The sequence below is a fragment of the Typopeltis vanoorti genome, chromosome 5, assembly GCF_054136105.1.
Source record: "Typopeltis vanoorti isolate ZY-2024b chromosome 5, IOZ_Tvanoo_1.0, whole genome shotgun sequence".
Lineage (NCBI taxonomy): Eukaryota > Metazoa > Arthropoda > Arachnida > Uropygi > Thelyphonidae > Typopeltis > Typopeltis vanoorti.
The window spans coordinates 82192468-82769183 of record NC_143553.1 but is presented as its reverse complement, the minus strand read 5'-3'; the positions used below and the strand labels follow the sequence as shown (position 1 = coordinate 82769183).

Below are 576716 nucleotides of genomic sequence, written 5' to 3'. Positions count from 1 at the left end.
AGTTAACAAGAGAACTGACATCTGCAGTATAGTTGAAAGGGGAGCTTGTTAGGAAGAGGTTATGTATTCTAGTAGGAAGAGTGGATCTGTGATAGGCCAAAATGTTCACACTAATGGTGAACATTTTGGCATCTTTGCCCCTGCTTGATCGGTGAAACTGGAAAAGGAAAGCCAATTTGAGTTGTGGAAGTCCCAAAGAAGGATGACCTTGGGTATTAGGGTATTTCGACTGTAGAAAGGTGAGCTTTAGAGAGAGAGAGGTCAGAGTGGTTAATGGAGTTTGGAGAGTGATAGAGAAGGCATATAAGAAGGGCAGGTTAGTTTTTTTTTTTTTTTTGAGACAAATCTGATCAAACAAGGGGAAAGGGGGTAATTTGAGGTTTTGCAATCTCTGGCACAGTATGTCAGTTCCAATGAATGCACAAATGCCACTCTTGTGGCAAAAAGATCTGTGTAATATGTAGTTTAGTCAGTTGAGGTGAACAGTGGTTGCCAGTTGGGCGTTTTGATAGAATAGTAATGCTGGTTTAAATGATGTAGGTGGTGCATGTCATTTATATTGCTTTTAGGTCATCCTAATGGCTTCTACACTCATTCACTTCCACCAACAAGTTGGTGGAAATGAATGGGTGTAGAAGCTTCTTTTTTTTTTTTTTTGGGTAAGAATTAATCTTGGCAGGTTGTTTGAGGATTTTATTGAATATTAATATGTTCATGCATCCATGTCTTGCATATCAGGCTAGAACTCACTTGACCATGTCCTACATCAGGGTGCATTTTTAAGTTTATAATATAAAATAATATATGTGGCATGCCCGTTTCAATATTTTCAGAATTTGTAAATGTCTTGATATGGAAAATCTCAAATGTAATTCTGATTTACATATTTGCTTTATACAAATCAATTGGTTTCTGCACCCAATGAACATGTGCAATCACTTATTTTCAGCAGATGAAAATTTGAAATGGGCTGTTAGAACATCATATTTAGATACTGTATTTAGCACTACAATAAAACTTTTTTGCTTGCATTCATGCAGTATAGCGTCTGTAGGAGGGATGGTAGTTTTCACTATACAAGGTCCTTTTCATTTCTCTCTAATTATATTAATTACCATCACAAAATAGAGTACAGATGTAATTATATATATATATACCAGTGATGTCCACAACATCAATCACATTTGATGAGGCATATTTTCACCAAGAATATATTCACACATTCCTCTTAAGACAGCAATTACCAAGAATGTACTTTGTTAAAACTGTGTGGTAGAATCCAAAGCAAGATGCTACTTTAATTCTAATAACATAAGTATGCCTATTCTTAGTAATAATTTGAGGGAAAAAAAAAATTGTTCAGATCCAGGCTTTGTGGCAGAATTACAGTCATGTTCGCTGGACAATGCTTGTGGGAAGGACAATTGCATTGTCATGCATGAAATAATCTTAATCGGCTTCTGGAAATGTATTCCCAACTTAATACTGGTTGTTATTCTTCTCGTGATAATTAGTAGTGATACATAACAAATATCACTTAATTACGGACATTCGTTTTCTGTTATCTAGGCGTAGGATACCATATAGCAAATGTTTCATCCAATCCAATCTTCTTCTGCAGATTCTCCCACTTAAGTGGGGTCACTGTTGATAATGAGTCTCCTCCACACCTTCCTGTCTTGGGCTGTCACCACATCCAAGTTCATCTTCAAGTCCTCTTCTACCAGCTCCCTCCATCTCTTCTTTGGCTGCCCACACTTCTGCCTTCCTTGCACATCCATCTGCATGACCCTTCTTCCCACATATTCGTCCTCCCTCCTCATCATATGACCAAACCATCTCAACCTTGCCTCCTGTATTTTCACTCCTAAGTTCGTAACTTTCACTGTTCCCCTTGACATAGTCATTTCTCAGACGATCCTTTCTGGTCACACCGCACATCCACCTAAGCATTCTCATCTCTGCTACTTCCATCCTGCTGATGTTATTTTTCCTCAGGGCCACAGTTTCTATAGCATATGTCATAGCTGGCCTCACTACTGTCCTATAGATTTTGCCTTTCAGATTGATTGGCACCCTCTTATCGCATAACACTCTAGCCATCTCCCTCCAGTTCCTCCAACCCGCTTGTATCCTGCATCCCACTTCCTTCTCAGCTCCTCCATCTTCTTCCACTGTTGAACCTAAGTATCTAAAGTCTCTCACCTTCCTGATGACATTTCCTTCCAACTCCAGATCTGTCTCCTGTCCGCCACCCACTGTGCAACACATATACTCTGTCTTACTTCTGCTCGGTCTCATACCTCTCTCTTCCAGTACTTTTCTCCATCTTTCCAGTTTGGTTCCCGCTTCTTCTCTTGAATCTGCACACAGCAAGATGTCATCTGCATACAACATTGTCCAAGGCGCATCTTCTCTCACCTCCTCTATTACCACCTCCATCACAATATTAAACAGAAATGGACTTAATGCTGACCCTTGATGCAAGCCAACTGTTACTTGAAAACTTTCTGTCTGTCCCAGACAGGTCCGAACACTTGTCTTCACATTTCTGTACATTTCCCGCAACAACCTGACATATTTCTCCGGCACCTTCTTCTCCCTTAGACACCTCCAGACTTCTTGCCTTGGCACTCTATCATCTGCTTTCTCCAGATCAATAAATGCCAGATGTAGCTCCCTTTGTTTCTCTCGATACTTTTCCATCATCTGCTGTAACCCAAAGATAGCATCTGTTGTTGATCTACCAGGCATGAAGCCAAATTGTTCCTTTGCAATCTCCACCTCCTTCCTCAATCTACCATCAAGAACCCTTTCTAGGATTTTCATTGTGTGGGACATCAACTTTATTCCTCTGTAATTTTTACAGTCTTGTGCATCCCCTATACCCTTGTAGATGGGGACAAGAGTACTCTCCCTCCATTCCTCGGGTATATTTTCCTGTTGGCAAACTTTCATGAACAGGTCCCACAGCAGGTCAATTCCCTCTTCCCCCAGTGCCTTCCATGCCTCCACTGGAATTCTGTCGGGGCCCACCGATTTTCCATTCCTCATCCTCTTCATGGCCTCCGTCACTTCCACTCTACTGATGTTCTGCACCATCCCCCCTCAGAAGGCTGCCCAGTCCAGTCCTTGAATTTTCCTCATTCAAAAGTCCCTCAAAGTATATTTTCCATCTGTTTCTTATATCAACATCCCTCCATAATACTCTTCCTTCAGCGTCTTTGATCTGCCTCACATGTAAGATGCCCTTTGCTGCTTTATTTCTACATTTCGCTAGTTGGAAATCCAATAAGGAAACTTTTTTCTACAATACATTTTCAATTCATAATTCATTTGTTCCTTTTGTTCATTAAACTTAAGGTCAAATTTACTGTATTTTTAGCCTATAATGTACAACATTTCAACAGTATTTTCATGTCAGTTGGTATGATTATTGCTCACTTCAATAGTTCAAAACTAAATTAGGAATTTGATAAATTAGCACGTTGACTGCTGACCACTAAATAACTTGTAGTTGGCAGTCCATATTAGGATGCCAACTATGGGTTATCTCATGTTGCTATCACAACATAACATATTGGCACTGGCAGCAAGTTTACACATTAGGTCAATGGCAGTCAACATGTTAGAGTTGGAGTCAGACATTTGATAAATTAAAGGAGCCAGAGATGGAGGTGCAAAATTTTCTTCTGGCTCCACAGTGCTGTCCAAAATATGTAAAATATTTTTAGGAGTTTTTAGTAAAGATGGCAAATTAAATATGGAAATAAAGACAACAGAAAAGCAAAGCTGGTATGGTGGAGAGTCAGTTAAATATTTATAGAGTAGATTCCAGTCAATTGGGACTAGAACATTTTAGCCTTTAAGCAGCTACCCCAGTTATGTGAAGTTTCATGTTAATTAGTTAAGGGTATAAAAAGACAAATTAATATTTCACTGAGCAACAAATTATTTATTCAAATGAATAAAAATAGCAAAATGTGTGTTTAAATTTCTTAATGGAGCTAAACCATTTAACTTTCCTAACAGCATCACTTACGATTCTTAGGGGTGGGGGGGGGGGTTGATGAATCATTTACAAGCTGTGGTTTAGTGTAGTATGCCCTTTACTCTGCTTATGCCAATAAACCTTAAACCACCCAACCATTTACAAGTAACCTTAGAAGGGTAATCTCAAGTGCTGAAGTCTCCTGTTCCAAATAAGCAAAGAAAACTGACAATGTTCTTGATTTGGTTTTGTTCTTTATGATTTGTCATAAATAAACCAATAGCCAAATTAACCAGATTCTAGTGCATTCAACTGGGAATATAAATATTTAGGGTGTATGGAGAGGTAGCACCTTAGTATCGATGTCAGCCACTGATCTCAGGATCAGGATATTGGGCTCTGTCCTCACATACACTCAACTCTCACTTATGGCTCCAAGAAATTCGCAGTGCACACCAGCGGCCACACTTCAGTAAACCGCCTTCACTGCAGGCTAAAATAAGTGAGGGTATCAGCAATATAGAATGCTGTAAATAGGGAATGTCAACCTTTATGTGCATGAAATCTGGAATGGCAAAGATGTGCAGCACATCGAGGGCACACTTTTGACATCTAAGGGGCTTGTGGCCAGCCATCATGAAAGAGATTGGAGCTTCACCACGTATTTATCCGTTGTCAACCATGAAACACACCATGTCACAATATGAAGCTAGAAATGTGGTTGAGATCTTATAGCTACAGGGAAGAAGAGCTTGAAACTGGGAATTGTGAGACAAGAACTATTAAAAAGGTAGTGTATGAAGAGGATATCCCAAACCCTATAGGGAGGATATTCTCAAATGTCTTGTTTGAAAACCAGGAACAATCTTGAAAATAGTAACATGGAACATCAGAACACAATGAGGTGGGAAAATTAGACAATTTAAGTAAAAAGAAAAAATCACACTATAATCTACTCTGGCAGTAACTTACACCTTAACGGAGTAGCGCTTGTCCTAAGTAATAGAATTGCAAAATCTGTACATGGATATTGGCCCATAAATGACAGAATCATAACAGCCAAAATAACTGCACAACCATTCATCTCGGTATATTATCCAAGCATATGCACCAACCCAAAACCACCCAGATGAAGAGTTGGAACAATTTTATGAAGACATCCAAACTGCAATCTCTAGTGCTAAGTCAGATGATATTATTATAATGATGGGCAATCTAAATGCAAAAGTGGCCTCAGAAAAAATCTCATTTTGCATGGGAAACCAAGGGCTTGGAATCAGAAATGAAAGAGGTGAAAGATTAATTCAATTCTGTGAAACCAATGACTTGATAATTGCCAACACACTAAACATCCTCCCAGAAGACTACACCCTCTGTCCAAAAAGAAACCGAAGTTTTCGAAAATAGAAGAAATTAGTGGCGTCACCTGTTATATCTTTTTGTTTCGAAAGCGGCAACCTTCATTAGTGTTGTGCCAACTGTTTGTGACATTTGTTTCATTAGAAGACGAGTTATAGTGCCAAGAGTGACAGTATCTTTTGACGAACGGTCGGAAAGCGAGTTTCAAACAAAGAGCTGAGATTGACTTTTGTGTTAAACCTGATAAACGTTTTGCCAAAATGCATCAAATGATTCAAAAAGCATACAGTGATGAATGCTTATCCCGTACTCAAGTTTACGAGTGGTTGAACGATTTCAAAGTGGTCGTGAGACGCTTGAGAACGACGAAAAGCCGGTCCGTCCAAAATCTGGACTGAGCGAAGTTAACATCCAAAAAGCACGTGATTTCATCAAAGAAAACCCGAAATCGTCCGTGAGATTGATTGAAGATGAATTGGGGATTCCAAAATCAACTGTGCACAACATTTTGAGCGAAAGTTTGGGCCTTCGTAAATTGAATTTGCGATTTGTTGCCTACAAGTTGACCGAAGACCAAAAAATGTATTATCGAATTGAACACTGCAAGGACCTCATTAAAACCTCTCGTAACTTCCTTGAAACGATCGTTACTGGTGACGAAACATGATGGTTTGAGTATCAGCCCGAAACAAAGCGTTTGAGTATGAGCGCGAAACAAAGCGCCAGAGAGGAGACCACCAGCAGAGAGGCATCAAAAAAAAAGTCGCTTGGAGAAGTCAAAAGTAAAGACAATACTGATTTGTTTCTACGATTCAAATTCGTTCCGCCTGGCCAAACGGTCAATGGTGAGTTTTATCTCGAAGCTTTGAAGCGATTAATAGCTAGAATTCGTCGCGTACGGCATGAATATCATGATGCAGGCAGCTGGTCACTTTTGCACGATAATGTACCATCTCATCGTTCGAACATTGTGAGACAGTTTTTAAGGAAAAACCAACTTTGTGTGTTGGATCACTCTCCGTGTTCACCTGATTTAACACCCTGTGACTTCTTTCTCTTCCCCCGACTTCATTTGCCGATGAAAGGAAAGCGATACGACATCATTGAAAACGCTCAAGCGGCAGTAACCACAACCCTCAACAGTATCCCAAAAACCGATATAAAAACTAATTTAACGAATTAATTGACCGAGCCAAACGCTGCATCAAAGCTGAAGGAGAGTATATTGATTGAAATAAATGATTTGATAATTATAATAGGCGTGTGTTTTATTTTCTATCAAAAGTTGTTTCTTTTTGGACAGAGGGTGTATATACAGGGAAAAGCCCTGGGGACATCTATAGGAAACCAAATTGACTATATAATATGATAATAAGCAAAATATTCCAAAATGTGATGACATGAACAAAAACATATCCTGGAGCAGACATAGGGTCGGACCACAATCCACTGATTGCAAAAATAAAACGTAAGATACCAAGCCAACCATTCATAAGAGAAACTTATAATTCAGACTCACTTAACCAAGACGTTAAAGACTGCTTTATAAAAGAATTCACAAAATCCCTTAACAAGTCTGACACCACAACTCACATAAAAAATAGTACACCAATTGATGAAATTAACATGAACTGGCAAACATTCAAGAATAGCATCAACAAAGCAGCCAAAAATACACTCCACAATTAAAAAGGATTAAACCTTGGATAAATGAAAAAATATTAAAGTTAATGGAACAAAAAAAAAAAAGTTAAAGAACAAACTTGAATATAAAAGCATGAATAAAGAAATAAAAAAGAATGCAGGAAAACCAAGAAGAATGGATTAAGAATAAATGTAGACATAGAAAACCTTGATAAAGACACAGAAGCAGAGAAATGACTAGCAGGACAAATACAGTAAATCATGCAAGTATCATCAGACTCAAGAGACCATATTCTAACGGATAAAAAAGAAATAATGGAAAAATGGATTGAATACACAAGGAAGTTATACGAGCAACAACAACAAAAAAGAATATTCCCGAACAGACTGATTTAAAATGACCACCCATTTTACTTTGTGAAGTTGAAAATTCAGTCAGAAAAATAAAATCACATAAAGCTGCAGGAATAGATAATATCTCAGCAGAATGGTTGAGGGCTCTAGATGGAGGAGGACTGAAATTTCTAACAAAATTATGCAATAAGATATACAAGACTGGATTTCTACCCAAAGATATCAATCACTCAATTTTCGTTCCAATTCCCAAAAAAACAAAAGCTACAAGAAGTGAAGAGTTCAGGATAATTAGCCTCAGTCAAGTATCCAAAGTCTTCCTAAACGTTATTCTTGAAAGAAATAAAAGAAAAATAAACAGAAATAAATGGTACACAAAGTGGCTTCAATGAAAATGTAGGTACAAAAGAAGACATTTTCAAAGTCATAACCATCATAGAAAGATATCTAGAAAAACAAAAAGATGTGTACCTCTGCTTCATAGATTACAAAAAGGCATTCTGAAATGTTCAACATGACCAATTAATTGAAATCCTTTCAAAAATATGCATGTACGGAAAAGATATTAAGCTAATAACTAATCTTTACTGGGCACAGACTGCATCTTTGAAAATAAAGAGACCTCAGAAGAATTCCCAGTACAGAAAGGTGTGAGAAGGCTGTCTTGTCTCCGATTCTCTTTAACCTGTACACAGAATAAATATTTAATAAAATTAATAACTTTAAAAGAATCACGGTAGGGAGAAGAAATATTAACCTAAGATATGCAGATGACACGGTTCTTCTAGTTGAAAACAAATATGACCTCAAGACTCATCTACAAGAGTCTTCTCTTATAGATGAGACACTCAAGTACAGCAACGGTATGGCCTCAGTTTCAACTTCAAGAGGAAAACGAAATACAAAAATATGCATCAATATATAAAAGGAAATAAATTAAAAAGTAGAGACAGAGACATTCTCCAATCGGAGTGTGAAAAAACTGGAGGCGTATGAAACGTGGATGCTGCAAAGAATTATGAGGATATAATGGAAAGAAAAAAAACATGAAGAGGTACTAAAGATGGTAGGTGTAAACAGGAGACTGATAAAAGGAATAAAAGAGAAAATCCAGCTATTTCTGACATATCATGAGATATAACTGCCTACAAAAGACACTTCTCGAAGGAACTGTTGATGGAAAGAGAAGACAAAGACTGGAGTGAATGATAAATATAAGACTGGACCTATCTCTTACATGAGGAATGCAGCAGAGAGGTGCAGAATAGGACATGGTAGTCAATCTCCTGGAGGGAGAAGACACCTGACAGGATAAATATATTTGATTTATTAAGAAATAAGAGAGAAATTAGCCAAAAACACTAAACTAATAGTCAGTGGAGTCTTAACAAGTTTGAACGCCCTGGACTCAAAAAAAAAAAAAAAAAAAAAAAAAAAAAAATGGAGCCTTAATCCCATTGGATTGAGCAATAATTAAATACATAATTATATGTATTATTTAATACATATATGGATCAATAGTACCCCTTCAGAACATATATCTTCTCAACAAGCAAACAACATTGTTTTATGCAAGTAAAAAAAAGCTGCATGCCTACCTATCGTTAAACTGACTATTTTCGTCCTCCATCTTGAGTTTTCTAGATTTTGAACTCTCATTTAACACAGGGTTTTGTTTTTAAAAAAAAGAAAACTGTAAAGATGCAATTTTTGAAACAAAAAATTATCAAATTCCTGCCATGTACCCACAAGGGGTGTACAGGATATGATAGTACTACATGAAAAATTTACATCATTACTAACTTTCTATCTACAATTTTCCACCAAATCATTGTGTTACTTGTCAAGACTCCAACATCGCATGATCATATATTTCTATCATCTAAGGCGCTTTTTACCGTATGAATCCACCTATATCTTGGTCTTCCTCTGGGTCGTTTTCCTGCCAAAGAAAAATTGTTTTGCCAATCTTTCCTCACCCATTCTGTTGTGACCATGCCACCTGAGATTAGCTCTGCTAATACATCCATACACTCCAGGATGCTGACAATGTCAAGTTCTTTCTTAATATCCTCGTTTTTAATATATTGCCATTGATGCCATCTGTTCACACCTGTAATCTTTCTCAGGACTCTCATATCTGCAGTCTCTAGTCTCTGGTCAAGTGTTTTACTTCTGACCCAGCTCTGTAAGTTATTATTAGTAGTAGTATGGGCAACTCCAATGAGTCCTTACTCATCGAGGGAGGCCCTTACATCATTTAAAGAACAACTATTCAACATTCAAACAGTATCTATCATACTTCGCCTTAAACTCATTTACAGTCATGTCACCCACAACAGACTCTAGCAGCTTATTCCACTCATTCACCACTCTACAAGTAAAAAACCTAGCTCTAACACCCTTGCTAACCACACTCTTGCCCAGCTTCCATAGATGTCCCCTAGTCCCACCACCAATCCTCTTCTCAAAAATATCTTCTGAATGAATCTTATGGAAACCCTTCAGTAATTTAAATGTCTCAATCATATTACCTCTTTTTTGCCTATCAACCAATTTCTGCAACCCACAAATCTTCAACCTGATCTCATAAGGTGTATTCCATAGACCTTATATCATCTTGGTCACTTGTCTCTGGATCCTCTCCACCTCTTCCCCATCAAGAAGAAACCTTGGTGCCCAAATTTGGGCACAGTAGTCTAGATGGTCTTATCAATGCTCGATACAGAGGAATAATAACGTGTTTGTCTCTGCTGGTCAAAGTATTTTTCAGGAACCAAGTGATTTGATGAGCTGATTTAGTCACTTTTGCTATGTGCCCCCTAAACTTCAACTCCCTATCGACCAACACTCCCAAATCCCTCGCATCTTCAATCTCCCGGAGTACAGTCTCAATGTGATATACTGCTGCTAATCTTTTCACCCCAAAATGCATAACCTTACATTTTGCCTCATTAAATTGCCTTCCATTCTCCTTAGCCCAGCCCTCCAAATTATGCAGCAAAATTTTGACATCCTGTGCATTCACTATTGTTCTACCCAACTTTGCATCATCAGCAAACAAATGAACAGTTCCTCTCAGATCCTTTCCTATATTGTTAATGAACAAATTAAACAGTAGTGGTCCAAGAACAGATCCCTGTGGCACACTAGTAACAGGCCATATTTGGACTTCACTCCTGAATAAACCGCTCTCTAATCTCTCTCTCCATCAACCACCCTCCTATCCATCTCACCAACCCTATACCTATATGCTGCAGTTTACTGATTAGAATTCCATGTGGTATCCTGTCAAAGGTGTTATCAAGGTCCAGTAGGATCACTGTAAACCCATTACCCTTATCAAGTTCATGCGTCACTGTTATAAAACGTGAGCAAGTTACTGAGGCATGATCTACTCTTCACAAAACCATGCTATCTCCCATTTTCATCTATCCATTCCTGTATTCTCCTCTCTACTATTTTCTCCAAGATCTTGAATTCAATTCAAGGTCTTGGACGATTCCTGATCGTCGGTAATTTACACCAGCAGTCTTGGAACTAATTTCTCCACTTTCCACCCCCTCGGGAGTAACCTAGACCCGAATTAAACAAAATGGTCAAGTGCACTGATAATTGTTTAGCCGCTTCACGTACGATACAAGCTGGTATACCATCCAATCCCACAATGTATTGTATATTGTATTGACATTTTGGTTTTGTAATGGACTATTCACCTCCACTTTATTCATCACAATTCACATAAACTAATGGTTTCTTCATTCCTCCAATGTCACCACCTGGATGATATACTCTTCCAAAGTGCTCGCTCAGTAATTCTACTATATCAACTGATTTGGTTACCTCCCTACCATATATACACATTTTTCTTTTACATGCAACATATCGAAAAAAACTGTTTGGGATTCTCTTTAGCCTGCATGGCTAATGTTCTTTCATAATCCGCTTTTGCTTTTCTTACCACTCGTTACCCTTCTGGCCTGCACTTTATACCATTCATGTGTCTGCAAGTCACCTTTCTCCTTAAATTCCCTCCACAGTTCTTTTATTGCAGCTCAAGCTTAATGGTGTTATTCATTCATTTAACCCCTACTTGATCGACTATTCTGACTTTAGGTATAGTCAGCCATTGTCTCCTGCAAACACTCCTTAACCAGCTCCCATACACTATTAACATCCAGCCCTTGCAGTTTTATTTACATTTACATACCATGGCACTGAACCAACCACTCCTAAGCTTGTCATATCATACTTACCAGCCTGGTAATTCTACGTGTACCGTCTTATCTTAATTGAAAAGCCACCTCCCAAATCAAGACCCTATGATCACTCTCACCAATTGGTGGCAACGTGGTCATATTCATTACAGCCAAATTCTCAGATACAATTACTAGGTCAAGCACTCTGACCCTAGTATTTTCCATTACATGCTGTCACAGATAGTTATCCCTTAATAACTGCATAAAATCCAATTCCTTCCACCCAGTGTCCGCTCCTCCTTCTAATCAATGTTACCATAGTTGAAATCGCACATAATTACCTTCCTTCCACTCATTGCTTATGCATACTATATCTATTCCATCACCTAGTCTATAGCAGCACCCAATTGTATATTTTGTTCCGCTAGCCTTAAATGTGCTCTTTTCTCCTGCAATGCAACTTCTGTTCTCCTTGGCTGCAGTTCAGCTATCATCAATAACACTCCTCCCCTTATTTCATCGTCCTTCCAGAACACTATACCCCTCACATTCAATCCCACTATCCATATCTTCTGTCAGCCATGTTTCACTACTGCCAATAACCTATGGCATGGTTAAAACGGGTTTGCAGTGTTAACCTCAATCGACCTCCTACCATACCAGCTTTGTTGATTCCGTTGTCTATTTCCATATTTAATTTATCCTCACTAAAAATCGTGTCTAAGTAGCTGAAATGTTTTACTTGTTCCACAGGTTCTCCATTCATAACAGTTGACATTTTCATTTTCACGATTCTGCCTATTTTCATCGTCTTTTTATTGCTGATCTTCGTAACATGTTACATCAGTTATTCAACTTAGTCAGGGAATCTTGCACACTTGTAGATTTATTTAGATAGAAGTATAACTTTGCATAAAGCAAAGAGCTAACATTAACATCTTCTAATTTTGATATCAACAAAAAAATCACAACTTTTTTGTTGATACCGTTATAAATTTATCTAATCTGCTTAGGTTTTGAAAGAACTTGTATCAATAAGTTTATTCAAGAATAATGCAACTACTTTCATATATCAGTAAAGTACGACTGCTCGTGCGTCAAGGCGAATGCCACAATTGTAGGAGCTATCGTTGCGAGCAAATACGTCACTTCTTAATGCGTGCTGATAACACATTGTGCCTTTTGCTGAAATTTTTACAGCTCAGCTAAATAAAGTGCAACGTTTTGGCAGATTAGTTGGAGGGTCGCATGTGACCCATCACTGGTTTAGAGGAAATGGAGAAACGTCTTTCCATTTGGATTGATAAAGAAACCAAACGTAAAATTGGTAGAGCCTTGCTACTAATGGCTCAGCAAAAGTTAGAGCGCGGTTAGTAGTTGGAAGGGAATCAATCGTTCGATGCTGTTGGCACTCTCCCTCGATGAGTCTTTGGACTCCCTGAAGATGTCACATAATAATAATAACATGCCATTAAGTCAGGCAATAATCATGGAAAAGGCCAGATGTATTTTTAATCATATTCAAAAACAAATAAGATACGAGCGAAAACTATAGCACAGGTTGATTCGACAGATTAAAAAATCTAGAATTTCAGAAAAGCCAGAACCTTCGACAGTGCAAAAATACTTTTTATTTTTTGTGCTGTCATGTATATTCTGCAAGTTAATATAAAAATAACTTAAAATTAAAGTAAAACTTGTTTATTCTTGGTCAGGTTTTCCGCTATTCCTGTGTGTTAAAATGACCCTGTTTAAGGCTGTTTCGTTAAGTGCCTTGTTTTCTAGGAATGCATCTCAAGTGTTAATTGGGATATTACTATAAAAGATTAATTTGGAGGAATATTGTGGATATGAAATTAGTAATAATGTAAACTTATGTATGCTGTCTTAGAATCTTGTATAGCACTTATACATAAGGAAACTGACAATGACAGATATAATTTCTGATAGCATTTTTAATATGGTTCTGATATTGATGCTGCTTCTTCCCATCAGTTCTTATATCTGTGATTTCCAGTCTGATTTGTTCATTTCTAACCCAGCTCTCAATACATAAATTTTCTCTTGTTTATCATAAAAATTTATTCAACTGGTTTCTAACCCATCCCAGAGTTACAGCATTATTTACATTCACTAAAAATTATACCTAAATAGCTAACCTATTTTACATGCCTACTAAGAATGTGTTTTCATGTTTTCTTTGGTGCTTTGTTTTCCTGTATTTTCAGTTTATTACAAAATTTTTTCTATACATAAGATTTTTATTCTACTTCCATTAAAACCACAAAATAGATATAAGGAATACCTGAACTTACAAGAATCATATTTTGCTTAAAAAGACACTTAAGAATCTTAGACAATACTGAGCTAAATGTAGCGTGTTTTTCTTCTGGACAGGGTTTGAGTGATTATGCATAAACAGTAGATTTAAAGAAAGAAAACTTCAAATTAAATATTCAAAAACAAAGTAAATTACTTTATCAAACATAAAACCTGCATTAATAAAGGCTTTCCATTTACAATATATGAGAATGAGTTTTAAAAAAGGATAATTTGATTATTCATTCTCAAGTCTGTTCACAAAAAAATACTAGAATTTTTTTATTTCAAAATCATTTTAATACATTAAAAAAAAAAAAGGTATAAAATTAATTGATTTGGAACACAAAAACATTTCTTGGACAAGTTAAATGATAACAACAAACTACTTTTTATTATATACATATCCTTCCTCATTCTGTCTCTTGAACATTAAATTCAGTATTTTCCAAAAAAAAAAAAAAAAGTTATACGAAATCTAATCAAAAAGCTAAGATATCATGCTTGGCTTTGAAATTAATTTGGATCAACGGTTTAATTTATGCGTTTGTAAACTCCATCCCCTAATGCACACCTTTATAACTAATGCTTTAATGGCAAGTAACAAAACAGAGAAAAACACGACGACTCAAACCACAAATTAAAGCCGAGTCTGTCACATGTACGTGAAAACCTGTTCCAAACACTAAGTGTTCTTTGATGAGATGCCCCATCTTCGCTGCACATGAAGCATCATCTTCATGTGTAGCAGGAAATGTTGCATGCCATTAAAAATAAACTCAATGTGGACATCTTCCAAGTTGAATGCCACAGCTCCCGGATTCAGTTTCCAGTTTGAGTCGTCGTGTTTCTCTCTGTTTTGCATTCTCCATTTTCTATGCTAAAATTACTGTGGAACTATATGAAAGATGTACATAATCCAGGATTGCATCACAAAGTAGTCCTCTGCAAGAATTTTTAAAAAATTATTTAAGATTTTGGAATATATCAAGTTAGTTGCATGTACATGAAAATTGTTGGTCAAAACACCAAGTGTTCTCTGATGAGATGCCTCATCTTTGCTACATGCCATTAAAGTTACTCAACATGGAACATCTTCCAACTTGCATACTACAGATACCAGATTCTAGTTTGAGTCATGCCTCTCTCTCCGCAGTCTTCATTTTCTATGCTAGTTACTGTATGAAAGCCAAATGTGGTCCAGGATTGCATCACAATGTATTGTCCTCTGCAAGAATTAAAATGAACATGAAGATTATTTAACATTGGAATATACATACACACATATATATAAAAATGCAATTTTCTTCATTTAGACCAGTGTTTCTCAATGTGGGGCATATGCCCCACAGGGAGGCAATTAAAAAATGTACATATTTATATTATACTTTTTCAGAATTTGGCTGACTATTAAGCCAGAGGGGAGGAGCATCAAAATCTTTGAGACGTTGAGGTGGAGCATGATCGAAAAATCGTTGAGAAACACTGATTTAGACATACACATGCAAGGTGTTTATATAAAATACATTAAAAGAACTCATTAAAAAGTTACTTCCACCTGTATTAACTATCAGCGCATCCTTTTTTTTTTATCCCTCATAAGGTTACCATGTAGTCCAGAAGTTCTAAGTCTCCCATGTCTCTGAACTTATTAGTAATAATACATCAACTGCAGTCTAGATAGCTGAGTAGTAACCTACCTGAAATTAAAGATGTATAGAAATTATATTCTTAATCCTTTATCCAAGTATAAAAAAACTTTCAAGACATACTTTGTTTAACCAACACACTGCAGGTGCGAATCTCGTATGGATATGGGTGTTTGCAGTACTCTTTAGGTGGGAGGCAAATGTCACTGCCTAGTGTGACACTATCTTGCCATTTACTGATGGCCTGAAGTGTCTTGAAAAGTTGGTTGGTCTCTAAAGTAGAGTTATGTAAAAAAAAAAAAAAAAGACAACATTAGCCCACTCATGGTGCCATGCACTATATTTACTAAAATAAAAAGCTAAAAGGATTCAGTTCAGTGATGCAAAATTACATAAGTAGATATATTAGATCCAGCATTATTTCTGCTAAGTGGTTCAAGGATACATTGTGTTGGTCAGTGAATTTAGTGTTCACGTATAATTGGCGACTTTTGTCCATTTATTTGTGATTTTCCCTTAGAAAATCAGTGTTTTATAGTATATTAATGAAGATTTTAGTGTTTCATAACATATTTTCATTAAGATATTAAGTATAAGTTTAAAATGGCACCAAAAACACAAGAAATGTAATGCTAAGAACAGTGAACAAGAAGGTTAGCCTTGCTAACGAGGTTACTGGAGATACGGAGGTTATTGAAAATGAATTCCTCCAAAATAACAAAATTCAAGATCAGAACGATAGTGTATCAGTATAGATGGACAAGAAATCAGAATGGACTGCTTTGTGTGCATTAAACAATTGCAGGTGGACAGACTGAGCATGACACTTCTGTAGTTGACAAAGTGAGAGGTTGCAGGATAGAGTACAAACCTGCCATGGAGGGATAGTTATGTTTAGTGTAGGCAATGTTCTCAACAGCTTGCATAGTCTCTTTAGCAGACACACACACACAGACCAAAAGGATGCATGACAGTCTGACGTGTGTGATATTGAGCTTCCCAATGCCAAGAAAAGAGACTAGTCCACTAGGATGATCTGGAAGACACTTCAGGGCATAATTAAGAGAAACTGTTTCTGTCTAAGTGATAGAGCAGTTTGTTTGCTTTGACAAAGATTTTGAGTAGTGATGTGTGAAAGGCACCAGTAGTTATCTGCATATCCTGATAACAGATCAGATCCAACCATTGCAGGTTATTCTGCCTTCAGAACTATAGACTTGAGACCCATACTCCAGCTTTGAACATATTATAGCACAATAAAGACAAAGTAATGAAGATTGATCTGCACTCCATTCAGTAGAGAATAGAGTGGGAAGACGATTCAGTGCACTCTCACTTTTTTAGTTGCAAATGTGCGCAAAGTTTTCTGTCAAAGATTAGTCCCAATAGTCCCAAGAACTTTGCTTCTATTGCTACTGGAATAACAGTTCATCCCATTCTTAATTCAGGATCTGGATAAAAAGTATGTTTTTGACAGAAGTGTGTAACAGACATTTTTTTCTGCTGAAAACCGGAACCCACAGATAAACATGATCAACTGCTTGCTAAAGTTGTCTTTTAATTACCCTCATGTTACGAGAGTGACAGTAAATTTTGAAACCATCAAGATATAAAGCACTGTCTACAGTGGGAGGAAGTTGTTTAGTGATCAAATTAATTTGATATAGTTCGCTCACAGATTAGGGATCCTTTGACACTTCTGCGCATGTCACAAAAAGGAGAATCAATCAGTCTTCTGGGACGAGTTGTTTATTATTACACATTGGAAAATTTATTTCTGTTTTATGATCACTGTAGTTAACTATTTTGCTTGTATAACAGTTGGAAAATTTTACCTATAAAGCACGTGATTTCATGTGTTGGCGACCAATTCGTACGTCCTTCATTTCTTTCTTCCCTTCAGCATGAATCGACTATTCTTGGCAAGTTTCCAAGTGAAGATCTCCAAAGTGTGGGCATACTATACCAAAAAAGTGGTAAACTTAAGACAGAGCCTTGGGGAACACCCTGTTCTTGATGTGGCTGAGATAGCATACTCCCCACTGACTTAGAAAGTTCACCTGGACAGAAAATGTTTAATAAATACAGGAAGATGTCCTCTGACACCTATGTTATAGGTCTTTTGATGTGCCATATCTCCAGGCTGTGTCATAAGTTTTTTCCATGTCAAAGAAAACCAGATGTTCTTGCTTTAGGAATGCATCTCTTACACAAGTTTCTAAATGAACCAAATGGTTTAAAGTTGAATGATGTCTATGAAAGCCACATTGTGTACTTGAGAGAAGATCACTGCTTTCTGAATACCAGAAGTTGGGCATTCAGCATTTTCTCTAATACCTTACAAAGACAGCTGGTCAGAGCAACAGGTCAATAATTTCCTTGTGCTGGATCGATTCTTGGTTTTGGGATAGCAATGAAAACTAACTTATGCCAAGAATCCAGAAATTCTTCCTCTGCAAGTATTCTATTATACATTAAGAGAAGGAGATCTATAGAAGATGATGGTAGATGTTTCATCATTTCATAACAAATGTCAGACACTACTGCACTAGGGTAAGACAGCAAGAGCTCTTTTTGCAACAAATGGCTGATTGTATAGCTCAAGCCCATTGGTAGAAAAATTTAGCCTTTGTTTCTCTTGCTGCTCTTTCACTATTGAAAATTCAGGAGGTGCTATTTGTTCACTCTTCCTTCTTTCTCAGAAATCTCATCTGTAGTATCCAGTCTTCAAGTGTTATTTCTCATTTTCTGGTGAAAATGAGATTTTCACTAAAAATTGTGCCTAAGTAGCTGAAATGTTTTACTTGTTCTACACAAAAAAGTAAAACATTTCAGCTACATTGCATCCTGAACATGTTCTCCATTCAGGATGCATTTGATATTTTCTGCCCATTTTCATTCTTTTTTATTGCTGATCTTTCATACCAAATTTATTACAGCAGTTATTCAATTCAATCAGGGAACCTTGCCGATTGTACTGTATTTATTTAGAAGTATAAAATCATTTGCATAAAACAACTAAGATTAATATCTCTAATTTGACATCAGGTTTAATACTACTTTCCTTCATAATGAGATTCATATAGATGAATAACAGAGGGGATAATGTACATCCTTGTTTCACATGTGATTTAACATTAAACTATCTTCCTGTATCTCCTTCAGTTCTAACTGCTGACTTACCACTTTAATAAATATTGCTCGATATAATGCCCTATTTATAAGACTTTAGTATCTTGAAGAGCGCTCCTCTTGGCACTATCATATGCCTTTTCCAGATCTATGAAACAAATACAAATCCTTGTTACATTCAAGATTTCTCCATTATCTTAAAGTGAAAATCTGATCCTGCATTTGTTCTGAATCTAGCTTGTTCTTTACCAAGCTTTCCTTTCACAATCCTTCTTAGCCCTTTCTCAAGTACAGGGTGTTCGGGATAAATTTGACATATTTATAATTAATTATATTTTTCCGTAAGTTACATGTATTAACACACACTTCTCTTCATTTAAAAGTTTGGACCCTTCTTCATTCATATACAAGATGTCAGAAAGGATGGATAGCTGGAACCCACCTGAATCATGGAAGAGAATAACTTGTATCATGATGATTTGTGCCCGCCATCAAAATAAGGATATTACGACTGCTGCCCAATGCTCCCTGAATACAGTAAAAACAATCAGGCATGAACTAGAGACTTGCAATGGTGACTACGAGGATGTAGCAAGAAGAAAGATCCCTAGCAGACGATCTGATTGTGTTCGTACAGCAGAATTCCTCGCAAATCTGCAGGAACAGGTGTTGAAGAACCCTGGCATTGGAATTCGGGCTTTGTTCGTGGAGTTGCTAACTGTAGTCAAGCCCTGGATAACAAGGGTAGCCAATGGTAGGCCGTATGTATGGCAGCAGGATTCGGCCCCTTGCCACACCTCTGGGAAAAGTCAAAAATGGTTGTCTGAAAATTTCTACGACTTCACCAGTCCAAATGTTTGGCCTCCAAACTCCCCAGACCTTAACCCCATGGATTATTTTGTATGGGGCGCAGTTGAAAAAGACACCAATCGCACTTCCAGTAATACAAAAGCCCAGTTAATGGATAAAATTAAAACAGTTTTTGCGGCCCTTCCCAGGGAGACTGTAGCATCAGCTTGTTCGAGGTTCCGAAGCAGAATTGAAGCTGTGATCGATGCTAATGGTGGTTATTTTGAGTAAATCTTGTTGATAGTATTGTAATTAACTCTGCCTGTAATGTTTTTTTGTCAATTCATTAAATTTAATAGATACAAAGAAGATTTTCTTTTTCCTTACGAAACTGTCAAATTTATCCCGAACACCCTGTATATCCCTTCCTATTTCAAATCCTCTGTATACTCCTGTGTCCTGAACTAGTGGGAAAATGTCACTACTAATAATAACATAGTCAATGAGACTTTTCTTATTTCTTGCATAAATCGTACCAGGAAAGATTTATTCAAGAAATAAGAAAAAAAATGAAAATGGGCAGAAAATTTCTGCAAGAAACAGAGGGAATTATCTAATTCTCACATTCAATTTTATCTCCCTTTTATAAATAGACATTACAGGAGCTCTATTCTAATCATCCAGAATTTGACTATCTGTCCAGGGCTTCTCAATTATGCAATGCAGCCATTGTAAAACTTTTATACCTCTGTACTTGAACATTTCCTGATTGCATGTCTGCTGAGTGTTTTCTACCAGCATGTTATCACTGCTTGTTTCATTTAGCAATTTTTAAATAATTACTAAATACATCAAGGATATCTTTATCCTTAGTTTTCATGTCTCCTTTATCATCTCTGCTTCCTTTTAGAGTATTCTTTCCTCCATTTCTAAGCTTTGGCAAAATATTCTGGAGGCTATTGCAATCGTCCTGATATTCATGTTTTTACCAAAGTTGTCTCATAATTTCTGTTTAGTTGATTTTCCACAGTGCTTTCTTACATTTGTCTCTGTATTCTCTAAGAGCGCAAACAGACTTATTTGCCAAGAACTTTCAATATGCATTTTTCTTTTCCTTCACTGCCTCTAACTTTCTGAGTCCACCATGGAATTCTGATTTTGCTATTCTTGCAGACAACCCTCACCCCGTGCCTCAGGCTGAATCAATGTTTTCTTTAGGGGTTTGCCACTGAAGCTGTTTCTGTTTACAAACTCATTTTTTCTTGAATATTTGTGTATTCTAGTCTATAGTTCATCTTTGAAACCTGCTCAACTTTGATTCATTTTAAAACTACCTTGCACAATTTTTTTTTGTTCTGCTCAAAACTAATGGTGATCCCTTCCTATTTCAAATCCTCTATATACTCTTGTGTCCTGAACCAGTGGAAAAATGTCACTTTTAATAATAACATACTCGATGAGACTTTTCTTATTTCTTGCATCTTCCTCTGTGAATTTGTGCACTCAAAATATTTTCCTTCTTCCTTAGTGGAACCTTGTGGCAACCAAAAGGTACCAAATAAGTCTCACTGCCCAATCCCACATTCTAGATGATATTGCTTGCAATTAAAAGAAGATTGCTTCAAGATTCGTTTAGCTATATCTCTAATATTACAGTTACACGGCACATACTGTAAAGTATATGCTGTGCGAGACCTCTCAATGGTGATAATTGATGATGAGCACTTCTTATCCATGTTTCTTCAACTCAATTGGATAATTCACAGTTTCACATCCTCAGTTTAATGGACATATATATAGTCTATGCTGATGGGGAGGTTAAGGGCATCACTCACACTGCATAAAGAAAGGGAGGTATAATCTAAACTTTATGTCAAACATGACATTCACCTCTTCAGGCCTCCAATAAGCAGGTGGTGTTTCATTAAGCAATGAATGATAACTACCATGTCTAGTTGGCATTTCCTCCAACTAGGAAGTTATCCTTTTGTAAGAATGCTCATTGGTAATGCCAGAACCTCTTTTGTGGAAAAAAGCCACACCACGAGACATTGGGATTGATAATTGACAGTGAGAGGCTGTTTGCTATACAATTTTATCCTTTGTGCTGTTTAAATTTCACGAAAAAAAGATTTTTTCTGCAATTTCTTTTACCTTATTTCTGAGATATGAAAAGTTGGTATTAATCTAGGAAATGGACTGCCCTGCAGGAAGTAAAAAAAAAATCAATATCATTTAGTGATATTGATTTTCTTCCCGATTGATCTCACCAGAAAGTGGCTTTGTTGGCTGGTTTCCATTATCTTTATTGATGTGTTTATGTTATTTATCTTTACAATTGTTTATGTGTAGGCATGTTTATTTATTTTTAATCTACTCTTTATATTGGTATCTGTTAATAGTGTTGTATATTGTTTTTTTATTCTTGTGTGTAAGGTTTTACTTTTCTTCTCTAATGCAAGTTTTTTGGTCTGTTTTAGCTGAGATTGGGATTCTATGTCAAATACCTTATTAAAGTTATTACTGTGGTCTTATGTGTTCTTTTAATAATGATACTATGCCACAGGTACCTCTAAAAATAAGAATAGAAGCTGTGTTGGCTTCTTGGTATCCCTGTTTCTGATGGTAGCTTTTTAGTGTTGGCGTGGCTATATCCATTTCTGGTGAGGTGATATGTTGGCTTCTCTGACTTTAAAAGATCAAATTACCTCTTGGGAAGGGGGGGGAGAGCATACAGCAAAGAGGCATTTGGTAATGTGTGCGTGTGTGTGTGTGTGCTTATGTTTCTCAGTATCTTCACTTCTAAATGGATTTAGGTGGTGGTTTTTTCCCCACTGAAAATGCTAGGTTGTTATTGTTTTTTGATCATACTTGTGTTTTTTAAAAAACTTTTGGAAGTGTTTTTTTTTTTTTTTTTTTGAATGATGGTTATATTAGATTTCCTATAGAACACTACAAGGTAATGGTTTCTAGTTGAGCAATAACTGCTAAATTTTCAAAAAGGAGGAATGTATAGTAGTAAAGAAATATTAATGGCAATATTATGACTACTGGTGTCAAGTGTCATCATTACCAACAGTATTAAATGTCAAAAGAGGCGGGGGGGTGTAATAGAAGAATCTACAGAATGCATTACAATCAATTTTAGTCCAGAATAATGCACTGATGTTTTTATTACTGGAAGCTATACCACTGAAGTGCCATTGAATTAAGAATTCAATGTTGTTGGACACCCATCTGGCCCTGATAATGGCCACCACAAGCTTGCAAAAATGTTTCATAGGTATAGCAACCAATTCATCCTCCACGTTGTTTATTTTTTAACGGTATATATTAGAACCCACAAAAATAAGTAAATAATTAATTTATTAACTTATTGCTGATATTTCGCTGGTGTTATAACCAGCATCTTCAGAGCACAAAAACACAGTTTGTCACAATATGCGAGACTATAACAACATAGTGTAATCAACGGACTAGTTAAACAAAATTGTAGCAGCAACACAAAGACTAGAGTCCTGATTTTGGCACCCTCTATCTGAAAAAAAAAAAAAAAAAATCAGCTATCAACATAAGACGAGTCCTAAACAGAGAAAAAAAACTGTACTAGTTTTTTCTTAAGATGACTGTCTCCCAGATTTTAGGCAAATTTATACAGCTATATTTATTGAGATTTGGAGTGTTTCAGGGCTTCTATTGCCTCTAAGAACAATCTCTCAGACTTGTAAGAGCTTCTGTGCAGTACTTTTGTGTTCTTCCAGTTGATCCTGTGTGCAGGGGTATCCAGAATATGGACTGCTAGACCCAACTTGCCATAGTGATAATGCCAGATGTATCTTTTGTGTTCGTTGATGCGGATGTTCATAGTTCTTCCTGTTTCACCGTAGTACTTAATTACATGAGCAGGATACTTCGTAGACTCCTGGATGTAATAAAGGGGGAATGCTGTCCTTGGGTGAGCAGATAAGGGTTGCTAATTTGCTCCATGGTCTGAATATGGTGCATAGTTCATGTTTATTAAGAATTCTTTTTCGGATGTGCCTTTAATATATAGGATGGTGACGTTTGTAGTTCTCTGTGGTGGATAGTGGGAGGGGTTTCTTAGGAGCGTTTAGTATTTTGTTTATCTTATGGGGATTATAGCCATTGGCCAAGAAGGTGTGGTGTAAGTGAAGCAGTTCAGCAGCAAGAGTATTGTCATTAGAACAGATTGCTCTTGCTCTGTGGGTTAGTGTTTTTAAGATGCTATATTGTTGAGAAGGGCGATGGTGCGATTGTGTAAATATCACCCTGTATGTGTGGGTTTTCTAAAAACTGAAAATGATAAGGAACCATCTGAAAGACGTGTGGATAAGTGTATCCAGGAAGGGCAGACAGTTATTAGCTTCCAGTTCCATTGTAAAGTGGATTTTTGGATGTTGGCTATTTAAATGCGCTAAGAATGTTTTCAATGTCTCTGGACCATGTGGCCAAATAGCAAGCACATCGTCAACATAGCGTAGCCAAAGTATTGGTTTGAGAGTGGCTGTATCGATTGCTAGTTTTTCCAGGTGTTCTATGTAAAAGTTGGCTAGGGGGAGGAGGAAGCCCCATGGCTGTCCCATCTGTTTGTATATTTCCCTATCCATGCGAAATATCCTGCATGTATCGTGAATTTGAATAGTTCAAATATCAGGTGGGAGAAGCGTGACTTCAGTAGATTGAGGGTTTCTATTAGTGGTACATTTATGAATAGCGAGGTGATATCAAAGCTTACCATTAAGTCTGAGCTTTTTAGGGTATGGTGTTGTAAGATGCTCTTTAGGTGGGCTGAATTTTTGACAAAAGAGGGAGAATTGTTTGTGAGGGTGGCTAGTAGCTTAGCTAAATGTCTAGTCAGTTTGTATGTGGGACTATTTATACTGTCCACAATTGGGCATAAGGGTGTACCTTGTTTGTGAATTTTTGGTGTTCCATAAATTCTAGGTGTTTCAACATGGAAAGGATTGAATTTATTTACTGTCTTTGGGCCAGGAAGCGACTTTTTTCAATTTAAATGCCTTATTCTTTTGTGTTGGTGGGATTGCGATCTATAATTTTGTATGTTGACTGATCTTGTAACAAAATGTGTGCATTTTGTTTTCATATTCTGTTGTGTCCATCACCACGGTTGCATTCCCTTTGTCTGCTTTTGTTACGATAATCTGGTTATTATTTTGTAGCTCTTTTACAGCAATGATTTCCTTATGCGAGATATTATTTTTGGGAGGCTTAGACTTGATTAGGATGTTGGCCACATCCTAAGCTTATGTGATAGCTGCATTTTTTTTTTTCCCCAGATAGAGGGTGCCAAAATCAGGACTCTAGTCTTTGTGTTGCTGCTACAATTTTGTTTAACTAGTTCGTTGATCACACCATGTTGTTATAGTCTCGCATATTGTGACAAACTGTTTTTGTGCGCTGAAGATGCTGGTTATAACATCAGTGAAATATCAGCAATAAGTTAATAAATTAATTATTTACTTATTTTTCTGTGTTCTAATATACACTGTTAAAAAATAAACAACATGTACGACGAACACATAAGTCTGTCCACATGTTCATCCTCCAGTTGTCAACAATTCGCTTGAGTTATAGTCACCATAGCGCAACTGGAAGAATAGTGGAACATTGCACCCTTCGATTGGAAAAGACCTGGTTTCAATTCTCGTAGTGAAAAGGGGAATCCTTATATGGCTTTTTCAGTTGAAGGGAAGTTAGCTGATCTCATACAGTGGTAGCAGGGTTTTCTTTCTCCCATAAACTCAGGTTTTTCATCCTGAGTAGACAAATTGGCCTTCAGACACACAATTTACAGACATAAAATAATGTTGTTGGAGATAATGGGCAATAGATGGCAGTAGTGTCGTAGTTGGAGAATTTAGTAGTGGAGAGGATGAGATGTATTTAGCGAAATTGAGCAGTGTGCCCTCCCACAATGAGTCCTTGGACTCCCTGGAAGTGTCACGTAATAAGTTTGATGGTGACGATACACAGGGCTGAGCACTGCTTGACTGTAACCCAAAGATTTAATAGAATTTAAATCAGGGCTTCTAGATGGCCACTTCATTATTTCAAAGTCAATAGAATGCTCCTGGAACCAGTAGCCTACCTGGACCTGTGAGATGAACAGTTGTCTTGCTGGTAGATGCCATCTCCATTGGGATGCATGATGGACATAAATGGGTGTAAATGGTCAGCCATGAGTTCCATGTATACTGAAAGAATCATTAGAACACATACCCATTGAAGAAACCCTAGGTCATCACTGGGCTACCACCATCTTATACAGTTCCAACCTAATATGCAGGCAACCTGACCAGGTTGCCTGGGTAAAAGAACAGTGGCTCCTGAAGTTGAGATGGTGAAGTGAATGTTGCACAGGCCTTGCACTAACTTTCTGGCTAAAAGGGAGACCTTGTTCAGATAGGAAGGCGATTTGAAATTAAGTTTGGCTCCTATTAGTCCATACGATGCAAGTCAGTTGGCACTTCAGTGATAAAGTAATATTAATTAAGGGGTAACATACTATTTGCCAAAAGGTAATTTAACAAAAAAAAAAAATTATGTTAAAGGAGAAAAGACACAGGAATATTAATAGTACGTATTATAGTAATGTAATTCTGAGTACTGAAAATTATAAGTATTAAGTAACTAATATGGAGAAAAATATGATTTGTATATTGATTTAGGTTCTGTGAGATATCTGGAGTAATTGTGATATAAAATTTCATGAAATCTGCTGGAAGAAATTAGGCTACCTACAAAGGCTACCCAGCCACTGTTTCACGATCACTGTTTCATGTCAGTGTTCATTTGGTGAAATACAAGAAAGGCAGTGTTAGCATTCATATGGATGGGTTTTGCTTTGAAAGAGAAAGCAATTTATTTTCCTAATCTTATTAAGAATTATTCTAGTCTTATAGGTCTTAATCTTATTCTGTTATATTATGCTGGACTTTCCCCCGTTTTGTTACTTGGGTGTCTCATTTACTTTATCTATTTTGATGTCTTGAAGTTGTTCAACCATCCCTTCTTAGAATTAATATGGGCAAAATCTGTATTACTAACTTTATGACTTATGAGCATAATCTCCTTTCGAAAGACCTCGCATTTTGAATAATTCAGGGATAACTTTTCTTCATCCAGTCTAGAAATAATACGGTTTTTCTATGGGATATTAAATCCTTAGAGCATACTAATAATTTGTCCTGGTAACAATTTACTCTCTTTCACTTACTATGTCTGAAAGGACACTAATAAAGAGGAAGGAATGTATTTCTTCCCAAGTGTCTGATTTGAATTATTATATTTGCTCTTGAATGTCTTCTTTTAGTGCTTTTTACTGGTTTATTTTATGATGTTTGTTAGAAGATTTTTTTCATTGAAATTTTCAGTTATATTTATCTGCATTGAGATTTTCGTCTAAGTGCGTGTCATGTGGTCCTAGTGCAAAAAATCTCTCACCAGACTGATGCCAGCTTGTATTACAGTTGTTATCAGAAGATAAATTTTAATCCTCTGCGCATCATAGGGATGGCATTACGAGGTTTTCTGAAGGGCTCTGAAAGCCATTTTTGAAGTGTCCTCTAAGGTCACATCAATGACCAATGGCATGCCCTACAGGTGGATTGCAATCTCTGGGATGACAATAGAGAATAACAGCTTAGTTCAGGTTTGTACTGCATTAGGCATTTCCATCAGCCCAGCCACTGTTTCACGATCAGAGAAGGAAACTTTTAACATTTCCCTTTGTATCAGAAGTATAAATCATTCTCTCTCTTGAATAGTTAACCAACAAGCCAAAAATATAAATGTTTTATTTAAGAAATTGCCTGACTGTTTGTAACTTTTATTTTATTTTTGTTTGTCAATCTAACTGTTTGACTTTTTTTCTTTTGAGTATGAATTGTCTCAAAACGTGCACCCAGAATGCACGGCAAAGATTTGTAGTAGAAGTAGGTGGTTTTTCTGCCTAATTTTTGATCACTACATACTCTACAGTCACAATTTCCAGTTTTTGAATAGTGTGTGAAGCTGTCCATCCATCCTACTTTTATCTAAAATTCTATACAAATCAGTGGACGTACACTTCATGGAGTTGACACTTGTGTTCCTCCAAATCACCCACAAATTACAGTATCAATTTTTTTTCAAAATATACTTGATCGAACATTCTCATTTGGAAAATGAGAGTCTGTACAAATGATAGGCATTGCTGACTGACACATCCAGCAACCAGAAAAATAATTTTCTCCACCACTTTGAAGTTTTCTGCTCAAAAGGTATAAGAATAGTGATATCCATCCCTTCCATGCATGTGTCACATTCACAAACAGCAAATGGTTTTTCAATTTCACAGTCAATCCATTTCCCATCAATTTTGTTTCTTTAAGTAACTATCTGTTTTGTGTTGTAATAAGTGCTCAGTGTGCAAACTAATTATCTTTTTCCCAAGCTATCACTAACAATTTAGTAGTCTTCATGGAAGTTATTTTACCTTCTTTATTTTCTTCACATTTTTCAATTCCATCTGCTCAGAAAGCCCCTTTTCTTGTTGTCATGACAGTTGCAGCTAAATTAATACTGAAATTATATAGTTGGAATGCCAAATGCAAACTGGTGTAGTATCTTGTCTGTAAAAAAATTTTTGAAACCTCATCATAAAATTCCTGACATGTACCAGAAGGGGTATACAGGATATGATAGTACTTCATGAAAAATTTACCTCATTGCTAACTTCCTATCTACAATTTTCCTCCAAATCAGTCACAGTTACTTGTCAAGACTCCAACATCATTATCAGATCTATATTTCTATCGTCTAAGTCACTTTGTACCATATCAATCCACCTATATCTTGGTCTTCCTTTGGGTGTAGTTTTCCTTCTGACCTGGCAGAGAACACTTGTTTTGCAAATCTTTCCTCACCAATTCTGTTCAACTGACCATACCACCTGAGATCAGCTCTGCTAATGCATTCCTGGATGCTGACAATGTCAAGTTCTTTCCTAATATCCTCGTTTTTAATACGATATTGCCATTGATGCCTCTAATCTTTCTTAGGACTCTCATATCTGCAGTCTCAAGTCTTTGGTCAAGTGTTTTACTTCTGATCTAGCTCTCAGATCCTTAAGTTAAAACTGGTTTAACACTATCTTGTATACAGCTAATTTAGTGTTCCAACTAATTTCTCTCTTATTCCGTATGAATTTATTCACTTGACTTCCTACAATACCAGCTTTGTTGATTCTGTTGCCTATTTCTATATTTAATTTACCATCTTCACTAAAAATCTTGCCTAAGTAGCTGAAATGTTGTACTTGTTCCACAAGTTCCCCATTCATAACACAGTTGACATTTTCAACAATTCTACCTATTTTCATTGTCTTTGTCTTTTTATTGCTGAACTTCATACCATATCTATTACAACAGTTATTCAATTTAGTCAGGGAATCTTGCAAACTTGTAGCGGATTTATTTAGAAGTATAACATCGTCTGCATAAAGCAAAGAGCTGACATTAACATCTCCAATTCTGATATCATGTTTAATACCACTTTCCTTTATAATGTGATCCATATAGATAATGAATAACAGAGGGGATAATGTACATCCTTGTCACACCAGATTTAACATTAACTATCTTCCTCTACTTCCTTCAATTCTAACTGCTGACTTGCAATTCAAATAAAGACTAAGTATTGCTTGAAATAATGCCCCATTGACACCATATAACTGTAGTGTATTCAATAGCTCCTCTCTTGGCACCTTGTCGTATGCCTTTTCCAGATCGACAAAACTTAAATACAGATCTTTGTTATATTCTCATGCTTTCTCAACTAATTGTCATAAAGTGAAGATCTGATCCTGACAGCCTCTATTTAGCCTGAATCCAGCTTGTTCTTCACCAAGCTTTTCTTCCACAATTCTTCAACCGTTTCTCAAGTATACTTGCATATATCTTACCAGAACACTCAATAGGGATATACCTCTATAATTCTCACATTCAGTTTTATTTCCCTTTTTATATATGATATATATTATATATACATACACATATATACTATGAAAGCTCTACTCCAATCATTGGGAATTCGTCCCTCTGTCCAGGCATTCTGAACTATGCAGTGCAGCCACTGTAAGACTTTTATACCACTATACTTCAGCATTTCTGGTCGAATATCATCTACTCCTGCTGCCTTTCAACATTTCAAGCCTTTGATGGCTTTTTCTACTTCAAGTATGGATATGTATTCATGACTGCATGCCTGGTCAGTGTTTTTTTTTTTTTTTTTTTTTTTTTTTTTTTTAATCACTATGCTGTCATCATTGTTTGTTTCATTTAGCAAATTTTCAAAGTAATTACTCCATACTTGAAGGATATCTTTTTCTCCCATTTTCATGTCACCTTTATCATCTCTAACTTCTTTTACAGCACTCTTTCCTCCATTTCTAAGCTTCTTCAACAATCTCCAGAATATCTTGCCACATTCTTGATATTTATTTTCTATGTTCTTGCTAAAGTCCTCCCATAACTTTTCTTTAGCTTTCTTACATTTGTCTCTGTATTCTCTAAGAGCACAAGCCAACTTATTTGCCAGGAACTTTTGATATGCTTTCTTCTTTTCCTTCATTGCCTCTAACTTCCTGTGTCCACCATGGAGTTCTGATTTTTCTATCCTTGCAGACAACCTCCCCACATGCCTCTCTGGCTGAATCAATCAGTTTTCTTCAAGGTTTGCCACTGAATCTCCAAGGTTTGGTTCTTGTTCTCAAACACTTTCATTTTTCTTCAATAATCTTTGTGTATTTTAGTCTACAGTTCACATCTGAGAGCTGCTCAACTTTTATTCGCTTTAAAACTTTCTTACATGTCATTCTTTTCAATATGAAATTCAAATTTTATCCTGCTCAAGACTAAATAGTGATCGCTTCCAATTTCAAATCCTCTGTACACTCTGGTGTCCTGCACCAGGGAGAAAACATCACTATCAACAATAACATAGTCAATGAGACTTTTCTTATTCCTTGCCTCTTCTCTCCATGTGAATTTGTACACATTTTTATGTTGAAAAATGGTTAGTAATAACCAGTCCATGTCCTGAGCAGAAATCCAACAGGTATTTGCCATTATTATTAGCTTTGCTTGTTATTATTCAGGCCTCCATGGAGTCAAAAGACTCATCGTGGGAGGTCCTTCCTAAGAAACACAAAGTCTATCAAGACTCATCGAGGGGAGGTCCCCCCCCCAAGAAACAAAGTCTATCATACCACTCCTTAAACTCATTGACCGTTATCGCCCTCACCACTCCATCAGGCAATGCATTCCACAGCTCAACCACCCTCCACGCAAAGAAACCACTCCTCACCCTCTTGCTCACAGTTTCCTTTCGTAACTTCCCGGGATGGCCTCTTTTCATCACTCCTTCCCGCTGTTCAACCAAGCGAAATAACTCGCTAGTGTGAACCCTGTAACCACCTCTCAACAGTTTAAAAGTCTCAATCATATCACCTCTCATATCCACCAAACTCTGCAGTCCTCAGCCGATCCTCATAACTATCCTTGTACAGTCCTGAAACCATCTTTGTATCCTTTCCACAGTTAATTTATCTCCTTCAAATCCTGGGGACCAAATCTGAGAACAATAGTCCAAGTGTGGTCTGATCAGACTTATCCAACGGAATGATCGCCCTCTTATCTCTGCAGGTCAGTGTCCTTCTTATAATTGCAGCAATCCTCTGTGTTACCTTCACCACCTTTGCAATATGTCCCCTAAACTTCAGGTTTCTATCAATCATCAACCTCAGATCTCTTGTCTCCCCTACTTCCTCCAGTATAAATCCTCCCATAGAGTATGCAGCATCCCATCGATGTTTCCCAAACCTCAAGACCTTACACTTTGCTGCATTAAACCGACATCCCCATTCATTTGCGCATCTATCTACTTATTCAAATCCTCTTGCAGGGTTACCATATCTACACTATTACTAATAATCCTTCTCAGCTTCACATCATCCACAAACAACTGAATATCCCCTTGCAATGTCATTGATATAAAGGTTACCAAATTTTTCCCAAAACATTTTTGTATGTCTGACAATCACTTCCTACTCTGCTATTTAGATCCCCAACAAGGACCAACTTTTCCTTTTTCATTGTGTCAGTAGCTTTCTCTAGAGCCTCAAAAAATTCCTCCATTTCTACCTTAGTAAAGCCTTCTGTGGAATCATAGGCGCAAATAAGTCTCATTGTCCAGTTGCCCATTCTGATATTTGCCCACATCACTCTACTTGACACTGCCTGCCATTCAAGAAGATGAGCCTCTTATTTTGTGTTGCTATGGCTGCTACTCCTTTTCCTCGATTGTCATTGCCTAAATATAGCATTTTGTATTTATTGCTTTCTGAGCAATAACACAAAATCTCACCAGTTTGTCTTTTTTTGTTTCAGTCACCCATATTATGTCAATCTGTTACTTATCTAATTCCTCAACTAGCTCCATTTCTGTGCCATTCAGGCTTCTTATGTTGATAGTATCGATCTTTAATTCTGGTGATGTTGAATTGGGGTGCGCTTTCAGATTTGTTCCAGTAGCTGACTTTTTGCTGTTCGCCCTAGTTCCCTGGCAAAAACAACGGGAGCCTTGTTTAACCAGGCGACGCCCCAGTTGGCATGAAATTTTGTCATGTTGTACCATCATTTTGTATATTGGTTTAAGCCAATAAGAATACAATTTGGTCAGCTAAATCCCAAATTGCCAGTCCATCCTCGTTAGTTCAGTATCCAGGTAGATACGCAAAAGGGTGTACCACGAGAAGGTGGATTGAACATTAGGTCAGAAGCCCTGGTCGGTTCTCCGCATTCCTTTAAAGGCTATGTGGAGGTCTCCTCTCAGTTATACAGCTTTGACGCTTAAGCACCCCCCCCCCATTTTTGAAACCTTTCTTCTAAATAATGTATTAATTTTTTTTATTCTGCTAGTGTTGCTCGAAACCAAATTACCGTATATTATCGCGTATAATGCGAAAGCTTTATGGTCTGAAGTTAGGGGTTCGCATTATATGCAAATCTTAAAAAATATAACATCTTATTAGACAAATGCCTATGCAACCAAATCTACTTGACCCACTCGCATTCTGTAACCAATCGCGCATCATATCTGCACATAAAGCCAGTAATGTAAGTAGTGCTAACCTCCAGCCAAGGGGGCAGGATATTAGCACAGTTATATCGGTTTAATTACACTTCATTTTAAATATTTGTTAAACAAACCTAGCCTGAAAATGAGTCAACAGAAACGTAAAACGTTCATCTTTTGAAGCAGGATTTAAATTGCGTGTCATGCAGTTTGCAGAAGAATATAATAACAGTGTTGCTATGTGAGAATTTGGTGTAGCAGAGAGTAATATTAGACTTAGGCTTAAGCAAAAAGTCTGGAGAAAATCCCCAAAACGAAACATGCCCGTCGTGGAGATATAGCATCCTTTCCAGAACTCGAAGAAGAGCTAAATGAATGGATTTTGGTGCAACAATTGCATTATAGTAACATGCAATTCATTTGAGCTCTTCAACTTAAGAATGGTAAATTCAAAGAGACACCGGGTATTTCATCTTTTCTTGCTTCACCTGGGTGGTGAAACAGATTTATGGAACGCAAAGCATTAACATTACGACACCGAACAAAAATTGCTCAGAAGTTACCAAAGCAGCTTGAAGAAAAAGTAGTCCTTCCATAAATTTATCATAAAATTATGGAAGCGTCACGGATATGAACTTTCCCAAATAGGCAATATGGATGAGATGCCCACGTACTTTGATATGCCTGGGAATGGAACAGTAAACTCAGTTGGTGAAAAGAGTGTCCTCATAAAAACACGTATTTTATCGTTGTTCCAGCATGCATGGCAGACTGAACCAAATTAAAGCCGACAGTGATATTTAAAAGGAAGACAATTCCGAAGCATATGAAATTTCCACCAGGTGTCTTTGTTTGCGCCAATCAGAAAGGTTGGATGGATGAAGAAGGTGTACAATTGTGGCTGGATCAAGTATGGAACATACGTCCAGCCAGCTTGTTACGTGAACAAAGCATGCTAGTCTGGGATATGTTCCGGGCACATTTAAACGGAGGCAAGCAAAAAGAAAGCACGCGAGCTACGTACAGACCTAGCAGTTGTACCGAGTGGTCTAACTTCCATTTTGCAGCAGCTTGATTAAGCCATTTAAAGATCACTTATGTGAAAAATGGAGAGAATGGATGTCATCTGGTTTGGTGAAGATGACAAAGGGTGGGAATTTTCAGAAGCCCGAGATCACCCTAGTCACCAGTTGGATTAAAAATGAAGAATTTAAAGGATTTTGACATTTTGTTTTAAAATAAATATTTCTTTCTTTATTTCGTATTGTTTTATTTATAATGTTAGGAAACAAGATTAACAGATAGCATTATATGTAGACATGGCATTTTAAGGTTAGTTTTCAAACAAACTTTCTAGTTCGCTTTATACGCGAAAATATACAGTAACTGGTTTACCATTATCTGGTATATCAAAACAAGTTTCCAAAAAAAAATTTGAAGAAACCTCTTTATTGAATACTTTGTTGAAAAAAAGGCTGACGGTCCAATCAGTTTGAACTAAAATAATCCTGGATTTTAAGTTTCAGGTTTAAGGCCATATTAATTAACACACTGTAAAATGCCTTTAATTTTGTGCTAGTGACAATATTCCAAGACATCCAAATACTTTGTTTTGCAAAAAAGCATATTTCTTTTTTACTTTATCATCCTCATACCTGTTGGTTTCCTCCACAATGCAGGCAATCAAATCATCAGAAAAAAAAAAAGTTATGTTCCCGTGAAGATGGCAATGTGACATTGCCGAAATATAGGAGGTATTTATTAAAGTTTCTTTTAATTAATATTCCAGTAAACGTTGTAAATTCCTTAAATAATTTAAGAGTTGTGTGTTACCAACGTATAAGCCTACCTAAAAGAATGAAGAACAATAAAGTTTTTGACACTCGGCATTTTTTTTTTTCTCTTTTGAGATATCAAACTTGGAAAATTAACTTTTTTTAGATGTTATTGTCATGAAATCCTAAGGAATGGGGAGTCTTCCTCCACTCAGAAGTTGTCACACAGATTAATGTTAAAATTTGTTATAATATTAGTTATGCATGTTTATAAGGATGGGAATTTAGAGGTAAATACAAATTTTTATAACTGCATTTATCTCTAAATGCCTATCTACTGGTGTGTGCAATTAGTTCAGAATTCCCCCCCCCTTTTCCAACTTCTTATTTTCCTTAAGACAAAAAAAAAAAAAAAAAAAAAAAAAAAAAAAAAAAAAAAAAAAAAAAAAAAAAAAACAGGACTGGGGTTATGTAATATTCTATAGTCATGAAAAAGTAAGATGATAAAAAAAGTTCTTACATAAATATATTGAGCTCACCATTATTTTTCAGTGATATAACCCATACAAAAATTTAGGTACATGTAGTGGGGGACTGTATTCACCATGACGGTATCATGAATATTTCTCAGATGAAGTGATCTTATGCAGCAAATTTCAGCCTTTCAACACCTTATCATAAAACTTCTCACGCTCCATGACACAATTTTGTCTTATAGCTAACATAGCCCTCATTGTCTCAACACTTAATCTAGATATCTCCTTTGACCACATACTGTTCATAACAGAAAATATTGAGTTTATTCTTTGTCTTCATAAAAGACAAAATAAAGCTACAACATTAAAAGTATTGAAAGTCTAGCTGTTTTTTGCTCATTTCAGAAAAAATCTGTACCCATCTATCAGATACAGATATCTTTTCTGTATTCCATGTATCCAACTGCCTCACAATTATAGATTTTATGAGGGTCCACTGATCGAATACATGAGTTTCTTCTGTTTCTGTCCGTATGAGTTACTTGTTCAGACTGTCCTGTATTTCTTTCCATTCAGGTGTCTTCCTTAGTAGCATCCATTTGAGCTTCCTGATGTTTCCTAAACTGTACTTCCACTTGTTAACATATTCTAAGCTAGCTCCACAGAAATTTTCAACTACCTCAAAAAACTTAGCCTCATTAATTTCTACTGAATCTACTAACATTTTCAGTTGTTTTTTGACATCAGTAGTTACTGTTCGACCACAGATCCTCAGCTAGCAATGAGCCAAGAAGTCGATTCATGTTGAAGGGGAGACAGGAATAAGGTGATGTACAAATTTGTTTCCAACACCCGAAATCACATGCTTTACATGTAAAAGTTTCCAACTGTTGTACAAGCAAAATAGTTACCACTTTAAAAGCTAGAATATTCATAAAAGAAAAGCTAATTTTGATATATATAATTAACACTCATCCAACGAAATGCATTGATTACCCTATTATCAGAATGGATTCACCTTCTGATATGCACAGAAGTATTTGGGGGGGGAGGGTCTTATCTGTGGTCACACAGCACATACACTTCACTTTTAATTGTTTAGATGATTTTCAATGTTCATAGCTGCTTCTGTAGCTGAAATTCTTGCAAATAACACGACAAATTCAAACAGGGATCTTCAAACAATTTTCGCAACATAACAGAGCAATTTTCTTGAGAAAGAAAAACGAATAAAGCCCATCAAACATGCTTAAAATTCTGTCAATTGATGGACTCAAGGACAAAAATCTTTTATTTCCATGCTCTAACAATTTATCATCATAATTGTTTCCTGCAAAGTCACAAAAGTTTTTAGTTCTTTAACTATGATTGTGGATATATTAAATTTATATACTTTCACTGCAAAGCATTCAAAATCAATTGGCAGCCAGTCAACAGCACACTGGAGACAATTGTGTATAATGTGTGCCTCGCAACTAATACCGATAATCTGCCTCTTCAGTTCAGTTTCAAGTTTTTGCCAAGTCTTTTGCAACTATCAAAATTGATGTTAGTGTTATCCGCACACAAAGTAACAATTTTGTTTTGTAAGGCAAATACTATGTTGAAGGAAGTGACCTTACTTCCTTCAATGTAATACACTGTAGATTAGATGTTTCACCAGGTAAGAAAATAAAGTCTATAATTGTCTTGAACATCCCCAATTTGGCAAACAGTACCACACAACAACTGGAAAAAGTTTGATCTTTTTTTTTTGATGCATCTAAACTGACTAATGCTTCATTTTATTGAAATCCTCTATCACTTCGTCCAACATGCATGGTGATAAAACGTTGGTAATTATTGCTTCTGATTTGGTACGTGCTGAAGAAAATTTTGGTTCATAAATTTTATTTATCAATGTCAACATGCAATTATTTGCACAAAAACTTTGTCTGCAATGCATAGTATGATAAGCAACAAGAGCTTCACTAGCTGCAATTTTATCGCTTTCACATCCTACCATAAATGAGTTGATGGTTTTAACCGAAGCCAGTCTTCTCTGCAGCATCCTTGTTTCTGGCTACGTAGATGTTGGTTGATGTCACTTCTGCCTCCACAAGCAACAGAAAAATGGACATTACAATGTTGGCATACCACTTTTGTTCCATCACCACAAAACTTGTCCAGTTTAATAAATCTGAATTCTTTCTGGAGATCGTCATTAAAACTGTTTTCACGTCTTTGACATTGCAAGGATAGACTTAAAGCTTTAACAAATAAAAAACTTTAAACTTTTAAAAATATATGAACATGTATTTTAAAAAAAAAAAAAAAAATTCTCTGAATAAATGACTAGATATCGATATTTAGTATCGAACAATGGGATTCCATGGTTATACAAATTACTAGTATCCAAGATAGATATGCGATTATAGGTTATGAATAATAATTTATGACTGAGCAATATTAAAAGTATATTTAGTTTTTATTAAGACGACGGAAGTACCGTTTTTTTTTTTCATATTTCCCGCCCTTCAAAGTACGTATGGTCAGCCTAGTTTTACATGAAGCCAAAGAGCAAATTTGAACCTTTGCATTGTGCGACGCCTGCGGAGCGAAGGAAGATGCCGCCCCACATAAGATTTCATGGCGGATAAACACTTAAAAGAGTGCAATTTTCAAAGATCAGCACCTTTATAAAAAAATAAATAAATAAATAATGCTGAATGACAAAACCTTTTTATAGATCTTTCATAAAATTACAGTAATTAACTGCTTGATATATTTTTTTTTTTAAATATCAGGGGGAAAACGGTATGCACCGACAACCACGTGGCTAACAAGTACCACAATGGAATTCTTGCGTATTGCAACCATCCCTTTCTTTGTGCTTTACACACAAAGGCGGCAGTGCTTTGGAACCGTTACCGAACATGGTTTGCGCTTGCTACCTTTCAGATGTACTATTATACACAAATAAGCACATATGAATTTCTTGAAACCGAACAGGGTTCTTATTAAGTTTGAATCATTCCTCTTTAAATACCAAACGTAGCATATCAGACAATTTCTTACCTTTCAATGATAACAGCGGAATTAATATAAATTGGAGCCCGTTATTTGTTTTTGAATGAATCCATTTCCAAAATCGGACTCTTTCCCTTCCAACGGGCGGTTCGTTAACATGGCAGTCTACGGGAGACCGGAGCGGACGCATTTTTATGTGAGAGGTACCCCGTGTTCGTTCGCAATTGGATGAGACGTCACCAGAGGGGTGGATGAAACCAGAAGTTACGCCTGGTTGCCGTGATGTGCAGTAGTATAGGAACTTGCAGCAGACCGTTGGTTTGGTTAGGTTACATTCCAGCGAGATGCTTTCCTAACCTAACCGAATCAAATGTAATTTTTCTACTCAACTATAATCGATGGTTAGGTTAGGTGAGGAGGAGGAGGAAAGCATCTCGCTGGAACGTAACCTAACCAAACCAACGGTTTGCCGCAAGTTCCTGTACTACTGCACATCACGGCGACGTCAACCTGGCGTAACTTCTGGTTTCATCCCCCCTTCTGGTGACGTCTCATCCGATTGCGAACGAACACGGGGTACCTCTCACATAAAAATGCGTCCGCTCCGGTCTCCCGTAGACTGCCGTGTTAACGAACCGCCCGTTGGAAGGGAAGAAATACGATTTTGGAAATGGATTCATTTAAAAACAATTGCGCTGTTATCATTGAAAGGTAAGAAATTGTCTGATATGCTACATTTGGTATTTAAAGAGGAATGATTCAAACTTAATAAGAACCCCCAACAGCTGGTTATAACTGCAGAAAAGTAGCCTTCATAGCCACAAACTGATAATGAAGAAACATTTTCCAACTCAACTTTCATTAATGCAAAGGCCAGTAACACCATTAAACAAGTTCTAAAAGCTTATTCGCAACACACACACAAATATTACAAAATGTCAGTAAGACACGAAAGTTACTTATGGTTTTGATATTGATTTATCATAAAACATCATTAGTTCATATTATATTACCATCTGTTTGGACGCTGTGTGTGCGTCCAAACAAATTCCCGTATCTCATACCGTTTTCAAGGGGGAGGGATCTCCTGCTGGTCTATATAGAACAATTAACCGAGTACAAAAAAAAAAAAAAATTAAGAAATACACATACCTAAAACGACATCTCTTAATTTCACGAACTCCTGACAACGCAACCACACAACGAATAATATACCACGAAACCACCGCATGGAAAAACAGTAGCGCCCTCAGTGTGAAAAACACTATAATAATTATGGATATTATTTCTGGGAAAACTCCCATGTTACTCCTCTTAACAAACTATTATATTTACGGCTATTTTGCCTGCTTCTGTTTAGGAGTGCCCCTGTTTAAATATCTTTGGCTTTTTTTACTCACTGATTCTTAGGGCATTGTAGATGTATATTTACCAATAAATATATGTTGCATAAAGGAAGAGAAATTTACACATACCTTTTTTTGGATGTTGTGGCTTTTCTTCTTTCTGCGATGTCCAAACTACTGTGTGTGTGTGGTGGGGGGGAGGGTAGGCAATGTGGGAGAATTAAATAGAATTAAAGATAATAAATCCCTCATTATTTTAAAGCCGGATACGAAACTCGGAGATCGAAATCTAAGAGTTTCATGCCGAAGAACTCGGCGAGTCCAAGCGTAAGTCATCACTTGGGTAGTACAACACTAGGCAACTCGTGTCAAAGGTTGAGCAAGATCCGTCACTATCCTTAAAATTTTCTCATAATGTAAAACGCTAATGTACATGAGGGATTTATTATCCCCTTAACTTAATTTACGACACCGGAAAAATAGCCTCTTGGCTCTTAATCCTAGTAATAATAATATATGGGTACACCGGTCTGGCAATTCGTTAGTAGGGGTATATGTAAGTTCGGCTCACTTAAACCTTGGTATTCCAGGTTTAAGTGAGCCTAACTTACTTACATACGAACGAACCTACTCACTGATGAGATCTCAATAAAGGTCGAAACCAGTCTGAGTAGTGACCTTTCCTCAAAATGTAAAACAGTAATACATCTCCTAGGAGCTGCGTTTTACATAATGAGAAAATATTAAGGAAAGTGACGGACTTGCTCCACCTTTGACACGAGTTGCCATAGTGTTGTACTACCCAAGTGATGACTTACGCTTGGACTCGCCGATAGTTCTTCCGCATGAAACTCTTACATTTCGATCTCCGAGTTTCGTATCCGGCTTTAAAATAATGAGGGATTTATTATCCCCTTAACTTAATTTACGCCGCCGGAAAAATAGCCTCTTGGCTCTTTATCAATGTATCATCTGTTTGGAAACATCTCAAAAGCCAATACAATAGCAACGCGCATACTAAACGTGCGTTTCTAGTGTTGCCTAGAAATAAACACCTCTGGCCTGTGCCCCTCAAAAGCTAACCTGACATTTCAATCAGGTCAGTGAAACTAATATATCATCCTTCCGAAAACTTCGCTTTTGCTAAGTTTACATAAGGTATTCGGAAGATTTTTTTGTAAACTTCGGAAAAGCTACACATCGCATTTTCATTCATACTTGCACAAAAAAATAAAAAAATAAATAGACGTGCAAACGAATTACCTCGCATATTACTTGCAATTTAAAGTATACTTTAAATGCAATTTTACGCATATTACCGCTCTTTGATAACAGTAGGGGTAAAAAACGAAGTTAAAAATATCATTCCACAATGTTTATTTTATTTAAAATTAGACGTGTTTTCATATCTTGTTACTTCATTCACATTTGACCCCAAGTGAGGTCACTTAGAAAGATGAATATAATGTTCAGGATTCCAACTGGCTCACTTTTCAAGCACCATTGACCATGTTGAATGAGATGCAGAAGACTTCTGTAAACAGTAACCTAACAGAATTCATATATCTACCTAGTCGAATTCCTGCTAACCCTCTTCACTCTCTAAGAGTATTGGGAGAGCAAAGTTCCAGTGAAAAGAGAACTATTTAAAAAGGAATAAATAAAAGGAATACACTGGTTAATATACATGTACAATATAGAGGTCATCTCAGCAGCACATATCAAAATCTTGTCCAAGTTTTCACTCTCACACAAAACACAATTCTAGCCACTCTCAACCATGTGACCTTTGGCACTGCTAAGGTAGCAAGAAAAATTATGTGTGAATTTCTTCTCTTCTTTCTATGGTTTGACGATTTCTTCCACTGTTTTGAAACAAAGCACTGAGAAAGTCCATCCATGATTAGTACACCCATAGAAAGTGTGTTAAAGCATTTGAAGGGAAAAAATTCAGCTTATCACAGGTAGCTTTCATGAAAACCCCCAGCTTCATACTCAACCTATGCTGAAGCACACAATAAATGGCAAATCGTCATCAACACCAAGAGGCTATTCATGGAAATTGACAATGAAAGTGGTCAATTAAAGTGTGAGAGCTACAGTTTTCTCTCAAAGAACGGTTTATGATGAGAATGGTTTGCCTTTACAGGTGTTCAGTACAGATAGTGTGAATGTCGAGCAGATGTGACAGCTGTTGGAGTGATATGCAGCCTCTGTCGAAGGGTCCCTTCATTTCTTTTCTAATCTGTGATACAATAATGCTTTTTTTTTCGGTGGGAGTAGGGCTATTTATCCCTAACTAACTTTCGAAGACAAGTAGGAGAAGAACATGCCTACCAGTGAATTTCAATTTCATTCGTGGAGAACGGCATGGCAGACATTGTCGCGAATTTTGGATCCCTAGCTTTGACACTTGACACTATTGTCTGAACGTGAGTTCTCCGGTCCCGGTCCTTTTTCTTGAATTTATGGGATGAAAACTCGAGTTTATATGAATCAAGAATGCTTTTCACACATACTTGCGTAGTGATTTGAATAAGCTGGCACTATGGACATTATATCGGCTAACTTTGAAATCGGTCAAAGAAACGCTTAGGAAAAATATTCCGCTCTGTAATCCGTGACTAGAATCGAGATTATGACCGCTTTTCTTTGGACAGCTTAGTGATATGAATGCAAGCAATGTTTCCAAAGCCCTTCATCTCATCTTATAACAATAATAATAATAATAATAATAATAATAATAATAATAATAATAATAATAATAATAATAATTTGTTAATGCCTTTTATTTCTAAAATACCTAGGCGACACCGTTTCATCCCCATCTAACTTTTGAAGACTAAGGGGGGCATCAGGGGCTTTCTTTTCTGAAGGTTGAGATAGCTGATCTTTGACACAGATTGGAAGGGTGTTTTTCTCCTTTTTTCGTAAAGAAACTTCTCTTTTTACCCATAGAAATCTGAATACTTTACTACAGAATATATTCATTACAATATACTACTTAAGATTAGGAACTCACAAAAATTGCCTGCCATATTCTAATGTTCCTTTTTCCTCAAAGCATCATTCTAGAGATCTCACTAATCTTGCGACTGGTGAGCAGTGGCTAGCCAATTTCTGATAAGTTAGGTCTGAGAAGTGCTGATAACTTCCTTGGTGGAATAAAAAGATTTTAGTGTATTTATTTATTATTTGTGCTTTATTTTTCATTTCGAATTAACATGTGGAACTTCTGGAATTAACATTTGACAACGAAACTTTTGAAAATATTGTCAAATGCTAATTTATCTAAGTAGCCATCGTGTCTTCATTTCTTCTTTCTCCTTTATTCAGTCACCATAATTCAGTCTATAATAATCATATCATTTGGCTAGAAATTTCTGCGTTCTGATCTCGTCTGAGACGCGAAGACCGACCATATATATGGACTTTTCGAGTGAACATAAGTTGACCCGACTCATACGGGGGTGGCATGGTTTATCCTCCCAGACACTCGAATTTTTCTTCTTTTGAAATTAATAAATCAGCCATGAGAATTCACAATTAATAGCTATATTATCCACGCCACAATACCTTAGTTGCTTCTTCTCTAATTCAAAACAAAAACAAACAGACCGGAAGATAGAAGCAATTAACAGACATAATACTCAAGCTAAATAAACTTAATTGTTTCGACTATAACTCAAAAACACAATACAAAATCACCATCTCCTTCATTCGTAGTAAATTACTCTCCAACTCGATCGATTATTGAGGCCTCCTTCCCTTACAAAATTCAGGCATGCCATTAATTTCAATAATTGTATTGTTGTTTTTCATACTTGGCAGTGTATTGTTTTGCTACGGGGTGTTATTGTAACTTCTATAGCTAGTTCATTTAGCATGGTATTATATTCGTTGAGATTGAATTGTTAAGAGTGTTCATGAAATTAAGAGATGGGTATTTTTAAAAAACAGAGATAACGATTGCACATTTCTTTCTTGTTTTGTTTAAATAGAAGTAAAAAAAAAAAGTAAAAGTGCTTCTGGCAGCCTAGTGTAATGAAAACAAGGTTTACTCCAAGACGACCATGCACGATAGCAGTAGTTAACCTACATGTTGTAATGAATGAATCTACTTTCTTAAGAAAAAAATAACAAACATATTTTTGAATGCCCTTAAATATTTAACGATAAACCATTAATTCAATAATTTTCGAGCATTGGATATACTGTAAGTATATGATCTCCTAAAGATTATACCATCATTACCAGGAAAACTTTCCATTGCCTAGAGACATCACCAGCCTGAATTACGGCTTTGTTACGGTGCAGAAAATAAATAAACGTTAGGCAAAAAAGCCCCTGTTGACCCACTGATGATTTTAAAGGCATTAGGGAGTACGCTCTACAATTTCAGTCTTCCCAAACCCAACTCGTATTACTATCTGATATAGAGTAAGCACTACAGTAAGTTTTTCTTGAATTGTGACGTTAAAAATTTCGTGTTTCAGAGGAAAAATCCTATTAGCTTCTGCCAAGGAACATTTAACGTCGTGAACCTATTCAAAACAGCCATGTAAAATTTCGTCTACAATCAAACCTTTAGTAGTAATTTCAGTGGCAAACCTGCATTGTGGAACCAGAAACTTCCTATAAATTACACAGGCACCTTTGCTTCAACAGTATATCATTTTAAAAAAATTTACAGACATGGAAACATATCAGATATCTTTCAAGGTAGACTACTTCAAACATTAAATGGCATAATCTTTATGGCATAAGCAGATCGAAGATATTTTCTTTGTAACCCATACTTGATAATTTTATCAAACATCGGTAGATGCTGTAATGCTCACTCTGAACCTTGGTGTTGTGTAACACAAATTCTAAACCAATAGTCCTATTTTAGGCTTTTTTTTTGATTCGACACTCAAAGGATCAATCACTCCCAATGATGAGTTATTGGGACACATGGGACTTGCCTCCTGGGATCTACGTGTGAAAAAAAAATGAAATAATTAAATACAAATTTATTGATGTAATTATTTGTCTCCAAGCTTTGCCATTCCCCCAGAAACAAGGTCTGCGGACGCCCATGAATACATCCATTTCATTAAAGGTCTATTCTTCCAGGAAGTTTACACTTTTACTGTTTCACGAATTCTACCTTCCATTCTTTTATAGGTCCAAAGTATGTCAGCATTCTTTTATCAATGCTCTTATGGTCTGAAAGTCCTACTGATACGTTTTAGAGCCAATCAGTTTGTCCACCTTCATTTTCCCATCAGACTTATTTAGGTTCCAAGTTTCACATACATAACTATCTACTGAAAAACAGCTTCATGCAAAATCTTCAAATTTATTTCCATAGTAACAGCTTTTATCCTTCCAGACTCTAGACAGATCTCTGAGAATTATTCTAGCTGTTTCTCTCTTCTAACACAGCACCTCTTCATATTGATAAGGAATCCCTGGTATATGTATTTGCTAACGTATTTCTACATTAAGGAAAACGTGTTTCTTTTGCCATTCTCTGTCGATATTTCCTTCAAAAATCTTTGACTTAATAGATTTAGACACTATTTCAGACAATAAAATATCCTTTTTTGGTTAGGGACCACGAGATAGCAGCACTTTTTTCATATTCCCTTCATACATGGAAGCTGGGCAAGACTGTGGTTAGCAAGGGTGTTAAACAGAGCTAGGTTTTTTACTTGTGAATGAGTGGAATAAGCTGCCAGTCTGTTGTGGTGCTATGACTGTGAATGAGTTCAAGGCGAGGTATGATAGATACTGTATAAATGTCGAATAGTTGTTCTTGACATGATGTTAGGGCCTCCATTGAGGAGTCTGTCGACTCCTTGGAGTTGCCTGGAATCTCTGATTAGCTACTGTTAGAGATTGAACTGCCCACTCAGTCTCCAAACGTTAGTGCTAGCACGGTCTCGCCTACTCCCTATAGGGGAATAAAAGGTGATAGCTGGCATTATACTAATAATTTTCAAACAGTACACAACTGAGAAAAGAAAAAACCTCAAAGCTTTTGTGTTGTGTTGTGTATAATACTTTTAACTCTACAAATTATAAACTCCCACTGCATTTTTCCCCATTCAGTATTTTGACTTGGGAAATTCATGGATGTTCCATTCAGAAAATAGGACGTGCTGAATCACAGTGCAAGAAATTATGACCGGCTGAGGAATATAGTAGGATTTGTGCTGTGGTATCGTCTTCTATAAGGATAGAAGACGATACCCCCCCTCTCTCTCTCTCTCTCTCTCCCAAAATCATGCTATACTTTAATTATGAAAGAATAACTCTGCTGAATGTAGATGTTATGCGTGTGGAGATGCTGAAGAGATTGTTCAACTAATGAGTGTCCATTATGTTAAAATCTACCTATCTACCTGGTGTTTTTAACATTAAGCTTACTGCTATCTCTTCATTGGATGAAGAAACTCAGGTATATGAGGACCAGGTGCTGCTAGAGTTGTTGCAAAAACTGAAAATAATTCAGCAATAGGGACGATGGGATATCAACATGAATGATAAAAGAATGTTCAGGTAACCTGGCTGTTCTTTTCACCAGGCTATATAATTTAAGTCTCAGAACAGGGAAGATTCCAAAGGAGTGGAAAGAATGTACGATAATCTCATTGCAAGGCGGTGGTGTAAAGACTGATGTGCCAGACTATTTACCCGTATTCATCTCTGGAGTGGTTGTGAAATTTTGGAAAGGTTTGTAAGAGCACATGTAGAAAAATGGGTTTATATAATATATACTTTGCAGTGTACAGAACGGGTTTACAAATGGAAGGTTATGTGCTCATATTTTATAATATTGTTACTGTTAAATTAAACAAAGCTAATGGGTGCACATGATACTTTTAGCCTTTGCTAGGGCTTTTGTCTGGATTGGATACATTTTAACGTGGAAGATTGTTGCATAAATTGGAGAATATAGGATCGAATTATAAAATCTCAGCATGGATAAAAGGATGGTTGACTGACAGACGTGAAAAACAAAATATGAGGGATGAAAGTCTGGAAGATTTAAATGACTAATAGTGTACCACAAGGATCGGTCCATTGTTATTCGGTCTTTATATTAATGACAATGAGAAGGATTTTACAGGTAATATACAGCTATTTGATGATGACGATGCAACGATAAGCAGGATAATCAAACATTGCGACTCATTTGAATAGGCTGGAATGTTGGGCATGTGAATACAGCTGTCATTTAGTAAATTTAAAACAATGAACTTTGGTTTAATGAAGTATTCAATGTTATATTGTATTTGGGAAGAAACTAATTTAGCTAGTGGTTTTAGAATTTCAGTACAGATGAAGTTTAAAAGCAATACAGCAAAGATTGCAAATACAGCTCAGAGAATATTAGCAGTGCTGAAAAGAACTTTAACATGTCAGGATAAAGAAGTAATTTTGCTTCTGTACAAGGCTTGATATAATCTCAATTGGACCCGTGTGGAAAATTCTGGTCTCCTGGTTTCCATGGTGATATTAATACGGTTCAAAGAGTGCAAAGGAGAGTATTAAAGATGATATTGAGACTGTAGAATACAGATTGAGAATTTGTAGGCTGCAGACTCTAGTAAACATGAGAAAGAGAGGGATGATATGAGTTCCGTTTACTAACTTCTGAAACGGCAACACAGGACACTTATAGATAGAATTTTTCATTTTATGGAGGATGGGAAGAGAACGAGTAGGCATCCATGGAAGTTGAGAATGCATTCAATGAAGAAAAAATGAGACCTATAATTTTCTCTCATGGTATGGTGTGTGATTGGAATGGATTGCCTCTAGAGATTGTGAGTGCAGCCAGTGTCAATGAATTCAAGAAAAGGTATGACAGCTAGTGTAGGTAATATGAGGCCTCCTTATTCTTTGAAGAAGCAGCATTCTGTATGTGTTGTTCAGACGTATTTAGTTTTAGTGAATATTCGAGGTATATTGCTAATCATTATTGGTGGTATATTTTGATTTTTCACTGTATAGTTGAGCGAGTATCATCAATTGTGAATATTATTAGGAGGTATTGTTTCACAAGAGTTCTACATCGCATAGATACGAGAAAAATGGCAACCAAGACATCCATATTCAATAATTTCAATATGCACGATTTATTGCGATATGCTGACTGTGTTTAATGTATTCATTGCTGAAAGAGTTTCGTGAGCGAGTGCAAGATCTCCGAGTTGTGTCGACGCTGGAGATTGAACTAACTAATATTAATGATGTAAGGAGGGATAGTGAAAGGGTTATAGAAAATGTAGTTGAAAGAGTGAATGATAGTGTACGCAATATGAATGAAAGGGTGAAAGAAGTGGCTGAAAGTAGTGTGGATGATAAGGTGACATTCAAGAGAAAAACAGTACGCCTATGACGTGAACTCGAGCCACAGAATAAACAACTCACGCGTAGTACAGCAGAAGTAGAATGAAACAAAAAGTGAATGGGGAAAAGTATAAAAGTGCGAAAAAATTGAACTGGTTAAATTAGGCTGACCATATTTCCTTGAGACAATAACGGGACATTTGGATTGCAAAAACGGGACTACATTTAAGTAATATCTTATTCATGAAAAAGTAAGACGATAAAAAAAAGATTTATTACATAAACACATTATTTTTGCCAATTTGTTTGCTACCACCAAAATTGGTGTTCGTGTTATCTGCACACAGAGCAACAGTATTGTTATTTTTTCCCTTCCTGCCTTCAACATAGCAAACCCATAGGTCGGATGTTTCACCAGGTAAGGAAATAAAGTCTAGAAATTTGTCTCGACCACCACAATTTGGCAAAAAGTACTGCACAATTATTGGAAAAAGTTTGATGTCTTTTTTTGTTTGATGCATCGAAACTGACTGTATAGTTTTTTGTTTTATTCAAATTCCCTGTTACTTCGTCCAATATGCATGGTGATAAAATATTGGTAATTATTGCTTCTGATATGGAAAGTGCTGAAGAAAATTTAGGTTCATAAATTTTATTTATCAATGTAAACAAGCCGTCATTTGAGCGAAAACGTTGGCCGTAACGCACAGTATGATAAGCAACGAAAGCTTCACTTGCTGCGATTTTATCGCTTTCACTATCACCATCACGTCTCACCATGAACGAGCTGATGTTTCTAACTGAAACCAGTCTTTTCAGCATCCTTATGTTTCTGGCTACGTAGATGTCGGTTGATGTCGCTTCTGGCTCCACGAGCAACGGAAAAAATTGACATTATAATGTTGGCATACACTTTTGTTCAATAACTACACAGCTTGTCTAGTTAAATAAGTTTGAATTCTTTCTGGAGACCGTCATTTAAACTGCAATTTCGCCTCTTTGACATTGCAAGAATAGCCTTAAAGCTTTAAAAAAAAAGACTTAAAACTTTTAAAAAAATATGAAATTTAAACCACGGCATTGAATAATAAAGCAACCGATTAGCATACAGGCAAAACAAAAACTAACACTACATCAGAACAGACGCTTCGTCTGAGAAATCACAAGTGTATTTGTATTTTTAATACATGTATTTTTTTTTCTCTGAATAAATCACCACAGATATCAATATTTAGTATCGCACAATGCGACTCCATGGTTATACAAATTACTGGTATCTGTGATATTGATTGACCAATATTAAAGTATTGTATATTTAGAGTTTTTATTAAAAACGGGACAAAATTGACATTTTTATTAAAACGACGGGACTGCCGCGAAATATGAAAAAACACGTTACTGTCCCGTTCAAAACCGTACGTATGGTCAGCCGAGGTTAAAAGGAGAAAGTATTGTATGGAGATTCTATGATAAGGGTGTATATAACGAGAAGGTGACATAGGAATGTTTCCCGGGTGTGAAGATCAAGGATGTTAGTGAAACTGCGGAAGGGAGAGTTGATTGTTTTGCAGAAAAAAATAATTTGAAAGGTTTGAATCAGAGGATATGGAAAATGAGAAAGTAAATATTGCAAGTCTGCTGACCTCAGTATGATAGGACAGAACTGAAAAGGGCCATACTTGTTAATGAGTCAAAGAAAAGATTGCATCAGAGGAATGGTATGGAAAATAGGACTTGTATATGCCTGGTGGATTACATATGAATGGTTTGGGAATTTGATGTTTCGAGATAGATGTTTTCAGTGAAAGGTAAGAAGTACAAAAATAAAAGGAACTAGAGATATTTTGGGGAATGCAATAAACATGCGTCTAGACCAGGGTTCGGCAAACTTTTGAGACGGAAGAGCCAAACCTGCCCCTTACAACAATATAAAAATTATTCGAGGGACAAAAATATATTTTTACAAATGAGGAAAATTTAAAGTAATATTATAGTAAATTTATAGTAATATATAACAAGTTAGTTGATTTTTTATATAAAAAGTTATAATATTAATTCTATATTTATTAAATGAACAAAAAATCACACAAAAAATTTATCTCATTGGTTTTAATCAGTGTTAGCAATGAGCTTACATTTCCTTGCAAAGTTTCTGTATGTCCGGTTTGTAACTTGTCGTTTTTAATTTAAGGCATGATTCCAAGTTGGCATCAGTAATTTGGCTTCGCAATTTAGATTTAATAAAATTCATGTTAGAAAACGATTGCTCACATAAATATGTAGACCTGATGATACTGAGAACACCAAATGCAAATTTTTTCAACACATGATATGAGTCTGGAAGACTATTCGAAGTATTGAAAATCATTGAGTCTGCCTTCTGTAGTTCTTTTATAGCAGTCTGCTTGCACTGTGAAATCAGACTGCATTTTTCTTTTTCCAGTTCTTCTATTTCAGTACCAAGACGTACAAATTTGAGCTCCATAAGTTTTTGCTTGTCAAGTCCAGCAATTATATTTCAAAATTAGCCATATTAATATCAAACGGAGAAAAATTTAATTCCTTCACATTGGTATTAAGAGGATTTGTAATAAAAGCTAGAGTCGTTTTATTATTTTTGAATTCCTGAAACCTTTGAAGAAATGATTCTCTCATGTTTAAAACTGCTGTATTGAAATATCTTTGTTAATGAGGGAACTGTTTTCTCAGCGATATTGGGACAAGTTTGGGAAATGAACTAAAGTTCCCCTCTCTAAATCTTCAGCGAACAGAATCAATTTCTTTTCAAACGAAATAACTTCCTCTAGTATTGAAAAAGCAGTATTTCCCTTGCCTTGTAATTTACGACTGAGATGATTCAGTTGTGATGTGACGTCCACCATAAAGTACAATTTTTACGACCACTGATCTTCTGTGGTTGCAAGCCACTGAAGATCAGTGGTTGCAAAATTTCTGGGTATTGAACATCCTTGTTGTGGAGGAATAGTTTGATTTCATTTATGCAAGATGCAAAACGCTTTAACATGTCGCCTCTTTAAAGCCATCGAACCTTGTTGTACTGGAGAAGATCTGGATACTCGCTCTCCATTTCACTTAGCAACTCTTTAAATTGTCGATGGTTAAGTCCCCTTGCTATAATGGTGTTGGTAATCTTAATTACCAATTCCATAATTTGACCAATTTCTTCTGTGAATGTTTGTGCACAAAGTGCTTCCTGGTGGAGTATACAATAGAAAGTAATCACTTTATGATTAACCACCTTACCCATCATTATAGACCAAATACGCATCCTCATACGTTTCGTATCCATCATATATTTCAATGTAATATCAATAGTATTACAATTTTAATATGCACTTCGCATCCATGATAAACTTGACGTCCATAGACGTCTTGGCCGGTAGTGTGGTTAATTTTTCCTTTTAAAATTGAAACAATACCCTTTTTCGCTTCCGTCGTACTTTTTGCACCATCGGTTTCAATTGACACAATTTTATTGAGTGGGATATGATTTTTTTCCCATGCATTCAAGGACGACATTTGCTATGTCCTCTCCACGCGTTTGGCCCTTGAGTGGCAATAATTCCAGAAGTTCTTCTCTCGGACCCTCAGATACAAACCGCACAAAAAGGGAAACTTGGGCTCTGTCCTTGATGTCGCAAGACTCATCTACCGCAATTGATAAAACTGAAGCTAATTTAACGTCTTCGACTTGTTGTTCGACTCGTTACAATGTCCTCAACATTTGAGGACATTGTAACTGTCTTATCTGCTACTCTTTTGGCAGATAACGGTATGTTTTTAATTTTATTTAAAATCTCTACTTTGTTTTTGAAATCCCGAAAACGTTCTTCAGATGCATTAACAAAAACAACATTTTATGTATTCACCATTTGTGAATGGTTTTCCTCTCTTAGTGATCTCCTGACTCACTACGAAGCTTGCAATATTAACATCATTGGCAGACTCTCTCCAATAATTAAATACAGAACTTGATTTTTCAACATTTTTCTGAAGTTCTTCTACTGCTCTCTTTCTCGTGTCACCGACAGGATATTTTCTGGTAAATGTGGCATGTTTTGTGGTGAAATGTCTCTCCAAATTTGACTTTTTGTTGTGCGCCAGTTCTTCTTGGCAAATAAGACAGGTTGGAAGGCCATCTCAAGTTCGAGATAAACGCGAAAGATTCAGTCCATTCAGTTTTGAAGTCACAATGCTCATCTGTTGTATTTCTTAGTTTCTTCTTCGTAGCCATGTTGAAAAGTACCCTAAATAATATATTTTATTTAACACGTTATACAAATACATTATATAAAAAGAAAAAAAAAGGACTAAATGATTATTCAAAATAATAAATGAAAATAATTCGAAAATATAACAAAAATAAATATCACCAGTAATACATATTATTGTAACAGTCGCACGTGAAATACAACACGACGTGGTAAATCACTACCGTCAACGTATCTAAACATAATAAAACCGTGTTTAATTATAATTAGTCTGTGTTTATATATATATATATATATATATATGAAAAAATGATCATTAACTCGGTTAACATACATATTTTTATGAAGAACTGAATGACTAGAACTGAGATTTAAATAAAAAGGTTTTAATATAAAAACACTACTAGTTTCTGCCTGTAACAGTCTTCATCAGGTGACATTATAAACTAAAAGAAAGAAAAAAGAAAAAACATTAAACACTGAAGGTTAACAGACTATGAACAACATAGAGAGTCTCTATACATAATTAGCATGAAAACGTTGTAGTTATTTAAAATTATTCTTTTGTTTGTTGCATTTTTGGGAGAGTGCATGCTTGCAGCATCACGTGAACGCCAGTACATGATTACAGCTGAATGACTATCTGGGAGGTTGTAGCTCAAGTTATTATTTAGATGAACAGGATTGAAGATGATTTCTCTAGATTCCACGATTTTTCTCTCTAGTTCATCATTGCAACGGGAGATGTTAGTAGATTTTTTCCCAGCAGACTTTGTGACTTTCGTTTTCATCATTAGGTATAGCCGAGAAAGGATATGACTTCATAATGCACTGGCTCGCTGTCTCTTGTAAGTAATGTCCCTCATGTCCCTGGGTCGCGGTCAGTCCCAAGGGGGTGGAAAGAGGGGAAAATAGTTCCACTGCATAAAGGTGGTTCCAAGGCTGCTGTTGAAAATTACCGGCCAATCAGCATAACAGGAATCATTATCAAGGTCTTGGAGAAAATAGTCAAGAGGAAAATACAAGATTAGATAGAAGAAAATGGGATACTGTATGGGGTGGGAAATGGGGGTGGAAAGAGGGGAAAATAGTTCCGCTGCATAAAGGTGGTTCAAAGGCTGCTGTTGAAAATTACCGGCCAATCAGCATAACAGGAATCATTATCAAGGACTTGGAGAAAATAGTCAAGAGGAAAATACAAGATTGGATAGAAGAAAATGGGATACTGTATTGGGGACAGCATGGTTTTGTGAAGGGTAGGTCATGCCTCAGTAACTTGCTCACGTATTATAACACAGTGACGGCTGAACTGGATAAGGGTAATGGGTTTACAGTGATTCTACTGGACCTTGCTAAGGCCATTGACAGAATACCACATGGAATTCTAATCAGTAAATTGCAGCATATGGGGATGGATATAGGGTTGGTGAGATGGATAGGAGGGTGGATGACAGAGAGATATCAGAGAGCGGTTTATTCAGGAGTAGAATCCACAAGACGACCTGTGACTAGTGGTGTGCCACAAGGATCTGTTCTTGGACCACTGCTGTTTAATTTGTTCATTAATGATATAGGAAAGGATCTGAGAGAAACAGTTCATTTGTTTTGCCGATGATGCAAAGTTGGGTAGGGCAATAGTGAATGCAGATGACGTCAAAATTTTGCAAGATGATTTGGATAGATTGGAGGTCTGGGCTAGGGTGAATGGATGTCAATCTAATGTGGCAAAATGTAAGGTTATACATTTTGGGGTGAAAAAGTTAGCAGCAGATTACTACATTGGTGGAACTGTACTCCAGGAAATTGATGAGGCACGAAATTTAGGAGTGTTGGTGGATAAGGAGTTGAAGTTTAGGGGGCACATTGCAAAAGTAGCCAAATCAGCTCATCAAATCACTTGGTTGCTAAAGAATACGTTGACAAGCAGAGACAAGCAGGTTATTGTTCCTCTGTATCGAGCCTTGATAAGACCCCATCTCGACTGCTGTGCCCAGATTTGGTCACCTAGGTTTCTTCTTGATGGGGAGGGGGTGGAGAGGATCCAGAGGCGAGTGACCAAGATGATATCAGATCTGTGGAATGAACCTTATGAGAACAGGTTGAGGATTTGTGGGTTGCAAAAATTGGTTGATAGGTGGAGGAGGGGAGATATGATTGAGACATTCAAATTACTGAAGGGTTTCTATAAAATTAATTCAGAAGATATTTTTGAGAACAGGGCTAGTTGTGGGAGGACTAGGGGACATCCATGGAAACTGGGCAAAAGTGTGGTTAGTAAGGGTGTTAGAGCTGGGTTCTTTACTTATAGAGTGGTGAATGAGTGGAATGCACTCCCAGAGTCTGTGATGGATGCTGTGACAGTGAATGAGTTTAAGGAGAGGTATGAGAAATACTGTATGAATGTACAATAGTTGTGATGAATATGATTTGGGGCCTCCTTCGATGAATCTGACTCACTGGAGTTGCCCGTAATAATAATAATAATAATAATAATAATAATAATAATAATAATAATAATAATAATAATGTGTTCTTCCATACCCAATTTGACAGATTTGTCTGACTGCCCAAAATAAGGAATATCACAATCACACAATATTTTATATACACCAGGGTATTTGAGTTGATGATGAAAAGGTTTTGGGTGGCTTATTAAGAAACGGATCTTTGGAAGTGGAGTGAACAAGGTTCTGATATTGTATTTTCTTAAAACTTTTGCTAATTTATGTGAAACTGTACTTATGTAAGGAGTAGATATATTGCCTTTGAATCTATTTGTTTCTTCTGAGTGATGTCTAGGAGGGTTAAGATGGAATTTTTCAATGAATCTCTTGGAATAACCATGAACTTCGAAAGAAGTTTTTAGATGGTTTATTTCTGTAAGAAGTTCATTTGGGTCATCCAGAAGAGAACGGACTCTATGTCCCAAGGTGGAAATTATTCCAGGCTTATGAGGAGAGAAATGATGGGACTGACTATGCAGATATCTGTTGGTATGTGTGTGGGCTTTCTATATATCGATATTTTGAGTTTACCAGAAGAGCGAGTCAGTTTGACATCAAGAAAAGTCAACGAATTATCCGTTTCAAGCTCGGCAGTAAACTTAAAACTTTGATGTCGGCTATTGAGATATTCGAGGAAACCATATAGGATTCATGTCCTTCGCTCCAAATAATGAAGACATCATCTACAAAGCGTTTCCAAACTTTAGGTGTTAAAATAAAGAAGAGAGAACCTTGGTTTCAAAATCCTCTAAGTAAATATTTGCGAGTACAGGGGATAAAGGATTACCCATAGCCAGTCCATGATTTTGTTTGTATATATTATCTTGAAATTTGAAGTAACTGGACCTGATGCAATGTGTAAGCAAGGCTAATATTTTTTACAGATAACTTGTCCTTAAATAATGTTAGGACTTCATCTGTTGGGACATTAGTGAACAAAGAAGTAATGTCCAAGCTCGCCATGATGTCATCTTCAATAACTGTAACATCCTTGATGTATGTAACAAATTCTGTAGTGTTCTTGATAAAACAACAACTGAATTATCCCGAAACGTTCGCTTATCTCTATGCTGTCTCCATCCGTTAATTCCTCGCATATATGGTGTTCCTAAAATCCATAAAGAGAACACCCCATTACGCCCAATTGTAGAAGGTATCAATTCTCCGACGTATAATCTTTCAAAATATCTTGCCAAATACCTAAAACGTTTTTCAGGCAAGTCACCATCCTTTACCAAGAACACTACAGAATTTGTTACATAGATCAAGGATATTACAGCTAATGAAGATGACATCAAGGCTAGCTTGGACATAACTTCTTTATTCACTAATGTCCCAACAGATGAAGTCCTAACATTACTCAAGGAAAAGTTATCCAAAAAAAATGTTAGCCTTGCTTACACATTGCATCAGGTCTGGTTACTTCAAATTTCAAGATAATATATACAAACAAAATCATGGACTGGCTATGGGTAAGCCTTTATCCCCTGTACTCGCAAATATCTACTTGGAGGATTTCGAAACCAAGGCTATATCATCCTTTATTTTAACACCTAAAGTTTGGAAACGCTATGTAGATGATGTCTTCATTATTTGGAGCCATGGACATGAATCCGTTATGGTTTTCTTCGAACATCTCAATAGCCGACAACAAAGTTTTAAGTTTACTGCCGAGCTTGAAACGGATAATTCGTTGACTTTTCTTGATGTCAAACTGACTCGCTCTTCTAGTAAACTCTAAATATCGATATATAGAAAGCCCACACATACCAACAGATATCTGCATAGTCAGTCCCATCATTTCCCTCCTGATAAGCCTGGAATAATTTCCACCTTGGGACATAGAGCCCGTTTTCTTCTGGATGACCCAAATGAACTTCTTACAGAAATAAACCATCTAAAAACTTCTTTCGAAGTTAATGGATATTCCAAGAGAATCATTGAAAAATTCCTTCTTAACCCCTCCTAGACATCACTCAGAAGAAACATATAGATTCAAAGGCAATATATCTATTCCTTACATAAGTACAGTTTCACATAAATTGGTAAAAGTTCTAAGAAAATACAATATCAGGACCTTGTTCACTCCACTTCCAAAGATCCGTTTCTTAATAAGCCACCCAAAACCTTGTCATCACCAACTCAAATACCCTGGTGTATATAAAATATTGTGTGATTGTGATATTCCTTATTTTGGGCAGTCAGAGAAATCTGTTGAATTGCGTATGGAAGAACACATGATGGATATTACTTACAAGAGAGGGCGAGCCAGTACATTATCAAGTCATATCCTTTTCTCGGCTAATCTTAATGATGAAAATGAAAGTCACAAAGTCTGCTGGGGAAAAATCTACTAACATCTTCGGTTGCAATGATGAACTAGAGAGAAAAATCGTGGAATCTAGAGAAATCATCTTCAATCCTGTTCATTTAAATAATAACTTGAGCTACAACCTCCCAGATAGTCATTCAGCTGTAATCGTGTACTAGCGTTCACGTAAGGCTGCAAACACGCACTCTCCCAACAATGCAACAAACGAAAGAACATGAATAGTTGTATTTAAATACAACTACAACGTTTTCATGCTAATTATGTATACAGACTCTCTATGTTGTTCATAGTCTTTTAACCTTCAGTGTTTAATGTTTTTTCTTTTTTCTTTCTTTTATTTTATAATGTCACCTGATGAAGGCTGTTACAGGCAGAAACTAGTAGTGTGTTTATAGTAAAACCTTTTTACTTAAATCTCGGTTCTAGTCATTTAATTCTTCATATATATATATATATATATAATAGCTGATAATTTATGTATATAAATATTTCAACGTATCTAAATATAATAAAACCGTGTTTTATTATATTTAATATATATATATATATATATATATATATATATATATATATATATATATATATATATATATATATATATATATATATATATATATATATATATATATATATATATATATATTTAAAATAATTGCCTTTATATCAAAATCAACTAATGCCTTTTATTCCCTAATAGGGAGTAGGCGAGGCCTTTAAACCCTATCTAGCTTTCTGGAGACTGAGTGGGCAGTTCAATCTCCACAGGCAGCCAATCAGAGATAGCTGGCCCATGTCTATCACTAATTATAGCAGCCGCCGATGAAGAGGCTGGCAAACAAATGCTGCCATCTCTTGGTACCTAACCCTAACAAGATATATCATTGTCTGAAATAATGTGGGTACTACGGTCGATTTCTTGAGTTTACGGGATGAAAAACCCGAGTTTTCGGGAGGAAAAACCCGCTTGCCTGTACCAGAGATCGACTAACTCGGGAACCAGTCGAAGATAGGCTTAGAAAAAGTTCCTCCAGTCAGCGGCTAGACTAGAACTTAGGTGTAACTTCAAGCGGCCAAGCGCAGAGGATGCAAGCACCACTTCCACTGAGCTACACAGGCCTATTGCCTTTATAATAATAATATATATATATATTTAAAATAATTGCCTTTATAATAATATATATATATTTAAAATAGTTACCTTTATAATAATAATAATAATAATAATAATAATAATAATTGCCTTTATAATAATATATATATATTTAAAATAGTTACCTTTATAATAATAATAATAATAATAATAATAATAATAATTGCCTTTATAATAATATATATATATTTAAAATAGTTACCTTTATAATAATAATAATAATTGCCAGGTTGCCTTTATTCCTTTAATGCAGTTTCTGAATGCACCCAGCCAAAAGAGAATACTAAGTTGCAGAAATAACAAATCGACACGGACTCTACTTTCACATTTCGCCACTGCCAACGTTGCCTTGCCCAGTAGAGGGCGCACGTGCGCTCATTTATTATTAGAAACTTTGTTGCTCTGCAAATACCCTCAGATGTCGAGGTACCCTAAAACCTAATCCTAATTAGTCACTTTGTTTTGCTAACCTGCCAACCATGTGCTCTATCCCCTCCACTCCCTCTGTATATCCCCTCCACGATCGCGTTCCCTCCCTGACATCGCGCATCTTAGTGCCACGAAGTTTTGTGAGACCTATAAAATAAATGAAATCACCATTATGTGAATAAAATCCTTTACAAATTTTATAAATGAAACTATGATAATTTTATTTTCATTTTCAATTTTACTTCAGAGCCACATGTACGTACCCAAAGACCCGCATGTGGCTCGCGAGTCGCAGTTTGTCGAGCTCTGTTCTAGACATATCTGAGATAAAAGAGAATGAGTGCAGAAATAGCCACCTTTGGGAAAAATCAGTGCGAGTGCAGAAATGATCATAAACAGCTGGATAGTTTTGAATTCCTCAGGTTTTGAATCTGAATGGGTTGATAATGATCTTATGCAAGGGCGACTGTGGGCCCAAGGGAATGATGAAATGAAGGTACATTAATGCCAAAATTATCAGAAACAAAGGAGAGAAGTTTCGGCATTGGTTAGCTTTACTTGACCAAAAATATTATCGTCATCAGCGACACTTGGTAGACAGCGAATGATATACATACTTATAGAATGTAAGCGATATTCTATTTTCAGAAAAGATAGAAGGAATAGGGGGGAATGAGGGGCATTATAAATCACAACTGAAACACTTTAATCCATAAAAATAGAAGTTAAGAAGGATTTTATATCTGAAACGGTTCCTTTGAGGCTATCTAAGGGTGCAGATGAGGATGTGCATGGTATGTATTAGCATATTAGCACAATAAGTGCAGGCCAAGCAATTATCATGGGAGACAGATTTCAACTATGAGGGCATAGGTTAAAGAAGAAAAGAGCACATTGCAAGACGAAAATAGATTTATGCAGTTACTAAGGGATAATTACCAAAAACAGCATGTGAGGGAAGGGACCGGGATATGAGAGTGTTGGATCTGGTAATATCATCTGAATTTCTATCCCTAACTCTAATAGCAGTTCTATTTCCGATCCGGGAAAATTACCAGTCATATTCTGGGAAGTTGCTGAACAAGTGGAATTCTTAGCCAAGAAAGGGATTGTGTGGACTACAAAGCTGGAGATGATGACAAACTTATATGGAAGCTGGGAGCAGTGCCATATCATCAGAAGCTAAAAGGCATGAATATTAGGAGTGCACTGGAAGAGTTGAGAGATTGTTTTTGAGGGGCAGTATTGCACTGAATATTCTGAGTCAGGAGGATAAACCAAGTACGGATTATTGGACGAGTAGCGATATAAAACATGTGCTGAAAAAAAAAAAAAACGCTTATGGATGGAATATAAACAAAAAGTTGATCAGTATGCTATACAAATAGCAATATAAAGAGCAGGCAAGAAGGGAGAGTAGCTGGTAAGTAAGTAAGGCCAAATTAGATTATAAGAGAAAATGAGCTAAGCAGGCCAATGTAAATCCAATTTTTTTTTCTTTGTAGCAAGTAAGAGAAAGGAAGAATGACTATGAAAGGATAATTTTACTCAGTGCTGACGGTAGGAAAGTGATAGAAGCAGAATAAATATTTGAACTACTATGCGATCAATTTGCAAAGGTGTATCATCCAGGTGGAGATTTTGCAGTTACTGATGTGAGAATTCAGGAAGATGAACTGGAGGTGCTCATCATGCTGGAAACTATCCATGTGAATACAGTACTGGACTTTTCGGCCTTCTGCTACGAGAATGTGCAGAACTGGCAGTGCCCGTGACAAAGTTATGTAATCTGTCTCAGTTATGGCAAAAGTTCATCAAGTGAAAAAAGGCAAGATAGTTTTATTAGATGAAGGTGGCTTAAAGACAGAAGTAGCAAATTAGAGATTAATCAATGTCTATGAAGTATAATCTAAAGTATTGGAAATATTGGTTAAATGTAAAATTCAGGAATGAGTGGAGAGTAATATTTACCATTTGAGAGCATAGCTTTGTAAAAGTTAGATCCTGCCTTAGTAATTTATTCATATTTTTATAATCCAGTGACAAACGAAATTAGATCACGGAATTGGTTACACCATGCATATAGTATTGGATTTTGCAAAAACATTTAACAATATACCGCATGGAAAACTATTACATAAGTTGGTACATATTGGAGTGGAGATGAGTCGATGGCATGGACGGAGAGTTGCTGACTGACAACAGACAGACAGACAAACATCAGAGGGTGATGTATGATGGATTGGAATCAAGGCGAATGAGAGTGACAAGTGGAGTGCCCAGTGCTCCGTACTAGGCCTACTCCTCTATAATTTGGATAGTAATGATACTGGGAATGATTTAAGGAGGTGGAGATATTCGGCTGTTTGCTGATGATGCAAAGCTGTGGAGGGCAATAGTTGATAAAGGTGATGTAGATATCCTATAGCATGATTTAAATAAATTGGTAATGTGGGCAAACGACACTCGTTGTCAATCAATTTAATGTTGCAAAATGTAAGTTAATACACTTCGGAATGAAAATATTATATACTTTGTATCATATATATGGTACTGGATTACAGGAAATTGATGATATAGGTGTATGGGGTAATTGTGGATAGAGATTTGAAGTCAGAGAATATATTGCAAGGGTTGGCAAAATAGCTCACAGGATTACTTGGATGTTGGACAACACATTGACAAGTAAAGATACGGAGGTTAATATCGCTCTTTATAAGGCTACGATTAGGCCTGTTCTTTGGGATTCTAAAGGGGCCAACCCTGGAAGTTTTCTATGTGTTTAGTAAGGGAGGTCAGACTAGATTTTTTTACTTGGAGAGTGGCGAAGGAATTGAAGAGATGGGCATAGGTACTTGTGAGGGCCTTGATGGTGAATTAGTTTAAGGAGATATATGATAGGGCATTTTATGAATGGTTAATGTGAGTCTTCCCGATCAGTCTTTTCTCTCCATGGAAATATCCCATATTATTATTATTATTATTATTATTATTATTATTATTATTATTATTATTATTCATACACAGTCAAAACAAGATATCATTTAAACAATTTGACTAGTGATACAGAACAATTCAAATTCTACCCAAGAATCTAAGAATAGTCTGTCAGGTAGCTTCGTAAAATATGGACTGTTCGAAGGAATGCAGTTTTTTGTAGATCATATGAGGTCACTTCGTTGATGTTTAATTGCTGTAAATATTTGTATAGCTTCTTTGAAATTGCACCAAGTGCACCGATAATTATTAGGATAACTTTGGTGTGTTTAAGCCACAGCCGGCCAACTTCGATTGCCAGATATCGATATTTAGTAATTTTTTCCAGTTCTTTGTTTTTAATGTTGCTATCACTGGGTACTGCGATATCGATAATCCAAACCTATCGATATTCGGTAATTGTGATGTGAGGTCTATTGTGTTCCAAATGCCGAATAGTTTGTATTCTAAAGTCCCAGAGAATTTTTGCTGTTTCGTTTTCCAATACGGTCTCTATTTTATGCTGCCACCAGTTATTAGAAGTAGGAAAGCCATATATTTTACATACATGCCAATCAATTGTTTTGGCCACTTGATCATGGCGATATTTATAGTCAGTTTGAGCTATCTTGCTGCAGGCACTGATTAGATGTTCTACAGTCTCATCTTTCTGATCGTATGAACTGCATTTATTGTTATTATTGATGTTCAAAATTTTTACTTTGATTGCATTAGTTTTTAATGCGTTCTTGAGCTGCTAGAATAATTCCTTGTTTCTTTTTTTAATATATACATTGTAGCCATTGCCACATCTTGTTCATGTCATTTTTTCCCTCAGTAACTTGAAGATATTGACCACGCAAGAGTTTATTTTTCCAGCTCACATATCGGTTATTTTACTGTTCCTGATCTTTTTAGAAGGCCCTCTCATGTAATTCCTTGAAGCATTTACTCAGTACTATTCTCGATGTAGCTTTTAAAAAATAATTTCCTCTTCCACAATCTTTCTCACTTGCAGCATACCTCGCCCACCTATTCTCCTTGGTAGGTTGTCAGCATCACTTCGTGGATGTAATGAATGATGCACAGTCATTAATTTTCTAGTTTTGCGGTCCAATTTGTCCAGGTCTTTTTTTGTCCAATCTATCCAATCTACGTGGGCTGTTCAATAAGTAATAAGACTAATTTTACTGTGGCGAAACCACTCATCACAATATTAATATCTGTGGAATAAAGAAATGTTGATGTCTGTATTAACAAAAGAGGTTGGTAGATGGCGTATACGGGCTTATGTGCCAGAGTGTCACGTGACTAAACGCAAGTGCTCATCGGCGCGCCTACAAGGCGCGACCAGTCTTCGAAATGGAAGCGTCCTTGGAACAGCGTTATGCGATTAAATTTTGTGTGCGTTTGCAAAAATCGGCATCGGACACTTAACATGATACGCGAAGCTTTCGACGATGAAGCAATGTCGAGGGCAAGTGTTTTTCGCTGGCATAAAACTTTTAAGGAAGGAAGGCAAAATGTGGAAGATCTTGAACGGGAGGGAAGATTTTCAACGTCCAGCACAGAGACAATGATCAACACAGCAGCGATTATCATCAAGCACGTCAAAAGGAAGCGTCCTTTGCTGAAAAATTGCTTCTTATTGCACTACGATAATGCAAGGCCACATGTTGCTGGTTGTGTAGTGGACGTTTTGCAGAAGAACAACACAGATATCCTACCACACCCTCCATACAGTCCTGATCTCGCACCGTGCGATTTCTGGCTGTTTCCTCAGCTCAAGAAACCACTAAGAGACCGCCATTTCGGAAAGCAACAAAGCATGTGTAAAAGCTGCAGAGGCGGTTTTGAAAGAACTCTCAAAAAACGGACTCTCACATGTGTTTAAGAAGTGGATGCAACGTTGGGACAAATGCATCGAGTCTCACGGTAGTTACTTCGAAAAAGACCATGTAAATGATGATGATTAAAGGTCATCTGTTTTCTGTATAAATATAGTCTTATTATTTATTGAACAGCCTACGTCTTATGCCAGCTGTGTATCGGATCACTGGTATAGCTCAAGAATTCATTGCTCTAATTGTGTTTAATCCATTTAGTTTTGCATTCAGAATATTTCTAGCTCTTTCGGTGTATTTTGCTGTTACCTTTTGTTTAACTTCCGAGTGGAGAATTTCAGTGGCTTCTAATATTCCTAGGTATTCATAGTGTTTATGAGCTGAAATTGCTTTTATATATTTCTCTTGATCAAAGTTAAAATTGCTAGTGTCATTAATTTTCCCTCGTTTAATAGATACTATTGCGCACTTATCTAAACCAAGGTGCATTTTGATGTCCTGATTGGAAATACGAACTGTGTCCAGTAAAGAGTCTATTTGTTGTGCCGATTTTTCATATAACTTCAAGTCATCCATATACAACAGACGGGAAATTTTAATATTATATTTAGGAATTTCATATCCAAGTTTTGTTTTCTTCAAAATCATAGACAAATGTATCAAAGAAACGTTGAAGAGCAATGGTGACAAGGAATCCCATTGGAAAATTCTACGTTTAATGCTGATATCTCCGAATCGTCCATTATTGACTATTAAGGTTGTTTTCCATGATTTCATAACAACAGCCAGAAACGAACGTATGTTTTTGCTTATTCCAAATATTTGTAGTGATTTTAGAGTTCAGGAGTGTGGATGGAATCGGATGCTTTCTTATAGCCTATCCATGCTATGTTTAAGTTAGTTTATTGTCTTTTTGAATTTCTGAAAATCATTTTCAGAACGCCACAATTTCAAACGCCACATCCACTGAGCCTGTGTAGCTCAGTGGATGTGGCGTTTGCATACCACAGCGCTTGGCCGCACGAAGGAAGACTTGGTTTCGAGTCTAGTCAGCGACTAGAGGAAATTTTTCTAAGCCTTTTTTCGACCGGTTCCCGAGTTAGTCGATCTCTGGCACGGGCAAGCGGGTTTTTCCTCCCGATAACTCGGGTTTTTCGTCCCGTAAACTCCAGAAAATCGACCGTAGAACCCACATTATTTCAGACATTAAATATATTGTGTTAGGGTTAGGGACCACGAGATGGCGGCACATTTGAGCCGTCTCTCTTCACTGCGTACCGCTTAATTAGTGATAGCCTTGGGCCTTCTATCTCTGATTGGTACCAGTGGAGATTGAACTGCCCACTCAGGCTCCAAAAGTTAGATATGGCTAAATGGCCTCGCTTACTCCCGTATACGGGAATAAAAAAAAAGGCGTTAGCTGATTTTTTGATTTTTTTTTTTGGATTTGGTGTTTTTTTCTTCTAGATTTTTGAAAATTGCTATTTTGTTTAATCGGATAAATCTGACTATGATTGCAGTAAACAGTTTAAGCATAGTTGGTAGGCATGTTATTGGACGATAGTTACTTGGGTGCGCACCTTTGTCCTTATCTTTCATGAAGAGGAAAGTGGGCCCAGATATCATCCATTCTTTCTACTGTGCCTGACTGCAACAAATAATTTAATTGTTCTGCAATTCGATCATGTAGACTGGTTAGATGCTTTAACCAAAATCCATATAGTTCATCTTTGCTAGGTGCACACCAGTTTTTCAATTTTCTAGCTTGTGCACTGACCATTTTGTTTAGTGATAATGACATTTTGCATTTGTTTTTGTGTCATTTCTGATTCTATTTACTGAATCTATGAGGCATCTTTATTATGTTCAATAGGATTATATGTTTCTTCTTTTTCTTGCGAATGATTATTCGCATTTGTATTTCTCTGGAGAGACTGAAATAATTGACCTTGGGTTCAGTCGAAATTTTTATGTTTTGTATATATTGATTTATTATTGCTTCATATCTTTTAATTTTCTCTGTGGTAGCTATAATTCTTAGTTTTAGCTCTTCGGTAACTTCAGCAATTGTTTTATTGGTCATATTATACGTGTTAATCAGTTTGTTTTTGATGTTATTATTTTTCAACCGTCCTTCTTTAACCACACTGCCGGCCAAGACGTCAAAATTATCATGGATGTGAAGTGCATATTAAAATTGTAATACCATTGATATTAGATTGAAATATATGCTGGATACGAAGCGTATGAGGATGCATCTTTGATCCATAATGGCCGGTAGATGGTTAAACCTCTTTACGTTGCTCAGATCAACTCGACGTTTGTAGACTTTTCGTTCCAACCGGATTTTCCATGGTGCAGATTGCTACATCCTCGGCTTTTGCTATTGTGGTTTGCAACTAAGCTTCACTGTAATTATATAGGCTGTGCTATATAGGATCTGATTTGTTTCCTTTATACCATTGGTTGTGATAGTTTTTATCACAGCATTTGCATCTAAGAAGAGTTGTTTTAGAGATTTATGTGAAGCGCTTAATGGTAGTAGTCTTACACGGTCATTTTTGGAGGTCATACATTCCAATATACCTGACTTCATTTTACACTGTACCTCTGTCAAAACAATCTGAGGTATGTCATCAGCTTGATGCTCACTGAGTTGAATTCCACAGTTAGATATAGCGACCTCCTGATGATTTGCTGTTACTGGAGTTATTGGTTTCTTATGTAACTCTTGCAGCTCAATTTCAGTAAATATTTTTTTACAGAAAATGAAATTCTTTCGGTCCAGTGGTCTTTGTTGTTATTGTAGATTCTGGGAACTTTTGTTTCCAAATTAAATGTATATGCTTTATAAAATCCCGTTTTTCTAGTGTTGATCTATAAAAACATTTCATAACTTCTGTTTTCTTCTGCAGTCCATTTTTTTTAAGTTTGACTTCTTCCTGTTGCTTTTCAGCTTCCTGCCCTGATTACTCAGCAAGGAGAGCCGAGTCTTGTAGCCCACGTCAGTTGATGCCTAGGATCCCCAACATCTGATGCAGATCTCGATGATCCGGGCATCGACTGATCTGGTATGGATTTCTTCTTGCTTTTAACCATTAAGATGGAGGATGGAACACTGTTAGTCTGGCTCCTCAGTTGAGACCTGTCTGACAGGGTGGCCCTGCTGGTATGCTACCGCCAGCATAGTTCTCAATATCATTGAAGCATGCAAGCCCCATAGCCACAACAAGGCCGTGTTCCATGGGGGATTATTATTATTACAGGCAAATCCAAGATTAGAGTCATCGAGAGAGGCCCTAAAAATCTTGTCAAGAATTATTCAGCATTCACACAGTATCTATCATACTTTGCTTATAACTCATTCACAGTTATGGTACCTGCAACAGACTCTGGCAAATTATTCCACTCATTCACCACTCTCCAAGTAAAAAATCTAGTTCTAACACCCTTGCTAACTATACTCTTGTTCAGTTTCCATGGATGGGGACCCTAGTTCTCCCACCATCATATCTGCTCTGAAAAATTTCCTCTGAATTTATCTTGTAAAAAACCTTCAGTGATTTGAATGTCTCAATCATATCACCCCTTTTCTGCCTATCAACCAATTTCTGTAATCCACAGATCTTTAACCTATTCTCACATCTTGGTCAGTTGACTCGCTGCCATCTTGGTCACTCGCCCCTGGATTCTCTCTACCTCCTCCCCATCACGAAGAAACTCTGTAGCCCAGTAGTCACGATGGAGTCTTTTCAAGGCTCAATAAAGAGGAACAATAACCTGCTTGTCTCTGCTCATCAAAGTATTCTTCAGTAACCAAGTGACCTGACAAGCTGATTTAGTCACTTTTGCCATGTGTCCCCTAAACTTAAAATCCCTATCCACCAACACTCTCAAGTCTCTGGCTTCGTCAATTTTCTGGAGTACGGTTCCACCAATGTGGTATACTGTTGATAACCTTACACTTTGCCACATTAAACTGACATCCATTCTCCTTAGCCAGGGCTGACAATCTATCCAAATCATCTTGCAAAATTTTGACATCATGTGTATTCACTATTGCTCTATCCAACTTGGCATCAATGGCAAATAACTGAACAAGCCCTCTCAGATATTTTCCCATATCATTAATGAACAAATTAAATAGCAGTCGTCCAAGAACAAAACCCTGTGGTACACCACAAGTCACAGGCCTTCTTTCGGACTCTACTCCTGAATAAACTACTCTTTGATATCTCTCCATCAACCACCCACCTATCCATCTCACCAACCCTATATCCATTTCCATATGTTGTAGTTTGTGGATTAGAATTCCATGTGGTATCCTATCAAATGCCTTAGCGAGGTCCAGCAGTATCACTGTAAACCCATTACCCTTATCCAGTTCAGCCATCACCTTGTTAAAAAACTTCAGGAAGTTACTGAGGCATGATCTACCCTTCACAAAGCCATGCTGCTCCCCCTTCAGTATTTCATTTTCATCAATCCATTCCTGTATTTTGCTCCTGATCAACTTCACCAATAACTTGACAACGACTCCTGATATGATGATCAGTCGGTAATTTGCAACAGTCCTTGAGCCTCCTTTATGAAATTCCATGTGGTATTAACACTGCCTTGGAACTAACCCAGAGCTGAAAAACTTTAATTACACAATATGGTCAAGGGCAGTGACAATTCCTTTGCCGCTTCACATAAGACTCGAGCTGGTATACCATTCAATCCCACAGATGTATTCATATTAAGTTTCTGTAATATGCTATTCACCTCCATTGTATAATAATAATAATAATAATAATAATAATAATAATAATAATAATAATAATGGCAATATTATCACGAATAGCAGTGTTGATATGAAATAAATACAGTACAACCACAACATAATTATGAAAATTACAAAGTATACATTTATTCCATAAAATGTCTTATGGACTATATTTATTATAATGTAATTATAAAGCGCAATTATTATGAATACATATAGTGGTAGAATCATGCATAAAATATAAACTAACCTTAATGGAATTTTTGTTACGTGTAACGGTTGAGTCGAAAAAAAAAGCTTAGCACATTACTGAGTGGATAGTAATGGCCTTTAGTTTCAGCACAGTGAGTGGCGCTGCGATCAGTCATTTTTGACGACCTTGTCTACAAAGTTTGTCCTTTCGGTCAAATGGTTATCTGTGCGGAACTTCTCCAGTGGTACCAGCATGAGGAAGATGCTTTCCTGTCACGCATAGTCACATATGATGAAAAATGAGTTCATCATTACGACTTCAAACGAATAGATAATCGATGGAAAGGCATTATCTCAATTTAAGAGTTGAATAAGAAATTCAATGGACAACTTTCTCAGGGATAAGTCATGACAATGGTGTTTTGGGACAATGATGTAATCCTGATTATAGAATTTTTTGGAGCGAGAGAGGTACCACAATAAATATGGAATTATACTTAGAGATGTTGAAGAAATAGAAAAAAACGTATTCGCAGAGTGCAGTCCATCAGAAACTCCCACTCCATGACAACGCCTGGGGTCACACTTAGCACACAAGGGATGGAATTGCAACATTTAGCTTGACTGATCGTAGCCATTCCGCTAATAGACATAATCTAGCTCCCTGTGATTATCATCCATTTGCTCTATGAAGAATGCATTTAGATGACTCCCATTATGCGTTCAAGGAGTTAAAACGAGCTGTTCTTAAAGGGTGCCAATATCGAAATAAAGATATATGCGCGGTCAGCATACTGCTTCTCACTCTGCTATGGCAAAGTGCATAGAGAATGACGGACTGTTAAATATATGAGAGAATGTTCGCAAAGAAAATGGAGGATTGAGCTGTGTAAAAGCCATTGCTCAATTATTATTACATTATTAAGAGAGACCTCAGGGAGTCAGAGACTCATCGAGGGAGGCCACATACTACACACACCAGCTATCATACTTATTCTTGAATTCATTCACACTGCTTGCACTCACAACATCCAATGGCAATCCATTCCAATCATGCACCACCCTCTGAGAGAAAAATCTAGCCCTCACCCCTTCTTGGCGGCTTTTCATTCTCAGCTTCCAAGGATGCCCTCTCGTCCTTTTCCCCACCCTACATAAATTGAAAAATTCCATCAATTGAAATCCTGTATGACTCTTTCAGAAGTTTGTAAGTCTCAATCATATCACCACTCTTTCTCCTGTTTGCAGACAGCAAACAGGAGAAAGTTTTTCATAATTATTCCAGAATCCTGATATCATTTTAACTCTCCTTTGTACTCTCTCTCTCTCTCTCAAATATATCAGAATTACAACGGAAACCAGACCCGCGCACAATAGTCCTAGTGAGGTCTTATCAAGGCTTTGTAAAGAGACAAAATAACATCCTTATCTTTACATGTCAACGTTCGTTTCAGCATTGCAATTATCTTTTGAGTTGTATTTGCAATCTTTTCCACATGGCCCCTAAACTTCAACTTCCTATCTATTAATACTCCAAGATCCCTAGCCTCATCAGTTTCTTATAGCCTAATTTCACCAATATAATACGACACTGGATATCTAATCATGGCAAAATGAATGACATTACATTTACACTCATTAAACTGACACCCATTTTCCCATGCCCACAATTCCAGCCTATTCGAATCATTCTGCAAAGACTGCATATAAGCAGCATTCCTGATTACCCTACCTATCTTTGCATCATCAGCCAATAACTGTATGTCGCCTGTCAAATCCTTCCCAATATCATTAATATACATATGAATAACAGTGGACCAAGAACTGATCCTTGTGGTAAATCACTTGTTACCTTAAAACTTGCAGACTCAGATCTCCCGTAGACCACTTTTTGATATCTATCAGTCAGCCATCCTCTTATCCATGCTAATATTTTATAACCCAAAGCAATTTTCTCCAATTTATGCAGCAGTTTGCCATGCTGTATTGTCAAAAGCCTTAACAAAACCCAAAAGTGTCATGGTGTATCCATTCCCTTTGTCTAGTTCAATGGTAACATTGTCATAGAATGTAAGCAAGTTGCTAAAACATGACCTTCCCTTAGTAAACCCATGCTGTTCATTGCAAAGTAGAGATTCACTGTCAACCCATTTCTGAATGTGAGCCCTAGCCAATTTTTCAAAAATCTACACCACCACTCCTGAGATACTAATTGGTCGATAGTTGTATACATCGGTCTTTGCACCACCCTTGTGCAATGGGATTACTATACATTCCTTCCATTCCTCTGGAATCTTTACATTCCTTCCATTCCTCTGGAATCTTTCCTGTTCTGAGACTCATTAAACATCCTGGTCAAAGGAATTGCCAGTTCAGCTGAACACTATTTTAGCATATTTGATTCTTTATGCTGATATTTGATTAGTCCCAATTGCTGAATTCTCATTCCGTTTGTGCAACAGCTCTAATACCTCGACCTCACACACCTGCGTTTCTTCATCTAGTGAAGAGGTAACAGTGAACTCAATGTTGCATTCACCAGGTTGATAGATTTTAACAAAATGGGCACTTATTAACTGAACAACCTCTTTTGCATCTGTAACCCTCACGCCATCTGGATTTAGAAGTTATTTTCATTAAAAAAAATCAGCTAACGCCTTTTATTCCCTAATAGGGAGTAGGCGAGGCCTTTATACCCTTTCTAGCTTTTGGAGACTGAGTGGGCAGTTCATTCTCCATCAGTAGCCAATCAGAAATAGCTGGCCTATGTTTATCAGTAATTATAGGCGGCTACTGATGAAGAGACTAGCAAACAAGTGCTGCCATCTCTTGGTGCCTAACAGGATATGTTACTGTCTGAAATAATGTGGGTTCTACAGATGATTTTCTTGAGTTTACGGGATGAAAAATCCGATTGTCCGTGCCAGAGATCGACCTCGGGAACCGGTCGAAGATAGGCTTAGAAAAAGTTCCTCTAGTCAGCGACTAGACTTGAACCTAGGTCTAACTTCTAGCGGCCAGGTGCAGAGGACGCAAGCGCCACTTCCACTGAGCCTGTTTGTCCTTTCATATTCATTCTTTCTTTTACTTGCAGCATATCGATAGAATTCTTGTGGGTTGTGTTTAGCACGCAGAGCCAGTTTTTTTTTTCATAATCAGACTGCTTTCTGTACAACAGTTGTGACTATTCTAGCCTTCTGTTTATAACATTCATAACGGACGTCATACTTATACAAAATGTGGTATTCCTTCCACATCGTCCTTTTCTTATGAATCTCTTTCTTAATAAGATTACACATCCATTTGACTCCTACTGTATTTATTCTTTGACCTGTCAGGACACATTCTGATATTGCATCATTTAAGTATTGTTTAAATGCTTCCCATGCACTGTCGATATTCTTTCCATCCAGCAATCGACCACATTCCACTGAACGTATACTCCTCAGTTGGTCATAATTTCCTGTTTTGTAGTTCAGCATGTAACCTTTTCTGAATGGAACATTCATAAACTTAGTCACTTCTCAAGTGAGTACTACATCACAGTCACCAACTGGAGGCAGAATAGTTACATCTTTAAATGAAACGCCCTCTGACACATTAATTAAATCTAACACTCTTTGACCTCGAGTTCCTTCTGTTACATGCTGCTTGAGCAAGTTGTCTCGCAACAGCTCAATAAATGCATTTTCATTCTTCTCATGAGATTCTACTGCTACCCGATCAATATTTGGATAATTAGTCTCCCATTATGATTATCTTTTAGCGCTCACATTTTCTATTTGGTGATGCATTTCTTCATCACCAGCAACCGATCCACCAAGTCTGTAACAACACCCCACTATGTGATTTATCTTGATAGATTCCACCTCACACCAGATGGCTTCAAACTCACTGCCACATGAAATATTGTTAGCATTATTACTACATTCATAGGTCTCAACTCTAACTGGATTTAAGTCATCCAATATCATTAACAGCACGCTCCCTCCTCTCCTATCATCTCTATCCTTCCTAAAAATAATGTACCCATGACACTCGATACCAGTTAGTTTCTGATTCTGATAGCCAGGTCTCACCAATTCCTACAATCTGTGGTCGTAACATATTGACTAAGGTAACAAACTCTACCCCTTCGTGTTTGGTACTTTTAGCATTCGTATACAGACATAATAATCTACTTGCATGTTCTTTTGTATACTTTTTTTTGCAGTCTGCCACACAGTTGGACAACTTGCAGATCTCTATTCTTCTCTAATGCCTTACACATGTAGACATCTTTGCACACATATGATGGGTCCGAACCGGACGAACACAAACCCGAAATCATTCTCGCCTCATCAACATTTCCATGACAAAGCCCATTCCCGTGATTAACACAATTATATACCATTGTCGCTCTTACACTCACCTCATTCCTCCCTTTATATTTAGTTTCCCTGACTCACAGTGTTAGGTCTCATATGAGTTATTAGTTTTTCCAGACTCCTGATACAAAACGTATTCAGGTGTTGGCCATCCCTTATACAAATCCAATCTTTCCTTAAACTCACTCTACACATCTAAAAACTCGCATCCATTCCTTCTACATAGCCTACGCATCGAATTGTTTTGCCATCATAGCCCTTTTTAATTCATTTTTATCATAGGAGGTAAAATACTAACGATTTTCACTTTCTCACTCTTCACGCTCGCCTCTTCCAGCAACCCTTTCATGTCCTTTCTCATACTGAACTTATCGCCAGTTAAATCGTTCGTACCTACAACTACCATTTCGTTTACTTTTCTTTTCTGTTTTTAAATTACTTTTCTTCCTATGCTCATTTAAACGTCTCAACTCTTTGCAATTCCCCGTTGTCTCTCTAATGATCTGCTTCAACTTCGCTATTTTGGCGGTTAATTCATTTTCGTTAACCTCCTCCATGTGCACATTAATCTCGTTGGCAGGGCTAACCTTTTTGTTCTCACCTGCGGTGCTTATTTTAGCATTACCTTTCGTGCCCTTTTTTGGCGCCATTTTAAACATACTAAATATTAAAATATCTTAAAAATATATGATAAAATAGTAAATACACTATAAAACACTAACAATGGCGGCTGGTGACAATAGAAACAGGTGGGACCAGGGACCAAAAATAACTTATTTTTTTTATATTTATATACTGTGTTGTATTATTGATTTATAGTTATTATTTCTATTACAATAATGTTTAGTCAGAATCCACTGAGCTATTAATTTTTTAAAATTGTTAGGACGTAACATAATACGGGCTCAACGTATTAATAACACGAAAACTCGAAAGATTTGCAGTTGCGGGCATAGCTCAAGGGACTAGAGAAAAAAAAAAAAAAAAAAAAAAAAGAAGAAGAAGCTCAACGGACTAGAGCAATGAACCAGAAATCCAAAGACGGTGGTTCGACTTCAGCTGGCCGCCTTGCAAAATGTTTTCATTTTTCAAGTGTCAAAACAAAAAAGTTATTATTTCTATTATTTATTTTAAAAATCAATGTCGAAACTTCCGAGAAATAACGAGAAACGTTTTTCCAATAAACTATCGATTTTGTTCATAGTTAAAATGTATTGTTTATGGACGTAATAAAAATTTAAAAACTTTAAAATAAATTATAACAAAAACGACAGCAATAAATAAACACACTAAAAACAATAAAATAGATCAACAACGAGAATAAATGATAAGACAATGAAAGAATCACCCGCTATTTACGTACAAACGCAGTGACTGGGCCAGACTAAACTGGCCCCAAGATAAGCGTTGCGCCAGGTAAACAAACACGATCGCTAGTGCACGTGCTTCACAATCAAAGAATCGCGTGCTATGTACGTACGTGAAAATACAGACCAGAGTACCATACTAAGTCGCATTATAGAATATTGCCACAAAATAATACAGTAATTTTTTTATTAAACAATGAAACGTGTTGGAAATAGATTTAAATTAAACATATTTGGTCGTTTGAAAGTTAAGCATAAAAAAACTTATTGTTTAATACTGACCATATACAAATATTTTAACATTATAATGTGATTACTAGCTAGCTGTAGTTCAGATGGATTTAGAGAGAGGATGAGGTTTTTCCATGAACTATTAAGAATAGTACCCTGCTTTCTGTTGAGGTTTCCACCAGTTTTTGACATTACTGCGGCTTCCTTGAATAAACGATGTCTATAATCGTTGTTTAAATATGGCATGGAGCTATTTTGCCACTCTATCGCGTGGTTAGACGTACAGAAATGATGTGCTAAGCCGGAAGAAATACTTCTGTTGTGGTTTACATCACCAACGTGCTCTCTCTGTCTGATCTCCAAACTCCGTGAAGTTTGTCCGATGTAGGCGAGACCACAGGAGCAAGGAATGTAATATACTCCTGGACATTTGTAAAATGGCACCTTGTCTTTTGGTGATCCTAAAAAATGTTTGATGCTGGTGGTTGGTTTGAAGATCACTCTGATGTTGTGGACAATTAGTATTCTGGCTATTTGATAAGAAATTGACTTGATGAAGGGAATCACTACAGTAGAAACTCGGAGTTTGTCACCGTATAGATATTTTTTGATGATGTTCGGAGGGTATTCATTTTGTGATAATGTTTTGGTTATTAGTGAGAATATTCAAATTTCAATGAACTTTACAAGAAAAAATATCGGACACAGAACAACCTCCCGGACGACAAAGCGATTTTCAATTTGTCGAATCATAGTCTGACAAAAAATGAATCTTACATTCTCAAAAAAGCCTTTAACTTTGCAATTACACCAAAGCACATTCCTAAAATGGATTTTATGTGTGGAATTGAAAAAGGCTTATATCCACTACCGCAAATTGCAGCCAGCGCTATTAGATTCAAAAGTACCATAATCCTAGCCAAAGCTAAACAACCCTATTCTCAACATGTCTCCTTATTATTATTATTATTATTATTATGTGAAACCTCCAGGGAGTCCAAAGACTCATCGAGGAAGAGTGTGCCAACAGCATCGAACGATTGAGCGCCTTCCAACTACTAACCGCGCTCAAACTTGCTTAACTTTTTGCGAACAGGGGCTCTACCAATCGACCAACCTTTGCTGGCAATGATAGAAAGGCAATCCTTAACTTAAAGAAAAACAAAGATATCATCATTACCAAGGCTGATAAGGGAAATTCAACAGTCATCCTAAACTCTAAAGACTATTATGATAAGTTAAATGTATTACTATCAGACAACTCTACCTATAAGATCCTAGACAAAGATCCCACCATAAAAAATCACAATGGAACAAACCAACTAATCCGTAATTGCAACATTTGGCCAGAAGAGGTGAAGAGAAGAATAAAATCCTCACATCACATTACTCCCGGACTATACGGGACGCCTAAAATACATTAAAAGGATATACTGCTCCGTCCAGTCGTTGATGGGAGATCATCCCCAACTTACCTTTTGGCTAAGCATCTTCTAAACTTATTAAATAACAAAATAAGATAAACAGAATCCTAAATCAAGAATAGTCAGCATTTTTTAAATTAATTAAGATTGAGCCAACAGACATACTAGTCAGTCTGGATATTGTGTGCCTCTTCACCTACCAGTAGAATAGGTAATAAACATTATTCAACACCTCTTTCCTCTAGACATCACACAGATGTTTAAACACTGCCTTCAGTCTAATTTCTTCAAGGTAATAACACCATATACCAACAATTAGAAGGCCTAGCAATGGGAAGTCCGCTATCACCATCTTGTGCAGACCTTTTCATGAAAAAACTTGAAAAAGAAATTCTCTCAACAATCTCCCCTAGACCATCTATATGGTGGCGATATGGTGGCGATATTTTCATTATATGGCAAGATAGCTTAGAAAACCTAAAATCGTTTGTGAATAAAATCAACTCCATACATAACAAGATAAAATTCACTCTTGAAGTTGAAAACAACAACCATCTGCATTTTCTAGGCATCTATAAAAATACAATCAAATAGTGTCAATTTATCTATTTACAGAAAGCCAACAGACACTGGAAGACACCTTCATTATTCTTCTAACCATCACAAGACACACAAACTAAGCATTATCCATATGTTGAAAAATAGAGCACGTAAGTTTGTATCAGAAGAGGAGGATACACAGACTGAAATCTCACTAATAGCAAAACATTATCACAAAATGGATACCCTCCGAACATCATCAAAAAATATCTATACGGTGACAACCCCCAGACAAGAAGAACCAAACTCCCAGCACATTTCTACTGTAGTGATTCCCTTCATCAAGTAAATTTCTTATCAAATAGCCAGAATACTAAAGCAAACAACATCAGAGTGATCTTCAAACCAATCACCAGCATCAAAAATATTTTAGGATCACCAAAAGACAAGGTGCCATTTTACAAATATCCAGGAGTATATTACATTCCTTGCTCCTGTGGTCTCGCCTACATCGGACAAACTTCACGGAGTTTGGAGATCAGACAGAGAGAGCACGTTGGTGATGTAAACCACAACAGAAGTATTTCTTCCGGCTTAGCACATCATTTCTGTATGTCTAACCACACGATAGAGTGGCAAAATAGCTCCATGCCATATTTAGACGACGATTATAGACATCGTTTATTCAAGGAAACCGCAGTAGTGTTAAAAACTGGCGGAAACCTCAACAGAAAGCAGGGTACTATTCTTAACAGTTCATGGAAAACCTCATCCTCTCTCTAAATCCATCTGATCTACAGCTAGCTAGTAATCACATTATGCGTTGACAACAAACACACATACGTGATAATGATTAAGAACAATAAGTCCACGCAGTCTGTCACGCGAACGTGCAACCTTAGCTACTGAAGTGTTTACAACGTTTTTAATGTTCCTTTCAATTTGCATTTACTAGTATTTTTTATATTTTTCCGTCAACGCTTTGAAAAAGCTAGACAGTTTGTTAGCGAAACTGGTAGGCAAAGAATGTTAAAATATTTGTATATGGTCAGTATTAAACAATAAGTTTTTTTATGCTTAAGAAACATATTTTTTACTACAATTATTGGGCTAGTTATACAAATATAGGTGGGGCCCGAGCTCAGCTCCTATTGACGAGCCGCCCCTGAACACTAAAATCTACACTAGTATACTACAAAACATCTATTTTCTAAGGGAAAACACAATAAAAATAGACAAAAATCACCAACTTTACAGGAGCACTAAATTCATCGACCAACCACTATGTATCCTCGAATCAAAATAAAATATATTTTTTTTTTATTAAAAAAAATTTTGAAGCCATTACTTTCGTAATGACGCCTACATATAAAATGATAATTCGTAAGATATTCCACACGTGCTTCATTGTTTATTTGGTAAGTAACGTCCATCGTAGCCAAGATCTGTGATTTTCAAGTCTTTTATGTAGATAGACCTAGTTGGTTTAGGATAAGGCCTTGATTTTTTTTTCCACTTTGTTGGAACATCGTATCAATTCAATGGCTTCTTTAAACTTACGAATATAGCTATTAAATTAAATATACGGCATTTTTGTAAGTTCCCAGCTTATTTGGTGTGTTTTGTTTGTACTGTGATAAGTGAGGTCTGATTTGTGTGATATTTTCTTTTCAATGTTCTTAACATATTCTTTCAGGCGAATTGCTTCAGGACTTGCCGTTTGCCCGACATAATATGAGAACAGTGGTGTAGCTATAGTTTGCCGCCCCCTCTCAATATACACACCAAAAATACTACAAAAAAAAGTAAAAACGATGTATGGGGGAAATAAATTAAAACACTATGTTTATTTTTGAAGTAAAACTTTAATTTCAACATTCTAAAATGTTATTTTTCTTGCTTTTCTGTTAGCAAAATCGTCGATGACATTGGCGAAGTCTATTTTATAGTAATGTAGGTAATTCTTAATCAATTTATTTAGAAAAACTCCTCTCACAACTAGCAATAGCAATTGCGAGGAAAACTACAGTAGTGTTATAATATTGGGAAATGAGTTCTCGAGAATGTATTTTAGAATTAACTGTAAAAATTCAAAACGGTTTAAAGTACCCGGGATGGGCATCCCCCTCCCCCTCAGCTACGCCTCTGTATGTGCACATGCGAAAATTGTATATATACTTGGCTTCTTGAGAATCAGGTGATTGTCAAGAAGGTTGCGTCAATCAGGTGGAATCAGGTGATTGACGACACTAATTGTTGCACTGTGCTTCACCTAAGCATTGTACAAATTTGTTATATTATATTATATTATATTTTTATTTTTTGATGGGTCTGTGAAGGCAATTTTGATGTCACATCATTGCAACATACTTGCTGTTTTATCTGTGGTAGTCTTGATGTACGGTAAAATGATTCACTCTTGTAATTTTTTTAATGTTTCCGGAATAATTTGTAGAGTTATACCGAATCTATTTAACATGAATAACAATAATCACAAAGTATTCATGTCTGGTATTAGATCTCATATCCAATAAGTGATATGAAACTTAGTCCTTTACTCTATGCAGATGACGTAAATAACTCTGCTATAAATCTTCTAGAGTTCCGAGACAGATTAGAGACATATTAAGTAATAGATATCACAAATTTCGTGTGAAAAGAAAGACTAAATGACACCAATAAATAAAATAAAATAGTCAGCCTAAACGAACAGTTTTAGGTGTAATTGTAAGTTAGGAATAGGAAAATAAAATATGGAAATAAAAAAAAAATATATATATAGTATATATTAATAGGATTAGTAGTCTGGCATGATAAATACCAAATTAACAATGCACAGTGATCATTAACTTATGGATATGAGATTTGAGTTGGGGGAATAAGTTAATCTAAGATGGAAGACCACATTTATAATATTCAGTTATAAATCTGGAAAGAGAAATTAAAATTAATATTAAATCAGCAGTGAAGAACGAGTAAGCAGTTTCATCTAAGATAGCATGGTCACTTAAATAGAACGAAAGTGAAAGTTATCAATATATATATTTTTTAAAGCAGTAACGGCTAGAAAAATCTAAAGGAACACAAAGGTGCAGGCAACTTGTGATATCATAAAATAATTCTACACACCGCATAATCATGAAAGAAGGAGAAATGAATAATGAAACTGTATCATTTAATGGATCCCTTACTGAAAAACTTTGTTCTCAATTTCAGTTACTGACATAACTGGTAAATCAAGAGTATCCGAGAAAATGAATATAATAAAATAATAAAGCACAGTCATTTGTAAAGCGTCTACCACAGAAAATAACTTTAATAATCAATACAAAAACGTGGAAGAACAATAATAGAAATTTCAAATACAAATAGAAATGGAAATATTTTTGGATATGCAGTTACGAAAATTGTTGGGGTGAACATTATTGCGAATCATTTAAAAATAAATAAATAAACATTGTCATTCCCTCCTTTCTTCCTAATTAACGCTCAAACATAGACCCCGCACTTTATCAAGCGGCAGAAATCCAATCCGATGGAAAGGAAGGTTAATTCCTCATTCCCGTAGTGGTCTACACGTGTTCTGGCTAGTTTGCCTGTTTTGAGGAACGGGGAAAAAAAATCCTCTACTACAGTATGAGACTGGTTAGCTCATCATTTGATTAAAAACACCTGATAAAGGCTTATCACATTATAGACGAGATTCGAACGAGAGTATTTCCAACCACAGGAGTCGTCTAAATCAACTAAGCTACGAATATTGTTCAAAAGGATCCAGAGAATAGTGTCAATTTAATGTTGAGCAAATCCAGATTTTATTTAACTTGAATTAAATTAAAACTGAAATTAAATTCAATTAAAATTGAATACGGCTCTGGTGTTATCAGCTATGTTTTTCAACTCATCTTCCTGTTTGACCAAAATAAGACAAGTTGCATTACACGAAGACGGGACTTAATAAACCAAGCAACAGTAAAAGAGAGGAGGGGGGGGGGGTGTTTTTAAGACAAGGTAACAGTTAGGAATTTAGTTGGCGAGTTTAAAGGCGGCAGTGAATTGAAATGTCATTAGAATCTTTGCTATAAGTTGAGAAATACCTTTTTGTTTCTACAAAATAGAAATTCTATGATTTCTTCCACACTTTCAGGATTGAAAGAAAAATTGTCAACGATTTCTGGATAAATTTTAGGTTATAATAATCGTTTAAAAGAGTTATTTGCTTGATACTTTATGTAAAGTTTCTATAAAATTAAATTAAAATAATTTAATAATAATTAAAATAAATAAAATAATTAAAATAAAAAAATAATAATAATTAAAATTTTCTCATTTTATTTTATAAAATAAAATGAGAAAATAAACGCGATTGCAGTTGTATTCACTGAAGAGCACAACAACCATATGTAAGTACGTTAAACCTCTACTTAGAATGCTATATAATTCTTATTATATTTGTAAGCAAAATCATAAGCAAACTTCTGAATTACAACTGAGCTTAGTAGCATTGAAAAAAGAACAAAAGATGACATAAAAATTTTATTATGTCATCTTTAATCAAAATTTTTAAAAAAGTTTAAAAAAAAATTTTTTTTTTAAAACTTGGTTTTCGGAATGGTTAAGTGGGAGAAGAATTTCATCACCAGAGGTAAGACACCGCCCTGTTTATTGAACGCCTGAAGTGGCTTGAAAAAGTTCCGCATTTTTTTTTTTTTTTTGTTTCTAGAATAATATTTCTGGATTATAACATTAATAAAAATACAACAAAATCCTTAATCTACCCATGGTACTAATTTTTTACAATTAATACCGTGGGTGGATTAAAGTATGCATAAATACATGTCTTAGAAAAGCATGAGGAATATAATCAACAAACAAAAAATTAAATATATACTTATCGGGAAAAAACTGAGCAACAAGCTTTAGAAATAATAAAACTGATTGGAAACTAGAACTAAATCCAACAGAAATGGGGGAGGGGGGGGAAGATCCCCTGGAGAAGAACGGTGAAAAGCAAACGACAAAGCTATTTAAGAGTTGGAAAGAAATAAGAACAGGTTGCAAAAATAAATAAAACCATACTTTACGTGTCCTGCCGCTTTATGTGTTGCAATAAAATAAGTAAGAGCACATATTGCTATACGCACAAGTTACTGAAATAAAAAGCAGTTTTGCTCTTATTTTTATCCTCATGCGTTTTCAACTTACCTAAAGATCCTATAATAGGCTTCATAATTATTTTAACTTTTTTTTTTTTTCATTATTGGCAGAACATTACTCGTCATTTTCGCACTGAATTTTGTTTGTCATACTGTAGTATATTGCTGAACTGAGAAGGCACGACAAAGAGAATGCAGTTGAAATTAATGTTTGCGAACTGCATATTTAGAAATTAAGTCAAAGAAATGAAGATCATATTAATAGGCATGAATCAATAATTACACACGAAATGTACACAAATTTTAACGCTTATCTGAATACAAACTAAATACTCTTGAATTATTCTGCACCTAAGCTCCTACATAATCGATACATCCTTGATGAGCGGATTTTGAGACCGATTTTTGCAGAGTTTTTAAAACATGGGATATGTATTTAAATAAAATGGCTTATTCCTACCTTGAGATTGTATGCTTCTGATTGGTATCTTGCGTTTCGTAGCAAGAAAAATAATAAGAAATTTATTCCATTTAGTATCCACTGATGATCACCATTGATAAATTACGTGTCATATCTATCACAGACTTATTGAACACCTGAAACTGTAGAATATATTATATTATATTATATTATATTATATTATATTATATTATATTATATTATATTATAGAGTTCTTCAGATAAAACTTTGATTTTTCATTCTCATCATCATAATTTGCAAAACTCGGGTCTCTCTCTCTCTCTCTCTAGCTCTGAACATGAGATGAAATAAATATTTTTGTAGGATATACCTCGAAAATAAGCTGAAATAAATATCTTTGTAGGATATATCTTGAAAAGCAGACCAAAACTAAATCTAATCTTGGTTTTGGTTTTGATTTTCGATAGGCATCTGATTGACAGCAGTCAGTTAGCTCCTCCCCCTTCCTACTCCGAAAGAATTCATGTGTATTCTGTAGTAAAATTTATATCAGCACATCCGAACACCGACGACATAAACTGGATGTAGGATAAAACTAAACATCAAAGGAAGTTTATTCTTTATATCTGAAACAAACTTATCACTATGAGCTTTTAGTAAATATATTGAAAGCTGATATATTTTCTATTTTCATACTGTGCAGGAAATAAATTAGTAAAATAATAGTTGAAACAACTGAAATGAACAATTAACATAGTAAACAAAACAGGGGGGAAAAAACGTCATCGATTATATAGTAATCTGTAATACCAGTCGATAGATGGCGCAGTCGATTTATGCTGTTCAACTTTTACTCAACTCTCAGTGAAGTATTCATTGACAACATAATCCGCACTTTATTTTATTGATTTCTGTTGCTTTTAATTAATATAGTTGTATGAAGTAAAACCATGTTTAAAAAATAGATGAGAGGAATAAAGAGAGGAACATCTACTACTCTCGTGCAGAAAACCTGCATTTATGGTTATGTCAATTCTGATCATTTCCGGCGAACTGTACTGCAATGTTATTAGCGAGTATTACGCGACATTGGCTCGTTGGTACCACTACTGCTACTACTAATAATAATACTAATAAATAAAATAATACAATACTAAAACACTCTGTTAGTATTCTCTCTTTCCCTAGAATGCAAAGAATCTTTATAAGGGCAGGTTTCCCCCCCCCTTTGAGATATTCAGTTTTTTAATAGTAAAACAGGCAAAACTGCTGAGCAACATACTCACTTAACAGACATAATACACTGGCCTCATTGCCTTAGTTGGTTGTGCCATAATTTCAACCGAAGTAAACTCCAAACCACTAATGTAGAGTTGTAGAAGCAAAGAGCGTATGATATTTTATGTGGTTTTTCTACGAATCGTGAAAATATTCTGAAAATGACTTATATTGAAACTTTTCATTTACAGCCATTCAAAAACAACAAATCGTCAGTTGGATGTTATAAGAAGACTAATTATATGGATTTATAAGTAGTCTGTCTTATCTTATGGTGTACCTGAACACTTTTTCTACACATGCTGGCAACTGGATTAGAAATCTTGATGCAGATGTACGTAAACGTCACTTAGGCAGCATATGTGCAAATTACTTGGTCATTTGTTGCCTTAAACAGTTGCCTAGAAGAACGCCACCACGTGTTCTTCTAGGCAACTGTTCAAGAATGCTGCTCGTCAGTAATCATCAACAGTGTTGATCACAATGGCAAAAAAAAAAAAAAAAAGGACCTTTTCGGTGTTTGATAAAGGGCTTATTGTGGGTGCCTTGTCTGGCTGGAGCCACGATTTTGGAAACAGTAGAGCTGACCGGTTTCTCAAAATGTAAGATATCCTGAGTATTAATCAGTGCAAAAATAACCCACATTGTCTAAGAACCGTAACCGTGGACCTAAGACAGTCTGTCAGGAAAGAGATCGCCGTCGTCTGAAAAGCCTTGCACGGACAAACAGAACTTCCTGTGTGCAGCAATTGAGCGAAGCATTTAATGAAGGCTGTTCCTAACCCATATTTCACCGAACTATGCACAGGGAATTGAAGAGGTTCAGTATTGGCAGTCGCATGCCTATACTGAAACCACTGATTTTTGCGAAGTTTCTAATTCAGTAGTCAGTATATGTAGTTGCATCGTTAGACTGCCACACTTTCCACTCTTTTAGCTTATTCCATTTCACGGTGAATGGTTCTTTTCTTCATCCCTACTATGACAAATGATCAAGGGCTCTGTATTCGCCCACGCTCTTCCTCCTTTACATAAATCACTTCGCATTAATCACAAATTCTGTCCATATTTTTGCTAATGATAGCAAACTCCATTTATGTTCTTCATTTGAGTTTAGCTGACAAGAGGAAGAGAGGGGATATGTTAGAAACTTTTAAGTTACTAAAGAGATTCTATAAGACTGACACAGAAGAAAATTTTCAAATACATGGAGAGTGGGGGGAAAACAAGGGATCACACTTGGAGGTTGTCTAAGAGTGTAGTTAGTATAAGGGTATGTGGACCAGGTTCTTTACTTGGAGAGTGGTGAATGAGTCGAATAGATTGCCACAGGTGGTTGTGAACTCCCAACAGTGAATAAGTTTAAGGAGAGATATGACAGGTATTCATTAATGAATGGAGTGGGTCTCCGCGATGAGTCCTTTGCCTCCATGGAGCGCCCATATAAATAATAATAATAATATGACCGACTGTGTGCAGCTTGTAAACTTCGAGACAGTCCATAATAAATATCTGAAATACATCTTACATTCCTCAATGGAGTAAGGATAATCTTTTCAACTTCAATATTATCAAAATACAATTTCATAATTTCAAAATCACAATTTAATAATATCAAGATATTTAGACAAGATCAGATTTCTAATCTTGTCTAGAGATGAAAAATACCAGAAGTTACTATTTACATTCATTTGCAATCAGGGCCGGCCATCTCGGGGGAGAAAGGGTGCAATGCACCCGGGCTCCACGATCAGTGGGCACAGTCGGTACGCATTTGCGGAATCGTATTTTTTATTTTATTTTATTTTTATTTCTTCTTCTAATTTTGCTTATAACTAATGGAATTTCATCGACAGGATTTTAGGGGCCCCCGGTAATAATAATATCTCTGTGTTTCTCTATTATATTAGGGTTTTTGCAAAATCCTTTTGATGCGTTTATGCGGTGTATAAAAATTAACAAACATGATTTCGTTTTTATGCTAAAATGCCTGATTTATCATTCGTTTTTTCCTAATCTGTTACACATTTATATCATTTGGCTCGTTATCGAAACCGTTGAAAAAATATTTATTATATTCTTTATATATGGTTAGTCTAGAGCAGGGGTGGACAACCCTTAACATGCCTGCCAAACGTGGCACGCCAATAACTTTTTTCCGGCACGCAACCCAGATGTACGTAATCTTAAAAATCATCTTAAAAAATAATTAAATAAAAAAATACATTTCAAACATCTTCGCTGACACATATTTTAACTTAATATAATAGTTTTATTAAGTACAGCTATACCAAATAAAAATGCAATAATTAATTAAACTCTACCAACTGTTTCATAATAATAAGTAATAAGAAAATTAGAAACAAACATCCTATTTCCAAGCCATCGATATATCACCGCGATATGAATGCTTATCACATTCTTTTAATTTGATAATTTGTGATGCTGCTTTTAGTAGTATATATTGTAAAAAAATTTCGGAATATTGCGACGTTTATACTGCGTATTTTCTGCATCTACAAAAAGGTGGGAAATTATACAAAAGCATTTAAATATTACGCTTAAATCATTATCTGATACTCGATGGGAAGCCAAAATAGACGCAGTCAAAGCAGTGTATACACAGTTTGAACAACCTTATAATGCCTTAGAAGAATTTATTGGTACAATTAACGATAACACAGCGGTATCCGAAGCTAAAAGTCTACTAGATTCATTACAAGAAATGCCATTTATTTCAAGCTTATCGGTGTGGTTTACAATATTGTCAAAAATTAATAGTATCAACAAACTATTTCAAGCAAAAACAATTATTCTTGACTCTGCTTTTAATTTAGTGAATAAAATTAAAAATGAAATCCAAAATTTAAGATCAAAATTTAACAAATTTTTAGACGACGCAAAAATGGTAGCACGAAACTTGAATATTTAAGACTTCCCTGAAAAAATAATTCGAAAAAGAAAAAGATTATTTTCCGAACTAGCAGAAGATGAAGTTTTACTAAACCCGGTAGAGGAATTTAGATGTCACTTTTTCAACGTCGTGATTGATACTGTTATTGTACAAATAGATAAGAGATTTAAAAATATACCCAATGTTATTTCTTATTTTAAATTAATCACTGATATAAAAACATTAGAAAAAAACGAACTAGAAAACCGCTCAAGGGATTTTGTAAAATATTATAGTAAAGATGTAAATGAAGACTTAATCCAGGAAATTGATTTGTTACGAGAATTGATCTTGCACCAAAAAAAATGTAAATAACGCGCAAGACATATTGCAATATATATTAAATAATAGTTATAATGAACTATTTCCAAATGTGCTAACTGTATTGAAAATTTTCTTTATGTTTCTTTACTATAGCAAGTGCAGAGCGTTTTTTATGTTCTTAAATTATTTTTTTATTACTTTAAACAATAATTAATTGTAAATAGTTTTTGTGCGCTAGTTGGTGAGCCAGGTTACTTTTGTTTGTGTAACCGGGTGCAAGAAACCAAAAGGTAGGTTTCTTGCACCCGGGCCCCTTTATAGAGAAGGTCGGCCCTGTTTGCAATAGCTTCAAACATAACAAACCAAATTGTTTTCTTACTCTTTCACTCCATCTACCTCTGTTCTTTAGAAATACCTCTTCACTCCATTTTCCTGAAAGGCAAGAAACACTTCGATGGTTTCTTCGTTGTTCATAATAACTGCCTATACACAGGATATTGTTATGTATAGAAAAAATACACTGCTTGGAAAGAAGTTAACGAACAACCCCCAAGGTAAATCGTGTGCCATGTAACCAGTCACCTATTTGTAGCCGGTATAAATTGGAGGAATGTGATTTTCCGATGTCAGTGTAACCGTATCCGGGTGAAACTTCTGCGAGAAGGGGAACTGACGGAGTTTGAAAGAGACGTTCGCGATCTCGGCGAATGAGGAGAGATAAAGACCGCACACACATTATATGTGTGTATATTATAAACGGCTTAACTCATTCCCTTTCTATAATAAAAGGCGTTAGCAGATTGCAGATTTATTTTAGACATTCTGTGATTATTCCATTTATCAACCTTTTGAGAAGATCGATACTGTTGGAATACAAGCATGTTATTGCAAAATCTACGCACTATATATATATACAACCCACCGAGTTCCGGGCTGGTAAGCCGGTAAGACAAAAAACGTAACATAAAAACGTTTCAAATTTCAGCTTATCTTTATATATATATATATATATATATATATATATATATATTTTTTTTTTTTTTTTTTTTTTTTCTAGATCATCTCAATACCATGTTTTTCTCTCTCTCCTTAGTTTTTTTTTTTTTTTTACTCCTCTCTCAAGATAAATAAAAAAAAAAAAATTGGAAACGAAGACGTTATCTTCATCTAAAAATACCTCCTCTTTAATTAACTCGCCTCGCAGGCGGACTAAAACTTACGGGAAATCAAATATGAAACGAGCCGACAAAGGTAGCAACGAATGCCAACTAGCTAAATGCTTTAAGAGCATAGCAACGCCCGAACATTTACAGTGCTGCCGGTGTTTTCCAAGTCATCAAAGACATCTTTGAAGCGACATCTATATGTATAAGATATCACGTGTTTCTTGGGTGATTCAGTAGTGAAAATTAACCCTACTTTTATCCTTCTCCCTCCTGCTCTTTCTGTTTTTCAAAACGTGGCAGAAATATAAACCACTCCTATCGACGGTCTCTGGAATCACAACTATATACGGACAGGTTAGAGGGGTGGAAATGAGAACGAGGTTAACACCCGGAAACAGCGGAGTATCGCTTACTCTAGGCGGGTTCCTTTTTAACGTATTTCAGAACGAAATCACACCTGCACCTTAGTTCTGTCAGTGTTGGCTTTCACTCGTGTACGCGTTGAGGGTTATTTGAGCATCGACTTGGAACCCCACACACACCTGAACGTTAGACCAGTTACAAGTAGCAGACGTTGCTATTCTTTGTTTGACAGCTAAGTTGTTCGAAATAACCACCATACACCTTTTCACTCCACCCATGCCAACCTATGTCTACAGCAAAGATTATGTTAAACGTGATTTTTACGTGGCATAAGTGTTTGGACTAAATAAAGAAAAATATAATTTCTTAATCCAATTGCTTCGAAAAGAAGAACAAGAGATCCATAAAAAGCTGAAATATATATTAATGACAAAGGATATTAATAAGTAAAATATGAATACAACAATACAAACAAATTTTAGTTTAGTAGCTCTTCCAAATTTGACTTGGAAGAGAATCTTGGGTACGTTTTGAGTTTGCACCAAACACAATATCTATAATTAAATATTTAAAATTAATTAGAATGGGGAAAGAATTTTAAACTGAAACTAAAAATATCATTGCGGAAATTGAATTTAAAAAATAGGTGCGTGACCTTGAAAAAAAATTAAATTAAAAGACAACTTTTATTAATGACAAGTCTTCAAGTTCTAATATCGCATTGGCAGCGATCAACAGCTTTTTTTTTATAATGCCGTTTCTTGTAAATATTTTTGTACATTTCAAACTGTTTTCTTCGTTTGTTCTCAGTTCATTAATATATACAGTATAATAACAATTCGTGCTTCAAACCTTCGTATGTAGCAACAGTTGCAATAATGCGACTCAAGTTACAAGGATTCTATAAAAGAGTGTCGCTGTTTAAAATATAGATTTTTTTCCCCGAAACAAAACTGTTGGTAGGTTTTAGCATAATCTAATTTAATCATATTCTAATAGTTTCCTAATTTTATATAAGGAAATTGTCAGCGGTTTAATTAGGAAAAATTTGATTACAAGATACCCAGGTGTTTTCCAACCAAAGGGCACTACAGAAAAGTTGGAATCCATATGGCAAGATCAAGTTAGAGGTTGGATGTATGTCGAGCTACAGATGGAGCTCATATAAAGAAAATAAATAAATAAAATCCTCCTTTACATAATAATTATTAATAGTGAACTTAAAATTTGTTTTTATGTTTTATTGTAGAGCCACATCGAACACACCCACTAAATATTGGCTTGTTTGGCCTAGTGGTTCGCTCTTCAGCTAAGAAGTTGCAGGTTTGAATCCTGTCGAAGGCATGAATGTTTGTGATTATTTTTAGGCGGGAGATGAATTTCACCAGCCGGTGTGAGACCACCTCTCCCGCTTATTGGAGACCTAAAGTGTCTTGAAAACGTCCCATGTTTGGTCTTTAGAACAGGGTTTCTGGACTAAAAATAAATTTAAAAAAATACAAAACAATATAAACATTGATGAAAAAAATAGAAAAAAAAATCTTTATCCCCTCTCGCGGAACTAATGTACTGTATGTTTACACAAAAACCATTCGTGGGTGGGAGAACAAAATACGAACTTAATTTTTGAGAAAGCTGTGTTACTCAGGGTTAAAAAAAAATGAAAATAATGCGCTTTCTCCAATTTTAATAACATCCAGTTTTGCTAACAATGAAGAAACAGTTAATCAATAACTGAACTTTAGCTTACATGAAACAGTTATAACTTCGTAATGCTCAGAAGCGAATGACCTAGCGGGCTACTGGAAATTTCCGATGGGCCGAATATCATCAGCCATAATGCTTTTTTTATTATTATTATTTTATTTTTAATAACTCATTCAAGTGTCATTTTTATTCAGAAAATACGATCACGTGTGCAAATGCAGAGAAATACAATTACGAAAATGTAATGAATGTGCTTGGGTAGCGTAACTTTGATTGTCCAGGACAACCAGTGACGTCATATTCTCTACCATTTAGATTTGTGCAACTGCAATTCAACGCTCATTTGATTACTTTGTAACGAGATGTATTTGTGACTGCTAAATAATAGTAATAGCTATTTTATATGCTACTGTTATAAATTATATAGTGTTATTATTCAATAGCATAATGAATAATAATACCTATTATGGCCTGTTCTGGTTACAGAAGCCATCGGTATTTGCAATAATTATTGAAACAAAGAAGAACTTAAAATGAACCATGGAAACTGAGAACTTTCATACAATAATATAGCAGAGGTGAGTGGCCACCAAGAGGCACAGGTAGGTAGCATAATTTGGCTTCATAAATCTGTTCCAAAACAGATTAATACAAATTTTAGAATAAAATTACAATTTTGAATAAAACGCTATATATATCTCGTGTATATATATATGTCATCACATTCAGCTCACCAACAAGACGCTTTGCGGATGAGACATCAAGTGTTATGAGATAAATCGGAACTATTGTATTACACCGTTGCTATGACACAATGGAGAGAAAAATCTGGGAGTCTTTAGAAATGGGATTAGATCCTAAACATCTAAATATCAACCCAAGTATCAACTTTTCTGCATTGTTTAGTACGCACATTTAAATATTAATGAAATATTGTTTAGTACGCACATTTAAATATTAATGAACAATACAACACACAATTAGAAATATATTAAAAAAACATCAGTCTCTTCTATAACTACATAATGGTTGTCACCTTTATTAGTTTTTACTGTTTTCTACTAGTTTGTATGTTTACACCTGAAGAAATCTTGCGCAATTAGGATGAAACGTCGTGTTGTTAATTAAAATAAATATTATCTTATTCCGGTGTTCTGCCTTATAAATTCTTAGTTACATACTCACGAACCAGCAAAGTCTACATGCTTAAATGCGACGGATTTACTTTGTTATGTGACATAATTATTGAAAATCTTTGGAAAAAAGGAGTAAAACAAGTGTGGATTTTAAATTTCTTGAGAATTTTAGAAATTTTGTGTGAAAGGGAGCTGTATATGGTAGAGAGATATAAAGTCTTTTACTTTAGTAATATCTTCAGTACGGTGCAGGTGGATTAAAAGTATCTTGGGAACAGTCTATTTAGGATAACCGTTTTTCTGCAATGTTGTAAGAAATCGTAGTTCTTTGGTGATCTATTCTTCACTGAGGAGGGCGCGAGTACATTTACATAATAGATATGATGTCAAGCTTTTGGGGCCGATAATGATGACATAGCGTATGAAGGTATTTGTTTGGGTATTTCATTAATTAAAAAAAAAAAACGACATAAAATTGATTAAATTTTGTTCTAGGTGTTTATCAGAACTTTTCATTCCCCCCCTCCCCTGTATATTTCACCTGGTAGCTCGGGTTTCTCATCCCGTGTATAGGCAAATAGGCCATGGGAACACACTCGATTTACAAACCAAAAATACTGATGTTGGTAGTGTGCACTTGATGGGGGTTGATGGTAGTAGTGTCGTTGTGTTGTAATTGGAAAATTAAGTAGTAAGATAGACGGCGAGATGTATGTAGCGGAGTAGAGTAGAGTGTCCTCAGGCGATGACTCCTTGGAATCCTTGAAGGTATCACGTTGTATTAATAATAATAATAATAATAATAATAATATGAAGATAATGAAATACAGATACGATTGAATTCTGAACTACAATTTCGGAGAGAAAAAAACCGAGGAGTTAGACTGGGATGTCTCCTGTCTGAAACTTTATTTAATACTCATTTAAATGAAATAACGATATAATGGTATAGAAAGAAAAAAGTCACAAAGTATTGATCTATCCTCTGATATGAATTTCGACACACTCCTTTTTAGCTGATGACAACAGATTCTGAAGATAAACAGAAATCTATTTTCAATCTAAAAGAAATAGTCGAAGATTTCGGAATGAAAATCTCAAAGAAAAAAAAAAAGACTTTTAAAGGTCCTTGAAGATCTAACTAAAAATAAAATAATTTAGGATGTATGATTTCATATGAAGATGAAAAGCACATAAACTTGAAAATTACAAAACACCTAAAAATACCTAAGGTGAATGGAAAGTTAAAAATAGCAGGTGCAATGAATTTTGTGCTTAAACCTAGCGTGGTACGAAAATAAACTGCATTAAAAGTATAATTGCTTTACCAACTCTGCAATATGTTTTGTCCAGATTTCATATTGCATATGAAATCTGGACAAAAAAACTATAAAACGATAAATAAACAATAAGCAAAAAGATTAATAGCAGTTGATATGAAATTTATGAGGAGAAAACCACAAAATATACCCTGTTTGATTATAAAAGAGCGAAAAAGATTTGATAAAATAAATAACGAGGATATATTCTTAATGAATTAGGAACAAAAGGCATTTTTAAAAATTCATTATAATACGTATACTATTAAAAATAAGGTATACAGCATCATATTAATGTCATGTGAAAAATACAGTAATATAAGTAATGAGGTTGTTTTCAATGCGTAAGAAAACATTTGTTTTTAAAAAAAATGATAATATAAAACAGTGGGTTTGCGGACAGATCTCATCTCCAGGCCATTCCACTGACTGACGACGTCTTTTAGTTGGAAAGACTTGTCTTAGAATCCCTATGACGCGAAGATGATGTACAAGGTCTTTTTCTGAAGATGACTCAGCAAATCTCATATAATCGAAGTGGTAGTGACAGTTTATCTCCTGGAAACTCGGTTTTCATCTCGCATGATAGACAACCTGCTAGAAAAACACACGCAAGTGACAGATTTAGCAGACTATTCAGTGATGGACCATCGCCGACATGACTGTGGCGACTTGATTTTGCTAGTTGGATTGTAATTATAGACTGAAGTACCACTCCCAAGCGACCAGTGGCCTGGTCTGAGGGAGGATATATTTTTGACTGTAGAGGCGTATGTCACGGGGCCGGTTTGCGGGATGAAAAACTGGTGGAAAAAAAGATAAACTGGTGGAAAAAACCCTACTTCCCGCTCCCAAGACCGGCTAACTTGGCTATGCCTGAGGAAGATCCTCAAAATTCCTCACGTCTTCGACGGGAATCGAACCTGGAACACTCCTTTCCCAGGCATATGGTTGCGAAGAGCAAAGCCACTAAGCTAATTGCTAATATTTTATTAACCATGAAGCATCTACGTACAATCCAAATAAATATATATACATTTGTACATAGAATGCTTATTCTAATTGGCATTTTGATTTACATTTCTTGATCTTAATAATATATATTATGTACAATTTATACCTATTACTATTTTACATAATATAATATATATAATATTTTATAATATAATATATAATATATTTTACAATACGTCTTCTGTGCATATGACTATTTTACTTATAATACATATAATTATTCTTTCGGAGACACTTCTTTATAGCCCTTTGTTATGTTTGACTTGACACTTTTATATTTGGCTGTGAACATTTTGGATTGTACATTATACATATACAGTTTGGAATATACAGATATAGTTTGGATTATACATTATTAATTTATCATGAAGTGTTAAGCGCTATTTACATATACCATGTTTATACATACACATGTAGTTACTTTACATATCATAAATGTTCTTAACATATAATTAATAAAACTTGTTTTTGCATATCATTACATGATTTATTGCTTCATTATTATCTTTTTCAGATTGCAAATGTCTATATACATGTGTAGTATTTGTTTTAACATAGAAAGAGAGGGTTACATTTTGGCAGATATTTGAGTTACCTACCGGATGCAAAATGTCATCAGGTTCTTCCACTATATAAACTGTCATTGACATTTTTTGATACATAAAACTAAACTACTACCTCTATAATTGACAAATATTATGCACAGAATTACAACTAATTATAGCATAAAGCAATTAATGTACAAGTGGTTATACAGCTTAATGAAGAAGTTTACAATATGCTTTTCTTTCGCTTATGTATATTTTATCGTGTATATGTTTTTTTTTTTTTTTTAATTTATGGTGGGTCCTTTATTTCTATGATTTGCAGTTGTTCTTCGAATTCTGAGATGAGACCTATTTGTCGCCATTGGTGTTTTGTTATTTTGTTTCTGTTTATGGTATCTGTGATTGTTCCTTTTAGTATGTTGTTTATTTTCCTGAGTATGTCTGGTCCTGTTTCCCTTCCGTAAATTTTGTCGCATCTGTATGTCCAAATCGAGTACATGGTTGTTATAATAATGATTGCTTTAGTTGTGCTAATTTTCCCTTCGTGTAACCAGTATAATGTGTGTTCTGTAAAGGGTTGTTTGTGTTTTATGAATGTTTGAACCGTGTTCCATATTCGGGAGGTGTGAGGGCAGTACATCATTAAGTGGCAAAGTGTTTCTGGTTGGGGGAAAAAATGACATCTGGCGGGGCCTTGAAGAGGGATCCCTTTCGCTGTGCACCACATTTTGGTGGGCAAACAAGCGTGGTGTACTTTGTAGTAGAAGGTTTTTAATTTGGGGTTTATGGGCAGATTGAAAGCTTTTTTAAGTGCCTTTGATGGTCTTAATGTCCCTCTTTCAATCTCCCGGCCACTAAGCTAATTGCGTGGACTGGTTCTTTTACGATAATAAAAATTTAAATTATTTGAAATTTCTTAAATAAATTTTGATAGAACAGTCACACGTTGGTTCGCTAAATATAAGGAACCGGAGTGTTGACTAGGCAGGATAATCGTTAAAAACCAGAATATTAAAAACATTCTCAAAAGTTAAAGCAAATTTTGATAAAGCCACTTCACTTGAATCGTTGAATATAATGATACAGGAATTATAGAATTCTCACCAACCCGAATCGCTAATAAAATTAAAATGAATTTTGATTCAAGGTTAAAATTTATTTGAACTAAAGTTTAAAAAATTCTTGCATTTTACAAGTTACTAAATTCTTAGTAACTTGTAAAAACTCTTTTAATAATTTTTATAAGTGGAACTATCATTTAGGAAAATAAAAGAAACTCAATGATGTTTGAGATTGAGAAAATAAGAAAAGAATTCAGAAATAATTAGAACATTTAATATAAGTATTCAAAAAATAACACCTTTACAGAATAACAGAAAATAAATTAAATTACATAAATATACTTGAAATTTTTTAAATTAAATTTTAGAGTTTTTGATTTCATATTCACAAAATTAGAAATAATGGTCGTAACGTCTAATTCCGCACATATATCATTTTCAATAGCTATTAATGCCAAACTAACAAACCTTTTTTTGTGACATACTTGTTCTTAAGTGGGTTTTAATCAATTTCAACTTGGAAAAGGAATGTTCACCGCTTGCTACACTAACAGGTAAGATTAATAGTATTCTTAAAGCAATTGAAAAGTTAGAGAAAGATAAATTATTGGACACAATAAAATTAAGAATATCGAACGGGTTTTGAATATTTAAATTATCCTTCCGAAAAATATCCCGGAAAGCACATAACTCGTCATATAAATCTATTGCATTTACGTCTTTGTTGTCGCCGTCCTTCAAGAGAATCTCTAAATCGTCACAATTTTTTCGTAAATCTTCGTTATTAATTTGTAGTAATCTATACAAGAAATTGAAATTATCATAATATGTTTTTAGTTATTCAAAACGTTCTATTAACGAACGCATTGCAACGTCTAGAATTATATATAAAACACATTCACTCTAAATTTATCTTCTGGCGATTGTGGCGTTTCGTCATGATACTCATAGTCAAATTGTCGTGTCTTCTTTCGTCGTCAAACTTCCGTACCAGTTTTAAATTCTTGTTCTCCATTCACCTCTTCACTCAGTTCTTTTGCCGTTTTTAGAACTTCTTTAAAATTTGCATCTGATCGATACACTTGTAAGAATATTTTTTTTAAGTTTTCGATAGATTCTAAAACAAGTGTAATGTTCATATTTTTGTCTTGAAGCATTTTACTCACAGGATTTATTCTGTTAAGTAAATCATGCCAAGTTATAAGAGAGCAAATAAATCTGTAGCAAATAAAAAAATTCCTTCATTTTAGCACATAATGTTTGTGCTTCATGCTGAGTTTCTTTATTAATATTTTCATTATTTAAAATTTCAAAGAGTGCATCGTAAATTTCTCCTAACTGATATCGTTGAGGGCGGATTGCATTAATTTTACTTTCCCATCGCGTTTCTGATGGCTGTTTCAATGTTAAATTTTTCACGAACTTTAAAAGGATTGCCCAACGTTTGTGAGAGAATGAAAAGAAATTGTATATTTCTTGAATAATTGCAAAGAAACTAATTGTATCTCCATTCACTTTGGTTGCATCGTTAATGATTAAATTTAGAGTATAAGCAGCACATGGCACGTAAAAAGCTCGAGGATGTTTGTTCAAAAGCAAATTTTGGACCCCATATTTTTTCCCTTTCATATTTGCCCCATTGTCATATCCTTGACCTCGCATGTTTTCAATGGGAATGTTCCATTTTTCCAGTTGTTCCATTATTGTTGCACTTAAACCACGTCCTGTGGAATCTGATATATCTGCAAAACCTAAAAAAATTTTCCTGATCTTGACAATTCCATTGTCACAGGAAACAAAGCGAAAAATAATGGTCATTTGTTCTGTTTTACTTGTATCAGGTGTGCAGTCTAAAATTATGGAATAATATTTAGATTTTCGAATTGATAATAAAATTGTATCCCTGACTGTGTTACTTAAAGTTTCCAATAGTTCATTTTGACTGTCTTTACTCAAATAGTGTACTCTATTGTTTTCGTTGGAGGGCCCTTTCAACATGATTTTCCATAACGGGATCAAGCTTCGCAAACAGTTCGAGTAATTTAAAAAAAAATTGCCGTTATTCCTTTCATATAATTTATCAGATGATCTGCGAAAAGCTAAATTTTGGCTACCAAGGAATTTTATAATTTCAATGAAGCATTCTAAAACACTCGTCCAATGTTTCTTTTCCATTTCATACATGCTTTGAGTCTGGCAATCAATAGTAGTTTTGTTTTTTAAATTTTTATCAAGTTCCTTCCATTTTAAGAAATTTTTCATGTGAGTTAAACTAATCTCATGTCTATGCAAAGTTGTACTTACATTTCTGCAATCGTCATAACCTTCTACAAGACTACTTGATTCAGATGGTGCGAAAAGTTTGCAACAAAAGCAAAAAACAGAATTTAAAGTTTCAGAATAAACGAGCCATGTTCTTGACACGAGCTTCCCGTTTTGCATTTTCTATTATAATACGTATCGCCAAATTTACGACCATATGTATCTCTGAGATATGTTATATTTTTCTTTTGAACAGGCCCCATTTCAATTAAAACAACTCGTCATTTTTCATCAAAATTTCCCCATTCACCTGGATCTTCTAAATTTACAGAGACTAACAGTGTGTTAGTTTCGTGGTCAACTACAACTAAATCTTCTCTCCTAACTGTTTTTCACTTAAATCATGCGTCTTGTTATCTTGTTCAATAGTTGCAATAGTACCTTCATGCAATCTGGATGATGTGCACGGTTCTTCAACTCTGATTTCTGATGTATAGAGTTGGTTACAATCTGCATCAGAATATTTTAACAAATTTATTAAGAGCCCCAGTGTGTTTCTTAATATCTGCTTCTTTCGCAACATGACGCTTACGATTTTGTGCACCGATTAACTTTTTAAAAATTTTTGATTCCATTTCTATTTTATATCCACAAGAAATGATTACGCAACACGACACAGAGACGAAATAATAGTCCGCGCTGCACTACTGTCAGTAGCCTACTGAGATGCGTACCATATGACTGGTTAACTAGCAACAAACGTTTTGTACGAAAATTCGTTTCTGGGCATAAAAACCGTTCACCGTTTCACTTTAGATAGACTGCAGTAGACACAACATTATGCAGGCAAGCATTTAGCCTGCACTCGCTGCAAAATTGTATACAGCTGGCTGATCAAAGAGGCGGCAATATACAATTTTTTAAAGTTTTTATTCGGTGTATCCGGCCTTATTTATTTTAATATTGATCATTGTAAGAATTTTTTGTTTTTATGATAAAAATTTTGTTTCTTAAAAATGAACTTATGAACTGTGCTCCGGCGGCGGTGCCCGCATGCTCTGAATGCCCGCTTTCCAAGGTAAAAAACTTACCACACACACACACACACACACACACACACACACACACACACACACACACACACACACACATATATATATATATATATATAATATTCATTAAAGCTTGATTTGCTTCCTCAGTCTTAAGAAAAGGCTGGTTATATTCCACTAATTCGAGCCCTACCCAAGGGCCTATGAATTGTGGAAATACTTTCTGAAAATGAAAGCTGTGCCGAACAAAATGGCCTTTTGCAGCTGCCCAATTTTTAATCCATCTAACTCGAGCGCTTCTAAATGTTTTTTCAATGTTTTAGGGATGGCGCCAAAAGCACCTATTATTATGGGAACAACTTTTGTTTTCTTTTGCCAGATGCGTTCAACTTCGAGTTGCAAATCGCGATATTTTGTAATTTTTTCGTTTTCTTTGTCGTCAATCCGACTATCTCCTGGTAATGATATTTCTATAAACTTAACACCCTTGTTTTCACTTTTTTCGACCACTGTGATATCGGGTGTATTACATTCCAAGCTTTTGTCAGTCTGGATTTTGAAATCGCAGAGTATTTTAGCTTTTTCAATCTCGACCACTTTCTGGTGAACCTTATGCTTCTAATAGTTTTTAGATACTTCAAACCCATACTTTTTTACATAAATGCCAGTGGATTATCTTAGCTACGTTATCACGCCTTTTACGGTACTCAATTTGTGCGATTTTGCTGCATCCACTTATAACGTGGTCTACCGTTTCTTTCTTTCCTTTGCACAATCTACATTTACTGTCTTCTTGAATTTTTTGTATTTTTGCCTTCATAACTTTGGTTTTAATGGCCTGTTCTTGTGCAAAAAAATTACCGATTCTGTTTTTCTTTCTTTAGTGCTCCATTTCTCAACCATTGCCAGGTCAAGTTGCTGTCAGCGCTATCCTCTATGCTGTGAAGGTATTTTCCATGCAATGCCTTATTTTTCCATCTTTCATTTCTCACTTTTACTTGGTTGGTTTTGTATTCCAATTTGGTCTCCATGGGTTTAAATAAACCCTCTTTCCTTATCTCAATTAGAAATTTTTCCATGGTTTGCTGCAGATAATCATTTAAATTTCGTTTTTCTTCTTCAATAATTTGCTTCACTTGTAATAATCCTCTACCTCCTTTTTTGCGTGATAGATATAGCCTATCAATGTCACTACAAGGATTGAGGGCATGGTGCATTGTCATTAATTTTCGAGTTTTTCGGTCTAAATCTTCCATCCCATTCAACAATGCCTGCTGAATACCTCAGAACAGGTATGGCCCAGGTATTAATTAATTTTATCAAATTTCCAGCAATAAGCATTGACTTAAGGAGTTTTCTTAATCGTCTTATGTATTCTGCTCTAGTTCTTTCTTTGATCTTATTGTGCAGAATTTGTGACGCTTCTAAAATTCCCAAATATTTTTAGCTGTCTTTGAATTTTATTGACTTGATTATTTCACCATTGAGCAGCTTGATTTCGTTCAGATCTTCAAACTTTCGTCTTGTTATTCCAGCAATTGCACATTTGTCTAAGCCAAAATCCATTGATCTATCTTGACTGAATATGTGCACAGTGTTAAGCAACGATCTGAGTTCATTCTCTGATTCTGCATACAACTTCAGATCGTCCATGTATAAAAGGTGAGATATCTTTGCACTCTTTTGTGCAGTTTGATAACCATGAGCAGTTTTATTTAAAATTCTAGTTAAGAGGATCAATGACAATATAAACAATAGAGGAGATAATGAGTCTTTTTGAAAAATGCCCTTTTGATGTTTATCTCTCCAATTTCTTCTCTATTTAGACCCAACGTTGTTTTCCAGTTTTTCATGCTGGATTGCAAAACGTTTTGCACGTTTTCGCTAATACCGAATAGTTCTGTGCATTTTAAAATCCAACTATGAGGCACCGAATCAAACGCTTTTTTGTAATCTATCCAAGCCATATGAAGGTTGGTTTTTCTACGTTTGCAATTTTAAAGAATCATTTTATCAATCAGCAATTGTTCTTTTGTGCCTCTTGAGTTTTTTGCTGTTACCTTTTTGTTCAATTGGGAAATTGGGAAAAGAGAATTTGCTTTAAGATAGCTGTGTATTTTATCAGCTAGTATGCCTGTGAGTAGCTTAAAAGTTGTTGGCAGGCAGTTTATTGGTCGGAAGTTTTCTGGGTTTGGACGTTTTTCTTCATCCTTTGTGATCAAAACGTTTTCCCTGCTGTGAGCCACTCTTCTTTGCCTTTTCCTTCTAAAACATCATAAAATTGGTTAGCAAGTCTTTCGTGTAAGCCTGTTAGATATTTCAACCAGTAGCCATGTAATTCATCCTTCCTGGGTGTTGACCAATTTTTTATTTTTTTAGCTTGCTTTTGAACCATTTCAGTTGTTATTTTCAGTTGGTCCATTTTTCGTTCTTCAGATTCGTTCGTAATTTGTTCAATCCACTTTGCGTTGTTATTGTGCCTCTTAGGGTTGTCCCATAGGTTTTTCCAAAACTTAAGTGTATTTTCTTTGTCTCTGGTATTTATATTTATATTTTCTTTAAGGTTATCATTCCTGCAGCAATCAATTTTCTTATAAAACTGGTGCTGATTTGCGCGAAACATCGAATTTTGCTTGTACCGTTCAATGCGTGCACTGTATCTTCTTCTTATTTTAGCTGCAGCTGCAACTATTTTTTGCTTCACTTCCTCTAATACTTCATCAATAGGTTGTGTTCTAGTATTATATCTCTTTATGAGGTTATTTCGGATTTTTGTGTTTTTCAGCTTCTTTTCCTTAAGGTTTTTCAAATTGCTCAAGTCTGCTTTGAGTTTAAGAATTTTATTCTCCAGTCGATGCTTCCATTTTGGTTCCTGAGCCTTACTGCTTTTGAGTTCACTAATCTTATATCCTAATTCAGATGTTACGACGTAGGCTATTGAGTACATAAGTTGATTCGTTTCCCCAATAGTTCCAGTAGGAATATCCCTTGCGCTTTATTGGCCTCTTGTAGGAGTTCCTTCAGTTTATGTTGAGGTACTTGTCTCAATACTGGAAGCCTAACTCGTTCCTGGTTGCTGTTCATTTGCTCGATTATTTTTCTTGCGAGTTCTTGTTCCTTATCTGATAGCTTCCTTTCAACTGTTTGTATCTTTTCAAAATTTTCAGCATTCTGCACGTTGGAATCTGGTTCTGCTCCATTCATATACTTGGTCACTTCAGTGGTCAGTACGGTTTCCTTTTACAGCTTGAGGTTTCAGTGCTTCCAGCTCAAGTTCACTAAATACCTTGCGTTTGATAATGAAGCTGCGTTGCTGCATCAGCCTTTCGAATGAAATTTCAGAATTTGGGTGTTGTTCAAGTCAAAGTTGGAACATTCGTTTCTGAAATCCCTTAACTGACAGTTTTGAATTGTAGAAGCACTGCATTACTTGTCGATTTTCAGCCATGCTCTACTTTTTCCTAGTAATTACTTTCGAGTTCTGTGGATCTTGCTCCTGTAGCCCAATTGTCACTGGCTGTTCAGGAAGCCTAACATCCAGTGCGGTCCTTGGTAACCCGCGCGACGACCGATGCGGTATAGAGTTCTGATTTGTCTTCACCATTTTTAACTGGGGGTGGGCAGGTGCATGAGATAAAAAAAATATAGGTAAATAGGACAGACTCACCCCTAGCCCTCGAATACTCTAATAGCATTGGGAGGAAGGAGCAAGGTGAAAAGAAATGCAGAGGGAAAGAAGAGTAGGGACCAGTCTACAGATAATATAACAGGCGTATACAGGTGTATATTACATGAAGTAAGGCGTGGTCCAGCTTCAGGTGCCTCGGGTTCGCCATGCCCTTACTCACTAGAGTGAGCCCTTGAGGATTATACATATCACATATATATACATGATATGTATAATATAATATAATATATATATATATTGTTATTAGGATTGACTCGGGATGTATACATTTATAAAATTAATATTTAACTGACTAGAACCAGAGAAAGTATAACACAAAAAACTTTAATAAATCACGACTAGTTTCATCGGTGTCGCGACTTCAGGTGAGTAAGAAATAACACAAAACTTATATATATATATTCTCCCAGAATCCGAAGATGAACAGACAGAGCAATATCTATTTATAGCATTACATTGGTTTCTAGAGAGAATTTTCTCCTTGTAAACTATTCCCTACCGACTCACGGTGTTAGCTGGTCTCATGAGGTGGGGGGGGGGTAATAGGATTACTCCTCCTGTAAAACTTTATTATTATTATTATTGTTATTATTATTATTATTATTAACGCGTTCATTGCCAAGCTGAAAATTGGAATTTCGTGTGGTGGCCAATTTTTTTTATTTTTTTATTTAGTTAGCGACGTCTATGCGATAAGGCGTGATCGGCCGTTCGGTGAGAACTCGCAACATTATATCGCGTGATTGGCAATGAACGTGTTAAAAGAACATTAAAACACGAACTCTGGAAAATATATCAACAAAGTTAATATACCATTAACACCAATATACACATCACAAGTCACCAGCATCCAATGCCTACATCCCATACATAAACAGTAACAACAACATAAATAGTGAAGGCTAAATCCCACTCTCTTCATAAAAGCTAACCCAAGCTTCGAAGTAGGTGGAATTAAAATCGCCTCACACATCTACACGTAATCCTTATAATCAAAGAATGCAGATTATGTAACAAAACAGTCAGTAAAGTGTATAACAATAATGAAGATACCGATATTTAAAAAAAAAAGTGTGTATATGTAAATAGGCTGTATAATAATAAGCTATGATATTGATATTGAAAAAAAATTATGTACATTTATATTTAAAAAAAATCACTGTACTCTATATTTGTATTGAACTGAAAATGTAATAGTATACTTTATTGTATATAAGTAAATACTCTGTATGATGATAAATAAAATGTTATTACAGTTAAAATATATATATATAAATTATTATTATTGCTATAATATATGAATATAATTTATCTGAGATATTATCAATTAATTATTATTATTATTATTATTATTATTATCCATTATTCAAAAATTCCGTGTAATCTTCACTGTTAATATTAGAAGAATGGGTGCTGTAACTATATCTATATTTACAATACGTGTAAATATATGATGCAAAAAAGTATTATTATCAAAATTTTAATTGAAATGCAATGTAGAAAATGAATCACATATGCAGCTTAGTGCTGAATTTGGTAAAAATTACAAGTAGGAATGTCACTAAAGATGATTATTGTAATTGTGTAAATATTTTAGAAATCAATAAAACAATATGTATGCATGTAAATAAATAAATAAATTATTATTATTATCCCGCAAAACAGGAAAACTTATGCCAATCCCACACATGCCACTGATGTGTTATAGGTCGGCGCTTCGGTATATATTTTCTTATTCGGATTTCTTTAAAATTAATATTTGTATTTTCTTTAGCAAAAATGGGTAAATTTCCCGGCATTAAGGTTAACATGAAATTTGTTCCATGAATGAATTAAACAATCTTAAAATTCATGAAAAGCGAATTAATCTTGGATTTTTTAAAATTATTTAAAAATTATATTGACTTTTTTCATAAATTAAAGAATTAAAAATGTAAATTAAATAATTTAAATATGTAAAATTTGAGTTTTGTAGCATATTGTTAATAATTGTTAAAATATTATCTAAATTATTATTATGAAATTTATGCATGCATTGTTTTACGATTTTATAAATAGCCAACGAATGGGAAAAGAGTTAGCGAGGGGAAAATATCTAGCACTCCGGCACTTTTATTTATTACTACATCGTCGAACCTCACATATTAAGTGTGTGTTATATTTGTTCGGTGCCTGTTCTCAGACCGATTTGCCTGCTTTGGAAAGAAAGACTCCTTCTTTCTCCCTATGTGCCCGCATAACAAACCTTTAGTTGCAAAAAATCATCATCTGTTTTTTCTTGAAGGGAGCACGTTTCATTGTTCTTCCGGCTCGAAACGCTTATTCTATTACTTATTTTTCTAATCTGCACTGAGCAGTAGCGCACTCAGGATTTAATCTTGGGGGGGGGGCGATTAAGTACACGATTTGAGAATACACAGAGCATCTGTAATAATCGCTAATTCATAAGTATACTATAGAAATAGAAGCGACACAATATAGATTTTAAAAAAAAAATTAATTAGGAAAAGATTTTTGGAAAATTTGTTGTGTTTTTTTCCATTTTCTTTGGGCCGCTGGCATCGAGTTTTTTTTTTTTTTTTTTTTCATTTTCTATTTATTTCTACTTTTCTCGTAGAAATTTTTTATTTGATAATTTTGTATTTATTTCATGGAATAATAGTTTGTCATAAAATTTCGAATTTGGCATTTTTTTTCTGTATAATTTGGATGCTGTGTTTTAATTCCATCTTTCCACTGTTTACCTCTTTTATAACATTAATTTAAATTGATCAAATTCGTAATATTTATCCCACTTTTACACGCTAGTTGTGTATAATATGCGACGTGACCTTGAGTTAAAAAAAAAAAAAACAAGTTTTGTCACATGACATCCGAAACCAATGGAAGCCAACACATAGGCAAAGTGCACTCGCGTTCATAGGAGTAAGTTGGGTGCATAGACATGGGTGTTTATTGATTGGCGTATAGTTATTATTGAAGTGCAGAAATTCTTAAAAATTTAATGTCATTCATTTGTTAATATGTGATGACTAACAATGGATTTGAAATATCTGCGAGAAAGGTGGAGAAGGTGCAATTCATGAACCAGAAGCTAAGGAAGCTGCTTCTTTCAGTAAACCCATCGTAATAACATGGCGTCACCCACTGCTATGTTGACAACGATGTGGGTTGCTTTTGCAACATTTCTTTCTGGAAATTCTCTTAGGAATATGTTGTGTCCAATGAGGTGTTCTTGCTTAGGATCTTTCGTCGATTGTAGTGAAAGAGGTTTAAGTGAAATTCCACAAGATTTACCTGTTTGGGTCGAAATATTGTAAGTATAAGCGCTTTAAGTTTATCAACATATATCAAGTTATGTAAATGCTGAAAGGTTATTTGTTTATATTTTATTTCGTTTTATGCTGCTTACGATGTTGATCTCAAAAGTGACATATTTTGAAGTTGTCCTTTGAAAAAGAAAAAAAGTTAATTTGAATAATTTCTTGTTTTGTTAGGCCCTTGTAATACGGATATATTTACTATTGAAAATATATGAAGAAATCCAGAATTTCGTTATATTGATATATACCAGAAAATCAATAGTACTGAATTCTTTTGCACAGAAGAGGCATGAAAGTATCTTCATGAAATATCATGAAAATGTGATATTCATTTTCAGTAATGTTATTGGTGGGTATTGAGAGATATATAAACAGTTATGCCACATGCTTGTAGATTATTATTACATATGGGCACTTCCATGGAGTCCATAGATTCATCGCGGGAGGCCGTTTCAAAAACATCACCTATCAATACCTACCAAATTTTGTCTTTAAATCAAAGTACACACAACTGAGGCAATTGATGTGAAGTCGTTAGCCCCTATATACAACAACTCAGTTGTGAAGATACTTCATGCACAAACTTTTTTTGCTTACACTTGGATAATGGATTAAACCAAGAATATAATTTCTTGTATTATTAATATTATTTTCTTGTAATCTCTTCCACACGTTCACCGTTCTCCAAGCAAAAAATCTAGTCCTCACTCCCTTGTCAATCACACACTCTTACTCAGTTTTCATGGATGACCTCTAGTTTTTGTCACATTATTCATGTACTGAATTATTTCCTCCACATTAATCCCATAAACTCCCCTAAGCAACTTAAATGTCTCTATCATATCCTCCTTTATCTGTTGATCAACAACTTCTTAGCATGTATTTCTTTAAATCGATCAACCAGATCAAGTATGTATTCCTTTAAATTTGCTGAACAAGGCTATAAACAACAAAACCAAAGGAAGCTTCTTGTTAATAACAAGAAATATGTTTCATGAATGAATTAAATGTCTTAAAATTCATAAAACGTTTTTTAATGGTTTCATTCATAATTGTAAAATAATAAACCTCACAGCCTTAGTTATATTAGGTCAGTATATTATTATTATTATTACAGTAACCTCCATGTAGTCAATAGGCTATCTTGGGAGACCCACTCAACCACCAACATGCCTATCATATTGAACCCTTGAAATATTTATGCTCCCTGCATTTACAACACACACACTGGTAATGCATTCCACTTCCCCACGTAAAGAATCTATTTCTCACACTTATCATATCTTTTACACAACTTCAGGGATGGCTTCTCATTCTGCCCATCTTACCATCCACTCCCTTTTTATAATTCAAAAATTAAAGATGGCAAGAAATTATATTCTTGGTTTAATCCTTTATCCAAGTGTAAGCAAACAAAGTATGTGCGTGGAGTATCTTCATAATTGGGCTAATGACTTTACACCAATTGCCTTAGTATCCTATTATGCAAAGCACTCTCTTTCGGATATGTATGATACTATGCATTATGGGAAGGGCCACTACCCACACCACTTTAAATCTGTCTAAGGTCTCATCAGTAGAAGCTAGACCCAGAAGAGATCCCAAGGTTGAAATAATGCAAAGGCCATATATTTCCATATTATTGCATTATGGAATGCTTTGTTTGCTTACACTTGGATAAAGGATTAAACCAAGAATATAATTTTTTGGCATCTTTAATTTATAGTATAGCCAAGTGAAAAAACATTCAGCAACTTTTTATAATTCCTTCTGTATTAATTAATCTAGTAAAAGCCTTTAATCAACTTCAATGTCTCTATCATATCACCCCTTTTTTATATTTCTTAATTGTGTGTGTTTTTCTGGCTCTCTTGCCTATTTTGCAGGAAGAAAAACCTAAATTTCCAGGAAGTGGAATGCCTACATTAACAGCCTTTCGTGTGGTATCCTATCAAATACCTTAGAAAAATCCAACATTATTTGCAAAGCCCTTATGAAGGTTTTCTTCATCTTAGACAGAATTGCAACTTAGAGCTTTTTAGCCATCAGTCTTTGTTAATGCTGGCTGAGCTATAAAAGCTTTGAGTGAGTGTGTGTGTGTATATGTGGGGGGGGGGGGGGGGGAGAAGCATGTTACTACTTGCTTATCAGGGATGCTTAGACTATGAATATGATGATACATTGAATTCTCGTGCAGAGGGGAGAGAGCTCAAGGCTTGTGGAACTTAATAAGCATTGAGCTTATACTTTTGAGAGGTGGGAATGTGTTGCAATTCTGAAGGAAAGAGCTGTAATATTATGGCTGGTTACATAAGGATATAAAGTATTATTAATGGGAATCTGGATATGAGAGATATTGAGAGTTGGAAGCTCTACATGCCTAAAGGGAAGTACTGTACATTATTGGTACTAAAGCAATGGTTGTGACGTCAAGTCTCTATATACAAGTATCCTAGTTGTGAAGGTACTTCACATGCAAATTTAGTATTGCTTAGTATTCCATAATGCAATGCACATATCCTTATGGACATGTATAGTGCTATGCATTATGGGAATGGCCACTACCCAGATCAGTTTTGACCTTTGTTGAGGTCTCATCAGTGGGAGCTAGAGCTAGATGTCATTAGCTTCTATATATAAGTATCCCAGTCATGAAGTGACTTCACGTGGAAACTTTGTTTGCTTACACTTGGATAAAGGATGAAATTAAGAATATAATTTCTTGGTATCTTTAATTTATAGTATAACGAAGTGGAAAAACTTTCAATTATTTCATCCTCTTTCTACTCCTTTGAGACTTCCCCATTTCAACTCTTATTGAACATCTAGGCCAAGGGCATAGTTGTCTCTTTTGCGCATTCCCTAAAAATATATGGTGATATGTTATTCAATCCCATAGTTTTATTAATATTTAGTCCACTCAGTATGGTTCATTCACTTCTCATCTCATTTTCCTCCATTTTGGGTGTTGCTGCATTATGCACACCAGAGTGAAATACACTGACAAAGTGCTTAATTATTCCAGTACATATTTTAATTATTCCAGTACATATTAGGTATTTTAACCTCATTCACTTCTACATACTGGGAGTCTTCAAGTTCAATACTGAAACTTCATTGCCCAAGGTAGACCTCTAGTTTCAATCTTTTTGCCTTTCTATACTATCTCCTTCCTACAGTCCATTTTTCTAGAATTAAATATCCATTTGGTATCACTTTCTTTTTTACTTGCATGCACATTTGTCTGAAAGTTTTGTGATCATATATCCTTTACATTTCCAAGCTATAACATCCTAGTAGATATATTATTACTATTATCTGAGACCTCCAGGGAGTCAAGGACTCATCGAGAGAGGCTATAAATCATCCAAACCAGCTATCATACCTTCCCTTAAATTCATTCACACTAGATGCACTCACTTCCCCTAAAGGCAAATTATTCAAAAGTTTATAGACCACTATCATATCATATCACCCCTCTTTCTCCTATTACCAGTCTGCAATCCACCTACTCACAATCTGTCCTCATAATCTAAATCCCATAATCCGGATATAATCTTTGTAACTCTTCTTTGCACCCTTTCCGCAGCTTCTTTATCCCACTGGAACCGAGAAGATCAAATCTGTGCACACTAATCCAAATGTAGTCTTATCAAGGACTTATAAAGAGGCAAAATGACTTCCTTATCCTTAGATGTCAAGGTTCACTACAACATCGCAATTATCCTCTGAGTTGTATTTGCGACTTTCGCTATGTGACCTTTGAACTTTATATTGCTATCCACCAATATGCCAGGATCCCCTGCCTCTTCAGTTTCTTGTAGTATAACCCCACTAATATAATATACAGCTGGAACTCTAATCACACCATAGTGCATAACTTTACACTTACTAACATTAAACTGACAGCCATTTTTGTTTGCCCAAATGTCAAATCATTTTGTAATTGCTGAATATCAGTATCATACCTGATTTCCATGCCTATCTTCGCATCATCAGCAAACAACAATTGCACATCTGATGTCAGATCCTGCCTGATGTCATTAATGTATAGATTGAACAATAATGGCCGAAGGATCACCACTGATCACTTAAGGTGATCACCTTATTATGGTATACAGTGGGTGTGAAGGTTCACACCCACTGTATACCACTTTTTGATATCCGTCTATCAACTATCTCCTGATTCAAGTCAAGAGTTTATATTCCAATTCCATATTCTATAGTTTATGCAACAGCCTTTCGTGTGGTATCCTATCAAATGCCTTAGAAAAATCCAACATTACTGTAGTGTATCCATTCCCTTTATCCAACTTGGCAGTAACATTGTTATAAAATATGAGCAAATTGCTAAAACATGACTTTCTTTAGTAAACTCATGTTGTTCCTTGCAGAGTATAGCATGTTTTTCTACCCATTTCTGTATGCGAGTGCTTGCCAACTTCTCTAAAATCTTCATTCCCACAGACACATCAGTTTTTGTACCATCCTTGTACAATAGAACCATCATACATTTCTTCCATTCCTAAGTTGAGACTCAAGTTATACAAACATGTGAGAGGCATGGCTAATTTGGCTGAACATTCCTTTAGCAAATGGACTAATATTCCATCTATCCCTATAGACAAATTCTTATCCAGGTTATGCAACAGCTCTTCAACCTTGTTTTCATGAACCTCTAACTCTTCATTTAATGTAACAGTAGCACTGTGCACCATGTTACATGCACATGGTTGATATATCTTAGCAGAGTGAGTACTCATTACCTGAACAATCTCATTAGCTTCCGACACTCGAGTACCATCTGTATTCAATAAAGTTATTCTTACACATTCATTCTTTCTTCTGCTTGCAGCCTAACGATAAAATTCTTTTGGATTGCTTTTAGCTTTCATGGCCAATTTCTTTTCATACTCCGATTTAGTTTTCTTCACAATACTCGTTACTTTTCTGGTCTGATCGTTATATATTTCATAACTCTTCTCACTCTTATTCTCACGATATTCTTTCCACATCATCTTCTTGTGGATCTCTTGCTTACCCCATTAACTGCTACGGTTGAGTTAATTGGAGTGCGGAAAAAAAAAGCGACCTTGTTACGATTATATATGGACTTTTTCAATCGAAGGCGAGTTAGCCGATCTCATACGGAGGTAGCAGGATTTTTTCTCCCAGAAACTTGGGTTTTTCAGTCCTGCATCCAGACAAATCAGCCTTTTAGAACACACACAATTTACCGACAAAAAATACTAGTTGTGGTGGAGGGTGGTGGATGGCATTAATGTGGATGATTGGTAGTAGAGGTTCGGGTGGAGACTGAGAGTTGTACAGTAGGTGTCCTCTCGCGATGAGTCTTCGGACTCTTTGGAGGTGTCATGAATAATAATAATATGCAGCACGATGCGTAAACCACGTGACTGCGGGGATTTCCGGGATATCATAATATGGCTTCTACCAGTAAATATCCATGTTATCTTACTGATGATCAAATTGATGAATTGTTAACAACAAATGAGTCGGGAGAAGAATTGTCTGAGTTAAGTGAATTGTGTACTTCAGATGAAGAAGATCCTGGTGATTCTACATAAATTAATTTGTGTAATTTGCATAATCAAGTGGACACCCCTTAATTATGCAAATTTTATAAAACACTATTATTGCCATTTTTGCGAGTGAACAAGTGTATATCAAAAAGTCCGGACAGCATCATGCATTCTTGAGAATGCATGATGCTGTCCGGACTTTTTACTTCAGTAAGAATTTTAATTGATTTTATTTATAAATTTTTGGTAAAATTAATTCAGCACATGGAACAATGTCAATAGAATATAAAGTCAGCAGTTAAAGGGTTAATAAAGTTGCACATTCATTTCACTCCCAACCTATTTATTCTTCAAACACTAGGGATAATTCAGATACTGCCTCATTTAAGCACTTTTTTCAAAGATTCCCATGCATTGCTGACATTTTTCCCATTCAATAACTGATACCATGGGACCAAAGATAGTATTCTCCTAAGTTGATCATAAATTCCAGCTTGGTAGTCCAGCATGTCACCTGTTTTAATCAGAGCATCAATACAGTTAGATATTCCCAAGAAAGTACAGCATGATCACTGTCACCAATTGGTAAAATAGCCATATTCTTGACAGGGACCCCCTTTCTGATGCAACGAGCAAATCATACTCTTTGACCTCGAGTTCCTTCTTTCATATGCTGCTTGAGAAAGTTGTCTTGCAACAATTCAATAAATTCCTCTTCTTTCTTATCATGAGATTTCTCTTCTACCCAATCAATGTTAGGAAAATTAAAGTCACCCATAATGATCATTTGTTTGGTATTCATAAGGCTAAATTGGTGATACATTTCTTCGTCACCTGCAACTGAGCCGCCAAGTCTGTAGCAACACTCCACCATATATTTCATTTTGTTAACTTCCACTTTACACCAGATAGACTCAAACTCACTGCTACATGGGACATTGTTACTATCATTGTTTTCTTGTGTTTCTACCCTAACTGGACTTAAGTCATGTGATATCATTAGTAGCACTCCTCCTCCTTTCCTATCTCTGCTGTCATTCCTAAAAATAGTATACCCATTACACTTGATCCCACTTACCACATCTGATTCTGATAGTCAGGTTTGACTAATGCCAACAATCTTAGGCCACATTGTATTCAATAAAGCAACGAACTCAACCCCCTTTGTTTCTAATGCTCTTGGCATTTGTGAATAGACATAATAAATTACCACATAGCCTATTCTTATAATTAGATATGCAATCTATTTGGTCTTGTTCTAGAATTCTCTCTTTTCCCTCCCTAGACATACTTAAAAAAAGGTCAGAACTCAAAGCATATTTTTCCACCCCTTCGTCACATACATAACCATGCTTGAAAATATTCATATCTTTATCACGTTTGCATGCCGTCCATACCACATTCACAAACATTGTTCCCATTCCTCCCTTGATGATCTAGTTTCCCTGACTCTCTGAATTAGGGCTCATACCAAGAAGTAATTTCTCCAGGCTTCTGATGCCAAATGAATTCAAGTACAGGCCATCCTTCTTATACAAGTCTTTTCTGCCATCAAACACACCCCACACATCGAAAAACTCGTCCATATCTTCTACACAGCCTGCGCATGAAATCATTTGCTATCATCGCCCCTCCTTAACTCAGTACTATCATATTTGGGTAGTAATCCTACAATTTTTACTCTCTCACATTTCTTTCTCGCTTCTTCCAACAGACCTTTCATATCTAATATTGCATGTTAAAGATTGTAAAACAAAATTTGAACTGCAGCCAGTTAGGAATGTTAAGAATTTATTCGAAAGAGGGTTTATAGATATGTAGAAAAGAATCTAATCAACCATTGCCAGTTCCTTGAGAATGATTTTGAATTTACTATCTAGAATTAACAAAGAATTTAATAAGCATTTTGCTAGTGTGTGTGTTAATGCTGTTAACACACACACTAGCAAAGTTGAAAGTTAAAGTTGAAATACTGCTTGAGAGGCAAGATTACCTAATAACATGATTACAAGAAGAGGAAACCATTGATATCTTATTAATTGTTATGGCTATTTTTGTTTAGGAGTACCCCTTTTTTTATAATGTCATTGGCTTTGTATAAATTTTTAGGTCATTACCGATGTTTTAAAGACAGATACATGAAGAATATATGAGAAGAATAATTTTGGACATACCTTTTGTAGGATGTTATGCCAGCCTGGTTGGCTGAGTGGTTAGCGTATCTGCTCTCCAGCCAAAAGGCTGCAGGTTTGAATCCTGCTGTGGGCATAGATGTTTGTGATTTCTGTGAAAATACTAGGGGGAGGGGGACAGTAGATGGCGTTGGTGTAGATGATGTGGTTGGTGGATGAGGTTGAGTGGTGGAGATGGAGAGTTGTAGAGTAGGTATCCTCCCTCGATGAGTCTTTGGACTCCCTGGAGGTGTCGAATAATAATAATATAATATTCCTGGTTGTCTTCTTATTGAGTAGCATCAGGTGTATGGTGATATACATTTGTATTACTACTGAATTACGACTGAAATGAGGGGAGGGTTGTTTTTCTTTTGAACATGTGGAGATAAGATGTCAGAGAATTGCGGGTGAGGCAAGAGGTATGTGAATTTCAACTGGGTTTAAGGGTGGCCTGAGAATTCTTTGGAAAGAAGGTTTGTGATTGTCTGTGAAAATACTAGGGGGGGTGATGGACAGTAGATGGCGTTGGTGTAGATGATGCGGTTGAGTGGTGGAGATGGAGAGTTGTAGAGTAGGTATCCTCCCTCGATGAGTCTTTGGACTCCCTGGAGGTGTCGAATAATAAAATAATAATAATATAATATTCCTGGTTGTCTTCTTATTGAGTAGCATCAAGCGTATGGCGATATACATTTGTATTACTACTGAATTACAACTGAAATGAGGGGAGGGTTGTTTTTCATTTGAACATGTGGAGATAAGATGTCAGAGAATTGCAGGTGAGGCAAGAGGTATGTGAATTTCAACTGGGTTTTAAGGGTGGGCTGAGAATTCTTTGGGAAGAAGGTGAAAGATAGAAATTTTTGGGGAAAGGAGAAGGATAGAATATGATGGAACAAGATTAGGGGTGGGAGTAACAGGGTGTGAGCTATTTTAGCAGTGTGTCATCTTCGAAGCTCATGGGAAAAGTGGAAGCTATGTCATGTCGGCTTGGTGTTTTTGTCTTGGGTGTATCTGTGTTGTTTTCTATTGGTTGGAGTTGTGACTTAATTTTTATGTTTTGGAGCTTCCAACTCTTGGAGATTATATAGGGTTGTGAACATTATTGAGTTTTTGTCACATTTTATAGGTATAATTTCCGATATTTAATCATTGTTTCATTTTCCTGTATGCCTATTATTATGGCTTTGTTGATTTATGGGATATGCTTCTGTTCAAGAGCGTGGACTGCTATTCCTGTTTTTCCTGTATTTTGTATTCTGTTTTTCTTTTGGTTATTACATTTCTTATTGTTTAAATGTTCCGGAATTGGTATGTTGCAGTCACATAAGTGTTCCTGTAGTCTTGCCCATAAAGACCTGATATAGATGTCCCCAGAACTTCAGACATCGTATATATACGCTACTCACAGAAGACCACACCATATGATCATGAACAAAATTAGCACCCAGTGATATAAACCTGATAAAACTAATAATCTCAGCTAACTTCTTTAAATTTAACAATAACATCTATATCCAAATTTTCTTACTCCCTATGGGCCAAAATATTTGCAGACAACTAGCTGAATTATTTATATCACATATAGAATCACACCTACTCATTCACTTTCCCCCCCCATCAACTTTTATGGTCGATATGTGGACAATATTCTATGCATTGGAGAATCAACATGCATCACCACTTTACAATTACAAGCATCCCTTAACGACTCCAGCAACAGACTAAAATTCACTATAGAAACAGAACATGAAAAATCCATACATTTCCTAAACCTGACATTAATTAGAACAAATAACAAAATAGCCAAAAAATATTCCACAAACCCACACATATTGGAAATTACCTCCTCTTTAACTCATACCATCCTTATTCTATCAAAAAATCAGTCTTCCTCAATTTATAAATGCATACAAGTTTTTGACTATACATAATTATCTCAACTGAGAAATAAAGAAATTAATGCAGATTTTTAAAAACCAAACACAACACAGCTAAGAAATTATGCCAACAAAACAGCAAAAACCCACTAAAACAATCCAACAACCAAAACAAGCTTCCCAACACAAAAAAACCTTCAAACTGCCATACATCCAAAACACATACAAAGCCTACAAATACATTTTTAAACACACCAAAATATTTCTAAAACCTGCAAAATCTCACACATACTAGAACACCACAATGTAGTTTATAAATTTCCTTGCCAACAAGACTGTGATGACACCTACACAGGTTTCTTGATCAGATCTTTATGGAACAAGACACTACAAGAACATTTCTGTAACTGAAACATTCCAATTCCAGAACATTTAATCATTAAGAAACGTAATAACCAAAAGAAATACAAAATACTGGAAAAACAGGAATAGCAGTCCACACTCTTGAATAGAAGCATACTCCACAAATTGACAAAGCCATAATAATAGACATACAGGAAAACGAAACAATACTTAGAATATCAGAAAATGATAGCCATAAAATGTGACAGAAATTCGATAAACGTTCACCACCCCTATATAATTTCCGAGAGTTGGAAACTCCAAAACGTTAAAATTAGGTTACGACTCTGACCAATAGAAAACAACACAGATACACCCAAGGCAAAACACCAAGCCGACATGACATAGCCTCCACTTTTCCTACTAGCTCCGAAGACGACACACTGTTACTCCCATCCCTAATCTTGTTCCATTATATTCTATCCTTCTCCTTTTCCCAAAAATTTCTATCTTTCACCTTCTTCTCAAAGAATTCTCACCCCTCCTCTAAAACCTGGATTTTGAAATTCACATACCTTTTGCCTCACCTGCAATTCTTCCACATCAATCTCCATATTTCCATCCCCCCATTTCACTAATACAAATGTATATCACAATATGCCAGATTCTGCTCAATAAGAAGACAACCAGGAATATCCTACAAAAGGTATGTCCAAAATTATTCTTTCCATATATTCTTCATGTATCTGTCTTTAAAACAACATCAGTAATGCCCTAAAATTGAGTAAAAAGCCAATGACATTATAAAAAAAAGGATACTCCTAAACAAAAATAGGCAGAAATAGCCATAAAAATTAATATTTATTTAGAGGAGTAACATGGAAATTTTTCCAGAAATAATATCATTGATATCTTAAATAATTTTGTAAGATTTGAGTTATGGATGACATAGTTCCTTTGATAAGCAGTTGTATATGGTTAATGAATCTGCTTTTGATCACCTTCAGTGAATTGCTCAGATAGGAATATTACCTTCTAATTGGAAGTTCATAGGAGTTATTCCAATTCATAACAAGGTACTCATCACAGAGGGGAATAATTGTACAGCAGATTTTTAGTGTGATAGATAAAGGAATGGAAAAATTAATTCGGATCCAGGATATCCTTAAAACAAATTTGTTTTAAGGATAACATCATGATTATGTTGAAGAAAATTATGAAGATGTCACAAGGGAAATATATGACTATGTATAATCATCTATTTATGATTACCTATAATTATCTATTTCTCCCCATGTGATTTATTTGACTGTGATATGATTATTTGGATTTAAGAAAGCTTTCAGTAGTGTTCTAATAACTTGCCAATAAAATATACAAAATGGGTGATGATGGGGTTGTAAAGGTTACAGCTAGATGACAGGAAGTAGTGATATGAGCCTTTAGATATGAGTACCAATGATACTTCTAAAGGGTACCAGTGATATTTGAGCTCTTGTTGTTTATTATAATCATATCCTCAACTTTAACCATCGAAAAGTTGACAGGAAGCAGGGTTTAAAATTTAATGTGAACAAATGCAAGTACAGGCAGACCCTGACTTGCATAAGAGTTAATGTTCCACAAACTTTGCATAACTTAAATTTTATGCAAGTTGGATTTAATCTCTTCACCCATTAATCCCATCCTCTTGCTTACTTGGTTACAATAAGTGTATGCAGTAATAAATTAACATGTTTTAAAGGTTATATCTGTTAGTTACAATCATAAAATTCACACACAAATTGGATTTCAATGTTCCTGACTCCCTGGTAGTTTCTTATAATAATAATAGCCCATCTTCTTGCTTTACTTGGTTACAGTAAGTGTATGCAGTAATAAATTAACATGTTTTAAAGGTTATTTCTGTTAGTTACAATCATAAAATTCACACACAAATTGGATTTCAATGTGTTCCTGACTCCCTGGTAGTTTCTTATAATAATAATAGCTTTTTAGTGGATTACTATTTTTATGAGTAACATCAGCATATTTTTGAACCCAATATTTGCATCGGTGCCATAACAAGCATGTATTGTTTGTTATGGTGTAGATGCAAAATAGAACAATTGTGGACAAATCATGTGGAATTTTGTTTGCTGTAGTGTTTACAAGATGTATTTGTTGCAAATGGTGAAAGACTTAAGGGTGTGAGTGTGAGTGAAGTGTTTTAATAGTGAGTACCAGAAGCACAGGAAGAATAAGAGACATGACATTGGAGACTTGAAAAACAACAACAACAAAAAGCAAAGGTTAATGTTGCTGAGGTTGTTTGTTAGTAAAGTAGTGGAAGCAAGTAAGAGTGCATGGAGTATAAGTGATCAAGAATGAAATAGTTGAAAATGAATAGAATTACCAGATGGAAATGGTAGAGTATTTATACAGTCTTTCACAGGACAAAATGCAAGATAGGAATAGAATGAGATAAAAATGGTTGAAAGTATAAAAGAGTGAAAGAGAGCAGGTATAGAGATCCCATAATAAGAGGAGTGCTTGAGGAGAGTGTAATAGAATAGTGTCTCTCTGGAACAAAAATTAAGGTTGTAGAGAGAGAAAGTGAAAGGGTTGAATGTTTTGACTGGTAATGTGATATGGCAGATGACAAATGTGGTATGTAAGATGATATAAAGGAGTTGCTGATACAAGTGAATAAAAAGAATGAGAGTAAAGATTGCAAATCTGCAACCATGGTATAATGGAGTGAACAGAAGGGTCCTAATTGTGGATGAATCAATTTGTAGGTTGTACAGGAGGTATGATGTCGATTTTATGGAGGTGTGGAGTGAGTTTGTTGGACAGAAGGACATGTATAAGGCAGATAGTTTGCATTTGATGGATTTGGAATTAGGTGTTTTGTTTAACATGGCCAAGTGCACTATCATGCATTTTGGAATGAAGAGATCGCAAGCTGTGGTATTGTATTGATGGAACCAAAATGCAGGAAAACATTAACATGACTTATAACTATTATTTTTCAGGGAATACATATACCGAAATATTGAGGTCAGAGATTTTGGGGTGATTGTGGATAGGGAGGTGAAGTTTAGAGGACATATTGCAAAGGTGGCCAAAACAGTATATCACATTATGTGGCTGTTGAAGAACACACTAACAAGCAAGTATAAGGAGGTTATTATTTCCCTTTATAAGGCATTAATAAGACCACATATAGACTGCTGCATGCAAATCTGGTTGCTTGGATTCTGTGCAGATGAAGTAGTGGAGATGATCTAGAGGTAACTGACCAAGATTGTGGCAGGTTTTTGGAATGTTACTTACAAGAATAGATTGAAGGTCTGTGAACTTCAAAATCTTACTGATAGTTGAATAAGAAGAGACATGATAAAGCATATAACTTATTAAAGGGATCTTATAGGCTTGACACCAAGCACTTCATTACATGACAAGGAGGCAGAGAACAAGGGGTTGCCTCTGGAAATGTTATGAGTATGGTTAGCAAGGGTTAGGACCAGATTTTTTGCTTAGAGGATGGTGAATGGTTGGAATAGGATGCTAGTGCTATCATTGGATGAATTGGAGAAGTATGATAGGTATTGTGTGAACAATGGTTAGAGTAGTTCTCCATTATTGTTCCTCCATTACTAAGATGTCCTTGTGGAATTGTTCATCCTGCTTGTCACTTACTGCATCAGGGGAAAAAGAAGTCTTTAAGTGTGAATGAATATAGTGAATCTTTAATGACATCATGGTGACTATTTTGTGGTACTTTATGTAAGTTGATCAAATAATTGTTTAGATTTGGTTTTGTTACCCTAAAAACCTTTTGAAAAATTTTCAGCCTTCTTAGCTACAAAACATGACTGTTTTGAAATTCTTCATTCTTTATCCTTTAATACTTTTCTGATTAAAAAGTATTAAAGGATAATACTTTTATCCTTTAATACTTTTTAATCAGAAAAGTATTAAAAAAGAAAAGTCTAACTGATATATAGACCTTAAGTTTGGTTTCTGAAATTTTCAGAAATCATGCATTTAGGTGCTAGAGTGCAAGTTAATTTTCATCTGTTTCTTTAACCAAGTTTTTTATGAAACTCAGTGTGCAGTGGTAGTAGAAATGCTTTAGGTCAATTGAGGGACTTTGTTTTCTCTCTTTCCCCCCCCCCCTTGTTTAAAATATATTTTGGGAGGACCATGTTACTTGACATAATGCTCTGTTGTTGCCCTGCTATCCAACATGCACGAAATGTAATTCTCATTGTACATTTTAAATAACTACAGTGTGTAGTTATTTAAAAACACTACAGATATTCCACTGGGTAGTTCTGGTACCTTATTACTTTGATTGACTTGGACATATTTTCAAAAGTGTACTTCACCCTTGGAAGAAAGTTGTTACTATGAGCTGAGGAAAAGATTTATTGTTTCATAACTAGCAGTACTGTATAACTTGTTAGATATAGTTTTTAATGATAGTTTTAACTAAGATGCAGTTTTTGTAGCATTTATTGTTATGTTTTTATAGAACAAATTGTGCATCTACCTATTTGAATATCCTCTTCACTCTCTCCAAATACTCTGGATCTCTTTTTTTACAAGAATTTCTCCTTCCAGATACACAGTGAAGGTCACCTCTCCTCTCTGCAACTCAGACACAATCTTGTACAAGTCTTCTTTCTCACGGAATGTCCTTTTTCCAACCACTCCTGACCTCACATCCTCTGACACTACATAGGTGCCAATTAGATAACCTCCAGAATTTCTACTCCTCTTTTCCTTGGTCTGACTATTGCAGAAGCAATAGTCAGACCAAGGAAAAGTACTCATCCAACCCTAATATCTGCTGCAAATACTGACCTGGTCGGCCTAGTGGTTAGCATATCCACTTTTCAATCAAGAGGCTATGGGCTCGAATCCTGCCAAGGTCATGGATTGTTTGTGATTGTCCTACTAACTGTTTACCATATGTACTACTGTAACCTGTGTCCTGGCACAGTATGACCTTTAATGTCTCTGTGCCATAAAAATCCAATTAAATCTGCTGCAAACAAGTCACAGAAATTATCATCAAAATCCTCATTCACTTTCCAAGCCCTGGTTCAACAGAAAGTGTATCAAAGTAGGCGAAGACAAAAATCAACTTACCGCATGTGGTTCACCTTAAGAACTTCAATTTTATACTCTGCCTATGGCACAGCATGCAACATATGCAAATCAGTCATCAGGGCCAGCCTGGTTGGCTGAGTGATTAGTATATCTGCTCTCTAACGAAGAGGCTGCAGGCTTGAATACCGCCAAGGGCAGATTCTGAAAATATGTTTGCAATTGTCCTACTAACCAATTATCATATGTACTACTACGACCTGTTTCCTGGTGCAGTATGACCTTTGAAGTCTTTGCGCCATAAAAAATCAAATAAAAAAAATCCCTTGCTAAGGCCATTGGATGCAACTACTTCTCACCTGCACTTTCATCTTTCTCATCCTGATGGCACAATGTTACTTTACCCAAAGATAAAGCTGATCTCCTGACATCAAAAAACATAAAAATAAGTGCTAGCTGCCTCATATCCTGTTTCAAAAAAGGGAGATAGTCTACCATCAAACTACTGACCAATTGCTGTGTCCTCTCCAAGATAATGGAGAAAGTCATCAATAGCCAACACCTCGACTGCTGAGAGATCCACTACTTAATCAGTGACCACCAATATAGTCTGCCACTCAAGATCCACAGCTGACCTCATAGCTTACATCATGCACCACTGAGCATGGAAAGGTTTGGAGAAACTTGTGCTGATCCTTTTGACATTTCCATGGCTTTCGACTACGTCTTGCATCATGGCCTGCTTAACAAATTACCATCCTTTGGTCTTCCTGCCACCCTCTGTAATTTGGTAGCCAGCTTTCATCCTAGAAGTTCTCTGTAAATCATGCTCACTGTCGGTGCCAGGTTATTTTGCACCCTAGGCAAAGTTTACAAGTGTGCCCCTTATTTCTTAAACTAAAATGTTTCTAATTGACATTAAACAAAATAATATTGTCTTTCAGGTTAAATTAATAGGACTTTTTTATTTTCTTTTTTAATTAATTTGAAAATTCTCTGTTATAATTCATTTACAAAAAAAAGTTATAAAATACCGAAATTTAATATTTTAAAATGTTAACGTTTTAAAATATTTATCTTAACTGAATTTTAAATAGCGGTAAGTTCAAATCATTTAGGTAAGGAACAAAAAAGAACCAAGAGTTAAATAGTAAAATAGTGTGATGTGTGACTGATAAGGAAAAAGAATCGATACCTAAATCATATATCACTATTTAATTGTGATATTTTAGTAAAGTATGAATAAAGCATAGCTTGAAGTTTTCTGTCCCTTCATGGCTTGCACCCTAGGAAGTTGCCTAGTTTGCCTAAATGGTAGCGTTGGCCCTGGGCATGCTAGAAGGCTCTCTCTCTTCGAGCTTCACCACCAATCCTGAGGTGCCTCAAGGCTCTACCTATCACCTACTCTTTCTCCTGTATATAAATGACATACAATAACAACTAATCCCATTACCAGTTTTGCAGATGATAGTACTCTCCACTTATCATTTGACAAACCATGCAGTACTCTGACATCCCAGGCTAAAAGATCGTCTACAACTAGTGCTTAAACATTGATTCACTTGCTATCCTTAAATGGAGCAATGCCACCAAAACACAGTCTTGCCTTTTTTCTATCGAAAGAGATCTCAGTTCACCTACCCTTATCCTCAGTAATAACTCTCAGTTCACCTACCCTTATCCTCAGTAATAACTACTGGGTAAACTAACATTTACTCAGTAGCTTCTGGCATAAATACGTGATATTAGTAGCTTCCTCACATCCATAAGATGCTGTTTAACTCTTAACTACATACGCTGTCCAAAAAGAAACTGAACTTTTGAAGAAAATAAAACACAGGTCAATTATAATTATTCAAATCATTTATTTCAATCAATATACTCTCCCTCAACTTCGATACAGCGTTTGGCACGATTCAATTAATTCGTTAAATTAGTTTGTTATATCAGTTTTTGGGATACTGTTGTGGCTACTGCTGCTCGAATGTTTTCAATGGTGTCGTATCGCTTTTCTTTCAGCGGCAAATGAAGTCGGGGGAAGAGAAAGAAGTCGCAGGGTGCTAAATCAAGTGAATACGGCGAGTGATCCAACACACAAACTTGGTTTTTGCTCAAAAACTGTCTCACAATGTTCGAACGATAAGATGGTGCGTTATCGTGACCAGCTGCTTGCATCACGATATTGCACCAGAAAGAAGTCGCAGGGTGCTAAATCAAGTGAATAGCGAGTGATCCAACACACAAACTTGGTTTTTGCTCAAAAACTGTCTCACAATGTTCGAACGATAAGATGGTGCATTATTGTGACCAGGACCAGCTGCTTGCATCACGATATTCATGCCGTACGCGACGAATTCTCGCTATCAATCGCTTCAAAACTTAGAGATAAAACTCACCATTGACCGTTTGGCCAGGCGGAACGAATTCGTTTGTGGATTTGGAATCGTAGAAACAAATCAGCAGTCTTTATTTTTGACTTCTCCAAGTGACCTTTTTCGGATGCCTCTCTTCTGGTGGTCTCCACTCAGCACTCTGTTTCGGGCTCATACTCAAAACTTTTTTGAGTATGAGCCCGTTTCTAGGAAGTGTGAGTCCTTACGAGCAGTTTTAATGAGGTCCTTGCAGTGTTCAATTCGATACATTTTTTGGTCGTCGGTCAACTTGTGGGGAACAAATTGCGAATTCAATTTACAAAGGCCCAAACTCTCGGTCAAATGTTGTGCACAGTTGATTTTGGTATCCCCAATTCATCTTCAATCAGTCTCACGAACGATTTCGGGTTTTCTTTGATGAAATCACGCACTTTTTTGGATGTTAATTTCGCTCAGTCCAGTTTTTGGACCGCCCGGCTTTTTGTCGTCCTCAAGCGTCTCACGACCACTTTGAAATCATTTAAACCGCTCGTAAATTTGAGTACGGGATAAGCATTCATCATCGTATGCTTTTTTGAAGCATTTGATGCGTTTCGGTAAAACTTTTACCAAGTTTAACACAAAAGTCAATCGCAGCTCTTTTTTGAAACTCATTTTCCGACCGTTCGTCAAAACACACTGTCACTCTTGGTACTATAACTCGGCTTCTAATGAAACAAATGCCATAAACAGTTAACACAATACTAATGAAGGTTGCCGCTTTTGACAACAAAAAAAGATACAACAGGTGGCGCCACTAGTTTCATCTAATTTCGAAAAAGTTCGGTTTCTTTTTGGACAGAGGGTGTATATCTAGTAACGATAACTTCCTATATGCAGTGGTAGAAGAAGGGTCATCATTACCACAATATTTTGCAGTGATGGTAGAGTAGATGCTGGAAGATCTAAAGAGTGAAGTACTTACTCATTCGTTAGATTTTGTTTAGGTTTTATGGCGAATACAATATCAGATAGAAATTTTTCATAGAAATTACTATTCTTTAGTTAAACAGAAAAAAAAAAAAAATTGTCACATTGTTTGATCGGCATCCCATAAGCCATAGCATGGCATTTTCCCTAAATACATTGAGTCAGATTAATATATCAAGAAGTGCATCAGTGATAAGTAATCCACTAAATTTAGTTCTCCATTTTGTACTCAAAGGTGAAGAAACTATGTAGTGCTTACCGCTCGAGTGATGTGTTGTTGCGTAACACTTATAAACGATCTCGCAATGACAAGCAGTCCGTGCTTGTTTCCCAGTTTCCTGAGTGATACATGATAATAATTAATTTATTTATTTATTTATTATTAATTAATTATAATTAATAAATAAATAAAATAAAATTAATTAATTTATTTATTTATTAATCAATAAAGTGGTATATAAATAAATCAAACATCCGCAGTAAGAATGTTCAAACTAAGGTGATCAGATTTTTACACACCGGGACAAAACGGCGATACAGGAAATTATGATGATCGCTGTGCGATACAGGAAATTTTGTTCCCAAATATCGCATATCCTTTTGTGTTCATTTTCAGATTTTATTTCTGAAATAAACTGAATTCCGTTTTTAGTTTAAGTCCTTGTTAAATTTGCTTCTTTTTTTTTCTTCTGCATGGCGAAAATGTATAAAAATGTAATTTATCCCGATTAATTAATTCAATAAAAAACGTAATTACGGTATTATTCAGTCTGATTTTTGTTATTGGTTCTTAGACCATCGGTTTTGCGCATAAGCTTGGGCAAACGGCGCTTTTCCAAGTAAATAAAACGTTTGTGACTTGTGAAGGAGTGACATGTAAATATTACTGTTTCCCTGTTTATTATTTATTTCTTGTGTTTGATATAATTTCATTATTGTATAATTTATTCGAGAATACCTTGCTTTTTTTTTATTCTTGTAAAAGTCACTTAAAAATTATTTCACTTCCATTAAAAAAAACGTTTCAATTATAGAGTTGACAGGTTATAAATTTTAACTTTTTAATTCTTGGCGATTTGGTTGGCCCAGTTGTAAGCGTACCCACTCTCTCCAGTCAGGCTGCGGGTTCGAATCTTGCCGCGGGCATGGTTATTTGTGATTTTCTGTAGATGGGAGACTACCGCTCATTTGCTGGATACTGGAAGTGTCTTGAACCAATTTTGTGTTTGGTCTCTACAGCATGGGTTATGCAATATAATAATAATAAAGCTCTTAACCCATCCACGATACTAATGTAGTGTAGGTTTACATTTTGTGGGCAGAAGTCACAAAGGAAATAGAGCAGTGCTAATTGTTGCATTTTCTGCTGTTACCCTTCTTAGGGACAAGAGCCAATGTTTGAACCTTTAACCAGTCAGAGGTTTACCCTATTCCTTCAAATCGGCAATTATTTATTGTTCTTTATTGTTCTTATTGTCTTCTCTACTTTCTGCTCCAAATACTAGTCTCCTTTGGTTGTTGCAGCAGTTACTCCATGCACCATTCTGATTTTAATATTTTAAATCGCTCCTCCTTTTTGAAAAAAAAAAAAAAATTATATATACACACACACACACACACACTCGGGTCTCTTTTTATGCGGATTTGAAGTTATGCGGTGCCGCCCACAGATACGAGACCTTTCAACACTTCTGCGCATGTCAACAGAAGGAGAATCCATTCCGATAATAGGGTAATCCAACGTTTTCCAAACTTTTCCTACAATGGAAACACTTTACAAATTCTGAAATTTTCATGGAAAACCTTGGTTATTTTGTAATATATTCATTAATAATTAATTGTTAATTTAGATGATTTATTATTAATTAATTGATTAATAATTAATTAAATTTGACCCAATGGATCAAAAAAGCACCAAAGAAATTTCTTTTCTTTGGAAATGAAAATTGCAATTTTAGATCGCTTAACAAAAGAAGCGAGATCTGCGGTGATTGGTAAACATTTTAATTTAGGCGAATCTATTATAAGAGCAATTAAAAAGAATGAAGTCGCAATAAGAAAGTCGTCATTTCTTGCACAAAACTAAGTGCCAACTTATCATCGTACTCATCGTACAATGCTTTATTAGAAAACACGGAACGAACGCTCGTAATTTGGATTGAAGAATTAACTCAAAGAAGAATTCCTATAAGTGATTATTTAATTAAGCAAAAAGCTCTTCGGTTTTTATGAACAGATGAAGCAATTGGAGCTGTCTACTTCCGCTTCTCAGACTGATAAAAAATTTTGGGCTAGCAAAGGATGGTAAAACGGGTTTTTAAAAAGGAATGCACTTCATAACGTGAAGATTACAGGCGAGGTTGCAGTAGCAGATGAACACGCAGCCAAAAATTTTCAAGAGAAGTTAGCCAAAATTATTGAAGATGGCGGATATTGTCCCGATCAAGTGTTTAACGCTGACGAAACAGGATTGTTTTGGAAGAAAATGGCTAGTCGAACTTACATTGCAAAGTCTGAGGAAAAAGCAAGCCAAGATCGAGTAACGTTGTTACTTTGTAGCAATGCATCAGGAGATCGAATGTTGAAACCCCTCCTAGTAAATCGATTTCTAAGATCACATGCTCTAAAAGGCAAAGATCTAAAACAGCTACCTGTACATTGGATGGCTAATACAAAGGCCTGGGTAACAACTGCTGTATTTACCGAATGGTTCAATAATTGCTTTGTACCAGAAGTGGAAACGTACATGAAGCAAAAAAGCTCTCGATTTTAAAGTTTTATTAGTTGTTGACAATGCACCAAGTCATCCGCATTTAGAACATCGAAATGTGCAGGTAGTGTTTTTTCCACCCGATACAACAAGCATTATTCAGCCATTAGATCAAGGCATAATTGCTACTTTTAAAAAATATTACATTAAGCACACTTTTAAATTTATATTGGATAAACTAGAAAATGAATCATTAAGAGTAACTGACGTTTAAAAAAAAATTCTATTTTGGACTGCTTAAATCATGTTGCATCTGCTATCGCTGAAATAAGACCACAAATTTTAAATGCTTGCTGGAAAGCAGCTTGGCCTGGGTGTATTGCAAACAGTGCGACCGTGCAAACATCTACATTATCAGATGAAATCATTACATTGGCACATGAAATTGGTGGAGAAGGTTTTGATACATTTAGCCAGAACGGATGTAGACGAATTGCTTGGATAATACCTTAAGTGACGATGATATTATTGGATATCGATTAACTTTAGATATCGTCGAGGATCCAGAAAACGATAGCGAAGCGGAAGAAAAACCTGTCCCCCCCCCTCACTGCAAATTATAATTCGAGGAGGTCTTGAACTGTGAAATAAATTGGAAAATCATTTTCTTGTTAATGACACAAATTCTGAACGAGCCTTTAAATTCCAACGTGAGCTGAAGAATTGTATGTCTGGATATCGCGAGCTGTATAAAAAATTAGTGAAATCATCATCGCCAAGTTTAATCACTGATTACATTGTCAGTCAGAAGAAAAAACTCAGCACAGAACGAGGGTGAAGCTAATTCTCTTTGTGAAGAACCATTGCCTTTACCATACAGATCTCATGCGCTGACTATCTCTTCTGGTGATGAAAGTGATTTTGCACCAGTTCGTGCCGAATATTGTCTAATAGCGATGATAATTCTGATAACAAAATGTTAAAAAAAAAAAGCTACTTTTCAATAAAATTAAATGAATAAAGCTTTAAAACAAACTCTTTCATAAACTTTTTATGCGATTTTAGGTTTATTTTAATTCATTGCTTCGGTTTTATGCGGTTTTAGAAAATTATGGAACATATCCCTGATTTTTCAACGTAAGTTTTGGTCTTTTTTTGTGCGATTTTTTATATGCGGTTTTCTGTGGAAGAACGTACTACCGCATAAAAAGAGACCCGACTATATATATGTATATATGTATGCATATATATAATAGACCGATGGAAAATCATTTTCTTGTTAATGTTAACTTTTTTTTTTTTTAAATATTATTGGAGATTTGAAGTGTCACGTGTGGTCTTAGAACGGAACTCTCGGACGATTAATTCTTAGCATAAGAATTAATTATTCTTATGCTAAGAATAAGAATCCATTTGCACTACCAACTTTTTATTGGTGGAAATGACAAAAAAAAAAAAACATTGATAATTTTATAGGAATTTTTGAATTATTTCATTGAAGGTCGATAAGCTTTTTTTGCAATTCCGTTAACTACTAGTAGTATCCACATTCCTTTTTTTTTTTTTTTTTGCCTTTTTTAAAATTATTTTCCGATGACTGTTTATGGTTTGATGATGCTTCATATTTTCCTTCATTGTCCATTTCACGTAACTCAGTCGATAACGACGATCTTATGGTTGGAAGACTTGGGTTCAAATCCTATTTTGGACGCGAATAACATTTATAAATAAAAGCTTTTTCATCTGAAGGTGAGTTAGCCGGTTTCATTCCGCATGACAGGCAAGCCGACAAACTCATGCCATTAAGACAAAATAACTAGCTTCGTGGTCTTATTTTTTCCGATGTAATTCCGGTCGAGTAAATCATATCTAATCCACTGTTTATTTTATATATTTGTTAGTTTATTTTGTGATTCCCTGTACTTTGCCTGCATTAGTAATTCCTTTTAAAACTGTTTTATAATTATATTTGAGATTGTTCGAGTTTGTTTGAATTGTTAGAGAATTATTCTTTAATGTTTATTTGTAATTTCAGTCTGTCATGTTGTAACAATTTTGTTGTTGTCCCAACGTATAGGTTCTGATTATTATGTCGTGGTTAAGTATCAACATCAGTAAACCATTTGGTTACTGCAAAATTAGTACTGATATTTGTATTTAATGAGTATAGTGAATTGTGTGTAGCTAATGTGTTAACCTATTGCGTGATCCATATGGTCCTTAATAGGAGAACCATATGGATTTTTTTACCAATTTTTCATTGCAATCGGTGTTGGTGCAAGTCATATATAGCACTTGATTGACTGAAGCAGAATAGACATTCATTTCGTTGAATATCAAATTGATAGATAAGCAACTGGTACTCGTTTTTTCCATGTGTTTTACCTACATAATTGAATATTGCCTTCTTGCCTGTAATATTTTGTGACCTTATCATTTATCACCTGTTTTATCATTTCTATTTTTATTTACATACTGTTAATATCTCGATATTGTTTATCTTTATTGAAACTTATCTTAGTTATATCTTATCACGCAATATTCCTTTATATCTTTTATGGTTCTTTATATCATTTAATTATATATATATTTTTTTAATCTCTTATCATATAAAATGTTTCTTTAACTTATTATTCGTTTCCTATTATTTCCCTCTTTTATTGTTCTACCTTAAGTATAATTATTTTTCTTGCCTGGGATCTCCAGATATTTATTTGATTGAAGACTGCGCCTCTGAAATTCCCTATAGGCAAAAGAAAGTTTTTATACCCTAGTAGATCAATGAATCACTTATATCCTATTTTAGCCAAGGGTTTTTTGCAGTCATGGCAAAATTTACTCATAAATCACTACTAATCATTGGGGTTCCGCGATCAGGTCCGAAATAGTCATTTTTTTGGATCAGTGCATTGCAAAAAGATTGAATCAGACAACTATTTTTATCAATCAATAACAAGTTTAATTTCTGATCACATAATTATACATATCACTTGAAATCACAAGATTCATTTATGAAGGGTAATTCTTAGTCTTTCTCAATCACTCAACTTGGTTTCTATTGAATTCTCTCACGCTTACTTAGACCTTCAACAAGCATACTCTATATTAAATATCAGCAAGTTATACCTATAACATGAAATCGTTAGTTGCGCTTGACATTCCCAATTTAGTATCTATCAAAATACAACATACATGTATACAATTTTATCTCTCAGAATCTCATTCCCTTCAAATACTTAATCACAATCTAGGCAAACATATTTATCCACTCCACCTCATTGAGTTTCAAACATTCCAATGGTATGATATCAAGAAAATACTCTATCATAAGATTCAATCATAAGTACACATATAATCAATCAAAGAAATTTCAGTAGCTCAATATTTTCTCCCAGGGAAATTAACTGCGCTCATGCTTCACTCATTTTGCGATTACACACGTTTACGAGAAATATTAACACTCTAAATACTATCTCCTTAAACTAGACAATTTAGCAGTTCGATAGGGAATTCTTTCTTAATTCACAAACAATAAATGAATGTAGACTCACATGGGTCTCTTCCTATCTTGCATGTCTTCCGTCCTTCTGGTTCCTTATTCTGGCGCTTGAGTGGGGTTTCTCTCCTCCGTTCCGTGTTTTGGAATTCTCCTCGAAGTGACATCGGGGCACCGATGAATAGTCGTAGCAGCATGCGGGATATATATAGGGTAGGTGTACCGGCGTCTTGAACTGCGTGGCGAAGGATTTCTGCATAGGTCTGGTCGCACTTATTCGACTATAGAACCTTTATGGCAAGATTTCTCCTTAACTATCGCCTCCGGATATCTTTGGCTGTGACTGGAACGACATCGGTGGATGGGTCTCTCCACCCTCCCCTCCGGAACTTACACCTCTTGGATCCTCAATCTCTCTCGTGGATGGTTCACTCAGGATGAAGAAAAGGAAGCCCTTCACATCTCCAAACCAACCCTTTTATACACCCGAGTCCCTGCACCTTTGATTAAGTTTTTGGGACCCCTAGCGTCCCCGTGCGAGTCTTACTAGTAGTTTGGAGAACCCTGTATAATGTTTCTCGAAAATTCGCCGACAATCTTACTTCCTCCCTTTACTGCCTTAATCTTGCCTACAGGTCTTTCTTTTTGATTCGCGCCACGCCCTTTCAATATTGACCTTGAAGGTCACCTGCGAAGGGTCTTGTAAACAATTTTCAAAAGACATGCCGAATTTCGGGTGATGCTCTTGGTTTCAATACTTCTATATCCCTTCTTAAACAATGAGCGAGTTAATTCCCTTTGGGCTTATTTTGCTCTTTATACAGGTGGCTTTACATAGAGAACTAAAATATACATTTGTACAAGAAAATTCAGGTGAATTCCTACTGTAAAAAGTCGATGTTTTTAGATAATTTATTTTAGCAACATCGAAATTTTACAATAGGTGTCCATTCTCGGAGAATACTCTCCCTACATGTTTTGACTAATTCATCCAGCGACTCTTTCCACATTAAAGCAAGTGCTTCTTTCACATGTTGAAGAAAGTATTTCCGAGAAACTGTAAAATTCTTTCCTTTTATCTTCCTTCGAGTATGTATCCTCATAGTTAAAATTGCCTGTAATGATACTCAATATTCACGCGTAGTCAGCGGCCCTTGGCAAATTTCTAGTTAAGCACCTTTTATAGTGTGACAATTTCGATAATTGATAAAATATGCTATCACTGGAGCCTTTGGTAACCTCCCCAATCCTAAAGCGTTTCTACACCTCTGCATTTAGTGGCTGTTGGGAATTTGCTGATACGTTTCACATTTTCTTCCCCTGTGCCATCTCGTCTGTAACAACACCTTACCATACTGTATATATTTTGTCATGTTAATCTCTAACTTACGCTGAAAATCCTCTGTACTATTGTTATCATTTCATTGCTTTTGCTGGACTTAATTATTCTGCTATCATCAGTAATACTCCTCCCTCCTTTCGTTTATTTCTATCCTCTTGAAAAATAAAATGCACTTTCTATTCGTCCTTCCCTAGACTTACAGGTAATCCATTGACAGTGACTTGCAGTGTAGCGTTCATCCTCTCACAGTTGCCGGTGGTGTAAGAATCGTGCGGTCATCAGTTTCATGCGATCACCGAAAACGTTTGTGATAACTTCCATTACGCTACAGAAGAAAGACGTTAGATTCGATTCCAGTTGCCTAGAGCAGTGGTTCACAAACTTTTTCAGACTGTGGCACACTTCATCATCATCACGAACCATGGGCTCAATGTATGTTCTTCCACCTTTCTTTGTCCAGTGCACAGTGTCACAGTTTTTGTACACCCATTCCACACCAGTCTTTTATATCGTCTATCCATTCTCTGTATGGTCTACCTCTTCTGTTTAAACCATCCAAAATACCAAACATAAATGTCTTTGTCTTCCGGTCCTCACTCATTCTACAGATGTGTCCAAATAATTGCAGCTTCCATTTTATAATCTGCATTAGATTCTGTTTTGGTTGTATCTTCTGATAGAGCTCTTCATTTGGTGATTTTCTCTACCCATCCTATTCTTAGAATCTTCCTGTAACAAGTTCTTTCAAATGCAAAAATTCCTTTTCTTGATTCCTTATTTATTACCCACGTTTCAGATCCGTACAGTACAGTACACCGCTGAAGATGCATGTTTCCAATACTCTTAGTTTTTTTTGCAGACTGATCACTTTACTTTTCCAGATGTTATCCATGGCCTTCAGATTTGTTCTTCCCTTTGCAATCCTGATCTTTATTTCTTTTTTACAATACAAGTCATATGTCAGTTTACTTCCCAAATATGTGAATTGTTCTACATTTTCTATATCAGTTCCATCCACTTGTATCTTTTGTTTCATGTTTTTCTCACCAAATACCATTGTCAATGCATATTTCTATTGCGGCACAACTTGTTCTTAATGCTGGACGCTCATGTAATTAACCGCAAATTTATAAATTGAAGATGTCAAGAAATTATATTCTGGGTTTAATCCTTTATGCAAGTGTAAGCTAACAAAGTTTGCTCATGAAAGTTTACACTTGGATAAAAGATTAAACTATGAATGCAGTTTATTGGTATCTTTAATTTATAGTTTAACCAAATGGGGAAAAAAAAACTTTCAAGCGCAAATTTTTAGTATTCTAAGTAAAATTTCAATACTGACTGTTCAAATTCCATTACAATATACACTGGTGTCCAAAACCTAAGGACGAACACTATTTTTGAAGATTACAACCGAAAATTCAGATGAATTAGCTTGTGGCAATTTGTGTAACTGATGATTTCGCACTGGGGAGAATTATTGTAACGCTTGAAGAAGGCCACAGAATTACTGATATTGTCAGAGAGTTTTGAATCTCACATAGCGTTGTATCTAGGCCCTGGACAACGTTTCAAACCAATCGAAATGTGTTCTAGACGTTTGCTACGAAGTTGCCCTCGTTCTATAATGAAGACATTTTTTCGTTATAACAGCAAAACATAATCGACCCACCGCGGCAGATCAACTTGCAAATTGGCTCCATTCAAGCACAGATACGCTCGACAAACTTTGGCAAGACATCTGCGACAAGTAGACCTATACGCCCGAAGGCCTGTAGTCTGCGTCCCTTTATCTACAGCTCATCGCGGAGCACATTTTCAGTTGTGTTGTATCCATAAAATTGGACAAGACACCAATGGGCAAATGTACTCTTCACAGATGAGAGTGTTTTAGCCTTTCCTCCGATTCTAGACGACATTTGATATGGTGTGAAAGTGATACTGCTTACCATCGCGAGAAAGTTCTTGAAAGGGATAGAATGGTGCGGAGAGGCATTATGCTTAATGGACTCACCGAGCTACAAGTTCTTTAAAAGGGACTATGGCTGGTGAACGATATTGCAACGAAGTTGTTCAACGTTATGTTCGATTGTTCCGTGGTGCTGTAGGCAAATAATTAATTTTTATGGGTGATAATGCCACACCACATCGTACAGGAGCGGTGGAGATACTTGTGGAGACCGAGATTAAAAATGATGTAAAAAATAATTAAAAGTACTAAAACATAAAATTGATAAAAAATAGGCTAAAAAATGAAAGGGATCACGTGGTAGCGCTCAACAGAATAAAGGCAAAATTCTTAGTCCACCCACAGTACAAAATGTACTATAGGTTTGCCAATAACCTTTAGTGCGTGGGAGCAGTATATAAAAAAAGAAAAGTCAGCCTTTCAATTCATGAGATGAAATTAATGAATAGGGATTAACAAGATTACATTTAGTTTGATGTAGAGAGAAGACTATTCTGAGAGTGGGAAGAAGTTTCTTGAAGACGGGATTTTGCATGATAAATCTACAAGTAACCACGCAATTTTCCGTATCTGTATTAGTTTTTAAACAAAGATCCAAGAGTATGCATCATTGCAGACAAAAAGATAAATGGCAGAGTTATATGAAAATTATGATTCGAGACATCTGAAGTACCCTTGAGCTGGAACAATATGACCTTGCAGTTTACTTGACCTTTCCAAATCATTTGATTGCATAGACAGTGCTGTGCTCATAGACAAGATCAAATACTATGACCTAAGGGAAAAATTAACAACTGGCTCGATACTGTTTTCCTGTATGTAAGATAACTATCTAACATACAGGAAAACAGTAGTGCAGTAGGACCGATATCACAGCAGCAGCAGCATGCCTATCTGAAGGTATCCTCCAGGAATCTCTGCTCGGTCCTTAACTAGTCCCACTATATAATAACGACAGACAAAGTGCTACACGAGCAACTTTGCTAAAAATATGAAAGTACTAGTTGCGTAAACGAATGATGTTCTATAACACGGATCATCGCCATTCTGCTATTTAATTTGTAGCCTATATGTACGACAAGCGCACACCGCCAACACTTCTCAGTTAAGCTTACCAGCTCGTGTGTACCAGCACACGCACTGCGAGATGTCGAAGGTTAATCGTTGCGGCGGTAGCTCGGGTAAAATAGTTAAAACACGAACAAAATAATATATGTGTGTTCGATGCTTGGATTAGCTTATCAGACACGTATATAAATTTGAAAATATTTGCATTTGGACTTCTCAATTTTTGGTTTTGACGTATTTCTATGAGCAGATATTTTTGAACATTTACTATATTAAAACTAGATCAAGAAACCATCTGAACAATGCTAGTCTCTCAGAATGTTTAAAGATGGAAATTACGCATACCTGCCTGTTGTTGAGACACTTGCTCTAGAAGTTTAGTAGCAAAAATCACATCAGTTTGTACGCAATTGGGTGTTTGTCACGTTTTTTTCAGTATTAGTAAATAACAATTAAAAAAAATTAATAAAACGCTTTCGGAGTCTATTCAATTTCTTATTAAAAAAACCCGAGCTGGCAGCTTTAATCGAGGTGCGGTTCTATGAATTTTTTAAAATAATTAGATCAAAAATTATTCTTAAATCAAAAAACCAAAAAAACTGACCACCACCTTGTGTACACTCTACGGCTTCAGAAACCAGATGCTACCATCAACGCTGGTAGTCCTAAGCAGCTATACCGCGTGAAATGGGAGATATTGGAAAAATGAGGCTGTGAGGAACAATTTTGCAGATGACATTTCCTCCAGGTTCAAAGAAATTCCCAAGCATACTGCAGATGTTGAGGAGGAGTGGAAGCTGTTCAGAACAGCTGTCACTGCCTCTGCAGTCTCATGCTGTGGCAGAAAGTGGCTCGGCGTGGCAACGGGCAGTGAGAAAAGGACACCTTGGTGGAACCAAGAAGTCCAAAAAACTGTCCGGGCAAAAAAGGAGTCCTACCTAACATGGCTTAGAGTCAGGTCACCTGAGATGCATTTGCGTTATGCTGAGGCACGAAAAGCTGCTGCTGAGGCAGTAAAGACAGCAAAGCAGAAGGCTTGGGAATCCTTTCGAGAAAGATTAGACTCATCCTATGCAAATGCAAACAAAGTATTCTGGCAGACCATCCGCCGCCTTCGAGGGAGGAAATCGTGCACAGCAAGGGGCAATTAAGACCTCTGATGGTACACTTTTAACAACCGAGAAGGATATCCTCCACAGATGGAGGGAATACTTTGAGAGCCTTCTTAACCCGGGTGGCCCAGCAGTTGTGGACATCCAAGAGGTGCAGATCGGGGCAATGATTAGTCTCACAGTAGAAGAGGTCCATTTAGCAATAAAATTGCTAAAATTGCGCAAGGCTGCTGGCGATGATGAAATTCGGCCCGAAATGCTAAAAGCCTTAAATCGAGACGGTGTTCTCTGGCTGACTCGAGTGTGTCAGGCTGCTTGGATATCTGGGCGAGCACCAAAGCAATGGCAGACAAGCATAATAATACCAGTCTTTAAGAAAGGAGACCAGAAGGATTGCAGTAACTATCGTGGCATCTCCCTGCCTGGGAAAGTGTATGCTAAGTGCTTGGAAAGACGGTGCGGGAGCATAGTTTAGTCAAAGTTCCAGGAAGAACAATGTGGCTTTCGTCCTGTAGAAGCACAACTGACCAAATCTTCACTTTAAGGCAAGTCTTTGAGAAATCTTGGGAAGGAATATGCCAAGAATGTCTACACATGTTTTGTGGACTTGGAGAAGGCATGTGACCGGGTTCCTCAGGATAAGCTTTGGCAAGTAGTACAGGAGTATGGAGTGGATGGCGAACTATTAGCTGCCATCAAGTCCCTATATGAATGCCCAGAGTTTTGTGTCAGGGTAAACAGCACAAAGTCTGAACCTTTCACAGTCTCCGTTGGCCTCTGCCAAGGGTGTGTTCTGTCACCCCTCCTTTTCATAATATTTATGGACTGGATTGATAGGCACAGCTGAGGCAGTGAGTGTGTCAGAATTGGAAGATGTAGCATTTGACGTCTGCTTTTTGCAGATGACCTAGTTCTGCTTAGCTCTTCCACAGATGACCTCCAGTGGACCCTGGATAGGTTTGTAGCTGTTTGTGCAGATGCCAGAATGAAGATCAGTGTGGCCAAAACTGAAACATTTGTGGTCTCAAGACAATCATCCCAGTGCACTCTAAATGTAAGTGGAGTCCCAATGAGGCAGGTGGAAAAGTTTAAATACCTTGGGTCCATATTCACGAATGATGGAAAATGGGACATAGAGCTAGATACTCGAATTGGCCTAGCAAGCTCAATATTGCGGGAGCTTGGCCGTTCGGTAGTATTGAAGCGAGAGTTAAGCCAGAAGGCAAAGCTGGCTGTCTTCACTACAGTCTATGTCCCCATCCTCATCTATGGTCATGAGAGTTGGGTAATGACCGAAAGAATGCGGACACGAATGCAAGCGGCTGAAATGAGGTTCCTTTGGGGGGTTGCGGGACTGACAAGACTCGACAGAGTCAGAAGCTCTGCAATCCGGGAAACCCTCAATACTCAACCGCTGCTTCTCCGTGTTGAGAGATCACAGTTACGTTGGTACGGGCACCTGGTCAGAATGCCACAATAGAGGCTCCCTCAGCACACCCTCTTTTGCCAAGCCAGAGGGTGGGATGCCACGTGGAAGACCAAGGACTCGCTGGATCGATTATATCCAAAACCTTGGGTGGACACGTTTGGGAATCCCACCACCTGAGCTTGGTGGCAGAGGATCGTGACCATTGGAAGTTCTTCTTGCAGCTCTTGCTTCCACAACCCAATTAGGAAAGGTGGGCCTTGAAGATGTATGTATGTATCAAAAAAGCCCCCCCCCCCCAAATGATCTACGAGATTATTGGCTAAATTATAAAAAGATAGTCTTAAATCCGAAAAAAACTAAATTCAGTTAATGATATTCAAATATAAGACTAAAGTAATCCATTCGAAGTAACTAAATATAAAAAGAAACGTACAAGCAGATAAGACATATGCAGAGAAATTTAGTCTCTGACATCTGGATATCCCCATTTCCACGAAAACTATCATGAAACTATCATAAATTACCCAAACGCATTTTGTCTGTCAAAAACGTTTCCTAGGATTTGAAATTAAACTCTACAGAATTTAATGAAAGACAGGTCGAATTAAACATAAACTACAAATACAGATTCAGCTACATGTCAGTGCTTCCCAAACTTCTGGATGTCAGGGCCCCCTTTACAAAAATTAAAATATTTCACGGCCCCCCCTAGAAAAAAAAATCGTAATAGATATATTATTATAATATTTATTGTATATATATTCAATACAAAACATACACAGCGAATATTGCAAAAATCAAATGCATGTATTATTTTTTGCCTCTTACCGTTTGCGGGCTGTTCTGGTAAAATATGAAATACTGTCCTTTTTTTTTTTTTTGAGTCTATTTCTGCTTCTTCTGATTGTTCGCGGGAATTTTTTTTAATTTTTTATCAGCCACTTCTCCATCTTAGGGTTAAATTTTTTTAACGTAGAATAGGTCAAATAATATCACCACTTACCGATACTGGCACACCACAGACTGATAACAGGAAATTAGTGAATATTACCTGAATAAGGGAATCCCCGGACCAGGAACATTTTTCTCTTTTGTGACTTTTCTCCCTTTACGGTAATTAAGCCTTACGCGAAACAGACAGCAAAGGCAGGTTATTAAAACGTGCATATATTAACAAAGGTGCGGTATTAACAAAAGATCGCGCAACCGAAAGATAAAAGCATAGCTGACAATTGAGTTGAAATGCTAACTCTCTTCAACCGAATTCCATATGTGAAACTGCCATAACATTCATTATATATATATATATATATATATATATATATATATATATATATATATATATATATATTACTTAGTTTTAACACTTTTACGAATTTTAACACGTTCGGTTGAATTTTATTGTTGCCTTGGGAAATCGAACTCACACACATCTAATTAATAACAATAGTTTTTAGTTAGATACTGTGTTTGCCCATGCAACATATGGTTTTGTTTCAGTCTATACAGCATAGTTTCTGTATGAGGGGAAATGTGATTCATTAATTAGTGTGTTTTTATCCCTGTTGTCTCTAATTGCACTATTTGTGAGAAATATATTACACAGACTCCTCATACCTTATTCACTGGCATAATAAAAGTACTTGTTTTTATTGCCTCTGCAGTATAGTGGTTGTTAGGGAGGGGTGTTGTTTACCACTGGAAGCGAGTTACTGTCTCCCCACATGAACTTGTTTAAGCTTTTTTTCATATGTGAAGTATATGCGAAACTTTCATTGGTAACCGAAAACTAGCTCGGATGACAGTGATAATATAAAACGAGTTTTGATATGTATATAAAGTCAATATCAACAGTCCCTGATTACGAACGCGTGATGAAAGGGACAGGGAGATTTGAAGCTTCCCTGGAGAGCATTCGAAGTAAATACAATTAACCACTGCTTTGAAATTAAACATATGAATAAACAATATTTACTAATATTCATTAAGCGCCGAAATACGCAGGAAGCAAAGTTTGTGAACCAACACCAATGTGCGAATTTTTCCATTAAAATATAAAAAATAACAAAAAAGAAATAATAAAAGTTAAATACGTTTCTTTTAAAATAAAAAAAAATCTACTTAGTCTTAAAACATTTTAAATTTGTTTTCATTATTTCACGGCCCCCCTGAACAAAACCTACGGCCCCCAAGGGGGCCGCGGCCCACAGTTTGGGAAGCGCTGACATATGTGAAAGGAGTTTTAATCTAGCGTCCTATTCCTGTTTGTTTCTTAATAATGGTCTTATACATACACATCATTAAAAGCAAAACAATAAAGTAAAAATTCTTAAATTTTTAAAAAATATTTTCTGTGAAAAAATTTTACAGAAAAGCAATTGAGCAGAAATGTCAAATGTATTGGAGCAAAACTATGAGATGATGAAATACAGTACTTAATCGAGATATACCAGCACCACCTTTATTAGTTTCAAAGTATACCACAAAAATATTTAGTGATTAAGTCATGAGATTACCTGTTTATTTAGTTATGATCTATTTGTGAATAAACAATTTCCATAATCCGAAGGAACAGTATACGAGGGTAGTCTGAAATGTTCTCGCCTAACAATGAAAAAACGAATTTATAATTTCAAAATTATTTTTATTTTTCAACATAATCTCCCTTAACCCGGCTTTAGTAAGGTGGGGTGTCACAAACCCAGTGGCGTAGCTAGAGCCGTTACCGCCCGGGGCGATCCCTGAGTTTGCCGCCCCTCTCAATACACACCATAAATACATTACTACAAAAAGTCAAAACGACGTATAGGGAAATAAATTAAAACACTATGTTTATTTTTTAAGTAAAACAAAATTTCAACATTCTAAAATGTTATTTTTCATGCTTTTCTGTTAGCAAAATCGTCGATTATATTGGCGAAGTCTATTTCATAGTCATCATCATCATACGTATCAAGGATTTAGGCCTAGTATGGCCTGTTCCGGCCTTAGAAGTCATCGTTGAATCGTTTAAGAGATTTCTATTTCATAGTAATGTAGGTAATTCTTAATCAGATTTTATTTTTAAAAAACTCCTCTCACAGCAATTGTGAGGAAAATTCGCAGTAGTATAACACCACCAATATTTGGAAATTTAATTCTCGAGACTGTATTTTAGAATTAACTGCAAAAGTTCAAAAAGGTTCAAAGTGCCGCCCGGGGCGGACCTCCCCCTCCCCCAGCCGCCTTGCTACGCCACTGCACAGACCCAAAAGATTTTAAATTGACTACAGTATGACTTTTTAACAAAGCTTGGCAGTGAGTCATGCCTCAGTATAGCTTCCCTTCCCGTAATCCGCTACTCGACGCCATAGACGACAGGCTGTTGCGCGCAAGCAAGTTTAGTGTGCTAGGGTCCACCAGATCCCACCTTACCAAAAGTGTGACATATATATTTACTTCCGAAACGTAAGTTGTTTTCATGTATATTCTACTAAAATATTATCGTTACTGCTGTCTTTTATATTTTTACATACCAACTATAAGCAAATACGTTTTCGTAAAATTTAGAGGATATTTTGAGAATAATATCTTTTTTTTACCAGATGAGTTACGAGCAGGAAGAACAGAAGTTACATCAACTTATAGATGACGCTTTGACAGACGAGGAGCCATTTAGCGGAGATGGTGAAATTGATTTATAATTAGTCAGTAACCATGAGTCTGATACAGAACAAGACTGTGAGGAAGAATCCACCAATATTGATTAAAAAGATATGGATTTCTGTAATACACTACATTATTTGGGTGGGTCTGTGGGACCCCACTTTACTACTTTTGTTACATTTTCCCACCTCACCAGCGCCAGGTTAAGACTAATACATTTATTCCAGCGCCATTATCTCGTCCCTGTTGTGGTTCTCAGTAAGAGCCGCAAAATACCCCTCTACAGCTGCAATCACCTCTTGATTCGAAGAAAAGCTTTAGCTTTGGGAAAAGATAGAAGTCAGAGGGAGCCAAATCTGGGGAATAGGGTGGATATTCCAACAATTCATAGTGCAGATCCCTTAATTTTCCCATTGCCAAAACACCTTTGTGGGCAGGTGCATTGTCCTGATGAAAGATGATTTTTTTCTTCTGCACAACGGGGTCTTTTCTCACGCACGAATTTTTTCCTCTAGCCTGGTTAAAAGATCGGAATAATATTCTCCGGTTATTGTTTTACCCTTTTCAAGATAATTAATAAACAAAATGCCGTTGGCATCCCAAAACATCAATGCCATGACCTTTCCTGCTGATTGAACCGATTTTGGCGCTGAAACAGCTGGCTTCTGTTTTGATTCTGTTTGGATTCTGGTGTATAATGGTGAATCCAAGTCTCATCCATCGTAATAAATCAACGCACAAAATCAGTTTTATTCTTGTTAAAACGCTCCAAGCACTGTACAGAGCTTTTCATGCCAGTCCGTTTTTGATCTGCTATGAGCAAGCGCGGCACCCCTCTTGTGCAAAGCGTTTTCATTTGCAATTCTTCATGCAAAATATATCCTACACGTTCTTTTGAAATGCCTAGTCGCACTTTGACTCGCCGGTCATCCAATACCATATCATGCATTTGATCAATGATTTCTGGTAGTGTTACACTTTTTTTGGACGTCCTTCATGTGGATCATCTTCAAGGCTGGTACGGCCACGTTTAAACTCAGCAGCCCATTTCTTAATTGTCGAAAACGAAGGAGAAGAGTGCCCATAAACTTTTATGAACTTCGAATGCATTTCTTTTGGCGTTAAACCTTCGTTTACAAAAAATTTTATAACCGCACGATACTCAGTTTTATCCAGTTTAAGGGATACATACAACACTTTTGCTTCAGACAGCTGTATAAAACAAACTACTTAATCGAATCACTTGCAATTTCACATGGATGCTTATGACAGATGTGCGAACTTAGGGGAAAAAAAAAATCTTGCCATCTATGGCAATATATTTTTTTTTTTTGCCATCTATGGTCGAGGCCGAGAACTTTTCAGACCACCCTCGTATTATAGCCGGTATATCAGGCGCTCTGATTTCACCTTATGTACAAAGCTGTGAAGACGTTTACAAATTGGATTATTATTAGAACTTTTGCCATAAGGTTAAAAATTATTTTATCGCCCAAAGAGAAAACTGTAAATGTCTTTTATCTTGAATATTAAGTTGATTAAAATGTAAATTTATTGAAGTGTAAAGTGAAATGGAATAAACATTCATTCATCCATCCATTAGTTCAGTTTGATGACGATTAGGTTTTTTTTTTTTTTTCTTCCTTCTTTGCATAGCAATTGAACCGAAGTTCTGTATAAGTAATGCAATTTGATCCTGAAGTGGTGCCATATGCATGCTCACTTTTCCATGGGTAACCAATCCATAGGTAACAAACTTTCTATAGTATCCCTTTATCAAAATTGCAGACTGGCTTGTGTATCGTTAGTTGGTAGTTTGCGCCAAAGCAACTAAGGCTTATAATGTATGTTTCATGTCTTTAAATTATTTTATTCCCTGGTTGGTTGATTGACGCGTTTTGTGGCAATTTTTTTAAAAGAGATTTGGGAGAGAGAGGATTGGATTTAATCGAAAAGTCCTTATATAAATATTCCTCTAGTATTTTGATTAATGGAACTCAGATCTTTCCGAAGTGCATCGCAATTGCTGACTTTTGCGGAGACGATCTTATGTAGAAAGAGCTGTGCCAAAAGAATATGGTCCTTTCCCATAGTGTTCTTTACTCGAACTTTAACCTGTATGTTAATGATATCGCGCATATTTTACGGGGAAATCTTCAGATGTTTGTAGATAAATACACAAACACGATAAACAAAAAAGATAAACATATACTCCATAATATTTAACAAACACATTTTAGAACGTTAAAGAACAACGCTGATTTAGTGGCTCTTCAGAACAGTTTGAGTAGGCTGACTGAATGGTTAGTGTTGGGACAAGGCGACTGTGTGTCATATTGGCTCTGGGAGTCAAGGAATCTTGGAATAATTGATGGTAGATAAGGAGTTGAAGTGTAGAAATAAAGACACCACAAAGAAGTGTTGCAATAAAAGAATTGAAAATGGTGATAAGAAAGTGAGGAGTCGCACAATATAAGGCCGTGTGTAAAAATAAGCGCTAGCGAAAAATTCAGAGACCAAGTAATAGTAACAACATCGTAATAACTGAGGAATGTTAGCAGTGACAATAGGTTGAGAAAATGAATAGGAAGGGTGATATGATCCGGACTTCTTTAGAGGAACTAGCCGATTAGATACCGAGATATTTTTCACAGATTTGAAAAGATGAGAAGAAGATGTTATATTCCAATATCCTTGGATATTGGAATATGATGAGTAAGGCGTAGCTTTTTTGAATGGAGAGCGATTGGCGAATGGAATGCATTGCCATATTGAGGTGTTGTGTGCACCGATGTTTATCAGTTGAACGTTAACGAGGTGTTCCCGTAACAAATATTGCCCGTTATTTCTTAGTTTCCTCAAAGGGTGTGTATTTGACTCCGGTGGTATTTTTTAATAGTGATAATAACTATTTGAAATTGTTATAATTCTTGACCACAGAGATTAATGAATAACTAACTCTTATTTAGAAGTATTGGTCAAGTGTTAATAAACTATTTAATCACCAACTAGTTTCGCCGGCTATTGCTGTCGGCATCTTCCAAAAACTTAGCATTATTCATATGCTAAAGAAAAGAGCTATACAGTTTATTTACTACGGACCAAAATGATCTACAAGAAGAATTGACTACAATATCCAACGACCTATCCTTAAATGGCTAGCTACCCTAGAAGACTCGTCAACAATATTCTCTTCTTTGACATACCACAAAGACAACGTGATGTCACCCAACATATCACCACTATAACTATTCCATATCGTTGGTACCATTTCCAAAAAACTGGCTCTCCTCCTAAAACCACACAATATTAGAGTGACCTTCAAGCCAGTTGAAACTATTCAGAAATTTCTAAGATCACCGAAAGACTTCCATCCTTTCTACAAGTATGCTGGAGTTTACAACATCCCTTGTTCCTGTGGTCTTAGTTACATTGGTCAGACGTCTGGAAGCTTCGAAATGAGACAAAGGGAACTGTTATGTAAGAAATAACAGACAAGATATATCTGGCTTTTCTTCCCACTTCTCTGCAACCAACCACATTATTGAATGCAATAAAAGTTATATGCGTTATATAGAAGAAAACTACGGTTCCAGAATCTCCAAAGAAGCAGCTACAGTCGCCCGTTCCACAAAAAAACCTCAACAGGAATCAAGGTTTTTATCCTACCTGATATGTGGAAGACCTTAATCAGATCACTAAACACGCATGAAATGAACTTCTGCGCCAACTACAAAATGTGTCTCAGCAAGTAAATCATGTATCCGCGACACGTGTATTGTTTCACGCTCAGTGCTATTTTGTTATCGAATTAGAATTGTCAGTTAACACCTAGCTTGTAATTTACTTTGCCTACCTTATTTGTACCCTGAAGATGCCGACAGCAATAGCCGGCGAAACTAGTTGGTTATTAAATAGTTTATTAACACTTGACCAATACTTCTAAATAAGAGTTAGTTATTCATTAATAATAACTATTAATCCTGAAGCTTTATATTATTTTTAGCATGTTTTGATTATTGTCAAAGGTTGGTTTTCAAGGGATGTGCATAAACTGCTGCAATTGGCACTGTTCATTAAATAAACAGCTTAAGCCAGTACACATTCCTCAAATATCGCAAACCATTTTTTTTTATTATAAATACAACGATGATTAAAATGAAAAAAAAAAAAATGAATTAGCAGATTTAAAGCTCTATCTGAAATTATACTTCATGTTTTGAGAACTTTTTTGTTTTATATCTGAAATGGAACTTATTTGTAAAAGATATCTCACAGATATCTTTTGGAAATGAGTCAAAGCGAAAAAACACACACAAATCTAGAAATTCTACAGTTTTCTAAACGAATGACTAGTGAAACTGTTGTGTGTGTGCACGTGCTGCTCATTACACTGACAAGATAAATATATACTCCATAATATTTAACAAACACATTTTAGGTCACTTTAACATTTGGACTGCAGAGAAAGAGATCAGCGAACGCCGCACCCTTCTGACCCAGTAGACTGGTCACTTAGTAGTATCGTACGTCTCCGTAAATGGGCTTATCTCAAATAGGACCCTTTACATATGTGTTTAGCTGGTTTCTTGCTTGTTCAAATAAGGTAAATGGGTATAGCTGACATCAAATTTATGTAGGTATCGTCATAACCTTTTGTCCTTAATTAAATCTATCAAAAATTATATACAATAAATAATTCTAATTTTTAGTGGAACTTGTGGCATAGTAATTAAATAATAAAGTAACACGTAAAAACCACAGTGATATCTTTAATTAGTAAAAAGACAGATATTTCGTACTAAAATTAATAGTACATCTTCAGTGTCTGTAATACGAATGGAATACAGGCAAAACGTTCGGTGGATCACCTATCAAAATACAATTGTTACCGCGTGTAATTTGCTTTTGAAAAACGAAGTCGCAACTTCAAAACGTAGTTTGTTGGCATCTTCGCTAGGAAGTCCTGACAGATTGCGTTCTATATTATGTAAGAAATCTACAAATAAATGGACTGTAAACATTTCCAATCGCCCATTATCCACCGCTGAAACCAGTGCTTTAGCAAAGGGCCTTGATTTTGCTGTTATTCCTTCACGCATTCCTTATCTTGATTTCTTACATAATATAGAGCGCAATCTGTCAGGACTTCCTAGCGAAGATGCCAACAAACTACGTTTTGAAGTTGCGACTTCGTTATTCAAAAGCAAATTACCTCCATGCAATTTATCAAATGCTGAAATTAAAGGTCTAACGTCTTTAAGAAAAGATAATACAATATCCATTTCTAAGGCCGATAAAGGAAAAGCTATTGTAATTATGAATAAGACTATGAGACAAACGTATCCAGCCTATTAGAAGACACCACGACCTACCAAGAGATCACACGTAATCCTACTAATTCACAAATTAAACAGCTAAATAAATTACTTGATGAGGTTATTAGTTGGGATCATAACTACGTGGATAAAATACGCACCTACTTTGGAAGAACTCCTCGTCTTTATGGACTCTCAAAAATCCATAAAGAAGGCTGTCCTGTACGACCTATTGTAAATTGCATTGACTCTCCAACTTATCAGATTGCAAGAGTATTATCTCTTTCCTTAAGTGCTCTCACTGGTCATTCCAGATCCTATATAAAGAACTCAACAGATTTTCTTGAAAATAATCAAGGATATAAAAATTACAGATTCTGAAATATTAGTCAGTTTTGACATCATTTCTCTGTTCACCAATATCCCATTAACCGACACGGTCAATTCTTTATATGAAGATTACCCCCCCCCCCCCCCCCCCAATATCGCAAGGATATTCGATATGTCATCCACGCAGGTTATTTCAGTTGGAAAAACAAAATCTACAAACAAATTGAAGGTACTGCCATGGATACTGCTCTGTCTCCACCTCTTGCAAACTACTATTTGAAACAATTCGAAGATACTATGTTCTCATCCATTCATCCTCAACCATCTGTTTGGTACCGTTACGTCGATGATGTTTTTGCTGTTTGGCCACACACTGAAGATGAACTTTCCACTTTTCTGCAACAGATAAATAACCTTCACCCACGCATCCAATTCACTATGAAAAAAGAAAACTCTGGTACTTTACCATTTTTGGACATCCTCCTTACTGGAACGTCTACCTTATCTACAAGCGTCTTTCGAAAACCCACATTTACTGGCAGATACATTCACAAAAAGTCTGCGCATCACGTCTCAAAAATTTGGCATTCTTAAATCTCTAATTCGTAGAGCACATAAAGTTTGCTCTTCCCCAATAATCTTTCAACAAGAACTTTCCATCATTAAAAAATTAATGGAATCAAATGATTACAACTCCAATCAAATCCAACAGTCCGCAGAGTTCCTATTTCATACATTCCAGGAATCTCAGAACCTATAGGTAGAATCCTAAAAAAGTATCAATTGATTCCAACATATATTCCTATCAACAAAATTTCTTCTTTATTACCTTCTACAAAGGATAAACTGTCTTTATCTTTGGCTGGCGTTTATCAAATACCTTGCGAATGCGATGTCTCTTATTTTGGATAAACTGGCCGTTCTTTGGAAAAAAGAACATCAATGTTATATTGATTATAACAAACGTCTGAATTCTGGTCTGGCGCGGTACAGTATTGACTCTACTCATAGTGTCCAGTGGGATAAAGCAGTTCTCCTCAATAGATGCAGATTCCAATATGCTTATTCAAAGAAAGTTGTGAAACTATCTTACACCGACCGAATTTAAATAGAAATGACTGTATGTCTCTCCCAAAGATCTGGGAGACTTTTATCTTATGTAAAAAAACCATTTACTTAATAGATTAAATCTGTTATTTCTATTATTTCCTAGCACGCGGTAACAATTGTATTTTAATAGGTGATCCACCGAACGTTTTGCTTGTATTCCATTCCTATTACAGACACTGAAGCTGTACTATTAATTTTAGTACGAAATATCTATGTCATTTTACTAATTAAAGTTATCACTGTGGTTTTTACGTGTTACTTTATTATTTATATACAATAAAGTATATGTAGATAGTCGTTGTCTCCATCGAATTGGGGCTTTAATCCGTAGGTTTTTTTTTGCAAAAGAAAAAAAAATCGCCTTTTCTATATGTTTACACAATAGTTTAAATTACCTTTTGAGTGCTAGCTGCGCTGTTACAATTCAAGGATCTTCTTTCCCCTAACAATAAATCGATCATCTCGGAAACGTTCTGAAAAGTAGGAAAGATTCTCCAAGTTTGAGATATCCCTCTTATTTTGTTCTTTTATTGGGAGAGATAACTCATTTACAAGTTCTGATATCCAAAACGTGTTCCGAAGAACAATCAATCTCTTCGCTATTCTTCCGCAAATATTTCCTTTTCTATGCAGAAGTGTACAGCATATTCTGCGAAATTATTTGTTCCTTTATAGAAATAACACTGACGAAACAATTTTAAACGCCTTTAACTAAATACATAAACGCCTACCTGTTTTGTTTCCCCCCCCCATACGTAAGCATGTTGTTATTAACCGGGCATATCCATAGAATCCCGGAAGCCCAAAGTAACCATTATTCACACAATGTCTATCATGCTTCTCCATACATTTAATGACAGTGCACTCATCATTACTCCAGAAGTCACTCATTAATCGGCCAAGCAAAAAAAAAAAAAAAAAATCCAATCCAGTTCCCACACTGCTAACCGCATGTTTACTCAGCTTCCAAAGGTAATCCCCTCGTTCTTGTCATGAATAATAATAATAATAAAAAAAATTCTTACAGGTAACTTATGTGTTTCAATCTCACATTTCTTCTATTCAATCAATATACCAATTTTTTATAACCCACAAACTTTTGTTCTCCTACGATGCATTACTTAGACACACGCCTCTGAATTTTCTCCATTCCTCAATTCCAATAGCCTCTGGTGACCAAATCTGAGAACATTAGTCCTGATGTGTTAGTATCAAATGCTTATAGATGGATAATATCTTCCTTGTCTGTTTGGCGCAGTATATATTTTTAACATGTGGGCAAAACAGGCATTAATTTAGCATTTATGATCTTTACATTTTGAAGCAAAATAAACAAAACTGAACCACAAAGGCACTGATGCAAGACCTATAGGCACATCAATTTTGTCCGAGTGCGCCTAAGAAGGAAGAAATTTAACATGTTTTTGAATAGTTGAATGTTGTAGTCCTTGAGAAAGACAATGAATGAAGCTGTTCCAGAGAATCATGGTAGATGAAATGAAGAAGTTGGTTTGATAAGTTTGGAGTTGGATGTAAAATGGATGTAGACAGTAGCTGCTCTTGTTCTTACAGTTTTGGACAGTGGAGGAATGATACTAGCCAGTTCAGCAAAGCATTGACTATGAAAGTATCCATAGAATAGGCGGAAACTGAACCTGTGTGTGACAGAGAGAGACACGAGTGATTCTCTGAAAGAGGGCTCATCTAATTGCCTTCTTCTGAATAGCATAATCAAACAATGACTAATATATAGTGTTAGCCGTTGTATAGGTGAAAATTAGTATCTTGCAGAGGAAAATACATTGAGGTTTTTGGCGGCTGCAGAAGTAATGGCCGAGATGTGTTTGTACCACTGGTTGGACTTTTGACATGAGTGTTATCGAAAATAAGGACAAGTGACTTGAATCTTTCTTGTGTAAATTTATACATGGCTGCGTTTTGATAGTTGAAGTTCACGGTCCTCCCCCCTCCATTGAAGAATAATTAGATCGAACTTTTAAGGCATTTGTTATGGAGTATTTCAAGGCTTCTAATGGACTGCAAGGCTTGTCGATGGGTCATCAGCATAGCTGTGGATAGGATTTGAAGTAAATGCGAGTACATAATTTATATCCAAGAGGAAGAGAGTGAGTGAAAGTAGTACAGAGTCCTTGGGAGAGTTTTGTATTGGTGGAGAAATGTGTGTGGAGAGGAAACCATTTACCATCACGTGTTGTGAGCAACCAGAGAGAAACTTGGCGAACCATTTGCGGAAGGTTGTAGGAAGACAATGGGATGATAGTTTGCTGAGCAGACTTGTTATGCCATACCCTATCATATACGTCAGAAATGTCGAGAGCGACCATGTGAGTTTCTCCAAATTTTTTCATGAGTTGTGTCCAGTAGTGGATGATGGAAGGTCTCAGAGTGAATATCGGTATTGTTTCTCTTCAGTTAGCTAGTGTGCAGAATTTGGATATTGATGACCTCCATAGTTGTGAGAATGGAAGTAAGAGCAATTGGATGTTAATTTGTTGACTGACTTATCACATTTCTTTGGAATGAGGCTTGTTTCCATGCTGTGGCAGTGGAGTAGGAAAGATTAAAGAGGCGATATGGAATATATGCTAATTCCGGAGCACAAGTTTTAACACAATAGATCCAAGATATTCAGGATTGTTCTGGCTTCTTTCTTGTAAACTAGAGGTGCCATGCAGTGAGTAGTTTTTGCTTGTGTGTGGTGTGTCCCGGGAGGGGGTACTTTGCCATGATCATCACTGTAGAAATTGGAAAAGAATGATGCCAGCAGATCAGCCTTATTTTACGTGATACAATGGTGACAGAAGTTGTGGTCCATGGCCTCGGCGATTGATCGGAAGTATCAAGCCATTCATATGCTGAATGTTTTTTTTTTTTCATGGACTGCTTGAGCACTTGTTGGAGAACTAATGCTTGACTATTGATCTGGAATTTTGGGTAGAGCGAGGGATGAAAGTTTTTATTTCGGTTAGAATTAACTCTGTTATTTGGTCTGAGCAGGTGTTTGGATCGGAAGAACCGAAGCGGTAGTCCATGACGAGAGAAGTCACAGAGGTCATCCCATTTGGCACCCTTATAAAGCCAGAGGACACGAGACTGGGAATAGCTAAGTATAGGTTGTTTTAAAGTTCAGGAAACTCGAATCTAAGTTACCATGACAAAGGATGAGAAGAAATGGAGAGAGCGTGTATTATCAGATCTCCGTTGACTGCGTCTAGGCGATGAACCAGAATGCACTTAAACACACGAATAAGGCTTTGTCTAATTTTGTCACAAAGTACGGAGTGATTGAAATACATTTCAGATTAATTAGGATCCTAAATAATACATACAGTTCGATATTGAGTCGAATGAACATATATTAGCTTGCATTCTAAATAGGAAATTTTATTCCCGTCCAGCCAATGCGCAGTTAAACATTGTATAATTTCGAAATTTTCTACCAGATTTTTCGCGTGGAATGGCGGCTTGACAACGAAAATTGAGATGACCAGACACTATTATTTATTTTTTACATAATCCGGAAATCCTGTTTTAGAATATCAAACATGAAACTTCTTCGGCTAACTTCAGTTCTCTAAGTAGGGCGGAGCTCTCACCCCGCAGAATGAAATTCATCTCCCACATTTTGTAAACATCCATACCAGGGATGAGATTCTAACTTAGGACTTATTGTATGGAAAGCGGAAAGGCTCTACACCTGGCCAACCAAGCTGGAGTTTATGATTTAATTGCTTATTCTTTTATTTCTTGGTATTTGCTTTAAAAAAAAAAAATCTCCCGCAAAAAAAAATATATATATATATATATATATATATATATATATATATATATAAAATAAAGTCCCAGTCTCCCCCCCCCCTCGGATATGCATATCTTTTTATGTGATTCTCGCTCACGAAAGGTTGTAAACCTATAATTCATTAGTACCGTCAGTGCACTAAGGATTGTTTAAATTTTTTATTAATATTTATAATTTTTTGTTTTTATTTATTTATTTATTTACATAGTCTGCGAAACCTTGCTAGAGACCAAACATGGAAAACTTTTTAAAGCACTCCATGCTTCTATTAAGCAGGGTTGTGGTCTCACACTGATTGATGAAATTCATCTGTTTTTTAGAAACCCTTCTGACTGAATATGATTCACATAAAATAAATTTTGGTTCATTATGAACTGTCCTCCGTCTTCTGTACCTCTCTTAAAAATGCGTAGTCTTAGATGTTTTATCTTAAGAATACTAAATATGATTGACTTTTGAACGTAATACGGCTATGCACATAAAATATATTATTTGTTTGTTCAAAAACTATCTCTGCTGCCATTTTAAAAAGATTTATTCAAATCCATGTATTATTTATTCCCTTCATACGTTCAAACCCTAGCCAGGTTTACGGAGACACAACAGCTGGTTAAGAATGATAAAAATAGCTTCATTCCAAACGATGCCCTGCTACCTGCTGTAAACGAGGAAAGCTTCGCTTGAATGGTGTCAGTCCTCAGATTAGCTAGATATGCGGAGGCACCCTTCTTTCTCAGCGCGTGTGTGTAATCTGTTGTGGCGGTTTCGGTTGAGGGGAAAACAAATGAAACCAGTATTTTCCTACTTAAGATTTTGTAGGTGCGTTTGTTAGACGAAGGGATTAAAGGCTGGTTTTAATAATTGTTGGTCTAATATATAGTTTTACTAGCAAAACTACCTGACGTTGCTCAGATGATTAACTCATGTTTTTTTATCATATATTATTATTTATTTATTTTTCATCCTTTTTAAGAATTAATTATTTTTTCACATTCCAGGCACCAGATTTCAACCAAGAGTTAATACTGTTATTAAAAACTATCCACCTCGGTCATATGTCTAATTTTCATATGTTAAATATGAAGTATTTTTCCTTGAGAATTTTTAAAATGTGATAATTGTATAAACGATATCATTGTAATGAATTTTCTCCCTCGCTTATTATCCTTCGGTCGAAAAAAAATGGCAAAAATGATTATCATTTTTGTCAATTAATAAAATAATATAATATTATTATAATAACGTCGGGATGTTTTATTATAATAAAACATCCCGACGGTGAACGATTTTCGACGTAATTTGCACTACCAATAGTGCAAATTTGAAAGGTCTAATTTATAAACCATGCGATTTTCAGTAATTATGGCCTGGTTGGCCGAGCGAATAGTGTCTTTGTTCTCTAAACAGCAGATGTTAATTCAGATCTTACTGCGACAAGGATGTTGATAAAAATTTTGATTTGATTTGATTTTTTTTATATAGCGCAAAGACATCAGAAGTTATACTGCGCCAGGACGCAGCACTACATATAGTAATTGGTTAGTACAGTGGTCGCCAAAGTGGTCGATATCGACCCCCAGGGATCGATACAACACTGTTAGGGGTCTATAGAAAAATATAAGACATCATTGTACGGGTAATATTTAATTCGGTTAACTTGGATTACCTCCATCGTGAATGACAACGCAATTAAGAGTGAATCGTGGAAGCAGTGACGTGAATAGGACCTGTAAGATGGAGCAAGGTCATGAGAATAGTTACTGAGGCCAATCAAGTAGGCCAAAATGACGTATTTACCAATAAACGGATGGTGGTGTTCCTCCCCGACCGGAGCGAGATTGCAACACGTGCGCGGTTCTTATTTAATTATAATTACACGTATTCGATCCCAGTCTCATTTTTGCGCATCGACATACAAGTGAGCGTTAATGTTCTAAAATTCATCAACATACATATTATAATTCAATCGTTATTCATTCACGAACTAAACTTCTCTATGTTGAAGAGTTGAGCAGGGCTGCTAGTAATACCAGTAGTTTATTAATATCACTAGTAATACCAGCGATATTACTAGTGATAGTAATAGTAGTGGTAATAGTAATATAATAATATATACTATGTTATTATACATACAATAAACACTGTAACTATAAAATAAACAATCTAAAAACTCACATAAGCGTCTTTTTTGCTTGTCCTATTATAATTACGTAATAGTAAAATAGAGGGGATCGATAAAAAGTCAAGAAACTCTTGAAGGGGTCGACAGTCAAAAAAGTTTGGCGACCCCTGGGTTAGTAGGACAATCACAAGCATGCATGCTCTTGGCTGGAGAGCAGATACGCTAACCACTCGACCATCTGTAGATGATAATCTCACACCAGAATACGAAACTCATCTAATTTATATGAGATCTGAAGTGACTCTTGTTAATGATTAAAGAAAAAGACATCCCATTTCCTCTGCACCAGCAACCACTATATTTAAAAATAAATAAATAAAAGGCATATCAGATAGTAGGCGCATCCCTTTCAGGTATTTCTGATCCATATGGAATTCAATAGGATATTTGAAATATAAGACCAGGAAATAATCTTAGTTCTTTACTCTCAATATTTGTATAACAGTTTCTCAATTCACTAGACCGTGGAATGGAATTCTCTCCCAAGTCTTTCTGATTTGGAAAATTCTCCTGTGTGTTCAGTTGAAGTGCAGGAAAGAAACGGATATTTATACCGATGAGCCGTTGGTAAAAGCCATTTTTCTTATGGGGTAACGAGGATGCCCTTTGGAAAGACCTGGATTCGAATCCCTTCTAAGGTGGGAGGAACCTTTATAAAGGTTTTCAATTGAAGATGAGTTAGCCGGTCTCAAGGTTGGATTGCATGTTTTTTTTTTTCTTTTTTTCTGGAAACTTGGGTTTTTCATTCTACCAGTATCAAACAAGAAAACTGACCAGAAGAACGCACACAGTTGACAATTATAATAGGCTTGGCCTCATAGCATTATTTTTTTAGTTGCTTCCCGTAATTCAAAAACCGTAATTTAATACACTCCAACTGTTGTGTCCCAATTTGTGATTTTTATTCTATCTAGTAATTTCCTCTTATCTATGTTCTACTATTATCTACGCACGAGATATCACCAAAATTTTTACTAATACTTAAGTTATTTCTCCCCTTAGTACCCCTAATATTTGTATTTATACTGCGCCTTTTGGGATATTTAGTTTGAGATATTATATACAAAAACAAGGAGAAAGAACTAAAATATGTCTGAAAGTGAAACAGTGTTGCAGTCGTGACACTTTATCTCGTTTCTTAACACATTAATTTCCCGCTTGATTAGGTTCGTAATTTTTCAAGTGGTGCATTGGACAGCAATTTCAGACAACTCTTTTATCATTGAACAAAGGTTTATTAAATTCCTTAACATGGTACAATTCAATTTTTGTGATTACTCAATTTAATGCTAAACTAAATACTTACAAACTAACATTAGCTTATTACAAGTAATTAGGCTATGATCCTATAATGAGTATTAATCATGCCGCCATAACAATTCAACACACAAATTCACTTGACATGGACAAATAAGATTAATTCACACTATTTAACTATTCAAACTTAAGTAGATTAACTAAACCTTTTACTGCACTAACACACAACTATGACATTTTAACTTTCCTATACATTACAATAGACAATCAAAATTCTCAGGACACTTAATTATTCATATAACATTAACACTAGTCAGCTTACTTTTAATATATTCTGTCAGATACTAAAGTCCTAGTATAATTTTTCCTTGGTCACTTCAACAGTTCCGTATCAGAATAATGATACCTATTACAGACAAATTTTAGTTAACATTAGATATATTTTACAGTACCTTTCTTTCTTGAGTTTTTCATATGGGCCTTTACCTTTTTCTGATTGAACTAGCTTGGTATAACCTCTCCGATAATCTGTTTCTCCTACGTTCCTTTTGGAATCGAACTTTGCTTACGCGGTCTTAACCTCTCGTAACTTAGGACACACTTTGAATCATCTATGTAACGGCTGTACAACTCGCGACGTGGATATCGATATCTTTACAGCTTTCCCTTTTTCGGGTAGTTGTCACTGAAGTTGAAACACAAAGAATATGTTTCCTTTTCTTTGACTCTATGGCATTCTTCGCTTCTTACATAGGAAATCCGGAATCGAAATCCCGCTCACTTTTGTTTCCATGTTGTGACGACGGAGATATAACCTCAATCTCCACTCAGGAAAACCGCGTGAAACCTATGCCACGGAGCTCGTAGAGAACTTCTCAGGAACAGAACCAAAACAAAAACCAAAAAGCCTTGGGGGGGGGGTCCAACCCTTTTATACCTGCTCTCCTAACGGCACCCTCTTTAACCTCTTTTCTCCGCCCCCTACTTATTTTTACTTCACTGATCAATTAGGGTGGCGTTTTTTTTTGCCAAACGTCCTTTGGTCGGCGAGCCAAACGATGTCTCAATCCGGGAATCGGCCCTGAGCGATAGTCTGTTGTTTTTCTTCCGCTAGCCTCTAACTTAATCCCCTTTCCAAAATTTTTCTATGAATTCACTTAATATTTTAATCTCTAGCCTCTCACATACCATCTCTTATGACTAATCCTTTTCTGTCTTATTTAGTTAAATTTTCTCTTTTATATCCTATTACAACATTAATATATTCTTTCTTTTTGTTAGTTAGTTCAACAAACACCTTTATATTTTATATATTTTATTGGATGCAAGGATATTTCTTTTTCTTTTAAATAATTCATCTATTATTATTATTATTTTTTTTTTTGCAGGGTTTTTAATTTATTTATTCTTCATGTTATACCATGATAGCTGAGAATTCTACATTCTTAAGATATCAGGTGTAACACAACCTAGTACTGTGTTCACTGCCATAGATACAGATTCAAATTTCGCGTAAGATATGAATGTTTTGTTAGTGAAAGTCTACTCTGAACGAAGAACCTTCGTAGCTCAGTTTGTTTCGACGGAGCCCTTTGGTTGGAAAGGCATAGTTTCGAATCCCGTCTTTGTCGCGAGGAACCTTTATCAGGTCTTTTCAAAGGTAAATTAGTTGGTCTCATACGGAGGGGTGTTTTCCTCCCGGAAACTGGTTTTTCGTTCCTGAAAACAGGCAACACATACATCTACAGATATAAGGTACTAATTGTGAGATTGAAGAGCTTAATGGCCTCACCTTCTTATCTTTCTCTTGCACATTATGGATCTCAGGTAGAAATCCATAATAGTCTACCTCCTGGATGGAGATAACACTTGACAGGACTCTGAACGAGTTTCTATAGCTAGGTGGAGTGATTCTTACAGGCTTGAAAGAAGAAAAAAAAATCGTATTTATTACTATTTAATGCACTGTCTTACCAAAAAAAAAAAAAAATCACCGAACGTCTAAATATAAACCAAACAACTTTATTGATAGAAAGCAGTAACGAATTTTTCCGACTTTGGCTGTAATACGTCTAGGAAGACTTTTTTTTTTTTTTTTACTAATTTCTGGTAGATATTTTCAAGTTGATATTCAAATTGATATTTTGTTCTCCTTTCCTTTAAATTATTAGTAAGATCTGCTGATAAAGAGGCCATCTTGTTCATGGACTCCTTTTACGTTCCAGTTTATATCATAAAGTCTGAGAAAACCTTTATAAGGTTTCTCAGACTTGGTGAGATAAACTGGATTTTTAGTTGAATTTTTTATTATTTCCTACAAAGATACAAACCGATCGGAGACCCTGTCAATAAATGGGCCTCTGTCTTAGTTGCTTTGGTCGTAATACACGTACAACTAAACAAAACCAGTTATTTCACAGAGGTTCTTCTGGTTTACGAAGAGCCTCTGCAACTCAGTTTTAATCTTTTTTTTTGGGTTGGAAAGACGAGTTCTAATTCCACCAAGACCCGAAGAACCTTTATAAGGGCTTTTCATAAGAAATTGAGTTAACCAGTCTTTTAGGTTTTTCATCCTTCAAAACAGGCAAATTAGCTAGAACACTCATAATTCTGAATAACGCGTAATAACATTAGTTCATGTCGAAGTTTTATGCTGGCCTCTACAATGTTTCTGATGTTATTCTTTTTAAACCCTGCCTTTACAATCATTATTTTGTGATGAAACTTTATTTTAAAATGTATATAAACGAGTGATTATTATTGACCTGGAAAGCTCCTTATATAGATGCAGTATAGCAGATTTGACACGAGCAGTCGATAGGCCACACTAGTCATACGCAGCGGAGTTCTAATTCTTATAAGCAAAATACCATAATGTGATAAGAGCCCCCGTAGCTCAGTCTGTGTAGACGAAGCCCTTCGGTCGGGAAGATCTGGGCTCGATTCCGGTCCGTGACGTGAGGAACCTTTATCTGATCTCTTTTGGTCTTGGGTTTTTCGTCCCTCAGAACAGGCAAACCGGCCGTGAACACACACGGATCTACATTCAAAAATACATAGTTAAAATCCCTCAGTGGAGGGCTCAGCCGTTCCTAAGGGACGGATGAGAAAAATTGAGAGACTCCTACACTAGAAAAAACCATGTGATACCATTCACTAGCTTTCACAGTGGTATCAAACCATGCAAGAGAGAGACTGAGACTGCCACTCGTACTTAATGCACATTTCCACCCTTCGAGTGTCTAACTGCCATACAGCTGACACTTCAGTCGCCATTTACGACGAAGACGATTTTCTTATTGACCATCAAAGAGCCTGCACAATATACAGAGCAGGCCGGTGCGAGAGTATCTGACGCCCCTGGACAAAGAAAATTTAGGGGCCCCCTATACAATATCTCTATGCAGTAATTAGTGCGTCATTTTTTTCGATACCCAAATTTACATCTTAAAAATAAATGTTACAGATTTTAAAAATTTTCAATCTACACATTTTTATGGCTATTTTAAAAAATTACTCACTAGAATGAAATAATTTAGTTACCGATTTAAAACATTTTACAAAGTTATTTTTAATGGCATACTACACTACTTCCAATGTACACTATGTATACCAGGGTTTCCCAAACTGTGTTCCGCGAGAAGTTCGTGGAATTTGTCATTTTAGTTTTCTAAGCATTTTTTATGAATAAATATTTTATAGTGGAAATATTCTGAAATATTTTATAGTGGAAATATTCTGAGGAGAATAATATTCGAGAATATGTCGAAAAGCTCGGACCCAGAACGCCTAATAACATTTGTGTATCTTAATTTTCACACATCGAAACCTTTCAACATTTGGGAAAGGGAATACCGCTGTTTATGATCGGTCATAAAAATTGCCTGCAAGCGGATTATAACAATCGGCGGCGTATAATATTTTTCGTACAAGCGAAGTTTTTAAGCAGCAATGCAGAGGCCGACCCTGATGAAGAGAGAAGTAGTAAAATTTGCAGAAGAGGCAATAGGGCCACACCCGTCGGTTGTATGAAAAAAAGAAACAAAATGCCAACCAAACTACGTTAGCTCAATTCTTTTTTAAGAAGTAGAATAATAAAATTTATATTCTGAATATGTCTTATAGTCTTTCAGCTTCATGGTTTCCTCTAACTAGTCCCTGAGACATACCTTAATTCTTTTATAAAAAAATTAAGGGTCAAAAAAGAAATCTGAGGAACGAATTATACTTTTTCCCATAGGTCATTATATTCGATTAGTGCGTTTTCGATTAATGCTCCTGTTTTAAAGAACGCATTAGGCGCACTAATCGAGGGATTGCTGTATATATATTTTGTCATACTCACACACGTACACCTACACATGTGGATATTTATAAAAATAATATCATTATGAACATTTATATATATAAATGTTTATGTATAAAATTTATTAATCAAAACCAATACATTTGAATACATATGTGATTACTTCTGATATCTGTATAGCAAGAAAAATATTACATCTTTAAATACAAAAATTATGAAAAATTAATCTTTCGGGCGTTTGCTTTGGCAAAGTTTTGAATTAATTCATCTATATTGATTGTAGATGCAATTTCATGCTCTATAGATATTATTGCTAGACCAACAAGTCGTTCCTGAGCCATCGTAGAGCGAGTGTAAGTTTTTGTAAGTTTTAATTTCGAGAAACTCCTTTCTGAACTTGCTACCAATACTGGCAATGTCGAAAAAATTCTCAGAGCAATAAACACATTTGGAACACTATTTTCTAAATTATTTTTGCATATGTATGACAGGACATCTAATGAAGTATTTTCTGGAATTCGCCTTGCTATTATTTGTAATTCACTACATAAATCTATTCCGTCAATATCTCTTGAATTATCATGCGTTAAATAATTTTCCAATATCAAACATTTTTCAAGCAGTTCTGCTGAAGTAATTTTTTGAAATTCATATATATTTAAAAGACAACTAAACTTTTTGTTAATTGTAGACATGTGCTTGAATTTTTCATCAAAAGACGTAATTGCGGTATCAATAATTGAAAAATAAAAATCTAGCTTAAATTTTTGTTTAAAATCTGTTGAATTCATCCTCTGCTTCATACACAAATTTTTTTTTTTTTTTTTTTTTCTAAGTCTAACTGTTGTTCAAAATTAGGCGTTACACCTAAGACCTCAGCGATTTTTTCGGCATCTGTTAACATCTTTTCAAATTCGTCCTCATTTCGGATTTTCATTAAGAAATTCTTTGTATCATTAATACAATTTATGGCACCATTTATATCAAGGCTTGTATTCTGAAGTTGTTTACTTGTAAAGTTTATTTCGAAAAGTATATTATACCACATTACTAAGGATGCGATAAATTTGAACTTCCTTAAAGTTTTAAGAAGACTACTTGCGTCTAATTTCATGGTATTTCCGCTTAATCCACATAAACTATCATCTTGAGATATTTCTTGCAGTGCTTCGCAAACATCAGACAAATTATATCTTAGGGGCTTTAATGAGTCAATTCGACTCTCCCATCGTGTATCACAGACTGGTTTTAGTGTAAAATTACTTGTGTCTTGAGGTATTCCCATCGACGAGTCGAACTGGAAAAAAATACATATAGACGATGTACCGCGTCAAAAAATGCTGTGATATCTAAAGTATTAGTAGTGCAATTCACTACTAAATTTAATGAATGTGAACTACAGGGTACATACATTGCTCTCGGGTTATTATGCAGCGACGAATTTTTGAAATTCGTCGCTGCACACCTTTTACATCACCTTTCATATTACTGACGTTATCGTATCCTTGACCTCGTAAATCTTGTATTGGTAATGAAACTTTGTCTAGAGTTCCTAGTATTTCATTTGATAAAAATTCTCCAGTGGTATTTTTTATTTCTATAAATCCCAAAAAGTGTTCTTTTATAGAAACCGTGCTATTACTAGTGTCTACGAATCGAAGTACTATGCCCGTTTGTTCCGTGTGACCAATGTGGGACGTACAGTCAATAATTGTGGAAAAATATTTTGTGGAAACAACAGATTCTATTTTCTTTTTTATCGCATTGACGAAGATGTTTATTATTTCATTTTGAATATCTTTTCCAAGATAATGCACATATATCTTTATCTTTTATTCTTCGAAGATGTTCATTCATTATTGGATCAAGCTTGGCTAGAAATTCGACAAATTTCAAAAAATTTCGGTTTCCATGCGAAAACAATGTCTCATTTATTCCTCGAAATGATAAATTTTGAATAGCTAACGTCTGAACTAAAGCAAAGAGTCGTTCTAATACTTGCACCAAATGTTTCTCCTCTTTTCTAATAACTAGCAAGTTCTCTTCATCAATGGTTTTCTTTTCTTTTATTCGAATTTCTAATTCTTTCCACTTATGGTAATTTTTAACGTGTCTTTGACTTTTTTCATGCGCAGCTAAAATGGAAGAAGCATTTTTCCAGTCCCTCAATCCAGAATTTGCAAGGTTAATTCGCCATTGATCAAATAATAAACAGCAGAAGCAAAATGCAGAATCCGTGGATTTTGAATACAGTAACCACATTGCATTTTGTCTCGCCTTAAATAGTCTTCGAGTATAATGAGTCATTGAAAATCTTTTATTATTGTTATCTTTCGGAAAATCAAAATTATGAATGTTCAGGTCCGTGTTCAACTAATAGTTGACATAATTGATTGATATTGGAAAATTTTACAGGACACCAAGTTGCTGGATCATTCTAATTTAAATTTGTAAAATCAAATCCTTTTATTATTGGATCTGTAGAACAACCAGCTTCAGAATCAACAACACTCATATGATCTGTAGATTTCTCCTTTGATGTTTTAATCCAATTTTTGGCATCTGTTAAATTCTCCAATTCATTAATCGAAACTATAGACGAATTATCTTGAAGATTTTCTTCTTGTATGCGATTACGATCTTCTCGGCAAAGATATTTTAAAAATGCACCTTCTTGTTTTTTCAAACTTTCTTCCTTTTCCGCTTTGCGTTTGCGATATTGAAAATCCGATTTCTTTTTATCCATTTTCAAAATCCAGTAACTGAAATATTTATAAATAAAAATAAACTTAATTATAAAAAATATGTACTTTAAACTATTCAGTAATTTACAAATAAATTTTTATACATTTACTTAATGAAGTATTTATCAGTTATATATACCTTATAAGTTATAACTATATAACTTATCTATCATATATTTATAATCTAATAATTCAACAATATCGTTTTCTATGGACATAATTGACAAATTTCTCAAATGCATCTGACTTAACGAATTGTGTAAATATTTTTAACGCGTTTAAGTACAGAAAATGAGCGTTCACCGCTAGATTACAAACAGGCGTGTCCAGGGCAGCATTTATACTTGTGGAGACTCGAGGCGCAACATCATTATGAGGCCTTAAAAATAAGCTTTATCGCACAATTATTAAGATTTATTCAACTCCAGATTTGATTTTTTTAAGTTGCAGTAATAAGCATAATAATTCCAGTTTTAGTTAAAACGTATAAGCAATCAATAGTAACGATAACTTGCTATGCTCGCTGACATCCACTTTTTTGCTCGCCATTTTACCCTAAAATAACTAGAATCTTGATGCACAAAAAATGAACTGAAAAATCAATTTAATTTATAAATAATAATAAACTTGAAAATCATATGCTCTGTTTATGCGATATAGAAACTGCTCTTACCCACTAATTAATACAAATAACAGCAGCACCCAAAAATCCACCTGTTGTCTCAGAAACGTGTTTCAAAATGATCGCACGTTCAATACTCAGCGATATGTTGTTTCCTAACAGGATTCTGGGAAATCACAGGTTGAAATATTCTTAAGAACGTTATGGATTACGCTGACCATATATTTAATCTCTGGATTAAACTGCTAAGTCAGTGATTGATCAACACAAGTAAAACATTTAGTAAGAGAAAATTTTCAGAGGAGGAGTTTGGAATTTAGTAATATTGATAAGAATAATAGTCCAGGTAGTTCAGAAGCGAAAACCATCTGCGACAAAATGAAACTAGTTTATTTAATTTAAAAAGAAACACACAAATACAACCAATATATTAAATATATCTTTATAAAGTTCATAATTAAAAGGACTACTACCAATAATAATAGATTTCTACAGATGTGTCTCATCTTGTTTTGGTATTATCAAAATTATCAAGTTATTCTGAAGCATTATGAATTTTGCTATTTTATTATTATGCCGCTAATATTTCTTCAAATGCGGCACTTTTTACAACAAAACTGGCTAAGTTATGTTGAATATATCTATTTGCAAATATACTCAAAATCTCTTTGACCTAATAAAAATGTAGATGCTGATCATTGTATCTGTTAAAATACAATTATCCCCCTTCCCCCCTTTAACGGATTATTGTCTTTATGTGCACTGTATTACTTGGAATTTCTTTACTGTCCTTGCTGCACAATTTATTTATTGTGTCTCTTCCCAAATAAAAACGAATTTCACATGTGCGAAAATAAATAATCAAAACATTTGTTTACATTGGAAATATTATGTCAAATATTTATATTTTTTAAATAACATTTATTGAAATAAATATGACATTTTGCTTTCTTTCCTTGCAAAATAAAATTATATGGGTCGCACATTTCAATTTTAGGAACGATTTTTTTTTTTTTTTAAATGAACAACAAACGATGTTAAACTGCATTACTCGGGGTTTCCGATTGTGAGTCTTTTTAATATCAAAATTTATATCCAAGTATTTTATCAGAGATTCTTCTCCTTTGTCTTAAAACTGCAACAGTACAATTACTTTGGAAAAATAACGAATTCAAACAAAAAGAAAGTGCACATATGTTATCTAGCAGTTTTTTTTTTTTTTTTGTGTGTGTGTGTGTGTGAGAAAATAATTTTGGGAGGAGGAGAGTTAGCTATTAAAGGAGAATTAATTCTGTTATGAAAATTTTGGAAATAAAATTTCATTTTGACGCATGCACCTACACATGTTTCGAAGGATAAAGTGTAGGGAAAATATCGCTACTTCAAAACTGCCGCATAATACCGAAAATATGTACATAACAGTTGACTTCATAACTGTCGTTTATTTCGATTTGTAGGGAGAGATTGGGGAAAACCAAGAAAGTTGAAATGCAAAAACCTACAGATTACGTTTATAAAAATTATGTATTACGAATTAAGCGCGAACCTTGGCGCAATCTATGAACTAACCTTCGAAATAAGCTTATGAATAAAAAGGAAAACTTAATTTGGAACAGAGGGAGGCTGTATTCATTTTTAGATTCGGATTTTCATGAATTTATAAAATAATTGTTTGACAAAAATAATTATCTTCAATCAAGTTCTGGGAGAATTTTAAAATGTATTGGTGATTAAAATAATTAGCCAAAAAATTGATAGTGACATTGATCTTCCATAGTGATACAATATGAAGTGAAGAAAGTATGAAAGGATTTCTTATTTTGCGCTGGCATTAAAAACTAATTATACGATAAAAACAAGCAGCAAAATGAATATAACTTATAGGTATTTAGTCTGATATAACTTAGATTCCGGTTACCGAGCAAACGGCAAGCAACTGCTTTTCTTTCTGTAGGCAACTGATCATAGCTACTGTTGGATTCTGATTATGTAGAGATTAAAGTAATTATTATTCGCTTCAGAATCCAACATGATCTTCCATCACAAAGACTAGACTTGTAAATATTATTTAATGTAAACAACTTATTTTTCAAATTAATATTCATATAACTACTTTAATTTTATCTAATATTTAATTAATTATTCAAAGATATATGTATTAATAATGAAAAGACTGTTAAATATTATTAATCTGTTTTAATTATTACTATGTTAATATTATAAGAACTTGTATTTGATAATTTAACTGCGCATTATTTGAAATGTAAATATTCTCTATTTATTCCTGTTTGTAAAGTTTAACGTTATGTAATAGCTCAATTTTATTATATTTTGTTTTGTTGTCATGGAAACGTATATAAGTGAGCGAGCACGTTTTGGAACACCACGTGAGGTTTATTGAAAAGAGTTAGAAAGAAATCAGGAGAAGAATTTAGGCGGGAAGAATGGATATAAAAAGAGAAGAACGCTGAAATTATTTTTTGGAGGGAGTGTGGAGTGGAGGTGAATGTTTTTGATGAGAGCGGACATGTTACTTTAGACTGAGCCTGATTACATTGCATACAAAGTTTCTCAGTAATCTCACATTGCACTGGTGCTAACACAGTGTGATTCCTACTGTCTCCCCCTCTGCACGAAAAGTGCAACAGGTCAAATGGCCGGCAGGCCCCACCCGCAACGAGGACCAGTGGTGGTTTTATAGGGAGGTAGGTTTTTAACTGTGGCCAAGTGAGATATTGATACTCCTTTTCTCAAACTAGTAGGTTCTAAGAAGACTTTGCTAGTAGACTAACTCAGTCTACAGGACATTTGCTGGCAGGCTTCAAGCCCTGCGGGATCATATATTGCTAGTAGTCCTTCTAGGTCTACAGGATACTTTGCTGGCAGGTCCCCGGCCCTGCGGGATTATTATACTGCTTTTAACCCATCTCTGCTGGCAGGAAATCGCCACTTTGAGATGGACAACATCAAAGATCACATCCAGTTCCTTAACAAGGAGCAGTTTCTAGAAGTGCTCAAACTTATAATAAGCAAATTAGAAACTGACTGGCCAGGATTTATAAAAGAGTACATTCACTCTAATGATGGAGAGGAGGAGGAGAATGAGATCTCACAAGAGGATCTCATTGCTGCTCTGTCACCAAAATCCCCCTGTCAAAACATCTCTCAAGGGGAGCACTCTTACAAAAGAAAAAGAATCATAGAAGACCAGATGGATGAAGACACATGTACATTAGAAGTCCCAAAGAACACCGAAAAGGTTCCACCAGTAATACTAAGGGACAAGGACAAATGGACCACTGCCACAACAGCCCTTAGGGAACACAAAATTGCATATTCCTGGGCAAAAAATCAAGATGAAGGAGTCAAAATCCAACCAGCCTCAGTCACTGACTACAGACAGCTGACAAGACTAATGGATAACAAAAGTCTCCCATATCATACTTTTGCTTTACCTAGTGAGAAAAATCTCAAGGTTGTGCTTCGCGGAGTGACCGAGGGTGTCACCTGTGAAGAAGCCACCACTGACCTTATGAGTTGGAACCTAACACCAGTGAAAGTGAGCAGGATGCTTAGGACAGATAAACGGCCAATGCCACTGATACTTGTAGAAATTGATAAGACACAAAAAGAGATCTATGAACTAATAACGATATGTGGCCTCAGAATTTCTACTGAACCACTAAGGAAGAGGTCAACAACTGGGCAGTGCCATAGGTGCCAAAGGTTTGGCCATGCCCAAAAACTTTGCAAGGCAAATTACAGGTGTTTAAAATGTGGCGAGAGCCACCAGACAGTCATGTGTACAAAACCAAGATCCACTCCAGCTAAATGCACCAGTTGTGGAGGACCTCACCCTGCAAACTACAAGGGATGCATTACACACCCAAATAACTGAGGGTTACAAAAAACTACCCTTCCAACACAATTTAGCGATGCTCAAGACAGCTGTGACAGTCACACCCCAGCCCAAACTATCTCTAGCCCAACAACTCAAGAAAGGAAACAAATGCCTAAAACTTATGCAGAGGCAGTATGAACAAAGGCTACTCCATCTCATGATCATATAGGCTCAAATCTAACATCAGTACTAACTGCCTCACTAGCTATCATGCTACAAGAATTCAGTACGACGAATCCTTCGCCGTCCTCCACGAAAAGATTCCTACAAGGCACCCACTCAATTCTGACAGCCCTCAACAATGAATAGAAGAAAATTCCATCCCAACTCTCTCATGATCACGGCATGGAATGCCAACGGACTCAGCAATAAAACTCTAGAACTACAAGAGTTCTCTTACAGGCATAATCCTGACAATACTGGTAAACGAAACACATCTCAGACCAGCTAATAATCCCAAATTACGGAACTATGCTATGTACAAAACAGATAGACTAACCGGAAGCGGAGGAGGAACAGCTATATACATTAAAAACTACCTAAGCCACAATGTTCTGACCAAGAACCTAGAGATAACAGGAATTGAAGTTAATACCAACAATGCTGGCAATATTAAAACTATGCTGTATATAATCCACCCAGCATTCCATTGCTGTTATCTGACTTGGACTCCATTCTCAGCTTCACTGACTACATTATGGCTGGTGATTTGAATGCCAAACATACAGCTTGGCATAGCTCCACAGTCAACGATAAAGGTCGAATTCTAAATAATTACTCAATGCAAAATTCTATTGTTGTAACCGGACCCACAGAACCCACCCATCACAGCTCAACTCGTAGTTCAGATGTACTTGACATAGTTGTCCTCAAAAACATCAGATACCAATATCAGCTGGAAACAATAAATGAACTTTCATCAGATCATAACCCTATTCTGCTTCAACTTGGTAATACAAAAGAACAATTCTCCCCCTCCCCACTCTTTCATATCTTGGGACAAACTCTCCAGAATCCTACCTGATCACATTGGCCCAGTCCCTACTATTCACACTAAAGAGGAGATAGAAATGGCTGCAAACAATCTTACCAGTCAAACCAAAAATGCAATAAAGTCAATTACCGAAACTACAGTCTTTCACCCTAGTGGACGGATCCCGAGGAGATTATGGATTTGATTAGACTGAAAAACAAGGCCAGAAAGAGGTATCATAACACAAGAGCCCCTCAAGATAAAGCAAACTTGAATCAATTAAACAGATATGTACGTGAAGCCCTCCAAAAGCATCGAAACCAAGAATGGGAATCTAAGCTAACAAAATTAAACCCTGAGGACAACTCCATATGGAAGTTTCTGAGAACCTTCCGCACCAAAAGACAACTTTTACCCCCAATTCAAACCTCGAATAGTATAGCTCAAACTGATGGTGAAAAGGCGGAGGCTCTGGCTGACAGCTTGGAAAGTCAATGCAACCCCTCATATGAAAATTTGAAGATCAATCTCATCTACAAGATTCACTGCCGAGTTAGGCAGGCCATAACACAACAAAAAGATGACCTAGAACCTCTCACACCTACTTCTGCAACAGAAGTTAAAAACATTATAACCCACCTGAACAACAATAAAGCTCCAGACTCAGATGGAATTAAAAACAAAATAATTAAACTACTCCCCAGGAAAGCAATTGTACATTTAGTCAACATAATTAATGCCATCCTCAGACTCCAGTATTTCCCTTTAACATGGAAAATAGCAGATGTCACACCAATCAAAAAGATGGGAAAAAACGCTCAACTCCCCAAAAACTATAGACCTATCAGTCTTCTGTCTAACCTTGGAAAGATCACAGAAAAAGTAATCCTCGCAAGACTTCAATTACAAACGGATAAACTAGATATAATCCCAAATGAGCAATTTGGATTTAGTAAAAACCACTCCACCGTTCAGCAGATTCACAGGCTGATCGAATACATTTCCGAAGGCTTCAACCGGAACCTTCATACAGCTGCAGTCTTTTTAGATGCCGCAAAGGCTTTTGATAAGGTGTGGCATCAAGGTCTTCTCTACAAACTCATCACATTCAATATGCCTATTAATCTAGTTAAAATAATTCACTCATACCTCAAAGACAGATACATGCAAGTCAAAATAAATGAAACTGTATCAACCAGACGCAAGGTTCTGGCGGGAGTGCCGCAGGGCTCACTCTTGGCCCCCCTTGCTGTTTTCTATCTATATTGCTGATATCCCTCAAAACCCAAGCTCAACAATCACTGCATTATATGCTGATGACACTGCATTATTAGCTAGATCTCTCAGCCCCAAACTAGCTATTAAGAAACTTCAAAGCAGCATTCACACGCTGGAAAGATGGTTTATGGACTGGAGAATTCAAACCAATCCACAGAAGAGCTTAGCCATACTGTTCACTAGAAAAAAGCCTCAAATCAAGGAAGATATACATTTACTAGGTGTTAAAGTCCCATGGCAGAATACAGTCAAATATCTTGGAGTAATTCTGGATAAAAAACTACAATTCACCAACCATATAGAACACAAGTTAAAAGACATCCAAAGCAATAGCGCAGCTCTACCCCATGACCAACAGAAAAAGTAAATTCGATGCTCAGAACAAACTGCTCATATACAAGATGGTAATACGCCCAGTCATAACTTATGCATCTCCTGCTTGGAGTCATACTTCTAAAACAAATATTCAAAAGCTGCAGAGAATACAAAACAAATGTCTGGGAATGAGTTTGGATGCTCCGTGGTTCATCAGAAACTCCCAAATTCACAGAGACGTCAGCATTCTCTACATCACATCTCTTCTTCAATAAGACAATTAATCATCCGAACCCACTGATCAAACAAACATCAGACTATAATGAAGCAGATTTCTGCAAGTACAAGAGACCCAAGTCAATTCTATGCTCAGCTGAACACAGTTAATCTCACTGCCCTTTCAGGGCGAGCTTAAAGCTCAGTAATTCTCCACCCAAAGAACTTTCCTTTTCAGATGGAGGGGAATATGAAAAGCATTTATGCTTCACCCATCAAGTCAGTACCGTTATGCGTTATGCGTAATTATTTTTTTATTAGAGATTTATAAGAGAGAGATTGGCATTAGGTTGGAATCGGAGCAGGGGAGTCACAGTGCGATAATAGCGAGTCGGCAAGTCACTCAAGCAGCTAAATAAAGTCTACTAGTCGAGAGGCGGTTAGCTAATAAGTTGTAGAATAACAATTATAGCTACGGAAGACAGCTGAGTGACTACTAAATAGACTGGCAATACTTGAGTTGAGATTTAATTTCAGGACCGTCCTGTCAAGGACACACAGAATCTTGAAAAAAAGCACGGAGTTACTAGAGTAGTAGAGGCTGTAAAGTTGAAGTTTACCGTTAGCTGTGTTTAGAATTATAGTGCCTAGAGAATTATTTGAATGCAGGAGGAATGAACAACTGTGCATATAAAACCTCAAGTTAAGGAATTATTGTGTGTTGCCTTATTTCATGAGTGATCAGTAGTACTTTATGCAACAACGTTTGTTTATGTGTATAGTGACCGATGATTAATTCAGTTATTGCTTAGAAGAGTTATTTAATGAGTGTCGTATACTGTTTAAAGTGTTTACAGTTATAAAAAATGTTTGTGTGTAAGTTTATGAAGAAAAAAGATTATCGGTAAGATTATTCCAACCATTAATAATATTCCTATACAGAGAAGTGTGAGAGTTTCATCCTAGAATTTCCTTATACTAACAGTAACTATTGAGGAAGTTAGCTAAAGTGTAAATTTAAAAGTGTTTGTTTGTGAAGAGGTATTACTGTAATTTTTGTTGTATTTGGAACTTAAGGAACTGTGAGAAGACTGTATTATAGAGATAATAGATTTACCATTGTATGAGTTGAATGAATGAATTTACCTGAGGAGTTAAAATGTATGTGATATCTTAATTACTGATTTGAACTTAAGTGTAAAATTTGTGATTCTAAAATTAAATGTTTGTTTTTGTTAATCAAAAGTTGTATTTTGCCTGAATCTCTTTTACTGAACCATTCATAAAACATTCGAACCAAAGCGGGTAAATTGAGTAAGTTAAATATACTCGGCCAGTATATATAATAACAACATATAAAGGAAGGGTAGTTGGGAGTTGGTTTATCTTCAATTCTTGAACTAATTCAGATATAAAGTGGCGCAGTCTTTAAATATAAATTTTCTTTATATTTGAATTAGAAATCAACTTACAACTTATCAATTAGTTAAGAACATCGTAATAGTAATCATGTCGGATCCAAAATATAGATTAAGAAGAAGTAGGATCCAACACTACTAATACGCCAAGTAACCTAGTTAAGTGTTCTTTTCAGCGTGAAGGATTATTGCCCCTTCTAATGCACATGACTGTTAAACTATACTTCTTATCCATGCTCTTTCAGCAGGTGGACAGAATATTATCCACGTTTGCTGGACGTGTATGTACGTACAGCAAAGAAATGGTATGCTTACATACATGAATTTTATGGAATACAGGAGTTCCTGTTAGTTTTATATAGTTTTATATGTAGCAAAATCTGGCGGCCCGAAGTCTTGACGCCCATAGGCGATTGCCTATGTTCGCCTAATGATATAATCGGCCCTGATACAGAGTATATTGTGCAGGCTCTTTTTTCCCCCCGTAAACTAGTTTTTCATCCCGTAAAGCAGACACGCTGGCCAGAACATTCGCAATTAAACACAGGCCTCATAGTCTTAGTGGCCTATGACTTAGGCCACTTATTTCGGTCGCAATCTCAAATAACCAATGCTATCTGTTACGTTACAACGTGTCAATCCTGTTGGATTAGCTCATACGAGTCTGCAATTTCGCCCATCCACGCGTGCCTTTACAGTTTTCATTATCGGGAGGTGGTTTTAGTTATTGTGAGCCGTAAGCAATGAAGAAGACATGCCATTTCTGAGATAGAGATATTTGGCAACCAGCTGAAGGTGAATTAGTCGATCTCATACGGAGGAAGGAGGTTTTTTTTTTTTTTTTTTCCTCCTTCCGGAAGCTCGGGTTTTTCTTCCCGCAACCAGGCAAATTGGCTATGAGAACACACAATTTACAGAACAAAAAAAATACTATTCGTGGGTTGGGGTGGGTAGTAGATGGTGATGTGTGTTGATGGTAGTGGAGTAGGGGAGACGGTGAGTTGTATAATGAAGTAATGTGCCCGCCCACGATGAGTCCTTGGAGGTGTCACTTAATAATAAGTCATGTCTTCTTTGAACGCAGTCGTAACAATTCTAGTTGGGTTGTTCGAAACTCCCGCAAAAGTGAGAAATCGTTCGGAGAACACACAGTTGACAGATATAGGCCTCATAGTCTTAGTTACTTGATAATTTTTACCATTATCCTCAACTACATGTCTTTTTAAAATCCACGAGATGGTGACCTTTTTCTTTTTTGACTGCGACTTTGAACGCTCAAGAACTATTATTACTTTTTTAGTATATTTTAGTATTTTTTTGTAGGACTATTATTACTTTTTTGTTGTTCTTTTACTTCATATTTTATTTTTATTTTTACTTCCACTGACTAGTCACTCGCAGTTTTCTTTTGTTTATGATATATATTTAAAAAATTAAAGCATTTTAAAATTTCAGGTATAGTTCTATTTCAATCTATTCACCCCTTTCCTTTCTCCCCCCCCCCCCCCCGCCCCCAAAAAAAACACTTCACATGAAAGTAGTAAAAAAAAAAATTCTAAAATCATCGATAAAAATTTAATCGGCAAGCGCCACCTTGTAAGTTTTGAGTATTTTCAGCAGCATGCCGATTTTTAAGTTATTCGACCTGATGTGATTTTAGGTGAGCAAAGTTAGAGACGTTTCTTGGGAACTGACTCTAGGTTTTTTTTTTTTTTTTTTACTTCAGAATTTTTAAAAAATTGAAAACAAAAAATTTGTACTTCATGAAATATAAACTTTTCTTGCTAATGTGGTCATTTTTATTTTTAATATAATCACAATTACAAGCTGCAATATTGAAGATTTCAAAAACCAAAACAACAACAAAAACGTTTTTTGTATATTGATGACTACGTCTCAAGCATGCATGCGCTTGCTTTGCTGTGCCTAGAACCGGCCCTGGCTGCAACTAAAATCTTAATTTTTGTTTGTATTTGACATTTTTCGAAGCTCTTACTGATGCATACAGGTCATATTACTCATTTTAAGGTGTATTAACTTCGTATTCTTTTTTTATGTAAAGTGTTTTTTTAAGAGGGGGTTAAGGTTTATTTTTCACATAATATTTGAATATTTTACAGCACTTGGTGTATATTTTCCTAGCTTTTCCAGGAATGTTCTGCTTCTAACATTTATCACGCTACAGCCATTTTCATTAGTAGTTTATTATTTGGTTGGACAGTTTACTAGACAGGCTAGGTCAGAGGGCGTGTAAGTAAAGAAAGTGACCCCAGCTCTGAAAGCATGCCAGCCTCTGGAGGACAGGACTTTTCCAAATTTCAAGACTTTGCATTTTGGGAATACACACACACACACACACACACACACACACACACACACACACACTGCTTGGAAAGAAGTAATCAGTGGAAACCATAGTGTGAGGATAAAACACCTTAATGAGATGTAGGACTTCCTTTCGCAACAATGACTGCAGCAATCCACAAGTATGATAACGATCAACGGGAATTTTGAACCATTCTTCCTGTAGGCATGTAATGAGCTTCTGGACTTGTGGGGGAGGACGTCCCTTGACCTCACCCGACGCTCCAGCTCATCCCACAGATGTTCAGTAGAGCTGAGATCAGTTCTTTGTGGAGGCCAGTTAAGTGTGGTGACGTTCATGTCCACAAACCACATAGTTGCAGCAGCAGCAGCCTTATGACACGGTGCAGTGTATTGCTGAAAGAGACAATGGTTAGTTCCGTAGATCCGCCACAAAGTAAGAAGGATTGCATTGTCCACAATGTTCAGATACCTCCCAGAGTTCATTGCTTGTGGCACCACAAACAGAGGTCCGAGGCCAAATCATGAAAAAGAGCACCATACCATCACACCGTCACTTATGAATTTCATAGTTGGGGTTTTGCACCATTGAAGACGAGCTGCATGTTGGTTAGGTTATGTTCCTACCATGGAAACTCATATTGTTAGCCTCGGTTCTGAATGTTTTTGTGCAGATTTGTGTTCCAGTCGATGCTCAGAACTCTGCATTCAACGTGTCGTCCGACAAATGGCGGTTTTACATATTATTATTCATAGTACCCTACGGTTACATTCGATGAGTATGAGAGGTCATCCACTGCTGGTAGCACTTACGGTTGACTCCCTGCGCTTCCATCTTAGTATGGTATCACTGATTGTTTTGTCAAAAGTTTGCCGAACAGATAGGGCTGCAACATTGCATCCTATCACATCACAACTCCTCTTTCAAACTCCGTGAGTTTCCTTCTCGCAGCCATTTCACCCGGACATAGTTGCACTGACTTGAGAGCATCATATTCATCCAATTTTACTGGCTACAAACATGCGACTCCTTACGTGGCACGATGCACCTTGTCTATGCGAGTATCTGTTGGCTTCTTTCTAAGCAGAGTGCACGTGCACACACACGTTCATAGAAACCGCATCACCTGCTGTAACCATGTTTTTTTGGTAATTAAATTCGAATGCCTATTTGAAAAGGGATAATAACAATAATTGTCAGAAATAATGAAGAAGGTAATATAACATTTCTGTTTTTGATTAATATTTGACTCTTTTTAAGTACAAGAAGTGACATAATTAGGAAATGATAAATTTGCAAATATTTGAAAATGGAGTGCACAGTGATATTTTCACTGGTAAAACCAGTATCAAATATACTGTATAGTGTAGCCTTACTGTCTATAACGACAGAATGAAAAAAATTGAGTTTCACATACTGAAAAAAACATGAAACTTGCCAAACCAGCGAGTCAACTCATGATGAATTGGTCTCATAATCTGATTTGTTTCTGCTCTAATTCGAAGCAAAGAACTATTTCTGCCAAGGAAATATAAGTGAAGTGAATCAAAAGAATCGCTTTGCTTTCTCTCGGTTTGAAAGACGGTTCGAATCTCGTCTAATATGTAAAGAAAATGTTTTTTCTTCTTTTTTTTTTTCATTGAAGGCGACTTAAGCTGGTTTCATATGGAAATGCAGAATTCCTCTCCTTGATATTCCAGTTTTTCAACAAAAACATTCAATTGCACTGGTTTCATGGCTTTGGTTGCTTCCAGCATAACATTCAGATGTTGTTGGAGTATTAAAATGCTAGTACAAACTTTGTTGACGTTTAGATCTGGGAAATATGTATAACTGTATCCTGGTTTATTTTTAACATCTTTGCCTGAAATTTGACTTAGAGAGCTTCAACTTCTTGAATGTTGAATAGCGTATACGGTATGCTGAAGGATTGTGAGTTGATAATCTTGGTAGATTAGAAGGGACTATGACAGAAACATAAGTGGATGAGTTTTTTCATAGCATAAATGAGTAAAGACGATGGGGACATCTCTGGAATTTAAGCAAGAATTGTTGACACCGTTTTTTCAAAGTGGTGACCACTTTCGGAAAAGCAAGAGAGTGGAATGCCCATTGCAATCACTGTTTTCTCTTAAGTTGTGTGCACAAAATTTCTGATTTCAGAATTTCTAATTACAGTCAATAATTTTGGAACGTACTATAAAAATGGATTATATGATAAATCATACTTGTCAGGTATTTATAAAATTACTGACGTCACTCACGCTGACGTCAGTAATTTTTCAGAGATATATTTGTTTAAGTGGCTATTGTCTAGACATTATACTCACTTTGACTCATTCAAACGGTGATGGATTTTTGTAACTATGCGGATTTAAACGAATTAATTTGGCGCTCGCAATTTTACGGGTTATAGCTAAACGAAGAAAGGGCAACATTGATATGAGAAATTGATTCTGAGACCGGACACTTGCGCACAAAATGTTTATGGGCACATGGGCTGGAAAAAATTAAGGGAACATGGATTAAAATCCATGTTCAACATGCGCAACATCATTTCATTGCTTTCACACAAATTCTTTTTCTCTCTTTTCCCAGTTTTGCTTATGGTTTCGGTAGAAAGTTGCTTTTCAGTACGTTACAGAAGTAGAATGGTTGTGATGGGAAAAATTCCTCTTGGTTTTCTCTCTCTAGTATGGACTGAGTGTCATATATCCTCTGTTCTGTAATCAGTGTGCTCAAGAGATTGGATCTTCCGTTCTCTTCCTCCATATTGGCAACTTCTCATTCACTGTATTATGATTACGTATAAATTGCGTGTAGTGGTCTTTCAAAAGATATCAGACTCGATTTACTGCTTTTTTTTTGTGATGCTTTTGAAGATACATAGCATCTTAACATCTGACGGATTTTGTGGGCACCTTGTAAAAAAAAAAAAAAAAAAAAAAAGTTGAATAGAAATCGTATATGAATATCTAATATCTCTCGAGGTTCACATATTTGAAAGGTTAGAATCCTTCAAAATCATTACTGCTAAATAAATACTTTTCTTAAAGAATGCATTTAGACCACTCTATGACTTATTGGTATGGTTGGAGTATGCAGAACTGTTTCATGCATTTTCATTTCAAAATTGAAACCGAGAGATGTGTTTAAATTACCTGTGTGCTTATATTAGTGTCACAATGCTGGAGCAAGGGGGGGGGATAGGAATTTGATGATGCTATTAATCGTAATTATTTTGTAATGTAGATTACATTTTCTTGTAATGTGAACGTTAGATTATTCAAGACCACGATCTTTTCTCGAACCGACCCGTTTGATCAGAAGCATTTCTGATTTTGATCATAAATGCTTCTTCACATGGTTGATCCATTGTGTATTTGGCCTTTTGTAGGAGACCCCACATTTATCTCAACTATGTTGAGTTCTTTCTGGTGTCAGAGTAGCGTGAAGCCAGCCAATCCGTCCACTCCATTTGAACAGCTCAAAACCTAATACAACTTCCTGAACAACTGCTTGCAATTGATCTTGATATATGGGAAGCCGACAAAACTGATCACCCGACAAGCCCTTATTGGGAAAATTCGGTACTCAAAGGGAGAATCGTTGGTTTGCAAGATTAACAATGTCGAAATGTTCTGCACGAATTGACACCAGAAAGAACTCAACATAGCCGAGTATCAGTTGACACTTTCTGGTCAATTTGTGCTCAGAGAACTATGTTGAGTTCTGTGTCAATTCATGCAGAACATTTGGACTTTGTTTATCATACCAAGATGATGAGTACCGAATTATATTCCCTATAAGTATAAGGGCTTGTCTGATGATTAGCTTTGTCAGCTTCCCGCATATTGGAATCGATTGCAAGTGGTCGTCCAGGAGATTGTATTAGATTTTGAACTATTCAAATGCAGTGGCTCGGCTGACTTCACACTATCCTGACCATTTGCTCTGTAAATGTTTCAAGACTGTTCGGCTGCTATGCCCAACTTCGAACTTGGAAAGTGAAAGTTCTCGAATTAAATTTACAGCTTTGACTACTCATAGGATTCTTATAATTTAGTTTACAAGACATCACACAGAACAATTACAGTTAGGAATAAAGAAAAAAAAATCTGCCTTCACTATATGTGTGTGTGCTCCGAGTTTAATTGCACACTACTGGTTGGAATGCGTTTGCAGTTTTGTGCTGAATTCACGCGCTTTGACTATTTGATCTGTTTGTATTTTTGTTCCATTAGAAACCAAAAAAAGCACATATAGATCAAATATACAAGGTGTACCAAAAGTTAGGCCCCATAGACAATTTATTATATAAATTATATTAAATGTTCTATTTGGTTGCCATGTCCCTCATTTCCTCCTAAATACTTCTTTACTCGTTTCACGCATGGTCTTTAAGGTCTTTAAACATTCCTAAGTACAGTAACATTTTCTCTGATCTTCGTAAATTCTAATGTGATGGTCTCCTTTAGATCGTCTATTGTTCTGGGTCGATTGACATAAGCCACTGATTTGAGGCTCATTGAATAGCCACTGGGTGACTTCGGTGGCCATTCAGTAGGTCAGGGAAATGTTTCTTGCAAAAAATTACGGACGTTAATTGAAAAATGTAGCGGAGCCCCATCTTGCTAAAACAACAGAGCTGTTCGTTCTGCGAACGGGATCTCATCCGATTCGGGCATCAGAAATGTTTGCTGCAAATGAAGGAAGGTTTCCCGTTCGCAGAACGAACAGCTCTGTTGTTTCAGCAAGATGGGGCTCCGCTACATTTTTCAATTAACGTCCGTAATTTTTTGCAAGAAACATTTCCCTGGCCTACTGAATGGCCACAGAAGTCAGGCTATTCAATGAGCCTCAAGTTACAGTGTTGGGAAAGAAATATGGATCAATTTATCCCCCTCCCACATAACATCCCATACCATAATTCTTAAATCATATTGCATCCGTTCTGATGTTTCTGCATCATTTGAACGTCTTGGTCGACCACTGTACTGCCTCCCGTCTCACTGCATCCTGTTTCTTTGAAACGTAAAAAAATAATTTACCAACAGTTCTCTGATCATTTGGAGACTTGTCAGGATGCTTGGAATTAAACCCTAAAACGTGAACGTTGTGTGACAGTATATTTGGCATACATAAGAACAATCTTTATTCTTTCGTTAATTTGGGTTCCATGGCACAACAATCTGAAAAAAATTAAAAAAAAATCACAGGAGATGGAAAGAACTGAGTGTGAATGTGTCTAAATCTACGATGTTGAGACGACTTCACAAATTGGGTTTTAAATCATGTTCTTAAAATGAAGCCGCTTATGTGACTTTCAAGCAGAAGGCAGTTAGAGTGCGATGGTGTAAGAAGGCTGTTGTGAGATCAAGAGGACTGGAAAAAGGTACTTTTTAGCGATGAAAGTATCTTTTGTGTGTCTCATGGTCGTCAAGGGATACATGTTTGTCGTCTTAAGCAAGAAACATTTGATATAGAATGCACGAAACGTTGGTGAAATTTGCAACCTCTGTCATGGTACAGGCTTGTATGGCTGCAGAGGATCCTGGTAGGCTGTGTATTGTGTACAAAAGAGTCAATTCCAAAGTGTACCAAGAAATTCTTGAGCACTTTATGTTACCGGCTTCGGAAGATTTATGTGATGGTGATTTCCTTTTTCAGCAAGATTCATCTTGTCACGCTTTCAAGACCGCTACTAGATGGCTCAAAGAAAGGCAAATCAATGTAATTCCTTGGCCGGCGCACACTCACCAGATTTAAACCCCATTGAGAATTTGTGGGAAATTATGAAAAACATCTTCAAGAAGTTGCCCCAATAGGAAAAAATGAACCTATTTCTAGTCTGCAGACCACATGGGCATGTTTTGATATAAAAAAAATATAAAAAAAAGACTCTGAACCAATAGTAAATAATATGCCCAACTGTTTACAAACGGTCATAAAAGCTAAGGAGGATACAACAGTACTAATTATCATGTTGTTTCTCTTTGACTGTAATTTTTGTGCATTTATTTTTGCAATATTCTAATATTTTGAACCACGTTAAAAATTATTCTAATTTTGTGAATGTTTTCAAATAACAGTTCTCTTATAATTTTTATTACATTTTTATGTGTTTTACATGGTAATATAATCTACAAAGTACATAATTTAGATGATGCCAATTCATATCTGGTAATAATTATTTTCTATGCAATTAAATTAGAATTGCAAATCATTCAACACATTTTCTTTAGATTATTCTATTTTTTTGATTCGGAGGTGTATTAGAATATGTACTAATTCTTAGTTCTCTATCTTGTTAAGAAGATCCCAAGTCAAACATCTGGATTGAATATGTTAGGACTCACCTTTATAGTGCCCCAGAAGTTTACATAGACTATTGGTGAAAACGAAGTGTAAACTTTAGGAGGAAATCACTGTATGCTATCCAGCTGTCAGATTAATTAATGGTGTAATTGTCTCATTGCTTCTTGGGTGGTAAGAGAAACATCGGCCGAGTCATCTAGAAAATCGATAGATTTTGTAGAAGGTGGTTTTGCAGTGAATTAGTTAAGAATAGAGATCTGCAAGTTGTTTAGCATGCTTATGTCTGTACACAAATGTTGTTAGGAGCAAAAGGGATAGAGTTTTGCTGGCTTGGTGAATATGCTGTGACCTTAGATTGTAGGCAATAGCGAGACCTGGCTCTCAGAGATAGAGTATACTGCTTATGAAATCAGATGATGCGAATTCATATTGGGTAGGAAGCTGTCATTGTAATATTAGTAACAATTGGCTATGTAGCTGTAAGTTTGAAGTTTTCTGGTGTGAGTTGGAGTCTAACAAGATCAAATACATGGTAGGATACTAATATTGTTTACAGACCCTGATATAATGGATTAATTGCGGGTAATGATTAAATGCATCTCTAAATTAATCTGATTTGGCAGAGGTGAAATTTCATGATAAAAATGAAGCCGAATTTACTGAGCTGTTGCGAGGCATCTTCCTCAAGCAGCATGTGACAGAAGGAATTCGAAGCTAGTGTGTTAGACCTTATAATACTATCAGAGGGGGATTTCGTTTAAAGATATTTGTTCCTGGTTAGTGACAGCAATCATGCTGTTACAGCATAATCGTTGACGGGGACCGAACAGCGATTGCTGACGTCGGAAGGGGGCTAAGTATAAGGATGTTCCATTCAGAAAAGGTTACATACTGAATGCAAACTATAAAGCATGAAATTATGACCAACTGAAGAGTATGGTATCGATTGCTGAATGGAAAAGATATCTCTAGTGCATAGAAGCGTTAAAAAAATACTTAAATAATATATAATATATCCCTAGATTTCGAAGAATAAATATGATAGGAATGAAATTAATGTGTAGTCTTATTTAGCAAGAAATTCTCAAGAAAAAAAATTAATGTGAAAAGAATACCGTCTATAAGGATCATACGAAAATTATAAGACAAGAGTTACAAGAATTGTATGGAGAAAATAGGTCTGAGTGTTAAAAAACTGCCTCTGCACTAAAGACAACCGAAAACAATTCTATCGTTATGTTTCAATTAAAAGAATAAAAAAAAAATCACTACAGGATGTGGTGGCAAATATGGAAGAGATTGTTCAACCAATTACATTCCATTTTGCTAAGAGCAATCAGCAAAGTGTATGCAATATGGAGATTAGTGCTATCTTTACACTGGATGAAGAAATTCAATAGGAGGTTCTAGGAATAATAATTCGGAACAGGGGCTGATAGGATATCAGCTCCGATGCTACAAGAGTGTTCAGATGAACTTCTTGCGCCTTTGACGACTTATAATTTGTCTCTGTAGTGGGGGAATAAGGATTTTTGGAAAGATGTAAGAACTCGCATACAGAAATGGATTAACGGAGAATCTGTTTTGCAATTAGCAGTATGGATTTATTTAGGGTAGATCATGTTTGAGTAACGTGCTCACATCTTATAGTAATGGTACAGTTGAGTTAGACATGGGGAATAGATTACACCATGATACTTTTTGGATTTTGCAAAGGCCTGTATGGAGAGCTATTACATAAATCAGAGTGAGATTGGACTATAAACTGATTGCTTGGATAAGAGATTGCTGACTGACTTATCAAAAAGTGATGTATTGAGAGAAGGAGGAATCATGGAGGATATCCATGGAAGTTGAGAATTAATGCAGTCATGATAGGGATGAAAGGGTTAGAAAGTTGGATAGAGAGAGAGAGGGGGAAAAAGATGAAAATAGAATACAAGATGTACAAGAATGGATAGAATACGAAATGATGAAATCAGGAAGGAATTACAAATGCGAGCAATAAATGATAAAATAAAATAACAACAAACGAATTGGAGAAAACATATACAAAGAATGGAGGCGGGAAGGCTACCAAAAGAAGTAACAAAGTATAAACCGAAGAGAAAAAGAGACATAGGACGACCTAGAAAGACACCGAAAATATACTCCTTAGGATGTCGAAACAAGCTTTTAGCCTATATCTTGAAAGAAGAAGAAGAAAGATATAACGGCTAGATTTTTTCTCTCACTGAGCAGTGCGTGATTGGAACAGCTTGCCTTTGGTGATAAAAAGTGCAGTGTGTTAATGATATGGCCTCCTTCGATGAGTCCCCGACTTCCTGTAGGTCTCTGGTAATAAGTGCTCCGCTTTTGAAATAGCATATCTGGGATAGATAATGTCAGTTCAGGTGAAAATAGTTGGGTTAAGTGGATGAATTCGATGTGGAAGAGGATTTCAATAATGAGCATTCGTTTCTTGACTATATGTTAGATGCAGATTTTGAATTTAAGTACTAGCATTAAAATCTGTGGCAAGAGAGAGATGGGAATATTTCATGCAGGTTAGATCACCAGAATGTTACTAGGGTGTATGCCTAGATGCAGAGGGTAAGTGATTTAAATCAATTCATGTGTATGGAATATGACAAAAATGCTGAGGTGACGATGTTGGTGGAAACAAATAATTTGAAAGTGGGGTTATTTAAAAGACTACAGATTAATTTTGTGTACTTTATATTAACTGCTATGAGGCGAGAGTTATTTTTAATAGTTAAACAGATAAGAAGATATTTATAAATATAATGGCCAGATTTAATAGCGAGTAGTCTATGGTTAGAGCATTAACAGTTAATCTGATTCTAAGTAAGTTATGCGTTGCACAAGATCTTGGTCTCATTCATTTATGGGATCAGTTTGTTAATAATCGGAAATGGTTTGGTGGCGATGGTATCCACCTAAATCCTGGTAGATCCGTCAAGTAAAGCCATAAAACCCGTACCATTTTTAAAAGACTTGGAAACAACACCTAAGCAAATTTAAGTGACTGGATGCAGATGTGAAGGGTATTTCACGTAGTATCATGATCTTAATATACTAATGCATGAAGCATAAAGAATACGCTTACATGGTTTTCATTATTAACCGGAGAAATTAAATCTGCATACTGTGTGGATTTCTGAGTCTTGGCTTTATATCGAAGTGTCAGTTATAATCTCAGAAAAAACCAAACAGGTGAAAGGGGTGTCTGCTTTAATAATCTGGTAAGAGCAGATGACAGTAAATTCTGACATTCTACTCACATTTTATAACAGGGACAGCAGAATTGGATAAGGCAAATGGCTACACCATGTTGGACTTTGCAGAAGCATTTGACAGAATACCACATGAAAAATATTACAAAAGTTGGAACAAATGGGAATGGATATGAAGCTAGTAGCATGAATGGAGGGGAGGGGGAAGGCTGACAGATAGAGAGTAGAATGGAGTGGGATCTGTGAGAAGGGTAGCTGGTGGAGTGCCTCAAGGTTCTCTACTAGGGCCATTACTGTTCAGTTTGTGTATTAGTGGTATAGGAAATGATTTAACAGGGATATTCAATTGTTTGTTGATGATGCAAAAATGGGCAAGGCAATAGTTTATAAAGGTGATTTAGCATTTAGGATGATTTAAATAGATTGGTGGTGTGGATGATGGATAATGGTTGTCAGTTTAATGTTGTATAATGTAAGGTAATGCACTTCAGAATGAAAAGATTACATACGGTATATTATTACATTGATAGTACTGGATTGAAGGAAATTAATGAGGCTACAGATCTGGGCAATAATGGTGGACAGAGAATTGAAGTTTAGATGGCATATTGCAAGTGTAGGTAAAATAGCTCAAAGGATTAGTGTTTTTCAACAAGTAATCCTTTGAGTTATTTTGCCAACTTTTAAGGAAAAATGGAAAAGCTTTTAAGGAAATGATAAGGGAAAAGAGAGAGAGAACCAGGTGTTACTCCTGAAAGTTGTGTAGGAAGTGTGGTTAGTAAGAGTATGTGAACTAGATTTTTTGCTTTGAGAGTGAGGAATGATTTGGAATGGATTGCCTGATGCATTTGGGAGTACCCTGATCATGAACGGGTTTAAGAAGAGTCAGAAGTATTGTGTGAATAACAGTTAGCGTGGGTCTCCAGTGATGAGTCTTCTCACCTGTATAATAATAATATGCTAACTGAGAGCAAAGGTTGCTTTAGTTACTTGTAACTAAATGTGATAATAATTTAGTACTGCCTTCCATATTGCTTTTTTGTATTTATACCTTGTGTGTTGTTTCTTGGAAACATTAAAAATACATAAAATCCTCTTTGTAGAAACAATAGGAATTTTAGGCTTTCTAGTTGTATTTTTTATTTTTAAGAATTATAAGGATATCTGTTATGCTATCTATATTCCTTGCAAAAAAATAAGGGGGGGGTGAAACTAATTTCTTTGCTTCATGCTTTTGAGTTGCTTTTTTCCTATTAGTTATATAAAATTTTATTGGAGCTATGATCACAGAGCAGATTTTTAGTACCCAGCTACTAAAGCAAGCAAACTTTTACCCTAGTATGCTGTATTTTTACCCCAATACTAGTATGCTGAAAATTGTATAAATTTCCAACACAAATGCAGGAAAACCTCACTTAATGCATGCTAAGCGAAATTGCATTAATTTCACATTGCATTATTAAGCGAATACAATAAACAATAGGAATAATTATAATTCATCCATCAGTTAGTATAAATTAAAAAAAAATAAGCTATATTAGAAGACAAAATCATCAAAGTTAATAAAAATCAACTGCTTAAATTTTTATTTAATGTCTGAACATTTGATTGAGTTACTTTTTTTACAAAAAAAATTAAGTAAAGATGTTTGAATAGTGCTTGACTTTTCATCTTGTCATGCAGTTTGCGATAGCTGGCGATCGCTTTATCAAGATTTCAGTGGACTTTGAAGCTTCGTTACATATCAGGATCAGCATCAAACAAAATTTCCTTAGCGTGCTCAATGTGATTGAAAACTAGCTCAAGTTCTTTTGCAGTTAACTTCTCAGTCGTAACATTCTCTTCTTGTTTGCACTCCTTATCTTCTATGCACGCTGTTCTTCTAGTTGAAGGAGATTATTCTCGCTTAACTGAATGGGAATCGAGCAAGTTTTTTACATCTTCGTTATCCAGTTCATTAAATCCAAGTTATTTTCCGGTTGTGCTGATTTCTTCCATAATGTTATCAGCTGAGTTATTAAAGCCAATGAAATTTCTCATAATGTAAAAAATTCATGTTAACTGATTAATCACTTGCTTAAAGCAGAAAATATTATCATTTCACTCAGTCACGCTAGCTGATTATCACACATATCGAATTTGCGTCAAGCAAGGTTTTCCTGTATAACAATTTTTTAACGTATAATAAACTTTTCTTTCATTCTTTCTTTTGAACAGAGATTTACAAAAAAATAACATCACTGGCATTAGTGAAATGGCTTTCAGTGGATTAACTAAGCTGCAGAAACTGTAAGTTTTTATTTTATTTTATATTTATTATTTTATTTTTTAGTAAGCTAAGAAGAAAATAACTAGAAAGGCTTCAAATTGTTAGTGAAAGATATTAAAAGCGAGGATGATAACTGTTCCTCATTATTTCATAGCATTATTGGCAACTGTTTAAAAGTTTTGAAAGTGATAGAGAGCTTATAAGAATACAACCTTTACAACTGGCAGCACAAATTGCTCTCTGTTGAACTACTACTTTATAGATTTTTTTTCCCTTTCTTTCAGGGTTACACAGTGATCAGCAGTCATTATGAATAATTATCGAGACACACTACTGTGTTAAAGAACTTGATTATATTAAAATAAAATTTGACATTTTGATCTTTATATCTAAGTCATCCTCAGGAAACACACAAACTCACAAATATCTTGAGCTAGTATATATACATGTATTCCTAAGGATGACCTTAATATAAAGGCTGAAAATCAAAATTTTAGCCTTTATATCAAATACTGAGAATAATAATAAGCCTTTATACTGAGAATAATTGCACACTGTAGTTTGCAATTATTCTCAGTTAAATTTTTTTTAAAATTACACTGGTAGAACTACATCAGCGGTCACTAACTTCCTATATTCCTGTTATTTAAAATTTATCTTTGTTGTCTGAGAGTATATCATTATCCAATTAAATTTCTTTTCTTCTGGATTATATGCGAGTTATTTTTGCTAAAAAATTGGTCGATTTCTTATTTTTTTCAGGTGCTATGTGACTGTAGGTGAGCCATCCAAATTCTTTTGATTTTTAAGCCCTCATTTTCATTGAGATTTGATTGATTAATAATTTCACAGGCTTCGTTGAATTTACATTTGCACGCTTTGGTCCGATGTAAGAACTGAGTGCCTTTCCAATCGATTTGATTGCATGTTTGAAGCACAGTCAGAAAGACTTGCTTTTCCGTAATTTTATTTATTTATTTATGCTTATGGCTACATGAAACTGGCAAGTGAAAAGTACAATCACAATTTCCAGAAACAAATGATGAAAATCTTAACATATAAAAGTTCATTACATAAAAGGCACAACCTGTTTTCTAAGTCTTTCTTTTTTGATTACAATAAAACAAAAGTAACTTATCAGAATCAAGCCAGGGGCAATTATCGTCCTGCATGTCACCAAGTATGACAACACTTCACAACATAAATGTAGCTGTATCCGAGGTTTAATTAGAGAGCAGTTGTGTCTTGTGCGAGAAACTTAATCCATTAGAGGAGGCCCATTTCACATTGCATTATTATCTTCTAACATGAGGAGGAATTCTGCTGATACTATGACGATGGGCTATGAGAGTGACTACGAGAATAACGTCTTCATGGTGAGATGGGACCGTGATCTTCTGTTTCCTCCATAACCACCGCCACGACCATATCAACTACAGGTCAAGGTCCAGTCTGTAAAGCCAATCCAAGGCCTCATCCATCACCTTTGGATGTCCTGTAGGCCACCACCGTGAAATTGGCACCTTGGGCAGTCGTACATAATATGAGTAATTGTCCGAGCCACAGGCAAACAATCACAACAAAGGTGATCTAACAGCCTCCATTTATGTAGAAGGTAGCCACATCTGCCCTGATTAGTTCTGATCCTGTTTATTGATGACCAGATCTTCCTAGGAAGAGCAAAACCAGGCTGTGGATCACAGGGATCTTTTACGAGAAAGCCGTTTGTTGGGAGATTGTTAGACCAGTGTTCTCTCCAATGTCAGATACTGATGGCAGCGCAGCTGAAGAGAGTTCGTCCATGGCACGGGAAGGCTGTCTCAATCCCCCCGTAATGAAGGAGCTAGATGTTGTTATATTTTAATGTGTGTGTGTGAGAGAGCTTTATCTGCTCCACATATGTTATTCCCCACCTATATTTAAAGACAGCTGTGGAGTATAGATAACAATAGATTTAATTTAATTTTTTTTGTTGGTTAGAATGTTCCAGATTTATATCATATCTGTGATAGTGCATTGACTTCAGGACCAATATGTTGTATTCTAAAGAATGATGCTCAGTTTTTAAAAAATTTAAATATTTACTTTAAGCATATATTTATATACAATTAATAATACATACAAGGAATATTTAAATGGCCATTTTAAAAATAACATAAGTGGGCTCAATTTTCTTTTGTACTCTATTCAACACTGAGAGACAAAACAAAATATTTCTACAATAACAAACTGAAAATAGTATTCAGTTAAACGTTATGTAGTCTCACTTGGCTATATAGAACTTTCCTGTAATTTGTCATTATTTAATGCATCAATTCATTTAAATATAAATAAAATAAATAATAAAATAAAGATAAAATAATAATAATAATAAAATAAAGATAAAATAATAATAATAATAAAATAAAGATAAAATAATAATAATAATAAAATAAAGATAAAATAATAATAATAATAATATTGTTTTTGTTTACATATTATCTGCTTTTAATTTTAACAAAATCACACCTCTTGCGAATACAATTTATAGGCCTCATGTGCAAAGTCTTTAACTAATTTCAGAGGATTGGTTATCTTCATTAACAGTATATAAGTTAGAAGATGTAGGTTCTTTGTTATCTTTTGAATCTTCATACACACATTTATGATACTCTGATATTAACTCTTCTAAAGTACAACTATTTTCATGACTTGAATTGTCATGTTGCTTATTTTTATTATCTATTTTCTCCTTGGAGAACTTAGGTTTAGACTTATGTACGTAACTAGATGATGTTTTTGGAATTTTATTTTCCACTTGGTTAGACTATAATAAATTTAGTTTAATCCTTTATCCAAGTGTAAGCAAACAAAGTTTGTGCCTGAAATATCTTCAGGACGGAGGCAACTCATAGTGAAGGAAGAGAAGGAGTGATGAAGCCAAGCTCTCATCACTCATTGTCTCAATATCTCCCATAATGCAAAGCACATCTCCTTGCAGACATGTATAATGCTATGCATTAAGGGAAGGGCCACTACCCAGACCGGTTTCAAACTTTATTAAGGTCTCGTCAGTGGGAACCAGGCCCAGAAGTGGTGATACTAAGGTAGAAGCAATGGAGAGGTCATATTTACTTATATGAGTTGCCAAAAGATGTACCACCTTATTATTAAATTACTCTGGATTTAGAGAAAGATGTTGGAAGTTTATTTTCCACTTGGTTAGCCTATAATAAATTTAGTTTAATCCTTTATCCAAGTGTAAGCAAACAAAGTTTGCACCTGAAGTATCTTCAGGACTGAGGGAACTCGTAGTAAAGGTGGACCAGGCTCTCATCACTCCTTGTCTCAGTATCTCCCATAATGCAAAGCACATCTACATGTCCGCAAGGAGATTATTTTATTTTATTGAATTCTTTATATCTTGTATTTTAAAATTTACAACAGATAACTTTTCTAATATCCTATAAGGATCTAAAGCCTTTTTTCCTAATTTACCACCCTTTCTAAGGCTAACTTATTATCTAAAAGTACTAAATTACCAGGACTAAGATTCTTATATTTCTGAATCTATTTATAAATGCTTGTGTTTTATGGGAACTAACTTTACTAGTTTCTGCTATAAGCTCATCAACAAATGAATTTCTTTCTACTATATCTTCAAGATATTCACCAATATCCAAGAAACCTGATTAATATGTGTAAATCTCATTTGGAAAGTTAGGATCAAAATCATATGGTGCAAAAGCAGGTTTTTCTTTAATAGCAGAATAAACTACTGTCCTACAAGCAAATAAAGCTTGTGGAAAGTAAGAATCCCAATTTGACAATTTACCATTAGGTAGTTTAGAAAGTGTGTATGTTTTAAAGTCCTTTCACACATTCCATTACTTTGAGGCTGAGACTTCAGCAGTGTATTTGAATGGTGTTATGAAAAGTGCTTTTCCCCCTCCCCGCCTAAATTATATTGTGTATGTAGATTTGTATAATAGTGCTTTTGTGTGATAGCCAGACTGGATATAATCATTGTACTGTGATATTGTGGTTCTAATAGTGTTTGCTTCGGTTTTTATCTTGATTAATGTGAACGTGTTTGTTAACGTACAAAAAAAAAAAAAAAGAAGGCAAAGAAGTACAACCCAGTGGCAAAGAAGGTCTCAACTCTGAGAATCAAGTTTTTTCCTGGACTTTTCACAGTGGACAAGATGCAACAATTGTTTTATATGCATTCAAAAACATTATTAGAGATTTATGGAGTGTTAGATGGAATGATGAAAAGGAACATATTATAATATGTGAGAAGTGCGATGAAAGGCTAGGACATTCCAAAAATGAGCATGGTGTTACCGAAAATAATCAGGAAATGGATGGGAATGTTTGTGACGGTGTTAATAGAAGTGATGTGGAAGAGCTTAGGTGGAGTTAGATGGATGAACAGTCAAATCAAGCAAGCAGTGTTACAAAAGAAGTTGTTGTGGAGAAAGTACAAGACAGTTTGCAGTGAATGTATGAAGAATATAAAGTGCACCCCCAGAAATGTGATAGAATATGAGAGGGGGCTGTCCAGTCAGGTCAAAGCTAATCCAAGGGAATTTTTCTGTTATGGCAGGTTGATGCTGGTGGGTTGATGCTTGTACTAAAAGAGTTAGCCATGCTCTTGCTCTGGTTATTTAACGAGAGTCTTGCAGTGGGCAAGGTTTCTAAGGTGTGGAAAGAAAGCAAAATAATACCTCTCCACAAGCATGGTTCGAGAACAGAAGTTTCTAATTATAGGCTGGTCTGTATATATGCACTTGTGATCACAGTGTTGAAAAAAAATTGATTAAAAATAGAATACAGTATTGGATTGATGAACAAGATTCTCTATGATGGTTGGCATAGGTTTGTGAAGGACAGGTCTTGTTTTAGCAATCTGCTTATGTTTTATGATAAGGTGATGGGAGAATCATATACAGTGATATTCCTGGACTTTGATTCCTGAAATAACTGCACATCATATTGCATTCAATAGATTACCACATGATAAGTTGGTGCTCAAGCTGCAGAGGATAGGAATAGATAGTATATTGGTTAAATGGATCAGAGATTGGCTCTCTGAATGATACTAGCAAGTTGTGTATGATGGAGCTGTGTCTCAGAAAAGGAAGGTGACCAGTGGCGTGCCTCAAGGTTCTGTTCTTGGGTTCCTACTGTTTCTTATTTGTTAATGTTTCATGTGGATTTACTGGGGATCTTCAAATGTTTGTCGATGATGCAAAGTTAGGTAGAATTATCAGGAATAGTGCTGATGTTAATTCTCTACAGGAAGATTTGAATAGACTTGAGTGGAGTTGCAATTTTAATGTTAATAAATGCAAGGAGTTATTTATACTTTGGGATACAGAGATATAAGGCTACATATTGTATTGGTGGAGCTGTACTTTAGGAAGTGGATGAGATTCAAGATCTTGGAGTGATGGTGGACAGTGGATTGAAGTTTTGAGAGCATATCACGTGTGTTGCAAAGACTGCACATCATATTGCTTCTATGATAAAAAGTACATTGATATTAAGGGATAAGGAGGTGGTGATGCCTCTATATAAGGGATTGGTCAGACTACATAAGGACTATTGTGCTCAGATTTGGTCACCTAGTTTTCATTGATCTGGAAATACTAGAGATGGGGTCCAAAGATGAATAACCAAAGTGATATCAGGACTCAGGAGTGTTGGTTATGAAGAGCAATTGAGAGAATGTGGATTACAGAGGTTAGTGGATAAGAAGAAAAGATGTATCATAGAGACCTTCAAGTTAGTTAAGAGATTCTATCAGATTAATACAGAAGAATTTATAAAAAGAGTGGATGTTAAGATGGGAAGAACAAGAGGCTATCCCTGGAAGTTGTATAGAGATGTGGTGAAGAAGGGAGTGAGGAATAGATTTTTTTATCTGGAGAGTTGTTAGTGAGTGCATTGTAAGTGCAGGTAGTGTAAATAACTTCAGAGCTCATTATGATAGACATGTTGCTGGTTGAATGGGCCACCCACAATCAGTCTGTTGACTCCATGGAGGTTACCAAATAATTATAATAATAACTTACATAATTGCAACATTAGTTCTGCTGTAAAGTTTGCTCCTTGATCAGATAAGCATTTGAGGTGTACCATACCTTGAGATTATCATCTTTAAAAATTTATTAGCTATAGTTTTAGCAGTCTGATCTTTTGTAAGTACTGCTTCTGGAAAGCGTGATAGCATATCAATGGCTACAAGCATATACTTATTTCCTTTCTTTGTTGTGGTTAAGGGTCCAAATATATCAGTAGCTACAGCTTGAAATGGTCTAACTGGAATTGGAAAGGCTTGTAGAGGTGTTTTACTGCTAAAGATAGACCTAGTTTGGCATAAATGAAAGGATTTCACATATGTATTAATATAATTTCTCATACTTTTCCAGAAATACCTGTCCTTAATTCTGTGCCAGGTTCTCTCAAATCCTTGATGACTAGCTAGTTCAGAATCATGAAAAGTATAGAGAATCCAAGATTTCATGATAACTGGAGCTAAAATTTTTACTTTTATTTTACCCTCATCCATTTGCTTTGATAGAAGCAAACCATGCTCATCTAAATAGAGCATTTAAAGGAAAGAAAATTCTTGAGGAATAGATTCACCTTTTTGAACTTTTTTGTATACATTTTTCAAAATGGGATCTTCTTTCCGAGCTTCAACTATAAGAGATTTTTCCCAGTTTTGACAGTTGGGTGATTTACCCTTAATCTTATTCAATTCATCTATCTTGTTAATTTGAAATTCCTCGTAGTAGGAATTATTCCTGTTTTACTAACTTTGTAACCTGAATTGTCAATCTCCTTTAAAAAGAACTGACATTTTGCGCACTTGAAGGGTAAATTAGATTCATCTAATCTAGAAAGAATTTTCATTACGATATTTTCTATGAGATGTTAGGTCCTTTGAGTATATAAGCAAATCATCTTGAAAACAAATAACTCCTTTATCTAACATGTTTGATAGAACAGAATTCATTAGTGACTGAAAAGACATGACTGAGTTTCTAGCTCCTTGAGGAAGATGACATAATTGGTACTTCTGCCATCTTGTTGTGAAGGCAAAATATATTCTATCTTCCTTCTATAAAGGAATCTGGTGCTTCTAAACCAATTAATAATTCTTCAATTTTATATAGAGAAAAATCAATGGGCTTTGTGACTTCATTGATTTCTCTCAGATCTGAAACAATCACAAACTTCCATTAGGTTTTTCTATCATAATAAAAGGACTTTTTTATTTTGAGTTAGACTTTTCTATTATTCTTGCCTTTTCATACTCTTGTAGCAACAGTTGAAAATGCTCTGTGTAATTCACTGGAGTTTAATATTGTTTTACTTAGGTGTCTGAGTAGTAAGTTGTAGAGAATGCTCAACTGCATTAGTACAAACACTTACCTTCAGACAGATCTTCAGTGAAACATTAGAAAATAACTGAAAAGCAGACTCAAAGAATGTATTAATTGGCTTCTTTTCATTGGCTGTAGTTGTTGCCAATTTTATTTCATTTTCGATTTGTTGTGACGTTGTTTTCTTCATGTTGTGTTCGAATCCGCCATCTTGTTACAAGTCACTTTCATAAAATAAAACACAACTAATTGTAAATTGATCACTAATCCAAGGGTAGAGAAATTTCTATTATACTGCGCCACTCTATCCTTAGATAAGTCTATATGAAATAGTAGGATCAATTCAAAGTTAGTTAGCAGTCTTTTCATTCATTCAGGCCGAAGTATTTATTTTCTTTCTGGGATTCCCGCTAGATTCGAATTTTTGTGAACGGTGCAGTAAAAAGAAATTCAGGCAAATACAATAGTTAGATTAACAAATGAAGCATTTAATATAGGTCATATAACACATACATAAATTTTACTTATAATTTTTAATAGTAGAAACAAGTCAAACATTAAGTCAAGTTAATCACATTAGCACAATCTTCCAAGTCTTCACATGCACTTTCTCAGCTTCTGGGTTACAAAGTTTCTACACTTAAATAAATATAATAGAACATCCAATCACACATTTCTCAGTCATGCTATAAGTTCAAAATATCACAGGCACTAATAGCTGAAAATATCTTTCAAACAATTCTTATCTCCAACTCTCAATCACAAAGAGTTTCCACAGTTAAAGTTAGATTAAGCATAGCGTAATTAACACACAATTCTTCAAGCAATGAAATAATACACTATGATAGACCTTACCGGAAATAGTTCCTAGTACATCAATTATGTTGTGAGCAAACTTTTGGAATTTATTTATCTTACTTAAAAAAAACACATCCACAAGACTTATCCACAGTTATACTTAAAGCACTATCATTCGCACTTCAGAATTCTAGACATCAATTACAGGGTACTTCAACTATCCGTGTTACCACTCATAAACTAATTAAAACACTGTGAGGTTCTTTTTAGGGCAAATCGGAAATAAGCCGCAATTCTAGACCAGCTGGGTTTATTCAGAATTCTTCCTTAAACGTCCAGCTTTTTATTTTATCCGATTGTAGCATTAATTTCCCTTCTATTATTACTGCTGATTTCACTTTCAGCTAACTATGAAATTCGTTTCGTCCTTGCTCACCTATAAAATTTATCCACTTAACTCCTAACCTTAAGAACCTTTTATTTACTTCTACTTCTCTAGTTTATCCCCTTGCTTCCTTTCACTTCCAAGTTTCTGTCCCAACTCTTTTACCTCCTATATATTTTCTCTTCTTTATTTAGCCCACGCTCTGTTCCACTCGCGCTCGTTTATTTCACGCCTCTCTATGACAACAGATAAACGTAAACATTCTCGCCAATGTTACATTAGATTAATACTACATTGAGTTAAGCTTTCACAAAATAGGAATAATTAGAATATTTGCTTTTCAATAAATGCGTAGTTAAATTGCAAATATAAGTTCTTATAATATTGACATAACAATAAATAAAATAGCTTAATAATATTTAATACAGAATCTTATTATCATTAACACATTCCTTTGATTAAATAATTAAATATTTGATATAATTAAGGTAGTTATATGATATCAAATTATAATTTATGTTATTTACATTAAATAATATTTACAAATATAGCTCTTGTGATGGAAAATCATGTTGGATTCTGAATCAAATAACATTTATTCTAATTTCTACATAACCAGAATCCAACAGTAGTAAGTTGTAGAGAATGCTCAACTGCATTAGTACAAACCTTCAGACAGATCTTCAGTGAAACATTAGAAAATAACTGAAAAGCAGACTCAAAGAATGTATTAATTGGCTTCTTTTCATTGGCTGTAGTTGTTGCCAATTTTATTTCATTTTCTACTAGGATTTCTTTTATTTTCACTAAATCTTCTTTTTCATCCATGTTTATTGCTTCAGTTTCAAGCAATTCATCTTGTCTAGCTTCAGAAACTTCAAAGGTTACATTTAACTCTTTCATCTTGTAATTATATTGCTTATTAAGACTGCATTCCAATCCAAAAAGAGAAGTTGTGCCATTTGAGAAATTACAAGGAAACTGATATCTCTTCAGGAAATCCAGGTGACAAGAATAACTTGTATATTTGGATTAGAAGGCTCTGGAAGAACAATTAATTCATGAGAAATGTTCAGAGGAAAACATGGAATGTGAAGAAATACATCTATCTTTTTAGAAGTAGAAATTTCAGTTTATCTTATAATATCATTAGGAATCAAGTATGTAACTTTATTAAAGAGTAACCACGAAATAAGACAAACATGTGGTCCTGTATATAATAAAATTTCAATAAAATCCTGTCAGAGGTTTATCATTACTGATAAATGACATTCTAGAAATATCAGCTTGATGATTTGAATTACACTAACTACCTGGATATTGAATGAACCTGAATGGGATGGCAATTTAGGATTTAGCCTACCAACTTTATTCTTATTGGCTTAAAGCACAATGTAAAATGATGGTACAAAATGACATAATTTCATGCTGATTGGAGCGTCATCCATTACAAGGCCCCTGTTGTTTTTTCCAGGGAACCAGGGTGAACAGCCAAAAGTCAGCTACTGAAAGACATCCCAACTCAACATCACCAGAGTTCAAGATCGGTGCTATCAATATAAGAAGCTTGAATAGCAAAGAAGTGGAACTAGCAGAAGAATTGGATAAGTACCAGATCAATAATAGAGGTGACTGAAACAAAAAAGACAAACTGGTGAGATCTTTCTAAGCAATAAATACAAAATGTTATATTCACACAATAGCAATCAGGGAAAAGGAGTAGCTATAATATTCAACACTAAATATGAGGCTAATCTCCTTGAATGAAAGGCAATATCAAGTAGAGCAAATACCAGAATGGGAAACTGTACAATGAGACTTATTTGTGCCTTTGGTCTTACAGAAGGTTCTACTAAGGTAGAAGTGGAAGAAATTTTTGAGGCTTTAGAGAAAGCAACTGACACAGTGAAAAAGGAAAAGTTGGTCCTTGCTGGGGACAAATAGCAGAGTAGGAAATGATTTTCAGACATACAGAAATATTTTGAGAAAATTTGGAGAAAAGAGCAAAGCTAATAATAATGGTAAATACCTGTGATTTCTGCTCAGCTCAGGACTGGTTATTACTAACACAATGTTCCAACATAAAAATGTGCACAAATTCACATGGAGAGAAGAGGCAAGGAATAAGAAAAGTCTCATTGACTATGTTATTGTTGATAGTGATGTTTTCTCCCTGGTGCAGGACACTAGAGTTTACAGAGGATTTGAAATTGGAGGTGATCACCATGTAGTTTTGAGCAGGATAAAATTGAATTTCATATTGAAAAGAATGACATATAAGAAAGTTTTAAAGCGAATAAAAGTTGAGCAGCTCTCACATGTGAACTGTAGACTAAAATACACAAAGATTATTGAAGAAAAAATGAAAGCGTTTGATAACAAGAACCAAACCTTGAAGATTCAGTGGCAAACCTTGAAGAAAACTCTGATTGATTCAGCCAGAGAGGCATGTGGTGAGGTTGTCTGCAAGGATAGAAATATCAGAACTCCTTGGTGGACACAGGGAGCTAAGAGAGAGTGAAGAAAAAGAAGAAAGCATATTGAAAGTTCTTGGCGAATAAGTCAGCTTGTGCTCTTCGAGAATACAGAGACAAATGTAGGAAAGCTAAACACTGCGTAAAACTAGCTAAATAAAAGTCATGAGAAGACTTGGGTAAGAACATAGAAAATAAATATCAGGAAGGCAGCAAAATATTCTGGAGGCTGTTGAAAAATCTCAGAAATGGAGGAAAGAGTACTGTAAAAGGAATTAGAGATGATAAAGGTGACCCAAAAACTGGAGAAAAAAAAGATATCCTTGGATGTATGGAGTAATTACTTCAAAAAATTGCTAAATGAAACAAGCAGTGACAGCACAGTGGTAAAAAAATACTGAACAGGCATGCAATCAAGAATACAATCAAGAATAGTGGAAAGAGTACTGTAAAAGGAATTAGAGATGATAAAGGTGACCCGAAAACTGGAGGAAAAAAAGATATCCTTGGATGTATGGAGTAATTACTTCAAAAACTTGCTAAATGAAACAAGCAGTGACAGCACAGTAAAAAAAATACTGAACAGGCATGCAATCAAGAATACATATCCAAATTTGAAGTAGAAAAAGCCATAAAAACCTGAAATATTGAAAGGTAGCAAGAGTAGATAATATTCAACCAGAAATGCTCAAGTATGGGAGTATGAAAACCTTGCAGTGGCTGCACTGCATAGTCCAGAATGCCTGGACAGAGGGACAAATTCAAGATGATTGGAGTAGAGCTCTCAAAGTACCCATATATGAAAAGGGAAATAAAAATGCATGTGAGAATTACAGGTATTTCCCTACTGAATGTTCCAGTAAGATTTATACAAGTATACTTGAGAAACGGTTGAGAAGGATTGTGGAAGCTTGGTGAAAAACAAGCTGGATTCAAGCCAAATAGAGGCTGCCAGGATCAGATTTTCACTTAATGACAAATAGTTGAGAAATCATGAGAATATAACAAAGATCTGTATCTAAGTTTTGTAGTCCTGCAAAAGGCGTGTGACAAGGTGCCAACAGAAAAGCTATTCAACATACAGTTATATCTGTCAATGGGACATTATATTATACCAATACTTAGTCTTTATTTAAGTTGTAAGTCAGCAGTTAGAATTGAAGGAAGTATAGCAAGATGGTTTCATGTTAAATCTGGTGTCAGACAAGGATGTATAGTAAAACCTCAATATAATGGACTAATTTGGGTGAGGGGGGTATCCGTTAATTCCAAAAATCTGTTATATAATAAAGTAGATTTTCTGAATGTATCGGCCGGCACACATTAAAACTGCCATAGAAAGTCATGCCACGCAATAACAGAACCAATTACAGTGCGATTGGTGTGATCACGTGCTAATCATTTGGCAAACATGTTTTATGAGCGGTGACTCATTTATGTCGGCTAAATTACTACAGTGTTTTTCCAACATATGATGGCCTATTCGCCAAAATTTGTTAAAAAAATAACAGAAAATTAATAACAAAAATAACTTGTTAATTTAATTATAAGCAAATCTTGGTTAAAAGCATTTTAAAATTAATAGGGTGTTAGTAATAATATTTTTGGTTTACAGATCAAGTGTTGATCAATTTTATTAACTTATTTAATAACTGTAAAAGTTTTTTACAGTTATTCTTGTCAGTTTTATAGTTACACCTAATTGTGAGATTGTTTCAGCCTATATGTAAGTGTCCTGAAGATGCCAACAGTTAAAATTTGGGGAAACTAGTTGGTTAAGTTAATAAAATTGATCAACACTTGATCTGTAAACCAAAAATATTATTACTAATTCTCAGGATCAAGAAAATAAACCTTCATTATAATAGGGTGTTAATTTTCACATGTGACATACGGACCAGAAATTTTGTCCTTTAAATCCGAGATCTGTGAAATCAAGGGTTTACTGTACATTATCTCCTCTGTTATTCATTATCTATATGGATCACATTATGAAGGAAAGCAGTATTAAACCTGATATCAAAATTGGAGATGTTGATCTTAGCTCTTTATTTTATGCAGATGATATACTTTTAAATAAATCCACTACAAGTCTGCAAGATTCTCTGATTGTAATAACTTGTAATAAATTTGGTATGAAAATCAGTAATAACAAGACAATTAAAATACACAGAAGCATTGAAAATATCAACTGCATCATCAATGGAAAACCTATAGAAAAAGTAAAACATTTCAGCTATTTAGGCACAATTTTTAGTGAAGATGTTAAATTAAATATGGAAATAGACAACAGAATCAAGTAGGCCAGTGTGGAAGTCAACTGAATCAATTTATATGGAACGAGAGAAATTAGTCAAAACATAAATTATCTGTATAAAAGACGGTGTTCAAACCAGTTTTAACTTATGGATCTGAGAGCTGGGTTAGAAGTAAAAACACTTGACCAAAGACTGGAGACTGCAGTTATGAGAGTCCTGAGAAAGATTAGGGGCATGAACAGATGGCATCAATGGTAATATCGTATTAAAAACAAGGATATTAGGAAAGAACTTGACATTGTTAGCATCCAGGAATGTGTTAGCAGTGCTAATCTCAGGTGGTATGTTCATTTAAACTGTAATTTAAACAGAATGAGAGAGGAAAGATTAGCAAAACAAGTGTTCTCTGCCAGGTTGGCAGGAAAAAGACCCAGCAGAAGACCAAGATATAGGGGGATATTGATACAGTAAAAAGTGCCTTAGAAGACAAAAAATATAAGATACCATGATGTTGACGGATAACAGATTGATTTGGTGGAGAATTGTTGATAAGAAGTTAGTACTGATGTAAGTTTTTCATGTAGTACTATTATAATATCCTGTACACCCCTTGAGAGTATTTGAGGAATTTGATGATGATGAGAAATTATGTTCTTGGTTTAATCCTTTATCCAAGTGGTAGCAAACAAAGTTTGAATGTGAAGTAACTTTACAACTGGGCAACTCATATATAGATGCTAATGATTTCAATTTGGGCTTAAACTTGTGCTTTAAGTCACAAACTAAATGAAACATCACTTGCCTTAGTATCCCATAATGGAAAGCAGATATTCTTACAGACATCTTTAACGATATGCATTATGGGAGGGGCCACTAGCCAGACCGGTTTCAATCTTTATTGTGGTCTCCTTAGTGGAAGCCAGATCCAAAAGTATATGAAGGTTGAAATAATGCAGAAGTCATATTTCAACAGGGATCTGATTGAAAGGAGGCATTTGGAGAACAGAGACACAAGGACTGAAAAAGATAAAAGATTACATAGATAAGTGAGAAAAGCCATCAAACAGACAAGGAAAAATTTTATTTTAATAAGTGTGAAGAGATAGAATTCCAAATGAGGTACAATTATAAAAGGATGTTTCATTTAGTTTGTGACTTAAAGCACAAGTTTAAGCCCAAATTGAATGTCATCAAAGACAGGAACAGAGCAGTACCAACAGAAGAACTGGAAATTAAAAACAGATTGAAAGATACTGTAAGGAACTGTAGAGCTGAGAGGATAAAGAAAATTTGGAGGTATCCTCTTACCAAGAAGTTGAAGCAGAGATGCCTGAGGAATAAGCAGGTTTTAGGAAAGGAAAGGGTACCAGAATTCATAATCTTTACCTTAGACAGATCATATGAGTTGGAAAGGTACAATTATAAAAGGATGTTTCATTTAGTTTGTGACTTAAAGCACAAGTATAAGTCCAAATTGAATGTCATCAAAGACAGGAACAGAGCAGTACCAACAGAAGAACTGGAAATTAAAAACAGATTGAAAGATACTGTAAGGAACTGTAGAGCTGAGAGGATAAAGAAAATTTGGAGGTATCCTCTTACCAAGAAGTTGAAGCAGAGATGCCTGAGGAATAAGCAGGTTTTAGGAAAGGAAAGGGTACCAGAATTCATAATCTTTACCTTAGACAGATCATATGAGTTGGATTTGTGCAAATAGAAAGACAAAAACAGAAAATTTGAATATATATACAAAAACTACTTCAAGTGTCATCTCCTAAAAGGAGGTTGGCAACCATGTCACGGAATTTTTTTCTTTCTTTTGCTACTCTGGAACGTTTATGGTACTTCAAGCCAGTCCAGTCCTTAATGTCTTCAAACCACATTCTCCTGGGTCTACCTCTCCCTTTTTTCCATCCAGTTTCCTTTCTAATAATAATTTCTGAATGCCTTCTTGTCTAGTTAGATGTTCAAAATATATAAGGTTTCGTTCTTTAATTATTTTCATTAATGTTCTTTTCATTTTTGCTTTTTTTAAAACATCTTCATTTTTCATTTTCTCTCCATGGTATTTTCAACATTCTTCTGGTGGTCCACATTTCGAAAGCTTCTAATTTTTTTCTCTGCTTCTTTATTTAGAGTCCAAGTTTCACTGTTGTAGAGAGGGCTTGACCAGATATAGCATTTTATTAATCTTTTTCTTGTGTCTATATTAATGTCTGGATGTTAGAACAGTTTTCATATCAATAAAGGCTTTTCTTGCTATCTCTATTCTTCTTTTTATTTCTTTAAGGGAATTTCCTCTGTCTGTAAACATTTGTTCCAAATATATAAAAGACTGAACCTGTTGAATTTTCTTTTGTTTTAACAAAAGAAAATGTGCATGATTATATCTTTTGATATAATCATGCACTTTGTTTTCTTTAGGTTAATAATTAATCCCATGTCTAAGCTTCTGTTGTAAATTTCTGTGACTAAGTTTTGAAGATCAGCTATAAGGACTGTGTCATCTGCATACCCGAAGTTGTTGTATATATATTCAAATTTTCTGTTTTTGTCTTTCTATTTGCACAAATCCAACATGTAGAGTATATCCAATATTGAGAGGGGTGTAAAAGTCCGGGGTAGAAACAGTATATGTTCCTACCCCTGACTTTTACACCCCTTCAGTTCTGAAATATGTTTAAAAACTTGCTCACTATATATATTATACAGTAAGGGTGATAAGACACATCCTTGTTTTTCTCCTTTTTTGATTTCAAAGTTGTCAGAATATGCATCTTTATATCTTAGAGAGGGCTACACAGTGTGTAGTGTTTTCAGAGAGCTCCCGAAAGCTAAGTATAATTTTGAGTGAAAATTGGAATATTGGTTTAAATCATAACTTAATATTGTCTAATTTTGGTAGCTTGTTGTGTCTGTGTGATTTTGGTGTGAATCCCGTTTTATTTAATTTAGTATTTTAACGATACATTTCATAGAATAGCACATGGCGGCAATGCAACGTAAGATAATGGCATTCAAAAATACGATGCCTTTGTTAAAAAACTGTAATGTGAGGAAGTTTGACCAATGTGATGTGTGTGTGCGTGTGATGTATGCATTCCCAAATGAGGCTGGAGTTTGGATGGAAAGTGATAGTGGTGGGAGAATGTACAGAAAGTGTAAGCAAAGTGAGGAATTGAAGTATATGTCAGGTCGTGAGATAGTTATGGTTGAAGAAAGCCAGAATGCGAGTGAAAATAGTGGCTTGATAGGGAATTGCGATGTTGTACAAGATGGCAATGAGAGCGGTGATCAAAGAGAGAGTGAAAGCAACTATACAGAGAGAGAAAATGGTTTAAATGATGAAAAAAAATGAGGAATTATTTGTAGGGAGTGAGATCGCTAGGTTGCGTGCAGTGATACAAAATGCGCAGCGGCAATTAGAGCACCTGCAAAACTCTTTCCAGAGTGCCTCGGCCAATGGAAATAAACAAGTGTTTGAAAGGAAAAATAAGCATAAAAGTGGGAGAGTTTCTGAAATGAAGGAAAGAGTGTTGTATAGCGACTCGTTATTAAGAGGAATGATAGATGGGAGTTTAACTAAATCATACTTACCGCGTGCAAAGTTTAAGGATGTGAGAGTATTAGAGTGCAAAAACAGAGGGTGAAAGAATTGATAGTTGTGGCAGGTACGAATGAATTGAAAGGAGATACATTTTTTATGTGAGGGAACTTGAAAGTATTGTTAAAGGTAGCAAAAGAAAAGAGTGATAGAGTTAGGATGGTGAGTCTGTTGCTGCGGTATGACAGAGAGGAGTTTAGAAGGAGGGCAATAATCGCAAATGACTTTATGCGCAGGTTATGCAGACAGTGTGGTGTGGAGTTCGTGGACGTGTGGAATGAGTTTGATGGGCGAAAGTATTTATACAAGATGGATGGCCTGCATTTGAATGGATTTGGTGTGCGGAGACTGGAAAAAGTATTGTCGAATGAAGTGAAAATGGATGTGCAGAACCAGGGAAACTAGAACTACTAAGGAGGTGGAGAAGTGGATATGCGGACATCAGGGAGACAGTTGAGTGTAAGAATGGATATAATGTACCCGAGCCAGTACTAAAGACAAGAAATCGGAATGGGATAGTTAGAATAATGCATCAAGATAGGGGTGGAACAAAGGGACCTCTGCATTTCATGTATACTAATGAGAGGAGTATTAGGAACAAGAAAGAAGAATTTTTGGCCTTGATTGGCTCTTCCTGGCCACAGGTTATTGGCATTAGTGAAACATGGCTGACAGAAGATGATATAGTTAGTGGGATAGAATGTGTAGGTTATAGTGTGTTTAGGAGGGACAGAGAGAATAAAATAGGGGGAGAAGTGTTATTGATGATAGTGATGAACTGCTGCCAAGGAGAATTGAAGTTGTATCGCAGGATAGTGAAAAGACTCATTTGAGGCTATTTGGTGTGAGATTGAGACTGGCAGAACAAAATATACAGTTGGGTGCTGCTATAGACCAGGTAATGGGATAGATGGTGGAGATAGTATGCATAAACAAATTGATGAAATGAGTGGAAGGAGGGTAATTATTATTATGGGGGATTTCAACTATGGTAACATTGATTGGAAGGAGGAGAGGACACATGGAGAGGAAGGAAATGGATTTTGTTCAATTATTAAGGGATAACTATCTCAGACAGCATGTAATTGAAAATACTAGGGGGGTGTGAGAGTGCTTGACCTTGTAATAGCATCTGATAATTTGACTGTAATGAATATCACCATGTTGCCACCTATTGGTGAGAGTGATCATAAGGTCTTAACCTGGGAGGTGGCTAAAGGTGTGGAATTTTCGATTAAGACAGAGTATATGTGGAATTTCCGTGCTGGCAAGTATGAAAGCTTAGGAGATTGCTTGGATCAGTGTCATGGCATGTACAACTGCAAGGGCTGGATGTCGATAGAGCATGGGAAGTGGTCATGGAGCATTTACAGGAAGTTATGGCTGATTGTATACCTAGGGTCCGAATAGTAAAACAAGTAGGGGTTAAATGGATGAATAACACCATTAAGTTTGAGCTGCAAAAGAAGAAACAACTGTGGAGGGAATTTAAAGAGAAAGGTGACCTGCAGGCACACGAACGGTATGAAGTGCAGGCCAGAAGGGTAACGAGTGTGGTATAAAAGCAAAAGCGGATTATGAAAGGAAACTAGTATGCAAGCTAAAGAGAATCCCAAACAGTTCTTTCAATATGCTGCAAGCAAAAAAAAAAAAAAAAAAAACTGTACACAGCAGAATGATTTTAAGGAATGACGATGGTAACGAGGTTACTGAATCAGTCGATATAGTGAAATTACTGAGGGAGCACTTTGCAAGTGTATATCATCCAGGTGGTGACATTGCAGAAATGAATGAACCAAAGATTATATGGGAATTGTGGTGAATGAGGTGGAGGTGAATAGTCTATTACAGAACCTTAATGTGAATACATCTGTGGGATTCGATGGTATACTGGCATGGGTCTTATGTGAAGCGGCTAAATAATTATCAGTGCCTTTGACCATGTTGTTTAATCTGAGTCTCGGGTCTGGTTTTGTCCCGAAGGTGTGGAAAGAGGGGAAAATAGTTCCACTACATAAAGCAGGATCCAAGACTACTGTTGCAAATTACCGACCGATCAGCATATCAGGAGTCGTTGTCAAGGTCTTGAAGAAAGTAGTCAAGGGAAAAATACAGGAATGGATTGATGAAAATGAGATACTGTATGGGGGACAACATGGCTTTGTGAAGGGTAGATCATGCCTCAGTAACTTGCTCATGTTTTATAACAAGGTGAAACTTGGAGAAAGTAGTCAAGGGAAAAATACAGAAATGGATTGATGAAAATGAGATACTGTACGGGGAACAGCATGGCTTTGTGAAGGGTAGATCATGCCTCAGTAACTTGCTCAAGTTTTATAACAAGGTGACGGCTGAACTGGATAAGGGTAATGGGTTTTCAGTGATACTGCTGGACCTGGTTAAGGCATTTGATAGGATACCACATGGAATTCTAATCCGTAAACTACAACATATGGGAATGGATATAGGGTTAGTGAGATGGATAGGTGGGTGGTTGGTGGAGAGATATCAGAGAGTAGTTTATTCAGGAGTAGAGTCCGAAAGACGGCCTGTGACTAGTGGTGTGCCGCAGGGTTCTGTTCTTGGACCACTGCTGTTTAATTTGTTCATTAACGATATAGGGAAGGATCTAAGAGGAACAGTTCATTTGTTCACTGATGATGCAAAGTTGGGTAGGGCAATAGTGAATGCAGAAGATGTCAAAATCTTGCAGGACGACTTGGATAGATTGGAGGACTGGGCTAAGGAGAATGAATATCAATTTAATGTGATAAAATGTAAGGTTATGCATTTTGGAGTGAAAAGATTAGCAGCAGTATACCACATTGGTGGAACTGTACTCCAGGAGATTGATGAGGCCAGGGACTTGGGAAGTGTTGGTGGAAAGGGAGATGAAGTTTAGGGGGCACATTGCGAAAGTGGCTAAATCAGCTCATTGACTCACTTGGTTGTTGAAAAATACTTTGACGAGCAGAGACAAGCAAGTTATTGTTTCTCTGTACCGAGCCCTTGATAAGACCTCATCTCGACTACTGTGCCCAGATTTGGTCACCTAGGTTTCTTCTTGATGGGGAGGAGGTGGAGAGGATCCAGAGGCCAGTGACCAAGATGATAGCAGGTCTATGGAATGAACCTTATGAGGAAGTTGAAGATTTGTGGGTTGGAGAAATTAGTTAATAGGTGGAAAATGGGAGATATGATTGAGACATACAAATTGCTAAAGGGTTTCTATAGGATTAATTCAGAGGATATTTTTGAGATCAGGACTGGTGGTGGGAGAACTAGGGGACACCTATTGAAGCTGGGAAAGAGTGTGGTTAGCAAGGGTGTTAGAGCTGGGTTCTTTACTTTTAGAGTGGTAAATGAGTGGAATAAGCTGCCAGAGTCTGTTGTGGGTGCTATGACGGTGAGTGAGATCAAGACAAGGTATGATAGATACTGTGAGAATGTCATATAGTTGTGTGGACATGATGTTTAGGGCCTCCCTCGATGAGTCTAAGGACACCCTGGAGTCGCCTGTAATAATAATAATCTTATTGAGGCTATTTGATTCCAGTATACATTTGTAATTATATGTAGATTTTTTCCTTTTAACCCGTTATTCTGTAGGATAATATTAATAGGATATATATTAATTTCTTGTGATCTATTGAATCAAATGCTTTGGTGTAATCAATAAAACAAAGATATATATGCTTTTCTGGTTATCAAGGCTTCTTTCACATAATGTTTTCAAATTGAAAATTCCTTCTCTTGTACCTTTGTCTTTTTGGAAACCTGATTGAGTGTCTTCTATTTCTACTGACAAGGTGCTTTTTATTCTTTCTAGGATTATACTAAAAATCGCAAATTTAAGTTCAGATTGTCTCTAATCCATTGGACTGCATCTGGGGTAGTCTGGAACAGGTCCGTCAATGTGCCCTTAAAACTCCACAGTGGGCAGTCCTGGATATGATTGACGGTCTGTTGATCAGCACCACAGTCACATGTTGGAGATTGACAGAAGCCCCACTTGTACATCATGGTAGCACATCTGGCATGGCCTGTCCTCAGGCGGTTGAGTGTGCTCCATTGTCGTTTGGGCGGATCAAAGCCAGGGACCTCTGTTGTGGGGTGTGTAATGAGGTGTCCATTTTTTATTGTTGAAGTAAGCCAGTAATTCTTCCATTCAGAATTTTTTGAATTGGGTTCAGTTTTCAAAAGAATATGTATCTGGTTATTGAGTTTTCCAGATTGGGTTGTGGGACTTTAAGCAAATAGGTGGTAGATTTTGGAGGTCCTCATGGACCTCCAAAATCTACCACCTATTTGCTTAAAGTTGCTATTTTCCATACATTTTACATTCTCTCTGTTAGCCGCAGCTTTCCTCCTTATGTATCACATAGTTTGAATTTGGCACTTGGAAATGCTATATCTGTGACAAATAAGAAATTGCATTGGCATAATCGAAAAGGTACACAATTTCTTCAATACTCCTAAAAGACAGGATGTCCTTGTTGTTTATAATATTATAATATTAATATCTTTTAAGATTTATAATATCTTTATTTAGCTTGCAAAAAAAAATTTGCGTGCACCTTACCATTGTCTAAAATAATGCAAAAACCTGACAGTGACCTCTTAATTGCCCTAAATTTTGTTGATGATGTTGTGGCTCAATTAAATACCGTTCGTGAAACACCAGATTCTTCCTTTAAAGATATTTATGATGAAGCATGTATAAAAACCAATAATTTTAATATTGACATTAAAAAGCCAAATACTTAACATCAAAACAAATATTAAGGTCCAATGTTCCAGCCGATTCTGTAGAAGAATATTTCAGGAGAACTATTTCATTCCATTTTGAAAATTTTGAGTCAACTTCATGAACGTTTCACTCAGCACTGCAACATTTTGAAATATATTTTTTCTCTTCTACCAGATGGAAAAGATGCTCCAACAGCCAGTGCAATGGATGATTTTCGTCAATTGTGTGAATTTTATGCTGGTGATTTGCCTTATATAAATCTAGCAATAGCACCATGCAAAAATACCATTGATGCAGTTTCAGAGTGTGACAAAATGATATATCCTGACATCTATAACTTATTAAAAATATTTGCAACACTTCCGGTAACAACATGCATTAGTGAAAGGTCATTTTCTAACTTATGCCTTTTAAGAACCCATTTAAGATCTACCATGACACAATCACGATTGAACGGACTGGCTTTGCTATTTGACAGGGTATGTACGTATGTATGTATGTATGTATATATATATATATGTATATATATACATATATACATACACACACAGGGTGTCCCAAAATTCATGCAAGAAGTAATTTTGATAGAAAACACAGGTTTTTAATTAAAAATTGTAATTTCTTATTGATTCATAAAGTATACAGTATAGGGTTATGCATGGAATAGCATATCGGGTAAATGGCCTCCACAGCTTTGCTGGCACATACGCACTCTTGTCGAAATTTTCCATGACCGTTTTGCATAAATGTGGCTGAATTTCATTGATGCAGCACTCGATTTCCTCCAAGGCGTGGGTGGTCATGGGCTTGTTGGTATAAACCTTAGACTTCAAAAAAACCCAAAGAAAAAAGTCCAACGGCGTTAAGTCACATGATCTGGGTGGCCAATTCTGATCACCAAAACTGGAAATTACACGACCAGGAAATGACTCATGCAGTAATTGAATTGTTTCTCGGGCTGTATGGCATGTGGCACCGTCTTGTTGAAACCATATGTCGTCCACATCCATATCTTGCAATTTAGGCACAAAAAACTGGATTATCATGTCGCGATAGCGAGCACCATTAACTGTTATTGCCTTACCAGCCGCATTTTCGAAGAGGAATGGACCGAAGATGCCTCCAGCCCAAAATCTGCACCAAACATTGACGCGTTGTGGATGCATTTGTTTCTCAACAATCACTCGTGGATTTTCTGAACCCCAAATGCGACAATTTTGTCGATTAATGAAGCCATCAAGATGAAAATGAGCCTCATCGCTGAAGATGATTTTGTTCGAACAACGCATTTTCAACAATGAAAATGCGTTGTTCTTTTGTGTAGCGCTCCATTTTTAATAACCCTGAACTGTCAGCTGTGACGCTGTCTTTTTTTTCTCGTTGGCAACACTTTACTGCACAAATGGCACTAAATTTAAATCTTGCATGAATTTTGGGACACCCTGTATATATATATATACATACACACAGAGAGAGATTAATGTAACCACGACTGAAATAATTCAAGAGCTTTGTAAAAAGAAAACTGAATTTTATTCTTTAAATAAATTTTTGTAATTTACGTCAAGGAAAGGAGTGACCATACAGCATCTGATGATGTCTACTGAGCTGGTGGGTGGATAATAACACAGAAACTAGGTGTTTCTGTGTTATTAGCATTCCACGCTACCACCACTCTGATATACTTTAGGGTGATCGCATGAGTCTTCATGTATGTATTGCCCATGTGGGCAGATTTATGGTAAACTGGGAAGAATAGACAGCCTGAGGGGAATACGTGTAACAAGGGTATCCAGAAAGGGAAACATATTATTATTTTTTATTTCAGTGGTGAATTGAATGTGTCTGTATTCTTTCACGTTTAGCAGCCAAGGAACCAAATGGTGAATTTGTCATAAACATACCTTAGCCAAACTTTGGGGTTTTAAGTTTGCCTAATCTAGAGCTCATTCTGTGAAATGATCCATATGAAATTTGATTGAGGTGAGAAAGTGGGGATACCATGGTCATACCTCCTTTTTTGTAGGTTGAAGCAGTTTTACCGCATGAAATAAATAGACCAAAGGACATGTTCAGATAGGGTCATGATGTTCGGAGGAAATTCGTCTTACAAGACAAATTTTTCTTGTAAAACAAATTTCCAAAATATGTTGACTTATTGACAACATATTCACCATTTGGCCTCATAGATGTCGAAGTTAAATAGTTTCCTTGGCCACCTAAACAAAAATCACAGATGCATTCCATTTACCATTGATATTGAAAACAATAACACACTTCCTTTTCTGGATATACTTGTTACATGTCTTCCTTCAGGCTGATTCTTCACTGTTTAACATAAATCTACCACACATATCCACACATATGGGCAATACATAAACAGACACTCATACCACCACCACCACCCTACACAGAAACCAGGTGTTATTAACACCCTCAGTTTATTTATTCAAAAACTTAACAGTTCTTGAATACAGATGTTAATAACTGAAAAAGGAATTTGAAATAATAAGCAAAATATTTGTAAAAAATGGCTCCGACAAGAAAACAATTCATAGAATCCTTCACAGAAATCCTTCACAATGAAAACTAAAAAAAGATTACAGTAAGACCATAGCTAAATGACATTAAACCTTTTATCAGAATTGAGATATCAACCTTAACTCTCTGCTTTATTCAGGTGATGTACTGCTGAACAAGTCCATTGCAAGTGTCAAGGATTCTTCATCTAAACTGAATATCTGAAAGAATAGGCAACACAGCAGAAATACAACGTTAAAGTTACTTTTAAACTACCAATGAAAATAAAAAGTACACTCAGCTCTTCTAAAGGTCCCTTTCCTTAACTTGCTCACTCAGGTATATATCAGATCTGTAACCCACACTGGAAGCAGGTTCTGTAATCCCAAAACAACAAAGAACACAAATAACACATCTAGTTCCTTATGAAAAAAAGTGGGTCTTTCTGACTATGCTTCAGAAATTGGATGGCTCACCTACAAGCAACATAGCATCTGGAAAAAGAAGTATAAATCTACTAATTTTTCATCAAAAATAACCCACATATTGGAAACCATAAGAAAAGAAATTTAATTGGATAATGACAGACTTCAGACAACAAAGCGAAATATAAAATAACAGGACTGTAGGAAGTTAGTGACTGCTGATGTATTGTAGTTTAAAAAAACATAGCTAGTGTAATTATGTTTTTTAATTTTTTTACATGTTTTTTTTTCAACCGAGGTCAGGCTATGGTTGATGATTGATCAAAGCAGTTATTCTCAACCCACCGTAGTGTGTGCCAATGTAAGTGAAATGAATCGGTATTTAAATCATAAATATTGAAGAAAAGAGCCAGAATGACTTCAATTTAATATTGAAAATTGTTAAAAGCATGACAAATGTCCATGCAGAGAACTGACTAGAGCTTCTCACCTGCATGTGGTGCATACCTTTTAGTAGATATACACTGGGTACTGAATGAAAGAAAGATCGGCTGGCAGATTAGGGCTTAGCTGATCAAACTGTATTCTGTATTGGATTAATCTACTTTTGAACATGATGGAAGAGCATGGAATTTCATCCTAGTGGGACGTCTTCTGGTTAAACAAGTGCCCCCATCCCTCTTCCCAAATTTTGTCAGGGAACTTGAGAGAACAGTGAAAAGTCAGCTACTGGAAAAAAATTTTCAGCAGAATTGAAGATTTCTGAAATAGAAAATTTAGAAAATAGAAGATTTCTGAAATAGAAAGACAAAATTTATAATTTAGCAGGATCTCAAAAATGAAATGAAGTCTATCTCTAGTTAGACTTCATTTCTGCTGATATTTCATATGTTGATAATGCCTAAATTATAAATTTTCTATGTTACATTCAGGAAATAATGATCAAGGAAAGGAAGCAGTAGTGATAGCATTCAACACCAAACATGAAACTTAATGAAACTTATTTGCGACTATGGTCCCACAGAAGCTTCTCCTAAGAAAGAAGCAGAGGAATATTTCAAATCATTAGTAAAGGTAGCTGACATAAAGAAATAGAAAAGATGGTCATTGTTAGAGATCTAAACAGCAGGATAGTAAATGAATCCCAGTCATGTGCAAATGTTTTTGGAAAATTTGAGGAAAAGGGAAAAGCCAATAATAATCATAAGTACCTGCTGGATTACTGTTTGGGACATGGACTATTCATTACTAACACCATGCAACATAAAGATGCACAGAATTCATATAGGGTGAAGATACAAGAGGTAAGAATAGCTTCAATGACTGTGTTATTGTTGATAGCAATATCTTCATGCTAGTTAAGGATACACAAGTGTACAGAGGATTTGAAATTCAAAGTGATCATTATTTAGTTGTAAGTTAGAGAAAAAATGAATACTGCATTGAAAAGAACAATAAGAAAGTTTTAAAAAGAATTAGTTGAGTAGCTTTCACAGGATAACTGTATTAACTATGTTCAAGAAAAAATGAAAGAATTTGAACAAAAGAACCAAATCTCACACTTTCATTTACACTGAAAAAAGCATTGATAATTTTCTATTCCAAGGCATAGAAAAAGAACAACTTCATAGTTGGATGTAAAAAGATAACGAAGGTGTCTTTGGAAAGGAAGGAAAGGCATGTCGAGTGTTTCTAGCAAGTGAGATGACATATGCCTTCAGAGAATACAGAGAAAAACGTAAAAAAAGCTAAACTATGTTTACAAGTAGCTAAACAAAAGTTACGGAAAGACTGGTAACAGTATAGAACAGTGGTTCTTAACTGGTGTTCCCCAGAACACTTGTGTTCCACAAACTGGTTACAAGTGTTCCGCCAGTGAAAGATGTCACAGTTTCTGACAGTTCTGAGTGTAATTAGCTACTATGATTTTAAACTGAAGACTGCTATGTGTGTTGACTTCTAAACAAATAGAATATTGTTTATAGGTCATGTGTTTGCAGGAGGGGCAGGGAGGAGCATCTCTTTTACAGTCATTCAGTGATGTGTATTTGGTTTTTGTAACATTGCAATAGCATACAGTCCATTTCAATGGATATTTAGTTTGTAGGTTGTCTAATATCGTAGTAGCATTCAATGGATAAATTTATTATTAAACGAAAACGTTATTATGAGGCAAATATTAATGGTGGGGCTTCTGTATGAGACTTCAAATACGTCTCATACAGAAGACAGCATTATACATAGTAAAATAAGAAAAATTAATATACAATATTCGAACGAATATTTAAGTTGCGGTTTTACATGGACCAGTGAGGAAGAATGTCCTATTCCCCAGTGTCTTATGGACAGGGGAAACTATCCAATAGCGCAATGGTTCCTGCTAAGTTGAAACGGCACTTTACTGTAAAGCACACCAATCTTGCTTCAAAAATTAAAGATTATTTCAAGAGATTGTTGGACATGCAAGTTAAACAAGTCAAATATTTTGAAAAGACTTAAAATTTCTGATAAGGTAGCTGAATTAATTGCTATAAAATTAAAACCACATACTATAGCATGAAATAAGTCTCTTATTTTACTAGTGTTTTGTTAAATAGTAAACATTATGTTTAGTGACGAAGCAAAAAAGGAAATTATGAAAATTCTTCATTTGGATGATACAATAAAAAATAAAATTAAAGATATGTCAGATGATATTAAGAAAACAGTTACCAATAACCTTTCCAAACAACATTTTGCTTTACAAATTGACGAGTCCACTGATTAGCAGTAAAGCTCATATACTAGGATTCGTTTGTTTTATTAATGAAAACAAAATTGTGAATCAATTTCTATGAAGCAGAGAACTTAAAGAACGTACAACAGGACAAGATATTTAACTATTATGTCATATTTGGAAAAATTTTAAAATTTCATGGGAGCTGAGTGTAGGAATTTGTACGGACGGTGCTCCATCAATGGTAGGCTCTGTTAAAGGATTTGTTACCCTTGCAAAGAAAATAAACCCAAATATTATATCTATGCACTTTCTTTTTTACACAGAGAATCCCTAGTTTCAAAAACATTATCGACAATATAAAACCTGCTAGACTACGTTGTAAATGGTAAATTACATGAAGTCAAGACCTTTAAAAGTACCCCTTTTTAAAAAACTTTGCATATCTATGGAAGCCAAGTACGAATCTTTGCTTTTGTACACTGAAATAAGATGGTTATCCAGGAGTAAAGGTGCTATTCCGAATTTTAGAACTTAAGAATGAATTATTGGCCTTTTTTCAAAATGAAGGTACAAGATGCTTTTGTAAAATGTCTTCAAAATGATATCTGTGCTAAATTGGCCTATTTACCCAATATTTTTAATTACGTAAATAGCTTTAATACAAGTATCCAAGAGAAATATGAAAATATTTTGACAAATTGTCAGCTTTTCAGAAAATGATATTTATAGAATTAATATTTATATCATTTATAGATATAAATGATATTTATAGAAGATAAATATCATTAAGGTGGTAAAATGTTCTGAAGGCTATTGAAAAAGTTTAGAAATGGAAGAATGAGTACAGTAAAAGGAATCAGAGATAATAAAGGCGACATGAAAACTGAAACTATTCTAAATATGAAAAATATCTTTAATTATTAATAAGAAAATATTCAAGAGGAATGCAATCAGGAGTACATGTCAATACTTGAAGTAGAAAAAAGATGTCAGAAGCTTGAAATGTGAAAGAGCCAGCTGGAGTAGATTAAATTTGATTCAGAAATGCTCCAATATGGAGATATAAGTTTTACAGTGGCTAAAATTTATATCTTACTTGGAACCTTCTCCACTTAGGCATGAAGTTGAGAGAGCAGTTAAGCAGCTCAACAGCAATAAGGCCCCAGGTGCAGATGAAATCCCAGCAGAGTTAATTAAGGCCACAGGGGACGGAGGGATAAGAGTGTTTCATAGATTGATTACAAGGATATGGGTGACAGGATCATGGCCTAGAGACTGGAAGCAGTCAGTTTTCATACCACTACATAAGAAAGGTGATATGAAGGCATGCAACATTTATAGAACTATTAGTTTGATATCTCATGCAAGCAAAATTTTATTGAAGATCATGCTAAATAGGATTGGGGCCAAAGTGGAGGCAGAGATGCTTGAGGAACAAGCTGGTTTTAGGAAAGGTAAGGGCACCAGAGATAAGATCCTTTGCCTTAGGCAGATCATAGAAAAATATAAAGAATTCAGACTCCCTCTAGTAATGTGTTTCTTATACTACTCTAAAGCTTTTGACTGTATTGAACATGTGAAACTGTGGGAAGTAATGAAAAGAATGGGTTTTCCTCAACATACTATCAGGTTGATAGCCAACTTGTATAAGGAGCAACAAGCCACGGTAAGAACAGGTGTTGGATTGACTGACTGGCTTCAAGTCAGAAAAGGAGTTAGGCAAGGATGTTTACTTTCCCCTCACTTGTTTAGTATATATGCGGAGGACATCATGCGTGAAACATTGGATGAGCTCAGGACAGGAATTAGGATAGGAGGTAGATCAGTAATCTGAGGTATGCTGATGATACAGTGCTCCTTTGTAATGACATGGAAGAACTAGGACTAATTCTTGACAAAGCTAACAAGATCAGTAATAACAGAGGATTTCAACTCAATCCTAGCAAGACAAAGATTATGGTTCTCAAAGGAAATACAAACAGAGAAGGTCTTGAGAAACAAGCGTACCTTAATGGAGAAAGAATTGAGGAAGTCAGCAAGTTTGAGTACCTGGGATCCATTATTAATGTGAAGAATTGCTGTTCAGAAGACGTCAGAAAAAGGTTAGGAATGGCTGAAACAACAGTCAGAGACTTGTCAAAAAAACTTGGAAGGATGAATCTATCTCCATGGAAACAAAGTTGAGGATTTTGGATGCAGTTGTTTTTCCAACAGCGACTTATGGATGTGAGACTTGGAACCTAAAGAAGTCAGATAAGAAACAGATATCTGCTTTTGAGATGTGGTGTTACAGAAGGCTGTTGAGGATATCATATACTGAAAGGCGTACAAATGAATGGGTGTTAGAAAATATCAGCAGAACTTTAAGGCTTCTTAAGCATATTGACAGAAGAAAGTTAAAATATTTTGGACACATAGAAAGGATGAAAGGGGGACTTCTCAGAACAGTAATAGAAGGTAAAGTTCCTGGAAAAAGAGGCAGGGGTAGACCATCAATGAGATGGATGGACGGTGTGTGTGTGTGTGTGTGTGTGGAGTGACTAATCTTCAGAGAGTTAAGGCCGCCAGAAAAACAAACAACAGGACTACATGGCGAGGCCTGGTGTGGCACATCGCCGAGCATCGGAGTGACCATACGACATCTGTAGATGCCCAGTGAAGATAGTAGTAGTAGTGGCTACACTGCATAATATGTGAGGCCTGGTCAGAAAGACTAATTCCAGATTATTGGAGTATAGTTTCATAGTTGCCATCTGTAAAAAGGGCAATAAATATAAATGAATAAATATGTGGGAATTAGTGGAATTTCTCTACTAAGTGTTCCAGATAAGATTTACACAAACATACTGAAAAGAGGCTAAGAAAAATTGTGGAAGAAAAACTTAAAAGTTGGGTTCAGGCCAGACAGAAGTTATTATTAACCTCCATGGAGTCAGAGACTCATTGTGGAATTGAAGTTGTTTGAATCATATTTTACTTTATGACAAATAGTTGAGAAATTGTGGGAATATAACAGGTATTTGTATTTAAGTTTTGTAGACCCAGAAAATACATATGATGTGTAAAGAGAAAGGATGGTTGGAATTCTATAGTTATATTGGGTAAATGGAACATTATACAGAGTAATACATAGTCTATATTTAAGTTATAAGTAAGCAGGTGGAATTGAAAGAAGTACAGGAAGGTGGTTTGAAGGAAAATCAGGTGTGAGACAAGGATACATTCTATCTCTTGTTCATAATCTATATATATGTCATTATAAAAGAAAGTGACATTAAGCCTGATATTAGAATTGGAGATATCAACCTTAACTCTTTGCTTTATTCAGGTGATGTGCTGCTAAACAGATCCATTGCAAGTGTCAAGGATTCTTCACCTAAACCGTATAAGAGCTCTAACTAATCTAGCATGAAAATTAGCAATACAGATCATGCCATAGTTGTGCTGGCACAAGAAATACACCTTGTGTCAGCCACAACTATGGTCAGTCAAGTCTAGCTGACCATGCCCTGGATATTTTGCACAGTATCAGATGGGGGAAAAAAAACTATTACGCTTCATCAAACTTCAAAGACTTTTTTTTTAGAATCAGAAGCAGATTAAAAAAAAAAAAAGCCTAATCTAATTAAATACGGTTGTGTTTAAACTTCTGAAGATTTGGGAAACTAATTCTTAGAACTCATTCCCAACAGTTAAGGTTAGCCAACAGCACCTATAGTGAGCATTCTTCACAGGACTTCAGGCTTAAAATAGTCTAATTTCTTTCACTATATCTTCAACAATATTGTTATTTTAATACTGTATTCTTGATGATGTCTCCATGATAAAATATTTGAATTATTAAACATGTTATTTAATTATTTCTCTGTGGAATATTCCATTAAATTTGATTATGAGTGTAAATCAGTACATTATTTAAGCCTAAATACTCATTTAGCAGTTAAACATTTCTATTTGTCAATTGCTTATATTCTGCAGCTGGTTTATCTGTCTTACTTGACAAAAATCTGTAGTTTCTATGAGGAAAAACTTTGCCACTTATATCTGAGACTAACTTGCATTCAGTTGTAAAGCTCTTGTAATGGTTCTTGTGGCTTCATTGATGGCATTCAAATCCAGGTTTTTATAGCTAAAGAGCATTGTTGTTAATGACTGAATTGCAGTGTGGTGGGCTTTAATATTGACATACAGCTGTGATGATGGCTTGTATGGTATGCAGTATTAGGCAGAAAACAAAGTTGATGATGGTTGACATATTTCTTTTCATCTTTTGTTTCATATAAAATGATCCTGACTAATTGAAAAAATGAGACCACAGTTTGTTTATGAAACTAGTAACATTACACTTCAAGAAATGAAACGTGAAATTAAATAAACTCACTCAATGTTTTCTGTAAAGATTAATGAAAAAATAACAATTAATCAGACATCACCTATTTTTTACCATGATAGATAGAATCATTTGTCATGCTATGCCACAGCATCTATTCAAAAGTGTTATCTTATCTTTGTGAATCCACATCAAAGGATTTTTAATAGAATAGAAACTATGCTGTTAAAATGAGTCAATGTTTTAGATTTATCATATCCACCATTGCATTCTAGAATTTTTTTCTTTTCTTTTTTAAATGTCTGTTGTTTATGTCATGTAAAAAGTTTATTTTTTCACTTGGTTAGAGTATAATAAAATTAGTTTAATCCCTTTATCCAAGTGTGAGCAAACAAAGTTTGCACCTGAAGTATCTTCAGGACTAGGGTAAAGTGATACAACACCAGGGCAACTCGTTGCAAAGGTGGAGAAAGCTACCAACACTCCTAACTCCTATAATGCAAAACACATCTCCTTGCGGATATGTCTAATGTTATGCATTAAAGGAAGGGCCACTATCCAGACTAGTTTCGACCTTTATTGAGGTCTCTTCAGTGGGAGCCAGGCCCTAGTGGAAATACCAGGCAGAAGCATTAGCAGGTCATCTCCACCTATAGGAGTTGCCAAATGGTGTGCCACCCTTTTTTAATAAATTACTCTGGATTTAGAGAAAGATGTGAAAAAATAAACTTTCAACATCTTTCTCTAAATCCAGAGTAATTTATTAAAAAAGGGTGGCACACCATTTGGCAACTCCTATAGGTGGAGATGACCTGCTAATGCTTCTGCCTGGTATTTCCACTAGGGCCTGGCTCCCACTGAAGAGACCTCAATAAAGGTCGAAACTAGTCTGGGTAGTGGCCCTTCCTTTAATGCATAACATTAGACATATCCGCAAGGAGATGTGTTTTGCATTATAGGAGTTAGGAGTGTTGGTAGCTTTCTCCACCTTTGCAACGAGTTGCCCTGGTGTTGTATCACTTTACCCTAGTCCTGAAGATACTTCAGGTGCAAACTTTGTTTGCTCACACTTGGATAAAGGGATTAAACTAATTTTATTATATGTCATGTAAGTTTAAAAAACTCGAAAAAATTCCATGATGGAAATGCAACTGGCCAGTTTTTTGAAAATGTGAAACATTTCTGTTCAGTAACAAGAATAAATCAAGATCTCATACTAAATTTAAAGTCATTCTTTAAATACATTAGAGTGGATGTGAATTGTATTGTATGCCTTGTATGGTAACAATGGTTTATGAATAATTTTAATTTTTAAAACTATTCATAAACAGTTATTAATATGAACAATTATTAATAGTTCACAAAATATTAATTATATTTTGTGAACTATTAATGCAGGCAATATTGCGAATTATATAACTTCATAGCCTGAAGTTATATATTCGCAATATTGCCTGCTGGACAACTTTCAGAAGATATAAAAAAATTATTTTGTCAGAAATTTTATATATTACTGTTCTTTATTTTAAAGGCATTCAAATGAAAAAATTCCAATTACTGAATAATTTTAAATTCTCCTTCTAGAGATCTGAGTGATAATCAGCTGAGGACAATTAATAGTTCTTCATTTTCACCATTAATATCTCTTAGAGAATTGTAAGTACTGTTTTTTTTTTTTTTTATTTTTTATTTTTTTTTTAATTTTTTTTTTTATGTGACTCCTGCTCATGAAATGTTGTAAGTCTATGGTACATTACCACTGTGAGTGGGCTAATGATTTTTTCTATTTTTTAAAAATTAATTTTCTATGTTTTTGCATTTTTATTGACTTTTTTTTTACATAGTCCAGAAACTGTGATCTAGAAACAGACCTGGAACTTTTTTAAGCCATTTCATACCTCCAGTAAGTAATGCTGTAGCTTCACCTGGGTGATGAAATTCATCTACCACCTAAAGACAACCACAAACATCCATGCCCATGATGGGATTTGAGTCCAGTGATTGGAAATTACTTCCATAATAATAATCTGTGGTACTTACAGGTCCTTAAAATGTATGAACTGCCAAGTGTCCTTTGGCTTTTGTAACCATAATTTTTAGCAAGTAGTAGTTGTAGTGAGGTAGTTAGTCTTTTGTCTAAATGTATATTTTTGTGTGTGTGTTTTCCCAATTGGATTTGTCTACTTATAGTATGAAGACCCTGAGTTTTTGAAAGGGGAAAAGCCTACCACCTGCATATGCAATCAGCTAACTCACCTTAAATTGAAAAACCCTCATAAAGGTTCTTCATGTCTCCTAGATGGGATTTGAACTGTGGTCTTTCTGACCCAAGAACTTGGTTGAAATTGACTAAATAATACTTGAAGAAATTATATTCTTATTTAATCCTTTACCCAAGGATAAGCAAACAAAGTTTTCATGCAAGATATCTTCAAACTATACAGAGACTATTGACACTTCACATCTGTTGTTTCAATATCCCATAATACATAGTACACTATGTATTATGGGATATTGTATGCACTAAGTATGAGAGTCATGGCATAACAACATATACATCCTTTTGGATGTATATGTTGTTATGCCATGACTCTCCCTATACTGCATAGCATTATGAGTTGTACTCATCCAAAAGGGATATGTCAGATATTTCTGACCAAAGGACTTTGTTGAACTTGACTAAATTATACTTGACAAGCAATTATATTCTTATATAAGCAAATGAACATAAGGATATCTTAGATATCTGGAGTAATTATTTTGAAAGACTGTTAAGCAAACTAAGCAGTGACAGAACCATACTAGAAAATTTTCCAGATGCATGCAAAGAGGAATCCATATCAATACTTGAGGTAGAAAAAGGCGTCAGAAACTTGAAATGTGGAAAGGCAGCTTGAGTAGATGATATTTGTCCAAAAATGCTAAGTATGGAGGTATAAAAGTTTTGCAGTTGCCACACTGCATAATTCAGAGGACCTGGTTAGAAGGGTGAATTCCTAATGATTGGAATAGAGCTCTCATAGTACCCATCTATAAAAAAAGGAAATAAAACTGAATGTGAGAATTACACAGGAATTTCTCTAATAAGTGTTCCAGGTAAGATATGTGCAAGCATACTTGAAAAGAAGTTGAGAAGGATTGTGGAAGAGAAACTTGGAGAAGAACAAGCTGGGTTCTGGCCAAATAGAGGTTGTCAAGATCAGATTTTCACTTTCAGACAAATAGGTGAGAAGTCATGGGAATACGACAAGGATCTGTACTTAAGTTTTGTAGATCTGGAAAAGGCATATGACAAGGTGCCCAGAGAAATGCTTTCCAAAACTCTACATTTATATGGAGTGAATGGAACATTATACAGAGCAATACATAGTCTATATTTAAGTTGTCAATCAGCAATTAGAATTGAACGAAATACAGGAAGATGGTTTGATGTAAAATCAGAGGTAAGACAAGGATGCACATTATTTCCATTCTTATTTATTGTCTATACGGATCACATTATGAAAGAAAGTGGTATCAAGCCTGATATTAGAATTGGAGGTGTGAAACTTAGCTCTTTGCTAAACACATCTAGTACAAGTCTCCAGAATTCATTAACTAAATTGAATAACAACTGAAACAAATTTGGTATGAAAATCAACAATAAAAAGACCAAAATCTGTGAAAATAGGCAGGAGCATAGAAAACTTCAGCTGCATTCTGAATGGAGATCCTATAGAACAAGTAAAATATTTCAGCTATTTAGACACAGTTTTTAGTGAAGATGGCAGGTTAAAAATAGACAACAGAATAAGCAAGGCTAGTATGCTGGGAAGCCAGTTGAATAAATTTATATGGAATAAGAGAGAAATTAGCCAAAACACCAAACTAGCTGTATACAAGACAGTGTTTAAACCATTCTTCTAGAAAGGCTTATACGTTGGCAACACATGACTATTAAATTATTTAAGGAATTTACAACGTATACTGGAATATTAATTAAAAGAAACTTTAATAAATACTTCCTATATTTCAGCAATGTCACATTGGCATCTTCATGGGAACATACAAATATGGCACGTGCACGTAGGTTATATAGCCGGCTAGGGGCCATTAGGACTTTAGGAACAACAGTAGTTTCTTATCTTCTGCCTCATTTGCTTTTTGTAGTGCCTGCATGCACATGCCATATTTGTATGTTCCCATGAAGATGGCAATGTGACATTGCCGAAATATAGGAAGTATTTATTAAAGTTTCTTTTAATTAATATTCCAGTATACGTTGTAAATTCCTTGAATAATTTAATAGTCAGTGTTTAAACCAGTTTTAAGTTATGGATCTGAGAGTTGGGTTAGAAATAAAGCATTTGATCAAAGACTAGAGACCACAGATATGAGGGTTCTGAAGGTAATGAGGGAAGTGAACTGATGGTATCAATGGCAGAATCATATTAAAAATGAAGATATTAGAAATGAACTTGACATTATTAGCATTCAAGAATGTGTCAGCAGAACTAATGTAAGGTGATATGGCCACTTAAATAGAATGAGTGAAGAAAGGTTAGCATAACAAGTGTTTGATGCCAAGATGGTAGGAAAGAGACCCAGAGGAAGACCATGGTCTATGTCAGTGTTTCTCAAACTTCAGATATCTGCATACCCCTTCTTAAATTTTCATTATTACCAAGTACCCCCTAATTATTTAATTAAAAAATAAATTAATTAATTAAAAACAAATTAATTTAAAATATTAATTAAAAATTAAATATCTTTTATTTGAATTTATATGTTCATGTAAACAAAAAATATGATTTATTTTTAATAGAACAAAATTTGGAATAGGTTCCTCTTCGTTTCCTGTCCATGAAAATCCACATTTCAAGTAATTCATATCATACTTACGAAGTGTTTTCATCCTCTTCCTAGTTGGTTCTCTAGAGATGTCAGACGACACACTTTTATCAATTTCATTTGATCCAGATGCAATATCAACATTTTCTTGTTGCTTATAGCTACTTGTATTTGCTATATCGCTCTCTTTTGGGGTTTTTATAAATCCAATCTTTAACCAATGATCCACACATAAGAATTTGAAAAAAAAAAAAAAAAAAAAAAAAAAAAAATACTGTATTTACTTGAATATAACTTTGACTTTTTTCCCAAAATTAAAGCTAAAAAATCGTTGCGAGATATGTGTGGGGATTTTTGGAAACTAAAGTTCTCAGAAAAAAACTGAAAATGGTGCGACTTACCAAGAAATTCTTACTCGCTATCACTACTTTTGGCATCGAGAACAGTTTCTTTGTGTGCATCGTCAAAGTCATCTACCCAAATAGTGTCATCTTCTTTCCCATTATTTCAAGCAAAAATTACCAGTAATTTACAAGACTTGAGATATGTAGAGCAGTGAAGAACTGCATATGATTGGTGTGGTATAACAAAAGATCGTGTGAACCAAAGACAAATTAGCATTTGAGTTGAAATGCTAATTCCCTTCAACCGAATTCCATATCTGAAACACATTCACTATATATTTCTTAGTTTTAACACGTTAACGACGGGGTGGTGTCAAGCAAAACCATATGTTCCACCAGCAACATATGGTTTTGCTTGGTCTATACAGCAGTTTCTGTTGGAGGTGTGTGTGTGTGGGGGGGGGGGATGTGATTCATTAGTTAGTGCCGTTTTTATCCCAGTTGTCTCTAATTGCACTGTTTGTTGAAAAATATAATGACTGCTTTAATTATGCATAGCAGAAAATTACCACGTACTCCTCTAAGGACCTTTCGCGTGCACTGCGAGGGTGCGTGTACCACACGTTGAGAAATACTGGTCTATGTGGATTGATTCATTCAGAAGTGCCTTAGAAGCATGAAAGTACGACACATTAGATATGACAATATTGGAGTGCTCACAAATAATAGATTGATTTGGAGGAAAATTGTTGATAGGAGATTAATAATAATAACAATGTAAACTTAATCATATGGTATGTCATAGTAACCTGTACCCCTTGTTGGGTACATATCAGGAAATTGATGATGTTATAAGAAAACAAAGTTTTCATGTGAGATATCTTCACAACTATACAGAGACTGTTGACACTTCACATCTGTTGCTTCAGTATCCCATAATACATGGTACACTCCCTTTTGGATGTATGTGTTGCTTTGCCATGACCCTTCCTATACTGCATATCCTTATACACATTCAAAAGGGGTATGCTATGCATTTTGGGATATTGAGGCAATCAATGTGAAGTCAGTGACCTCTATATACAAGTAACCTGGTTATTAACATACTTCATGTGCAAACTTGGATAAAGGATTAAATGTTAATTTAATTTCTTGTCATGTAAAATCTAAGGATTCTCCTTCTCCTCTCAAAACTTGATATTTTTTCAAGCTGTATGGAGCTCTTTAGTAAGCAAGATGATAGTTGCACACTGGATAATGAAATCATCTGTCATTTAGAGAGATAGACATATACTAACATGCACAGTGGGATTTGAATCCCACTGTGCATGTTAGCATTCTTGTTAATGTAATCTTGTTAATGTTTGTATTCTTGTCACAGTAATCTTGTTAATGTTTGTTAATGTTGGTAGTCTCCCAACTGGGCTGGCAGATGATGAACAGAACTTTTTATTTTATTTTATTTATATTGTTTTAAATGTAACTCCTACCACAAAAGTTTGTAAGCACCTGTAACAAGTTAGTACTGCAACTGGATAAGAATTTCCTCCATTTTTATTAATTATATATATATATATATATATATATATTGTTGTTATTTGGCCAAAACCAAAACACAACCAATTGCATTTTCCAGGTGTTTATAAAGTTGTGTGCGACTGTGTTCGACCTTATTTTGGTCAGACAGATAAGTCTATTTCACTACGTCTTGAGGAACATAGACGTGACATCTCCTACAGAAGAACCCGAGTGAGTGCCCTTTCTAGTCATGTTCTTTTCTCCGCAAACTCTAACCTAGAAGAACGTCAACACCAAATTGATTGGGACCGCACGACCAATTTATATATATATGCAATGATGAATTTGAAAGACGCATTGTAGAATCAAAAGAAATAGTTCTGGACCCTTCACACATGAACAACAATCTGAGCTACAGTTTGCCTGATTCCCATATCGCAGTAATCCAGTACTGGTGCTCTAAAATCAGCTGTCACTCACATTCAACTCGTGCTAACAATAGCACGTGGGACACCCATGAAACTAGTCGTGATTCATTAAAGTTTTTTTGTGTTATACTTCTCGGGTTCTAGTCAGTATAAATATTAATTTTCTAAGTATATATGTGTGTGTGTGTGTGTGTGTGCGCGCGCGTGCGCGCGTGTATTTATTTTTTATATAGTTCAGAAATCCTGCTTTAGAGACCAAACATGGAACTTTTTTTCAATCCACTTCAGACCTGCTTTGTAGGGCAGTGGTATCACACTGAGTGAAGAAATTCATCTCCCATTTATAAACATCCATGCCCATGGTGAGATTTGAACCTGTAGCCTGTTGATTGGAGAGTGGATACACTAACCACTCAGTCAACCAGGCTGGTAAACTTGATTTCATTATAATAATATAACCATACAGTTTTTAATAATATGTATATTATTATCAGTTTTCAAGTCCAGAATATGTTTTCTTGATAGCAGTGGTAGTTTGCTATCTACTAGTAAACAATAAGCAATGTTTGAAGAAGTCCATTTTGAAATATCATTGTTGGTTTAGCTATCAATCCAAAAATATTACTGCTCACACTATTCACTTCATGAATTCATCATATAGACTTGAGTAATCTTTTTAAAAAAATTACTACCCTCATTCAAAATCACTTATGATTTTGGATGACTGTAATAAATTTTTAATGCAAATAACACTGAAGTGTATACTTCTGTTTATATTATGGTTAGTTGGTGGAAATCTGAGGGAGAGAAATTATATAAGCACCATGCCATTTCATGGTTTGATTTATGGTCTCTTTCCCACCCTAATCCAGATTCTTGTTTTCATTTCTCCCTTCATCACTTACATCAGGTTTCCCATATTGTAATTGATAATTCAAATACTTTTTAGGTGAACATCAACACCAGTCTAGGTCATCCTATTCCTTACTATTGCTAACTAACACTGTGCGTTCATGCCACCATGTATGACTTTTATGCACACTTATGTTTTTTTTTTTTTTTAGTGTATATGTTCTCAAGTTGGTTTGTCTGTTTGTGGGATGGAGAACTTATAATAAATAAATAATAAATATATATATTATTTATCTGTAATAATAATAAAAACTCGGCCATCTCCGCCAGACAATTCATCGCAGAGACTTTTCATCATAGGAAAATTAATCGCAAGGAAAATTCTTTGTAAGGAAATTCGAAATCCTATTGTCATTCCCATATATGAAAAAATAAATAAATAAAAGAAATAGCTTATGTATTATTTATTATTTCAGTCATATTTAGCGTTCTGAAATTTTTTATTCCGTATAAAGTTATTAATATTCTTTCTTACTTAGATATTACAGGTTTTGCTGATGGAATATTAATATTTATAAAACTGGAATAGGGTAGTTTAGGGAGAAAGGGCACCATATTTAGGAATATTTATTCTGTGAACTGTTCATTATTTTTTCTGCACTCTTAGACGCCCATCAAGTTACCTTGCTCTAGAGACCAGACATGGAAACCACCCAAGCCACTTCAGGCTTCCAATATGCAGTGCTGTGGTCTCACATAAGATGACGAAATTCATCTCTCACCTAAAAACAATTACAAACATCTATGCCCATTGCGAGTTTCGAATCAGTTGTTAATGAAACATGATGTTTTTGATTACAGTTTATTTTTGAATGGTTCACAAGCGAAGAAATTAATCACGTATTTCACTTTGGGAGCAATCATCTGTAAAATTTGATGCAGTAGGATTTTTCCTCTTTTTGCATCGACTTTTACAGAGGTCGCAACTCGTAAACAAGCTAAACAAATTTTTGTATTAACGTTGTAAATATTATAAAAACTTATGTATTTAACTCCAAGAAATTATCATACAAGTTTGTGCAAAACAGTAAATGTTTAAATTGTAAGATTCAAGGGCAAAGCCTTAGAAATCGACGCAGTATTGATGTAGGAATTATATACAATGTAAGTGATGTTAAATGTGCTCGGAGTCAGCCAGATACCAGATTCAAGAACAGTGATAAAAGGCAGTTTAGTTCTGAAGAGTTCCGCTTTTTGAAAACAGGATTATGTGGGTGTATCCCATGAGAACTAAAAGTGAACATTAATGTGAAGGTCAAGACCATTTGCGTGGGAATGTTCGGAGACCTCGACCCTCAGTTCAGGGACCCGAGAAATCGTATAAAGGAAACCAATCTAAGAACAGGAAAAAAAAAAAAAAAAAAAAGAGAGGAGAAGAGAAAACTTCAGATCAGTCCGTTCGACATGTGTCGTCGGCCCATTGAAGCTGCGTTGGCCAGTAGGACAGTCTGCTAAGTGCCTCAAACGTCGGACCCCTTCGGCCGAGTTGATAACACCGGTAAAAATGTGCTTCAAGCCCTGGGAGTCATCCACGTGAGACGACGGTGACGACAAAATCTTTGCATGGACGTCAAAACCTGAAACGGAAGGGAAGCCAAAGGAAACCTACATAGAAACTAGGAATGGGTATATAGAAACGTTAAAGAAGATATGCAAGTACAATTTGTTGTGATTGAAGTGAATTGTGTTCTGATTGCTTAATTAAGATATATGAAATTGACTGAGAGTCCACAGGATATTTATTGTGCTTAATATAGTTCATAGTTCAGGACTGGAAAGTTAATCTAAGAATAAATTGTTCACAAATATAGTTGGAAATACATTTTGGAAAATTATTGGACAACTACCATGTTTGAGTAAAACTTTAGTTTAATATAAACTAAGATCCACTTTCGACATTTCGACCTTTATATCAAGGTCATCTTCTGGAGCGTATGCACTATATACAGAAAACAAGCTACACTGCAATCTACATAGTTTGTTAAAGTTACTGACCAACAGTTACAACAATTATTGGTCTGCCCTCTGGAAAAAAAAAAAAATATATATATATATATATATATGAATAAATAAAATAAAATAAGAAATGAAAAATAAAAATATACATCAATGCTAGAGTCCTATTATTAATATTATCTACTGGTTGTAAAATTACATTGGGAGCAACAACAAATCTATGTATGTGTATATATATATATTAAACCATGATCATACATATACATTCCAACCCAGAGCCGGCGCCTAGTATTTTTCTTCTGTGTGCGATTAATGTTCGCCACCTTTCCAAAAAAGTTTTTTTTGAATAAAGTGTGAATAAAACCAACAGGAAATGAAAAACAAATGAAAACCGCTTTACAGTATAATGTTACCTACGGATTAGTCCTGCTTATACAAATTTTTTTTACATGGAACTCAACAGTTAATCATAAGTTGATTTATGATACGTCAAAAAATAAAGAACTATTTTAGGTATATTTTCGTAAATTTTAATAAAAAATTACAGTGATATAATCGGGTCCAGGATACAATTTTCAGAATTTATTTATTCGTTTCCGGGAAGATCTGAAGGGGGGCCCCGAACGGAAGACGATGTACATTCATAATTATATGTACCATTCGTTATTCGTTTAAATTCTTATCTCATATTTTTTGACATCTTTTAGGCGCCTTTTCTTCTGCGGCAGCTGTGTATATTGCACACTTCACACATGCCACTAGCCGGGCCTGTTCCAACCAGTTGGTATTGAATGGTTTCCAATACTGGCTGAAGGTTGCCTAGAGTCCTGACGTATGCTGGATACTGCATATTAGGTGGGCTGAATGTGTGCCATCCAGATTCTTGGAATTTTCCTCCATTATTGTTGATATTTACGTAGTTTATCAGAATTTCGCAGGCTTCCTTAAATTTTCTTTCATACCAGGTTTTTGTATGGTGTAAAGAGCGGGTACGTTTCCAGTCGATTTGGTGTAAGGTTTTGAGAGCGTGATCTGAGAAGCCTGCTTCACCAAAATGGTTATATTTAATGTGTCTTATGTGTTCTTTCTTACGTATAGGGATTGTATGTCCTGTTTCACCGATGTACGGTAAGTTACAGGTGCAGTGGATGCAATAAACTCCAGGATGCGCTAATGGGAGGAGAGAATCCTTAGAGGAGTTGAATATGTTTTTAAGTTTAGTAGGGGGTTTAAAGGTGGCATTGAGACTATAATGGTGCAGGATTCTGTTGATTTTTTTCCGATAACCCTTTAATGTATGGGATGGCTATGATTTTATTGTAGTCTAGATTCTTTTTTGTTGATGTTTTATGAAGTATTTTATTGATAGTATTTTTGTTATAGCCATTATTTATGAATGTGTCACTGATGATTTTTAGTTCCTGTTTCAGAGCTTGCTGGTTGGAGCAAATTGTTATAGCTCTGTTTTTAAGGGTGTTAACGACTCCATATTTTTGTGATGGGTGGTGGTATGAATTAGCACGTATGTATTGGCCAGTATGTGTCAGTTTGCGGTAGACTGTGAAAGATAGACTGCCTGAAGGAAGACGTGTGACCAGTGTATCTAGGAATGGGAGCAAGTCCTGATTTTCAATTTCAATGGTAAATTGTATGCGTTCATGTTGTTTGTTCAGGTGGCTAAGGAATGTGTTTAGTGTTTGTCGCCCATGCGGCAAGATAACGAACACATCGTCAACGTATCTAAGCCACGCTGTAGGTTTTAGAGTGGCGGAATCAAGAGTACTTTGTTCAAAAGTTTCCGTATAGAAGTTAGCGATTGGGGTGGGGGATAGTGGCAAGCCCATGGCTGTTCCTTCTGTTTGTAGGTAAAATTTATTTTGCCACACGAAGCAACTGGACCGTAGTATGTAGGCAAAGAGGGCCGTAATGTCGGGTGAAAATTTGTTCCATAGTAGAAGGATTGTGTCATTGATTGGACATTTGTGAAAAGGGAGAAACATCAAACTGACTAATAAGTCATCTTTGTCGAGTGTTATGTTTTTAATTTTGTTTAAAAACATAACACTCTACAAAGATGACAGTTATGTAGTAGGGGGAATAACCTACCGACTCCTTGAGTGTTGATGCTAATTTCTTGGCAAAGTGGTAATTAGAGCTATCTATTCCTTCCACAATAGGTCGAAGCAGCACATTTTGTTTGTGTACTTTCAGGACACTATATATTCTGGGAGAGTGGGCGTAGTGGGGTATAAGTTTTTTTAACCATGTCTGATGGCCATGAAGTGACGGACTTAGTAGTTTCTCTGTTTTATTCTTTATCCTGCTTGTTGGGTTATAGTTTACCAGCCGATAAGTGCTGTTATCAGATACTAGTTGATTCATCTGATGGATGGATGTTGACCTGTCAGGGACAACAGTGGCATTGCCTTTATCCGATTTCGTTATAAAATGATGTCTTGGTTGGCTTTTGATGACTTTATTCCTGCTAGTTCCGTTTTTTTGTAAGATTGTTATGTATGGTTTTCTTATTGTTTAGAACATTGCTGGTTTCTAATCGTATTTTATCAGCTATATTGTTGGGTAGGGACCTAATTCCTCTTTCTATGTAGTAAATAAAATCCAATTTATTAACCTTTTTAGGTGCTATTGCGTAGTTAAGACCTTTTTCAAGTAGCGCAAGTTGGCTGCTATTTCAAGTGTGGCTTGATAAGTTGATCACATGGTTCTTGCTTGCAGGTGGTTGGTTGCTCCTTGTCTCCCTTGTTTGTTGTTCAGCTGTTTACCGGGGAGGAGATCTCCTGATTGGTTGAATTCATATGGCAGCCATGTTTCGCCATTGTTTCAAAATGTGAAATTTGGCCTTGAGTTTTTCTTTATTATTTTCCATGTTATATTTGGCCAAATTGTCAGTAATTCATTCAAGTACTTGTAGAATATCTGGATTTATATAGCTTGATAGTTCAATGCTAAACACATTCCTTAGTCACCTGAACAAACAACATGAACACATACAATTTACCATCGAAATTGAAAATCAGAACTCGCTCCCATTCCTAGATACACTGGTCACACGTCTTCCTTCAGGCAGTCTATCCTTCATGGTCTACTGCAAACTGACACACACTGGCCAATACATACATGTTAATTCATACCACCACCCATCACAAAAATATGGAGTCTTTAACACCCTTAAAAACAGAGCTATAACAATTTGCTCCAACCAGCAAGCTCTGAAACAGGAACTAAAAATCATCAGCGACACATTCATAAATAATGGCTATAACAAAAATACTATCAATAAAATACTTCATAAAACATCAACAAAAAAGAATCTAGACTACAATAAAATCATAGCCATCCCATACATTAAAGGGTTATCGGAAAAAATCAACAGAATCCTACACCATTATAGTCTCAATGTCACCTTTAAACCACCTACTAAACTTAAAAACATATTCAACTCCTCTAAGGATTCTCTCCTCCCATTAGCACATCCTGGAGTTTATTGCATCCACTGCACCTGTGACTTACCATACATTGGTGAAACAGGACGTACAATCCCTATACGTAAGAAAGGACACATTAAATATAACCATTTTGGTGAAGCAGGCTTCTCAGATCACGCTCTCAACACCTTACACCAAATTGACTGGAAAAGTACCCGCTCTTTGCACCATACAAAAACCTGGTATGAAAGAAATTTTAAGGAAGCCTGCGAAATTCTGATCACCCAAATATCAACAATAATGGTGGCATGAAAATTCCAAGAGTCTGGATGGCACACATTCAGCCCACCTAATACGCAGTATCCAGCATACGTCAGGACTCTAGGCAACTTCAGCCAGTATTGGAAACCATTCCATACCAACTGGTTGGAATGTATATGTATGATCATGGTGTTAATATATATATATATATATATATATATATACATAAACTGGCTGTTGCTCCCAATTTAATTTTACAACCAGTAGATAATATTAATAATAGGACTCTAGCGTTGATGTATATTTTTATTTTTCATTTATTTTATTTTATTTATATATATATATTTTTTTTTCACCAGAGGGCAGGCCAATAATTGTTGTAACAGTTGGTCAATAACTTTAACAAGCCATGTAGATTATAGTGTAGCTTGTTTTCTGTATATAGTGCATATGCTCCAGAAGATGACCTTGATATAAAGGTGAAATGTCGAAAGTGAATTTTAGTTTATATTAAACTAAAGTTTTACTCAAACACGGTAGTTGTCTCCATAATTTTCCAAAATGTATTTGGATCATCGTGTAAGCCTAAAAGAAAGGATAGTTGGAAATGCTTGTTATAAATTATAGAGCATGATAATCCTAGAAATGAGAACGGCTGATAGTTTTCTTTGAGTGTCTATATATTATGTTGCATGACTCTGTACATATTTAATTGCTGAAATTTTATGATTACAGTAGAGAAGAGAGAACTCCTTTTTATTGTATGATATAGTATGATTACAGTTTAGTTTAAATAAACATGTTTATTTTGTTTACAAAGTGTGCCACCTGATCTTTATGCAATGCACTGTTTCCAAAAAAAATACTGGACCTGTGTGTGAAGGAATTAAATATTAGCAGCGACTGTTTAATTAAGCTTTAGGATAGTTTCAGAATATACTCTACTAGAAGTGTAAATTATATCTAATACCGTAAGGAGAATACCGGTGGCACAGTCGATAAAATCTAAATAAATTTCCAGAGTTTTCCTGGTATCAAAAAAAATATTAATCCGCAGAGTAGAGTTAATAAAGGATATAGAAGGATAAAGTAATAATAGATAGAGTAGAAATAATAATATAATAGAGAACCATTAGTAGAGAAGATATATTACAAGATACATTACTAGAAAATTATCACAAGGAAGCAGTAGAAGCTGAAAAGATCACACATCTATCTCTATCTATCTATCTATATATCTATATATATACCGGGTAATTATAAAATAACGTCAAGTATTCAGAGCACTCTAGCGAGTAATGTATTGGATGAAACACACCAATATTCGGTAGACGTACACAGTGGAACATGGGGATTCGATTTAAAAAATAGTACCAAATTTTTTCGTACAAATTTGAAAAAAAAAATAGTACCAAAAGTCGCAGACAGGGAAAATTTTGCCGCTTCCAAATTAAGTTTAGTTGGTGTGACTAATGAATGACTATATGGCAAATGAGAGACAGCACACATCAATTTCATGACGTTTATTGTTAATTACAAATGAGGTTCAATATGACCACCATTCTGATGTTCCAGGTGCATGTGGTGCACGACATTTTCCACAGTGGCTCGCAACATATCAGAATTGATTTGTCTCACGTGTAATGTTATTCGATCTTTCAAAGTTGGAATATTGGGTACATGTCCTTGATACACAATGCTTTTAAGAAATCCCCACAGCCAAAAGTCGATTGAGATCAGGTGATCTCGGTGGCCATGGCATTTGAAATACACGAGTAATGATTCTTCTGTCAGAGAAATGTTGTCGCAAAACATGCTGTACCTGAAGTCCGATGTGGGGTGGTGCACCATCCTGCATGAAGATGGTCGAATCGAGACATCCTCTTTGCTGCAGTTGTGGAACCACAAAGTTCTGTAGCATATTGGCATACCTGTTAGCATTGACGAAACAGGTCACTGGTCCATTTTGGCGATTTTCCTCGTAAAAGTATGGACCGATGAATAAAAGATGCCATAAATCTGCACCACACTGTGACTTTGGGTGAGTGGATAGGCATCTGCAGACACATGTGTGGATTAGTTGCAGCCCAAATGCGACAGTTGCGTGTGTTAATATCGCCGTTCAAATAAAAGTGCGCTTTGTCACTCCATAAAATCTGCCACGGCCATGCATCATCCACTTCCATGCGCGCTAAGAATTTAAAAGATAAGTCGATTCGTGTGGTCGCATCACCAAGGTGCAATTCTTGAACATGACTGATATTATAGGGGTAAAACTTCAACATCTGATGTAGGATTTTCCACACCGTTGTGTATGCGATACCCGTTTGCTGGGATATTGCTCATGCACTGCTGGTATCCTGCACATTCGTCATCTCCTGTTCCACAATAGCAGTTGCAACTTGTTCAACTTGTTGGTGATTGATTGGTTTGCGTCCCCTGCCTACCTGCACTGCTAGAGTTCCAGTAGTTTCAAATCGCGAATCAGTTTTTGCAAGTTTGTTACGCTAATCATTCCTTTTCGTAAATTTTTCATACCCCGAAAATCATGAAGACAAGCACTGGCATTATTGTTCCGCTGATAATAAAGTTTGACTAACAAAGCACGCTCACGTAAGGTAAGAGGCATCGAAAAGCAGTTCGTCTATGAATGATAAGAAATCTCAGAGGCTTTCCTTTTATTGCATGATCGCTTACAAGAAATGCGATAATGCAAATTAATGCATTTTACTCAGTAAACAGCTCCAAAATTTCCCCTGTTGGCGACTTTTGGTACTATTTTTTGTCTCGTTAAATCGAATCCCCATGTTCCACTGTGTACATCTGCCGAATATTGGTGTGTTTCGTCCAATACATTACTCGCTAGAGGGCTCTGAACACGTTATTTTATAATCACCCGGTATATATATCAAATGGACAAACTTATAATGAAATAGACTTCATCCTCTCCAACAGAAGATATATAATAAATAATACCGAAGTGCTTAATAGATTTAACACAGGAAGTGACCACAGACTAGTAAGGGCAAAAGTATGGATCAACAAAAAATTGGAATGGAATAAGCTCATAAGAAAAAAGTCCAATTTAGTGAATCTACGAAATCTCTACCACAATAGAAGCTGTTATAAGAGAATCACTCAAAAATGAACTAAAAAAGTTAAACACAGCTACTACCATCAATGATGCTAATGAAATATTAACAAAATCTATCTTGAATTGTGCACTAGAAATAGGAGGTATAAAAAGGCACCAAGGACAGGAAAAACTAAGACAGGAAACCTTAGATCTGATGAAGAAAAGAAGAGATATGAAAAGAGATTTGAATGACACCAATAAAATAGAATATACGGAAATTTGTAAAACTATACGTAAAAGGATGAAATATGAACTTAGATCGTATAATACTAGGAAAATTAAAGAAACAATAGAAAACAATAGTAATATGAAGGTCCTAAGACGAACATTATCAGTTGGAACAAAGAAATAGCTGCTGTAAGAGGAAAAAATGATAAACTGATAAAAAATAGAGATGCAATAATCAAAAGAATTAAGGAATTTTATATTGAACTCTATGAAGACAAAGACCGGGACATCCGAGAATCCTCTATGAATAACTCGGGTGAGGAAGAACATGATGCCCCTGAGATCTTATAAGGTGAAGTGGAAATGGCACTGCAGGAAATGAAGAATAGAAAGGCCCCAGGAGAAGATGGAATTGTGGTAGACTTCTTAAAACTGGGAGGAAGCCCTGTTATCAAACAGTTGAGTAAACTCTTCAATAAATGCTTAAAACAGAGAAAAATTCCAAAAAATTGGAACAATTCACTTCTAATATTAATTTCTAAAAAGGGCAATAAGGAAGAAATTAAAAACTACAGACCTATAAGTCTACTCCCCATCATATATAAAGTTTTCACAAAAATTATAAATAATAGAATAAAATCTAAACTAGAGGGAATGCAATCCTGTGAGCAAGCTGGAATTAGGAAGAATTACAATACTTTGGACCATATTTGCAAATTAAGACAGCTCATTGAAAAATCAATTGAATACAATAAACCCTTATGTCTGGCCTATATAGACTATGAAAAAGCATTTGATTCAGTTAAAGCATCTGCAACACTAAACGCACTTGTAACCCAGGGAACTGAGAAACCATATATTGAAACACTAAAACATATTTACAATAATGCAACTTCTGTAATTAAATTATATAAAAAGAGTGAAAAGTTCCCAATGCAAAAAGGCATCCGGCAAAGTGACACCAAATCTCCCAAATTATTTATAACTGCACTAGAGGAGGTCTTTAGAAGTCTTGACTGGGAAACAAAAGGAATAAACATAAATGGAGAAAGGCTGCATCATCTGAAATTTGCAGATGATATTGTCCTAATAGCAAATAATCTTGAAGATCTGGAAGAAAGGCTAAATCAGCTAAATGAAGCCTCCAGAGTAATTGGATTAAAAACAATTAGAAAAAAAACAAATGAATAAATACATAAACCATAGAACTATCAAAGTTGAAAACCATGAAATAGAACAAGTTACTTCATATGTATATTTGGGCCAATTGTTATCCTTTGAGGAGTGCCAAAGAAAAGAGATTGAATGAAGAATTCACCTTGGATGGATGGCTTATGGGAAAATGAGAGACATACTCAGAAGAGACATCCCTGAGTCTAAAAAGGAAAGCTTTCGACCAGTGTACGCTTCCTGTCCTAACGTATGGAGGAGAAACATGGACTTTAACAGAAGCCCTAAACAAAAAGCTGAGAACAACACAACATCACATGGAAAGAAGTATGCTAAAAATAACATTAAGAGATAGGAAGACAAATATCTGGATAAGATCTCGAACAGGTGTCATGGATATTGTAAAATACATTAAACAGGCTAAATGGAGATGGGCTGGCCATATTGCCGATGCAGTGATGGGAGATGAACTAGAAAAACAACAGAGTGAAGACCAATGGATGGAGCAAGATAAAGAGGAAGACCCAGAAGAAGGTGGAGAGATGAACTGGAACAAATTGCAGGAGTGAGATGGATTGGAGAGGCAGAAAACAGAGTGATCTGGAAAATCATGGGGGAGATCTTCGTCCAGCAGTGGACAAAACCAGAAGGTTGAAGAAGAAGATGTATATCATCCCCCTATATATCATATATATATTACAGTAATCCCTCGACTTATGTCCAGGTTCCATTCCATCCGGCAGGACATAAGTCGATACATTAAATCAACAGAGTTATAGGGGTTAGGGACTTTACCGTAATAAGTATACTGTCATTTTAATTTTTTAAACTTATAAAATTGTACTGTGCATTGCTGTCACTATAAAACAGGATATCACCCAATAATCGCCCAAATCTTCCTCGACAATCACATATCTTCATCACCTTCCCTATGTGAAGGACCAGGTGGCTGTGGCTATTCTGGTGTAACCTTTGTTTTGTTTTGATGAAAATGTCCCATGTGCTTTGCTTATTCCTCTTCTTCTTTTTTTCATAAATTTGTTTATAGAAAGCAAATGCATCATGTACTTTCATTTCTACTAATAAGTAGTGTTCAACATTCTGGTAATTGTCTTCAGTCATTTTGAGAACTTCGCTAACTAGCATTTCTGCAAGACCCTTCACTGTAAATTGTTTAACTACCTCTTCTCGTTTCTCTTTTCCCCTCTTCCTTTTCTCGTTCTTCCCCTTCTGCAACACGTTTTTCCTCCAGTTCAACAAATTCTTCGTTGGTCAACTCTTCAGGAGCACTTTCTATGAGTTGAAGTATGCTGTCATCATTTGCTTAGAGATTCAGATTGTTTGCTAGGTCCACTATTTCTTCATTCAATTTACTAAGGTCTTCATTTTTTTTTTCAAAACTTCCAAAATCGTGCACAAACCTTTTGAATGTCTTTTCCATATGCCATTATACATTGAGAGGTCACTTCATCCCAAACCACAGCAATATTTTTAGTGGAATGATAAATATTGAATGCTTTCCAGAATTGCATAATAGTTTCTTCCCTTCCTTCACTGGCAGAAATGACTTGTGAGATAATAAGCCTTAAACACTTCAAGAATTCCCCGATCCATGGTTGGATCAATGAAGTAGTGTTTGGAGAGAGAAACATGACCATGAACTTGGCGAAGATCATAGATATAAGACGGATGACCTGGAGCATTATCTAGAATTAAAATTTTAAATTCTACATTTTCTTTCACACAATAGCTTTCCGTTTGACTCGCATAACAGTTAAGACATCCTCAAACAATTTTTGAGCCATCCACGACTTCTTATTGCTTCGATAATGAACTAGAAGAGTATGCTTCCTAATGTTTTTGAAGGCTCATGGGTTCTCACTGTGCCATATCACAAATGCTTTCATTTTATATCCAGCCACATTACTCCCTAACAGAATCGTAATATGGTCTTTAAGAGCTTTGAAACCAGGCATAGATTTTAGCTTTTGGTGGATGAATGTCCGCTCAGACATTGTTTCAAAACAAGGGAGGTCTCATCCATATTAAATATTTGCTGTGGCAAATAATTTTCCTCCTCAATAATTTTATCCAATTTTTCCAGGCAGCCTTCTCATCAGCACTTGCAGATTCACTATACATTTTCACATTATGAGTTCATGAGATTTAAGCAGCAAAACGCTGTTGAAATCTCATGAACTAACCAGAAGAAGCGTTGAATTCATAGTCGTAATCAGGTCCTGCTTTCTCCTTCAACGTGTTGAAGAGACTTAGTGCCTTAGCAGTTATGGTCATAGTCCTACGGGGTATGTGCTTTTGGTTAAGATCCTTTATCCATGTTGCAAGTAGCTTTTCCATATCACCGATAGGACCTTTTCATTGCTTTTTCACTATTATCGATTTAATGGAAGCAGATCCTTTCACAGCCACTACGATTTTATCCTTATTTTTCAAAATTGTCATCACTTTAGAATGAGACCATCCGAAGTCGTGCAATCATATTGACTGGCTTACCAGCTTCATGTTGCTTTATAACTTGCAACTTCATTTCAAGATCAATTGCTTGCCTCTTTTCCTGTGATTCTTCACTGAGTTTTTTGATTGGGTGTGTAGGGGCCATGTTGCGCAAAATATCACAAAATATTTAACAATAAATACACAAATAACCTATTTCTCAAACACAAAATCAACAGAGGAACTGTTGAAGACATGTGCAGACTGCTGAGGGAGGTTGCCGCTGAATGCATTGTTGCCACTGTGCATGATGCATTGTTGCTAAATAGAAACCTTTTTTACTTTACGCTTGCTTGCGTCTTGTTCGAAAGTATAGTCGAAAATGTTATTTATTCCTTTATGGCTGTGTATAGATAGATATATTTTTAGTAAAGAGGGCTAAATATAACATTTTAAATTTCTTAGTGTCATAAAATATTACTATTGGAGGAAAAGGTAAAGACTAGTAACGCAGCCACAGATGGTAATTTAGCTTATGCTGATTTACATAATCATGATAGGATTTATGTAATTTTATTATACTTTAATATAATTACTCAAAATTGCACCTATGATCTTAAACTAGCTCTGTAAACGATAGCAGCATACAAGTTGTCTTTACTATGCAGGATTGTGCATTCTGCATGTGTATTCAATAACTGATGAGTGTCTAACTGTGCAGAAGAGAAAAGCGAATGGTTTGCAGAATAAATATTCTTAAATAATGTGCTCTTTCTCCCTAAACTGCCCTATTCCAGTTTTGTAAATATTAATATTCCATCAGCAGAACCTGTAGTATCTAAGTAAGAAACAATATTTACAACTTTTTAAGATGAAACAGAGATTAGAAAACTCACCGATCAATAAAATATTACTTTCAATGTATAAAAATAAAAATATTATGAAAATCTAATTAAAATCTAAATAAATAATACATAAAAAAACTATATTTTGTGAAATTTATCTTGCACTGCATTTACTTTTCATATATCGGTATCAATGCAATATCGTTTCAGTTTTCTAGTTAATAACATTTTCAGTGAATTTTTAATATTTGTTAACTCTTAATATTTGTTATGCAAACAGTCCTGGTTACCTATGATCAGATATTTACATGAGGCAACAGGTTGTTTTCGATTTATGACCAAAGCAACTAAGGTTACAAGGCGAATGTATTATGCGTAAATTTCGTGTGTTCTTTTTTTTTTTTTTTGGCAGTTTGCTTGTTTTGTGGAATGAAATTCCTGATTTTCTGAGAGGGAAAAATCCTGCCACCTCCATGTGAGACCTGCTAGCCCACCTTCAAAGCAGTATTCATTGACTGCAATTGATGCTTATGAAAATGTGTGAAAGCCATGTTCTCATTCATATGTATTTTCACAAGCACTTTCACTGCTACAGTTAACTGTATGCATATATATGCTCCCCCCCCCTGCTCACTTGATGAACTTGATGTGTGTGTATATGTATGTATGCATTTGTGTGTGTGGGGGCGGGGTAAGAGGGAGTGTTTTCCTAATATACATGCTAACTTCTTGACAAAAAAAGTAATGTCTTACATAGCATCTGTATGTTTTTGTGTACCAACCATTAATTATCTTTTTAATATCAAGATATCTGGGATAGATAGTATGTATTCAAATACTTATTGAGTAACCTTCAAATGTTTCTTATTAAGAAATGTGGAAATAACCATGTTTTATTAGTCAAAATTGTTCTACCAATATGTTTCTGTTAGGAATTTTAACCTTAACTCCATTACTGAAAGTATATGCAATAAAAATAACAAGCTGCTGTATATGTATATTTACATTTATTTCCTCCTTACACACACACAAACAAACACAAATAACATACCATTATGAGTAGAAAAATAGGAAAATATTGTTTTACAATTATATATATATATTGAGGAATAAATCTGCTTATTTTCACACTTTTTCTATTTTCTCACTATGAAATCGATGTACCATTTAATCCTGAAGGACTGACTGTTAATAAGAAACATTTGAAGGTTACTCAATAAGTATTTGAATACATACTATCTATCCCAATTATCTTGATATTAAAAAGGTGATCATTCTTTTATTGTAAATACTGTATTCTATTGTTGTATACTGTATTCTTTTTTATTCTTTTGCTGTATTATTTACTGTATTCTTTTATTGTAAATACTACAGACTTATAAATTTTAACAGTGCATAACTTTTCATTTTAATTATTTCCAGAAATCTTAAGCACAATCATCTCACTGAATTGCCTCACCTTGGTTTTCAGTCTTCTCTCATCATTTTGTCAGTGTGAGTAGAGCATATTTTTAAAATTTAGCATTATCTCTTTTAATATTACATTAGTTATAAGTTAATGTTGGAATTATGCTTGTATATAACACAAAATAGGTTAATCTCTGCATAAACTGTTCTGTGGGTCTCTTGAGCAGTGAATGAAATGTTATCACCAATTGTATGGTGCATGTGTATAGTGGATTTATCACTCCTGAAGGATAAGTAACTTTTTCATATTTTAGTTGATAATATTAGGTTAACTTACTGTAGTTTTTATTTTAAACGAGCGTGTGATTGAATGGGCTGTTTAGTTTGTAAGTAAACTTTGTATTTTTTATTTTTTTATTATTTTTTTATTTTTTATTTTTTTAAAATATTATATTACATTTGGTATGGCACCAATGTGTGCTAAAGCACTGGTGGCAAAGACCATGTCTTTGCCACCAGTCTTTGAATTTGCAATTTTGTTCATTGCAGTGTGAAATGTATTTGTCAAGAAAAGTCAAGGATATGTGGAAAGAAATTGAAACTAGAGAGAGAGTGTGAGTACCCATTAGGTGATGAGAATAAAGCAAATGTTAATAGAGTGGACAGTACCGATGGTAGGATGGAAAATGATGTTATTAATGTTGAATGTGCAGCTATGAAAATAGAGGAGAATGAAATGATCATTGATAAAGAAATAGTGTACTTGAATGTTATCCTTCACACAAAAATTGCAGAAGGGACTAGGGATTAGTAGGGCTGAAAAGAGAAGGAAGCAGGTGGTCCGAAGTAATAATAAAGACTGAGCGAACAAACAAGAAAAACAAGTTGAGGAGAAAATTATATATGGAAACTCAGTGATCAGGGGTATGACAAAACCATGTTTCCCAAGCAAAAATTAATTTTTTGTTTGGGGAACACGTCATCCAGATGCAAAAAAGGTAAATCAAAGGAAATGATTGTCTTGGTTGGCACAAATGATTTCAGAGGCGAGAAGTATTATATGAGAGAGGATGTAAAGGAGTTGTTAGAAGAGGCAAAACTGAAGAGCGAGAAGATGAAGATTGTAAGTCTTCTACCATGCTATGATAGAGGCAAACTGCAGAGGATGGCATTGCTAGCTAATGAGTCTATAATAGGTTGTGCCGAAGGAATGATGTAGGATTTGTGGATCTGTGGTGTGTGTGTGTTTTTGAAGGGAAGAAGGATTTGTATGATGCTGATGGACTTCATCTAAATGGTTTGGTGTTAGGTGTCTAGAAAGAGCTTTGGTCATCGAGCATGCTGAACCAAAAATTCAGGAAAACTTAAGCAATTAGGGTGGAAGAAGGTGAGTTTGGGTGAAGGCCATGATGTGAGTGAGTATGAGAATGACCAAGTGCAGAATCTAGTCTTTCAAGCAAAAATATTGAATAGGGTAGTCCAATTCAGGAAGTAAAGGTGATGGGGGACCTAAAAGGATGCTGCAGTTTCTGTATACAAATGACACAAGTATCAGGAATGAGGAGTTTTTGGCATTGGATGCAACAGCATATGATGTAGCTACAGGTATAGAATGTGAAGGATTAGTATTTTCAGGAAAAATAGAGAAGAGAGGATGGGGGAAATGGGTACTGCTGCTGATCATAGCAGATGAATTGCAGCCAAAAAGAATAAGAGCTAGGTGGGAGAGTGGCTGTTCATTTGAAGCAGTCTGGTGAGAGATCAAAGCCAGCAAGACCACGGATGATCTGGAAGACATGAATCAACAAATTAGTACAATGAGTGTAGGTCAAGTGATTATTACGGGGGACTTCAACTATGGAGATATAGACTGGAAGGAACATCAAATAGCAGGAAGGAAATGGAATTTATACACCTACTCAGAGATAATTACTTGGGGCACATGTGATGGAGGGAGACTAGGAGGGTGAGAGTATTGAACCTGGTGATAGGGTCAGAAGAGCTATCCATAACCAACATGGCCACATTGCCTCCAGTTGGCAAAAAGTGATAATTTCTCCTTGACTTGGGAGATTGTAAAACATGAGAAATATTCTTTCAAGAAAAAGTATATGTGGAACTACAAGGCAGGTGATTATGATAAGCTTAGGAAAAAGCTTAAATCTGTGCCATGGCATAAGACACTGCAGGGTAAGAATGCAAGTATGGCATGCAGAACTTTTATACCTCGATACTTAAGCATTTCTGGTCATATATCATCTACTCCAGCTACCTTTCCACATTTCAAGTTTTTGATGGCTTTTTCTACCTCAAGTATTAATATGTACTCCTCTTTGCATTCCTCTTGAAAATTTTCTAGTATATTTCTGTCACTGCTTGGTTCGTAAAGCAGTCATTCAAAGTAATTACTCCGGACATGTAGGATATCCTTATCTTCAGTTTTCGTGCCACCTTTATCATCTTTGATTCCTTTTACAGTACACTTTCCTCCATTTCTAAGTTTTTTCAGTAGCTTCTAGAATATTTTGCCACTTTCCTGATATTTATATTCCGTACTCTTACCCAAGTCTTCCCATGAATTTTGTTTAGCTACTTTTACACATAGCTTAGCTCACTTACATTTTTCTCTGTATTCTTTTAGGGCATCTGCTGACTTATTTGCTGGGACCTTTTGATAGATATGATTTCTTCTTTTTTTAGGACTACTTCTTTAACTTCTTTTGTCCATGGTGTTCTTATTTTTTTATCCTTGCAGAGAACTTCACCACATATCTAAATCAATCAATGTCTTCTTCAGAGTTTGCTAATGTTTGTATAATCAAATCTACAATTTATCTGTAAAAGCTGCTCAACTTTAATTCTTTTTAAAACTTTCTTACGTACTGCTCTTTTCAATGTGATATCCATTGAAAATTTTTTATCCTGCTTAGTACTAAGTAACAGTCACCTCCAACTTGAAATTCTCTGTACACTCTTGAGCCAGCTTGATGATCACTATCAACAATAATATAGTCAGTGAGGCTTTTTATATTTCTTGTGTTTTCTCTCCGTGTGAACTTGTGCGCATCTTTATGTTAAAACTTGGTGTTGGTAATGACACTATATAGATATATGTGTATATTGATTTATCTTAATTAATTTTGTGTTCATTAATATAAATTGGAAAATTTACCACCACAAAAAGGAAATTGAACTTTTTATATATATATATACACACACACACACACATACCTGGAAAGTTTGACATGACAACTTAAATTTTGAACTGTTTGAAAGGTTTGTGTATTTGTTTCAGTTCTAAGTGGCAGTGACTTTTTTTTCTTTTCTTTTTTTTTTTTTTCTTTGAAAAATAATGAAATTTATATTGTGCATTAAATGTTTTTTTTCCCTATGGAACAGTTTGCATAAACTTTAGAAATGCAGATATGAAGTGTGTACTTTGCAGTAACAGGGAGCTTTCTTTTAATGGCTTCATAGGCTAAGAATTTAATTTTGTGTGTCATGTAATTCCAAGTCTTTGATGTTTAAAGAGTGTAAGGTTGTTGGAGAGTTTTAAGAATCACATCAGTGCAGTTGTTGACAGAACTGCTAATTCTTTTTGACTATAAATTTTCATATAATTTATTTAAAAAATATGGATGCATCTCCCTCTCCCTTCCCCCAGAAAAAAAAGCACTATGTTCACTGTCTAATTGTTCATATCATTTTAGCCAACAGAATGAAGTTTCTTTGATTAATTCTTCAGCTCTAGAATATTTTCCTAATCTTCAGACTTTGGATCTCAGCTATAATCAACTAGTCAGTATTCCTGTTGGGATTTTTGATAATTCTACAAAGTTGCAACATTTGTAAGTACCCTGTTTCCTTTTCCTTTCTCTTGCTCTCATCGATTATTATTTTTCCTCATATTCATGTTGTGTATATCATGAATACGAAAATTCAATATTACTTTATTATTATTACGTGACACCTCCAAGGACTCATTATGGAAGGGCATTCCAATCCACTACACACATCTACCATCTCCACTACTACTTAATTCTCCTACTGCACACAGCTACCATCAATGTCATCTACTGCCCATCACCATCAACAGTGTTTTTTGTCTGAAAATTGTGTGTGTGTGTGTGTGTGTTCTGAAAGCCAATTTGCCTGTATGTGGGATGAGTGGAATGCATTGCCAGAAGGCATTCTGAATTCCGTGTAACTTCAAAGTTCATTATGATAGACGTGTTGCTGGTTGAGTGGGCTTCCCACGATGAGTCTATTGACTCCATTGAGGTTATCCCCCCCCCCCCAAAATACAAATTGATCACAGTAATAAACTTGAATGAAAGTACAGATATTTTGTACCGAAAATAACAGTATATCATTAGTGTTTAGAAACAGCAAGCAAATCAGAGAATAGGAATTATTCTTTGATTTGCATCGATTTACCAATTAAAAATGGTGTTGCAATCTAGAAAATAATATTAATAAATATTAAAACTATTTTTGATGTTTACATAAAATGAGAATTTCCCAGACTTTTGGGGAAGAGAGAGACAGTTGTTCCGATTCAGGTTAAGCCAATGTAAAATGGCTTTACAATTTTCTTTGAAAAGGCATTCATATTTGTAACTGTTTTATGGAGAAGACAAGCTTCATCCCACCAGATACTGTGTTTAGTGTTAATACTATGCCGTGCCAGATCAGACTTTGAGCTTTCACATTATCATTGTAGTATTGATGTTCATTAATTCATTTTTCCACAGAATGGACTGTGCCAATGACCAAGGTAAAATATTGGTCTAATTTCAAATCTAGGTCTGATAATTAACTAAATAAAGTTAGTTAATTATTAGACCTAGATATGTTTTCTACTCTAAACAAAACATAAGCAATGTAGCATTTCATACCAGATTCACAGTGTTAAAGTTACAGAGGAAGCTGAAAGCACTGAATTTTCAGAGCATTTCAAATGTATTGTGGATGAGGTTGAATATTCTGATGTATTCTCTTGGGCTAAAATAGATGGAAAAGTAACTTGAGGAGAAGAGAATTTTTATGGGTTTTGAATATATCTCATTGACTGATTATATAAGTGTCATTTACAACACTTTCATTTATGCAGGTACTTCCAGGAACTGCAGTATAAACCAGAGTTCCCTTTTGCAATGTAAATTTATATGATATGATTTTCTTAAATACAGGAGTAAACACAACTTCCAAGAGTGACCCCTTGTTATCTCTACTCGTTATGTATTGAACATTTTTTTCTTCTGTGTTAATCCCTTGAGTAACTTACAAGTTTCTGTCATGTCCCCTCTCTCTTCCACCTGTACCCTAAATTCTGCAACCCAAACACCTTCAATACCATAGAAGTTTTTTAATTTGTGATGATGTTTACTTTTTTCATATAGAATAGATATATATCAGCTTAGATCTACAACTGTTTATAAGATTTATATATTTTATCCTTTTGCTTTTGTTTCAATTAGATATCTCTGTAAATTTTCAGATCTCTCAGCAGCAACCACTTGGTTAATCTTGAAAGGGGATTATTTGATGGACTGAACTCTCTGGAAACTCTTAAACTTAATAAGAATAAAATAACTAAAATTCCAAATGGCCTGTTTCATCTCCTGAAAGGTTTAAAACATTTGTAAGTTAGATTTTTCAATGTCTTTAAAGTTTCTTAAAATAATAATAATTTTAATAATATTTTAATAATAATAATAATTACTATTTATTATATGGGGATCACCATGGAGTCAAAAGACTCATCATGAGAGATCCACACTAACCATTATTCACTCAGTATCATACCATTCCTTAAATTCATTCACTATCAGGGCCCCCCACAACTGCCTCTGGTAATCCATTCCACCCATTTACCACTCTCCAAGCAAAAAATCTAGTTTGCACATCCTTGCTAACCACACTCTTATACGACTTCCAAGAGTGTGACCCCTTGTTATCTCTACTCGTTATGTAGTTATGTATTGCACATTTTTTTTCTTCTGTGTCAATCCCTTTAGTAACTTATAAGTTTCTGTTTCTTTTCTTTTAGTGTTACACGGTGATCAGCATGCATTTTCGAAATTATGGATTCTACTGTGTTAGAATAACTTTTTATTATCCCGATGTTTCGATCTTCATATCAAGATCATCATCTGGAGCATACATAAATATACAAGACAAGCTGCGTTACATTTCAAACTGTAAGCTAGAGAAACAATGATTTGATCATATGCCAGTGGTTATGCCACTAGTTTTTTTCCTAGTGGGAAAAAAAAAAAAATTAATTATTATATCAAGCTAATTTCATTTTTGGTTACATGAATAAATATTCTTGCTTACAGATGGTTTTCCTTCCAGTAACACTGATGTCCTATTTCTATTATTACAATTGTTATTTTTGATTTAAAAAAAAAAAAAAAAATTACAGTAAAACTATAACCATTCCCTACATTAAAGGGACATCAGACAAAATAAACAGAGTACTACAAAAATACAACCTCAAAGCCACCTTTAAACCTCCTGCAAAATTAAAAAGCTTACTCAGTTCATTCAAAGACCCTCTCCCTCCGCTGGCCCACCCTGGAGTATACCGTATTTACTGCACCTGCAACATACCATACATAGGAGAAAGAGGACGCACAATTCCGATCAGACAAAAAGAACATAAACGACACATCAAATATAATAATTATGGTGAAGCTGGCCTTTCTGATCATGCTCTGAACACTTTACGTAGAATTGACTGGAAAAGCACCAGTTGTCTACATCACACTAAAACATGGTATGAACGTAAATTTAAGGAAACTTGTGAGATCATTATCAACCACCCCAATCTAAACAATAATGATGGTCTAAAAATCCCATACATATGGAAGGCGTATATTTGTCCCACGAATCTTTCCTCTCTAAGAACAACTATAAACAGGACTCTAGAAATTCCAGGATCCTAAATCCATAATAACAACTTTAATACTGAAAAATAGAACATCACTGTTAAAATCTATAAGAAAGTTTGTTCATGTTGTAATTTATAATTTTTTTTTTTTTTAAATCAAAAATAACAATTGTAATAATAGAAATAGGACATCAGTGTTACTGGAAGGAAAACCATCTGTAAGCAAGAATATTTATTCATGTAACCAAAAATTAAATTAGCTTGATGTAATAATATTTTTTTTTCTTCTTTTTTTCCACTAGAGGTCATGCCAGTAAGTAGCATGTGATCAAATCATTGATTGTCGCTTACAGTTTGGAATGTAATGCAGCTTGTCTTGTATATTTATGTATGCTCCAGATGATCTTGATATGAAGATCGAAACGTCGTGATAATAAAAAGAGTTATTCTAACACGCTCGTAGAATCCATAATTTCAAAAATGTATAATTTTCTGTCATGTCCTCTCTCTACCACCTGTACACTAAATTCTGCGACCCAAACACCTTCAGTCTATTCTCATATGTAGCATTCCACAACCTGTCACCAGCTTGGTCACTCATCTCTGAGACTTCTCTCCACTACCTCCTGATCCCCCAAGAAATCTAGGTGACCAAATCTGTCCACAACAGTCAAAATTCAGTCAAACTGTAGCTTTATAAAGAGGGATAATAACTTGTTCTTCAACATCCAAGAAATCATTTAAGTTATTTTGCCAACTTTTCCAATACTTTTGTAGGATATCTGTATTAAAATTCGTATATCCCACAAATTAAAAATAAAAATTGAATGTAAAGCTAAGAAATTAGCAATGCACTATTATTTTGTCAAGTTGTCAGTTAAAAGGTTCGTTACTAACTTACACTCTTTGATATGTTGTGAACAAGATATTTTGAGATACTATTCAGATATGAAATCGATTTATTTAATTAGATATCAGGGGTTAATTATAATTTTGTATGAGCTATAAAGTGTTGAAATGTTGAAATATTAAGATATGATTCATTATGTTGTCACTGACAAGGGAAGCGAAGGTTACCACTGTATTATTGGAAGTAATTAATCAAACTTATATCAGTGCATAAATATATCATCATCATCATCATCATCAAATTCCTGCTATGTACCCTCAGGGGGTGTACAGGATATGATAGTACTACACGAAAAATTTACATCATTATTAATTTCCTATCTACAATTTTCCTCCAAATCAGTCTGTTACTTGTCAAGACTCCAACATTATCAGATCTTATATTTCTATCATCTAAGGCACTTTGGACCGTATCAATCCACCTATATCTTGGTCTTCCTCTGGGTCGTTTTGCTGCCAACCTGGCAGAGAACACTCGTTTTGCTAATCTTTCCTCGCCCATTCTGTTTAAGTGACCATACCACCTGAGATTAGCTCTGCTAACACATTCCTGGATGCTGACAATGTCAAGTTCTTTCCTAATATCCTCGTTTTTAATATGATATTGCCATTGATGCCATCTGTTCACGCCTATAATCTTTCTCAGGACTCTCATATCTGTGGTCTCTAGTCTTTGGTCAAGTGTTTTACTTCTGACCCAGCTCTCAGATCCATAAGTTAAAACTGGTTTGAACACTGTCTTGCAGCTAATTTAGTGTTCTGACTAATTTCTCTCTTATTCCATATGAATTTATTCAACGGACTTCCCACCATACCAGCTTTGTTGATTCTGTTGTCTATTTCTATATTTAATTTACCATCTTCAGTAAAAATTGTGCCTAAATAGCTGAAATGTTTTACTTGTTCCACAGGTTCTCCATTCACAACACAGTTGACATTTTCAATGATTCTGCCTATTTTCATTGTCTTTGTCTTTTTATTGCTGACCTTCATACCATATCTATTACAACAGCTATTCAATTTAGTCAGAGAATCTTGCAGACTTGTAGCAGATTTATTTAGAAGTATAACATCCGCATAAAGCAAAGAGCTGACATTAACATCTCCAATTTTGATATCATGTTTAATACCACATTCCTTCATAATGCAATCCATATAGATAATGAATAACAGAGGGGATAATGTACATCCCTGTCTCACACCAGATTTAACATTAAACCATCTTCCTGTACTTCCTTCAATTCTAACTGCTGACTTACAACTCAAATAAAGACTAAGTATTGCTTGATATAATGCCCCATTAACACCATCTAACTGCAGCGTATTGAATAGCTTCTCTCTTGGCACCTTGTCATATGCCTTTTCCAAATCGACAAAACTTAAATACAGATCTTTGTTATATTCCCATGCTTTCTCGACTATTTGTCGTAAAGTGAAGATCTGATCCTGAACAGCCTCTATTTGGCCTGAATCCAGCTTGTTCTTCACCAAGCTTTTCTTCCGCAATTCTTCTCAACCGTTTCTCAAGTATACTTGCATAGATCTTGCCAGGAACACTCAGTAGGGAAATACCTCTGTAATTCTCACATGCAGTTTTATTTCCCTTTTTATATATGGGTACTATGAGAGCTCTACTCCAATCATCAGGAATTCGTCCCTCTGTCCAGGCCTTCTGAACTATGCAGTGGAGCCACTGTAACACTTTTATACCACCATACTTCAGCATTTCTGGTCGAATATCATCTACTCCTGCTGCCTTTCCACATTTCAAGCCTTTGATGGCTTTTTCTACTTCAAGTATGGATATGTATTCCTGACTGCATGCCTGGTCAGTGTTTTTTAGCACTGTGCCGTCATCACTGCTTGTTTCATTTAGAAGTTTTTCGAATTAATTACTCCATAGTTCAAGGATATCTTTTTCTCCTGTTTTCATGTCACCTTTATCATCTCTAACTCCTTTTACAGCACACTTTCCTCCATTCCTAAGCTTCTTCAACAACCTCCAGAATATTTTGCCACCTTCTTGATATTTATTTTCTATATTCTTGCCAAAGTCCTCCCATGACTTTTGTTTAGCTAGTTTTACACACTGTTTAGCATTCTTGCATTTGTCTCTATATTCTCTAAGAGCACAAGCTGACTTATTTGACAGGAACTTTTGATATGCTTTCTTCTTTTCCTTCACTGCCTCTTTAACTTCCTGTGTCCACCAGGGAGTTCTGATTTTTTCATCCTTACAGACAACCTCACCACATGCCTCTCTGGCAGAATCAATCAATGTTTTCTTCAGAGTTTGCCACTGAATCTCCAAGGTTTGATTCCTGTTCTCAAACTCTTTCATTTTTTCTTCAATAACCTTTGTGTATTTTAGTCTACAGTTCACATCTGAGAGCTGCTCGACTTTTATTCGCTTTAAAACTTTCTTACATGTTATTCTTTTCAATATGAAATTCAATTTTATCTTGCTCAAGACTAGATAGTGATCACTTCCAATTTCAAATCCTCTGTACACTCTGGTGTCCTGCAAACATCACTATCAACAATAACATAGTCAATGAGACTTTTCTTATTCTTAGCCTCTTCTCTCCATGTGAATTTGTGCACATTTTTATGTTGGAACATGGTGTTAGTAATAACCAGTCCATGTCCTGAGCAGAAATCCAACAGATATTTGCCATTATTATTAGCTATACCATACATATTTCCACTACTTTCATTTTATAATTGAATAAACTTTCCTGCAGTATGAAAAGAACTTTGTCATTGTTTTGAGTACCGCACTCAAAACAATTCATTCGAAACAATTTGATTCAGAGGTGTATTTACACCTCCAGATCAAATAAATTAAAATAATCAAAGAAAATGTGTTGATTGCTTTGCAATTCTAATTTATTGCATAGAAAATAATTCTTACCAAATATGAATTAGCATAATCTAAATTTACATACTTTGTAGATTATACGTAAACACATAAAAATGTAATATATAAATTATAAGAAAACTGTTATTTGATAATTAACAAAATTAGAATAATTTTTAATGTGGTTCAAAATATTAGAATAATGCAAAAATAAATGCACAAAAATTAGAGTCAAAGGGCAACATGAAAATTAGTACTTTTGCATCCCCCTTAACTTTTAGCACCGATTGTAAACGGTTAAGCATATTATTTACCACTGGTTCACAGTCTCTTCTCTTTTTTTTTTTTAAATGAAAACATGCTCATGTGGTCTGCAGACTATAAACAAGTTCATTTTTGCCTCTTGGGGGAAACTTCTTGAAGATGTTTCTTCATATTTCCCCACAAATTCTCAGTGGGGTTAAAATCTGGTGAGTTTGCCTGGCCAAGGAATTACATTGATTTGCCTTTCTTTGAGCCATCTAGTAGCGGTCTTGAAAGCGTGACAAGATGAATCTTGCTGAAAAAGGAAATCACCATCACATAAATCTTCTGATGCCGGTATTTTTGGTATATTCAATTCCAAAGTGTACCAAGAATTTCTTGGTACACTTTGGAATTGACTCTTTTGTACACAATACACAGCTTACCAGGATCCTCTGCAGCCATACAAGCCTATACCATGACAGAGGTTGCAAATTTCACCAAACGTTTCATGAATTCTATATCAAATGCTTTTTGCTTAAGATGCCAAACACGTATTCCTTGATGACCATGGGACACACAAAACATACTTTCATCAAGTACCTTTTTCCAGTCTCTTGACCCCAGAACAGTATTTGCTGACACATCACATCTAGCTGCCTTTTGTTTGGAAGTCATAAGTGGCTTTGTCTTGGGCACATGTTATTTAAAACCCAATTTGTGAAGTCGTCTCATTTTTGTAGATTTAGACACATTCACACCTAGTTCTTTCCATCTCCTGTGAAAATGCCTTACACTTTGGAAGTGATTTTCTTCAAAGTATTCTCTAATCTCCTCTCATCTCTTGATGTAGTTATTACCTTTGGAACTGCTATTGCAGTAATTATTTTGAAAACTTTGGTTATTAGAATACTGTCTCAATACTCAACTCACGTTTGATGATAACATTTGAATTCCTTAGCTATAAACTGGCAACTTTGGCAAGAACATAGAAAATAAATATCAAGAAGGTGGTAAGATATTCTGGAGGTTGTTGAAAGACAATGAAAATAGGTAGAATTGTTGAAAATGTCAACTGTGTTGTGAACAGGGAACCTGTGGAACAAGTAAAACATTTCAGCTTCTTAGGCACGATTTATACTGAAGATGGTAAATTAAATATGGAAATAGACAACAGAATCAACAAAGCTGGTATGGTAGGAAGTGAATTGAATAAATTCGTATGGAATAAGAGAGAAATTTGTCGGAACACTAAATTAGACATTTAGACATTATACAGGACAGTGTTCAAACCAGTTTTAACTTATGGATCTGAGAGCTGGATCAGAAGTAAAACACTTGACCAAGGACTAGAGACCGCAGATATAAGAGTCCTGAGAAAGATTAGAGGCATGAACAGATGGCATCAATGGCAATATCATATTAAAAACGAGGATATTAGGAAAGAACTTGACATTGTCAGCATCCAAGAATGCGTTAGCAGAGCTAATCTCAGATGGTATGGTCACTTAAACATAATGGGCGAGGAAATATTAGCAAAACGTGTTCTCGGCCAGGTTGGCAGGAAAACGACCCAGAGGAAGACCAAGATATAGTGGATTGATTCGGTACAAAGTGCTGTAGACGATAGAAATATAAGATCTGATAATGTTGGAGTCTTGACAAGTAACAGACTGATTTGGAGGAAAATTGTAGATAGGAAGTTGGTAATGTTGTAAATTTTTCGTGTAGTACTATCATATCCTGTACACCCCTTGAGGGTACATGTCAGGAATTTGATGATGATGATGAGCTATAAACTGTCGAGTTTGGACTTCTTTGTGTAGAGATACTATACAAAACTTCTTAGCTTCCGATATGTCACTTGTTCGACTCATTCAAATAATTACCTGAAATCCACCTGCAAATGATTCCTTACACATGACTCAGTTCTGCAGCTACTGAAATATATGCTAATCCTTTGCTCTCCTCAAAACTAATCAGAAAAATTTGGAATGTTCTAATATTTTGAACCAATTTAAAAATTATTCTAATTTTATGAATGTTTTCTTATAATTTATATTACATTTTTATGTGTTTACATGGTTATATAATCTACAAAGTATGTAGATTTAGATGATGCCAATTCATATTTGGTGATAGCTCCTGACCAGATAAGTGATATTTTGAGTAAAAATTGATGAATTTGCATAGTACTGTTTACTTTTAGTATTTTAACGTGTCTGGGTGATTTTTGTGTGTTTTTCGAGTATTTTAATAAGTCAATTGATAGATATGATTATCTGTGCACATGGCTCCCATAAAGAGGAATACAAAGATGGTGTCCAGGTCGCCATATTTGTCTGAAAATCTTAACTTAAAATACTTGATTCATTGTACCGTTTACAAAATGTATGCATTACGGAGAGCGGTTGGAGTCTGGTTAAACAACGATAGTGGAGTGAATGTGTGCAATAAGTGTAAAGAATGTGAAGATTTAAAGAGTGTTTCAGGTCGTGTGAGTAATATTGTTGTCGAAAGTGAGAATCTAGATAACAGCGATATTCGAGGTATGAATAATGATATTTGCAAGGTAGTACCTGATAGCTGTGAGAGTGGCGTTGAAAGAGAGAATGAAGTCAAGCATACAGAACGATTGAATGAATCATCGGAGAATAAAAATGACGACACTGACGCAATGAGTGAAATAGCACTATTACGCGAAGTGATACATAGAGTAAATCAGCAGCTGGAGCGTTGGCAAAAATCTTTAACAAGCATACCAACTAATAATCAGCAAAAGTGTGATAGATAAAATAAGGGTATGAAAGTGAGTGTAAACAAAATGGAAGAGCATGTGTTGTATGGGGATTCCTTAGTAAGAGGTGTGTTAGTTGAGAGTTTAACAAAATTGTACCAACCCAGTGCGAACGTAAAGAATGTAAGCAAGTCCATTAGAATGCAAAAACAGCAAGGGAAGGAATTGATAGTGGTTGCAGGTACAAATGATTTGAAAGGAAACAAAAAGGCTATGAGTGAGGATGTGAAGGAATTGCTTGAGGTAGCAAAAGAAAAGAATGAGAGAGTTAGGATGGTGAGTCTGTTGCCACGGTATGACAGTGAAGAGTATAGAAGGAGAGCCATAATTGCCAATGACTTTATGCGTGAATTATGTTTGATGTGTGGTGTGGAATTTGTGGATGTGTGGAATGAGTTCGATGGGCGAAAGGAGTTATATAAAATGGATGGTTTTACATTTGAATGAATTTGGTGTACGGAGACTTGAAAATGTGTTGTCGAATGTAGTGGAAGTGAATGTACAGAACCAGGGAAGCTAGAGTTATTAAGGGGGGGGGGAGTATATATGCAGATTTTAGGGAGACAGTTGAGTGTGTGAATGTGTGTAATATGCCCAAGCGAGTACGAAAGACCACGAATCAGAATCGGATAGTTAGTATAAGGCATCAAAATAGGGATGGGACAAATCGGCTTCTGCAATTCATGTATACAAATGCCAGAAGTATTAGGAACGAGAGGGAAGAATTTTTGACCTTGGTTGGCACTTCCAGACCACAGGTTATTGGCATTAGTGACACATGGCTGACAGAAGATGACACAGCTAGTGGGATTGAATGTGAGGGGGTATGGTGTGTTCAGGAGAGACGGGGAGAATAAAATGGGGGGAGGTGTGTTATTGATGATAGTGGATGAGCTACAGCCAAGGAGAATAGAAGTGGAACTGCAGGATAGAGAAAAGAGCACATTTGAGGCTATTTGGTGTGAGATTGAAACTAGCAGAACAAAATATATTGTTGGGTGCTGCTATAGACCAAGTGATGGAATAGATGGTGGAGATAGTATGCATAAGCAAATAGAAGAAATGAGTGGAAGGAGGGTAATTATTATGGGAGATTTCAACTATGGTAACATTGATTGGAAGGAGGAGAGGACACATTGGAGGAAGGAGTTGCATTTTATGCGGTTATTAAGGGATAACTATCTGCGTCAGCATGTAATGGAAAATACTAGGGGTCAGAGAGTGCTTGACCTAGTTATTGCATCTGAGAATTTGGCTGTAACGAATATGACCACGTTGCCACCAATTGGTGAGAGTGATCCTGGAGTCTTGACTTGGGAGGTGGCTAAAGGTGTGGAATTTACAATTAAGACAGGGTACATGTGGAATTATCGGGCTGGTAAGTATGACAAGCTTAGGAGATTGATTGGTACAGTGCCATGGCATGTACAACTGCAAGGGCTAGAAGTTGACAGTGCATGGGAGGCAGTTAAAAAGTGTTTGCATGAAGCAATGGCTGACTGTATACCTAGAGTCTGAATAATAAATCAAGTAGGAGTTAAATGGATGAATAACACCATTAAGCTTGAGCTGCAAAAAAAGAAACAACTATGGAGGGAATTTAAGGAGAAAGGTGACCTGCAGGCACATGACCGGTATAAAGCGCAGGTCAGAAGGGTAATGAGTGTGGTAAGAAAAGCAAAAAAGGATTACGAAAGAACATTGGCCATGCAGGCTAAAGAGTATCCTAAACAGTTTTTTTGATATGTTATAAGTAAAAGAAAAAATGTATATGGCAGAATGATTTTAAAGAATGCCGATGGTAGGGAGGTAACCGAATCAGTTGATATATTTGAATTATTAAGCGAGCACTTTGCAAGAGTATATCATCCAGGTGGTGACATTGCAGAAATGAATGAACCATTAGATTATATGGGAATTGTGGTAAATGAAGTGGAGATGAGTAGTCTATTGCAAAACCTCAATGTCAATACATCTGTAGGATTGGATGGTTTACTAGCTCGCGTTGTACGTGAAGCGGCTAAAGAATTGTCAGTACTCTTGACCATTTTGTTTAATATGAGTCTTGGGTCTGGGTTAGTCCTGAGAGGGTGGAAAGAGGGGAAAATAGTTCCTCTGCATAAAGGAGGTTCCAAGACTACTATTGTAAATTACTGACCGATTAGCATATCAGGAATCGTTGTCAAGGTCTTGCAGAAACCAGTCAAGAGAAGAATACAGGATTGGATAGATGAAAATGGGATACTGTATGGGGGACAACGTGGTTTTGTGAAGGGTAGATCATGCCTCAGTAATTTGCTCACGTTTTATAACACACAGTAACGGCTGAACTGGATAAGGGTAATGGGTTTACAGCGATTCTACTGGACCTTGCCTTTGACAAGATACCACATGGAACTCTAATCAGTAAACTGGAGCAGATGGGAATGATTTAGGGTTGGTGAGATGGATAGGAGGAGGGTGGTTGAAGGAGAGATACCAGAGAGTGGTTTATTCAGGAGTGGAGTCCAAAAGACAGCTTGTGACTAGTGGTGTGCCGCAGGGTTCTGTTCTTGGACCACTACTTTTCAATTTGTTCATTAACAATATAGGAAAGTATCTGAGAGGAAGTGTTCACTTGTTTGCTGATGATGCAAAGTTAGGTAGAGCAATTATGAGTTCACAGGATGTCAAAATTTTGCAGGATGATTTGGATAGTTTAGGGACTGGGCTAGGGAAAATGGATGTCAATTTAATCTGGCAAAGTGTAAGGTTATGCATTTTGGAGTGAAAAGATTAGCAGCAGTATATCACATTGGTGGTACCGTACTCCAGGAGATTGATGAGGCCAGGGATTTGGGAGTGTTGGTGGATAGAGAGTTGAAGTTTACGGGCACATTGCAAAAGTGGCTAAATCAGCTCATCAAATCACTTGGTTACTGAAAAATACTTTAACAAGCAGAGACAAACAAGTTATTGTTCCTCTATATCGAGCCCTGATAAGACCCCATCTGGACCACTGTGCCCAGATTTGGGCGCCAGGGTTTCTTCTTGATGGGGAGGAGGTGGAGAGGATCCAGAGACGAGTGACCAAAATGGTGGCAGGTCTATGGAATGAACCTTATGAGAACAGATTGAAGATTTGTGGTTTGCAAAAATTGGTTGATATGCAGGAAAGGGGTGATGTGATTGAGACATTCAATTTACTGAAAGGTTTCTATAAGATCAATCCAGAAGATATTTTTGAGAATAGGACTGGTGGTGGGAGGACTAGGGGCCATACATGGAAGCTGGGCAAGAATGTGATTAACCAGGGTGTTAGAGCTAGTTTTTTTACTTGGAGCGTGGTAAATGAGTGGAATAAGCTGCCAGAGTCTGTTGTGGGTGCTATGACTGCAAATGAGTTCAAGGTGAGGTATGATAGATACTGTGTGAATGTCGAATAGTTGTTCTTGACATGATGTTAGGGCCTCCCTCGATGAGTCTGTCGACTCCTTGGAGTTGCCCAAAATAATAATAATAATAATAATTATTATTATTATTATTTTCTATGCACTAAATTAGAATTGCAAATCATTCAACGCATTTTCTTTGATTATTCTAATTTTTTGATTCAGAGATGTAGTAATGGCTGCATATAATTACTGACTGAGTAGAAGTTACTTTGCTGTACATCCAGATGGTCGAAAGTAGGAAAGGAACACAGCCAGAAGAGAATTGTAGAGTTTCTGTGTCTTCAATATATGAAGAATGAACAGAAATTAGATGAAGAGTTAGAAATTGAAGACTGAGAGAGGATATCTTTAAAAAGGGGAAATAGGTGAAGTTTTTAGTAGTCACTGATCCATATAGGATTTAAATCAGTTAAAAGTGAAAGGAGCTTTATTGCTCCTTTCACTTTTAACTCTCCCATTTCTAAATTAACTCTCTAGTTTTTTTAGAAATGGGCTTGGTAAAGTTTGTGTTAATTAGCATTTTCAGTTTGAAGATATATATCTGCATAGTCAGTCCCATCACTTCCCTTCTCATAAGCTTGGAATAATTTCCACCTTGGGACATAGAGCCCATTCTCTTCTGGATGACCCATATGAACTTACTTCTTACAGAAATAAACCATCTCAAAACTTCTTTCAAAGTTAATGGATATTCCAAGAGAATCATTGAAAGATTCCTTCTTAATCCTCCTAGACATCATTCAGAAGAAACAAATAGATTCAAAGGCAATATATCTATTCCTTTCATAAGTACAATTTCACATAAATTAGCAAAAGTTCTAAGAAAATACAATATCAGAACCTTGTTCACTCCACTTCCAAAGATCCGTTTCTTAATAAGCCACCCAAAACCTTGTCATCATCAACTCAAATACCCTGGTGTATATAAAATATTGTGTGATTGTGATATTCCTTATTTTTGGCAGACAGACAAATCTGTGGAATTGTGTATGGAAGAACACATGAGGGACATTACTTACAAGAGACAGCGAGCCAGTGCATTATCAAATCATATCCTTTTCTTGGCTAATCCTAATGATGAAAACCAAAGTCACAAAGTCTGCTGGGAAAAATCTACTGACATCTTCCTTTGCAATGATGAACTAGAGAGAAAAATCGTGGAATCTAGGAAAATCATCTTCAATCCTGTTCATCTAAATAATAACTTGAGCTACAACCTCCAAGATAGTCATTCAGCTGTAATCATGTACTGGTGTTCACGAGATGCTACTAGCACGTACTTTCCCAACAATACAAATGAAAGAACAGCTTTAAGTACAACCACAACGATTTAATGTCAATTATGTATAGTGACTCTCTATGATGTTCATAGTTTATTTAAGCTTCAGTGTTTTTTCTTTTATAATGTCACCTGATGAAGGCTGTTACAAGCCGAAACTAATATAAATTTTAATATAAAAACACGACTTCTAGTCGTGTTTTTATATTAAAACCTTTTTACTTAAATCTCGGTTCTAGTCATTCAATTCTTTTTAAAAAAAAAAAAAAAAAAAAAAAATGGTTTTAGTTATTTTTTCAGAATTTTTGATATAAAGAGTTAATTCATTTCAAAGTACTAAAACAGTTGATAAAGCTATAGTAGTTTATTTAATGGAGTTTGGTGGTACTTTCATATAGAAAGTGAAGTTATAGAAGTGTCTTGGATGAAGACGAGATGTTTTAAGATGCAAAAAGAATTTGACTGACTTGTGTTGCTCTTATACAGTATGGCACAAAAAAACAAAACCGTACTGAATAACTACAACGATATATGTTATGGAGTAAATGGGTTTATCAACAAACAAAATATATGTTCGCACATGATGAAATGTACATCTACAACTATTGGTGGAATCTCAGTCAAATAAAGCATTAGCAATGGTAGATTATGTTCTCAAAATGGGCACCTTATCTTTCAAGACAGGTTTTGTTGCTTATGCAAAGGTTCTCATCTTGGAGAACAAGGATTGGGACATCTGCTGGACATATAGTGTAATTTTGTCCCTTAGTTCAAGGTTTGAAGGCAGGTCATTGTGCAATGTCTATTCCTTCAACATACTCGAAACGAAGGCATCAATGATATGAGATCAGGAGAACATAATAGGTACAGGAATTCTGTGAACCCTAAATGAGGTTCCTGGGGAAGTGTTCTGGTAAATAGGCTCAGGTCACTATTGCTTGGGGGCATGCTTACAGAAGCGACGAACAAACTGCTCACAAACATGTTGTAGGCTTGGACACTGTTTGCTCTACCAACTCCGTATGTATGAAAATAATTCTCAACAATAAATGTCTTTTCTTTCGACATCAACACTATTGCTACAGCTAAATGTAATGGCATAGACTCTACACATGCTCTTCTATTAATGTACATGCAGTTGAACAGATATCTTATAGCACATGTACTGAAGAGGATGTCGAAGTTCACTACTTTTTTTTGCACCATACCATATAAGAAGAAATAGTTTTGTGTAAGCTTTACTCCTATGTTAGCTCAGGAGGGAATAAAAGTTTCTGTAAGAAGCAAGAAACAGAAATTCCAGAAGTTTATTGTCCGTAAAGGGGTAACAACTTTTAGATTAGATTGTGTGATTGAAAAGAAGTTGTGATCTATACTTGCATTTGAGTAGTTGATTTGATGTTGTGTGTGTGTGTGTGTGTGTGTGTGTGTGTGTGTGTGTATATATATATATATTTTGTAAATTAAAAGCCGGCCTAGTTGGCCAAGTAGTCATCATATCTACTCTCCAGCCAAAAGGCTGTGGCTTTGAATCCCGCTGTGGGAATGGATGTTTGTGATTGTCTGTAAAAATACTAGCGATGATGGGCAGTAGATGGCGTTGATGTAGATGATGGTAGTTGCGGTTCATTGTAGTTGGTGGATTAAGTGGTGGAGACAGAGTTGTAGAGTAGGTGCTCTCTCTCTCTCCAGTGGTGGCTCGTACATAAGCACTGCAATACTGCAGCACCCCAAAGGAAAAAACGAAAAAATTAAATTTTGTTTGTGTTTATAAATAATAACAATGCTTACAACATTATATAAATGCAATACGTATGTTAAAGGTTACAGCTTATGTTTTGACATGGATTGAATAGTTAATAATTGGAATTGTTTAACGCTTTAGATTACGAAACAAATGCACTGCGATCTAACGCAGTGTCGAAATTATCACATTCAGCCAATTGCAGCTAGACTCGCCGATATTCATTTGCGCTTCTCATTGCACGTTACAAGTGATTCCGACACTGCTCGTTTGGGCAATGTATCATATGCTTGTGCGCGTTATTTCTGTGAGATATGAAACCTTTATTATTGGTATGTGTTCGTGGTGAGGGTGAACTATTTTTTGTAAATCTTATTTTATTTTGTTAAAATAACATATAATTATATATTTATTATAGATACAAGGCTGAATTATGACGAGTGTCACTGTTGAAAATATGAAAAGAATTATATTTTTTCAGTTATCGTTACAACACGAAACAAATGTACTGCAATCTAACGCAGTGTGAGAATTATCGTGCCAGTTGCAGCTAGACTCGCCGCTATTCGTTTGCGCTTCTCATTACATGTTACAAGTGATCCGACACTGGTTGTTTGGGCATTGTATCGTATGCTGGCACGCGTTATTTCTGTGAGATGCGAAACTTTTATTATTGGTGTTTGTTCATGGTGAGGGTGAAATATTTTTAATAAAGCAATTTTTTAATATGTAAATTTATTTATTAATAAATTGGTTAATGATTAGGAAAAAAAAGAATTTTTTTTCCTAATCAGTTTATTTTGTATATGCAGCATCCCTGCTTAAAATTTTCACTGGCCGCCACTGCCTCCCTCGATAAGTCTTTGTACTCCCTGGAGGTGTTACGTGATAATAATAATAATATTAAAGAATTTAATTTTAGTTATGTGGTGTGTGAAAACTCAATCTTGTAATGGCTTTTGAGTTAATGGATTCACTTAGAAGATGAAGAATTTAGAATATATTTGATATCCTGGAATATGAAACTGTATGTGCAAGGTTAATTTGTAGTTTAGTTTCAGGTGTTTTCTTTTGTATTTTGAAGTAAGAGTGGAGAGAGTAATTTACACTGGTACATAAATAAGATTGCATGCACTATTTAAAAAGAAAATGCTTTAATCATTACTCAGAGATATTAGTTAGTCTGTAATTTGCTTCTCCTGTCTTGGAGCCACCTTTATGTAATAGAACTCTTTTTTTTTTTTTTTTTTTTTTTTTTAATCACTTCCTTTGAACCTCACCAGAGCTGAAACTTAAGACTTAAACAACTTTCAGAAGCACTACCAGTTCTTGTTCTTTCTTGTAGCATGGACTGAATTCAATAACTGCAAAGTCTCTAACTGGATTTCATGCCCTTGCAAAATCACTTAGCAGATCAACTATTTCTTCTGCATTTGTCACTTTCCTACCATTGGCACCGAGTAAAATTATCCTACCATAATCATTCTTTCTCTTCCTTGCTATGTAGCAAGGTCTTCATCCTCTTGAAATTCTGGTGACTAGATCAAGACAGTATTATTCAGATGTGGTCTCATCTGAACTTTATACAAGAGGAACACCACTTTTTTTTTAACCTCTGATGATCAACATGCTCCTCTGTATTGCAGCAGTCCTGTAGGTTACTTTACCATCTTCATGATATGTCTACTAAAATTCAAATTTTATCAACTGTCACCAAACCTTTGTGTCCCCTACCTCCTGTAGCATAGTTCTATTGATAGAATATGCATTTGCCCATTCATTTGCCCACCTGTCTGGCTTATTCAAATCTTTCTGAAGGTCCACTACATTAGCAACATTTCTAATAACCCTCCCAAACTTTGCATTATCTGCAGACAAGTAAATATCTTTCTCAAATTCAGTAACAATATCATTAACCTAATGGGTAAACAGTAAAAGTTCAGTTACTGAGCCTAGTCAAACCCTACCTTGTGACCTTCCTTTTCCTTGATACTACTCTCTGATATCTGTCAAACAGCCAATTCCAGTCTGATTTGCTAACCTGGTATCTAAACCCATATGATACAATTAAATATCAACTTATCATGTGGCACCATCAAATGCCTTTGCAAACTTTAAAAAAAATGGCAGTATATACATTTCTATCGTTATCTGATTCAGCAATCTGAAGGCTAAATTCTGTAATCAAACATCCTCATTAACATGCAGTGCTTGACCCTCTTAGATAATGTTTGTCCTCATCTGCAGATTTTGTATACAATCACTAATTTCTCCAGAATCTTAACTACAAATGAAATAAAACTCATAGTTTGGCACCTCTATTCAGTCATCACCCTTATGCATGGTATACTATCATAGATATCCTCCATTCTTTGGGCACTTCTTTAATAGCCACCCTCTCATTGCAAACAATGAAATCAATAGAACTCTCACTTCCTTAGCACATTCTCTTAAAACATGGCAAAATCTCATCCAGTTCTACTGCTGTCTTATTTATTTTATTTATTTATTTTTTTTCAATGTTGAACCCATACATGAGAAGTTGGTTGATCAACCTATAGTTACATTAGTACTGTATATGGGAGTGTGTTGGGAAAGTAGGAACTTGTTTACATTTAATTTAAAAGACTGTATATTGTATTCCTTGGGAAACACAACAGGGGAAGACTGCTCCACAATACAGCAGTTGTAGGGACGAAGGAAGAGGGAAAAAAACTTGTTCTGTGTGTTTCAAGGTGCACTGAGAAGGGATGTTGAGCAGCAGCTGCATGTGCTCCAACTAGTTTAGTACTAAATGGGGAAATTATTGATGCTATTTCATATGAACTTTTCCCATGGAAAGATTTATAGAATATACATATTGCTGAAATCAAACGTCTTTGCGTAAGTGTGTGTGTGGGGGGGGTGAGTTAGCAAAAGATGGGTCATTAATAAGCCTAATTGCTCTCTTCTATATTGAGTCAAGCATTTTGAGGGAACTTTTTTTAGGGGCTCCACTCGATATATGAGAGCAGTATTCAATAGCTGCGCAGATTTGTGATTTATATAAGATTAACAGCTGTTCATGGGTGAAGTAACATCTTAGGCAAAAGAGAAATAATCCTAATTTTTTTGAAGCTGTGGATGAAATAGTTGTTACATCAGGAGAGGCTTGAGGTCAGGGTAATTGCAAGAAGAGAAATTTCAAATTGTCTGGAAATTTGGGTATTGTCAGAAATAATACTGGGAAAGAATACTTCTTTATTATGAGAAGTAAGACAGAACTGAGTTTTATTAGCATTGAAATTGACGAGGTTATTGGAACCCCATTGGAGGATGGCTTGGAGATCAGAATTGAGGATGATTGGTGTTGATAGGTTGAGGTGAGTTGTGTAGAGTAAGGTTTATCAAATGAAAGGGAAGAGTGCAATGAGCTATCATCTGCAAAACTGTAGATTGGGTTGGAGGTCAACTGAAGTAGGTCATTGATATATAGCAGGAAGACAGTTGATAAGAGGACAAAACCTTGTAGAACCCTGGCATTAGTTGAATGGTGAGAGGATAAGGAACCATCCATCATCACACATAGTGTGCATCCAGACAGAAAGCTGGCAATCCGACTACAGAAGTCCTGATACAGACCAAACGATGGTAGTTTGCTTAGAAAGCTTTTGTGCCAGATGGACAAAAGCTTTGGAGATATCAAATGCAACCACTTCTCCATGGCATTTGTCCAGAGATGGGTGACATACATGAGCATATCTGTTGATTGGCATTCGTTTATTAGGCAGGTGCTTTCAAGGTAGTATAGGAGTTGGGAATTGATGATTTTTTTCATTACTTTAGACAAGACAGATGAGTGAGATGAGTGGTAGTTGGATGGCAGTCATTTGTTGCCCTTCTTTGGAATGGGTTGAATATGGACTAATTTCCAGGCTGTGGGATAGATACCAGTGGAGTAAGAGAGTATATACAGGTGACATAGGATAGGAGTCAGTTCTGGTGCAGAAACTTTCAGGACAATTGGAGGAATGCAATCAGGGCCAGGTGACTTTCTAATTTGGACAGTATTTTTCTGATCTCTTTCTGGCAGATGAATATAGGGGGCATTGTATGTTGAACATCTGGATTGATTTGGGGTCATTTGCCATTGTCAGTTATGCATGCACGCATTGGAAGCAATATCTGAAGCCAGGAGATTGGCTTTTTCTTTGGATGATGATGCAGTAGAGCCATCTGGGTATGATAGGGGTGGCAATAGTGTTGGGCAGAAGTTACGGCCAATTGCTTTGGCAAGAGACCAAAAGGCCCTGCTGACGTTTGGACAGGCTGCTAGTTTCCTGCCTTTTGCTCTTTCGAACTCTGTTTTGGATGCATTGATTGTTTCTTTGCATCTATTTTGGGCTTCAATATAAGTTCTAAAGGAGAATGGAGTTCTTGATTTGAGTCAGTTATGGTATGTTCGGTTTACATTTGTACAGCCTTGGCACGTCAACCAGGATTTAGTTAGGGAATGGCAGTTAGAGTAGTGTGTGGAAATGTATGTTTCCATTCCAGTGAGGATTACTTTGGTGATAAATTCGGTGCATATGTTTAGGATGGAAGGCCAGAAGCAATAGTCCAAGTCATGGAGGCTGTCCCACTTGGCACTGTTATAATGCCAAACTACTCCTGTATGGGAGTGGCAGTGTAAGCATTGTTGCATGGGGAAGGAGATGAGCACTAGATTGTGGTCAGAATTACCTAGGAGGACCCACTACATTCACTGTGCATTTGGAAGGGTCATTGGTGAGGAAGAGATCCTCACCAATTTGGGGAGTGGTTCCGGTCATCTGGTATTCTGGTTGGCATCTGAATAAGTTGTGTAAGGTCATTAGCGATGGCAAAATGTTTCAGCATCTCTGCCTGCATGATCTGTACAACTGGAGGAGGAAAGCCAGTTGCTGTTGTGGACATCAAAATTCCCTAGAAGGATGATTTCGCTGTTGGGAAAGTGGGACTGGAGAAAATGATTTTTAAGGAGAGGAAATTAAAAAGCTCAGTGTAGTTGGTTGCATTAGGGGAGCGATAGAGACAGCAAATGAATGAGTGAGGAAGGGATATTTTCAATGAAAGAAGTTCAAAGTTGGGTGATTCTAAGTTGGATGCTCTCTGGCAAGGTTGAGATGAATAGTGTTGAGGGAGGTGAGATTTGAGTTTCTGTCAGAAAGATTAGGTGGGGTGTTTGGTAGACTGAAGGTGGTAGTGAACACAGATGTTGGTGAAGTGGATATGCAAGGTTCGGTGAGGCTTATATTTGATGGCAAGGGTCCTGTATATTTCCTATGTAGTGCCTGCATACTAGTTTCCATGGTGGCTACTAGTTGCATCATTTGATTTTTGTACTAATTTAACTTGTTTGTAGTCAGTGATCCAACTGATGTCTGCATTCTGGCATTTTTCTTCAAGTTCTCTTCGAAGATGGTGTCCTTGTTCCCTCTCGGCAAATGTTAGGTCTGGTGGAGCATGCATGTGCGATTGGAGACAAGTGTGTGTGTGTGTGTTTGAAGTTGTCGTTGATTGCTGTTATTAATTTAGATTTGCTTAGTATTTGAAATAAATTCTCCTTGTGTACTTCTAAACTTTCAATCTTCCCCACACCTTTTGGAATAAAATCTTCTATTCCAGGATGAAATACCAATGGAGTGATCATTAAACAACTATTATGTTCATCTGCATTTGTCATTTGATCCCTATTTCCCTTTACCAAGGTCATTCATCCACAATCATTTCTCCTTTTTCTGGCTCCATAACAAAAGAATTCCCTATTTTGGATTTCAGTACTAGTCTCTTCTCATATTCCAGTTTTGTCTTCCTTACTATACTAGTCACCTGGCTTGAGGCTTATGTTCCTTATGCAACTGTTCTCTGCCTTTCTTTATACTTTTTTTTCGTAACTTTTTTTTTATCTGCAGTTCCTTTTAATTTTATTAGTCATCATGTTATCTTTTTCACTTGAGGTATGCGATTTGCCATTACTGCTGAATCCAGCTAAGGTTGGTCGATTGGTAGAGCATCTGCCACTAATGGCTCACAAAAAGTTAAGCAAGTTGAGTGCAGTTAGTAGTTGGAAGGGGTTCAATCGTTTGATGCTGTTGGCACACTCTCTCTCGATGAGTCTTTGGACTCCCTGGAGGTGTCACATTAATAATAATAATAAATATTTTTTCCCTAATTTAGTTTCCATTCATTGCTGATATCTCTCCTTTCCAATTTTTCCATATATGAAATGCCCAAAGTTGATTTCTAAGCTTATAATTACTTACCTTGCAATTCCATCAATTCATTTCTCCTTGACACTTCTGCTTCAAATCTGATTTGGAGGAACTTTTCCTAGGCCTTTTTTCCCAAATCTTGGAAGCCATTTTCTTTTCCTGTTTATTGTTTAAAATTGCTTTTCTGTCCAGGAAGCAAGAATGAGTAGCGAGTTTGTTATCACCCATTCCTTATGTTTATTTATTTCCTTTTTGGCTGTTTTAGTTTGTGGTATTTAGTGAAATCAGTTAGTTACTGGTCTACAGGTGGTGCATTTGGGAAAAGCTTGGCACAGTACAATATTTGGAATTTGGATGTTAAATCTATTGTTAGACAAGGATGCACTTTATCTCCACTTTTACTAACCATCTTTGTTTATCATTGGAATTTTATTGATTAGTTCCTTAAATGTAACAGTTAATATTTAAAATAACTTTTCTTATATGGAATTGCTTCAAGTTGAAACTGTAATAGTAATGTCAATATGCATTATGTTAATTACAGGTATTAGAAATATATTTTCATTCACATATATTTGTGAATTTCTAAAGTAGTGAAATGTATTTTGAACATTTCATTAAATGTTCATAACTACAAAGAAGAGATGTAATAGTGAGCATATTGCTAATTACCCCATCCTCCATATGTGAGGGCACACACATAATTTATTACTGAGCATGCCATACAAATGAGATCACTCTTCTTGAATAAATATTTGGTTTCAATTAACCTAGTTGTGGAATCCAGTATTTAAAAGAAAAAGAAAGGAATAAAATATATCTGCTTTAGGAAATGGAAAGATTTTGTGATGTGTATGTACATGTGTGTTATTAGAACTCGCATCATTGTAAAATATTTCTATTTTTCTTTTTTGTCTTAGTGCAGGGGAATAACTTCTATTCTAGATGCTTATTTTATTTAAAAGAATGAAGTCTAAGAAATAATTTTTTTTTTTAATACAACCATCGAGATTTTAAAATAACGTATAGGTAGTACAGAAATTATATTTTAAAGAAAAAACAATATTTTAACATGCTCTACTAACAAAGATAATGGGAAAGGATTATTTTTATAATTCTAATATGAAATGAAGTAACATTGTTTTGAATGTAGAAAACTGCTGAACATATAAAGTCCTGCAAAGTGTTGTTTCTTTTTAACAATTTTTTTAAGAATAACTAAGTTGTAAAGAAAACAAGAAATCTTGTTTTCTATATATTCATATAGAAATTCTATATTTCTATATTCAAAGAATAAAAAAAAAAATTGACCTTTTATAAGTGGCTGAATGTGGAGTTTTGTTAATCATACAAAATTAGGACAATTCACAGTTATTGTGCAAATAGAATGTACTGTTATAAAAATTCATGTTTTTTCCCATTATATAATTTACATTATAAAAGCTCAAAGCTAATAATAATGTAAATGCCTTCTGGATTTCTGTCCAGAACATGGATTAGTTATTACTAACACCATTCCAACATAAAAAAATGTGCACAAATTCACACAGACAGAAGATGCAAGAAATAAGAAAATCTCATTAATTTTGTTACAGTTGATAGCGATGTTTTCCCACTGGTTCAGGACACAAGAGTATGCAGAGGATTTGAAATGGGAAGTGATCACTTCAATTTTAAGCCTGATACAATTGAATTTCATATTGAAAAGAAGAGTGTGTAAGAAAGTTTTAAAACAAATTAAGGTTGAGCAGATTTCAGAAGTGAACTATACATTGAAATACACAAACATCATTAATGAAAAAAATGAAAGAGTTTGAAAACCAGAACCAAACCTTGGAGACTCAGTGCAAATCCTAAAGAAAACATTGATTGATTCAGCCAGAGAGGCATGTGGTGAAGTTGTCTGTAAGGATAGAAAAATCAGAACTCCCAGGTTGATTCAGGAAGTTAAAGAGGCAGTGAAGGAAAAGAAGAAAGCATATTGAAATTCCTGGAAAGTAAGTCAGCTTGTGCTCTAAGAGAATACAAAGAAAGTGAAGCACTGCATAAAACGCAAAATAAAAGTCATTAGAAGACTTTGGTAACAACATAGAACTGTTGTTAGCAAATATCAGGAAGGTGGCAAAATATTCTGGTGGCTATTGAAAAAGCTTAAAAATGGAGGAAAAAGTACTGTAAAAGGAATCAGAGATGATAAAGATGTTGTGAAAATCGAAGATAAAGATGTTGTGAAAATCGAAGATAAAGATATTCTAGATGTGTGGAGTCATTACTTTGCAATACTGCTAAATGAAATAAGCTGTGTCAGCATGATGATAGAAAACTTCTAACAGAAATGCAGTCAGGAATATATATCCATGTTTATATGTTTGCATTTCATTTTTTGTAACCCTGATTCACCCCTTTTGTTCTTACTTTGTGAAATGTTGTAAATGGTCAACTGCCACTACTATTGACTACCATAATTTATTATTTCTACTATATCTCATGTTCTCACACTCTATAGTTTAACAAATTTATTTGTTTTCTGACTGCGCCAGTTAGACCATGTATTGAGTGCGAAATTATAAGATTTTTCAAACTAAAGACAAAGCAGATATTGTTTTTATTCTTTCCTGCTTATGTTAATCTTTACTCTTAATTAGTCATGGCTTGATTATTGATCACTTAAACTTAATCTAATGCAGGTTCGAAATTTTCAGGATAGCACATTGACAGAATCAGTCTGGCATGTTGTTCACAAACCATTTAATTAAATCAAAAGGATTATTTACACAGTCTATTTCTCTGTTAATTCTGTTACAATTCTCTGTTAATTTCAATGCTTCCCTTGAAGTTAAATCACAATCTAGAGTATCCTGCTAGTCATACATACACAAACTGAAAGTAAAGCATACCTTGAATAAGATTAATTCAGTATTAATTTTCATTATCTAGTACAGTACAGTACACTAGATACAGTATGCTAGAAAAGTGTTCCTTTTGTTCTCGATCTCCCACCAAATTTCTTCTTACTCCAAGTCTTCGATTATTCTAAGCCCTCTAGGACCCTTAACATGGTGGCAATGTGCAGCGCTTTCCTAGTGGGACATCCTGACGATTGACAATACTTCTAATGCCGGTGGATCCAAGTAGGAGAAGATTGAGAACCTTAATACCTACGATGCTTCTCTTTTCAATTACTGACTACAGATCTCGTGTGGTGGCCGACCAGGTAAGAGAAGATTGAGAAACCTAAGACTTGCAATGCTTCTTTTGATTACCAACAACGGACCTCATGTGGTGACAGACTTATGTAAGAAAAGATTAAGAAACCTGAGACAAAATCCTTCTCAACAATTCAGCTTATAAAGGCCTGTACTTATGCTGTATGCATGCACTCATCTCTTGAAACTTTCGTATTTGGTCATGTGTTGATATCCAGACATGATTATGTCATGCTTTGCGTGTCTTTTAAAATTGCCATAAATGGATATGGGTTAGCATCATTATATAATGATGTCATGTGCCACATTATTTTAACAAAGACCTATGATTGAGTTATTACAAAATACAAAATTATTACACACATAAAATTGACATTTCTTTAAGTGCAGTTTCCTTAGAAAAGCATGTAAAACTGAACATGATAAGTTACTTATGATGAGAGATTTTAGATCCATACTTGAAGTAGAAAAATTCATCAAAATCCTGAAAAGTGGAAAGGCAACTGGAGTAGATGAAATTTGTCCAGAAATGCTCAAATCTGGAGGTATAAAAGTTTAACAGTGGCTGCATCATATAATTCAGAAGGTGGTTAAATTCTAGATGATTGGAGCAGAGCTCTCCATCTATAAAAAGGGAAATAAAACACTGCGAGAATTGCTGAGGTGTTTCCCTGCTGAGTATTCCTGGTAAGATTTATGCCATTTATGTCTGGTAAGATTTCTTACCGTTTCTCAAGTATACTTGAGAAACAGCTAAGAAAAATTATGGAAGGGAAGCTTGGTGAAGAGCAAGTTGGATTCAGGCCAAATAAAGGTTGTGAGGATCACATTTTCACTTTAAGACAAATAGTTGAGAAATTTTGGAAATATAACAAGGATTTGAATTTAAGTTTTGTTGATCTGGGAAACGCATATGACAGGGTGCCAAGAGGAATGCTTTTCAAAATGTTAGTTATATAGTGTTAATGAGACATTATATCCAGCAATACATAATCTTTGTTTCAGCTGTAAGTCACCAATTAGACTTGAAGGAGGTACAGGGAGATGGATCACATTATGAAAGAATTGGTATTAACACATATCAAAATTGGTGATGTTAATCTTAGCTCTTTACTTTATCAGGTGGTGTTATACTCCTGAATAAATTTTGTACAGGTGTGTAAAATTCCCTCACTAAATTGAATAACTGTTGTAATAAATTGGGTATGAAAATCAGCAATAAAAAAGACAAAGACAATGAAAATTGACAGAAACATTGAAAACATCAACTACTCTGAATGGTGGACCTATAGAACAAGTAAAACATTTCAGCTAATTAGGCACAATTTTTAGTGAAGATGTAAATTAAATATGGAAATAGACAACATAATTAGTAAAGTTGGTATGGTAGGAAATCAGCTGAATAATTTATATGGAATAAGAAACAAATTAGTCAAAACAGTAAATTAGCTGTATACATAACTGTGTTCAAACCAATTTTTACTTATGGATGTGAGAGCTGGGTGTTAGAAATAAAACACTTGATCAGAAACTGGAGACTTCTGATATGAGACTGATGGCATCGATAGCAGTATCACATTAAAAATGAGGATATTAGGAAAGAACTTTCTATTGCTAGCATTCAGGTGTGTGTTTGTAGAGCTAATCTCAGATGGTATGGTTGGTTAAACAGAATGAGAGAGGAAAGATTAGCAAAACAAGTGTTCTTTGTCAGAGGAAAGATCCAGAGGAAGACCATGATGTAGATGAATTTATAGTGTAAAAAGTGCCTTAAAAGACAGAAATATAAGATCTGATAATATTTGAATCTTGACAGATAACAGATTAATTTGGAGGAAAATTGGTCAAAGTTTGTAATGGTATAAATTTTTCATGCAGTAGTATCATAATACCAAGTTATGCAACTCTGTTAATGATATGAATGTACATTATTGTGTAGGTGATTATGAAGAAAGATTTATACTTCTTAAGTATGTTGTAGGATATCTGTATTAAAATTCAGATATCCCAAAATTAAAAATGAATTGAATTAAATAAAGTAAGAAGCTAATATTGTGGTATTATTTTGTAAACTTATTAAATGTTTGCTTCTTTTTTGTATGTCACGAGCATGGAATTTTGAGATGTCATTATTTCTATTTTTGGTTGAAGTCTTGCTTACATATTATTATTATTATTATTCCTGATACCTCCAAGGAGTCCGAAGACTCATCGCAGGAGGACACCTACAACTGTCCAACCACTACACCGAACCTCTACTACGAATCATCTCCATCAACGCCATCTACCGCCCACCTCCAACACCACCACAACTAGTGTTTTTTGTCTGTAAATTGTGTGTGTGTTCTGAAGGGCCGATTTGTCTGTATGCGGGATGAAAAACCCGAGTTTCCGGGAGAAAAAACCCTGCTACCTCCGTATGAGATCGGCTAACTCACCTTCGATTGAAATCGTCCAGATAAAGATTCCTCCCATCGCGATGAGAATCGAACTTAGGCCTATTCCAATTGAAGGGCGCAATGTATCATCGTTCCTCCAATTGCACTACGGAGGCTCTATATAAAATAAATAAATATATAAATTTATAAAATAAATTTATTTAGATTAGATATTAGAGCATAATTTTAATTTTGTACAAACTGTCAGATGCTGAAATCTTGGTGCCGTTTGTATCACTTACAAGAGAAAACAGAGTGGCTACTGCAATTCATGTTGCAGGAATCATTAAGTGAACTTACCTCAATAGCAAAACATTGTGAACCAGAGAAATGTTATTTAAGTTAAGGGATATTATATCCCATATTGTTTCTTATTCGGCTAAGAAACAATATGGGATATAATATCCCTTAACTTAAATTAGTTCATGTCGCCGAATTGAAGCCTTTGGTTCTTCATATAATTAGTAATTTATTAGGACACCTTCTTGGCAATTCTCATAAAAGGGATGCAAGTTCTGTTCGCTACAAACTTGGTATTAACTAGGTCTACCTACTCACTGATGAGACCTCAAAAAAGGTTGAAACTGGTCTGGGTAGTGACCTTCTCTGATAATGTTGAACAATAATACAGCTCCTAGGAGCTAAGTTCACATTATGGGTAAATATCAAGAATAGTGATCGGAACTTGCTCCACCCTTTCTATGAGTTGCCTCAGCTTGCACTACCTAAGGAATCAGGTGCTGCACTATCCAGGTATTTGCTTACGCTTGGAATCGCTGAACTTTATATAGTTTCTATATTCGGCATGAAACTCTTTGAATTTCTTATTCAGCTAAGAAACAATATGGGATATAATATCCCTTAACTTAAATAAGTTCATGTCGTCGAATTGAAGCCTTTGGCTCTTCATATAATTAGAGAAATGTTATAATTCCTGCTGCTTCCATTTGCAATGTTAAAATTAAATAACTTTCTACACTCTCAAATGGAACTTTATTGCTATTTTAGTAGAAAGACAGTAGTGTTAGCAGAATGATAGGACAATAATTAATATTTAATATTTATTAACTTATTAGCTGATATTTTGTTGGTATCATATTCAACATCTTCAGAGCACAAGAACAGCATGTCACAAGTACACAAAACGGCAACAGTTTGGTATAACGGGACTAGTTTAAAAAAAAGAAAAAATTGTAATGGTCAACCCAAGGAACTAAAGTCCTAAATGGTCGGTCACGTTGATACATTTTTAGTGCATTTAAATAGCAACACCCTAAAATCCACTCATAATGGAACAGCAAGCTAATGATTGTGCGGTCTGTGGGGGGGGCGAAGAAAGTGGAAATCAAAGGAAAAACTACTTTATTGAAACAAAATCATTTAATGAACCTATTTATTGACACAAACATAAAATACACACTGGAAATAAAATAATAAAATGTATAAAATCCACTGTATTGAATAAACTAGTTAGGCTTATGGGAACATATCAATATTGCAAAATATACTGAGCAACTAATTAAAACTGAACAATAACAGTTAATCTAAACATTAATGGCTTCTTAGGCCTGTGTTGCAGAGCAAAGCTTTTCATATGATGGTGATCATTGGAAATTGACACTCTTAGTTCTCTTTCTATATTTAGGTTTTAAAGCAGCCACTGCAGAAAACCTGATTTCGCAAAGATAAGATATTGGAAATGGCAATAGTGCATGAAAAGCTCTTGACTTCAGTGCAGAAAATTCATCATCAACACTGGCTCAAAATTCAAGCAGCGATTTAGATGTAAATTGTCTTTTGATTTCGCTGCTTGTCGCGAAGTCTATAAATTGCTCTTCTGCTTTCAATTGAGAAACCTTCAGGGGTAATTTGAAATGGGTTTCTAACTCACTCGTAAATTGCCATTATGTTGTTGTTGGTTATAAAATAGTTTCTAAAATTCTTTCAACATTGTTAAACGATTTTCATTAGTTGCAAATAAAACTTTGTGTTGCTCTTCTGCCTTGTAGGTTTTGATAAATTCATCCACATTTGCAAACATTTCTAATTTTTGTTGCTTTACCTTTTTGTTCCATACTTCATTTTATATAAAAAGCATTAACTCTGTCACTCATAAGATATGTGAATTTTTTCATTGGAGTTACAGGTTTAATATATTTAGTTTCTCGAATATGTCCACCAAGTAACTCAATTTCATCACAAATAAGTTGTCTCTAAACTTCTCTGCTTCTTCTTGATTTTCCTCTTCCAAGAAGATTGTTATTTTGTCTCTTAATTCGTAAACATATTGTATCCATGGGAATAACCATCTTGTCTCACAGTAAAATAGTAATGCTGAATGTTCTGCTCCAGCCATGTCTTTACAAAGTTCAGAAAACAGTCTTCATTTTAAATGTCTAATTTTTATATAATTCACCATTGTTATAACTGTTGTTAACACAATGTTTAGACCAGGACTCATTTCCTTTGCAGCAAGAGCTTCTCTATGAATCATGCAATGTGTCCAAATACATTGCGGGGATTTTTCCATCACAATGGCTTGTAAACTTTTAAACCATTCAGACATAACTCAAGCACCATCGGTGCAAATTTCAACACAATTTTACACTGTATGTTTGCATTGCATATAAAATCATCCAATATTTTGAACAATTCAGATGCTATAGCTCTTTTTTCTATTGGTTTACAAAACAATAACTCTTCAACTGCTCATAATCCATTGCAAAATCAAACATAAGCAATTAAATGACAACCCTTGTTGTTATCTGTTACTACATAAAGTTGAATTGAGAATAATTGGTCACAAAGCTTCAACAAAAGTTGTTGCAGCATATCTTCACATATCAATATCTACAATATCAATCGCATTTGGCAAAATTAGGTGCAAAAAGCCTTAATAGTGTTGAGGGTTTTTGCACCTAGCTATTTTATATGCAATTTTGTAAGAAGCTAGTAAAGTTTTTTTCATTTACAGGCGAAGCTTTTTTTAATGCTAGATTTTTGCTTTTCAAAACATTTCAATTTGGCAGCAACGACCTCTGAAGATTTGTTAGTGTACTCTTTATGAAGTGTTTCCAAATGTCTTTTAAGTTTATTCTGTTTCATGCTATCAGCCGCCAAAATTTTTGAACAAATAACACAGTGGTCTTTCTTCATCATTTACTTCAGTCTTTGTAAAACCAAAATTTAAATATTCTGCTGCATTTCTTTATTTGACTTTTGGAGTGATATTCTGTGAACCCTGAATTTGTTGAAGTTGACACTTCGCAGTCATCAGACGCCTGCTTACGTCCAATTAAAAATTTATCCATTTTTCTACACTAGAAAAGATTGTTTTTCTACTGTGTATCACAGTCGTTGTGAATATGAGTAAAATAATGCTGACCATCGACTTCTTACTGTTGGTCACTGCTGTTGTCTTGCCATTTCAAACCTTATTTATACTCACAGAAACATTCTAGAACATTTGAGACTTCCTGTGATGAAATCGCAAATGTTTCCGAAAGGGCGATATGGTTCAACGGTCTGTGTAGTGATGCCAGATCTATACAATTCTTGAAAGATTTTGACATATTTAAATTTGTATGAATATTTAAAAATTTTAATTAATTCCTTTTTTTTTTTTGATCTGTTAACTTTTATGGATTTTGTCAGTGTCTCAACACAAGAATTGCAAGAGGGGGGGGGCACCACAAAACTAATATTAAAAAATGGGGCACACATTGAAAGAAGGTTGAGAAACACTGAGATACACTAATCACGTGGCTTCCTGATGGCTCATTATCTTTTTCTGTTTATAGAAAATCCACACATACAGGGAAATATTTGCACAAACATTCATGCCATCATCCAGCTCAACAATATGGTATCCTAAAAACACTTACTCACAGAGCTAGAGCTATATCTGTTCCAATTCTCTTGCCACTGAACTTACTTCCATCACACTTTCTTAGTTAATGGCTATAATCCCCACAGAATAGGAAAAATAATAAATGCTCCCCCCCCCCATTGCCTATTACACAAGACTACAGATATCTAGAGTGCTAAATAAATGTCAGCTATGCACAATATTTAAACCATTTGTCAAATTGGTAACTCTTGTCTGTTCACCTAAGGGCAAACTCTCTTCTTTATTACATCCAGGAGCATACGAAGTGCCCCGTTCTTGTGACCTAGTTTACTATGGACAGACATGAAGAATTGTCGACATTCACCTTAGAGCACATAAAAAATCCATTTGGCACTATCGTTATGGCAAGTTTCAGCCTAGCAGACCCTGCCTTGGATACCCCTTCACATAGGATCAAATGGAAGAAAACAAAAGTGCTACACAAACAACATAAGTTAGAGAGATTGGTTTTGGAATCAGCAGCAGCTTTAAAACATACTCCAAACCTCAACAAGTATGGCTGTATCAATTTACCAAAAATATGGGAGACAATCATTTTAAGAACTGATTAATACTTGTTTTCTTTCTCTTTATCCAACAATAGATGTGCCAATTAGGACTTTAGTTCCTTGGACTGTTGCAATTTTTCAAAACCTAGTCGCACTGTAACACCAAATTGTTGTTTTGTGTACTATGACAAACTGTTCTTGTGTTCTGAAGTTGGATATAATGCCAGCGAAATATCAGCTATTAAGTTTATAAATATTAAATATTAGTTATTTTCTTATTATTCTGTATTATGAATCAGTATCATTAAATAAACTAGCATTTATTCCATTTAACACACAACACTAATAACTGTAATGGCAGCTCACATTTGACTGAAGAGGAAGTCACACTGCTACATTCCCAAATACAAAATTTAAAAGAAATTAACAAATATATCTAAGTTTTCAGTGACATATGTTTGGAAGGAGAACACAGCAAGCAGAGAATTGTGAAGTTTCTGTGTCTTTGATAAATGAAGACCAAGCAAAAAATTAGAAGAAAAGTCAGGCAGTGGAAGACTGAGAGGGGAAATCCTTTTAAAAAGAGATAAGCGAGAAGTTTATTTTAATCATTAATCCAGTGATTAATCAGTGAAAACTGAAGGAAACTTTATTGCTCTCTAGTTCTTATAGGAATCGATCCAGTAAAGTTTATCCCGTTTTGTTTATATTTTTAGTCTGAAAAGTGATTTGAAACTGCTGATATGGTTTTTAGTAGTTTCTTCAATGAAACATTTCTTCCGTTTCTTCGGTGTTAAGATTTTCATGTAGAAAATAAATTCTGAAGTGAATGAAACCGTTTATATGGTCTTGAGTAATTTATTCAGCCGAGTTTGCTGTGACTTTCATATTTAAAGTAAACTAAATTATTATTATTATTATGTAACACCTCCAGGAAGTTTAAAGACTCATCGAGGGAGATGAGTTATTTCAGTGTTTGGATGTATAGTCAATATATGCTTTCTTTAGTATTCTATAATTCAGGATACAAAAGGAATTTTTGTTTTATGTTGCAGTCATAGGAAATTGTTTCTGTTATTTTTCTTCCCATATGAATTCAAGAAAGAGTGAAAGTTCTATGGGAGGCAGGAAGCTCAAGTTTCAGATATTTTTTCCATAAAAATAACTTAGCTTATATAATTGAAAGCGGCAGTGCAAAAAAGTGATTCATGTTGTGATCTGAAATATATATATTGAATATATATTTAATATATATATATATATTAAATAATATTGAATTCATGCTGTATATATTTGTGTTCTTTTTGTAAATTAAATATTTCTCTTGTGATTATAAAGGTGTTAGATGTGTGCTAGAGTTAAATGGTTAATGGGTTTATGTAAGAAAAGTTTTATGTATGATATCCTGGGATCTGAATCAATATACAAGATTGATTTTGATTTGTAGTATACTTCAGATATTTTCCTTTTATTTTGAAATTAAGAGTTAAACTACTCGGAGTTGAAGGAGTAACCCCCCGCACACAATATGCAAGGATATCTGCATAAATGAGGCATTACGTTGTGAACAGATAAATAACTGTTAGTTATCCAACTGGATCATGCAGACTCAAGGAATTGGATACATAAAACTCTGGGGACTTATTCATGCGTGTACATTAATGCAAGGAGGGAGTGTTGGGAACAGAGGGGTGGAGTTAAGTTTCTTTCTTTGGTGAATATTGTTGTGTCCCAATTTAAGATTATTAGGCTTTCAACTATCGTTACATGTGAAACTCTACTTGTCTTTGTCCAAATCTTATTTATATACGAGATATCACCCAAATACAAATCTTCAAGCTTCTCCTCCCCTTAGTGTCCCTAAATATTTATTTTATTTATACTGCACCTTTCAGGACATTTAGTTTAAGATATAAAATTCAAAAACAAGGAGCAATTACCAAAATATGTCTGAGTGCGAAACTAATATGCAGTCGTAACCTTTATCTCATAACTTGTTACGAGATAAAGGTTACGACTGCATATTAGTTTCGAACCACGCGATTAGGTTCGTAAGTTGTTACAAGTGGTGCATTGAGTGGCAATCTCAGACAACTGTATTTTCAATGAACAAAAGTTTATTGAACTATTAAACATGGTACAATTAATTCTTTATCAAATAAAACTCAAATCAATACTAAGAATACATAATACAAATTTTCCCTAGCTAAACACAAGTATTAGGTTAAGCCCTACATGAGAATTGTGATCATATCGCCATAACAGATTCTATACACACAAACATGTATAATCCTAGAACTAGTTGATCCTTTGTCTAACCCCTTACTGGTTTCATTACGCTATAATTCTGTATTTTCTAGGACATATATAATCAGTTACTCTAATTTTCTCACTAAGACAATAGGAATTAAAATTATCCTTTCGCTGAGCTAATACACACTTTTGACCTTTATAACTCTCTAATTAAAATACAATGTACATGCATAAATTTCTAGGCACATGAATATGTATTAATTAATAGTAACACCAAGTGTGAGCAAACAAAGTTTGCGCCTGAAAGTATCTTCAGGACTGGGGTAAGGTGATACAACACCAGGCAACACGTTGCAAAGGTTGAGCAAGCTAACATCACTCCTCTCTCAGTATCTCCCATAATGCAAAACACATCTACTTGCGGATATGTATAATGTTATGCATTAAGGGAAGGGCCAGTACCCAGACTAGTTTCTACCTTTATTGAGGTCTCTTCAGTGGGAGCCAGGCCCAAGTGGAGATTCCAGGCAGAAGCTTTATCAGAGTCATCTCTACTTATAGGAGTTGCCAAACGGTGTGCCACCTTTTTATTAAATTACTCTGGATTTATAGAAAGATGTTGAAAGTTTATTTTTCACTTGGTTACATGTGTTTTGCATTATGGGAGATACTGAGAGAGGAGTGATGTTGGCTTGCTCCACCTTTGCAATGAGTTGCCCGGTGTTGTACCACCTTACCCCAGTCCTGAAGATACTTTCAGGCGCAAACTTTGTTTGCTCACACTTGGATAAAGGATTAAACTAAATTTATTATAGTCTAACCAAGTGAAAAATAAACTTTCACCATCTTTCTCTAAATCCAGAGTAATTTAATAAAAAGGTGGCACACCGTTTGGCAACTCCTATAAGTGGAGATGACCTTGCTAAAGCTTCTGCCTGGTATCTCCACTTGGGCCTGGCTCCCACTGAAGAGACCTCAATAAAGGTCGAAACTAGTCTGGGTAGTGGCCCTTCCCTTAATGCATAACATTATACATATCTGCAAGGAGATGTGTTTTGCATTATGGGAGATACTGAGAGAGGAGTGATGTTAGCTTGCTCCACCTTTGCAACGAGTTGCCCGGTGTTGTACCACCTTACCCCAGTCCTGAAGATACTTTCAGGCACAAACTTTGTTTGCTCACGCTTGGATAAAGGATTAAACTAAATTTATTATAGTCTAACCAAGTGAAAAATAAACTTTCAACATCTACTAAAGTCCTAGTATAATTCTCATTAATCCTTTCTACTGTTCAGTAATTGAACAATGACTACAGTTACATATGATTTGAATTGACACGAGATTTTACAGTACCTTTTGACGGGTCTTTTACACTGGTCTACCTTTTTCCGATATTTTACCTTCGTAGGACGAACTCTTCTATAACTTATCACTCCTAAGTTCTTTTAGCACTAAGGTGGGCTTTCACAATCTTTACCTTACATTCTTCAATCAAGGACATACATAGGATCATCTATTCTGTGGCTGTGAAATTCACCACGTGGGCACTGACTTCTTTATAGAATTTTCTTTCTCTCATTATGATCACTGGACGATGAAACACACTGACATTATCTACTCTCTTTTTAAATAAACGGTGTCCCTCATTTCTTACAATAGGAACACGGAATCAAAATCCCGCACACTTTGTTTCCTTATTGTGTCGGATGGAGAAAACTCCTAACCCGTCACTTAGGAAAACCACGTGAGACCTATACGAAGACTCTTGAAGAAAACTTTGAGGGAAAAAAAAAAGCCTCGTGGGGGGGGGTTCCTAACCCTTTTATACGATGACCCCCCCTACCGGCACCTTCTTCAATTTCTTTTCTTTCCCCCCTTACTGGAGTCGATTTCACTGACCAGTTAGAGTGGTGTTTTTCTTACAAAACATCATGCGGTCCTTGTGCACATGACTGACACTTGACGAAGTCTCAATTCGGGAATTATGACCTTGAGCTTTGGTTTTTGTTTAAGCTAACCTCTATGTCATCTATACTAAATTAATCCCCTTTCCAAAATTTTCTAAGAATTAACTCGAATCTTTAATCTCTTATTTCAAGTGTCAAAACTAGCTTCTCACATACAAAGTCCTATGACTAATCTTCTTTGCTTTACTTAACCTTATTTTATCATATCACAACTGTAATAAAATTCCCTTCCTTTTTTTACTTAGTTCAACAAACAATTTTAGCTATATTTTTCACTTGGATGCAAGCCTGTTTTTCTTTTCTTTTATTTTTTTTATTCATTACTTTCAAAGGCTCTTAACGATATCTGCTTTGGAACAAGCTTGCTTACTTAGTTATCTATACAGGGTTTTTATTTCTTCTCTTGTTACACCATGATAACTGAAATTTTCACATCCTTAAGTTATCAGGGTATAACAAAGGTCCTCCCTTTTAATAATTTTATTTATTTATTTTTTTTGTTGTCAAACCTTTTCGGTTCTCCCCTCGCCTTTTAATGCGAATTCTCTCTAATATAGAAGTAGCCTCTTTTACATTTAAGTTTCCACATTTCCTAGGATTTCTTCAATAAGCAGAAACTTGCTGCTTATTGAAGAAATACCTGGTGAATTGTATGCACTGAGTTCTGCTATGCGCTTTATCCTGACTGTATCTCCCTCCTTTAGGTTTCTTTCTTATACTTCCCCCTTTAATGCCCCTTGTTGGCTCAAAATCGGTGGGGGCTTCTCTGATGGCGGTATTTAGGGCGGTTCTGCATGCATTCGTCAGACGTCCATTTATCTTTAAGGCATGCATCTTTAAGGAATAAACTCCTTTCCTGTGGTCTACCTTACCATTTTGTCGTGACCTAAGGTTATACCGTGTTTGTTCTAGTATTCTGTCTTCACTCTGATCCTTATAGACCCTATTCCCCGTTTTTGTGGGCATTTGCTTGCTTGTTACGCTTTGCCCCATACATTGTTCAAACTGATTGAACCTGGAGAACTCCCGATCTGAGACTGGAATTTCCCTCTCTCCTTGACAATCAGTGCCATTCCCTCTTCTTGTGGAGGCATTCATATTGTGGCTTCCTCCTTGACGAGGACTGTTACCTCCTTTAGTAGTCCTTCTCCTTCTGCATACCATCTCCATCGAATCTCCTAGGCATACTAACTTATTAGACCTCGTCCTATAAAGTTTTAATCTATCAGAGTGTACTACCCAGGATTTTCCTTGTTTAGATTTCTCTCTTATTTTAAATGTCACTGGGGACAATTTTTTTTGAATTTCATATGGTCCGGCCGTGCTCCTTCCAAACTGCTCCCCTTTTTTATTAACGGAATTCTGTTCTAACAAGACCAGATCGCCAGGATTCAGATCCTTGTATCTCCTCAATTTGTTGGCATAATTTCTTCCCTTTGTGAGCAAGCTTCACTGGATTTGTACACCATCTCATATGCAATTCTATTATTGGTGATCAGGCTATTGAGATAATCATCAATGTCTGGAAATCCTGAATTTACATGGGAGTTCCTGAAATCAGCAGGGAAGGTTGGCTCAAAACGTGGGGGGCTTCTCTGATGGCGGTTCTGCATGCGAATAATGTGTGATAAGGATGATAAAGAGTAGTGAACAATTTCTTTACTCTTAACAACTTACACAGCTGTAACATGACTTCAGCTGTGAAGTTGGAGCGTTTGTCAGAGAGAAGTGTCTGGGGTGTCCCATATCTAGAAATAATCAGCTTGAAAAATTTATAAGATACTGTTCAGGCAGATTGGTCCTTAATTGCTACAGCCTCAGGATATCGTGAGAACATGTCTATGACCACTAGAATGTACCTATTCCCTTTCTTGGTGAGAGGTGGGGGGGGGCACGATATCCATGGCTACAGCCTGAAAAGGATTCACGGGGTTAGGGAAAGACTGGAGGGGAGCTTTGCCCACAATGCTGGACTTCTGTTGACACAAATGACAAGAAGTTACATACGATTCTACATCTCCCTTCATCCCCTTTCATATATAACGATCACGAACTCTGTTCCACATTCTATGCACCCCTTGGTGACCTGCTAAGTCAGAGTCATGAAAGGTGAATAGTACCCATGGGATAATTTTCTCTGGAACTACGATTTTGTCCTTCCTTCTCCCTGTGACGCTTTGTTTGGACAATAAGAAACCATTCGGATCAATGTATAGTGTATGATTGAAAGAATCTTTAATATGGGACTTCTCTCCTCTTAAAACTTTCTCATAAATCTTCCCCCATACTGTATCCCTCCTTTGCTCTTCGATTATACGAGATTTTTCCCATACTTGTTGTTTTAAAGAATTGATTCCCTTCTTGCCTATCCCCCTTTCTAGGAAAAATCAACTCTTCACTAGGACTGACATCACTATCGTGTACAACATCCAGAGATCTGGACAGATAGTCAGCGACCAAGCTTGCTGAGCCAGGGATGTATTTTACTTCCAAATCAAATTCTTGCATCTCCATTGCCCACCTAATGATTCTCTGATTTTTGTCCTTCATTGAGGATATAAATGACAATGGTTTGTGATCAGAGCGCAAGATGAGATGTTGTCCTAACAACATATACCTGAACTTTCTTAATGCATAAACAATAGCAAGGGCTTCCTTTTCAATTATCGAATAATTTATCTCAGAGGAGGAGGAAAGCTTCCTACTGATAAAGGCGATTGGCTTAAACCCCCTTTTCTCTTTCTGCTCTACAATAGAGGCGATTGTGTCGTTGGAAGCATCAGCGATAAAGATAGAGATAAAAATTCCTACCCAGCTTGGGATACGTCAGGACAGGCGACTTAGTTAGAGCCAGATTTAAGCGTTGATGTGCTATCTGTTGTTCGTTTTCCCACTTGAATTTTCTTCCCTTTGTGAGTCTAACTATAGGTTCCATCAGCTTGGAGCATTCGGGAATGAACTGACCGTAGAAGTTGATCATGCCCAAATACCTCCTAACCTGCCTTACAGTTGTAAGAGTTCTTGCCTTTAATATGGCAGTGACATTTTCCTCTGTGGGTGTTATACCGTGTTCATTTACCACATGGCCTAAATATGCCACTTCCTTGAGGAAAAATTGGCATTTAGAACACTTCAGAGATAACTGAGCTCTGCTAAGTCTTTCCATGACCTCTATTAGTAGTCTGTTATGCTCCTTGACACAAGACGAGTAAACCAGAAGATCATCCTGGAAACAGATAACCCCTTCTCCCAACATATCAGATAGCACAGTTCATCAGGCTCTGAAAACTCATGGCTGAGTTCCTGGCCCCCTGAGGGAGTCGACACAGCTGATACTTCTGCCATCTTGTGGTGAAGGCAAAGTATTTTCTGTCCTCCTCCCTCAAAGGAATCTGGAAATAGCCAGAGTTCAGATCTAGTTTGGAGAAGTATTTAGCTCCTTCCAGGCCAATCAACAGGTCCTCAATCTTGCACACGGGAAAATCTATGGGTTTAGTGACCTTATTGATTTCTCTTAGGTCCAGTACAAATCTTAACCACCATTAGGCTTTTCTACTAAGATAAATGGGCTATTCCATCTAGAATTTGACTTTTCAATAATTCCAGCTTTCTCATATTCCAGGAGTAATTTCTTGAGTGTGTCCATATGCTTTAGTGGGGTCTGATATTGTCTCACATATATGGGCACATCAGAATTGATTTTAACAGCATGTTGAATTAGGTTAGTACACGAAAGCGAGCTGATCTCCTCTGTGAATACTTTCAGATACTTGTGGAATACAGACTTAAAGAACTCTATCATGTGAATCCTTTCCTGCTCAGAACTTAGGTTCTTAATGGTATCTTGGATCAGTTTATTCCTCCACATACTGGATTCCTTTTCCCAATCCTTCAATTCAACTTTCAAGGCTTTGCTCTTCCCTACATGGTCTTGCATTCTGAACTGTGGCCTACACTCTTTTCCACACAGGGACAGTGTTTCACTTGCAAAATCACATATAAAGTCATTTTTCTAAAAAAATCAATACCCAGTATGACTTGGTTGCTAGTGTGTGCAACCTCGGGTAAGACTAGCATCTCATGCGTGATATTGATAGGGAAACAAGGTATGGAAATCCTTGCCTTCACTCTCAAGATTGAGGAAAGCTCAACTTTCGCAATTCCCATGATCCTAATGGGTTGACTTAGTTTAGTAAAACTATTAAAGGCTACATCCTGAAATGCCTCAACCAAATTTTCTGGGATTACCGATATGTGAGTCCCAGTATCAAACTCAGGGTATACTCTCAATCAAACCTTCTACCAATGGCAGGGGCAATTCCCCTTTCACCTCTGCTAAAGAAACAGTTTGCATTCTTACCCCCCTTCTTCCTTCACTGAATCATCTCTCTCAGTTGAATCACCTGCAATCACAACTAAACTTCTCTCATTCTTACTTGATCCAAAATGCCCCAAGCTCTTTAATTCAACTATTTCTGAGATGAAACCCTCCTTTTCATTATTATATTGCCGTATCCCCATTGCCTCTTCCTCCCATGTCATCATGCATTGTTTGTCCAAAATTGATTTTGAGGAAAAGTTATCAGGGTGTAACAATATGTTGGGTTTCAGGTTGTTGGATGAACAATGATAGGAGAGCAGGTGTGTGCATGCTGCTAATGCATAGTACAATAATTTTGTAGTCCAATACTAGTGAATATCGGTGAATATGTTGGGTTTTCTGGCTGTAGACCAAGTAGGATGGACAAAGATAGATGTGCGTGCATGTTGCTGATATATAGTTCAATACTATTTGTAGTTCAATATTAGTATTGGACTACAGATTAACTCTCCTACCTGCCGTACGTGCATAATCTCATGTCTGTCTGTATGTTACAACCCCTTATCAGCTTGTTTGCCTCCTTTCCTTCATCTGTTTCTCAAACAAGCTGATAAGCGGTTATATTGAAAGTCAGTAACCTTCAGTATAACTGGCCTGTGGAACTCAAGTAATCCTATCTGAGCACAGTAGTCCATCACATTGGAGCCATGCAGTGGCTTTGATAAGGCCACATTAGAAGTGCAGTTACTAGTAGCATCTTGTAAAGAAATACTCTTTCACAGTGGTTCCCAAACTTTTTAGATTCTCGGTGCCCTTGCTGAATCCAGGTTTTCCCAAGGCGCCCTATGTCAAATTCTAACAAGTACACTTTGCAAAATAGCGAATAATTTTATTTAATTAAAGGATTAGATAAAAATAAATAAAACACATATTTAAGATCACAAAAAAAAGTAATTGAACAAATTCAACTAATTATCATTAGTGGGATGGATGAGCCTGTTGATCACCGCACATTTTCTCAAATCTTGGAATCAAACTGGACCCAGCCACCCTCATTTCCTTCTCCACATTGATTTTCGCACGATATTGTTTTTATCACAGCGACCGCCAAAAATCCAGCTTTGCACAAATAAGAAGTCGCAAATGGAAATAAAATTCTCTGAGCTTTTTCACTCAGAAGGGGATATTCATCTTTTACTGATATCCAAAATTCAGTTAATTCTGTGCTGCTAAATTTTGTTTTCAACATATTGTTGCAAGACAACTCAATAAGATTCTCTTCTACTGCAGCAGTAAATTCAGATGGAGAATTTAATGGATCTTGGCATTAAATGGATCTTGAATCCATGCAAATTTATCAATAATATCATTTTGAAAATATTTCTCAAACCAGGTGATAAGTTGTGATAAGTGTTCTTCAAAAATGGATTTCATACCTCAAGAGAAATAAACTCCATCGGAGGTCAAAAACTGTTGCAACAAGGGGAAACATTCTTTGCCTCAGTCTTCATTAATTTTTCTTTTCCATAGTTTTAGTTTTTTTATAAAAGCTATAAATTTTCTCAATCGACTTTAAAAGGTGCATGTTGCATCCCTGCAAGGAGAGATTCAGAGCATTCATTTTTTCAAAAATATCACATAAGTATGCTAGTTTTGTCAAAAAAATCTTCATTCACAAAATTTTCGGTATACTTGTGGTCTTCCTCTTTAAAAAAAATATAAATTTTCTGTCGCAGTTCAAACACATGAGACAAAACATTAACCACGAGAGAGCCATCGTCAAGTGCTGTAGTACAACAGACGTGTGCTCGGATCCCATATCCTCACATAGGTTTTTGAAAAACCTTGCCTTCAACAGCCGAGTTTTTATAAAGTTTACTACATTCACTACATATTCTAAGAACTGATTCAACGTAGGACTCAGATATTTTGATGCGAGTGCTTCCCTGTGAATAACGCAATGGGTCCACAGTGCATCAGGGGCTTTGCTTCGAATAAGTGCCTGCAATCCTCCATAACAACCGGACATAGAACAAGCACCATCATTACAGACACCAACGCACTTAGTCCACTTCAAATTATTTTTGGATATAAAAGTATCAAGAATCTTGAACAAGTCTTGAGCCCCTTAGTACCAGCAGTGATACTTTTACAAAAGAGGTCTTCTACAATGTTATTACCATCTATAAACCGTACATAGCAAATCAAGTGAGCATCATTATTATTATCTGTGGTCTCATCCAGCTGCAACCCAAATTCCTTCCCTTTTATTTTTGTAATTAATTGATCATTGCGGTCCTCCACTATGTGCTGTGTTTTGTGACTGATGGTGTTATTGGACAACGGCACTTTTGAAAGCAGCTTCCCAGCAGATGACTCACCGATCTTAATGTTCACCATATTTACAGCAGCCTGTAGAATAAGTTCTTCTGCAATGGTATGATCTTATATTTTGCGATTCTATGTGTCACCTTGTAAGATGCTAGCAAAGCATTGCTTAGTATTGATGCCTGCTTATAAAAACTACCTTTTTTGTTGATTTAACTCTTAACTTTCTGGTAAAATAGTCACGAGATGTATTAACCATGCTGGGATGATTGGTTTCTAAATGGCGTTTCAACTTACTTGGTAGCATGCACTCCGGTGCCAAAACTGTCATACACACTGCGGCCTCCCTTAACCATTGACTTCTGTCGACGTAAAACCAAAGTCGTCCAAATAACTGTCATCATATTTTTGATATTTACTCTTCTTCACACTCTTGCCATTATTTGATGGTATGCCCTCTTTATTTTCTCTCTCACAAAGCTTATTATTGTTTAGTAAAAACTGATCCATTTTTAAAAATACATAGGAGAAGAAATACTTCAAAAACTTCACTTGACTAAATCACAACAATATTCAATTGATACAATCTCTGAAAACTAATTCAACACTAAGACCGCGCGAAACTGACAGCTATTTATATACAAACACAAAGTACCAAGAAAGTTCGAGAAACTACTAAAACAATCGAGAAACTTAATTATTGTGGTGCGCCATCTAGTAACCATTTGTAGAGGCTTTTGCAAATGGTTATTACTAAGTGAGTTACTAGTTTGTACCAGGTCTGCTAGATGTCGCGTCCTATCACATTGAATTGAAAATGGAAATAAAATTATGAAAATTTTGCAATTGTGGCGCCCCTGTGAGGAAGCTGTGCTCCCCAGGGTGCCGCACCACACACACAGTCATTAATATTGGTCCGTAGAATATCTGTTCAAATCAGCTTGCAAGTGGTTCTGTATCATATGTCACTTTCATTCTCCACAACTTAGCATCATTAGCTGGATGATTAATATTCTATTTTTGACAAAACTCATGTGATAAATATAACTAACACTGGGTTTTATTTGTCATAAGATTTGATATGACTAGTGACTGACTAGTTTCACCATGTGAACTAGTGGCTTCATCTGGGTTTGGAGGAACATACAAATATAAATGAACAACAAGCTTTGATTATGAATTAGTATGAATCGATACATCACTATAAAAAATACCAAATGCGTAGGAACTGTTACAAGTACAATAGAAATACATGGAGCGTGGATGCTAGCACAATGTCAGTCATTATTCAGCAGGTGTGTCTCGTAGTTAGCAGAGAAATTAAACTCTGATGTGTTTAGAGATCTAATAATAAATTAAACAACAGTGGCTCATGCACAGATCCCTGTGATACTCACTGCTCATTCTCCTTTTGTTAAACCACTTCCATACATTACTCTGATACTTACATGCAGTCACTCCTATCCACATGACTGCTATTGTGGTATATGATGAATCTTTGGAAGCTGTAGAGGCGTGGAAGTTAATATCACATTAATACTGATGTGATATTAACATTAGGTATTAATACTAATGTAATATATAGCATTAATACTTATCACAAGCTTCTTTTGCATACTGATCCCTTTGAGTTTGTATAACAATTCTACTGCAGGATCTTTACAGATGCCTTTGTAAAATCCAGAAGTAAGGTGGTATATCTTTTCTCTGATTCAACTTTGTAGTCTCTCTCTCTATTATAAACCATGTGCAGATTACTAAAAGAAGACCTTCCTTTGACAAAAGTAATGTTTTCCTTTGTAAGACAATCATAGTGCTATCATCCAGCTCTATATGTGTGTCATAACCAGCTCTCCAGTGACTACTCCACATTGGTCAGTAATTGGTTGCATCAATTACTGACTGGTAATTGGTTGCACCAATTACCACTCAGTAAATTAGAGGTATTAATACCTCTAATTTATCCACCTCTGGCTCTTCATCCAGTTTCCCCCTCAGCATTGAGCAAGAGAGAGAGAGAGAACTAACGGGTCTGCTTTTTGTATTTCTAGTAGCATTTCTAGCTCTTTCTAGTACTGACACTTTTTTACTATTCACATTTACCAAGGTTATTCTTCCACAGTCATCTTCCTTTTACTTACTCTGATGTGTTTAGAGATCAGACAATTGCAAATTGCATTTGGCCTGTTCAGCTAACTTCTTTTCATTTTTTGGATTTTACATTCTTTACTCTGGCTATCATTCTCTTATACTACTAATCAATCTGGTTATCATTCTTCTCCCAATATTGGACATATAGAATTAAGAAAATCATTTCAATTTATTTTCTCATGAAATGATTTTCTTAATTCTATAAGTGCAGTCAGACAACTTTATTCAGGATCTATGCCTAACTGCATCCCCATAAAAGTTAACAGATCAATATTTGAGCAGTTGGCTTGTAGATATTCTTGAGATCTTATTCGTTTGTTATAGCAGGTTCCTGGAATGAAAAGGAATGCCATCTACTATAGTCAGCAAAACTGAGTTTTATTTTTAATCAGTCAAAGGTAATCATTGATGTACACAAGGAAGAGATTGAGTAAAGGAATGAAACTATGAATAGGAGATGTTGAAAGGATAAAAAGCATTGTCTCTCACATATTAGCAAGAAAGGAAACTTAGGGTTATAAGATGAGAATTTGCTCAAGAGATCTTTGTATTATACACAGTCAAATGCCTTGGAAATCTTGAGGACAACACTTCAGTCTCTTCAAATTTTTCTATAGCATTTGTCTAGAGATGTAATTTTAAGTGAGAGAGAGAGATCTCTATCTATATGATACTTGTAATCAGTGATTAATGTTTTTTATTCCTAAAACTCATGGACATTTTATGTGTATAGTTTTAAATTCTAAATTCTGTGGAAAAGATCCACACCAGCACGCCTTGTTGACTTACTGCTGTCAAAAATAAATAATAATAATAATAAAAAAAAAAGCATCTCTTTACCGAATGGATTAAAGAAGAGAAATAATAAAATTTCACGAACCAAGTGATTACTTTGCTACTGCATTAATTTTAAATATAGAAGTAGTCCTTTAATCTTTAATAATTTTTTTTAATATCTCCCACAGAGAACTAAATTCCAATCGTCTTCGTCAGATTGATGGACTTGGCTTTCAAGGGCTTGAATCATTAGTAGTACTGAAACTCCGCCATAATGGTATAAGTCAACTCTCAGATGGTTCCTTTTGGGGACCACATCATAGCTTAAAAAAATTGTAAGTGGTGTTACATTTAATGTACCAAATATGCATTTGAATTATAAGTTTTCAAAGAAATTCTTCATTGTAGTAAGCTCTCAGAGTGAGATAATTTATCTTTCTTGTCTGTATTTTCAAGCCAGAAATTTCTCTTGTTAGACATTAATTTTGCTGCTGTAGAAATATATCAGTTTACTTAAAAAAATAGTTAATCCAAATGAGTTAAATCCAGTGATTAAAATTTATTTATATAATTATAACATATGGATAAAATAGTTGGGTTTAACAGTCATTAGTATTACGTAAAAGTAGTACAAATTAAAGATACCAAGAAATTATATTCTTGGTTTAATCCTTTATCCAAGTGTAAACAAACAAGTTTGCACCTGAACTATTTTCAGGACCGGGGCAACTTGTATAAAGAAGCTAATGACTTCACATCACTTACTTTAGTATCCTATAATACAAAGCACATTTTGCAGACATGCATAATGCTATGCCATTATGAGAAGGGTCACTACCTAGACCAGTTTCAATCTTTATTGAGTTCTCATCATGGGAGTCAGATCCAGAGGTGAAACTAAGGTTGAAGTAATGCAGAAGTCATATTTTCATATATGAGTAGCCAAAAGGTGTCACATCTTATTATTATTATTAAAATTTTCTGGATTAGAGACAGTTGTAAGTTTTTCCACTTGGTTATACTATAAATTAAAGATACCAAGTAATTATATTCTTGGTTTAATCCTTTATCCAAGTGTAAGCAAAAACTCTCCTTCAGTATTAAGGAAATCGAAATGTCAGAGAAATATATTTTTCATAAGTGAACCCTCAGTTAGTGTGTAAAAGTAATTGCAAAGATGCAAAGAGAGCCAAAAGGCTTCATTTCATTACATCTCCGAAATGAAGCCTTTTGGCTCTTTCTTTAGTAATTGATGATGTAACAGTGATGTAGCACATCACTTGTGTTCACTGTGATGTATTCGTTCCATTAAACCAGTGGTTCTTAACACATTCACTGCCAACTAAGAGTATACTCGTAGTTGGTATATGAGCCTCACAAGCCAACTAAGAATATACTCATATGATGCTTACTGCCAGCAACAAGATTACTTGTACTGACCTTGAAGAAGTGAAAGTGTTTGGTGTGCGGAGCGAGCAGCGAAACTGTGTATACTTGTAGTTGGTATATCAGCCTCACAAACCAACTACGAATATACTCGTATGTTGATTACCGCTGGCAACAATATTACTCGTACTGACCTTGAAGAAGTGAAATTGCTCGGCATGCAGTAACAAATTATGGCCGAGGAGCATGGCTGCGAACGTGTTAACTGGTGTTCTGCGAACTGGTTACAAGTGTTCTTCCGCCGGTGAAAGTGTCACATGACAGTCTGAGTGTAACTGGCTACTCTGATCTCTATTTCTTTGGAAAAACTGCATATCAAAAAATAATACAGTAGATATGTTTCCTTTGCTCCATAATAAAAATGTCGAGGGAATTATTTCCGTTATAACAGAACATTTAACAATATTGGAAGAAAAGATTTCAAGTTACTTTCCTTCCTTAAATGCACACAATTATGATTGGATACGAAATCCATTTAGCACAGTTAATAGATCGAGTTGTGAATTTTCATTACAAGAAGAACAATTAATTACCTTGTCAACAGATCGCACTCTAAAAATGAAATTCTCTGAAATAACTTGAGGAATTTTGGATTTTTGCCCAAGCCAAATACCTAGTTCTCACCACAAGGGCACTGAAAATTTTGTTACAATTGTCAACATCATATTAGTGTGAGCTCGGTTTCTCAATATTAATCAATATAAAAACTAAAAGACGTGAAAGACTTACTAATATAGAAAAAGAAATGAAAGTAGCTATATCACATATTAGACCTAATATTGCTGAAATCTGCAAAAGCCGACAAGCCCAAGTCTCGCATTAAATAAAAGGCAAATCCATGCATATTTTTATTGTTAGTTTTATGACCGTAATGCTTTTGGGTCATATTTTTTCTTATAATCAAAAGTGTTGTGGGACTTCGAAAAGGTTAAGAACCACTGCATTAAACCTAATAATGAGTTTAAACCAGCACATAAACTTCGATTTTCAGGTGTGCTGATCGATGTAATTAATGATTTCCAGGCATCATTTAAAGTGACTCACTGGTTTCATATACTCATTCTTGAAGGATCCTGGAAGATGTGAATGATTGCAGTGGATTTCTTGAGACAGTGTGAAAAGGGTAATGTCTGCCAAGGGGCAATATCCCATCCTCCAAGAATATGTGGTAGATGAATGATGCACAAGCCCAGATTTTTCTTCTCTTCTGTATTATTCCACATTGCTGAGATGTTCATGTTTTCTCGTTTCTAAACGTCTGTTGTCAGATCAGTGTAAGTTTAGACCACAAGAACATGGAATTCAATAAATGTTTGTAATCCAGATGTTTGTAAAAGAGGGTTGCCATCTTAAGAAGGTCTAAGGAAGCTATGGACAGTTTGGATAAATCTGTAGGCTATCCTGATATTATGACTCTTGAGTGAGGCAGTGATCTTGAAAGCCCACCCATTACTGGATGTTATCTTCATTCTTCATCTCTTTGCCATACCTCCCAAAAATTAGATATAATTAATTCATGCTCTAAAACAATAAGCGCTCTGAAAAAAAAAGAAGAAGAAAAAAAAGAGCAAAGGAAAGATATGCTAAAAGAACTTCAGTCAATTTCTTCTCTGTTAGTTTGTCCTTAATGAATATTCAAAGAACACCATCAAGAGGATGCTATTTTCTGTACTTATCCCCACCAAAATCCAACAATTCAGTATATATTTTTTTCTATTTCTATCCTATTGGTTTATCTGAGTATTGTTTTAATTTGCAGTCCTTTCTTAATATATCATCCTGAAGCCACTGGCCCTTAGTGCATGCACAAAAATAGTTGGTGCATAACCTACTTGTACATAATGCTGACAACTATTAAAAACAGATATTTTATCACTGAGCTTGTCCTGTAGTCAAAATTTCATTTTAAACATATAGATAAAATGAATCTATAGAATTGTGTGTGTATATGAAACACCAGAATAAGTTGATAGCATTTATTTTAATTGACAACATGGTTTAAACATCCTAATTGCACAGGATTTCTTCAGGTGCGAACATACAATCAAATAAACTAGTAGAGAAATAGTAAGGACTAACAAAAGTAACAACTGTTATGCAGTTATAGACGAGACTGATGCTATTTTAAAATATTTCTAAATTTTCTAATATTTTCTAATATAATAATTTCTAATTGTTCAGAACGTTGTGTGTAATAAATGTTATTATATTCCAGCGTTCTGCCTTATAAATTTTTAGTCATATACTCATGAACCAGCAAAGTCTACATACTTCATTATTATCATCATAATGCTGATTTCAGGTATAGACCATATTGGTCTGTTCCAGTCTCATTATCATCCACTATCCTTTTTTGAGGTCTACCCTGCCTTCTCTTTCCAATTGGCTTATATTTTAGTATTTGTTTAGGATATCGGGCGTTGGCCATTTGGTTTACATGTTTTATTCATTTTTGTTTATAATTGTTTAATTTTTCTTCTATTGATTTTGTTTTTAGTTCTTTTAAAATGTCTTCATTCCTATTTTGGTCTAATAATGTGTATTTTGCAGTTCTTCTCATAAATCTCATTTCACTTTTTTATTCTTTGTTTATCTTGTTTGTTTATTGCCCAAATTTCACTGCAATATAATAATGTGGACAATGCTAAAGTATTGCATATTTTCAAGTGTGTTTCTTGTACTATATTTGGATTGCGTGTTCTATTTATATCAGGCCTATAATATGTAAAAATGTTGAAGTTTTTAATTTTGTCTTTTTTTCCTTCATATGATATTTCACATCCAAGATAACAAAGTATTTATCTGTTCTATTATTTTATTATTAATAACTATTTTACTTCTAACTGGAGTTTGTCCACAAAATGCCATTGTTTTAGTTTTATCTATGGAAATTTTCATTCCAAACTGTTCTACTGTAACGTTTAAATTATATATTGCTCTTTGTAAATCATCTTCCTTATCTCATATTATTGCCTGATCATCTGCAAATAATAGCATATTTATTTTGTTATTCCAGGAAATTTCTTTATACTAATCACTTTATATATACATAGATATATAGATAGAAAAAAGTAGTGTCTTGTGCCATTTAGGTTGGTTGTGATGTTGGGTGGCTAATGCAACCTGTGCTACAAAATTCACATCAATTTGACCGTATGATTTCCTTTTTTATTGATGTATGAAAGTTTTAAGAGTTCATAGTGCATCAGAACTCATCTTAATTTGTCCAATACAATTAATTGTTGGATAACTTTCAATACTTTAATTTATCAATTAATATAATTTTAAATATGGAAAGCATAAAGGTGAAATTAACAATAGCTATGTTTTACACTTGGCATTTATGTGAGAAGCACAAAGGGTTATGTTTCATGGTGAGATTAGATTATCATTGGCAAATACCATAGTGATACACAGATAATATGAATTTTGATGCAATTTTTTAAATACAGCCACATAATATGCACAGAAATCAGAAAAAGTAATCACTTGGAGAATTATTATTTTTCCAGAGTGAACCAAAGAGAGGGTGAAATAACTCATTTTATTTAGTTATTTATGCACAAGTCCCAACCTCCTTTGACTATAATCATACAATCTGCAAAAGCTCTTCAGAAAATGGGACATTCAGTAGATCGGTAACTCTGTTTCCCATTGTAAATATGGACAAAAAGTTATAAATTATTTATAGAAAATTATATATTAAAAACGTGTATATATATATCAGTGTCCTGAACATGTCAGTACACACTTCACGCACATAAAACAGATGAAACTAAGAAAACAAAAACAGCAACCGATGAAAAATGACAACATTCAGGTGGATTTGTTGACACAGTAACCAATCATTGCCACTGATTTCTGGGTACTATTGTCTCAGTGCATGCCCTGCCTCACCTTCTAGGTGGTTTAAAACCACTGGAACCCTAAGAATTTGACCTGTGATGCCATATATATGTTCAAAGGGCTCAAAGGTATCCGTATTTGTAACCTCACAATTGGGCTATTAACACGAATGCGATACGATGTTTACATGTCGAAAAGTGTCCTCTTCTTGAAGCATTAGTATATTGTGTTTAATTTTAGGAATCATGTGAAGCCAGGAAACAATTAAGAGAGGAATTTGACAGGAATAAATGTAAAAATATAATATTGATAAATTGTTGTGGTAAATTTAAATTGATAAATGACTTCTTTCTCTTCCCCCGACTTCATTTGCTGATGAAAGGAAAGTGATACGACACCATTGAAAACGTTTAAGCTGCAGTAACCGCGACCCTCAACAGTATCTCCAAAACCGATATAAAAATCTCATTTAACGAATTAATTGACGGTGCCAAACGCTGTATTGAAGCTGAAGGAGAGTATATTGATGAAAATAAATTATTTGAATAATTATAATTGGCATGTGTTTTATTTTCTATCAAAAGTTCGGTTTCTTTTTGGACGGAGGATGTATGAGGAGAGGGAAAGATATTTGTTTTTGTGAAATATAAATAACCAATAATAAACAGTGGCTATATATGTTGGTAGTTCAATAAATAGCTGTGGTGAGAGGATTTATTGAATGAGCTAATAATGATCAGGTGATTCTTCTAGGCATGGCAAGAATTTGTTGATTGATGGAGCAGCAGATCATTTTCTACAATTTGTTAGACTTGTGTTATGTGTTAGTTATATGGATTTATTTCTATATTTTATGTATGTTCACTTTGTTTTCTAAGAATTTTCTTTTATTCACTAATGATCATTATACGCTTATTTCTGATCACTATCAGAATTATCCATGTTTTTGCAAATTCTATCTTCATCACATGAATTTTTTTTCTGTTTTGTCAGTAACTCTTTCTATCCTATCAATAATAGATATCTTGCACATGATGGTATTTTGTTGGAGATCAACAGATGCATTTATCTTCTTATAATACATAGGATTCATTTTTATTCAGGAATAGAAGAATAAATAGGTTGGGAGTGAAATAGATGTGCAATCTTATTAAGCAAGAGATTCACAAGAAGATGATGATGTGGAAAACATATTATGAGAATAAGAGTGAGAGGAGTTATGAAACATAAAATGCATACCAGAAAAGTAACAAGTATTATGCAGAAAGCTAAATCAGAGTATGAAAAGAAATTGGCTATGCAGGCTAAAGGCAATCCAAAAGAATTTTATTGTTATACCCAAGCAAAATAAAGAATGAATATAGAAAAATAAGTTTACTGAATGCAGATAGTATTCTTGTTTCAGAAGCTAATGAGATTGTTCAATAAATGAGGGTTCACTTTGCTAAGATATAACAATCAGGTGTATGTTACTGATACATTGGATGAAGAGTTAGAGTTACATGAAAATGAGGTTGTAGAGCTGTTGCAAAACCTGGATAAGAATTTTTCAATTGGGACAGAAGGAATATCAGCACGTTTGCTAATGGAATATTCAACCAAATTAGCTATGCCTTTCACATGTTTGTATAACTTGTCTCAGCTCAGGAATGGAATTAATGTATGATAGTTCCATTGTACAAGGGTGTTGCAAAAACGATGTGTCTAACCACCAGTCTATCAATGTCTCTGGTGTTGTAGTGAAGATTTTAGAGAAGTTGGTAAGAACTCACATACAGAAAAGCTAAACAAGCTATACTCTGCAAGAAGCAACATGAGTTTACTAAGGAAAGATCATGTTTTAGCAGTTTGCTCATATTTTATAACAATGTTACTGCAAAATTGAATAAAGGTAATGGATACAATATGATAATGTTTAATTTTGCTAAGGCATTTAATAGGATATCACATGAAAGGTTGTTGCATAAACTGGAGAATATGGGATTGGAATATAAACTCTTGACTTGGATCAGTGGATAGTTAACAGACAGATATCGAAAAGTGGTACACAGCAGGTGTGAATCTACCAGGTTTAAGGTGACCAGTGGTGTACCTCAGAGTTCAGTGCATGGGCCATTATTGATCAATCTATACATTAATGACATTAAGAAGGGTCTAACAAGAGATGTGCAATTGTTTGCCGATGATGCAAAGATAGGTAGGATAATCAGAGATGCTATTGATATAGGGACACTTACAAAATAATTTGAAGAAGCTGGAAATTTGGATAAACAAAAATGGCTGCCAGTTTAATGTTAGTAAGTGAAAAGTTATGCACTCTGGCATGTTAGCAGGGTTATTCTACAAGAAACTGATGAAGCTAACGATCTTGGCATAATGGTGAATAGGAATTTGAAGTTCAAAGGTTACATTGCAGAAGTTGCAAATACAACTCAGAGGATAATTATGATGTTGAACTGAACCTTGACATGTACGGATAAGGAAGTCATTTTGCCTCTTTATAAATCCTTGATAAGACTGCACTTGGATTAATGTGCACAAATTTTATCTTTCGGGTTCCACTGGAATAAAAAACTGTGGAAAGGGTGCACAGAAGAGTTACAAAGATTATATCTGGATTATGGGATTTAGATTATGAGGACAGATTACGAATATGGGATTACAAACTCTGGTTAACAGAATATAGAGTGATGATATGATAGAGGTCTCTAAACTTTGGAATTAGTGTTATTATAGAATATCGTTTGATGAAATTTTTATTTATATGGAAGGTGGGGAGAGAATACCAGGGCATCCATGGAAGTTAATTTGTTCACAGTCAAGAAAGGGGTAAGAGCTAGATTTTTCTCCCAGAGAGCATTGAGTGAGTGGAATAATTTGTCCTTAGGGGTAGTGAGTGCATCTAGTGTGAATGAATTTAAAGGAAGGTATGACAGCTTGTTTAGGTGGTTTATAGCCTCTTGATTCCTTGACTTCCTGGAGATCTCAGATGTAGATGCAAGAAAAACAAGTAATTTTTTTTGTATACTAAATGCATAACAGATACCTTAACAGTTGATAATACTATATTTAACAACAATTAATGTAATTAGACAACTGCTATGTAAATTACCTTACATAATGAAACACACCTATTCTTCCTGCATGCATGCAGGCAAAACAGTTTTATTATAGCACCAAACAGTACTAACTAAACACATTGTCTTAACATCCTCTTTTAAATTTTCAGTTGCAGAAAATATGTGATGACACTTGTTTATAATGGGGTGCAGAAAGCAAATGATTTATGTAAAGCAAATTTTTTTAAACAAATAAAGATCTCTGTGTGTGTGTGTGTGTGTGTGTGTGTGTGTGTGTGTGTGTGTGTGTGTGTGTGTGTGTGTGTGTGTGTGTGTGTGTGTGTATGTGTGTGTGTGTGTGTGTGTACACGAGGGGAGGGGCTGGAAAGTTTTGATAAACACCTAGAACAGAAATTATATTAAAGCAACTGATATAACCACAAGAAAGAACATACTAGTAGCAGAATGATGAAGGTAACTTATGTCTTATATTCTTATATCCTTGTATGTTCTTTCTTGTGGTTATATCAGTTGCAATACTTTTATTTTTGTTCTAGGTGTTTATCAAAACTTTCTAACCCCTTCTCATATATATATATATACACACACACACCTAAACCTCTTTTTATGCGAATTTTTTTACGCGAATTGGGATATCAAAAATAATTTTTTTTTTTTTTTATGTGATTTTTATTCACTTTTACGCGACCAACCCAAAGTCAAAGTTAGGAAAAAATATGTAATTCAAGAAAATTCTGAGAATTTTGTAGAATTGAATTCTCGTTTCAATTAAGAAAATTCTAAATTCTAGAAAATTCTGAGAATTTTGTAGAATTGCATTCTTGTTTCAATTAAGGAAATTCTAAATTCTTACGAATTTCATTTATTGGGAATTCCCCGAATTACATAACTGACTGCGCATAAAAAAGCAGTTCTTTGCAGTTTAAATTTGGTGTTTGAGTAGACAATATTTTTTAATTTGCATTTTTTAAGTGAAATCAAAATAAAAATCGCGTTATAAAATTAATAATTTTGCCAAGAAATAATAAACGGTAAGCTATATGTAATTTTCAAACTTTCATTTCATTAACTGAAGATTTTAATCCAGCCCTCACATGATGTTGCTGATAATCAAAAAAAAAAAGGAAAGCCGTTTCCTTGGATATAAAAATTCAAATTTTAGATCGTCTTCAAACTGGGGTAGGTGCGACGGCTGTGGGTAAGCATTTTGGAGTCCGTGAATCAACTGTCAGATCTATAAAGAAAAATGAAGAGGCTATTAGAAAAGCGGTATGTTCTGGTACAAAATCAAGTGTGAAATTATCATCATCATATACAAGAGATGTTGTTCTAGAAAAGGCCGAAAAAGCTTTAGTGATGTGGATAGAAGATAATGTACAAAAAAGAATGCCAGTTGACGAAATTCCATCAAGCAATCAGCATTGAGATTTTATGAACAGATTAAAAAACTGCAGCCAGATACTTCATCTCAATCAAGGAAAAAATATGAATTTCATGCAAGCAATGGCTGGCTGGCTAAGTTTATTAAAAGACATGCTCTTCATAATATAAAAATTAAAGGTGAAACGGCTTCTGCTGATGAAACAGCTGCTAAAGCATTTCCACAAAAACTTGCTAAAATAATTGAAGATGGAGGTTACACTCATGAACAAGTTTGGAATATGGATGAAACTGGTCATTTCTAGAAAAAAATACCAAACAGAACTTGCATATCAAAAATGCAAAAAACTGTTGGTTGGTTCAAAGCAGCAATAGATCGCAAAACACTCCTATTTTGTTCGAACATTTTAGATCAGATGTTAAAATCACTGCTCATAAATCTATCATTAAGACCACGGCCAATGACAGGCGTAGATTTTTAAAAATTGCCATATCATTGGATGGCCAACAGAAAAGCTTGGGTGATCATTTTCACTGAGTGATTCCACAAACATTTTGTGCCAGAAGTTAGATGCCTATTTGAATGACAAGGTTCTTGAATTTAAAGTGCTTTTGATTCTTGATAATGCATCCGGTCATCCTGCCATAGAACACCCAAATGTGCAATTTTTTTTTCTGCCGCCCAATACCACATCATTGCTACAACCTCTAGATCAGGGTATAATTGTGAATGATAAATGCACGTAAACACAAGAAAGATATTTAATTAACCAAATATTTCGGTCTGGAAATAGCAGACCATCTTCAGTGGTATTACAAGAACAGTTTTAAAAAATACAAGCTAGAATACTAACAATAGATCGTTAAAAATAGAACAAGTCATGTGATGTTTGGTTAATTTCTAGAAAAATTTGGTTAATTAAATATCTTTCTTGTGTTTACGTGCATTTATCATTCAGTCTTATGTCACAAGTATCCTTAAAACAGCAGGTATAATTGTGACTTTTAAAACATATTATGTCAGATGAACATTTCAGTATGTTTTGAACAAGCTAAATGATGATGAAACACTGTCCGTTATGGATGTGTGGAAAAAATTTTCAGTTATGGATTGTATTGATCAGGTTCGATTATCGTTATCTGAATTGAGACCAGAAACTATGAATGCATGCTGGAAAGCTATTTGGCTTGCATGTGTTAAAGAGAATGCTCCTGTTCCCTTCAATCATACTGCAGAATTCCCCAATATAATAAGTTTGGCATGTGAAATTGGCGGAGAAGGATTTGATGATCTTACGTCGGCAGATATCGAAGAATTGTTAATTGATAAACCTCTTAGCGAAGACGAAATAGTGGAGATTGTTTCTGAGACTCCTGAAAGCGAAGAAGTTAATGATAATGATCAAGATAATCCTACTTTTACTGCTGATATTTAATTTAATTAAATTTTTTTAAATTTAATTAAATTAAATTAAATTTAATTAAATTTAATTAAAGAAGGTCTTAAACTGGCCAGTAATTTAGGCAATTATTTTGCCCGACATGATCAAAATGAAGAACGTGCTGGGAAGTTTTCATGTGAGCTTAAGTTGTTAATGTCTTCATACAGAGAATTATATCGCGACTTATCTAAAGCATCAACACAGCAAATAATAACTGAATTCATGCCTAAAACTACTGAAACAACCAGTGGTACTTTTGTTCAAGACATGACAAGAAGAATTCCACAAGTTTAGGTGGAAGTCGATGACTATAATACCATTATTACAGTCTCGTGAAAACGAAAGCTTTCGCATTTATTGGCAGAAACTGATAGCGAATAACATAATTTTTTTTATAGAATCCTTAGCAAACAACTGAAATGAATATGTTTTTTTTTTTTTTTTTAAATTATTAAAATTCATTATATGTATGTGTGTTCTCCATGAAATGTAAATAAAAATCTTATTATCCTAACGAATTTAATGTTTGTTTTTTTCATTATTTTGCTTATATTTCAGGTTTGGAACCAATCTTCACTTTTCTATGGAGTCAATAGTTCTTTTCCACGAATTTTACTTACGCGTAATTTTTAGGAACGTATCTATCATGTAAAAAGAGGTTTAGGTGTATATATATATATATATATATATATATATATATATATATAAAAAAAAAAGAAATAACTTGAAATCAGTTCAAACTGCATTTGAGATTTTCTGTGTCATTACGTGAAAATGTACCTGTCTGATGAATGTGTGTGTGCATGCATGATGATGTTTTGTTGTGGTATCTAAAAATGATACTTGCTTTTTTATTATTCTTGTAATTTTAAAAAGATTATTATTATTATTTATTTTTTTTATTTGATGAACATTAACTCTAGAATTTCTCCAGTATGGAAGATGCAAAAAAGATGGGGAGATAAGGAAAAGTTTGCAATTTTATTTGGAATTAAACCATCTTTTAGTCATTTTTTGCTATGATGTCCCATCATAATGATGCATGCACAGTATCTGTATTAACCAAACTTTGTTAGCTGAAGACTCATTGTGGGAGGTCCACACTAGCCATGATCTCTCCTTAAATACATCTACCAACAAAGTACTCACAACAAATTTGCATCTAATTCACCATTTTTCAAGGGAGAAATTGTTTTGATCATCTTACACTTATTTAGGCTAATGTGTTGGTACATGTTAATAAAGAACTTTAATGTTTTATTAACAACATGGTAGTAAAAACACCAATGTTTCGATTTAGTATTTTGCCTAACAGTAACTGAAGCATTTTCAAGTATAAAGATGTAATTTGATAAAAACATAGAATGTTAAGTAAGCATTCAAATATTTTAACTCTGCCTTATGAGCACAATCAAAGTTAGTGGGGTTTTTGGTTGATTTAAAACATCTAGGATACTGCACTTCTGCATTAATATAAAAAAAAAAGGCACTTTTGACTTACCCAGAAGTGTAGTTAAAATATTTAAATGCTAGCTTTGATATTCTGTGTTCTTATTCAGATGACTGTATCGTGTTATCTTTATCCTTGAAAATGCATCATTAACTGTTAGGTGAAATATTGGTTTAAAACATTCAGTTCATTAATTCTGTTGTTAATAAAACATGAAGAATTCCTTATTAGCATCCTGGTACCCTTCTTTTGACAATCAGACCATCAGTATGCAATCTACAATTTAAGTCTCTCAGTACATTATTTTATTTAATACCTTTTTAGAATAGGATTTACTTATTAGCATTTGATTTGAATAATTGATTTGCTAATGTATTTACTTTCCTTCCTCTTCTCTTAAGATCTTTAATTTTTTTTTCTTTTCTTTTTTTTTTGAATCATTTGCATATTTATTGTGTAGCTACTTTTTTGTTTAGCTAAACTGAATAAAAATAGATTTTTTTCACTTGGTTATAAATTAAATTAAAATTGCCAAGAAATGATACACTTGTTTAATCCTTTATCCAAATATACACAAATAAATTTGCACATGAAATTTTTTTTGACTAGGCTACTTGTATCTAGAGTCTAAGGACTTCACATTAATTGCCTTAATATTCCAAAATATGCAAATATGATATGCAAAAATTAGAAAAAAAAAGAAAATATGCAAAACACATATCCTTGTGGGTATGTATAATGCAACACATTATGAAAAGGACAACTACCAAGGCCACTTGCGACCTACATTGGGATGAAAAAGTAAAGGGTGTTCACCGTAGTCCTTAGAGTAGTTAGTATAGGGGTGCAAGAGAGTCTGATAGTATTAGGAGAAAGAAAACATGGATAGTATCATAGATGAAGTAAAAAAGCTTAAGCTCTTTTTATATCATTATATATAGCCAAAGGCTATCAGTTTTTTCTTTTTCACCAGTCTCATGCAGATGAACAACCAAATGACCAATTGTAAGTAAAGCACAAAGATGACTAATACCCAGTGGTTAGCCTTATCTGAAAAAAAAAAGAAAATATGCAAAACACATATCCTTGTGGGTATGTTTATACATACCCACAAGGATATGTGTAACACATTATGGAAAGGTGACTAATGACAAAGATGACTAATACCCAGTGGGCCTTATCTGAGTTAACTGCCTAAGTTGGCCTTCTCTGCCTGGGATTGCTCTCCAGTCATCCCTGCAATTGACCACACTGAACTAAGAGGATGGAACTGTTTAAAAAACCTCTCATAGTAAAAATAGACAGAATTTTATCTTCCCCTGGTGAATATTGCATAATGTGGGTGGTCTACACCACCTAGCCAAAAATTTGATATCTCCTAGAATGCTTCTTTCTAAATACAAAACATCTGAACAATAAAATTTCCACAATATAATATTGTAAAGCATTTGTGTGTCATATTGCTTTTTAAATCCATGTTTCTTCCTAACCTTCCATAAATGTTATTTTAATTCATTGATTATAAAAACGAAAATTCTCTTCCCATTGCTGACAGGCGGTGGGTATTGTAAAAAAAAGACCTGTTCTGTTGTAAGTAATGGAATGTCCAACACATTACATAATCTTTTCCAGATACGTAGGGCAAGAGAACAGCTGCACAATGCATGTTCTACTATTTCCAATTAGTAACATATGTTTCAGATTTGATCTCTGATGCTACAGTACCTCTATTTGATAGTATTGACTGGAAGGCAGCTATATGCAGTTCTCCATGTTTCCTTGGAACTTCAATAAGTTATGGGGGGGGGGGGGGGAGTGTTGTTGTCAGTACCCAACTGTGGGAGTTTGTGGCAAAAGAGGTTAAACATTTATTTATACCAAATTTTATTCTTTATGGATATAATGTCAATGCCAATGGTGTAGCAATCTTAGAGTTAAGCACAGAATGTTTATGGTGCATGGCTTCTACTGATGTGGCCTTTACTGGGACCTTTTGGTGGATGTCTTGTCCTGGGAGATAATTGGTTTTGGCTGGTTAGCAGCTTGTGGAGGTTGATGTTTGGCTTTAGTGGTGGATTTTTGCTTGACATTGGGTGCAAGATAAAACCTGCAGAAACCATTGGGTTTCTGCAGGTTTTATCTTGTACAACCACTACTGAGATTAATGGACGGTAATTTTGGTATGCGATCCTTTGGGTTATTCATTTAGGTTAGTGATCTGAAAGATCTCCTAATCTTAGGAGAAGACCCATTACTTATACAAAGGTCAAAAGCAGTGGGTGATGGCCCTTCGGATAATGAGCATTAACACCTGAAAGGATGTGTGCTTTGTATCATGGAATACTAAGGCAATTAACGTGAAGTCATTAGCCTCTATATACCAAGGTTGAAGTAATGTGGAAGTCATATATATCCTATATACAAATAGTGAAGGGTGTGACAACTGATTAATAAAATAATCTGGATTAGAGCTATTTGTAGATTTTTTTTTTTTCCCCACTTGGTTATAAGTTAAATTAAAAATGCCAAGAAATTACATTCAATCCTTTATCCTAGTTGTAAAAAAACTTCATGTGCAAACCTTCTTTGCTTACACTTCGATAAAAGATTAAACAAGAATATAATTTCTTGGCATTTTTGGTTTAAATTATAACCAAGCAAAAAAAACTTTCTACAACTAGTTCTAATTCCGAGTATTTTAATAATAAGATGTTACACCTTTTCACTACTTGTATATTGGAAACATATGATTTCTGCATTGCTTCAACCTTGTATTTCTTCTGAGTCTGGCTCTCACTGATGTGGTTTTCCATGGACATCGGTTCTGTTGAAAGGTCTCAATCTTTGCATGAAACTTTACGTGCAAACTTTGCTTATATTTGAATAAAGGATTAAAAATGCTGGGAATATAATTTCATCATCATCATCAAATTCCTGATATAAACCCTCTAGGGGTATACAGGATATGATAATACTACATGATTACATCATTACTAACTTCCTATCTACAATTTTACTCCGAAACAGTCTGTTACCTGTCAAGACTGCAACATTATCAGATCTTATATTTTTATCTTCTAAGGCACTTTTAACTGTATCAATCCACCTATATCTTGGTCTTCCTCTGGGCCTTTTTTCCTCTTGTTTTGCTCATCTTTCCTCTCCCATTCTGTTTAAGTGACCATACCACCTGAGATTAGCTCTTCTGATGCATTCCTGGATGCTGACAATGTCAAGTTCGTTCCTAATATCCTCATTTTTAATATGATATTGCCATCTGTTCATGCCCTAATCTTTCTAAGGACTCATATTTGCGGTCACTAGTCTTTGGTCAAGTGTTTTACTTCTAACCCAGCGCTCTCAGATCCATAAGTTAAAATTGGCTTGAATACTGTCTTGTATACAGCTAATTTCTCTCTTATTCCATATAAATTTATTCAGTTGACTTCCTACCATACCAGCTTTGTTGATTCTGTTGTCTATTTCCATATTTAATTTACCATCTTCACTAAAAATCGTGCCTAAGCAGCTGAAATGTTTTACTTGTTCTATAGGTTCTCCATTCACAATGCAGTTGATATTTTCACTGTTTCTGCCTATTTTCATTGTCTTTGTCTTTTTAATGCTGACCTTCATACCATATTTTTACAACAGTTATTCACGTTAGTCAGGGAATCTTCCAGACTTGTATCAGATTTATTTAGAAGTATAACATCATCTGCATAAAGCAAAGAGCTGAGATTAACATCTCCAATTTTGATATCAGTTTAATACCACTTTCATTCATAATGTGATCCATATAGATAATGAATAACAGATGGGTACATTCTTGTCTGACATCAGATTTAACATTAAACCACCTTCCTGTACTTCAATTCTTACTGCTGACTTACAACTCAAAGAAAGACTAAGTATTGCTTGATATAATGCCCCATTGACACCATATAACTGTAGCATTTCGAACAGCTTCTCTCTTGGCACCTTATCATATGCCTTTTCCAGATCTACAAAACTTAAATACAGATCTTTGTTATATTCCCATGATTTCTCAACTATTTGTCGTGAAGTGAAAATCTGATTCTGACAGATTCTATTTTGCCGGAATCCAACTTATTCTTCACCAAGCTTCTCTTCCATAATCCTTCTCAATCGTTTCTCAAGTATACTTGCATATATCTTACCAGGAACACTCAGTAATGAAATACCTCTGTAATTCTCACATTCAGTTTTATTTCCCTTTTTATATATGGATAATATGAGAGCTCAACTCCAATCATCTGGAATTCGTCCTTCTGTCCAGGCCTTCTGAACTATGCAGTGTAGCCACTGTAAGACTTTTATACCTCCATACTTCAGCATTTCTGGTCGAATATCATCTACTCCTGCTGCCTTTCCATATTTCAGGCTTTTGATGGCTTTTTCTACCTATAGTATGGATATGTATTCCTGACTGCATGCTTGGTCAGTGTTTTTTACCACTGTGCTGTCATCACTGCTTGTTTCAGTTAGCAATTTTTCGAAGTAATTACTCCATAGTTCAAGGATATCTTTTTCTCCTGTTTTCATGTCACCTTTATCATCTCTAATTCCTTTTACAGCACTCTTTTCTCCATTTCTGAGCTTCTTCAACAGCCTCCAGAATATCTTGTCACCTTCTTGATATTTATTTTCTATGTTCTTACCAAAATCCTCCCATGACTTTTGTTTACCTAGTTTTACACAGTGTTTAGCTTTCTTACATTTGTCTCTGTATTCTCTATATGCACAAGCTGACTTATTTGCCAGAAATTTGTGATATGCTTTCTTCTTTTCTTTCACTGCCTCTTTAACTTCTTGTTAAAGGAGTTCTGATTTTTCTATCCTTACAGACAACCTCACCACATGCCTCTCTGGCTGAATCAATCAGTGTTTTCTTCAGGTCTGGCCACTGAATCTCCAAGGTTTGGTTGCTGTTCTCAAACTCTTTCATTTTTTTTTTTCAATCATGTTTGTGTATTTTAGTGTACAGTTCACATCTCTGAGCTGCTCAACTTTTATTTGTTTTAAAACTTTCTTGCATGTTCTTCTATTCAATATGAAATTCAGTTTTATCCTGCGCAAGACTAAATGGTGATCACTTCCAATTTCAAATCCTCTGTACACTCTGGTGTCCTGCACCAGGGAGAAAACATCACTGTCGACAATAACATAGTCAATGAGACTTTTCTTATTCCTTGCCTCTTCTCTCCATGTGAATTTGTGCACATTTTTATGTTGGAACATTGTGTTAGTAATAACCAGTCCTGAGCAGAAATCCAACAGGTATTTACCATTATTATTAGCTTTGCTCTTTTCTCCAGATTTTCCCAATATATTTTTGTATGTCTGACAATCATTTCCTACTCTGCTATTTAGATCCCCAACAAGGACCAATTTTTCCTTTTTTCATTGTGTCTGTTGCTTTCTCTGAATCCACAAAAATTCCTTCTACTTTAGTAGAACCTTCTGTGGGACCATAGGCATAAATAAGTCTCATTGTCCAGTTCCCCATTCTCATATTTGCCCACATCACTCCACTTGAGACTGCCTGCCATTCAAGAAGATTTACGTTGTATTTAGTGTTGAATACTATGGCTACTCCTTGTTTTCCTTGATTGTCATTGCCTGAATATTATATTTTGTATTTGTTGCTCAGAAATATCTCGCCAATTTTTGTTTCAGTCACCCCTATTATGTCGATCTGGTACTTATCCAATTCCTCAGCTAGCTCCATTTCTTTGCCATTCAGGCTTCTTATGTTGATAGTACCAATCTTTAACTCTGGTGATATTGAGTTGGGATGGGTTTTAGGATTTGTTCCAGTTGCTGACTTTTTGCTGTTTGCCCTTGTTCCCTGGCAAAATCAAAGGGGGCTTTGTTTAACTGGGTGACCCCCAGCCAGCATTAAATTCTGTCATGCTGTACCATCATTTTTTATTTTGGTTTAAGCCAATAAGAATACAATTTGGTCAGCTAAATCCCGAATTGCCAGCCCATCCTTGTTCGTTCAGTATCCAGGTAGATACCTAGCATGGTGCACCACGAAAAGGTGAGTATTAGACATTAGGTCAGAAGCCCTGATCTGTTCTCTGCATTCATTTAAAGGCTATGTGGAGGTCTCCCAGTTATATAACTTTGATCTTTAAGCACTTTTTGGCATTTTAATTTAATGAATAAAATAACTATTTTTATTTGATTTTAATGATTCTTTATCAATTTGACTTGTGCTATGTCAGATATTTACATAACTTTATATAATGTAAAATAACATTGAGTACATTCATTCAACAAATGTACAGTACCGAACAGATTAATCCAAACACTCACATTTTAAAGAAAAATTTTAATTTTCCAAGAAAATAATTACAAAAATTAAACTCCAACTTTACCTAATAATTTATATGTGCTCTGCTGTTTCTAAGAAGTTCATTAATTTGCTTAGCCATGGACTCTTCCAATGTAGAACACATTTTTCTTATTTATGCATCTCAAAACCATACTTTTAGAATGGATTGTATTAAGTTATCCTTTGTATCAATATTTCATTTTCCAGATCTATTTTGCACTATGGCCTACAAATTTTCTATTGGGTTAACATCAGGAGAGTTACCTGGCCACTGAAGCAATTGGATTAGTGATTTTTGAGGAACTCTTTCACTTTTTTTTTGAAGTTTGGCATAGAGCAAGATCCTGTTGGGAGATGAGTTCTGTGTCTTTCTGGATCTGTAGGACAATTCTTTTTTCCAATATTTTTATGTATTGGTCACTTTACATAATACTGTCAACAGGTACAAGTGATTCTGGACCATTCATGTAAAGCAACCCCAGAACGTCTTTTTAGCTCTGTGTTTAGGAACTTGTTGAAAGTAGGCGGGAGCAGTCTTCTCGGCCACTAATTTGAAAACATAGTTTACTTACTCTTCTTAGACAAAGAAATGGCTCTCATCCGAGAATATGACCTACTTACACTTCTCAACAGTCCAATCTTTGTATGCTTTTTCCCACTGGAGCCTGCATAGCCTTTGTCAACATTTGTTTCTTTTTTTGGTCTGTGGACAGTCCTCCCTGCTTCCAATAATCTTCAACAGACTATCATGTCAGAAACATTAATTCAACTAGCTGCAAAGTGTCTATTTAAGTCTTCAGCAGACAATCTTGGATTCATTTTGCTTTTATTAACTAGTAAATGATCTTCAGTAAGTGAGGTTTCCTTTTTTACCCATATTTTTCTTTTCTGTCAAGAACAAAATTGCATCAACAGTACTCAAACCAACACCACACTCATTGGATCTAACAGATATGCTTAGGTGTTGATGGTTATTCATGACTTATTTTTCACGGTATTAATAACACCACACACACTTTTATCACAAAGAGGTTTTATTAACGCTTATATTTTGCTGATTTTCAACTTAGCATCATCAGAGCACAACACTTGTATACGCCACAGTAAGTGAGTGAAACAATATAATTGCAGAAGACAAAAGATCTAAAGTCCTATTTTTTTTGGCGCCCTCTAACGAAAAAAAAAAAAAGCAGCTATCCAGGAGTTTTTCTTAGGATAACCGTCTCCCAAATTTTTGGCAAATTAATGCAACCATATTTGTTACGGTTGGGAGAATTCTTCAAAGCCATTGCTGACTCAAAAAATAATCTTTCAGATCTATAACGACTCCTAAATAGCACATTCGTTTTCCTCCATCTAATCCTGTGTGAAGGAGTGTCCAAAGAGTGGTCTGCCAGTCCTGACTTGCCATAGTAATAGTAGCGAATGTATCTTTCATGATCTTCCTGTTTGCCCATAGTAGGCCAAGTCACAGTCACAAGGAACTTCATACACTCCTGGGTGTGCTAAAGGGGATCAGAGTTGCCAGCTTGATATGAGGTTTGGAAGTGGTGCGAAGGCCATGTTTCAACAATACTTTGGCTATCTTTTCCGATGTACCTCTGAATATAGGGAATAGAAATGGTCATGTTGTATTCTTGTGTATAGGGGAGGGCAGAGTAATGGGCCTATGTAGTATTTTATCTATTTTGTAGGGATTGTAGCCATTGGCTAAGAACGTATGGTGCAGGTATTGGAGTTCAGTGGTCAGGGCTGTATTGTTAGAACAAATGGCTCTGGCTCTGTGTGTAAGTGTTTTTAAAATGCCGTACTGTTGGACTGGATGATGATGTGATTGTTTATGTAGGTATCTTCCTGTGTGTGTGTGTGTGTGTGTGTGTGTGTGTGTGTGTGTGTGTGTGTGTGTGTGTGTGTGTGTGTAGGCTTTCTGTAAATAGAAAAAGATAGTGATCCATCTGAAAGGCAGTTGACTAATGTGTCAAGAAATGGTAAACAGTTATTTGATTCTTTTTTACTGTGAAGTGAATTTTGGGGTGTTGGCTGTTTAGGTAGGTGACAAAAGCATCCAAGTGTCTTGTCCATGGGGTCAGATGGCAAACACATCATCTACATAGCGTAACCACACTTGTTGCTTGTATGTAGCTGTGGTACATACTTTGTGTTCAAAGTGTTCCAGGTAAAAATTTGCTAACGGGGGAGAGAGGGGGGGAACCCATAGCAGTACCATTAATCTGTTTGTAGAATTTTCCTCCCCATGTAAAGTAACCTGCATTCATGGTAAATTGAAATAATTCAAAAATATCTGGGGAAAATTTAGACTTGATTAAATTAAGAGTGTCTATAAGTGGTACATTGGTAACTAAGGAGGTGACATCGAAACTAACCGTTATGTCTGAATCTTTTAGGATTAGATTTTTAACCAGTGTTTTGAAATGGATTGAATTTTTTACAAAAGTAGAGGAGTTGCCAGTAAGGGGGGGTAAGTGACTTACAAGGGACTGCAAGCCGATAAAGGAAATGCAGCAGTTATCATGAATAAAGAAGAGTATAACAGAAAAATGCAAGGTCTCATATGTGACAGTTCCATATATCAAATTATACATTGAGATCCTACGATGTATCAAAAGAAAAAAGTCTGAAAATTACTGAAAAAAGTGACATCATGGCCCAAAGAAATCATCAGGAAAATAAAACCAATTCATGTTAAACCACCCCGTATTTATGGATTAGCAAAAATCCACAAAACTAATATCCCCCTACTCCCCATAGTTGATAGCATAGATAGTCCCACATATAAGCTGGCCTGGCATTTAGCCAAGTCGCTTGCCCCCCTTACTGGCAACTCCTCTACTTTTGTAAAAAATTCAATCCATTTCAAAACACTAGTTAAAAATCTAATCCTAAAAGATTGACATAATGGTTAGTTTCGATGTCACCTCCTTATTTACCAATGTACCACTTATAGACACTCTTGATATAATCAAGTCTAAATTTCCCCCAGATATTTTTGAATTATTTCAAATTACCATGAATGCAGGTTACTTTACATGAGGAGGAAAATTCTACAAACAGATTAATGGTACTGCTATGGGTTCCCCCCTCTCTCCCCGTTAGCAAATTTTTACATGGAACACTTTGAACATAAAGTACTTACCACAGCTACATACAAGCCACAAGTGTGGTTACGCTATATAGATGATGTGTTTGCCATCTGGCCCCGTGGACAAGACACTTTGGATGCTTTTGTCACCTACCTAACAGCCAACACCCCAAAATTCACTTCACAGTAGAAAAAGAATCAAATAAGTGTTTACCATTTCTTGACACATTAGTCACCCACTTTTCAGATGGATCATTATCTTTTTCTATTTACAGAAAACCTACACACACAGGAAGATACCTACATAAACAATCACATCATCATCATCCAGTCCAACAGTATGGCATTTTAAAAACACTTACACACAGAGCCATTTGTTCTAACGATACAGCTCTGACCACAGAACTTCAATATCTGTGCCATACGTTCTTAGCCAACAGCTACAATCCCTACAAAATAGATAAAATACTATATAGGCCCATTACTCTGCCCTCCTCTAATACACAAGAATACAACATGACCATGATCTTGGTGGACTGAGTGACCTTGGCTTTTCTCGGCAGTGCTTCACCTGGTTTGTGCCACTCTGTGGATTTCATTTGGAAAGAGGATCATAGTTTCATTCCTGGTGAGTGACAATGGATTCCAGCACTTCTTTCTGATTCCCTTGGTATAATTCTAAAATCTTGTGGGAACAGGTCACACGATGCTCCTTCTGAATTGAAGAGAGAAGTCAGATTACCCACCTTGCACTGATCTTTGTCATATGAAGCTTCTTGTGAATGGTGTGAAAGATGGTTGTAGAAGGTCCCAACCTTGCTGAGATTTCTTTGAGCTTCAGCCATCTCTCTGAGCAGTTCCTCCTCAACAAGAGCGACATTTTCCACAGGCCAACCATTATATGGATCATGTTTGATGCTCTCTCTCTCTCTCTCTTCTTAGGCAAAATTATTGAGCCCATTCCTTTCCATTGTAATATGAAGGAGAGGCTTTCCCATAAACACCATTCAATCGCTGTTTGATAGAACTTGGAGAAAGCCTTTCTTTGATGAAAAACTTTATCACAGTGTAATACTCAGTTTTTAACATTACAGCCACTTAGCATGCCATGTTAGTCAGACAATGCCTCCAACTGAATGACACAGGTAGAGAGTTGAAACTGGTACACTAAGCTCGCCATAGATTGTGCTATCTGTCATGCTCAGCATTTTAAAATTTTTCACGAATTTGTATGTGAGGCCAGAAACTTTTGGAACCTACCTCATACTTGTATATGATAAAGTGAATGGAGGGAATCTCTGCAAGAAAGGTTATCAGTTAAGTAGACTGCTTCTTCTGGAGAGCATCAAGCAATCTGAGAGAGGGTTTTTGGTGTGCCAATCCAAAATCTAAAGACACTATTCTGATGTTGGCAGATCTGGGATTTTTATAGTTAGAAGTTACACAGGGGAGAAGCAATGTTTTGAATGGAAGAGGACAAAATTTTCCTAGAGACTTGAGGAGGATATGAATTTTATGTGTTTGTGTTAGCAAAGGCTAGTACTTAAGTCCAAGCAGGGAAAGCTGATTCTGACTAAAGATCTTATATGACCAGGAGGAGGAAGTGAAGTAATGTCTTTCTTAAAGAAACAAGACCTTACTGTGTTTTATTTACATCAAAGTTCAGTAGATTTCATTTCACTATACAATTAGGAAATCACTCTTTAACACTCTAAGACATTTGAGTACTGCATGATTTGTCAAGCGAAGGAGAATGGAATGTAGCCTTCATATCCTTTGCATAGTTTTTCTGTTCTCAGCAAAACTGTAGATAAGATTTGTTGGTCAGTGAGAGAAGGTTGTTAATGTACAGGAAGAAAAATGTGGTCAAAAGCACATAATTCTTGGATATCCCAACATTGATAGCAGTCCAAAGAGAGGAAATGGTCCATCATGACATGCAGTTACTGATCAGAAAGTAAACTGGCAGTCATAAAGGATTAATGAAGCTACCTTCCTAAATCTTTATAACTGGACTGCCAAAAAATGGTAGCAAGGAGGCCTCTGTGATAGACCTGTTTGAATGCCTTGGAAATACCAAGAGAGTTTAATGAAATTCCTCAGATCTTGCTCCACATGCAGCTTGTATCAAAATGGGTAAGACTGGATATATGTTGTGGAATGAGGATACTAGAATCTATATTGGTGATTACTAATTAATTAGTAGCCCACTAGGTGGTGAAGAAGTTGACTGTTGATGACATTTTCCATTGTTGTTGAAAAGACTGAAAGCAGTGTGACAATTTGTTGGTTGACTTTTATCTTATTTTTAAAGATTGGTGGTTATATGCTTGCTTTCATGCTGTTGGATGGGGACATTGATTGGAGGAAGGAAAGGGGGGGTGGGACATAATAAGATGGAAGTGGGATTTATACAGTTGCTAAGGGATCATCATCAACACAAAATATGGGTATAGACCATATTGGTCTGTTCCGGTCTCATTATCCATCCAATATCCTTTTTTGAGGTCTACCCTGCCTTCTCTTTTCAGTTGGCTTATATTTTAGTATTTGTTTAGGATATCAGGCGTTGGCCATTTGGTTTACATGTTCTATCCATTTTTGTTATAATTGTTTAGTTTTTCTTCTATTGATTTTATTTTTAGTTCTTTTAAAATGTCTTCGTTCCTTTTTTGATCTAATAATGTGTATTTTGCAGTTCTTCTCATAATCTTATTTCACTTGTTTTTATTCTTTGTTTATCTTGTTTGTTTATTGCCCAAATTTCACTGCAATATAATAATGTGGGCACTGCTAAAGTATTGTATATTTTCAAGCCTTTTTCTTTTTGTACTATATTTGGGTTGAGTGTTTTATTTATCAGGCCTATAATTTGTAAAAATTTTGAAGTTTTTAATTTTTTTTTAGTCTTTTTCTCCTTCATATGATATTTCACATCCAAGATAACTGAAAGTATTTATCTGTTCTATTATTTTATTATTAATAACTATTTTGCTTCTAACTGGAGTTTGTCCACAAAATGCCATTGTTTTAGTTTTATCTATGGAAATTTTCATTCCAAACTTTTCTACTATAATGTTTAAATTATATATTGCTCTTTGTCAATTGTTTTCCTTATCTGATATTATTACCTGATCATCTGCAAATAATAGCGTATTTATTTTGTTATTCTGGGAAATTTCTATACCTTGATTGTTTAAGTTGTTCCACTGTATGAATATTTCATTAATGTAAATATTGAAAAGTGTTGGAGACAGAGGGCATCCCTGTCTTACTCTTTGGTTTATAGATTGTTTTTCAGACAACTTTTCATTTATTTTTATTTTATTTCATTATCTTTATATATATTCAATATTGCATGTAGTAAACTATTAGGTATATTTATTCTTTGTAATATATCAAACATTATTTATCTTTTTATTTTGTCAAATGCTTTTTCATAATCTATAAACAAAAGATGAGTTTCCAAATTAAATTCTCTTCTTTTTTCTATAAGTAGTTTTTACATTCATTGTAGAGCATCCTTTTCTAAATCCATTTTGACATTCTAATAATATTTTTTCACTGTATATTTTTAGTTTTACATTAAGTATTCTGCTATATATTTTGTAGCATGAATTCAATAAACTAATACCTCTGTAGTTATCAGGTTTTGTTTTATCCCCTTTGTATATATTTTCTTTAAAAATTTTAGTAATCTTTGATGAAATTTTGTTCCAGCAAATTTATACAGTTTGGCCTTTATCCCATCTTCTCCTGCTGATTTGCCATTTTTTATTTTATTTAGGTTGTCCTTTAATTCTTTCATTGTTATCATATCATTTAAGGTATTTTGTAAGTTTCTGCTGTAATTATTTTCGATGCCAGTATTATCCGTCCAAAGATCTGCCTCTATTCGGCTAGAAGAACACCAATCTTATATTGAATACTTTAAACCTGAAAAGTCTGGACTTGCAGAACATGCTGTCTTCACTAGACATAGAGTTCATTGGAGAAAGACAAGAGTTCTTCACAAAAGTCAGTTCCTCATGGAACACCTTTATAAAGAAACATGTGAAACTCTACTTCATTCTCCTAACTTAAACAGATCCGACGGCTTACGTCTATCCCCTTTATGGGAGATAGTACTTTACAAATCAGCTAATCTTTCCTAACTTTTTATCGTATTGATTTTTTTTTTTTTTTTTTTTTTTTTTTTAGGAAATTTATTGACCTTTTTAGTTATCTTACACCAGCTACTTAGGTGGTGCTTTTTGGAATTGTCAGTTATTGCTTAATTTGAGCTTAATATGTACTGAAGATGCCTGTGACACACAGGCGAAAATTATACTATTAAATAATCTTTGTACATGAATTTTTTCTGTTATTAATTTTGTATCTAATATAATTGTAATATTAGTATTGTTTTCTGAACAGGTTGAAGTTATTGGGCAGGGAAACTAATATTGAAAAGGTTGAGTGTAAGAGAGAGAAACTTTAGCACTGATTGTGTATTTATTGATCCTTATAGGCAGAATAAATTGCAGAAGAGAGGGAAAAAAAATCGGCATAGGACTACGGTAGTTAGTGACTTATATATCAGTTCTAAAGCCGGTACAAGATCTAGAGGGAATCTGCAGTTTTTGTATACCAATGCTAGAAGCATTAGAAATAAGAGAGAAGAATTTTTGGCATTAGTCAGTGAAATCTCACCAAAAGTTGTAGGCATTAGTGAAACTTGGCTGTCAGCAGAAGATGTGGTCACTGGAATTGAATGTGATGGGTACAGTATTTTCAGGGAGGATAGAGAAGATAGAACAGGAGGAGGAGTACTGTTGATGATAGCTGATGTGTTGCAGCCAAAGAAAGTAGTATATCATGATGATAGACATGTGAATGAGAGTTCATTTGAGGCAGTCTGGTGCGAAATAGTGACCAACGCAACCAAATATACAGTTGGATGCTGCTATAGGCCAGGGAGTACAGGGGGAGATATTGAATTCATGCATCAGCAACTTAGTGCAATGAGTGAAGGCTTAGTGATTATTATGGGGGATTTTAATTATGGTGATATCAATTGGAAGGAGGAAATATCATGTAGCAAAAAGGAAATGGAGTTCATACATCTGCTACGAGATAATTACTTGAAACAGCACGTAACTGAAGGGACACGTGGTGTGAGAGTGTTGGACCTGGTTATTGGTTCAGAGGTTATATGCTTAAGTAAGGTGACCTCGTTACCTCCAGTTGGTGAAAGCGATCATGTGGTATTGACTTGGGAGGTTGCAAAATCTGTGGATTTTTCTATTAAGAAGGGGTATGTACGAAACTACAGGTTAGGCAATTATAACAAGCTTCGGAGTGAGCTTGCAGCCATCCCATGGCAGAACATATTGCAAGGGAAAGATGTTAGCAGTGCTTGGGATAAAATCAGCGGGTATCTGAGGAAAGCAATATCAGATTGTGTCCCCATGGTCAGGAGGTCAAACAAGGCAGGCATTAGATGGATGAGCAGTAGTATCAAGCTTGAACTACAAAAAAAGAAAATGTTATGGAGAATTTACAAGGAGAAGGGCGATCAGGACACCCATGAGCAGTACAAGGCTCAAGCTAGGAAGGTTACCAGCATAGTAAGAAAAGCTAAATCAGATTATGAGAAGACCTTAGCCAAAGAGATCAAGGGTAATCCCAAAGAGTTCTTCCGCTATGTGGCAAGTAAGAGGAAGAATGACTTCGGAAGGATAACCTTAGTGGGTGCTGATGGTATTGAGGTGACAAAATCAGATGTAATAGTCGAGTTACTGAGTGATCACTTCTCAAAAGTCTATCACCCAAGTGAGGATATCTCTATACCTATAGCAATACCTAATGTGAGAATTGAAGCTAAAGAATCAGAGGTATTAAATATATTGCGAAACTTAAATGCAAACACTGCGGTAGGCTTAGATGGAATATCAGCTCGGGTGTTGCGTGAATGTGCAAATGAATTGTCAACCCCTCCTACCTGGATATTTAATTTAAGTTTGAACTCTGGTATGGTCCCTAGGGAGTGGAAGTTAGGCAAAGTGGTTCCTTTGCATAAGGGTGGCTCTAAAACTGCAGTATTGAATTACAGACCAATCACCATCTCAGGAGTAGTGGTAAAAGTATTGGAAAAGTTGGTTAAAGACAAAATTCAAGAATGGGTGGATCAGGATATGATACTCTATAGAGGCCAACATGGTTTTGTTAAAGGTAGATCCTGCCTTAGCAATCTATTAACTATCCATAATAGAATAACATCAGAGTTGGACAAAGGAACTGGCTACACAGTGGTACTTCTGGATTTTGCTAAGGCTTTTGACAGGATACCCCATAGAACACTGTTACGCAAATTGGAGCAGATGGGAATGGATATTAAATTGGTGATATGGATAGGAGAATGGCTCAGGGAGAGATACCATAAGGTGGTGTATGGAGGAGCCGAGTCCAGAATGAGGCAGGTGACCAGTGGTGTGCCTCAGGGCTCTGTGCTTGGGCCAATGTTGTTTAATTTGTATATAAATGATATAGGAAACGGCTTAAAGGGAGATATTCAGTTGTTTGCTGATGATGCAAAGTTGTGTAGTGCAATAAAAAATCAAGCTGATGTTGAAAGTTTGCAGGAGGATTTAAATAAGCTGGTAAAATGGGCAAAAGAAAATGGATGTCAGTTCAATGTGGAAAAGTGTAAAGTCTTGCATTTTGGGATTAAAAGATTACCAGCTGTGTACTACATCGATGGAAAGGTACTCCAAGAGATTGATGAGGCTAGGGACTTAGGGGTATTGGTAGATAAGGAGATGAAGTTCAGAGGACACATTGCTAAGGTGTCCAAGATTGCACATAGGATTACTTGGTTGTTGAGGAACACACTGACATCCAGAGATAAAGAGGTTATTATTCCCCTTTATAAAGCATTGATACTTCCACATTTGGATTACTGTGCTCAGGTCTGGTCACCTGGATTCCTTGGAGATGAGGAGGCTGTGGAGAGGGTTCAGAGAAGAGTGACCAAGTTGGTGAGTGATATAAAAAATGCTCCCTACATTGATAGATTGAGAGCTTGTGGATTGCAGAGATTGGTTGATAGGCGAAGAAGAGGGGATATGATAGAAACATTCAAATTACTAAAAGGTTTTTATAGGATTGATGCAGGGGAAATGTTTCAGCTGTGTGATAGTGATGGAAGAACAAGAGGTCATCTCTGGAAATTAAAGAAGAGTGTGGTTAACAAAGGTGTCAGAACAAGGTTTTTTGCCTGGAGGGTGGTGAATGAGTGGAATTCATTGCCTGACTTTGTTGTGAGCTCTTCATCTGTAAATGAATTCAAGAAGAGATATGACAGATATTGTTTTGCTAGCTTGGGTCTCCCGCGATGAGTCTACTGACTCCATGGAGATACCCGTAATAATAATAATAATAATAATAATAATAATAATATCAATCTGTAAAGTAATTCAAGAATTCTTTTACATCTATTTCACAATTTATATTTGCAGTTTCTTTTATATCTGCATTCATATGTTTTAGTATTTTGTACAACTGGGTCTTTATTTGTATATGTCATTTTCTAGATATGATGCAAATTTTTCCCAGCTTTCTCTGTGTCTATTTCTGGTTTCTCTTTTGGCTATTGCTCGTCTTTTTTATATTCAATTTCATCTTCTTGTTTTTTGCTACTTAACCATCTTTTAAAAGCCTGCTTTTTATTTTCAATTATTGTTTTCATTTCATTGTCCCATATATGTACATTTTTATTTTTATGATATTTTTGCATGTTCCTAGACTTTCATATGCTGCTGATGCGATAATTTCTTTTATATTATTCCATTCTTTCTCGATGTCTTCATTTTCTTGTATTTTTTCTAAGTAGTTATTAATCCTCTGTTGGTATAAATTTCTTACTTGAATCATTTAGTAGTCTTACTTTGTAATTAGATTTTGTTTCTCTAGTTTGTTTATTTTGTTGTATTTTTTTTTTTGTAGCCAGTTTGGTGGAAATCTTAGTTTTGCCTGTACTAAATAGTCATCTGTGTCAATTTCTAGCCCTCTTCTAACTTTAACATCTAGGAAGAGGTTTGCTGCTTTTTCATTTGCTATAAAGTAGTCTATTATTGATTTTTGTCCTATTGCACACCAGGTATATTTATGTATATTTTTATGTTTGTAAAATGTATTCATTATTTTTAAATTATTATATATTGTATAATCATTGAGTCACTTTCCATTTTTGTTTACTGTTGGTTCTCCAAATTTTTGTATATTATGTTAATTTTTTTCATTCCTATTCTGGCATTAAGATCTCCAGCTATAATTATATGGTCTGTTTTATTTAATTTTTCATATATTCCTTTTAACTCTTTGTAAAAGTAATCATTTTCTTTTTCTTTTCCTTCTTCAGGGAAGAAGGAAAAGAAAAAACTCCAAACTCCAAAAACTCCAAACAACTGTTAAATTTTCTTCATTTAATTTTAATCACACTTCTAATATTCTTTCATTCCAGTATGTATAATGAGTTATTTTTGCTTTAATTGATTTATGGATCCAAATCATTACACCAGCTTTTGCATGTATTTTTTGTCCACTCCACTATATATGATATTGTAGTTAGCTGTTTCTTTTGTTCCTTTAAGTTTCTTTTTTGTTTCTGTAAGAACTGCAGTTTCTATATTTTTGTCATTTCAAATTTTATCTAATTCTTCTTTATGTGCTATGCTTCTAATGTTCTATGTAACATGTTTCACCATGTTTTTCTTTTTCCAAAGTTTCTTAACCTTTTCCAGTTTGCGGTTGTTTCCCATGTTTTCTGTTCAGTTTTGGATTTCATTGAGACTTGAAAGTAATATATGTTTCCCTATGTCAAGTGACTAGCATGACGATAGGTATCCTAGTGGTGGGGGCTGCCGCCTTAAGACAACTAGACCTGCCTTTTTACAGTAGATAGTGGAAACTACAGTTTGAGAGGAAAGAGTCACCCCCTTGCCCTCGAATTGCTCTAACAGCACTGGAGGGGGGGGGGAGTAAGAAGTAAGAGAGAGAGGAGGGAAAGAAGAGTAGAAGACCAGTCTCCAGATATTGATATACCAAGTGTATATTGTATGAAGTAAGATCAGGTCTAACTTGGGTATCTCGGGTTTGCCATGCCTCTACTCACCAATGTGAGCCCCTGAGATAACTGCTAAGGGATAATTACATGAAACATCATGTTATAGAGAGGACAAGGGATTTGAGGGTTGGATCTGATAATAGCATCAGAAGATGTATCCATAATCAAAGTAGACACTCAGCCTCCAACTGGGAAGAGTGACCATGCAGTTTTGTTCTGAGAAGTTGCCAAACATGTAGAGTTCTGTGTCAAGAAGGGGTTTATGTTAGTTATAAGGCTGGTGATTATTAGAGACTCGGGAGTCATCTTGCCACAGTGCGATGGCTTGAAAAGCTACAAGGAAAGAATCTCAATAATGCATGGCAAGTGGTCAGAGATTGAAGGCAGCAGTATCAGACTGCATACCCAAGGTCAAGAGAATAAACCAAGTTGGAATTAAGTTGATGAGTAAGATATAAAGCAAGAGCTGTTCTCTTGTAATAAAAACAAAATAGCAATTGAAGGAAATGTAAAGAAAAAGTGATCAGCATACTCAGGGCTGTTGCCAGATTAGATCGTGCCCTGAGGCAAACAATTAAATATCATCCCTGATAGATTATAAGACAAAAATATAAGAAAATCTCCAATTGTTGTTTTGTTTTTATTACAAGAGAAACATTAATGCAAAATGATTACATAATAATATTAATTAAATGTTTGCTCTATGGGGATATTGCTCAAAAACTGTATAAGTTCTAAATTTAAATTATAAGCTATGTCCGCCTCTATCGATATAGTTCCTTGACCAACCAATCTTTCTTGGGTCATTGTTGTTTGCAAATAATTTTTAATCAGTTTAAGCTTGGAAAAACTTCTTTCCGCACTTGCTATGCTAACAGGGATTATTAGCGTAGCGATGGCGCCTACTGCAATATGGCTGAACAGGCACCTTTATTAAGCTGCGCCGTGAGGCAGGCTGCCTCTATGCTACACCCTGTCGACGATACTGAGCATATTCATGAGTAGTAGAAAGCGCAAGTAAGAAGAGTGACTAGTATGGTAAAGAAGGCCAAATCAGACACTATGAGAGAGAGAGAGAGAATTAGTCAAGCAGGCCAAAGTAAATCCCAAAAGAGTTTTTTCATTATGTAAGAGGAAAAATGGCTATGGTACAATGACTTTAAACAATGCTCATGGTAGGAAAGTTACTGACCCAAAAGAAATAGTTGAGTTGCTGAGTGATCATTTTGCAAAGGTGTATCATCCAGTGATTTTAGAGTTGTTGATATTACAAATGTTACAGAGATGTATATCAACATTGAGGTAGATGAACAGGAGGTGTTCAGCATATTAAAAAATATGAATGTAAACATATCAATGGGACTGGATGGTATATCATTCCATGTACTACATGAATGTGCAAGAGCACTGGCAGGGTTCCAGGGGAGTGGAAAGAGGGTAAGATAGTACCACTGTACACTCTAGCTAGCATACCATTTTGTGATGATTGTTCTTCTCCTGAGCTCTCTTCTCTCATACCTTGGCAACACACACAGTTCTCTCTCTTAGGCTGTTTCACTTCACCTTCACTATTTCTAGCAACACTTGCAAATCATGCACTACCTCATTCACACTTGCTTGCAAGTCATTTGTTCCAAACAGTACACCTCCTGAATTTCCTCTCCTCTCCATAGCCTTAGTTACTCTTGCTATTGTTGCTCCTCTCAGACATACTTTTGACGCCTAGTACACCTTCAACTACCTGTCTCTTTTCTATATGTTCTATCTCAATCCACACACACACACACACACCTCAATTCATTCCTCAACCTTACCAATCCTTTTCTAATTGTACTCTTCACAATCTTCACTTGTGTTTATATCTTTCATTCTTCATTCATTCATTCCATTATCTTTTGTGCATTCCTGTCTTACTACACTCTGCCATGTCATTCGCCACATTTGGTGAAAATGTGGCGAATGACATGGCAGAGTGTAGTAAGACAGGAAGGCACAAAAGATAATGGAATGAATGAATGAAGAATGAAAGATGTGACAAATGACATGGCAGAGTGTAGTAAGACAGGAAGGCACAAAAGATAATGGAATGAATGAATTTACATTCACTACTCCTGACTTTTGCCACACTTGCACCACTTACATCATTCATCTTATCTCATTCACTTTTTCATAACTTTCTTACTACTCATTTGTTGCAATTTTATAGTATCTCTCTACTATTAGATGAGCACTCATACTTCTCATCGCATTCTCACTATGTTACCTTCAGTCACCGAAACATTACCGCCAATCAACTCTGCATTCAAATCATACTTTGCACAGACCTTCCTGCCATCTGTCTTAAAATTCCATAATTTATCAACATAATCCAACAAATTGATGTAGCATACCTCACATTTCAAGAAACTACTAAAATTAAAATTTGTACAGCTAAAGCTGCTGCATCTTGCTTTTGATGCTGGTTGGTATACTTTGCTAACCAGCATCAAAAGCAAGATGCAGCAGCTTTAGCTGTACAAGAATTTTAATTTTTGTACACGTTACTCTAAAGCAGATAATTCACAACTCATTTCTTTCTTAGTTAAATTTGTTCAGCTTAACAAAAGGTTCTCACTACTTCAGTTATGTATGAATTAGAGATTCATCTTATACAATTCTTTGTCTAATAGAATTGTTTAATGATTTTATAAACAAACTCAAAAAAATAAGCTCAACACTATAAACACTGCAAGCACACAAATATCCAAATTAATTAGTCAAAAAAAACTTATCTGAACAGAGCCTTCTTTCACAAGTGTTATGAATGTTTTCTATCCTTATATTTTACCCCCCCCTTTTTTTTTTTAACCTTATTTGGCTCCCAGGGATATTTCCTTTTTAGAAACTGGAAAATTTATATTTTAACTGTGCCAGCCAGTTTCCTATAACAAGAATATATTTCAAGTTCAGGGAAATATTCCTAGGTCTACCTTAATGTCGAATTTACACACGAGTATATAGATCTTGATACCTTGCAGTCGTGACCTAAGATCTAATTTCAAACATATATTTATGTAAACTCCTTCCCGCTATTGGTTCTATTTTCATAAGTGGTAGCTTGACACCTTGAAATCAGGCATGACTCAGGTTTAAGTAACAAAACATGTCTATTGATACTAAGAGACAAGTACATTGAATTATGCATCAAATTATTAAGACTTCTAAGTTCTTAGCTAAATGAATATCTTATGCTGAGCTAGACAAACAGTTCAATACTAATCAAACTCTCTTACATAAGCTGACATGCTAAATCATATAATACCAATGGAAAACAAAACAGTGTCACATTCAAATTAAATCCTTTCATCCACGTTACTCTAAAGCAGATAATTTACAACGCGTTTCTTTCTTAGTTAAATTTGTTCAACTTAACAAAAGGTTCTCACTACTTCAGTTATGTACGAATTAGAGATTCATCCTATACAATTCTTTGTCTAATAGAATTGGCTGTATTAATTACTTTATCCTATCAAAGTTCTCTAAAATATCCTCATTTGCTTTATCAAGACACAAATTCTATCTTCTAATAATTCCAAGACATAAAACAAAAGATCTCTACGTTACCAAGTCCTTCCGAAGGTCTATTAACTACCACGTGTTGCTCGGGTCATCCTTCGTCTTGGCTATCTCTGGGTCAGGTCTCGTAACTAAGTTGTTCCTCTCACTGCTACCGGATACAATCTGGTTATGGCTGGAACTACGGGCTTTCTCCGCTCCCTCGGGTGGGTCATCCAGCGGCTGGCACGATTCTGCATGAGCTATTGATTCTCGTACGGCTCTCCACGGAATACTTCTCAGCGCAATCAGAAATACGGCCCTCTGTCTGACGACATAGCACCCTGGCTCTTCCTATCTCCGATCACTCGTTGAGAGTCTTCGATATCCCGGAAGAAGACAAAAAAAATGCTTGCAACTTGGTGCGTATTGCCTTATATATTCCTTTTCAGCGCCCTCTTTCTCTGTATTCTTTTCCGCATGATCCTTAACTTACATCGCCCTTAGGTTTATCCTTTGCTTTCCCTCTTGCTACTAGGTGTTGTTTTCGAGGAAAGTGCGCTTACGTCAGCTTCCTTATAAGCTGCAGCCTTTGGCGTTACGGTAGGCACGTGCGGCCCAGACGTTACCTTTGATCTGTTAGTCATTGCCTGTCTGGCAACTTATGATATTTTGGTAGCTTGATAAGACATAAAATATGCTAATATTTCCTTTACATATAATGCTAATCTGACATAATTCCTGATCTTAGCTTTCCGTCTGACAAGAAATATTTCCAATATGTTACATACTGATATACACTTTTACATACAACAAACTAGGTGTTTCTCACCTTCTGCTGGTAAGCAGGTGTTATGCATTTTTTTAAATTCTTTTGTTAAACTTTCATGTTAGATTCCTGAATGAATAACTTGTCAAGAAGTTCTCCATTCAGGGTCTAACACAAGCCTACTAGCAAACCATCACCTGGTGTTTCACGTAGTTATGATCGGAGACTGACAAGTTGAAGTTGTTGATGATGATGTTATAGTTCGCCCACCGTTTGTAGGTCTCTGCTTGGCATCTTGCCAAGAATAGTCGATTCATGCTGAAGGGGAGAAAGAAATGAAGGACATACGAATTGGTTGCCAACACGCGAAATCACGTGCTTTATAGGTAAAATTTTCCAACTGTTATGCAAGCAACATAATTAACTACAATAATCATAAAAGAGAAGTTAATTTTCCGACGTGTAATAATAAACAACTCATCCCACAATACGGACTGATTTCCCTATTACTGGAATGGATTCTCCTTTTTCTGACATGCGCAGAAGTATCAAAGGATCTCTAATCAGTGGGCGCAAACTATATTACTAAAGCAGATATTTCAACAATTCTTCCAGGCTAATCTTTGAATCTAAAGAATGGCAGCCAGTTTGAATTATGAACAACATTGAGGTGTCTTTAAGAAAGATCATTTCACTGTTGGAGTAATTAGACTGAAAATAAATCTTCAGAGAAAAATAGTGAAAGAATCAAAATGGTTATTGGAATTAGGAGAGTGGTAAAAGCAGTTTGGGCATGTAGTGTTTGGGTGAAAGATTTGTGAACATAGTTCCCATGTAGGAAGTGTTCAGTCTTTTTGATGATGGCCATGACAGTGACCCTTATGTACTGCTATGCTCTGACTCTTGTTAAGCATGATCTGGCAGAGTGAATGGTTGCTGGATGGCATACTGATTTGCAAATCCTCTGATGTGGTACCATTAGGTTCTGTCTATTATGCTATATAGAGCTAGCTTGTAGAACCACTGCATTGCTATACCCTTGGATGGCAGAGATAACTGGCTCTCTATTTAAATATGGTATGTTGAGTATGTCATGAAGGATATCGTATCATCTGCATTGTAAAGAGATGGGGAAGACTTGGTATGTATGTATGTTAATGATGTTAATGTATGTATGTTGATGATGCCATCAGATGTATGCTTCCTTTGATCTTTCATCAGATGACATCAGAATACTCCTTATTAGTCTGAATACTAGTAAGTCTTCTCTGCTCCAGATGTGTTTCTGCTCAAAATTTGTATTTTTCTCAAAATCAGACTAACACCTAATTGTGTCATATTTGTCTGTTTGACCTAGCACCAGGAAAACAAGCCTGTATTTGGCCCATTCTTAAAATAAAAGGGAAATAAAATTCCATTACTCTGACCTCCAACCTCCCAAAATCAGTGGAGAAGCTCACGAACAGCCAACTTCTTAACACTTTGAAATCCTCTTAATTAATTAGTGATCAGAAATTGAGATTCTGCCATTCTTATTTCACAAATCTTCTAACCAACCTTACCACATTTCAATGTAATCCATGGAGAAGCTCAAGTGGTCACTATTGACATTTCTGAAGCATTCATTGGGTCTAGCATAGAGGCATCCTTTCCAATCTCCTATCTTATGGTTCAATCTTTTGTAATTTGCCAATTTTTTACTTTCTGGTTATTTACTATAATAAATTTAGTTTAATCCTTTATTCAAGTGTGAGCAAACAAATTTTGCACCTGAAAATATCTTCAGGACTGGGGTAAGGTAGTACAACATCGGGCAACTCTTTTCAAAGGTGGAGCAAGCTTACATCACTCCTATCTCGGTATCTCCCATAATGCAAAACACATCTCCTTGCGGATATGTATAATGTTATGCATTAAGGGAAGGGCTGCTACCCAGTTATTGTTATGGGTAGTGGCCCTTCCCTTAATGCATAGCATTATACATATCCGCAAGGAGATGTGTTTTGCATTATGGGAGATACTGAGATAGGAGTGATGTAAGCTTGCTCCACCTTTGAAACGAGTTGCCCGATGTTGTACTACCTTACCCCAGTCCTGAAGATACTTTCAGGTGCAAAATTTGTTTGCTCAGACTTGGATAAAGGATTAAACTAAATTTATTATAGTCTAACCAAGTGAAAAATAAACTTTCAACATGGTCATTTACTGTGTTAGGTGAATAGTTTGTTTCTTTCCTTCAGATTTCTCTATGAATGTTGATTCACCCCAGGTATGCGCTTTTGTTCACACTCTTTCTCTTATACATTAACAGCTTTCCCTCATGACCACACATCCTGTTTATAGTTTTGCTGATGACAGCATATCCCATTTCTCTTCTTCTTCATTTTGACAACAACCAATCAGTACCCAACTGATTTGTTTCAAAATTTCTAGTATCTTCAGCAGGGATCTTCATACTGTTCTTGGGGAATGAAAATAATCTAGCAAGCTTCAAGTCAACAAAGCAGTCTTGTTTCTTGAAGGAAAGATCCCACTTCACTCTCCCCTGTGACTTTGAATAATATTCAGATCTCCAGTCAGGATCAGATTTCCCTTCTTGGGCTGACTTAACTACTAGCCTTTACTGGCACAAAACAAATTTTATCCATGGCTTCCTTAATCTCCAAAAAACTTGGTGCTCTCTTCAATTCAAAACAACACTTTTCACCTGCACAACTTTTAACTGTATAAATCCCGAATCCAACCTCAGAATATTACTTTTAGATTTGGGATTGCTGCACCAGAAGTTCTCTCTTAGAATGCTTGATGCTATCCAGAATGTGGTAAGTTTAATTGATATCTGTCATATAGATTCCCTCCAGTCACTTTATTATTATTATCCTAAGACCTATGGAGTCAAAGACTCATCTAGGAATATATCATTAACATTCTGGAAATAACTATTGCGTTAGAGTAAAAACTTTAGTTTAATATAAACCAAAATAAACACTCAACATTTCGACCTTCACATTAAGGTCGTCATCTGAAATATACACACATATACAAAGAAACAAGCTGCACTACAATCTACATGGTATGCTAAAGTTACTGATCAACTGTTAAACTGTATCTGCCTGACCTCTGGTGAAAAAAAAAAAAAACCTTACTACATCAAAGCTAGACTCCTGTTATTGTTATTATCTATTAGGTTACAAAATTAAATTAAGCTGGAGAGTAACATGTTCACACAAAAAATTACTTATATAAGTATACATATAAATTACAACAAACCAGTATGGATAGTGGCCAATAGAAGCTGAAAAATTGCTTAGAGTCCTAAGGTTGCTGGAAAACTAAGTGGGTTGAATATGTGCCATCCAAATTTTTGGGATTTTTATACCACCATTATTGTTAAGATTAGGTTGGTTAATCAAAATTTCTCTAGAAATTCATCTAGGAAGTCCTTTTGTCATACATCTAGGAAGTCATTTTGCTCATTATACCATGCCTTAAACTCAAATTCTCTGCAGACACCACCCATCCAGTCAAGGCATTCCAATCAACTGTGCATGCAAAAAACCTGCTTCTCACTCCCCTGCTCACACCCTCCTTATATTGCTTCCAGGGATGACTCTGGTTCTCCCCTGATCTCCAACCATTTTCTGTAAAACCTCTTCAACATTGATCCTATAACAATCCCTTACTAACTTGTAGGTCTCAATCATATTACCCCTCTTCCTCCTATCCACTAGACTCTGTAAATTGCATCTTCTCAACCTTTTCTCATATTCGACATTCCAGAGATCAGAAACTATCTTAGTCAGTTGTCTCTGGACCCTTTTCAACATCTCTTTGTCCTTTTGAAAACCATGTGACTAAATCTGTTCACAGTAGTCCATGTGCAGCCTAAATCAGAGCCTTATGCAATGGAAGAAGAATCTGCTTATTTCTACAAGTCAGTGTCCTTAACATTCCAGAGATCAGAAACTATCTTAGTCAGTTGTCTCTGGACCCTTTTCAACATCTCTTTGTCCTTTTGAAAACCATGTGACTAAATCTGTTCACAGTAGTCCATGTGCAGCCTAAATCAGAGCCTTATGCAATGGAAGAAGAATCTGCTTATTTCTACAAGTCAGTGTCCTTAACATCATTCCCAGAATTTGTTATGTTGTCCTCACAATTTTGGCAATGTGTACTTTAAATTTCAGATCCTTATCCACTATCATCCCCTCCACCCCCCAGCAATATATCCCCACCAAGCATAAATTCTACATCCCATCTTTGTTTCCCAAATTTTAAAACATTACATTTTGCAATATTGAACTTGCATCCCCATTTCTGTGCCATTCACCCAATATATTCAAGTCTTCTTGTAAGGCCACAACATCTTCTCTACTCTTCATAGTTCATCCCAACTTTGCATCATCTGCAAACAACTGGATATCCTCATCCAAATCTTCATCAATATCATTAACATACAGATTAAACAGCAATGGCCCTAAAACAGACCATGAGGCACTCCACACTATTTACATTCAAGAATGTAAATAGTGACTTTCCTCTTCTGGGATATAGTCCCCCCCCCCCCCAATACACAATTTGCAGATTCCTATCAGATATCTAGTCTCTGATCCTATGCACTAATCTAATATCAAACCCCATCCACTCTAGTTTAGTTAAGCTGTCACCTTAGTAAGTAAATTACTAAAATATGACCTCCCTTTAGTAAATTCATTCTGTCCATCAAAGATAATACCATTGTTGTCAACCCAATTCTGGATCCTAGTTCTCACCAGCTTCTCCAACACCTTAACACAACATCTGACACACATAGGTAGGCCTATAAATTGATACTTGAGCTCTATCACCTCCCTTATGAAGTGGCACAATCTTGCCCTCCTTCCACTCTTCTTTGGAACTCAACCTAGTGCAAGGATCATATTGAAAAAATATGTCAAGGCAGATGCCAACTCCCTGCCACATTCCTTCAAATTATGTGGTGATAAATTATCAAGTCCTACAGCCTTATTAACATTAGGTTTGCTCAATTCCCCATATACCTCTTGCTCACTTACAGTCAGTCTCCCCTCCTCATCATCAACTGCTCTCAAACTCTCCATGATGTCACATTGACAAGAATGTAAATTGTATAGTGGAACTGCTCATTAAATATCTCCACTATATCTTCTGCAGCAGTTGTTCTTATACCATTTTCTCCAGTTACTGTTATCCTTCCATAATCATTAATTTTTTTTGCTGGCTACATATTGAAAGAACTCCCTAGAATTCTTTTTGGCTTCATTAACTAACTGCTGTTCATACTTCACTTTTGCTGGACACTTTCTGCAAAATGGCAATTACCATTTCTCCACTTTTCTCTAAACATGTAAAAAGCATCAGAAGCTGCTGGTCACCATCCATGCACGTTTCAGCTTCAAGTGTATTGAATCAACTTATTCAACTCTTTCATTCCATTTACCTCTGTTCTTTGGATTAGCCTTTTCCCATATAATTTTCTGTAAGGACTATGACTTCAGCTGCTCATGGTTCCTTCTTTCTCTTTGATCACTTGCCTGCATGTTACACCCTTGGGCTTAAATGTCTTGTGCCTTCCTATGTATGAGGTTATATATAAAGGTAACAGAAAATTCATCATAATATACTTTTATTGGAAGTTTCATTAGATCAAAAGATTTAAAAACATATCAGAATCTTCATTATAATGACATTAGAAATAAAGAACAAAATGGACTAATTTTTTGATATTATTTAATATAGAAAATTTTTTTGAAATTTTAAGATAAAGATATGAATGTTAAATGCAAATGTAAATACATATCTATTATTTTTAATGAAATTACAATGCATACAAAATATTAATTATAATGACTTTAATTAATACTTCAGATATTTTGGCAAAGTCAAATCGAGTGCTGTGTGCGCATATCTAACACTGGGTAAATGAGACTGAAGAAAGGTAACCGAAGTCTGGTAAGTGTAGAATCCTAAATGGCACCTCCTAGTGGGCAAAATTGAGACTAGGCCATTTAGGATTCTAAACCCAACTTTAGTCACCTTTCTTCAGCCTTATCTACCCACTGTTACCCTGCATACACATATCATTGTTCTGTGATCCCTGATGGTGGCAATTTGACTTTGCGAAAATACTGAAAGTATTATAAGTTATTATAATTAATATTTAGTATATGTTGTAATGTCCTGAAAAATAATAGTTATGGATAGCCAATGTATAATCCTTTCTACCAGAGGTAAATAGATATATAATTGACTTAACAGTTGAATAGATCTGGTATTGTGTAATTTTGCTTTTTATAATTTTGTGTTTATTGCCAATTTATTTTTGGTATATCAGTTGTAAGTTGCCTTCTTTCTGACTCCCCTCCCCTCTCTTTTATTTAGACAGTTGGATTATAATAACATTACTAATATTACTAAAGGTTGGCTCTATGGATTGAAAAATCTACAGCGCTTGTAAGTATTTCTTTCATATGAATTAACTTGTGTGTGTGTCAGTGGTGTCGTGTGCCTGTTTCAGTTGGGTGTACTCAGTGGTGAGCTATGGAAATTTTAACAAAGGGCTCGCATCGTTGAGCCAAAAAAAGCCGCATTTCACACAAAAACATTTATTAATACAGCTTGTGTACAAATGCCAATCAAAAAGTATGAGGAGACAATCAACCTGTAAAGGCTATCATTTTTAAACAATTATTTCATGATCTAAACATGAAATATTTGTACACAATCATCTGTATTAATTTATCTTACATAAGAAAAACATTTTTTAACTATCAAAATATAATAAGAATAAAATCTTTTATAATCGCACATATGAAATAATCCGCATTTTTTATAAACAAAATAAATTTAGTTTGTTTGCGATAGAAGTTTTTATGACAAACAATCTATAAATAATAAATAAATATTATCTAAACACAATAATATCGAAATACATTATATTTCTCTTTTGTTTTTATACTTCGAGTGATAATGAACGGTACCAATCAAGGGCCATTATTTTATAGTCTTATTTATTTATATACGATTACCAAAAGTGAATTCTTATTTGTAAGATGGTAGTAACAGTAACTATAATATTTTATTTAATAAAATCACTTTGTTAGGTTACTGTATGAGTTTTTTGCTTAATATATTTCAAAAAATTATGTTTTGTTTTGTTTTTTCCTGAAAAAATAAAAAGTAAACAAGAAGAACAAGGGGCTCGCAAATTTGAGAAAAATTTAACAAAGGGCTCGGGCAAGCCCCCTTATAGCTCACCACTGGGTGTACTGTTTGTGTGTGTACTGTTATGCAACCCATGCTACAAAATTCACATCAATTTGACCATATGATTATTGATGTATGAGAGTTTTAAGAGTGCATAATGCATTAGCACTCATCTTAATTGGTCCAATGCATTAATTGTAGGATAAATTTAAATACTTTAATTTATGAATTAATTGTATTCTCTTTGGAGAATAATAAACAAGTCCAACAAAAAAAAGTTTTGGTTGCACTTCACAGCCAGTTAACCATTATGCTGTATTGTATTGTGAAATAAAGACAGGGCTCATGTACTCAGTTTATGCATCTTTGTGCTTGCTCAGTAAATTTGGGAAAAGGAGAATGAGGCTTACCTCTGACTACAGCAAAAGTTCTGGCAGAAAATAGGACATTCAATAGATCATCAACACTGTTTCCCAATGTAAACATGGGCAAAAAATTTATAAATTATTTATAGAAAAGTATATATTAAAAACGTGTCTATATATCAATGTCCTAAACACATCAGTTCACACTTCACACATGCGAAACAGATGAAACTCAGAAAACAAAAACAGCAACTCATGACAAATGACAACGTTCAGTTGGATTGGTTGACACAATAACCAATCACAGCCACTGATTTCTGGGTTCTGTTGTCTCAGCCCACATCCCGCCTTGCCTTCTGAGTGGCTTAAAACCAATAGAACACTAAGAATTTGACCAGCTGTGTCATCATCTGTATGTCTGTTCAAAGGTGTCTGTATTTGTGACCCACACACAAGCTATTAATACAAATGTGATACAATGTTTATGCATCAAAGGTGTCCTCTTCAATGAAGCATTTGTATATTGTGTTTGATTTTAAGAATCAAGTGAAGCCAGGAAACAATTAGGAGAGGAATTTGACAAGAATAAATGTAAAACTATATTGGGTTGGCAAATAAGTTAGTACAAGTTTATACCTGTCGCTATTGTTGCGCTACCGCACAACGCTTTTGCGCAGTTGAAAGGCGACATTTCAGATAACCTTTCAGTGAATTTTCGTTCGGCCTACTTCAGTTGCGTGTGTGTAATGTATTTTTAGAAATGGAAGGAAATAATGTACATTATTTATATAATAATAAACATTATTTATATATAAAGGTACCAGCATATTTTGGTTTTTTTATTTCCAAAAAAGGTAAACGAGCTGCGGAGGCCCATAAAAAAATATGCAGCGTATATGGGGATAGTGCTTTAACAGAACACGTATGCCAAATTCTGTTCTGGAGATTTCAACGTCAGTGATGCATCTCACGCCGGTCGCCTGACCGAGGTTGATTCGAGTGTGGTGAAGGATATCGTCAACAAAAATCCATCACAAATAGTGCAGGAGATTGTTGCAGTACTGAACATATCCCATACAAGCAGTGAAAACCATTTGCACAAGCTGGGATATGTTTCAAAACTCGATGTTTAGGTGCCACACGAATTGACTGAGGCCAATATGACTGCTCGCATATCCATATGTGATTCGCTGCGACGGCGCCAAGAAAATGACCCATTTTTGAAGCGGATGATTACGGGAGATGAAAAATGGGCTGTGTACGATAACGTGGTAAAAGATCATGGGGTAACACGAGCAAACCGCCGCAAACAACCTCGAAAGCAGGATTGCATCCAAAGAAGATCATGCTCTCTCTGTGGTGGGATTATAAAGGTGTTGTCCACTACGAGGTGTTACTGTCAGGCAGAACGATTGATTCAAATGTCTATTGCTCACAGTTAACGTGACTGGCCCGTGCAATTAGCACAAAACGTCCTGAATTGGAAAGGAGTTGTCTTTCACCATGACAATGCCAGACCCCACACATTGTGAACAACCCGGAGTAAATTGTTACTTCTTAGCTGGGATGTTTTTCTGCATCCTCCGTATTCACTGGACCTGGCACCTTCCGATTACCACTTATTCCGATCGTTGCAGAATTCTCTGAATGGGAAAACCTTCGCTAATGAGGAGGCTGTCAAAAGACACCTGGATCAGTTTTTCGCCAGTAAACCTCAGAAGTGTTATGAATGCGACATAATGAAGTTGATGAACAGATGGCAAGAGGTCATTGACTGATAAAGAGGATCAATATATAACTGACTAGTATGTATTATATATGTTAAAAAAATGTGTTTCATTCCACTCTGAAAAACCGAACAAACTTATTTACCACCCAATAATATTGGTAAATTGTTCTGTGGGTGTGCACCACACTCCTAGCAAACCTGGAATATATGCTCCTGATATATATATACACACGTATTTTAATACAAGTGAGCAGTTCACCTGTTTGTTATAATATAAGGGTTATTCAAAATGAAGGAGCAGATTGTACTTGCTTATGAATTTTTTATTTCCAGCAATATAAACATGAGTTATATATCACCTGAGAGGAAAACTGTCAGATATTCAGGTACTCTGTGTGCACCTCCTGTAATATGACACTCATCGAAACATAGTCCATTTCTTGCCATATCCTGTGACTGGTTGACATTTATTGAATTCACTTCTGCTACAATTCGATGCTGAAGTTCTTGCAATGTGGTGGGTACTGGCGGCACGTAAACAGTATCTTTAACGAATCCCTAAAGATAATCATTGCAAGTGGTCAGGTCTGGGAAATATGGGGGGGGCAGTTGCACAGCACAAGATCATATGTCCCACTTTGACCCATCTAGCGGTTAGGAAGAGTTGCGTCAAGATAATTATGGACATTACAATGAAAGTGAGGTGGCGCTCCATCTTGCATGAAAATGAAGTCAGCAGAGTCATCTTCGAGTTGAGGGAACAGCCAGATTTGTAACATATCAACGTATGACATCCCAGTTACTGTTGATTTGGCAAAGAAAGAAGGCCCATGAATTTTCCTGCAAGAAATGCCACAAAATACATTCACTTTTGGTGGGTTTCTTTCGTGTTCAATGTTTGTACGTGAAAAATGTTCTTTCTCCCATATTCTGATTTTATGGTGATTCATTTCACTGCTTAAGTGAGCAAATTGATTCATTGGGAAAAATGAGTTGTGCTGCAAAGACATCATCTGCCATGTCAACCAACATTTTAAGCAAAAGTCTAACCTTTTTTCTTTGTCCCTTGAATGTAGTGCCTGCACTAAATGCAACTTGTAGCCTTTCACATGCAGTTGTTTCCTTAGAACATGATATACTGTTGTTTGAGGAATTCCTGATGCTTGTGTGACTTGTAAATTTTCTTGGGTTGCATATGAATGTTTGTTGAATTCTTTCATCTTTAACTTTGGAAATACATGGATGAACCAGACTTTCCCTTCACAGATGTTTCCCTCTTAAGAATTTTTTTGTACCATGAGTAAATCTGCTTATGACAAGGCAATTCTTTCTTGAATTGAGTGCAGAATTTATGTTGAACCTTAATTATGGAATTACACTTTGCAAATTTGATAACGTAAAATGCTGTTTCCTGTAAAGATGAAATTTTTGTTAACTGAGCAAGCTACTGAAGGATTTTTTTGTTTCAAGTACTTACAGCACTTAGAGTACTTAGATTGATAAATGAATAATTTAAGTGGATATGATTTACTTTGATTAATTTTTTCAACCGAAAGTTCACCTGTATGGAATCACACTATAGCAGTTCTTGTAATTTCTAAGAGGAAGAATAGAAGGCACACTGAAGACACCAACACGAATAAATAAGTCAGTCTTCTATGCATTTTCATTCCCCAAAGGGAGTCGACAGTCCTGCTTAGTATAACCAAAAACTTAGACAAGTAGTATAACTGCTAGAGCATACTGATATTAGGATCAACATCCCATATAAAACTTCATATAGACTACATTATTGTATTAATCAGATTTGAATTTTCAGTTGTTTTTACAAGAACTGTCATGATATCTGTGACCAAATTGCATTATTCAAAAAACTATCTCTTGATGGTGCAAAAAAATCTGTGTAATCGAGTTACATCATATTTATGATGTCTGCCCAATTTTAGCTTATCTCTTGAGGTATGTAATTTAGTTTTGCCTAACTTTGTTGCACAAATGATGCTATTGAAACCCAAAATTGAAGTAGGTAATACATTTTAATATAGAGCCAATTCATTAATATAATATCCAATTTCAGTAAATTGGTTGTTCTAAATTATTATCAGTTTGAATAATTTTGTCAGTAAAAAAGCCAGCATTTTGTGTCTATCATAATTCCTAAATTTTTATTCCAGGTAGAGTGAGTTAATGCAATATATAATTTCAAAATTTTTTGCTGCTTTGTAACTGTGCAGCTCTGACTGAAAAACAAAAATTGGAATGCCATGACAAATTATTACAAAGATTTCAAATACCAAAATGAAGTATGATCCATTCAATAAGAATCTCAGGATAACCAAAATAATTTTTAGAATTGATTGGGATGCCTTTCTCCAAAAAAGAAAAGCAATTCATGTGACTGATTGTAGCATCATTCACTGCATTGGAACCACTACTACTATTCACTTAGTGATGTGCAAATCTTTCTGCCCATGATCTCTCTCTCTCTCTCTCTCTCTCTCACACACATACATACACAAAATTCTGCTGTAACTTTTCTGGCTGTTCTCTTGTATTTTTATTTATTTATTTATTTTTTAACTTGGCATTGTAAATTTTTATTTATGTATATCTTAAAATTTGTAGGTCACTTTCTCATAATAAGATTACAGAAATAGAATATGATGGATGGGAATTTTGTAAAAATCTTTTGGAACTGTAAGTATACCATCTTTTCATAATTTCAAAGTATAAAATTATTCTTTGACACTGTATTGACTGTTCATTATGCAGATTTCTTAACTTCATAATTTATCTCTTTATTCTCTTTTATTTCCCCAATAGTATTAATTTGTATGCTTTTTTATGGTTTATATTATCAGAATTCAGCACTAATTGCATTGCAGCAAAAATATCTACATTATTTAATTTTCTTTTGCCAATGAAGATCAAAAGCTATACTTCTTTTTTTAATGTTATTAACACCTACATAAGGTTATAAACCTATGTAGGTGCTAATGTAGGTGCTACTGTGTGTGAGAGTTAAGGATTTTTAATAATTTTTTAAAATGTTATTTATTTTTTATGAAAACATTTATATATTTCCATATTATTTATTTTTTTACATAATCCAGAAAGCCTACTATAGAGAACAAACAAAGCTTTAAGTCACTTCAGGTCTCTAATAAGGGTTGGAGGCGGTGGGGGGGGGCACCGGTCTCACACCAAACAATGGGCTTTGAAGCTGCAGGTTGTTGGTTGGAAAGCAGTCATGTTAACCACGTGGCCAACCAAGCTACTAGATTATGTTTCATTAAGTGATCATACTGATCATAAGAAACAAATATTAAGGACTTATCTGAGCATTGGTATAGCATTTGCTGACCAGTTTCAACAGTGTCAGATAATTGAAAGATCTCTATTAGTGTAATAGAAAAGTCTTGTTTTATTGCATTAATAAATGTAATATTTTTTGATTGCTTGTACTGGGTTAAAATATAAATGAAAAATATAAATTGTTTTATATTTAAAAAAAATATAAATGAAAACAATAACATGATTTCTTGTTAAGTTAAAATGTACTGTAACAAGTTTTTCCAGTCTGTTTGTGAACTATTATTATAACTCTTAAAATGTAGAGTATAGTTAAAAAAAAAATAGTTATATACCATTTTTCTGTGTATATGACATATACTATTTCTTTTATTATCAAATTAGCCCTCGATATGGCTCTCAATAAGTTGAATGTTGTAACTGGAATCGAGAGCAAAGGATATAGTATTATTAGGAATGATAGAAGAGAGAGGAGAGGAGGGTGAATGCTGCTAATGACATTGAGTAGTAGAGTAGAGTAGTAGCAGAGTAGTTGCTCTCCCTCGATGAGTCTTTGGACTGCCTGGAGGTGTCACATAATAATAATAATATCCAATTACTTGAGTCTAGTTAGGATAGAAACACATGAAAGCAATGATAGTAATAATGTCTTCTGTAGTACCAAGTTTAAGGCTGTGTGGTGTGAAATGGAGGCTAACAGGACTAAATACATGGCAGGATGTTACTACACACCTGGAGGTTCAGTTGCTGGGATGAAGAAATGCACTGCCAAATTCCCCTGATGAGTACTAAACAAGTAATTATTATATGCAACTTAAATTATCCAAATATTGATTGGCTAGGCCAGAAAAAACTCATGATAAGAACAAAGGAGAATTTATTGAGCTGCTGTGTGACAACTTTCTCAAGCAGCATGTGAAAGAAGCAAAAGGACAGAGTGTTAGATTTGATATAATCTAATCAAGACTATAATCAAGACAGGTTATTTGCTGAACTATAAATTTTGAAAGCATGGCAACCTCAGTTGTTGAATGGGAAGGATATCAGCACTGCATGGGAAGCTTTGAAAAGATACTTAAATGATGCGGTATCTGAATGTGTCCTAGAGTTTGAAGAACAAATAGAATGGGAGCGACATAGATGTTCAATCTCATTAAACAAGAGATCTGAAAGAAGATGATGATGTGGAAGGAATATCATGAGAATAAGAGTGATAGGAGTAATGAATTACTGTACATAAAGTTCTGTTAATGAGCTCTCAGTAAAGATGGAAACCAGTCTAGGAGGCTGCTAATAGATTAGTAATGCACAATGTATAGCCTCTCCCATCCAAATGTCACCCCCACCTCTATGCGGAGAAAACAAACAGGGTTCCGACAACTATGTTGGTAAGTCATCAGAGAAATGCCATTCTTAGTACTGTTCTGGAGTCCAAGGTAACAAACCTTACCACCAGGCTTACTTCATTTTGGCAATTCATTTAGTAATCATTGTGAGGGAAATCATATTACTCAAAAATATGCACAGAAATTTCATCAGACAGCCCTAGAGACAAAGTCCTAGGAGTGGATAATGGTTATTAAAAAGAGATAAATGGATGGATCAATTACCATCTGGAATGTTCACACAAAGAAGAATAGATACAGAACTAAAGAAGGCAAGAGTAAGAGTGAATTTGGCAATAATAACTCAAAAAAATTTAAGAGGAACAAAGAATCAGAACATTACATACAGACATATTGTGGGATTGGAAGAGAGAGTGAGAGAGAAAGATCAACGGATAAAGAAAAATTTGAAAGAAAATATAAGGAATTATAACCTTGGGGTGAAAGATTATTAAAAATAAGAATAAAAACAAAAAAGTGGCCATCTAAAAGTTATAGGAACATATGCTCTTAGGTGAGAATGAAAAAAGTGATGAATTTTATAAGTTTTTACAAGATACATTAGATTAAATAAACCCAGATGTAATGAATCTGTAATTTGTGGAAAAACTTGTATTAATGAAAATGGGAAAAGAAAATAATTTTGCATCTTACAACAAATAATGAATACTTTTTTAAACATAAAAATGCTCATGAATTTACCTGGTAACTTTAGATCAAAAATCAATAATTGACTACTTGATAACTAATAAACTAGAGAAATTAATAAATGATGTTAAAACGATATCGACTCAAATCATCATTTAGTGATTGAAAGTATTAAATACCACCAAATTGGGTAAAAAAACAAAATCAATTGATAATGAACATGTATATAAAATAAATCTATTATTTCAAACAAACAAACAAAAAAATATTTATATATATATATCAAGAAAATGTAAATTAATACTTAAAAGAACAGGATGGAAAAAAGAAATTGAAGAAAAATGGAAAAACTGACACTAATTATATATAAAGCAGCAGAAAAAACAGTCTTAATAAAAAGAGAAAAGAAGGCAAGAACTCTGAATATGGAATGATTTCATCATTCCATATTCAGAATTCTTGTAATCGAGAACATAATTGAAGATTTAAAAAAAAAAAAAAACGGTGTACACCAAATAATTTACCTGAAGAAAGCTAGAAGACAAATTATAATATAAGAAAAAAGAGCAATAGCAAGAAGAGAAACAAGAAACTTCACAGAAAAAGTTGGGATAATTATGAAAGTAAATCAGAAAAACAAATGTAATAAACCACAATCCCAAATCTAAGAAGCAATGAAGTTCTTCCAGAAAGAACAATAGTTATTGTGGGGGAAGAGAGAGAGGGAGAGAGAAATGATCAAACAATGGATTATTTTATAAACTGCGGCAAGAAAATAAACAGTTAGAATTATCATTTAAAAGTCCTTGAGAAAATGTAACCGATAATATTCTCCCAAATAACATATCAGAAGAAAATAAGGCTTTAAAATTTAATTTTCAATTAAAAACAGAAAATCGAGGTCAAACAATGTTAGATTTGTTCATAATGTCAGAAGAGGTCTCTATTTAGAATGACTGTTTTACCACCAGTGGATGACAATGATCATGCCATGCTTTCTGGAGACGTATCTAATTATATTGATGTTCCCATTAGAACAGGTTACATGCTGAACTGCAAAACTGGAAATTATGATCAACTTAGGAGAATGCTATCAGTTACTGAATGGAAAAAATGTCAGCAATGCATGGGAATCTGAAAAAAGTGCTTAAATGAAGTGGTATCTGAATGTATCTCTAATGTTCAAAGGATAAATAGATTGAGAGTGAAATGGATGTCAATCTTATTAAGCAAGAGATTCACAAGATGATGATGACATGGAAATAATATCATGAGAATAAGAGTGAGAGGAGTTATGAAATATATAAAGCACAGTTCAGAAAACTAATGAGTATTGTGCAGAAAATTAAATCGGAGTATGGAAAGAAATTGGCTAGGCAGGCTTGAGGCAAACCAAACGAATTTTATCTTTATGCTGCAAGCAAAAGAAAGAATAAATGTAGAAGAATAAGTTTACCGAATGTAGATCGTACTTTTGTGTTAGAAGCAAATGAAATTGTTCAATTAATGAGGGCTCACTTTGCTAAGATATATCAATTAGGTGTATATAACATGGTGTACAGTGCTACTAATACATTGGATGAGGAGTTAGAGGTGCATGAAAATGAGGTTGAAGAGCTGTTGCATAATCTATTTTTTTTCTTGGCATTTTTAATTTATAGAAAAACATTCGACATCTATCTCTAATCTGGAGTATTTTAGTAATAAGGTGTGACACCTTTTGGCTACTTGTATATGGAAATATGACTCCTGCATTACTTCAACTTTGGTATCGCTTCTGGCTCTGGCTCCCACTGATTGAGACCTCAACAAAGGTTGAAACCAGTCTGGGTAGTGACCCTTCCCATAATGCATAGCATTATACATGTCTGTAAGGATATTTGCTTTGCATTATGGGATACTAAGGCAAGTGATGTGAAGTCATTAGACTATATATGAGTTGCCCTGTCATGAAGTTACTTCACATGCAAACTTTGTTTGCTTACACTTGGATAAAGGATTAAACAATGAATATAATTTCTTGGCATCTTTAATTTATTTGTTGCATAACCCGGATAAGAATTTGTCAGTAGGGACAGATGGAATATCAACATCTTTGCTTAAAGGAATGTTAACCAAATTGGATATGCCTTTCAGGTGTTTATATAACTTGAGTCTCAGCTTAGGAATGATACCACAGAAATGGAAAGAATGATTAGATATATGAAGAGCCAAAGGCTTCAGAAAGAATGATAATTTCATTGTACAAGGGTGGTGCAAAAACTGATATGTCTAACTACTGCCCTATCAGTATCTTTGGCGGTAATGAAGATTTTCGAGAAGTTGACAAGCTACACTTTGCAAGGAGCAGCATATTGCTAAATTGCTAAAACAACCATTATTTACTAAATGATGGTCATGTTTTAGCAATTTGCTCATACTTTATAACAATGTTATGACCCAGTTGGATGAAAGGAATGGATACACTATGATAATGTTGCATTTTGCTAAGGAATTTTGTAGGATACCACACAAAAGGCTGTTGCATAAACTGGGGAATATGGGATTGTAATATAAACTGTTGACTTGTATCAGTGGATGGTTGACAGACAGATACCAAAAATTGGTATAGAGTAGGTGTGAATCTATCAGGCTTAAGGTGACCAGTGGTGTACTTCAGGGTTCAGTGCTTAGCCTACTGTTGATCAATCTAGACATTAATGACATTAGGAAGGGTCTAACAGGAGATGTGCAATTGTTTGGCAGTGATGCAAAGATAGGCAGGATAATCAGAGATGCTACTGATATCGAGCACTTACAAAATGATTTGAAGAAGCTGGAAATTTGGACAAACAAAAATGGCTACCAGTTTAATGTTATTAAGAGTAAAGTAATGCACTTTGTCATGATGAGATTTCTAGCGCATGTTAGCAAGGTTATTCTACGAGAAACTTATGACGCTAAGGATCTTGGCATAATGGTGGATAGGAATTTGAAGTTCAATGATTACATTGCAATTGCAAATACAACTCAGAGGATGATTGTGATGTTGAAGTGAACCTTGACATGTAAGGAAAAGGAAGTTATTTTGTCTCTTTATAAGACTGCACCTGGATTATTGTGTGCAGATTTGGTCCCCCAGTTTCCAGCAGGATAAAGAAATTGTAGAAAGGTTGCAAAGAAGAGTTGCAAATATTATAATCTGGATTATCAGAATTAGATTATGAGGACAGATTGCGAGTATGTGGATGATAGACTGGTGATGAAATTTTTCTTTATACGGAAGGTGGAGAGAGAGCACATGGCATTCATTGAAGTTTGTTTGCAGTGAAGAAAGGGATAAGAGCCAGATTTTTCTCTTGCAGAGCAGTGAGTGAGTGGAATACATTGCCTTTAGGGATAGTGAGTGCATCTAGTGTGAATGAATTTAAAGGAATGTATTGACGGATGGTTTGGGTGATTTATAGCCTCTCTTGATGTGTCCTTGAGTCCCTGAAGGTCTCAGATAATAATAATAATAAAATCAGTCACCAAGAGAAGATAAAATCATAATAGAACTTATAAAATATACAAGAAATAAATTTAACCAAACATATTTTACATTAAATAAAATATGTAACATAAAATACTAATTGTAATAAGAATAGCTGTGAAAACCTGAGGAATAAGTTTAGTAAACACAGGTTATAAGATATATATTCCAAAATTCCAAAGAATAGAATGAATCTTATTCTTGAAAAAAAATAAAAATAAAATAATAAATAAAATAAATTAATATATATATATATATATAAAGTGGGGAAGTTACAACCTGTAACTTCCCCACTGCTTAGGTAATGTACTTGTAAGAATGAATGTATGAAGGTGAAAGACAATCACAAACATCCATGTTCTAGGCGAGATTTGAACCTGCAGCCTCTTGTTTGGAAAGTGGACACGCTAACCACTCAGCCAACCAGTCCAGCAGAATTTGCACACACACACAATTTTGACAGCATTGGTAAACTTGGATATTCTAAATAAACCACTTATCTATACATTTATTAAAATCATTCTACTGCTTATATGAGAAAAGTAATAAGCATAAATTAAAAATACCAAGAAATTATATACTTGGTTTAATCTTTTATCCAAGTGTGAGCAAACAAACTTTTCACCCAAAGTATTTTCCGGGCTGGAACAACTCGTATATAGAAGTTGAAGACTTCACTTCACATCACCTGCCTTAGTATCGCATAATGCAAAATGCATATCCTTATGGGTATGTATAATGGTGTCAATAATATTATTATTAAATTTAATAATAACCTTATTATTAAATTACTCTGGATTGAAGAAAGTTGTTGGAAGTTTTTTCATTTGGTTATACTATAAATTAAAGATACCAAGAAATTATATACTTGGCTTAATCCTTTATCCAAGTGTAAGTAAACAAAGTTTGTGCCTGAAGTATTTTCAGGACTGGGGCAACTCGTATATAGAAGCCGAAGACTGGTCTGGGTAGTGACCCTTCCCATAATGCATAGCATTATACATACCCATAAGGATATGTGCTTTGCATTATGGGATACTAAGGAAAGTGATGTGAAGTCTTCATCTTCTGTATACGAGTTGCCTCAGTCCATAAAATACTTCAGGCGCAAACTTTGTTTGCTTACACTTGGATAAAGGATTAAACAAGTATATAATTTCTTGGTATCTTTAATTTATAGTATAACCAAGTGAAAAAACTTCCAATAATAAGCAAAAAAGAGGCAAGAACAGATTTTAATTAACATTTGAATAACAGAACTTGGATGCCTCCTTTTTTACAGTATTATTTGGAATGTATGAATCAAAGAATGTTGAATAACCAACAAAAATGAATCTAAATAGAAAACAAGTTTATTTTAAATAGGTTACATATTTGCAGCTGACCAAGTAATATTTGGAGTAACTGAAGAAGTCTACAGTGAAGCTGTAGACTTCTTCAGTTACTCCAAATTTTAATTAATAATTAATTTAATTAATTACTATAAATTTTAATTAATAATAGAGCAATATATGTCGATTTACCCAGGGGGGGAAAATGAAAACTACCGCATTCAAAGGAAAAATGCATATTAGAACTAAAATCTAAAATAGTTATAGACAGCAAAATAATTAAACGTCAATAAGATTAATTAATTGGCCTATAAATTATATTGTAACTTATTACAATGAAGATTTAGACATTTCTGGTAAAATTAACAACCTCTCAAATAAGTGGAATAATAATTCACTGTCCTACACACATTGTTTCCTTTGCAAGAAAATGTATTTCCGAATGAGTTTTTCATGATTTCAAATATGTTTTTAAAATTTTTCTGTTATGGAGAAAAACGATAGGCTCTATATGAGCTATTGTTGCCTATTGTGACAGAATTACATTTTGCTGTTATTGCATCAACCGTGTTTTGTTAACAAGAGTTGACGCTGTACATGTGTAACCAGTGGTGAGCTATAAGGGGCTCGTGTGAGCCCTTTGTTAAATTTTTCTCAAATTTGCAAGCCCCTTGTTCTTCTTGTTTGATAATTTTGTAGAACTAGAAAATACCACTGCGGCATGTATACATGCTACTATAATTGCTACTTTAAATTCATATGGATTTTCTGATAACTATTTAAAAAATCATCTCATTGCATTTTGTTCTGATGGAGCTAGTGTAATGTTAGGAAACAAATCAGGTGTTGCAATCAAACTTCTAGAAAGATTTCCCAACATTGTGATTTGGCATTGTGTAGCTCATCGTTTGCAATTAGCATTAGACAATTCGATAAAAAAACATTAAAGAAATAAATCATTTTGAAATATTTATGGATAAACTATATGCTTTTTATCATCCATCACGAAAAAATCAACGAATACAATTGCAAAAGGACTTGGTATCGATATTTTGAAGATCGGCAGTGTGTTTGGACCACGATGGACAGCTTGCAGTTTGCGAACGGCTCTTGCTGTGTGGAGAAATTACCCAGCTTTATGGAAGTATTTTGCATTAAACGATTAATATAAGGGTTTTTAAACCCACTTCTCAATTTGGAATTTTTAAAAGATCTAGCATTAATGATTGATATCCTACAGGAATTAACATATCTGTCAGAAACTCTACAAAGTCACAATGTAAGTATATTTTTTTTTTTTTTTTTGCTGGATGATGTGAGCCCTTTGTTAAAATTTCCATAGCTCACCACTGCGTGTAACTATTGCATAAAATGATGCAACACAATACATTGTTTCCACATTAGCCTATACAGCAATACCTCGATTAATGCGCCTAATGCTTGCTTTAAAACAGGTGCATTTATCGAAAACACACTAATCGAATATAATAACCTATGGAAAAAAGTATAATTAGTTCCTCAGATTTCTTTTTTGACTCTTAATTTTTTTTATAAAAGAATTAAGGTGCATCTCAGGGCCTAGTTAAAGGAAAACCATGAAGCTGAAGAACAATAAAACATATTCATAATATAAATTTATTATTCTGCTTCTCAACAAAGAATTAAGTTAACGTAGTTTGGCAGGCATTCTGTTTCTTTTTTTCATACAGCTGACGGTATGGCCTTATTGCCACTTCTGCAAATTTTACTGTTTTTTTCTCTTCACCAGGGTCAGTCTCTCAGCATTGTTGCTTAAAAACTTTGATTGTATGAAAACTATTTTCAAATTGTTTCTGTGAAACCTCTTTGGGCTTGTCAGTGATTAAATTTTCATATTCTTCAGGATCTTCCTGCTGTGTATCTAAATTTAGTAGGTCGGAATCACCCAATTTCTCAGAATGAGATTTAATTAATTAGATTAATTTGAAAAGCCTCTAAAATCATTTGCACATTGTGGAAGAATGTGCTTCCAAACGGCTCGCATATTGCTAACAGTAATTTCATTCGACTTTATAATAAGGCTGAGATTTCTCTGATTTGGCTAGAAAAGTCTTGGAAGGCATTTTGCTTCCGAAAAAAGGCCAGTTCTATCAACATTAAATATTTGTTGATCACAATAGTCCCCTTCTTATACAATTTTCTTCAAAATCTCTCGATATCTCCTTATCTGCACTTGCAGCTTTGCCTGTGATTAGAGCATTATGTAGGCTATTTCTCTTTTTGAAACGCTCAAATCACCCACCACTAACATGGAATTCTTCTTTTCCATCATTGATAGCCCTTTCTTTCCAGGTTACAAAGAGACGATGCTTTCAATTTAATGAGGCCAATGTTTAGCGGGATGATCTGTTTTTGGTTGCAATCTTTGATCCATGTAAAAAGAAGTCTTTCTAATTCAATCATTATAATACTTTGATTTCGAGTGCATGCATGATGAACTTGAAGCAGCCTTACCTTTCTCTGTATTCAGCAGTTGATTCACCCATTTTTGTGTTCTTGTCCTATCTTTGCTCTGGACTCGCCTTGTTCATTTTCTTTATTATTTCAACTTTTTCTTCCAGTCAGATTACTTTTCAAATCATTTTCACACTTCTATTTTTTGCTCACTAATTCTTTTACTCATGATTAAAGGTTAGGAAAATAATTTAAAATAAAAAAGTAAGGAAAATAATTGCACGAGATATGATCAGCAAAATGCTATGTAAAGCAGATAACATAAATTTTGGCGGTAAATTTGGAACATAATGTACATGGAAATAGTGTAGTATGCCATTAAAAATAACTTTGTAAAATGTTTCAAATCGGGAACTAAATTATTTCATCCTGGCGAGTGATTTTTTAAAATAGTTAACCATAAAAAATGTATAGATTGAAAATTTTTAAAATTGGAAACATTTCTTTTTAAGATGTATATAGGCACACTAATCGAATTTGGGTATCGAAAAAAATGACGCGCTAATCGAAGGATTGCTGTACAGTCCATTCAGTGTGTGATTCTCAGATATAGCTTGTGTCAATTCTCTGTGTGTCAGAAAAATGCCTTGTGTGTCAATTCTCCTAATTTGTTTTGCTATGTGTGTGAGAGGGGATATAATAGAAACTTATAAGTTACTAAAGGGATTCTATAAGATTGACACAAAATTTTTTTTTAAATACATGGTGATTAGCAGGAAAACAAGGGAGGTTACACCTGGAAGTTGTCTAAGAGTGTGGTTACTAAAGGTGTGTGCAGACTAGTTTCGTTACTTGCAGAGTGGTGAATGATTGGAATGGATTGCCAAGGGTGGTTTTGAGCATCCCAACAGTGAATAAGTTTAAGGAAATGTATTATCTGTATTGTGTTAATGGATAGTGTGAGTCTCCTGCAATGAGACTTTTGACTCCATGGAGTACCATATAAAAGGCAGTAATAATAAATAAAACATTAACACCATCAGTAGATGCAAAACTACATATACACATGAAGAGAACAACATGTTATACAAAGCTAGATAAATAAATGAAGACGTATTGAAAGAACTAAGCCAAATGCTAATAATGGAAACAATAGAAAAGTACAGAACTAAATGGAAAGAACATCTAGAATGAATGAAATGCAAGAGAAAGATGATGAATTACAAACCAGAGGGTTGAAGAAGCAGATGCAGACTGATGGAAATGCTGAGCCAAGACTGAAGCTGCCTGGCCTGGATTTGTGAAAGAAAGAAGACCAACCTAGGATGTTGCTTTTATTTAAGCATCCCATATCATTGTCAGCTGCTTTCTCAGTATGCTGAGAGCTTTTTGAAATTATTTTCCTCTGACAAATTTTGTTTGCTTACACTAAAGTAAAATATGGATGAAAATAAGTATGTAATATCTTGTCCATAAAATATTGTCCACTGCAAAACTTGCAGAAAATGTCATTACATGCTGCTGCTGCTGTCATTAAGCTACATGGATGGTCTGAAAAGTTCTCGGCCTAACAATAAAAAAACAAATTTATAATTTCAAAATTATTTTTATTTTTCAACATAATCTCCCTTAAGACTAATACATTTATTCCAGCGATGCTCCAGTACCATTATCTCATCCCATGGTAGTTCTCAGTAAGATCTGCAAATACTCCTCTACAGCTGCAATCACCTCTTGATTCGAAGAAAAACACTGACCAGCGAGGAAGATTTTTAGTTTTGGGAAGAGATAGAAGTCAGAAGGAGCCAAATCTGGGGAATAGGGTGGATGTTTCAACAGTTCATAGTGCAGATTCCTTAATTTTCCCATTGGCAAAACACCTTTGTGGGCAGGTGCATTGTCCTGATGAAAGATGATTTTTTTCTTCTGCAAACTGGGTCTTTTCTCACGAATTTTTTCATTTAGTCTGGTTGAAAGATGGGAATAATATTCCCCGGTTATTGTTTTACCCTTTTCAAGATAATTAATAAACAAAATTTCTTTAGCATCCCAAAACACCGATGCCATGACCTTGTCTTCTTTGGTGCTGAACAGATGACTTCTGTCCACTGTTTTGACTGTTTGGATTCTGATGTGTAATGGTGAATCCAAGTCTCATCCATAGTAATAAACCGACACACAAAATCAGTTTTATTCTTGTTAAACGCTCCAAGCACTGTTCAGAGATTTTCATGCGAGTGCGTTTTTGATCTCCTGTGAGCAAGCGTGATTTTGACACCCATCTTGCGCAAAGCTTTTTCATTTGCAATTCTTCATGCAAAATTTATCTTACACATTCTTTTGAAATGCCTATAGTCTCACAATTTCATGCACTTCGATTTGCTGGTCATCCGATACCATATCGTGTGGTGATCAATGATTTCTAGTGTTGTTACATTTTTTGGACGTCCTTCACGTGGATCATCTTCAAGGCTGGTGTGGCCACGTTTAAACTTGGCAGTCCATTTCTTAATTGTCGAAAACGAAAGAGAAGAGTGCCCATAAACTTTTATGAATTTCTTTTGGTGTTAAACCTTCTTTTACAAAGAATTTTATAACCGCACAATACTCAATTTTATCCCTTTCAAGGGATACAGACAACACTTACTTCATACAGCTGTATAAAACAAACTACTTGATAGAATGACTGGCAATTTCACATGAATGCTTATGACAGATGTACCAACTTAGAAAACAAAAAACAAATCTTGCCGATAGTGTTGCCATTTATGGTCGAGGCTGAGAACTTTTTAGACCACCCACGTAATTCGCTCATTCAAACTTAATTAAGTTTTCCACTCTATATTGTTAATTTGCTATATTTCATCTAAAAAAAAGAATAATGTACAAAAGAACAAATCATCCAATAAAATTAACACATTGAACATTGTGCATTTAATATAATTTCTTTTAGGTATTATTTCTGGAAAAATTCCCATGTTACTCCTCTAAGAAAATATTATTTTTATTGCTATTTAGCATATTTTTGTTTAGGAGTGCCTCTTTTTATAATGTCGTTAGCTTTTTACTCAAATTTTAGGGCATTACTAATGTTTTATATAGACAGATATATAAAGAATATATAGGATATACAAAAGTATGTACGAATTATTCCTACTATTCTATTGACAGCAGTTATCCATAGAACATATTCAAGCATTGTTCAAAAAATGTCCAAACATTTGCTATAAGGACTTTATTCCACATTTTACAACATTTTAAGCATTGTCTCCTTCAAAGTAGTCCCCTCTACTGGCAATACACAATTTTTGAACATTCCTCATACATCACTATCAGTAAATGTGTTTTGATATTAATATTGAATCCTGTCTAGAATGCAAAGAACCAGTATCAAGGCCTTTTAAGTGAAGATGAGTTAGATGACCTTGTATGGTGGTAGTCCCTCAAAAACTCAGGTTTTTCATCCTGCAAAAAAAATTAAACTGGCCAAAAGAATACACAATTTACAGACATAGCAGACAATATAGTTAGAAATAACCAACCTATCCTAAGCAGTAACTGGGTTTCTAAGAAGCCAGGTTGTGACAAGCAATTGAGCCTAACATGAAAGCGAAAACAGGATGGGAATGGAAATATCATATCATTTGACTTTAAAATCTATATCACTGCTCTTTAGATAGAGAAAGCAAGACTGTCTCTTGAAGGAAGCTGAACATATGGTAGGGAAGTGACGCATATTAACACTATTCAGCAAATTTCCAAAAAGACTGGAACTGCTCTTTAGATAGAGAAAGCAAGACTGTCTCTTGAAGGAAGCTGAACACTTGGTAGGGAAGTGACGTATATTAACACTATTCAGCAAATTTCCAAAAAGACTGGAAATTTGCTGAAATCACTGTCTGAAAAGACAAATATGTGAGCAATTTGTGAGAAATGAACACAAACAATATAACATGGTATGTACAGTATGTTCCAATATTGTAGCAAGGAAAATGCTTGGACTGTTAAAAAAAAGTATGCAAATGATCCAAGACAGTTAAAAAGTGTGTTTTAGAATCATAACACTATACAGGCATTCTTGTTTGGTGTTGTCATTCATTATATACTGTTTTTGCATTTATGCATTACAGGCAGTTTATTTATGTTATTTGTAGCACATAATTTTGTACAATGTTGAAACATTTTTCAACTAAAAATCCTATGATTTAAACCAAATCTTGATTCACTCATTGCATGTTTGTAAATTGTATTAAATTTTGTGATTTTACTGAATTACTGAAGGTGATTAGCTAATTGCATATAAAGGTGACAGGTTCCTCTCTAGAAGGAGGTTTTTCATCCCACAAGACAGACAAACTGGCTGAAGAAAAGAATATTCAGAGTTACTAGACAGGAATGTACTAGCCACGTATCATTACTTCTGCTATAATTCTTACTAAATGGAATGATATGTTTTGCTGGGAGTGCCACTTCCCTTACAATCAAGTTGATTGGCCCTGTTGGTCCACGAGTCCTTATTCAGTATATTCGGACCACCCACCATATATATATATACAGGAATACCTTGTATAGTGCGGTTTTGAACAACGTGGGTTTTGGTCTAACGCGGTTTTTATTATTACACTTATCATTATTACACTAACATTGTCAACACTGACCGGCGACTCCTGGGCACTGCAAGTGACAGTCGAGAGCCACATTTATGCAGTAGTTATTCGAGTTGGCTCTCACATAGACACGTTCTTTCCCGTGGCATTTTATTATTTATGTTAATATTAGTATTTAATATTTTTTTATTATTTAAATATGAGTGAAAAGAGACAAAACAAAGAAGGCACTGTTGGAGTAACAAAAAAATGCAAGTGGTTGACATTAGAGAAGAAACTTGAAGTTACAAAATGTCACGAGAATGGCGCTTCGTTTGCTAAAATAGCACATGAGAATTCAATGAATGAGTCATCTGTATGAACAATTATTCAGAGCAAAGAAAAGATTAAACAACATGGAATGAGCACCGCTTTTTATATGTCAAAAGTGATCACGAGAAATCGATCTTCTACAATGGAAAATATGGAATGCTTTCTAATGATCTGGATTGAAGATTGTAATCAGAAAAAGATTCCTTTGAGTCAAATGATAATCCAGGCAAAAGCAACAAGTCTATATGACAAAATAAAAGAAAATGAAAGCGAAAATGAAGGAGGTACAACCAGTGAAACCTTTATAGCAAGTCGTGGGGGGGGGTTCTACAATTTCAAATAGTGTATGGGACTCCATAGCGCAAGTGCTGACACTAAAACTGCAGAATTATTTCCCAATGAATTGAAGGAGCTTATTGAGAAGGAAGGCTACATAGATGATCAAATTTTTAACACTGACGAGACTGGCTTGTTCTGGAAAAGAATGCCATTGCACCCATTTCTAGCAGAGAAGGAAAAAACATAAGCTGGGTATAAAGTGCCAAAAGACCAATTGACACTTTTACTAGGAGGTAATGCATCAGGTGATTTAAAATTGAAGCTACTGTTAGTGTACAGAGTGGAAAACCCAAGAGCTCTTAAAGGCTTTACAAAGAACATTTACCTGTTCATTCCCATTCGAATAAAAAAGCGTGGGTGACTCGTTCAATTTTCGAAGACTAGTTTAAAACTTGTTTTTGCCCTGAAGTTAAAAGCTATTGTAAAAAGAATGATATTCCTTTCAAAATTTTGCTTTTATTAGACAATGCAGGCCATCCAACTCTATTGACTGACTTAGATGAAAGTGTCAAGATTAATTTTTTCCCTCCAAACACAACATCAATTCTGCAGCTGATAGATCAAGGCGTTATCTCCACTTTCAAGGCATACTATTTAAGACGAACTTTTGCTCAAGCTATTAAAACTGCAGCAGAAGAAGATTCTTGGACTTTGAGTGAATTTTGGAAGAAATTTAACATAAAAGATGCCATTCAAAATATTTATGAATCTTGGCAAGAGGTGACTCAAAGCAACATGAGAGCCGTATGGCATAATATCTTGCTGCATTGTTCAAAGGACTTTGTTGCTTTTGCAACACAGAAAGAGGAAATCTCAACAGAAATTGTGCAGATGGGCAAAGATCTTGGTTTTACAAGTTTAGATTGTAACAATGTGAACAAATGTATTGATTCTCATTCAGATGATCTGGATGAGGAAACCCTTTTGGAGTTGGAACAACAACGAGCCTATGAAGCAGAAGAAGACGAAGATGTCCCCACTGATGTCATGGTTGAAGAATTTTCCTTTGCCGACCTTTCAACTTTTGTGAGAAAAATCGACGAGGCTTCCGACTTTCTCATAAATGCCGACCCGAATTTGGAAAGAAGCATCAAAGCGAGACAAAGTCTCAATAATTCCATCAAATGCTACAGAGATCTAGTACTTGAAGAGACAAAGAAGAAAGGATGGTTCAACAAACACTAAAAGACTACTTTAGTAAAAAAGTAAATTACTGTATGCTAAAATTGAAGCAATATTTGTTTTGTTTTCTACAACTTTTATATCAATTTAAAAGGATTTTATTTGTTATTTCGTTAATAAAAATAACAATTTTTTTTCATTTAAAATTTTTTTTATTATCCTAAATTTTTGTAATAAACAAATTAAATTGAAAACCTTTATAAATAGACTTTATAAATTAAAATTTGGAAAACAAGGATGGGATGCAGAATTTATGCTTGGTGAGAATATATTGTTGGAGGTAGAGGAAATAAGAGATCTGGGGGTGATAGTGGATAAGGATCTAAAATTTAGGGGACAGACACATCGCCAAAATTGTGAAGACAACACAAAGGCTTCTGAGAATGATGCGGAGGACACTGACGTGTAGAAGTAGGGAGATTCTTGTTCCGTTGTATAAGGCTTTGATTTGGCCACACATGGACTATTGTGCCCAGATTTGGTCACCGGGTTTTCAGAAGGATGAAGAGATGTTGGAAAGGGTCCAAAGGAGACTGACTAAGGTATTTTGTGACCTCTGGAATGTCGAGTATGAGGAAAGATTGAGAAGATGTAATTTGCTGAATCTGGTGGACAGGAGGAAGAGGGGAGATATGATAGAGACCTACAAGTTGGTAAGGGATTGTTATAGGATCAATGCTGGAGAAGTTTTACAGAGAATAGTGGGAGATCGGGGGAGAACCAGAGGTCATCCCTGGAAACTGTATAAAGAGGGTGTGAGTAGGGGAGTGAGAGGCAGGTTTTTTTTGTGCAGAATTGTGAACGATTGGAATGCCTTGCCTGAGAATGTGGTGTCTACAAAGAGTTTGAATGTGTTTAAAACACGGTATGATGAGCTGTGTACGTGTGTGATAAAAGGACCTCCCAGATGAGTCTTTGACTCCATGAGGTCTTGGGGTGGCAATAATAATAGACCTCGAACAACGCGGTTTTGCACAGCGCGGGCGCTTCTTGGAACCAATTAACTGCACTATACAAGGTATTCCTGTATATATATATATATATACACGCACGCACATTGTTTGGCTTCCCTATCTGCCACCCAGGGGACATGCTCTCTAGGGGTTACAGGGTCCCCCGAGAGGGGACCCTGTAGTTATTGACTGTAGTTATTGATATCATCTATAAATAAAATTTTTTTAAAATCGTTTTTATTTATATTTATAAAATAAATATGATATGGCAGGAATTCCGTTTTCTGTTTCCCTCCTTTCTTCACCATGTGGAAGTTATTTGACATATCCATAAAGGGTATGTCAAATAACTTAGACAATCAAATACAGTCAATAACTACAGGGTTCCCCAAGAGGGGACCCTGTAGTTATTGATATCATCTATAAATAAAATTTTTTTTAAATCATTTTTATTTATATTTATAAAATAAATATGATATGGCAGGAATTCTGTTTTCTGTTTCCCTCCTTTCTTCACCATGTGGTCTAAGTTATTTGACATACCCTTTATGGGTATGTCAAATATTTAGAAACCCAGACTTCCTCATTTCGGGACATACAGCTGTAAAAAATGGTGGTGCTACAGGTTGGCTGCTAGATAGTACATAGGCCTGAACCTGTCAGTAGCGAGTCTTGAAGGCTTACTGATCAGATGGTATGTAATCCCACTGCCACATACTCTATCAGCTGGTGCCTGGAGAGGGGTGTGGGAAAGTTTGAGTAATGGTAGGCACTGTCAGTCATGATATGGTATGGAGGTTGATTGCTTACTATATGGATGTCATGTCTGAGTATCTCCTCTTGCTACATATCCTTGCTCTCTCCTTTCATTAAATTCATCATTAATAATGAAACATTCAACAGACAGTGATAATGTTACAATTAAAGTGAACCTCTCTCAAAACAATCCGATATCCTAATCGACCACTCTCCAAGCAAAAAATCTAGTTCTAACACCCTTGCTAACTACACTCTTACTCATTTCCATGGATGGCTTCTAGTTCTTCCACTACCAAACCTCTTCTGAAAAATTTCCTCTATATTAATCTTGTAAAAGCCCTTCAGTAATTTGTATGTCTCAATCATGTCATCCCTTTTCTGCCTGTCAACCAATTTCTGTAATCCACAAATCTTCAACCTGTCCTCATAAGGCTCATTCTATAGGTGCTACCATCTCGGTCACTCGCCTCTGAATCACTGTGGTATACAGCTGGTAATCTTTTCACCCCAAAATGCATAACCTTACACTTTGCCACATTAAACCAACATCCATTCTCCTTTGCTCAGACTGTCAGTCTATCCAAATCATCCTGCAAAATTTTAACATCATTTATGTTAGCTATTGCTCTACCCAGTTTTACAACATCAGAAGACAACTGATGTTGCAAAACTGGTAAGGAAAGGATCTGACTTCCTCTCAGATCCTTTCCTATATCATTAATGTACAAATTAAATAGTAGCAGCCCAAGAACAGAGCCCTGTAGTATGCCACTTGTCATAGACTTTCTTCTGAACTATACTTGAATAAACTACTCTGTGATATCTCTCTATCAGCCAAACTCTTATCCACTTCACCAACTTTATATCCATCCCCAAACGCTGCATTTTATTGATTAGAATTCCATGCAGTATTATTCTGTCAAAATCTTTTACAAATTCCAGCAGAATCACTGTAAACCCATTACCTTTATCCAACTTAGCTGTCAGTGTATTATAAAATGTGAGCAAGCATATTACTGAAGCATGACCTTCCTTTCACAAAACCATGTCCCCCCTCCCATGCAGTATCTCATTTCCATCTATTCATTCCTGTATTTTGCCCTTGAAACCACTGATGAGTCAGTAATTTGCTATATATGATTGTTATATTTATTAATAATCCACCAAATTAGTTTGATTTATATTAAATTTTATTTTAATTAAAATATTTTGATATAGTAAACAGGTGTTTATTCAGCATCCCTGCTTCATTTTATGTGTCTGTATGGTGTGCATGTGCGCACGCACATGCACACCATACAACTTAGCTGTCAGTGTATTATAAAACGTGAGCAAGCAAATTACTGAGGCATGACCTTCCTTTCACAAAACACGCACACACATGGGAGAGGGAGAGATTTTTCTCCTTGTCAAGTAGTTTGCTATGAAATAGGGCTTACCTGTAAAAAAAAAAAAAAAAAAAAGTATAGATAGTGTCAAAATTTCATTTTTTTTTTATTTTAGGGATCTTTCCTATAACTATTTGCAGACTATTACATCAAAAGCATTTGGAAAACTTCATTCTTTGAGATATCTTTATTTAGAACACAACTATTTGACTTCCATTGATGAAGGTGCTTTTCGTCCCTTGTCATCATTACAATTTCTGTAAGTATGCTTTTTATCAAAAAATAGTACAAAAACACTTCCTATTAGTATTTTTTTTTGTTTGTTAGATTGTACTCTGAACTCTGTAAATTTTTTATATTTAATCATTCTTGGGTATTCCTATTTCAGTGTTTTATGTTCTCAGCCATGCCTTGTGCTTTTTTTTTTAAAGAAGGATTTAAAAAAAAAATATATTATTAATTGATTAAGTCTGGTATAAATTCTATGACCGGAGTGTTGAAAAGTTCTAATAAGCACCTGAAACAGAAATAATATTAAAGCAACTGATATAACATATAACCACAAGAAAAAACATATCATAAAACCCTTTAACCCCCATGTTTCATTAAATTTTAATTATTTGTTCTTTTTCTTTTAGGATATATAAGAAGACATAAATTAATTTTTGTTCTAAGTGTTTATCAGAACTTTTTAGCCCCCCATACATAGTAATCGTTTTTTTTTATTGAATTTAAAACGTCTAATAATGTTGCATATACTATAAAACAATTTATTAGGAGACTAAAATAAAAATTATGATGACTAAGTTAAGCAACAAGAAAATTAACAGTAATCAAGAATATTTGAAGTAGACTAACAGTAATGAGTATGTGCAATTCATGGTTTATTATTAAAGCTTACCAATGTGATTAGAAGAGTGTCTGAGATCTGCTTATGCTAGATTTTTGATGACCGACGATCAAATCTAATGTAGAATCATACCTTGTTTCTTATTATACTGATGTGGATTTTTTAACATTCCAACAATGCTTCGAATGTTCATTGTTAGTCTATTTTAAATATTTTGTGTTGCTGTTAATTTGCATATTACTTAACTCAGTCCTTCTAATTTATTCCACTCTTCTGTCTGGTATATAATATATAATAGAATAAAATATAAGAGGAAAGACATTATACTGTACTATAATGCATGCAAAATTATTAGAGGATTTAAACTCAATAAAAAAATTAATCAGCAAAAGTTTCCATGTAGAATTTATACTGGACTTAAATATTTCGATGTTCCCCATTCACAGAAATCTCTGAAGCAATTATTATTAGTGTTTAGTAATTATTATAGTAATAATTATTAATTTTTTTTTGTAAGTATAGAACATTAATTAGGTTTTTATAAAGCCAAGTAATTATTATTAAAATTTGTTTTCAAAAGTGTATTGTGTGGTACAAACACATTATTGAAATAATGTAGCCAAGTAGGCTACAAAGAATATTAACAAATATTTTCAACCAAAGATAAATTATTCCTGTAATTTCTCTTTCCCCATCAAATACACATAACACAAGGTTAGCATAAAAATTCCCTGTCAGTATCCTGTCCCTTTCAGAAGTTTGTAGGTCTTTATCATAGCAGACTATGGAGATAGATGAATATTATAGGAAATCCAAGTTGTTTGGCCATAATAGACAATTTGATCTAATTCACAAATAGGAAATGAGATGATTATAATTTTCAGATTATCAGATTATACACAGAGTCTGTGTAGCTCAGTGGATGTGGCGTTTGCACACCAACATGATTGACCGCACGAAGAAAGACTTAGTTTTGAGTCTAGTTGGTGACTAGAGGAAGTTTTGCCAGTCTAGCTGGCCAAGTGGTTAGCGGATCCACTCTCCAGCCAAAGGGCTGCAGGTTCGAATCCCGCCACGGGCATGGATGTTTGTGATTGTCTGTGGAAATAGTAGTAGTGGTGGTGGTGGTCGGCGGTAGATGGCGGTGGTGTAGTTGCGATCAGTTGGTGGATTGAGTGGTGGTGATAGAGCAGGTGCCCTCCCTCAATGAGTCTTTGGACTCCCTGGAGGTGTCAAATAATAATAATTATTATTATTATTATTATTACCCAGAGACCTCCAGGGAGGGAGACCATATATCACACATTAGCTTTCCCCACTGTCATACCTGAATTTTTTGAATTCATTCACACTACCTGCACCTCCAAAAACAAGTCATTCCAACCATGTATTACTCACAAGAAAAAAATTTACTCTCATCCCTTTCTGCATTGATTATCAGCTTTCATGGATGTCTTCTCATCCTTTCCCCACTATCCATACAATGAAAAATTCCATACTGTATGACTTTCAATGTTTATCATATCATGTCTGCAGTTCACAAATTATCAGTCTGTCCTCATAATCTACATTTCACAATCTAGCCATCATTTTTAATAATCTCCTTTGCTCTGCACTCAGAAGGTTGCATCAATGCCTTCTAAAGAAACAAATTAACTTCCTTCTCCTTACTTGTCAATGTTTATTTTAGCATTGCAGTTATTCTCAGAGTTGTATTTGCAATCTTTACTATATGGTCCCTGAAATTCCACTTCCTTTCTACTGGAAAAAACTAATGAGTTTTTTCCAGCATAATCCTGCTAATATAATATGCCACTGGATATCTCAACACACCAAAAGTGCATAACTTTACAAATACTAACATTGAATTGACATTTTATTTTCACTTGCCATTTTCACATGCCATCATCTGCCAAATCATTTCCAGTGTCATTAACATAATGTTGAATAATAGTGGACCAAGGAGTGAATACTGTATATATACAGGCACAAGAATATATTAAATAAACTTTTGACCGATACTTCAATCTGAGGCTAATAGATCCTCTTCAGTGTTAAGTCATTTCAAACAAGGTAGAATACTAACAATAGGTTTTTAAAAAAAATATGTGCAGTGTGATGCCATAATAAGGTTTAAAGAACGAGATGTAGGTAAGATGTAGTAAAATGATATACGGATCACACACACACACACACAAACAAACAAAACATTGATAGCAAAGAATGAGACTCCCAGATTTTTGGCAAGGAGAGACAGCTATTCCAATTTAAATTGGGATGATGTAATAAGACTTCACCACTCTTTGAATAAACATTTGAGTTTGAAGCAGCATTAGTGAAGAAGACAGGTTTTTGACCAGAAGATTATGTAATCATTTTTTTTTATATAAATCTCCCATGCCCAAATTGTCTTAAATCTATAGTAAGTTAGAACCTTTGATAGATTAAAGGTTAAATATTTCACATTTAATCTTTAATATTTCATAAATACTTCTGATATCATGATGATTTGTCTCACTAGGTAATAAAATTCATCCTTCAAATCTTAAAGAAAAAAACATTTGCAGCCATCTCTGCTTGCTCAAGTTCAAACCCATAGCCGTTGGTTGGAGAGTGTATATACTTTTTTCCAGTTGTAATTTCTCTATCATTTAACCTGGCTGGTAGAGAAATTGTAACTGGGAATATATATATATATATATATATATATATATATATATATATATATATATATATATATATATTGGGGTGAATATTCTGGGTGTGCGGTGCTCATCCACGAAATATCAGTATCACCCATATTATATTTTTGTATTTATTCCCGTTAAAGACTTCCCCAATTGTTTGCAGACTTCGCACGATTCTTAAAATTGAACACAATATACTGTACTAATGCTTCATTGTCCTCTTCAGGAGGGTAATAAAGCATTAGTGCTTCATGAAGAAGGCACTTTTCGCTGTATTAACATTGCGTCATATTCGCATTAATGGTCTGGGTGTGCTTTCAAAATGCATACACCTTTGAGCCCTTCGAAAAGATGTAAAGAGGGTGCAGCGGGTCAAATTCTTAGCTTTCTAATATTTTTAAACTGCTGAGAAGGTGGCGTGGGTCAGCTAAAATTTTGAGCTCACTCAGCACCTAGCATCTGTGATTGGTTATTGTCAACCAATCCAATTGAATGTTGTCACTTGTCATGAGTTGAACGATTACTATATCCGATGGCTGTATTACAAACAGCTGTTAACACATGTTTTCTGCAACTGAAAATTTTAAAGTGAATGTTAGGAGAAAAAACCTGAATGTTTCTCTTGCTATGCAGTATAGCATCTGTTGAGGTTGCAAAGTTTTTTAATGGTATAGAAACTTTTTATTCTAGTCTTTGGAAACAACAGACAGTAAAAAAATATCTATTCCTGAATAAAAATGAATATTCTGTATATTATAAGATGTTGATCTACAACAAAATACTAGTATATGCGAGATTGATAAGACAGAAGAACCATTGATACTAAAACAAGCAAACAAACAAAAAAAAAAAAAACTGATGAGTGTAGGATTCTTGAAAGTGTGGATAATTCCGATAATGATTGGATGTTATGTATACCGAGTCTCAGAAAACAAAAGAAATTTCGTGGAAAATAGAGTGAAATATACACAAACCAGAGAAATGTACATAACATGGACAACAAATTTTACGAGATGATTTGCTGCTCCATCAAATGATATTTATTCCTGCCATTCTCTGTCTCCTTGGAAGTTTTTTTTTTTAATTATGTCATCATAAATTCACTTATTTCATGTCTAAACTTTATGGGACACATATCACAAATGTTAATTATTAATAATTCATTTACCATTAATGAAAGTATGTCTGCTCGCACTTATTCTTTCTTTTCTTTTCCTATTCCAACATGTCTTATAAACGATGGTTCACATATTTCATCATAAAAAATTCTTAGAGTATTTCAAATATACCAACCAACCATAGCATTCTCCTTCAATGTTGTTTTCTAATAAATCTTGAAACAAACAAATTGTTTCCCCAACTCTACGCAGAAGTATTCAAAGTTATCCTGCAGTTAATTGCATTGGACCAATTAAGATGAGCGCTGATGCACTATGCACTCTCAAAACTTTCATGCATCGATAAAAATGCAATCATATGGTCATGGGTGTCTGCAGAGAGAGGAGGGCAAACGGGGAACTGTCCCTCTGGCTCGAGTAAAAAATTCCACAAATCATAATCGTAAAAGTGATTGAGATACGTAACCTTAAACCCTCGACCATGGAAAGTTTTGTCTGTCTTAAAATTTTATTGAGTTGGCCTGTTTTGGCCCACAGCAGGGTAGCCATAGAATACGTGTTTTATTGCAGCAATAAAACACACGTTCCTGTTTTTTGGTTCATCTTTTTCTGATTTGTGAACAGCAAGACCAGTTCGTTTGCCCTCTGTGTCAAGTGAGTCACTGAGTGAAGTGTAAATTGTAAATTTATAGTGAAACAAATTTAAAGAGAAAAATACATTTTTAAAAGGTAAGTGTATGTAATTTAATATTATTTGACTTGTTAGTTTATGATTTTTTGCTTTATTTTAATTAATTAATTGCAATTAATTAATTATTTTTTAAAAATCAACTAATCTTAAATAATTTAATTTAGGATTTTGGGATTACTTAATTAGTTGATTTTTAATAAAATATGCCAGTCAATTTTTTTATATATATCTGAAATTGTGCTAAAAAATTGTATTAATTCTGAATACTTTTTTTTCCCAAGAATTAAAGATCATTAAAATCAATCTAAAATGAAAATAATGTACTGTATTTATAGTTTACTTCGATAAATAATTACATAAAAAATGCTAAAGGCGTTTATTGATGTAATTATTTGTCTCCAAGCTTTGCCCCCCCCCCACCCCCACCCGGAAAATTTTCTGCAGATGCATGCCCATGCATATGGTCAAATGGACGTGAAATTTGTAGCACGTGTTCCATAACCCACATGACAGCACACCCAACCGAAATGGGAACACAACACCACTGATATATATATATATATATTGGGAGGCCTGTGTAGGTCAGTGGAAGTGGTGCTTGTGCCCTCTGTGCTTAGTCACTTGAAGTCAGACTTAAGTTCAAGTCTAGTCGCTGACTGGAGGAACCTTTTCTACGCCTTTCTTCGACCTATTCATGAGTTAGTTGATCTCTTGCACGGGCAAGCAGGTTTTTCGTCCCAGAAAGTTGTTTTTTTTTGCTGGCCTGGTTGGTCAAGAGTGGTTAGCGTATCCGCTCTCCAGCCAAAAGGCTGTGGGTTTGAATCCCGCCGTGGGCATGGATGTTTGTGATTGTCTGTGAAAATACTAGTGGTGGTAGTCGGTGGTAGATGGCATTGGTGTAGATGATGAAGGTAGTTGCGGTTAGTATTGTGATAAAATAAGAGTCATGAAATTCATGACTCTTAGTCGAGTCATGAATTTCATTTAAAAAAAAATGATTTATAATGCATACAGAAAAAAATTATTGATGAAAAAAAGAAAAGAAAAACACCTGAACTGTACTATTGTTTGGAATATGGAATATTGATTTCTTAAAATTAATATTGGATGTTTACAATGTGAAAAGAATATGCATGTGCAAAGGAAAATGAGGCCAAAAAATATCATTTCCTTCTTGCATTTAGTGAAGTAAAAGTAACAGCAAACCAAAGTTTATACTGTGAAATGGAAAGTATTTTGCATGGTGTACAAATGATAGTTATCACTGGCAACTCGTTAAATTTGTCAACTTAATTTATTTCTAAAAATTAAATGTAGTTTAATGTGTAGTTGACAAAAGTTTATAAATTATAAAATATATAAAAGCTTATAAAGTACTTTCCTTAACCAAATATGAACAAACGACATCTTGTATTTAAAAAAGAAAAAAAAATTGGTATTAGTTGCATATAAGTCTGAGACAAAATATAGGTATCTTCACCAGTCAATTTTAACATGGATGTTAATCAATGATCGTCACAAAGAAAAAGTGAGACAAAACTGTTTTTTTCCACAAATGCTCATTTTTCCCCCTGCAAGTTCATGTTTTTTTATATTTTTCTTTATTTTTTATGTTTATTTCCTTCATGTTGACTGCTAATAAAGATACTTTATATTGATCATCATTCTTTATTTCTCCATCCTTCCATATTTTTTATAACTTCTCTTTGATATTAGGTAAAAATAGGGCTGTCAATGAAATGTATGGTATTTTCACTAATCAGTTTTTGTGAAATTGGCATACATCATTGAATCATCAGTGTACATTTCTACAATCAGAAAAAGAAAAAGTGAGGTACTTTTTTTTTTTTATTATTATAATATACAAACCATTGTCAGCCATGAAATATATTGATGGATGGTTTGCATTTGAATGGATTTGGTGTGCAGAGACTGGAAAAAAGTGTTGCTGAATGAAGTGAAAGTGGATGTGCAGAATCAGGGAAACTAGAGCTATTGGGGGGGGGGGTGGATATGCAGGCATCAGTGAAGCAGTTAAGTGTAAGAATGTGTATAATATGCCTGAGCTAATACGAAGGACAAGTCAGAATGGGATAGTTAGTATAAGGCATCAAGATAGGGGTGGGACTAACAGGCTTCTGCACTTCATGTATACTAATGCCAGGAGTATTAGGAACAAGAAGGAAGAATTTTTGACCTTGGTTGGCTCTTCCTGGCCACAGGTTATTGGCATTAGTGAGACATGGCTGACAGAAGATGATATAGCTAGTAGGATAGAATGTGAAGGGTATAGTGTGTTCAGGAGGGATAGAGAGAAAAGAATGGGGGAAGGAGTGTTATTGATGATAGCTGATGAACTGCAGCCAAGGAGAATTGAAGTTGAACTGCAGGATAGTGAAGAGAGCACATTTGAGGCTATTTGGTGTGAGATTGAGACTAGTGGAACAAAATATACAGTTGGGTGCTGCTATAGACCAGGTGATGGAATAGATGGTGGAGATATTATGCATAAACAAATCGATGAAATGAGTGGAAGGAGGGTAATTATTACGGGGGATTTCAACTATGGTAACATTGATTGGAAGGATTAGAGGACACATGGAGAGGAAGGAATTGGATTTTATGCAGTTATTAAGGGATAACTACCTGAGACAGCACATAATGGAATATACTAGGGGCGAGAGTGCTTGACCTAGTAATTGCATCTGAGAACTTGACTGTAATGAATATGACCACGTTGCCACCTATTGGTGAGAGTGATCATTAAGGTCTTGACCTGGGAGGTGGCTAAATGTGTGGAATTTTCAATTAAGAAAGGGTACATGTGGAATTACCGGGCTGGTAAGTATGACAAGCATAGGAGATTGTTTTACATGCCATGGCATGTAAAACTGCAGGGGCTGGAGGTTGATAGTGCATGGGAAGTGGTAAAGGAGCGTTTGAAGGAGGTAATGGCTAACTGTATACTAGAGTCTGGATAGTAAATCAAGTAGGGATTAAATGGATGAATAACACCATTAAGCTTGAGCTGCAAAAAAAGAAACAACTGTGGAGGGAATTTAAGGAGAAAGGTGACCTGCAGGCACACAAACAGTATAAAGCACACAGGCCAGAAGGGTAACAAGTGTTGTAAGAAAAGCAAAAGCGGATTATTAAAGGAAATTAGCCACTCAAGCTAAACAGAATCCCAGTTTTTTTGATATGCTGCAAGTAAAAGAAAAAATGTATACGGCAGAATGATTTTAAGGAATGCCAATGGTAGGGAGGTAACTGAATTAGTCGATATAGTGGAAATTTTTTTTTTTTTTTTAAATAACGACACCTGTGGCGAGATCATAATTAAAAGAAACACATGTATCAACCACAGTCAAAATTATTTACTTGTAAATATTTCAACCTAAGTATCTTAGGACATCATCAGTACAGTAGTTTAAACAATAATAGGAATAACATACAGTTAGGGCGCATGATTACAATAGAATCTCATTAAACGTGCATAACGTAATAACTAATATTTAAGGAATTGACAGCGTATACTGGAAATATAGATTAAATAAACTTTAATATACACTTTCCGATATTTCGGCGAACGTTACGTTGCCATCTTCTTGGGAACTTACTAAAAAGACACGTGCACACAAGTACTAATACAACAAATGAGACTGAGGCTAGGACGCTAGCGTTTTCCTAAAGTCCTGATGGTGCCCCCTGGTGGGCTATATTGGTAGTTCTTGGCCTATGGGCTGAAGTTCTTTTGATAAAAGTTTCCCAAATTTGGGGCAGTTTCATGCATCCAAATTTGTTGAGGTTTGGCATGTTCCTAAGGGCCGAGGCTGATTCCATGAATAGTCTTTCATACTTGAACTTGCTGCGGTGTATTACTGTGGCTTTCTTCCATCTTATTCTGTGGCGAGTATCCAGAGCGTGGTCTGCAAGCCCAGAGTGGCTGTACTGGTGAAATCGGATGTAATCCTTGTGTTCTGAGATTCTGATATTTGCTGTCCTGCCTGTTTGGCCAAAGTAGGACAGTTTACAGCTGCAAGGGACCTGGTATACACCAGGTAGGTCTAGGGGAAGTGGTTGGTCTTTGGTGGAGCGGATAAGGGATGCCAGTTTTCTATGTGGTCTGTAACAAGTGGTCAAGTCATGTTTTTTTAAGATTTTATTGATTTTTTCTGAGGTGCCTCTGATGTAGGGAATAGTGATGGATTTAGAGTAATCTTTTTTGTGAAGGGAAGGAGGTGGTGGGTTGTGGATAACTGGGTTAAGTATTTTTTGGATTTTTTGGAGGGGGTAGCCGTTGGCTGAGAAAGTGTCACGGATGTGATTTAGTTCAGTGGTTAGGGCTTGATTATTAGAACAGATTATTTTTGCCCTGTTGAATAATGTTTTAATAACTCCATATTGTTGTGAGGGGGGGTGGTGGGATTGTTGGTGAATGTATCTGCCTGTATGGGTGGGTTTTCTATAAACTGAGAAAACCAAGGTTCCATCAGGTTGGCGGGTGACTAGTGTGTCTAGGAACGGGAGGTTATTGTTTTCCTCTTTTTCCAGGGTGAATTTGATTCTAGGGTGTTGGTTGTTCAAGTGTGTTAGGAAGGAGAGGAGTGAATCCAGGCCATGTGGCCAAATAGCGAAAACATCATCAACATAGCGAAGCCATATGGTAGGTTTTTGTGGGGCTGAGTTTAAGGCTTTCTCTTCAAACATCTCCATGAAGAAGTTGGCCAAGGGTGGGGAAAGTGGTGAACCCATGGCTGTCCCCTCTATCTGTTTGTAGAATTTGTGCATAACGTGTTACAGAAGTAAAAAAAAAAAAAAAAAAAAAAACTAATAATAATTATTTTACACAATTTTGTATGACAATTTCCCATACTTTAGGAATAGTAAGAATCGTTGCGGCTTAAATTTGGTCTGTGTAGTAGGGCTTCAGAACTTCAGAACTTTATATAAATGTTCATGTTTATATAAAGATCTATGTAAAAGTTTAGACTTTTCCCAATGAATCCTATGGCTTGGATTTTCAATTCAAGAAGAGTTGAATAACAACTCTTCTTGAATTGTTATTCAACATCAAGTGGTCTTGATGTTCCAAGATGCGTTTCTGAGCAGACCTACCTGTCTGTCCAAAGAAAGACGATTTGCATGAGCATGGAATCTCATAATCTTCTTCTTTTTTTTTTTTTACTTCTGTAACACGTTACACACGTTTAATGAGATTCTATTGTAATCATGCGCCCTAACTGTATGTTATTCCTACCATTGTTTAACACGTTCATTGCCAATCACGCGTTATCACGTGGACGTCGCTATCAAGTAAAAAAAATTTGGCCACCACACGAAATTCCAATTTTCAGCTTGGCAATGAACGTGTTAAATTACTGTACTCATGATGTCCTAAGATACTTAGGATAAAATATTTACAAGTAAATAATTTTCACTGTGGTTAATACATGTGTTTCTTTTAATTGTAGTGGAATTACTGAGCAAGCACTTTGCAAGAGTATATCATCCAGGTGGTGATATTGTAGGAATGAAGGAACAAATAGCTTATACAGGAATTGAGGTGAATGAAATGGAAGTGAATAGTATATTACAAAACCTTAATGTGAATACATCTATGGGATTGGATGGTATACCAGCTCAGGTCTTACGTGAAGCGGCAAAAGAATTGTCAATGCCCTTAACCATTTTGTTTAATTTGAGTCTCGGGTCTGGGTTAGTCCTGAGGGGGTGGAAAGAGGGGAAATAGTATCACTGCATAAAGGAGGTTCCAAGACTGCTGTTGCAAATTACCGACCGATCATCATATCAGGAGTCGTTGTCAAGGTTTTGGAGAAAGTAGTCAAGAAAAAAATTACAGGAATGGATAGATGATAATGGGATACTGTATGGGGGACAGCATGGTTTTGTGAAGGGTAGATCATGCCTCAGTAACTTGCTCACATTTTATAACACTGACGGGTGAACTGGATAAGGTTAATGAGTTTACAGTGATACTGCTGAACCTTGCTAAGGCCTTTGACAGGATACCACATGGAATTCTAATCAGTAAACTGCAGCATATGAGGATGGATAGGAGGATGGTTGATGGAGAGATATCAGAGAGTAGTTTATTCAGGAGTAGAGTCCAAAAGACGGCCTGTGACTAGTGGTGTGCCACAGGGTTCTGTTCTTGGACCACTACTATTTAATTTGTTCACTAATGATATAGGAAAGGATCTGAGAGGAACTGTTCATTTGTTTGCTGATGATGCAAAGTTGGGTAGAGCAATAGTGAATGCACATGATGTCAAAATTTTGCAGGATGATTTGGATAGATTGGAGGACTGGGCTAAGGAGAATGGATGTCAATTTAATGTGGCAAATGTAAGGTTATGCATTTTGGGGTGAAAAGATTAACAGCAGTATACCACATAGGTGGAACTGTACTCTAGGAGATTGACGAGGCCAGGGATTTGCGAGTGTTGGTGGATAGGGAGTTCAAGTTTAGGGGATGCATTGCAAAAGTGGCTAAATCAGCTCTTCAAATCACTTGGTTACTGAAGAATACTTTGATGAGCAGAGACAAGCAAGTTATTGTTCATCTGTATCGAGCCTCGATGAGACCCCATCTTGACTACTGTGCCCAGATTTGTGTGCCAGGGTTTCTTCTTGATGTGGAGGAGGTGGAGAGGCGAGTGACCAAGATGATGTCAGGTCTATGGAATGAATCTTATGAGAACAGGTTGAAGATTTGTGGGTTGCAGAAATTGGTTGATAGGCAGAAAAGAGGTGATATGATTGAGACATTCAAATTACTGAAGGGTTTCTATAAGATTAATTCAGAGGATATTTTTCAGAACAGGTCTGGTGGTGGGAGGACTAGGCGGGCCATCCATGGAAACTGGGCAACAGTGTGGGACTGTTGAGCAAAGGTGTTAGAACTAGGTTTTTTACTTGGAGAGTGGTGAATGAGTTGCCAGAGTCTGTTGTGGGTGCCATGACTGTAAATGAGTTCAAGGCAAAGTATAATAGATACTGTGTGGAAGCTGAATAGTTGTTCTTGACATGATGTTTAGGGCCTCCCTTGATAAGTCTAAGGACTCCTTGGAGTTGCCCGTAATAATAATATTTATTCTTTAATAAACTTTTGTTGGCTGCACAAATCAAATTGGTTTTAATTTGTAGAAATAAATTGACAAACACAGCTACTTAGCAGCAATAACTGTTATTTGCATTTTGTAAATTGACTTGCTGTTACTTTACAAAATGCAAGAAGATGGAAGCAGTGTGGTTTTTGTATAACAGTTTCTTTATATATGCACATTTTCATTTGATGTTGTAAACATTATGTATCAATTTTAAGACGTTAATATTTCAAATGAGTATAATTCAGGTTCATCTTTTCTCTCTCTCTCCTTCCATTATTCTTTTTATTTTGCTGAATGCATTATTTATTCTTATTAATCGAACCATGCTCACTGATGCAAGATGAACATTTAAAAAACTTGGAGGAGAAAAGCAAATACTAATCTAGAAATTATCGTAATATTATTTGCCTACTTTGTATCAAATGATATTTATTTATCAAATAATACTTATCCTTTTTTGAAATAAGTTCTGAAATCTTTTAAGGGCCTTTTGCTTTACCGCATTGAAAAAAAATACTGTTTTATAAGGTATGATTATTATACACATACCTAACCTCAAATTTTGACAATGTGCAAATTTCATTTTGTTTTTCTGCAATTGGTTACAGTTTTATAGAACTTGATTAACTTTCATAGTACGGAATTACAAAGTACTGCAATCATTAAGTTAGTTACACATTTCAGCAAAACATTATATATCCGTGTTATATACTAACTAAGAATATCAGCATGTTTTTTGTATATATATATATATATATATATAAAAACACTGCAGAACCATTAATTATTAATGGTATAGTAGCCAGTTTCGTATTTCTCTATACATTCTTACTATTTTCCTAATCAGTGCAAGAAAATAGTAAAATGTTTTCAATATTTTATATTATTATTTTCAATATTCAATATTTTATATAATGTAGTCTAAAAGGTTGCAAACTTCATTACTCTTAGAGAACACATTTAATTGTCAGTAAGTAACATTTTTAGAATAATAAAATTTAATAACACAAAGTATTGTTACATCTCTGATGTCATAATTTCTATATATGGAACCTTTACTGTTGTCATGTTATAATTATAGAAATCACAAATGTGGGAAACTACAAGTGTGTTTACAGAATACGCAGTTCTGCTTATGGAGAAGCAGCTGGAAAAATGCATTATCACATGCTTCAAATATTTTTGTGATTACATAAATGCTGTAAGGAAAGGAAATCAAACTTGCAGAAGAATTGAAAAATGTACCACATAGACATAATTGTGTTACTGAGACAAAGAAGAAAAAAAAGGTGAAATATTACTAAATAAGTATAGGATGTTATTATCAACCAATAATGATCAAAGAAAGGAAGGAGTAGCGATAGCATTCAACACCAAACATAAAGATAAACTTTTTGATTGGTGGGCAAACTTCAAAATGAGGCAATGGACAATGAAACTTATTTGTGCCTATAGTCCCACAGAAGATTCTTCTAAAGATGAAGTTGAGGAATTTTTTGAGTCATTAGAACAGGCAGCTGACAAAGAAGATGGAAAAAGTGGTCCTTGTTGGTGATCTGAACAGCAGAGTAGGAAATTAATCCCACCAGGTATATAGGAACATATTGGGAAAATTTAAAGAAAAGGGCAAAGCTAATAATAATGGTAAGTATTTACAGGACTTCTGCTCAGGACCCAGACTAGTTATTACTAACACCATGTTTCCACATAAAGATGTGCACAAGTTCACATGGAGAGAAGACACAAGAAATAAGAAAATCCTCATTCACTACATTATTGTTGATAGTCATATAAAATTGGTTCAGGATACAAGAGTATACAGAGGATTTGAAATTGGAATTGACTATTACTAAGTACTAAGCAGGGTGAAAATGGATATTGCATTGAAAAGAACAGTATGTAAGAAAGTGTTAAAAATAATTGAAGTTGAGCAGCTTTTACAGGTAAATTGTAGGCTCAACTATACAAACATTATTAAAGAAAAAAATGAAACAAATTGATAACAAGACCCAAACCCTAGAGTCTCAGTGGCGAACTCTGAAGAAGACATTGACCGATTCAGCTAGGAAGTCATACAGTAAAGTTGTCTGTAAGGATAAAGAAATAAGAACACCATGGGGTGTTCAAGTTTAGTTCATAGGAAATAAGTTGGCAGATTTCCTAAAAGAATACAGAAAAAATGTAAGAGAGCTAAGTTGTGTGTAAAAGTAGTTAGAGTATAAAAAATAAATATCAGGAAGGTAGCAAAATATTCTGGAGGCTTTTGAAGAAGCTTAGAAATGGAGGAAAGAATACTGTAAGGAATCAAAGATGATAAAGATGTCATGAAAACTGAAGATAAGGATATCCTAGGTGTCTGGAGTAATTACTTTCAAAAACTGTTAAATGAACCAAGCAATGACAGAACCATAGTAGAAAATTTTCAAGAGGAATGCAAAGAGGAGCATATATCAATACTTGAGGTAGAAAAAGCTGTCAAAAACTTATAATGTGGAAAAGCAACTGGAGTGGATGATATCTGACCAGAAATGCTTAAGTATGACGGTATAAAAGTTTTTGCAGTGGTTACACTGCATAATTCAGAGGGCTTAATCAGAAGGTCGAATTCCTGATGATTGGAATATAGCTTTCATAGTACCCATCTAAAAAATGGATTAAGTTGAATGTGAGAATTACAGAGGAATTTCTCTAAGTGTTCCAGGTAAGATTTATAGAAGCATGATTGAAAAGAGGTTGAGAAAGATTGTGGAAGAGAAACTTGGAGAAGAACAAGCTGGGTTCATGCTAAATAGAGGTTGTCGGGATCAGATTTTCACTTTATGACAAATAGTTTAGAAATCATGGGAATATGGCAAGGATCTGTACTAAAGTTTTGTAGATCTGGAAAAGGCATTCGACAAGGTGCTCAGAGAAAAGCTTTTCAGAACCCTTCAATTATATGTGGTGAATGGGACATTATACAAAGCAGTACATAGTCAATATTTATAAGTCAGCAGTTATAATTTAAGGAAATACAGGAAGAGGACTTGATGTAAAATCATGGGTAAGACAAGGATGCACGGTATCTCCACTCTTATTCATCATCTGTATGGATCACATTATGAAAGAAAGTGGCATCAGGCCTGATGTTAGAATTGGAGATATCAAACTTAGCTCTTTTCTTTATGCAGATGATGTTGTAATCTTAAACACATCTAGTGACAATATATGGCAGTTTATTTAATAAATAATACTTTTACCTTTGGTTTTCATGTATATATTATATAAAACACATCTGGTGCAAGTCTCTAGGTTTCTCTGACTAAATTGAATAACAGCTGTAACAAATTTGGCATGAAAATCATCAATTAAAATATTAAAACCATGAAAAAAGGCAGTATCATAGAAAACTTCAGCTGTATTCTGAATGGAAATGCTATAGAACAAATAAAATATATCAGCTATTTATCCAGAGTTGTGCTGTCCATTACATGAATTTTTTATCCACATGAAAGCACTCTCTTTTTCTTCCTTTCTGCTGGCTCACTCTTGATCTCTCTCCGAACATCCTCTTTGTCTGAGCTGTCAATAATTCTGCACCCTCTTCAACATGGCAAAAATGGGTATTAGTTCTCTTCTAAGGAGGCATTCTGACAATCAGTATCAGATTTCTCATGTGATGGACCCAAGGAATGAACAGGACTTGAAGAACCTCAGGATGCAAGACTCTCCTCTTTCGATGACTGACCGCGGACTTCAAGTTGCGGTCTGTGTATGTGCACATCTCTTGAAACTTACATATATGGTAATGGATCGACATCTGGACATGATGACATCACACTTCATGCCTCTTTCAAAATTGCCATATATGGATGTATTTACATCATTACAGTGACATCACATTAGTTTAACAAAGTTTTGCATTTAAATTATTACATACAAAACGATTTATAGTAATAATGCAGCCAGTGACATTTCTTATGTGTATCGTCTGAGATTTTACATTGGTATCGTTCAGAGAGCCAATCTCTGATCCATCTAACCAACATACTATCTATTCCCGTCTTCTGCAGCTTGTACAACTTATCATGAGGTAATATATCAAACACATTTGCAAAGTCCAAGAATATCACTGTATATAATTCTCCTTTATTTAACACTCTTGTTACCCTATCATAAAATGCAAGTAAATTGCTAAATCAGGACCTACCCTTTACAAATTCATGTTGATTATCATAAAGAATGCTATGTCCATCAACCCAATCCTGTATTCTATTCCTAACCAATCTCTCCAGTACCTTGACCATAACCGCAGTTATACAGACTGGTCTATAATTGGAAACTTTTGTCCTAGAACCATGCTTGTGGAGTTTACCTTCTTTCCACTCCTTAGGAACTCTACCCACTACAAGACTTTCATTAAATAACCAAGTCAAGGACATAGTCAAGTTCGGGTGCACATTTCTTAAGAATACCTGGTGATATGTCATCCATTCCCACAGCCTTATTGACATCTAACCCAACCAACACCTGATACACCTCTGATTCTTTCACTTCCAGTTCTCCTAATACTTGCTTCCCTTTTATATATTGTACCCCCATCATTAAATGATATTATTTTTAGGCCTGGCCCCAGGTGGGATCCTTTAGGGCAGGAATTTGGGAGCATTTTAGTTTGATCACTTGTGTTTGATAGCAGCTGTAGTTTCCCATAATGGGTACTAACAGGGTGCAGGAACGAGAACCTAGCTGCTGTGCACCCCTAATTTCCTTTTTTCATATTTAATTATTATTCCCTGTATTCACTACCAAATTTAAGCTGTTCTCATTTGTAATGTATCCTAATTTGTTACTTAAATATAAAGAGCCAATAGGCTTCATTTCAGCGATATAAACATTATTTTAAATTAAGGGATATTAAATTCCACATTGTTTTAAAACCGAATAAGAAACTCAAAGATTGGAATCAGAGAGTTTCATTCCGAATATAGTATAATTAACTATAAAAGTATCGGCGACTACTAGCGTGAGCTAATGCAAGTAGTCCAAGTACGTAGTACAAACTCGGGCAACTCGCAGCAAAGGTGGTAAAGTTCTGATCTCTATTCTTGGTATTTTCCATAATGTAAAACACATTTCCTAGGAAATGTGTTTCCTGGTCTGGGTAGTGACCTCCCACCATAATGTAATAACAGCATACATTTTCTAGGAAATGTGTTTTACATTATGGAAAATACCAAGACTAGTGATCAGAACTTTACCACCTTTGCTGCGAGTTGCCCGAGTTTGTACCACGTACTTGGACTACTTGTATTAGCTCACGCTAGTAGTCGCCGATACTTTTATAATTTATTATACTATATTCGGCATGAAAATCTCTGATTCCTAATTTGTTGTAAATAATGTTGTACCACTTGTGTTTGGATACGAAATAAAATAAACCCCATCATTTACACCAGCATGATATATGCTGATAAAGTGCTCATTCAGTAATTCCGCTATACGTCCTTTGCAACTGATATTCTGCTGCCATGACTATCCACCAGTGTCAACCTGCTATAATTATTCTTTCTGTCGCTTGCATACAGCAGAAAAATTCCCCTGAGTTAACCTTGGTCTGACCAGCCACTCTCCTCTCATACAACACCTTTTCTTTCTTTACATATAATAAATTTAGTTTAATCCTTTATCCAAGTGTGAGCAAACAAAGTTTGCACCAGAAAATATCGTCAGGACTGAAGCAAGGTGGTGCATCTGTTGGCAACTCGTAGCAAAGGTGAACCAAGTTCTCATCACTCCTTGTCTCAGCATCTCCCACCATGCAAAGCACATTTCCTTGCGGATATGTATAATGCTATGCATTAAGGGAAGGGCCACTACCTAGACCGGTTTCGACCTTTATTGAGGTCTCGTGAGTGGGAGGCAGACCCAGAAGTGGTGACACTAAGGCAGAATTTTCTTTCTTTACCATGCTTGTCATCTTTCTAGCCTGCACTTTATGCTCCTCTTCATGGATCTGATCACCACCGACTGTCTTGTACCTCCTCCTCCATAGCATTTTCTTTTCCAACACAGATTCCTTGATTTTACTGTTCATCCATTTCACTCCTACTCTATTTACTTGCTTAACCCTTGGTATGCAGTTATACATTGCTTTTATCAGATACTGCCTTGTGAGTTTCTATACATTGTCAGTATCTTTTTCACTCAACTGATTTACCCAACATACTGATGCTGACTGACTACAGATTTTTCTTTAATCACCCACTTTATACTTCCACATATATCCATTTTTGGCAGTAACCTTTTTTAATATCTGTAATATATTTAATTTTATATAATATATCATATTATCACACTTGACCATAGTCTAACTTACCAAAAACATGGAAAAAACTAAGTTAAAGATATCTGCTAGGAATAACATCATAAACAAGCTTACAGGCACAATTTGGGGTTGTAATGCCCTGACTCTTAGAACAGCAGCCCTCTAGTCTTTCCTTTTGCAGAATATTGCTTGCCAGTTTGGAGCCAAAGTCGCACAACTTTTGTAGACATACAGCTTAACATAACAATGAGAATCACTTTTGGTACCTTACAATATCTACTCCTCTCTCATGGTTACCTGTTCTTTCCCACATTATTCCTCCATGCTTCAGAAGAGATGAAGCTATCATCAAAGAAATAAAGAAAATCAGAAATAACTTATCTTCCTATTCAACAAGATATCTCTTTGTCTTCAGCATGCGGATTTGCCTCCTGATCTCCCATATGGCTTGAATAATTACCAGATGATGGTCCCAAGGACCAGTGGAGAAAATTCTGAAATGAACTACAAAAATGTACCTGTTCACACATCCAACCATTGAACCACCAGGATTTAATCTACTTCGACACCTCTGGAGTTGGTTAAGCAGATTTAGGTCTGGATAAGGCCACTGTTTCCACTTACTACATCTGTGGGGAATTTCATAGTCACCCCTTTTGCATATATAGTGCTCTGCAGACTATGCATCACATCACTGATGACTACCCATATTCTTCTTTCCTGGAGACCTCAGGAATTTGCATTTACTCCCAGACAATGCCATTGGCTGGTTAACTGAACTGTCAGTCTGTATACAGTTTTGCTCAATAATTTCTTGTATTTTCCCCTATATGCTAAATATATCTGTATTTAAAATTAGAGCTATATTGTAAGGAAATACATATTTCTTGTTTTCAATAGCAGCACTATTGAGAAAAGTAACACTCTGAGATGTAGCTATGAAGCCAAGTTAACAGTAAGCCAATATATTTTTTGTCCTCGTTTCATCCCCCCTCCCCCCCCAAACACTTATTATTAAGAGTAGAGAACATCACTACATGGTGAATTTCTGTGGAAATACTAATGATGGTGGTGGTGGTGTAGTTGCGGTTAGTTGATTGAGTGGTGGAGATAGAGTTGTAGAGTAAGCCATCCCTCGATGAGTCTTTGGACTCTCTCTGGAGGTGTTAAGTAGTAATAATAATAATAATAATCACTGAGATTACTCATTAATCTGAAGTCATTGGCCTCTATATACAATAACCTAGTCGTGAAGATAGATGCTGCACATGCAACACCTTTGATACACTTGGATAAAGGATTAAATTATCATCATTATTATTTGAGACCTCCAGGGAGTCAAGGACTCATTGAGGGAGGCTATAAATCACCCAAACCAGCTGTCATACCTTCCCTTAAATTCATTTATGCTCGATGCACTCACTACCCCTAAGGGCAAACTAATCCACTCACTCACTACTCTCTGGTACAGTTGGAGTGAAAGTATACTAGGGAGAATAACCTAGCTCTTACCCCTTTCTTGACTTCAAATAAATCTAACTTCAATGGATGCCTCCATGTTCTCTCCCAACCATCACATAACGAAAAATTTCATCAGATGATATCCTGTAACACCCATTCAAAAGTTTATAGACCTCTGTCATGTCACCCCCCCCCCCCCCCTCTTTCTAATGTTAACCAGAGTCTGTAATCCACATACCCACAATCTGTCCTCATAATTAAATCCTGTAATCTGGATATAATCTTTGTAACTCTTCTTTGCATCCTTTCTGCAGCTTCTTTATCCCCTTGGAACCTGGGAAACCAAATCTTATAATCTTTATAAGTCTTATCAAAGCCTTATAAAGAGGCACAGTGACCTTCCTTATCGTTACATGTCAAGGTTCACTTCAACATCACAAAATTCCTATCCACCAATACGCCAAGATCTCTTGCCTCCTCAGTATCTTGTAGCATAATCCCACTAATATAATATGCCACTGGAACTCTGATCATGCCAAAGTGCATAACTTTACACTTACCAACATTAAACTGATAGCCATTTTCATTTGCCCAAATTTCCAGCTTCTTCAAATCATTTTGTAAGTGCTTGATATCAGTAGCGCCTCTGATTATCCTGCCTATCTTTGCATCATTGCCAAACAATTGCACATCTCATGTTAGACCCTTTCTAATGTCATTAATGTCTAGATTGATCAAAAGCACACCACTGGTCACTTTAAACCTGGTAGATCCACACCTGCAGTATACCAATTTTTGATATCTGTCTGTCAATCATCTGCTGTTCCAAGTCAAGAGTTTATATTCCAATCCCATATTCTTCAGTTTATGCAACAGCCTTTCATGTGGTATCCTATCAAATGCCTTAGAAAAATCCAACATTATCTTAGTGTATCCATTTCCTTTATCCAACTCGGCTGTAACATTGTTATAAAATATAAGCAAATTGCTAAAGCATGACCTTTCTTTAGTAAACCCATGCTGTTCCTTGCAGAGTCTTGCTTTTTTGTCTACTCATTTCTGTATGTGAGTTCTTCTCCAACTTCTCTAAAATCTTCACTGCCACACCAGAGATACTGATGGGTCGGTAGTTAGCCACATCAGCTTATTCACCACCATTGACACATTGTACAATGGAACTATCATACATTCCTTCCATTCCTGTGGTGTTATTCCTGAGCTGAATATAATTTCTTATAAATATAATTTAAATCTTGTAAATAGAATTAAACAAGAATATAATTTCTTGGCATTGTTAATTTAATTTATAACTGAGTGAAAAAACTTTCAGCTACTAGTTTGATCACAAATGAGTTCAAGTGTGGATTACAGCTTAAAATAAATTGCAGCTTTGTTTAAAATGCCATCTTATTTACTTTAAAATACTGCAGTAGAACAAAATTTGTTCTTTGTTGTTTTTTTTTAAACAATAAGAAATTTTCAGAATTTATTTTTATTTTTTTAAAATATTTTTGAAAACCTAGCTTGATTTAAAAATTAATGTAATCACTTATTAGAGAATCATATTTTCATGAACACAAAAACTATTTTCAAACCAAAACTTAAATGTACCACTCTAAAAACAAAATAGTATTACATTTCACATCTAAAATGTAAATGAAATAAAAAATATTTCACATCTATCTTTATTCCTTTAATCTCATTGCAGTATAGTTTAAGTTTAATTGTATTATAGGGATGGCAATTAAAAACAAATCTTGCTAACAAAAAAATTAAATAGTTGTAATCATCAGTTTGCCCTTAAACAGCCTACATGTGCAAAACACATGAATCACAACTGATATCAGATATATAATGCTTCTGGTGACTGAAATTTGTAATTTGGTTACTCATGGTACTTAGTTAATTGAAGTTCAGATAATACAGAGTTCATTGTATCTCCTACAGTTGGAGTGAAAGCTTATAGATCCTCATGGCAGGGTGTGGGGGGGGTAAATTCACATTTGATGCCCATAGACACCATATGGTCACTCCTGTACCTTATTGGGGTTTTGGGAGTGAAGTCTTCTGCTAGAATAAGTGTAAAGTTGCAAATTCCCTTTCCACTCAGAGTTTGTGGGACAAGCACAAACATCCATGCCCATGGTGGGATTCGAACCCGTAGCCTCTTGGCTGGAGAGCACACATGCTAACCACTTGGCCAACCAGACCAGCATCATAGAGCAAAGCTACCTAATTACAGTATCCCACAAAATAAAATCCAAGTCAAAATTGGTTCTGTGAAAGAATCCTGACATTATTATTATTTGCCGTCTTGCACTTTCTCTCCAGAAAAAGGATATGACAAATTTTTCAAAAATTTTCCATCTCAAGTTTATTTGTTCAAACTATAACATATCTAATTTATTTAAACAAAAATATCCTATATCTAATGAACACATCATATTCACAATATTGTTTATTCCATGCCAAGCCAGTTGCTTTCATAAACAGCAAATATGAGTTGTGAACATAGTTATAATTACTCATTGCTTCCCAAAGATGCTATGAAATCAAAATTAGTTGTGCATATTTCAGATTCAAAACTATTCTGTTTGTCTAGGATTTGGCACGTGAAAAGATTTTTCACTTGGTTACAATGTATACTAGACAAGAAATTATGTTGTTTTAGTCCTATAATCCTGTAATCCTATTTAATCCCAGGCATAACATAAGCACGTAGTATCTTCATGACTAGTCTTCTTATATAGAGGGCTACTGACAATATGACTTGTGTATTGATTTTACCTTGGATCTGACTCTTACTGATAATGTTAATTGTCAGTAAATCTGACTCTTACTTTCTGTTAATGTTTTTTACATTACGAGATACTGAGGGAAGTGATGCAAAATCAGTAGCCCTATGTAAAAGTAGACCAGTTGTGAGGATACATCATGCTTATGCTTGGGTATAGGATTAAAACAAAAATATAATTTCTTGTCAAGTATAGTATAGGTTTGACAGAGTTTTAATCTTAGACAGAAACATCTCTCATGGGTAAGTGAAATGATAGAAGAAAAATTAGGACCAAATGCATTCTGTACATAATTCTTTCTTTCTCTTTTATTATTATTATTACATGACACTTCCAGGGAGTCCAAACACTCATCGAGAGAGGACGCCTACTCTACATCTCTTTGTCTCCACCACTCAGATCCACTAACCACAACTATGCCAACGCCATCTACCGCTCGCCACCACTACTACTTTTCCCACAGACAATCACAAATATCAATCACAGACAATCATGCCCACGGCGGGATTCAAACCCACAGCCTTTTGGCTGAAGAGCGGATACGCTCACCACTTGGCTGGCTGGTTGGCCTCTTCTTTTTACTTGAAACATAATGGATTGACCTTTTAAAATACCTCTGTTTTCTATTATGTAACATTTCTGTGTAGTAACAGTGACTTAGCAAAAAAAGCTGAATTTTGTTTCTTTGTTGGTCTTCTTTTTTTTTTTTTTTACTTTCACATTGAAATAGTTGTCTATTTTAAGTAATTGTAGATACTCTCTTATCTGTCATTCTTAATAAAAATTATTGCAAGTGTTCTTAAATTTCTATATTCATTAATTCACATTCAATATATTATTTATGATTATCAGTCTTGTGCTTTATCTTCTCCTTTTATCTAAGAATTATTGCTTCATATCTCTACTATACTCCTTTTCAGGTTATCTTGGAAGTAGCAGAATAAGCTACATTTCTGGCTTTTATTACCATTCATACTATAGGCTTATGCTGCATAAAATAGTTAATTTTTTACGTTATCACATTGTGTGCTACTTTGTATATAATTATTTTACTACTTCCTTACCTTGCTAATGCTAGAATTATATGTTTCTTACCATTAAATTGTTACAGGGAACTTATTTTTGGAAAATGCAATTATCTAGCAAGTGTTCTCTGACGACTGCTGACTTTACCCTAAACATGGTGGAGATGACTGGTGGTGTTGGCGCTTGTATTCCAACTCCCAGTAGTCCTAAATTAGTAATGCATCCTAAAGGAAAACCTCTGAAAAGCGCATCATACTAAATGTTTACGCTGGTTTATGGACGAGAAATCCTGATGAAACAGTGGGCAGTATCGTGAAGCCAACAGTGGAACTGACAGAGCAAGACAGCAGTATACCGCATGAAGAAGGAACTGACTACGCTGGGGAAGAAGAAGAGGCCTAGTGCCATAGGACTACACACGTGCTTGGTGAAATATGACTACTTTACACTGTCAGCAATTCATCAGAAAGTGCAAGATTTCTTCTGAAAGATGAAATTCCTATGATATATAAGGTAATGACTGCTGTAAACAATGATGATCTCCCTCACATTTCATTAACAACAACTTACCAGTTGTTAAAGGACCTTGGTTTTTGTTTACGCCAGAAGAAAGCCATCATTGACGTTACTTGAAAGGGAAAATATAATTTTATGGCGTTGCCAGTATTTGCGTTCTATCAGGAAATATCATCGCAAGGGACGAAAAATTTATTATACAAATGAAACCTGGGTGAATGCCGGTCACATCTGCACTAAAGTTCTCCAGGACACGACAGTAAAAAGTGCTCGTCAAGCAGCATTTTTGTTGCTTAACATCAGGCCTGAAAGCACCGAGTGGAAAGGGTCTCGTATAATCACAATGCACACTGGCAGACAGATTTGTACCAGAAGATCTTGAAATTTTAAGAGTGCAGAAATCACAAAGTTGATTATTTTAAGGAAATGGATGGAAAGCACTATGAACATTGGTTCACGAACATGTTTTTGTCAAACATTGAGCCTAACAGTGTTATTGTAATGGACAATGAACCTTACCATTCAGTCTGACTGGAAAATGTGCCATTTCAGGCTATACACAAAAAGGACATTCAGAAGTGGCTAAAGGAAAAAGGAATCGGATTTACTTCTGATATGGTGAAAACAGAACTATTGAACTTGGTGGCAAGTGTTAAGATCAGTTTCAAAAATATTGCATTGATAGTATTGGCAAACAGAAAGGTCACACAGTTATTTGTCTTCCACCATACCATTGTGAACTGAATCCCATAGAACTCATCTGAGCACAAATTAAGGGGCATGTTGCAGCTAAAAATACAACTTTTAAAATTTCAGATGTTGAAAGACTGGTCATTGAAGGATTTCAAAAAATTACTGAGTTCACATGGAAAAGTTGCATAACCCGTGTTATTGAAGAAGAAAAAAATCCTGGACCCTTGATGGAATGATAGATGAAGTGGTGGAAAACGTGTGTTTCATGATAGATGACAGCTCTGGATCTTTATTTAGCAAAGATGCACGATCTGATGATACTATCCAGAACCTGAGTTGTGTTGAGCTTCCTTATTAAATTAATGAAGGGATAAGAGTGTTTATATATACGTAGGCTGTTCAATAAGTAATAAGTCTATATTTATACAGAAAACAGATTACCTTTAATCGTCATCATTTACATAGTCTTTTTCGAAGTAACTACCGTGAGACTCGATGCATTTGTCCCAACGTTGCGTCCACTTCTTAAACACATGTGAGAGTCCGTTTTTTTGAGAGTTCTTTCAAAACCGCCTCTGCAGCTTTTACACATGCTTTGTTGCTTTCGAAATGGCGGCCTCTTAGTGGTTTCTTGAGCTGAGGAAACAGCCAGAAATCGCACGGTGCAAGATCAGGACTGTATGGAGGGTGTAGTAGGATATCTGTGTTGTTCTTCTGCAAAACGTCCACTACACAACCAGCAATATGTGGCCTTGCATTATCGTGGTGCAATAAAAGGCATTCTTCAGCAATTGACGCTTCCTTTTGACGTGCTTGATGATAATCACTGCTGTGTTGATCATTGTCTCTGTGATGGACGTTGAAGGTCTTCCCCTCACATTCAAGATCTTCCACATTTTGCCTTCCTTCCTTAAAAGTTTTATGCCAGCGAAAAACACTTGCCCTCGACATTGCTTCATCGTGGAAAGCTTCGCGTATCATGTTAAAAGTGTCCAATGCCGATTTTTGCAAATGCACACAAAATTTAATCGCATAACGCTGTTCCAAGGACGCTTCCATTTTGAAGACTAGTCGCGCCTCGTAGGCATGCTGATGAGCACTTGCATTTAGTCACGTGACACTCTGGCACATCAGCCCATATACACCATCTATCAACCTCTTTTGTTAATACAGACAGCAACATTTCTTTATTCCACAGAAATTAATATTGTGATGAGTGGTTTCACCACAGTAAAATTAGTCTTATTACTTATTGAACAGCCCACGTATATATATTATTATAATAAAATATGTCATGTTTGGAAATGTGCGTTGTGATGAGTGAAGTTCACTTCATAACGTAAACAATCACTGCTTATCTTAAACCAGTTTATAATAAACTGTATGACATCTACTTTATTACAGCCTATCAGTTAATTCCAGAAAATCCAAAGGCACAGTCGTGTAGAGTTATCTTGGCCGTGCAATTTCATATTAGCAATCCTATGTAATGTTATACATAGAATGGTGTGATTTGGGCAATGACGGCTTTTATGGAATTTTCCATGCATGCGCTTAGTTACAAATGCGACGCGCTTCACTGTTGCCATGGTAACAGCAAACTAATATCCCACTACCTTCAGAAGTGGTACACCTGTATTATATTTCTTTACTTCCAAGATAATCTGAAAAAGAGTATAAATGTATATATGAATAAAATACAGGCAACTCCCCCTATAGCAAACACCATTAACAACTTACTATAATACATTATGGAAAATTCCTACAGGTACAATACTGTACTAAAAGGAATTCACTTTAACAAACCATTCTTTTAGTGCCTACAAGTTTGCTGTTATGATGGTTAACTGGATTCTCTTTAAACAACAAATGAAAGTCATGAACTCTGCTAGTCTACAGAAGATTCTTAAACTCCAATAATTATATAAAATTATATTATTGAAAAGTTGCAGAAACAAAAGTTACAGAATACTTATTCTTTCCATTCTTCATTTCTCTAATTATTGCTAAAATTTAAGTGAAGATCTACAAGTGGAGGTCCTCAATAAAGTATTATGCAGATGTACAATGTTTTATTAATATATGGTATTTTTCTGTGTATAAGACGATACTTTTTTCTAAAATTTTGAAACCAAAAATTGGAGGTTGTCTTATACATGGGAGTAACCAGTTGAAAGACCCGCAGTTGCCATGGCGAAACTGCCGGTACCTTGTCTCGGCGAACAGGCTTCCGTCAATCACTAGCCTTTGTTAACTCTTGTCGATTGACGTCATTAACGGCTGATTCTGAATAAACCAATCAGAACTCTGAAAGCATTCATACGTCTGCAAGTCGTTGGCTAGGTAAGTTAATGCATTAATAATATTTTGAGCAATAGCCCATAAAAATGTCCGAAAATAAAAAAAAACAATGAAGAAAATTATATGCTCGGAACTGAGAATGATGCATAATTTCTTAGTATGTATGTTAAAAATATTACCTAATTATTAAATATACTTTGAATATTTAAAAAAATATCAAATATGTTCTGTTTTATGTTTTAAATATCGATTTCTTAATTTTGGATTTGAAAAAGTAAGATTCATCTTATACATGGGGGTGTCTTATACACGGAAAAAACTGCATATTTTTAAAATCAATCCCACACACAATCTGCAAAACCTATAGCCTCATTGCCATGTGTAGGCTAGTCAAGAAGAAAGATGGAACCTATTATGTTTTGAACAAGTGGAAGTTCTAGCTTAAGCAAAACTGTGTGAGGAAGATGGTTCCAAAGCATAGAGAGAAAGTATGAAAGAGGAGAAAAAAAGTTAGTTTGGTATGTTTGAAGACAGGTACCTTTTCTCCTGACAAAAGGAAAATGTGGGCGAAAAAGGAAAACTACACTTACTCAAGATCAATTACTAAAATTGAATCCAAGATTGTCTGCTGTAGACTTAAATAGAGACTTGGCAGCTAGTGAAATTAATGTTTCTGACATGACAGCGTGGCAGATTGTTGGAAGCAAGGAGGACTGCTGCCCACAGACCAAAAAAGAAACAACTGTTGATGAAGGAAAAGAAGCTCCAGTTGGCAAAAGTTTACAAAGATTGGACTGTTGAAAACTGGAAGAAGGTCATATTCTCAGATATGAGTCATTTCTTGGTCCAAGGAGAGCAAGTATCCTATGTTTGCAAATCAGTGGCCGAGAAGACTTCTCATGCTCATCTTCAACAAACTCCTAAGCACCCAGCTAAAAAGATGTTCTGATGTTGTTTTACACATGACAGTCCAGGATCACTTGTACCTGTTGATGGTATGATGAAAAGTGACCAATACATAAAAATATTGGAGAAATGAGTGGTCCCACAGATTCAGAAAGAGAAAGAACTCATCTTCTAACAGGATCTTGTTCCATGCCACACTTCAGAAAAAAGTAATCTCAAAAATCGCAACATCCAATTCTTCAGTAGCCAGATAACTCTCCTGACATTAACCTAATAGAAAATTTGTGGGCTTTAGTGAAAAAGAGACTTGGGAAATTAGATTGTGATACTGTAAAATCTCTCTCAGGAAATTGTTATACAAATTCCTGCAATCACTTTTACATAGGTACTAAATCATCTAAAAATCAAAAATTGTAAAGTTTTAAAACTACTGTAATAATTCTATTGCTAAGTTGTGTATAGCTATGTATATTGAAAGTGTGTGTGTGTGAGTGACAAAAAAAAAAAAAAAAAAAAAAATCAGGAATTAGCCCGGATTATGTTTACCCAGTAAGAACAAAAGTTCGAAAGGTCATAATGTAGAAAATTGCCGCCAAAAATGAAGTAACCCAAGTGATGTAATCATGTATGCAGAAAATCCGGGGAGTTATAGCCAAAGAATTGGAGCTCGCACACACACACACACACACTCTCTCTCTCTCTCTCTCTCTCTCTCTCTCTCTCTGAAGTTTGTTCATGTTTAGGCATGATCCCAGTTGCATGGGGGGGGTGGGGAGGAAATCCAGGTGAGGCCATTAGCGTCCAATGTATTTCAAGTAGCTGCCAAACGTGCTACGTATGTGTGAAATTCAAGGCGACAACAGTGATTTTAGTTTACTGACAGAGATTCAATCTACATTTTTTCCAGGAAAACTGTCACCAAAAGTTTGGTGGCAGTTTTCCTTGGCGGTCCAAATCCAAAATTTGGACCGCCAAGGGCCGTCCAAATTATAGCCAGCACCCAGGAAGAAAGGCAAAGTGTAGCAGAACTTACAGAAGTATCATCCAAGTTGTTAGAACTGTATCTGAAATGCAAATATGAGTAAGCATTGATCTGTTAATGTTACAATAGTTGTACTTGAGATTGTATGTATGCTAACTGAGGTTAAATTGTGATTAGTCAATTATTAAGTTATGGGAATAGAGAGAGAAGCTAATTGTTAACATATGTATGCCTAAATGAAATGTTTAGCTCATAAGAGACAGCTCAAGATAGCTAAGTGTTATAAACAAATTGAATAAGTATTGTATATGTTATGTCAAATTATGAATGTTGCATGCTGAGTAAATGATAAGCCATTAAGAGCTTTTGTTTGGTAATTCTCTAATACAGGGGTCTCCAAACTACGGCCCGCAGGTCAGATGCAGCCCGCTATATGATTTTATCTGGCCTGCCAATTGGACTAATTTTTCAATAAGAATCTGCAAAAAAAAAAAAAAAAAAAAAAACGCGCGGTGTTGATAGATTTCAAATGCATTAATTAAAATTGTGTTAAAAATATATTCCTGAATAGCAAAAAGTAACTCCAAGTTACGGTCTTTCTGACTATAAAAGGTCGGTTAAAATGGACTAACGAAGAAAAATATTTAAAAGAATTCAAAACGAAATAAAAAAGTTACATCTGAATAAACTTTTTTATCAACAAAAAAAATTTATGTTGCACGAAATAAGAACACTTTAAAAAAGTCGGTAAAAACACTGTTAAAATGAACTAACAAGCAAAAAATGAAATAAAAACAAAATTTCCCAATCTGTATTCATTGACAAAAAACTCAAAGTTATGCGAGTTTTTGAAGCACTTCAAAATTTGAACCTGAGTTTAATAAGATTTTATCAACACAAATTTAGTTACATCATTCACATTAATGGTTTTATTATAATTTGTGATAAAAATATGTGAAATTTCTGATAGTGTTCGTTGTCATTAATATACGATAATTTAATCTCACATACTCTGTAATCAGTTTTTATCTGCTTTCAATAAAACTCATATAACTAGTTCTAGAGTTTTTTTTTTTTTACTACGGCCCACTGAACAGTGCTGAAGTACCCAATGTAGTCCTCACGGCGAAAAGCTTGAAGACCACTGGTCTAATACATTGTACAATTTACTTGGCTTAAAATAAACGTTTTGTTTGTGTAAATCTCTTGCGATTTACACAAACAAAACGATCTATTAGCCAATGCACTGTTTCCAAATAAATATCGAACCTGCGAGCCTGATTAAAGTAAGAATTGCTACAACTAGCTTTTAAGGAATTGAGTATGTTAAGAATCAGACCTTATATATGTTCAAACCTAAATTCTCATGCTGTATACATAATTTAGAGTGGTGCAGTCATAAAAGAAATAAATTTCTCTAAATCACACAGTATGGGAGTTGGTAACCTGTTATAGTGGACAGACTAAAATCAAGCGTCTTACACTAACAGAGCAAACATACTTGATTAGAAAGGATTAATTGCAGGGCTTAAGATAAGCAGATTATTGTTAAGTTGAGTGAAGTATTAAATGTGGGTGTATATGAGAAATGAGTGAGCTTAAGGAAAATTTTAGTGGACAAAAGAAATGTAACAAATTTAAGAAAGATAGAGCAAAGATTAAACAAGACCATAAGTTGAAGTAAAGAATAATAATTTACAATGGTGCAGTTGACAGGATGCAATCCACTTAATTGAAGTTGATTAATTGTGGATTTTTTGGATTAATTGGGACAGTTTGGACAATAGATCAGGAAGTTAGAATTTAAGAAATTCGAGAAATTGTAAGATTGAAGATCATGGATAGTGACATTACCAATTGTGACTTTAATAATACTAACATGATGGATGACAAGGAGTTCTTTTGAACTGTAAATCCTCACCTTGTTATCCCATCGTTTTCTGGAGATGATAGTGACAACATACTTTCATATTTTGGGTTTGTCAAGGAAATAAGGAAGATAGGAATATGGTCAGACTTCCAGCTTCTAATTCTCATTAGGAACAGGCTAGTTGGTAAAGCCAAGATTTTTCTAAATTTGTCTCCCATACTTAGGGACACCTTGGAATACTCAAAGTTCAAGGATACATTAGTATCCCAGTATTCCAAAGTGAGAAATTTAAGTCCCAATCTCTGGAAGTTAGAAATGTGCTCAGGTAAACAAGGGAAGTGACAGAATTTTACAACAGGCTATTAAACCTTGCTAAAAGTCTAAGCATTGCCAGAGAAGAAAAGCCGCATTTAGATTGGGCCTTCTTCCATCAATTTAGATTAGGGTCAAAGGAAGAACTGAAAGAAATGGTGTACAAGAAGAAAATTAAAAACCTAGGGGAGTGTTATCTCGCAGTCAGAGAATGAGAGGAGAGGCTTGGAGACATTCATCCCACTTCTAACTCTAGTCAAGTAAACTCGATAAAGAAATTAGGTCATTCCACCTGTGATGCCAAACGTGAGAGAGAGAAACCTTGATACTCTGAAGGAAAAATCCTCGAAAGAAGGGAAAGAAAAAGGAGACCTAGGAAATACGATTAATAATAAGAAGACAGAAGAAAAGTTGACCATCAAGGTTCATAGACTCTGCTGACATGACAACAGCCAGTGATTGAGTGGCTAGATGCAATCATCAAGCAACTAGATGAGCTCAGAATAAGGACCTCCAAGAATAATTCATGTCAGGAAGATGGAAATAGTGAGGGGAAAAGCAGTGGAAAGCCCTCTAAGGTATTACAACTGTGATAAAATTGGGCATGTTGCTCGAAAAAACTGCTTTAGGAATAGGAAATCTTTCCCTTAAGAAGCTAGGTATGAGTCAAATGTCATGCTTACTTGCAGCCATTCAGTAAATAACCAGAGAAAAGGAGGAGACAATATGAGGAAGAAGCCTGAGAAACCTCTGACGATCATTCAAGGATTGATAAAAGGGATACCTTGTGATGTTCTACTGGATCCCAAGTCCTAACCAGGTCACTATTCAAAAAAATTAGCACCTGTGTCTCGAATGATGTCGTAGAACTAAGGAAAACCGGTCAGGTTAATGGGAATCTAAAGGGCTGAGGTATGTGCACCAAGGAAAGTAAGAGTTAACATCAGAGTGCCAGAATTTGGCTTGAACATCTCACGGGAGTTATTGGTTCTCCCTGAGACCTCTCGCTCAGGCATTCAGGTAATTTTTGGATTGGATTTTTTGGAGAAATATAAATTCTCCTGCGATTTCAATGAAGGAAAAAATTTCCCTGATGAGAATCAGGTGTACATCTAGAGAGGGTGGTGTTCAGAAATCTCAGGCAGTGAGAACAGAAAATAGAACCAAGCGAGTAACTGAATACGGAGTCAAAGTTAATGACAAGAGAGAAAAGAATCGAAATATTTGTTCAGCATGACACATCTAACTCTCCGAAGAATCCTTCAGTGGAAGAAAGTCCCCACGAGGAGGTCATGATTAGTGCCTACAAAATTACAAGTGTTGCACTAGCAGATAGTCAAGGAAGAGAGAAAGACCATGTGAGAGAGAGGACGATGATAGGATCAACCAGTTTAGATTAAGGAAAGTAAGAAGGATTAGAAATAGACTTCTTCAACATCAGATCTTGGAAGGACCCCTTGATCCTGAGGAACCAGAAGGGGAATCCTATAAGGAGAAATAAATATGACAAAGGAAAGAAGGGTGATAGGACGGTAAATACTAGGAGTGAAGGACACAAGACATAAAACAAGAGTGATAGTAAACCAGTCTCTGAGACATAGGTGAGAACAAAGGCAAGAAAGTCCAGCAAACTTCCAAGGAAAGAAATACTGAAACAGTATGCTAAGAAAAAAAAAAGGGGGAGGGGAAACAAACTAGAGTCAGTCATGTCCCCTCCAGAGAGCGAGCAAAAACAAACAAACAAAAAAAACCCGTTGGTTTTTTTTTTTTTGAGGAAAAATAGGCCTTAGTAAAATCTCTTACAGAAAATTGTTATACAAATTCCCACAATCGCTTTTAAATAGGTTCTAAATCATGTAAAAATCAAAAATTGTAAAGTTTTAAAACTACTGTAATAATTCTACTGCTAAGTTGTGTATAGCTATGTATGTTGAAAATGTATATGTGACAAAAAAAGAAGGGATTAGACCGGATCATGTTTGACCCAGTAAGAACAAAAGTTCAAACAAATGTAGAAAATTGCTGCCAAAAACGAAAGTTGACCAAGTGATGTTGTCATGTATGCAGAAGATTTGGGGAGTTATTGCCAAAGAATGAACAGAACTCACACTCACTCTTAAGTTTTTTCGTGTCGAGGCGTGACCCCAGATGCAGAGGGGGGGGGGGGGGGAATCCAGGTGAGACCATTACTGTCTGATGTATTTCAATTAGCTGGCGAATGTGCTACGTACGTGTGGAATTCAAGGCATCAACAGTGGTTCGAGTTTACCGACGGAGATTCAATCTATATTTTTTCCTGGAAAACTGCCACTGAAAGACCACCAAAGGCTGTCCAAATTATAGCCAGCACCCAGGAATAAAGGCAAAGTGTAGCAGAACTTACAGAAGTATCGTCCAAGTTGTTAGAACTGTATCTGAAATGCAAATATGAGTAAGCATTGATCTGTTAATGTTGCAGTAGTTGTACTTGAGATTGTATGTATGCTAACTGAGGTTAAATTGTGATTAGTCAATTATTAAATTACAGGAATAGAGAGAGAAACTAATTGTTAACATATGTATGCCTAAATAGAATGTTTAGCAAAGTATAGTGTAAGAGAATTACGCTATACTTTGCATAATTACCTAAGATTTTATGACCTTAATATTTATACCCGTACCAAAGAAAAGTAATGCAGTGAACTGCAAGGATTTTAGAACAATAAGCCTCATTTCCCATATATCAAAAATACTTATGAGAATCTTAACACGAAGAATTGCATCTAAGGTGGAAAAATTTCTTGGAGAAGATCAGTTTGGTTTTAGGAAGGGTAGGGGAACAAGAGATGTGATGGGACTGTTAAGAATAGTAAGTGAAAGAAGTCTGGAAGTGAATAATAATAATAATCATCATCATCATCAAATTCCTGCCATGTATGTACCCTCAAGGGGTGTACAGGATATGACAGTACTACATGAAAAATTTACATCATTACTAACTTCCTATCTACAATTTTCCTCCAAATCAGTCTGTTACTTGTCAAGACTCCAACATTATCAGATCTTATATTTCTATCGTCTAAGGCACTTTGTACCGTATCAATCCACCTATATCTTGGTCTTCCTCTGGGTCGTTTTCCTGCCAACCTGGCAGAGAACACTTGTTTTGCTAATCTTTACTCGCCGATTGGGTTTAAGTGACCATACCACCTGAGATTAGCTCTGCTAACGAAATTCCTGGATGCTGACAATGTCAAGTTCTTTCCTAATATCCTCATTTTTAATACGATATTGCCATTGATGCCATCTGTTCACACCTCTAATCTTTCTCAGGACTCTCATATCTGCGGTCTTTGGTCAAGTGTTTTACTTCTGACCCAGATCTCAGATCCATAAGTTAAAACTGGTTTGAACACTGTCTTGTATACAGCTAATTTAATGTTCCAACTAATTTCTCTCTTATTCCATTGAATGAGGATGGGCTGGCAATTTGGGATTTAGCCGACCAAATTGTATTCTTATTGGTTAAACCAAAATTAAAAAAAAAAAAATGATCGAAGTGAATAAAGAAGTTAATATCTGTTATATAGATTTTGAAAAAGCTTTTGACTTTTTAAAATGGGATAAGATGGTGGACATAATGGAAAAGATTGATATAGATTGGAAAGACAGAAGGCTAATTATTTCACTATATATGGGACAAACTGCCATGATGAGAGACATGTTGAGATTGAATGTTCATTGGAAGACTTCAGATTCAGGACATTTCTTATCTGTCATTAGGCACATACCTGAGAACATTGAAGAATTGATTAATTCTTGACCCTCAATGATTTTTAATGATAATAATCAAATAGCGTGGAGTGACCTGTGGAATTTTTCAAGGTTGGTTTATGAATTATTTCATGTTAGCAGTAAGGCATGTTTTCAGACTAGCTTGACTAAGAAGGCTCCCTAAATGTTCCATGGTGACTGATGGAGAAAGTGAGTTGACATTAAAAGAAATCTGGAAGAGTTATAACATTAGAAGTGCTATAAATAATATTGCCAAAGCATGGGAGATGTGAGCCAGAAATCATTGTGGAGTGCATGGAAAAATTTGTAACCCCCCAAATTTTAAAGGGTTTGAACCAACAACAAAAAGAAACTGAAGAAGTGGCACTGCTTGCAGCAAATCTCAGCCTTAAGGTGATATTGGGATTTATGGAAGAGCCTATCTTGTCTCATTTTGAAGATCTCTTTAAGCAGAAATCCTCGATATCAATAAAGAACCTGTATATCCCGAGAAACCACAAAAAAATTCACAAGGCAAAATCTTAAAGAAATTGTGAGACACATATGCCAAAATCATTATTTATTGTTTTCATCCTTACCTTTCTCAGTAAAGTGTAACTGTTCATCAAGTTAATGAACTGTGATTCCATAGATGAGGTTGTTTTGTTTTAGAACAGGTTGCTGAATTTAAATTGTATTTGAACTTTGATATAATGTTCAAGTTTATTAGTATTAAAATGTAGTGGATAGTTGTGCTTATGTTAATTATTTTTCATGTTTTGAGCAGATTACCAAAAAAAAAGTTAATTTCTTTTTTATTCCTTTGTTCTTTGTTTTCAGTTCTTTTCCAATTCATAATTTGCATAATTGGTTTTTTTTTTTTTTGGTTTTAACGTTTTTCCGCTATCTGATATGTATTTCTACACTCAGTTATCAGTACTTAATGTTCAGCACTTTTAATTATATACTGTCTCAACTCTGATCAAGTCTTGTACTAAGTTATTTACCATCTCTACCTTCAAAAAATTCACTGAGGTATGTCAAATGAATAAAATAACCTTTAATTATATCTTTTAGTTAGTTATGAAGAGGCTGCTTCATTGCCAAAATAGCTTTGCTTTTTAATCTAACATTAAACCAATTTAGGAGCATCATGAATTCAGAAAAACTTTCGATATAAATTTTTCAAGTTTTTTTTTTTAATTTACAATTGTTATTTTAGCATACATATTTACCAGTATACATGCTACTAATATATGCATGATGCACTTCCCTTTTGCATTGTTACAAAAGCACTTTACATTCTTTATTCGAACACTATCTTTATCCTGTACCATTATAATAGCAAACATTTTGATAATTTTATTGAAAAAAAAAAAAACTGGTTTCCATTACCTTCTAGTTGTGAAATTCTCTTACCACAAGGTTTTTTTTTATCATGGTAAGTGAACACCCACTGCATTATACTGTACATACACACAAGGTGTATCAAGGCAGAATTCTGGTAATGATTTTAAATTGAAAATATGCAAATTGGTAGAAAATTTGGGAAGTTTTTCTATTAGTGTATTTTGACTTTGTGCGTTATTAGAAAGGTAAATGTTATTTTTATTGAACAGGCTAAGCAGATAAAAATATAAAATTAATGAGATTAAGGCAATTTATTCAGTTTATTTAGTGACCAAAATTATTCTTAAGCAGTTTGCCTTTGTTTAATAACTAATTTATTTTATTTTTACTGCTAACATCAGCATCAGAGTAATATTAACATTAATAATTAGTTAATTTTCTAATTGATAATTAATATGATTGAAATTGACAATTTCTCAGTCTATAGGAACAAACACACACAAAAAAAAGGAACCAAAAGTTATAATATCTGAGTTCACTCCTACCAAAAAATGGCTACAATAGAACATTAATTAAAACAAAATATTATGTTAACCTCTAAAATAATCAGATGAACAGGAAAACCAAAATTTTAGAGGATCTTATGTACATTCAGTCACAGACAAAATAGCAAGTTTGCTTTAACAACAAAATATAAAGGTCGCCTTCTATCCAATCAACAAGATCTCTAATGACCTGAAACCTCCTAAACATCTACATCTGCCACTTAAAAAACCAGGTGTCTACAAGATCATCTGTAGTTGTGGTTTACACTACATAGGATAGAGAGGCAGGTTTGGAGAGGTATTCTATGCTGATCAGAACACTTCAAGGACGTTAAGAATGAAAGAAGATACAAAACAGATCTGGCAGCATGTACAACTGAAACAAAACATCAATTAGTTTGCCTACAAACAAAAATGCTGTACATAGATTGTTTTTTTTTTCTCGAGAATGTTCAAGAATCCGCTTCAATGATGAAACATCCTCTAAAGTGCAACAAAAAACAAGGGATGATTTTACATCAGGTCTGGTCTTCTCTAATTCATCACAACATGTAGTTACCAATAGTATATAGCAGACCATGAACCAGCTAACATCATAGCAAATGTTATTCATCGGTACACAATAAATAATGGAAAAAACTCACGTAGAAAGATTATTTATTAGTATAATTTTCGCCTGTGTGTCACAGGCATCTTCAGTACATTAAGCTCAAAATTAAACACTAACTGACAATTCCAAAAAGCACCACCTAAGTAGCTGGTGTAAGATAACTAAAAAGGTCAATAACTTTCCTAAAAAAAAAAAATAATAAAAAAATAAAATAAAAATTAATACAATAAAAAGTTAGGAAAGATTAGCTGATTTGTAAAGTACTATCTCCCATAAAGGGGATAGACGAAAATTATACTAATAAATAATTCTACGTGAAAGGCGAAAATTATACTAATAAATAATCTTTCTATGTGAGTTTTTTCCGTTACTTATTGTGTACCGATATGTCTACTCACGGTTTACCTCTTTTAAAACTTAAATGTTATTCATGTTTAACTATTTTCATGATGCATGCCATATTATTACCATGTTATTAGTTATTTGCTTTCTAGGTTTTTTAGTTTATTCATGTAATTATCCTGATGAAGTGAAACATGAAGAATTTCACGAAACTAGTTGAGAAATGAATAAAATAGTTTCTTATTCTGTATGACATTTTATTATTAGAATAATACTGAAAATCATTCCTAGCATAATTAATTTAAAAAAATTTGCTTAGAAATATACTTCATGAGAAAAAAAAAATTTTATTCTTCCTCCCCGTCTTTTGTTTTTTTGGAATAGTGAATTAAGTCATAATGAGGTTTCTTGGACTATAGAAGATTCTATGGAACCATTTTCTGGATTAGGAAGGTTAAAGCATCTTGGATTGGCTCATAATTACATTAAAACAATCACTAATCGAGTTTTCATTGGGCTCCGTCGATTAGAGCTCTTAAATTTAGCTTCAAATCCAATTACTTCAATTGAAAATAATGCTTTCGGTGGACTTCATGAGTTGAATGATTTGTAAGTATCAGTAAAAAATATTCATTTGCCTGAAACCATATTAGTTGTAGAAAGCTTTTTTTTGCTTGGTTATCAAGTAAATTATAATAGATAAGAAATTATGTACTTGTTTTATTTCTAAACCCAAGCATAAGCAAACAGAGTTTGTACATGAAATATCTTCACGCCTAGCCTACTTGTATAATAGGGACTGTTGAACTTGCATCAGTTGCCTAGTATCCCATAATTCAAAGCACTTCCTTTTGGATATTTCTATCAGATCTGGAGTGTTTTACAAATTTGGTAGTATATACAAATTTAGACATCTCCATAGTGCAATTGGAAGTATGGCAGTATACATTGGCTCCTTCAGTGCACCAAAATCTTGCATAGATTTTGGCTCACCATTCTATCTTCCATCATGATTAATAACAAGAATCACTACAAAGAGTTGTTGCCTTCCATGCACATGACTCTTTGTTATCCAGGCCATTTTGTTTCTTGTCTTTCCTGTGTGTGTGTATTGTTTAAGTGCCTCTGATGATGTCAGCTTGAGCCAGCAAAACATAAACTTGTAAATAATTAATTTTATTTATTTGCTATGATTTATGAAGTTTCTGTTCCAGAAACTTCATAAATCATAGCAACAGCTATGGAAATTTGAATGGGGAAATAATCTAATCGCAGAATGGTAGTAACATAGAAAGCATATCATACACTGGGTTTCTTAATTATTATTATTATTATTTGACCTCCAGGGGAGTCCAAAGATTTGTCGAGGGAGGACATTGATTTCACATCTACAGCTCTCTGTCTCTACCACTCAATCCACCATCTACAACTAACCATCTGCCACCACTAGTATTTCCCAGACAATCGCAAACATCCGTGCTCACGGCGGGATTCAAACCTGCAGCCTTTTGGCTGGAGAGCAGACAATCTAACCGCTCGGCCAACCAGGCCGGCTAATGGTTGCCGATTTTTAAAAATTTTTTTTTATTAAGACATTAATTTGAATTTGACCCAAGATCTGTTTTGATATATTGGACTGTTCACATAAGAATTTTTTACAGTAAGAAAGAATGATTTTAGAGCATTACTATTTTGAAGCTGATATTCTTGTTAAGGACACTTTATCATTTTTCCCCCCCTCCATTATAAAACTACATTAAAAAAAATTCACTCTACAGTCTGTTTGTAGTCATTATTTTTCACATGTAATGTGTAATTGGCATTACAGTCAAAAGAATGAAACATTTGTCCTTTGGTTGGAAAAGATCCTTATTCAAATCTTATCATGCACAACGAACATTTTAAGGTCTTTCTTTTTTGAACTGAAGGTGCATTAGCTAGTCTTATAGTGATTTGACAAGTGATAAAAATTCATGTATTTTATTCATACCCTATACTAGAGAAATAGGGTATGAATCCGATATGTAATGTGAGAACTTGTATTAGGACATTTTCATGGAAAGCTAAGTTAAAATTGGCAAACGAACCACAAACCGAGTGTAATCAGCAGATCTGACAGACTGTGATAAGATTTAATCATCTATCTGGTCAAAAGTAGGGGGGGGGGGGGAAACAGCTTTGACCTTCATAAAGAGGAAATATTAACAAAACAAGTGTTCTCTGCCAGGTTGGCAGGAAAAAGACACAGAGGAAGACCAAGATATAGGTGGATTGATACAGTAAAAAGTACCTTAGAAGGTAGAAATATAAGATCTGATAATGTTGGAGTCTTGACAGGTAACAGATTGATTTGGAGAAAAATTAGTAATGATGTAAGTTTCATGTAGTGCTATCATATCCTGTACACTCCTTGAGGGTACATGTCAGGAATTTGATGACTTTCATAAACCAAAGGCTATTTGGCTTAATACATAAATCAAAGATGGAAATTTTTACTTGCATTAACTTGTAATCACAAATACAGCTTCATATAGAATGCCTATAAATTCTTTCTCACTATTCAAGAATGCCTAAAAGAAAATTTAATTTCTTCTAATGTAAAGTTAAATTAAGTTTAATAAGTTTTATTTATTCATTTATTTTCAAAAACCTGTTCATTTCTTTATGCTCAGAATTGAATATATTAAAGTTTAAATAGCATCCTTTAACAGAACTGATAAGTTTCACTCATTATATGTCCCTTACATAGTCCTACTCTGCCTCTCTAGTCACATCTTGTACTGCCTCTCTTTGGAACATTTTATTATTATTATTACGGGCAACTCCAGGGAGTCATTGGACTCATCGAGGGTAAATTTTTCATTTTTATTAATTTTTTTTTTTAAAAAATTAAAAGGATGTGAAATTGTTAAGACAATAACCCATGATTATACTCATTTAACTGTCTATTTCTTTCTATAAATGATTACAATAAACATTTCGAGCACAGTACTGATGTCACTTCAAAATCACACTAAGAATCCTTTGAAGTCGAGAGTACAGTCTTGTTAAGCTTTACACAAATGTCCTGAAACAATTCCCGAATGGGGATTGGCTGTAATTATGTCCGTTTTTAAATATTTAGGGCTAGATTCCTGACAGATGCCAATGGAGACCCACTTGGACATTCTCCTGATGTAGAAGTCCCTCTTCTGGTGGAGCTGTAATTAGACTGTACTGTAGAATTACTATGAAATCCTGATCCTGAATTAAGACTGGAACTTCTATAAGCAGACGATCCTCTACTGGTTCTTCCCGTAATTTTATCGATTAGTGTAGTCCTTACTTTCTTGGTGCACGAAAACCCCAAAAAGATGAAAAAACCCTGCGTAGTGTTGAGAACAATGAAGAGATACCACAAAGTTTCCAAATCGACGTATCCTGCCACCAAACCTGCAGACCAAGTTAGACCCATAATTATTGCCAGACGTATGTACAGCTTTAAGTTGCGTCTAGGAGCAGCATTCTGTAATTTCCACTGTTGTTTTTGTGATTGAAATAATCATACGAGCGCTGCATGCAAAAAGAACTATATTAATTACCATGATGGCAAGGAGTGGACCAGCAAAGAAAACTAACAGGGCTTTGCGATGTTTGAACCAGCATTTTGGATTTCCAAATTCAGGTCTGTACTCTGGTGGTATGTATTCCAGTGCTTCTAACACCACCGATATCCCTACTATAATTAAAGGTGCGACCCAAGAATATGCAGAATAAACTATGAAACGCCTCCACTGTTGGCCACCTGTAACTCGAAGTTCAGTAGTGGCCATCTTAAGAGTTCGCCACACATCAAAAGCCATAATACTCATCCAGAAGAATGATACTTGAAAGAAGTAATAGGTTAATACAGCCATAGCAGTACATAACGGAGTTATGATATTCTCCAACTGACCAATAATAAAGCAACAGTATGCTGCAATTAGAGATATAGATAAAGATACTAAATTCTTTCCAGACAAATTCTGCAGATCGGGTACTATCAGATGAGTAATGATATGCAATATTAAACAGACCATGGATATACCAAGCCCTGTTACTGTCATGTAGCCCATGGTAGAACTGAATTTTGAATTCTGAGTGTTGCTGAAGTTGACGCAAATGAGAACATCGGTACCATTCATCGAATAGAATGATGGGAAATATGAAGCATTGTAGGTAGATATGAACACTTTTCCATCTGAATGCAGAACATAATGCTCTTTTGAAATTGCTATTTTTGGACATTCCAGATACTCTTTGCTATAAGTGAAGGTTTTATTAATAATTAGATCTCTGTCATCTTCATCCGTTTCTTCTACAAGATGACCTGTGACATTATCCGAAGAGGAAGAATTGTTTTCAACATATGCATCTTCATGTCCTGTAAGACTGGTTTTGGTAAGTGGATTAATTGGTTTCCATGGTGAAGCTGTCGTTTCGATACGTAGAAGAACAGGATCCTTCTGGACACATTTTCCATGTTCATAAATATAACCTGTGATTCCACAAACTACATTACGGCAACTCTTGAAAAAAGGATCAAACACTTCTCCGTCTTCGCATAACCTTGTGGTCCCGACATTCTCGCCACTCCTGTCATTAATATCCAGCAGAATAGAAAATGCATGTTGTTGGAATGTGCGGAAGAACACGATCGTACGAAAGTCGGCGGGTCTGCACGAAAGAGCACTGGTGTTAACGGAATTACATAGAGCACAATGAACATTCCTGTAAGCATCTCCGTGTAGGTAGACAACACCTGTATAAGCAGCACACCATTCCCGAACAGTATCATTAGTCCAAGTGAGAGGACAAGAAGAGATGGCTGCTTTACAAAGTCGGATTTTATTCTCAAGTAGTCGAAGCATAGCAGGATCGACGTAGCAATCATGAAACCGTAATTTCTCCTCATCCCACAAATAAACACCCCAAGTCTGATAACCCTTAGAATACTGAAGGTTATCTTCTATATATTCATCCGTCAAGTTCTTGTTACTTTCATTGTAGCGATTCAAAGTATGACATTCCAAACGAGGCGTCCATATTATTAAGTTATCGACGTCATCATTACACAAAGCACAATAATGGTTCTTGTAAGTAAGACCAGTATCGAAGTTTGTAACTGGCATCGCAGCCAGAGGATCTGCCTTATCATCACTGCTGCTGTCATTCTCACATTGATTCATCACCCACTCTGGCCCTTTCCACGATTCCTTGCAAACGTGTTTCAGATAAACTGCTCCGTACTGTCGTAGTGTATGAACTTTCCTTCGGAATTAGATGACGCTGTTTGGCATCAACACAACAATCTCCATATTCTGAACACAGATTGTCGCATTCACAGTTTCTATCAGCAGGTCCATCAAGGCGTCGTATGTCGGCTCCATGTCCAGCACACGTATCCTTGGGAGAGCAAGATTTAATGGACTCGATCTCTGTATAAGAGAGTTCGGTTTGGGCAGAAGTAAGCGAAGTACACAAGCACGATAGAATGGACACCCACAAGACATTCAAAAGGTTCATTTTGACCTTTTTTTTTGCAGCTTGTTCTTTCTTGATAACAGTGTCGCACCTGAAGATTTCTTTCTTTAGTAGCTCCAATCACAGTAGCAAACGAATTCAAATGTTAATCCAAGTTGCTATGCAGTAAATACGACAGATCTTGTTAGCCATTGTCCCGCCAGAGATTTGCCATTGTAAGCCACACAAAACACGAAGGCCGATATTTCTTAGTCACCTACTAAACAGTAAATATTTACCGCAATATTACCATCATCTCCGGACATACAACGCACAGCAACTGTCTTTCCAACCAAGCGGCACGACAACCCTCGTTCTAAACTAACAGCCGGTCAGGTCAAGTTCGATGACTCAAATCAAGCTTTGCCTCGGGATAATTCCTATAATTTTCTCTTTGCTTGTGTGCCATCTCCACTCTGTGTCCAACAGGCTGTGGGTTCAAATCCAAAACTTGGTCATGGATGTTTGTTTGTTTGGTCATGGATGTTTGAAATGAGTTGAAAAAAAAAGTTTCACATTTGGTTCTACGGAGTAAGCAGAATTTCCAGATTATTCCCTTAGTCCATCTACAGTACCAATGTATTATTAATATCTGACCTCCATGTAGTCAGAGACTCATCATAGGAGGTACACACTATTGCACACAATGCTCATCCAACTGTGCCTAACTGATTCAGTGTCTACATTCACAACACACTCAGGCAATGCATTTCGCTCACCAACCACCCTCCATGCAAAGAACCTTCTCCTCACTCCTCTGCTCATTCCCTCCTTATAGTTTCCACCAGTGGCTTCTTGTTTCCTCCTCCTCCTCCCATTCTATGAAAAATCTCTTCTATGTCAACCTGATAACAACCCCTGACTAGCTTATATGTCTCGATCATATCCCCCTCCCTCCTCCTCCTATTCACAAGGTTTTGCAATTTACATTCTCTCAATCTGTTCTTGTGTTATACATTCCAAAGACCACTGACCACCTTTGTGAATCTTCTCTGGACCCTTTCTAACATATCCTCATTACTATGAAAACTCAGCGACCAAATCTGTGCACAATAATCCATTTGGTGCCTGATCAAGGACTTATACAATGGCATCATAACCTCTTTATTTCTGCATGTCAGGGTCCTTCACATCATTGCCATTATCTGATGTGATGTCTTCACAACTTGTTCAATGTGGCCCCTGAATTTCAAATCCTTGTCCACCGCCATGCTCAGATCTCCTCTACCTCCTGTAAATTTTCCTCACCAAGTGTATATTTTGCATCCCATCATTGCTTACCAAATTTCAAAACCTTATAATTTGCAACATTGAACTGACAGTTCCTGTAAGGCCATAACATCTGCTTGACTCTGCATTGCTCTCCCAGTTTTGCATCATCTGTAAACAGCTGCATATCACTAGTTAAACCCATCCTGATATCATTAATATAAAAATTGAACAATGGTCCCAAAACTGACCCCTGCAGCACACCACTAATGACCTTCCTCTTTTGGGATACTGCACTCCCCCATATACAACTCTCTGATCCTATCTGACAGCCAGTCACTGATCCAACTCTGAAGTCTGTTATCTAGTCCCATCTGTTTCAATTTATTGAACAGCTTGTTATGTGGCAGTCTATCAAAAGCTTTTGTATTATGGAGTTGAAATCTTTTATGAGTAGAATTGCCAAGAAAAACTATTGCCTATAGCTATTGCAATTGCTATTAATTTAAATTCCTTCTGTTATTCTACACGTTTTTATGTATTGCTCAATTATAGTACATAAGAAATTTGTATTATAGCTTAATATTATCTAAGTAAGATGGTTGAATATTATCTGTGAACATATAAATAGTTTGCACACTCAGTCTTGGAAACCTTTAGGACCAATATGATAAATGTTTAGCATATAATGCAAACAGTGTTTGTTGAACACATTTTTAGGAGGAGTGTGCGACTAATGTAATCAGGAAAGAAAAAATTGACATATTGGAGATTGGCTAAATCAGTAGAGTGAAGAAGCTTCTAATTATGTGATTAGTAAAAGAAAGGGTGAGTATGGAAGGCTGATTTTAGTTGCTGAAGGTTCACTACTGGTCATGTCCAGATATAGTAGTGATGCTCGCTGAGTACTTTGTTAATGTGTTTCAAGTTAATGGTTGGTAGCAGGGTCGTCTTAAGAATGGGCATGCTGGACAGTTGCCCAGGGCACCCATGTTTAATGTTTAAACATAAAAAAAAAACATGTTTTTTTATGTTTAAACATCGATTTTGCTAAAAGTACCAATAAATCTATAGGCTTAATTTTATTCCCATAGGTGGGTGGGTTAGTGGAGGCCCTGGGGCCTACAATACTGTTAAGATGGTACTGGTTGGTAGTAGTAGTGTTAAATAACGATAAGAAAGAGGACAGAAGACACTAACAGTTTAGGAGTGTGAAGTGTTTAGAATTTGAAGTAAACATGATGTTAATAAAGCTGAGAGATTGGATATTACCACATTTGTTGAGGGAATGTGCAAAGGAGAGCTGGCAGTTCCCTTGATGACTTGGTTGTTCAACAGACAAGAAGAAGAATAGAAAGGGGGTGGGGAAATAGTGCCACTACACTAGGGAGAATCTGAGTCATTGATATCCGATTATAGGCCAGTGTATATATGAGGATGAAGATGGTATATACAAGGATGATCTGAAAAGTTCTCGGCCTAATAATGAAAAAACGAATTTATAATTTCAAAATTATTTTTATTTTTCAACATAATCTCCCTTAAGACTAATACATTTATTCCAGCGATGCTCCAGTGCCATTATCCCATCCCTGTAGTGGTTCTCAGTAAGATCTTCAAAATACCCCTCTACAGCTGCAATCACCTCTTGATTTGCAGAAAAACGCTGACCAGCAAGGAAGAAATAAAGTCAGAGGTAGCCAAATCTGGGGAATAGGGTGGATGTTCCAACAATTCATACTGCAGATCCCTTAACATGTTCGCTGTCAACCACGAGTGTACTCGTAGTTGGTATATGAGCCTCACAAGCCAACTATGAATATACTCGTATGTCGATTACTGACCTCCTATGCCAAGCACGAGTTAACCCATAGTATAAGCACATTAATTTTGGACTCTTGGCTTGTGAATAAAGCGGAGAACTCGTCTGAGGGCTTGGTAGAAGGAAAATAATTTCAGCAATTTATTAATGCAAATAAAACAATTTTTTCAACATATACATATATTTATATACGATATATCATCATCTGAGTCATTACTAGAGTCATCTGTAGGATTATAATCATCTTCGGAATCGGAACCAAATAATTCATTCCATTCATCATCGCTCATATTAGTATAAGCTTCTAATTCTTCATCAGTAAGCTTTTTTTTTACTGGCCATGGCATAATTGAAGGATTTTATTTAGATAATTTTAAATAATTGTAAGACTAGATGCAATAAACCTTACTGTACTGAATGCTGAACGTCACTGACTCTGAACTCAAGTTACACAGTCGTCAGTGCATGTAAGACATAGGTGTGTGTGGGGGGGGTGATATGAGATTACTCATAGTTGGCGTATGAAATAAAATTCTGTCTGATAAGCCACCTACGAGATAACTTGTACTGACCTTGTAGAGGTGAAAGTGCTTGGCGTGCGGTAACAAACTATGCCCAAGGAGGGTGGCAGTGAATGTGTTAATTTTCCTGTTGCCAAAACACCTTTGTGGGCTGGTGCATTGTCCTGATGAAAGATGATTTTTTTCTTCTGCAAACTGAGTCTTTTCACATGAATTTTTTCATCTAGTCTGGTTAAAAGATCAGAATAATATCCCCCGTTATTGTTTTACTCTTTTCAAGATGATTAATAAACAAAATGCTTTTAGCATCCCAAAACACTAATGCCATCACATTTCCTGCTGATGGAACCGACTTTGTCTTCTTTGGTGCTGGACAACCGGCTTCTGTCCACTGCTTTGGATTCTGGTGTGTAATGGTGAATCAAAGTCTCATCCATAGTAATAAATCGACATACAAGATCAGTTTTATCCTTGTTAACATGCTCCAAGAGCAGTGTTCAGAGATTTTCATGTGAGTGCGTTTTTGATCTGCTGTGAGCAAACGTGGCACCCATCTTGCGCAAAGCTTTTTCATTTGCAATTCTTAATGCAAAATATATCCTACATGTTCTTTTGAAATGCCTATAGTCTCAGCAATTTCATGCACTTTGACTCGCCAGTCATCCAGTACCATATTGTGCACTTGATCAATGATTTCTGGTGTTGTTACAAAAAAAATGTTGTTACACTTTTTTGACATCCTTCACATGGACATCTTCAATTCTGGTACAGCCACATTTAAACTAGACAGTCCATTTCTTAATTGTCAAAAACGAAGGAGAAGAGTGCCCATAAACTTTTATGAACTTTGAATGAATTTCTTTTGGCATTAAACCTTCTTTTACAAAGAATTTTATAACTGCACAATACTCAATTTTATCCATTTCAAGGGATGCAGACAACAGCACTTTTGCTTCAGACAGCTGTATAAAACAAACTACTTGATAGAATGACTTTCAGTTTCACATGGATGCTTATGACAGATGTACCAACTTAGAAAAAAAAAATGTGCTGATATTATTGCCATTTATGGTTGAGGCCGAGAACATTTCAGACCACTCTCATATATTAGGGTGTAGCACTGGAGGTGTTGCAGAGTCCAACTAGAGATAGAATATAATCCTGGATTGATGAGAATGGAAATTCTACGAGAGAGAGAGAGAGAGCAGGTTGGATTTGTTAAGGGAAAGTCTTGCTTCAGTAACCTGTTTACATTTTGTAATGCAGTGGTGCCTTGGTTAACAATGGCCTCAGATAATGACGAGTGGCTGTAAGAAAAAAATCTCTTGGTTAACGACACAGGCTTTTGTTAATAACTCTTGATTATATCCAATCTAAAAAACCTGAATTTTTTGATCGCACTCAACCACACACGGGAAGACATTGTCAAATAGAAAACAGCCATGCGGCATAGCTGTGAAGCTAAGATATGTTTGACCCATTATAGCCAGCTGTTTACATTTTGCGTTTATTGTTTCTTTTCTTGTAGTGTACTGTGCTTTATTTTAAAATTTGTGGTTATAAATGCGTTTTATGATGAAAATGAGTATTTAAGCATTTATTTTTTATGTGTTGGTTCATATAGACAATAAATCGGCAGGTGCGTGTCACTGTTCGTTCAGTATCAAAAGGCAAAATCAAATCTCATCTGTATAATAATCGTTGTATCTATAAGCTGCTAATCAGTGTATGTTACGGTAAGTGCTGTATCTAATATCGTCACCTTACAAGCAAAATGCACTAAGTCAAAAATTGCAGGTTTCGAATTTAACTGTTAACTTTTATTTTGAAAAGTTTTTTTTTGAACTTTTACTTTTATTTTCAGGTGACGATATGTCTTTGTATCCCTTGTCTTAGTGTAGTACAATTTGTAATAATACCGTATTTTGCGTATCTTTTTTTTATAGAGTGAATTTTTTTACCGTGTGACAAAATGGGTCCCAAAAAGAAAGCTAGTGAGGGGAAAAGAAAGAAAAATTTTCTCTATTGAACAGAAGAAAGAAATAATAGCAAAACATCATGAAGGTGTGAAAGTTATGCAGCTAGCTCGAATATATGAAACCAGTCATTCTACAATATCAACCATTTTGGCTAAGAAAGAAGAACTTATGGTATTAAGGTTGCTAAGGGAACTTCAAGGTTGAATGTCAGAGGACTTCTTTTTGAGCAAATGGAAAATCTATTACTAATTTGGATCAAAGAAAGAGAAATGGTGGGCGATACTACATCTCAAAATGCAATCTGTCAGAAAGCTAAACAGATTTATCAAGATTTGAAAAAGAAAACTTCGGGATCAAGTTCTGAGGTAGATGATGATGATTTCAAAGGTAACAGAGGTTGGTTTGACAACTTTAAAAAAGAACAGGAATTGATAGTGTGGTCAGACATGGAGAGGCAGCTAGTGCTGACAAAGCAGCAGCAGATAAATTTGTCAATAGCTTTACAAGAATTATAGAAGAAGGAGAATACCTACCTCAACAAGTCTTCAATTGTGATCAGATTGGGTTATTTTTGAAGAAAATGTCCAACAGGACATTTATCACAAAAGAAGAAAAAACACTTCCTGTGCATAAACCAATGAATGATTGGTTAACATTGCTTTTAGCAGCAAATGCAAGTGGAGTGCAAGGTAAAACCAATGTTAATCTACCACTCAGAGAATCCCCAAGCATTCAAAAAGTTCAATATCTCTAAATCCAATCTCAGTGTTTTGTGGAAGTCTAACAGTAAAGCCTATAAATCATATAAATTATATGATTAATGGAGGCGCTGGTGTTCTCCTTCTACTCCCGAAAGGTGAAAAACTTTCAATAAAAGTTGGATCTGGGAGAATCGCTTCCAATTTTACCAGCGAACTCTACGCAATAATTAAAGCACTAGAAGCCTACTTAAATCTATCATCATCTCAACAATCTGAAGGAATTATAATTTACAGTGACTCAAGATCAGCTATGGAGGCAATCAAAAATGGCAATACCAAGCTCACACAAGACATCCATAAACTCTTAAATCATCTAAAGTGTTTAGGTAAAAGTTGCATTCTACAATGGATTCCTGCTCATGTAGGCATTGATCACAACGAAGCAGCTGATAAATTAGCAAAAGAGGCCAGAGAACTCAACCAAGAAACTCATATGATAACTCTTGCTGATGCCAATGCACTAGCAAAAGCTAAACTAATTCCATTGAAATCAGTGATACAACATCAAATTCCCGAGATCAATGCTGACAGAAGGACCTCCACTACGATAGCAAGACTACGAACAGGACATTATAGAGGAATGAAGATCAATACAGATGATACGAGAACATATAGAAACTGCAACAACTGCCCCAATACGGAACTGACACCCACTCACATCTTTACCTGTCCAGCAATTACAGCAGCCTTGCAAGAAATAGATCCTAATCCTGAACAACAGCTCTATACAAACAAAATCACAGACATAGCCAAAGCAGTACGAGGAGCGCACGGAAACATCTAAGACTCTTCAAAGGACAAGACAACAACAACAACAGTAAAGCCTGGGTCACAAGAATAGAATTTAGAGACTGGATTCGCGAAGTGCTTGAACCAACTGTCAAAGCCTATCTTGAACAAAACAATCTGCCTCTAAAAGTCATTTTAATCTTGGATAATGCACCTGGCCATCCAATGGGCATACAAGAAGAGCTACCAGAGGAATTAGATTTTATCTGATTTTTCCTCGTCCCAAGACTACATCTCTGATTCAACCTATGGATCAGCTGATAATTGCAAATTTTAAAAAACTTTACACAAGGGCATTTTTTACCAGGTGGTTTGAAATGTGTGAGGCTACCAACATAACCCTAAGAAAATTTTGGAAGGAAGAATTCAACATTGTCATAGCAATTAGGCTAATTGTAAAGGCTTGGCAAGAAGTAACAATGAAATGTCTCAAAGCAGCATGGAGGAAACTGTGTACTTCCTTTGGTAATGAAGAAACTTCAGATAAAGGACACAAATTGGTAAAGGATATTGTGACAACTGCTCATGATCTTAACTTGTAAGTAGAGGAAGAAGATGTTGAAGAATTATTGGAGATGCATGACCAAGAACTAACTACTGACGAGCTAAAAGAACTTTTCAAGCAGCAATGTGAAGAAAAGGAAATGGAAATTTCATCTGAAGATGAGGATGGAGAGAAAGAACAAATTACGACTGCTGAAATCAAAAATATTTTGGCAAAGTGGGAGGAAGTTCAAAATGTTGCTATGAAATGGAATCCAAACAAATCAGGTTATCAGAACTGCAGATCTATTTAATGAAAAGTCCATGCAGTTTTTCAGAAACATTTTAAAAAAGAGACAGAAGCAAACAACCCTAGACATGTTTTACAGGTCCATTTGTCAAAAAACTCCGAAGTGAGCCCAATTGTCCTTCTGGTGATGATTGATAATTAAAAGCTGTTTTCATGAACAATTCATTTTATTAATGTTAATTTTTTTGTAGCAAATACATATACTGTATAATAAATAAATGATATTTACCATATTTTTATGACATTTTAAATTAGTTTTATCTGCATTTTTAATATGTACTATGGTTGTGGGGAGGAGCCGGAACAAATTAATCGATTTTCAAGTAAATATTATGGAGAATTGCGCCTTGGATAACGACGGTAATCCGTTTCAGGATTACCGTCGTTAACCAAGGCACCACTGTATATATAAAATATATATATATATATATATATATTATTTATAAATATGTATATTTATGTAATGCTGTTACAAGATGATTTGAATAATTTGGTATTTGGGGGCTGAAGAATAGGGGTTTCACTTCAATGTTGCTGAGTGTAAAGTCATGGAATAATATAATAAAATATTCTTTTTTGGGAGTTATAATCTGGGATTTTTGTTCTTAATCAGGCTGATATTCTGAACTCTTTATTCCTTAGAGTTGAGAGATTAAAAATAAGTATTGTGCAGATTAGAAAAGCAATATGACTCAAGTTCATAAAAAAGCAGACAAGTAGTAATGCAATTTCTATAAATCAATGAAAAATGCATGTTGGTTTATCTTTATAGTGAAATGGCCCAGTGAATCATCAAAGTGTAAAAACTTTTTAATGATTCACTGAACCATTTTGCTATAAAGCTTTTGTCATTTCTGATGAAATTTGAAAGATCTATATTTTCATGGACTTCTGTAGTTTGATTTCCATTTTATAAACTATCATTACTGTTTTTTCATTATCAATCAACATTTAATTACTGTTGGGTTCGTTGATATTAGCATCATAATAGTCAGCATAAGTAATATAATTGACTCTCACTATAGCAAACACTGCCTGCTGTAACAACTTATTCATGATAACTAACTGCTGAAAAGTCCTGCCCAAATTCCCATAGGCACAATGATAAAAGAAATTCATCTCATCAAGGTTGAGGTATTTGCCAATTCTTGCTTCACTGGTTTTTACATCTTGCAACTGTTCTTCCTCCCACTATGTTTTTATCTTTGGTCTGTATATTCACTTCTTTTGGTAGCTATCTTTTTATCCTATTTAAATGCTCTTTCTATTTCTCTCTGTATTCTTTGATCTTTTCATTTAAACTATAAATCCCTTAGCCATCTTGTAATTGTCTCATCTCATCTTCCTTTTACCCTCTTTTACCTTGTGGTGTCGAGGGTTTATTAATCATCGGACCTCAAATCGTTCATAGGATAAGGTGGTCAGCCCTGTGCCCCGGTGTAGCCTATGTCTTGTAGTGTTGAGTTCTCAAGGCCAGTTTGCCTGCTTTGTGGGATGAAAAACCCCAGGATAAACTGGGGGAAAAAACCTACTGTTCACGCCCAAGACCGTCTAACTTGGCTATGATTGAGGAAGATCCTTCAGCTCCTCACGTGACCGATGGGAATCGAACCTAGGACACGCTTTCCCCAGGCATATGATTGCGAAGTGCACAGCCACTAGGCTAACCATGCAGACCTTCATTTTCTATATGGCCTAATTTTGTTCATCCTTTAATTTTTCTTAAAAATCTCATTTCTGTTGTCTATATTTAACTTTGTTCTTTCTTTTTAATAGTTCCATATTTCTGAACATATAATACAATCTTTTCTGTGTTGTTTCGCGATATTAACTCATTTCCTTCCTCATCTGAACTTGAGGCTAATTGGCTTTCAGTGTCCTGTTTATTTCGTTTCATTTCTCCTTCTTCTTCCGGCGTGATGGGTCGTTTAGTTGTACTGGTGTTGATTTCCATTTCCTCTGTTTCTGTGCTGTCATTGTTGCCTTCCGATTTCTTAGTGTTCTACACATCCTTGCCCAGTCCTCAACAAAATTTATGATTTTCTGATGAAAATCCGTCAAAAATGTTATGTTTTGTTTTTCTTGTATTTGCATATATCACTTTATAAAATTTAAGATTTGGATTAGTTTTTTTTTCTTTTTCCCAGTGTCCTTGTAATTGTTCCACATAGTTTATGAAATCTTTATTTATTTTTCTATCTGTATCTTTGTCTTTTAAATATGTTATTTATTTTGGTGTTTTAGATATGTTATGCAGCCTACATAATTAAACTGAATTATGTGGTATAATTTTATCTTTTATGACTATTTTTGATCTGATATGATCTCTGCCTTTTGCCCTAAAATAAGTGCCCTGCTTTTTGTTTTCTTCTGTGAAATCTTTAGATTGTATTGTTGGCTTATTTTATTTCATTCAGAAACTAATTTTTGAAGGTTCTCTTCGTAATCAAAGTCAACCAGAAGAACTATTACCAATACAATGGTATTGGTAACAGCTCTCTCTCTCTCTCTCTCTCTCTCTCTCTCTCTCACACACACACACACACACACACACACACACACACACACACACACACACACACACACACACAAAGAGAGAGAGAGCAGTCCATAGTTTTTGGACAAAAATTATAAAAAAACACATGAGAAAAAGAAAAAAACATTCTTATTTGAAATACGATCACTTGGCATCTATTCAGTCTTTAGCATTGTCATACAGTTTTCAGAGAACCACAGAAATTCCACTTATTCAATTGTCTTTAATTCACTGATTATAGGTTTTTTGATGGCTAGAACATCCACAAATAGGTGTCCTTTCAGCTTCATTTCAACTTAGGAACAGTAAATAGTCCTGAAGGAATAAATCTGGTGATAAAGGGAAGGGATACTTTTCGTGTGTGTGTCAAAAAGTGACACACATTTACAGCTTTGTGAGAAGATGCATTATCATGTATCGGGGAAAAAAAAAAAACTTGACTGGAATGTGCCAGGACAGACACAGCGAATGTGCTTCAGGAGACGATCCATTCACTGTTCTCTCCTTTGGTACAAATTCTTTTTGCACTAGGCCTGGAGAATCAAAAAAAAAAATTATCAACATCTTTTTGGTGTGTTACCTTTGGAACCTCAATTTCTTTCTTCTGGGAGATGTCTCACCAACCCATTCAGAACTTGCTGCTTTGTTTCAGGATCGTAGGAGAAACACTAACTCTCATCTCCCATAATTTTGTCAAAGTTTTGTCTGCATCCACCGTTGCAATTATTGTCTTGACATGACGTATCGATCTTCTCTTCTCAGCTGTCAAGGCATGTGGGATAAATCATGCACACAACTTCCTCTTCTCAAATCTTCACTAAGAATCCGAAGAACAACATCTTAGGGATGTTTGAAGCCTCTATTATCATCTTTGATTTGATTCAATGACCATTCTTCATCATCTTAGCAACAGTGGCAATGTTTTCCTGAGTTCAAGTTGATGTTGCACGGCCATTTCTCTTATCATCTTCGTTTCCCTTCCACTACAAAATTATGAATACCACCTGAAGACATTAGATTGGTTCAGAGCCCCATTTCCATATGCCTTTTGTACCATTCCTAGGATTTCTGTAGCAGAAAGACCTGCTTTAAAACAAAATTTAATCACAATTCTGTGTTCACTTCCATATCCATGATGTACAAAGAAAAAGCACTCTACACCACACATTATAACTCACACACTACTGAAGAACATAAACTAACCTCATTTGTCCATCTGCTGATAGATCACTCCAGTACTATACATGCAGCAGATCAAGTTCTAAAACATATGGACTGCACTGTGTGTGTACACATTACACATATGCTATCTGATCAAAAATATTTGGAAACTCCTCTGTAGTAGTGGTTATCGCTATGGACATCACAGTCATGACTCATATAGGTATAAAAGGATGCACATGGTCTTGCAATTTTCACAGATAAACATTAACGGTAAATGGGCTCTACTGAAGAGCTCAGTGACTTTTGATGTAGCACTATCATAGGATACCACTTTTGCAACAACTCAGTTTGGGAAATTTCTGAGTTAACTATAAGTGATTTCAATGGGAAGTGGAAATGCCTAGGAGCAACAACTGCATAATCACAACCCGATAGGCCAGATAAAATCATAGAATGGAACTGCTGAGTGCTGAAGCATGTGGAGTGAAAAAATTGACTGTCCTCGATTGAAACACTCACTACTATTCCTTTGTTGATGTAAGTCTTGGGTGCATGTATCCAAGATTTACACCAACAAAAGCAATGCCAGGTGTCAGTTCAGGTCATGTAAAGCTTGCTGCTATTAGACTTTGGAGCAGTAGAAATACATTTCCAGAGTGATGAACCATACTTCACCATCTGGTAGTCCAATGGACAAGTCTGAGTTTGATAAATGCTAGGAGAATGCTACCAGCCCAAATGTGTTGTGCTTCTATGAACTTTGGTGGAGGAGGTATCATGGTCTGGGATTGTTTTTCATGATTTGGACTGAGTTCCCCTAGTTCGATGGGAGAATCTTAAGCTGTGGCCTATAATGACATTCTGGACAATTCTGGATTTCCAATTTTATAGTAATAGTTCGGTGAAGGTTCTTTCCTGTATCCTTGTCTACAAAGTGAGATCTGGGCAGAAATGGTTTGAAAATATGAGTGTTGATGAAAATGATTAGCTGCACAGAGCTCTGATCTTAAACCCCATCGAACACCTATGGGATTAATTGGAATGCCTATTGTGAGCCAGGCCAAATCACCTGACACTACTGATTGACCTCACCAATGCTTTACTGCATGAATGGAAGAGAATTCCCTGCAGCAACATACCAATACTAACTTCCATATTAATGCCTTTTATATTAGTTAAGATTGGGATGACAGGCATCTGTATATTTTTGATTAGAAAGAGAGAGTGTTGTGTGTGTTTGCACACATGTTTGTTTGTGTGTGTATGTATCGAATAGAGTTGGAGACAAACTACTTCCCTGTCCTGATAAATTTCAGTCTCTTATGTTAATTTATTACCTAACTATAACTTTTTGTAGTTTTATATAAACTTCTTATAGCTTGTACTAAATGTAATGAATAATCTTGTTTTTTCATTATACTCCATAATTTTTCTCTTTGTAAAACAGTTCACTATAGAAAACTATCTACTATAATAAGCTAGCACTGTCTGTGGTTCTTACAAAGTTTGCTTTAGTGAGAGCTGTGATTGTATTAGGTGTAGTCAAAAATGCACTTAATTGCATTTGTTTTTGATATGATCACATGTTATGTTCATGCTGTGATCACAGTAGTAGTAGTAGTCTAGTAGTCAGCATTGCTCACCACACCTATTCTCTCCACAAACCACAGCATAACATTAACTCACCAGAAGCAAAAAAAAAAATTTCTGTTATAATCTTGATGCCACTATATTGCACATATTTTAACTTCTGTATTCAAATAAATGTATAACTGTTTTGAAAAGTATTTGGATTGTTGTATTTTCCTTTTCATTTCTAAAATAAAGATATTGAGAATGACTCAGTTTTAGTATTTAAAATGCAATAAATTAAGGATATTTTTATATTTTTAAGGCAACTTAATACTACTCATCTACTATGTGATTGTAATATTGCATGGTTTCCATCTTGGCTGAAGACACATAGCTTTTTGTCTATTATCATTGCAAAATGTGGATATCCAGAATCTCTGAAAGATATATCTATCTTTGACATAATTTCTGAAAACTTAACTTGTGGTAAGTAAGTCTTCAAGATTAGTGCTTAGAAATAATTTATAGCATAAACATTTTATTCTAATGTGTGCAATCAGGAGAGTAAGTTTATTACATAATAATGAATAAATAATATTTTTCATTAAGTAAAAAAATTAAAAAATCCTACTTGATAGTACTACAGTACTTTTCAGTGTGTCAACAATAATAAAGAATATTAAAATGGAAATCAAAGTACATTCTACAGCTGGTGCCAGATGCCACATTTCATCTGTAATATATAATAGACTGATAGCAAAGCAGGTAAGGAAAATGGAAATACCAAGATACTTTTTAATTGTGAATTCAAGATAATTTTGAAATGTGTTTTTCAGGATTCCACATGCAAGGCTGTTATATAAACTCAGTAAGATGGTAGGCAGGATAAACATGTAACATAGATAAGTGAGTGTCTAGCTGATGGTATAGAAAGTGATGTATATGCTGTGTATAAGAAAAGGAGGTACCACTGGTACACCACTGAAGAACTCATTATGATGGGCAACATGGGTTTGTTAGGGGAATGTTATGTTTTAGTAATCTGCTTATGTGCTACAACAAAGTGACAAATTCATTGGATAAGGGAGTGCATAATACAGTGGTATGCTTGGATTTTTCAAAGGCCTTTGATGGATTGTCAGACAAGTTGGTAACAAAATCAAAATAAATGGGGTTGAATAAAAAACTAGTAATGTGGATAGGTAATTGGCTGTGAGATTGATATCGGCAGGTTGTATATAGAGGAATGGTATCTCAAAAGAGGAAGGTCACTAGCAGAGTTCTGCAAGAGTCTGTCTTGGCGGCCATTATTGTTTAACTTCTGTGTTAATGATATTAGGACAGGCTTAACTGGAGATATGCAGTTGTTTGCTGATGATGTAAAATTGAGAAGAACAATGAGGAGTAGAGCAGATGTTGTGGCTTTGTAGGAGAATCTCAATAGATTGTGTTAGTAGACAAGTGAGTGGAGCTGTCAGTTTAATGTTGCGAAGTGCAAGATCTTGAAATTTGATAAGCAGTTTTGGGATGCATAGTATGCAATTAATAGTGAAATATTGAAGAAGGTGAAAGGGGAGGGATCATTGACAGAAACTTAAAGTTTAATTAATTAAACATCATGGATTTTACTTACGTAATTTTTATTAGCATAGAATTTGACCTAGTGTCAAAGGCGTCTTTAGCATGACTTTCAAATTAAACAATTAGAACAGATTCAACAATGAAAACATGTGAACTACACGTACACGAGATAGAGTGCATGGTCTAAATACAGATCCTAATGTCATAATCAAATTCCATACATGTACCCTCAGGGAGCTTACAGGGTGTTATGATAGTACTGTATGAAAAAGGAACATCATTATTAATTTCTGTTAGTAACGATGTAACATCTGTTATCTGTCAAAACTCCAACACTGTTGAACCCAATCAAAGGATTTTTCCAAATCAAGAAGTGCAATAAACAGGCTTTTTCTAAATTCCAAGTATCTTTCCATCATTTCTCTTACAGCAGAAATCAGATCAATAGTTCATTGCTCTTTTCTAAAACCAAACTGCTCTTCTCATATACCTTGGGAAGGTATGGGGGGGGGGTGTAGTATAGGATATTATGATAATGCTACATGAAAAAGTTACATCGTTACTAACTTCCAATCAACAATTTTCCTCCAAATTAATCTGTTATCTGTTAAGACTCCAACTTCAGATATAATGTTTCTGTCTTATAAGGCACTTTTTTATTATATCAATCCACCTACATCTTGGTCTTCCTCTGAGTCTTTTTCCTTCCAACTTAGCAAAGAACACTTGTTCTTTGCTAATCTTTCCTTTCCCATTCTGTTTAAGTGACCATACCATCTGAGATTAGCTCTGCTAATATTTCTGAATGCTAACAAAGGCAAGTTCTTTCCTAATATCCTCATTTTTAATATGATACTGCCATGATGTCATCTGTTCACTTCACTAAGCTTTCTCAGGACTCTTTATGAGGTGCATGTGTGTGTGTGTGTGTGGAGGGAAAGCAACTGATATAACTACAAGAAAGAACATACAAGGATATAAGAACATAAATTACCTTCATAACTCTGCTACTAGTATGTTCTTTCTTGTGTTTATATAAGTTGCTTTAATATAATTTTTGTTCTATGTTTTAATCAGAACTTTCCAGTCTCCCCCCCCCCCCCTCCATATATCTGTGGTTTCCAGTCTTTGATTAAGTGTTTTATTTCTAACCCAGGTTTCAGCTCAAAAAGTTAAAATTGGTTTGAACACAGTCTTGTATCCAACTGATTTAGTGTTTTGATTAATTTTTTTCTTATTCCAAATAAATTTATTCAGCTGACTTACCATACTAGCTTGACTAATGCAGTTGTCTATTTCCATATTTAATTTACCATCTTCACTAAGAATTGTGCCTGAATAGCTGAAATGTTTTGCTTATTTTTATAGGTTTTCCATTCAGGATACGGTTGATGTTTTCAATGTTTCTGCTTGTTTTCATTATCTTTGTCTTTTTATTCCTGATTTTCATACCCAATTTATTACAATATTATTCAATTTAGTCAGGGAATCTTGCAGACCTGTATTGGATTTATTCAGAAGTATAACATCATCTGCATAAAGCAGAGAACTAAGATTAACATCACCAATTTTTATATCAGGTTTAATACCACTTTCCTTCATAATGCAGTCCATGTAGATAAATGAATAACAGTGGAGATAATGTGTACTCACACACCTGATAGAACATCAAGCCATCTTCTTGTACCTCCTTCAATTCCAACTGATGACTTACAACTTAAATAGAGACTATGTATTGCTCAATATAATGTTCTATTTACACCATATAACCTGTAGCATTTTAAAGAGCTACCCTCTTTATAATTTCTTTTCCAGATCTATGAAGCTTAAATAGAAATACTTGTTATATTCCCAAGATTTCTTCACTATTTTTCTTAAAAGTGAAAATACCTCTGTTTGGGCTAAATCCAGCTTGTTCTTCACCATATTTACTAAGAAAAATTCAAGTATACTTGCATAAATCTTACCTGAAACATTCAGTAGGGAAATAACTCTTTAATTCTCATGTTCAATGTTATTTACTTTTGTAAAACTTTTCAAATATCATCTATTCCACTTGCCTTTCCACATTTCAATTTTTTGATTACTTTTTCTACTTTCAATTATGAATATATATTCTTGACTGCAAACCTGTTGAATGTTTTCTATTATCATGTTGACACTGCTTGATTCATTACTAATCTTTCCAAGTAGTTACACAAGACATTCAATCATTGTTTTCTTCAGGGTTTGCCACTGAATCTCTAAGATTTGGGTCTTGTATTTTTTTCTTGAATGATGTTTGTGTATTCTAGTCTATAGTTCACCTCCAAAATCCACTCAACTTTGATTAATTTTAAAACGTTCTTACTCACTCTTCATTTCAGTATGAAATTCAGTTTTATCCTGCTCAAAACTAAATAGTGGTCACTTTCTGTTTTGAATCCTCTGTATATACTCTTGTGTCCTGAACCAGTGGTGAAACATCGCTAGCAGTAACGTAATCAGTGAGACTTTTTATTTCTTGCATTTTCTCTCCACATGAATTTTTGCACATTTTTATGTTGGAACATAGTTTTAGTAATAATTAGTCCATGTCCTAAACAGAAATCCAGCAGGTACTACTTACCATTATTATTAGCTGTGCTCTTTTATCCAAATTTTTCCAGAACATTTCTACATCTTGTAATCATTTCCTCTTCTGCAAGGACCAACTTTTCCTTGATTTGATTAGTCATATGCCTTATCTAATGCCTTGAAATTTCTCCATTTTATCTTTAGTAGGACATTCTGTGGGACCATAAGCACAAATAAGTCTCATTGTCCAGTTCCCCATTCTGATATTTGCTCATATCACTTACTTGATATTGCCTGCCATTCAAGAAGATTATTCTTGTATTTAGTGTCGAATGTTATAGCTACTCTTTTTCCCTGATTGTTATCGCCTGAATATAACATTTTGTATTTGTTGCTTAGAAAGATCTCGCCTGTTTTTGTCTTCTGTATTTCAGTCACAACTATTATGTTGATCTGACACTTATCTAATTCTTCTGCTAGTTCTATTTCTTTTTTTTTTATTGATGCTTCTTACATTAATAGCACCAATCTTGAACTCTGTTGAAGTTGATTTGGGATGTGTTTCAGGATTTAGTTATTTAATTATTAGGACCTTTCAAATCCTGGAAGGTGCTAATAAAACAGGTTTCACAAGAGATCATTAGTTAATTAAAAATGTAATTAACTTTGCAAATCATGGAGAAGTACTGCTTCTTATAAAAGGGGATAACTTCAGTCTATCATTCTTGTTTAGATTTGTATAATGCAGCAAGTTTTCAGAACTTTCTTTATATAAGCATTCTATGAGATAATTGGTTTTATGGGGAATCTTAATCTTCTTTCAAACGAATCTGTGTTTGTGGAGATTGTGTATTCTTCAAGTCTTGACTACAGTTTGGCCAGAATATGATAACTCATACTGGCAAGATATTTGATAGACTCCAGAGTGGGCCAAAGGCAGAAGTTTTTATTGTGCAGAGCCTAGAATTCTTCAGACTCTGCACAATAAAAACTTCTGCCTTTTCTTCAGACTAGAACCTTGTTAGAAATAATTACGTTAATTTCCCAACATTTTGACCTTCATATTAAAGTCATCATCTGGAATCATTATGGCCCGAGGATGCAGTTAAAAAACTACTTCCACACTACGCTCATTCCCTGAGAATTTATGGTTTTCCCATGATTCACAAGCAGGATGTACGTTCTGGCTGATAGTTGAAGAAATCGACAGTCCCCCACTTATCATCTAGCCAAGAAACTAGCATCAATACTCAAGGAGCTAGTAGGCCATTCCCCCTCCTATATTAAAAACACGCAACACTTTGTAAACTAAATTAAAGACATCACACTGAAAAAAAAGTGATTTGTTAGTCAATTTTGACATCTCTACCCTTTTCACAAATTCCTGCCTGATATCACAGTGCTCTTTGCACATGTACTACATTCTGGCTTTTGTGTGGCAAAACACTTTCTACCTACAAAAATAAGACGCACAGCTATGGGCTCACTGTTATCCCCCCCCCCCACCACCACCACCCAATTGCTAATTTTTATATGGAAGCATTGGAGCAACATGCTGTAGATTCCTATACTTTAAAACCCAAAGTCTGGCTTAGGTACATTGATGATGTTAGCCTGTTTCCAGGTTGAAAAACTTAAATTTCAGGGTTCATAAAACCCTGCCTTTCAGACCACTAACTTACCTGCAGTTGGAACGCAATTAACAAAATATCCCAAACGGGATTTGGGATTTTATGTTTATTTGTATGTACATGCAAAGTTTGGATCTTGAAGATTTTAGATATTTATCTTAGATTAAATGCTCTTATGAACATTTCACATATATACAAGTGATAAAATGTCATTTGTTTGCAATTCTCTCTCTTTTTTTTTTTTCTTATAGATACTTATCCAAAACCAGTAATTATTCAAGAACCACAAACTCAGATAGCTTTAAAGGGAGAAAACATAACATTATCTTGCAAAGCAACAAGCATTATGAATACATCACCCCGTGCTGTAGATTCCTATACTTTAAAACCCAAAGTCTGGCTTAGGTACATTGACGATGTTAGCCTGTTTCCAGGTTGAAAAACTTAAATTTCAGGGTTCATAAAACCCTGCCTTTCAGACCAGCTAACTTACCTGCAGTTGAAACGCAATTAACAAAATATCCCAAACGGGATTTGGGATTTTATGTTTATTTGTATGTACATGCAATGTGGGTGGGTGTGTGTGCATAAGTGCACAAACACATACACAGAATAGACCGTTGAAACATACAATCCAAAGTGTCAAATAAGATGTAAAGTTTGGATCTTGAAGATTTTAGATATTTATCTTAGATTAAATGCTCTTATGAACATTTCACATATATACAAGTGATAAAATGTCATTTGTTTGCAATTCTCTCTCTTTTTTTTTTCTTATAGATACTTATCCAAAACCAGTAATTATTCAAGAACCACAAACTCAGATAGCTTTAAAGGGAGAAAACATAACATTATCTTGCAAAGCAACAAGCATTATGAATACATCACCTCCTGTCTTTTACTGGAGAAAAGATAACAAGGTAAATTGAAAAATTTTTAATCTGAAAGAAAGCATTACTAGTGAGAGAGTAACCTTTTATTTTATCCTCTATCATTATGTGATTTCTTATAAGTGTTAGAGTATAATTACTGAATGCTTTAATGATTTTGTTATTGACTATCTTGGCAGTTTAGTATTATTTTCTTAAACAAGTACTACTGAGCAACAGGTGATAGTAGAAATGATGATAGTAGTAATGGAATATAAAATTTGAAATATAAAGCTGAATGTGAGAATTGCAGAGAATTTGTTTACTGAGTGTTCCTGGTAAGATTTAGGAAAGCATACTTAAAAATTGGCTAAGAAAAAATTGTGGAAATGAAGCTTGGAGAAGAACAAGTTGAGTTCTACTTGATCATCCTGATAACCTCTGATAGAAGTTGTCAGGATCAGGTTTTCCCTTGTCATATTCATAAGAATATAACAATGGTCTGTATTTAAGCTTTATTGACCTGAAAAAGGCATATGACTGGTGCCAAAAAAAAAATCTTTTCAAAGCACTGCAGTTATATGGTGTAAATGGGACATGAAGCAGTGCATAGTTTGTATATATAAGTTGTTAGTCAATAGTTAGAATTGAAGGAAATTTTATTGCATATTATCTCCACTGTTATTCTTCATCCATATGGATCACATTATGAGTGAAAGTGGTAGTAAATGTGATATCAAAATTGGAGATGTTAATATCATCTCTTTACTCCATGCAGGTGATGTTATAGTTTTAAATAAATCCAGTATAAGTCTACATTTCCTAACTAAATTGAATAACTGCTGTAATAAATTTGGTTTGAAGGTCAGCTATAAAAAAGACAAAGACATTGAAAATAGGTTGAAATATTGAAAAAATCAGCTGCATCCTGAATAGAAAACCTATAAAAAATAAGTAAATTGTTTCAGCTATTTAGCACAGTTCTTTGTGAAGATGGCAAATTAAATATGGAAATTGACAACAGAATTAGCAAAACTAGTATGGTAGGAAGTCAGTTGAATAAATTTATATGGAATGGAACCCACAAAACTTTCATCCAATTACACTACTAAGCTGTGCATATAAGCTACTGGAAAGACTATTGTACAACTGCATAAGCAATACCATCCTTGAACATGTTCTGATAGAACAGGCAGGCTTTAGGCTCAATCATAGTTGTTGACCAAGTTCTGGCACTTACGTCCTATATAGAAGCGGGCTTTCAACTAAATTTAAAAACTTCTGTAGTTTTCCTTGATCTAACTACTGCATACGACACTATCTGGAGAGAGGGCATGCTGTATAAATTAATGAAAGCACTACCGTGCTGAAGAACAATACAGCTTGTTAATAATATGCTCAGCAATAGATATTTCCTTGTTGTTCTTGGAGAAAATATCAGTAAGAAGAAACTTAACAATGGCCTACCACAGGGCTCAGAACTGGCCCCTCTCTTATGTAGCTTATACATAACTGACCTGCCAGATTCTGTATGTGGATGACATAGCGTTAGCCACCAGGAATAGAGAATTAAGACGGACAGAGGAAATTCTCACAAACAACCTTGCCTCTATGCATACATACTTTAAAAATTAGAGACTGCAACCAAGCCAGAGTAAAACTGAAGTGGCAACTTTCCATCTCAACAATAAACTGACACATGACGAGCTGAACATCCCATTTGGAAATTCAGTCCTACGCCATAACAAATATCCTAAATACCTAGGAGTTACATTTGATCGTACCCTATCATATAAGAAACATGCTGAAAACATAGCTGGAAAAATAAGAACTAAAAACAACATTATCCAGAAATTATGTGGCACTTCTTGGGGTGCATCAGCAAATGCATTGACATCTGCACCCGGATTGGTTTTTTTGGTGACAGAGTACTGTGCTCCAGTTTGGCTCAACAGCTGCCACACTAAACTAATTGATCGTCAGCTTAATACCCCAATGCGACTTATCTCTGGAACCATGAAAACAACTCCTGTCTATTGGCTCCTAATTCTGAGTAACATAATACCACAAACCTAAAAAGACGTGACGCTCTGCTATGAGAATATGATAAAATACTCAGAAATACTGAATTGCCTATACACAACAACATACTAGAGCTCAACAGACTGGAATCAAGAAAGCCTCCTCTCCATGAAGCTAAACATCTGAGAATGACCAACTATAATATCAAAGAACAATGGAAACGGGAATGGAACACAAATACTAATGCCCAACTTGAAACTTGGTTTGATAGGCATTGTCTCAGCATCCCAGGTATGGAATTGGGCCGAAAGATATGGATAACACTAAACAGGATTTGTACCAGCCATGGAAGATGTGCAAGCTTTCTGTAGAAGTGGGGAAAAATTTCCTCACTGGAGTGTGACTGTGAGCATCTGAATCAATTAATCCACCATATTTCCACTGAGTGCAGTCTTCATGCATATACGGGTCAAAGAAACATCTTCCTGGAGGTGACAACACCTGCTGTAGATCAGAGAACTTATAAGTGTTTTGCTCATTGAAAGTGTAATTGTCTTTTGTTTTACTCCAACTGTTTGTCACTTACTTTTTACATACTTATATTGATTTTTGTGTACATGCACCTTTATAACTGCTGTAGATTGCCATATGCTAAATAAATAATAAATATGGAATAAGAGAGGAAATTAGTCCAAACATTAAACTAGTCATATACAAGACAGTGTTCAAACCAATTTTAACTTATGTATCTTAGAGCTGAGTTAGAAATAAAATACTTCATCAAAGACTGGAGGGTACAAATATGAGAGTTTGAGAAAGATTAGGGGTGGACAGATAGCATCAGTGATAGTATTGTATTAAAAATGAGGATATTATGATTGAATTTGATATTGTTAACATTCGGGAATGTGTTAACGGAGCTAATCTTGGATGATATGGTCACTTAAACAGAATGGGGGGCGGGTAAGGAAAACAAGTGTTCTTTGTTAGGATGGCAGGAAATAAGACCAAGAAGAAGAAGAAGACCAAGCCCTTGGTGGAATGATGCAGTAAAAAGTATCTTAGAAGACAAAAATATAAGATCTGATAGTATGCCATCTAATAGAATGTGAATCTTGACAAATAAACAGGCTAATTTTGAGAAAAATCTATTCAGAAAGTTAATGATTGTAACTTTTTCATGTACTACTATCATAATATCCTGTGCTTACCCCCCCCTCCCCACATATATGTTAGGAATAAATATGATGATGATATAATATTAGGCAGATTTTTCTTTTTATTAATTCTCTTATTTTGACAAGTATAAGTGATTCTTTGAAAGCATTGATAAACTGATAGTAATTTATGTTGAGAGCAAGTGATACAAATATTGGATTGAGAAGTGTACCATCACTTAAGCATAAAATTACAAAACCAGAACCATTTGAGTATGATGTGGAACCAGAAAGGATATCTTAAAAATATTGCATTATTTTTCTCCCAAAACATTTGTCAGTTCTTGCTGATTAAACAAATTCTAAAATATCTGTTATAGGCTTTGTGTTTGGAAGAGAAATAGCAAATCAATAAGTTCACTTTAGTGTTCTAGAAACTAGCTAGTTTAATCAGTCTTGCCATCTAATAGAATGTGAATACCCAGGAAGTATGTACCACTCCATTATAAATCTCTCAGAAATTTTTGCTATTGAAATTAGTCACTTGTCACTAGTGATTATTTCTAGCAGGCCAAAAGGAATGGATTTAAAGGCAAAATGCATTACTTATGAGATCCTGGTTACGAGGTGGTATCAAAAAATTTCGAGACTAGCTCTGTTTACGAGAAATTACTTTATTTATCTACGTTTACACACAATCATCTTCAAAATAGTTCCCCTACATGGAAATACAGGTCTCCCAACATTCCTGCCACTCGTGGAATGTGTCCTGGAAGTCTTCTTTTCGAAGTGTGTTGAGCACCTTCTGCGATTTGCGCTGGATCTCCACAGTGGTGTCAAAACGGCGACCTTTGAGTTGGATCATCATCTTTGGGAAGAGGGCAAAGTCCACAGGAGCCAAATCTGGTGAGTAGGGCGGGTGCGTAAGTGAAATCATATTGTTTTTGGCTAGAAACTCGCATGTGAGGAGAGCTCGGTGACAGGGTGCATTGTTGTCGTGGAGCATCCAGTTTTTCGTGCGCCACAGATCGGTCACTTTCGCCGAATGTCCTGCCTCAGACATCTTAAAACCTGGCAGTAGAACTTGCTATTGATGGTCTGTCCCCTGGGAACGAATTCTCGATGCACAATGCTGAAAATGTCGAAAAATACGATGAGCATGCACTTGGTCGAGATGCGGACCTGCCTTGCCTTTTTCGGTCATGGAGATGATGGGTTCTTCCACTGTGAAGGCTGTTGCTTCGTCTCAGGGTCATACCCGTATACCCAAGTTTCTTCACTGGTAATGATCCTTGACATGAAGGACGGGTCATCCACGGCACACTGATGGAGTTTTTGGCAGACTTCGGTGCGGTGTTCCTTCTGCTCCTAAGTCAGCAGCCTGGGGACACATTTGGTAGCAGCATGGTGCATGTTCAAATCACACGTGAGGATTGCCTGGACTGTTCCATATGACACACTGACAATGGCAGCAATGTTGTGGAGTGTTCTCCAACGATCCTCATGTACAAGTTGCCGAATGGTTTGACATTTTCGGGTTTGAGCTCGTTGAAGGTCTTCCAGTGATGTTCTTCCACTCTTGAAGCACGCTTGCCACTCAAAACACCTTGAACGACTCATTGTGGCATCACCGTAAACTTGCCGAATCATGTCAAACATCTCTGTTGCAGATTTGCCCAGTTTCACACAGAATTTCATGTTCGCTCTTTGTTCTAACTTGCTGTTCATGATGAAAATCGCAGATGTGGTAACACACGTGGTCAGAATAGCACCAGTTGCACAGCTTCCAATGTACACAGGATGATGTCTTTTAGCACACTGACTTATGAAGATCGGTGCTCCCTGTGATTGTGCGTGCAGCCTTGTACTGCCATCTGTTGGCATGTTACAAAACTAGTCTTGAAACTTTTTGATACCACCTCATATGTGCAATAAATGTGCATGAGTATGCTTATGTATTTACAGAAAGTATGAATAACATGCCAAACCATACAAATGATGCATTTTTCTATACTGCTGCTTATGCATATTGAGACATCACTAATTTTGCAAATGGGCATTGCCCGGAGGGGCTGGGGGGGGGAAGAGAGAGAGAGAGAGAGAGAGAGAGAAGCAGTTTATACTGAATGGCTTGAATCCCTGGCATTTTGGAACTGTTTAGACAGTACTAAGTGTTCATAACTCACATTGAATTCTGTGTACACTTTGTACTGCTATTCTGATAGACAAGTGGGTGGTTGTAGTGGACAGCTGGAAAATGCTTGTGCCCTAAGGCTATGAAGTCAGTGTATTGTATATGTAAAAACTGTGTGTATTCTTCTGGCTGGTTTGCCTGTTTTGCAGAATGAAAAACCCAATTACAGGCAATTCCTCTGACTTAGTGATATCTTCATTCTGGTTCGAGATACCAGATTATATAGAGGATCATCACTTAGTTGTAAGTAGGATAAAAATGAATATCACATTGAAAAGAATAATATGTAAGAAAGTTTTAAAAAGAATTCAAGTTGAACAGCTTTTACAGGTAAACTGTAGATGCAACTATCCAAACAGTATTCAGGAAAAAACAAATAGTTTGAAACAGAAACCAAACTTTGGAATCTCAGTGGCAGACTGTGAAGAAAACATTGATTGATTCAATGAAGGCAGTATGTGGTGAATAATAAGTGTCAAAAATATTTACAGTAAGAAAACTTTAGCTCCACAGTCACATAAAGTCAAAATTATTAAATTGATGTGTAAAGCTTGTAGATGCTTATGAAATGGATTCATTTATCTATCTATGTTTTAATGCCATTAAAGAACACAAAAACAAATAATAACATATTCATTGCATAGCTACTTGTTTATTAAACAAAAGACACAATTTAATAATGAACAAATATATATAATTCACAAAAATAAAATAAAATAAAGAAAATAGTAAGAAAAGAAATTATATTTTGAAGAACAGTAATATTAAAGGAAAATTTTAACAGGACAACTTTTAGAGTTCTGCTTTCATAATAGCTCTTTTCATGCATAACTCTTAATAAGTTATTTTTTTGTTCTCAATTGCTAGTTCAGTTGCTGCACAATTGACACTGTTTAATATTTAACAGGATTTTAATATTTAATAAGATACATTGCTGTATGCACACAACTAATAGTATTGTTTCTGTCATTTTGGTTTGTTTTCTTTTTCTCAACAAGTTGGGTCATGTGACTATGTGAAAAATGGTTATAAAAGAGCAACATTTATGTGTTACACTTTTATAACCAAAATACAAACACTCATATTGTCTGAAAAATTATTACTCCAACACATTATAAAGACAAGAGTTTATCTCCATAATGTGCCGGAGACAAACTTTACTGTAACTTTTATATAATGAATGGTGATCACCATGTAAATAATGAAAGAAAGAAATCTCTACTGCAGTTACATTTGATTCATCTACAGCAGTCTTCCTCAATCTTTTTACCCTGGAGGAACCCTTGAAATAATTTTCAGGTTTCAGGGATTACCTGCATAAAAATTATATTTTATATATATACAGGGTGTTCGGGATAAATTTGACATATTTATAATTAATTATATTTTTCCGTAAGTTACATGTATTAACACACACTTCTCTTCATTTAAAAGTTTGGACCCTTCTTCATTCATATACAAGATGTCAGAAAGGATGGATAGCTGGAACCCACCTGAATCATGGAAGAGAATAACTTGTATCATGATGATTCGTGCCCGCCATCAAAATAAGGATATTACGACTGCTGCCCAATGCTCCCTGAATACAGTAAAAACAATCAGGCATGAACTAGAGACTTGCAATGGTGACTACGAGGATGTAACAAGAAGAAAGATCCCTAGCAGACGATCTGATTGCGTTCGTACAGCAGAATTCCTCGCAAATCTGCAGGAACAGGTGTTGAAGAACCCTGGCATTGGAATTCGGGCTTTGTTCGTGGAGTTGCTAACTGTAGTCAAGCCCTGGATAACAAGGGTAGCCAATGGTAGGCCGTATGTATGGCAGCAGGATTCGGCCCCTTGCCACACCTCTGGGAAAAGTCAAAAATGGTTGTCTGAAAATTTCTACGACTTCACCAGTCCAAATGTTTGGCCTCCAAACTCCCCAGACCTTAACCCCATGGATTATTTTGTATGGGGCGCAGTTGAAAAAGACACCAATCGCACTTCCAGTAATACAAAAGCCCAGTTAATGGATAAAATTAAAACAGTTTTTGCGGCCCTTCCCAGGGAGACTGTAGCATCAGCTTGTTCGAGGTTCCGAAGCAGAATTGAAGCTGTGATCGATGCTAATGGTGGTTATTTTGAGTAAATCTTGTTGATAGTATTGTAATTAACTCTGCCTGTAATGTTTTTTTGTCAATTCATTAAATTTAATAGATACAAAGAAGATTTTCTTTTTCCTTACGAAACTGTCAAATTTATCCCGAACACCCTGTATATATATATATATATATATATATATATATATATATATATATATATATATATACATATATATACATATATATACATATATATATATATATATATATGACTCAACATGGGAGACCCACATTAACATTTATACACACAAAACACATCATACCTATCCTTAAACTCATTCACTGTCAGGACACTCGCAACTAATTCTGGTAACATTCCACTTATTCACCACTCTCCATGCAAAAAATCTGGTCTGCACATCTTACTAACTTACTTACACTCATACACAACTTCCATGGATGACCCCTGGCTCTATTTGTCATACATTGAAAAATTTCCTTTGCATCACTTTTATAAAACTCCTTTAATATCTTATAAGTTTTCTAGAATCTGTCTATTAACCAAACTTTGCAATCCACACACCTTAAACCTATCCTCATAAGGAGCATTCCACAGACCTGTCTCGAGCTTAGTCACTCATCTCTGAATCCTCTCTACCACCTCCTGATTCCCAAGAAATTCAGGTGACTAAAGCTGTGCACAGTAGTCAAGATGTGGCCAAATCATAGCCTTATAAAGAGGGATAATAATTTCCCTATCTTTACTTCAACATCCAAGTAATCCTTGAAGCTGTTTCACTAACTTTTGTAATATGCCCTCTGAACTTCAACTCTCTGTCCGCCATTATCTCCACATTTCTAGCCTTATCAATTTCCTGCAATCCAGTACTTAATGTGATACACAGTATGTTACCTTTTTAACCCAAAGCGTATAACATTACTTTGCAACATTAAATTGACAATCATTATCCTTTGCCCAAATGCCAATTTAATCAAATCATCCTGCAGGATATCTACATCACCTTTATCAATTATTGTCCTCTGCAGTTTCACATCATCAGCAAACAACTGAATATCTCCCCTTAAATTTTTCCCTATATCATTGATATATAAATTAAAGAGTAGTGGCCCTAGTACAGAACCCTGAGGTACTCCACTAGTTGCGTGCATTCTCTTAGATTCTGCTCCACCATATACTACTATCCGGTGTCTGTCTGTCTGTCAGTCATCCACCTATGCATGCTATAAGCATCATATCCATTTCCATTTGCTCCAACTTTTGTGATAGTTTTCCATGTAGTATTCTGTCAAATGCTTTTGCAAAGTCAAGCAGTACCTTGGTGTAGCCATTTCCTTTATCAAAGTCCACTGTCACTTTGTTATAAAATGTCAATAAATATCAGGCAGGACCTACCCTTTATAAAGCCATGCACTCCAGTGTAGAGTATCATATCCCTATCCACCTACTATTGGATTTTACCTTTAACCAACTTTTCCAATACTTGGACAACCATTCCTAATATATTAATGAAACTATCTTACCCTCTTTGCACTCCCTTGGAACCTTGCCAGAGCTGAGACTTAAATTGAAGAACTTTCTTAAAGGGGAACCAGGACACACATTACCAATAAGAAAAGAAGACTGTAAATGACACATCAGATTTCTTAATAATGGAAAATGAGTCCTTTAAACTGGCCACAGAATTTGAGTGGAAAGGCAGACTTTCCATCATACCAAAACATAAATTAAAACAGAAATTTGGTGAAGCCTGTGAAACAGTAATCCCTAACCCTAACAACAATAAGCCCCATGGATATGGATAGCTTACCCAAATAACATCAAGTGACAAGGATAATAAAATATCAGGACTGCAGTACCCAATAATTCCAAAAAACCAAGCATAGAATAACCAGATAATGGATACAGAAACCACCATGAATAAATTGTAGGAAGTATTTGTTACAAAGTAAATTATAGTGGTCAAGAAATAATATTCTTGGTTCAGTCTGTTATCCAAGCTTAAGCAAAATCTTCACCGCTAAGTTACTTGTATATAGAGACTATTGACTTCACATCAATTGCCTCAGTATCCTATAATGCAGCACACATCCTTTTGGATGTGTATCTTTTTATGCATTATGGGAATGATTATTATTCACAGTGGTAGGTGGCAGCTTTCAAACTCTATCGAAGTCTTATCAGCAGCAGATAGATCCAGAAAAATGCAGAGGATAAATCAATGCAGAAAGTCATGTATTTTCCATATACAAGCAATAAAATAGTGTTTCACCATACTGTTAAAATACTCTGTATCAGAGATGTTTCAGAAAATTTTTTTGCTTGTTTAAAAAAAGTAAATTATAATAGGCACGAAATTACAATCTTGTTTTAATCCTTTACCCAAATGTAAGCAACCATAGTTTGTGAAGGAAGTATTATCATTCATATTTGAAATTATGGATTCTACAACCACGTTAAAATAACTCTTTTTATTATCCCGATGTTTCGATCTTCATATCAAGATCATCATCTGGAGCATACATAAATATACAAGACAAGCTGCATTACATTTCAAACCGTAAGCTAGAGAAACAATGATTTGATCACATGCTACTCAGTGGCATGACCTCTAGTAGGGAAAAAAAAACAAAAAAAAAAACAAGTTAGATTTAATTTATGATTACATGAATAAACATTTATAAATTATAAGTTACAAAGTAAATTATAATTTACTTTGTAACCAAGCAATAAAACTTTTTACAACTATTTCTTATCCAGAGTATTTTATAATATGATGATACACCATTTTCCTACTTCTATATGAAAATACATGTCTGAATATACTTAATCTCCGTATATTCCTGGGTTCTAGCACCCCTTCCCCCACTGTGGTTTTCTGTTGAGGATGTCTTTTGATCAGGACCCTTTGGTGTGTGTGTGTGTGTGCGCGCTTGCCTTAGGAGATGAGTGGCTCTGCTTGGTGGTAAGTTTTTTCTGCTTGTCACTAAGTGGCACCACTACTGGGTATTTGGGACTATCACCACTACTGGGTATCTTGATGAGTTTAGTGATCTTGTGGTTGATTATGACAGGAAGTTAAATTTTAGAGGCCACACTGAATATAGAACAAAGAAATTGTTCTTCAACATTATATAAGGCTCTGATAAGACAACATCTTGACTTCTCTGGACTGATATTATCATCTGGTTTCACAGGAGAATGAGATGTTGAAAAGATTACTTGTCAGGTAACCAACATAATATCTTGCCTATGGAGTTATGCATAAGAGGATGGACTGAAGGAAAATGTGGTCTTCAGAGTTTGAATAGGTGGATGAAAGGAATGATATCATAGAATGTACAAGTTGGTAAGAGGAATCTTACAGTATAGATACAGGGGAAATTTTGCAGTTCATGGCAACTTAGGAGAAAACTTGGGACTATCCCTGGAAGCTGAATTGTCTCATGGCATGTGGTTAGTTAGTGAATGGAAGAAAGTGGCAGTTGGTGTTGAGTGCTTCAGTAAATGTTATCACGGAGGGAGGTATGATAAGTATTTAGGTGGTGTGTGACCTTCAAAGGATACACCCTTAATGAATTCCTGATACTTCACCCTGTCTCCTCTTCATGATATACTGCAGCTTTTCCCTAACTTTTTTTAGTCATGGAACATTTTTCATCTCACAATATATTTATGGAACATTTACAAGGGTGGTCTGAAAAGTTCTCGGCCTAACAATGAAAAAACGAATTTATGATGTCAAAATTATTTTTATTTTTCTACATAATCTTCCTTAAGACTAATATATTTATTCCAGCGATGCTCCTGCACCATTATTCTGTCCCTACAGTGGTGGTTCTCAGTAAGATCTGCAAAATACCCCTTTACAGCCTGCAATCACCTATTGATTCAAAGATTCTGACCAAAAGCTGAGGAAGAGTTTGTTTTGGGAAGAGATAGAAGTCAGAGGGAGCCAAATCAGGGGAACACGGTGGATGGTCCAGCAATTCATAGTGCAGATCCCTTAATTTTCTCATTGGCAAAACACCTTTATGGGCAGGTGCATTGTCATGATGAAAGATGGTTTTTTCCTTTGCAAACTGGTGAATTTTTTTGTCTAGTCTGTTTAAAAGATTGGAATAATATTCCCTGGTTATTGTTTTACCCTTTTCAACATAATTAATAAACAAAATGCCTTTAGCATCCTAAAACACCAATACCATGACCTTTCCTGCTGATGGAACCGATTTTGCTTTCTTTGGTACTGAACAACCGTCTTCTGTCCACTGTTTTCACTGCTGTTTCGATTCTGGTGTGTAATGGTGAATCCAAGTCTCATCCATAGTAATAAATTGATGCACAAAATCAGTTTTATTCCTGTTAAAATGCTCCAAGCACTGTTCAGAGATTTTCATGCGAGTGCGTTTTTGATCTGCTATGAGCAAGTGCAGCACCTATCTTACACAAAGCTTTTTCATTTGCAATTCTTCATGCAAAATGTATCCTACATGTTCTTTTGAAATGCCTATAGTCTCAGCAATTTCATGCACTTTGACTTGCCGGTCATCCAATACCATATTATGCACTGGATCAGTGATTTCTAGTGTTGTTACCCTTTTTGGACGTCCTTCACGTGGATCATCTTTAAGGCTGGTACGGCCACATTTAAACTCGGCAGCCCATTTCTTAATTGTTGAAAAAAGGAGAAGAATGTTTGTAATCTTTTGTGAACTTTGAATGAATTTCTTTTGGCATTCAACCTTCTTTTACAAAGAATTTTATAACTGCACGATACTCAATTTTATCCATTTCAAGGGATACAGACAGCACTTTTGCTTCAGACAGCTGTATAAACAAACTACTTGATAGAATGACTTGCAATTTCACATGGATGCTTATGACAGATGTATCAACTTAGAAAAAAAAATCTTGCCAATAGTGTTGCCATCTATGGTTGAGGCTGAGAACATTTCAGACCACCCTCGTATATTCACTATAGAATACATTTATTTTTATAGGACACTTATATTCACTACAGAACACATTTATATTTATGGAGCACTTATAATTAATGCTCAAATGCATTTATTTTTGAAAGCAGAAATAATAATATACATGTATAAATGATAAAATTAAAATTAAATTTAATTAAAATTAAAATTTTACATAAGAAAAGTTATATCCATACATACATACATACCAAAACAATACAAATTAAAAGGAAAAAATAATTGCATTTTAATGAGATTGGTGTTTCTGAGTTTTTGAATTATAAATAGGTATTACCTATTATACATGGGTAATATTAAGTATAATATTAATATTTTATTATTTTAATAGTTCAATATTAATGGTATATTCTGGTAATTGGACCACATTTTTTTAATAAGCTATATAAAACACAATGAATTAATAAAAGATCCGACAAGTTTCGTAAGTCGTTTGACTTACATCTTCAGGGGTGAAAGGTAACTGAAAGTTAAAACAACAAAAAAGAGATTAACAATTCATACCGGTAATTGGACCACGTTTTTTTAATAATTCATTAATTTTTATTAATTCATTGTGTTTTATATAGCTTATTAAAAAAAAATGTGGTCCAATTACCAATATGAACTGTTAATCTCTTTTTTGTTGTTTTAACTTTCAGTTACCTTTTATCCATGAAGATGTAAGTCAAACGACTTACGAACTTTGTCGGGTCTTTTATTAATTCATTGTGTTTTATATAGCTTATTAAAAAAATGTGGTCCAGTTACCGGAATATACCATGTGAACTTCTAAACCACAGAAACCTCTCATTACAGATAATATAATGTTAATAGATAATATTTAGATATAATGCTTTCCAACATTATACCTAATAATATTTTATTTTTTTAATTAATAATTACAAATTTTCATGGAACACTTGTTCACATTTCACAGAATATTAGCATTCTGCAGAACACAGTTTGGGAAACACTGGTATAATGTATGTTTCCACACAAGTAGCAGATTTATTCTTTCCAGAAACTCAAATTTTCAAAACCACACAGCCAGTTTATTTAACTGTCTGAAGAATACATTCCATTGATAGACATCGACCTGTGGAGATAGGTGTAACTATCTTTTCCTAGCATAATTTAATTTATCACAGCCAAATTACTTGGCCATAACAGGCTGTTGGGCTTAATGCATTATTTGAAGATGTGATTTGAAGATATATGTACTGGAGTTTCATTTAGAAATTATTTCTCTTTCTTCTTCTTTTTTTTGTACTGTATATTTCTAATTACTATCCCTTATCTGAGCTGAGCTTTGGTTTTCCAACAAATGTAACAAAACAGTCCAGGCTAAAAATGCAGCATTTGTTCAGGTTGCTCAAGTTCTTGCTTCCTGCTTCAATGGCAGTTGAGCTTCTGGTCCCTTGCCAAGGTTGTTGGGCAAAACTTCTGCCCTACTATGTTTCCACTTTCCCCTCATCCCAATGGAACAGTAGTAACATCACGTAAAGATGAGGCAGACCTTTTGGCATCAGTCCTCCAACTCTTGTTTAGTCAACCAAGGTCAAGGCATATCATCTTACTATACCACAAGCTGCCCACAACATGTTTTCTGTAATCTTTCATCAGTAGGATAATTTCTCTGGCCCAGTTAGTGTCCCTCTCCCTCTAGTTGTAATAAGAGTTTGTGCTCCAGACTAATGCCCATCCTATGGCCTTTACAAGCTGACATACTCATCTGACATGTTGGATGATCCTACCTCCAATCTGATTTTTCCATCAATGTGCTGGCATATCCTGAGGTTCTGTGCTTTCATCTACATGCTTTCTCTTTATACATCAATGATCTTCTCTTACTAATGTCCAATCCTATTCGATTTGCTGATGATAGTGCACTCCATTCCTTTGTGTCATTTATAAAACCTCAGACAACTCAAACCTCAAGATCATCTATGGCCAGTGCCTTAGACATTAATCATCTAGCCATTTTGATAATATTTTTTTGATCACATTTGATAACATTCTGCTCACCATTCAAAATCTGCCCCCACCAGGTTGGCTTTTACGTCTAACCTATTCTAGAATAAATATGTTATGCCCAAAGAGTAGTAAAGCAAATCCACCCAATCTTAGAATGTTATTCTCATATTTGGGATGAAAAACCACTTTGGAATGTTGAACATATCCAGAAGAGATGCTGGTCCACTGCAGTGGCCATCACCATTTCACCATTTTTTCCCTCTCTCCTCTAATCATGTGAACTTGGGCAGCTGCTGGTCAACAACCATATATTCATCTTCAAGCTTGTTGAACCAACTTCTCATTCTCTTCCATATACTTCTGTCCTAAAGGATAGAGCAGTCTTCTCCATACTCTTTTCAACAATGAATATAACCCAACTCTTCAAGAAACTTATTACAGATTCCTTTCTTCTCTCTAATCACTTAGCCACACATGGCACCATTAAGACTTATAACATAATGGGTGCCATGTGTGTGGAAACATTAAAAAAAGAATTAAAAAGAAGGCAGGAGTTATGTTATGCTGAAAACTTTGTCCTTCATTTTGTTCATTTATTAGAAAGATACAGTAATAATGTGTTGCATAAGTGTTTATATATTAAAAAATATGAATTAATAACTTGCTTTTAAAATTAAAGATAGCTAATTATTTTATAATTCTCTTGAGACAGTTTACCACCAACAGCTAGAAGGAATATCAAAAGATTACTAAAATGATTATATTTTGTGGCATATATTCTATGATAATGTTATAGTAATGGCTCTGTCAAAATCAAGAAAGTTGTAATAAATATTTTTAAGTGGTGTCACTTATATTGCTTTTTAGAAGGAAATTGGAATTAGATGAAATTTAATTCATTCATATATAGAGAGAGGTTCATAAATTAATGTTTATGAAAATTGCTTTTCCCGATCATATATGTGTTTCTGTTGGTTTTTCTTCAGCTTATCAGCTGGACCCATATACAGATGTTAGTCGATCAAGAAAGAGATGTTAGAATACATACCAGCTTATTACATATACTAAACATACAGGATGGAGATGAAGGAAGATATCAGTGCATTGTTTTAAATCAATTTGGAGCAGTGTACTCGACTCGAGCACTTATAACTGTACATGGTAATTTTAACTTCTTTTAATATCTGGCTCCTTTAAATTTATATAATACTATATCAGAAGCATGCATATATATATTCAAGATACCACGTAATTTTATATAAATCTGGTTTTTAATCCTATTTCCGAAGTAAGCAAACAGACAAGTAAGTCAAGTTTGTTCCTGCACGTAGTGCAAATCTGAGGCAACTCGTGGTAGTGCTAGTCTGAGGCAACTTGTGATAAAGGTGGATTAAGCTCTGATCACTTCCCTTAATATAAAGCACATCCCCTTGTGGAGATGTATGATGCTATGCATTAAAGACAATGGTCACTACCCATACTGGTTTTGACCTTTATTGAGGTCTCATCAATGGGAGACAGACCTAACAATGCTAAGGTTGAAGTAATGCAGAGCTTATGAATTTTACTTACACTAGTTACCACAAGGTGCTTTGACCTTATTAAATAAAATCTCAGGATGAGAGATAGATGTAGAAAGTTTTTTAACTTGGGTATATTATGTATTCAAGATACCAAGTAATTTTATATAAACTTGGTTTTTAATCCTATTTCCCAAGTAAGCAAACAGATAAGTAAGTCAAGTTTGCGCCTGCACATAGTGCACAAGTTGCCTCAGACTTGCACTACGTACAGGCACAAACTTGACTTACTTATCTGTTTGCTTACTTGGGAAATAGGATTAAAAACCAAGTTTATATAAAATTACCTGGTATCTTGAATACATAATAAACCCAAGTTAAAAAATTTTCTACACACACACACACACACACACACACACACATATATATATATATATATATATATATATATATTACACTGCTAGTGTGTACCAGACAGTAGTTGCTTAGTTAAATTATTATTATTAGCTAGGCCTCCATGGAGTCAAAAGACTCATCGTGGGAGGTCGTTTTTAGGAAACACAAAGTTTATCATACCACTCATTGACCATTCCTGCTCTCACCACACAAAGAAACCACTCGTCGCCCTCATGCTCATAGCTTCCTTTCGTAACGTTCAGGGATGGAAGTTATGAAAGGAAGTATCATTGCCCTTATCATTGCTCCTTCCTGCCATTTCATCAAGTGAAAAACTCCCCTATGTCTACCCTGTAACTGTCTCTCAACAGTTTAAAAGCCTTGATCACATCACCTCTCCTTCTTCTATCCACCAAACTCTGCAGTCCACATTCCCTCAGTTGATCCTCGTAACTGACATTGCATAGTCCTGAAACTATCTTTGTTATTCGCCTCTGTATCCTTTCCACAGTTAATTTATCCCCTTCAAATCCTGAAGACCAAATCTGAGAACAATAGTTAAGGTGTGGTCTGATCATGGTCTTATACAAAGGAATAACTCTTTTATCTCTGCAGGTCATCGTTCTTCTCAGTATTGCAACAATCCTCTGGGTTACCTTCATCACATTTGCAATATGCTCCCTGAACTTCAGTTTTCTATCGATCATCACCCCCAGATCTCGTCTCCCCTGCTTCCTCCAGTATAGCTCCTCCAATCGAGTATGCATCCTCATCGATGGATCCCAAACTTCCAGACTTGACATTTTGCTGCATTAAACTGAAACCCCCCTTCATTTGCCCATCTGTCTAGTTTATTCAAATCCTCTTGCAGGGCTGCCACATCTGCACTATTACTGATAACCCATCCCAGCTTCACATCATCCCCCAAACAACTGAATATCCCCTTGCAATCCATTGACAATGTCATTGATATAAAGGTTGAACAATACAGGTCCCAGTACTGAGTCATGTGGAACCCCACTTGTAACCTTCTGCTTCCTTGATATTGCCCCAGCATACACAACTCTCTGTGATATCTATCAGACAGCCAATCCTGAATCCATTTGACTAACCCAACATTTAAGCCCATGTGCTGCAATTTAAATATCAGCTTATCATGTGGCACCCTGTCAAACACCTTTGCAAAATCCAAAAAAAATGGCAGTATATGCCTTTTCCTCATCAGCTGCTCTTGTCACTTTATTATAAAAGGCAATCATATTACTAAAGCAAGAGCACCCCTTAACAAATCCATGTTGATTCTCACAGATAACATTACCCCCATCTGCCCAATGCTGTATATAGTTTCTCACTAATTTCTCCAAGACCTTAACAACTACTGGTGACACACAAACTGGCCTATAATTAGACACTGCCAGTCTGCTACCGCCCTTGTGCAGCTGCACTATCTTACCTTCCTTCCATTCCTTGGGTACCTTTCCCATAGCCAGACTTTTATTGAAGAGCCAGGTCAACGGAGTTGTCAGTTCTTTGGCACATTCTTCCAAAACCCATGGTGAGTCCCACAGCTTTACTGGTATCCAGAGTACTCAGTATTTGGAACACACTCTCCTCTTGCACCTCTAAACCCTGAACCTGCCCTATCCCTCTAGTATTAAAACCTTCTTCTCCAGGATGAAATATTCCATTAAAGTGCTCATTGAACAACTCCACTATGTCCTCTGCATCAGTCACTCTATTCCCATTTTTATCCCCCAGTGGCATTCTTCCACAATCATTTCTCCTACTACTGGCCACACAGCTAAAAAATTCCTTAGGATTTTCTTTGGATCTTAGTGCCAATCTCCTCTCATATTCCAGTTTTGCCTTCCTCACCATGCTGGTCACTCTCCTGGCCTGCATTTATATTCTTCGTGTATCTGCCATCCACTCCTCTCCTTATATCTCTTACATAATCTCTTTTTCACTGCAGTTCCTGTTTGATATTGTTTGTCATCCACTTTACACCAAATTGTGTCCGCTTCTTCACTCGTGGAATACAGCTTACTATTGCTGCTAACAAATATTCCTTCACAATTTTCCAAGCACTAATGATATCCTGGCCTTCCAATTCTGCCCTCCATGGAACTGTCCCTAGTTGGAAATGAGTATTATACATTTAATAAACACAGTGTTGTTAGGTTTCTTACTTTGTTATTTTATTTTTTTAAATAATGAAATATTTTATGTTTTTATTATTAATATTATTATTTTTTTTGCTTGAAATAAAATTTGAAAAACAGGTTTCAGAATGCTGAGTTTGAAAGGTTTGCAAGTTCTTATTCCAAATTTTTAACCCCAGGTGATTTTTAAAAACAAAGCCAGTGTTTTCCTTTGAAATAAACCAAAACTTTTTAAATACTGAAAAAATTCTTCTCCCTCCTTTTTTTTTAAATTTTTTTTGCAACTAAATAGTTGTACTGCTCATATAAAGAAATTCTCTATACTACTGTATTTTTTGCCTATATCAGCTGTCTCACGTCCTCTTTATTATTACTGTTATTATACGAGACCTCCAAGGAGGCAAGGACTCATCGAAGGAGGCCATAGATCACCCACCAGTTGTCATACCTTCTTTTAAACTCCTTCACACTGGATGCGCTCACTACCTCGATAGGCAAACTGTTCCATTCACTGCTTTGTGATAGAAAAATCTAGCTATCACCCTTTTTTAACAGCACACAAACTTAACTTCCATGGATGCCTTTTTGTTTTTGCCTCACTTTCTATATAACAAAAAAATTTCATTAGTCAACCTATAAACCCTTTCAGAAGTTTATACATCCCTATCATATCATCCCCTCTTTCTTCTATTTACCATTACCTGCAGTCTGTATACTCTCAATCTGTCCTTATAATCTATATTCCACAATCCCAATATTATCTTTGTAACTCATTCTACAGCTTCTTTATCCCCTTGGAACCCAGGAGATCAAATCTGTACATAGCAGTCCAGGTTCCTACCTTATCCTTCATTTCGGTGTTCATTTACTATTTATGCTATATGACCTTTAAACTTCAACTTTAAACTTCAACTTATCCACCATAACTTCCAGATCCCTAGCTTCATTGGTTTCTTGTAACATAATCTCATCAATATAACATGACATTGGAAATTTCATCATGTGCATTCCAACATTGAATTAACAGTCATTTGCCCATGTTCCAACTTATTCAAAGCATTCTGTAAATGCTTAATATCAGTAGCATCCCTTATTGCCCTTCCTGTCTTTAATCATCAGTGCACAGTTGAAATCTGCCATCAGGTCCTTCCCAATATCATTAATGTATATATTGAACAACATTGGTTCAAGAACTAATCCCTGGGGTACACCACTGGTCACCTGAAATCTGGTAGGACTCCCCGCCCTTATACAGATCACTTTCTGATATCTGTCCCATCAGCCAACCACTTATAGCACAATAGATTATCTAATTCAGCTGTAATATAAAATATGAGCAAACAAATAAAACATGAACTCATAACTATTCTGCCTTAAACTCATTGTTCATGCACCCATAATTTTTGTCTTTGGACAGTGACTTTTGGCTCACTTGTAATTCATTCCACCTTATAATAATTTAATGTAACACCCAAATATAGAAATTTTCCTAATTATTTTTCAGCTTGAAAATTTTTTCAGTTCGTTCAGTATTCAAACAGGAAATAAGACAATTTCTTGTTATGTTTCATGAACAGTTATAAGCAAAAACAATCCTTCCCTACCCACTGTTCACTATATTAATTACTTGCAAAGAACTGTGGTTTCCTTTTACTTTTCGTTAGTCCTATACTTTTCAATGTGTGAATTCCTACAGACCATCATTTTTTGTAAATGCTATCAGAATAGTTTTTAACTGTGCGTTCATCTGCAGATATGTTTAGAATTTTTGTAATAGTGACAGCTTTGTTTGTAGGAACACTATGATAAAATAAAAATAATAAAAAATGAATGCCACGAATATATTATTCTGGGATTGTTATTGCAAATTCTTGCTTTGAATGCGGAGAACCGACCAGGGCTTCTGACCTAATGTCCAATCCTCACCTTCTCGTGGTGAGGTATCTACTTCGATACTGAACGAACGAGGATGGGCTGGCAATTTGGGATTTAGCCGACCAAATTGTATTCTTATTTGTTAATCCAAAATTAAAAATGATGGTACGACATGACAAATTTCATGCCAGCTGGGGCGTCGCCGGTCAAACAAGGCCCCCGCTGTTTTCGCCAGGGAACCAGGTCGAACAGCAAAAAGTCAGCTACTGGAACAAATCTGAAAACAAACCCCAACTCAATATCACCAGAGTTAAAAACCAGTATTATCAACGTAAGAAGCCTGGATAGCAAAGAAATGGAGCTAGCTGAGGAATTAGATAAGTACCAGATCGACATAATCGGTGTCACTGAAACAAAAAAGACCAAAACTGGTGAGATCTTTCTGAGCAATAAATACAAAATGTTATATTCAGGCAATGACAATCAAGGAAAAGAAGGAGTAGCCATAGTATTCAACACAAAATACGAGGCTAATCTTCTTGAATGGCAGTCAGTCTCAAGTAGAGTAATGTGGACAAATATGAGAATGGGGAACTGGACAATGAGACTTATTTGTGCCTATGGTCCCACAGAAGGTTCTACTAAGGTAGAAGTGGAGGAATTTTTTGAGGCTTTAGAAAAAGCCACTGACACAATGAAAAAGGAAAAGTGTGTCCTTGGTGGGGATCTAAATAGCAAAGTAGGAAATGATTGTGAGACATGCAAAAATATTTTGGGAAAATTTGGAGAAAAGAGCAAAGCTAATAATAATGGCAAATATCTGTTGGATTTCTGCTCAGGACATGGACTGGTTATTACTAACACCATGTTCCAACATAAAAATGTGCACAAATTCACATGGAGAGAAGAGGCTAGGAATAAGAAAAGTCTCATTGACTATGTTATTGTTGATAGTGATGTTTGCAGGACACCAGAGTGTACAGAGGATTTGAAATTGGAAGTGATCACTATCTAGTCTTGAGCAAGATAAAATTGAATTTCATATCGAAAAGAATAACATTTAAGAAAGTTTTAAAGCGAATAAAAGTTGAGCAGCTCTCAGATGTGAACTGTAGACTAAAATACACAAAGATTATTGAAGAAAAAATGAAAGAGTTTGAGAACAGGAATCAAACCTTGGAGATTCAGTGGCATACTCTGAAGAAAACATTGATTGATTCTGCCAGAGAGGCATGTGGTGAGGTTGTCTGTAAGGATAAAAAAATCAGAACTCCCTGGTGGACACAGGAAGTTAAAGAGGCAGTGAAGGACAAGAAGAAAGCATATCAAAAGTTCCTGTCAAATAAGTCAGCTTGTGCTCTTAGAGAATATAGAGACAAATGCAAGAATGCTAAACAGTGTGTAAAACTAGCTAAACAAAATTCATGGGAGGACTTTGGCAAGAATATAGAAAATAAATATCAAGAAGGTGGCAAAATATTCTGGAGGTTGTTGAAGAAGCTTAGGAATGGAGGAAAGTGTGCTGTAAAAGGAGTTAGAGATGATAAAGGTGACATGAAAACGGGAGAAAAAGATATCCTTGAAGTATGGAGTAATTACTTCGAAAAACTTCTAAATGAAACAAGCAAATAAGCAGTGATGACAGCACATTGCTAAAAAACACTGACCAGGCATGCAGTCAGGAATACATATCCATACTTGAAGTAGAAAAAGCCATCAAAGGCTGGAAATGTGGAAAGGCAGCAGGAGTAGATGATATTCGACCAGAAATGCTGAAGTATGGTGGTATAAGAGTCTTACAGTGGCTCCACTGCATAGTTCAGAAGGCCTGGACAGAGGGACGAATTCCTGATGATTGGAGTAGAGCTCTCATAGTACCCATATATAAAAAGGGAAATAAAACTGCATGTGAGAATTACAGAGGTATTTCCCTACTGAGTGTTCCTGGCAAGATCTATGCAAGTATACTTGAGAAACGGTTGAGAAGAATTGTGGAAGAAAAGCTTGGTGAAGAACAAGCTGGATTCAGGCCAAATAGAGGCTGTCAGGATCAGATCTTCACATTATGACAAATAGTCAAGAAAGCATGGGAATATAACAAAGATCTGTATTTAAGTTTCGTCGATTTGGAAAAGGCATATGACAAGGTGCCAAGAGAGAAGCTATTCAATACGCTGCAGTTATATGGTGTCAATGGGGCATTATATCAAGCAATACTTAGTCTTTATTTGAGTTGTAAGTCAGCAGTTAGAATTGAAGGAAGCACAGGAAGATGGTTTAATGTTAAATTTGGTGTGAAACAAGGATGTACATTATCCCCCTCTGTTATTCATTATCTATATGGATCACATTATAAAAGAAAGTGGTATTAAACATGATATCAAAATTGGAGATGTTAATGTCAGCTCTTTGCTTTATCCGAATGATGTTATACTTCTAAATAAATCCGCTACAAGTCTGCAAGATTCTCTGACTAAATTGAATAGCTGTTGTAATAGATATGGTATGAAGGTCAGCAATAAAAAGACAGACAATGAAAATAGGCAGAATCATTGAAAATGTCAACTGTGTTGTGAATGGAGAACCTGTGGAACAAGTAAAACATTTCAGCTATTTAGGCACGATTTTTACTGAAGATAGTAAATTAAATATAGAAATAGACAACAGAATCAGCAAAGCTGGTATGGTGGGAAGTCAATTGAATAAATTCATATGGAATAAGAGAGAAATTAGTCGGAACACTAAATTAGCTGTATACAAGACAGTGTTCAAACCAGTTTTAACTTATGGATCTGAGAGCTGGATCAGAAGTAAAACACTTGACCAAAGACTAGAGACCACAGATATGAGAGTCCTGAGAAAGATTATAGGCATGAACAGATGGCATCAATGGCAATATCATATTAAAAACGAGGATATTAGGAAAGAACTTGACATTGTCAGCATCCAGGAATGCGTTAGGAGAGCTAATCTCAGGTGGTATGGTCACTTAAACAGAATGGGTGAGGAAATATTAGCAAAACAAGTGTTCTCTGCCAGGTTGGCAGCAAAACGACCCAGAGGAAGACCAAGATATAGGTGGATTGATACGGTACAAAGTGCCTTAGACGATAGAAATATAAGATCTGATAATGTTGGAGTCTTGACAAGTAACAGACTGATTTGGAGGAAAATTGTAGATAGGAAATTAATAATGATGTAAATTTTTCATGTAGTACTACCATATCCTGTACACCCCTTGAGGGTACATAGCATTAATTTGATGATGATGATTAATTAATCACAGTGAGATATATATATATATATATATACAGTCATACCCCGACTTACGCGAATCCGGAGTTACGTGGTTTCTTATATGTACGTATTCCCGTCCCACTTCATGCCTCACCACTATTCGTATCTTTCCGGTGCCGGCCGCATTCACCAGTGTCGCACATGCTGTGAACAAGCACTGATGTGTTTTGTGAGGTCTCCATTCATACACGATTTTTATAGTCTACGAACCTTGTGATTGTTTAATGTTATGCTCTCAATAAAAATTTAATCACATAAAAAATAATAATGTCGTCCAAAAGAAGCAAGCCCAATTCTTCTACAGCTAGCAAGAAAAGAAAAACATTGACTTTGGAAACAAAACTCAACATTATTAAGGATTTTGAAGGCGGAATGAAAATTTGTGAGCTAGCAAAGAAGTTTGATCTACAGGAATTCACAGTAAGAATAATCATAAAAGAAAGGTTTACAGATTTTGGAGGACATAGATTCTAACGAGGAACGAACTGTAGCACAAGGCAAGGAATAAAAAAATCATTAGCTTGCTATGAAGAAAATTTGCGGGCAAGAAAAAGACATTATGCCATCAGACGAATCTATTAGATTTTATGAAACCATTGACATGAAATAACTTTTTTTTTTTTATGTATGAAAAACTACAATTATGATTATATTTCTTAAAAAAATATAGATGTTTTGTAAACCTTTGGTCCCAATTAACTAATATTTTGTATGTTTGTATATGTAAATTACATGGAAAATTATACCCCGAGTTACACGAATTCGACCTGCGCGCTTTTTATTGGTCCCACCTACTGCGTAACTTCGGGGTATGACTGTATATATATATGTGTATACAGTGGCTGCACTGCATAGTTCAGAAAGCCTGGACAGAGGGACGAATTCCCGATGATTGGAGTAGAGCTCTCATAGTACCCATATATAAAAAGGGAAATAAAACTGAATGTGAGAATTACAGAGGTATTTCCCTACTGAGTGTTCCTGGCAAGATCTATGCAAGTATACTTGAGAAACGGTTGAGAAGAATTGTGGAAGAAAAGCTTGGTGAAGAACAAGCTGGATTCAGGCCAAATAGAGGCTGTCAGGATCAGATCTTCACTTTACGACAAATAGTCGAGAAAGCATGGGAATATAACAAAGATCTGTATTTAAGTTTTGTCGATTTGGAAAAGGCATATGACAAGGTGCCAAGAGAGAAGCTATTCAATACGCTGCAGTTATATGGCGTCAATGGGGCATTATATCAAGCAATACTTAGTCTTTATTTGAGTTGTGAGTCAGCAGTTAGAATTGAAGGAAGTACAGGAAGATGGTTTAATGTTAAATCTGGTGTGAGACAAGGATGTACATTATCCCCTCTGTTATTCATTATCTATATGGATCACATTATGAAGGAATGTGGTATTAAACCTGATATCAAAATTGGAGATGTTAATGTCAGCTCTTTGCTTTATGCAGATGATGTTATACTTCTAAATAAATCCGCTACAAGTCTGCAAGATTCTCTGACTAAATTGAATAGCTGTTGTAATAGATATGGTATGAAGGTCAGCAATAAAAAGACAAAGACAATGAAAATAGGCAGAATCATTGAAAATGTCAACTGTGTTGTGAATGGAGAACCTGTGGAACAAGTAAAACATTTCAGCTACTTAGGCACAATTTTTACTGAAGATGGTAAACTAAATATAGAAATAGACAACAGAATCAGCAAAGCTGGTATCGTGGGAAGTCAATTGAATAAATTCATATGGAATAAGAAAGAAATTAGTCGGAACACTAAATTAGCTGTATACAAGACTGTGTTCAAACCAATTTTAACTTATGGATCTGAGAGCTGGGTCAGAAGTAAAACACTTGACCAAAGACTAGAGACCGCAGATATGAGAGTCCTGAGAAAAATTAGAGGCGTGAACAGATGGCATCAATGGCAATATCATATTAAAAATGAGGATATTAGGAAAGAACTTGACATTGTCAGCATCCAGGAATGTGTTAGCAGAGCTAATCTCAGATGGTATGGTCACTTAAATAGAATGGGAGAGGAAAGATTAGCAAAACAAGTGTTCTCTGCCAGGTTTGCAGGAAAACGACCCAGAGGAAGACCAAGATATAGGTGGATTGATATGGTACAAAGTGCCTTAGACGATAGAAATATAAGATCTGATAATGTTGGAGTCTTGACAAGTAACAGACTGATTTGGAGGAAAATTGTAGATAGGAAGTTAGTAATGATGTAATTTTTTCATGTAGTACTGTCATATCCTGTACACCCCTTGAGGGTACATGGCAGGAATTTGATGATGATGATGATGATATATATATAATCATCTTTTGGATAGCTAATATCTAAACTGTATAAAGAAGGTGTGAATAGGGGAGTGAGAAGCAGGTTTTTTTCATGCACAGTTGTGAATGATTGGAATGCCTCGCCTAAGAGTGTGGGGTGTCTGCAGAGAATTTGAGTGTGTTTATAGCACGTTATGATGAGCTGTGTGAATGATAAAAGGACCTCCCAGATGAGTCTTTAACTCCATGGGGTCTTGGGTAATAATAATAATTCCCAAAAATAAGAAATAGAAACTGGATTAGTCTGAGATTTGGTTTATGTAAAAAAAGTCCTCATATGATTCTTTAAATAACTATTTATAAAGATGTGATGTAAAAGGGTCATATGATTTAATTTAGCAATATGTATTACTGCCATGAACTCCTAGTCCATACTTACCAAGTTCATGAAGGTAGATGTAATTCATATGTTCTTCACACCTAACCTCTACAAAATGAACTCTTCTGCCCTCAAATACTTGGAGTTACATAATTATGGAGTGCTTTACAGCAATTGCAGTGACCATGGACATACTTTGACTTTTGTGGGGGAAGGAAACAAAAAGGCAAGTTGTTTAAATGGAAAAAGGAGACAGACAACCGGAATTTCTCTAAAATATGAGTACCTTTTCCAAATGATCTTTAATGTATGGAACCCATTGTGATTTTCATCAAAATGCTCTTTAAGTTGATAATTATTAAGTACTTTGTTAATAGTAGATATTTTGTAGCCATTAAAACTGAGATATCTTTAATATGATTAAATTTCATGTATAAGCAATTCATCATCAGATCAAATAATATGTGCATGATTGGCTAGGATTTTGATGACACTGAACTTCTGACCAGTTGGATAATTTGTGTCATCCTGTGTGCATCTGCCAGTGAATAGCCATTCTGTAGACAGATATCCTTACCCATCAGTAAGGGTAATATATAAGGCAGTCAAGAAAATATGAATTATCAAGTTTCATGGTGAATTTTATGCATAGATGGTTATTGTTGCTCTTATAAAAGAAATTCTGTAGATCATTCTGAGAGCCAGGCTAAATGGCAGAAACATCATCCACAAACTGGTACTAAACACCCCAATTGAGAAAACATGATTCTAAAGACCTGGTGCTCAGAATAAATCATATAAAAAGTCTGTAAATTGACTAGGTATGATGAAATAGAGCTTCCAATGGCTACCTGATTTCATAACAAATTCAGTAAGTTATATAATTTGAGGAAGAAATTTATTTCTTAGAAGTTGGAAAGGTATCTTTTAAAAGGTGTTTTGATGAACAGAGAGTTGGCATCAGAACTCCTCATTAAGCCATCCATAGTCAATTTAATTCTTACTTTCTGAAATAAAGTCAGAAGTATTTTTTTATGCAAGAAGGATATATGCCATTAACAGACAATATTAAATTTGACAAGAATTTTGCAATTTTTCACATAGGAGACCAATACATTTGACTGTTCAATGTATGGGAAATTTCAGTTGTAGGAATTTTTGGCAGTCTGTAATTCTAGGTAATCTGCTATGAAAAATGCAATTTAATACCAGTTTCATCATCAATTAAAGTTGTCTAAGAGATTATTCAGCTTTGTAGCTCTTGGGATGATCTTCAGAATTTCCTTTAAAATTAACAATGTCCATTAGTGCATAAAATTCACCAGGGGAACTTGAAAGTGATAACTTATTTTTGCTTGATAGTCATATACTTCATCTTCCTGATGGTCTTTCAAATATTTCTGTCTAGAGAAAGACCATGTTCACTAGCAGATGCACACATTCACATCATCCAACTAGTCAGAAGTTTGGTGTCATCAAAGCACGTGCTAATTGCATTGTATTATTTGTTCTGATAAAAAAAAAATTGCTTAAACATGAAATTAATCATATTAAAAAAAATCTCTATTTTAATGCTTCAATATATCTGCTATTGGCAAAGTAAGTGCTCCATAATTATCAACCTAAGCAATTTTTCTGTTGAAAATCATAATGGGATTATTCTGTACATTAAAGATTGGTCAGAAAAAGTTTCGTATTTGAAAGTTACTAGAATTTTTCCTCCTTGTTACCTTATGCCTTTGGTCTCTTCCATTGTTTATAACATTCCATGTTCATTTGGTACAGTAATCTCTAATTGTCTAATTTTCAAATAACAAACTTTCAGTTATCTGATCCTTATGTTTGTTAATTCATTCATTTGGTCTGTTCCATTGTATACAACATTCCATGTTCATGTGCTCTCAAGTATAGTAATCTCTAAATTATCTAACCTTCAAATAACAAACTTTCAGTTATCTGATCCTTATGTTTAGTGTTTTGCTAATTCATTCAAGGTTCAGATAATTAAATAACAGGGCCGAATTTAAAATTGTTGTAGCCCGAAGCTATAACTCTTAAGAACCCATCCCTCTCAGTAAGTAAATTTTATGTTATCTCTACTGAGGCAGAGTCTCCTTGTATGTGAGCTGTAGCTCTTCAATTATCTGACCAGCAAACTGATTTCCCACTGCATTCAAATAATTGAGGGGTTACTATATTATGGTCAGACAAGTTTCCTTGTTGAGATTCGGTTCATTTTTGAAAATTATGGAGAGAACTACTGCATTATAGTAAAACTTCAGTTAATCCTATCCTATCCTTCTCTTCCCTCCCTTAGGATGGGTTGAGTCCCACCTTAACGAGGGCTTACGACAGATTAATGCTGCCAGCTCATCGCTCCTCTGCTGCATCTCTTAAGGGCAAGTATTCACGACTAGATCTGTGTGAGTGAGTGTGTGTGTGTTCGTTCATGGGGCCAGTTTGCCTGTTGTGGGGGATGAAAAACCTGAGTTTCTGGGCGGGAAATAATCCCTACCTCCATATGAGATGGGCTAACTCCCCTTTCATCAAAAGAGACCAGATAAAGGTTCCTTACATCACTGACAGGAATCAAACCCCTTTCCAACCAAAGGTCTTCAGCTATGGAGGCTCTCTTCAGTTAATATAAAACCAAAATAATCATTCTACATTTCGACCTTCATATCAAGTTCATCATCTGGAGTTCATGTACACACACACACACACACACACACACACACACACACACACACACACACACACACACACACACACAAAGAAATAAGCTGAGTCATAATCCACATAGTATGCTAAAGTCACACTAATTTGGTCAGCCATTAACATTACTGGCTTGACCTCTGGTGGGAGAAGGAAAAAAAAAAAAAACCTTACTATATCAAAGCTAGAGTCCTGTTATCTGTTTGGTTAGAAATTACTAAGATATAAATTAAGCTAGAAGTTACTGACAGATAAATTAAAACAAAAATAGTATTGGTGGTGGCCAATAGATGAATTAAGGGCTAAAATTGTTACTTAGTCCTAAAGGGAAGGTTGGCTGGAGAACTTGAAAGAAATTATCCCTATTCTTGGAAATTTTACACCACCGTTATTATTTAGATTAGGATGGTTGATCAAAAGTTCACAGGCCTCTTTAAATTTGTGTTCATACCAGATTTTTTTTAATGTAAGGAACAGGTAGGTACCTTTCCAATCAATTTGGTCTGAGGTGTTAAGAGCCTTAAGGATACTGTGTCATCATTATATGCTAAGTTTGCTACCTGTTCTGTAACCTATTCTAATTTCTTTCTTCAGCTCATCTGGTGATGTCTGTATGATCAGGAAAGATGATGAACAGGTGGAAAGAGAGAGTAAGCATCCGTATTGACATCAGTCCATTCAGTTAACTATCGGCTTCTTGATGTGTTGAGGAAAGCCCATTTATTTCATCACTCCCACAATTTCACATGCTGAACACAGCCAAAATTTGAGTAATCTAGAAAGTACATGATTAAAGGAACTTTAAAACTCACTATATTTCTTGATAATCTGTCTGAGGCAAGGTATCTGATCTCTGACTTTCCTGTCCTATCTGAAAGTTCCTCAGGGCCAGCCTAAACTTTGGCTTCCCCTTGCCTTGAGAATAATCTCTAGTAGAATCTATGAGATATTGTCTAGTTCAGATTGCTCAACATTAGTTTACTAATGTGTAATGTGTGTGTTTTTATAGTAGAAGCTGAAAACATTAAAAATCTGGAACACAGATAAGAAAATGCAATAAAAGAAAAACAAATGGCATGCAAATCACTCCTTCAAAAACATACAAAGGAAACAGAAGAAATATACAAAAACAAAAGAAATATAGCTAAAACCATAGCACAGATAGTTCAGAAAGAATATTCTTGGGACAGGTTTATTAATAAAATAGAAGAAGACATACATAGCCTACAAAATATTAAGGAAATTAACCAATGGAGAAAGAGACACAGCACAAAACAATGGATGGAATATTATAAGAATTTGTGGTATGACCCAAATTTAATAACAGAAAATAATAACGAAGAAATCAGCAATGATATAGAACCAATAAAATTGGAAGAACTAAAAGAAGCAATAAAGGTATCAAACAATAGAAAATCAACCGGATTAGATGACATAAATACAGAGCTTTAGAAATGTGGCAGAGAATATTTACATCACAGATTCTTAAAATGAATAATTGTTGGTGGAATTGTGAGGATCCATCAGATTGGTTTATATCTATGTTTAAGAAAGGAGACAGAGATGATTGTGAAAGTTACAAAGGAATAAGTTTATTAAATACAAGTTACAAAATTTACAGTAAAATCCTGAATAAAAGACTTAGAAATATTGCAAAAAATCTACTCTCAGAAGAACAAAATGGTTTCAGACATGGAAGATCATGTATAGACAATATTTATGTGCTAAAACAAATTATTGAAAAGATGACAAGAATTTAATTTTGAGACTCATATGGCCTTTATAGATTATGAGAAAGCTTTTGATAAAATACACAGAGAAAAACTGTGAAATATAATGAAAAAACAAATGTAGATATCCATTTACATTTGGTACAAGCTATTAAAGATTACATAATTACAGTTTGGTAATAAATTAACAGAAGAGATTAAAATTAATCAGGGTGTCAGACAGGGATGTAGCTTATCTCCAACTCTATTCAATACATATATATATATATACTGATCAGATTATTAAAATATGGAAAACAACAATAAAACAAGTTATCCAGTTAACCAGAACTGTTTTTAATACAGTGCTGTATGCAGATGATCAGACTACACCAATGCCAAGTTGGAATTTTGTCAAGCAAACTGGAACAGCTTTTCATCTGACCTAGATAAAAACGTGCACTGGATTCTGCTCACAACCTTGTAACTACTGAAGATTTATGAAAATAGTAATTTCTATCGCCAAAAAACATATCTCTAGAGGTGCTAGAAAAGAATACATACCAGGTTGAAGCAAAACCAGCGAAACACTTTATAATGACTTTCTGAATAGCGGACATGTAGATGTTGCAGATGATCTTATTGACAGCTTAAATGAAGCTAGAAAGAACAAATGGATTGACACTATCGAAAGGCTGAACTTTAAGCATTCAAGCAGGAAAGCATGGAGCCTTCTTCTCATTCCAATTGCCCCAGTGCAAAAGCTGCTGTTAGTGCCAACTGTATTGAAAATCAGATAGTGGATTTGTCCAGAGCTAAATCAGAAAAATCCCACACTAAAATAATCAGGAAGGAATTGACCAGACTTAAAGAAGATTGTTCTGAAGCGACCAATCTATCGAATCCATTCACTAAAGAACTTCTTGCTGCACTCCAGGGAGTGAACACTGATAAAGCGCCTGGATTTGATAATATTCACCCTGAATTTTTAAAAAACTCTGGACCAAATACAGTGGTGTGGCTGACAAAATTCTTTTCTAATATTCTACAGAGTGGTAGATTACCAGAAGAATTTAAAAAATGAAAAATAATAGCCAGTCTGGAAAACCTGCTGATAAACCTGAAAGTTATAGACCTATAGCACTGCTCAGTGTCTGTCTTAAGTTATTAGAAATATTTCTTTACAATAGAATTAGTACTATTATTATTGACACTCTCCCTCATGAACTGGCCGGTTTCAGGCCTGGGTGCAGTCTGTATAGACTTGACGGTTGCATATGACACCGTATGGAGGAACAGCATGATCTACAAATTCCTTAAAATACTGAAATGTAAAAAAATGGCTCATCTGATCAATGCTATTCTGCCTAATAGAACAATACAGGTAATTATAGATAATGATATGAGCAAGCCAAGAATACTTAATAATGGACTCCCACAAGGGTCAGTTCTGCCCCCCCCCAACTTCCATTCAATTTGTATACTTCTGACCTTCCAAGGACAACGTCTAGAAAATTCGCATATGCTGATGATCTATGCATCACATTCCAACACCAGAACTTCTGTATTATACAGCACATACTAACTAGTAACCTAGAGGAGCTAAACCACTTGTTTTAGAAGTAGTGTTTTATTCAGAGCACTACCAAGACTGAAATATGCTGTTTTCATTTGAACAATAGCATGGCATGAGACATCTTAAGAGTGCCACTAAATAGGAACCTACTACTACACAATTTTAATCCAAAGTATCTGGGTGTAATCCTGGACAGAACCCTCTCAAATATTGCTGCCAAACTCAGAACTAGAAATACCATACTGCATAACTTGCCGGAACAACCTGGAGGGCTTGTGCTCCCACATTAAGGACATCTGCCCTTGGCCTTGTTTACTCAACTGCCTAAATACTGCTCAACTGTCTGGCTGAACAGTGCACACATTAAATTAATTCATACTGTGTTGAATCAGATCAGACAGTGCATATCATTTCTGGAACAATAAAGACTACTCCATCATATTGGCTACCAGTTCTGAGCCACATACAACCGCCACAACTACGATGGCAAGACAACCTGATTCGTAAATATAACAAAATTTGCCAGAATCCACTCCTTCCTATACACTCTGATACTGACAGCTTTACATCACAGAGGCTTAAGCCAAGACACCCGATGGAAAGATGGAAATTAAGAATTATAAACACGTTAACACAAGAATATTTTAATGTTTGCCAAATATTTCAGTCTGAAACTAACAGACTATCCTCAGTGGCTTGATGGGAACAGTTTTTACAAGGTGGAATACAAACAATTGATCACTCAAAAGTAGAATGAGCAGCGTGATGTTACATTGCTAAGCATTAAAGAGAGATAAATTTCATCAGAGTGATTAGTAAATTATAGGTATTAATTCACAATTTCATATAACAATCTTAATTTATAAATTCAATTAAAGATAACATTAGACTAATGTAAGAATTAAAGGTCTCAATTTAAAAAAAATTTTTTTTTAGTGTGTTATCCGGATTAAACTTCCCTTATTTTTGACAAGGATATACAATCATTTCGATTCAAGTTAGGGTGTTGAAGTAAGGCCTCAGCGCTCTCTTTGAATAGGCGTTCAAATTTATAGCGACATCTGTGTAGAAGGCGAGTCTTGGACCAGAGAATGTTGTGGCTTGTCTCTATCCTGTGCTGTGCCAATCCAGACTTATTGGATTTGTTGTGAAGAATATATGATTCATGTTCTTGTATTCTTTTTTCTATAGAGCATCCAGTTTGTCCAAAGTATGACAGATTGCAGTTACAAGGAACTTGATATATACACCAGGCCAGGGCGGCTCGTGCATAGGCACTGTGGAACTGCAGCACCTCCAATTTTTCTCGATATATAAATATATTTATTAATTTATTTATATTTATTTATAATATTTAACTAATTATATGAAGAGGCAAAGGCTTCGATTCGGTGACGTGAAATTATTTAAGTTAAGGGATATTACATTACATCCCATATTGTTTCATAGCCGAATAAGAAACTCAAAGAGTTTCATGCCGAACATAGAAACTATATAAAGTTCGGCGAGTCCAAGCATAAGCAAATACCTGGATAGTGTAACACCTAACCAGTTTGGTAGTGCAACACTGAGGCATCTCATATTAAGGGTGGAGCAAGCTCTGTTCACTATTCTTGGTATTTACCCATAATGTGAAACCCAGTTCCTAGGAGCTGTATTGCTGTTCTACATTATGAGAGAAGGTCACTACCCAGACTGGTTTCTACCTTTATTGAGGTCTCATCAGTGAGTAGGTAGACCTAGTTAATACCAAGTTTGTAGCGAACAGAACTTACATACCCTACTATAAGAATTGCCAAGAAGGTGTCCTAATAAATTACTAATTATATGAAGAGCCAAAGGCTTCAATTCAGCGACGTGAAATTATTTAAGTTAAGAGATATTACATCCCATATTGTTTCATAGCCGAATAAGAAACTCAAAGAGTTTCATGCCGAATATAGAAACTATATAAAGTTCGGCGAGTCCAAGCGTAAGCAAATACCTGGATAGTGCAACACCTAACCCATTTGGTAGTGCAACACTGAGGCAACTCATAGTAAGGGTGGAGCAAGCTCCGTTCACTATGCTTGGTATTTACCCATAATGTGAAACCCAACTTCTAGGAGCTGGGTCTCACTGATGAGACCTCAATAAAGGTTGAAACTGGTCTGGGTAGTGACCTTCTCTAATAATGCAGAACAGGAATACAGCTCCTAGGAGCTGGGTTTCACATTATGGGTAAAAACCAAGAATAGTGAATGGAGCTTGCTCCACCCTTACTGTGAGTTGCCTCAGTGTTGCACTACCAAATGGGTTAGGTGTTGCACTATCCAGATATTTGCTTATGCTTGGACTCGCCGAACTTTATATAATTTCTATATTCGGCATGAAACTCTTAGTTTCTTATTCAGCTATGAAACAATATGGGATGTAATATCCCTTAACTTATATAATATTTAATTATATTTAATCATCAACAATCCTATACAATTCTCTTATTTTGTATAAAAAAAATAATAAAAATCCATCTTGTAGCACTTAGGAGGGCGAAGGAATCTAGCAGCACTGTGTTTACCACAGTGTCATATTGCTACGCGTGCATGCATATGCACATCATAGTGAGATGCGAGCTATTAGCGTAATGCGGCATTATCCATCACTCAGTCCACTGTTGTTTATATGCAGTTTGCGCCAGTAGTAGAGAGTGTTTGTAGTGCTTATCGTGTTTACTCCATCTCTTTAAATATTTGGACATTACAATTAAAGACATAACATTTGTTATAGTTTTGATTTTAGAATATTATTGGGGTTATGATAATGGATTTTATTTTTAAGAAATTTTGAATTATACTAAACTGTATAATTTTATTGATAATAAACAATAGTTTTTCATGAAACAAAACAAGAAGAATATATTTTATTTGTAAATAATTTTGAATTATACCAAACTGTATAATTTTATCGATAATAAACAATATTGTTTCATGTTTAATTTTTTTTTTAATTTTTACCATATTTTGATATTTTATCTAAACACTTATAGTGTGTATGTATATTTTGAATGTTGCAGCACCCCCCACAATTTCAAGCCACGAGCTGCCACTGCACCAGGCAGAGACATAGTTGAGTGTTTAGCTTTAGAAGAGGGGAAATAGGTGGATATTTTGTTAATAGGGATATAAGTGGCTGTTAAATCATATTTCTTCAGAATTCTTGAAATTGGTTCTGAAATCCTGGAAATATATGGAATTGGAACTCGTCGTATTGATTCTTTGTTGTTCTGGATTGGATTGTAGGAATCGAACAGATGTTGTGTAGTATTTTCGGAGAAACCATTTAATTTCATGTGATGTTTGATAGTTGAAAGTTCTTTCTGTAATTCATAGGGAGAGTTAAGCAATTAGTTCTAGCTCGTCGAATTAAACATTTTATGATTCCTGTTTTTTGATAAGTATGATGGCAGATTGTTTGAGAATGCAACGTCCAGTAAAAGTGGGTTTTCTGTAAACTGTTGTTGTCAGAATACCTGAAGGTGAGCGGATGAGGAGGATGTCTAAAAAGGATAACTTGTCTTTTTCAATCTCCATGGTAAACTTAATACGAGAATGTAAGGAATTGATTTTGGCTAAAAAGGAAGGTAAGGAATCTCTGTTGTGAGGCCACATTGATAAGATGTCGTCTAGATATCTAACCCAAAAGGATGGTTGGGGGAATATAGATGAAAACAGGACGTCTTCTAGATGTTCCAAATAAAAGTTGGCTAAAGCAGGCAAAAGTGGACTTTCCATAGCCGTTCTTTAAACCCACTTTTACTGGACGATACATTCTCAAGCAATCTGCCCATCATCCTTATCAAAAAACAGGAATCATAAAATGTTTAATTCAACGAGCTAGAACTAATTGCTTAACTCTCCCCATGAATTACAGAAAGAACTTGCAACTATCAAACATCACATGAAATTAAATGGTTCTGAATATCCGAAAAAACTACACAACATCTGTTCGATTCCTACAATCCAATTCAGAACAACAAAGAATCAATACATCGAGTTCCAATTCCATATATTTCCGGGATTTCAGAACCAATTTCAAGAATTCTGAAGAAATATGATTTAACAACCACTTATATCCCTATTAACAAATATCCATCTATTTCCCCCTCTTCTAAAGATAAACGTTCAACTATGTCTCTGCCTGGTGTATATCAAGTTCCGTGTAACTACAGTCTGTTGTACTTTGGGCAAACCGGACACTCTATAGAAAAAAGAATACAAGAACATCAATCATACATTCTTCACAACAAATCCGAAAAGTCTGGATTGGCACAGCACGGGATAGAGACAAGCCAGAACATTCTCTGGTCCAAGACTCGCCTTCTACACAGATGTCGCTATAAATTCAAATACTTATTCAAAGAGAGTGCTGAGGCCTTACTTCAACTCCCTAACTTGAATCAAAATGATTGTATATCCTTGTCAAAAATATGGGAAAGTTTAATCCGGATAACACACTAAAAAAAATTTTTTTTAATTCATCATCATCATCATCATCATCAAATTCCTGCCATGTACCCTCAAGGGGTGTACAGGATATGACAGTACTACATGAAAAAATTACATCATTACTAACTTCCTATCTACAATTTTCCTCCAAATCAGTCTGTTACTTGTCAAGACTCCAACATTATCAGATCTTATATTTCTATCGTCTAAGGCACTTTGTACCGTATCAATCCACCTATATCTTGGTCTTCCTCTGGGTCGTTTTCCTGCCAACCTGGCAGAGAACACTTGTTTTGCTAATCTTTCCTCTCCCATTCTATTTAAGTGACCATACCATCTGAGATTAGCTCTGCTAACACATTCCTGGATGCTGACAATGTCAAGTTCTTTCCTAATATCCTCATTTTTAATATGATATTGCCATTGATGCCATCTGTTCACGCCTCTAATCTTTCTCAGGACTCTCATATCTGCGGTCTCTAGTCTTTGGTCAAGTGTTTTACTTCTGACCCAGCTCTCAGATCCATAAGTTAAAATTGGTTTGAACACAGTCTTGTATACAGCTAATTTAGTGTTCCGACTAATTTCTTTCTTATTCCATATGAATTTATTCAATTGACTTCCCACGATACCAGCTTTGCTGATTCTGTTGTCTATTTCTATATTTAGTTTACCATCTTCAGTAAAAATTGTGCCTAAGTAGCTGAAATGTTTTACTTGTTCCACAGGTTCTCCATTCACAACACAGTTGACATTTTCAATGATTCTGCCTATTTTCATTGTCTTTGTCTTTTTATTGCTGACCTTCATACCATATCTATTACAACAGCTATTCAATTTAGTCAGAGAATCTTGCAGACTTGTAGCAGATTTATTTAGAAGTATAACATCATCCACATAAAGCAAAGAGCTGACATTAACATCTCCAATTTTGATATCAGGTTTAATACCACATTCCTTCATAATGTGATCCATATAGATAATGAATAACAGAGGGGATAATGTACATCCTTGTCTCACACCAGATTTAACATTAAACCATCTTCCTGTACTTCCTTCAATTCTAACTGCTGACTCACAACTCAGATAAAGACTAAGTATTGCTTGATATAATGCCCCATTGACACCATATAACTGCAGCGTATTGAATAGCTTCTCTCTTGGCACCTTGTCATATGCCTTTTCCAAATCGACAAAACTTAAATACAGATCTTTGTTATATTCCCATGCTTTCTCGACTATTTGTCGTAAAGTGAAGATCTGATCCTGGCAGCCTCTATTTGGCCTGAATCCAGCTTGTTCTTCACCAAGCTTTTCTTCCACAATTCTTCTCAACCGTTTCTCAAGTATACTTGCATAGATCTTGCCAGGAACACTCAGTAGGGAAATACCTCTGTAATTCTCACATTCAGTTTTATTTCCCTTTTTATATATGGGTACTATGAGAGCTCTACTCCAATCATCGGGAATTCGTCTCTCTGTCCAGGCTTTCTGAACTATGCAGTGCAGCCACTGTAAGACTCTTATACCACCATACTTCAGCATTTCTGGTCGAATATCATCTACTCCTGCTGCCTTTCCACATTTCAAGCCTTTGATGGCTTTTTCTACTTCAAGTATGGATATGTATTCCTGACTGCATGCCTGGTCAGTGTTTTTTATCACTGTGCTGTCATCACTGCTTGTTTCATTTAGCAGTTTTTCAAAGTAATTACTCCATACTTCAAGGATATCTTTTTCTCCTGTTTTCATTTCACCTTTATCATCTCTAATTCCTTTTACAGCACTCTTTCCTCCATTCCTAAGCTTCTTCAACAACCTCCAGAATATTTTGCCACCTTCTTGATATTTATTTTCTATATTCTTGCCAAAGTCCTCCCATGACTTTTGTTTAGCTAGTTTTACACACTGTTTAGCTTTCTTACATTTGTCTCTGTATTCTGTAAGAGTAAAAGCTGACTTATTTGCCAGGAACTTTTGATATGCTTTCTTCTTTTCCTTCACTGCCTCTTTAACTTCCTGTGTCCACCAGGGAGTTCTGATTTTTTTATCTTTGCACACAACCTCACCACATGCCTCTCTGGCAGAATCAATCAATGTTTCCTTCAGAGTTTGCCACTGAATCTCCAAGGTTTGATTCCTGTTCTCAAACTCTTTCATTTTCTTTTCAATAATATTTCTGTATTTTAGTCTACAGTTTACATCTGAGAGCTGCTCAACTTTTATTCGCTTTAAAACTTTCTTACATGTTATTCTTTTCAATATGAAATTCAATTTTATCCTGCTCAAGACTAAATAGTGATCACTTCCAATTTCAAATCCTCTGTACACTCTGGTGTCCTGCACCAGGGAGAAAACATCACTATCAACAATAACATAGTCAATGAGACTTTTCTTATTCCTAGCCTCTTCTCTCCATGTGAATTTGTGCACATTTTTATGTTGGAACATGGTGTTAGTAATAACCAGTCCATGTCCTGAGCAGAAATCCAACAGATATTTGCCATTATTATTAGCTTTGCTCTTTTCTCCAAATTTTCCCAAAATATTTTTGTATGTCTCACAATCATTTCCTACTCTACTATTTAGATCCCCAACAAGGACCAACTTTTCCTTTTTCATTGTGTCAGTTGCTTTTTCTAAAGCCTCAAAAAATTCCTCCACTTCTACCTATGAAATTGTGAATTAATACCTATAATTTACTCATCACTCTGATGAAATTTACCTCTCTTTAATGCTTAGCAATGTAACATCACGCTGCTCGTTCTACTTTTGAGTGATCAATTGTTTGTATTCCACCTTGTAAAAACTGTTCCTATCAAGCCACTGAGGATAGTCTGTTAGTTTCAGACTGAAATATTTGGCAAACATTAAAATATTCTTGTGTTAACGTGTTTATAATTCTTAATTTAATGTCACAAGTGTCTCTCAAGAATAGGAAAGATGGAAAGATATTGTCTACCAAAAGAGGTGGATAGATATAGACCAAAGGGAAAGAGAGAGAGAGAGAGAGAGGGTGGGGGAAGACCAGCAACAAGATGGAAAGACCAGTGAAGCTGGAACAGGCATATGCCTAATCCTTGAAAAGAAGAAAGAAGCCAAAGATTGACAGCAGTCCCTGAGTACTTTTTATATGCCTTTACATAAAAAGGCATACATTTCAGATATATGTAAAAGCACTCATGCACGCGTGCGCACTTGAAATGTATTTTATCTATGCCTTTACATTTTATATAAAGGCATACCTTTCATAAAAAGTTAGCAGCTGATTCATCATTAGCTAATTGACAATTTCATGCAAATTAACTAATGAATCAGCTATTAACTTTTTATATGAGAAGAAGTAAGGATGCCGACTGCTCCTCTATTTTTCCAGTTCCAAGAAACAAGAAGAGAAATCTCACATGGTCGTGCACTTTCCTAATGGATCATTTTACGACAGGCTGTGAAATCCAGCAGATAACCATAGATATAAAAATCATTATCTGCACTGTCTACTTTGCGAGTTGTTGCTGTTTTTATAAAAGTCCTTTCTATAAAAAGCATGAAGTCTATTTTAATAAATTGTCTCCTGTAATTTTTCAAATGAAACTGATAATTCAGCCTCATTTCAGATATTCATCATTTTGCTATAAGAGAAAAAAAATTATTTTTTGGAATATTAATGACAACTTGCTTAAAGTTACTTGTAATTCCTTATTCACGTTAGTTCTAGTTCGGCATTAACCCCTCAACCGGCCACGACGCCTATAGACTTCGAGATAAATCTGGATACGAAGCTCTAAAACCCATTGAATAACATGGATAAGAAGTGCAGTTTGGTATCACTATTTCATCCACGTTGGCCGGTAGGGAGGTTAATAAGAGGATTAAGTTGAGAAGTTCAAAATTCTGATTTTCTTAGAGTTTTGAGCTTAGTTGGGAAAGACGTTCGCTGGACAAAAATGTAATACAGTACTCAAAATTTGTTTCATATATTTTCTTAGGAATTTCTTATATTGAAACTCAGTGGGAATTGCCATTCTAAGTGCTATAAATTCCTGGATACTTTCTTGGATTTGTAGATATAGCAACAAAAATGCTAACCAACAGAATGGCTATTAATAACCAATCAACAGCATGTTGTTTATTATATTGCGACTGCAAAAAGACTGAAATGAATACCCAGATTACTATTTCTTAGATAATCTTGTATGGATGCTTTGACATTGATTATTATCACTAATGTTGTTCAATGGAAAAACAGATGTCTAAAGCTAATAAATTAAATAAATTTATTTAGCTAATTAGATCATTGTCATCATTGAAAAACAGATGTCTGAAGCTAATAAATTTATTTAGCTAATTAGATCATCATCATTATTGAATTCCTGACATATGTTGAAAATATCATACACAGAGAAAATGAAAAATGAAGATGTTTTAAAGAAAGCAAAAATGAAAAGAACATTAATGAAAATAATTAAAGAATGACAACTTAAATATTTTGGACATCTAACTAGACGAGAAGGCAATTCAGAAATTAATATTAGAAGGGAAACTGGATGGAAAAAAAAGGAGAGGTAGACCCAGGAGAATGTGGTTTGAAGACATTAAAGATTGGACTGGCTTGAATTACCATAAATGTTATTACAGAGCAGCAAAAGAAAGAAAAAAATTCCGTGACACGGTTGTCAACCTCCTTCTAGGGGATGACACTTGAAGAAGACATATACTCTCAAGGACGTGTACAGGATATTATGATAGTACTACATGAAACTTCCTATTAACAATTTTCCTCCAAATCAATCTGTTATCTGTCAAGACTTCAACATTATTAGATCTTACATTTCTGTCTTCTAAGGCATTTTTTACTGTATCAATCCACCTATATCTTGGTCTTCCTCTGGATCTTAGCAAAACAAGTGTTCCTCTGGAACACTTGTTTTGCTAATCTTTCATCTCCCATGTGACCATACAGGTGGTATGGTCCCATGTAAGTGACCATACCACCTGAGATTAGCCCTGCTAACACATTCCTGGTTGTTAACAATGTCAAGTTCTTTTCTAATATCCTTGTTTTTAATATATTGCCATTGATGCCATCTGTTCACGTCCCTAATCTTTCTCAGGACCCTCATATCTGTGGTCTCTAGTCTTTGATCAAGTGTTTTTGGTGGAATTGGTTTGAACACTATCTTGTATACAATTAATTTAATGTTTTAACTAATTTCTCTTTTATTCCATATAAATTTATTCTGTTGACTTCCTACCATACTGGCTTTGTTGATTCTGTTGTTATTTCCATATTTAATTTACTTCTTCACTAAAAATTGTCCCTAAGTAGCCAAAATGTTTTACTTGTTCTATAGGTTCTCCGTTTGTGATGCAGTTATATTTTCAATGTTTCTGCTTATTTTTGTCTTTGTCTTGTTATTGCTGATTTTCATACCAAATTTATTACAACAGTTATTCAGTTTAGTCAGGGAATCTTGCAGACTTGTACTGGATTTATTTAAAAGTATAACATCATCTGCATGGAGTAAAGAGATGAGATTAACATCTCCAATTTTGATATCAGATTTGATACCATTTTCACTCATAATGTGATCCATATAGATGAAGAATAACAGTGGAGATAATATGCAATAAAATATCCTTCAATTCCAACTACTAAGCTAGCTCTACACAGCATTTAGCTTTCTTACATTTGTCTCTTTATTCTCTAAGAGCACAAGCTGACATATTTGACCGGAACTTGTGATATACCTTCTTCTTTTCCTTCACTTCCTCTATCCACCATGGAGTTTTGATTTTTCTATCCTTGAAGACAACCTCACCACATGCCTCTCTGGCTGAATCAATCAGTGTTTTCTTCAGGGCTTGCTACTGAATCTCCAAGGTTTGGTTCCTGTTTTCAAACTCTTTCATTTTTTCTTGAAATATGTTTGTGTATTTTAATCTACAGTTCACATCTGATCGCTGCTGAACTTTTATTCACTTTAAAAATTTCTTATATGTTATTCTTTTCAATATGAAATTCAATTTTATCTTGCTCAAGACTTGAATGGCGATCACTTCCAATTTCAAATCCTCTGTACACTCTAGTGTGTGTCCTGGACCAGTGAGAAAACATCACTATCAGCAATAACATAGCCAGTGAGACTTTTCTTATTCCTTGCCTCTTCTCTCCATGTGAATTTATTGTGCACATTTTTATGTTGGAACATTGTCCATGTTCAAAACAGAAATCCAACATGCATTTACCATTATTAATAGCTTTGCTCTTTTCTACAAATTTTCCTGAAATATTTCTGTATATCTGACAATCATTTCCTACTCTGCTATTTAGATCATCCCCAGCAAGTCTGTTGCTTTCTCTAAAGCCTCAAAAAATTCCTTCACTTCTACATTAGTAGAACCTTCTGTGGGACCGTAGGCACAAATAAGTCTGATTGTCCTCTTCCCCATTCTGATATTTGCTATTCCTTCTTTTCCCCCGATTACTATTTCCTGAATAGAATATTTTGTATTTATTGCTTAGAAAGATCTCACCAGTTTTTTTTTTTTTTTTTTTCCAGTCGCCTGTATTATTTCAATCTGGTACTTATCCAGTTCTTCTAGTTCAGTGGTCTTCAAACTTTTCGCCATGAGGGCTACATTGGGTACTTCAGCACTCTTCTGCAGGTCATAGTAAAAAAAAAAACTCTAGAACTAGATATGAGTTTTATTGAAAGCAGATAAAAACTGATTAAGGAGTATGTGAGATTAAATTATCGTATATTAATTACAGCGAACACTGTCAGCCAATTCTCATATTTTTATCACAAATTATAATAAAACCATTAATGTGAATGATGTAACTGTGTTTGTGTTTTTAAAATCTATTAAACTCAGGTTCAAATTTTGAAGTGCTAATTACAAGTAGTGATTTCAAATTTTCATCAGATAAATTTGCCCTGTATTTTTACTTGATATATTTCATTCGGGAAAAAGTTTTTCACAAAGATACGTTGTCCCAAAAATAGAGATAAATTTAATAGCAAATTTCTTCAAATTTGCTTGTAAAATTCTGTAAAATTCAAGTTTTTTTTCTTTGTTAGTCCATTTTAACAGACCTTTTACGGTCAGAAAGACCGTAGCATGGATTACTATTACTTTTTGCTATTCGGGAATATATTTTGAACACAATTTTAATTAATGCATTTGAAATCTATCAACATCCCGATTCTTATTGAAAAATTAGTCCAATTGGCGGGCTGGATAAAATCATATCGCAGGCTGCATCTGACCTGTGGGCCGTAGTTTGGAGATCCCTGTTCTAGTTAATTAGGTTAATATATCAATATTTTGCCTTGGCTACTAAAGCATCTTCATCGACACAAAGAAATATGTTGAGTGTGTTTACACAGGCACTAATAGGAAGGCAAACACGGTCTGATTGTCAAAGCATGCTCCTACAGTCCTAACTGCACCCTCTATGGGTTCAGTAATGGACACTTGATGACAGTCTCAAAATGGTGATCTCCCAGATTTTTTTGCAGTGTGATGCAGCTAAATTTGTTCAGGTTTGTGGAATGTTGTAGTGCTGTGGCTGATTACAGAAATAGTGTTTTTTCCTCTCTGATTTTAATGTCTTTTTGAATAGGAAGGACGTTTTCTTCCATTAGATCTGGTGATCTGTATCCATTGACATGGTTTACCAACCTGGAATAACTGTAGTTTAGATGAAGGATGTATTTTCTGTGTTCTTTTTGATGGAAGAACTGCCAATATCTATTTAAAATCTTGCAGGAGCAAGAGATACGGTAGATCCCAGGATAGTCCACATGGTGGAGAGGATCTTTAAGTCAGCAGATAAGGGTAGCTAATTTTTGGTAAGGCGTGATGGAAACCTCTCTTCTTAGTTATTGTATGCTTACTGTCAGGTAACATGGTCATTAATAAGCATATATCTAAAAATGTTACTTAATAGTAATTTCAGGATTAGTTATACAATCAACTCTCACCATAGAAAACTAGCAAAATCACAGCTATAATCACTTTCTTTAGTCAGTTTGTTTTAACATAGCATTGTAGGGACTTGAATCAGAACTTTTCAGTAGTTTGCAATAGTGAGCTAATTTGCTGTGGTGGTTTTTGCTATAGCTGGAGCCAATCTTTAACTGAAGCATATACAAGGATTAACCTACTTCTTTTACAGTATTCTTGTGTTATTCTATTAATCTTTATAATCTTCTGCTTAAATTATACTCAACAAAATTATATTCTTGTTTTCATCCTTACCAAGCATAAGCAAATAAAAGTTTGTCCAAGCAGTCATGAAGATAATTCTTTCTTTTAGGATTACACAGTGAAAAATTTCTTTTAGGATTCATAGTGAAGAATTTATGGAGACAAAAACCGATGTGTAGGAATAATGGCTTTACTTATAATTAAGAAAATAACACTCAATGTTTCGAAAGGTTATCATCAGGAAAACATACATTTGCACAGGACACAAAAGTAAGATAAATCTAAATGCTTTGTTAATTGTTTGTCCTAGCCTGACCTCTGGTGGGAAAAATTATAATAAAAATAAATATTTAAATAAATGCCTACTCCCTGTATATACAGGAATAAAAAGGTGTTAGCTGATTTTTTTTCTTTTCTGATGTTTACATTAAAATTTTTTTTTAAATTTTACATCTCTAAATAAATAAAAATAAAGTTTTATAGTGGAACTACATTAAACGCATCTCTACAGTCCTCTTATGGTTTTATTGTGTTGTGTTGATTTCTGCCATCATGTTGGATGCTCTATTAGTTTCAAATGAATTACTAATCTGTCATTCTTGTTTAGATTTAGATGATGTTTCAGCATCTCACAGAATTCTTTAAACTTTCTTTTGAACCAGGTTTTGAACCAAAACCTGGTTCAGTGTAGGGACTTGGTGTCTTTCCAGTTGATTCTATGACATGTTTGGAGTGCATGGTCTGACAGGCCTGTTTTGCCATAGTGGAGGAATTTAATCTGCCATTTATGTTTGTCTTTTCTTATTGGGATGGTGCACCCTGTTTTCCCTATGTATGGTAAGTTGCAGGTGCACTGAATTTTGTAAACTCCTTAGTGGGCAAGGTAGAGATGGGAATCTTTGGATGAGCTGAGTATATTTCTTAATTTTGCAAAAAGTCTGAAAGTTGCCTTATTGTTGTATTTATATAGTGTTCTATCTATTTTTTCTGATATTCCCCTAATGCAGCATTTCCTAAATTTTTCCTATGACGGAACACTTCACAAATCATGAAATTTTTAACGGAACACCTTGGTTAGAGTCACAGCATTTAAAACCATTCCATGCTCATATTAATATTAATTTTGATAATTTTTCACGGAACACTTATTCACGTTCCTCAGAACACTGGTGTTCCACGGAACACAATTTGGGAAACCCTGCCCTAATGTATGGTATGGCTATGGCATTCTTGTAATCTTTTTTTTGCCTTTAATGGTATTGTGGGAGGATCTTGTGTATTGTTTTTTTGTTATAGCCATTTTTTATAAACACTTGGCTAATAATTTCATATTTCTTTGTTCAGCACCTGCTCATTGGAGCAAGTTGTTAGGCCTCTATGTTTGAGGGTGACAAGAATGTCTAGAAAAGGAAGTGAGTTATTATTTTCAATCTCAATGGTAAATTGCATATGTTTGTGTTGGTTGCTCAGGTGGCTTAGGAATGTATTTAATGTTTCATGGCTTAGGGGCCAAATGGCAAAGATATCAACATATCTGAGGAGCTAGACTTACTTTGGGCTTTAGGCTTGCTGAATCTAGAGCTTGTTGCTCAAAGTCTTCCATGTAAAAGTTAACTATGGGAGTGGGAGGTGGGGAGATCAGCCCATGGCTTTTTTTTATTTTATTTATTTTTTTTTTTTTTAAGATAAAAATTATTTTGCTACATGAAATACCTGGAGTGAAGTATGTGTGTAAAAAGGGTTGTGAAATATGTTTTGTATGATAAGAATAGTATCATTGATCAGGACTGTGAAAAGGGTAGTTATGTCAAAGCTGAATAATAAATCTTCGTCATTGATTGTGATGGTCTTAATTTTGTTTATGTAGTGTTGTGTATTTTTTATATAGGAGGGGAAATGACCTATCAACTCCTTGAGTGTAGCTGCTAATTTCTTTATTTTTTAATTTTATTTTTTATATATATATATATATATATATTTTTTTTTTTTTTTTTACCAGAGGTCAAGCTACGATAAATAATTGAAAGTGCATTTAGATTTATCTTACTTTTGTGTATTGTCACGTAGCTTGTGTCCTGTGCATATGTATGTTTTCCTGATGATGACCTTGATATTAGAGGTTGAAACATTGAGTGTTATTTTCTTAATTATAAGTAAACTAATTATTCCAACAAGTGGTTTATTGTCTCCATAAATTCTTTACTATGAAGTCATGAAGATACTTAACTATAAATTCACACGTGTGGCACAGTAATTAACTTTTTAATATGTAAATATTTTGTCTTAAGTATCATAAGACATCATCAGTACAGTTATAAACAACAATAGGAATTATTGTTGTTTATAACTGTATGTGTTTGTTGTTAAAAACACATTGTTTATAACTAATGTGTTTTTTTGAATTATTCAAAAAAACACATTAGTGCAATGCTTACATTGGAATCCCTCTATGTATACAGTTGCATGTTTAAGGACTAAATGTTATTGGACTGTAATTAAATTAAAACTGATAAATTTACTAAAATAAAGAGCCAAAAGGCTTTAGTTCGGCAATGCAAAATTATATTAAATCCAGCATTATTTCAAAGCCGAATGTAGAAACTATGAAAGTTTTGTATGAAATTTGACCAGAGAGCTTACAGGAATACATTTGCCAGCATTTACAAGTTGTCTAATGCGCGGACCTTATAGGAGACATGATCGCTTGCCTAAGCATTCATATATTCAGCTTCTATTGGTCCATTTTGATAAGGTTTCACTTATCAAAATGGATGATCGCCTAATTTTTAGAGAGGGCTTTACTTAAATAATTGCCTTGTCTCTGAGGAGAACCAGTCAGTTCGAAACAGCTGTCAGGCTAGTGAAACCTTATCAAAATGGACCAATAGAAGGCGATTATATGGACACTTGTGCAAGCGATCATGTCTCCTATAAAGTCAATGCTGGCAAGTATATTCCTGTAAGCTCTCCGGTCAAATTTCGTACAAAACTTTCATAGTTTCTACATTCGGCTTTGAAATAATGCTGGATTTAATATCTACTTGATTTATATAACTGATAAATTTATTTTATACAGTTGAGGATAACAATTTCCCAAACTTTTGGGATAGTGAGACAGTCATTACTGTTAAGATTGAGTTTGTGCTGTAAGGCTTCAGCACTTTCTTTATACAAATGCTCATGTTTATATAGGGATCGATGTAGTAGCTTGGTATATTGCCATCGTATCCTGTGGTTGGCATTTTCAACTGCATGTTGTGGGAGACCAGATTTGTGAGGTTTGATAAGATGGATGTTGTCTTGATGTTCAGAGATGTGTTCATTTACAGATCTTCCTGTTTGTCCATAGTAAGAGTTTGTGTTTTGGAGAAGATAACAAATTGTGAATTTGGTTTATTTGTTTATAGTTAGCAGTGAGTATGTATTCAAAATTTTTGACAAATGTTCAGATGCCTTTGATATATGGTATAGAAGTCCTGTGGGCTTCTTCTTGTCTAGATTGTTTTGAAGGATGGCTAATTATTTTTTGTGTTGTTATTGGATTAAATCCATTTAATGAGGCTGTATCTTTAATAATTTTTAATTCTTGTTTTAAAGATTCTTCAGAGGAACAAAATTTGTGTGCTCTGGATACCAAAGATTTTATGATGCCATATTTTTGAGATGGATGGTGAGCCGATGTGTTGTGGATATAACGACCTGAAAAAGTTGGTTTTCGATAGACCAAAGTGGAAATGGAACCGTCTTGATTACGTTGGATGTGTACATCGAGGAAGTTAATACCTTTCAATGATTCCTTTTGTAGTGTGAATTTGATGCGAGGATGTAGGTTGTTGATATTATTTAGAAATGAGTCAAGTTCTTGTTCTATATGACTCCAGACTGCAAAAATGGCATCAGCATATCATAGCCATATTGCTGGTTTTTTGGGTCAAGAGTGAAAATTCTTTCTTCTAAGTGTTCAAGATAAAAGTTGGCTAAGTTACGTGATAAGGGTGAGCCCATTGCTGTTCCTTCCTCTTGTGAAGTAACCTGATGTGATTGCAAATTTGAATAATTTCACAATATTAGATGGAAATTTTTTGGGTTAACAATTCCGTTGTCTCTTTCTGAGGGATATTAGTGAAGAGAGAGACAATGTTGAAGCTTATTGTCTGTATCTGAATCTTATTATCTGTATCTGACTGACTCTTATTATCTGTAACTGACATGTCTGTATCTGATGTATCTGACTTTTTTAATGTCTTTTATTTTTGTGTGAAATTCTGTGGAATTTTTAGCGATGAAGCTGAATGGTCTATGAGGGGACAAAGAAAGACAAAAAGTTTGATATTTTATACAGGAGGCTGCTTATAGAATCCACGGTAGAGGTCTAAACGGACAGTTGCTTTTATGTAATTTAGGTGAACCATATATTCTAGGAGGCCTTGAATGGTATGTTTTAAGTCTTTTGATGGTTTCCTTATCTATGGATGTTGTTTCATCTAGTAACTTGTTGAGTTTTTTGAGCTGCCTTTTGGTAGGATCATAATTAAGCTGAGAGTGTGTATTGTGATCTCGAAGCAATAAATTCATTTTTCGATCATATGAATTAGTATCTAAAACTACAGTGGTATTCCCCTTGTCTGCTTTTGTGATAATTATGTTGCTATTACGTTTTAAGAGTTCAGTGCTTTTAATTTTGAAGGTGGGATATTCAATTCTTATGGTTTGGCATCATAGATCACTTTGGCTATTTCAAAACATAGTCTATTGGCTTCAAGACTAGACAGATGACTGGTGTTCCTTTCAATATTATGTATGAAATCTAGATAAGGAATACATTTGGATGAAATAGCAAACTTAGGACTTCATACTAATACATTCAATTCATCTTCAGTTAAAGGATGGCCAGATAAGTTAACAACCCATTTCTCAGCAGGTAATTTGCTTGTATTTTTCTTAGATCATTCTAGTAATGTTAGGTATTTTTTATCGAGATTTACGTTGCTTGTTTCAAATGTTTTGATGCCTGCATTTTTTGAAATATTAATAACCATGTGTAGCAAGTCTTGATTTAATGTATTTGATAAATCAGCTTCCAATTCTGTTATTTTTGTGATATTTATTGCCAGTTCCTTTTTTGAAACTCGTAACTGATTAAGCAACAAGGAATGGCTAGCTTTTTGATAAATTTTATGAGCACTTTGCGATTTGATAACTTCCTTTAGCTTAGCAAAAGTGGGAATAAGGTTATTGCATCTGTGTTTCTTTAAAAATGAGATTCTCGCATGCAGCTTACTCAGTTTCAATTGAAGCTTTCCTAGTGAGTTGCTCTTCTGTGCTGTCAGTTCTCCATGAAGGAATAAGACTTTCTTATATAGAGAAACCTGTGGATTATTCATAGCTCTAAATTCATATGTATGCAAAAGTAATTAACTTTTTAATTTTGTTTCTCTGAAGAATCTTTAAAACAAGAATTGGAAATTATTAAAGGCCTCACTAAATGAATTCAATCCAATAACTCAAAAAATTATTGTTCACCCTTCGAAACATCAACTTAGACAAGAAGAAGCCCACAGTACTCCAATACCATATATCAAAGGCATCTCTGAACATTTGTCAAAAATTTTGAAGAAATACAAACTCGCTGCTATTCTATAAACCAATAAACCAAATTCACAATTTGTTACCTCGAGAAGACAAACTCTCACCTCTGATGCTACCTGGCATATATGAAGTGCCACGTTCTTATAACTTGTTTTACTATGGACAAACAGGAAGATCTGTAAATAAACACATCTCTGAACATCAAGACAACATCCGTCTTATCAAACCTCACAAATCTGGTCTCGCACAACATGGAGTTGAAAATGCCAACCACAGGATACAATGGCCACACACCAAGCTACTACATCGATCCATATATAAACATGAGTGTTTGTATAAAGAAAGTGCTGAAGCCTTAAGGCACAAACCCAATCTTAACTGTAACTATCCCAAAAGTTTGGGAAATTGTTATCCTCAACTGTATGAAATAAATGTATCAGTTTTAATTTAATTTAACTGCAGCCCAGTAGTATTTAGTCCTTAAATATGCTACTCTACATAGAGGAATTCCAATGTAAGCATGTGCACTAATGTGTTTTTTGAATGTAATTCCTATTGTTGTTGTTTATAACTGTACTGATGATGTCTTATGATACTTAAGGTGAAATATTTACATATTATTAAAAAGTTAATTACTGTGGTTTACATGTGAATTTATACCATAGGTTTCTCTATATAAGAAAGTGAAGATACTTAATATGCACATTCATGTTTGTTCATTGTTGGTTAACGAATGAAAACAAGAATATAATTTCCTTTTGTAATTTACTTATGAACAAGAGGGAGGGGCAAAAATTGATGCAGTTGTCTCTCAATTGGAATATTTCAATAATATGTTGGTACACCATTTTGATGTTTGTGTGTGTGAAAACATTATTTCTGCCAGTGATTTAGCTCTCTGTATCTGTGGTTGTAACACCCACTCAGGAGACTCGGTAAAAGTGAAAACTAGTCTGGGTGTGATCCTTCCCATAATGTATTGCTGTATACACATCTGAAATGAAATGTGCTGTGAATAATGGGATACTAGAGCAATCTGCTGAAGTCACTGCCCCTATATACAAGTAATGTGCAAAGTTTTGTTTGCTTACTGTTGGATAAAGAATAAAAACATGAATGTAATTTCTTGTCAGTTTGCTTTCTGAGCCAGCAAAAAAAAAACTTGCTGTGATGTGCTTTTAGGTTCAGAATCTTATTTTGAAACTCATTTTTCTCTCCAATAATATTTGTATATTTGATGTATAGTTCCACTGGAAGTTATTCTACTTTGATTCTATTTAAAACTTTCACACATGTGCTTCTTTTCAGTATATTTACTTGTGCTTTTTTTGAAAATAAATGGTGATCATTTCATGTCTCAAATTATCTGTGTACTCTTGTTTTCTGAATTACTGTGAAGATATCACACAACTTAGTTATCACTCAAGAAGTTTTCTTATTTCTTGTTCTTTTGTTGTGAATTGTGAATTTATACATGTTCTTAGATTGGTGCATGGTGTTTGTAATGACTAGTTCATATCCTGATCAGAAATTGAGGAAGCACTTGCCATTATTATTATGCTTGTCCTTTTCTTCAAATTTTCTCAATATGTTTCTATATTTCTATTTTTTATGTCCTGCTCTGCTGTGGTTAGATCTTCTACAAGAATTTTTTTTTTTTTTTCTTTATGTGAACTGAATAGGGGAATCTTGTTTTAAGCCATAGGCAAATAACTCTCATTGCTCAAAAACTCATTTTGAAATTTGCTCATATGACTTTATTTCCTTCCCTTCAAGAAGTTTCTGTTTAATGTTAATTGCTATAGTTTCCCCTTCCTTTCTTTAATTACTATTGCCTGAATATAACATATTTATTATTTATCAGTATCTCACCTGTTTTAATCCTCTTTGTTTTGTTAACATCAATTATATTGATATGATACTCCTCTCTGGATTTCACTTCTTTTCCAGTGATCATTTACACTTATTGGTGCCTATCTTCAATTCTGTTACTGAGGATGAGTTTGTTACAGCAACTGACTTTTCATTGTTTACCTGTTTCTCTAAGAACAATGTCATCCTTTTTTAACTGTGGGACATCCCCAGCCAGCATGACATTTTAGCGAATTTTAAATTCATTTTAACCATTACTGAATAAAATTTAGTTGGTTGGCTAAGTCCAAAATTGCCAGCCTACCTTCGTTTTTCGTGTCTTTGTAGATACCTAATATCAGAACATCATGAGAAGAGGAGGTTTGAACATTGTGTTTGAAGAATGTGTCTCCACATTCCTGACAAGCTGTGTGGAAGTTTCATCCTTGTTATATAGCTGTGATTCATAAATGACCCCAGATTTAGGTAAATGTTTAGATATGACCATTTTCTCTAACAGTCATTCAGCAGCCTAATATATTGAGATGAGTGAAACCATAGAAATGTTTCAGTTTTGGTATCCTATCATGCCACTCAAATTGTAAATTATCCTTATTATTCAAAACTGAAATTTAAAAATTAAAAAAAAAAAAAAAATCTTTTATTTTATAAGAAATAAAGAAGTTATGAACAACCTGTAACTTAACAATATGTATTAAAAATATTTTTTTGGGGCAGGGGGGGATTTTACTTGTTCATTCTTTGATCTCCAGAGAAGCATTTCTGGATTATCTGGTCTTTAGCAACATACTAATGTATAATAGGTTTATAACTTTTCATGGACGGGATTCTCATTACAAAAAATATATAAATAAATAAAAACGCCCTACCAGATTGTGTATTTTATTCAAGATTTTTAATTTCAGGAGAAAAAAAAAATCTGGAAAATGATTTAAGCAATTATTACTTCTGGAACATTTTACAGGATTTATGTGATCACATTAGTGTCCTACAAGGGACTTTTTGTTGAAGTAAAGAAGAACGTTGAAATTCATTAGCAAATTGTCCTCGCACATCTGTTACCAGCATCCTGTTCAGACTGTAAAGATTATGCACCTACTGACCTATATATAATTTAGCACATCTTTCTTTTGCATATGGTAATAAATATAAATAATAATTATAATAATCCAAGGTACTTTAATAAATAATAATAATAATCCAAGATATAGGCCCTTAAGGCCCACAACTTGCCAAATTGGCTTTTGTAATCATAATTTTAGAACAAGGTGATTAGCCTTATGCCTATATGTATATATATATTATATTTATAAAATTAAAATTTAACTGTCTAGAACCCGAGAAAGTATAACAAAAACCTTTAATAAATCACGACTACTTTCATCGGTGTTCCGACTTCTTCAGGTGAGTAAGAATAAGAAATAACATAAGACTTATAAAAATAACAAGGTAAAAAACATAGACTTTCCAGCTTAATAAAAAGAAGCAGAATAGCAACAGTCATATTTGAATAGGTGACCGCGTGCTACTGTTGGCATGAGTTGAATGTGTGTGACAGCTAATTTTAGAGCGCTAGTATTGGATTACTGCGCTATGGGAATCAGGCAAATTGTAGCTTAGATTGTTGTTCAAGTGTGAAGGGTCCAGAACGATTTCTTTTGATTCTATAATTCATCTTTCAAATTCATCCTTGCATATATATAAATTGGTTGTGTGGTCCCAATCAACTTGGTGTGGCCGTTCTTCGAGGTTAGAGTTTGCAAAGAAGAGAACATGACTGGAAAGGGTGCTCGCTTATGTTCTATTGTAGGAGATGTCATGTCTATGTTCCTCAAGACGAATTGAAACAGATTTATCTGTCTGGCCAAAATAAGGTCGACCACAGTCGCACATAACTTTATAAACACCAGGAAAATGCAGTTGGTTGTGTTTTGGTCAACTTAGAAAAGAACGAAGTTTTGGCAGAGTAGTATAGTCGGTCTTTATGTTGAATTTCTTCATAATCCTAGATAGTTTTGGGGTAAGAGAGCTGATAATGGTAACTGTATATGAGTGATAGGGTTGGATTCATCTTCTTGTCGAAGTTGTTGGCATGGTCTCAAACGTTTAGTGATGTTACGAGATGAATATCCATTATTTAAGAAGGTGTCTTTCGGGAAGTTAAGCTCTCGTTGAAGGTCTTCTTCTGTGGAAGTGAAACCTTCTATAGCTACTTTAAAACCTAAATTGTGGTTATGCTACATTGACGACGTCGTCCTTATCTGGGAACATGGTTTAGAGGAACTTCAAACTTCCTAAACCATTTAAATAATCAACATCAGAACATTAAATTCACATGAGAACTAGAGATTAGCAGCGTTCTCCCCTTCTTGGATCTAAAGATCAGTAGATTATCTGACTGTCTTAAATTTTCAATTTTTCGATAAACCACCCACACTGATAGATATTTGCATGGCTCTTCTCATCACTTCCCTCCTCAGAAACTGGCCATCATCTCCACCCTTGCCTATCGAGCAAGATGTCTCACTTCCACAGAAGAAGACCTTCAAACAGAGCTTACTTCCTTATATATATATATATATAAATTTTATATGTTCTTGCCAGTTTCTAGGTTAAATATCTCAAATTTCTGGGGAAAAAACCCATGCTACTACCATGTGAGACTGTTAAACTCACTTTCAGTTGAAAAACCATAAGGTTCTTCATATTCTAGGTTGGATTTGAATGCAGATCTTTCCAACCAAAGGCTCCATTAAAACTGGCTGGACTATGGAGGATCTTTGCATAGAGTAAGTAGCAAAATGTATAACATAAATATGGCAAAATTGGAATCATAAAGAATAATGCTGTCCGATGAGTTCAGAAAAAAGGTTATTTTAAGTTATAATTATTATTACAACATTCAGGATCACTTTTGAGAAGACAGCTGAAACCATATCTACTACTTTCAAAATTGTCATCAGAAATATGTCTAAGTTTGAAGAATAAGTGTTTTTAAAACTGACTGCTCACTGTGTCTTTCAAAAAAAAAGAAATCTTTCACATCACATAGATTATTTCACCTAAGGCTTCATCAAAGGGTAGTAAGAATGGATTTTCTTTTTCTTTGAAGCCCTTCCTGTATTTCTGTGTGCACACTCGTGCTCATGTACTGATAATTAAAAGCTTTATACATTAATCACAAGAGTGATTAATAGTATTTTTTATTCAGTAATGAAGATTCCAAAATGGGAAGTAAATATGTTGCATAGCTATGATATTAATCATCATTAATTAATCAATAAAGGTATTTTGGAATAAGATCATACTTTGATGCTGTTATTTCTTTTTAGTTATTCGCTTTATTTATTTATTTTTCAGTGTTTCCATTGTTTACGAAGATACCACTTAACATCACTGTAAAGGCTGGAAATACAGCAAGACTAGAATGTGGTGCAAGAGGTCAACCTAATCCTGAAGTAGCTTGGCAGAAGGATGGTGGAGATGATTTTCCAGCTGCTAGGGAAAGAAGAATGCATGTCATGCCAACAGATGATGTTTTTTTTATTGTTAATGTAAAAGCAAATGATATGGGTGTTTATAGTTGTACTGCAAAAAATGCAGCAGGAGTTATAGTTGCTAATGCTACAGTTACTGTATTGGGTAAGTAACATGCCATACTGTTCTATTTTTATTGGTATATTATTGTTTAAAAAACAGTAATATAGAAAAATTTACATTGCTTTTTTTTGACATATAATTGCTGCTTAGATAAAAAGGAAATGGTGACATGACTTTGTCTATCCCACAATCAAAGGCAAAACTGAACATTCACTTTCACTCTGTTTAGCAAATAGAGGATGTAATTAATGAATGCTATGGAGTCAATTGATTTTGCAATTTAGTATCATAATGGTAATTAGTGGACGTTACTGAGAGTTAGTGACATTATTATACTAATTTATAAATCCTCTGGAATTCGTATCATGACTCCATTATAGAACTAATAAATTATCATCATCGTCATTAAATTCCTGCCATCTACCTTCGGGGGGGGGGGGGGGGGGGGCAGGATATGATGGTACTACATGAAAAATTTACATCATTACTAACTTCCTATCCACAATTTTCCTCCAAATCAGTCTGTTACCTATTAAGACTCCAACATTATCAGATCTATTATATTCTAAAGCACTTTTTACTGTATCAATCCACCCATATCTTGGTCTTCCTTTGGGTCTTTTTCCTGCCATCCTGGCAGAGATCACTTGTTTTGCTAATCTTTCCTCTACTATTCTATATAAGTGACCATACCACCTGAGCTCTGTAATGCATTCCTGGATGCTGACAAGTTCAAGTTTTTTCCTAATATCCTCGTTTTTTAATATGATAGTGCCATTGATGCCATTTGTTCATGCCCTTAATCTTTCTCAGGACTCTCATATCTGCAGTCTCTAGTTTTTGGTCAACTGTTTTACTTCTGACCTGACTCTCAGATCCATAAGTTAAAATTTATTTGAACACTGTCTTGTATATACAGCTAATTTAGTGTTTTGACTAATTTCTCTCTTATTTGTTATAAATTTATTCATTTGACTTCCTACCATACCAACTTTGTTGATTCTGTTGTCTATTTCCATATTTAATTTACCATATTCACTAAAAATCATGCCTAAGTAGCTGAAATGTTTTACTTGTTTTATAGGTTCTCCATTCACAATGCAGTTGATATTTTCAATGCTTCTGCCTATTTTCATTGTTTTGTTATTGCTGACCTTCATACCATATCTATTATAGCAGTTATTCAATTTGGTCAGGGAATCTTTCAGACTTGCAGCGGATTTATTTAGAAGTATAACATCGTCTGCATAAAGCAAAGAGCTGACATTAACATCTCCAATTTTGATATCAGGTTTAATACCACTTTCATTCATAATGTGATCCATGTAGATAATGAATAACAGAGGGGGTAATGTACCTTCTTGTCTGATACCAGATTTAACATTAAACCACCTTCCTCTACTTCTTTCAATTCTAACTGCTGACTTACAACTCAAATAAAGACTAAGTATTTCTTGATATAATGCCCCATAGACACCATATAACTGTAGCGTATTGAATAGCTTCTCTCTTGGCACCTTATCTACAAAACTTAAATACAGATCTTTGTTATATTCCCATGATTTCTGAACTATTTGTTGTAAAGTAAAAATCTGATCCTGACAGCACATCCTATATTTGGCCTGAATCCAGCTTGTTCATCGCCAAGCTTTTCTTCCACAATCCTTCTCAACCATTTCTCAAGTATACTTGCATAAATCATACCAGGCACACTCAGTAGAGAAATACCTTTGTAATTCTCACATTCAGTTTTATTTCCCTTTTTATATATGGGTACTATGAGAGCTCTACTACAATCATCTGGAATTTGTCCCTCTGTTCAGGCCTTCTGAACTATGCAGTGCAGCCACTATAAGACTTTTATACCTCCATACTTGGGCATTTCTGTTCGAATATATCTACTCCTGCTTCTTTTCCACATTTTAGGCCTTTGATGGCTTTTTTCTACTTCAAGTATGGATATGTATTCCTGACTGTATGCATGTTGAGTGTTTTTTACCACTGTGCTATCACTGCTTGTTTCATTTAGCAATTTTTCGAAATAATTACTCCATACTTCAAGGATATCTTTTTCTCCTGTTTTCATGTCACCTTTATCATCTCTAACTCCTTTTACAGCACTCTTTCCTCCATTTCTAAGCTTCTTCAACAACTTCCAGAATATCTTGCCACCTTCTTGATATTTATTTTCTACGTTCTTGCCAAAGTCCTCCCATGACTTTTGTTTAGCTAGTTTTACACACTGTTTAGTTCATTGTTTAGGGCCATGTCATTAGAACAGATTAGTTTAGCCCTGTTGTATAGTGTTTTTAGTGTATAGTGTTTAGCGAACTAAATCACATCCTCAACACTTTCTCAGCCAATGGCTACCCCCCAAAAAAATCCAAAAAATATTAAAACCTACAAATCAGAGCCCCCCCCCCCCCTTCCAAACAAGGATTACTCTAAATCCATCACCATTCCCTACATCCGAGGCACCTCGGAAAAAATTACCAAAATCTTAAAAAAACATGACCTGACCTCCTGTTACAGGCCGCTCCACTAAAGAGCAACCACTTCCCCTAGACCTACCTGGTCCCTTGCAGCTGTAAACTGTCTTACTTTGGCCAAACAGCGAATATCAGAATTTCTGAACACAAGGACTACATCTGTTTTCACAAGTACAGCCATTCTGGTCTTACAGATCATGCTCTGGATACACGCCACAGAATATGGTGGAAGAAAGCTACAGTAATACATCGTAGCAAATACAAATTCGAAAGACTATTTATGGAATCAGCCTCAGCCCTAAGAAACTCTCCAAACCTCAACAAATTTGGTTGTATGCGACTGCACCAAATTTGGGAGGCTTACATCAGCAGACCTTCAGCCCAACGGCCAAGAACACCTACTTAGCCCGCTAGAGGGCACCATCAGGACTTTTAGGAGAACAATAGCTTCATCACTTCTTTCTCAGTTACTGTGTTGTAGTGCCTATGTGCACGTGCCTTTTTTTGTAAGTTCCTTTTGAAGATGGCAATGTGGCGTTGCCGAAATATTGGAAATATTTATTAAAGTGTAATTTAATTTATATTCATATCTACGTTGTTCAATTCCTTAAGTGATTTAGTAATGTATTAATAATACAGTGCAGTTTTATCTGAAAAACAGTGTTAAGATCCATGAATATATTGGTTTCTGTTCTTGTTGCTTAATTTGAAAGTCAGACTGAAGATATCCTTGATACTAGGGGAAAAATTTTATACTAATAAAAACATATGTAAGGTAAATCCATTTTATGTTATTTATTAGTATAGTGTTACATTCTTATATATCATGTTATCCAACAAATAATACAACCATGCAAATTAATTTTTTCCTGCTGTGTGTTCAAGAATATATTAATTCATTTTGTAACTGTTTCTGGTAAATAAGTGAAAGAACACAGAAATAATGCTTTGAGAGTGAAAGGATACATCTAGAAAGTAGACTGAAAAGTCCTAAAAAATTTTGAAATTAAATTTGTTTGGTAGAAAAAATTATTTTAGAAATTATGGCAGTATTAATGATGCCATGGATGTTTATTGCATTCATATCAAAATCATAAAAATAAATAAAAGAGAATGAGAAACATACACAGTAATGCTTGCTCTAAATATGCATAAAACTGGCATACTAAGAAGGCGCAAACACATTTTCAGATGAAGTAAATGAGTCACATTATGTCTTGACTTTCAAAGATTTTTAAGATAGCATGATTTACACACAAAGTAGCATCTGTGAAAAATGGAACATTGGCATATTTTATTTTCAAGCCAAAACTTTACCATACTCAAAACAACAGAATAGTATTACTAAAAAACATTGTAAGAATATATGCCACTCCTATGTAAGCAATATTTTGCCACCTCTAAATTTACAGATATACCTTGAAAAAATGGTGTTTTTATGGTTGAGATACAATTTATTTTAACATTTAAAAATATGAATGCAATATACAGTTTTTACAGATATGAACACAATGTAGTTTTTAATAATTAAGTAAAATGTAAGCATAATAAAATTAAAAAAACCCATCAAAATAATACACATAGCTTGGAAGAACCTTCTGTCTGAATATATCCTCCATCATTACCCATTGCCAAACAAGTAACTGGCAATCAGAATATCATTTTGCTTACATATGTTTAAATTATAATGTTTGCTTTATTAAACTAATTTAAATATTTCAAATAAATTCATTTTTCAGCATTTCAATTTTTTTCCACCTTTTAAACTTGCTGCTCTTGGGCATTGTCTTAGTTGTTTAGTGGGTTTACTGTGGTTCCAAGTATTACATTTAATATAAAAAAGTATAAATTAAATTAAAAAATACTTTACATGTCTTCATGCCTTTAAATTTGTTGCAATATTCTTTAACGGGAAAATTTCTATTAAAGGGAGAGAAATTAAAAACAGATTATGTTAAAAAAAAAAGAAGCGAAAGATTCTACATACACAAAATGAGGAAATCATAACCTATATTAGAGCATAATGCCTGTGGTGCCAAAAATCGAAACTTTGTTGCTCTGAAATTTGCATATTGAAGTTAAAATTTCAGATAATACAAAGTTCACTGTATATGTATACCTATGATTTTTTTTTTCTTTGGTAAATCATTCTTCTTCTTCTCCCATAGTCCTAAATGAACCGTTGGGTCATTCATGGCTGGTAGGTGATACTCTTTGCTAGCCTCCTCCAGTCATTTCGGTCTCTTGTTCTTGATATCAGTTGAGAAAGGGAGGAATTTGTCCATTTTTTGATGTTACCAGTCCATTTTAATCGAGTTCGGTCCCTAACTCTTGATCCCAGAACGATTCCTTCTAGGGTTTGCTTTGGAATGCCATTAGTCCTCTCCACATGTCCGAACGATTCCTTCTAGGGTTTGCTTTGGAATGCCATTAGCCCTCTCCACATGTCCGAACCATTTCATCTGTCTTCTGAGAACTGTCAGAATATTTTCTCTTTTTCTCCTATCTATTGAGTCAATCAGTTTTTGGACATTTTCATTGGTTTCGTGAGCGGTATAGGGAATTCTCAAAAGTCTTCTGTAAGTTTTCGTTTCGAAAGACAGAAGTCTCCTCTCATCTTCCTTCAATAAAGTCCAGGCCTCACAACCATACAAAAGGACAGAATTCACCAAGGTATCAATTAGTCTTAGTCTGGTTGTGATTGCTATTCTGTTATCTCCCCACAATGGTTTTAACTTCTGTAGGGCCATGGTTGCCTTAGCAATTCGGTATTTAATGTCGGTTTTTGAACGACCATCTTGACTCAACGTGCTTCCTAGATAAGTGAACTTCTTTACATTCTCAATTTGCTTATTGCCAATTTGTATCTTTAAGAATTCAATGTCTGATTTTGAGGTTATCGTTGTTTTTGTTTTTTGTAGGTTTATGTATAATCCATATTTTTTTAATGTTCCGAAAACACGGCTGGTTATCTCTTGTAATTCTTCTTCACTTTCTGCCAGAATATCGATATCGTCAGTGAAATGCAAGTTATTTATTCTTAGTCCACCAACTACTATTCCAGTGTCATATTCATAAAGAGCTTCATCTATGACATATTCCAGAAAACAATTAAAAAGAAGAGGGGACAAGATTCATCTCTGTCTTACCTCCTGTTCTGCCCAGAACAGTTCACTGCTGTAATTTTTAATTTCAATTCTCATATCAGATGAGGAATAAAGAGATTTAAATAATCCTAATGATTTTGTTGTCAATACCATAATGTTCTAAAATTTTCCATAATGCCTCGTGCCATATTGAGTCAAAAGCTTTTTGAAGGTCTAAGAAGTTGTGACAGATTATTTTGTTATGTTCTATGTATTTTTCACCTAGTATGTGTATTGTAAAAATATGGTCGATTGTACTTCTGGACTTCCGGAAACTTGCTCGTTCCTCTGATAGTCTGCTTTCTATTTTCTTTTCGATTCTTGACAATAGTATTTTTAACAGGATTTTGCTTGGATGACTAATAAGGCTTATTGTTCTATAGTTGCTACATTTATTGCTGTTTCCCTTTTTAGGGATAGGTACAAGGACAGAAGTCCGCCAATCAGAAGGCCAAGTCTCTGTGTTCCATACGTCCTGGAATAAATTTAGCAAGGTGCTATGATGATGTCACCTCCCTCGCGTATCAGTTCCACTGTGACACCATCACTTCCCGGTGATTTTCCAATTTTTGAGGAGCTAACTGCTACAATAACTTCTTTTAATATCGGGTAATCTCCTTCCTCCGAACCTCCTGGCAAAATTCCGTCCAAAATATCATTGGTCAGTTGAGGGTCCTTTTGAAAAAGCTTAGTTGCGTAACATTTCCATCTATCAATTATTTTCTGGTTATCCATGATAGGAGTTCCATCTTCATCTTCTATGCTCCAATTAATTGCAGTAAAAGGTTTGGTTAGCTTATTGATAATTTGAAAAGCACTTTTAGAATTATTTTTATTTAAGTCCTCTTCTATATTTTTGCATTCATCCAATATCCATAAGTTTCTAGCATGTTTGATTTCTGTTTTAATAATCTTAGTAATATTTTTATACTGTTCTCTATTATCACCACTATTAATATGAGATTTCAAATATCTTCTTTCGTTTCATAGGTCCAAAATATTGTTGGTTATCCATGGTTTATTTATTTTCCTTTTATATCCAAGGATTTCTTCATCTGTCTCAGTTATCTTTTGTGAGCAGTATTTGGTTTTAGATTCGATACTATTATGTTTCTTGAAGCTTATGTCAAAAATTTGTTTTAATTTGTATTTATATAGTGTATTTATTTTGGGGATCTTTTAATTTTTCTATATTATATCTTTTACGAGTTGATTTTGTAGGTAATCTTTCCCTCATTTTCATATTCACAGTTGCGATGACCATATTGTGGTCACTGCCAATGTCGGCTCCAGGAAATAATCTGGTTCTTGTGAGGTTGATGGAGTTTTTAAATCTTGTGCTTACAAGGATAAAATCAATTTGGTTGTGTGTTTTACCATCAGGGGAAGTCCATGTCCATCTTCTGGAAGGTTTATGGGGAAATAGAGTGTTAGTAATGGTAAGTTCATTTTGTGAGGCAAAATTGATCAATTCAAAACCTCTTTCATTTGTCTCCCCATAGCCATATGGTCCGAAAAATGGGAGATAATCCTTGCCGATGTCTGTTCCAATTTTGGCATTCCAATTGCCCTGTACAATCAAAAGGTCTTTTCTATTCACTCTGGTAATTGTTGCATTAAGTTGACCATAAAACTCCTCTACTTCGGAGCCCTTGTGATCTGTGGTTGGGGCATAGACCTGTATGATGGTGATATTGAGTGGTTTTCCTCTCAGGTGGACTAGAGCAATTCTGCTATTGATAGGGTTGAATTCCGTGACAGAATTTCGTGATGATTTGTGTATCAAAAACCTGACACCTTCCTTTCCGCTGCAGTCACATCCAGAGGAAAAAAGCAAATGTCCTTCATCTGTTGTTAGCTCTCCTGTTTTGGGCCATCGAATTTCACAAAGTCCCATAACAGTCCATTTATATCTTTTTAGTTCATGTTGTAGTAATTTGAGTTGACCTGATTGTAGTAGAGTCCTAATATTCCAAGTTCCGATCATTCAATGGTTGCGGAGTCTGAATCTGGATCCAGTTTTTCCATTATTTTTGTCAGTGATAGTGGTAGCGCTAGTCGCTAACTTCGCATTGCCACCCCTGGAGCTGCTACCAAATGGCAACGCAGACCTTGTTGAACCGGGCAACGTCCGTGCTGGCATGGTGTGCTGTGTTAAATCCTTTGCCATGAATGTCTAATGGACAGTAAATTAAGACAGATGGTGCCATTCTTCTCTTCTGTCTTCACCTGCTAGCATTTAGTTGGGCATAGTGGGATGGCCTTCACGCCTTGGGAGGCCCTGCCAGGAGTAATGATACTCCCGACGTGCTTTGCCCATCCCCCCCCCCATGGTGAGGCAGCATAGCAGGACTTGGGGGGGGGTAAATCATTACCATTTGATAATGTAAGATATTAATGAATGGTCTCTTCATCCTGTGTTATGTCATTAGGTTATTTGTACCTTCTGGCAGTATTTTCTCCTCTGGCTGATATTATATTCATACACATTCTTAAAATTATCCTTAAGGAACTGGTTGTGTTTAATTCCTTTGTATTATCCTTCTCCTTTTTACACACCTTTAAAAGCTTTTAAGATTTATCTTTTGTATTCCTAGCTTACCGTAATTCAAATTTGTCTTTATAGTCATGTGAACATCAAAATGGAGACTTGAATAATGAGAACTAATTGTGCCTATGTCCCACAGAGGGTTCTAGTAAGAAAAAAAAATGTTGAGTTATTAGAAAAGGCAGCTGACAAAAAGATAAAGGATAAGTTGGTCCTTGTTGGAGACCTTAATAGCAGAGTAGGAAATGAATGCCAGACATATAGAAATGTTTTGGGAAAATTTGAAGAGAGAGCAAAGCTAATAATAATGACAAATGCCTGCTTTCTGTTTAGAATATACACTATTCATTACTAATGTGATGTTCTAACATAAAGGTTTACACAAATTCACGTGGAGAGAAGACACAAGAAATAAGAACAATTCTGTTGATTATGTTAACAATGTCTCCAAAGGTTTTGCAGAACAAATTGGGGCACAAAGCCAAAAATTCTCAAAACTACTTACACTACACTAATAAGGCTAATAATGGAATATGCAGTACCTATCTGGTCACCTTCGGCTTTGTTGGTAAAGGAGAAATTAGACAAAGTACAAGCAAAAGCATCCAAGATTATCATTAGTGCAGTCTCATCCACTAACAACATCAGACCCTAACAGGAAAATGTGGGCTTGACCTGCTGGAGGACAGATGGAAATTTGCCACCATAAAGTTCAATAATAATATCAGAAGCTACCAAAGAGATCATTAAAAACTTATGAACATTGGAATCAAAAATGCAGACTTCACAGATCATCAACTTTACAATATGATGACACTATCAGAAAGGAAATAGGTCTTGATCATCTAAATGCCCACATAAGTAAAGAACCTCTATTTTCCAGTCCTTTACCTTCAAATACCTCTTCCATAAATCTTAATCTTACCAAATTCTGTACAAAAAAAGAAACAAAAGAAATGCTCAACCTTCTTTCATCCTCCAAACAAGTTATTTGTTATACCAATGGATCGTCAGACACCAGTATGATTAATTGAGGTGCTGGTGCTCTCATTCTACTCCCGAAAGGTGAAAAACTTGCAATAAAAGTTGGATCTGGGAGAATTGCTTCCAATTTTATCAGCGAACTCTATGCAATAAATAAAGCACTCGAAGCTTATTTAAAATTATTATCATCTCAACAAGCAGAGGGAATTATAATATACAGTGACTCAAGATCAGCTATGGAGGCAATCAAAAATGGCAATACCAAGCTCACACAAGACATCCATAAACTCTTAAACCAACTAAAGTGTTTAGGAAAAAGTTACATTTTACAGTGGATTCCTGCTCATGTAGACTGATTACAATGAGGCAGTTGATAAATTATCAAAAGAGGCCAGAGAACTCAACCAAGAAACTGACATGATAACTCTTGTTGATGCTAATGCACTAGCAAAATCTAAACTAATTCCACTAAAATCAGAGATACACCACCAAATTCCTGAAATCAGTGTTGACAGAAAGACCTCCACTATGATAGCAAGACTCCCAACAGGATACTTTAGAGGAATGAATATCAATTTGGATGATACGAGAACATATAAAAACTGCAATAACTCCCCTAATACCGAACTGACCCCCACTCACATTTTTATCTGTCCAGCAATTACAACAGCCTTGCAAGCAAACATTAGCTCTATATGAACAAAATCATTGACATAGCCAAAGCAGTTCAAGGAGCACATGGAAATATCTAAGACTCTGCAAAGGACAAGACAACAACATCTCTTGCTGATTCAGTACACAAGGGTATACAGCAGATTTAAAATAAGAAATAGTCATTCAGTTTTGAGCAGGAGAAATATGCATATCATACTGAAAAGAAAAGCATTTAAGATAGTTTTAAAATTAATCAAACCAGCTATTATTGGTGAAAGAGTTTGAGAACAATAATCAAACCATGAGATTCATTGGCTGACTCTGAGGAGAATATTGATTAATTCAGCCAGAGAGCATGCAGTGAAGTTTTTTACAAAGCAAAAAGAAAAAAACAGGAAGAAGTCAGAATTTTATGGTAGACTCTGGAAGTTAAAGAAGCAGTTCTGGAAAAGAAGAAAGTGTATTGAAGGGCCCTGACAAGTAAGTCAGCATGTGCTTTGAGAGAATACAGAGAAAAATGAAGCTGTGTGTAAAAGCAGATAAACAAAATATCATTGTCTAGGCTTCTGTGGAGTGAGGACCTGCTAGAAGTAAAATTTTTGGTATTCCATAAAAGTAAAGTATCACAGAATAAGAAACCATTATTATTAATTTCTCAACTAGTTTCATGAAATTCTTTTAATGGGAATTAATAATTTCAATAATGGGAATATAACAAGAATCTGTTATCTGGAAAAGGCATATGACAATGTGCCAAGAGAAAAGTTGTTCAAGACACTACAATGATATGGTGTAAATGGGACATTATATCAAGTAATATGTAGTCTATATTTTAAATTGTAAGTGAGCAGTTAGTATCGAAGAAGATACAGAAAGGTGGTTTAATATAAAATTAGGCATAAGACAAGGGTGCACACTATCTCAGCTGTTATTCATCATTTACGTGGATCATGTTATGGTGGAAATGGCATTAAATCTGATATCAAAATTGGAAACATTGATCTTAGCTCTTTACTTTGTGCAGACAAGATGCTATAATCCTAAATAAATCCAGTAGAATTCTGCTGGATTCCTTAATTAAATTGAATAACTGCTATAACATATTTTTCATGAGAGCTGCAGTAAAAGACAAAGACTATGAAAATAGGCAGGAACACTGAAAACATCAGCTGCATCCTGATTGGAGACCCTATAGAACAAGTAAACATTTCAGTGCTTAGTTACAGTTTTTAGCAAAGATGGCAAATTATATGGACATAAACAATAGAATAACCACAGCTGGTATAGTGTTGAGCCAATTAAATAAGTTTATATGGAATAAGAGAGAAATTAGATCAGTGTCCACACGATATGAAAAACGAAGATATTAGCAAGGGACTTGGCATTGTTTAGCTTTCAGGAATCTGTGTGAGCAAAGCTAATCTAAAGTGGTATAATCACTTAAACAGAATGAGAGAAAAAAGGTTATATCTAAGTTGCCATCAAAGCATGTTTGCTATGATGGCAAGAAAAAAAAAAAAGACTATGATCTAGGTGGATTGATGCAGTTAGAAGAGTGAAATATAACATCTGACAATGTTGGAGTCCTGCAATTGCAGACTGATTTGGAGGAAAATTGTTAATAGAAGGTTAGCAATAATGTAAATTTTAATGTAGTGCTATCATAGTATTTTGTATACCCCTGTGGATACATATCAGGAATTTGATGATGATGAGAGAAATTCTGTATGCAGATAAAGCAGTAATGTATGAATGAAGTCAGTAACTTATTAAAATGTTTCTCAAGAGCATAGTCCAGAGAATCATTCTATATGTTATTTTATTATTACCTTAACTGTTTCTGTGTTTATTCATTAAAGGATTGTTTTTTATTATTATTATTTTTTTTTTATTCATAGAAACTCCATCTTTTGTGAAACCAATGAAAGATAAAGAAACTCATGCTGGAGAAACAGCAGTACTGGAATGTATGGCATCTGGTAGTCCAAAACCTTCACTTATTTGGACTAAGGATAATGGTCCATTAGTAGCCACAGAAAGGCATTTTTTTACAGCAGATAATCAACTACTAATCATTGTTCAGGCCCAGGCTTCAGATAGTGGTGAATATTTTTGTGAGATGACTAATTTATTAGGCACTGATAGAGATTCTTGCCTGCTCACAGTTCTGCCGGGTATGGATTCTTTAATTTTATTGATTTTATTTGTCCCAGTGTATCCAAAAAAGGTCCCCAATTTTCAGGTGCTGTGTTGTGAGCAAATTCCTTATAAGTTGTGATTGCTTGGCATGCAGTAAACTAATTTTTAGTTTGAATAAAAGAAGAAAAGAAGCTAAAAAGCTACTTCAGCTTGGCTGTGACCCTTTTAAAGGGAAGTATAACATCCTTCCTTCCCTTTAAAGAAAAGAGGAAGGATGTTATTTGCCTACTTCCTATTGAAGAAGTAGGCAACTAGCATTTGCATTTCGAACATTAAAAGTTTTGAAAGTTGAGAGCTTGCAAAATTACAAACCTTTGGCATGAGTTAGTTGCCTTGGTATTGCAGTTCTTATTTAGTGCAGTTGGAGGGCAATATGTCATTCAGTTGGAAAGACCTCAGTCCAAATCCTGTTGAGGATATTTGGAGCCTTTATAGGGATTTTCACTTGAAGGTGAATTAGCCAATCAGTTGAAGGTGAAAAGCACTGACACTGGGTGGCAGGACTTTTTTTTATCCTAAAACTCAAGTTTTTATCCTCACAAAACAGACCTATTCAAAGAAAACAACCAAAGAACTCATCTAATTAACAGACCTAATATACTGGTCTCATATTTCTTAGATGTATTGGCCATACTTCTGGCCAATCCTAAACTTTGGTGTTGTATTGCTTAAAAGAAAAAATCCACCTGAAGAGTCTAAGTCACTTTTTTATTAGTGCTTTTGGCCTTGACTAAGATGAATTACTGATTCTTCAGGTAAGTCTTGTCTTTTAAGTAGTGCAACATCAGCACATTCTAATGCCTGAAGTTTGTAATTTGCACACTCACTTTTTAAGAAGCTTTTAAAGTTTCAAAGTTCAAATGTTGTTTGCCTTCTTTGTATATAAAATAACAACAAATGGATATTTGCTATCCTGCCTTTTAACATTTTCACATGCTGCAAAAATTTTTTAACCGATTCATTAAATATAAAATTATTTTAGTGATAGATTGAGCACTAAGTCACAGAAATTAAAATAAATAAATAAATAAATAACAATTGGGCCTTTTTTTCATATACTAGGAAATACATTGTTATATTCTTTTGATCTATTTTCATGGAAAGTTTAATGTGTACATTAGCTTACATTGCATGCCTACTTGCAATTTTGATTTTTCAAAATTTAACCAGAAATTTATTTTGACATTGAAACTTTTCTTTATCCTTTATTTGTAATTTTTCAGTAAATCATACTTCATTAACTGGTCTGGTTAAAGTGAATAGTATCTCTACTTTCTATCCAGCAGCTGTGGATTTGAATCCCATCATGGTGTGGACTTCCATGTTTGGTTTGGTTTCCATAGCAGAGTTTTTAGATTATTTAACTTCCGGCTCACCCTAGATTACTAAATGTACTTTAAATTTACAACCTATTGTGGTTGAGATCACATTAAAAAAGGATACTTTTTATTATTTTTTTTTCTGTAATAAACAGTTTTATAATGCAATGAACAACATGAGTTTACTAAGGGAAGGTTGTGTTTGAGTAACTTGCTCACATTTTATAATCATGTGACTGTTGATACATTTGCACTTTGCTAAAGCTTTTGAAAGGATTCAACATGGAAGGCTGCTGCATAATTTGGAAGATATGTGATTGATTATAAAATATTAGCATGTATAAGAGAATGGTTGACTGGTAGATATCAAAAAGTGGTATATGAAGGATGTGTCTGCAGAGATTTAAGGTGACCAGTGATATACCAGGGATCAGTCCTTAGTCTGTTGTTATTGATTCTTTACATTAGTGACATTGAGAAGGATTTGAAAGGTGGCATAGAGCTGTTTGCTGATAATGATAAGCAGGGTAATCCAGAATGCAACTGACATGTACACAGTACTTGCAGAAATATTTGAATAAGTTGGAATTGTGGGCATGGGAAAATTGCTGTCCGTTTAGTATTAGGAAGTGTAAAGTTATGCACTTTGTGTAATGTGATATATAATGGCATATTATACTAATGGGATTATGCTAGAAGAAACTGACCAGGCTAAGGATCTTAAGAGTTTTAGTAGACAGGAGCCATATAGCAAAGATTGAGTACAACTTGGAGGATAATTGCAATGCTGAAATGAACACTGACTTGTAAGAATAAGAATTATCATTAATCATAGATTATCATTAATGCTAGATGATAATTAATGCTATGATAGGACAGTTAATCCTATTTACGTATTGTGCTGTGTTATCTGTTAATTGTATTTTCTGTCTCATTTGTCTTTTCTAAATCACTTAGGGAATTGATCATTTGTCTGTTTTGCAGGATGGTAAAATTGAATTCCTGATAAAAGTCATGTCACCTCTCTCTATGAGACCGGCTCACTCATTATCAGTTGAAAAGCCCTTATAAAGGTAATCTACATTGTAGATTGGATTCAAACTCAATTCTTTCCAACCAAAGGTCATCATCATTATTGACTGTGCTATGGAAGTTCTGACTGTAAAAACTGAAATATACAAATATTGAAATAAAACTGAAATGTTTGAAAAGAAGAACCAAGTTGTTGATATCCTGTTGCACAATCTGAAGAAGGCATTGATTGATTCAGACAGGGAAATGTGAAATTTAAAACTGAATGGTGGACGCAAGATGTTAGAGGCAGTTCTAAAAAAAAAGAATCATGATGTAGGAAGTTTTTCCACTTGGTTATGCTATAAATTAAAGATGCCAAGAAATTATATACTTGGTTTAATTCTTTATCCAAGTGTAAGGAAACAGTTAGTTCTGTCGGTAGTAACTAAGGGTTACTACCGACACACAAGGGTCTGGGTAGTGACCCTTCCCATAATGCATAGCATTATACATACCCATAAGGATATGTGCTTTGCATTATGGGATATTAAGGCAAGTGATGTGAAGTCATAAACTTCTATATACGAGTTGCCTCAGTCCTGAAAATAGCTCAGGTGCAAACTTGTTTGCTTACACTTGGATAAAGGATTAAACCAAGTATATAATTTCATGATATCTTTAATTTAAAGAATCATGTTGAAAGTTCCTAGTAAGTAAGTCTGCAGGTGCATTGAGAGAATATAGAGAAAAACATAAGAAAGCTAATCTGTGTAAAAGTAGTTAAAGCAAAAATCATGGGAAGACTGGTAAGAAGATAATGATAAATATCATGAAGGTAGCAAAATGTTTTGGTGGCTGTTAAGGAATCTTAGAAATGGAGGGAAGATGAACTGTAAAAAAAATCATAAATGATAAAGGTGACATAAATGAAGATAAGGATATTTTGAAGATCTGGAGTAATTATTTTTAAAGAATATGAGATGAGCAATGACAGAAGAGCATGCTAGAAAATGTTCAGAAAGATTATAATCAGGAGTATATATTAGTACTTGAGATAGGAAAAGCCATCAGAAACCTGTAATTGCAAAGGTAGCTTTGGAATGGAGTTATATGGAGTAATAAAAGTTTTTTATAGTTAAGCTATACTGCACAGTTCAGAAGAATTGCTTAGAAGGTCAAATTCTAAATTATTGGACAAGAGTAATTTCTCTACTGAATCTAAGTAGGATTTATGCAAACATACTTGAGAAGAAAATTAAACTTGCCAAGAAATTATGTTCATGTTTAATCCTTTATCCAAGTGTAAGCAAACAAAGTATCTTCACTACTAGGTAATGACTTCACATCAATTGCCTTGGTATCCCATAATGCAAAACATGCATCATTTCAGATGTACATTATGCTGTGCATTATGGGAAGATAGAGCCTCCATAGCTCAGTCGGTATAGACAAGCCCTTTGGTCGGAAAGACCGGGGTTCGATTCCTGTCCATGACATAAATTTCACCTTTATCCCGTCTCTTTTGACTACAGGTGAGTTAACTGTTCTCATACAGAGGTGGGGGGGGGGGGGGGTTCACCTGGAAACTCAGGTTGTTCGTTACTCAGAACAGGCAAACTGGCCTCGTGAACACAGGGATCTACAGAAATACATTCCTAATCCCTCATTAGGAGGGCTCAAACCATCCTAAGCGATGGAGGAGGAAAGGGGGAAATCCCATACGAAGTAAATTATGGGAAGAGCCACTACCCAGACCAGTTTCGATCTTTATTGAGGTCTCATCAGTAGGAACGAGGCCCAGAAGAGTTGCGAAGGTTGAAGTAATACAGATTTTTTTTGTTGTTGTTGTGTTTTATGTGTGGCACCCACTAATGAAAGGTTATTATAAACCTATAGTACATTTTGTTCTGTGGGTGAACTAAGGATTTTTTTTTCTTTTTTGCTATTTTCTGTTCTCTCTCTCTCTCTCTCTTTTTTTACATAGTCCAGAAACTCTGCTCTAGAGGCCGAACATAGAACTTTTTAAAGCCACAGACAATGAAATTCATCTCCCACTTAAAGACAATCACAAACATCCATGCCTACAGTGGGATTCGAACTCACAATCTGTTGGTTGGAGAGTGGGTACACTAACCACTCAGCAAACCAGGCTGGTAATATATTTCCCATACACAAATAGTAAAAGATGTGTATCACATTATTAAAATACTCATCATTATCATCATCAAATTTCTACCAAGTACCCTCAAGGGGTGTACAGGATATGATAGTACTACATGAAAATAATTACATCATTACTAACTTCCTATCTACAATTTTCCTCCAAATCAGTCTATTACTTGTCAAGACTCCAACATTATCAGATCTTATATTTCTATCGTCTAAGGCACTTTGTACCGTATCAATCCACCTATATCTTGGTCTTCCTCTGGGTCTTTTTCCTGCCAATTGACAGAGAACATTCCTTTTGCTAATCTTTCCTCTCCCATTCTGTTTAAGTGACCATACAACCTGACATTAGCTCTACTAACAAATTCCTCCTGGATGCTAAGAATGTCAAGTTCTTTCCTAATATCCTTGTTTTTAATATGATATTGCCATTGATGCTATCTGTTCACGCCTATAATCTTTCTCAGGACTCTCATATCTGTGGTCTCTAGTCTTTGGTAAGTGTTTTACTTCTGACCCACCTCTCAGATCCATAAGTTAAAACCGGTTTGAACACTCTTGTATACAGCTAATTTAGTGTTCTGACTAATTTCTCTCTTATTCCATATGAATTTATTCAATTGACTTCCCACCATACCAGCTTTGCTGATTCTGTTGTCTATTTCTATATTTAATTTACCATCTTCAGTAAAAATTGTGCCTAAGTAGCTGAAATGTTTTACTTGTTCCACAGGTTCTCCATTCACAACACAGTTGACATTTTCAATGATTCTGCCTATTTTCATTGTCTTTGTCTTTTTATTGCTGACTTTCATACCATATCTATTACAACAGCTATTCAATTTAGTCAGAGAATCTTGCAGACTTGTAGCAGATTTATTTAGAAGTATAACATCATCCGCATAAAGCAAAGAGCTGACATTAACATCTCCAATTTTGATATCATGTTTAATACCACTTTCCTTCATAATGTGATCCATATAGATAATGAATAACAGAGGGGATGTACATCCTTGTCTCACACCAGATTTAACATTAAACCATCTTCCTGTACTTCCTTCAATTCTAACTGCTGACTTACAACTCAAATAAAGACTACGTATTGCTTGATATAATGCCTCATTGACACCATATAACTGCAGCATATTGAATAGCTTCTCTCTTGGCACCTTGTCATATGCCTTTTCCAAATCGACAAAACTTAAATACAAATCTTTGTTATATTCCCATGCTTTCTCGACTATTTGTCGTAAAGTGAAGATCTGATCCTGACAGCCTCTATTTGGCCTGAATCCAGCTTGTTCTTCACAAAGCTTTTCTTCCACAATTCTTCTCAACCGTTTCTCAGTATACTTGCATAGATCTTGCCAGGAACACTCAGTAGGGAAATACCTTTGTAATTCTCACATTCCGTTTTATTTCCCTTTTTATATATGGGTACTATGAGAGCTCTGCTCCAATCATCGGTAATTCGTCCCTCTGTCCTGCTTTCTTTACTATGCAGTGCAGCCACTGTAAGACTCTTATACCACCATACTTCAGCATTTCTCGTCGAATATCATCTACTCCTGCTGCCTTTTCACATTTCAAGCCTTTGATGGCTTTTTCTACTTCAAGTATGGATATGTATTCCTGACTGCATGCCTGGTCAGTGTTTTTTACCACTGTGCTGTCATCACTGCTTGTTTCATTTAGCAGTTTTTCAAAGTAATTACTCCATACTTCAAGGATATCTTTTTCTCCTGTTTTCATGTCACCTTTATCATCTCTAACTCCTTTTACAGCACTCTTTCCTCCATTCCTAAGCTTCTTCAACAACCTCCAGAATATTTTGCCACCTTCTTGATATTTATTTTCTATATTCTTGCGAAAGTCCTCCCATGACTTTTGTTTAGCTAGTTTTACACACTGTTTAGCATTCTTGCATTTGTCTCTATATTCTCTAAGTGGATGTCAGGGCCCTCTTTGCAAAAATTAAAATATTTCACGGCCCCCCTTGAAAAAAATCGTAATAAAGAGATATATTATTATATTTATTGTATTTATATTCAATACAAAACATACACAGCGAATATTGCAAAAATCAAATGTATATATTACATTTTTTGCCTCTTACCGTTTGGTTCTGAAGACGATGCGGGCTGTTCTGGTAAAATATGAAATACTGTCTTTTTTTTGAGTCTGTTTCTGCTTATTCTCATTGTTCGCGGGAATTTTGTTTTATTTTTTAGCAGCCACTTATCCATCTCAGGGTTAAATTTTTTAACGTAGAATAGATCAAATAATATCACCACTTACACATGAAATTAGTGAATATTACCTGAATAAGGGAATCCCCGGACCAGGAAATTTTTCTCTTTTGTGACTTTTCTCCCTTTAAGATAATTAAGCCGTTAGGCTTAATTATCTTAAAGGGAGAGAAACAGACAGCAAAGGCAGGTTATTAAAGCATGCATATGATTGGTTCGGTATTAACAAAAGATCGTGCAACCGAAAGATAAAAGCATAGCTGACAATTGAGTTGAAATGCTAACTCTCTTCAACCGAATTCCATATGCGAAACTGCCATAACATTCATTACATATATATATATATATATATATATATTACTTAGTTTTAACACTTTTACAAAGTTTAACACGTTTGGTTGAATTTTATTGCTGCCTTGGGAAATCGAACTCACACACACATCTAATTAATAACAATAGTTTTTAGTTTGCCTATGCAACATATGGTTTTGTTTCAGTCTATACAGCATAGTTTCTGTATGAGGGGACATGTGATTCATTAATTAGTGTGTTTTTATCCCAGTTGTCTCTAATTGCACTGTTTCTTGAGAAATATATTACACAGACTCCTAATACCTTATTCACTGGCATAATAAAAGTACTTGTTTTTATTGTCTCTGCAGTATAGTGACTGTTATGGAGGGCATGTTGTTTACCACTGCAAGCGAGTTACTATCTCCCAACATGAACTTGTTTAAGCTTTTTTTCATGTGTGAAGTATATGCTAAACTTTTATTGGTAACAGAAAACTAGCTCGGATGACAGTGATAATATAAAACGAGTTTTGATATGTATATAAAGTCAATATCAACAGTCACTGATTACGAATGCATGATGAAAGGGATAGGAAGATTTAGAGCTTCCCTGGAGAGCATTCGAAGTAAATACAATTAACCACTGCTTTGAAATGAAACATATGAATAAGCAATATTTACTAATATTCATTAAGCGACGAAATACACAGGAAGCAAAGTTTGTGAACCAGCACCAATGTTTGATTTTTCCATTAAAATATAAAAAATAACAAAAAAGAAATAATAAATAATAAAAACATAAATACGTTTCTTTTAAAAGAAAAAATCTACTTAGTCTTAAAACATTTTAAATTTGTTTTTATTATTTCACGGTCCCCCTCAACAATACCTATGACTCCCAAGGGGACCGCGGCCCACAGTTTGGGAAGCACTGCTCTAAGAGCACAAGCTGACTTGTTTGACAGGAACTTTTGATATGCTTTCTTCTTTTCCTTCACTGCCTCTTTAACTTCCTGTGTCCACCTGGGAGTTCTGATTTTTTTATCCTTGCAGACAACCTCACCACATGCCTCTCTGGCAGAATCAATCAATGTTTTCTTCAGTTTGCCACTGAATCTCCAAGATTTGATTCCTGTTCTCAAACTCTTTCATTTTTTCTTCAATAATCTTTGTGTATTTTAGTCTACAGTTCACATCTGAGAGCCGCTCAACTTTTTTAAAATAACAAAACCTGTGGTGCGTTCATAATTAGAAGAAACACACGTATAAACCACAGTGAAAATTATTTAATTGTAAATATTTCATCCTAAGTATCTTAGGACATCATCAGTACAGTATTTAAACAAAAATAAGGAATAACATACAGTTAGGGCGCATGATTACAATAGAATCTCATGAAAATGTGCATAACGTGCTAAAGTAGTACCAAAAAAAAAAAAAAAACGTTAATTATTTAACACAGTTTTTTATGATAATTTCCCATACTTTAGGAATAGTAAGAACGTCGTTGCGGTTTAGGTTTGGTCTGTGTAGTAGGGCTTCAGAACTTTCTTTGTATAAACGTTCATGTTTAAATAAAGATCTATATAAAAGTTTAGCCTTTTCCCAATGGATCCTATGGTTTGGATTTTCAATTCCGTGTTGAGAGAGGCCAGATTTCTGCGGTTTAAGAAGACGAATGTGGTCTTGCTGTTCCGAGATGCATTTCTGAACAGACCTACCTGTCTATCCAAAGTAAGATAATTTGCATGAGCATGGAATCTCATAAACACCAGGTAACATCAAGGGTGAGAATTTGTCCTTAGGAGAAGGTAATAATTTTTTTTTTTTTTTTTTTTTTATTATTATTTGACACCTCCAGGGAGTCCAAAGACTCATCGAGGGAGAGTGTGCCAACAGCATCGAACGATTGATCTCCTTCCAACTACTAACCGCGCTCAAACTTACTTAACTGAGCCATTAGTATCAGAGGCTCTACCCATCGATAAGTTGTAAATTTGGTTGATAGGTTTGTAAGTAGTGGCAAAATTGTATTTCTTCATAATTTTAGAAAGACGTTCTGAGATGCCTTTAACGTAAGGTATGGGAATCCTATGCAGTTCTTCCTGTCTGGTTTGATGTATGCAGAAGTGACTGATGATTTTTTGAGTTGTTTTGGGATTATATTCATTTAGGATGGCTGTATTTTTGATAACTTCTAATTCCTGGTTTAAAGATTCTACAGAGGAGCAGAATTTGTGTGCTCTGGAAACTAGTGATTTAATAATGCCAGATTTCTGAGATGGATGATGAGCAGAAGAATTGTGAATGTAGCGACCTGAGAATGTAGGCTTGCGAAAGACAGAAGTGGCGATGGAACCGTCTTCTTTTCTTTTGATGTGTAAATCCAAAAAAGAGATACCCTGTGGAGATTCTTTTTCTAACGTCATCCCGAACCTGAATTACAACTGTTTCTAGATAAAATTAACCTCCTTCATCATCGCATCAACTTTACGTTAGAAAAAGAATCTCCACAGGGTATCTCTTTTTTGGATTTACACATCAAAAGAAAAGAAGACGGTTCCATCGCCACTTCCGTCTTTCGCAAGCCTACATTCTCAGGTCGCTACATTCACAATTCTTCTGCTCATCATCCATCTCAGAAATCTGGCATTATTAAATCACTAGTTTCCAGAGCACACAAATTCTGCTCCTCTGTAGAATCTTTAAACCAGGAATTAGAAGTTATCAAAAATACAGCCATCCTAAATGGATATAATCCCAAAACAACTCAAAAAATCATCAGTCACTTCTGCATACATCAAACCAGACAGGAAGAAGTGCATAGGATTCCCATACCTTACGTTAAAGGCATCTCAGAACGTCTTTCTAAAATTATGGAGAAATACAATTTTGCCACTACTTACAAACCTATCAACCAAATTTACAACTTATTACCTTCTCCTAAGGACAAATTCTCACCCTTGATGTTACCTGGTGTTTATGAGATTCCATGCTCATTCAGATTATCTTACTTTGGACAGACAGGTAGATCTGTTCAGAAACGCATCTCGGAACATCAAGACCACATTCGTCTTCTTAAACTGCAGAAATCTGGCCTCTCTCAACATGGAATTGAAAATTCAAACCATAGGATCCATTGGGAAAAGGCTAAACTTTTACATAGATCTTTATTTAAACATGAACGTTTATACAAAGAAAGTTCTGAAGCCCTACTACACAGACCAAACCTAAACCGCAACGACGTTCTTACTATTCCTAAAGTATGGGAAATTATCATACAAAACTGTGTTAAATAATTAAGTTTTTTTTTTTTTTTGGTACTACTTTAGCACGTTATGCACGTTTTCATGAGATTCTATTGTAATCATGCGCCCTAACTGTATGTTATTCCTAATTTTTGTTTAAATACTGTACTGATGATGTCCTAAGATACTTAGGATGAAATATTTACAATTAAATAATTTTCACTGTGGTTTATACGTGCGTTTCTTCTAATTATGCTCAACTTTTATTCGCTTTAAAACTTTCTTACTTGTTATTCTTTTCAATATGAAATTCAATTTTATCCTGCTCAAGACTAAATAGTGATCACTTCCAATTTCAAATCCTCTGTACACTCTGGTGTCCTGCAAACATCACTATCAACAATAACATAGTCAATGAGACTTTTCTTATTCCTAGCCTCTTCTCTCCATGTGAATTTGTGCACATTTTTATGTTGGAACATGGTGTTAGTAATAACCAGTTCATGTCCTGAGTAGAAATCCAACAGATATTTGCCATTATTATTAGCTTTGCTCTTTTCTCCAAATTTTCCCAAAATATTTTTGTATGTCTCACAATCATTTCCTACTCTGCTATTTAGATCCCTAACAAGGACCAACTTTTCCTTTTTCATTGTGTCAGTTGCTTTTTCTAAAGCCTCAAAAAATTCCTCCACTTCTACCTTAGTAGAACCTTCTGTGGGACCATAGGCACAAATAAGTCTCATTGTCTAGTTCCCAATTCTTATATTTGCCCACATTACTCTACTTGAGACTGACTGCCATTCAAGAAGATTAGCCTCGTATTTTGTGTTGAATACTATGGCTACTCCTTCTTTTCCTTGATTGTCATTGCCTGAATATAACATTTTGTATTTATTGCAAAAATATTAAAATACTCTGGATCAGAAATAGTTGTAGAAAGTTTTTTTTTTTTTTCCCCACTTGGTTATAAATTAAATGAAAATTGCCAGGAAATTATATTCTTGTTTAATCCTTTATCCAAGATAAAAGATACTTGAGAAGAAGCTAACAAAAATTTGATGAGAAACTTCCAAAATAATAAGCTAGGCTGTTTGGTTTTATTTTAAGAGAAAGAATAGAAATCATGGGAATATAACAAAGATGTGTATTTAAGTTCTGTAGATCTAAAAAACTCAAAGAAAGAAACAAACAAAAAAAAAACCCAGCAATCTACAACAGCAAAAGAAGATGGGCAGGACATTTTGCCAGAATGAGAGACAACAGATGGACAGTCAGAGTTACAAACTGGTATCCAAGAGATACCAAAAGGAAACCTGGAATACCAGCCTTAAGGTGGGAAGACCCAATGATTAAGAAAGTTGGAAGAAAATGGAAAAGAAAGGACCAAGATAGGAATAGCTGGACTCTTTACGACCTGCAGTCATGGAGAAATCCTGACTGAAATCACAGGTCCATCAAGGTAAGATCTTAAAAAAAAAAAAAAAAAATGTGATTAAAATGGCAGCAAATAAGTTGTACCTAAGTTGTAAATCAGTTAAAATTGAAAGATGTCAAGGAAGATGGATTGATATAAAAATTAGATGTAAGACAAGTGTACATGTTATTTCTGCTGTTTATATATCATATTGTATATACGTATATGGATTATATTATGGAGAAAAGTGACATTAAACTTTATGTCAAAACTGGCAGTAATAAACTTGGATCTTCATTTTATACAGCTGATGTTATACTCCTGAATGAATTTGTTAAGTAAATTGAATAACTGCTTCAATAAATTTTATGGGAAAATCAGCAATATAAAGGCAAAAACTGTGAAAATGCAAGAACATGGAAAACTTGAATTGCATTCTCAATGGAGATCCTATAGAAAGATAAAATATTTAGGCACAATTTTTAGTATAGGTGGCAAATTAGATTTGGAAATGGATAACAGAATAAGCAAAGCTGGTATGGTGAGAAGCCAGTTGATTAAATCTATATGGCATAAATGCGAAATTAGTCAAAACACTAAGTAGCTCTATAATAGACAGTGTCTATAATAAAGCAATTTTTACTTTTTGATCAGGGAATTGGATTAAAAATCAAGCAGTTGATTTCTGCTTGATTATATGTGGTCTTTAGTCTCAAAGACTAGAGATCACATAAATGGAAGTTTTTAATGAAAATTAGAATAGTAAGCTAATAGCATCATTGCCAATGGACTAGTCATAGGGAAAATGAAGATATTAGGAAGGAAGGAAGGAACTTGACATTGTTAGCAATCAAGAATGTGTAAGCAGAGCTAATTAAAGTGATATGATCACTTAAAACAGAATTATACAGTAAAAGTTAGTAAAACAAATGTTGGATTAGGAAAAGGAAGTCTAATATCTAGGTGGAGATTTGACAGTATTGGAGGTGGTACATATAGAAATTATGAATATTGTACTTTGTATGTCCAGTGTTATCATGGAACATAATTCCACAATATTAGTTGAAAAGGATTTTTCTATAATATCGGAATAGAAAAAAGATTAAAAAAAAACAAACAAGAAGCTAAATAGAAGAAATAATTTGAAATTCATTAGAAAAGGGTACTCGTGTTATGACAATTATTAAAAAGAGCAAAAATCCGAAAGTATTTCTCTTTCCATGTTTCAGTACATTATGTAATTAGTGCAGTGTTACTGAATAATACATGTCTGTTTATATATCATCCACATTGAGCAACCTGATGTCAGTACTATTTGTTGGTACAGCAGTGTTATACTAATCATAAATCTGAAACTAGTTATAGTGAGAGGTCATGTTTTTTAATATATTATCAAATACTGAGAATGTGATATTTTGAGAACATGACTTTTTGCGGTAGTACCTAGTTTCAGATTTATGATTTTATTTTACTTGAAATCATCTTCAGACATACAAAAACTTGTTTCATTAGACATTAAAGACTATTCAGTATGTGGTGGGGGGGGTTGAAAAGAAGATGTTGTGGAGGAGGTACAAGACAGTTCATAGTGACAGAAGCATGAGTAATGTCAATTGCAGTCCAGAAGGTGGCAAGCATGATAAAAAAAAAAAAGAAAACATAGAATATGAGGATTTGTTGGTCAGGTCAAAGATATTCCAAGGGTATTTTTCTACTATGTTGCAAGCATGAGTAAGAATAATTATGAGAGGGTAGCACTGGTGGATAGTTAGGATAATGAAGTGACCATAGCAAAGGATATAGTGAAGTTATTTAATGAGCACTTCATCAGTGCATATCATGCTAATGTAAATGATGCTTCAAAACATGCAAAGCATCATTTACATCAGTATGATATAAGGGAATCAAATATTAGAGGAATCAGAGGTGAAAGAATCAGAAGTGTATCAAGTGTTTCTTGGTTTAGATCAGTGGTTCTTAACCTGGTCAGTAGCACCCCTGGGGTGCTATGAATGCTGGGGGGTGGTAAACGTTATAATACTACTAATATAATAAAAGCAAAAAATTCCATTTTTAATATAGCATCCCTATTTATATTGCATATATTGTATGTGTTAGCAACACTGTTCAGAATGTTACATGTCTGGCAATACTGTTCAAATTTATTCGCTACTTATTTTTTAGAATTTTTACATTGAAAGTTAAGTAATTGGGCTCCTTTTTGGTCTGAATTTTCTACATTGAAAATAATTAATTTGGGCTATTTTTAGCAGAATCCAGTACTTTTTGTAAGCTTTATTTGCTCCTTTTCCTAACGCTTATCAGACAATCCTGGATTGCAGTTTACATCTAGCCTGTGGTATCATGTGGCGTGCACTTTGTTGATATTGTGTAGCACTGTAGCCCATTAAAATGAGTGAAAAAAGAAAGTGTCATCAATATTCAAGTGAATATTTAAAATATGGTGTTATTCTGTCTATAAATAATGAGCAGTTATCAATGTGTTTAATATGTGGAAAAACTTTCTCGAATGAAGCCTTCAAGAATGATTGAGCATTTAAGAACAAAGCATTCAAATAAAGCAAAAAGGATGGGGAATACTTTGATAAATTAAAGACTAAATTTAAAAATCGTCCTGGACTTTTAAAGGGTTGGTTGTAAAGCAAAGTAACCAACAAGAGAAGGGACTTGTTGTGTTTTACAAACTTTCCAAATTAATTGCCAAATGTGGAAAGCCACATACTATTGGCAAAACTCTCATCTTGCTGGCTATAAATGAAGTTTTAGATACGATGATTGGCCCAGGTAAAAGTAATATGACATCGTCAGTTCCTCTCAGCAATAGTACAGTATCAACAAGAGTTGATGAAATGGCAAAGGACATTGAAAAAAACTTTATTATGATTTAAAAGCCATAGAATTTTCTTTGCAACTCGATGAGACAACTTTACATGACAATGAAGCTTTGTTAATGGCCTACATGCATTATATAAATACTAATGAAGAAATTATTAAAGAGTTTCTATTTGCTGAACAACTGAAAATTGACACAAAAGGTTCTACAATTTTTAAAATTGTTAAAGACTTTATAATGCTAAAAACATTCCTCTCACAAATATTATTGCACATGCAACTGATGGAGCACCAGCTATGATTGGTCATCACCGTGGATTTATAGCATATTTAAAAGAAGCAGTTCCAAATATCTGTACAATTCACTGCATTCTTCCTAGACAGCACTTAATTGCAAAACATCTTAGCGGTAGACTATGTAATACTTTGGATGATGTTATTAAAGCAGTGAATAAAATAAAAGCTCAGTCATTGAATACCCATATTTTTCAGGAACTTTGCCATGAAAATGAAGAATTTGAGTGGCTTTTGCTTCACACTGAAGTTAGATGGCTCTCAATGCGATGCTTTAATGGTCTCTATGATACTGTTTTAGAATTTCTTAATTCACATGATGAGAACATGTGTAATGTTCTAAAAAAAGGAAAAGTTTGACATCGCATATCTTTCTGATATTTTTATCAAATTAAATGAGGTTAACATCAAATTGCAGGGAAACAACATGAATCTTATTAAAGCAAAGGGAATTATAAATGATTTTATCAGCAAATTAACATTCTATAAGCAGAGCATTGCAAGACGAGATTTTCTGAAGTTCCCAAGTCTACAAATAATAGGTGATTATTTGTGTCTTGCTTGTTCTCTCATTCTCTACGCTCATACTACCCACTAATTCATTCATTCATTCATAAGAACCACTTCAATCTCTCATTCCTTGCTTTCCTCCTTTTTCACATCGCTTCTTACTTGCTCAGATTCATTTTGAGCAAGTAAGAAGTACTCTCCCTTCCAGCAGCAGTCTTTCCAAATGACTCACACCAAAATTAAATGCAGTCCATTACCCTTATACAGTCCAATTTGTTATTCAACCTCATTTCACACATTAACAAATTGCACTCCTATCTCTTTACACATTTCTGCTAATATATCATTCATAATTCTTACTCTCCACCTCATCTTGTCACTGTCATACCTGGGCAACACACTGACTACCTTTTCTATCACACTATTATTTTTTATCCTTTTTATTTTATTTGTTGTTATTATTATTTTTTATCAACACCCTCCTGATATCCAATCTTACATTCTCCTTATTCCCAGTCAAGTCATTTGTCCTACTACCATTACGGACTCCTTTGCTTGCTTTCTCCTCATATCCAACGCCTCAATCACTCTATTCATTTACCTCTCAGAAAACAAACTTTGTGCATCTTCTCATTTACCATACCTCTAATAATCGAATTGCCATACAATGCCACCTGCATGTCTTTTGTTACATTTTTCATACTGACATAATTTGTTTTCATCTTTTTCACTCTTCCATGTATATTTCCAATTCTCTCCATTTCACTCCACATCTACCTCATCTCATGCCTCATCTTCACCAGTTCAGCTTTCAAATCTTGCATTTTTTTTTTTTTGCTATTATTCACTCTCCATTTTATCTCCAGTCACACACACACACACACTTGTTTGCTGTCAACCCTGCTCTGGCTTCCCTTCCAGCTTGATCATTTGCTATCAGTTCACAACACAAACTCCATCATCATCATCATCATCATCATCAAATTCCTGCCATGTACCCTCAAGGGGTGTACAGGATATGACAGTACTACATGAAAAAATTACATCATTACTAACTTCCTATCTACAATTTTCCTCCAAATCAGTCTGTTACTTGTCAAGACTCCAACATTATCAGATCTTATATTTCTATCGTCTAAGGCACTTTGTACCGTATCAATCCACCTATATCTTGGTCTTCCTCTGGGTCGTTTTCCTGCCAACCTGGCAGAGAACACTTGTTTTGCTAATCTTTCCTCTCCCATTCTATTTAAGTGACCATACCATCTGAGATTAGCTCTGCTAAAGCATTCCTGGATGCTGACAATGTCAAGTTCTTTCCTAATATCCTCATTTTTAATATGATATTGCCATTGATGCCATCTGTTCACGCCTCTAATCTTTCTCAGGACTCTCATATCTGCGGTCTCTAGTCTTTGGTCAAGTGTTTTACTTCTGACCCAGCTCTCAGATCCATAAGTTAAAATTGGTTTGAACACAGTCTTGTATACAGCTAATTTAGTGTTCCGACTAATTTCTTTCTTATTCCATATGAATTTATTCAATTGACTTCCCACGATACCAGCTTTGCTGATTCTGTTGTCTATTTCTATATTTAGTTTACCATCTTCAGTAAAAATTGTGCCTAAGTAGCTGAAATGTTTTACTCGTTCCACAGGTTCTCCATTCACAACACAGTTGACATTTTCAATGATTCTGCCTATTTTCATTGTCTTTGTCTTTTTATTGCTGACCTTCATACCATATCTATTACAACAGCTATTCAATTTAGTCAGAGAATCTTGCAGACTTGTAGCGGATTTATTTAGAAGTATAACATCATCCGCATAAAGCAAAGAGCTGACATTCTGCATATTATTATTATTATTTGACACCTCCAGGGAGTCCAAAGACTCATCGAGGGAGAGTGTGCCAATAGCATCGAACGATTGAGCCCCTTCCAACTACTAACCGCGCTCAAACTTGTTTAACTTTTTGCGAGCCATTAGTAGCAGAGGCTCTACCAATCGACCAACCTTTGCTGGTCCACTTAAAAGTATTTGCTTGTGAATACAGAGCAAATATTTAAAGTTTTCATTATTCACTGTTTCACTAAACTGTCAGTTTAGACTTCATGACATTTATTTGCGGCGAGAAAATTTGCCACAATACGGATAATGATTGTAAATGTTATAAAAGATAAGTTATTTTTGATGTTTTCAAGGCTGTTGTTCAGGATACATATAGGTGGCATTAATTTTTTTTTTTTTTTAAATCAGCGGGAAGCAAGAAAATGGGAGAAAGAAGTATGCCAGTCAAGCAAGATTAAGGAACGAACTAACTTCATAATTCTTCATAAATGACTTTTTCCCTAGCAAGTATTAGAATCGGACTGATTAGAATTACGGACATGTAACTAACCGTGAGGCCAGTAGAATTTTACTCATTGCGTTCATTCTCTGGTCTGTTCTGCGAGGAGACGGGGTGGAACCTGCCACATTCCTATGAGATCAGATTGCCTCATAGATGGTATTTAAACCTAGGTCTTTTCAGCTAAAGAAAAATGGCGCTCAATTTCACGAACGAGCTAGAATACGCAAATTTATGGCAGCAGTATCATTTCAGACAAAGGGCACGTGTCGAAGGCTTGCGTCTATTTAAAGTTTTCATTGTGCGATGCGAATCTAACCATTACTTCTTAGGATTCGAAATATAAATCCAGCATGAACTTAATCTATAACAAACATAATGCATGGATGCATTTATCACTACCCTCATCATTTTCTGGTGTGGCATAACAAATACTATGATCATCTAACATACGTTATGAGGAGGTCTCTTCCCCTTTATTTCGACTCTAAAAATACAGCATGGTATCAGCTGTGGAAGAAAACAATGCGTGTCAATCAATATATCAGCCATTCACCCATTAGTGCTGACTAATTTTTCCGAAATGACAAACGTTACAAGAACAAAAGACCGGAGCGCAGTTTTGAGACCAGTTAAATAAACGATTTCGATCTATAAATACCAACAAGAAATCTATTTAAGCAGCCAAGTGTTGAATGCAGTAAAAAGATTAGAAAGCTGCACTTATGAAAACTAGTCCTACGGGCACGTACCCAATATGCTGACAAAAAATATCCGTTACATCTTTTCGATTCACAGGGTGTCAAATGCACCAAGAGATAGGTCTAACTCCTAGAAGTAAATATTTGCTAATAATCCGTTTTCTGTATTATTCGAAACAATAGGTTTGTTATAAATATTTAGTGCTTTCGATTTTTAATAAGAACAAGTACCTGATGATTTCATCAACTAATGTAATAAGGTAGTACTGCAAACCGAATTAGGGGAAAAAAAAAAAAAAAAAAAAAAAAAAAAACTGTCCATACCAAAAAAGAGAATTATATTTTTGATATTATTTAACACGCGCAAGAAATGGATTAATGAAAAAAAAAAAAAAAAGAAGGGGGGGGGGTAATAATGTTTAAATTACTATACGTCAAGTTGATTTTCTTTGGACTCGCGACAATGCTATTGGACCAAAAACTGAAATGCATTTTCTTTAGATTCTCTGCCACCATCTCCTCTCACATCAATAAAATAAGCCAAATGAAACTATTACACTTCTCTTAACACGAAACTCCACTTTTTTTTTTCTTTTTTTTTTATTCCTCGAAGCTGTCGATCTTCGGTTTGTCTTCAGAAAGGTTCTCCTAGCCTTTCTCTTCTCTTCTGACAGACTACATCACCAATGATTTCATCTAGCGTGCTCGCAAGTACCCCCCCCCCCACACACACACACATCTCTCTCTCCCGGACCAACGCTGTAATCCTCCATTGAACATCCGATAATATCGAGGAAGAAAAAAACCGAATATCTAGTAATCAATACCAACTTCAATCCTATCTTTAGAACGAAAGAAAACTACTGATGATTTCGGTGCGACAACGACCCGTTTTTCCTTTAACGAAATATGTGAATATCCTCCCTTTGCTTTTGCATTATCTTCGTTTCTTCTTTGGTTCGGAAACGAGAAAAACCCATCTGTCATAAAACACCAAAGAACCAGTAATAAAATACGTGTTAAAATCGAAAGGAAGAAAATCTTGGAATAGGATCGCGTTTGTGGAAAGCTAATTTTGTCTCCCTTTCAAATGCGAAGTTCCTTGACCCTAGAAGAAGAAGAAGAAAAGTCAGAAATGCAGTCAATTAAGCCAACTTGATTACTTTAAAAAAAAAATAATAATAAAATGCGTTAATGTTGCAAGGGTACGAATATCGCTACGGTATCCTACCACTAATGATTATCAGAGTACCATTAATTACAATAAGCAGAATGCCAAATGCCAACTTAAGATACTAATTACAGTGTTATTGTGTACGTTTCCTGACCATGGCAGAAATCAATAATTTGCCTTATTCAATGATTCTCTCACTTTTCTGTTAACACAAACTGGCTCACCAATTTGTGTTATGAATGTTAGTCTCCTAAGAAAATAATTACACAATTTGGGTAATTTGACTGTATGAAATCAACTTTTAGAGATAAGTAATCAAAAAAGGGCATGATGATTGTCTGAAGTCATCATGAAGTCATCTGAAGAGAGATGAGGTGAAACATATCATGCAAGATGTAGGTTGAATAGCTGAGGTAGACTGTGGTTGTGGAAGATACCAGTTGAGTGCAGTTAAGAATAGCAGACTAGATTTTGGATGCCCGTAAACATTAGTGTATATCATTAATGTTTGTGATGATGTGCCAAATAGTGGTGAAATGGAATGGAAGTGTTTTAACTGGATGAAATTTTGAGTTTTTTTTTTTTGGGGGGGGGATATAATTTTGTTGTATTTTTGTTTTTGATTCTTTTTTATTAGTTTTTTTACATCTGCAATGATGTTAGCATTTATTTGGCTGTCTTTCATGGTAGACTGGTGTGGAAACTTAGAGTAGAGGCATGCAGCTGAGGTGAGGGACTTGTGTAGACAACTCCCACATTGGGAGTTGTCCTCAGACTCCAATCCATGTGTAGCCTCAACATTGACTCCTGAATTGAATGGTACTATGTTTGGACCCCCATCTAGGCACCACCTAGCAGAGTAAACAGTAGCATGATTATTCACCAGCTGATCAGGAAGCCTCCAGCAGATGCATTCATTACCAAGTTAAAACAAGGACACCTACTTTGAACACTCATAGACAAACTCTGAAGAAAACATTTATTTGGCTGTCTTTCATGGTAGACTGGTGTTGAAACTTAAAGAGTAGAGGCATGCAGCTGAGGTGAGGGACTTGTGTGGACAACTCCCAAAGTGGGAGTTGTCCTCAGACTCCAATCCATGTGTAGCCTCAACACTGACTCCTGAATTGAATGGTGCTATGCTTGGACCCCATCTAGGCACCACCTAGCAGAGTAAGCAGTAGCATGATTATTCACCAGCTGATCAGGAAGCCTCCAGCAGATGCATTCATTACTAAGTTAAAACAAGGACACCCACTTTGAACACTCATAGACAAACTCTGAAGAAAACATTCAGGTGAGCGGCATGTGGTGAAGTTTTTTTTTTTTTTTTTTTTTTTTTGACTGGACAAGAATTTGTCTTCACTGAATACTGGCAAAAAAATGTAAGAAAGAAATTTAAGAAATGTAACTGAAGTCATGAGAACACTTTGATCAGATGATAGAAAATAAATGTCACAGAGGTGGCAAAATGTTCTGGACGGCTATTGAAGGAAAGAGTACTGTAAAAAAAAAGAATAAGAGATAAAATCTGGAGATAAAGATATTCTGAATGTCAGAAGTAATTATTTTGACAGACTATTAAATAAGAGTTGCAAAACATTCAAGAATATATATATCATATAAGTATTTGAAGTAGAAAAGCCTTCAGAAACCTGAAATGTAGAAAGACAAAGTAACAGATATTCAATCAGAAATGCCCACATATGGAGTTATACCTGAGTGAAGAGATTATGTAAAAGAACAAACCAGTTTTGAGTCAAGTAGTTATCAGGATGAAATTTTTACTTTAAGACAAATAGTTGAGAGATCATGGGAATGTAACATGGACCTATATTTAAGTTTTGTAGATCTTGAAACCTAGAACATGGAGCTGACCGAAACAGACCAAACTGGGGTCATTATAGCATTATATTTTATTAGATAGGTGAAAATACAAAAAGAGTAGAACAATAATGAATTTTTAATGAGCGATTCCCCCCCCCCGAAAGTCGCTGTATTTTAGATGAGGAGTGGACCATGGGTCTTTTATGAATCTTGTAAAACTTTGGGTCTTCTGAGATTACTCCCTTCATTGGTTGTGTGAATAAAGTGACATTGGTAGTTGCAGAATCTTATCTTGTCTGCATTTTCCAAACAATATATGCAGCAGCTGACTGCACACATATCTTGTGAAGCATACTGTGAATGACTAAATAATAAATATTAGTGATAATGCAGCAATGACTCTTCTCAGAAATTATTAGAGTTCTGTAAAAAAACAGAACTAAATGGAGCAGTGGTGTTAAGCAGGCTATTACTGTGTAGCTGTTTCCAAAAGGTGCTAATAATAGTTTAGAATACTGTAATGAAGGTGGAAAGAATAATTACAAGTGAAAGAGACACCATAAATTGCAAAAATTAGCAATATATTTAACAGTTTTTTACATCATGCTTAAGAGAGGAGAAATAATAAAAACCAAATACATAAAAAAATATTTTCTTATATTTGACTAATTTTATTTTATTGCTTATTTTTGCTCATACAGCAATTCCTCGATTAATGTGCCTAATGCGTTCTTTAAAACAGGCGCATTAAGAGAAAAACGCACTAATCAAATACAATAACCTATGGGAATATGTATAATTCATTCCTTAGATTTCTTTTTTGATCCTTAATTTTTTTTATAAAAGAATTAGGGTATGTATCAGGGCCTAGTTAAAAGAAAACCATGAAGCTGAAGGACAATAAAACATATTCAGAATATAAATTTATTATTCTGCTTCTTAACAAAGAATTAAGCTAACGTAGTTTGGCAGGCATTCTGTTCCTTTTTTTCATACAGCTGATGGCATGGCCTTATTGCCCCTTCTGTAAATTTTACTGGTTTTCTCTCTTCACCAGGGTCAGTCTCTCAGCATTGCTGCTTAAAAACTTTGATTGTATGAAAACTATTTTCAAATTGTTTCTGTGAAACCTCTTTGGGCTTGTCAGTGATTAAATTTTCTTCATATTCTTCAGGATCTTCCTGCTGTGCATCTAAATTTAGCAGGTCGGAATTCCTCAACTTCTCAGAATGAGATTTAATTAACTTAGATTCATTTCAAAAGCCTCTAAAATCATTTGTACAATGTGGAAGAATGTGTTTTCAAATGGCTCGCATATTTCTAGCAGTAATTTCATTCGACTTGGTGACTTTATAACCATGCTGAGATTTCTCTAATTTTGCTAGAAAAGTCTTGTAAGGCATTCGCTTCCAAAAAAAGGCCGGTTTCATCGACATTAAATATTTGTTGATCACAATAGTCCCCTTCTTACACAATTTTCTTCAAAAGCTCTGGATATCTCCTTATCTGCATTTGCAGCTTCGCCTGTGATTAGAACATTATGTAGGCTATTTCACTTTTTGAAATGTTCAAATCACCCAGCACTAATGTGGAATTCTTCTTCTTTTCCATCATTGATAGCCCTTTCTTTCCAGGTTACAAAGAGACAATGCTTTCGATTTAATAAGGCCAGTGTTTAGTGTTTTTTTTACTTCTTTTTACATGGATCGAAATCTTCGATCCATGTAAAAAGAAGTCTCTCTAATTCAAACATTATAATACTTTGATTTCGAGTGCATGCATGATAAACTTGAAGCAGCCTTACCTTTCTCTTTGTATTCAGCAGTTGATTCACCCATTTTTGTGTTCTTGTCCTATCTTCGCTCTGGACTCGCCTTGTTCATTTTTCTTTATTATTTCAAGTTTTGCTTCTAATCAGGATTACTTTTCGAATCATTTTCACACTTCTATTTATTGCTCACTAATTCTTTTACTCATAATTAAACGTTAGGAAAATAATTTAAAATAAAAAAGTAAGGTAAACAATTGCACGAGATATGATCAGCAAAATGCTATGTAAAGCAGACGACATAAATTTTGGTGGTAAATTTGGAACATAGTGTACATGGAAATAGTGTAGTATGCCATTAAAAAATAACTTTGTAAAATGTTTCAAATCGGTAACTAAATCACTTCATCCTGGTGAGTGATTTTTTAAACTAGTTAGCCATAAAAAATGTATAGATCGAAAATTTTTAAAATCTGTAACATTTATTTTTAAGATGTATATAGGCACACTAAGTACATTTCATTTTAAATGTCTGAGTGCAACAATTTTTTTTTTTTTTTTTATATTAATGCAGTTTTTTCAACTCATGTCCAAGAGAGTTATTAGGATAAAGTAAACTGGTGATAACAGGTTATAAAACAAATTTCTAGTTATTAATTATGTATTTCACAAACAGTTTATATTGGAATCTTCAGAGCAAAAACAAGGAGCAAATGGCCAGTTTATACATGTGCATGCACATATATTGTTTTCTGCTGTGTATCTTCAAGGAGTGTGCTATGATATTATTGCACAAATAAGTTTATACACTGGTGTCCAAAACTTAAGAATGAACACAATTTCTGAATATTACAACCACAAATGCAGATGAATCAGCTTGTGACAATTTGTATAACTGATGATTTCGAGTAGAAAACGGGTACCATTCAAAATTTCGAATCGCATGCAAAAGGGATCACACAGTGGCTCAGCGGATATAAGGCTGCACTAAACAAATTGTGTTTGTAGGAAGCTTTTTTTTCATGAAGGAATAAAGTTGCAAACTTGGATGTCTTGTAATGTCTCAAAGACATCATCTAGATGATTTCACGCAGGGAAAAATTATTAGAAAGCTTGAAGAAAGCCGCAGAATTACTGATATTGTCATAGAGTTTAGAATCTCACTTGGTGTTATATCCAGGCTCTGGGAAACATTTCAAATAAATGGAATGTGTTCCAGACATTGGATAAGAGGTGTCTCTCATTCTACCATGGAGCATGAAGTTTTTGGTTATAACAGCGAAACGTAATTGATGTACCATGGCAGGTCAGATTGCAAGGCAGCTATATTCAAGCACAGGCACACAGATATCTTGATAAACTGTGGCAAGACATCTGCAACAAGTAGGCCTATAGTCTGCATCCTTTAATGAATAGCTCATTGTTGAGTAGGTTTTCAGTGGTGTTGTATTCATAAAAATTGGACAAGATGCCAATGGTCTAATGTACTCTTTACAGATGAGAGTCATTTTAGTCTTTAGTCATTTTAATCTAGATGACACCTGATCTGGTGTAAAAGTGGTACTGCTTACCATCGCAAGAATGTTCTTGAAAGGGATAGATATGGCAGTGTGGGGAGGCATTACATTTAATGGATGCACCAATCTACAAGTGCTTGGGGAAAAAAGGGACTATGACTGGTGTACGACATTGTAACAAAATTTGCATGGATGATGATGTCACACCACATTGTACATAAGCAGTGGAGATACTTCTGTAGACCGAGGATATTAATCGAGTGACAGCATGCTACCCAGATCTCAACCCGTAGAACACGTTTGGGACACAGTAGAGAGAGAGAGAGAGAGAGAGAGAGAGATCTTTTTTGTAGCACTGTACATTAATTCCTCAACTACATCCTTAGGAAATTTATAACTTTTGATAAAAACATATTGCAATTTAATTTGTATGAAATTTATAACACATTTTTTGTTTAATATAATTTATTAGTATGCTGGCAATAAATATGTCCACATTTGGCTGTAGTCTTGAAAATTTTTTCATATCCAGGTAAAAATGTAGTTTGTCCTTAGCTTTTGGACACCAATATATTATTACTTTTTTTTTTCCTATCAGCAGTTTTCTTCCAATTTAAATCTGGTATTTGTCATTTGGTATTTGGTCTTTCTTTGGTCTTTTCCTTCCATCTGGGCATCAAATACCTGTTTTGCTACTATTCTGTTTTAATGACCATACTACTTTACATTAGCTCTTCTCGCCAGCAATGCCATCTATTCAGTATCCTGATTTTCCTTAGAAAGCTCATATCTAATCTGCAGTATAATAAATTTAGTTTAATCCTTTATCCAAGTGTGAGCAAACAAAGTTTGCGCCTGAAAGTATCTTCAGGACTGGGGTAAGGTGGTGCAACTCGTTGCAAAGGTGGAGGGAGCTAACATCACTCCTATCTCAGTATCTCCCATAATGCAAAACGCATCTCCTTGCAGATATGTATAATGTTATGCATTAAGGGAAGGGCCACTACCCAGACTAGTTTCGACCTTTATTGAGGTCTCTTCAGTGGGAGCCAGGCCCAAGTGGAGATACCAGGCAGAAGCATTAGCAAGGTCATCTCTACCTATAGGAGTTGCCAAACGGTGTGCCACCTTTTTATTAAATTACTCTGGATTTCGAGAAAGATGTTGAAAGTTTATTTTTCACTTGGTTAGACTATAATAAATTTAGTTTAATCCTTTATCCAAGTGTGAGCAAACAAAGTTTGCGCCTGAAAGTATCTGGCAACTCCTATAGGTAGAGATGACCTTGCTAATGCTTCTGCCTGGTATCTCCACTTGGGCTAGGCTCCCACTGAAGAGACCTCAATAAAGGTCGAAACTAGTCTGGGTAGTGGCCCTTCCCTTAATGCATAACATTATACATATCCGCAAGGAGATGTGTTTTGCATTATGGGAGATACTGAGATAGGAGTGATGTCAGCTTGCTCCACCTTTGCAACGAGTTGCCTGGTGTTGTACCACCTTACCCCAGTCCTGAAGATACTTTCAGGTGCAAACTTTGCTCACACTTGGATAAAGGATTAAACTAAATGTATTATAGTCTAACCAAGTGAAAAATAAACTTTCTAATCTGCAGTATTTTTTTCAATTGTTATATGTTTAACAGAACTTTTAAATTTATAAGTTGAAATTAGCTTGAATATTGTTTGGATCATGCTAATTGGGTGATCTGGCTATCTCAGTTAATCCATATAAAGTTATTTCCGATCCTGCCAGTTTTGGATATTTTGTTATCGATATCGATGTAATTATCGATATCGATAACAAAATATTAGAAAAATAAACTTTCTAATCTGCAGTATTTTTTTCAATTGTTATATGTTTAACAGAACTTTTAAATTTATAAGTTGAAATTAGCTTGAATATTGTTTGGATCATGCTAATTGGGTGATCTGGCTATCTCAGTTAATCCATATAAAGTTATTTCCGATCCTGCCAGTTTTGGATATTTTGTTATCGATATCGATGTAATTATCAATAAGCAATCCTTAGCAGGATTGCTTATTGATGATGAATCCTACACACACCACCACCTTAAAAGCGTCCCTAAACAGTTACAGCAACAGACTAAAACTCACCATAGAAACTGAACAGAACAAATCCATCAATTTCTTAAACTTGACATTAACCAGAACACACAACAAAATAGCCATGAAACTTACCACAAACCCTCACATATTGGAAACTACCTCCATTTCCACTCATACTATCCATATTCCGTTAAAAAATCAGTCATCTTATCACAATTCATAAATGTGTACAAATTTTCAACCAATCAGAGTAATCTAAACACAAATAAAAAAACTAACACAGATCTTCAAAAATCGCAACTATCCTACACAACTAATAAATTACGCAAACAAGATGGCCAAAAACCGCCAAAACAATCCTAGTACCAAAAACAAACTTCCTAACACAAAAAATTATGAAACTACCATACACCCAAAACACATACAAAGCCTATAAATATATCTTCAAACATGCTGACTACAAACTGGTATTCACCACAAACCAAAAATTAGCAAATCTCCTAAAACCCACTAAATCTCACACACAAAAAGAAATATTTGAACACCACAACGTAGTCTATAAATTTCCCTGCCAAAAAAACTGTGATATCACCTACATAGGTTCCACCATCAGGTCTGTATGGACAAGACTACAAGAACACTTCCGCGATTGTAACATCGCTAATCCAGAACATTTAAACACTAAAAAACACAACATCAAAAAGAAAAATCGAATTCAAAGCACAGGAAAAATGGAAATAGCTGTTCACGCCACTGAAAAAAAACATACCCCGCAGATCGACAAGGCCATGATAGTAGACAGACAAGACAATGAAACAATGCTTAGAATATCGGAAACAATAGCCATAAAATGTGATACGAACTCTATCAACGTACACAGGCCCTACATAATCTCCGAGGTTTGGAAGCTTCACAACATAAAATTGAGATCACAATCCTGACCAATAGGCGATAACACAAACACTTCAAAAGCAGAAGCACCTACCTGACCTGACATAGCATCCACTTCCTCCATGTTTTCAGACGACAGACCGCACCCCGTCAACCCCCCTTTCCCCCCCCCCCCCCCCCTAAAAATCAGTTGCTGTTTTCAACCCCTTTCACCCTATATAAATATAAAAAAATGCTCTGGCCATCCCTTATAATATATATGTATATATATATATATTATTAAAAAAAATCCGTTTTTTTTCCATTTCTATTTTAATTCTCCCACATTGCCTCCCCCCCCCCCCCAACACACACACAGTAGTTTGGACATCACTGAAAGAAGAAAAGCCACAGCACCCAGAAAAAGGTATGTGCAAATTTCTCTTCCTTTATGCTACATATATTTATTGGTAAATATACATCTACAATGCCCTAATAATCCGTGAGTAAAAAGCCAATGACATTTAAACAGGGGCAATCCTAAACAGAAGAAGGCAAAATAGCCATAAATGTAATAATAATAATAAAGGTTATTTTGTTTGTTACTGAAAATCTTTGCATATTATTATAATGAATAAAAGTGATAGATATTTATTCTTTTATAGCCATTCCACCAGGAGGAGTCAGTTTTGAAGACAGCACATCAACTGGTATTATAATTATTGCTGTTGTTTGTTGTGTAGTAGGAACATCTCTTGTTTGGGTTATAATTATTTACCATACTAGGAAACAGAACAAAGAATATTCTCCACCTGTAATTGATGAAAGACTCCATGCTGATTTAACATCTTACAATCATTTTCCACCAGTTTGTGAAGAAGAGCTAAGAATATCAGCTTCTCATTTATATGTTGAAACACATTCTGGTAAGTTCTATAATAAATTATTGCTTTTAATGAATAACTTGATTTCTGCTCTTTTTTTCATAAAAATAAATTTTTCATTTTTGTTCTTTTTTATTAAAACAAATTCTGAAATCTACTTGTTTCTTGAACATGTGCTAAGGATTGAATGCACATAAAATATTTGCATAAAATGTTTAAAATGCTTAGAAGATGGGTTTTGTAATCGCATAATGACACTTAGGTTTTTAACATAAGGAATGGAGCAGTAGCAACAGTATTCAACATTTCTAACCAAACACAGAGATAAACTTCTAGATTGAATGGTAGTTTCAAGTAGAGTTATGTGGGCAAACTTCAAAATGATGAAAATGGACAACAAAATTTATTTGTGTCTATAGTCCCACAGAAACTTCTAAGGAAGAAGTGGAGCAATTTTTTCACTCATTAGGGCAGGCAGCTAACATATAGAAAATGGAAAAAGTGATCCTTATTGGAGATCTAAACAGCAAAGTGGGAAAGGAATCCTTTCAGGCATATAGAAATGCTTTGGGAAAATTTGGAGAAAAGAGCAAGGCTAATAATAATGGTTAATATCTGCTGGATTTCTGCCCATGATACAAACTAATCATTATGAACACCATTTTCCAACATAACGATATCCACTAGTTCACATGGAGAGAAGACACAAGAAATAAATAAAGCCACATTGACTATGTCATTGTGGATGTCATTTTCATGCTGATTCAGGATACAAGAGTATAAATTAAAGATACTAAGAAATTATATACAGTTGATTCCGCTTAAATGGGACATGTTGGGACTAATCCATTTTGACCCAATTAAGCAGCTGCCCCAATTAAATGAACTAATAATAAATTCTAAAATAAAATATGTAATATGCAGGTAAATGAATAAGTAGGTAAAAAAAATAATAATTAGGTACCTATTTTAATGGTTTGTTAAACCAAAATACAGAAAATATTTGAACTATAAATTGTGCAGAAAAAATAATGCATACATGATAACTTTTACAATTTCAAATTTTAATTCTGCAAAAATGCATCAAGTGTAGTCAGTCTTTTGCGTTTGAAATTTTGCAGTTCTACAAAATCAGCGCAGATTTTGTAGAACTTGAGAAAATTTCAGTGCAGATGTAGGGCTTCTTTCATTAGCTTCCTGCATAAAATAACGCTGTAACCAGACTATAAATTTTTTGGCCTCACGATTAGTTACAAGCACAGGTGGGTCATCATCCTCATCATCGCATTCTTTGTCAAAATTTGACGTTTGAATTTAATGACTTCAACAATTGCATCTTCAAAGTTTTCATCGTAACATGGTAAATTGTCATCTATTGTTGAAAATTCTTCATTATTCATGACAGGAGCTTGCAGTATGTCTTCATTTTCATCACTACTCAAAATTTCAAGAATATTGTGCTGCTTTTTATAACTCACCAACTGTCAGAGACAAACTGTATTGCTTGCAAAATGGAAATTTTTGCACTGATCTCTCTCTTGCTGTTGATGAACTTGTTAATAGTTTTCATCAATGGATTCCAGTATGTAATTAACCAAGTTTCCTCGATACAACGTCTTTAAATTTTTTATTATCCCCATGTCCATTGGTTGCACTAAGGATGTTGTATTAGGAGGAAGAAATTCTAGCCTTATATTTTTTAGATTATCTAAATGAGGGTGTGCAGCACAATTATTGAGAAGCAACAAAATTTTCCTCTGCTTACGTTGTAATTCTACGTCCCAACTCGTAAGCCAATTCCAAAAAATTTTAGAAGTCATCCACGCATTACTATTGGCATGGTACTCTACTGGTAAACTCTCTATTCTTAACTTCTTAAAGCATCGAGACTTAGCATTTTTTTCCTACAATTAGTAGTTTTCGTTTGTCCATACCCGACATTTTTGCACAGCATAACACAGTAATGCGGTCCATTGCCCTTTTATACCCTGACAGTGCAATGTGCTTATAACACAGGGAGCCATCTGGCATAGCTCGATAATAGAGGCCAGTTTCATCGGCGTTGTAAATATCATCTGAACAGAAATTCTCTAAAAAAGTAAGGATTTTAGTATTTTGCCATTGTTCAGCACTTACATTGTCTGCACTGCCCTTTTTGCCGTGCGCTTTTTTAAATTTGATATTGTGTCTCGCTTTCCATCGAGACAACCAACCAGCAGTTGCTTTAAAATCGTTGTGGTCCAGCTTTTTAGTGATCTCCTCTGACTTTGCCTTCAACACTGGGCCGCTGATATTCATGCCTCGCCTGCTAACTATAGAAAACCATTGATCTAATGCTTCTTCGACTTCTGGATCCTTTCCATCACGCTTTCTTTTGGATGTTCCTGGAATTTCTTTCTGTTATGTCCACTCTTCATGCAGTTGATTTTCTTGTTGTAGGAGACTCGCTATGGTAGATTTTGGTACACCAGTTATATCAGCACGTCTATGATGGCTTGTATTTAATGGCTGGCTTTTAATTTTATCCAGCAAAACAATTTTACTTGAAAGTGTAAAATCATTTCTTGGTATCTTGGCAAAGATTTAAAAATTTTAAATAAAACTGATACAATAAATCGATATCGCTAGGTACAGTATATAGTAAGGGTAGATTCTTAAGCAGACGCGTACTTGCCAGACGCACGACGAAAGATAACTTATTTGCATCACGCTAGTGTTGCCAAATATTAGTGTACGTAGTGTTGCCATATTTTCGAAAAATTCATAAAATATATCAAAAATTGCTAAATTCCTTTTCAGCTACTGTCCCAAGTAAGCATTTGAATTATGTATTAATATGTTGGTTTGGTTTCCGTTCTTTGAGATTTGGCCCAAAAAAGCGGCTGCCCCAATTAACCAGTGGCCCAATTAAATGAAATCGACTGTACTTGGTTTAATCCTTTATCCAAGTGTAAGCAAACACACTTTGCACTTGAAGTATTTTCAGGACTGGGGCAACTCATGGTAAAGGTGGTATGATTTCACATCACTTGCCTTAGTATCCCATAATGCAAAGCACATCTCCTTGAGGACATGTATAATGCTATGCATTATGTGAAGGGTCATTACCCAGACCGGTTTTGCCCTTTATTGAGGTCTCATCAATGAAGTCATACCACCTTGACCACGAGTTTCCCCAGTCTTGAAAATACTTCGGGTGCAAACTGTGTTTGCTTACACTTGGATAAAGGATTAAACAAAGTATATAATTTCTTGGTATCTTTAATTTATAGTATAACCAAGTGGAAAAACTTTCGACAACTAGCTATCTCTAATTCAGAGTATTATAATAATAAGGTGTGGCACCTTTTAAAGCAACTTGTATATGAAAATATGACTTTTGCATTACTTCATCCTTGGTATCACCTCTGGGTCTGGCTCCCACTGATGAGACTTCAATGAAGGTCAAAACTGGTCTGGGTAGTGACCCTTCTCATAATGCATAGCATTATACATGTCTGCAAGTGATGTGAAGTCATGCCACCTTTACCACAAGTTGTCCCAGTCCTGAAAATACTTCAGGCACGCAAACTGTATTTGCTTATACTTGGATAAAGGATTAAACCAAGTATCTAATTTCTTGGTGTCTTTAATGTATAGTATAACCAAGTGGAAAAACTTTCAACAACCAGGATACAAGAGTATCCTGCATCAGCATTCTCTATAAACATCATTAAAGAAAAAAAAATTAAACAGTTTTAAAATAAGAACCAAACCTTGAATTCTCAATGGCAAGCTCTAAAGAAAACATTGATTAATTTAGCTAGGGAGGCATGTGGTAAAGTTGTCTTCCAGGATAGAAAAACAGGAACACCATGGTGGAGACACAAGAAGTTGAAGAAGCAGGTCTGGGAAAAGAAGAAAGCATCCCAAAAGTTCCTAGCAAATAAGTTGACAAATGCCCTAAAAGAATACAGAGCAAAATGCGAGCACTAAGTTATGTGTAAAAGTGGCTAAATAAATGTCATGGGAAAATTTCAGTAGAAATATAGAGGGTGAATATCAAGAAGATGACAAAATGTTCTGGAGGCTATTGAAGAAGCTTAGAAATGGAGGGAAGGAGTACCATAAAAGAAATCAAAAATGATTAAGGTGAATTGTAAACTGAAGATAAGAATATCCTAGATGGCTGGAGTAATTACTTTGAAAGACTGTTAAAAGAAACAAGTAGTGACAGAGCAGTAGTAGAAAATATTGAAGAGGAGTATAAACTGGAGTACATATATATACTTGAGGTCGAAAAGCTATCAAGAGCTTGAAAGAGGGAAAAGCAGCTGGAGTCGATAATATTTGGCCAGAAGTGCTCAAATATTGAATGCAGAAGTTTTGTAGTAGCTACCTGCATAATTCAGAGGGCTTGGTCAGAAGGTTGAATTTCAGAAGATTGGAGTAGAGCTCTTATAGTTTCCATCTTATTATATTCCCATCATAGGAATATGACAAGGATCTGTACTTAAGTTTTGTAGATCTAAAAAAAGGCATACAACAAGCCACCCAAAGAAAAGATTTTCAAAACACTTTTATTTTCAAAAACAGTTTTATTTTGAAAACAGATTTTCAAAACAGTTATATTGGGTAAATGGAACATTATACAGACAATACATTGTCTATATTCAAATTGTCACTCAGTAGTTAGAATTAAAGGGAATACAGGAAGATGATTTGATGTAAAATCAGGTATAAGACAATGATGCACATTATCTCCACTCTTATCCATCATTTATATGGATTGCACTATGATAGAAAGTGGTATTAAACCTGATATTGGATTGGAGATGAGATGTCAAACTTAAGTCTTTGCTTTATGCAGATGATGATGTACTTCTAAATACATCTAGTGCAAGTCTCCAGTGTTCTCTGGCTAAATTGAATAACAGCTGTAACAAATTTGGCATGAAAATCAGCAATAAAAAGACCAAAACTATGGAAATAGTTTTGATGGGAACATAAAAACTCAATTGTATTCCCAATGGAGAGCTTGTAGAACAAGTAAAATATTTCACTATTTAAGCACAAGTTTTAGTAAAGATGGGAAATTAAATTTGGCAATAGAGAACAGAATATGTAAAACTAGAGCCACGTGAATACAATTATATGGTATGAGATAAAAATTAACCAAAACACCAAACTAGCAGTATACAAGACAGTGGTTGAAACCAGTTTTAAGTTATGGATCTGAGAGTTGGCTTAGAAGTAAAGGACTTCATCAAAGACTAGAGACCACAGATATGAGGGTGGTCCAAAAAGTTCTAGGTGTCGACCATAGATGGCAACACTATCAGCAAGATTTTTGTTTTCTAAGTTGGCATTTATAGCCATGTGAAATTGTAAGTCATTCTATCAAGTAGTTTGTTTTATACAGCTGTCTGAAGCAAAAGTGTCCTTGAAATTGATAAAATTGAGTATCGTAGTATCGTGCGGTTGTAAAATAATTTATAAAAGAAGGTTTAACAGCAAAAGATAATTAGAAGTTCATGAAAGTTTATGGGCGTTCTTCTCCTTCGTTTTCGACAATTAGGAAATGTGCTGCCGAGTTTAAACATACCAGCCTGGAAGATGATCCACATGAAGGATGTCCAAAAAACTGTAACAACACCAGAAATCATTTATGAAGTGCACGATATAGTATTGGATGACTGGCCAGTCAAAGTGCATGAAATTGCCGAAACTACAGGCATTTCAAAAGAACGTGTAGGATATATTTTGCATGAAGAATTGCAAATGAAAAAGCTTTATGCAAGATGGGTGCCATGCTTGCTCACAGCAGATCAAAAACGTACTCGCATGAAAATCTCTGAGCAGTGCTTGGAGCGTTTTAACAAGAATAAAACTGATTTTGTGCATCGATTTATCACTATGGATGAGACTTGGATTCACCATTACACAGCAGAATCCAAACAGCAGTCAAAACAGTGTATAGAAGCCGGTTGTTCAGTGCCAAAGAAGACAAAGTCGGTTCCATCAGCAGGAAAGGTCATGGCATCAGTGTTTTGGGATGCTAAACGCATTTTGTTTATTAATTATCTTGAAATGGGTAAAACAATAACTGGGGAATATTATTCTGATCTTTTAACCAGACTAGAGGAAAATAATTCGTGCGTGAGAAAAGATCCAGCTTGCAGAAGAAAAAAATCATCTTTCATCAGGACAATGCACCTGCCCACAATGGTGTTTTCACAGTGGGGAAAATTAAGGGATATGCACTGTGAATTGTTGGAACATCCACCCTATTCCCCAGATTTGGCATCCTCTGACTTCTATCTCTTCCCCAAACTAAAACTCTACCTAACTGGTCAGCGTTTTTCTTCGAATCAATAGGTGATTGCAGCTGTAGAGGGGTATTTTGCAGATCTTACTGAGAACCACTACAGGGATGGGATGGTGTTGGAGCATCGCTGGAATAAATGTATTAGTCTTAAGGGAGATTACGTTGAAAAATAAAAATAATTTTGAAATTATAAATTCGTTTTTTCATTGTTAGGCCGAGAACTTTTCAAACCACCCTCGTATGTTAACGCATTTTCAGCTTCAAAGTGTACTGCTACTAAACATGCTTTTTTTTGTTATACCTGTAGTAGTTTGTATTAGCAACTAAAATTTTGTGTGGAAATATTGATTTGCTCTTTTTATATGAATTCTACACATGAAAGGTGGTAGACCTAGAAACCAAGCCACTTCATTCTTTCAATAAGAAGAGTGATTGCTTCACTGTAGATAATGAAATTCATTTACAACTGTGAAAGGCATTCACAAACGTTTATACCTATGGTATTTGAATTCATGGCTTATTGTTTGGACAGAAGCACACCCACACATCTAAGCCAGCATTTGAGTATATGAGAATATTCAGGTTCTGTCTAAGTTGTCATCTATCATAGATACCACATTAAGGTAATGAAGATAGTTATTAATAGGCAACTTTATTGTCATCTCCAGGTGATGACAAAGTTAATCAATAATCACCCGTGCATTCTGTAATGCTATATTCAGAATAGAACCTCTGTTCTACATCATCTACCTCTGGTGACATTCCATGGAAGGGTTTGGAGAAACTTGTGCCATTTCTCTTAACATTTCCATGACTGCCACTAGAGTCCGGGTACTTCAGGATTCAAACCCAAAATCTGTTGGTTGATTAATGTCCACCACTATGACTGGCTCCCTTTTTTCCATTTTACCGACCAAGCTGGAAGAGAAACAGAGATATTTGTTTTAAGCAATGACCCAAAACAAGTTGTTCTTGTTTATCTCCCAACCAGAATTTCTAACAATCCTCTCCACTCATCCAACGCACAGGATCTTTTCTTAAGTTATCCTTCCAGATAGTACACTCAAGGTGACCACACCTCTTGGTAATTCAGATTACAATCTCATCCAAGTTTTATCTCTTGTGAAACTTCCTCCTCTTAAGTATTCATAACCTTGTGTACTTTTGGCATTACAATGATGCCAAGTAGGAAGATTTCTGAGATTTTTACTCCTCCTTTCCAGAGTCAGAAAACACTTTCCATTCTCCAAATCTAGTATATGAAGGCTATCATTCCCGACTTTGTTCAGAATTCTCATCCTATTATCCATGTTATGCCAGGATTTTCCAAAAAGTATGCCTGGACAGTCCGAGAATATCATAAATGGTTTGATTTAAAAGCTTCATTCACGGGCCTGCAACACTTGGAAATCCATCATTAACTGGGATAAGTATGAAACTTTTGAAAGGGCAAAATTCTGTAAATTTGCTACCTGTGCGAATTGCCTTCTGGTCTCTTGCAAAAGCTGTTGGGTACATCTTTTGTCCTTTCTGTGCTTCCACCTCTTTCTCACTCTAATGACAATATTGCAACATCATCTGAAAACAAAACTGATTGCCTAGCATCATTATTCTTATCCAATCCAAAATAGATAGCAAGGCAAATCACTTCCTTCTTTACCTATAACATTGCATCACATATCTCCTGTGAACTTTATGCTAGAGACTGGAAAGAGTTGAAGAATCTTGAAGAACCCAGATACCAAAAAAAAAAAAAACTATTTTATAAAATGATGTTTTATTAACTGCTTATATTTTGCTGAATTTCGAATCTGCATCATCCGAGCACAACACAGCATGTATACGCAACAGGGAGTAAATGAAACAAATAAGTGAAAAAGTTTTGTGGTCTTGATAGAATTCCTCCATTTTTGCTCAAGAGATGTGTGCTTCTGAACTAACCTGTTCTTTATCATCTATACACTATATTGTATTCAACTGGCATTCTCCTACATGGAAGCAAACCCATATACAGCCAATTCCAAAACGAGTGATAAGTGTCTGTATTGCTCTTACCCCAGTGTTTTCTAATGGCGAAAGTCATTAATGGTGACCTTCGTCAACACCTGGAGAACTGTCAGCTAATTAGTGACTATAGGAAAATCCATAAAAAGATTTGGAGAAAGCTTCGCTATTGCACTTAACATTTCCAAGGTATTTGATACAGTTTGGCACTGAGGGCTTCTCAGTGCCAAATGCTTCTTATGATCCACCTACCCTCCTCCCTTTGACAGTTTTCTCTGAAGTTATTCACTACATATAGTGATAGAAGGTGTTCTTTCTTCAAATTTTCCTATTAATGCAGGTTTCTTCGGAGCTCTGTTATTTCATCTGTCCTTTTCCTCATATACTTAAACATCCTTTTCCCACTGACCTCATACTCCATCCACAGTTTGTTGATAACATTCATACAACACTCACTGTTCTCAAACATTGAAATGCTTGAAGCTTCAAGGTCTTCTACATTAAGTGCCCTAAACATTGATCTCCACGCCATCTTGCAATGGAGCAGTAACAACCTAATCACTTTCAATGTGTCTAAAACAGTTTGTCTTTTTTTCTTGCAAAATACCTTAGTTCTTCACACCTTACCCTTGACAATGCTCAACTTAACAGTCCAGATCATATCTCGCTTCTCAAACTGTTTTAGATTTTCAAATTAGATTTTCAATTTAGATTTTCAAATACAATTTGAAAGAAATCAGTGTGGTCAGTTAATAACACCTCTCTCACATGCTCTCCTATAGAGCATTGTTCAGCACATTCTGTCAAATTCTACTTTGCTCTTGACCTCAGCCTACAGATGCATTAAATAAATGCTACTATAAGAGGTCTTGTAGCCTCTATTGTGTGGAAGTCCATTTTATTCAAATTATGTCAGTTTAATTGTGTATCCCATATTTCTTAAAATATTTATTGTGTTATAATATCAGTTAGCCCTGATATAGGCTGAATGGAGCTACTTTATCTGATTAGCATTGTTGCTGATCCTGCACTCATATTTATAGTTCCTGAGAAATGGACATTATTAATATATTCCATATTCCTGAAGAAGGCAAAACTTGTGACCTGGCAGTCTTATTTCTGTGTTTTGACGTAACATATGTGCTCGGCTTGGTTGCTTATGTGGTTATCATGTGTGCTCCCCCCCGTAACACTACTGCCCTGCTTATTGGAGGTCTAAAGTGGCGTAAAGAGTTATATTATTATTATTACGTAACACCTCCAATGAGTCCAAAGACTCATCGAGGGAGGACTCCTGCTCTGCAACTCTCCGTTTGCACCACTTTATCCACCAACTACAGCGAACTACCATCATCATCTATACTAATGCCATCTGCTGCCCACCACCACCACTAGTATTTTTTGGCTGTAAATTGCATGTATTCTCAAGGCTGATTTGGCCAATAAGTTTAGCTTCTAGAGCAGGAATTCTGAATTATTAAAAATTAATAAATAAATTAAAAAATATATAAAATTATTAAAAATAGAACATAAAACCTATCCCTCCCATGGTACTAATGTACTGTACTGCAGGTTTACAATCTTTCATGAGTTTGGAAGTTACATAAAAAAGACACTGTCGATAAAACAAGATATTAGTAGCATTTGAAAATTAACGTGGTTTGAATGTGCATTATGTTCACTGTGTTGCTTTTGGCTAGTCATATCACAACACTGATCATGTATGAATATTTTAAATATATTAATGGTTTCTATTTCTCTTTAAATGTAAATGAGATTTGCTCAGCACTAAAACCATCAACACAATGTCAGACAAACAAGAAATTCTTGAAACACATAATTGGTAATAAATGGCAGTTGCTACAATTAATGTTACCCATTCTCAGTGCCGGCAGTAGGGTCTTTGCTGCCCACATGCAATTTCTATTTAAGCGCCCCTGTAACGATCCTGGCATGTGTGGTTCTTTTACGATAATAAAAATTTAACTTATTTGAAATTTCTTAAATAAATTTTGACAGAACAGCCACATGTTGGTTCGCTAAATGTAACGAACCGGGGTTGTTGACTAGGCAGGATAATCATTAAAAACCCGAATATTCAAAAAAATCTCAAAAGTTAAAGCAAATTTTGATAAAGCCACTTCACTTTAATCGTTGAATATAATGATACAGAAATTATAGCCTTCTCACCAACCTGAATCGCTAACAAAATTAAAATGAATTTTAATTAAAGTTAAAATTTATTTGAACTAAAGTTTAAAAAATTCTTGCATTTTACAAGTTACTAAATTCTTAGTAACTTGTAAAAAAATTTTAATAATTTTTATAAGTGGAACTATCTTTTAGGAAAATAAAAGAAACTTAAGATAGATGAGAAAATAAGAAAAGAATTCAGGAATAATTAGAACATTTAATATAAGTATTCAAAAAATAACATCTTTACAGAAAATAAATTAAATTACATAAATATACTTGAATTTTTTTTTTTTTTAAATTTTAAGGTTCTTGATTTTATATTCACAAAATTAGAAATAATGGTCTTAACGTCTAATTCCGCACATACATTATTTTCAATAGCTATTAACACCAAACTAACAAGCCTTTTTTTGTGACATACTTGTTCTTAAGTGGGTTTTAATCAATTTTAACTTGGAACATTCACCTCTCGCTACAGTAACAGGTAAGGTTAATAGTATTCTTAAAGCAATTGAAAAGTTAGGGAAAGATAAATTATTGGACACAATAAAATTAAGAATATTGAAAGGGTTTTGAATATTTAAATTATCCTTCTGAAAAATTTCGTGTGTAGAGGCTTAAGTGCTGTGAGGACATCATGTTGGAGGCTTAATGGATTTTTTACAACACTCAAAAAGAATTAAAATAGAATTTAATACTTCCTATATTTCGTCCTAGTCACTAGGACATCTACGGGGATTACAAAAACAATTAATGTAACATGCACACAAATATCATACAATACTAAGCCCAACCACGTGGGTGACACTAAAGTCCTATCTAGGTGGAGCGCCCTCTAAGGGCGGTAGTAGGTGGCCTGGAATGTAAGGTGGGACCTCTGGTGATGAGTGTTTCCCAAATCTTTGGAAGCTTAACGCAACCGTATTTATTAAGATTTGGTTGGTTTTTGAGAGCTGCTGCTGCTTCTAAGAAAAGTCTCTCTTTCTTGAATTTGCTGTGGTAGAGCATGGTGGTTTTCTTCCATGATACCCTGTGGGTGGTGTCCAAAACATGGTCAGCCAAGCCTGAATAGCCATAGTTGTGTTTACAGATGTAAGACTTGTGTTCCTCCAGGCAGATGGATGCTGATCTGCCTGTCTGTCCAAAGTTCAAATTGGTGGCCCACTCAGGCCTATAGTAGATGCCACCAATGCACCTTGCTACAGACTGTCTAAACAGCTGGCCAACTCTCTGACCCCCCCCCCTCACCGGAAGGTCCACTTCCTATATAAAAAACTCGACCCACTTTAAAGCCCTCACAGAAAATTTAACCTTGAATAATGCAGACATATTGGTAAGCTTTGATATCTCTTCTTTGCTTACCAATATTCCCTTAACTGACACCTTATCTCTCTTAGAAAAAATTTTTCCCTCTGACATCTTAGATCTCTTTTCCTTTGCCGTTAACTCTGGGTATTTCTCTTGGAAGAACAAAATCTACAAGCAAATAGAGGGAACCGCCATGGGTTCCCCCCCTTTCACCCCCCCCTGGCAATTTCTATATGGAAGGTTTCAAAAAACGAGCCATAGACTCAGCCCCACTCAGACCTTCTATCTGGCTGAGATATGTAGATGATGTGTTTTCTATTTGGCCTCATGGCCCAGATACGTTAGACTCCTTCCTTGGTCATCTCAATAGCCTACATCCAAGAATCCAGTTTACTATGGAAAAGGAAAAGAACAATTGTTTACCCTTCCTAGACACCTTAGTCACACGCCTGCCTGATGATACACTTGCCTTCACTGTATACAGAAAACCCACACACACACACACACACACACACACACACACAGGCAGATACATTCACAAACTCTCCCACCACCACCCCTCTCAACAATATGGCATTATTAAAACTCTTACCAAGAGAGCCCACAATCTTTGTTCCAGTGGAACCGCCCTCACTACTGAGCTTAACCATATACACAGCACTTTCCTCTCCAATGGCTACAGCGAACACAGTATCAAAAAAATAGTCAGTTCCTCCCCCATTCCCCGTCCTTCTCATCAACAAGATTGTAAAAATGCCATCACCATACCCTACATCCATGGCACATCCGAAAAAATAGCCAAGATTCTAAAAAAGTACAACCTACACACAGCATATAAGCCCCACCGCAAACTTGCTACCCTTATCCGTTCTACGAAAGATCAGCTCCCTCCTCCCTCTCTGCCTGGAGTTTACAAAGTGCCCTGTTCCTGTAAGCTGGCGTACTTTGGACAGACAGGCAGATCAGCATCCATCCGCCTGGAGGAACACAAGTCTTACATCTGTAAACACAACTATGGCCATTCAAGCTTGGCTGACCATGTTTTGGACACCACCCACAGGGTATCATGGAAGAAAACCACCATGTTCCACCACAGCAAATTCAAGAAAGAGCGACTTTTCTTAGAAGCAGCAGCAGCTCTCAAAAACCAACCAAATCTTAATAAATACGGTTGCGTTAAGCTTCCAAAGATTTGGGAAACACTTACATTCCAGGCCACCTACTACCGCCCTTAGAGGGCGCTCCACCTAGATAGGACTTTAGTGTCACCCACGTGGTTGGGCTTAGTATTGTATGATATTTGTGTGCATGTTACATTAATTGTTTTTGTAATCCCCGTAGATGTCCTAGTGACTAGGACGAAATATAGGAAGTATTAAATTCTATTTTAATTTTTTTGAGCATTGTAAAAAATCCATTAAGCCTCCAACATGATTCCGAAAAATATCCCGGAAAGCACATAACTCATCATATAGTTCTATTGCATTTACGTCTTTATTGTCGCCATCCTTCAAGAGAATCTCTAAATCGTCACAATTTTTTCATAAATCCTCATTATTCATTTGTAGTAATTTATACAAGAAATTGAAATTATCATAATATGTTTTTAGTTGTTCAAAACGTTCTATTAATGAACACATCGCAACGTCTAGAAGTGTATAAAACACATTCACTCTAAATTTATCTTCTGGCGATTGTCGCGTTGCGTCATGATGCTCGTAGTCAAATTGTTGTGTCTTCTTTTGTCATCGAACTTCCATTCCAGTTTTAAATTCTTGTTCTCCATCCACCTCTTCACTCAGTTCATTTGCCGTTTTTAGAACTTTTTTAAAATTTGTATCTGATCGATACTCTTGTAAGAATATTTTTAAGTTTTCGATAGATTTTAAAGCAAGTGTAATGTTGATATTTTTGTCTTGATGCATTTTACTCACAGGGTTTATTCTGTTAAGTAAATCATGCCATGTTATAAGAGAGCAAATGAATTTGTAGTCCTTTGTTTTAACACATAATGTTTGTGCTTCATGCTGAGTTACTTTATTAAAATTTTAATTATTTAAAATTTCAAAAAGTGCAAATTTCTCCTAACTGATATCGTGATATCGTAGAGGGGGGATTGCATTAATTTTACTTTCCCATCGCGTTTCTGATGGCTGTTTCAATGTTAAATTTTTTACAAACTTTAAAAGGATTATATAAAATTTTTAAAAATTTTTATTCAGTGTATTTGGCCTTGTTTATTTTAATATTGATCATTCTAAGAATTTTTTGTTTTTATGATAAAAATTTTGTTTCTTAAAAATGAACTTATGAATCATGCCCCGCGGCGGAGGCCCCATGGTTCCCGCATGCTCTGAATGCCCTCTTCTGCCGGCCCTGCCTGTTCTGCTAGTTATGGATTTTCTGTTAATTTAATTAAATGTAAACTCTTCTTATAACTGATATATCAATAAAATGTTATGCATTTCCTTGATATGATATTTACTACATGTGTGATACTTGTTTTTTACATATATATATATATTTTTACTTATGGTTGTTTATTTTTAGATTACTGTAATAACCAAAACAGTATAACAGATGAATGTGAGCCTGAACTTAATTTGCTGAGTAGTACTCAGAAAGAATTAAGAAGACCCCACTCTTCTTTACTCCCAGGTATTATGGTTTTACTATAGTTGTTTTCAGATCGTTATGCAATCTAAAATATGTTGCTTGTTATCTCTTTATTTCTTTCTCATTCTTATATATATATATATATATATAGTCAACTTTAACTATAGCAGACACCACCATTATAAACTAATTCCCTATAACAGACTACTAAAACTCTATAGGTATGATGCTGCTAAAAGAAGTTCACTATAGTAAACCCCTCTACTATAACAAACCATTTCTGTTGTTCCTATGAGTGTGCTGTAGTGAGCATCAACTGTGTGTGTGTCTTTTATTTACAGCAGTTATGCTCAACTTTTTCTTATATGGAAAATTTATGAAATTTATTTTGGAAGAGAGTATCAATTATGCTTTGTTGCATAGAAATAACATTTCTGAAACTAGTCTTTTCCATTTAGTAAAAACTTCTTTTGAAAAAAATCATCATAGAACTATTTTGGCAATGAGATATTTGTGTTGGTGAGTAATTATGATAAGATGAAATAATATTTCAAATGTCTGGGAGTCAAAAATAATAATAAAATGGATTCATTTCCCAATTCCATCATATTTCGAGAGCATCTTTCATATTCAAGGAAATAAAAAATCTTAAATTTGTATATTGTTGCAGTTTATATTTCCTCTTGTTATTACTCTTTAATGTTTTTGATTATGAATAGAAATTCTGGATATTAAAATGAGAGATATACAAATCCAACTTTAAAAAAAAAAAAAAAAGTGTTCATTGCAAGTAAAGAAAGAATTTAATTTATTTTTTTCACTTGTAAATGCTAAATTTAACTTAATTTTGTTTCTTCTGGTAGAGAGGCTTATATGCTAGTTATTCATAACTATTATTTTTTCAGAAATAACGATGTATACTAAAATAATAATTATAAAAACTTTAATTAATACTTTCCTATATATTGGCAATGTTACGTTGCCATCATCAGGGATCACAAAAAACAATGATTAGTTTTATTAATCCAAAGCATTAATTCTCAGATCTTGGCTGAAGAGCTGAGGATTAATGCTTCCCAAATGTGAGGTAGGCTCATACACCCAAATTAGTTAAAACTTTCCAAACCTCAAATATACTTACATCCTCAGTCTGCTTTACTCAGTTGGGCTACTTTCTTTTTTGCCTATCCCCATACACACTAAAAACATGCAAATCCAATGTATGCATTGGATTCGCATCACATTTATAAACGTGTTCATTGTTATCATGCCATTATCATATTTACACATTCTCATGATAAATTGGTTTTCCTGACTCTTTACATTAGGTACTCCAATAAATAATTTCTCCATTTCTCTGCTGCCATATCTATTCAGGTAAAGGCCTTCCCTCTTATACAGTTTCTTTCTACCATAAAACTTGCATCAGTTTTGGGGACTTTGAAAGACCTAAACGAACCAAGCAGTGACAGAACCATACTAGAAAATTTTCAAGAGGAATGTACCTTTGCATGAACTTATTTACAACTGCAACCCCCCCCTCCCCTTCTTAACTTATACTATCCTATCTTAGCAATACTCTAACAATTTTTGTTCTCTTATTCTTTCTTACCTCTTTAGCAATCCTTTTATATTTTCTCTTATACTGTATTTATTTCATTTCATCATCAATTTCCTGATATGTACCCATAAGGGGTACTATGACAGCAATACATGATAAAATTTATATTATTGTTAATCTCCTATCAACAATTTTCTTCCAAATCAGTCTGTTACTTGTGAGACCTCCAATATTGTCATATCTAACATTTTATGCTTCTAAGACACTTCTGGCTGAATCAATCCACCTAGACCTTGGTCTTCCTCTGGGTCTCTTTCTTGCCATCTTGGCATATATATTAAGTGGCTATACTATCTTAGATTAGCTCTGCTGACACATTCTTGAATGCTAATAATGTCAAATTCCTTTCTAATATCTTCATTTTTAATGTGATTCTACCATTGTTGCCATCAGTTCAGTCCCCTAATTTTTCTCAGAACCCTGTGGTTTCTAGTCTTTAATCGAGTGCATTATTTCTAACCCAACCTCAGATCCATAACTTAAAAAAAAGTTTGAACACTGTCTTGTATACTGCTGGTTTAGTGTTTTGGTTAATTTCATTCTTATTCCATATAAATTTATTCAACTGGCTACCCACCATACCAGCTTTGCTTATTCTGCTGTCTATTTCCAGATTTAATCAATCTTCACTACAAACTGTGTCTAAATAGCTGAAATATTTTACTTGTTCTCCATTCAGGATTCTCCATTCAGAATGCAGCTGAAGTTTTCTATATTCCTACCTATTTTCATAGTTTTGGTCTTTTTATTGCTAATTTTCATTCCAAATTTGTTACAGCTGTTATTCAATTTAGTTCGACATTCCATTCGAGACTTTCCCTAGATTGTTTAGGAGTACAACATCATCTGTATAAAGCAAAGAACTAAGTTTGACATGTCTTCTAATATCAGACCTAATGTCACTTTCTTTCATAATGTGATCCATATAGATTGAATAAGAGTGGAGATAATATGCATCCTTGTCTTACCCCTGATTTTACATCAAACCATCTTCCTGTATTTCCTTCAATTCTAACAGCTGACTGACAACTTAAATATAAACTATGTATCTCTGTATAATGTTCCATTCATTCCATATAATTGTAGTGTTTTTGAAAAGCTTTTCTCTGGGGGCACCTTTTTGTATGCCTTTTCCAGATCTCCAACACTTAAGTAGTGATCCTTATCAAATTCCTAATATATCTCAACTATTTGTCTTAAAGTGAAAATCTGATCTTGAAACTTTTATTTGGCCTGAACCCAGCTTGTTCTTCTCCAAATTTCTCTTCCACGATCTTTCTCAACCTCTTTTCAACTATGCTTGCATAAATCTTACCTGGAACACTTAGTAGAAAAATTCTTTTGCAATTATCACATTCAGCTTCATTCCCTTTTTCATAGATGGGTACTATGAGAGCTCTACTCCAGTCATCGTGAATTCAACTTTCTCACCAGGCCCTCTGAATTATGTAGTGTAGCCACTGCAAACATTTTATGCCTCCATACTTAAACATTTCTGATCACATTTCATATACTCTAGCTGCCTTTCCACATTTCAAGTTTTTGACAGCTTTTTCTACCTCAAGTATTGATATATACTCTTGCATTCCTTTTGAAAATTTTCTAGTATGGTTCTGTCACTGCTTGGTTCATTTAGGGCATTCAAAGTAATTACTCCAGACATCTTGGATATCCTTATGCCACCTAAACCACCTAAACCACCATGCCACCTAAACTTCTTCAATAGCCTCCAGAATATTTTGCTACCTTCCTGATATTTATTTTCCATACTCTTACAGAAGTCTTCCCATGATTTTTGCTTAGCTACTTTTACACATAGCTTAGCTCTCTTACATTTTTCTCTATATTTTTTTAGGATATCTGTCAACTTATTTCCTAGGAAGTATTGGTGTGCTTTCTTCTTTTTTTAGGACTGCTTCTTTAACTTCTTGTGTCCACCACGGTGTTCTTATTTTTCTATCTTTACGGACAATTTTACCGTATAACTTCCTAGCTGAATCAATCAGTCTTCTTCAGTGTTTGCCACTGATACTCCAAGGTTTGGTTCTTGTTTTCAATTTGTTACATTTTTTCTTCAATAATGTTTGTATAGTTGAGTTTACAATTAATCTGTAAAAGCTACTCAACTTCAATTCTTTTCAAAACTTTCTTACTGTTTTTTCAATGTGATATCCATTTTTATCCTGCTTAATACTAAGTAATGGTCACTTGCAGTTTCAAATCCTCTATACACTCTTATATCCTGAACCAGCATGACGATGTCACTATCAACAATGATGTAGTTAATGAGGCTTTTCTTATTTCTTCTGTCTTCTCTCCATGTAAACTTGTGTACATCTTTATGTTGAAACATGATGTTAGTAATGACTAGTCTGTGTTGTTTCTGAGCAGAAATCCAGTAAATATTTACCATTATTATTAGCTTTGCACTTATTTACAAATTTTCTCTTGGTTCTTGTTCAATAGCCTTCGAGACTTTCAAGCATTTTGATATTTGTCAAGCACAAATATCAAAATGTTCCTATATGCATGATGGGATTTATTTCCTACTCTGCTTTTCAGATCTCCAACAAGGAGATCTGAAAAGCAGATCTCCTTGTTGGAGATCTGCTTTTCTTCGGCTGCCTGTTCTAATGATTCAAAAAATTCCTCCACTTCTTCCTTAGAAGAACCTTCTCTGTTAACCATAGGCATAAATAACTTTCATTGTCCATCTCTCCATTTTGATGTTTGCCCACATAACTACATGAAACTGCCTTCCAGTCAAGAAGTTGATCTTCATGATTGGGCTTTTGTTTGTTGTGATGAGCACTACCATCCCTTATACTTTTCTTTTCTATTTCTGAGTTGCATTTATCTTATGCTTGATTTTTACTACTGAAAAGCTTCGAATAGTGACTGGCTGTTGTCAAGCACAAATTGAATGAGTGAATCGCTGTACATTATCACATCCTTTTTTTACCCTCCACTTGACTTGTTATTTTTATTACTCATTGACATATTACTAATTTTCTTCTTATCTTGTGTTTTTCTAGATTTTTTCTCAATTTTTTCTAATTCTTGCATTGATTGTCTAATCTGTTTTAATCTAGAAATTTCACATCAAATTATTTTTTATATCTTTATTGGTGTTATTAGTATTGATGTCATATTTTTGTTCAGTGGGGCAATCGTTTTCATCATCAGCAGTAACATTAACTTTTGCTTTTGATGCCACATATATACTGAAAAGCACAATATACTAGAATGCACTGATTAATCTAAAAAGAATATTCAGTGAACAAAAAATTACTCTACAGGAACATTAAACAATCTGTCCTTATTAAATAAAGTCTGAACCCCAAATGCTCTTATGTAATTTTTTTTTCATTAACACCTGAATCTCTTGAATAAAATTGGGCATGTTATACATGCACATTTGTGTTCCTATCGTTTAGTAATTTACAAATTCTGCCAGTTACAAAATTACACACCAGATTGATCACAACTGTTAGTGACATAGGTCTTCGTTTCTATGCGTCTTTCTCTGAGTTTCACATATCTTGTAGCTGATGGGTGAAGACTCAGTTCTTGAGTAAACTATACAAGAGAAATACCACTTTATGATGATAGGAATGCTGTGTGGTATGTTCTCTTAGGTTAATTAGTTCTGTGTTCCTTGAGAAAACTTGGGACCATATTTTTTAGAAAACAGAATGCACAGTAATATATGCACATGTGTGAAAAATGAATTTTGTCTTGCTTTTGGACAAAGCATTTAAATTTTTCATTTAAGTATAAATTTGTGCAGATAGGGCAACATCTCTTACATACACACTGACAAGATTATCTTAAATTTCATCATGAGACATTTCAGAACAGCATAAATTCACATATATCTTCAAGTGTGCCATTGTGGGCATTTATAGTCACCTTGCAGCTTTGATTTAGACCCTTGTGATTTTACTCAGAGGAAAGAACTATTGCAATGTACATTGCCAATGAAGAACTTTTTTGTGAATTGTTACCCATTTTATGTGTTGTATCATATACTAATGGTACAGGAATTCAAAGGTGGATATATTGAACATGTTTTTCATGCCAAACCTTATTTGGCGTATTAAAATATTAGAAAATGCTATTTCCAAGCATATTGAATAAATTTATAATTTTGAAGCCATAAAAACAAAATATTTTATCATTTTGCAGCATACAATGAAAGATATTGAATATACGATTTATTCAATATCTTTCATTGTATATGAAGAGAGTAATAAATGTATCGAAATATGCTAAAAAAACACTTAAATTATAAATATTATTTTTGAAAGGCATATACATTCCTATTGGATAATACTTTTAATTTATTTTACAGATATCAGCTCTGAAAATTTCAAAGAAATATGCAGACTAAAAGGCAACTTTAATAAGTTAAGTAAAGCTCATTCTTTAAGTGTCAACCTTCCTAAGGAATGTATTCCACTGCTGCCAGTATTTCATTCCAGCCACTCTAGTCTACCTCAGTGGCAGAAATTTCTGTCTATGCATGACTCTTATCCTTCAGCTAACCAAACTGTTAGCTTTATAAATCCTCAGATACATTCTGAGGGAATTAATAGGTGGTCTGTCATGCCACTAAGTCGTTCTTTATCTGCAGAACATATTTTATACAATAAAAAACTAAGCGATAGAAATTATGCTGAAATAAACAGGTGTGATCAGCTTCCCGAAGATATAAGTGCAGGAATAAATGATTGTGACAGTGTTGAAATAGACTCAGGTTTTGCTACTTTTCCTCGCAGTTTAACTCCTGCTTCCACATGCAGTTGGAATACAGAGTCACCAAAGCTATTTAGGATTGCAAAAGGTATTATAAATATTATCTTGTTATACATTGATAGTAATGAGAAATAAAGTGAAAAACAGTTGATGTTAAATTAAGTTTCTGACTTTAAATTAAATTAAATTCCTGTTTCAGATTTTGTTTGCAAATTTTTAAAATAATTTTTATGGTATTTTTCATCCACAAAAGCTTAAAAATCTATAGCTCATTTAGTATCATGAATGGCTTGAAGATTAGATAATCCTGGAACCCTGTAAATTATATTGCTGTGTATCATGGGAAAAGTCACTACTAAGATGTGTTTTGACCTTTACTGATGCTCTATATACAAGTAGTCTAGTTGTGAGAATACTTCACATGCAAACAAAGTTTGCATGTGAAGTAACCAGGTGAAAAAACTTCCTACAACTAGTTATAATCCAGAAAAATTTAATAATAAGATGATACACCTGTTAACTACTTGTATGAAGGAAATATATGATGTCTGCATTAATTCAACCTTAGTATTTTCTTAGATCTGTCTCCCACTGATGAGACCTTAATGAATGTTAAATAAACGTGCATTCATTTTAGAAATTATGGCCTTTACAACCGTGTTATGAATAACTATTTCAATTTCCTGTCGTTTTGACCTTCATATTAAGGTCATCATCTGGAGTGTATATACAAGGACAAGCTGAGTTACATTTCACACAGTAAACTAAAGAAATAATGATTTGATCATCGGTTATTCTACTCTCATGACCTCTAGTGAAAATATATATATATATATATATTTTTTTTTTAATTTTTAAAATTTAATTTTTTTTAATTAAATTTTAAAAAAATTTAATTAAATTTTAAAAAAATTTAATTAAATTTTTAATTTTTTAAATTTTTAATTTTATCTGTGCATATATATATATATATATATATGCACAGATAAAATAAAAATTAATTAAATATTTAGAAACTACATCAAAGCTAAATTCTATTTAAGATAACATGGGAGAAACATTCTTTCATATAGATAGTTTTCTTACAGTAACAATGATGTCCTATTTTTCACCATGACAATTGTTATATTATATTTAAGATTCTGGATTATCTACAGTCCTGTTTATAGTTAGCTCTTAGGGAGAAAGGTTCCGTAGGTATAATATGTGCCTTCCATATGCTTGGGATTTTTAGACCATCGTTATTGTTCAGATTGAGGTGGTTGATAAGAATCTCACAGGCTTCCTTAAATTTGCATTCATACCATATTTTGGTGTGATATAAACAACTAGTGCTTTTCCAATCAATTCTATGTAATTCTATGTACATACTTAGGTACTGACAACAACAACACTTAACTGTGTAAGTTTATTCCAAACAAGGTTAAAGATTTTTTTATACCAAATTCTACTTGTATTAATGGAAAGATCATCAATGCCAGAATGTTGTAGTATTCAGGCACAATCTCAGCTTTTGGATCTTTAGAATCATTTACTCCAAACAGGAGAAAATTAAAACTCAGATAGTATCGGAGAAAGTCTGCACATATGTGAATGGTCTGCAACATTTTATGGATCTTTGAAGCAATACAATAAGTTATGAAATTCCAAGGATGCCCTAACAGGAGCGAACCTAGCTTGGAGAATTACATATGGTCGCCTTCCAGTCAATACCATCAAACAGAGCATATGTCACCATCTGTAACATATGCCAATCATGTTACAGATGGTGGCATATGCTACTGATTGGAAACAATAAAGCATGCATTCTACAGCTACCCTCTTGCCCTGCGTATTTGGAAACAGATTATGTAATGTTTTGGACATTCCATTACTTACAATAAAACAGGTTCTTTTTTTTTACAGTACCCACCACCTGTAAGCAATGGGAAGAGAATTTCGATTTTTATAATTAATGAATTAAAATATCATTTCTGGAAGGTTAGGAAGAAATATGGATTTGAAAAGCAATACGATATACAAATGCTTTACAGTATTGCATTGTGGAAATTTTATTGTTCAGCCAGATGATTTTTGTATTTAGAAAGAAGTATTTTAGGAGATATTGATTTCACCAGGTGGCATCTGTGAATAAGCTACTTTGAACTTGTGCTCCCGCATTTTATCATTAATGTAAGTGTTTTTCATTCCAATTAATCATTAAACGGAAATCTCAACAGCAGGTACTAACGAGTCGATCACTTCTGCACAACCTATAAGTACTTATAGTGCATCAAATCAATTATCTTTTTGGTTAAAAATCAGCCATGTGTAAGCGCTCGCTATGCCTACCATGTGAAGCAAAGATGGCGACAACAAAAGCCAATGATGAAAGAGCACCTTGTGTGTCGCAAGTGCAGCACCGTTGATTACCGGCAACTCACGAAGTGCTACAGCTGTAAAATTGATGTCACTGGAAAAAAAAAGGAAGGGTATATTGTGCGAGCTCTATTGCCATTGGCTATACATTTACTGTGCAAAAATAGATGAATTGGTGCAAAAGCTATTTATCGACCTTAACAACCCTTTTTCTGTTTGCTGTGCCTCCCTTCTGTTAAACAGCTCCTGAACTTAGGCAAATGAATCAAAAACCTCGAATAGCATCTCAGTACTATGAATGAAACTTTTTTCTCCAAAATATGAGCGCTGGAGGCTAAGCTTGAGCTAATTGACGATCAGCACCGCAACGCAAGTTCACCCTTCCCCGAAAATGAACGCCTTGTCCTAATCACATCAATGGTACATGAGTTGATGTAGGCCAAAAACAAAAAAATCCAATGTCATTATTTTGAACTTTCCACCAGAAAATGGAAAATCACTAAAAGAAGACATCATCAAATTAGCAGAAAAATGCAACTTCGATATTCTAAAAATTGTCAAGTGCCATTGTTTCAGATCCGTAAATAAAAGAAAGGAAGGAATGAACTTTCCACGCCTTGTAAAAGTGACTTGTGACATGCCGACAAGTACATCTAAATTAATAACAGTGATCAACAACAAGTTCAAGGACACTTGCCCCAATCACACATACGTTCTCGACCAGACCTAACATTTTCCCAGAGAGAGAGGAACAAAGTCATCACCTTTGAAAACAACTAGAAGAAAAATGCCAAAATGGAGAAAAGTTGGATCATATAGAGTACAAAAGCAAATTAGTGCAAAAATTAAGTAACATCACTAGTAGCCACCATGGAAACCAGTATGTAGGCACTGCATAGGAAATGTGCAAGACCCTTGATGTAAAATATATGCCTCACAGAACCTTGCATATCCACTTCGCCAACATGTGTGGCCTCAACCCCAACCTTAATGTTGCCCACTACCATATTCAGTCTATCAAACCCCAGCACTATTCATCTCAACTTTCCAAACTTCATACTCTTTAACTCCTTTCCACCCAAGGGTGGCATCTGCATACATCTGCTCTGACATACCCTGCCAGAGAGCATCCAACCTAGAATTGCCCAACTTTGACCTTCTTTGGTCAAAAATATCCCTTCCTCACTCAGTCAAATTCATTTGCTATCTCTATCGCTCCCCTAATGCCACCAAACACTCTGAGCTCTTTAATTTCCTCTCCTTAAAAATTGATTTTTTTCAGTCCCACTTTCCTCAACAGCGAAATCATCCTCCAGTTGCACAGATCTTGCAGGCAGAGATGCTGAAATATTTGCCATTACCATTGACCTTACATAACTTGTTCACATGCCAACCAGAATATCAGATAACCCAAACCACTCCCCAAAAAACCCTAGATCTCTTTCTCACCGATGACCCTTCTAAATAAACAGTGAACGTTGTGGGCTCTAGGTAATTCTGACCACAATCTAGTGCTTATCTCTTTCCCTAACTAAACCCTGGTTCTCAAAAAGATGTGCCAAGGCTGTACAAATGAAAAATCAAGCATACCATAACTGGCTCAAATCAAGAACTCCATCCTCCTTTAGGTCTTATACTCAAGCCTGAAATAATCTCTTGTCCCTTCTGCAATTTTTCAGTTTTGCACTTTGTCCCATGAAGGATAACATTCAAGTGCACTATTTCTTTATTAATGTCTATTTCGTTCTCTATTTTCACAGCTGCACATTTAACATTAAAAACATCATTTTCCATCCTACCATCAGTACTGTGCACTCTACTGACATTTGCTGTGGTGTCATCACCTAATAGGTACTCACTTTTGAGACATTTTAATGCGCACACACACACACTCTGTCTTTCTAGTTTCAATTTCCTTCTATATATTCTTTAAATTTCTCGACAAATACGTTTCATACACACACACTGCATAAAATCGCAAATTGAAATCACGCATCAAGGTGGTCTTTACTGCCATTGCTCTACCACACATTGGCACCATACTGTATATCGTAAGATTGTACTTAAACATACACACACACACAAAAAGCAAGGTTTACTTACAAACTAAATAGCTCATTCAATCACACACTCATTTGAAACAAAAACTACAATAAATTAACATAATATTATCGATTAAAATACAAAAAAATTACTTATCCTTCAGGAGCAATAAATCCACTCTACGCACACAATACACCACCTAATGGCAAACCCACTCTCCCATAGTGCATGCATAGTCTGAGACTGGAAACTTGTGCATAAAATGTTTTTCACTTGCAAATAGACTGAATTAGATGGAACATTCTAGATGCAAATATCTTAATTAAGTTTAGTGGTTAATTTAAATTTAGTAATATTCTTTGTTAAACCTACTGTGCCATACAGTTTTACATCTTGTGTTAATGACTATGTTCTTGGTATTCACATGTCCTAATAGTGCTGCGCAACTGTCTGGAGAGTGGCAAAATACAGACATCTTGTAAACTTTGTTCAGTTCTAACAGGTACAATAGTATTACAAATCAGATATATGTTGTTTTGTTGGCAGGCTTCAAAGCATTTGTAGTTTGTAGGAACACCAGTTGATTCCATAAAATATGCAGAAACAATTTTTTTCCTGGCAGCTGAACCTCTGCTTCCCTGCCCCATTCTTACAAATCTTTTTTTGTCCTGTTTTTCCTCAGCTTATTTTTGCTTCTCAAATAGGGCCTGCTGCCCATGTTATATGGTTGAATTATCTGTTTTAGTAAATCCACTATTCTTGTCCTTTCAGATTCATTCCTTGTTGATAAACTGTATACCACTTAAAAATCAACTGTTGTACTGGTGTGTGTGTGTGTGTGTGTGTGTGTGTGTGTGTGTGTGTGTGTGTGTGTGTGTGTGTGTGTGTGTGTGTGTGTGTGTGTGTGTGTGTGTGTGTGTGAGTGAGTGAGTGAGTGAGGGGGGAGGAATGGGTTTTTATGATAATGAGTCAGGATCAGCTGTAGTGTGCTGTTGGTTGATTGTGTTTTATGATAGAAGAGCACACAAGTGGTGCCCATGATTTTTCCTCATGGACACCATTCTTATGATTACTGCAACACTTGTTGAATTTAGTAAAGTATCTCTATATTTTACCATTTTTTAATAATTATATGTCATGTATAGAAAGTTGTTAATATTTAAAGTTGTGTTATTTATTTGGACTCTTATGTGTGTGGAGGTTCCAGTTGAAAAACCTGTGGTGATAAATTCAACCAGTCTGTGTATCTGTTGTGTGGTGCTATGGTTTTTTCTAAATCTGAACTGTTCATTAGGGATAATGCCTAGTGATTGGTGAATTGGAGTTTTTTTGTCAAGCATGACACTGAGGTATTTGACTTCACTCTGCCATGGGATCTTGACACCTAGCAGGTGTATGTCTTCCTTGATCTGAAACTTATTTTTGGTGAACAGGATAGCTGAACTCTTCAGTGGGTTTACTTGGATCCTCCAGTCCATCAGCCATTTTTCCAATCTATGAATACTGTCTTGGAGTCTTTTGATAGCTAGTTTAGGACTGAGAGATCTAGATAATAAAGCGGTATCATCTGCATATAATGCTGTGATTGTTGAACTTGGATTTTGAGGAATATCAGGTATATAGATAGATAGAAAACAGCAGGGGAGCCAGAAGAGAACCCTGTGACACACCCACCAGGATCTTGCTTCTGGTTGATACAGTTTCATTTATTTTTACTTGCATGAATCTGTCTTTAAAGTAACTATCTATGATTTTTATTAGATTAGTTGGCATGTTAAATTTGATGAGTTTGTAGAGGAGACCCTGATGCCACACCTTATTAAAAGCCTTCGTAGCATCTATAAAGACCGCAGCAGTGTGGAGGTTCCAGTTGAAACCTGTGGTGATAAATTCAACCAGTCTGTGTATCTGTTGTGTGGTGCTATGATTTTTTCTGAATCTGAACTGCTCATTAGGGATAATGCCTAGTTTATCTGTTGCTGATTGAAGCCTTGTAAGGATGACTTTTTCTGCCACCTTACCTAGGCTGGACAGTAGACTGATAGGTCTGTAGCTTTCGGGAAGTTGAGGGTTTTTTCCAATCTTTTTGATTGGTGTGATGTCAGCCGTTTTCCATGTTAAGGGAAAATATTTAAATCTGAGGATAGCATTTATATTGACTAGATGCACAATGGCTTTTCTGGGGAGTAGTTTGATTGTTCTGTTTGTGATTCCGTCTGGACCTGGAGCCTTATTGTTATTCAAATGGGTTACGATATTCATAACTTCTGCTGGAGAGGTGAGTGTGATGGGTTCTGCATTCTCCCCTTGTTGTGTTATGATCTGCTTGACTCTGCGGTGAATCTTGTAGATTAGATTAATGTTTAGATTCTCGTAGAGGGGTTACATTGGGTTTCCAATTTGTCAACCAGAGAGTCTGCTTTTTCTTGGTCTGAATTGGGGGTATGAGTTGCCTTTTAGTGCAGAGGGTTCTCAGGAATTTCCAGATGGAGTTATCTTCTGGGTTCATGTTGTTCAGTTTGGTTTCCCATTCTTGATTTCGATATTTTTGTAGATCTTCCCGGACTTGTCTGTTTAGGTTATTCAGAGTTATTTTATCTTGTGGGGCTTTTGTGTTATGGTACCTCTTTCTTGCTCTGTTTTTCAGTCTGATCAGGTCCATAATTTTCTCGGGGATCCGACCACTGGAGTGAAAAGCTGTGGTTTGTGTAACTGAAGTTAGTGCTTTTTTAATTTGGTTAGTGAGGTTGTTGACAGCCATATCTATCTCCTCTTTGTTATGGATAATGGGTGCTGAGTTAATGTGGTCTGAGAGAGTTTTGGAGAGCTTTTCCCAAGATATAAAGGAGTGCGGAGGAGAGAATTGTTCTTGTGTACTTGAGCTTGAGCAGAATGGGGGTTGTGATCAGATGATAATTCGTTTAGCATTTCCAGTTGGTATTGGTATCTGATTATTAAAAACAACACATAAGTCCACAGTAATAACTTTAATTAAAATAAGGTAGATATTTCGTACTAAAACTAATAGTACATCTTCAATGTTACAAACAGATAGAAATAGAATAAGTAATGAACATTTGGTGGATCACCTATTAAAATACAATGTGTTGCGAGCTAGGAAATGAAAGAAATTAATAAATAATTAATATTTAAGACAATTAGTATTTTAATGATTACAACCGTGCGGTTAGCCTAGTGGCTTTGCGCTTCGCAACCATATGCCTGGGGAAGGAGTGTCCCAGGTTCGATTCCCGTTGTAGACGTGAGGAATTTGAGGATCTTCCTCAGGCTTAGCCAAGTTAGCCGGTCTTGGGCGCGGTCAGTAGGGTTTTTTCCGCCAGTTTATCTGGCGTTTTTCATCCCGCAAACCGGCCCCGTGAACATACGCCTCTACAGTCAAAAATATATCCCCCCAGCGGCAGACCAGGCGACGGGTCGGTTGGGAGTAGTACTAACAAGAAGTCGCATCTAAAGACCCTGCATAGGAAGCGGGAATAACGCGTAGAAGAAGAAGAAGAAGAAGAAGAGTATTTTAATGATTACATAAAATAAAAGTCTCCCAGATCTTCGAGAGAGAGAGAGATGGGGCAATCATTTCGATTTAAATTCGGTCGGTGTAAAAAAGCTTCACAACTTTCTTTAAAGAGGCGTTCATATTTGAACCTGCATCTATGAAGGAGAATAGCTTTATCCCACTGGATATTATGGGTAGTGGTAATACTGTGTTGTGCTAGACCAGACTTCTAAGGTTTGTTGTAATCAATATAATACTGATGTTCTTTAATTCTTTTTTTCCACAGAACGGCCAGTTTGTCCAAAATAAGAAACATCGCATTCACAAGGAATTTGGTAAACGCCAGCCAAAGACAGAGATGACAGTTTATCTTTTGTAGAAGGCAATAAGAAAGAAATTTTGTTGATAGGAATATAAGTGGGAATCAGTTGGTACTTTTTTAAAATTCTACCTATAGGTTCTGAGATTCCTGGAATATAGGGGATTGGAACTCTGCGAACTATTGAAGAAACCTTAGGTATTGGAACATAAGATTCAGTTATCTGTTGGATTTGATTAGGGTGGTAATTATTAGATTCCATTTATTTTTTAATGGTGGAAAGTTCTTGTTGTAAGATTTCTGGAGAAGAGCAAACTTTATGTGCCCTATTAATTAGAGATTTAAGAATACCAAATTTTTGAGATGTATGGTGAGCGGACTTTTTATGAATGTATCTGCCAGTAAATGTGGGCTTTCGAAAGAAGCTTGTACATAAGGTACCAAAAGAAGTTCGAGTAAGCAGGATGTCCAAAAATGATAAAGTACCAGAATTTTCCTTTTCCATGGTGAATTGGATACAAGAATGAAGGCTATTTATCTGTTGTAGAAAGCTCATCTTCAGTATGTGGCCAAATGGCAAAAACATCATCGACATAACGATACCAAAGAGTTGGTTGAGGGTGAATGGATGAAAACATAGTCTCTTCGAATTGTTTCAAAAAATAGTTAGCCAAAGGTGGAGACAAAGGACTATCCATGGCAGTACCTTCAACTTGTTTGTAGAACTTGTTTTTCCAACTAAAATAACCTGAATGAATAACAAATTCGAAAATCTTTGCGATATCTGGAGGGTAATCTTCATATAATAAATTGACTGTGTCAGCTAATGGGATATTGGTGAACAGAGATACAATGTCGAAACTGACTAACAACTCAGACTCTTTGATTTTTAAATCCTTGATTTTTTCCAGGAAATCTGTTGAATTTTTTATGTAGGATCTGGAATGTCCAGTGAGAGCACTTAAAGAACGAGACAAGACTTTTGCAATTCGGTAAGTAGGAGAATCAATGCAATTCACGATTGGTTGTACTGGATAGCCTTCTTTATGGATTTTTGGGAGACCATATAGACGAGGAGATCTTCCAAAGTAGGTGCGTAATTTATCCACATAATTTGGGTCCCAACTGATGACTTCAAGTAATTTATTTAATTGTTTAATCTGTGAATTTGTAGGATTATGCGTGATCTCTTTGTAGGTAGAGGTGTCTTCTAAAAGACTGGATACTTTTGTCTCATAGTCAGTCTTATTCATGATTACTCTGATTAAATCATCTCTGTCTTTGGCTGGCATTTACCAAATTCTTTGTGAATGCGATGTTTCTTATTTTGGACAAACTGGCCGTTCTGTGGAAAAAAGAATTAAAGAACATCAATATTATATTGATTACAACAAAGCTCAGAAGTCTGGTCTAGCACAGCACAGTATTACCACTACCCATAATATCCAGTGAGATAAAGCTATTCTTCATAGATGCAGGTTCAAATATGAACGCCTCTTTAAAGAAAGTTGTGAAGCTTTTTTACACCGGCCGAATTTAAATCGAAATGATTGCCTCTCTCTCTCGAAGATCTGGGAGACTTTTATTTTATGTAATCATTAAAAAACTAATTATCTTAAATATTAATTATTTATTAATTTCTTTCATTTCCTAGCTCGCAACAACATTGTATTTTAAGAGGTGATCCACGGAATGTTCGTTACTTGTATTCTATTCCAATCTGTTTGTAACACTGAAGATGTACTATTAGTTTTAGTATACAAAATATCTACCTTATTTATTAATTAAAGTTATTACTGTGGACTTATGTGTTGTTTTTAATAATTATATTATGCCACAGATTCCTCTAAAAATTGGTATCTGATGTGTTCTGAGAATTGCGATGTTCAGTACGTCTGAGCTTCCATTTGGACTGTGATGAGTGGGCTCTGTGGGTCTGGCTATAACAATAGAATTTTGCATTGAGTAATGGTTTAGGGTGCGGCCTTTGTCATTGATTATGGAGCTATACCAAACTGTATGCTTGGCATTAAAATCTCCAGCCATGATGATGATGGAGTCTGTGGAGCCGAGAATGGAGTCCAAATCAGATACCAGTAATGGATTGCTGGGTGGGTTGTATACAGCATAGATTTTGATACTGCCAGCATTGTTTGTATGAACTTCAACGCCTATTATCTCTAAGTTCTTGGGTTTGTGGATTGGTCAGGACGTTGTGGCTTATGTGATTTTTAATGAATATGGCTGTGCCTCCTCCACTGGTAGTGAGTCTGTCTGTTTTGTTTTGGATGTCTCGAAGACATCCAAAGCAATCGCTCAGCTCTACCCCATGATCAACAGAAGAAGTAAACTGGATACCCGGAACAAACTACTCATATACAAGATAGTAATACGCCCAGTCATCACTTATGCATCTCCTGCATGGAGCCACACCTCAAATACAAATATTCAAAAACTGCAGAGGATAGAATAAATGCCTGAGAATGATTCTGGATGTCCCATGGTTTATCAGAAATGCCCAGATTCACAGAGAAGTCAACATTCCCTACATCCCATCCCTCCTCCATGATCTAGCAGCAAAGTTCTTCACCAAGGCAAACAATCATCCAAACCCACTGATCAAGCCAGCTTCAGACTACAATGAAACAGAATTCTACAAATACAAAAGACCCAAGTCAATTTTATGCTCAGCTGACCACAGCTAATCTCACTGCCCTTCCAGGGCGAGCTTAACGCTCAATAACTCTCCACTCAAAGAACTCTCCCTCAGACAAAGGGGAATATGAAAAGCATTTATGCTTCACCCATCAAGTCAGCAACGTTCTACGTTATTTGGACTGTATAGAACTGCATATTTTTTAGATTGTTTAATTAGCATTATCTGTGTTTGAAATGGTTTAAAATAATGGGAATTATTTTCACAGCTGTACATATCATATCGGAAAATAAAAATATCATTATTTGATGCAGCTGAAGTATTTAACTAAATTTATATATCAAGTTTATTTAAAATTTTACTTTTATTTAGTTATTTTTAAAACTTTTGAAACTTAATCCAGTGGGAATATGAGCCAGGCAGTAGAAAAGGAACATATGTGCAATATCAGCTTTGAAGACCTCAGTATCTACGAAGAGAAGTACAGATCTTTATATTGGTTAAATTCATCTATCTGTTCTTCTTTCTTCCAGATATTCCTCATGACAGTGGTAGTTTCTCCATTGCCAGTGAAGAAACTCGCTCAATGAGAACAGTACAAAAGTGCCATTCTTCAGCTACCCTTCATAGTGGAAAAGACTCTTGTTCATCAGTTATACGGCCACAAAGTAGGAGTTTAGCTGTAAATTGCCATAATATTGGAATTTTATAGTAAAGATTCGAATACTGGTGTAAATGTGCACATTCGTGTGTGTGTGTATGTAGTTGCTGTGATCAAGAAGTGTAAATAATTTTTGAAGCACTATACATCTGGAATGATTCCTTAAACAAGGAATGTGTTATGAACAAACAGATAGAGCAAAACTTCTAGATTCTTGTCTAGATATTTAATTTACAACTCAACTTAAGGAAAAAACAAAGGCAATGAGAAGAAGGATCAATTTTGCAGGAAAAAAAAGAAAGAAAAACTCTTGATACCCCTAAGTCATAGAGATACCGTTATATAATTTTGTTATATGCTTTATTTATTATTGTATACAGATTATGGATTTTTTTTTTTTCATATTATTAGATTTAGATGACTTCTCCAGTTAATCGTGAATTGTATATAAATTGACTTATTTATGTACATACCTTGCATATAATTAAATTGTGATGTAAAAAATTGGAAATCATCCTGTAAATGAGATACCATCCTTTGTTTTGTTATTCTTTTCAACCTGTCACTTATAGCATTGTGCATTTTGATTTCAGTACTGTTAACCTGTATGACTGCAACAAATCTGAATGTCTAAAGGAATGATATTAATACAAAAGTATGCCATTTTTTCTCATTAATTTCATTAAAAAGATATAGCAAAGAAGTGCAGTTCAGTATAAAGCCTCTAGGCTAGTAAATAAAATTTTTTTAGTGATACAATATGTATTGTTTCCAAATTTTGATGTTCTGCTTGTTTAAGGCTGAGCATCTAGTAAACCATGATTATTTTCCTATATAGATTTGGCTTGGCTTTTGTCTCATATGCATTTATCTGAAAATCACGTACTTTACATATGGTAGTTCATTTTCTAGGTTTAAACAGCCATCAAGTTTGCAATTGACGGTATCTGCTAATAAGATTAAAATAGCCAAACAGATAAGATGGTTTGTACACATATACTCTTCTTGGTTTTTGTTCTGGTTCACTATAAACCAGATGTTGAGAGTTGTTGTTGAGAGTTCATAGGTGATATAAGTAAATCTGATGTTTTTTATTTCATGAATTTGAGCAAATCTAATTCCAAAAACTCCTCTTATATTCTGTGATCATTTAATAGGTGCTCTAATTATTACACTTGGTTATCAAAAAGGTTCCAGCTGTTGATAATGAACAAGAGTTTAGTCATTTTTTAAGGAGTAGCTTCAAAGCATATGATTCTTGGACATATATCTAACTTGTAGTACTCTTAGCATTGACTCAAGACGTGTTTACATATCTTAAGAAACAAACTAACAGATCACAGTTTCACTGAATCCAATCAGTTATATCTGACTAGGAAATCTGAGAATCACTATGCTAAAACTAGTCATAATTATAGTATTCCCTAGTGAAATAACTTTTTAATATAATATCTTGAATAAACTGTTAAATATACCTTTATTTTGAGTAATGCTTGCTACACTTGAGCACTTCTGCTGCTATGTTCTGATAACTACACATATACTACATTAATCTTAGGACCAAAAGTAAGTTTTTCAGCAAATAAATGCATCCCTCCAAACACATGTGCTCTCTCACTGTTTTTTCACTTTACCCAAAATAAATAAAGATATACTTATCAACTTTTCTAGATTTTTACAGTTCCAGGAATCCTGTACAGAATAATACACCAGATTCTAAAATTGCACAATAGCTGGCTGCAGCTGAAGATCTAGTATGCACATGGACTTCATAATGCAGAAGATGATAGACTTTTTTCCACTTTTCTCAGCATGTCTTGAAACTGTATATATTTGCCCTTCTGAATTGAACCTGAGAACACTACTCAGATATTAGTGGATTTCAGTTACATCTCACATGCAATATCAAAACTTTCTGCTTATGTTATGTTAAGCCATCAAGCTGTATATAAATGCCTTACCTCAGACCAGTGATTGTATATGTTGCTGTGGCACATGCAAATAGGTGCTGATATTTTCTTGAAAATTCAAAGAATTGCACTGTACTTTGTGCAAAACTACACAAAATCATTAAGCTCAAGTTTTTCAGCATGATGCTTAACAAAAACAAGAAAAAACAATCTTTTTTATATATAAACATTTCATGCAATTAATTTCATAACTTATTAAACCAAATTATATAAATATCTTTCTAAGACTTCTTGTTTTAGAAAACATACAAATCGTTATGAACATAAATAAACTAATAAAACATAAAATTAACCTGAATTACTCAACTATATTTATTTTAGTGTATAATTATTTTTATTATTATTATTATATGGGTATCTCCATAGAGGCAGATGACTCATCACGAGAGACCTGCACTATCCTTTATACACACAATGCCTATCATGCCTTTTCTTAAACGTATTCACTAACAGGGTACTCACAACTACTTCTGGTGATTTATTCCACTCGTTCACCACTCTCCAATCAAAAAAGTCTAGTCCACATACCCTTACTAACTACACTCTTACACAACTTCCATGGGTTATCCCTAGTTTTCTCTCTCTACTCATCATATATTGAAAAAATGTGTCGATCTTATAGAACCTGTTTAATATCTTATAAGTTTCTATCATGTCCTCTCTTTTCTGCCTATTAACTAAACTCTGTGACTCACACACCTTCAGTCTATCCTCATAGAGCACATTCCACAGCCCTGTCACCATCTTAGTTTAGTCACTCATTTTTGAATCCTCTCCACCACCTCCTGATCCCCAAGAAACTCGGGTGACCAAATTTATGCACATTAGTCAATAATCATAGCCTTATGAAGCACGATAATGACCTCCCTATCTTTACTTGTTGGTGTATTTTTCAACAATCAAGTAATTATTTGAGCTATTTTGACATTTGTAATATGCCCTCTGAAATTCAACTCTCTGTCCACCATTATCCCCAAGTCCCTAGCATCATCAATTTCTTGTAATTCAGTGCTATCATTATGATATACAGGATATAATTTTTTCACACCAAAGTGTATAACCTTATATTTTGTAACATTAAATAAATAACAGTTATTCTTCACTCACAATGCCAATTGATTTAAATTATCTGGATATCTATATCAGCTTTATCAGTTATGTCCTCTCCAGTTTTGCATTATCAGCAAACAACTGAACATATTCCTTAAATCATTCCCTATATATTATTAATAAACAAATGAAAGAGTAGTGGTCCTAGTATAGAACCCTGTGACACTCCACTAGTCAATCTCATTTTCTTAGATTCTACTCCTCTACTATATACTACTCTCTTGTCTGTCAGCTACCCCCAATCCATGCCACCTACTTCATATCCATTCCCATTTATTCCAAGTTTTGTAATAATTTTTCCATGCAATATTCTGCTGTGCAAAGTCTATTAGTATCATGGTGTAGCCATTTGCCTTATCCAGTTCTGCTGTCACTTTGTTATAAAATGTGAATAAATTACTAAGACAAGATCTACCATTTACAAAGCCATATTACCTATAATAGAGTATTATATTCTTATTTACTTGTTGCTGGATTTTACCTATAACCAACTTTTACAGTACTTTAACTACTCCTGAGATATTGGTCTGTAATTTGCTGCTTCAGTCTTGGAGCCACCACCATTATGTAATGGAACTACCTTACCCTTTTTCCACTCCCTTGGAACCTTTCCAGAGACTTAAATTAATCAACTTTCAGAAGCACTGCTTGCTATTTCTTTAGCACATTTGTGTAGTACACAAGCCTACATGCCATATGGTCTAGTTTTCTCTCATTTCTTGAAATAAATGCTTATATATATATATATATATATATATATATATATATATATATATATATATATATATATATATATATATATATATATATATAATGCTTTTTAGTCAAAATTTTAAGATTTTCAAACTTTTTTGCCTGTGCGTGTGTGCATGCACACACACACACATACTATATAAGTTAACTTCTCAAAGATTGGCTGATTTTAATCTAATATTCTTGTTGCTGATTTCTCTTAAGTCTTGGAGCCACCACCATTATGTAATGGAACTACCTTACCCTCTTTCCACTCCCTTGGAACCTTTCCAGAGACTTAAATTAATCAACTTTCAGAAGCACTGCTTGCTATTTCTTTAGCACATTTGTGTAGTACACAAGCCTACATGCCATATGGTCTAGTTTTCTCTCATTCCTTGAAATAAATGCTTATATATATATATATATATATATATATATATATATATATATATATATATATATATATATATATATATAATGCTTTTTAATCAAAATTTTAAGATTTTCAAACTTTTTTGCCTGTGCGTGTGTGCATGCACACACACACACACACACATACTATATAAGTTAACTTCTCAAAGATTGGCTGATTTTAATCTAATATTCTTGTTGCTGATTTCTCTTAAGATATATTTTTTCAGATCCTAAGTATTTACATAATTGTTAATTTCTTGGTCAACATGTAATAAAATTGTTAACTCACAAATGATAGCTTCCCTTCATTTTCTTCATTTTCTTAAAATCATTGGATTTGTGAAATTATGTGCTTAGAATAGCATATGGAGTACAAAGCTATTAGAACATTTCTTATAGTAAAATGATTAAATTATTAAATCAGTGTTAGAACAACTGTTATATTTTAAATATATTAATACTGAAACATAATTTTACTTTAAGCTCTAATATCTCAGGATAGTTGTGTTTTTGAGATGTTATACTTTTATTATTGCAAAACTTTTATGAACCATATTATAATAAAGGATGTACTTAATCATATTTCCTGTTTCATATAATATATATTTATGATATATCTGATACCTTCTTTCAATAGGGATATCAATTATTATAGGTAAAAACATAGCTGTTTTGTATTAAAACATTATGTTTTAATACAAATATATTAAAATTCAACTGTTCTGCATTTTTTGCATCATTATCAGCTAATTTAATCATTAACTGTGGGTGGAAGAGAAAGATAGGTGGTGTTAAAACAACCACATTGCTGTTATTGTAGAAGTTATTCTTTTTAAAATGAACTTATTCATTTTCATTCATCAGATTATATTTTGATCTGAATTTAAAAATTTCTGAGAATTCATATTTGATGCTCTCAAGTACCTCTTTTATTTATATTAATTTGTGCCATGATTGTCAAATGAAATGAAATGCATTTTTCTCAGGGATCTGTGCATGCATGATGAAAGCAGGGAAAGTTTCCAAAAAATTGTACTACTGTATAATAAAATAACTAGTGTGTGTGGGGGGGGGTGTATATAGTTAAATTAATTTGCTATCTAAACAATTGTATACATAGTATAATTCACTAAATATTAATATTTTTGTCTTTATTAAATATCAGTGCAAGCTAAGCATCTATGGTATATTCAAAGTGTTGCTTATCTCGTTCTGAATTGTCATACTATGTGTATATACATAAGATATTTGTATATATACAGTCATTATAATAATGCTGACTCTTTCATAGCTGCTCTCTCTAATTGATTAGTTAGTTCTTGACTAACATTTTTTTTTAAATTTAATATAAAGTAGCCATTACTTTACATAAAATTCCAATCTGGAATTGGAATCATGCATCTTCTGTCACAAGTATAATGGACTCTACTTGATGTAATTGATTTAAAAAAAAAGGAAAAAAGAAACCTTGGCCTGAGATTTCTTATTTGGTTACTCTTTCATATTTTTGCCTTTATTAAAGATGTGTTATTGTCATTATTTCATTTAATGAATCTTATTCCACTTATATGTATTACTAAAAAAGTTCTTTACATTTCTATTATGTTTTCCACTATTACGTAATATATTCATGGAACCCAAAGTGTATTATGAATAGTTAATACTTTTTTATTTATCATAGTATTTTTCATCAGTATTTAAATTTAGCTCTCATTCCTGAAGTAGAGTTACCTGGAATGCTTAGTACTATCACAATGCTTCCTAACAGAAATATGATATGATTGAACGCTTTTATGCTAGGTTTGTCCCTTCTAGGATTATCTGTTTTAGGCTAATGTGGTGCTGAAGCACCACAGTAGCTTAAAAAATATATATATATATATATATATATACACATACAGTATATAAAAGATTATTTACAATTTTTTAGTTGTAACTAATATAACATTGTGTTAAGTCTCCTGTCTTATTTTCTTTACAGCTTGTGTGTTCATAAAGCAAAGAATTAGTGAAATGTTAACTCTAAAGAGAGAACAAATGTGTTTTTGTTCTCTCTTTAGAGTAAGTTGGTTTGTGTGGAAAAAAAAAAAACATGAAAGTTAGTAACATTGTATTAAACATTCCAAAAAGTCATCTTCATTATATGCCTGTTTGCTAAAAGTAAAATTTCACTTTTGATGTAAGCATTTTGTAAATATCAAATTGTTACTGCTACTTTAGTAGAAAACTTCAGTATGTTTTTTTTCAGGTTAATATATAGAGGAATTCCTGTTTTTTTGATATCATTGAAAGTATATAACTGAATTCATTATCTTCTTACAAAAAGTTATAAATATATTTTACCTTTTTTTCTTCTACTCCCTTTTCAGACCAAAAAAAAATTTCCATCTTACTGAAATCATCAGTTACTGATTAACTGCATCTGCTGTTTTGACTTTTCAAGTAATAAAGATCTTAAAATAGGAATTATTTTATATTTGCATGAAAATTAAAAGTTGAAAATAATTTTAATGACTAGTTCAGTGGAATGGAAACAGCAGATAGCTAGCAGTGCTTTGGTCACTTGAATGGAATACAAAGTAATATTTAAATTTTTTAGTCTAATTCAGAGATTTTCAAACTTTTTCAGCTATCTCCTTCTCTTCCTTACAGTGTTGTGCTAAGTTTCACATTCTCCTTTTCCCCTTAATAAATAAATAAATATATGAATAAAAATTATTGTAGGCTGCTAAAAGAGTTTTTGTCAGAACTGTAGTATAGTTTTCAGATACTGGTAAATATGACTTGTAACGTTCTCTTTCAAAAAAATGCATGCGGATCGGTAATTTCAAAACAAAATCATCAAATTCCTGTATGTACTCTCGAGAGATGTATAAGATACTATAATAGTACACAACATATCACCAATTTTTCCTTCAAATCAGTTCAGCGATTTCAGCACAGTAGCACTTATACTTTGGTCTTCTGGGGCATCTTTTGACTTCTCGGTCAACCTAGTTCTTGGTCTCTCTCTCTGAGTTTTTTTTTTTTTTTTTTCCTTGCCATCAAACACCTGTTTTGCTAAACTTTCCTTTCCTTTCCCATTCTGTTTAAGTAACAATTCCACAATAGATTAGCTCTATTCACTCATTCTTGGATGCTAACAATGTCGTGTTCCTTACCAATATCTTCATTTTTCATATAATTCTGTTATTGATGCCATCTATTTGCTGTCTTGATTTTTCTTAGAACTCTCATATTTGTGGTTTCTAGTCTTTGATCAGCTGTTTTATTTCTAACCCAACTCTAAGATCCACAAGTTAAAATTTGTTTCAACACTGTCTTGTATGTTTGACTTAGTGTTTTGTCTAATTTCTCTTATTCCATATAAATTTATTAATTTCTCTCCCTACCACACCAGCTTTGCTTTTTTTGTTGTCTCTTTCCATTATTTAATTTACCATCTGCACTTTAGGCACTGATTTAGGCATAAAAATTATGCTTAAACCGCTGAAATATTTTATATTTTATTACTTTTTTTGTAATTCTTCATCGAGAATTTTTTTTGAAGATTTTTGTGCCAAATTTGTTTAGTTATTTAGTGTAGTTAAAGAAACTTGGACTGTGTTGTTTTTAATTATAACAGTTTGATTGTTGTGATTTTGATATCAAGTTTAATGTCACATTTGTCTTGCACCTGATTTTACATCACACTATCTTCCTTCAGTTTTAACCTGCTGACTTGAACTTAATTAGTCTGTACAAACAATGCTTTATGTGTCTCATATAATTGTAGTATTTTGGAAAGCTTTTTTTCTGGGCAGATTGATATCTGCTTTTTTTCAAGCTTTACAAAACAAATACAGATCCTTGTTATATTCTTAACCCATTATTGATTTCTCAGCCATTTGGTATAAAGTGAAATCTGATTCTTACAACACATATTTGGCTGGACAACCCAAATTAACAACAGATCCTTGTTATATTCTTAACCCATTATTGATTTCTCAGCCATTTGGTATAAAGTGAAATCTGATTCTTACAATAACATATTTGGCTGGACAACCCTGTTCAAATTAAAATGTGTATATATATTATTTTTCATTTTATTTATACAATCAAAACATAGCCAGAACAAGAGATATTATTAGAATAGTTTGACCAGTGCTGCAGTTCAATTCAGATTCTGCCCGAGAACCTAAGAGAACTAGTAGTAGATACTTAGATGTTGATTATCGCTCATGCTAATGTTTAGTAGAGAAAACACATGTCTAGAGATAATAATTACTAATTAAATTTATTTAGCTATTAAATTAAAATGCCAATATCTCTCCTTTGTCACAAGGCATCTTCATGGGCATAAAGAAATATGCTAAGCCTATGTATGCAAGCAGGAAGGCAAACACAGACTGAGTATGAGATGCGGGATCCTGCAGTCTTGACTGATGTCCTCATTAAGTTGGATTAATGGAATCTTGCTGAAGATCACCCAGATCAACACAGAATCAATAGAACTCTGTTCATCTCTCATATGCAACCCCACCTCTTCACAAAAATTTCTATCCCCTACATCTGAGGTACCTCAGAAAAAGTATGTTAAAACTCATACTTCAGTTCTTGCTTGTCAGGCTTGATCCTCAAAGATAATACTATTGATATTATGGTCAGTTTTGATAAACAGCTTCTCTCTTCACTGATTATCCCTAAAAGGAATCTCAAAACTTATTCACTCCCCCCAACATAGCAGCCTTGTTCAGTTTTACCATATGGGATTATCTTCCCTCTCCTACTACACACACACACACACACACATCAATCTTTTTATGGAACATTTTCAATATATAGCCCTAAACTCTTCCCCTCTTAAGCCCACATTTGATCACTTGATCAAATGTAATTTGATTCCATTTGATCACTTTGCTGGGATATATTGAAAATGTTTTTAGCACACCTCAACAGCCAACACCTGAGGATCTGTTTTATCATTAATAAGGAAAACAATAACTGTCTGCTCTTCCTTGACATTTTGGTCACCTGACTAACCAATGGATCCTTTTCTGTCTACAGAAAACCTGGAGGATACATCCACCATTATCACATCACTATTCCTCCTCCCAGCAATATCAAAACCTTAGCAAATCAAGCTAGAACTATTTTCTCTGACCACACTTGTCTCTCAACAGAAATTAATCACATCTAGGACACTTTTAGCCAATGGCTTCCCTCCTCTACAAAATCGACAGAACTCAACTCTATTACTCCCCTTCCCCCTGCTATGACCACTACCATTCCTTGCATCCATAGCACCTCAAAAAAATGAATTTCACATGTTCTAAAAAAGGTACGATGTACAGACCTCATTCAAGCCATACTAAAAATTAGCTACCCTTATCTGCTCACCAAATGATCCTCCCCATCATCTAGACCAGGGGTCGCCAAACTTCTTTGACCATCGATCCTTCAAGAGTTTCTTGACTTTTTATCGACCCCCCCCCCCTCTATTTTTCTATTATGTAATTATAATAGGACAAGCAAAAAGACGCTTATGTGAGTTTTTAGATTGTTTATTTTATAGTTAGTGTTTATTGTATGTATAATATAGTATATATTATTATATTACTATTACTACTACTATTACTATCACTAGTAATATAACTGGTATTACTAGTGATATTAATATACTGGTATTAATAAACTACTGGTATTAATATCACTGGTATTACTACCAATCCTGCTCAACTCTTCAACATAGAGAAGTTTAGTTCGTGAATGAATAACGATTGAATTATAATATGTATGTTGATGAATTTTAGAACATTAACGCTCACTTGTATGTCGATGCGCAAAAAATAAGACTGGGATCGAATACATGTAAGTATAAGTAAATAAGAACTGCGCCGGCTGGGTGGGAACCACATCATCCATTTATTGGTAAATACATCTTTTTGGCCTACTTGATTGGCCTCCATAACTATTTTCATGACCTTGCTCCATCTTACAGGTCCTATTCATGACACTGATCCCACGATTCACTCTTAATTGCGTAGTTGTCATTCAGGATGGAGGTAATTCAAGTTAACCAAATTAAATATTACCCATACAATGATGTCTTATATTTTTCTGTCGACCCCTGAGGGTCGATATCGACCACTGATCTAGATCATCTGGATGTAGCATCCTTACCTCCTGCAAACTATTTTACTTTGGATAAATGGGAACAACAACTAATGTCCATGTGGAGAAACACAGAAACTATGTGCATTATCTGCACTACAGCTATTCTGGAGTAGCAGACCATGCTATGGTCATGGGATCTGGTGGTACAAAATCCACTACACCATTGCAACATTTGTGAAATCTGAACAAATTTGGCTTCCTCACTTGACTAAAAATCTGCAGCCATTATCTTGAAGCCTTCGGCAAGATTCCATTACTGCACTCATAGAGGATTAAGATCCTCCCTCTCACACTCAGGCTCTGTTTGCTTTCCTGCCTGTTTGCATGAGCTTAGCATATTCCTTTGTGCGCATGAAGATCTTGGTGATCAGGGCAAAATATTGGTGTAATAATTTATTAAATAAACAAACTTAGTAATTATTATCTCTAGACATAGGTTTTATCCTTTAAATATAAACATAAGTAAGAATTGTCAGTCAGGCACCATTGTAAAATATGGATGTTCCAAGTAATGCTGTTTTTTGCAAATTATATGCGATGTTTCTTTGGAATTGCACCAATAATAATAGGACTGATCTTGATCTGTTTCAGCTGTAACTGACCAATTTTGATTGAGAGTTTGTATTTTTTTTTTTTTTTTTCAAGTTTATTGTTGTCATGGTTCTGTGATATCAATAATCTAAACTCACCAATGTTTAATAACTGTAATATGACATTTTTTTATTTGCATAAATACCAATGAATTATCTTGGCCACCTGATCACAGCAGTATTTGTAATAAATTTGTGTGATTTTGCTGCAGCCACTGATCAAGTGCTCTACAGTTTCATTTTTCTTCTTGCATAATCAGCATTTATTATTACTGATGTTCTCAATTTTTCCTTGATTACATTAGTTTGTAATGCCTGTTCTTGAGTAGTTACAATAAAATCTTCATTTTCTTTTTTGAGATATCCCTACTGTTGCTATTATGCACATTTCTTCAGTATCTCACAAATGTTAACCATGTAAGAATTTATTTTACAGCATTCAGTTAGATCAGGGATTCTCAACCTATGGTACGCATACCACTGGTGATACGTGAGCCACTGCCTTATTGGTACATCTAATAATTTGAATTAAATATAGTGGTACGCCACTGGAAAAGGTTGAGAACCCCTGAGTTAGATTATTTTGCTGTTCTTTCTTGTAATGAAATTTATTTTCTGTTGCTTTTAGAAGACTTTCTTGTGAAACAGCTTGGAGCATTTGCTCAGTGCTATTGTCGATGCAATTTTTTAAACTATTTTCTTCTTCAACAATTTATCTCACTTGTAGTAGACTCTCTTTCCCAGTCTATTTTTCTTGATAGATACAGTTGGTCAAAATCACTTGCTAGATGTAATTTGATGCATAGTCATTAATTTTTGAGTTTTAAAGTCCAATTTGTTCAAGTCTTCTTTTGTTCTACTGTGCCAGCTATGTATCAGATAACTGCTATAGCTCAAGAGTTATTACTTAAATTGTCTTCAGTCCATTAAGTTTTGTTTTCAGATGATTCCTGACTTAATGTATTCAGTTGTTACTTGTTTAATGTTCAAGTGGAGAATATCACTGACTTCTAATATTCATAGGTGTTTATGGTATTTGTTGAAATTGCTTCTGTACATGTAAAAATTTTTATCACTGGGTTACAAAGTATATCATACTTGACAAGAAAGATATTCTTTAATCCTTTACCCAAGTGCAAGCAAACAAATTATGTGTGTGAAGTATCTTCATGACTAATCTATTTTGTATATAGGCTGTTGACTTCACATGAAATGCCTCGGCATCCCTTAATGCAAAACCATGTGGGAAGGGCTATTATTCAGATAGCTTCAACTTTTAATGAGGCCTCATCAGTGGAAGCCAGACCCAGGAACATAAAATTAAATCAATGCAGAAATCATATATTTTCTCTATCATCATCAAGTCTTTCCGTGCCTACTAAGGCCTCAATGCTGGTTTTCCATCTGCCCCTGTCCCTCGCAGCTGCTCTTGCTTCTGTCCAACTCGCCCATCTTGCCTCCTTCATTTCGGATTCAATCATTCTTATCCAAGTTAATTTTGGACGACCTCCAGAGTGTCTTCCTTCTGGAGCCCAACTCAGTGCTACTTGGGGAATTCTATTTATCCCCATGCGAAGAACATCATCATCTTCTTTTTACTGCTTATATATTTTCTCTATACAAGCAGTAAAATGGTGTATCAGCATATTATTAAAATATGTTGAATCATAGATAGTCGTAAGCATTTGAGGCATTCGATGTGAAGTCAACAGTCTATATATACAAAATATTTTAGTCATGATGATACTTCACACACAGACTTTGTTTGCTTGCACTTGGGTAAAAGTTTTAACCACTCGGTTACAAACTATATCATACTTCACAATAAGTTATATTCTTGTTTTAATTCTTTACCCCAGCATTAGCAAACAAAGTTTCCATGTGAAGTATCTTCACAACTAGTTGTTAGTACTAATCGTTACAGGATACTGAGGCAATTGACGTGAGGTCAATAATCTGTAAATACAAGTGTTCTCACTCAAAGAGCATTTATTAAAATATTTTATTTTTGAGCCAGTTAATTGTATACCAAAATAGAAATAAAATAAAAAAATAATTGATAAGTATATTTTTCATAACAGCCCAAAGTTATATTGATACATCTATAGTGCACTGGTACTGTGTATGAGCTAATTTAGTTAACTAAATTAATTTTAAATAAAAATTTTATTACAAGGTCTTTTTTTAAGGAGCATTTTTAGTATTTTTCAGTTGCTGTGAACTAAATGAAACTTTTAAATGTGCCAGATTGTCCCTCTGGTCATAGTATTATTCTTATTTTCATCCATTTTACTCTATAGGCATAAAACAATAAAAAATATGTATGTGAAGATATTTCCTGAAAAGTTTGTTGCCTTACATAGTGAGATCACTTCCTAGATTGGTTTCAGCCAGTAATGAGGTTTTTATTATATCTCATTCATAAGAAGATGCTATGGAGTAACTCAGTATTGTTACACAAAAATCAACAGAATGAAACATACTAATCAGTAGGCAGTTGAATTCAGAAGTGTATGTGTGTGTTCTGGAAGAAGCAGCTTTAAGTGGGAACGAGCTAAATTGGAATTATTTGTTCATCCAGGTTTGTTAAGGGACTCTATTCTACCTTATTATTTTCTTTAAGTCTCTATCTTATCTCTTTATATCTCTGTATCCACTCTATACAAAATTATGTTAATGTAATTATTATTATGTACTTCTAACTATTCTTCCTTATCACTCTTTGGTATCTCTTTAATACTGCCTTCTGCACTTGCTGCCTTATTCTTTGAACACCATGTGTCCAGTAGTTTTCCTATTACATTCAAATTACCCTCGATTAATTAATATCTCTGCAGTCGTGTCTACTATCTATCCTTTCTCTTGGGTTTCCGCTAATAGGCTCTAATATTTTTTCGGAACAGTGCATCGAGAAATTAAGTATCAGGCGACACTCTATTAATATTCAAACAACAAATTTAATTCACATAAAACATTTTACACTAAAGTTTGCAGTAATAAAACAAAACATCTCAATTCAGACCTATATAAATCAATTTGCTAAATTCCCCCATTCACTCCTATACAAATTATGTCATATAAATAACATTCTCTCATTATAACACAAATTATTATGCTGAGCAATGGTACATATTACATAACTGTTAACTCTTGATTATCATCCACATAGACCAAATCTTTTACACACACAAATGCTCCTTCCTTTCTATGCTGGGAATATTCTATAGGCAATTTTTTTTTTTAATCAGTTGGCAAACAGTTATACTCTGACTTATTACACATACAAATTCCTGACAATTATTTACTTTCTAATCTTCAACTGTTTTTTTTTTTTTTTGGTCATTGCCTATTTAGGTCAGCCTCTACTTTACTTTACAGTACACTAATAAAAGTTCTCCGAAAAACTCAAGAAAATTGGATAAACAGATACACTCACTTTGGTGGCGACTACTCTCTATGGATATGGCTTCACACTGGAGTTCTGCTCCTTTTTCTTCCGTGTCAGGTTTTCTTTCCCTCTTTACGCCGCTGATAGATTTACTGACGCTTCTTGGGATGCTGTACTCGCCGCACTTCGGACGAAGATTATCGGCTTGTGGAATGCTTGCATGCGCGTTGGACTAACGGAGCAATTTCTTCCCTCGGACAACAGCTCCCGGTGAAGATTCATCAATTCGTCATCAAATATCAGCCTTGCCTGGCGGATCGGCTCCCGTCATCTTTCTTTTAGATCACTGGCATGATTTCTCCTGAAGTCACGTTCCCGATGATGTACATCTGATGGATAACTGCCAACGACTGACCGATGACCTCTGGATCACTGATGAAAATTTCTGGAACCAATCCTCGATCTTTTCGCCAACGCCTTTTATTCACTCACGAATCCTTGCACTGAGATATGGGACCCCCGAACATTTCGGTGAAAACCCTTGATCTCTTTCTCTGACTGACCTTTCCATTGTTTTTCTCCAACATTCCCTAAATCCTATTCATTCTGGCAGCGGACATTTGTTTGAAGCTTTTGTCGGTCCACCTAGCACTGACCTTGAGCGTTTCCATGTAGAATACACACACACAAAATTTGATGTCCTTATAAGGAGCCAAAATTACACTGTTTACTGGTGGCAAGGTATTGTCTTAATCCTACACCTTCTAGAATATTCCCTTACTTGGTAGAGCGCATATACAATTCCCATAGGGATTATTTACATTTAACAAACATATGTACAGGTTACAATTCTTACTGGGCTTTACCTATGTAAAAATTTATGTAAAAATGCTTAGTCATTACGGAGCTACATAAATATTTTTACAACATCTAGCTTCAGTAACCTAGTGTGACAAATGTATTTAACAGAGATGATACTTATGAAGAATACTGCTACAAACTGCTGTTGAAATTGGAAAGGATAGTCATTTTGTAGTATGATTACAGGGATGGCTGAATGATGGGAACTAGTGAGCTGTGTATAGAGAATGTTTTGCAGTGGCTTGAAAGAAAAAAAAGTTAAGTAGAAATGACTGAGTGTTACTGTTGTTTAATTTGCATATTGCCTTTATATTACAGTTCATGGTTTGAGGAAAGGTATTCAGTTATTTGCTAAATTGGAAGAGAGTAATCTTACATTATAAGAGGATTGAATAGATTGCTTATTCAGGTAGATGAATGGGAATGTCAGCTCAGTGTTAAGAGTAAAGTCATGTACTTTTGGCCTGGGGAGATGCAATAAGGTCTATTGTAGTGGAGGAACTTCTCTCCTTGAGGTGAAGGAGATGAGAAAGTTGGAAGGACAAATTAGTTCTTATGTTTAGTTGAAACATTTTTAATGAATTAAAATTGTATAGATAAAAAAGCATGGAAATGAATTAAAATTTTGCTTATGCATAACATCAGCATCGTGTTTATTTACATTCTTAGTGAAGTACTATGATATTTATTATTATTAACAGATATCTGATTACACAAAAGATGCCAAGTTATGGAAAGCCACACTAATCATTATATATCCACTACCTATCAAAACTTCTTAAACTCATTCACTGATGATGCACTCATAACTACCTTTAACACTCCATTCTACTCATTTGCCATTCACCACACAAAAATATGTAGTCATCCTTAATAACATATTTTAAGACAAACTTTTAAAATGAATTAAAGCATGTGTTTTAACTAGTGTATCTGAGTTTCGGCTTTTTTCTGTTCCTGGGACTCGACGTTTTTCCAACTCCTAAGAATTCCTGGGACTATACATTAACATACCTTGGAGTATACCTGGAGTACTTCATGTTCTTATCTTCCTGACTTGAAGCACTTTCTTGAAACATTTTATTACTTATTTCTTGAAACCGAGATAATACATTGTTGGTAAGTTGTTTAGAATCATAAAACCAAACAACTGTAAAAGAATAAATTACAAGAGGATGTGAACCAAACTGTAAAATTAAAAGCGAAGATTAAAAATATGTGGCATGATTAAAACCGAAAAGGAATAAATGATCTGGTGACATAATGAAACCTCCAAGAAAGAATTAATGAATAAAATCAAAATGATGTTACATTTAGCATCATTAATGAGTAAAAATATTATGTCAAAATATTTTTACTTATTAAAATCACAGGAAAGTCGGTGCATTTAAATACAGGTGCTCTTTAAGAAAATAAGCATTGCTATGTTGTATTGATTATTTACTATATTTTTTATAAAATGTGCCAACAGCTGCTAAAATGAATGGGCATGATTAAGGCAGAATACATTTTCAGCAAAGTGTTTGTCTAAATTTCTGCATCCTCATTTCATATGTCATTATAACCACAATATGTGATTTCCCCCTCCCCCTCTCAAAGTTATTCTGAATTCTTGCATTTGTAAGTCTACAGTATTCTAAATGTCAATTGATGAACATTTTCTAGGTATGTGAACTAATCCTAAATTTAAAATTTTTGCATCATTTGAATGAACAATAATACTGAAATATCTTATTTCCACTACCGGTCCACTCATTCAAAGTAAGACTAAAATGATGATCCAATTCTGTTAATTCCTTAAGTTTTGGTATTTGCTCTTATTTTTTATGTTCATAGCAACATTAAATTTAAGATATCTGACTGGTTCATTAGTAATACAGAATTCTGCTTTGAAATTTATTCATGTATAAAAGAATTCACAATTAATTATTTGAATTGATATTCTGTCTTCAGCAGCCAGTCTAAGTACAGTATCACTTAATTTTCTTGTTTTACAAAATTTTAAAATTGACTGATCAGCCTTAATTCTTTTTGAGCTACTTGAAGGCTCATATCTTTCTCATCCCTTCTAAAATGTTGAGTAATGCAAACAACTGCTTTCTATATATAAGTAGCCTAATCATGAATGTATACCATGCAAGCATTTGTTTGCTTATCTTTGGGTAAAAGAAGGAAAACGAGTATAATTTCTTGTGAAATAAGTATAATGTGATTAGAAAAGTAATAAAAAAATTTTCTTTGAGCATTTTAAAATGTTTCTTATAATCTTAGAATAAAATTCAAATGCTTTTATAAATGCTACTAGTACTTGAAAAATATCAGATACAGATATCAGATTTCGAGCTGTTATATAAGCTTAAGTAATTTGGGACAGCCATATATATAATATGTGAAATATTTCATTTTGGTTTAGCTTCTTCAGACTGACTTCTTTTCCATTTAATTCATTAGAATTTTGAAATGAAATGCAGTTGACTCTAACAAACTATTCCTGTGATCACTACATGTTTGTATTAGCAAGAATCAGCTGTATAAGAGCTGCAGCATGAAGTTAAAATTACAAACGAGAATATCCCCTACTTAGAATTGCTGCATTTCAAAACTTTAATAATCAAGTTTTGAGATTAATATATATATATATATATATATATATATATGCAAGTTGCAAATTAACTTATGATGTCAATATCTTTCACAAATACCTAGTTATGAGTGCATTTGTAAATGTTTAGTCTGCATACATTGTTATATTTTATTATTGCTTCAAATTGTTATATTTTAAAATAAAATACACTCTTGAGCTAAAACATTAACTACCCAGTAGTGGCAGTATTGTGGTATGGGGATTGTTCTCATGAACACATCTTAACTGCTAATTCTTACCTGAGGATTGTTTCAGACCAGGTATTACCTTGCATGGTGACAATGTGGCACAATTGATCTTGACTCCTCCAGCAAGATTCCCTGTCTCATAAGGCTCACATTGCACAAGCATGTATTGAAGGGCATATCCAACCTGGGATGGTGCATCCACTGGCAAAAATGAGCACCTTGCTTTGTTGATGACTTCTGGGACATTATTCTGTATAGTTGATTCAGAATACCTGGACACCTTCCATTGTTTAGTGGAGTCAATTTCAAAATGAAAACAAATTACTTTTGTTTTCTCAGCCAAAAGATGTTGAAAATTTATTTATCACTAGGTTAGACTATAATAGATTTAGTTTAATCCTTTATCCCAGTGAGAGCAAACAAAGTTTGCGCCTGAAAATATCTTCAGGACTAAATATAGTGTTGTACTATCTTATCCAGTAAGTAGTGCAACACCAAGGCAACTCGTGGCAAAGGTGGAGCAAGCTACCAGGCACTTCTAACCCAGTATCTCCCATAATGCAAAACACATTTCCTATGTGGATATGTATACTGTTATGCATTAAAGGGATTGGCCATCTACCCAGACTAGTTTCGACCTTTATTGAGGTCTCTTCAGTGGGAGCCAGGCCCAGAGCTGGAGATACCAGGCAGAAGCAGTAGCAAGTCATCTGTGCCTATGGGAGTTGCCAAAAGGTTTATCACCTTTTTTTTTTTTATTATGGTGTTATTATATGGTGTTATTATATTATGGTGTTATTATATTATTATATGGTGTTGCACTACTTACTGGATAAGATAGTACAACACTATATTTAGTCCTGAAGATATTTTCAGGCGCAAACTTTGTTTGCTCTCACTGGGATAAAGGATTAAACTAAATCTATTATAGTCTAACCTAGTGATAAATAAATTTTCAACATCTTTCTCTAAATCCAGAGTAATTTTTAAAAAAAGGTGATAAACCTTTTGGCAACTCCCATAGGCACAGATGACTTGCTACTGCTTCTGCCTGGTATCTCCAGCTCTGGGCCTGGCTCCCACTGAAGAGACCTCAATAAAGGTCGAAACTAGTCTGGGTAGATGGCCAATCCCTTTAATGCATAACAGTATACATATCCACATAGGAAATGTGTTTTGCATTATGGGAGATACTGGGTTAGAAGTGCCTGGTAGCTTGCTCCACCTTTGCCACGAGTTGCCTTGGTGTTGCACTACTTACTGGATAAGATAGTACAACACTATATTTAGTCCTGAAGATATTTTCAGGCGCAAACTTTGTTTGCTCTCACTGGGATAAAGGATTAAACTAAATCTATTATCAGCCAAAAGATGCTCACCACGTTACTAAGTCAGTGGTCATAATGTTTTGGCTCTTGGGTGTATAACATATGACATTTTTGCCATATCACATCACTTGCTCAAAATAGTGCAGTAGAATAATATGAATTTTTATTGAATAGTTTATAACTATTTTATAATATGATTTAGAATATTTATAGAACTAATAGTTCATTTTTTCATGAAATTATTCCTTCAGTTAATTTCTTAAACTCAGGCCATTGGTTAATTACTTCATGAAAATAAGGTTTTCTTTTTAATCTGTTTAATTTGCTCTAGTGAATTTGATTTCAAACATTTAAAAGAGATTTTCTTATGTCTTCAGTTTTTAGTTACATTTTACTCACTGCTTAAGGACTTATGCAGTGAGAAAAAATGAAGTAATATACAGTCTTTACTAAAATTAGTTAAGTTATTTTAATACTGGTCTCAGAAGAGTAGATTAAACTAGAGAACAGGTTCCCTGGGTGTGAATTCTACCACTTTTTGTTTGTTGTTATTGTTCTTTGATTTTAATTGTTACATTTCTCTACTTATTATTACTATTTTTAAAAACTACATAAAATATTGTGAATAACTACCCAGAAATTGATTCATTTAAAAATAGGTTTAACATTACTTTACTAAAGAATCTGCATTAGCTGCAAATTCTTTAGAATCTGATGATCTTGAAATCACATAAAGTAAAAGATATTATTAGCAATAATCAAACTGTAAAAAAATTATATTCTTCTCTACAAAAGGATTTTATAATACAGGATTAGTTTTATTTAGTTAATTTATTTGAAAGATTAATGATGCCAGTGTGTCTCATGTCTTTGGTATATTATTATCATTATTATTACAATAATCTGCATGAAGTGAGAGAAGTAACTGTTTACACTCCCCCACATTCACAACACATTCTGGCAATGCATTCCACTTGCCTATCACTCTCCATGTAAAAAATCTACTCCTACCCTTCTTCATCACATCTTTACACAGCTTCTAAACATGGCCTCTTGTTATAATTCCCCCTCCCCTGTATAAATCTGGTAATATCCTCTCAATAACTTGTCTTAACGTCTCTATCATATCAGCTCTTTTCCTTCTATTCACCAAACCCTGCAATCTACATTTCCTCAACCTCTACATAATCATCATTCCAGTGTTCTGATATTACTTTCATCATTTGTCTCTGAACCCTCTATTGTTTCCACATCACAATGAAAACTAGGTGACAAATTTGGGCACAGTGGTCCATGTGTAGTCTGACAAATACCTTATACAGAGGTATCAGTGTTATCCTTATTTGTCAGTGTGTTTCTTATCATAGCAGTAGTATGGGCTTTGCAAAATAATATGCATTTGGAACTTGCATCAGTTTCAACCATCACTCCAAGATCCTGAATCTCGTTCACTTCCTGAAACACACTTCCATCAATACAGTACACATCTTATATCTCTGCACTCCAAAATGCAGAGATATAAGATGTGTATTGCATTGCATTCATTAATACTAAAACTACAGTCCCACTCATTTATGCAAGCTAAAAGTCTATTGAAATATCTTCCTAAAGGGAATTAACATCAGCAATAATGTTCCTTATAATTCTTCCCAACTCTCATTATAGGAAACAATTAAAGATCCCCATGAAATATCATTTAGAAATAAGTTAAACAGTAGAGGCTCAAAAACAGATTCCTTAAGCATTCCACTGGTCACCTTCCTCTTCTGAGACATTGCACGAACAGCTTGCTGGTATTAACAGAGCCATTCAGTCAATCTAACCAATCTGTTATCCAATCTCATCTTTTGCAGCTTATAATGAAATAACTTGTTGGGTAATCTACCAAATGCCTTTGTAAAATCCCTTATCCAACACATTCAGTACTTTATTATAATTAATATAAAATGCAGTGCTGAGTTCTTTAGGTTAAATAATTTGTTCATTTTCATGATTTGTTAGAAATTAAATGACAAATTTATCCTTAATTTAACTTAATAAATGACAGTTTATTATAAATACAACAATAAAATTATTGTATTTATAAGCTTGTCAGTTAATATGTTAAAATAACTGAACTACATGTTGAATTTTACTTACACTCCTGCTAATAAAACTTTAGATATACTTTTTTAGTACTACAAATAAAATCAGTTCATTAATCGTGGTTTTCCAACTGTCAACATTTTAACTTACTTTAATATAGAAAATATATAGCAGACACATATACATATACACTGTATGTTTTAAAATGGTTACCAACTATTTGGACACTTCCACATGTAGTGGTGGTGCTATTTTTATCTGAGTTACAAAGGGAACAACTTAATTTTAATTATATGAATTCTGATTTGTATAAGAAATTAATTTCAAATTACTTTGGACAGAGGTAGCTAGACCTATTTAAAACATTAAGAAAATTGCTTATTATGCACTTGAAATAAAATAAAAAAAAGTATGCGTTAATCAGTTGATAAACAAGTATACCATTCAAATATTTTGTCCATCGGTGTGAAATATTTCATGTTCCTTAAAATATTTCTGATGTTTCATTAACTCTGTAATTTTGTTTTAGTGCAGATTAAGTAATGATTTTTGTTTCATTAGTTTTTCAAAAAAAAAAAAAAACTGTTTGGCTTAATTATGAGGGAATCTGTGGATATTCAGAACCTTGAAGCAAAAGATATTTTGCTTATTTATTTATTTATTTTATCATCACAAACAATAGGCATTTGATTGATTTTAAGCTACATCAGCATTTTCCAATTAACTGTAAAAAGTTAAGCACTTGAATAAAACTTTTCAGTAGTTTTATTTTAGGAAAACATCATATTTTAAAGAACATGAATCTTAAAAATATGCTTTACTGTAATTAAATAAATATTTATGTTCATTATAAATAATTTGATGGAATCTGCAACTGTGTTTTGAGTAAATAATTTTTTAATCTTATTTGTTCAAAATTGAAAAATTAAATTTCTAAGAATCTTTTTTCCCACCTGAAAGTATGCAGAATAAGGTGCACATGTATCTAAGTGGAGCGATTATGAATAATTCAGATTAAGAAGGAATACAAACATCACATTTGATTTGAAAGCTATAAAAAATTATAGCTTTCACAGAATATAATGGAAAGTTTATTACATTATACACTTTTTACAAACAAAAGGTTAAAGAAACGTGTGGCCATTAGTCATCCTTAAGAGAAATGGTGACCTTAAAATCTCAAAGATTGGACTTGCTTACATTGGGACCTCATAATGCCTAGCTCCTTCTCTATAAATTTCATTTATACAAAACATTTTATTGGTACACTTCCTGTCATCATGCTGTCTGCTGGCGTTATTTGTGTTTTTACCTTAGTTTTGATATCTTCCCCTCCATCTCTCCCCCCCCCCTCTCTCTCTCTCTCCAGCTACTAACTTATAATTGAACTTTTAAAAAATGCCCTAATCTAGGCAGTTGCTTTGATTTCCAGCTGCAATTGTGAAATTGCAAGATTATGGATTGCCACATTTTCCCATTCCATTCACCTTGCATATTTCCTCTTCCAAATACACGAAGTATTTCACCTATCCACCTCCTAACATTGTCATGCAATCTGCAAGTAGTTTACAATAACCAGGAGGCAAGCTTGCCTTCTTGCAAAAAATGTTTTCACATGTATTTTACATTAGTATCATAACATAACCCTATTCTTCCTCTCTCACGCATGCACACACTCATCTATACTGCAATTTTATATTTCTACAATTTTTTTTGTCTAATATGTTACCTCATGGGAAACACAATTGGAACAACTTTAAGCTCCTCTGTGCTAAAGAAAATTGAATAATAGGATGCTAAACCAGGGAAAACAAATCCTGTTGACCTATCATTGTGAATATTATACATGATACATAAAGTAAGCATGCATTTACATTTATAACTTTATTTTAAAATTGCTCTCAGTTTGGTGTGCCAGTGTGCACTTTCTGCCATGAAAAATGCTCTGTTGTTTTTTTGTCTTTGTAGACAAGCATGCTAATAATTGTGCTTTGAAATTTATATTTGTATGTAATATGTAAATTAATTTTTATGAATTATTTAACAAACCATCAACAGATGTATCATTAATCCATTTGCTAACAGTTTTCTTTGATAGAAGAATTTTCAGAATTTCCTTTTTTCTCCTTCACTGGTTGTGAAATTGTCTATACTTTAATTTAGTAGTAGAACTTGTTACAAAAGTAACAAATTCTACTATTACCTAAGTCTTTTTGAACCTTTATTTAAAGGATTGTTTAACGAAACTAATGGTCAGTGATCTTGGGATACCAATAACCTTTTGAAATATTATATTTATTGCTTTCATTTTCTTTGAAGAAAATGTTTTGTCATACAGTAATATTTTGGCTTTCTAGGGACCATATACTTTTTTTTTTCCATCACAAGCAGTATAGGTGTAGAAAACAGTGCTCATTCCCATAAAGGGTAAATCTTAGAGCTATATATATATATATATAAAAGAATTATTGTAAGTACATTTTGTTTCTTATTTTTAATATTGGAGATTTTTCTAGTGACTTAGTTTGCTTTCATTTTCTTATTGTAATGGGTTCAGTTGTATTTTCTCCATATGCAACATCATTATATTGTAATTTTGGCTTTATCATTATAAACATTCTTTCCATTGCAGAATGAATGTTATTTTATTTTTTTTTGTTTTTGTAATGAAATATAAGTTGACATAATGAAAGAATTATAAAAACAGAGGAAAACTCACATAAAAAACTTGATTAACAAAGAATTTTTTGCATAAGTATCATAGGCATTGTCAGTGCAAGATCAAGAATGGCAATTAAACAATAACAGACGATTCTAAAAAAAAAAAAATGCCACCTAATTAGCTAATATAAGATAACTAAAAAAAAAAAGGTCCAGATTTTGACTATTCCTATCCTTAGTGAAAATAGTGAGTTTTAAAACTACAGAATATTTTTGTTGCCTTTTGCCCCATCAGAAAATCTCCATCTTTCTTGGTTCTCCTAAGGACAAGCTTAAGGATAGATAAATAAATAAAAGATACATAAAATAAATAAACAAATATATCACTGAACATCAAAACCATATCCACCTTATCAAACCTCACAAATCTAGTCTTTCACAACATGGAATCAAAAATGCTATCCTCAGGATCAAATGGCAAAATGCCAAGTTACTACATAGATCCACATATTAAACATGAACGGTTATATAAAGAAAGTGTTGAAGCTCTACTTCATATACCAAATCTTAATCGAAATGACTGTCTTACTATTCCAAAAGCGTGGGAAATTGTTATCCTCAATTGCATTCAATAATTTATCTGTTATTTTTTAATTTAATTTGAACATGTGAAACAGGAAGATCTGCTTTTATTTGCCCAGAAGAACACGTCTTATATTAAATATCATGAGCCTGAACAGTCTGGACTTGCAAAGCATGCTATTGACACTAAACATAAAGTTCATTGGAACAAGACAAGAGTCCTTTATAAAAGATGTTTCCTCATAGAACATCTTTATAAAGAAATGTGTGAAACTTTACTTCATTGTCCTAACTTAAACAGATCCAATGATTTACATCTATCCCCTTTGTGGGAGATAGTGCTTTTTAAATCTGCTAATCTTTCCTAACTTTATTTTGTGTGTGTGTGTGTATAATCCTATACCCAAGTGCATGGATTAATGTGAAGTAACTTCACAACTAGTCTACATATATTTATTTATTTATTTTTATCTTTTTTAGTTATCTCACATTAGCTACTCAGGTGTTGTTTTTTAGAATTGGCTTTTATTGTTTGATTGCCAATCTTGATCTTGTACTGATGATGCCTGTGATAATAGGTGATAATCTAGATGAATAAAGTTTTTGACATGCATTTTCCTCCATTTTTATAATTCTTTCATTTTTTTTTTTTTAAGTTTCATAAAATTTTAAAATGCTTCAAGCATTGATCAGCTGAATGATACTTGAAGGGAATTATTATTTGATGCCTACTAGCCTATAAGAGTATTTATATGACAGTAAATTCGTGTAAATGCACTAAACATGTTTCTCATAGATGGTGAGTGCACATATAATGAGTGATTTTGAGATATGTAGTATGATAGTTCAAATGGACATCCCACATTTTGTTTTGGCTGCAGTGAAATTTGGTAATAATAATAATTATAAAATGATTTATATAGTATTTCAGTCTTACAGTAATCTGTATCTGAACTTGCAAATTACTTCTCTTGACCATACCATGTAATCATGTCATTTGGTTTCCATTTCATGTGATAAGAAATATCCTGTATGTATGTTATATATTCTTAACTCAAACATGTATTTTGCATAATGAATATTGTTTTTTTTTAAATAGTCTTAAATTACAATGAAAGAACAGAATCTTGTTGCTGATGTGCCTATGAATTTTGTGATGGTTTTAGATAATGCCAATTTTTTTCTGTACAAACTGTATATTTGACATAAACTGTTGTTACTTCACTAGTTGAGTGTTTGTATATATACATTTGTTGTAATAAATTACTGATCAAATTGATAATTGCTTGTGTTTTGAATTATTAGTTTTTAAATCAACATCTGTAAATGTTTTTAAATTCTAAAATCCATTTACAATGAAAATTGCAACATGTGCATTTAGAAGTAATAACAACATTGCAGTTGATAAAATTCATTATCTCCCATCAATGGATTTTTCCATTAGGCAACGTTTCATAGATTCTCCTGTGATTTAGTCCTCTCGAAAGTTAAGTTGTTTGTTTTAAAAATCTAGCAATATTGTTTATAAATTGTATTAGATGTAGATTATTTTACCTTAAAATATAAGTTATGTTGTGTGGTATATTTAATATCATGGTACTAATGCAAACTAGAACAATGATGCCCAAAACATCTTTAATTATATATTGAATTTTATCGTTTATCCAAGTGTTAGCAAACAAAGTTTGCGCCTGAAGTACTTTCTGGACTTGGGGCAGCTCGTGGTAAAGGTGGTATAAGTTCTCATCACTTGTCTTAGTATCTCCCATAATGCAAAGCACATCTGCTTGCAGACATGTATAATGCTATGCATTAAGGGAAGGGCCACTCCCCAGCCCAGTTTCGAGCTTTATTGAGGTCTCATCAATGGGAGCCAGACCCAGAAGTGGTGATACTAAGGTGGAAGTAATGGAGAAGTCATATTTACCTATACGAGTTACCAAAGGATGTCACAGGGAGAACTTATACCACCTTTACCACGAGTTTCCCCAGTCCTGAAAGTATTCAGGTACAAACTGTTGCTAACACTTGGATAAAGGATAAAAACCCAATGTATAATTAGTAGCATAGCCAAGTGAAAAAACTCCATAAACTTATCTTGAATCCAGAGAATTTTAATAATAGGGTGTGACACCCTTTGGCAACTTGTATAGGTAAATATGACTTCTCCATTACTTTCCCTGAGATGTGAGGCTCTGCCTCGGAGTAGGTTTTTGCCTGTCTCTGAGTGGGGAGCCACTGCTGAGATTATGACTCGGCTTGGTGGTGGGGTGAGCTTGTCACTGAGTGGAACCACTGCTCAGTTGGACGGTCACTCGTAGGGAGTGGTCCAGGGAACCGCCTAATTTTTAGAGAGGTCTTTACTTAAATATCACCTCAATAAAGGTCGAAACCGGTCTGGGTAGTGGCCCTTCCCATAATGCATAGCATTATACATGTCTACAAGGAGATCTGATTTGCATTATGGGAGATACTAAGGTATACCACTTTTACCATGAGTTGCCCCAGTCCTGAAAGTACTTCAGGCCCAAACTTTGTTTGCTAACACTTGGATAAAGGATAAAACCTGATATATAATTAGTAGCATAGCCAAGTGAAAAAACTTCCATAAACCAAAACATCTTTATTCACAGGATTCAACCTCAGGGACTTTGTGTAGTGTAGTGTCGGTGATATGTATTCATTCCTCAAAGTGAATGGACTTTTCAAAGTTGAAAGTGGTGAGAGAGCGTGCCAAAATGTTATGAAAACAAGACTAGAAGTGTAGATTGAGTTAGATGTAATAGGGAATAAGTGTGATGAAGGATAGGATGGGGGGGGGGTAAAAGTTAGTCATAAGAAAAGTAGCATGAAAGGTGTAAATAATGAAGAGGTGGCCATAATGAGAAAGTGAGCATGCTTATGTTAAGTCCTTTGCAGGATGAAATAAGCTTGAGTGAATGCAGTCTAGCAAGTGGTACAGCTGAGAAAAGATATAAAGATGGGGTGTGAGAAAAGAGAAAGTGATGGTTGACTAAGCAAGAGGAAATGTAAGAAGTTTTATGCAGCTGATTCCACGATAACAAGAATGTTTAACAATGGTGTGATGAAATCATGTTTCTCTGAATGCAAAGATAAACAATGTTAGTGAGACTTAGGGTTCAGAAGGGGCAAAGTGGTTGATTGCAGGAATTAAAATGGTTTTGAACCAAAATAAAGTTCAATTCCTTTCAAATTCAAAAGGAACTTTTTTTTTTCCTAATCACATGAATTGATAATTCTGGATTGAAACAATATATTTGTTCCTCTGAAGATATATTTCCAGCTCAGAGGAAAAAAATTTCATTTCCAGAAAATAATGCTCCATCTGGGAAAAAAAAAAAAAAAACACCACTGATATATATATATATATATATATATATATCAGTGGTGTCACGTGTCCATTTCGGTTGGGTGTGCTGCAAAATTTTACTTCAATTTGACCAAATGCATGGGCATGTGGGCGTGCGTCAGCAGAAATTTGCCTGGTGGGGGGAAAAACTTGGAGACAATTATATCAATAAATTTTTATAATTATTGATTTAAATAATTACATTGATAAACGTCTTTTAGCTTTTTTTATGTAATTATTTGTCGATGTAAACTATAAATACATTATTTTCATTTTGCATAGATTTTAATGATCTTTAATTCTTGGGGGGGAAAAGGTATTCAGAAGTAATAGTTTTTAATACAATTTCATATATATAAAAAAATTGACCAGCATATTTTATTAAAAATCAACTAAAACTAATTAATTAATCCTAAATTAAATTATTTCAGTTTAAAAGCAAAAAAAAATCAAAACGAACAAGTAAAATAATATTACATACACTTACCTTTTAAAAATGGTATTTTTCTGTTTAAATTTGTCTCACTATAAATTTACAAAATCACACTTCACTCAGTGACTCACTAGACAGGGAAACTAACCAGTCAGTTCACAAATCAGAAAAAGT

At 35.1% G+C, this 576716-nt stretch overlaps 1 protein-coding gene across 1 annotated transcript; it reads left to right on the top strand.

Annotated features, from left to right (window-relative positions):
* The first annotated feature begins 104425 nt into the window (after positions 1-104425).
* LOC150106600 (uncharacterized) lies at positions 104426-573337 on the top strand. Its single transcript, XM_090393439.1, has 21 exons — positions 104426-104607; positions 183653-183724; positions 216928-216999; positions 238234-238305; positions 241929-242066; positions 243719-243862; positions 288643-288789; positions 330371-330442; positions 335915-335986; positions 355565-355708; positions 394082-394306; positions 412707-412870; positions 418933-419072; positions 434431-434605; positions 474882-475163; positions 486841-487116; positions 515448-515708; positions 530032-530139; positions 536073-536564; positions 547900-548077; positions 573220-573337. The coding sequence occupies exons 1-21, from the start codon at positions 104426-104428 to the stop codon at positions 573335-573337; spliced, it is 3534 nt and encodes a 1177-aa protein (XP_090249565.1).
* Positions 573338-576716: the final 3379 nt, after the last annotated feature.

Excerpts from the sequence above, each read along its gene's own strand:
- LOC150106600 (XM_090393439.1), top strand. The coding sequence starts at position 104,426 with ATGGCGTCACCCACTGCTATGTTGACAACGATGTGGGTTGCTTTTGCA. Across the intron at positions 288,790-330,370 it reads CATCATAGCTTAAAAAAATT|ACAGTTGGATTATAATAACA; the intron begins GTAAGTGGTGTT and ends TCTTTTATTTAG. Across the intron at positions 335,987-355,564 it reads TGTAAAAATCTTTTGGAACT|GGATCTTTCCTATAACTATT; the intron begins GTAAGTATACCA and ends TTTTTATTTTAG.